General features: G+C 33.5%; 5 protein-coding genes and 2 non-coding genes across 10 annotated transcripts; 4 read left to right on the forward strand and 3 right to left on the reverse strand.

The window, feature by feature from the left end:
- Positions 1 to 191854: 191854 nt before the first annotated feature.
- Positions 191855 to 193099, forward strand: LOC147074289 (uncharacterized). The gene has a single exon (XM_085943945.1). It carries the CDS (start codon positions 191855 to 191857, stop codon positions 193097 to 193099), a length of 1245 nt encoding a protein of 414 aa, XP_085800071.1.
- Positions 193100 to 206723: 13624 nt separating this feature from the next.
- On the forward strand, positions 206724 to 206796 carry TRNAN-GUU (transfer RNA asparagine (anticodon GUU)). Its single transcript has one exon. It is a non-coding gene; the product is annotated as a tRNA-Asn (tRNA).
- A 5514-nt stretch (positions 206797 to 212310) lies between these two features.
- Positions 212311 to 471965, reverse strand: fdl (beta acetylhexosaminidase fused lobes). Of its 3 annotated transcripts, XM_085943751.1 has the most exons (6): positions 471871 to 471961; positions 471182 to 471294; positions 382829 to 382891; positions 324971 to 325048; positions 218010 to 218210; positions 212311 to 215776 (listed from the first exon to the last, which is right to left on the reverse strand). In XM_085943751.1, exons 5-6 carry the CDS (start codon positions 218171 to 218173, stop codon positions 214045 to 214047), a joined length of 1896 nt encoding a protein of 631 aa, XP_085799877.1. In that variant the 5' UTR covers positions 218174 to 218210; positions 324971 to 325048; positions 382829 to 382891; positions 471182 to 471294; positions 471871 to 471961; the 3' UTR covers positions 212311 to 214044. The 3 variants fall into 3 exon arrangements, with proteins under 3 accessions (XP_085799877.1, XP_085799876.1, XP_085799878.1); XM_085943750.1 differs by having other exon boundaries at positions 471182 to 471965; XM_085943752.1 differs by lacking the exons at positions 471182 to 471294; positions 471871 to 471961 and adding an exon at positions 415463 to 415581.
- Positions 314092 to 314164, reverse strand: TRNAN-GUU (transfer RNA asparagine (anticodon GUU)). The gene has a single exon. It is a non-coding gene; the product is annotated as a tRNA-Asn (tRNA).
- A 4512-nt stretch (positions 471966 to 476477) lies between the features above and the next one.
- LOC147074293 (uncharacterized) lies at positions 476478 to 494198 on the forward strand. Of its 2 annotated transcripts, none has more exons than XM_085943387.1 (9): positions 476478 to 476805; positions 480901 to 481053; positions 484102 to 484290; positions 486531 to 486646; positions 486730 to 486828; positions 487640 to 487690; positions 491907 to 492051; positions 492708 to 492868; positions 493230 to 494198. In XM_085943387.1, the coding sequence occupies exons 1-9, from the start codon at positions 476574 to 476576 to the stop codon at positions 493395 to 493397; spliced, it is 1314 nt and encodes a 437-aa protein (XP_085799513.1). In that variant the 5' UTR covers positions 476478 to 476573; the 3' UTR covers positions 493398 to 494198. The 2 variants fall into 2 exon arrangements, with proteins under 2 accessions (XP_085799513.1, XP_085799514.1); XM_085943388.1 differs by having other exon boundaries at positions 476754 to 476861.
- A 19-nt stretch (positions 494199 to 494217) lies between these two features.
- On the reverse strand, positions 494218 to 508103 carry LOC147074294 (alpha-N-acetylgalactosaminidase-like). The gene is made up of 9 exons (XM_085943391.1): positions 507633 to 508103; positions 506419 to 506593; positions 504651 to 504825; positions 503025 to 503122; positions 502710 to 502871; positions 499526 to 499720; positions 498898 to 499065; positions 497272 to 497344; positions 494218 to 494901 (listed from the first exon to the last, which is right to left on the reverse strand). The coding sequence occupies exons 1-9, from the start codon at positions 507818 to 507820 to the stop codon at positions 494861 to 494863; spliced, it is 1275 nt and encodes a 424-aa protein (XP_085799517.1). The 5' UTR covers positions 507821 to 508103; the 3' UTR covers positions 494218 to 494860.
- A 6700-nt stretch (positions 508104 to 514803) lies between these two features.
- On the forward strand, positions 514804 to 518952 carry AIMP3 (aaRS-interacting multifunctional protein 3). Its single transcript, XM_085943532.1, has 4 exons — positions 514804 to 515003; positions 515875 to 516069; positions 516601 to 516696; positions 518513 to 518952. Exons 1-4 carry the CDS (start codon positions 514926 to 514928, stop codon positions 518660 to 518662), a joined length of 519 nt encoding a protein of 172 aa, XP_085799658.1. The 5' UTR covers positions 514804 to 514925; the 3' UTR covers positions 518663 to 518952.
- Positions 518953 to 576716: the final 57764 nt, after the last annotated feature.

The following is a 576716-nucleotide window of genomic DNA, read 5'->3' on the forward strand; positions in this document are numbered from 1 at the left end:
TTTTCCATACAGCGGTTATAAAAGATTCAGAAGTGCCCATGATTAATTAATAAAAATTCAAATTTTAATATATTTTTTGAATTATTTACCAACTCAGCATTCACAAAATTTATTTATTTATTGATATATAATTTTACTCATAAATAATACTTACATAAATATAGCCTCAAATCTTGATACACAATCTTTACAATGAAAAATAAATATACACTCCAATATAAATAAAGTTTTATGAATATAAATTAACAGTGTAGAAATATTGGTTATATTTACAACACGTGCTCTTTACTTGGTTGTATTGAACGACTAACTAAATGACACTATGCGCATGCGCATGTACCCTCTAGACCGAAATGAATTTAATCATAATAATAAATTGTGTGTCACATCGGCGCGCGCAACTTCGTCACACGCCAAAAATACACTCTGATCTGTTTTCCCAAACGCGTCAAAAGAAGTATAACTTCAAAAAGTTTAAATAACGTTATCATAATATTCAATTAGAAGAAATAAAATACCATTTTTCCAATCGTCTGGTATATAATTGTAATCATAAGATAGGCGTAATTGCAAGTGAATTCACACGGTTTATTTTTCACAACATAATGTGAAACTTGTTGAGCTGCCGAGCGTGCGCCATTTTCTCGCAGTGGTGTGAGGGGATCATTACTTTATGAGAGGGTAAAGTTTTTCGGCCACACTTTTGTTTTCACGGTAGGTATCTACCCATCATTAAAAGCAAATCCACGTTTCTATCATTAGTAAGTAGTATTAATTCAATATATTTTATCGGATTATTTATTAAACATAAATTTAAGTAGGTTTAGAGCGGGATTTTCATAAAATAGTCAGTGGTTCATTAAAAAAATACTTTTCACTGAGCAGTGGCGAAGGGTGGAGGTAGGCTGTTAAGTTCCGACATAAATAGTGCACACTCAACTTTATCAGTCAAATTATTGGTGTTGGTCAGTTTTAAAAATTCAATTAAACCCTCCGAAAACCAATCCATAATAAATAATAGTCAAATAATACTTGTCTATCTATAAAATATTTAAAATTATACAAATAAATCATAGATAAGTTTGAACATTTTATAGATAGAATAATATTTTTTTTATCTTAGTTTGATTTAGACAGGGGTTCATGAATAATTTATGAAAATGAACCAACAATATGTATAATATGTGTCCGTAATCCAACGAAAACAAATAAGTATGAATGAAAAAGTGCGCACAATTTTGTCAAATCGCCAAAAATATACGAAAACTATTATGGTTTGGCTTATGCAGGGTTTAATTGATTTTTAAAAACTAATTAACACCATCCGTTAATTGTAGTCTTAGTTCAATAAAAATAAATACGTATGACTAACAAAGGTTAATGTGCACTATTTATGGCGGATATTAACAGCCTACCTCCACTTTTCGTTACTCTCACTAAGTGTAAAATATTAGAGGAAGCGTCAAAATTTAAAAAAAAATCGCAATGTAGGTAACATTTTAGTATGAAGGCCGTTAGCAAATCAGACCTTCGTGTATTAAATCATCACTGAGTAAGTTTAGTATTCATAATATTATGTTCGAGCATCTGGGTACCACACGGTGCTTCCAAGAATCTCTGTTGCTCACCAGTCTTCCCAGATCATATCAGAGTCCTGTAGCTCCACCGTATATATTCTGTGGATAGTATTCAGCGGCCTTCCAGGATGTCAGAATCCGGTTGGCTTGGAGAACAGGTAGTCAGGTTGAAATTCTCTTGAGTCATTCAGATCACGTGGCCAAGTCAGGTTCAACGACGTCTCTTCCTCTCAATATGATAACAGTGACATTGACATACTTAATCATTATCAACATTATGTCGTTTTAATCGACTGCAGGATGAAGGCATTCACAATTTCTATTTACTCTTGTTAGTCCCTTGTTCTTTGCTGCTACGGAATTCACCGATGCTTAATATTTTGTCAATCCAGCGTGCCTTGGAGCAATCTTTCAGTTGTTCTATGTACTAAAATATGCAGCATACTCTCATTTGCTTATATATCCATTCGATTATTTTTCTATCTATATGTATAATTCCTAACATACACGTTATCTCCGTGCCACGTTTTGCAATAATCTCTTAATTCCTGAATTCTCTGTTACTAATAGATCAAATTTAGAGATCATGCCGAGAGAGCATGTTCTTCTTCTTCTTCTTTCATCCTGTCACGACCCAGCATTGGGGCATAGGGCAATCACAAGCTCGTGTCACTTCCCTCAATCCATCGCCAACTCTTGCGCCTCCCGCCATTTCAGACCTGCAGTGCGTAGATCGCTTTTGTAGCACTGCTGCAGGGTGAGGGAGGACCGGCCACGATGACGGAACCCTTGAGGCTATGCCACAAGGGTACGAAGTGTTGCACTCTTTGTCGGCATTCGGAATACATGTCCCAGCCACGTTCTATATACATTCGATTATTTTTCTATCTTTACGCATAATTCCTAACATACACATAACTCGTGCCACGTTATGCAATAATCTCTTAATTCTTGAATAATTCTCTGTTAATAATAGATCAAATTTAGAGATCATGCCAAGAGAGCATTTTCTATTAGTAAAACTCTCTAGATAGCATGGAATGTTGTTCTTGAAAATTATGTTTTGACGTCCGAACAGCACTCGAAATGGAAAAGTTTACGAACAGGAGCACTCGAAAATTTTCTGAGCATATTAACATGGTTATCAAATTTTATACGTATTTTATAAACATAAGTGTGCTAGATTTTTTATTATATGGCATATATAGCTCAGACGGTTAAATTATTTTGTCCACGAGAGGGAGCGATAACTTTACAGATTTTACGAACCGGAACGGTGCTCCGGTGCGCACCGGTCCATTTTGAGCCCTTCGTTTGAATGCCCTTTACGCCAATTTCGGTCGGCGAACAATATTTCGTAATTGTTACCACCATCTGTGAGAAAAATTGTACTTCATTCCAAATAAAACAGAGCATCTTTGTTAGGTAACCTTGAAATATTATTACAATTTAAGGTCAGTAACTCCGATTCGTGTTAATATGTTATCGATCAATCAACGGGAAAAAGTTTTCTGTCTAACTTTATCCGAAATTCCAACGAAATCCATCCTAATTTTCTCTATTTTATTTCTTTTCGTTACATATAGGCTTTTTTCGTGTAAGCGTACATAAAGTCAATAAAAGTCCATCTTACGTGACGTGTGATATCAAGCCGAATAAAAAAAGCGTCTTAATGCCTTTCGAACAGTTAATAAGAGGTAGGTAAGGACGAAGGACCGAGAGTCATGTGAAATTTCAGTATTAACATGCTTGATAGCATTTCGGGATTATTTTAATTATTCTTAATTTGGTAGTCATGGCCAAATAAATAATATGTTCTAGCCGAAAAATTATTGATGACTAGGATATGGAATATTGCCGAAATCATCATCAGTCTGAATCTATCCACTGCTGGGTGAAGGCCTCTCTAAGCTGATTCCACTTTCCTCGGTCCTGTGCGTTGTGTTGCCACGTACTTCTGCAGAACTATGCGGAAACTTGCGGACGTTTTGTGCCTCTTGGATACCACTTGTCAATTTTGCCCAACGATTGTGTCTTCTTGTCCCAGCCCATTTTCATTTGAGGTTTTTAGCACACTCTATTACATCTCAAACCCTTGTCTGTTCCCTTATTCACTCATTCCTCTTTGTGTCCTTTCACGTTATGTCCAGTATGCACCTCTCCATACCACGTTGTGCTACTCTTAAGTTTCTGGATCTCTCTTTTACTTAGGGTCCATGTTTCACACTCATATGTGTGATTGAACACTTTGCGCTTTAAGCACAGTGGGAGGTCACTTTTAAAGACGGCCGAAAGCACTCCAGCCTAGCTTTACTCTGCGATTAATTTCATCAAAATATACATCCATCTATTGACAGTTTTTGTCACAGATAGACGTAGTTTTTCACCTGTTCGAGCTGATGCCATTAATGAGGATCTCTTTTTGGCCCGCAAAGCTGTTGAATATTGCCGAAATACATCCTGATAATGAATTTGATGGTATTATGCAACAAGGAACCAACCCTCAACATGTTAAAATATGAGTTAGTGCTATTGTGATTTCGCGAGCCTAATACTACAAGGTTCTAAGTGTTCGTCCTTGAAAAAACAAACCCAACAATGAAGTAGTATTCTAAGCTGCCTCATTGTTACTTTTGTTTCTCCAAGGACAAACACTTAGAACCTTGTAGTTCTCCACTCGCGATTTACATCATAAGAGTCAATTTATTGGAAAAAAATCCCACGCGTGTAAGTAAACGTTACTGCTGTTTATAGTTGTAAGAACCAACCAACATTCATCTATGGAGTATTTTAATTATGCAACAAAAAACCATTCAACATTTTTTTGTTAAAAAATGTATTAATTTCCTCAGATAAAGCAAAAGTTAAGTAAGTCAATATAAATAAATAATTCTCATTATTGAAAATATTTGTTCATGAATTCCACATTGTTTACCAACATATCAAATTTAAACCATTTGTCTCAGAAGTAGATTTTTGTGGATTGGTTCTTTGTTGCATAATACCATCCAATTGAAATAATTGAAGGGTCGTCCATATATGACGTCGCGGCCAGGAGGGGGTCAAAAATATAATGTGATGATATATAACGAAGAGAATACGGGGAGAGGGGTATTGTTGTTATATTACATTACAAAATCAACATAATATTATACTTATTCTTTTTTAATGATAAAATATTCCATGATAAATTTAATTAAAATCGATTACTATTTTCAACGAATTTGTTTTGATGTGAGTGGGCACAATCAGACACTATAATATCAATTTTCATTAACTATATTAGTTTGTGTTAAGTAGTATTAACAGATAGCAATAAGTGTTGAAATGTATTTTTTAACGGAGAAAAAAAAATGGATTCAGTTTTTTGAAGTTAAACTTCTTTTGGCGCGTTTGGGAAATCAGATCAGAGTGTATTTTTGGCGTGTGACATGTAACTCATAATTTATTTTTTCACACGAAAAAAAACGCACTCGATTGGATTCGAACCACCGATTGTTCGGTTATCAGCCGAACGCACTACCTTTACGCCACAGTATGATACTGCAATCATGACGATTATATAGTATAATATTATAGTTTAGAATTGTTCCGTTGCCCAGGCAGCGAATTTATTATTGTCGGCCATTTGCAATTCCTTACATAAACAAACGATTACACGTCAGTTATTAATATAAGTTAAAGTGTATAGAAATAAACCAACGGCGTTCCAATAGGCGGTCATTTTTCTCGAGTGTATAATTTAACAAGATAATTTAGAGCTAGTCAAAGAATCTAGTTTATCACAAGTTTTGTTTTTGTCTTGTTACGCCAAAGAAGTATAATAATTTTACATTCTTTTCATATAATTAAATAAATATCCTTTATTATTTATTAATTGAATTATTAACTGAGCCTGTTCCAGAATAATATTGCCATAATCACCATTATTGAATCGCATTGGTCATTGTTCATTGATACGAAAACCCCGCTGGTTGCGTCTATCTTTCATTTTGTTAGGAAAACATTTCTCAACAATACGTCATCATAAAGCTGAGTGAGGTAACCACACATTATATTGGCACATTTCAATATAAATAAAAAATATTAATAGTTATACATATTTTTATTTTTCAGAAAAAAATATATTTTTAAAATTTAATATAAAATGCATTAAAACTATAAATCATAAAAAAATCTGTTTATAATCGTCGAGAGAACTTATTAAGGGGGAGGCTTCTACCTTCCAGAGGCATTTTATTTTATTGAATTTATAATTTCAACTGTACCTTTTAATTAATATAATATATTCTGTATCTGAAAACATTAAAAAGAAAAATATATATTTTTTTAAGTTAAAGATAAACTTACTATTATTGTACAAAAAATCTAAATTTGTCATATATTTATGTCCACGTTATTATTACATTATAATTTATGGTCATATTTATTAGTAAAATTTAGTTTATTAAGTTTTCAATTTTTCCTCGTACAGATTTTTGACTAATTCATTTTAATTATTTTAATATTTTTTATATTTATTTCAAAAAACATCGATTCTTTTTATTTATATGAAATATTATTTGGGTAGGGTCCCAATATTTAAACTCGATTTGATGTAAATAAAAAGGATTTCAAGTTATACTCACGTCCCAGTGCTTGGGGTATTGGGCTTTCACATATTCGTGCGACTTCTCTTAGTCCATGGTCACATTTCGCGTCTAAAGCCTTAAAGCTTAAAAGTCGAAACCCTTGAAGTTTGGTAAGACGCCATGTTTCACATTCATACAAGACACGTTGAACAAACGACATTAAATTTGGTCCTCACAGAATACAGCCTTGATCTCCATACGAAACCAAGTTGGCTGAATGTAAACCCAGCCATACCCATACGGATTCCAAGTCCACTATAGCAGTGCTCCGCAACCTTTTCTCACCCATGGCACACCAAAGGTATTCCCAGAATTCCGCGGCACACCACAGGTAAATCAATTTATACATCAAAATATGGACCCCACATGCTGAAGCAGGCCCCTTGCCTATCGCTAAGGTTAAAGACAGTGTGATACTCTAAAGTAGGTACCTAGTGTTTTTCAAATGGTGTTCGAGGTAAAATTAATGGTATTCATTTTATGTTTAGCTATTTTTTGTATTTATTAATACAAACACTCCCCAATCGCATATTTAAAAATATTTGTACTAGCGTAGTAATATAGCTTCTTGCGACTTTTTTTAACCATTAGAGAAAATTTGTAATTTGTGTTTCTCTCACTTATCTGGTTGATCTGCCACGCCCCTCCTGAGCCTGGCCCCCCAGACTAGAGCTCTGACGAAAGAGAACCCCGAAGTTCTCATCACCCGCCAAGTATGACTGCTTATAGGTATATGTCGTATAAAATGGGAGCTGAACTGCGATAGCCTTGTCGGAAATCCGAGGATATTCTTTATTAACCGAAATCCAGAAAATACCCAATGGAACATCGGCGAAATTCATTTTTAGCGTCACGTCGTTCCTCAATTCAACAAAATTCCTCACGAATATAATTATAGTGCTTCTATAGGATTTCCGGCATTGGTTGCAAAAGGGTTTCGAATCCAGTCGTATTGATTGTATGAAAGTAATGATGAAATTTCATTTGCAGCAAAGTTATAAGTTTTTGGGCCGGACCCAAAATTCATTGCTTGTTTTCAATGGTAGTGAATTTATTTAATATCTCTATGGTAGTGAAGCATATCAATATATTTTCATTCTGACTTGCATTTTTTATTTATTAATTTTATTCAGGTGCTCAAATATATTACCAGCCATGCACGCAAATTTGGCCATTAAGTAAGTGTTGTATAATATACAAAATTATTTGCATTTTTTGACACAATGCGCCGCGGCACACCTAGCATCGTCTCGCGACACACCAGTATGCCATGGCACACCGGTTGCGGAGCACTGCACTATAGGACTAGTTCTGTTATTTTATTTGTATTTTTTTTACTATCGTCATATTATGATTATATAATAATACTAGCTGACCAGGCAAACGTTGTTCTGCCATATAAATTATTTCTAGTGAATATTTTGGTTGTTAAATAAAAAGTAACGAATGTATCGTAAGTGTGTGGGGATGGGATCTATGACAGAAAGAGGAATAGAGCACTGTAGACGATGACCGCCGATAAAAACAAAAAAACATCAACCATTCATTTTCTCAATTCAAAATGAGTAATGATGTTCATAATGAATGAATTACCTGTGACAGGATCTCGTTGTTTAATGTTTATGCAATATCCGTCTTGTCCCTTCCAAAAAATTAGCGGATATTGGAGAGCGTCGTATGAACGGTGTGTGTCAGCGATGAACCCCAGATTATTGTTTCTTCTTCGAATCACGATTTCTCGCGTCGATGTGCGGTCGCCAACCATGATTCCAGCAATGTCGTCAACAACAGTCGCATTGAATCGACGTACGTGCTCTCCAGCTGGTGTTTTATCAGGATTGATGACAATAGCGTGATTGTCACTTTCCAATTCGTGCATGTGTGCTTTGAAGAATTTCAATAATTCATTGTGCTCATTCAACAGGGCGTCCAGTTCGCCGACGATGCGCCTGGCATTAGGCGAATTGAGGCTATTGTAGCCGCAACGTGCATCCACATGATTGATGTCCTCACCGCCGCGCCCATGAAGTAGATTTGTAAAAATGTATGTGGTTCGTTTGGCATTAGCAGCAATGAGCCTACTTTGTGGTATACTTGACCATTGATTTTGAACGTAGAATGGAATTGTTGACCATTTGCCGCAGTATTGTGAACTATTTCTGTTGCTCCAGACGAAGTCATTTGGAAGCATGAATTGAATGTGCGAATGGACTTCAGGAACAGGTTTGAATCTGGAACCGTGCCAATGAGCAAGCTGTTCAATGGTTCTGGTGGTATCTCAATTTCTGGTAGTTGCACTTTTCCTGATGCGCAACACATCCCGGCTGACTCATGTTTGAATTTGAGCGCATGACAATGGGGACATTCTTTGTCCATAGCGCACTTTCGGATGAGCGGAATATTCAATATCTGGCTCGTACTCGAATGCGAGACGAAGGAACGAAGCGGATGTAAATGTTCGATGTACTTGTTGGCGTTGTCGGTCATTTGCTCTGCGTGTGTTAATTACGAACCGGCGCGCTTGGCTCCGTTCCAATTGTCGTTGTTGATTTCGTTCAGCTCGTGCCTCTTGTGATTGAGATGCACGCAATTGCGACATGCTTACACGCACGTTTTTGTTATCTTGTTGGATTTGTTCGTCTGTTCTTTCTACTCTACTATTTCGCATGTTTGTTGCTTTATTCGTTCGACGGCCCAAATGGCCCCCCTTGCGTCTTGCTGGCATTGTGCACTGTAATACACGCACATAAAAATAGATAAATTAAAATAAATCGTACAAAATTTTGCACGCACTGCGTTGTGATTTGCCGAATGAAATGTCAAAATGACGCGACGCTTCTCTTGAATTCTTCTTGGACGTAGTGCCATCTGTCATTCAACAACATAAATAATTTCGTTCTGTTTGAAATACGAACGACGGTTAAATTTGTTCATACAAAAATAATAAAATCGCGATTAAAAAATGGGAGGATGAGGATAGGACAGTGAAAATTTGAGGTTATAGGTATTTTTTATGCCAAATAATAAAAAAAATACAAAAAAAAAATTGTCAAAAAAATAAACGAAAATTTTTCTGGATAGAGATACCCTAATCACCTAGCGGTATGAAATATACTTGTTGACCTATTCTCATACCTAACAAATATACATAAAAAAAATCATAAAAATCGGTCGAGCCATTTCGGAGGAGTTCGACCACAAACATCGTGACACGAGATTTTTATATATATAGAGATGTATACCTATATTGCTTATTTTTCTTTTGGAAATTATAATGTTTCTTATCATGTAAATAAAATAAGCATTTGATTTGTAATATTCATGAAAATATATTAATTTTTACTTTCAATTTTATTAAACACTCAGGCAATAAAGTACAATATTCCACTGTGTCACACTTTTTATTAAATATGCTAAATTTGTTATTTTATAAAAATATTGTTCGCCCTCAGGTTATAAACTGGTGCTCCTACAAAACAAATCTCAGAGTTCAGTCTAGTAAAAGAAAATCTAAGCGAAACAGGCTAGGAATTTTTTTGTTGAATAGACATAGCAGATTGCAAAGGTCTCGTGAAAATTTCGAGGGAAACTGGGCGCCTGGAAAATTTCAATTTTTTACAGTACTTATTCCAAGCATTGTATAAAAAGAATATAAATGTGATAAATATACTTGTAACCTTAAAAACTTGTATAGTTTTATTTATGTATCTGTCCCATGGTGTGAGTAACCCGTGAGAGTTTTTGTGACGGGTTTTAACAAAGATTATAAATTTTCCATCATCTAATCTGTAAACTGAAAAACCCTTTTAAATAATTCAGAGCAAGAACCTAATTGGTTGAACAATCTGTTAATATAACAATTAATATATTGCGAAAGAAACAATGTGAAATTGTAAAATATAAATTTATAGCGGTGTTTCTTGAAATCATAATTGATAATGAAATTATTAGTAATTAAAAGACCGTCAAATCTAAAATTTCGATCGCGCTTGATTCTATGAGTTAAATTACATTGATGGTAAACATTTTTTGATGGAATGTGAAATACTTAGCTAGTGTGTAGTTGTTAGGAATAATTCGCAAGAATGATTTTTGCATCAGCATCATAATTCATTAAGAGTACTTCGTGGAAAGTTTATTACAATTGAAGTTTAACATTTTTATTAGCGATGTCATCCGCGTCAAATGTGGAAACCAAGACATGACAGGTGTTAACAATGAATAAATAGACAAATTCTTTTCTTCCAATCTATGAGCTATCAACAAGATTGAATATAGGCGGGTCTCTACTACTAGGACCTCACCCCACCTCTCCACTGCTACTATTTGACCATTTTACTTATTTGTATTACGAATTATGGCAACTTGCTGCAAGTGGGTTGTTTTTTACTTCTCAAATATATAGTATCTTGAGTACCGAATCAATTTTATTATTAGTGATTATTGAATATACTTCTCTCTGACCACTTTAGTACTAACTTGTGCAAGTGAAACATTTTTTTGGTGTTAATTCAGTTTTATCTTAATCTCTATACCTTTGATATTGAGATGCCATACCAATAAATCGGTATCAACCACGAGCTGTCAGTTTTATCAATACTGGTTTATTAGGTAGTTTTTGAGTTATAACGGAAAGTATACAGACACTAAAAACTATATTTTAAGCTTAGGTATCATAATATACATCGCACCGTGAGTGTAAAACCAAGGCATCTGCAATTTTTTCAATTTCGAGATTAAATGCAAAACAACTGCAAACATCGTGAACTTGATAATGTAAAAGTGAAGTAACTGAAAGAACATGCAATATAATGTAGATATAAACCAAATATTATGGTTTTTTTTAGAAACTCTATTTCTCCTAACAAAACGAAGACTTCAAACCCTAATATATCCAAAATATGTCTTTTGCAGATGCCTTGGTTTTACACTCACGGTGCGACATATTCAAATTGCTGATCAAAAGCAAATATTTAGAAATCACATACAGATGCATATTTTATAGTCAGTGACGTCCTGTGGGGGTAAGCAGATTGAGCGTCGCTTGTGGGCGGCAGTTGCTCGAAGAGCGGCAAATCGAGGAGAATCATTTGGAATATATAGAAATAGCTACTTAGTAATAACGAAAATATATTTCCATTAAAAGTTTCAGCTCATTGGTTTTGTCTGGTTTGTGATATCTAGTTTACTTCCGTTGCCCTTCGACGTCCTTGGTGACCATAAACGACACGCGCAGATTTGCGAATAATTAGTCTGATATTTTGTTAGTAATGTATCCATACAACACATTTCTTAGATATTGTACTTATGAAAGGATGGTATAAATACTGTATAAAAAATGGAGCGGCATTTTGGCGCTACCTACGGGCGGCATTTTGTCTAGGGACGTTACTGTTTATAGTTTAGGAAAAAAAACAATTTTTATAATAGAAATACACTTTAGGAATATAATCAGGTGTAAATTATCTTTAAAGTACAATATGTTTTTTTTTTTTAAATAATTAAGATATATATATCGTTGGATTTGTTATTAAAATCTCTACATGAAATTTTATCGCCTCTTTCAAAATCCGCTACGATTAACTGTCATGTATGAAACAAAATCAATGCGTCTATCAATTCCCGCTATAACACTACTGAAACATTCAAAAACCTTTTTAGTTCAAAAAGTTTTTATTGATTTTCTCAACATAATGAAAAAGTGTTATAGCGGGTTTTGAAACTCAGCGACACATATATAGTATAATTCATAGTTTAAGTATATCTACTAATAATGAACATATTATATTATGCCACCGGCGTTCACAACATTTGGTTAGAGAATGTCGTTGATTAAGGATACATATAGAATGTAAAGTAAACACTACAATTTAAATAATGAAAGATACATATTGCGTGTCAATTGTATCTTTGAATCATTCTTATGGTGAAGTTGTAATTTCCAAGATGTGAGTGATAAAAACTCTGTTTTATTTCAATACAATTCCATAGATATTCTTATAGTCAGTCTTAATTAAAATAATTGCAAGATAAAAAGAACTTTTTATATACCACGTTTTTAAATTTTCTGTTGAATCATATAAACTTGACAATTCTATGTATTAGTAAAAATCTTTTTTTGTACTTGATAGAAATACTGAATAAATATAGAATACTGAAATGTCATTTTGACATTTCATAATGATTTCCATAGTAACGCACGTATATATTAATAATTTAGTTGCTAGGACCCCAGACCCCTAGCAACCAATAATGGTGTCGAAATAACTTTTCATACAAAACAGAATTAACTGAAAATGAATTCAATTCTGCTTAAAGATGGCTAAAAGTATTAAAAGAATTTATTATCATCGTGTTCTGATATATTCTAAAAGTTTCAAATGTCTAGTTAGTCGGGAAGTTAGTTAAAAATCAATTACAAGATTTGTACTGGACAAAAAACTGCTGGACAAACAAGAATACGAGCTAATAAAAACGTTGTAGCTGTTTGTTCGCTTATGTCGAATTTGAAATTGAAAACAGAACTCTCAAGTCTCTAGCTAGTCGGGAAGTTAGTTAAAAATCGATTATTGCAAGATTTGTATTGGGCAAACAAGAAAAAAATTGTACTGAACAAACAAGAATACGAGCTAATAAAAACGTGGCAAAAGAAAGGTTCTTTCATGTCTTTTTATAAAACTGTATTATTATAATGTTTTTTTATGAAAATAATCAATTATAATTAATCAGTCACTCAAGAAAACGGGCATTTTATCTTTCATGATTAATTCAAAACATTTTTGTTAAATGAGACAGTAAAAAGCGTATAAAGTTCTAATCAAATTGAGGTGCATGTCGCCTACATGTCACCCACTGTCACGCGGTTGTGGCGACAAAATCAGTCTATGCTTTCGTCATTTTGCAGAATATTTTGAACGATCACCATCTCTGTAAATTTCCAGAAGAATGCCACTGACGAAGAGTGCCTACTATAATGTATTAGTAATTTGAATTATTAATAATTATTCATGCAAATTTCAATTAATTTTAACAGTTTATGCGTGTGCGTACGTTAAAATACTTGCAGAATGACATCCATAGATAAAATTTCGAACAGAACCCAACCTGCAGACCATAGATAATAGACAACATTCTTATTGAAAATACATAGTGCCAACCGCTAAAAACAAAAAAACGTGATTTTGAGATGACACTGGAAAAGTGTAGGCATGTGAAATATGATAAAAATGTTCAAACCATCATGCAGGTGTCGATGCAGTGCAGTTAAACATGAGGTGACCTCATTGTTGTTTTAGTGATTTCGGCAGATTTTGCCAACTGACAATGTTCGTTTAAAGGTTAAAAATGTGATACAGGATGGGAGCACCAAGAACAACGACATTACACACTTTTTTCCCGTAGCGGCAGCTTACTGTAACGTCACGTGATAGTCTGCGACATGCAATATAATATAATTTGCACTTAATTCTCGTTGTAATTGGCTTATATGCCATTTTGATTGAGATCGTGACACGAAGTCACCCGACGACATGACGTAATTGTGACGTATGCTCAATACACGCATCGAGGCAAGACGCCCAATGCACACGGGTCACCATAGATATTATTATGCTGAAACACCTATTTGTGTATGGGGACAATGAATAACGCCGGTATTAGAGTAGCGTTAATTTCTCGAAGACTATTGACTCACTCCGGTAGTACGTCACAATGATGTCATATGACGTCATGTCGCCGGGCGACTTCAACTCACAGGTTACAACATAAGGCCCCTGTGCGACATCTTAAATGAAAGATGATTGGCACTCCGGACATTGATAAGAAAATTCAATTAAAACTCTTTCAGTGTTGCACTATGACAGTTTTGTACTGAACCTTTTTTAAAGAAAGAGTAAACTCTCTACGCAAGATGGAAGCTATTCTTGGTAATTAGAAAGATTATATTTTTATTAAATTGGGTAAAGATTTTTCTGGATTGATTTTTTAAACAACTTATACAGAGGTAATACTATAGCTACTATCATGTGTGTCCCAGATAACTAACTATCTTCTTCATCAGTTGTTTCTATCTTCTTCATCAGTTGTTTATTCTCTCAAGGTGCAGAACAAACCTGCCACTGGGAGGGCGATAACTATGTTCTACCAAATTGCTTCGGGTGTTGATATTTTCCACTTGCGTGAGGGAGAGTTTAGGTGGACGCTATTTTATAAATTATTAAAATAGGGACTCCTTCGCAAACTAGGTGCACTTGTTTGAACTTCTATATAAGTATAATAAAATTGTATTTTCACTGCTTTTGTATGTTTATAATAATATTATTTTCTCTTTTATATTTTCATTTTTATAGCTTTCATTACTTTTTCTTCTTCTTTATAATAATGTTTCATGTCACGTTGTGAACGTCTTAAACTTATAATTTTTAATGTCTACAATATGTTAAAAAATTAATTGAATTTAACCATTTTCAATAAAATCTATATAATGAGATTTATGTGTTGTAAAAGGTAGACCGTTGAAACATTATTTTGTAAGTAAAACAGACAACGTTTTGCATTTCATACATTTTATAATTACATTTTTGTTAAAATTTATACATTCGTACCCTGCACTGACCTGCTGTCAAATGCTGTAAGTCAAAAATAATAATGTATTAGTTGTGTAATAGTTACTGACTCGTTAAGGGGGGACATGCTCAGCGTAGGTCGAAATGAAGCTTTTATTGCATTTTCAAAGCATGATCCTGGACATAACCATACCTAACCGATTTTTTTTAAACGGTACATGTTCAAACACGCGCGTTAACATCATTTTACTCCCTACTTCAATTATAGTTTGTCAATTTATTGCTGCGGCCGTATGTTGTAGCTTAACCACTGGGGAATGCCAAAAGAACACTTCCTTATTTTTAGGTCAATAATTATTATAGAGCAATCATTATTCGTAAGATGTTTATTACACTTGAATGGTCAAAGACATAGCTTATAATAAGTTTCTTTAGAATGTTATCTTGAAATGTGTTAATCTTGCCCATTTTTTGAATAATAAAATGCCTAATTCTTGTCAAATTTGGGATCACAGAGATTATCAATATAATTTTTTATCGTAAATAGTTCACTATAATAATGTCGACATAAATTTTACTAATGGTTTTATAAATGCGTTTAAAAATTAATAAATGTAAAAAATCTTAACACCACTGCACATGCATGTACTGAAATATGACTATATTCTAAAACGTTAGAGCTAAAATTTAATAAGCTTAAAAGAATACTATTTTATGTAATAAAAATACTTTATGCAGTCATCAAATGTTTAAAATAAATATAAATGATAATAAGGCTTCAAAATTATATAAATAGATTATCTACAACGTTTAAGGAATGTCCAGGAGCATGCTTTGAAAATGCAATAAAAGCTCCATTTTGACCTACGCTGATCATGTCCCCCCTTAAATTCAAATAACACGGACAAAATACAAGGTATACTGTATACGCGATTAAAATTATTAATTAAAGATAAAATAGCCATAAATTATATTTAAATTTTACATTTTTTAATTATTGAATTTATATTGTGCAGTTTTTTTTATACTTTTACCATTGTATGTAGATTAAAAAATATTTTATAAAATAACTTTTAAAAAAAGGCAGCAGTTTACGTCATCCTGTATCCTAAGATGATTATTTTTTACAAGAAATGGATGTTTGCTATTTGGTAAACCAATTTTACGCTGACTTGAAGTATATATTGAAAAATATAGCTGAATTCGAATTCAAGACCTACGACATTATAAGCCGACACGTTACCGCTCGGCCATCGTGAACGTTAAAATTACTGTTAAATTAATTATTGTTATTGTTTTCATACTGAATATAAACAACGCTAAGAACGTGATATATTATTATACCTACTGAAAATTTACAATTTTGAAAAATATCCATTCGATTCAACTTTTAAATTACGTCAAAATGATTTCTTTTCAAGAACGTAACTGTTAATTTCAATTTAAATGTATTTATTTTTAACATATTTTGGACATTACAAATTGTAAGTTTAAGACGTTTGCATCATGACATGAAACATTATTATAAAGAAGAAAGAAAAACAAAAGTAGTAAAAGGGATAAAAATGAAAATATAAAAAAAGAACATAATATAAACATACAACAGCAGTGAAAATACAATTATTTACATGTATTATAAAAGTTCAAAGAAGTACACTGAGTGTGCTTCAATATGCAATGTGTCGATAATTATTATTAGTTTACGTCGATATCTTTGCATATGATTCTGAGAGCATGGCATAGCATCAAAGCACGATTTATTACGACAATTACTCAACAACATTGTGAGTGAGAATAAAAAATTCAGGATATATTTTTATATAATGTAGCCCATTATTTTAATCACCCATTATCTTTCAAAAATCATTCTACTGCCTTATTATTACGAATAGCTTGGGGGGTTGAGATGCTTTCGGAATATATGGAGGGGGTTGATAAATAAGGGGATGGGCATACTCGTGAATAAACACACCGCGCAGGTATATCCGACGTCGGTTGCCATGGAAACCTGCCCAGACTGTTATCAAGTTTGTATCTGGGATACGGAGCTCTGATTTAGGGGTCAAAGAGCTCGGCTGTCATAATACCTACTAGTGTGGTCGGAGGCATTTGAAGATAGATAAAGGGGATAATCTTCTCAGGTTCACATGCATAGAAAGTCGACGTTACGTTCATGCGTAGATCAAAATGGAATGAGAGATTTGAACTTATTAATTAACAATGCAATGTTGCATCCCACGGTCAAAATTTTATTGCAAACTTATTTTCATAAAATTTCGGTTGTCTGATAATTATTAAAATATTTTTTTAATTGACGTACAATGGAAACTTCGCAATATTTTTTTCGGTACAAGTCGGTTATGGGGAAGCCAGGCTGGAACCGCGCTAATTGTCATAGCCGATTTTGACAAAATTCATGAACTTAAGTTTGAAAACCTAACCTAACCTAACTTAACCTAAACTAACTCAACCTAACAAATATTCCAGTAATTCGGCTATTTTCAAGATGTGTGTTGCCGCTCGCTTCCCCATAACCGACTTGTAATATTTTTGCATATTTTTATATACAATTATTTACATTAAGTAGATATATAAGCCTCCACAAGGCTGCATAAACATACCTTTTTTGAGGAATAGTTATTAGCTATTTATTTACCCAAGCTATTTCATTTTTGGAGTGCTTCTCACTCACGGTTTCGTATTTATACAAAGACGGCTCATTATCAATTACATTAGATATATTATATTACATAGTTCAACGTGGGTGAAAATTGTATATGGTTGCTTGATCTTTGGTTAAACGTATACGTGTATTTAATTTTTGTTATTTAGATGGCATCTGTTAAAACCCATTCACTGCGGACATTTTTATTAATATTTAATTACCACATAATAAATAACATGCTAATTATATCTAATAGTCACCTGATGGGCAACGCACCTGTTGCGTTGGACGCAGTGGACGCAGTAAAGGCTGTCCAACCGCTTTGAGTCGTATAGTACTGACATAAAATTCATGTCTTAATAAAACACGTTCCTCACCGGCCATGGCAACTTCGCCGCCAGACTCCACGAGTTTGGCTTGATAGTAGATGGGCCGGGTTGTACCTGCGGGCATGACCACCAAGATGTTGAACACATCCTCTGGGATTGCCCGCTTATGGAATTCGAACGAGCGGAGCTGTTTGCCAGGGTCCGTTCTCACATGGGCCCAATTGGTCATGGAGATCTGGTAGCAACCGAGGCCAACTTTGTGGCATTTGAGAAATTTGCAGCGTCGTATGGGGAGCGGGATAGTCCCGACTCTTCTGTAGACTCATCCATTTCAATTCGTGACACTCAGTATGCGGGTACACAAAGCGCTTAACGTCAGCGGACAGCAGAGCCAGTCCAAAAAACAAAAATTTTCTTTCTTAACTTTCTTATTTAAGCACTACGGTGCATGGTTGCAGCATCAGTCCCGTGCGGCTCCGTCTCGGGACGGAATGAGCACTTAAAATCACTTCTTTCAGACACGTTTAAAGCGTCATAGAAAGCGGCCGTGCATATCCACGGTTGTGCATATATGACGGGTGGTGGTGGGCACTTTAATGTAGTTCTTGTCGGTTTACACTTTACAGAAAGCCAGCAGCAAACAAATTTTGAAAATAGCCGATATACTGGAATATTTTTTAGGTTAGGTTAGGTTTTTATTTTTGAATTCATGAATTTTGCCAAAATCAGCTATAAAAATTGAATTAATGTTCATATTGAATCTAATAAAATTAGAGACGTATAGTATACGGTCCTCTCTGTCCGATAAGAGAGCTCACGGCGAACTGTGCCACGGTGAAATGTTTTACGTAAGTACAATTTACATGTACCTAACCGACTAGCGATCCTTTTTGTTATCTCTAAAGAAGAAGGCATTTTCAACATCTTTGTACCGTTTAGTATTTGGTGGTAGGTAATCTATGCATCAGGACTTTATCAACACGTATTAATTTCATATTTTTAATGATTTTAAAGTACACTATACAAATACACTACACCGCTGCAAAAATAGGTTTCGTAAAATATTTTAAAGAAATAATTATTTGCTATGAGCTTAATCTTAATATTTGCGTTTGCGCCCTGAATTCAAACGTCTACTTATTAATACTCGATACATTGACACTCCGAAGGCTTCGAGGGAAAATTATTAAGGGTGCAAATCTCATCAAGCTTTGAGTAAATGATGCCTTAAACTTAATAGGCACTACTTCAAAGAGAAATTAGTTTTTTGAGCACTGTAGTGTTATGTTACATTGTAATGATTGACTTCGTAATGTATAAGATCTCAAGGATAAGAGAACCATCATAATCGTTGTATTTGTAATAATAAAACTAAACATGTATGTATAATGTAATATATAGTTGCGCAACGTAGCATGGAAAGGTGCATGTTGGGCATAACGCATAAATGATAAGGAAGCAGACAAGAGTACGATATGTGATAGAAGTATCTAAACCATGGGTGGCCAACCTTTTCAGCAGCCGGGCCAGATTCTAAAAATGAGATTTCCTACCGGGCCGCAAAACCGATTTTTTTAATAATACAAAACAAAAAAAAATATTATATTATAATATATATTAATAAAATAAAACAAAAATCAGAATCAAACATATTTATTAGATGAGACTTTTTTAAATAATAAAAAATAAACAAAATAATATAAAAATAATAAATTTTAGTGAGAAGTTTGATTTTATGTGGCAGAACTAAATGCATCAATATCGATATCGAGTGAGGTTGTTCCTACAAGCAAACAGTTTTCCAAATGCATATCAGTGATTCGTGTTCTCACTCGGTATTTGATATGCTTCATCCGACTAAAAAGCTGTTCATACGTGTAAGTGTTTCCAAATAGCGTTATTATATAATAATAAAGTCATCATTAGATGTTTGTAAAATGCAGGATATTTCTCCTTGTCCAAATATGTTTAAAGTAAAACTCTTCCAAGCCAACCTGATGGAATTTCTTCTTTAACTCTTCATCGCAACATAGTTCACAATGTTCCATTTGTAAATTTCCTGGTAATAAATTCACGTCTACAGAAAATGGCGTAACAAATGCAGCAAAAATCACACGGTGCTTTTTAAAATCTTGAGCCAATATCGAATCTCAATTTGCGAAATTAGCACATCTAGCGGTAGCATTTGATATTATTTTTTATTTTCTCACTGCTCCACGGGCCACAAGTTGACACCCAGCGGGCCGCGGGTTGGCCACCCATGATCTAAAGAGATGAAATGGTAATGGGCTGAACATAGCCCCCACACCCTGAAGCGGACCCCCAGACCAAGATATTTGGCGGCCCCTTTACCTAGGACATAGCCCCACACCCAGGCCTGGATCTTTGGCGCCTCCCCACTACCTATCGCTATGGTAAAGATAGTGTGATGCTCTATAGTAGCGTTTCCCAAACGAGGCTCGAGGTGACATTAAGGGTATTCTTTTTAGCTATTTTTGGTATTTTTTAATACTTACATTCACTTTTTATGATTTTACCGAGGTTTTGACTGCGCCTCGGTGTCATATCGCCTCATCTCATCTACAAGAAGATCCGCTGATCAGTTCTTCACTTTAATTCAGTTAAAGAATTTGACAATTTTGCCAAGCTCTTCCGTCTTACCCACCGCCAGGACACCTTACGATTCATCGGCGTTGTCAAAGATATCCGCAATTCGCAGCTGTACTCTGTGTCGTTCATATTTAGGGCATTGTACTGATATATGTACAATATCTTCCAAAACATCATATTCATCGCAGCGCTGCAAATCGCTTCTTCCCACTTAATTATGAAGTTTTCGAGTATTGATATATCATAATAATCAAAAAGTGCATCACACTGCAACATATTTTTTAATGATCATAGTCTTGGACGAAAATAGTGCTGAAAATATTACTGTTCGAGCAAATTTGTGATGTGACTTGTTTATTTCACTTATCTCGTCAACCCGCCACGCCCGGGCCACAGATTTGAGCCCTGTCAGCCCCCCCATCTTGTGGGGGTCATGGGGCTGAATAAATGCTGCCATACAGTGGTACCTAAGGGGCACTAAACGCCCACAGGGACGCCCTTAAACCCACTGGATAAATGAATTATAAAATTCGGTGGATGGTCATGGCAGCAAAGAGCTAGGGATATAGATAAGTGAAGGGAGTTAGGGGAGACCTTCATCTAGCAGTGGATTCACCTTGGCTAATGATGATGATGATGATGGTATAATATATAACTAGGGTTGTTTTAAAATGTGCGTCATTCACTTGACGAATATAAGTACTTTAAAAAAGAAATGGAAAGGGGAGGAAGAAAAGTTGAAAAAAATCAACATCTGTGTAAAATTCCAAATTATTTACCTACTTACGTAAAGCATAAGAAAGGAAATATTTTTTCGCATTTTTCAATTTACATGGACCAAAAATTCGAATAAAATATAATGACGCTGGAGTGTAAAATTTGCATAATAAATGTTTGAAATATTTACACAAATACTTCATTCTAATAAACAGGTCAGGCGAAATAAATTTATTTTTCAGATCACAGTATACATTAACACAAAGAGAGCATATTATTATAATAAAATATTAGATGCTTTAAGGCAGGGTTTCCCAAACTTTTTCTGCAATGGAGCACTTTGCAAACCCGGAAATTTTAACGGAACACTTAGCTTATTTTTAGATTGATTCCTACTAGTTAAAATTTAAAAAAAATGTGATTAAAACACATTATTTATTTAGTAAATTAAATATACATATAAGATATGCAGTACTTGAATTGCATATCTTCTTGATATCAGGCACAATATTGGTAAGTTGCATTCTTATATCTGGTGTGGCATCGAGCCTGTTCCTGCACTTTGACTTCGTTGCAGCATAAATAGAAAATCCCGCTTTGGATAAATAGGTAGTAGAAAACGGAAGTAAAACAATCATGCCCTCCACATCCTGAAGCAGGCCCTCAGGCTAAGATCTTTGGCGGGCCTCTAACTATCTCTAATGTTAAAGGCAGTGTGACACATCACATTAACATTTTTCAAAATTTTTTACAGCTCAAATTAAGGGCCCTTATCAAGTAAATTATTAACTTTTTTTTTCTATTTTTAATACATCTACTTTAATCATGGAGTTATTGAATATCAATACGCAATTTTATCGTTCTTAAAAATTATATCGTTCAATTATATAATTTAAAATTAACAAATAATGTTAATGTCATGTCAATAGTCATGAAGTATAATAGCGCCGCAGGCGACTTTTTTTGACTATTAAAGCAAATTTGTGATGCGTTTTATTTTACTTATCTGATCAACCCGCCACGCCGGGCCCACCCAGACCCCGTGCCCCCAGGCTAATGCCCTGTCAGCCCCCCCCCCTTGTGGGGGCCATGAAAACAATAATAGCTTGTTTTGAAAAATTGGGGTACTCTTCTGACAAACTCGCCCAGAAACTATTTAAAGGCTGATCTTCAAATCAGAGTCACTAATGAAATCATTAAGATTTTCAGTCACTTGCGCTTAAGCCTACTGGTTTAGCTGTCACGGAAAATGGAATCCGAACCCAGGAATCGTCCTTACTAGTTTTCAGAAAATATTTCAAAAGTGTATAAAACCTTTCCAAATTGTCGCGGAACACCTATTCAGGTTCGGTGGAACATAGTTTGGGAAACCCTGTTTTAAGGGACCACTGTAGGAATTACCAAGGCGGCCGCCGGTTCGAATCCTGGGTCTGGCAAGTACAAATATTGTTTTTCAATTTGTTTGTCAGGGTATGAACCTAGTAGGTTGAGCAATTGGCTGACATCCATTTCTCGTAAAAAACATAATATATGTCAATACAAACCTCTACTCTGTGGAGGCCCATATGATCCTATTAGGATCGGACATGGTCGAAAGAAGAAAGGTTATTCGAATAGATAAGTCTTAATTATCTTAGACCAAATGGAACAATTTATTCACGATCAAAAACACTTAAAGATATCACTGAAAAGAGTTTATAGTTTATACATAATTTATATCAAATTATAATGGACTTCATAATATTGGATTTAATATTTATGAGTTTTATTTTATTTTATTGAAATGGTTTCAGTCAATAATGATCAGTGAGCAGCATTAAACAATCCAATAAATGTTTTTAACCTACCGTTTTATTTTCATCAAATTTTCGCCTATTAGGTAATGAAAAAATATACGATTTCCCTAATTGAGATTGGTTTTCTACGTCTGACCCACATTAAGCCGGCCTTTCCGGTCAAACGGAGGCGCACCAAAGGAAATGGGAAAACCGAATAAAAATAAATAATTACACCCGATTGATTTTAAACGTGGACGTTCGTCAAATTTGGGGGTCATTATTTATTTTATTTGAAACGCTTTGGACGAGTCACAAATAGAAGCAATTTTGCCTGGGAGGGATGGTGACCTATGTCAATTATATATTAACACGTTATAAATAATTGTATGACAAAGGATACTCTATTAATCTATTTTTAATATGTAGTCAACGTTAAAGTCTGGTGGTAATAACGTATTATAATTAAAATTCCAACAAGTACATACTCTCAGTTGATAATAATTAGGTTTAGAGGGGCATGCACAATCTAAGATTTCGATCCTAAGGATAAGTCGCTGAAAAGCATGACTTAACTATAGACAATCCTGAGAATAGAGTTAAGGAATCCTTAACCATAGACTACTTTTGTTATGAACACGCCCCCTTCTGTATTACCATTTACCACTGACAGCTGCTGTCAAAATAAATTCGCATGTTTTTAAAACAGTCCATACACTCAAATTCATTTAACAATGTATCTCAATATGGATATTGATAGTGTTAATTCTTTTGGCATGTACTTGCAGAATATTATTTTACTTTCATACGCCAGCCCGCAGAAATACAATATGCCAGGTGATAGAATGACACTTGACGCTAGTGTTACCATGTTAAAAAAATATCTTGCGGTGCCTGTGGAATCACGTATAATGACTTATAACGGAAACATAAGAGTATTATAATTAAATATTAATATGTATTTATAGTTATTGCAGTTTGTCATTGTTCTGGCAGAAGACACTAATTCGAAAAAATGACATATTGAGTTAGTTATACCAAAATGTTCCTTATTTCAAACTTTACCGTCTGGAAACCTTTTTAATAAATAAACAGTCTTTATTTTAAAGTCATCCCTTTACGATTACTTAATAAACTCACATGATAGACCATTTCAAACATTTTAACAACTTCAAAGTCAAATTACTCAAAACTAGTATTCTCCAGTTAGTGTGTTCTGCCAGAACAGAGACGATTTATAAAATGCAGTTGTCATATTTTTGTCATCGTTTAACAATTATAAAATAATTTACCTAAACTATAGGAAAGAGAATTTTTAAATATGGTATTATTTTCAATAGAAATTATCTTAACTAAGGACAATGTTTCTGCATAGTATTTTCTGCCAAGGAAATTTTAGTTATGACAAATGTTTCTGCATTCCGCTCTTAGGATTCTTAGGTATTTAAATATTTTTTTTTGAGAGGCCCCACAACCAAATATCAAAAATAACTATCTATTTCAGACAATTTTGAAACATTTAAGCCCTATTTGTTAGCACCTATTTTTAAATATTTTTGGATAATTACATATTTTTACATATTCTAGGTTTAAGCACAATATATTTTCACATAAACACAAAATTACAATGTTCCTGGACCAATTAAATAGTGTTTTAAATAAAAATACTGGACTTCAAACCCTACAGAATATTAAAGCTGTTTTGGAAAAGATTCCTCAGATGTTTCAATTTTTTTACTTCAGAAACAGTTTCATTTACTTACGTAATAATAACATCTGTTAAAGTGGAAAGAAGTTTTACCATGTATACCAATTTTCTAACATTAAATCTTAAAAGATTCATTTTCAAAATTTTGCAGCATTATTCTATTATTTATTCTAATAATGCGTTTTCTGTTTGTGAATAAATAATAAATTAAACTGTTGAAATATATATACGATTTATTGTAATTGGTAGGTACTTATTTATTTTTTTTAGCACATATTTATGAAATTTTAATAACATATTTTCCAATTAAGTCTACATATTTTAGGTACCTATTATTTATTTTTTAGCACCTAAAAATTCTAAGCCTAATAAAAAGTATTATTTTTTTAATATTAAAAGGTAAGAATTAATACTATTGGATTGAAAATTTAATATAAGTGCAAAAGTTATCCGAAATTTTAATACAGTCGTCAAAATTTGGTAACTATTACCATTTTTAATTTTTGCCGCTCAGTAGCTTATTTTATATACCTACAGAAACTTCTACAATCTGTCTACTCGTATCACTGGCGAAGGGTGGAGGTAGGCTGTGAAGATCCGTAAATAGTACACATTAAACTTTATCAGTCATTTGAACTAAGACTACAATGTGCGGATAGTATTGGTTCGTTTTTAAAAATAATTAAACCCTGCGTAACTAAGCCATTATTAGATAATGTGTTATTAGATAATGTGTTATTATTGTGCCATTATTACATTATTAAATAAGAGTGTTACGCCTTTTTTCCTAAACACAGTCGGTTTGAATTGCGACTGTTTGTATTATGTGACCGCTCATTTAAAAATACCTATTCTCTGATTTAACGACTAATAAGCAAATTCAGTCGGTCCCATCTTCCTCGTAATAACCAAGTTCGACTGTAATATGTATTGTTATTCAAAATTATATATTTATGTCCGAACATAACTCCTTTCAATATTTCATGAGCAGACGAATACGTTACTCATGTCCAGTGGCGCACCCAGGATTTAATATTGGGGGGGGGCAAGGAGGAGAATTTAAATTAATCCCATAGGATCTTTTTCTTCTTCACAGCCTAATTTCTCGTTTATCGGCCTTTTGTCTATTACACTCGGTGTACCTACACTATGGTCCCCACATCCTGAAACGGGCCCTCAGGCTGGGATATTTGGCGGGCCCCCTACCTACCGCTAAGATTAAAGGCAGTGTGAAACACTACATTAACGTTTTTAAAATTGTGTTTTAGTTCAAATTAAGGGTACACATACAGTGAATTATTGGCGATTTTTAATACATCTACTTTAATGATGGAGTTGTCGAGTATTGACACATAATAATCAAAAAATATATTGCACAATTATATAATTGAAAGGGTTCATGGCTATGAAGTATGATAACGCCGCAGGCGACTTTTTTTACTATTAAAGCTAATTTATGATGTGTGTTTATCTCACTTATCTGGTCAACCCGACACGCCGGGTCCCCCCCCAGCCCGGGCCCCCAGGCTAGAGCCCTGTCAGCCTTCCTCAGACATGACATACACCACTCCGGAATTCGGGTGGATACCGGGAATTTTTTGACAGTTCCATTAGGGATTGGGTTTCTAAAATAACCTGACATTAGTGTTTCGAAATTTTTGTGTTAGAAATTTAAATCTAAGATTTTTTTCTAAAAAGGGTGCTGGAGAATTACAAATCATTTTTTTGCCGTGTTTTTATTTGTCTAAGCCCAAAGGTATAGTTTATCGGCTTTCAACTTCAATGTTTAAAATCATTCTGATAATTTTGGGGGGTGCCAGGGCCCCTTACCCCCCCCCCTGGGTGCGCCACTGCTCATGTCCGTTATTGGTTTCCATTGAAATACATTTATTCGACATGTTACTGTAATTCAATCAATAAGCCTTCCTTGTAGCCAAATTAAATTACGCCAAATTCACGGTGAACGGGTAATAAACGCTCTGAATAAGCCTTCCTGGGAGAGGCATTAGAGTGATATTTTTCACAGGCTCTGTTGAGCGTGGATGATTGGATTTGATTCATTAATAATTGTCGTGACTATAAGAACACTCGAAAGTTTAACACTTTGATACTTGAATTATATTATTATTATTTATTTTAATAAAATACAATATATACAATTTATTTCACATATTTTAATAATGCTTAGGACCAGTTTCATCCGCATGACCATACCAACTGGAAAGTCTTGTAAAACTAATTAATGTAATTAAAAAAATACTTTTCACTAAGCCGTGGCGAAGGGTGGAGGTAGGCTGTTAAGTTCCGACATAAATAGTGCACACTAAACTTTGTTAGTCAAATGTATTTGTTTAAGTCAACTTTTTAATTAAACCCTGCGAAAACCAATCCATAATAGATAAGGGTCAAATAATACTCGTCTATCTATAAAATATGTAAAATTAAAAAAATAAATCATACGTAAGTTTGAATATATTATAGATAGACTAATATTTATTATCTTTTACAGTTTGCTTAAGGCAGGACTTATGAATTTATGAAAATGAACCAACAATATGTATAATGTGTTCGTAATCCAACGAAAACAAATAAGTATGCATAATTTTATCGTATCGCCCAAAGTATACCAAACTATTATGCTTTGGTTTAGGCAGGGTTAAATTGATTTTTAAAAACTAACCAACACCATCTGTAAATTATTGTAGTCTTAGTTCAATAAAAACAAATACGTATGACTGACAAAATTTAGAGTGCACTATTTATATCGGATATTAACAGCCTACTTCCACCCTTCGCCGCTGATTCCGACATAGCAAATAACTCCACAGTCAATAAAGATAGTGATAGAAATGTTATGAAACATCTCAAGAGTTAGCCCTTTCGAGGTGTGAACTGGTAAATATAGCATTTCTTAACTGCAGACTTGTCTTGAATTAGATAAAGCGTAAAAAAAGTCAACAATTATAACTTAGGTCGCGGTGATTTTGAAAATTAATTCTCTCAAATCGCGATACTAACACTATTGTGCCGCGCCTCTAGTTATAGTTGCTGCCTTAAACGTTCATAAACTTTTAACAAATCACAAAAGCCATCATAATATATCAATATAACCAAACGTGTCATTATATTATAAACGCGATATTATACTTACTTATCGTTATAATAGTGTATAGTAAATTATTTCAGTTAGACGATATCTTTTAATTGACATTTTTTTGGCATCGTATAAAATGGGCTGAACAAAAAATAATTACAAGATAAAAAGAACTATTTATATACCTACCACGTTTTTAAATTTTCTGTTGAATCATAGAAACTTTGTATTAATAATTTAGGACAAATAAGGCAATTGTCAACAAATCATTTTTTTTGCTATTTTGCACCAAACAAAACAAATATAGAATACTGAAATGTCATTTTGATTTCCATGGTAACGCACGTATATATTAATAATTTAGTTGCTAGGACCACCCCCTTAGCAACCAATAATAGTGGATTGGATTACAGATTTCTTCCGAAATAACTTTTCATACAAAACAGAATTAACTGAACATTAATTCGATTCTACTTAAAGATGGATAAAAGTATTAAAAGAATGCATTGGCATCGTGTTCTGATATATTCAAAAATTTCAAATGTCTAGCTAGTCGGGAAGTTAATTAAAAATCGATTGCAAGATTTGTACTGGATAAACAACCACCGGACAAACAAGAATACGAGCTAAGAAAAACGTTGTAATAACCCCAGCGGAAAATCGAACGCACAATGTAAAACAAATACATTTTATGGTTACTGCATTATTCCGGATTGAATAAAAAGTAAAATCAATTTTGAAACTCAATCGATTAGCAATACTCTTGAAAATTTAAAATGCATTTAAATTGAAACACGCTTTATTTTGTAATACCATAGTGACTAGTGTTTTTTCAATATCGCAGTTTGCAGTTACTTAAGTTTTTTTTAATAAGCTTGTGAATTCTTTTTTATTAAAATTAATGTGAGACTCCATCTAGTATCAGACACTTTATAGGAAGGGCGTAACGTTACCTATTGTACACTTACCCACCAATGCCGAATATCAATGCATTTAAAATAAACAATTTTGCTCTGTAGTATTATCTATATATAAGACTTTAATTTCATCAATTTAGTCATATTTTTTATAAAAAAAAACAACAAAGTAACAATGCTCGTTCCTAAGTTGAGAACACGAGGCTCAATAGAGTAAAGGTTATCAATTTTTTTACGAGGAATCAGAGTAGGCTGTGCCTAAGTTCCAGTTTTGGAAGCCATCAATTTGAGGTTGTCAACCGGTTCACATACCTGGGTTCCAATATTGCAAAATAGAACGAGGAACTGGAAGAAATAAAAGCCCGTATAACCGCTGCAAATAAATCGTACTTCTCATTGCTGCCCATATTATTCAAATCCAGAAATATCCACAGAAAAACTAAGACCCTGCTATATAAAACGGTCATACGCACAGTCGTTGCATACGGGTGCGAGTCATGGATGCTAAATGTGAAAGCAGCTGAAGTGGTGGATTGCTTTGAGAGAAAAAATCTGAGGCGGATTTACGGATCCATGAATGATGGTAGGGAGTGGAGAATTAAGTACAACACGGAACTATACCGCTTATACCAAGATTCAAAACTCTCTAACTTCATAAAACTCCAGAGGTTAAACTGGGCAGGGAATGTCCAGCGCATGCCTGATTCACGGATAGCGAAGAAGATCCTGGAAGGAAATCCAGGGGGGGAACGGCCAGTGGGAAAGCCACGCACACGATGGGGTGACAACATTACAAAAGATGCCAACCAGCTGCTAAAAATCATGAATTGGAAAAGACGTGCGGAGGACCGTTCCGGCTGGAGGACGGCGGTGGAGGAGGCCAGGGCTCGACTTGAGCTGTAGCGCCATCGAAGAAGAAGTTGCTAGCAACCCATAAGACGGCATAAGGGATAAAATGCACATTGAAAAAATAATATGAATTTAGAGCAACTACATCAGTAATATATATAATTATTATGTTTCGTTTTTTGCCTGCCTACTTTCTTTAAGTTTTATTTTAATTGGGGGGTGTGTACCTGTACACACCCACACATCCCCATTGACGACGTCACTGCGATACTTCAATAGTACGTGGGATGCCACTCGCGTGTAAGTGTTCTAAAATGAATTACACATCAATTAATTCATTTAAACATTTCTTACTCCACTTTATAAATTAAAATTAAAAAAAAAACCATGGAAATTTCTCGTAAAAAACTTTTCATGTCGAACGCTAAAAAAACAATCACTAAAATCGTGAAAAACTTTTTTCATTCATTCATCAAAAGAACGAAAAAAATTTCATTTATTAAATTTATTAAAACGACAAAAAACACTCGTCAAACTTTTAGCCACAATACAGCTGAAGTTTTATTGAAATCTTGATGCAAAGTTACATAAAAAAATACGGAATATTTCAATTAATTTAATTTCAGTTTTCTTTTTTATTACAATAATAATATTTCAATAAAAAACTTGTATAAAAATTTGCATGATGAAAGACACACCCTAAAAATTAAACACTTATTAAAAAAGAAACAGATTTATTCAGCAGTAAAAATTATTATTCCAATGAAATCCGTATAATATAATATCCCTGAATAATAAGAAGGCTTTTAGTGATTCAATAATCATTATTATTGCTCCATAAACTTAATATTGTAAGTGTTCTTATTACTGGACTCATTCATGAGTTAATTTCCATTATTTTCCACGGAATGAATGACGTATATTGTTCCACAAATTCTCTCTTCACCGTTTGATAGCGAATGGTGAATAGACTGTATTGGAAACGGATAAACAAAGGTGGAATAAAACCAATTTGAGAGCTATAATTATTTATTTCAATAGAAGGACGATGTTGTCTCAAATGTTATGTATCGGAATTGCAAATAATATATTATATTATGATATTCCTCTTATGCGAATTTAATTTATTTATAATTATATCGATGTCTATATTGATTAATCTTAGCATATTTTTTTACCGCAACAAATACGGGCTGTACGGGAATATTTTGGTCTTCTTCTGTCGGGTGCGTGGGGCAGTTGTGCTTAAACTTTTGCTAACCATGAAATGGTCACCAAATTGGCGACGATTCAGCAACAGTGACTGGACACCACGTCAACTGTACGACGTACATCTGGGCGCCGCATAGATGAATACAATGCGGAAATGAATATATTTAGGTATGTTACCAATTCATATAGCAAGTAGCCAAAGAAGTTTAATAAGTATATATCGATTTAGATAATTTAGTGGATGTAATAATTTTGCGCTTTAAATATTTTTATTACGGATATTTTGTTTATCTGTGGCTTGAATAAAAATAATATTCTTTCAAGCATTTATCGCCGTACTACAGTACATTTTAGACTTTGTCCAAATGGCGCGTGTCTCTACACTCGAGTACCAAAAATGTGCTGCGCCATTGCCCACTGAAGAAGGAAGCCGATACATTACACGACTGCTCCTACTTTTCGCCCCTTCCGTTGTCTATGGATGACTTGTCATTGTTTGTCATTGCCTATAAATTGCTCATACTGACGCGTCTGTCGTGTTCACTTGTCGGAGTATTCTTAGTTTCAGATTTCTTTCAGATTATTTTAACGTATCTTGGAGACCTTGGAGTTCATCTGATTTAGTGGTTATGTATTATTAATAATTGGAAGTGACGATCTAAGTAAGTAAACTTCTTCTGTGTATTATATTATCATAATACACTAGGACGTTTGTCAATGTGACAGTCAGAAATGACCATAAAAACGCCGCGTTGTCGACCGCAACAGTTGAACCATGGGCCTTATGGTGGAGAGGGTTCAGAAGTAATTCTTGAGACTTCTTTAATTGAGGTTGTATGGATACTATCAATAGCTTTATCCAACTGACTTTCTCTTAGGAATGCTTACATACTGCAGTTTGCAATTTAGAAGAGATCTTTATTTAGCTACGTATTTTTTCGACTTATACGAGATATAAATGAGAACTCTGCCATTGTGTTCAACAAAATTGCTTCGGTTGTTGATATATTCCACCTACATGAGGGTGAGTTTAGGTGGACGCTATTTTATAAATTCTTAAAATAGGGTCTCAGCAAATTCGGTGTACTTCTTTGAACTTCTATAAATATATGATTGTATTTTCACTGCTTTTTTATGTTTATATTATGTTCTCTTTTTATATTTTCATTTTTATCACTTTTATTACTTTTTTTCTTCTTTATAATAATGTTTCATGTGATGTTGTGAACGTCTTAAACTTATAATTTGTAATGTCCAGGATATTTTGTGGGAAAAATTGAAGAAAAAAATGACCGCTTGAGCCTGTCGCGCGACAGACGTCACGCCGCGAGTGCATGCGGACGGCTCAATATGTTAACATGTACCTGGAATGCGCGCGAGTTTTTACGCGTTATCTGTATAAGGTATTAAATGCGCATATTAATATACGTAAATAAATAAAAGTATTTTAAATATTTTATATTGAAATTACGAATAATAATAAATAATCTACTTTTGATGTTTCAGTGGCTTTCCCACAGTGTATAACGAAATATTTTATAGATATTTACCCTTTTTAAATCAAGTTAATCGCTTTTTGGGACAGAGCATAGCCATGATTGAAGGCAGAATTAATAATTGAGACGATTTGGGATTTCAAATTAAAACATTTACCTGTGCGTAAAACGACTTTCTACAGTTTAAAAGGGAATCATAGATGTGAAGTAATTGGTCTGCCATTCTATTTGTATTCGACATTTTAATACACAGAATGAATACAGCTGTATGTTAATGTCTTTCAAAGCTCAAATATAAATATAGATTTTTAAATATTAATATTATAATAAAACAAAAAATATTTTTTTATTATAATACAATGGTAGCGTAGTATTTTTTTCTATAGAAACATATCCCTTAAATGCATGATTTTATACATTTAAATAAAAAAATATAATATACTCATATACAACGGATAAGTGTGATTACGGGAAAAATAATGTAAAAATATTTTTTTGAAGTTATACCTTACTTTTGGGTCGTAGTGAAATTGAGAAACCATTACGGAAGTGGAAATGACGTCGGCCGCGTAATCAAGGTATACCAACGTGCATTTGCGAATAATTAATATGCTGTCCTGTCACGGCGGCCGCCTGCGCCCATAGATAAAAGAAGTATATACTATACTGCTCCTCGCCAATAATCATTTATTTTCAGATGAATATAAACGCATCCATGAGTGGATTAAAACTGCCGACCTTTAGCTTGGCAGCTGAATGCGCTGTCTTCGTGATATTGACAATTTTATGGTTTAAACGGTTGCCAACTGAAGTGGTTACACAGTAAATAAATTTAATTCAGTTTCAAAAGAGTCTTTCCTTCTTTGCCTTCCCTGGATGTTATCCAAAACCACTAATCTCTTCAGGTTATCCGGTTTACGCCAAACAATATTTCCAAAAAAGCGCAGAATGTGTCAAAAATATAATGCCATGAACTGTTCCTTTATCTGTAGTCCCTGAATGATTGACTAGTTCGTCATGTGCTATGTCCAATAAATTTAACACAAAGCATTCGACGTAAATACCACATTTTGAATGCGTTAATTATCTTCCGATCCCTTGCCCTCAGGGTCTATGACTCGATACCGAACAATAATTCGTGGCAATTGAAATTCCCCGATCATTCCATATTTATAGTGGTAGGTAAGACGTGTCATGGAATGTTTTGCAATAGATACCATGTGTACCTTCTAATTTATGCTTCACATCCACCTTTTCCACTAATGGTCGATTTCAGATAATATACAAACACGTCCACTGTTTCTAGGTTTCAGAGTATATTTGCTGGTATCGCGAGGAGGTGTGAGCGAGGATGAGGTAGGTAGATGGACTTCAATGGATCGAAGGTAAATGCGTGTTTGAGTAAATATCAGTTTATTCTCCTCAACAATACTTGAAACAATTCTTACAGACAATATATTTAGAATTAAGATTAAATTGATAAAGTTAAATTATAATGGCGTGTTACTATGAGAAAAGTTGAACTGAATGCGACGAGCAGAGATTCGACTATAAGTTACAAGGATTTGACGACGTGTGTTATCAGATTCGCCCCGCTTTGAGCTTTTATAGAAATTATAACAAAGAAAGGTTATCTGAGGTCAGGACGTTGACCCGGTGACCACATGTCACTTGTTTACTGTGAGTTTACTAAGTACGAGCAAATCTGATAAGTTGGCACATTTCCGGATTGCTTTATATGGCAATGAATAATGCTTGATAATGCATACTCGTTACAATGTTGCTAAATAATTCTTATGAATAATTATATTTTATCAAGAAAGCAAATGTGTTTATGATGAAATTTGATGTCTTGCAAATTGCTACGAAAGTTGACTGACCTGACAGCGTATGCCGTCAGTCAGATTGTGAATCATGCAATACGCCTTTCTTATCAACTAGTTTACATAGTAAAAAATATTATTAGATACTTAAATATATTATGATAATTTATATGTAATGATGAGTTTCCATGCTAGTCCCGACACTGGTGGTAGAAGGTTATTCCGATTGATATGGATTACTCATAGAATTCCGATAGGCTATAATATCAATACAGACAATTTTGATACAGGGTTTTGAATGTGTGAGTGTGGAAAATGAACCACGCATTATAAACGTGTAGTAGTGTGTGTGATACACAATATTAAATGGGTGTCAATGCATAAACCAAGCGCAGTTGTCAGTTTTCGACGTGTGACGTATTGTTGACACGTGTTTAAATGTATCCCGTATTCTTCCTTACTCGAGATCGGTTGTCTGCTTCTCATTACCCGTTGAGTATTTCAATTCCCATTCTGAGTTCCCTGGGATTACTTATATAGTGTAAATTCAATATTCATGAGTAAATGCTAATTTCGATTAAATATAAATTATTGCTAGAGGGAACTATTTTAATAATCGTTATTGAGCTGTAGTAAACACAAATGAATCGTCGTTTCAAACATAGAAAATAAATATCAATATTGTGTCTGAATTAATTTTCCAATATACATAATAGTCATATACTATTTCAAATAGCCTAAGTTTAAATTATCTCTAAGCTTTATAGACATCTGATATTGTATTGGTTAACATTATTTAATCAGACTAAGTCTATAAATCCAATAAGGAAATTTGTTTGTATTTTAGATTTGTATATGGTCAATTGTAAACTAAAATGATATAATATTATAGGTATATATTAAGACTTAAACTATTATTGTTATATTCAACGAATAATTCACAACATTCTTTATTAAACATACGTAATTTGAAAATACTCCACATAAAAAATAAAAGTTTATTAAAATTTAAGCAAGTGCAAGTACGTTATAATTAAAATTTGGACAGATCCTGACACCGGTTTGTAATTAACGTAATTAATACTTTGATTAAAAATACAAAAACCAACTGTCAAAAATTAACAATAAACTGTAAAAACTATTAGTTATATATATAGTTGCAGTTAGATAAGACGCTCATTGTTTAGTTGGTAGAACACATGGCGAATATTCAAATCCCACTGAACGTCGTATTTTTTCAAGAATATATTTTTAGTGGTTATATATTTATCTGTACCTTATTATGTATATATCATGACATTAAAGAATCCACACGAAATATGTCTAATAAACCATTTAATTCACAAAATTTTGAGAATGTTAACATTCCATAAATTAAAAATATTGAAAACACCTCAGATATACACCCACTAGAAAATCATATAAGGAAAAAAAATACGAAATTAGACGGGATTTGAACCCGTATAACCATTGGTGTCGCGCCAATCTGTGCATTAACCAATTATGCTACGAGCCTCATACCTAATTACGATAATTTAAACTAGTAGATCATACATGAAATGTTTACCAAATTGCGTTATTATTGACTGCCGGTTTTTGTGTATTAAATCAAGGAATATTAAATAATTAATTCGCTTGTTGTTTTTATTTAATAAAACGCAATTTTTTTTGTAGTACTCATTCCACTTTAATTAATATATTAGGATTGGATATTAGGACAGTTGAAAATGTCCCACTGAGGCGGACGAAACCGGTCCTAATATATTAATTAAAGTGGAATAAGTACTATAAAAAATGCGTTTTATTAAATAAAAACAACAATACAATGCAGTTCCACCATGAATTGACAGTTAACAAAATAAAAGAAATTAATTGGCTCTCGCCAAATATTAGTGGGTATATATTTATATCTGAGGTGTTTTCAAGTTATGTATGTTCAAGAAATATGTCTGTTCAATAAATTAATATGTTTTATCGTATAATTACTTATAATATTAGAATAGAGCAGCATTACAGAATCCTATGGGAATATATTCTGCTTAACACATAAATAATGGAACTATCCGAGTGAATACAACGTTCGATCGAACCATTTGGCGTACGACTAAAATACCACTTTCAGACAATGATAGCACGAACGTCTTTACAAGTATAAAAAAATAATAACCAACATTTTGATATAGAAGAAAATGACTACTTATTTTGGAGAATTTCCTTCTTGCAATGCTAGATATTATTGTATAAGGCAAGTGCTATCTATATCATGGCCCCCACAAGGGTGGGGCTGACAGGGCTCTAGCCTGGGAGCCCAGGCTCTAGGGGGCCCGGCGTGATGGATTGACCTGATAAGTGAGATAAACACACATTACAAATTTTCCCTAACGAGAAAAAAGTCGCCTGCGGGGATATTTTATTAACATTTTAAAAATAAATGCCTTATTGTGTGATGCAATTTTTGATTGTTCTGTGTCGTTATTCGACAACTCTATAATTCAAGTGGATTTATTCAGCAATACAAAAAAAATCGCTAAAAATACACCTAATATCTATCTACCATTAATGTTACCTGAAACAATATTTAAAAAGAAATTCTGTAAAGCGTCCCTCTGCCTTTAACTCTAGCGATGGGTAGGGGAAAGATCCTGGCCTGGGGGCCCGCTTCAAGATGTGGGGCCCATGATCTATATATTTCATCGTATAACGATTAAGATCGCAGACTCCCGAAAAATCCAATACCAACCGTTAACCCACTCCCCAACCACCAACTCCAAAAGCCAACTGTCATTGACAAAAACATGCCAGACGGGGTACGAAAACAAGCTATTTGGTAGGAAAAATGGTAGATTTTTGAAAATAAAATTGCGTCAAGTGAAAAGTCAATACGTTTCCTTTCGCGTATCGAAAAAAGCGCAAACATCTAAAAAATGTCTTTACGTGTAAAAACGACACATTTTAACAGAAATATATTTTTAAATTAACAGCAAATGCCAATATATTATATTGTGTCAACGGCATTCAAGTTTCATTTCATGTCATAACGATTTTCTTCAAACTGATGTCACATACCTTAGCATACATTAAATTACATGATACCATTTCACTATAAGGCTAAGAACGCTCCTATTGTTTCAAAGTGTTAAATTATGTTATTTTTTCACGCTACTTACATAGGTAGGTACCGACCTACCTGCACTAAGTAGGTATCTAATAGTCAGAATTGTTGTTTTAATTTAATAAAACGCAATTTTTTTTTGTAGTATTTATTACACTTTTAATCAATTGATTAAGACCGATTTTGTCCGCCACAGAGGGACATTTTCGACATGTGGCGGATGAAACCGGTCCTAATCTATTGATTAAAAGTGGAATAAGTACTACAAAAAAAAAATGCGTTTTATGAAATTAAAACAACAATACAATGCAGTTCCACCATGAATTGCCAGTTAACAAAATAAAAGAAATAATAGTCAGAAATTTGATCTCAACATAAAAGGTCAGTATCTGGCATCCTGTGTAACCCCCCCCCCCCCACCCTCCTAGATCCGTAATCCACCAGTATCTTCAAATTACAGTCCACTTCTAAAAGCGCTACCAATATCTATATAATATATATATAATATACCTACGCATATGATCCGATTTTTTTTATATATAAGTAAGTTAAATATAATATAAATAGATAGACATTTCGATAAGGTATTATATCAATATTTTCAGTCTACTCGTTATATTAAAAACGTTGTTTTTAATATTCTTTTATGAATGCAAAAAACTAATTTAAAATAATACTGCACAGATTTTCTTACATATTTTTTCTAGCCTATTTTTTGCATAATGAAAACCTTTTAATTTAAAAAAAAATGTTAACGTAAAAAGCCATTTTTTATTAATCCGGTTAAATATAATTATTTTTCTGAATTTACCCGGTATTTAATATATATTATATATTACCAATTTTCTGTTATAATATCTCAATTATTCTTTTCTATGACGTGAGGGTACGAGGGATACTCATTGTATTTTCTACCGCAAGAAAGCGATGACATTTTAAAACGATTTTTTTAAAATTATTTTTTAATACAGTCCTCTGATAGTTAAATGCACTGTATATATTACTCCTGCAACGATATTAACTACAGAACAGATAATAAATAGAATACCGATAGGCTATATTCAATACGCCGCATTTTGAAGCAGGCTTTCGGATGTATACGTCCTACGAAAATGAAGCACGAATTATGCACGTGCAATAGTATGTGTAATACACCAACATTAAATGAGCGTAAATGCATTAACCGAGAGCAGTTTTATGTATTCGACGTAAAACGTATTCTTGACACGTGTGTAAGTGTAACACGGATTCTTCCTTACTCGAGTCGGTTGCCTGCTATCGCCTTACCCGTTATGTATTTCAGTTTCTATTATTTCTGAGTTCCCTGATATTAACATTTAATCTAATATCACATTGAAATTATTTTCCAAATGACATTTATCTTCAACGCTGGTAGCCACTTCGAGTGTCTCCCATCTTTTAAAAATCTGTCCAATAGAGAAACCCTAGTTTCATATATGAGGCACCAGAGGAACCAACACATACTCCGGTTTTGATTCCCGGTGAAGTCACAATAATATATTAATGGGATTTTATCAAAGCCTGGGTGTTTATGATAGTCTTATTTATATTACTAATTGTGCAACATTCAACTCGATGCGGAGTGTCTGGGACTCAAGACTGTACTCGGTCAAAACCAAATGCCGTCTATTCGATGCTTGCATTCTGCGATGCTGCTTTACTGTAGCGAATCATGGCACCATACGAAAACTCAGAGCAACCGTATACTGAGCTTCGAAAACAGATGTTTGCGACGGATACTGGGTGTGCGGTGGTGGCATGGACTTAATGAACAACGAGGAGATATGGGAACGCACCAAGCAGCCTCTCATTACGCTGAGAGTGAAGAGGTGACGTTGGACCTGGCTCGGCCACGTGATGTGGATACCAGAAGAGAACCTCAACCTGGCTTGCCTGTTCTTCAAGCCGATCGGATGGATTCCGGTCTTTTTCCGATTTTTAAATAGTATTTATAGAGTATATACGGCGAAGTTACGGGATGCTGGTTTAACCTGGAACGAAGCAAGAAGACTGGCGAGGGTTAGGAATTCTTGGAGGCGCCGCGTGGTGTCCATATGTTCCGACTAAGGGGCGGATATGGTCGAAGAAGAAAAAGAAGACTTTCATTGGGATCATAGCTACGTAGTGTTAAAAAAAGAAAGGAAATGAATGGTTCTTTGACACATATAATTTTCATCGTATGTCTCGTATGTGTTTTCTTTAAAAAAAAATCACAGCTTCCTTTTCTTCTAAATTTACAACACTACACTAACACTTACGCACTAACACAGTGGTTTTTTTTTGGTAAAAGTACGTATCTGCTTAAGTGGTAATGTTAAGGGACCCTGAAATATTAATTGCCGAGATTTTGTTGAGCCTTGCGTAAAAATATTTTAGTATATTTTAATAACTATATGACTGTTTTGAGGTTCGATTTAAGTTTTTTGATGTATTGCTTACGTCATCTGGGTCAAAAAAAAATAGTAACTATTTCCTGTCAAGCTTAGCAAACAATATTAAATTGTCATAACCGGTTTTGACAGAACAATAAATAGAACAAGTACTATTTTCAAAGATAATTAACTTTTTTCTTATTCAACGAACAATTCACAAAATTTGAATGTGAATGTGAAAATTAGAATATACATAATGAAAAGTACCCCAGATATTATATAGGTATCTACTAGGAAACGGGGCTCTAACCCATGTCCACTGGATTTGCGCTAATGTGCTTAGTCAATTGACCTACATGTGTCATATCTAATTACGTCTAGTAGTTTTTCTCCCTTTTTATATCTTGAAGCGCTTACAGACCTACAAACTTATCTAAAGAATGGATGGAGGAGCCGATCTCGAAAACTACCCAATCAAGACTCGCAACTGGACATATAGTGACATTCGAACGACGTTTTCAAAACGGCGTCCATATGGTAGTTCGTAGTTGCATTTTTGACTGTTATTTAGATTAGTTTGTAGGTTGGCAATCAGTTTTTGTGTTTAACAGCAAAGTATTATTTACCTTCATTACTAATCGGTATCAGTACAGCTATTCTATACACAAGGCGGCTATCGACGGCTAAGTGATAACTGTTATCACTTTATCATATATGTGTATAGAGACGGTTAATTGTTACAATAAGTTAACTAAGTTAAATAAGTTTTTAAAAAACATAAGGCAAAACAATAAAAAAATTCTTCATTGTGTAAACTTATATTTTTAACTAAATTATTACTCTTATTATTATACTAAAAAAATAATATTAAAATTTTTTCACCACGTGATTTATGCAATTGTTTGTTTAAAACTAAATCCTGCAATCTAGGCTCAAATTCTGTGGTGTGTATACGCAAAACAGATGCGATTTGGTTGTCTGTTGATTTTAATCTTAAGTTTGATTTATTAATGCTCATTGTACAAAATGTATTTTCACAAATAAATGTACTTCCAAATAAAGAAGCCATTTGATGAGCATGTTTAATTATATTTGGATATACCCTAAATGAAAGTTCTCATTCTTGCCAGAGGATATTTAATTCTAAATGTAATTTTTAATATTCGATATGAAGAATAAAAAATATTACAGATTTAACATAAATCTTGTGGGACACAACAAAAAATGACGCGGGATATAATTGGGCCGCGGGACACAATTTAAGAACCCCTGGTTTAGACGGTTAACTTATTGATAATAGACTTCCGTCGACACCCGTCTTGTGTATCGAATAGCTGAGCAGTATCTTTATAAATTTTAGTTATAACGTACTTGCACTTGCTAGTAGTTTAACAATCGATTTATTTTACCTAACAAATAATTTAAACTGTGTATGTTCAAGACATGAGTTCAAGTCTTGTCAGACGCCGTATTTTTTTCAAAGATTTTTTCTAGTATGTACCGACCTCAGTATATAATATAACTGAGATGTTTATGTTGTATGTGTATGTTGGTGTAATAAATAGTTCTCATAAAAAAATACTAAAGAGTATTTTACATAAATAAACGGATATAAATATAAAATAAAATCGGCCACCATTTTGAACAAAGCAATTATTGTGCCCGCATATTTAATACATTGGCGTAATGTCTCTCTCTTATAGTGACAATCTTAATCTCAGCTAGTGACGTTATCTATCATTTCAGGCAATTTCTGGTGCCTTTGACATTTGATACAGAATTGCTGAACTTCGACCATGTCCGATCCTAATAAAATCATAATATGGGCCTCACAGGGTGGAGGTTTGTATTACCAGATTTTGTTTTTACGTTAAATGGATGTCAGCTACTTGCTCCTCTTGCTGCTCCTCTATTAGGCCCGTTTCAGATGGGACACCGGTGTCGCGTTCGTATATAATAAGGAGGCCTTTGTATTCGAATAAAGGGTCCTTTGTATAATGTTTATGAACGCCCCAGAGCTAATGAGTCAACGCGTGTCTGGTACACTTTTCCGTCGGCTGATACATTCTCAAGCTGCCGATACACTTGTTTTTATTACCGCAGCCGGTTTTATGTTCTAATTTATAACTCAAAATTATGCGTTGACTCATTAGCTCTAGGGCGTTCATAAACATAATACAAATGCACCTTTATTCGAATACAAAGGCCTCCTATATTATATCGAGCGCGACACTGGTGTCCCGTCTGAAACGGACCTTTGGTCCGTACTCTGACTCATACACAAATTGAAAAACAATATCTGTACTTGCCAGACTCATGATTCTAATCTGGGATCAACGACGCTATAGGCCGACGCTTAAGCTTCGTGGCCATCGTAGGTGCAAATTGTGCGAATTGGTGATAGGTATATTATATTTCACCATCGGTTTTCATATGTGATTTAGGTTCAGTATAATTAATACCTCGTTCCCCCCTCTATAAATACAAACCTGCACTCTGTGACTGCCGATATGAACGCCTACGATGGCCGAGCAGCTAATCCGTCGGCTAATAATGTCGTGGGTCACGGGTTCGAATTGGTCTGGCAAACACACATACTGTTTTTCAGTGTGTGCTTTAAGTAAGCAAGTGGCCAACATATATTTCTCGTAAAAACAAAATTCTGTTAATACTTTGGACGCGGAAGACGCACCCGGCGCGTAATGACCAGGCGGCCGATCGATGTAATTAACGTGCATTTTAAAGGGGGCAATTAAAAAATCATTATCTACTCAGCAGCGAATGAGTTAATACAAACCTCCACTCTGTGCGCATATATTCTATACACAAGGCTGCTATCGGCCACTATCGGTGGCTATTGAGGGTAGTTTATCATATTTATGTATTAAGTTATTATATAGTCTATCACGCTCTAAAAGTTAACGCAACCAAGACAGGTGCTCTTAAAACATAGCACTTTTTGAAAGTTAAGATGGTTAATATATTGTAACAATTACCCGCCTCATTACATAAATATGATAAACTACCCTCGATAGCCGCCGATAGCAGCCTTGTGCTTAGAATAGATGCGGTGGTGGCCCATATGACTTTATTAAGATCGGGCATGGTCAAAAAAGTAATACTCGGTTGATCTGATTTAAATTTTATTGTTGTGAGCCTAATTTACATTCGTACTAATAAATAAAATTGCATTGTTTCTGACACTAACTGCATTGTGTGTTTTTTTTAACTCACAGTTAATAATTTTAATAATCCGTCAATTATTACTATCCGACTGCCTTTCTACAAGGCATGCTCACTTTTCACTCTCTTGAATATCGTAGGTTACTTCTGCCCTTGAAATTTTTTTGCCTGCTATCACGAGGGATGGTTTCCAATCCTGGCGTTCTAAAGAATTAAAATTTATATGCGCCTGTCAATTACCTACGTGGTCGCAGCCATGACCTATTCTGGGTCAGAACTGTTTCCTCAAGTCAAGCCTATCAGGCACCATTAGCGAGGGGTGCAGGGGACAGACATTTTCAATGATGTACTTTGCATTTTATTTTTGAAACTTTATCTTATTGTATAAAATTGCTTATTTTTTGGTACTGTTCGGTTATCAGGAATACAGCGGAAAACACATTTTGAAAATACCCGATATACTGGATTATTTGTTAGTTTGGGTTAGTTTAGGTTAGATTAGGTTGGGTTAGGTTAGATTTGGTTAGGTTAACCTAACAAATAATCTAGTTTATCGGCTATTTTCAAAATGTGTTTTCCGCTTTTAAATTTTTTTAAATTTATTATTTTTTTCTTCTTCTATCTTGTGAGAGTAATACCTATTTGTTATAATATAAATCTCATGTTGTAAACATCCTCAATTTTGATTTGTTATATCCACAATGTTTTGTTGTCTTATATATATATATTAAATAAATAAAAATTTATGATATAAACGATATAATATAATAACCAACTGTCAAATCTTGCCTGGAAACGGTGTGAGCGAGATGGAGGATTGAGTGGTACCAGCGTAGATACACCCTTTTCTACAGTGACAGGTAAATAGGTAGTCACATCTCGCAAAGTAAGTTTGGGAAAAGTATCATGAGGAGGGTAGGAAAATGTTTTTCCGATGGATGACGTGGAAAAAAATATATAACGCGTGAGTGAAACTCAAATCACGTTATTATAAAAGCGATAAGCAATATAAACTGCTTGTCGTGTAAAATTATAAAATAAAGTATTATTATTATTTTATCGTTTTTCTCGAACTCACGATTTTGTTTGCACTGTCAAATTCAGACATTTCTTGTCTTTTATACTCCTACTGGTTTTGCGTCGGATTTTTTTGAATCAAGAAAAGTACAGGCGGGAAACTTAATATTTTATTTTTTTTTAGAATTATTAATAACCATGTCCTTGCTTTTTCGTACAAGGTGGTTGTTAGTAATTTTGAACAATCACAAACACCCAGGCTTTGAGAAAAACACATAAATGTTTTTGTCATGACCGGGAATCGAACCCAGGAACTCTCGGGTGGAAGGCGAGCGCCTTACCCACTGCACCACGAGAGCCGCCTAGGGAAACTTAATATTAATACTATCGACCGAACGTACTTGAAGGAATTTGAATTTAAATTATAAATCATTAAACAAACATAGTAAAACATCCACATATCGAAACCAATATAATATGATATCCCTGGTTTTAGTTTTGTTTTCAAATATAATAGTTTCTAAAGAGTCCATATAGAACTCTGCTAGTCGATTATACACCACTCTTGAGTGTAGTATTTTTATTGTTTTATAATTACTAATGATCTATTATTAGGTTTTGACGATTTATTATAACATACTTATCGAGTGTATTATTATTAATACGATAGTGGGTTTTCTAGAAACACTTCAACTATTGATTATTTATTTGTTATATATTTTTTTATTGAATTAATAGGTAGGTGATAACGTTTTTACCTACTTTATTGTATTGATTTGTGGTATAAGTTAGAGTTAATTGTATTCGTTGTCGGTGTATATTTGCCTTTTGGTGAATGTGCATATTGCATAGATTAGAGCATAATGACTCAAATGGAATAGTACAAAACTTAAATCCATTAAAAACAATTTCATATTTCAATTTCCTATGAATATCTGCAGATCTGAATATCGTAATTCTGCAATTTCAATGGTACTAGTGATGTTACATGCCGATGCTATAATTATATAGTGCGGTTAACCTATTTGAAACTACCATAAGGGTTACTGCCAAAAGTTGGTAAGTCTCGAAATCATGTTATGTAGTAATAATTGCAATTAGAAAGTTTGATATGCCTTATAAAATCAGACATAATGCTATTTTCTTTGTGCTATAGTGGATGTTCTATATGTATATCTGATGGCCTTGAATTTTTATTGTAGCATACCTATTTATATATAGACACATAATCCTTTATTAACTCTAGATACATAAATGATCGCCTTACCAACTTTTGGCAGCATTTTTTAAATTTTATTGATGTATTAAATAGGTTACGTTTATATTTATTGTTGTTAGTTGAATTTTCTAGTAGGTATACCTAAGAATTTAATTTCTCTTATATTGTTTTATGTGTTGTCACAAGTATTTAAGTATTTTACATATATTTCTCATAATATACGTTACGTTTTTTATAAATTGTATTCTTTTTATTTTACTATGTATTGTTGTGCAATCGCTAATAATTAATTCTAAATAAATAAATAAATATTTCGGTACTGTTCGGTTATACGAAATACAGCGGAAAACACTAGCCGATAAACTGGATTGTTTGTTAGGTTAACCTAACCAAACCTAACCTAACCTAACCTAACCTAACCTAACTTAACCTAACCTAACCCAACCCAACCTAAACTAACCCAAACTAACAAATAATCCAGTATATCGGGTATTTTCAAAATGTGTTTTCCGCTGTATTCCGTATAACCGAACAGTACCAATATTTCTTTTACTATTTTTTATTTACTATTATATAACTACTACGTTGTACAGTAGTAGAAAAAAATTATCTCACAAAACAAAAAAAATGTGTAAATTAATATAATGGCTGTACAGCGGAATCGGTATTAAACGTTATTAATTTGTAATCAAACAACATGGATAAATAAATAGGTGTTAGCGCCGACTATTGTGGCGTACATCCCAGCCCATATTTCCACCCTACCTACAATACGAATGTCTGTACAACCGTTTTTGCAAAAGTTAGTTATCTTCAGACCACCAAAGCGTCAAAACTTGCACTAGTTTGACCGCCCATAGCGTCATCAATGAAGTAATTCAATTACGAGTTACCGTTCGCCCAATGCCACGTCTATCACCGTAATCGTACTAGTTGTGTAAGTGCGGGAACACGAAACCAGCCCCGTGTCCGGAAACTTATACGTATGCAGTTCGCCGTATCACACTTCACCGTGAAATGTTGTATCGGAAATATTTGGCCGTATATTAAAGACCGTCCAACCTCTTTGGGCGTATAGAACTGAAATAAAATTCATGTCTATATACAACACGGTTATTGTCGGTTTACACATTACAAAAAGCCAGCAGCAAACATATTTTGAAAATAGTCGATATATATTTGTTAGGTTAGGTTAGGTCTTCATTCTAGAATTCATGAATTTTGTCAAAATCAGCTATGAAAATTGAATTACTGTTCATATTGAATCTAATAAAATTGGAGACCGTATAGTATATGGTCATCTCTTTCCGATAAAAAGCTCACGGCGAACCATGCCACGGTGAAATGTTTTACGTTCAATGTACGTGAAACTAACTAGCCTCGCGCACCCGCCATATTAACATCAATTGTTAGTGCCTGGATTGAGTCCCTATGTAACCCCCACCAACATCCAAATTATCCCCTTCCTACAGTCTACTTAAAAGCGCCGCCCAATAAGTATAACCAATCATTAGTAATATGAACATTATTTACTATATTAAATTTAATAATATAATATATATTTAACATTACTGATTAATATATTTTTTTGATTAACATAATTTACTTAACTGAGTTTCTAATATTATAAGATATTTTGTTTTTCCTAATATAAAATACGTTATGAAATATCGTGTTAAAAGAAAATTGAGTCTTATTAAAACCCCAGCGGGGCATTTAATTTCATCTATAATCCAAAATATTTTGTTTTCCGGCTTGATTTTAATATTTATTCGTGGGGTGCCTTTCCTGCCCCTGGCAGAATGGAAACACGTTTCGATTTTTCCTTTAAGGTTCTGATTGTGATGTAAATTGTAGCCTTGATCGGAATTCAGATACAAGAGGAATATTTCACACCGTAATGGTATAATATCATCATCATCATCATCAGTTATCTGAGTCTGCTAGATGAATATCTCTCCTTTCTATGTACATTACTCACGGATCTCTCGTGACATCCAAAGTAAAGAAATGACATTGGATATATGTCGGCAACATGATACGGATATCTTTAAAAGCCTTAATCGTGCTCACCTTTTCTTCAAGCAAGCTCCCGCGTTCTGGAAGGCTGTTAAATACATTTGATACTCTGTGGATATTCAGCGAAGCTAAATGATGCTGATACAACCTCGGAACACGTAAGAAAATTAGCGGCTGACAAGTTTATAATATGCCATGCTTGACTAAACAGAGGAATTAACTATTACTTTTATTCAACGAATAATTCACAAGATTTAAGAATGTACTATTCTAATTATTGAACATAAACAATTCTGAAAACACTCACGAGAAAATATAGCTAGACAAAAAAGTAAGACACCCGGCAGGAATCGAGCCTGCGTCTCTTGGGTTTTGCGCCCTGTGCATTACCACTATGCTACGACTGCCATGCTTAATTGCGACAAATTTTAACTATTGGTCTTATTAATACCTGCTCATAAGCGATCTCTAAGTTGAGTTGCGGTAGACAATCGATTTTTGTATACTAAATTAAAGTACTTATTACTTTAATTACTAACCGACGTCACGGATCTCTCCAATATTTTTTCTGTTGGAACTTACTTGAACTTGCTAATAATTTTTAATAAACTATTTCTTTTATTCAACGAATAATTCACAAGATTTAAGAATGTACTAAATTTTGAGAACGCTTATTAGCAGGTTAAATTAATAAGGCCAATAGCTAAAATTTGTCGCAATTAAGCACTGCAGTCGTAGCATAGTGGTAATGCACACGGTGCGAAACCCAAAAGACGTACGTTCGATTCCTGCCGGGTGTCTTACTTTTTTCGAAAAAGATTTTTTGGTACAGTTCGGTTATGAGGAATACAACAGCGGAAAACACATTTTGAAAATACCCGGTGTACTGGATTATTTGTTAGTTTGGGTTAGTTTATGTTAGGTTAGGTTAGGTTTGGTTAGGTCAACCCAACAAATAATCCAATATATCGGCTATTTTCAAAACGTGTTTGCCGCTGTATTCCTCATAACCGAACTGTACCAAAAAATCTTTTTCGAAAAAAGTAAGACACCCGGCAGGAATCGAACGTACGTCTTTTGGGTTTCGCACCGTGTGCATTACCACTATGCTACGACTGCAGTGCTTAATTGCGACAAATTTTAGCTATTGGCCTTATTAATTTAACCTGCTAATAAGCGTTCTCAAAATTTAGTACATTCTTAAATCTTGTGAATTATTCGTTGAATAAAAGAAATAGTTTATTAAAAATTATTAGCAAGTTCAAGTAAGTTCCAACAGAAAAAATATTGGAGAGATCCGTGACGTCGGTTAGTAATTAAAGTAATAAGTACTTTAATTTAGTATACAAAAATCGATTGTCTACCGCAACTCAACTTAGAGATCGCTTATGAGCAGGTATTAATAAGACCAATAGTTAAAATTTGTCGCAATTAAGCATGGCAGTCGTAGCATAGTGGTAATGCACAGGGCGCAAAACCCAAGAGACGCAGGCTCGATTCCTGCCGGGTGTCTTACTTTTTTCGAAAAAGATTTTTTCTATCTATACTATTATAATTTCGAAAATATATTTGGATGTTTATACCGTCGTATCAGTTTTTCTTTATACAAATCCACACGCGTAGTCACAGTTTTATAGTAATAAATTGAATATTTACTACTTTTTAAGATATTTAAATGAAATAAATGTACAAAAATATACTATATTATGTTAAAAATAAGAATCTCTAATATTATATTTTTTTACTTTTTTTTTTTTAATTCAATTCTTTGCACTCAACGTATTATATTTAGAATTTTTATTTTCAAATATTAAACCATTTCACTCCCGGACAGCGCCGGGTGATACTGCTAGTTGGCTATATTTTCTCATAAGTGATTTCAGAATTATGTATGTTTAAAAAGAGGAAGTAGATAGATATACTACATTATTTTACAGGCAATTTGTAGATACTTAGCGGTGTCAAATAAAGCCTTCTTATGGATTTATAAAAAGAAAATGTATTTTTTTATAGATACACCCTTCTCATATTATAACTCCTCACTTACTTTGAAATTGTCATTTTATAGGACACACTAAGCACTGTTAAGTACACAAATTGTAAAAGCCTTAAACGCTCTCTATTAAGGGCGGTTTTAGGGCACGAAAAAATTATACTCTCTTTTTTTAACGCAAAACGGAAGGGAAAAAATGCCTTGACCCAGTTTTTTCTGAAAATTTAGGAATCCGCACTATGATATATTGTGGTAAAGTTCGGTTAACCTAAATAGGCCGGTGAGATAACACCCCAAATTGAGTGGAAGAAATGGGTTAACGCTGATTCTCTCACATTCCTCCGAGCGACGTGTTAAGTAATGCTATCTTCAAGTCATCTTAGCGGGTTTCAAAAAACGTTTTATTCGGAATTTAACTTGCTGAAAGTTGTCGGAATAGATAAGAAAAATACACTCGTATTTATAATACTACACAATATATATTATTTAATGACAACATTACCAATACATTATTGTAGCTCAACCCTTTATAGCAGTGGTCTCCAACCTTTTTATCGCCGCGGACCGGTCAACGTTTGATAATTTTACCGCGGCCCGTTGAGGGTTTGTTTGTATTTTGTACGTTGTTTATATTTTAGATTGTTTTGATTTAATTGTATTTAAACATGCCTTCAAAATAAAATACAGTTACACCAAAAAATTAATAGAAAGTTATTTAACATTTTAACTCACTAGAACACTAAATCAATGAGAACCCTGAGCTTATTTCTTTGCAACGAGACGGTTCCATCTGGGCGTAATATGAGACAATGGGGTGCCGGACGAAATCCCGAAGGCCGAAATCCCGAATCCCGAAATCTCGAAAATAAAAAATACAACCACCAATAATTGCGCAATCTTAAATTGCGCAATTTGTACAAGAGAGACAAATCCATTTTTTTGTGGAAAATGGGTTTTTGTCTCTTGTAAAATTTGCGCAACTCAGGATAAATGCTAAGATTGTGCATTTTTTACAAGAGAGACAAAAACCCATTGTTCTGTTGATTCCGGTCATTTGGGATTTCGGCCATTCGGGATTTCAGCGTTCGGGATTTCGGTATTCGGGATTTCGGCCTTCGGGATTTTGACCCAAACCCGAGACAATTACAACCAAAGTGTGTTGCTTATGTCCAGTATATTCCGTTGTTTTGTTTTGGTTTCTGTCATCGCAGAAAACCCCGCTTCACACAGATAGGATGTCGGAAATGGAAATAGGGATTTAAGTGCTGTGGTGGCAATCTCAGGGTATTCCACTAGATGTGGAATTCCAACAAATAATTCAGTATATCGGCTATTTTTAAAATGTGTTTTCCGCTGTATTCCTCATAACCGAACTGTACCAAAAAAACTATTAGGTACCTAAATATCCATATATTTTTAAGTATACATATATCATTTTTTATTCACTTATATACGCACGATAGCCTAGATGGTAGGGCAAGTATTTCTGAAGCCGTGGTTAGCTGGTTAGAATTAACGTTTTTCAAAAATGTTTGTTGACTTTAATTTGTGTTTAATGAAGTGAAAAAATCAACATAAATGAACAACTAAAATAGAGCTGATGATCTCAGACGATAATTTTAGTACTCGTCACTCAAATTTATCATACTTACTACATTGTATTCGATATAATGATTAGTCGATATCAAACCTTTCAATCACGCGGTTCACAAATAATCTCACAAGTGAATAATCGTTCCTCAAAAAACTTTGTTTATCCGAGAACGACATAAAACTATTAAATAAATACTAAATTCATATAGATTTGTCTTACTAAATTAATAATATTAACTAAATATATACTCCCTTAAAATGTCATACAGTGTACACGTGCATACAATAAAATAACTATAAAAACAGTTCTGTGTTTATTTATCAAATATGTATCAAATTAAACTAAGTAGTAAGACATAATTCGAAATTAAAAAACTAAACGACCACAAAATGTTGATCTCTATGGAAAGTGATGAATAACAATAGCTAATATTTGGTAGAAATTCGCCAATTTCATTAATCCTTGAGCTAATGAAACACATATTGCATAGTGCACTCTTTGCCAGGCGATGGATTGTTCCCAAAAGCCATAGTTTCAGAGTAAGGTACTATAACAAATAGATAATAATCATGCGTAAAAAGTATTTTTTAGAAAATAGTCAACACAAATTTTGTGATGAATTGATTAAAGTTTCTTTATTATTATTCCGTACCAGGTTTGTCTCTAAAATAATTATTTTAAACTGATATTTCAATTGAATAATAAAATAATTCATAAAATTTCGGGTCACCACTTTGGAGGTATGATGAAGGTGGAAGAGATAGAAGGTAATTGTTGCTTGGTTGTTGAGATACGAGTTTAGTGGTTGATACAAGAATACACTAAATAGGTACAATAATAAGAATGATAACATGAGATTATAATCGCGGATAACGATGTACTGGTGAGATCGATAAGAGATTACTATGTCGAGTGAAAGACTCGTGACGATAGTAGTACGTCTCGTGGCGGACTCGATGAGTTGAGTGAGGATTCATAGATTGTCCTTCTTATTTACATGAATGCAGTACATATAATATTACAATAGATATTGTCGTAATTACCAATAAAAACAAATCTAGTTATGATTGAAGAAACACTGACAATTGTTATAGCTATAATATTTTGTTTTAACAACAAAACCTACAGATTAAAGCGTGTCACTAATCATTCAATGCTGAGTAGTATATTGATAGGTACAATAATAAGGATGATAACATGAGATTATAATCGCATATAATGATGTACTGGTGAGATCGATATAATCAAGAGACTAATATGTCGAGTGAAAGACTCGTAATAGTAGTACGTCTCGCGATGGACTCGATGAGTTGAGTGAGGATTCATAGATTGTCCTTCTTATTTATATGAATGCAGTACATATATTACAATAGATATTCTCGTAATTAACAATCAAAACAAACACTACCTACTGATCTAGTTATGATTAAAGAAACGCTAACAATTATTATTGTTCTGATGTTTTGTTTTAACAACAAAACCTACATAATTTAAAGTGTGTCACTAATTATTTAATGCTGGGTAGTATTATATTACTATAATGTCATTGATTACTACACATAAAATAATTATTATATGAAATATTTTTTTTCTTTTCTTCTTTCGACCATGTCCGATCCTAATAAGATCATATGGGCCTCCACAGAGTGGAGGTTTGTATTAACAGATATTAACAGACGAGACATGGGTGTCAGCTACTTGCTCAACCTATTAGGTCCATACTCTGACTCGTACACAAATTGAATAACAATATGTGTAATTGCCAGACCCAGGATTCGAACCTGGGACCCACGACGCTATAGGCCAACGCTTAATCCGCGCGGCTATCGTGGAAGCTACTCTAAATAATGTTAAATTTGGATAGTCAAAACATTATACTTCCGAAATATTTATAATTCCAAAAAAATATGCATTGTTCTTTCAATAAAATAAAACTAATACCCCGTTTACACGTGCGTGGATGGAATGAAATATTTAGGCCTACCAATATTAATAGGAAATACATATTATATTATGAAAGAAGTTCAATAAAATTAGTACGTAGGTATTTCTTAAAATAATTTTCGAAATATTGATTAAAATGCCACAATACTTAGCTCAAGCCAGATTGACATGCCGATGTAACCTTTTCAATTAAAATGTTGACTTAAATAAATAATGAGCTAAGCTCATGTGAATTTACATACAAAACGTAACAAGAGTAGTGACTAAAAACGTATGTACAAAATATAAACACGATTCGTTGTAAAATTAACTGGAAGGCACACAAAAAGTCGTCGCAACCCCAACATAATCTGAATTTTGAGAACTCAACAAAATTGCTTTTCCTGTCTCGCACACAGGCGCGATAATGTATAAATGTATATTATAATCAAAATATCAATTTCGAATTATATGTTAGGATAGACTTTTAAACCAATTTAACATCATTGAATAAGATGTAATTTAGTAATATAATAAGTAATTTGAAAACACTTCTGAGAAATATAATTATAACCAATAGAAAAAAATATGATACCCAGTAGGATTCGCACCTGCGCTCCTTGGGATTAGCGACCACTGATCACTGTGCTCTATGTGTCCTATCTAATTGCGACGAAGTTTACTACTGGTTTTTAGAATACTCTCTGCGGATTTATTCTGTACACAAGACAGCTATCGGCGGCTATCGAGGGTAGTTTTTCATATTTTTGTATTGAAGTATTATAATTTTCACAATAAGTTGGTTGTAATTGTTACAATAGGTGTTATGTTTTAACAGCACCTCTCTTGGCTGTGTTAACTTTAAGAGCGAGATAGATTTGACTGTTTAGACGGCTAACGTATTGTAACAAATATAATGTCTCAATACAAAAATATGATAAACTACCCTCGATAACCGCCGATAGCAGTGTAGTGTATAGAATAGATTCGCTGAAGCGCTTCCTAAATTCCGTTGCTTAGTGGTTTTTGTATTTTAAATCAAAGTATTGAATTGGGTTTTTGTCGAAATCCCGAAGGCCGGAATCCCGAAGGCCGAAATCCCGAATGCTAAAATCCCGAATGGCCAAAATCCCAAATGGCCGAAATGCCGAATGGCCGAATGGCCGAAATCCCGAAAGCCGATATCCCGAATACCGAAATCCCGAACGCTGAAATCCCGAATGGCCGAAATCCCGAATGGCCGGAATCCCGAAGGCCGAAATCCCAAAAAATAAAAAAAAATACAAACATCAATAATTGCGCAATCTTGAATTGCGCACTTTTTGCGAAAGAGACGAAAACCCATTTTTTGTGGAAAATGGGTTTTTGTTTGGTAAAATTTGCGCAATTCAAGATAAGTAAGTGTTCAGATTGCGCAATTTTTTTACAGGAGACACAAAAACCCATTCGTTCTACAAAACAACGATTTTTTGTCTCTCTTGTAAAAATTGCGCAATTCAAGATTGCACAATTATTGATGTTTGTATTTTTTTTATTTTTCGTGATTTCGGCCTTCGGGATTCCGGCCATTCGGGATTTCAGCGATCGGGATTTCGGCATTCGGGATTTCGGCCTTCGGGATTTCGTCCGGCACCCTATTGAATTACCTTAATTGCTGACTAGTAAGTGTCAGGATTATTCCAAATTTTTGTTATAACGTTCATGCACTTGCTAATTATTAAATAAAATATTTTTTATTCGTCGTATAATATACAAGATTAATTAAGAATGTAACATTGTTTTGTTGAACGTATTTATACACTTCTGAGAAATATAATACAACCACTAGAAAAAATCTTTTTGAAAAAAATACGATATCCCTTATATTATATTAAATTTCTCAGAAGTGTTTTCAAATAATTATATACCTATGTTCAATAATATAATATTACATTCTTGAATCTTGTGAATTATTCGTTGAGAACAAAAATAGTTTATTATATATAGTAAGTAATAGTTATTATTGTTTGCTTTTGTCTTGAATGGGAAGTTATGGCGTTGCCGACTGGACGACGTGACAACTAGACGACAGATATCTGGGCGCCGGTACAGATGAATGAAATATGTGAATACATTCATTCACAATACAACTTGAACCACCAAGTAGAGAAACAAGTCTACTATAAACTATGTTTCTATGCAACACTGCAGTGGCGAATACTCCATATTAGATGATTATTTAAAACCTACCTTCTTATAAAAAATAATTTTTAATTATTGCACTATGACGTATTTAAATTAATCACTTATATTCTATAAAAAAAAATGCCAACGACATCTGTCGTATATGTGTTAATGTATTATAAATATATACAGATTAAAGTATCATTTGTCAAAGGTTTAAAAAATCTGTCTTTAGCGTATAATTATACGAGGAACGTTTTGCTGATGTTTTTTATGGAATCTAAATCAAGTGACCTCAGTATGTCTATCGCAATGTATGCAATACGGTAGGCTCCGATGGCTAAGCCTAAAACCTTTGCGCATAATAATATTATTGTGTATGACTACAGCTTTGTCCAAAATAAATTAAGTAATAATAAAATTGAAGGTGTCCTTCAAAAAGGGGTCTGCAATATGCAATAACTAAATTTTACAGGAGAAATAAAAACAAAATAAACAACAAGAATTTCAGTGATTTAAAATACCTACCTATGATTTTAAAGACAATTAATGTCAATGATTAAAAATACCATCACTGAAATTCTTGTTATTTGTTTATTTAAGTGTGTTTCTTCTCTCCTATAAAATTTTGGTTGTTTCATATAGACCCCTTTTCAAGGCAGAACTTCAATTAGATAATTAAAAAAAAATAATTTCTAAGGCATCCAATCACATATAAATAAATATAATTACTTAGATTGTTTATAAAAATAAAAATAAATTTTATCTAACGATTTTTGATGTGTATGCTTAGGAAAATATATATTTTAAAAACTCATTGCTCAATTTTTCGTCGTCACTGAATAGTTGAAATTTCATCAAATTAGTATGTCGTTGTCATTGATGTGTACCTACCTATTTTTCAATAATAATATCGTATTATCTTCTTATTTCCCGTAAGTATACCTAACAAGTGTACTCTTTTTCTGTGATATCCACAGCCTACCTCTTTCCAAAAGTCACCCTTCACCACTGCTGCAGTGAGGTTTATAGTTGTTGCAAAGAATGGTGTTAGTGTGCTTTTTCATTCCGAACGACACCATCAAAATTGCAATAGTCATATTCTGATTCAACTCATAACGTTAATGAATTTGTATGCTAATTTCATTTGTCTCTATGATGCGCTTATATGTCTATCATGTGTCATATTAGAATTAGATCCCATTTGTCAACAAGAAGTAATAATAAAATTATACACAGTGCTTACCAGTATATTGCTGTAATAGTATATCTCAGCGTCTCGTGTAAAATATACTACCTATGTTATTACGATTTCAGCTAATGTCGTAAAGTCGTTTGACAGATGGTCAGTAGAAAGAAATGATGTTGGTGTTATGATCACCCACTCTCTCAAACCAATCAGCATGATCTCAATAGAGATCTTACGGAAGATAGATAAACCACAGTTGAAGGAGACTCATTTAGTGCTAACACCGCGACTGGCGTAGTTTGGAGCAGTTGATATTTATATTATAAACTTGATATTATAATACGACAATAATCATGTAGGTATCGCTTTATTAATTGTCAATACGTCATATTTTTAGTTTAATACGATATCTTTTTTAGGATAATCAAATGTCAAAATGATGTGATAAAGAATGTCTATGATATTCCATACACGCACCAGTAAAGTTGTTAAATTAATGTTAACATGCAATTTATATTTAATTCTACTAAATTCAATTTTTTTAAACATATTGTGGACATTCCAAATTATAATTAAGTTTAAGACGTTCACAACATGACCCGAAACATTATTTGCTATAAAGTAGAAAAAAAGTAATAAAAGCGATAAAAATGAAAATACAAAAAGAGAACATAATATAAACATACAAAATCAGTGAAAATACAAAATTATACATCTATTCAAAGAAGTACACAGAGTTTGCTAAGGATACCCGATTTTAATAATTAATAAAATAGCGTCCACATAACTCACCCTCACGCAAGTGAAATATACCAACACCTGAAGCAATTTGGTTGAACACAGTTATTGCCCTCACAACTGGCATTACTAGTGGCAGGTTGGTTCCGCACCTTGTGAGAATAAACAACTGATGCTCTCTATTTCTAAGACAAGTTAACACTTCCCAGAATGGAAGATTTCTCATTTATACCTCATATGAGTCGAAAAAACTACGTAGCTAAATAAAGATATGTTTTAAATTGCAGACTGCAGTATGTAAGCATACCTAAGAGACAGTCAATAGGATAAAGCCACGGATAGTGTCCATGCAACCTCAAGTAAAGGAGTCTCAAGAATTACTTTCTAACCTAATCTAACCCCATTATCTATAGAATTCATGTATAAAAGTTATTGAAGTTATCTCGGAACAAGAAAAATAATAAAAAAGATGTTATGGAGTTAACTAGATGGAATAGAGCTGCATACTTTCGATAGCTGACCGACAGTTACAAGCTTATGCATGGTATTATTTGATTAATTATTTGTTTAATTAAATAAAACACAATTTTATAGTATTTATTCCACTTTATTAATTAAATTTTGTACCGGTTTCGTCCTCTTCAAAGAGACATTACCGAAACTGGTAGACAATTTAATTAATAAAGTGGAATAAGTACTATCAAATTGTGTTTTATTTAATTAAACAAATAATACAATGCAGTTCCACCATGAATTGACAGTTAACACTAAGAAACTTATGCATGGTATCAAGAAGGAAGCTAAAACGACCGGTGCAGACTCTGGCGCAAGATCCAGGGAAATTAAGGATATTTTTGGATGTTGTTAGAACCGTCCCTGTGTTGTTACGTCATCGATAAAATAAATGTAATATATGAATCTTTTATTTAAAAAAATGGCATTAACGATAAATGGTAAAGGGGTTTTACAATTCCTGGCTTTCCAGTACAATGACACTGAATTAAATGCGCCTGACAAACAAGGATTACGAACAGTATTTTAGTGGATTACTGTCAAACCGTTATTCGCATTAAAACACTAAGTATTAGGGAAACAAAATAAGCTAGGCGAGGCTCATTTCCATGAAACGCTTGTCATTTTAAATCGTTGAATTATTTTCATATCTATAATTTTGATTTACGCAACCCAATGTCATGTTACCATACCTAACAATTGAATGATTTGAAAAAATGGTTGTGTTTTTGTACGTTGGTTTAGTAAGAAAAATAATTACAAGATAAAAAGAACTTTTTATTTACTACGTTTTTAATTTTTCTGTTGAATCATGTAAACTTGACAATTCTATGTATTAATAAAAACTTTTTATTGTACTGAAATGTCATTTTGACATTTCATATTGATTTCCATAGTAACGCACGTATATATTAATAATTTAGTTGCTAGGACCCCCTTAGCAACCAACAATAATAACTTTCCATACAAAACAGAATTAACTGAAAATGAATTCAATTCTGCTTAAAAATGGCTATGCGTATTAAAAGAATGCATTGTCGTCGTGTTCTGATATATTCTAAAAGTTTCAAATGTCTAGCTAGTCGGGAAGTTAGTTAAAAATCTTCAATCGTCCAATACAACTCTTGTACAAACAAGAAAAAAATCTGTACCGGACAAACAAGAATACGAGCTAATAAAAACGTGGTAAAATAAGCTATGTGTGTGTCAATCGGGGAACTCAGAAATAATAGGAACTGACATATCTAACGGGTAAGGAGAAGCAGGTAGCCAATCTCGAGTAAGGAAGAATACGGGATAGATTTAAAAACGTGTCAAGAATACGTCATACGTCGAATACTGACAATTGCTCGCGGTTTATGCATTGACGCTCATTTATTATTATATTACACACACTACTGCACGTCTGTAATTCATGGATCATTTTTGTAGGACACTCACACATTCAAAACCCTGCGTCAAAATTGATTGTGTTGATATTATAGCCTATCGGAATTCTATTTGTTAATCTGTTGTGTGAGTAATCCATATCATTCGGGATAACCTTCCACCAGCAGAAAATATACTCTGAAACCTAGAAACAGTGGACGTGTTTGTATATTATCTGAAATCGACCATTAGTGGAAAAGGTGGATGTGAAGCATAAATTAGAAGGTACACATGGTATCTATTGCAAAACATTCCATGACACGTCTTACCTACCACTATAAATATGGAATGATCGGGGAATTTCAATTGCCACGAATTATTGTTCGGTATCGAGTCATAGACCCTGAGGGCAAGGGATCGGAAGATAATTAACGCATTCAAAATGTGGTATTTACGTCGAATGCTTTGTGTTAAATTTATTGGACATATCACACGACGAACTAGTCAATCATTCAGAGACTACAGATACAAGAACAGATCATGGCAGTATATTTTTGACACATTCTGCAGTTTTTTGGAAATATTGTTTGGCGTAAACCAGATAACCTGAAGAGATTGGTGGTTTTGGAAAACATCCAGAGAAGGCAAAGAAGGAAAGACTCTTTTGAAACTGAATTAAATTTATTTATTGTGTAACCACATCAGTTGGCAACCATTTATACCATAAAATTGTCAATATCACGAAGACAGCGCGTTCAGCTGCCAAGCTAAAGGTCGGCGGTTCGAATCCATATTTTTGACACATTCTGCAGTTTTTTGGAAATATTGTTTGGAGTAAACCAGATAACCTGAAGAGATTGGTGAGTTTGGATAACATCCAGGGAAGAACATTAATAAAACATTAATAATCCTGCTTCAAAATTTACTGTATTGGTATATAGCCTATCGGAATTATATTTATTAACTGTTCTGTGGTTTCAATCGTAGGTGAATTGGTGAACTTTTATAAACAAAATCACACCGATGTGTCAATGTCACAAAAATACACAATTTTCTATTTCGAATCTAGTTTCCAAGTTGCGAACATTACAAAAAGAGATAAATCAGTTTATGTGTACTCTTTCTAGAACATAATTTTAGACAGATTTTCAAATTCAGAAAAATATACTATCCCCTACTACTACAACACTCAGCGACATATATTTTTTTTTCAAATTATAAATACTCAAAAAATGCATTGTTTGAGAAAGAATATATTGTCTAAATCTGAGAGAATGTGGAAAAAAATCTTCACATATTGTCAATTACATATTTTTTTATTCTATTTTATTTATTAAGGAAACAAACAGTTCCATATTGATTACAAAAATTTAAAATATAATAATGAAAGTTATTGCAACCAGCAAAGTTTCCATGTATACATTATAATATAGTTAAGCCTAACAAGATAGAGATTAAGAAAAACATAAATATAAAGAAGTTACATGAAAAAATGACATGAGAAAAATGAGGAAGAATAATGAATACTTAATTGAATTATATACAAAAAAGTAACATAAATATATATATATATCTATTTATACAAAATTTTGGAGATAACGCGTTTAAACGAAATAGGTGAATTATTAAAAGGATCATATACCTGGGGTTTTAGGATCACAAGGGCCTAACTACAAAAATGTATGTTTTGAGTTGACCCCGGTTTCGATAATGCTGTAATCATATTTATTGGTGACATAAGGTTCTATGTCATACATGTATCCGTTTACAAGATAAGGTGAATAAAGTGGGCTATATTTAATACATTTCTTAGAAGCAAAATCTTTATTTGCGTTTATCTCAAAACTGTGTTATTGTAGATAGGCCCCTGTGATCCTTACTACAAACACTACAACACATTACTTGTTTATGTTTCCCCACAGATAGTTAATAATACGGATTGTGTTTAGTGTTGCCAACTGTCGGTGACAAATACATGCCAGATGGGGTACGCAAACAAGCTATTTGGATGGGAAAACGCTAGATTATGAGAAAATAAAATTTTAATACGTACCTAATTTTTCTGATCAAAAAAGTGCAAAATTGGAAAATGGGTATACGTGTAAAAATCACATAACATTTTCCCAAAAACTTATTTAAAAATCACAAAAAATAATTAATTAAACTAACAACCTACGATAATGACTAATTAAGGGGTGAATCCCCGATAATCGTCCATCCGGTACCACAATAATATGCCTAATCACACATTAAATTGCAATATCTGATATTACTATAATGCCAAGAATGCTCCTATTGTTTCACTGTGTTGCTTTCTTTCTCAAGTACTGACCTACCTTCATTAAATATCTGAATAATGAAACTAAAAATGTTGCTTATTTTCAGGACATTTAAAACCATCATAAACCGAAAACTTGTGGAAAGGTAGCACAACCAGAGTGGAGGCGACCAGATTACTCACACAGACGCATTGTTTACAAACAGGGTGTTTCAAATTTTTAAATCGACTTTTAAAAAAGGAGATTCTTTGTTTTGATTAAGGAAAAAAATCGAACTAATCAAAAAAGGAACAGCCTGTAAAAGAATACTGTATTCTTCAAAAATACACCAATACATACAATTTTCCGTATCTGTTATACGACCTATACGTATACAGTTTGCCGTATCACACTTAACCGTGAAATGTTGTATCGGAAATATATGGCCGTATATTAAGACCATCCAACCTCTTTGGGTCGTATAGTACTCACATAAAATTCATGTCTAAATAAAACACGGTTCTTGTAGGTTTACACTTTGCAGGAAGCCGAATTTTGAAAATAGCCGATATTCTGGACTATTTTTTAGATTAGGTTAGGTTTGGTTTTCATTCTTGAATTTATGAATTTTGCCAAAATCAACTATGAAAATTGAATTAACGTTCATATTTAATGTAATAAAATTAGAGACCGTATAGTTTACGGTCACCTCTTTCCGATAAGAAAACTCACAGCGAACTGTGCCACGGTGAAATGTTTAACGTACAATTTACATGTAAGCTTCAAAAAATGCTAATAAAAACGCTATAAGTAAGATGCGTTTTTTGCAAGCTATCAAGCCTATCGAAAAATGCTAGATCTGGCAAGACGATGATTGCGTTATCTTCATAATAAATTTGGATAATTCCAGTTTATACCCAAAGTATTTAATCTATTTTCTAAAGTGTTCAATACATAATATAAAGTAAACAACGGAACATAGAACAATTTATTTCTTACAAAATTCAATGCTTATTAATTGTCTCAATTAATTATAATTAATTATATCTTTAAATTAAATGAAAACACATAAAATACATATAAATACTAATTAATTATTAGTAAAACAAAATATAAAATAATCTCCGAAAAGCTCGGCAAATGCAATCGGCTTATGTTAATTAATCTGTCGTTATAAATGGAAATATAAAAACGTTTGCCAAATAAAATATACGAATTTAAATACCTGAGCTGGGCAATTAAAATTTAAATTTTGACCGCCCTCCAGACAAAAAAATATTCTAAAAAATTCCGGTAAAGCACTGAAAGAATATATTATAATATATCCACCGCGTTTTAATTTTAGATTTGTTTAGCCTTAGAAATGTGTTATTTGGTTTGATGGTTCATTCTCTATTCAGTGGCACCAAAGTAAATATTATCACAGCGGCGTGACTTTTAAAAGAGACCCATAGATCGCGCGGCCCATTGACTGGACGCCTCAAGCGCTATGTAGACAGATTAGGATTTAACTCCATATTATAGCGGCGTGACTTCAAAAAGAGACCTATAGATGACGCTGCCCATTGACTGGACGCCGCAAGCACTATGTAGATGGATTAGGATTTAACTCCATATAGCGCCATGACTGCGAAAAGAGACCCATAGATGATGCTGCCGATTGACTGGACGCCGCAAGCACTTTGTAGACGGATTAGGATTTAACTCCATATATAGCGCCGTGACTTCAAAAAGAGACCCATAGATGGCGCTGTCCATTGACTGGACGCCACAAGCACTATGGATTAGGATTTAACTCCGTGCTAACTTAATGTTTCCTCCGTAGTTGATATATCTCACAGTTTTACAGCCAGTCAGTTTAGCCTGATTAGCTCTGACCCTTTTGATCATACAGGTCCTCTATTTTTCAACTAATCACCGTACATTATCGAGATTCGTTTCTAGTGATAAGTGTGGTTTCTAGTTGTCAAATGTAATACCTACCTTAACTGAACTAATTCTTTGTCAAGTTCATCTGGTTATTTGGTCGAGCGAGTCATCTTATCTTGTTAATCTGTTTTCGTGTACCGTTTGAAGTATTCTCTGTTATTGTTGATTAATCTCTGTAAACTCTGAATAAATATTAAACCGGAAGTGGTTCTATTTTATAACTAAAACATACTGTAACTGGTGACCAACGTGAGCCTAAAGTGTTTCTAAGTTATAAATGAATAAAACCATCTAATATTAAGAAAACACGATTACCGTAGAATTAACCAATAAACTTAATTTTTTAATCTTTATAATAGAGTCTTGTCATGTAAACGCAAATATAATTAATAAATAATGTTAATTTCCTCATTTAAAAAATCTAATTATACATTATATGTAAATGAGTCTCATTCTGTTTTGTTTGACAAGATCTTTCAGAAATCCAGTAAAATCTCGCGGAATCGCATACCTTACTGACACATATTAAAGGCTTAGAGGGGTTTATTAAAAATATATGTGTAAAGAAGGGATTGGAAACCGTGAATATATTTAGGATAATGAAAGTTATATTAAATATATATAAAAATAGAATATAATAATATAATTCCACAACAATGTGTTACTTACTTATTCAATTATTTAATTACTCTAATGTTTAGAGAAAATGTTATTTCTCAAGTTGGTAGTAATGTCAATTATGCCCTGCCTCAACCAAACCATAACAGTTTTGGTATATTTTGGCAGATACGACAAAATTGTGCAAAATTTTTCATTCATACTTTTATATCATTTATTTTCGTTGGATTAGAATACGTCATATTACACATATTGTTGGTTCATTTTTTTTAATTCATTATGCCCTGCCTAAACCAAACTATAAAAGATAACAAAAATTATTCTATTTATAAAATACCCAAAGTCATGTATGATTTAGTTGCAGAATTTTCTAGATAAACGAGTATTATTTGACTATTATATTTTATTATGGCTTGGTTTTCGGAGGGTTTAATTGAATTTTAAAAACTAACCAACACCATCTGTAAATTGTGGTCTTATTTCAATGAAAACTAAAACGTATGACTCACAATATTTAATGCACACTATTTATGGTATTTATGGTTATGGTGATATTAACAGCCTACCTCCACCCTTAACCCACCTCCTCCAAGAAATCTCGCTCGATCGTATGCTGCAATAAGTTAACCTACATAATGTCATTAGTTTATAACACCTAACCTAACCTAAGTGCCTTCATAGTTTTTATATTAATGATTGTATTCTCAATACACGTGGTTTTAATAAACTTTTCGATTTTTGTGGTATTTAAAAAAAAATATCTCGAGGGAGTAATAATGTTGTAGACAAATTTAAAAATTTCGGCGTAAAACCCAAAAAAGTTTCTCGACCATTGATGTACGCTTGACCGCAATGCCTTTCAGCAGAGTAGCCAACAAACAAATAATTTAGGTAAAGATAAAAAATATATCACAGTATGACAACTAATTACATAATATTGAAATAATTTTTATATATATATATATATTTTTATATAAGAAAATTTTTTGAATTAATAATTTTGAAAATACTTCTGAGAAAATATATTGTAACCAATAGAAAAAGTAAGACACCCCGCAGGAATCGAACCTGCATCTCTCGGGTGTTAATAGTCTTAATACTCTCTGCGGGTCTATTCTATACACAAGGCTGCGTTCGGTCCGCTACGGCAGCTAAATAGGGTAGGAAAGTATCGAATTAATAACACTTATTGTGACAATTACAATAATTTAGTTATAATTATTGTTACAATAAGTACTATGTTTTAACAGCACCTCTCTTAGCTGTGATAAATTTTAGACCGAGATATACAGTTTTGACAGTTCAGCCGGTGAACTTATTGCAATTGTTACAATAAGTGTTAATTATTTGATACTTTCCTACCCTATTTAGCTGCCGTAGCGGACCAAAAGCAGGCTTTTGTATATAATAGACCCGCTGAAGCGCTTTTCAAAATTCAGTTACTATTGGCGATCGGCTTTACAGTAGGTAAGTATTACTTTAATCATTGACCGACGTCACGGATCACTCCAAGATTTTTTGTTGTAACTTACTTGAACTTGCTAATAATATTTAACTAACTGTTTTTTAATTCAACAAATAATTCACAAGATTTAAGAATGTAACATTTTAATTATTGAGTATACATTATTTTGAAATAATTTTGTTTTCAAATTATGTATTGCCGATAATTAGAATACATTCTTAAATCTTGTGAATTATTCGTTGAATAAAAAAAATAGTTGATTAATAATTACAATATTCTATGCTCAAAAATAATTCAATTAAATTTTCCTCGTTTGTGTTATTTATCTATTATTAATACTGAGAGAATATGAGATTTAAGTCCTATATTATGTTGTTTTCGTTTCATTATTATATTATGTAATTTAATTTATATGCCCACGTTCATGATATAAGTGAGCGGGGTGGAATATTACACACCCCTATTCTTTGGATTGTTTATAAGAAAGTAAATATAGGAAAAGTATATAATATCTTGTATTAAGCGAATAGAAAACTAATAAATAATATTATGTAAATATGGGCATAATTCTTTGATTGAATATTATGTAAATTCGTAACAGTGTGTACATAATGTGGTTTTGATTATTTGAAGATAATATGCTTATGTAATAATATGTGAATAAAATATCAGAAAGTGGTTTACTCAATATTATTTGTTTACCTTTAGAATACTTTATTTACTTATATCAAGCATTCTGAATATCGGTTAAATCGATAGGGTTTAAGTATAGATTAAATCTCTGTGATTCGAAATAGAATTTATTATCATTTCGTGGCGTTGTATTATAATATTTTCACAAAAAAAATTGACATTATGACCACGTTGCGGTAATATAATACGTCTAAAGTCTAAACAATACAAAATTTCTGCTCAATGAAACATTACGTATCCACTAAAAACCGTCTCAGCCAGATGAATCCTTTTTGGATTCAGACTGGGAACGAGTAAAAAGAATGCTGGCAACGTGATTGGTAGACAACAGGCGTAAAAACTCCTAACAACAGGTCCATTGGACAGGGTTCATGACTTCACCTAGGCAAATGCAGTAACCACGGTAATAACAACTCAATAATCCATTATTGAGTTGTTAGTGAGTGCAATGAAATAAAGGAACTGATCTGCCTATAATATGATGCATACATGAATTGAAAGAGTATTTACTTTGTGTAGTTTACTTTGTAAGTGTTTTTAACATTCCAGTCCTAACATTGATTTACATGCAATGGACCACCGCCATCTTTAGATTAATAAAGCCTGAGCATACATTTTTGCACAAGCAACGAGTGGTCCACTTTTCAGCTGTCAAAATTGATTCGCACTTCTCGTTTCAAATTGAATTATGAAAAATTCTCAAATCAAATATATTGACTATCAGTGTTATTTATAAATAATATACATTCCTGTTGTCATAACATTAAAATCCGTAATTACCAGAAGCGAAGAGGGGAGGTAGGCTGTTAAGATCTGCCATAAATAGTATACATTAAACTTTGGTAGTCATACGTATTTGTTTTTATTGAACTAATACTACAATTTACAGATGATGTTGGTTAGTTTTTTGTTTTTTAAAATCAATTAAACCCTGCCTAAACCAAACCATAATAGTTTTGGTATATTTTGGGCGATACAACAAAATTGCGCACACTTTTTCATTCATACTAATTTTTGTTGGATTAAGAATACATACCTATTATACATATTGTTGGTTATTTTTTTAAAATTCGTTAACCTAAACCAAACTGTAATAGATAAAAAATATTATTCTATCTATAAAATATCCAAAGTTATGTATTATTTAATTGCATAACTTTAGTTATTTTATAGATAGACGAGTATTTTTTACTATTATCTATTATTGCATGGTTTCGTAGGGTTTAATTGAATTTTAAAAACTGACCAACACCATCTGTTAATTGTAGTCTTATTTCAATGAAAACAAATGCGTCTGACTGACAAACTTTCATGTGCACTATTTATAGCGGATCTTAACAGCCTGACTCCACTCCTCGCCACTGATGTAAAGGAATAATTATTTTTCATAACATTAAAACACGTAGTTACCAAAATAAACAAAATGTATTGATCACAACTAGGGATTCCAATCCCAGGATCCCTAGCTATTTTCGATACCTTTGAATCCCGGGATTGATAAACATAATCCCGAAACTTTCGGGATTGAATTTTTATCAATTTTTATGGAAAATGAAATAAAAACGAAAATATAACAGAAAAAAACTTTTAATAACAAATAACTACATTAGAAATAAACTGAGTTTGAATGAAGTTTGATTTATACCCATGTGTAAGTTTCCGATTCATTTTATTTTTTCACATCTAATATATAAAAAATAATAATTGTTTGTGTTTTTGTTTGTTTGTTTGTTTGTTCGTATTGAATGCACTGCCATACCGTTCATCCGATTGCGATAAAACTTTGTTAATTTATTGCTTGCACTTTCGTGAAGAGTATAGGCTATATCTTATATATAAAAATGAATGTCTGTCTGTCTGTATGCCTGTTTGTCTGTCTGTCTTTCTGTCTGTCCCGTATGCGTTCCTATACCATTCATAGGATTACGATGAAATTTTGGTAAGTGGTTGTATGTACACCCGCAAAGGTTTCTGAATTAGAAAAATCATCATCTTCTTCTTCTGCATCATTCTATTTTCTTTTATTCGTATGGTTCCTATACCATTCATCCGATTGCAACGAAACTTTCGTCAGTTATTGTACACACACTCGCAAAGGTTTCTAAATTAGAAAAACCATCTTCTTCTACTTCTTCTTCATTATATCTTCTTTTATTCGTATGGTTCCTGTACCATTCATCCGATTGCGATGAAACCTTCGTCAGTTGTTGTGGTAACGCCCGCAAAGGTTTCTCAATAAGTACAATTATCTTCTTCTTCTTCATTATTCTATCTTCTTTTATTTGTATGGTCCCTATACCATTCATCCGATTGCGATGAAACTTTCGTTAGTGGTTGTGCCAACACCTGCAAAGGTTTCTGAATTAGTACAACCATCTTCTTCTTCTTCTTCATTATATCTTATGGTTCCTATACCATTCATCCGATTGCGATGAAACCTTCGTCAGTTGTTGTTGTAACATCCGCAAAGATTTCTGAATAAGTACAACCATCTTCTTCTTCTTCTTCATTATATCTTATGGTTCCTATACTTTATACATTATTCTTTATACTTTATACATTATTCGTATGGTTCCTATACCATTCATCCGATTGCGATGAAACCTTTTTCAGTTGTTGTGGTAACACCCGCAAAGGTTTCTGAATAAGTACAACCATCTCCTTCTTCTTCTTCTTCTTCTTCTTCATCATTCTATCTTCTTTTATTTGTATGTTCCCTATACCATTCTTTCGATTGCGATGAAACTTTCGTTAGTGGTTGTGCCAACACCTGCAAAGGTTTCTGAATTAGTACAACCATCTTCTTCTTCTTCTTCTTCATTATATCTTCTTTTATTCGTATGGTTCCTACACTAATCATCCGATTGCGATGAAACCTTCGTCAGTTGTTGTGGTAACACCCGCAAAGGTTTCTGAATTAATACAACCATCTTCTTCTTTTATTTTATATTCTTCCATTCATCCGATTGCAATAAAACTTTCGTCAATAATTGTGCCAAAACCTGCAAAGGTTTCTGAATTAGAATAACCATCTCTTTCTTCTTCTATTTGCAATGAAACTTTGGTGAGTTGTCGTGCGCATGCCCACAAAGATTTCTGGATTAGAAAATCATCTACTTCTTCTATTCGTATGCGTTCCTATAACATTCAACCGATTGCGATGAAACTTTTGTGAGTTGTTGTGCGTACACCTGCGAAGGTTTCTAAATTAGTATTAGGTATATAAAATACAACGTTTATTGTTTGTTTGTTCCATGCAATTTTGATTTTTTTTACTACATATTAATAACGTTTGCATCATAGACTATAGATACATCTAGACACCACCCGTTGCATTGCTAAATGAAGCTGCGTGCCAAGCGTTTGGTATGTGAGCGAGCTAACGCATTTGTCTACAAATGTTCGAGACCATAGACCATTTCGGTAGTGCTCGCCCAAAGTGCTCGCACTAGACGCTCAGAATTAAAATATAATTTTCTATTTTTTTACGTTATATAGTATTTTTAAGCGGTCAAAATGCAACCATTAGGTAAAGATATCCATAATTTAAGTTATTTTAAAGAAACACTAGGTCACTGATAATATATATAATAATATACAAATAAATTATCATGGACATGTATCAACTTACCTATGAAACGTAATACCATATTCTTGCTTATCAGTACGGCTACCATATTTTAATACAACACACAGAACCATCTTTCCTACTTAATTAACAAAAAATATTTACCATTGACTTTATGTCTAACACAAAAAATAGCAATTTAGCAACACGAGCTACGATGCTACGTGAAGTGATTCTCCACGATTTGTTGGCGATACTTTTGGAAACTAACGAAAACATATGTAGACCTTTTATCTTACTCTAGCGCGTGTCGCAGAGATTATAAGGGTGCCGAATACTTACTCACTCGCACTCATGCATCGTTTTTGTTCAGGCCTTGGTTTGCATACTTTGGATTCGATTTTAATTTAGTGGTCTTTTGTTTGACCTATACTCCTATTAGAATTATTTTCATATTGCCATATTGTATAACACAGATATTATTAAAAAAAAAAATACCTCTTATTGTTTTTTAAATATCTAAGATAAATATAACCACGAAGCGACCCTGTGCGAAGCCGGGTACTTCAGCTAGTAAATTAATAAAAATGAGAAAGATTGGAAAAAAACACTGCTTCACACTATTATCAAAGTAGTTCCACCATGATCTCATACGTTTTACGGCAGATTCATATTTGGCTGACTAATTAGATTTATGAAGTGGAAAGGCCATAAGTACACCATGATTTGCTTTACTATTTTAAATCTCGCTAACCCATTCATTAAGTCTTTACTATCAGAAACAGTAATCTCATATTAAATTCACATTATTATTTACTCCATTAAACTTATGTATTTCCAACATTGAACGTATACAATATTATTAATAAATGTCTTAAATAGTATAAATCGTCTTTGTTCTGTCAGAACACGCTAACTGAAGAATACTACAGACGGTTAAGTTTTAAATAAGGAACATTTTGGTATAACTAACTCAATATGTCATTTTTCGAATTAGTGTCTTCCGCCAGAACAGTGACGAAATTATACTAGATTTATTTTTGACCGATTTTATCAATGTTATTTGTAAATATAAAAAAATTATATTAACAATGGAAAAAAATGCCAATCCCGGGATTGTCAAATTGTAATCCTGAAATCCCGGGATCAGAATTTTGGCTCGGGATTGGATTCCCTAATCATAACTAACACATCAATTACAACCCACACCATAAAGGCAAATAAACCAATTAGTACCTATGTATATATAATTCCGTATTTTTCTTTAAATTGTACGAAAACCATTGATCTATTTTGATATTTGATGGCTTGAATGAAAGATCTGGGACGCAAGATAAAATAAAATTTATCACAAAAAAAAGTAAATGCTAAGTGAACAAGCAAGGCCAAGATAGTAACTCTGTATATACATAATATAGTGTAAACAGATGTACTAATTGTTAGCTCAAAGAATCAAAAGCAATCCTCACCAATGCCACTCTAATCGAACGGGTCAACAACCACGTCTATCTTGGACAACAAATGACGAGATTGCTTGATGAATCAAACTGGCATGGAAGTCATTTGTTCGACAGAATATTATCTTCAAAAGCAACCTCATATTGTGTCTTAATACTTTGGACGCTGAAGACGCACCCGGCGCGTAATGACCAGGCGGCCGAACGATGTAATTAACGTGCATTTTAAAGGTGGCAATTGAAAAATCATTATCTAGTCAGCAGTGAATGATTTAAGCGTAAATCGTTCAACCAATGTGTACTACTGGAAATGTACACGTTCGGCATAACGCGCAAAGATTACAAAATAACCCAATGAATAAGGATGCAGATAAGAGTACACGATGTGATAGAAGTCACTAAGCGGATCAAATGGTAATGTGTACCTAATGGGCTGGAATTTGTATTTTTTTTTGAATTATTGTTGTTTTTTATTTCTTTTCTATAAAACGATTTTTTTGATTTGTTTTTTACTACCTTGTTTTTTCTCTAGTTGATTTACTTGTACTTTTTATTCTAAGTGTCAGGTTGTGAACGTCTTGAATTAATAATTTGTTATGTGCTCAACGTCTTTCGTTGTGGTATCCAAGGGGCACTGAACGCCCACAGGGACAACCTAAAACCCACTGAATAGACGAATTCATAAAGTTCGGTGGATGTACGTGGCAACAAAGAACTATTGACCTAGAAGAGTGAAGAGAGCTAGGGGAGGCTTTCAACCAGCAGTGGATCGACCCCCGTTGCTGATGATGATGATATTGGGTATATTCTCCTAACAAACCACTGGTTATAATATAATTGCGTTGAATATAATTCTTAAATAATTAAAATATAAATATAACAATACTATAATAAGTCACACTTTTTCATCCTAGAAGTAATTAAACCAATGAAAGTACGTCATTTTCATTTTTTTTGTACACGTATATTTTAAATAATATCTAGATATAAAAAAATATGTCAAAAATGTTCAAAGTCTGCAATATAATAATATTATACTTGATTATTAAATGACAAAATTTAATCAAATCCTTCTCAGTACCTACATAATATATTGTATTATATTATAATAAATTGCATTTTGCGAAAATCTTTTGTCTCGTTAAGTACAAATTCAAGAGGCCGCATGATTGGTAAGGCGCCCGTCTTTATAGCCATGTGTGTGGGTTTAACCCACATCTTGTAATAATGAAATTATTATTACCTGTTGTTACAAAGCAAGGATCTAATGATTTGTTGAGGCAGGCCGTTAAGATCCTCCATAAATGATGCAAATTAAACTTTGTTAGTCGTACGTATTTGTTTTTATTGAATTAAGACTACAATTTACAGATGGTATTGATTAGTTTTTAAAATCAATTAATCCCTGCCTAAACCAAACCATAATAGTTTTGGTATATCTTGGGCGATACGACAAAATTATGCACACTTTTTCATTCATACTTTAATGTTTTCGTTGGATTAAGAATACATACAGAAATTGTTGGTTCATTTAATTAAATTCATTAAGCCATGTCTAACAAAACTACAATAGATAAAAAATATTATTCTATCTATAAAATGTTCAAAGTTATGTATGATTTAATCTCATATATTTAAATATTTTATAGATAGACGAGTATTTTTTGACTATTATATTATAATATGGCTTGGTTTACAGGGTTTAATTGAATTTTAAAAACTAAGCAACACCATTTGTTAATTATTCTAGTATTATATCAATGAAACAAATACGTATGACTGACAAAGTTTAGTGTGCACTATTTATGGCGGATCTTAACAGCCCACCTCCACCCTTCGCCATTGATGTAGCTGTTGTATTTAGGCATTTATGTCTATATCTTTGCTGTAATGGGTAGATAAAGCAAATATCAAGTAGCACTATCAGTAAAATGTTTGCACGTTTTGATAAGAATAACTTTGTTAAATTTAGCATATAGTAACATACCTGTGAAAACAATTTTGGTATCTCAGTTGATATCGTAACAACTTTCCATTAAACACTTTGATAATAAGTCATCGCACTTTGCTTAGTAACAAAGGCGTAACAAAAATCAATTATTTCTATTAATATAACACAGAAATAATATGTATAGTTGCGTGTTTTCTTATTATTAAAACACAAAAAAAAGTAAAAATTACTTTTAACATAAAAAAACTCTGACAAAAATATACTGACGTTTGCAAAAACAATAAAGTGCTTTCAACTTTCAGTATTGAAAAGGGAATATTCCAAATTCGAATTATAATCCCGCGATGTTTTCACAATAAATTTGTTGTTAACTTTTGAAAAATGGCGCACGTCGTGCAACTTAGGAAAATCCGGCGTTGACTGAAGCTGGAATTTTCCCCCGGGGCTTTTTATAGCCTCGGTGGTGCGTAGGGAGCATGCGCGGGATGTCCACGTTTTAAGGATGCCAAATTCCTTTTTGCATGGCGAGCGTTGCAATATTGTTGGCTGTCTGGCAATTCTATGAACCTTATTAATGCATTTTGAACAGCACTGTCTAGTCGTTCATATACTGCAAATCAAAAGCTTCTTCAAGCTTTTCCTCTTTTAAATACAAAAGTTCGGTGCTACATCATTTCACCACATATAATTTTAATATATATATATACAGGACTATAATATTCATTGACAGTGTTATAAAGACATTTAATTTATTAAATTACACTTCACTAAGACTACATTAATTACGTGGCCAAAACATTTTAATAATCTTCCGTTTAATTTTTAGCGGCATTTCTACTAACGGCACTCTATGTCTATTTTTTGAGTATGGGTCCATTATCTGGAGTCCTTATGAAATTTCCTATAAGCTTGTTTTAGAGCGTGTTCAGAAAAAAAAATCTTCGACATCTTTATTTTAATGAATAAAATTATTTTCCTTTTGACAGCTTCTCAAACGAGTATTTTCCGACTAACTTTCTTCAAGGCATGCTCGCCTTTCATTCTCTTGAAGCTCTTAGGTCACTTCGTATGTTAAAGAATTTTTCCCTGCTCTCACGTGGTATAGTCTCCAATCCCGATATTCTGGAATTTTTATGCAACCGTCAATTACCTGCATGGTCGCGCAGTCATGACCTATTTTGAGTGAAAGCTGTTTCCTCATGTCAGGCTCACAAGGCATCAATAGCGAGGGCTGTGCGGCTGGTCAATGCACTCCCTAGAGATGTAGACATTTTTAGCGATGCATTATGTATCCTGTTTTTTAAATTCTATTTTATTGTTTAATTTGTATTTTTTTTTTGAACTATTGTTGTTTTTTTCTCTAGCTTGTTTTTTCTCTAGTTGATATACTTTTTATTTAATTTTTATTATAAATATCATGTTGTGAACGTCTTGAATTAATAATTTGTTATGTTCTCAACGTGTCTTTTTTTAAATAAATAAATAATTTCACTGTATGAACAGCTTGGTGGCCGCTGTTAAATTAAAAATTGCCGGCCGTACCTACTTAGAAAAATATCCTTCCAAAATTAATTATTCGTAGTATTCTGCAAGCGTCGAATTGGTGGCATTTGGTTGGGTAAATGATACGTTGAATAGTTTACAAAATATTAAGTATTTTTCGAATACATTAATTATCAAACAAATTAAGCTCAATTTTATCATTTTTATGTTACGTTACGCATATTATAATATGTGTTAAGTTGGTAACCAAAATAATAATAATACGTTATATACATATACTGATATGTTTGAATAACCTTTCTATATGTAAATAATTCAACGTTTGAATGATATAATTATATAGTATTTTGCGCACTACTTAAATGTTCTTCGATCAATAATCTATTATAATCTTAATTCGTAGAATTCTGTCTTCAAAGTTTGAAATGATTTTATGTATCCATTTCAAAAATTTAAATACATATTGATTTTCAATAAAAGATGCTGAAAGGACCATGTTTTTGTGAACTCTAATCTAATGAAGACGTGCAGAAAATTAAAGCTGAACTTTTTATCAAACGCACAGTGAAAATTCATCAGACTCAAAGTCTTACATACATCTGAAATTTCGTTGGTTTATTATAGAATACTAGATAATAATATAAAATATAATTAATATTTAATTAATCATTTTTCTTTGTCCGGATCTCATGACTGAGGATTATACCCAAATGATTCGGCCCTCATATAATGTTTTCCACGGCTTGCATCCATTACTCTCAATATTAAGGTGACGTATCAGTGAAACGGCAAATAATTTTCAACTGTAGGCGCGATGAAATTTTGGACTCGCTCGCATTCAGTGAGAGAACGTCGAGCTAGAAACACGTTACTTTGCTTCGTGATGGCGACGGCCCAATTAATTCTTAAATCGTGTAAAGATGACTAAAAACGTTACCCATTTACTTTAAAAAGAAAACATGTCAATGAATATATTATTATTGTTACTAATAGAACAATAAACAGAATATAAAATGAACGTATGTTGGATTTATATGACAAATAATAGTTCATTTGACAGGCGTCATTTGCACCCGCAATCCGCGCATCGCCTAGCAACGATCTTTTTAGACCATGCCTCAACTGATGTACGGCCTTAAGTCGGATGATAGCCAAAAGAATTCTGTAATTGGTCCGTCTATCTGGGGGGAGTTCTTTTTCGCAGTCTCTCCAAATTTTTCTAAATTTCCATCTCCCTTAAAAACAAGATACTTATTTATTGTATATTATTACAATAAGTGTATGTTTATGATTTTTAAATATTTGCCATTTGATTACTGTTTTAAATTTTTTATCTGTCTTGTCTGTTTTATTATTATTCTTCTTCTTCTTCTTTCGACCATGTCCGATCCTAATATGATCATAAGGGCCTCCACAGTGTAGAGGTTTGTATTAACAGATTTTGTTTTTTACGAGAAATGGATGTCAGCCACTTGCTCAACCTATTACGTCCATACGCTGACTCACACACAAATTAATAAATAATATGTAAAACTTGTCAGACCCAGGATTCGAACCTGGGACCCACGGCGTTATGGTCCAACGCTTAAGCCGAGCGGCCACCGTGGGCGTTTTTACTATAGGTCAAAAAATACTACACAAATATTAATGTTATTATTAATAAACTTACACAGTTTAAAAAAGTGAAAAATTGTTTTTTTTTAAAATGACACAATTGTAATAATTCATCACGAGTAGGTGAAGAAATTGATATCGTAATAGTATTTCCGTAAGTAATATTCCTTTAGAGAAGGCTTTGTATATGCATAGCACTAGTTTCCAGCAAGAGCTACTGCCACCATCTTGAAAAACAGTGACCGATTTAAAAAAAAAATAGTACATGAGATGCACAGTGAATTAAAAAGTGTTTTGAGATAACCGTTACTTAATTAAATTTAAAATTAAAATTGATAACCAGTGAATACGTGTATTAAATAAGGCTCTAAGTACCAAAAAGTAGTATTGCCTGTAGTTACAAAATACCGAGTCATTGCAGTAAAATTTCATGAAGCAGACCTTTTGAAAAATGTAGTTTTACAGTGTGAAGCAATCACGGCAGCTTCTATAATTTTAGGTATTAAGAACTCGCAAGTGTCAACACACCATCGTCAGATATTTTATATTGAATGCCGTTGACCACTGCAGTGATACTCAGACCATTATAAAAAAAAACACGCCAACGGACTTAGGTACAACGTCGACAGGTTTAATTATTTTGCTGTATTTTTTTGACTTGCTTGAGGCACTTAGACTATAGTTGAAGTTATTGGCGTCGGTATGTAGAACATTTTTCTATAAAAATGTCAGTTTTTATTATTTTGGTACTTAGCGCCTTAATTAATACACATATTCACCTGAATTTTACATTTATTCCTACTCTAGATAAACAACTATTGCAGACACAATATAAATTATTTTTAATAACTGTTCTTCAATTTTCGTTAGCCGTTAAGGAGATATAGCTGATAAACTAAAAAAATGTTCACCATTTTCCAAAATGGCGGCCGTAACACAGCATTTATGGATGTCGAATTTTGGAAGTTTATTATTGGGCACTAACACTATGAATATGTAGAATTATTTACATATACATAAGTAACTGGAGTATGTCAAACAGTACGCATTATAAAACACAATAGACAATTATTAAAATATTATCTCTCAACAAACAAGAAGTATTAATAATATTTCATTGAATGAAAATGTGAACGGCACCAATTTTGTGGCGTATTTAGAGTGTGAATATTAATTAATTAACTTCGCCTTGTTATTTTACTGCAACGAAAATTGGATGTTCGGTACCTATAGCAATATTTTTAAAATTGACAATTTGAATGAATTGGAATATATTATTTATTTTGTGACTTTTGGCGAAGTTCATTTTTCGAACAACAGCTGTTACATTGTTATGAATTTGTATATAACATGTGGTTCACGGAAAATAATTGTCTGCAGATAAAAATATTGAATTTTAATTCCAGTATTTTTTTTTTAAATCTTTTTTTGTTTGAGTCCATAAACTCGAAAATTCTAATTAGTCAATATACAATTATATTTCTTTTTGTAATGATGTACCAACGGAAGTTGTTCGACCTTTTTCGTTACAGTATATATAGTAAAAATACAAAATACAGAAATCTGTTCAAAAAGAATCTATCAAAGTGTCCAAGTTGCTCTGAGATTTTAAAGTGTGTTTTATCAGGCGGCTTTCGTGGTGCAGTGGGTAGGGTGTTGGTTCTTCCATCCGAGAGTTCTGGGTTCGATTCCCGGTCATGACAAAAACATTTATGTGTTTTTTCTCAAAACCTGGGTGTTTGTGATTGTTCAAAATTACTAACAACCACCTTGTACGAAAAAGCAAAGACATGGTTAATAATAATTATATAAAAAAGTGGGTTTTATCAACAACAAAATCTAAAACCTGAAGTATATTATATACGTCATGGTTTGAATTAAATAGTTTATTTCTTCAATCCCGTTTAGTTATTTTTTATTCAAATTCAAATTTACTTATTTCATATATGGTAGATATGGATAAAAATTCAAAGCTTTCATAACGTGACAAAAAGGGTAAACGATATTTCAATGGATCAACAAGGAAATAAGTAGACTCTTTTAAAAAAAAAACAATGTCCATCTGAACTCATCAGTCATCACCCGTAAGTAGTGCGAGTATATACCAATATTCGAACCGATTTCATTGAACATAGGAACATGTCATATATAATAGGTGGTTGGGCCATTTATATTCCCATTCCACTCCTTATCTCCTCACCCACCTTCTAATCCCCAGTGTTATTGTTACCAGACAATCAATAAGCAATTACGGATCATGAGAGACGGTGTTACAAAGAACATTCAGTTGCATCTCGATAGCGGACGTGAGCGGGCTTCTAATAGCTTTCCGTTGCTTAAGTGATCGACGCAATAGATCGTCTCTGTTCTGGCAGAACACACTAACTGGATAATACTAGTTTTGAGTAATTTGAGTTTGAACTTGTTAAAATGTTTGAAATGGTCTATCATGTGAGTTTATTAAGTAATCGTAAAAAGGATGACTTTAATATAAAGACGGTTTATTTATTAAGAAGGTTTCCAGACGGTGAAGTTTGAAATAAGGAACATCTTGGTATAACTAACTCAATATGTCATTTTTTCGAATTAGTGTCTTCTGCCAGAACAGTGACGAGATGCAGGCTCTTTCAGAATCTATCATCATCATTCATACACCCTGACATATAATTTATAAAACTGTGACACAAAGTGCGTGAGTGTACGAACCGGGTGACCCAAAACAACAATACCGCGCAAGTGACAGTTGAAACCAGACCACGGAGCCATCAAATATCAACACAAAGGTCAGTGTCTGGCATTCTGTTCCATCACCCCCACCCCTAGATCCGACCTCCTCATCTTCCCTAAAAATAATTACAGTCCACTTAAAAAGCTCAAACAACAGGTATATGTTATTATTGTCAAAGTTCCGTCATGTATAAGAGTTTGGCTTTGAGAAAAGTTTATTTTAAATTTTAATAACTTAAAGTTAGCTTGTTTTTGTCTACTTTGAAGTCGGGGGTAAAATCATTTTATATAAGAATATTTTGGTTCCCTGACCCCTGATATACAATTTAAACAACTCAGTAATAATACGATAAGTTAAAAACAATAATCAAAAAGAAATTTGAGCAATAATAATCCAAAGTAACGGAGAGTAGCAATTGAGAGAAGACGTTTGTGTATAATGAAAAATATATGACACGATATATTGATAATTTTTCTTTGCTTTCCCAGTCATTATATTAATAGTAACTTAATCAGATGTACGTGGCGGTAAAGAACTAAGAACCTAGAAAAGTATATGGAGCCAGGGTAGGCATTTATTCAGTGGTGGATCAACCCCGGCTGATGATGAAAATATTTATTAACAAATTGGAGCCTTTCATGGGTCACTACGTATTCTCCGATTTGATACAATTTGTATCCTGATAGAATATTATTAATAGTATGACGAAAGTACCGAATGCATAATACTCTAGCTTAGCGTTTCTCAAATGAGGGTTCCTCGAGGAAAATTAAGATTTCTGCGAAAAAAAATATAAATAATTAATTACAAGATAAAAAGAACTTTTTATATTACTTACAACGTATTTAAATTTTCTGTTGAATCATATAAACTTGATTTGATTAGCTTAAACGATCAAAAAAATGTAGGTATTTGATATCCATGTAAAACAGAATTAACTGAAAATAAAATCAATCGTGCTTAAAATGGCTAAAAGTATTAAAAAAAAACATTTGCATCGTGTTCTGATATATTCTAAAAGTTTTAAATGTCTAGCTAGTCGGGAAGTTAGTTAAAAATCGATTGCAAGATTTGTACCGAACAAATAAGAATACGACCTAATAAAAACGTTGTAAAATAATTTTACACAATATTGAAAGTCAAAATACTTACTTCTACATAATATGCAACACATTGCCAATAATATTTGACAAGCATAAATTTAAAAAAAAATGTATATATATTATAATATTATGCTGACCAGACAAAAGCTTCTTGTAAATTTAAGTAGACAACAATACACACAAATTACCATTTAATTTTACGATGTTTCTAGCTAGAATTTCTGTGTATTCAATAATGTTTCTGAGAGAGTGTAACCTTCAAGTGTTAATTATAATATTATAATACAATTAAAACTAAATGGTAATACCATGTACCTAGCCATTATAATATAATAATATATATTTACAATTTAATAAGAATTATAAAATGTAAAGCTAAATTAGTCTTCACTGAGACTTTCGAGCTCAATAAATATAAAAAAAGATATAAAAATTTAGTGAGTATGAAGTAAAAATTAACTATTAGAGAAACTTATTTATAAATTAAGTAGTTATTAATAGTGACACTCAACTTTTATTTAATATTAAAACCAAAATTCAAAATGTTCACTCTAATAATTATATTTTTCACTACCAAATAGCAAGTCCCATACCACACCAATTTTGCTCCCATTGGAGACCCAGAAGATATTTGTTTTCTAAAATGTAAATTTAATTTTAAAGTATTTGACTATGAATATATATATTTTTTGTATTTTGTAGAAAATATTAAAGTTTCCCTGTCTTAATTTATTTGGGAAACACTGCGTAAGAACATTTTTAATTTCAATTTGAATTAATTTTTTAACATACTGTGGACATTACAAATTGTAAGTTTAAGACGTTCACACCATGACATGACACATTATTATAAAGAAAAAAAATAATAAAAACGATAAAAATGGAAATATAAAAAGAGAACATAATATTATAAACATACAAAAGCAGCCATCGTTGGCTGTTTTATTATTTTATGATTAATTATATTTTTACCATCATTATTCTGTTAATGCTATATTTTCTGTAAATTTTCAATTCTTCTCTTTTTGAAATGTCGTAGGTTTACAAACATACACAAGCAGTGAAAATACAAAATTATAAATTTTATGAGTTTATAAAATAACGTCCACCTAAATTCACCCTCACCCAAGTGGAATATATCAACACCCAAAGCAATTTGGTTGAACATAGCTGTCGCCCTCCCAATTGACATTACCAGTGGCAGGTTGGTTATGCGCCTTGGGAGAATAAACAACTAATGCTCTCTAGTTCTAAGATAGTTATCAGAGACACACAGATCAACACTACCCAGAATTGCAGAGTTCTCATTTATACCTCGTATTAGTCGATAAAAATACGTAGCTAAATAAAGATCTCTTCTAAATTGCCGACTGCAGTATGTAAGTATATACCTAAGAGAAAGTCAGTTGGATAAAGCCACGGATAGTATCCATACAACCTCAAGCAAAGGAGTCTCAAGAATTTCTTCTGAACCCTCTCCACCATAAGGCCATACTTCATACTACACATAATGTGATGCATCTAGTGATGTCATTAATAGAACAGATATCGATAGGTACTTGATACCATAGTAACGTAGTATCGGTCAGAAAATATCGATACTTTCTTGACATCCTTAAACGTAGATATCTAATAAATAATAACACATTGACTACGTCATACATTGATGTACAAGTGAACGTAATAACAAATCTTTTGATACTGTATCTTAAAAATTGCTATCATATTGTGTGGGTGTGATAGGATATTAATTAGCAAAATCGCGGGAAACTGACTAACTGAGTGGGGATTCCCGGAATACATAGTAAATATTTTTGTGCTGTGAGTATCGAATCATATTCCGGGAACGAGCTAAGAAATAATTAATTATTGACATCCAAGAAAAATAATCAAAGATCGAGAACCTACTTACCGATGAATCTGCTTTGCTATAAGGAGTGGGTCAGTTTTAATATTAGGTACAAGAGCGGATTTGACTATTTAGTGGCTCTACGTGTAGCTCAAATTAGCAGATTTTTTTTTCATAAAGTTCGCGGTTAGATGTATGTAGCACGTTTGCAGTTGGCCGTAGGATACGTCTTCGTGAGCCCTTATCCTTGAAACATATGTTCGTATAGCATTTAACCAAATGACGAGTTGTTCCTTGAACATTTCACCGTGACCTTCAAAGTATCCCCGAATACGAGATTCATTACATTTTTTTGGGTTGCCCAAGAATTAAAGATCTTTATTCGTTTTTGGCGATGCGGATGTTATTTCTCAAAAGATGGCAGCACTGACGTGTAGCGTAGACTAATTCCCTTTACAGAAAGAGTGGTGAGTCGGCTCGGTAGCTGCTTCAGTATGACTTTCGCGTCCGTTTGAGATGGACGCTCCACTGTCGAATCTACTCTGTTGAAATCCATCATCGTATCACATCCAATTATGGTAATGTGCTGAACCAACGGAATGTCAGGAAGTGGTGCACTGAGATTTAGAATGGTAAAATGAGTGTTCATGATGAGCAGGAGATAGGAAGGAGGTCCTCAATTGGTGTTGTTTTTTTGAAGAAAATCAATGATAAAGTTCGTGAATATCGCCGTCTGATAGTCCGTGAGCTCGCAATTTAGATGCCAGACGTCAGTAGGTCTACCATATAAACGATTTTGAGGGGAAAATTGGGGTACTTATGCAAAGGTGTGATCGTTGGATGCCCAAAATGCTGACGAAAGCTCACAAACAAAATCGTGTGAAAAGCGCTTATGTCTTTTTGAACCTTTTGGACTCATTCATCTTGCTTATAGCCCCAACCTGGTGCCGAGTTATTTCTATCTTTTTCTTCACCTGAAGTAACAGAAGTAACATTTAGCCGGAAAACTCTTCGAGACGGACGAGGACGTAGAGGAAGAGGTAAAATTTTTTTAAGACGGCGGCGGCGTCAGAGTTCTACAAGGGAATCAAGATTGAAGAAGAATCAATCAATCTAGTACCACGGCTCCCCAAGTGCATCGATCGTAACTTGGACTACTTCGAAAAATAGTGGGGATATGTACCTAAAATATCGTATGCTTTTTTATAAAAATAAAATTTGCCTGATTTTTAAAATAATCTTTAATTCTTGGACAACCCTCGTATTTTACAAATTGAAAACAAAACCAGGTTTTAGTATCAAGATATGGCAGTTTTTCACATTATTATTTTTTAAATACATCGTGCATTTTACATTTAACTTAATATTTACAACATCGAATTTAGGTATCTATTGACGTAATTAATGTAAATAAGTAAGATGAATTACTTATTATTTTCAGTTTCAATTGATGTTATTTATGAGTAGTGTGTACTATTTCCAACTGATGTCAGACAATGAATGGGACAATATTATTATTTATAACCATCTAAAGCCATTCATTTGTTTCTATTTCAATTATTACGGTCTTTAATAAGAAATACACATTATTTCGTAATAAGTAACGTAACGTAACGTAAATGGTTATAAGTCATGCAAAACCTGTTATTATAACAATTATCAATAATTTACACTAAAGTTTTTCAATTGATTTCTAAGAAAAAGTTTAATTACTATTTTTTAAACACAATAAAATACAGTGCACTTGCTTAATACTTTGGACGCGGAAGACGCACACGGTGCGTAATGACCAGGCGGCCGATCGATGTAATTAACGTGCATTTTAAAGGGGGCAATTAAAATCTCATTATCTATTCAGCAGCGAAAGCGTTAATGAATAGGTAACCTCTCAATAATGTAAAATATATAATGCGCTGGTTGCGCCTTTTTTAGTGGACTGTAATTTGAAAGTGCTTGTGTATTACGTGCATTTTTATGTTGAAAGGGCTGGCGCGCGCTGGAGCCGATTCAGTGTTCACGCATTCACGCACTGGTAAACGGACGGTTCAAAATGTCACTCTCACGGTTTCACTTGGTTTTGGGATGAATGGTGATGAAAAGTTCAGAATGGATTATAGACGCGACGTTCGCTCAAACCGTATCAGATTTGGCGCAACAAAGTTTTAACAGATGCGTTTTAGATGAGCTACTCTGTGGTTAACGCGGCTTCATTCGTATCGTATCAGATATAGTGCGATAGAGTCTTAGCTTTATAAAGATAATCATGGTATACTCATGAACCATGACTGCTGGTCGCCTGGTTTTTTGACAATATCTGGGGATTTGAGGTATTTGGAAAAAGCGACCATAATTGGCCCAACCAGTAACTTTCTATATGTAATAAAGAACCACTATAAACAAAATCCACCATACTGGCCGATATTATGCTAACGGATAATAATTGACAATGGATCTATTGTTTGGGCACCGCATCAGTTGAAGTATGGCTTTTTGGTTGAGAGGGTTTAGAAGAAATTCTTGAGACTTGTTTACTTGAGGCTGTATGGATACTATCCGTGGCTTTATCAAACTGACTTTCTTTTAGATATACTTACATACTGCAGTCTGTAATTTAGAAAAGATCTTTATTTAACTACGTATTTTTCAAGGGGATTCATTAACGCCTTTTTTTGAAACTGCACCCTGCTGCGAGAGTATTTATCTTTCATTACAGTGGCGTACAAGGGTAAATAAATCAATATAAAATCAGTACATAATATTGCATTATACCTACATTTATTTTCCCACTATTGCTTCTTTTGGAGCTGGACTGTTTTATATCGAAAGCGTTTTGAAAATTACCTATTGTTGAGCCTATTATATACCATCATCATCAATACTATCGACCGAAAGCCATAATATATAATAGTAAAAAAATACGAAATCTAACATAAATTTGGATATTTTATAGATAGGATAATACAATTTATCTATTACAGTTTGGTTTAGGCATAGCTTGATGAATTAAAAAAATGAATTTACAATATGTGTGATACGTATTTTTAATCTAAAGTTAAAAAAATAAGTAAGAATGAAAAAATGTGCAAAATTTTGTCATATCGCCTAAAATATACCAATACTATTATGGTTTGGTAAGACAAGGCTTAATTGATTTTAAAAATCCAACCAATACCATCTGTAAATTGTAGTCGTATTTCAATAAGAACATATACAATTGACTGAAAAAGGTTAATGTGCACTATTTATGGCGGACCTTAACAGCTTACCTGCACCCTTCGCCACTGTACCTACATTTATTTTCCCACTATTGCTTCTTTTGGAACTGGACTATTTTATATCGAAAGCGTTTTTAAAATTACCTATTATTGAGCCTTGTATGTATCATCATAAACTTTGTCTGATTAATACTATCAACCGAGGGTACTTGATGGAGTTTGAATTTAAATTCTAATTAATTTAAGTTTTGTACTATTCCACTTGAGTATTTTTTTGCGATCAGGCTTTTGCCTTTCAGCATTTTGCGCACTCGCCAATGGCAAATACACATTGACATCAAATTCTAGCTACAATAAAAAAAGATTATAACTTAATACACGAAGAAAGGGTAAAAAACTTATTACCTAGATACCTACTAAGTAAATGATGAAGTATAAAAACATAATATTTTGAATAATTTGAATATTTGCAGTGTTTCTAAAAAAACCCGTTGTAAATACGATTAATACATTCGGTAGGTAAGCGTATTAAAATGTCATTTCTCGTAAACAATAGTTTTCTCGTTGTGCAATATGTTGGGAGTTTAATAATATTAACTAATGAGAGATGTCACCAACTGTAACTACTCACTAAATAAAAAAAACGAATAAACAATGTTAAGGTATAGTTCGTAATATGCAAATTTAAATAATTTTTGATGAATACCTATATACCTATACCGAAAATATTTATATAAGTACCTATAGATACGTATTGAATTACCCACCTACCTATTCATATTATTATAAAATACATATTTAAAATAACACCATTCTTTTGGGAAGAATACAAGTAGGTGTGCATTTGGTTATATTCGATATTAAATAAGTATGTATCTTTAATAGAATCATGCCTCCTTTTTATGATTGTAGAATCTTTATGTAGGTATCGTATCTATAAAATATTTTTATTAAATTTAATCTGTTTTTAAGCGTGAAGGCTCGCCATAACTATAAGGTAAACTAAACCATTATTATTTATTTTGTAGTAAGTATGTACTTCTTTAATTATTTTTTTTATTAGTTGACACTTTTATTTTCTATAGATACACTAAAATGGAAACGGGTGCCAATAATAACATATTGAAGTGAGAATAATGAATACCTTCCTACTACTATCGATAGGTATGTTCCTGTGTACTTGTGTAGGTACATGTATATTTATATTAATTATTGTTTTCGTGTTATAATATATTATTTGCGATTAATTGATAACAAAATTTAGATAATTTATCTATTCACCCGCTACAGAAAAATCTATAAAATATTTTAATTAAATTATATCTGTTGCTCTACATTGCATGAACGCCACTGAAGCAATGGAGTAATTAATTATGTCATACAATACGTGCCATCCTACCTACCACATGTTCTTTTAAATCTTCCCATTTAGGCCAGGACCGAACTTTTGAAAGCTGAAATTTATGGGGGCGCGTATTAAGAAATATAACTGATTAACCACATAATTATGTTCAGAAAGGCCTAATAAATTTTATTTACCAATGACAAACTCATCACCGGATGAGTGGGTATTTTTCATTAAAAACTTGGGTATAATGTAAAGGTTTAAGCCTACGCAATCTGCACCTAGCACATTGTCATATATAATAATATGAAGAATGTTAAATCTCAGTCGGTTCCATGACAAAACAGGACAGTGACAAAACAGAACATGACAAAACAGAACACCTGGAGAAAACCTGGCTGTTCTGTATTGTTTTTGTTGTCGAAGTCATGATGAATTGTTTGCAACCAGAAAGATTCACTTGAATGATTAATGCTTATTTAGACTATGTCTGCATTTGCGTATAGCTAACAAAAATCCGCATGAAAGTCATTAAAAATAATTTCTACACTATGAAAATATCATCAAATTAAAAAACGCTTTCGATATAATATAACAGAATTCTATTCCAAATCAAGCAATAGTGGAAAAAATAAATATAGGTAAAATGGTAAAAAAGAAATACTTAATAATTATGTAGGTAATGTTTACATATTATATTTTTATATTTTATTTATCTTAGTTCGCCACTGGCGACAAAAAAAAGGTTTTTTTAATTATTCGGATAGTGCAATAAATAAATTCTTACATAATAACACTAACGGTGAAAACAAAAAGTACTAATATCCATAATAGCTACAAGTTTGCCGAAGACAATAAGGCACATATTGTATGACATAATTTATTACTTAAGTCCGAAAAAATTAAAAAAATCTTCCTTCTTTCTTAATTAGTGTCATCAAGAATTTCACAGTGGCGTTAATGCAATGGGGAAAACAGATATAATTTATTTAAAATATTTTATAGGTTTTTTGTATATAATTTGTTAGAACAATGTAATATATCATTATACCTATTGTATCTTTTATTAAATAAACATTTAAAACATATTATTCATAAACATTTGAAATATCTCCCCTTAAAATCTGTTCATATTTCCAATAGAATATTATTGCTTAGAATTCAATAGCTACATATTAAAAAGATAGCTATTGTAATGAGACTATATCAGGTAATTTTGTGTTAGTGTACCTACTAATATTTCAATCTATTTTTTATGAAAAGTGTTTTGAATTCATAACTACCAACTTTTTTTGAATATGTAATTGAATAATATGGTACTGTAGCGGCTAAATAGATAAATTATCTAAATTTTATTGTCAATTAATCGCAACTAATATATTATAACAAAAAAACAATAATTAATATAAATATACTTGTACCGATACAAGTACACAAGCACATACCTATCAATAGTAGTAGGTGGGTATTCATTATTCTCACTTCAATATATTATTATTAGTACCCGTTTCCATTTTAGTGTATCTATAGAAGATGACAGTGTCAACTAATAAAAAAAATAATTAAATAAGTACATACTACAAAATAAATAATAATAGTTTAGTTTACCGTATATATATGGCGAGCCTTTCTTCTCGTGAAATACTTCTTCTCATAGCTGTGCTGTGTCACAACTTTTTATTATATTTTGTAAAACTGCTTACCTACCGGATGTATTAATAGTATTTACAACAGGTTTTTAGAATACTGCAAATATTCAAATTATTCAAAATATTATGTTTTTGTACTTAATCCTTTACTTAGTAGGTATCTAGGTAATAAGGTTTTTACCCTTTCTTTGTGTATTAACTTATAATCTTTTTTTATTGTATTAATAAATAATAATAGTACAAAACTTAAATCAATTAGAATTTAAATTCAAACTCCATCAAGTACCCTCGGTCGATAGTATTGATGATGATGGTATATAATAGGCTCAACAATAGGTAATTTTCAAAACGCTTTCGATATAAAACAGTCCAGCTCCAAAAGAAGCAATAGTGGGAAAATAAATGTAGGTATAATGCAATATTATGTACTGATTTTATATTGATTTATTTACCCTTGTACGCCACTGTAATGAAAGATAAATACTCTCGCAGCAAGGTGCAGTTTCAAAAAAAGGCGTTTATGAATCCCCTTGAAAACCGTGTTTTTATCTTGGACAGCATCGTCGAAATATTGACGCATTTGACACGCATTTAAAACGCAATCGGCTCGCAAACAAAACGCAAACGTCGTTTGGCGGATGAATCCGAAACTTCGCTTTGCCGTATGCGCGCAGCCTTGGGTATATCCAAATATAATTAAACATGCTCATCAAATGACTTCTTTATTTGGAAGTACATTTATTTGTGAAAATACATAATATTGTACAATGAGCATTAATAAATCAAACTTAAGATTAAAATCAACAGACAACCAAATCGCATCTGTTTTGCGTATACACACTACAGAATTTGACCCTAGTTTTAAACAAACAATTGCATAAATCACGTGGTGAAAAAATTTTAATATTAATTTTTTTAGTATAATAATAAGAGTAATAATTTAGTTAAAAATATAAGTTTACACAATGAAGAATTTTTTCATTGCTTTGCCTTATGTTTTTTAAAAACTTATTTAACTTAGTTAACTTATTGTAACAATTAACCGTCTCTATACACATATATGATAAAGTGATAACAGTTATCACTTAGCCGTCGATAGCCGCCTTGTGTATAGAATAGCTGTACTGATACCGATTAGTAATGAAGGTAAATAATACTTTGCTGTTAAACACAAAAACTGATTGCCAACCTACAAAACTAATCTAAATAACAGTCAAAAATGCAACTACGAACTACCATATGGACGCCGTTTTGAAAACGTCGTTAGAATGTCACTATATGTCCAGTTGCGAGTCTTGGTTGGGTAGTTTTTGAGATCGGCTCCTCCATCCATTCTTTAGATAAGTTTGTAGGTCTGTAAGCGCTTCAAGATATAAAAAGGGAGAAAAACTACTAGACGTAATTAGATATGACACATGTAGGTCAATTGACTAAGCACATTAGCGCAAATCCAGTGGACATGGGTTAGAGCCCCGTTCCTAGTAGATACCAATATAATATCTGGGGTACTTTTCATTATGTATATTCTAATTTTCACATTCACATTCAAATTTTGTGAATTGTTCGTTGAATAAGAAAAAAGTTAATTATCTTTGAAAATAGTACTTGTTCTATTTATTGTTCTGTTAAAACCGGTTATGACAATTTAATATTGTTTGCTAAACTTGACAGGAAATAGTTACTATTTTTTTTTTGATCCAGATGACGTAAGCAATACATCAAAAAACTTAAATCGAACCTCAAAACAGTCATATAGTTATTAAAATATACTAAAATATTTTTACGCAAGGCTCAACAAAATCTCGGCAATTAATATTTCAGGGTCCCTTAACATTACCACTTAAGCAGATACGTACTTTTACCAAAAAAAAACCACTGTGTTAGTGCGTAAGTGTTAGTGTAGTGTTGTAAATTTAGAAGAAAAGGAAGCTGTGATTTTTTTTTAAAGAAAATTTTGAGAAGGGTCTACGGAGACATACGATGAAAATTATATGTGTCAAAGAACCATTCATTTCCTTTCTTTTTTTAACACTACGTAGCAATGATCCCAATGAAAGTCTTCTTTTTCTTCTTCGGCCATATCCGCCCCTTAGTCGGAACATATGGACACCACGCGGCGCCTCCAAGAATTCCTAACCCTCGCCAGTCTTCTTGCTTCGTTCCAGGTTAAACCAGCATCCCGTAACTTCGCCGTATATACTCTATAAATACTATTTAAAAATCGGAAAAAGACCGGAATCCATCCGATCGGCTTGAAGAACAGGCAAGCCAGGTTGAGGTTCTCTTCTGGTATCCACATCACGTGGCCGAGCCAGGTCCAACGTCACCTCTTCACTCTCAGCGTAATGAGAGGCTGCTTGGTGCGTTCCCATATCTCCTCGTTGTTCCTAAAGTCCATACCACCACCGCACACCCAGTATCTGTCGCAAACATCTGTTTTTGAAGCTCAGTATACGGTTGCTCTGAGTTTTCGTATGGTGCCATGATTCGCTACAGTAAAGCAGCATCGCAGAATGCAAGCATCGAATAGACGGCATTTGGTTTTGACCGAGTACAGTCTTGAGTCCCAGACACTCCGCATCGAGTTGAATGTTGCACAATTAGTAATATAAATAAGACTATCATAAACACCCAGGCTTTGATAAAATCCCATTAATATATTATTGTGACTTCACCGGGAATCAAAACCGGAGTATGTGTTGGTTCCTCTGGTGCCTCATATATGAAACTAGGGTTTCTCTATTGGACAGATTTTTAAAAGATGGAAGACACTCGAAGTGGCTACCAGCGTTGAAGATAAATGTCATTTGGAAAATAATTTCAATGTGATATTGGATTAAATGTTAATATCAGGGAACTCAGAAACAATGGGAACTGAAATACATAACGGGTAAGGCGATAGCAGGCAACCGACTCGAGTAAAGAAGAATCCGTGTTAAACTAACACACGTGTCAAGAATACGTTTTACGTCGAATACTGAAAACTGCTCTCGGTTTATGCATTTACGCTCATTTAATGTTGGTGTATTACACACACTATTGCACGTGCATAATGCGTGCTTCATTTTCGTAGGACAATAGGGCATTCAAAAGCCTGCTTCAAAATGCGGCGTATTGAATATAGTCTATCGGTATTCTATTTATTTTCTGTTCTGTAGTTAATATCGTTGCAGGAGAAATATATACAGTGCATTTAACTATCAGAGGACTGTATTAAAAAATAATTTAAAAAAATCCTTTTAAAATGTCATCGCTTTCTTGCGGTAGATAATACAATGAGTATCCCTCGTACCAGCGCGTCATAGAAAAGAATAATTGAGATATTATAACAGAGAATTGTTAATATAAAATATATATTAAATACCCGGATAACTATGTTCAAGCAAATTCCTTCGGGTGTTGATATATTCCACTTGCGTGAGTTGTTTTTGTTAGTTATTTTTAAAATGGGGTCTCCTTAGCAAACTCGGTGTACTTATCTGAACTTCTAAGATGTATAATTGTATTTTCGCTGTTTTTGTATGTTTATATTATTATGTTATCTTTTTATATTTTCATTTTTATCGTTTTTATTACTTATTTTTCTTCTTTATAATAATGTTTCATGTCATGTTGTGAATGTATTAAATTCATTATTTTTAATGTCCACAATATGCTAAAAAATAAATTTAATTGTATCATTTTCAATAAAATCTATTTTTTTTTATTAAAATGAGATTTATGTGTTAAGTGTGAAAAACTAGACCGTCGAAATATGATTTCGTAAGTAAAACAGACGACGTTTTGCATTTCAGTGGGTCTATTCTATGCTTATCGACCGCTAAAGTGATAAAGTGAAAAATATTATCAAACTTAGGGTAGGTTTGTATCAAAATATTAGCACTTATTGCAACAATTACACGAAGCCGGTTTTTATTGTTGCAATAAGTGCTATATTTTAACAGCACCTATCTTGCTGCTGTTAAAATATCGCACTTATTGCAACAATAAAAACCGGCTTCGTGTAATTGTTACAATAAGTGCTAATATTTTGATACAAACCTACCCTAAGTTTGATACTATTTATCAATTTAGTGTTCGATAAGTATAGAATAGACCCACTGATAGGTACATTTTTGTTAAAATTCATACATTCGTGCCATGCACCGACTTTGTTTATATTGTGTTCTCTTTTTATATTACCATTTATGTCCCTTTTATTACTTTTCTTTTTTTTATTCTTTATAATAATATTTCATGTCATATTGCGAACGTTTTAAACTCATACTAAGTTCACATAAAATCATATTTTTCATGAAACCGACGACATTTTAAAAAGAGAAGAATTGAAAATTTACAAAAAATATAAGATCACAAGAATAATGATGGTAAAAATATAATTAATTATAAAATAATAAAAAAAATCGTGAATACTGTTAGGCAAGAGATGATGGTTACTTAAACCTTGATGGCTAAAATTATTAAACATGGATACATGCTTTGCCTACTGATTCTCTGAATGCTGGTTGTCCAAATTCGAAAGAAAAAAATGCCAATTCATGTTGCTAATGAATTATATACGACTATGTACCTATTAACTTATTCATAGAGTATGCGCTTTATAACTTTGCACTTTTTTCACTTTTTTACTGCACTGATACGCCTCTTCGACTGATTAGTTCGCATTAAATTAAATCAAATGAATGATATTCGCTTATATATGTGTCGCTAGATTTCAAAATCAGCCAAATCCATAATGGATGAATAGAAGAAAAACAGCTTTTTGTTTTCTCAAGTACATAGTCACAAGGGTGAAAGTTTATATTATTTCGAGTATAGAATATTTAAAATTAATAAGTTCCACATTTCGATAATGCAGAAATGTTAGAAAGCAGTAATTCTTCAGCAATTCACAAAAAAGTAAAAAATACCTAAAGGTGGACTTGGCTGATTTTGAAATCTAGCGACACATATGTATGTAAATAATATATAGGTAATATATTACGGAGTGCAAAGTTATGAAGTGACAACTCTACATTTATCATAAAAAATGGAGTTGAAGGTGGAAATATATTTTTAAATTATAAATTGTAAGAGTACATTATTCTCAGAAAGAATATTGGAAAACCATCTTGACGAAGAGAACTTACCTTACATAACTAATAAAAACTGTTCACGCACATTATCAAGACTTCAAAAATAATATACGACTTGTTTCTGCTTAAGTATTAAAGAAAAAATATAGCACAGCTTGCAATTTTTTATTACTTATAAAATTATCAAAATAAATTTCTGGGTGCGGGTCTCTAGCAGCCGCGCAACTTTTGTGACGTTATTGTCCGATTTTCGTAACGAATCCGCCCGGGAGGTCAAGACAAAATCATGTATCCATGCCAAAAGCAGAATTTCGAAAACTGAATGTTTTACTTCACTGTATTATAAACACAGTAGGTACATGAAGAAAATTCTGAACGAATAAAGCAAAATATGATTTAATTTAGTTACCAAGAAACTATTCAGAAGGTAGGAAAGTTATTACGGTGCTTAATTCATAGTAGGTAATTGACGTCATTTACTGACGAATGACTATCATTACGAGCCAGCGCATTCATAATGGGCAATTTTTCTCTCGGCTAGCATTTTTACTATTTCCATATATTATCCATTAGTTTCATGGTAAGTTATAGTTAAAATATTGTAGCCATACTAAGAAAAAAAATATTCATATATTTAATAACTTTAAATGAAATATAAGTCATAGATAATATAACTAACATGAAAGTTACGGTATATAGATGATAATATCAGATATTATCTGAGTTCAATGGAGAGAGAGAGATACTTTGAATTTTTAAAACAAAGTTAATTGAACAATTGTTAGAACCCCGTTTTTCATTGTTAGTTTCCGGGTATTGTTCTATTGTCCGACAACAAGATCTCGTCGATAACCGAAAGTCACTGTAGTCGTATTTAGAAGACTTCTCAGTGACATACCTGTCATGGTGGCAACGCGTATTTAAATGATGTATAGGCTCACTTTTTAGGTACGACTCCTTTTCTTCTTCGCAATAAACAAAAAGTTTACTAATAATAATTTCAATATTTTTCCTGATCGTTGTAGATCCACTGGGTGTCAACTTGTGGCCCGTGGAGCAGTGAGAAAATAAAAATAATACCAAATACTGCCGCTAGATGTGCTAATTTTGCAAATTGAGATTAGATATTGGCTCAAGATTTTAAAAAGCACCGTGTGCTTTTTGCTGCATTTGCAACGCCATTTTCCGTAGACGTGAATTAATTACCGGGAAATTTACAAATGGAGCATTGTGAAATATATTGCGATGAACAGTTGAAGGAGAAATTCCATCAGGTTGGTTTGGAAGAGTTTTGTAAAACATATATGGACAAGAAGAAATATCCTTCATTTTACAAACGTGCTCTAATGATGACTTCGCTATTTGGAAACACCTACACGTGTGAACAGCTTTTTAGTCAGATGAAGCATATCAAATCTCGGGTGAGAACACGAATCACTGATATGCATTTGGAAAACTGTTTGCATGCAGGAACAACCTCATTCGATATCGATATTGATGCACTTAGTTCTGCCACACAAAATCAAACTTCTCACTAAAATTTATTATTTTTATATTATTTTGTTTATTTTTTCTTATTTAAAAAAAGTCTAATCTAATTAATATGTTGGATTCTCATTTTTGTTTTATTTTATTAATATATATTATATATTTCTTTTTTGTTTTGGATAATAAAAAAAATGGTTGTGCGGGCCGTTAGGAAGTCTCATTTTTAGAATCTGGCCCGGCTGCTGAAAAGGTTGGCCACCCATGTTGAAGATATATTTTTACTATAAAAAGCATCAAATCACAAAAATTATAGTGCTGTATACCACGGAAGCTTAACCTTAACCTTAACAGGAGGAGCTTGTTAGTTCACAGTTTTAACACGTGGACAAGAAATTTTTGAATTTTTTTGTTTGATTTTGATGAATTTGATTTTTTGTCAAAAATCGAAACCCCGATTCTAAGGATCGGTTTCAGTTCTTTAAAAAAACTTGTATATACTTACTTACTTTTACTTACCTATCCAGCTATAAAATTATGGATATTTTGTTTCAATTTAAAAACTCAAAATGTTGATGTATTTTATGCTATTTTTCAAAATATCGTTAACAGTGAGTGGGTCTATCCTTTACATAAGGCGGCTATAGTCGGTAGTTTCTCATATTTATGTATTGCGGTGTTATATTTGTTATAATAAGTTAGTCGTCTAAGCTGTCAAATTTGTCTATCTCACTCTAAAAGGTAACACAGCCAAGAGAGAGGTTGTTAAATCATAGCACTTTTTGACAGTTTAGAGTGTTTAGACGGTTAACTTATTGTAACAATCAACCAACACTAGGGAATCCAATCCCGAGCAAAAATTCTGATCCCGGGATTTCGGGATTACAATTTGACAATCCCGGGATTGGCATTTTTTCCATTGTTAATATAAAAAAAAATATAATTACAAATAACATTGATAAAATCAATCAAAAATAAATCTAGTATAATTTTTACAATTTAAGACATTTATTGTTAATATTGTATACGTTCAATCTTGGAAATACACAAGTTTAACGGAGTAAATAATATTGTAATTTAAATAATAATGTGAATTTAATAGGAGAATGCTGTTTCTAATAGTAAAGACTGGATGGATTAGCGATATTAAAGCAAATAATCATGGCGTACTTATGGCCTTTCCGCTTCATAAATCTATTAGTCAGACAAATATGAAACTGCCGTAAAACGTATGACATCATGGTGGAATTACTTTGTTAAAAGTGCGAAGCATTGTTTTTTTCCAATCTTTCCATTTTTAATAATTTACGTGAAAAAATAAAATGAATCGGCAACCTACACATGGGTATAAATCAAACTTCATTCAAACTCAGTTTATTTCTAATGTAGTTATTTTTTATTATTATTATTTATTATTTTTTCTGTTATATTTTTGTTTTTATTTTATTTTCCATAAAAATTGATAAAAAAATCAATCCCGAAATCCCGGGATTATGTTTGTCAATCCCGGGATTCATAGGTATCGAAAATAGCTCGGGATCCCGGGATTGGAATCCCTAACCACCACAATACATCAATATGATAAACTACCGTCGATAGCCGCCAATAGCCGCCTTATGTATAGAATAGATCCACGGGTGTAGTTGGTAACACATAGTAAAAAAAGGATTTACGTCAAAATGTACAATACTACATTAAATACTATTTTTTGGAATTACTTACTTCAGCAGTTCAGCATAAGTGTATAATGATCAAAACTAGTAGAGCAATGGAGCTTCTGAAACCACATTATTTTAGGGGTTCGAATTATGATACGGGTTCTCAAAATTCTAAATCAAGCGTTCCAATTCCGGTTCCGTTTCCAATTTAAGTATTTTTTTAAATAATGAAACTAGGCAACGGTAGTTTTTACTCAATGAAAAGAGGTGAAGTATTACAATTATAAAATTATTTTTCACCCAAACACTTCCATATATATCATCATCAGCCGGGGTCAATCCACTGCTGGATGAAGGCCTCCCCAAGCTTTCTCCAACTCTCTCGGTCCTGTGTCGTTCGCTGCCGCGTATTTCCGCCGAACTTTACCAGTTCGTCAATCCAGCGGCTTTAAGGGCGACCCTATGGCCGTTTCGTACCCCTTGGGTACCATTGGATAACGGCATTTGTCCAGCGGCCGTCCTTTCTGCGAGCAATGTGCCCCGCCCATCTCCATTTCAGCTGTTTGGCAACGTCTATTACATCGCGTACTCTTGTCTGCTTCCTAACCCATTCGTTTCTCTTACGGTCCTTTCGCGTGATGCCCAACATGCACCTCTCCATGCCTCGCTGTGTGACTCTTAGCTTTTGGACATCTCTCGTGTTGAGGGTCCACGTCTCGCAGCCATACGTGAGCACGGGTAGCACACATTGGTTGAACACCCTACGCTTAAGACATAATGGTAGGTCACTCTTGAAGATACTATTCAGACGTCCGAAAGCACTCCATCCCAGCTTTGTTCTTCGAGCAATTTCATCGTGCATGCTTCCGTCTATGGACACTTGCTGTCCGAGATAGACGTAGCTGCTGACTTGCTCGAGTTGGGTGCATTAATACAGATAATCGCAGGGTCCGAAAAACAGTTCCTCATCACTTTTGTCTTTGAGACATTTATCTTTAGACCGACCGTTTGACTGACATCCGCGAGTTCTTGCATTCTACCTTGGAGGTCTTTCGGGTCTTGTGAGTCCACATGAGTGTGTTGTGTCCATATTATATATAACAATATATTATTATCATTTGTTTCTTACCTATATTTTTTACTGTTTCGACGTTAGCGTACTATAAATATCCCAAAGCTCAAGGAATTTAATAAACTCCTGGATTAAATTCTGACAACAGCGTCATTAATCAAAATAAAAATATCGTGACCCATTTAATAAAGTCACAGTATGTAATAAATCATTCGCTGTTATTATAAATGCAAGGATTTTAATAAAATATGTATTTTTCATTCACGAAATTTCTGGAATTGATTTTAAATATGTAGGTAAGTAATATTTCATAAAAACTTGTCAAACATTTTACAGCTGGACTGTAGTACCTATGTAAACAATTATCAGTTTCTACTTTATAGCATAGCTGAAAACGAACAAACCTATTGCATATTTTGGAAAGGGAAGAGTTCAAGTATTTTATTTAAAATATTAAGAATCCCTAATCGGAACATGAACCACCTTAAAAATATAGAAATTTCGAAGGTTCCATTATTTTATTTTTAATTCGAGAATCCAAATGTCTTACGTACACTCTACGTCTCATTAGTGCGTAGCATTCTTGAGTATGGATCGATTATCTGGTGTCCTTGTGAGGTTTCCTATAAGCTTATTTTAGAACGCGTCCAGAAGAAATTTCTTGATGTCTTTATTTTAAGACATTTAACTATTTTCCTTTCGATAATTCGTCAAATGATTATTTTCCGACCACCTTTTTACAAGACGTGCTCACTTTTCACTCTCCTGAATCTCGTAGGTCTCTTCTGCTCTTGAAACACTTTTGCCTGTTATCGCGAGGAATGGTTTCCGGTTTACCAATCCAGTGGGTCTATTCTATACTTATCGAACACTAAATTGATAAATAGTATCAAACTTAGGGTAGGTTTGTATCAAAATATTAGCACTTATTGTAACAATTACACGTAGCCGGTTTTTATTGTTGCAATAAGTGCGATATTTTAACAGCAGCAAGATAGGTGCTGTTAAAATATAGCACTTATTGCAACAATAAAAACGGGCTTCGTGTAATTGTTACAATACGTGCTAATATTTTGATACAAACCTACCCTAAGTTTGATAATATTTTTCACTTTATCACTTTAGCGGTCGATAAGCATAGAATAGACCCGCTGGTGTCTTAATGAATTTGAATTTACATGCGCCTGTCAATTAACTACGTGGTCGCAGCCATGATTTATTCTGGATCGGAACCGTTTCCTCGTGTCAAGCCTATCGGGCACCAAATCTATATTATATAATATTTCTCATGTGACAAATTTACAAAAAAAATTTATCGACAATTTTCAATGAAAAAAGGCGGGAAAAAAAGAATTATGAATGATCCCTTCGTTTGCTTGTTGAAGATGGTTGAATAATTATGGTTGTATATTATAATAGAGCAAAATAGTAATAATATAATATTAAATGAATTAAAAACAGTCTTAAACAAAATGGATGCTCAAATTTAATAATATAAAAGGTAATATATTGAAATTATTTTTTGTTTCAAACTAAGAATGATTGAATTAATGATAAAAAAAGCTTTAGAAATGTCGGATTCGAACGCACGCCTGTCGTTTTTAAAGCCTCAATTACATTGAGCTTCTTTACGAGCTGTTTATTGGCGAATTTAAAAGCGGGCGATTCAGCTACTGCGATTTGATGATTACACACAAAACTTTCCATTCGCTGAGAAGCCACAAGCCAGCAACTATTTTGACGGAACGTAGTTCGTTTTTTTACCGGGAGGTTGGTACTGCGCTTTACTGCGCAGACGCAGTAGGCCCACACGCCGGCGTGTAGCGTGTAAAGTTGACCGGCTTTCAACCTTTCTCGGTAGAGTGTTTACAACCTGCTTATTAGCTTATTCGATGATTACACTGAGGACTTTACAGGCAGATTGTAAATTCGCCAATAAACAGCTCGTAAAGAAGCTCAATGTAATTTAGGCTTAAGCGAACGTTTTAAGGCGATGTCTCTACCTACCAGAGGCACCTAGCGGAAAAATTGCTAGGTGCACCTATCAATTTAAGACATTTTTTTGATATTCTTTTTTTGATAATCTACACTTTATTCTGTATAAAGTAATTAGTAATAGTAAATTAGTAATAATAACCTAATATCTGAAAATATTAAAAATAAAAACATAATTTATTTTAAGTCAAATATAAACTTACAATTGTAAAAAAAACGTAAAAAATGTGAATTTGTTAAAAGACACCATCTTATTATTACATATATTTTATCGTTATAATTTATTATTAAAATTTAGTTTATTAAGATTTCTATGCTGTGAATAAGAGATTTTTGACTAATTCACAGTTTTAATATTTTTTATATTTATTTTAAAAAACATCGATTTTTATAAAAATATAGACGTGAATAACTTGAAATCCTTTTTATTTATTTGAAATATTATTTAGGTATGGTCCCAATATTGAAGCTCGATATCATTATTTATTATTGGTTATAGGTATCTGGGGTGTTTTCAAATTCCTTCGATAAAAACAGCAAATGTTTATAATTTTAAAATATGTCTAGACATTTTAATTACTACTACTATCTATGATTCATAGAGTATATTGTATAACATAAACCACAGTAAGATTTGTTAGAGTAAGTTTGTTAGTCAATGAAATTCTCTGACTATCTTCTTGACAGAGGCGTAATCCTAGATGAATGAATATCCGTATCCGACGAGATTCACGGCTTTATCGCATACAACCATTGTTTTTTGGATTATTTAAATGTGGATCAAGATCCATCAATGAACCGTTAATAACTTTTGATATATGAATAGATTGCTAAATTGGTAAAATTCATTGACAGGGATGCTATAGTTTGAGACCTCCGGAAGAGAGAGAGAGAAGTCCTGAGAAGTCCGGTTCCAATATTTTTCTAATGGTCGTTTGAAATGTTATGGTTGCGCTTTTTGCAGTGGTCTGTTATTAAAAGATACTTCTGGATTACGGATCTGGGGGGAACGGGGGTTTACAGGATGCCTGACACTGACCTTTTATTTTGAGTGTGAGTGTTCATGCACTCACGCAACGGCCGGTTCGGAACGTCACTCTCACGTTTTTACATAGGTTTTGGGATGAATGATGAGGACAAGCTTAGGACGGATGATAAACGCGACGTTCGCTCAAACCGTATCAGATTTACCGCAACGTAGGTCAAACATGTGAGTCACTCTGTGGTTAACGCGGCCTCATGCGTATCGTATCAGATAGAGCGCGATAGCGGTCACAGCGGTCCACGAACAATTCATAAGTGCCAGTTAGTAACGGTTAAGCTATAACAAGCCTGCACGCGTCCACTTTCTCGATGTCACTGAATACATCTTTCAATCACGGTCTACTCATGACCCTTTACTGCTGGTCGCACTGATCTTGCGACAATATTAAATAACGATTTGAGGTAGGTGTGGAAATAAGGAATTGGCCTAACAACGTTACATCATGAAATATTGTGTATAATATTCAGTATTGTATAAAAATAATTAAAATAAAATAAAGACATTTAATTAAAATCAAAACGTTGACTGATGGGGTTAATGTCTTAATGCTACTAAAACCTCTTCGATATAAAAGCTTTCGAGGAAAATATTTGTATGCTATTAATTCTCGCATAGCAACCGAATCAACGAACTCTTGTATCGTTGACTACGTACTTTTATTGTATTCAATTTAATGTCTTTAATGTACAAATACAATGTCCATATTATCGTTCTTTTGGTTCTATAGTTGCAGGTTTATTTCATAAATGTCATGTTTTAAATACGTAGAAAAAAGCTTTGATAAGCTTTTAATAGTTATTAGTAGCTAGTCGTATACTCATATAAAAGTAATACATAGATTCACAAGATAAGTAAATGTAAATCTATAATTCCCAAGTAAATAGTTGCTTTTATTTATCATGTAACTATTTTATACAATAAAATGAGCCCTCAAGAAGTGAAGTAGGCCAAGTGACAAAATGGTGAAACTTTCTTATTGAAAGTTTTACTTTAATGAACTTTTTACATATTTTTTTTGTATGGAGCTGTATTTCTTTTTTATATTAAATGGAAGTTTATTACATAAACAAATAGAAAAAAGTATTTATGGATAAAATTGAATGTAATAAGATAATAAAAGGGGTGAGTTTACTTCACTTTTACTTATTAAAGTCACTTGGCTCACTTTAGCCTATGTTAGTCGTGTTCACCTCTACATACTAATAGTACTTGGCTCACTTTTAGATAAGTTAGTCATGTTTAGGGAATCCAATCCCCAGCCAAAATTCTGATCCCGGGTTTTTGGGATTACAATTTGAAAATCCAGGGACTGGTCCCGGGATTGGCATTTTTTCCCATTGTTTTTATAAAATTGTTATATTTACAAATAACACTGATAAAATCGACCAAAAATAAATCTTGTATAATTCATTCTATTTAAGAAATTTATTGTTAATATTGTATACGTTCAATCTTGGAAATACACAAGTTTAATGGAGTAAATAATATTGTAATATAAATAATAATGTGAATTTAATATGAGATTGCTGTTTCTGATAGTAAAGTCATAATGAATGGATTAGCGAGATTTAAAATAGTAAAGCAAATAATCATGGCGTACTTATGGCCTTTCCGCTTCATAAATCTAATTAGTCAGCCAAATATGAAATTGCCGTAAAACGTATGATATCATGGTGGAATTACTTTGTTAAAAGTGCGAAGCATTGTTTTTTTCTAATCTTTCTCATTTTTAATAATTTATGTGAAAAAATAAAATGAATCGGCTACCTACACATGGGTATAAATCAAACTTCATTCAAACTCAGTTTATTTCTAATGTAGTTATTTTTTATTAAAAGTATTATTTCCGTTATATTTTCGCTTTTATTTTATTTTCCATACAAATTGATAAAAAAAATCAATCCCGAAATCCCGGGATTATGTTTATCAATCCCGGGATTCATAGGTATCGAAAATAGCTCGGGATCCCGGGATTGGAATCCCTAGTCATGTTCACCATTAAGTGGGAAACTTGCATGAATGCATAGAAGTGGACACAGCTAACAAGCATGTTACCATAGCAACATGCGTGTTAGCCGTGTTCACTTCTATAGGATAACAACACGTTAACCAGTTGGTGAGAATGGTAAAGTGAGCTAATGACTTGGCTCACTTCACCATTTGACAATATAATACGATAGCTCAATGAATAGTTTTTTTTATATAATTTTAACAATAAAACACTATTTTAGTATGTATTTACTTAGCTCACTTCACTTTTATGATAGTTTATGACATGTAGAAAACATAACGAATCTAATTCATTTTTTTCAAAAATGTCGGTTGGCTCACTCGACTTCTCCTTGGCTAAAATGTACTATGGATTTAGATATGATGGTTACAAATGATGACAATATCAAAACGATTTTGTGAGTGGTAAATTATTAGACAAAACATAATTATAATTAGTGAATAGTAATTTATTTCAATTGCATCGTATTGAAGTGATGAAGTCAATAATTCGAAATTTGAAATATCTGAATAAAACAAATGACAATTAATTATAACGCTCTAGTTTTGCACGAAAGCTAGATGTTCAAATACATTTTAGTGCACGTCGCGCACTGTCATGTTATCACGGCGACAAATTTAGTATATGGTTTTGTTATTCTGAAAAATATTTTGAACGATTACTATCTCTATAAATTCAATGATGGAGAGTGTCAACTGGATTAGTATTTTGAATTATCATTCATTATTCATGCTAATTTAGATTAACTTTAACAGCTTCTACGTATGCGTACGTTAAAATTACTTGCAATATTGCATCTAAAGACAATATTTTGAACAGAAACCAACCTGAAGTCCATAGATAATAGACAACATTCTTATAGGAAATACATACTAAAGACAAAAAACACAAAATTTTGACATGAGTCAAAAATGTGTAAGCATGTAGAAAATGAAATCGTTCATTGAGTCATGCGGGTGTCAATGCATTGCGGTACGCGTGAGGTGATCTCATTGTTGTTCTGGTGATTTCGACAGATTTTGTTATCTGAAAATGTTTATTTAAATATTCAAAATGTGCTACGGGATGGGTGCATCAGTCTGATAACATTTTAAACATCAAGAAAAACGACATTATTAATTATTACATTTGAATAAGCTGCAAGTATTGTATTGTCGATTATTTTATAGACAACTTGACATTATTATCATCCGTATCTGTCAAAAACTCTTTCAACACAATATTATATCCACTCGATCAGTCAATTACATATAGGTACTTATATGTGTTTCTAAATAAGTTCTGATAGATACAGAAATTTATTTTGATCGATGGTAACGTTGACAATTTTATTTCAAGTGTAATTGAGAGGAGTCTCCAAAAATGCAAATGTAATTATGTCATCTACTATAATTAAAATATAGCTTGTGAAAGGACAGACCACCCAAATAAAGACCCTTCAAAACCAACCTGGCTCGCACCACACTCGGTCTAAATCAAGCGTATTATGAGGCCCTACGTTTGGCTGTGAAACATAAGCTGTTTTTTACGCCTGGTAATCTTTTAGGAGCAGATAACGAAGCCTGAAATCACCACGCTCTCAAGTGAGCTTTGACTAAGTTTACTGAGTCGACTTAAGTTTTTTTTTTTAATATTAATAACCATGCCCTTGTTTTTTCATACAAGGTGGTAGGGTGGGTTAGTTGCATTGATGTGGGGCTAATTAGGTTCCTCCATTTATATCTTTAATTTTCTTTTTGGCCAGGATTAAATATTTTATGTAGTGTTCTTGTGTTGTTCTATTGCTTAGTACTTCGTGAGGCTTTTGGAGGTAAATTTCATGATTATGCTGTCTACATCGAGTCATGAGAGTCAATCGCTCCCTTTATGGTATACGGCAGTCGTTGATGACATGCCACACAGTTTGAGATGTGTTGCCGTCACATAGACAACAATCATCATCCTTCAATTTAAATCTTTTTAGATAAGATCGCACCGCTTCATGACCTGTTAGTATCTGTGTGAGTTCGTGTGATATTTTTATGTTCCTTGCAAGAGTGATGGCAGAGTTACTGTTTGGAATAAATTTCTGCGTTATTGATCTTGTGGCGGATGTTGTGTATCTGTTGTTCCATAGCTCAATTGTGTATTCGTTTAGTTTTTGTTTTGCGTAACTTAGAGGAAAGTGTGTGTAGGTTGAAGGTCTTTTATCTGTTGTGGCTTGTTTGGCGTATTTATCAGCTTCCTCGTTTCTGGCTATCCCTGTGTGACTTATTATCCAGAAGAATCTAGAGTTTATTCCTATCATTCGAAGCTGTGTTGATAGTCTTAAAATATACCTTACTAGTGGGTGTGTGGATGATGGGTTTTGGAGAATCGACTTAAGTTGATTAAAAGTGCCACGAGTGAGAAAGGCATGGATAAATATAAAAAAAATAAAAAGAAATTAATTATAAATGTAATACAAAAAACAGAGATAAAAGTACTGACATATAAAAACTATGTCAAGAGATCTTCACGTCCGCAGTAATTAATAACTGTAGGTACTTAGATTAGATAGCTAAATACACGGAATTGTGAATCATTATTTAGAATATTAGTTCGTCGAATTTTTCTCGCCTGTCCATGCAAAAATATAATCAAACGTATATATATATATATATATATTTGAAATGGTGTTGAATGAAAATTAACCATATGTTATAATAATTACAAAATAAAAAGAACTATTATAAACTTGACAATTCTATGTATTAGTAATTTAGGACACATAAGGAAATTGTCAACAAATCTTTTTTTTGCTATTTTGCAACAAACAAATATAGAATACTGAAATGTCATTTTGATTTCCGTAGTAATGCACGTATATATTATTAATTTAGTTGCTAGGACCACCCCCTTAGCAACCAATAATAGTGGATTGTATTACGGATTTCTTCCGAAATAACTTTCCATACAAAACAGAATTATCTGAAAATGAATTCAATTCTGCTTAAAGATGGGTAAAAGTATTAAAAGAATGCATTGGCATCGTGTTCTGATATATTCTAAAGTTTCAAATGTCTAGCTAGTCGGGAAGTTAGTTAAAAATCGATTGCAAAATTTGTACTGGATAAACAACCACCGGACAAATAAGAATACGAGCTAATAAAAACGTTGTAAAAATCAATTGATAAACTATGCATAGCAACCATATAAATTAGTATTATAATAAATGTGTCTGGTAGAATTTCAACCGTAAATAAAATGCCTGTTATAAATTACCACACCACTCCCGAGACGAAGTCCCGACCTGACCCTCTGCCGTCCATAGAAAGTTATCTAAAGGCTAAATTATTAAAAATAATAATATATTTTGAATATTCATACTATCGACCGAAGGTACTTGATAGAATTTGTATTTAAATTCTAATGGATTAGTTTTGTACTAGGTATTCCATTTGAGTCGTTTTTTAGTCGTTATTGTGTGGGTTTATTTGTGGATTTGTTATATTAAAAAAATAATATTATAAAACAAAAAAAAAGTAGGTATCGTTAAGAATATTATTAAATATTAATTGTTTAACTATTAACATATCTCATTTGTTAACGCTATTAATTTCCCAATACGTTACCATTGTTCCCAGAATGGACAATTTTACACGTCTTGAGTGTAGTATTTTTGTAGTTTATAATATTGACGATTCACACGCTTTCGAGCGTTCGATTTTTCACACAATTTCACACAACACTTCAACTACTCATAATTTGTTTGTTTTTTTTTTATTATTGTGATCCTTGACTTAATAGGTAGGTGATAAAGTTTTTACCTACTTTATTATATTAATTTGTTATATAAGTTAAAGTTAATTGTATTCGTTGTCAGTGTGTATTTGCCTTTTGGTGAGTGCCAGTGGCGAAGGATGGAGGTAGGTTGTTAAGATCCGACATAAATAGTCCATAATAAACTTTGTCAGTCATACGTATTTGTTTTAATTGAACTACGTCTACAATTTACAGGTGGTGTTGGTTAGTTTTTGAAAATTCAATTAAACACTGCGAAAACCATGCCATAATAGATAAAAGTCAAACATACTCGTCTATCTATAAACTGTTTATAATTATGACATTAAATCAAACATAATTTTGGATATTTTATAAATATAATAATATTTTTATATATTATGGCTTGGTTAAGTAAGCTAAATGAATTTAAAAAAAATTTACTAACAATATGTGTAGGTAATATGTATACATTAATTCCACGAAAACCAATAAGTATGAATGAAAAATTGTGCACAATTTTGTCAGATCGCCCAAAGCATACCAAAACTATTAAGGTTTGGCTTAGGCAAGGTTTAATTGATTTTTAAAAAGTAACCAGCGTCATCTGTAAATTGTAGTCTTACTCCAATAAAACGAATACGACTGACTGACATAGCTTAATGTGCACTATTTATGTCGGATCTTAACAGCCTACCTTCACTCTTCGCCACTGTGAGTGCACATAGTACCTGAAGAAGCCGAAAGGCGAAACCCGGGTCACAAAAAAATGACTCAATGTAATAGTACAAAACTTAAATCAATTAGAATTTATTTAGAGTTTTTTTTAAATCTCTTCTCTTTTTGGTCGTGCACTCATGGCTGAGGATCATGACCACATTTAAATTTCGCCATCCTTTGAGCGACCAAGAATTTCCATCCTTCTCGATCTTCCGCTTCTCTCCGGGCAGAATGGATGGTGCCCCCAGTCAGCTCTTTCACTTGGTCGCTTCATCGCGCAGACGCTCTTCCTCTGCTTCGCCTTCCCTGGAGGCTACCCAAAACTACCAGTCTCTCCAGGTTGTCCGGTCCGCGCCTGACAATATGTCCAAAAAACTGCAGAATTCTTCTCAGACATATCGTCGAGAGCCGTTCCTTTATCTTCAGTCTCTGGATGATTGACTAGTTCCTCCTGTGCTCCGTCCAAGAAATGCGAAGCATTCGGCGCCAACACCACATCTCAAGGGCATCAATTGCCTTCTGTTCTCTTGCCTTCAGGGTCCACGACTCGACTCCGTATAGAAATATCTAGAATATGTAGAATATATCGTCTCTGTTCTGGCAGAACACACTAGCTGGAAAATACTAGTTTTGAGTAATTTGACTTTAAAGTTGTTAAAATGTTTGAAATAATGGTCTATCATGTGAGTTTATTAAGTACCTAAACGTAAAAAGGATAACTTTAAAATAAAGACTGTTTATTTATTAAGAAGGTTTTCAGACGGTAAAGTTTGAAATAAGAAACATTTTGGTAGGTACTAACTCAATATGTAATTTTTTCGAATTAGTATTTTCTGCCAGAACAGTGACGATATAGATTTTTTTTTTAAATATTCACATGTTTATCAGTAATCGTAAAGCAATAACATAGGTTGGGCACTGACCTTTATGTCAGTCAGTATGCATACAATTATATAACTTAAGTAACAAACAATATCCGTTCCTTGCTTCCTGAAAAAGTTAGATCGTTTTCATAATTTAGCCTTCGGAAATAATATAAATATTTACGTAGCAAGCTTAAGTGTAGGTACCGAGACATACAATTTAATAAGCGAATAAATAGCGCATAAAAACAAGTCGATGGTTCATTATCTATATTAATATAATGCAATAAAACCATAAAAGATTGTTTCCATGGCTTCCCGTTATCACAACTTTCCGTCGATCAATACTAAAATATGACGAGATTATTGTAGGCGTTACCCTATTTTTGCATAATACATAATATAAATAATATTTTCTTGCCACAATAATTTAATAAAATATAACGATGGTCCAGTATTGAACGGTGACATGTCAAAAATTCGACATTTTGCGATATTGGTATCAAAATATTCGTAAAAATGAGCTCTTGGCAGTTTTATACAAAAACATTTCGAAAAAATAATATAGATACCCTGAGATCCAAAATACCCATTTGAAATTGTACAAACTTTCAAACAAAACCCGTTTTATACAAATCCATTTCGAATTGTTTCCATTTAAAACTGGCGATTGCACATACGTTTCAATTTCGAATAACAAACATTTAATAACAATAATAATAATATATTACAGGTAGGTACATAAAATCACTTTGAATTATTCAAAGTTGTTAGGACACATTTCATTTTTATTGATTTTTACTGAAATATTGTAAAAATACTGGTTATCAATAATGTAAAATGAGAGCAAGGAAATATTGTTGTCATCAAATAACAAAAAGTTAATACTCGTAAGAAACAATATATCTAGTTTCTAGATGTATTCTTCCCACCTACCTCAAATTCCCAAATATTGTCGCAAGTCAGGGCGACCAGCAGTTACGGGTCATTAGTCGACCGTGATTAAATAACAGCAGTTACAGTCAGTTACCTCAAAACAGCGGACGTGCCTAGGCTTGTTAAAGTTAAGCCGTCGTTAACTGATTAATTCGATTATACAGAATGATTCAGAAATTATTTGTGGACCACGGCCGGGTTGGCTTGATACAATGGGACCGTCGTCCAAGCGATACTTTTGAATACCTGGCAAGCCGTAATGTAATACCTTGTCATTCATCAAAAGTGTGCCGTTAAGTGCCGGGCGCCGGGGAACCCAGACCACGAAGCAAGATCATCATAAAAAGTTGGTGCCTGGCATCCTAACGTAACCCCCCCCCCCAACATCCACATCCACCATCACAGTCATTCTGTCACAAAATTACAGTCCACTATAAAAAGCGCAACTATCTACAATAATTATTAAATAATATGTGTTACCATTTAATGTCAAACGGTCTAAATCGATCTAACTTTACTGTTCACAAATAAACGTCGAAGCTCAAAGAAACAGCAAGAAATTTACACAAATCACCGCTCGCCAAAATGCTAGTTGAAGACATTGTTATTTGGTCATAATGATTTTCTGCCATCTGTCAATAAGTATACTTAAATGTTTTTGACCATAAGGTATTCGTTAAATTTACAAGCATGCTTTATTAAACAGGAAAAAGTATCAAACAAATACATTTACATTTAACTAATGCGAAAATATACTGCAAACGTCATTGAGTGTAAGGTTAAAATACCGTAAACAATAGGAAAAATTGCGTCTATGACACACAAGGATATTTCCAATTAAATTTGAAGGTTGTTGACGCTGTTTGTGATAATTATCATTTATTTGTTTGCAAGGACCGAGTCGACTTTTAGCATCCATTGGCAGAGGTCATTTGTCTCACGTCGAGTTCATTAGATTGTAAAATGTTAATTTTGAACTGGGTATTGGTCTCTAGAAAGCATTATCTTTCATGTATTAGTAATTTAGTTTAAGCCGTGGAAAACGTTTATGATTCATTTAATACGTTTTCATTATATTTTTTATTTGACAATATTAAATAAATCATTCTTGAATACAAGCATTAAAATATGAAAATAGTTCAATGAATTTTTGTTTCATCTGACACTGAATGCAATTTATAAACACCTGCATAATATTCAATAAACCAGACGCCTCATTTATACTGTTAAAAAAGGATTTTACTATTCATTTTTTAATTTATTGAATCTTATGAATGAAAGAACTTTTAAATACGATTATTTAAAATATACTCTTTCAAAAGGATAAAATTAGCTGCAAACAAACTCTTTTCAAGAGCTTCATTATTAATTTTTTTCTTCTTTGGAACTATAGTCAAGGGTGTTCCTAGGCTCTTGAAAGTTTGTTTGTAGAAGCAATCAAGTCACCAAATCGTGGTCTTTCCACGTGAGGCGCGTAGGGTCCCGCGATACGCTTGATTAAGACTGAGTGTGGTGCGAGGTGGATTTCGGTGGAGGGCGCTTAACTTCAATGTTGGTACCTATTCATACCGGTTTATATCAACTACTAGATTATTGTAGACGTCAGATTTTAATAAGTATGGTAATGTCAGGCTTATTTACGATCTCGTAGAGCTCATGATTATCGACGTTATGTTGCAAGATACGCTCCTTACAGATTGGACCAAAAATCTTTTGCAAGATTCGGCGCTCAAGCACGTCTTGTAACTTCTAACTGACTGACTCACTGATTCTTCTTTTTATTCTACTGCCATATCTGCTTCTTAGTTGGAGCATATGGACACTACGCAGCACCTCCAAGAATCCCTGTCGCTCGCCAGTCATCTTGTTTCGTTACAGGTCAAACCAGCATCCCGTAGCTACCCCGCACACACTTTATAAATATTATTTAGTGGCCTTCCAAGACGCCGGAATCCAGTCAGCTTGAAGAACAGGCAAACCAGGTTCTCTCCTGGCATACGCAGCACGTGGCCGAGCCTGGTCCAACGTCGCCTCTTCACTCTCAGCGTAATGAGAGGCTGCTTGGTGCGTTCTCTCCTCGTTGCTCATAAAGTCATACCATCGCAAACATCTGTTTTCGAAGCTCAGTATACGATTGCTCTGAGCCTTCGTAAGGTGCCAGGATTCGCTACCGTAAAGCAGCACCGTCAGAATGCAAGCGTCGAATAAGCGGCATTTGATGTTGACCAAATACGATCGTGAGTCTCAGACACTCCGCATCAAGTTGAATGTTGCTCCAGCCATTCCTATTCGGATAGCAAGCCCTCTCTGCAAAATGCCTTTTTAATTATGAATAATACATTGAAACGATTAAGGAGGCCATTCGTTATAATTAGCATGGTATTTAAATGTGGTAATTAAAAAGTAATTATCTAGTCAGCAGTCAATGAGTTTTAATTAGTATATTATTAACGGCAATTCATGACAATTTATTACTTCGTTCATAGAAATAAATAAAAATATTTACAGCAATAACATAATATTAACTAAAAACTTTTAAAACTGTAATGGCTGTTGGGATAACTGACTCTAGTTGTTGGATGGAGTAAAAAAGAACCTCCACACACTTGGTGTGTCCGACTGACTATCCACTACAAGAAAGCTATATATGAGCTATATTGGAAACACCGCCTACACTGGGGTGTACTATCAATAATAATCACTTGTAACTCTTGTATTTACAACTTCCCTTTTTATGATATCTCTCCAACAACAGTCAATATAATATTATATTTCATCACCACCGTAAAGCACTAATTATATACCAATTGTAAAGAATATTCAATATATGTAAATTCGACTATTGCAATATACCTACTCAATATTGTATTATACGAGGGTGGGTCAATAAGTCCTTAGAAAAGCCGACAGGTGGCGCGACTAGTACTGTAAGCGGTTTGTTTTCATGCAGCGGCACTACCGATTCAGTATGCTGCGAAGTTTCAATCAGATTGGTCGGGTTGTTGTGTGTTTCTCGTACATTTAAAAAAAAATTTGCTTGTGGAAAATGGAAAAATGGAAAATGGAGAAAATTGAGTTTAGAGCTGTTATTAAACATTTTAATATAAAAGGGTTAACAGCAAAGGAAATAAAAAATGAGTTGGATTTAGTTCACGGCATATCTGTTCCTTCACTTGCAATTATTTATAACTGGTTAAATGAATTTAAACGTGGTCGTACATCAACAAAGGATGAACCATGCTCAGGACGTCCTGTAGAGATGACTACACCAGAAATGATCAATAAAATCCACGATATGGTATTAAGTGACCAAAGATTAAAGTTGAGTGAGATAATTGAGGTTACAGGGATCTCAAAAGGTAGCGTCATTTCTATTTTACATGACAAATTGGGCATGAAAAAAATTTCTGCAAGATGGGTGCCGCGTTTGCTCACAGTCGACAATAAACGCAATAGGGTGGTGGCCTCTAAAGCCCTGTTGTCGCTCATGCAACGCAATCCGGATGAATTTTTTCGTCGCTTTGTGACTGTAGATGAAACATGGATACACCACTATACTCCCGAGACGAAAGAACAGTCAAAGCAGTGGATTGCGAAAGGCGAACCATGTCCAAAGAAGGCGAAAACCGTAAAATCAGCTGGTAAGGTTATGGCTACTGTATTTTGGGATGCACGTGGAATTATTTTCGTTGACTATTTGGAAAAAGGAAAAACAATAACAGGGGATTATTATGCATCTTTATTGGACCAGCTAAAAAACAAAATTGAAGAAAAACGGCCTAATTTAAACAGGAAAAAAATCCTCTTTCATCAGGACAATGCCCGTGTTCACACATGTTTACGATCAATGGCTAAGATTGAAGAATTGAAGTTCGAATTGGTCGACCACCCACCGTATTCGCCAGATTTAGCCCCCAGTGACTTTTTCCTTTTCCCAAACTTAAAAAAATGGCTAAATGGACAACGTTTTTTTTCAAATGAAGAAGTCATCGATCGGACAAATGCTTATTTTGAGGACCTTCCGAAAACTTATTTTTCTGACGGTTTAAAAAAAATGAGAAACGTCTAACCAAGTGTATTGAGCTCCAAGGAGATTATGTTGAGAAATAAAAAAAAAAAAAAAAAAAAAACTGTTTTAATGCTTTTTTCTAAGGAATTATTGACCCACCCTCGTATAATGTTTTGAAAAAAATAAAAATTCTACAGCCGGTAATAAACAACAATTTTATCACTGCAGCAATAATTGGCTAATTAAGTTAATTCTTTGCAATAAACAGTTATTGTAAGATGGACATAATATTATCGTCACCTCAATACCACAACTAGATAATTCTGATTTGGTCATAGTAAGGAAAATGAAATTTAAATTTTACTTGATTAACATAAATCTTGGCTATAATTATTATTTAAAATAAAAATGGAAAATTATTATGCTTGTCTATTTGGGAAAAATTAAATAATGATCCATTATATAAAAAAATATTGTAGATATATTATTTTTTAAGGCTTCAGTTGAGGCATGGTCTAAAAAGATCGTGGCTAGGCGATGCGCGGATTGTACAAATGACGCGTGCCGAACGAAATATAATTTGTCATAAAAATCCAACATGCGTCCATTTAATGTTATGTTTATTGTTAAGTATATCACTAATATAGTATATTCATTGACATGTTTTCTTTTTTAAATACATACGTAAAGTTTTTTAGTCATCTTTACACGATTTAAGAATATTTTCATCAGACGCCATGAAAAAACAAATCGACGTACGCACACTTCGACTGTCGGTCTCCGATTGGCGAGTCCAGGCGACGAGTAAGAAATTTCGTCGCATCTACTGTTGAAAATTATTTGCCGTTTCACTGAAGTACGCTCTTAAGAGATTTATGGTTTCAAATTATCCAGTATTTTCAAATACAAAATTATTGCAGTTCCCATTATCTTCTGACTTACCTAATTGTATCATTTTGTTGAGAGGAAAATGTAGAGTCATATTTAATAGCTATCTCAAAAACAGTGAAAATCAAGACATTATCTAGTTGTAGTACATATTGATTGAGGTGGCGAGTCATGAAACTGTATTTCTTTTGGGCATGCTTACAATCTAATATATTGTAATTTAAAAGTTACCAGAATTATATGTATATTTGGACAGGACTTTACCACACTATCTGTGTATTCCTGATAATTATCTAAGAAAACGGTATCATCAATTGTTTCTCCCCAACCAGCCACAACCCCACCCCAATTTATCCTCCCTGCGATAAGCATCATTAAAATTACTTACTATTTCATATTTATAAATGATTCTTATATCATTGAACTTGGATTATTTAATTTCTTCAATCTTAACTCAGATATTCTTAACTCTCCGAGTTATTTTACTGCAGATCAAACACTCCTGAGTATTTTCCCCTTTATAACACGTCTACTCTGAGATTTTACTAATAAACCAACCAAAGTTTTACACCCACCGAGTCTTATTTCTGACAAACACTTTAGGTACCTATACGTAGTAAGTAATCAGTAATGTCTACTATGTGACTAAAACACAATATGTCGAATTAAATATATTTTATATTTTATTAATACATACATTTGTAGATTTGCTCTAATTTGTTAAAATGTACTAAATAAAGAAAAATACAGTTATTAAATTTTATTGCTTCTATAATCATGTAACTGCAAAAATGATTTGTTTTGATAACGTGAGCGGACGCGTCAGCCTTTGGTGACGTATGTGATTATGACGACGCATTTCACGTGGCTTTGACATTTTGTATTCAGAATGTCGTCTGACAATGTTATCCTCTTCTACAAAAAATCCATGGATTCTGTTATCATAATATTACTATCGACCGAATGTACATATACCATCAAGTATGTACATACTTGACGGTATTTGAATTTAAATTCTAATGGATTTAAGTTGTGTACTATTCCATTTGAGCCGGTTTTTGCGACCCGGGTTTCGCCTTTCGGCATCTTCAGGCACTGTGTACACTCACCAAAAGGCAAATACACACTGACAACGAACACCATTAACTCTAACTTATGTAAAAAATCAATACAATAAAGTAGGTATAAACTTTATCACTTATCTATTAAGTCAAGGTTCATTATTGTGATCATTATTGGGTCCATGTGGCGATGCAAACACATCCTTTGGGAATGTCCAAAAATGTGTTCCGAGAGGGAAGAGATGGTTAAACTTTGGAAGCTGAAGACGCACCTGGCGCGTAATGACCAGGCGGCCGATCGATGTAATTAACGTGCATTTTAAAGGTGTTAATTAAAAAATCATTATCTAGTCAGCAGCAAATGAGTTAAGTCTGTATAACCAGCTGTTGGGCCCATCGGGCCGTTCCACCTTCCTGCAAAGGCCAATTATATTGCATTAAAAAAATTGCGGCATCTTATTGACGTGAAAATCTCTTCACATAATTTTGTTTGTCCGTATTGTTTTAGCTTTGTTTTTTGTATCTTATGTATCATTAAATTCATTCTGTTAAATCTCCGCGGCTTTTTCTCAAATGGCACGTTTTTTATTAAATTACGTCTTTCAGTAAACTCAGTCAAAACTCTCTTGAAAGCCAAGACTTGGGACTCTGCTGCTGAGACATTCCCAGGGGTAAAAAACTGCTGATGCTTCACATCCAGACGTAGGGCCTCGTGATATGTTCGATTAAGACCGAGTGTGGTGCGGGGCGGTTCGGTTTGGAGGGCGTGTTTGTGTTGTACATAGGTACTGTCAATTTTGATACATTTCGAAAATTTGCGGCGTCATACTGTCAACCTGAAGTTTTCTTCACTTAGATTGTCCGGCAGTTTTGTATTAGCTCTTGTTATTTACTTACTACACTTTTTAAATTCTGGATATATTATGTGCTCGTTTCTCTCATGGGAACTTTCAACTGAAAGTCATGTAAATTCAGTTAAAGCTCACTGAACTGCATGGCGACCTAAATATTGGGTTTACTGCTCCTGAGACATTCTTAGACATAAACAATAATGATGCTTCTCATCTAAACTAGGGTCCAGTAATACGCTAGATTAAGACCGGGTGTGGTTTGATGAGGGCATGAATATGCTTCTGTGATAACAATTCAAAAATCGATAATATACATGAGCGAAAGTCTTAAAGAATATACATAATTAAAAAACACTCATGAGAAAATAAAGCCAATATAAAAAACTTTTTCGAAAAAAATAAGACACCCGGTAGGAATCAAACCTGCGTCTCTTGGGTTTTGCGCCCTGAGCATTACCACTATGCTACGACTATCATGCTTAATTGCGACAAATTTTGACTATTGGCCTTTTAAATACCTGCTCATAAGCGCTCTCCAAATTTAGTTACGGGTAGGCGATCGATTTTTGTATTCTAAATTAAAGTAGGTGATTACTTTAATTACTAACCGACATCACGGATCACTTCAATATGTTCTGTCGTAACGTACTTGAACTTGCTTATAATTTTAATTAACTGTTTCTTTTATTCAAGATTTAAGAATGTACCATTCTAATTATTGAACATACATAATTCTGAAAACACTCATGAAAAAATATAGCCAATAGATTTTTTTTTTTCGAAAAAAGTAAGACCCGAATAGAACAGAGCGTGAAACCGAAGAGACGCAGGTTCGAATCCTGTCGGGTGTCTTACTTTTTTCGATTTTTTTTTCTATTGTCTATATTTTTTCATCAGTGTTTTCAGAATGATGTATGTTCAATAATTAGAATGTTACATTCTTAAATCTTGTGAATTATTCGTTGAATAAAAGAAATAATTAATTAATATTAAAGAATAGATAAAAAGGTCATCGAACCTTCTCTAGACATCCTAATTGTTTTATAATTTCGCAATAAATCAAATTAAAGACATTGTCTACAGACGATAGTATTTTATCCAGTAATTTATAAAATTTACACGGTCTAATTTGTCTAAGTTACAGTAAAATCGCGGATATTTCCTACATCACCGCTAAAGCTTTTTCGATTTTTCTCTCGCGCAATACGTAAAAGCTACACGAGAATCTAGAACCACTTTTTCTTTCAGACAGGGATTGATGTCTGACCTCGATCTTGTGAAATCTCACACAGCAAGAAAATGAGAAGGGTTAAGTATGGAAATTTGTAAGTATAATTTTTATTCATAACACAGTATTGTATACATAATGTGATACCATCTTTTTGTGATGCGTTCTTAGTGAAAGCTTTACACTGTGATATCGGATGATAAAGCTTGAGATAATATCAATGTCTGCTATTTGATATGACTGGTTTTAAATCATTTAAATGATATCTTATTCTTTCAAGTAACATATAATTTTAAACTGCAATTTTATGAACTACATTAAATTGCATAAATCGATATACATTTAATTTGTCACACGATTATTAAACGTCTTAACTTGCATAAATTATTGAACTTTTTCTTGTGACCGATCATATGGGTTACAGTAAGTCGGCTCTCCCGCTTGTAACGTGTCGAATACGTAGATGTGACGTCATCATTATTCACAAAAACACGTTGCCATGTCCAGCTCTGAACTTTTTAGTTTAAAAAAAATCTACTGTTGCAATCTGCGAGTTGCATGCTTCTCTGGCTGCGAGTCGAAGACGCCAGAACCCATACGAACACCTACAAATTGGTCATTCCTATACCGACCCACCAATTGCCGCATACAAATATCTATACGTTTCGAAGATTACGTGCGACTGTCACTAGGTAGATGTGCGCGGCCTTCGTATGCGATACCGGATCGATTTCTTGGATGGTTTGATTTATGGCTGTGCGGCAATACTATTCCATTTTAGTCGTTTTTTGCGACCTAGGTTTCAATTTTCGGCATCTTCAGGCAATGTGTACACTCACCAAAAGGCAAATAAACACTGACAACGAATATTATTAACTCTAACTTATATAGCCAATCAAAACAATAAAGTAGGTAAAAGCTCCATTACCTACCTATCATGTCAAGGGTCACAATAAAAAATATAAGTAACAAACAAATTATGAATAGTTGGAGTGTTAGTAAAACACCCCATATCTTATTAATAATAATACACTCGATAAGCATATTATAATAAATCGTCAAAACCTAATAAAAGATCATTAGTAATTATAAACAATAAACATACTAGACTCAAGAGTCGTCCATTCTAGGAACAATGGTAACGTATTGGAAATTAATTGGAGTTAACTAATGAGATATATCTATGATATCAGTCGTTATAAGTTAATAGTTAAACAATAATATTCGTATAAAATTCAATAATATAATATTCTTACATGATACCTACTTTTTTATAATATTATTTTTAAAATAATAATAATAAGCACGTCAATTTTAAAACTTATTGTTATGTTTTATCTAATTCTATTTCGACCACTGCAATTTTTATGGTACCATCTTTGGAAAGTCAACGTTCTATATCTGATCAATATTTTCTTTTTAAAATTATCAACGGTTTTGTTGACTCGCCAAACCTACTCGAAAGGGTGGGTTTCCATTGCCGATCAAGATTTACGCGAAACCAAACTTTGTACCATGTCAGTCGTAACAATTCTAATTATGCACAAAACTCTTTTATTCGGCGTTTTTGTTTAAATTATAATAATATGTATTTCTCCACCGTTGATCCTTTTAATAATTCACATATTTCATTTAAACGCGCTATCTCCAAGATTTTATAAAAATATATATATATATATATATTTTATGTTACTTTTTTTTTGTATATAATTTGATTATTCATTATTCTTCCTCATTTTTCTCATGTAATTTCTTTATATTTATGTTATTCTTACTCTCTATCTTGTGAGGCTTAACTATATTATAATGTATACATGGAAACTGGTTGCAATAACTTTTCATTATTATATTTTAAATTTTTGTAATCAATATGTAACTTTTTGTTTCCTTAATAAAAAAACCTATAACAAATCCACAAATAAATCCACCTAATAAATATATTTATATACACACCTATACATTCCTATATCCACAACCATATATCTATGGTGATGATTCATAAAAATTCATAATGAATTAAATAAAATAAAACATTTATATTCCTCTAATGAAAAGTTTTTGTTATCGACTTATATGTTTATGATACGTAGAATAGATATAGATATTATCATTTATTTGAATAACACTATAACTACAACCATGCAAAAATATACAAATGATATAACGTCCTATATATTATATGTGAACCCATTGGAAGCGCTAACGTAGAACGTGCGAAATGCCCGTATTGCATTTTCCAACGTAATAGATGATGAAACCGATGTGAAACACTTTTTGTCGTCGTATATACCTACAGGCTTACATAACGTATAAGCTTATTATTTCAACTGCTGAAAAAACCTGACATAACTGTTGTATACACATATTTTTCTCGTCTGGCCACACGTGCTTATAGTGACGTTAATGTTTTCATATTCTGCGTAGCACTTCGTAGCGTAACATTTATCCATACCGTAGAGTTCCGTAGACACTCGTAGCGCGTAGTAGGGTGTGCTGTTATTATTTTGCGATTATTACTGATTTAGCTTTTATTAAATGTTTTTTAGACTCACTTTAATGTGGTTAATAAAATTAGCTCCATTGCATTCCAGATTCATTGTTTTTTCGACCATGTCCGATCCTAATAAGATCATAATATGGGCCTCCACAGAGTGGAGGTTTGTATTAACAGATTTTGTTTTTACGAGCAATGGATGTCAGCCACTTGCTCGACTAAATTCTATATTCTGACTCATACACAAATTTAAAAACAATATGTGTACTTGCCAGACCCACGATTCGAACCTGGGACCCACGACGCTATAGGCCAATACTTTAGCCACGTGGCTATCGTGGGTGTATTCATTCATTGTATTCATGCATTCATTTATAGTCGTATTTATCAAAAATCACAAGCATTCTAACAAATTTTAGATTTACATTATTATGACAATAGCTGACACTTAAACTTGTCATTTAATGTGTAGTAAATTATTACAATGTAGATCAGCGATACTCAACCTGCGGCCCTTTAAGCTTTTATGTGCGGCCCGAAACACATTTATTATCAGGAATTTCGTATATCTTGAGATTCATTTCGACTTTGACGCACAGATAGTGACACCCGAAGAGGATTGTCATTATGGTCTACACCAGATCTGGTATAAGAGTGTTGCTATTGCACACGATTAATTTAAAAAACACGCATGATTTTTAAAATCTCAAAAATGTTTTGTAAAAAAGGGGGGGTTTCATGATTTTTTTCGTCACACCAGTAGTGATGCGGCCCGCGTTACTTTACAAATATATGTATTTGGCCCGAAGAAAAAAAAGGTTGAGTATCATTGATGTAGATGAAAAATCACGTAACATCGCTAAAAGTGTACACAATGTAAAAAATTTATTTATGTTTTAGACCACTAAGATAGAACGCCTTGCGGCGTGTTTTATATACCATTATTTCTGGTATCTATTCTATACAAACGACTGCTTTCGACCGCTATGTGCAGTTATCTAGGGTAGGTTTGTATCGAAGTAATAGCACATATTGTAACAATTACAATAAGTTAGCCGTTTAAACAGTCAAAACTCTCTATCTCGCTCTAAAAGCATAGCCAAGAGAGGTGCCGTTAAAGCATAGCACTTATTATAAGTGCTAATACTTCGATACAAATCTACCCTATATATATCTTCCGTAGTGGCCGAAAGGAGTCGCGTGTATAGAATAGATGCGCAGATGCATAACATATTATTATCGACGCTATATACTGTAAAGTTCACTAATTAATAATACTATGCATAGTTGACAATGTAATGACAAATAAACAGAACAGTGACAAACATGACATCGATTAAAAATGTTGTCATGTTTCAAATTACAATTTTCCATCAATAATTAAAATATTTTTAAATTGAAATACCATGATGATAGTATGAAAACTGTACTAAGTATATAAATTAAATACAGCAATACATTGTGGTTTATAGCCATATTTCCGGGATTTATTTTTTAGCAATTTACAGTCCCTCCTGGTCAGTTATTTTTTTTTGTGAGCTGAGTCATTGTATTAATAATTTCATTTAGAGCAAATTCGTTGAATACAACAGAATGGGTTCTTTTTCACCGAAAACATTCATGTATCCTTATGTTTTCTACTGATACGTTTGTGCAAAATATCTACTTACCTGTTTTTGACGTAACCTATATTAATTGTCATGAAAAAACAATGGAAGTGCTTCATATTAATTCATTTTGTAACTTTATACTGTATCTCGCTGAGGCTTTGTATTATTTTCTCTTTACATTACTCAGTTAGCAGTAATAAAAAAATATTTTTAACATAATGTGTACAATACCTTTTTGTTTTTAACAATAAAAATATGAACGTTTGAATATTAACATTGTTGGCGGCAATTTTTAGTGGACTGTAATTTAGGATGATTATGGATATGGATGCTGGAGGGGCGGTTCAAACGAGAATCGATCCAGGCACTAACTAACCTTGATGTTTTTCGGATGTCTGACTGGAGCAGGTTCCGGGTCATGCACTCACGCACTAGTAGGTATGCAAAATGGTTCTGTTTATCACACGCACGATACATTGGAGTTTTGAGGTTATGATGACACTCGAAAGGATACTCGTTTGGTGAGTCACCTTGTATGCGTTTACGATTATTAAATCACCAGAGCCGATATCACGGCTTGCCAGATGTTTTGTTCATGGAGTTAGTTCGTAATGAGACTTGAATTGAATTATTGCTTGGACGACGATCACACTGTAGCAAGTTGACGCGGTCTTGGTCTACGAATAACTCACTTTGTATCAATCACGGACGACTGATGACTCGTTAAACAGTTAAGCGCCTGGATGACAATAGTAAAATGATGATAGTAGGTATAGTTTATTTTTGCGGGTGTAAGGCCCAACCACTTGTAAGTAGACAACGAGAGAGTCCACTTGCCACAGTGTGGCCATCGTTTAAGCAAGAACCCAAATGCGAGTCTCGGTACGAGCTCAGTAAATCAGAATATCTATTTAAGCCGTGTTACCGCCAGAGGGTGTCTGATCATTCATACAAACGTATTTACCTACTAGTGCGTGAGTGCATGACCCGGGACTAGTTGCAGTGTGTGCCAGCCCTCTCACTATCAAAGGTCGGTGCCTGGCATCCTGTTTAAATCGCCCCCCCCCTTAAATCCGGATTCCACAAGCATTTTTTTAAATAACAGTCCAAAAACAAATGCGTGTAGATATTTTATATGTATTATAATTTATGCAGCACTTATTATGTGTGTTATCCAGTTATTCCATCGTCCAATTATTGGCGTCCAAATCGTCCCATATCCTCTAGTATATTGACGTTGAGCAACTTTAAAGTCCAGGGCAGTCCAGGGTAATATTGTACTAATGATTTTTAAATACATAATATATTATTAATAAAACGTAATAACTAGAGCCCGGATTTATATGCTAGTGCATGTTTTGTTAGGGTGTAGGTATGCACAGAAATCCGTTTTGAAAGACGCAGAATCCAAAAATAAAATTTTATTGTGCATATAAATGCATATTTGAGACGTTAGATCATATTTGAGACATTAGTGCATATTTCATAAATAAATGCATATTTTAGGGCTTTTGCAATCATAATTTTAGTTTTTTTTAAATAATTTTATCGAAATATTACTAAAATAGGTAGGTAGACAGTTTAGATGGACTTGCTATGGATTTATCAGAAAAATTGAAGTCAACTCGGGCACCTTTATTTAAATTTTGCGCAATCACCTCTGTGGACGTTGAGAGGTCGTTTTCCGCATATAAACAAAATACGGAAATTTTTAATGCTAAAGCACAATATTGAAAAAAATATTGTAACTTTTTTTCGGGCAAAAAAAACAGCACTTAAATAATAATATTTAGGAATAGCTAAGTGTGTCGTTTTTGTTTTTTAAAGTTGTGTATAGTTTACATTGCATTTCTTATTCAATTATTTGTACTTGTAGACAAACTATTTTGAATATTGTGATTAATTATTTGCGTTTTTTTGTTATTGTATTGTATTGATTGAGATTATTAATTTGTTATTCGATTTTTATCAGTAATATTGGGTGATGTGGGTATTTATAATTTTTTTCTATAAAAATGTAAATTTTTAACTGCATATTTCTTTGGTTTTAGTGCATATTTTAAGTGCATATGTGCATGCAAATAATCATGTTTTTTGTTGCATATAAATCCGCCCCCTAGTCATAACATCGCCTTGTGTTACGACCAACCAGTGCCGTCCATGAAAATAAATACAATCCAGCTATAAAATACTGAATGCAATAAACCCTGCTATTAATCACTAAGTATAACTGCTTATGTTGCGCAACTTTTGCTGACTTTTGAATCTACCAACAAAGCAGATGTCAAACGGACTGATGTAAGATGAAGTTGTCATTCGGAGGTAGTTGATTGTCCTATTTTCAAGATATCTCCGGCAAGAGGTCACGTTTATTTGCTATTTTTCTTGGTTGTTTTGGGGGGAAGCCTGCTCTATTTTCCGACTCGGAAAAGTGTGTCAAACGTCATTCGCGATGGGTATGTCGCAAAGGGAATCATTTAACAATACAATAATAAAAGTAATCACTAACATCTTTACTAATAATATAATAAGATATTTGTACATACAATTATAATTATAATCTTAATATAGTGCCAAAATATACTTATATATAACATTGTAACATTCATAATACGAGTAGTATGATTAAACATTTTTTGAAGTTATACTTCTTTATGCGCGTTTGGAAAATCAGATAAAATGTATTTTTGGCGTGTGACATGTAACACATAATTTATTTTTTCACACAAAAATAAACGCACTCGATTGGATTCGAACCACCGATTGTTCGGTTATCAGCCGAATGCACTATCTTTACGCCACAGTATAATATTGAAATCGTGACGATTACACAGTATAATAATATAGTAAAAATTGTTCCGTTGCCTAGGCAGCTAATTTATTATTGTCGGGGATTTAAAATTCCTCACGTAAACAAACTATTAAACGTCATAGTGGCAGTTTTTAATTTAAAAATAAAAACAACGATAAATAATTATATAATTTAGTAATATAGGTTAAAGTGTATAGAAATAAACCAACGGCGTTCCAATAAGCGATCCTTTTTCTTGAGTGTGTAATTTAACAAGATCATTAAGAGCTAGTCAAAGAATCTAGTTTATCACAAGTTTTGTTATTGTTATGTTACGTCAAAGAAGTATAACTTCTAACGCGCGTACATAAGTACACACACCGTTTTTTTCTATACTTTTTAGTAAAGTTTCTGAGGTTTTTCTAAATTATGTTAAATATTGATACCAGGGAATATTATATTCTGTAATTGACATAAAATAATATAGTTGCTTACTGCTTATATACTAAGACGTTATGAATTTATAAAACGAATTTATCCAGGAATTGGAAAATCTGAACTGTTTGACCGTTTTGTATTTTTAAATATTTACTGTTTATAGAAATAACATAATTCTGAAAAACCTCAGAAACATACATATTAGAAAATATTCTAGAAAAACAATTTGGACAGAGTGCGACTCGAACTCGCATCCTTCACTTTCCGGGTGAGTGATTTAGCCTCTAAGCTGTCGATCCGTCTATGATTTACGCGAATTATTTCTTATATTTTTATTTAAACTGAGGTACTTCAAATTACACCAATCAGCTCATCATTCTATACAAAAGACTGCTATCGGCAGCTATCAATGGCTATTGAAGGTGGTTTATCATATTAATGTATTAAGGTGGTTAATTGTTACAATAAGTTAACCGTCTGAACTGTCAAAAGGTGCTATGTTTTAAGAACACCTCTCTTGGCTGTGTTGTTAACTTAAGAGCAAGCTAGACAGTTTAGACCGCTAACTTATTGTAACAATTATAATACCTTAATCCTTAATACATACATATGATAAGTTACTCTCGATAGCCACCGATAGCAGACTTGTGTATAGAATAAATGCGCAGGAGGCAATCTGCTTTGTGATCAATTAAGGCAAATGACATTACTAAGTAAATTGTAACATACGTCTGGGTGCTAGCCACGTATTTTATTATTAACTTTCATGTAATTATGACTATAGTAACACCGACGATGCCCGAGCAGTAACTTGTCGACATATACTTTCGTGGGTCCAATTTATCGTAAAAAAATACAAATATGTTAATACAACCTCCACTCTGTGAAGGCACATGTCGACTACTTAATCTGCAAACTAGCTAACTGCAGTTTTGATCAAAAATGAGATTTTGATGGCATTTTGTTATGAAGCATGTTTCCTATGCTCACACTCCCTAACTTAGAACTCCTAACTCCTAAACTTAACAATAAATGTATTATCTTTCTTCACACAAAACAGGTGTCAAATTTCCAATATCGTAAATGAAACAACTCCGCTCTTTATATAAATTTTATTTATATATTATATGGCAGCTAAAATAGTAAATTAATTCATAGTGCAGCTTATTTGTAACAAAATAAATTTACAAGTGTATTTTTGGAATTTTTAATATAGTCGATTTTTTAATTATTAAGTTTTTTCTCCTTTTAGAATTTGCCCAAATGGAGTTAGCCGGTTTGCAGATTTAATAGTCGATGTCATTCTCTTAGGAACGAACATGGTTATGTAGATGTAAAGTAATAATGCAAGTACTAAATAATACAACCAATATCCGTGATAATCTCAAGGAAAAGGTTTCGTAAATATCTCACAATTAACCAATTTATAGCAGCACTGAGAAAACACAACCTTCTATTAATTATCCGATGTGTTCCTTCCTGTTACGTACTGTGTTATTATGCAAGCTTTATTGAAATCGCTGGGATGCGTTGGTGCATATTATCATGCACTAATTAGATACAAACAAACAATTCACTCGGTTGTATAACTTGTTAAAGTGTTGTTGTTTGTCTTAAAATACACTGTGCAATAAATAACACGTGAGATCTTTGTGTTTATAATAAATAATATATAACAATATATTAAATAATATATGTATACCTACTTCAGTAACAACGGTGGATGTAGGCTGTTAAGATCCAACATAAATAGTGCACACTGAACTTTGTCAATTAAATGAATTTGTTTTCATTGAACTAAAACTACAATTATTGTTGTTTTTATTTAATAAAACGCAATTTTCAACTCAAACAAGTTCAAAAAACAAACTCCAAAAGTTGAAAATGTCCCTCTGAGGCGGACGAAACCGGTCCTAATCTATTTATTAAAAGTGGAATAAGTACTACAAAAAAATGCGTTTTATTAAATAAAAACAACAATTCAATGCAGTTCCACCATGAATTGACAGTTAACAAAATAAAATAAATTAAAACTACAATGTGTAGATAATATTTGCTAGTTTTTTTAAATTCAATTAAATCCTGCCCAATCTAAGCCATAGTAAGTAGATAATAGACAAAACATATTCGTTTATCTATAAAATATATAAAATTACACCATTAAACCCATACATAATTTTGGATATTTTCTAGATGGTAGAATATTTTTTTCGATTATAGTTAATTTGAGGCAAGGCTTAATGATTTTTGAAAACTAACTAACACCATCTATAATAAAATTTATTCTTAATTCAACGAAAACAAATAAGTATGACTGGAAAAGTTTAAGTACACTATTTTTGTCGGATCGCCCATAGTATACCTAAGCAATTATGGTTTGATTTTGGCAGGGTTCAATTGATTTTTTAAATCTAACCAGCACCATCTGCAAATTATTGTATTCTTAGTTCAATGAAAACAGATAACTGAGAATGTTGTACTATTTATGTCGAATCTTAACAGCCTACCTCTACCCCTCGCCACTGGTATCATCATCAGCCTGAATGTATCTACTGCTGGATGAAGGCCTCTTCAAGCTGCTTCCATTTCTCTCCGTCCTGTGCATTGCGTTGCCACGTACTTCCGCAGAGCTTTATCATTTCATCGATCCAACGGCCTCTAGGTCTACCTTGCGGACATTTTGTACTTAACGTTAATGTTAAGTATGCCACTGCTATACTTAACATTAACTCGACCAAAAGTTTAAAAAATCAATTCCACGACAGTGTGTATTGTATAATTCTCATATACATGTGCTTTGCTGAATGTGTCATTCGTTAGTACCGAATGGGTTTGTTTGAAAATGTACTGCCGGTTGTCAATTACCTACCTTTCAATTCTAGACTATGTCCAGTTTCCTACCATTCCCCGAAAAATACCACAAGCTTTAATATCACAATAATTATTGGTAACTACTTAACTATCTTAGTTAATTTAAATTTTTGTCTTAGTTAAAAAAAAATTAAATCACTAAACTTCGGCGTCGTGGGTCCCAGAATTGAATCATGGATCTGGCAAATACACATATTATTTTTCAATTTGTGTTTGAGTCAGGCTATGGACCTAATAGGTTGAGCAAGTGGCTGACATCCATTTCTCGTAAAAACGAAATCTGTCAATACAAACCTCTGTGGAGGCCCATAATATTATGATCTTATTAGGATCGGGTATGGTAAAAAAAAATTTAAATATTGTATTTATTAATGATGCATTTTTAAATTAAAATAATTGACATCCAGTTTAAAACATCTGACATCTGTATTATTTGACTATTTTTTTTTGTTCCCTTTTTTGTCAGTAGATTATATGCCAGATTTTGGAAAAGATATTAACTGTTATGTTAGTAGTTAATTACATTTTAATTGAGTAACTTTGGTTTACTATCTTCGCTGAGAGTGATTTTATTTGATGTGTTTGATTAGCCTTGGATGGGATTTATCTATAATAATATGTTGATATCAATTTAGTATGTGTATCCATATTGAATAATACATTTTTGTTATTGTGTTTTGCTTCTAAATGAGAATGTCTATCAGGACGAAACAGTTGACAAACAGGATTTATATTAATATTTCGTACAAATCGTATCGTTAATATAAGTATACATATATTTCATAAATGAAATATAATTTAGTAAATAATTAAAATATGTCTTATATTAAAATTTATTATACACACATAAAGTGCATATATATCCTTCTTCTTCCACCCTATCACGTCCCAACATTGGGGCATAGGGCAAGCACAAGTTGGCGCCACTTCCCTCGGTCCATCGCCAACTCCTGCGCCTCCCGCCATGTCAGACCTGCAGCACGTAGGTCGCTTTTGTAGCACCGCTGCAGGGTGAGGGAGGGCCGACCACGGCGATGGAACCCTTGAGGCTGTGCCACAAGGGTACGAAGTGCCGCACTCTTTGGTGGCTTCCGGAATACGTGTCCCAGCCACGTAAATCGTCTCTTCGTGATAACTTCAATCACCGAAGGCTGTTGTGTCTGCTCACGAACTCGGGTGCTTATAACGCGGTCGTACCAATGTACCCCTAAGATTCGGCGGAGACATCGATTCTCAAAGCTCAAAAGCCGAGACTCTTGAAGTTTAGTAAGATGCCATATCTCACAGCCATACAGGAGCACAGCATATATATATATATATATATATTTAATTTGTGATAGAAATATAACTCTATTTTTTCATATAAGTTATGTTATTCGTCATCATCAGCGCGTATCGTTCCACTACTAGATGAAGGCCTCCACTAGCTCCCTGCACTCTTCTTAGTCGCTAGTTCTTCGCTGCCACGTACATCTACCGAACTTTATGAGTTCGTCTATTGAGCGGGTATTAGAGCGTCCCTATAGGGCAGTGGTGCACAAGCTTTTTGAAAAAAGGGCCAATTTATCCATTTTATAATTTTTCACGGGCCGCAAAGGGTAAAAGTGTTAAAAATAATGATATATTATACTAGACGAGATATACATTTTATGTTTTATTTTCAAATTAATAGTTACAACATTTTATCGGCAACTTCAATCACTCTCCACTCAGCATTACGTGCATATTTGCACGAAGAAAATTAGTTCAGACACGACTAATTTGTTAGAAAACAATAAAAGTACACAAAGAGCTTTATACACGCACTATACATACATATGTAGACAAACAAATGTTTCATAATCAAACTGTATTTTTTCTGTTAAGACAAGCGATTTTTTAATATCGATTCACAAACGTCGTGCACTGACAAAATTCCTGGAGAACTTACACTAAAATGCGCGTTTTGAAAACAATAATCTAAAAATAGACTGTACCTGCACCACAGACGGTGTGACTCATTGTAAAAAGATAAATTTCGGTCGCAAATCTATACCCGTGAAAATATAATCATATTAAATAATAAAAAATAGCATTAAGTTTGCTATCAGTGACGATTCAGATTATATATCGTTGCTACTGCATAATTTGTTCACATATCGAACACAGATTTCCTCAGATCATATTTAATGAAAAATTTGGTGATGAAGTACTTGATATTTTGGGCCGCAACAAATGCCATTTCGGGCTGCGTTTGTGCACCACTGCTTTAGGGCCTTTAGGCTGCGCGCACACGGCAAAGCGAAGTTTCGGATTCATCCGCCAAACGTCGTTTGCGGGTCGAATGCGTTTTGTTTGCGTTTCGTTTGCGTTTCGTTTACGGCGATATATCGACGATGCTGTCCAAACATCTGGACAGAGAAAACACAGTTTTCAAGGAGATTCATAAACGCCTTTTTTTTGAAACTGCACCCTGCTGCGAGAGTATTTATCTCTCATTACAGTGGTGTACAAGGGTAAATAAATCAATATAAAATCAGTACATAATATTGCATTATACCTACATTTATTTTCCCACTATTGCTTCTTTTGGAGCTGGACTGTTTTATATCGAAAGCGTTTTGAAAATTACCTATTATTGTGCCTATTATGTATCATCATAAACTTTGTCTGATCAATACTATCGACCGAGGGTACTTGCTGGAGTTTGAATTTAAATTCTAATTGATTTAAGTTTTGTACTATTATTATTTATTAATACAATAAAAAAAAAGATTATAAGTTAATACACAAAGAAAAGGTAAAAACCTTATTACCTAGATACCCACTAAGTAAAGGATGAAGTATAAAAACATAATATTTTGAATAATTTGAATACTTGCACTGTTTCTAAAAACTTGTTGTAAATACTATTAATACATTCGGTAGGTAAGCAGTTTTACAAAATAAAATAAAAAGTTTTGACACAGCACAGCTATGAGAAGAAGTATTTCATCAGAAGAAAGGCTCGCCATAACTAGAAGGTAAACTATATTTATTTTGTAGTTATTTTTTTTTTTTTTTATTAGTTGACACTTTTATTTTCTATAGATACACTAAAATGTAAACGGGTACCAATAATAATATATTGTAGTGAGAATAATGAATACCTACCTACTACTATTGATAGGTATGTGCCTGTGTACTTGTATAGGTACATGTATATTTATATTGGTTATTGTTTTTTTGTTATAATATATTAGTTGCGATTAATTGACAATAAAATTTAGATGATTTATCTATTCAGCCGCTACAGTACCATATTAAATTACATATTCAAAAAAAATTGGCAGTTATCAATTCAAAACACCTTTTATAAAAAATAGATTGAAATATTATTAGATACACTAACACGAAATTACCTGATATAGTCTCATTAAAATAACTATCTTTTTAATATGTAGCGATTGAATTCTAAGCAATAAATAGTATTCAATTGGAAAGATGAACAGATTTTAAGGGAGATATTTCAAATGTTTATTTGATAAAAGATACAATAGGTATAATAATATATTACATTGTTCTAACAAATTATATACAAAACATCTATAAAATATTTTAATTAAATTATATCTTTTTTCCCCATTGCATAAACGCCACTGTGAAATTCTTGATGACACTAATTATTCAGAAAGAAGGATTTTATTGATTAACCACATAATTATGTTCAGAAAGGCCTAATAAATTTTATTTACCAATGACAAACTCATGACTGGATGATTGGGTATTTTTCATTAAAAACTTGGGTATAATGTAAAGGTTTAAGCCTACGCAATCTGCACCTAGCACATTGTCATATATAATAATATGAAGAAAGTTAAATCTAAGTCGGTTCCATGACAAAACAGGACAGTGACAAAACAGAACACCTGGAGAAAACCTGGCTGTTCATGTTCTGTATTGTTATTGTTTTGTTTTGTCATGTCCTGTTTTGTCCGGTTACCGACTTATAAGTCATACCACGTGTCTGGGCAGTGTAAAAATAAAACCCAATCATGATGAATTGTTTGCAACCAGAAAGATTAACTTGATTGCTTAATGCTTATTTGGACTATGTCTGCATTTGCATATAGCTAACAAAAATCCGCATGAATGTCATTTGAAATAATTTCTACACTATGAAAATATCTAGGTAAAACGGTAAAAAAGAAATACTTAATAATATGTACGTAATGTTTACATATTATATTTTATTTATCTTAGTTCGCCACTGGCCTTTGAGACAAAAAAAAAAAGTTTTTTTAAATTCTTCGGATAGTGCAATAAATAAATTCTTCCATAATAACACTAGGGGTGAAAACAAAGAGTACTACTATCAGTTTGCAGAACACAATAAGGCACATATTTTATGACATAATTTATTACTTTAGTCCGAAAAATTTGAAAAAATCCTTCTTTCTTAATAATTAGTGTCATCAAGAATTTCACAGTGGCGTTTATGCAATGGGAAAAAAAAGATATAATTTAATTAAAATATTTTATAGATGTTTTGTATATAATTTGTTAGAACAATGTAATATATTATTATACCTATTGTATCTTTTATCAAATAAACATTTGAAATATCTCCCTTAAAATCTGTTCATCTTTCCAATTGAATACTATTTATTGCTTAGAATTCATTCGCTACATATTAAAAAGATAGCTATTTTAATGAGACTATATCAGGTAATTTCGTGTTAGTGTATCTAATAATAATTCAATCTATTTTTTATAAAAGGTGTTTTGAATTGATAACTGCCAATTTTTTTTGAATATGTAATTTAATATGGTACTGTAGCGGCTGAATAGATAACTTATCTAAATTTTATTGTCAATTAATCGCAACTAATATATTATAACAAAAAAACAATAACCAATATAAATATACATGTACCTATACAAGTACACAGGCACATACCTATCAATAGTAGTAGGTAGGTATTCATTATTCTCACTACAATATATTATTATTGGTACCCGTTTACATTTTAGTGTATCTATAGAAAATAAAAGTGTCAACTAATAAAAAAAAAAAAAAAAAAACTACAAAATAAATATAGTTTACCTTCTAGTTATGGCGAGCCTTTCTTCTGATGAAATACTTCTTCTCATAGCTGTGCTGTGTCAAAACTTTTTATTTTATTTTGTAAAACTGCTTACCTACCGAATGTATTAATAGTATTTACAACAAGTTTTTAGAAACAATGCAAGTATTCAAATTATTCAAAATATTATGTTTTTATACTTCATCCTTTACTTAGTGGGTATCTAGGTAATAAGGTTTTTACCTTTTCTTCGTGTATTAACTTATAATCTTTTTTTTATTGTATTAATAAATAATATTAGTACAAAACTTAAATCAATTAGAATTTAAATTCAAACTCCAGCAAGTACCCTCGGTCGATAGTATTGATCAGACAAAGTTTATGATGATACATAATAGGCACAATAATAGGTAATTTTCAAAACGCTTTCGATATAAAACAGTCCAGCTACAAAAGAAGCAATAGTGGAAAAATAAATGTAGGTATAATGCAATAATATGTACTGATTTTATATTGATTTATTTACCCTTGTACACCACTGTAATGAGAGATAAATACTCTCGCAGCAGGGTGCAGTTTCAAAAAAAAGGCGTTTATGAATCTCCTTGAAAACTGTGTTTTCTCTGTCCAGATGTTTGGACAGCATCGTCGATATATCGCCGTAAACGAAACGCAAACGAAACGCAAACAAAACGCATTCGACCCGCAAACGACGTTTGGCGGATGAATCCGAAACTTCGCTTTGCCGTGTGCGCGCAGCCTTAGGCGTTTAGTGCCCCTCGGGTACCGATGCCGGTATTTGTCTAGCGGTTGTCCACTCACTGAGCGACATGTACAGCCCATTGACATTTCATCTGATTAGCCGCTCTTACATCGCGTACTCTTGTCTGCTTCCTTATCCATCAGTTTCTTTTGTGATCTTTCCACGTAATGCCCAAAATGCACCTTTCCATGCCATGTTGAATTGTTCGTAATGTTTGGATTTATTTTACATGAAGAGTACATGTTTCATACACTTTATTCTTACACTGGAAGATCACTTTTATTACATTATTATATTGAGTTTTTTTTTGATACAATAATACTAAACTAATAATTTCTGGTATAATAATGAAGAGAATTTAACAAAGGATTTTTTAAGACATTTATTGTTGTTAAATGTATATTTTTTTCTATTCAAAAAATTAGTAAGTAGTTATAGTTCAGTTTAATTTAATATTACATAGAGCATCGTCACTGTTCTGGCAGAAAACACTTATTCGAAAAAATGACATATTGAGTTAGTACCAAAATGTTCCTTATTTCAAACTTTACCGTCTGGAAACCTTCTTAATAAATAAACAGTCTTTATTTTAAAGTCACCCTTTTTACGATTACTTAATAAAATCACATGATAGACCATCATTTCAAACATTTTAACAACTTCAAAGTCATATTACTCAAAACTAGTATTCTAGTTTCAGTTAGTGTGTTCTGCCAGAACAGAGACGATATTTTTACTAACTTGACATATTATTTACATATTAATAGTACAGTATAATATACATTAATAATATACAATTTTAGATTTACCCAGTCTGTAGGAATTACCGTAAATTACCATGTTTGGTCATGGACAAAATATAATATGCACCGGAGGAAATCGCCCCCTACACAGTGGAATGTGTATTAATATACTTATACACGATTATTAGTTGTTAGCGATTCACTGAACTTATTACGTCCTCTCACTTAAACAAATACTCGATTGAAAAAAAAACCACACGTATATTTTTGAAAGGGTGAGGGTTGGAACTCGTGATACGGCTTTGTATGTATACTAAATTAAAAATAATAACAATAATGACACATTAATTAAAAACTTTTCAAATAATTGATTTTCCTATTCAAAATTATCACCCCCTCTACTCCATTATAACGTAGAATATACAAATTCAGGGCTCACAATGTACTGGAGTGCACCGGAGCGTCGTTCCGCTTCATAAAATCCCAAAAGTTATAGCTCCGTCTCGTGGAAATATGAATTTAACCGTATGAGAACTAGATATGCCATATCGTCGCTGTAGGATTGGTTTCTCGAATAGACCAAATTTAATGTGAAATGTTCAGGAGACAAAAAACAAACTTCATTATCCTTTATTTAAATACATGGAGGTATTTAAATTGTTGTTTTACAGCATATGAATGCTGTATTCAATACAATGTAATTTAAAGAAAAGGATGGTTCTGGTCCATTTAGATACAAAAAATCATTCTACATTAAAAGGTCGACTTCGACAAAAACGGATATTCGACAAACCAATCTATAGCGACGAATTATAACTTACATATGTAATATACACTTATTTTTATAAAATACACATTCAATTAAATAGCTATGTTAATATTTTAATAAAATTATCGAGCGCTCCGGTACGTAAAAAAAATTATTGCGAGCGCTGATTGCAAACTATCTACTTTCTCACATCACATAGCTCTTTTTATACTCACACTACATAACAACACACTAGATAATATTAAATTAACTCAAATGTAAATATTGGAACTCATATATTATTTTTATAAAGCTCATCAGAGATTGAAATAGTAAGTATTAAAAATAAATGATTAAAATTAGAAATTCTTCTTGATTCATGTCCGCCTCTAATTGGAGCAAATGGACACCACATTGCGCGGTGTCTCCAATAATCCCTGTGGCTTGCAGTATTCTTTCATCTTCCCAGGTCATACTAGCATCAGTGGCTTCTTTGTATAAACCTCGTTAGTGGTATTTAGCGGCCTAGCGGGGAGCCAGAATCTGGTTGACTTGAAGAATTGGCCAGGTTGATATCCTCTTGAGGTAACCGTAGCACATGGCCAGACCATGTCCAATGATGCTTATATACTCAATGACATTATTAATGGACAACCCATTCAATACAGTAGCTAGCAAGTAAATTCGCGCATAGCGACATTCGCACATGTATAGGTAGACGTCACGCATTTTCCATTATGCGATATAACGCATCGGGAATTTATAGCAATATCACCTTTATTGTAATGGCGTTAGAACAGTGTATCTAGTGTCAATGTTCATTTGAGCAAACCCGTTCAAACCAAATCATTCGGCAGACCCGACAAAAAGCATCTGGAATTTATAGCAATATCACCTTTATTGTAATGGCGTTAGGACAGATTATGCCATTCGGCAGACCCGACAAAAAAGCAAGTGTCATTTTTTTTCTAGAATATAATATATTCATGCTTTGTCCATATTAATGTCATTGTATATACTGCTATTATGAATTATTCACCCAAATAAACGGTAAATCTCTTGAAAGTATTTATGAATTATTAAACTCAACGATTAAATTCAATTTAGTATGTCTAGTCTTAAATAATGATGTTATATTTTATTTATAAGTATACAATATATTATAAAACATAATATATCGTCACTAATTCGAAAAAATTACATATTGAGTTAGTTATACCAAAATGTTCCTTATTTCAAACTTACCGTCTGGAAACCTTCTTAATAAATAAACAGTCTTTATTTTAAAGTCATCCTTTTTACGATTACTTAATAAACTCACATGATAGACCATTTCAAACATTTTAACAACTTCAAAGTCAAATTACTCAAAACTAGTATTCTCCAGTTAGTGTGTTCTGCCAGAACAGAGACGATATTCATGATAATATTACTGATGCACGATAATATTATAAACCCTTATTTTAGGGGCTTTAATATACAAGAATAGAATATTTTCCATAATAATATTAAGCTTGTAGACAATAAAGGTTAATTGGCATGTTTTTCATTATTTAGGGTCTTGTGTCTTTTAGGAAGACTGCATGCCGTTGGAAAAGATTTGCGTAGAAGGATAGTATAAGTGAGTTTATAAAAAAAACTTTAATATGTGATTCTTACTATTGTTGTCTTAGTACGTTTCCCACATTAATTTTCAATTTAATACAAAACCTGATACATCCCAACGGAAATTTTCAATAGGCAAAACCGTGTTAATACAATAGTTATAAAATTTATACGTACATTTTATAATTATTTATGATTTAAATGTTTTTTTTTTAATTTATTTTATTCTTATACTAGACGTTGTTCTTTATATAAATATTGTTAACTTATTTTATAATGTAAATTATCACAGTGCACACTAAACTTTGTCAGACATACATATTTGTTTTCAGTGAACTAAAACTACAAATTGCAGATAGTGTTTGTTAGTTTTTATAATTCAATTAAGCCCTGCATAAACCAAGCCATAATAATCAAGCGTTGAATAGAAGATATAGTTTATTAAATTATTAGCAAGTCTAAGCACGTTATAAAAACTAAATAATGGAGTGATACGTGACGTCGGTTAGTAATTAAGGAATTAATTGATAACTACCTCAATTTAATATACTTACTCAAACCATAGCCAATATTATAACGCAATTCGATAAGCATTTCATGTAACAACTACTAGTTAAAATCGTCGTGGTTTAATAAGATGCCCATAACTTAATTGGAAAAGCATACTGGCGTGAATCCAGCAGTTACAGGTCCAAGTCCCGTCGGGTGTCGTATTTTTTTCTACAAAATATTTTTTCTAGTGTGTATATGCATGAGATGCATGTGTGATCTACTAGTTTAAATTGTCGTGATTAGATAGGAGGTTCGTATCATAATTGGTTAATACACAGATTGGCGTGACACCAACGGGTTCAAATCCCGCCAAGCTTCGAATTTTTTTCAAATATGATTTTTTCTAGTGGATTGTTTTCAGAAAACATGAGATGTTTTCAAATTATGTATATTCAGTAGGTGTATAGAATGTTACATTCTCAAATCTTGTGTCTAATTCGTTGAATGAAAAATAGTTTATTAAATTACACATTACATTCTCAAAAAATGTTATACTATCAGCTGTGAACACAATCTAAAAGTCTTTAATTTATTGGTTTGCGTCTACACTTTTATAACATCTATGGCGTCTACAATATTTTTTTTTCGACCATGCCCGATCCTAATAGGATCATAATATGGGCCTCCACAGAGTAGAGGTTTGTATTAACAGATTTTGATTTTATGAGAAATGGATGTCAGCCACTTGCTCAACCTATTAGGTCCATTAGGTCACACACAAATTGAAAAACAATATGCATACTTGTCAGACCCAGGATTCGAACCTGGGACTCACGGCTTTCGCGGCCACCGTGGGTGCTACAATAATAGTTTTATTCTATTTCTATGATACGTGATGATTATTTTTATAATTATATCAGAATTTTATGTTGAGATGTTATTATAATTAAATTAAAAGAAAAACTATAAACACTTGTCACCTGATGACCGGAATAGCGGAATTGGCAGCATGCGTGTCTATGCTAATCTATGCTATCTAATGCTAATCAATCGATCCCAACGACTGTTTTTAGTTTTTAAGCCGTTTGTTGAGTAGGTAAACCGTGACGTATTTCATCACAAATAAACGGCACTAAATTACTGTCCAGGAATGTTTCGCGTATCTACTTACTTATTTTTACAATAGTTATATTCTTAATACAAGTTAAGTGTCGCTGTTTCATGTATACTTGAGTAATTTGGGAGAATGTGGAAGTTATTCTAAATGCTAAAGGACACTTAAGGTATTAATTTATCTATAGTTTATTTTAAATATTTATATATTATGTATCTAGCAAAATTTGTTATAATCTTAACTCACTTAGTGCTAACACCGCGACTGGCGCGTTTGGATTCGATGGCCATAAGATATAATTAACATGTTATTTAAATGTGGTAATTAAAATGTAATTAAAAGGTTAGCAGTGATTGTGTTAATAATGTAATACGATTGCACGTCATACAATAAGATACTATGTATCTTCTGAGGCTAGCTCCGTGACTACTTTTCACCAGGGGTCGCGCTTCTTGAGCGAGATGGCGACACACGGCAGACAGTTTGGCGCGAAAACCGAATCGAAATTGGCGGGAAAACCGGGTCGGGTCAATCGGAGGCCGCACGCCAGTTGCGGTACGTTTGTGGGATGAGTGCCAACTATAGTAAAATCATATTTATCACTAAATAATATATGTAGATATATCCTAATATAGTAAAATCAAAACTGTAATAATAAAATATAGCATTCATTACAGTGTTAAGTAAATTTGAAATAACTAATTATGTAGCAGTGGCAATGACTCCATACCAGGGAATTATGTCCAGAATACTTACTTACTTACTTAGAAACTTACTTACTACTACTTAGAAAATTAGATATTAAGCTCCCAAAGGCTTTTCATAGGTAAAACTAAAGCGTGTCCATTGTACGTATGCAGTTCGTCGTATCACACTTCACGGTGAATTGTTGTATTGGAAATATATGGCCATATATTAAAGACCCTCCGACCTCTTTGGGTCGTATAATCTGACATACAATTCATGTCTAATTAAAACACGGTTCTTGTCGCTTTAGACTTTATAGGAAGCCAGCAGCAAACGAGTTTTGAAAATAGCCGATATACCGGATTTTGTGTTAGGTTAGGTTAGGTTTACATTCTTCAATTCATGAGTTTTGCCAATATCAGCTATAAAAATTGAATTAATGTTCATATTGAATCTAATAAATTTGGAAACCGTATAGTATACGGTCATCTTTTTCCGATAAGAAAGATTACGGCAAACTGTGCCACGGTGAAATGTTTTACGTACAACTTACATGACGTAATCAAATTAAAGACATCTGTCTCTAAGTATTAAAATGTAATTTAATTTAGGATTCACCTACACATAGATACACTGTATCGAATTTTCCACTAACATACGTAATCAAAAACTTGGAATAAACTAAAGTTTTTTTTTGATGTAGTTTTTTGATGTAGGCATCTAGGGTCATTAATTTATTATACCTAACCGAGCCAGGGATGCGGCAAGATTACAGTGATCAGCTCTACAGCGATTCATTGTTACAATTGTTTCCCTATTGAGCATTTTATTAGAATACCATGGTTTGATTTCAGAATTGTAATAGGTATAATTGAAAGTACATTTTTCCTTTTGAGAGTCCTTGTTTTTTTAATGTATTATCTGTTTCGGTTTTAACTATTAGTGCGCTATTGTCAACCACAAACGTCTACCATACAAATTGAATAAATGCGGTCTGGTGGCGCTTTTAACAGTGGACTGTACAATATGAAGGATGATGTGGATTCCGGGTCTAGGGGTGGGGGCGATTTAACAGAATACCAGACATTGACTATTATGATGATTTATGATGGCTCTGTGGTCTGGATGCACTGTCACTCGTGCGGTATTATTCGTTTTGAGGTTGATGAATGATGATGATTGGTTTTATGATTGATGCACGCTACGTTCACTCAAACCGTAACAGATTTAGTGCAACGAAGGCCGAACAGAATGTTTTGAATCGCTCGATAGTTAACGCAGCGCGGCAACACTCACTCATTCGTATTCTTGAGCTGACTGAATGTTTTTCGCAATTACGATCGATTCATGACCCATAATTGCTGATCGTCTGGCTTTGTGACAATACTGAGATGGACTAAGGATGAATGCGACCACAATTTGGCTCAACCACGCTCTTTGTCATGGCTGGGGTCCCCCCTCGATTTGCTTATTGTAGCTTCAATCTCTCATGTACGGTATGAGATTTTTTTAAATAGGTCACACGTCACCAGTATGGTTAAGCGTCACTGGATTATAGGCCCCGTAAGAGGCTCTCGCTTCAATGGTATGTAAGCACAAGGGGACCTAATTCAATTTGCATCTCACCGAATAATAATATAATATTAGACAACCTCTTTTGATTAATTAATAAAACAGCGAACCCATGAATAATACGTAAACAACAATAGACGATGTTTTGTAAACATCAATTTATTCCGGAGGAGACATTAGATACAAAAAATAAGTATGTTGTGATGACTGATGAGTAACAGCACGATACATGGAATGTCATGAATCATTATTAGCTATTTAGCTATGTATCGGCTGTTTAACGAATGACAAATAATAGGGGCGGCTCTACCTTAAGGGTTTGTAGGGATCATCCCCACATCGTTATCATGTCAAAAATACACGTCAGATATTTTAATCATTGTCAATGTACCGAATTTACACGATTAAATGAACTATTTAATTTATTTCATCTATCTAAGCCCGTCGCAATTTTATAGAGATGTTTATTATTATTATACAAATAAATATAGCAATGATTGTAAATAATGTAATATGATTTCGCGGTATTAAAATAATTATTTAATTAAATACGCCATATTATTTCACGGTGACAACTATGTACCTAGAAATTAAGAAATCTATGGTGTCTATTTTTCGGTGACCGGGTCACTTAGTCCCATTCCGTTGCCGCGGTGCAAATTTCGTTCTACGAGGGATGTGAATGCATTAACGTTAGTATACGCATACTGGTAGCGAATCAAATAACCCCTAGGTGAGTAAAAACGCTCGCTTTGTGTTGTTGTTCAAAACTGATAATGGTTAGTGTATAATAATAATTATTATTAATTAAGTTGACAATTTTAAGCACGCTTTTTAGATGTGATTTGTAATAACTCAGATAATCATATTATTTATTTTGAAAAAATTACTCATTTCTTCATTAATAAAATCATATTATTAATAAGTAACTTGGTACATAATGAATAATATTATGAGAAAGTATGTAGGTGTGTATATTTAATAATTAATGGCTAAACCCCACTACCTAGAAAGTCGTCGAGCCGCCACTGGAAAGAATGTTAAAAAATCATTTGCGCATTAGATTAGTGGCGTTTGCATCCGCCTGGAAACCTGAAAATCTGACATGTCATGTTTAACACGTGAAAATAAATAAATAGTTTATGATGTCGTTTATTTGTTTTCGACAAAAAAGTATTCTAAAAATATTCTAAAACATAAACAATGCGAAAATTTGAGAACCTTCTAACATTATTGCCATAATAATAAAAAAAATATATACGGATATACAATGACCTACTAGGTACTTATTGATAGGGTAACCATTGAAATATTTAATACTTTTACTAATGATCAGTAAATCGAATTATAACAAATGGTCACAAATCACAATACTGATAACGGAACGCGATATGATGTTACTAATTTACAGTTTATCAACTTCCATTTTATCTTGATCTATGCATGTAATATTAACGTTATTTCGATTTAATGTAACTTGACATTCTATGCATCTGATACTAAGCCTAAGGGGCGTATGCATAATAATACTTCGGCTTAATCAGCTGATATATAGATAACTAAGAATTAGGGTTGCGTATTCAAGTTGACGCGCACTTAGCAACGTTGCCTGTAAATATGAAAACACTACTGAGAGCTGTCAAATAATCACGTTTTGTAAACAGAAATAGTAAATAATATAGTTTCGAAAAAAACAATATCGTATTGATTACACGAAGAGTATGGAAAATGTCAGAGAAGTATGGAAACAGTATCACAGCTACTGGGGATAATTCGCAAATGATTAAATAAGATTTTATCTAAAAGCTTGACTAGGAGACTTAATAATCATATTTACGAGAATTTTCAAGACCACGAGCAATCTTAAGGTCTTCTTAATTTATATTTTTCCCTACAGTAGGAGACAAAAAAGAGGCCATTTGGTAGCCTCTCCATCCACGTATATATAAAAAAAATATTCCGCAGTGCTGACTCAGTCAATTCGAAGAAGAAACCACTGTATATCTCCTATTTTTCCCAGATCTTTTTCTTTTTCATTTTTTTCCTTCAGACCCCACGACTATGGATTGCAATACCGAATGAAAATGTCAATACCCGTTTTTCGGTATTTCTTATTGAATACATTAAAATTAAACATTAAAAAAACAGAAGTAGGTGCTTACTAATAAATAAATCTTATAAAATATTATTTTATAGCAAAAACCTACATACCTACATTTATTATGTTGACATTTAAAAATATGTATTGATCATAATTGTAGAACTAGTGATTTTTTACAAATAATTTGAATATATTGATAATTTTAACTAAAGCCCTCAAAAGTTCATCAAGTGCAAATAAGTCCGGCTGCAGGAAAAGCTTCTTAAATTCAACGCTCGTACACTCATCAACAATTATTACTATAGAATAATTGAACATTTTTGTCACGGATGTTTTCTATTTTGAAATAATATTATGATAATTCATCGCGACAATTACTTATATAAATATATTTTATGAAATTTGTTTTATTATTTTTTCACCTCTGTTGGATTCACTCAATATATTTGCATTTTAGCAGCACATAACTTAAAATTCATTTTCAAAAACGTAAACGAGTGTGCTTTCTTAATACCAAAAATTCCGGTATTTTGGATTTTTAAAACCGGTATTTCGGTATTGATAAATACTGAAATACCGGTTTTGAAATACCAGTATTGAAATTCCTACACACGACGAAAAGCCATGTGCTCTTCGATAATAGGTATACAGACGCGAATACTACCCAGATGACGAGGATAAAAATCCGTTTGGCCTTGGAGCCTCATGCTATACCTACCTATATATATATATATATTGAAATTGAATTGACGAACGGGACTGCAACTCCGCTGGTCTATGCTTAGGTTATGCCTTTAGAGTGAAAGATGCAGCGTGATCTTTAGACATATTAATGGCAGACAGTCAGGGTAGTGATGGAGATACAGTAACGAAACTATGTACATTAGAATTTAGAAGAGATCTTTATTTACCTACGCATTTTTTTCGACTTATACGAGGTATAAATGAGAACTCTGCCATTCTGGGCAGTGTTTACCTGTGTGTCCACGATAACTATCTTAGAAACAGGCAGCATCATTTGTTTAGTCTTCTAAGGTGCAGAACCAACCTGCCACTGGTAATGCCATTTGGGAGGGCGATAACGTTGTGCAACGAAATTGCTTCGGGTGTTGATATATTCCACTTGCGTTTAGATGGACGCTATTTTATAAATTCTTAAAATAGGGTCTCCTTAATAAACTTGGTGTACTTCTTTGAATTTCTATAGATGTAATAATTGTATTTTCACTGCTTTTGTAAGTTTATATTATGTTCTCTTTTTATATTTTCATTTTTATCGTTTTTATTACTTTTTTTTTAATAATTCTTCATGTCATGTTGTGAACGTCTTAAACTTATAATTTGTAATGTCCACAATGTGTTAAAAAAATGAAATTGAAATAAATTGAAAATTACTTTTTCCATTTTCAGTCAATCCAAATCAATTTTCAGTACAACCGACTTTCCTTACATAGATTACAGATTACACGACAATGCAAAGGTCAACGATAAATATATATTTTTAAATAAAGGAGAAACGCGATTAACTTTATAAAGAAGAATCCCACGTATATTTTAAAAGGAGCAATAACAAAACAATTATTTATTATATTTTTGTAAATAAATTTATTTATTATTAGTAGATACCTACCTACGTCACAGATATTACTTTATAATTATGAAGGTACTAAATATATTGTTACGGCACGTGGGAAGAACTAAAAAAAATCATAAATATTAAATTCACAATAATAAGAAAAACCGTTTTATTCTTGTGAATTTTTTTCGATTTCCAATTAAAATATTTCACCTAAATAGTAAATTCGTTTCGAAAAGTTTTTAAAAAAAGCTTTTTTATTTTGAGGTGATATATGACTCCCGCGACTTTATTCCAATGTACCCACCGCGAGTGCAATGTAACGCGCGGATTATTGAATTGAATTTCCTAGAGCAGTGATGGCGAACCTATGGCATGCGTGCCACCAGTGGCACGCTAGATGATTTTGCATGGCATGCTTTGAAGAGAAAAATAAATATCTATAATAATACATGACAGATCGCATTGTATAAAAAATAGCAGGCGAATACTTTTCAAAAATAAGCATTGCATTTAATGTAAATATATCATTGTATAGGTCAGTTTTAGACTTTATAATTCACAAATATAGTATTATCGCACTGACCTCATTAGGCGGCAGGGAACACCGCACCGTGAAACTCTAAATAATTCTTGAGACCGCCGTAGCGAGAGAATGCCTCATCTGATCGGAGCGATTCTAGTGTCAATTTATGTGTAAAGAACCAAAATAATTAATACATTAATTAAAAAACAAACATCTCATTTTTACCCACAAAAAATGACTGCACCAAATAAGAAACAATAACTTGGTGAAGCTAGTGGTGGTAATTCTGGCAGACAGTTTCAAAATTGGTGGACCGAAATGAATGGTGTAATTGAAAAATGATAAAGCTATATGCGTGCTATGTTGTGTGAGTGGTATCTAAATAAAACTATTTTTTTCGTTGTAACTGCTCGGCACGTCAGACGGTAAAGTTAAAAAATAATATTTCCGAATTTTTCGCACGCGTACATAAAAAGGTTAGCCAACCCTGTACGGCAATTTTGTTTAAAAGAATTTATAATGAAAATATCAATTATTTTAAAACTACCTATTTTTTATTTTTTTATCATTTGTACCTACACATAATATAATACCGTGTCCGGAAACGTGTACGTATGCAGTTCGCCATATCACACTTCATCGTGAAATTTTGTATCGGAAATATAATTATGGTCATATATTAAAGACCGACCAACCTCTTTGGGTCGTATAGTACTGAGATAAAATTCATGTCCAAATAAAACACGGTTCTTGTCGGTTTACAGGAAGTTAGCGGCAAAGAAATTTTGAAAATAGTCGATATACTTACTGTATTATTTGTTAGGTTAGGTTAGGTTTTTATTCTTGAATTCATGAATTTTGCCAAAATCGGCTATGGAAATTGGTGCGGCCGCCTGGCTTCCTATAAACCGACTTGTATCCAAAATTCGTAATAAAAACGACTTATTGAAATACAAGGGAAAGACAGTAAAAATTGGTATGTAATTAAATTAGAAATACAGTTAATTAATATCAAGTTTACATCGATCTATTGTATATAAAATATAAGTTAGTTGTTTTTAGTATTGACTGAATTTATTGCAAATGATAACTTATATTTTACTTAAAGATATTATTTTATATTACCAATTGTGGACTTACTGTTACGTTTAATTCAAATTAACTATGTAGATATTTGGATTGTTTGAAATGTAATATTTAATGATTTTAATTTTAATGATAAATACGGATATATTTATTTATATTGCTTATATTATATTACGTATGGTTCAAAATCCAGATCTGTCAAAATCTTATCTAATTTTTTCAACAAGTGTTTGCACCTGTTTGCAGCATTGACCTCGGATCTAGGACGATTTGGCACCGGACAACTGGACGCCACGCAATTCGAAATTAAGACGTTAGGTACTTATAGGTACTTTTAAAAAGAATATTTAATATTATTATTTATATTTTAATTATTATTTATTATGATTCAATAGTTGGTGAGAATTTAAATATGCACACGTAAATGATGATTGAATCGTACATATGTTAAAGTACCAACGAAAAAAGAGTTTTTTATTTTATATAAAGCCTTAGGCATGGTAATTCTCAATTTGCAATAAAAAAAAACATTGTGTTAAGAGTAAAATGAATTAAAACTAAGTAGTAGATAGAAACTGGTTAAAATTCCTCGTCTACGTTCTGTATACGTGTCTACGACAGTGCGGCGTCCAATTGTCCTGGAGTCCAGTTGTCCCATTCCCTTGACCTCTAAGATGTTGAGCAAGTGGCTAACACCTATTCATCGTAAAAGCAGAAATCTGTTATAAAATCTCCTTATGAAGCAGGCAAGAAACTATAATATAATAATATGTTCTGTATTTTTTTATGTTTTTATTATTTATGTAGGTATTTACCTATTTCTCTTGTTAAATTGGTTGTTTGTAATTGAGTCATTTTTATAATTTGTATTTATTATGTATTATGGCGCATTGGCCAATCGCTGTAATGCAATAATACTCTTTTCTAAATAAATAAATAAATTAATATCGAAACAGTAAGAGTATATTATGTATTATATATTGCGTTAAGTACCTCTATTTGAAGTTGTCCCATTTCCATTTCGGATCACAACATTCCATCATGAGAGATGCATTTATTCTTCGAAATTGCATGGTTTTTTGTTACGACAATATCTCCACAACTGCAGAAATAAAAATAGAAAACCATCCCCAAGGGAAAATGAATGGGTAGCAGAATAGCAGGGGATAAAATACCGGTTCCGGAGTGACGTCACCGGAGCTGGTACTCTTCCCGTTTCTATTCTTCTCGCGGGACCTTTTTCTGTTTTTTTTTTATCTCTTTTGTCACTGTGGAGCGTTTGTCGCCGTAACGCTTTGTTTCTGATGCCGTCACAGTGATTTTAAACAAATTTTACGTTATACTTTTTAATATTAAAATATTTTTGATAATTTATTTTTTACGTGCAGGCAGCGGTGTAGAAATGGAAAATTTTATGAACCGGATAATTTTCCGAAAATACTAAATTGTGTTCGATTTTTTTTTGTTAAATTTATACAACTGACATGCATAATATTATCTACTATAATATATCGACAAAATTAAGTTAGAGCGCCGCAAGGAAAAAAAATCATTTCTACTATATTTATATCGTCAAAAGGATATTATTATTTTACCACGTTTTTATTAGCTCGTATTCTTGTTTGTCCGGTACAGATTTTTTCTTGTGTGTCCAGTACAATTTTTTTCTTGTTTGTCCAAGATTTGTATTGGACTATTAAAGATTAACTAACTTACCGACTAGCTAGACATTTGAAACTTTTAGAATATATCAGAACACGACAACAATGCATTCTTTTATTACTTTTGGTTATCTTTAATCAGAATTGAATTCATTTTCAGTTAATTCTGTTTTGTATGTTTCGGAAAAAAAACGTTAAAAGTAAAACATTATTATTGGTTGCTAAGGGGGTCCTAGCAACTAAATTATTAATATATACGTGCGTTACTATGGAATTCAATATGAAATGCAAAATGACATTTCAGTATTCTATATTTATTCAGTATTTCTATCAAGTACAAAAAAATGTATTTATTAATACATAGAATTGTCAAGTTTATATGATTCAACAGAAAATTTAAAAACGTGGTATATAAAAAGTTCTTTTTATCTTCTAAAATTTTTTTTCTATATTTACCAGCCATAAGCAGTCCATCGTTTGCATATCACCACGGGTTATCATACCTAAAGTGCCGAAATTATATTTGATATGAATAAAAAGGATTTAAAATTACGCACAATTTTTTATCGATGTTTTTTTTAAATTACATATCAAATAGGTACATTAAAACTATGAATTATTCACTGCATTGGATAAATCTTGACAAATTATATTATAAATATCCATAAAATATTATTTAATAGGCAATTAGATATGAATCTTTAAGGAATTTAAATTTAATAAAGTTTTTTAATTTCATTTTTCCTTTTAATAAATATGCATTAATTAATTAAAACACTAAAATATAAATTATTAACAAATTGTCTCAAACTTGAAACTTTGTATGTTTCCGCTAGTTACCGTTAGTAGGCGGACTATTTAAATTTACTATTAAGTAACCGTATACGAGAGCTATTATTTTTTCATTAGGTACATATTGACATTGACTCTTTCGTATAGGTAGTGCTTATAAGAGTGGTTTTATTCTAATATGAAGACATTCACGCTACATATCATGTCATTTTTTATAAATAAAAATATTTGAGAAGTACTGACCCAAAGACGTTACATGTTGAAATAAATTCTTTTTGATACAGTTTTGCATAGGTACGCATATAATAGGTGCAGAATTCAGAAACGTATTGAGTCTTTTTTTATCATATTTACTTGCTATAATATTTCATATTCCATAATGTATTTATCGTCAGTACTACTATGACCCAGTTGTATTATAATAATATTGTATTATGCGTTTAATTTAAACTATCTTGTTCAAGGGTGGCGAACATATGGCACGCGTGCCACTGGTGGTACGCTAGTTGATTTTGCATTCGAATGTTCGAAGAGAAAAAAAATACCAAAAATAATTATAAATGACAGATCGTGTTATATAAAAAAAAACAGTCAAATACTCTCCAAGAATAACCATTACGTTTAATATAAATATATAATTGCATAGGTCGGTTCTTAGACTTCATGCGTCAGATATAATATTATCAGACTAACCTCATCAGGCGGCGGGGGATGCCGGGCCGCGAACCTCTAATTTCGATTGATTTACAATACTTGAGACCACTGTAGCGAGAGAATGCCTCATCTGATCGGAACAAGTCTCGTGTCAAGTGAGATAAGAACCAAACCAATTACCTAATACATTAACAAACAATGACTGCACCAAATAAGAAAATATAAAAACTTGGTGAAGCTAGTAGTAGTAATTCTGGCAGACAGTTGCATAATTGGTGAACCGCAATGAGTGGCGTAATTGAAAATAAAGCTATTTCTGTGGGTGGTATCTAGAACATCGTCATTTTTTATGTTTAAGAAATATTTTTTCTTCATGAAAAACTGCTAGGCACGCCAGACAGTTGAAAAATAATATTTGGGAAAATTTGGCACGCGGACATAAAAAGGTTCGCCAACCCTGATCTAGTTGTAGTTTTATATGCACTACTTTGATATAGGTACACAATAACCTGGAATTAGTTGTCAATTAACTGAAAAATTAAATTAAATTTCAATTTATGGCCTATTGATAGTGTTAAATGAATATTATAAACATACCCGCCTTTCGCCAAGATGACAGTTAGGCTTGATAAACATTATTAAATGATTTTCAGTTTGACATAACACAGATCAATAGTGAAACTTTAAAGTCTGCCCCCCCCCCCCCCAGCCCCATTTTATCACAAAACTCGAAAGTAATTTCCCGAATTATTTCCTTTTATATTAAAAAACAAAATTAAGACTGGAATTACGTACGTATCACTAACAAACTTAGAGATTTGATGTACGTAGAGCTAGTGGTTCTAGGCGAAATTTAAAAAAGGTTTTGTGAATCTGTTTTAATAATTAAATTTTATGAATGGACGATTTAAAAAATACAATGTAAACTTAAACGTCCGTGTTGGTTTAGATATCACAAAATTATGCGAATAAAATGGCCGCCGGAATACAGTCTTGTGTCTGACTTTATCTTTATCTGTCTCACCGAGCTCAAAAATAGCTGATATTCACCATGTACCTATATATACGTAAAATTATATGTGATTTCTCCAAATTTTTTTATGGATAACACAAAATTAATAGGAGCTGACTTACCCTACCGGGTGTGGTATAACAGGCTAGAGATCTCGAGTGTGGAATAATATGGGATAAACTTAAACACATGTTAAATAATATGCAATTTATTAATAGTCACGTCTGTATCATAATAGGCATTTTTGATTGTCACGTGAATGTAACGAGCTTACAATCTTTTGGACAGTCGACGTGGTTTTTTATATGGGTTTTATGGCGGTCAGGCCTTAAACTACACTGCTTCAGAACTTTGGTCCATGGCGATGCCTTTTACATTTCTATTGTATTCTAAAAGTATGGCAGTATCTAGAAAAATGATCGATAACCTTACTATAGCTAAACAACTTAAGCACGGATCTGCGCAGAAGCACACTTACTTTCGTGCGCATATGGTAGGTGTGTAAACGCTTCATTTGTGTGTGAAAAGTCTGTTTTACACAATACAATAGTATATTTTATACAGTTTTATAATGAATATTCGATCGGGATATAACAAAAAACCTTTACAAAGAAAAGCACGAAAAAAATTGTTTTTAATGTGACTGAATATTTAAAAGTGATGAAAAAACAGTACAATTTAAAATATAATATTTTTAAATCAACAAACGAAGCAACTGCCGTACCTATTAGCACCATTCAGAGAGTAATGCGAGAAGGCAAACAATCGATAGATATGACGTAATATAACATTTCCGATCGGTTACACTAACTGACTTCCCTAGACAAAACTGCCGACCCTGCGGAGGGGCATAATGCCGCCATATTTTTTATACAATATTTTTTATTATCCGTGCTCGTGTCGTTTCTGTTCACCAAGGACATCGAAGGGCAACGGAAGTAAACTAGACATCGCGAACCGGACAAAAAAAAATACAGTCCTGTTAAACCTTTTATGTTAAGGCAATACTTCAGTTGAGGCATGGTCTAAAAATATCGTGGCTAGGCGATGTGCGGATTGTGCAAATGACGCGTGCCTAACGAAATATAATTTGTCATAAAAATCCAACATGCGTTCATTTAATGTTATGTTTATTGTTATATTACTGATAATAATAGTATATTCATTGACATGTTTTTTTTATTTTTTAGTGCATACGTAAAGTTTTTTAATGATCTTTACACGATTTAAGAATATTTTCATCCGACGCCATGAAAAAACAAATTGACGTGCGCACACGTAGACTGTCGGTCTCCGATTGGCGAGTCCAGGTGACGAGTGAGAAATTTCGTCGCACCTTCTGTTGAAAATTCTTTGCCGTTTCACTGAAGTACGCTCTTAATTAATACATTTTGTTTCCAATCAGTAAGCTGATTTTTTAAAAGGAAAGATATCTTCGGTATTAGGTAGTTACTCAGCTTACGTAGCTATTTCTATATATACCAAATGATTCTCCTCGATTTGCCGCCCTTCGAGTAACTGCCGCCCCCAAGCGACGCTAAATCTGCCTACCCCCCGGGACGTCACTGGTTACATCTTAATTACACTCAGAATAAAATGGAAAAAATACGCGATATTAAAATCGAAGATTATTACAGGGAAAGTGATTTAGGAATATACACACATATGGAAAACTTGATAATAAACATTGGAGCGAAGATGGGTGAAAGCGATGATTATTATTTTCAGAGCCGAACAGTAAAACAGGTGAGATGTCATAGTAATGCGCGATGTATATTGTAAGTAATTTAATAATTCATATCGAAAGTAGTTTTAACGATTTACTACGTGTAATACGGGCTGTCGTTTTCGTAACTGACCAAAAACTTGCGAATCCATCCGAACTTCGAAAATGTCATCCTTATAATGACGTCTAGTTATATAGTAAAGACTTCATCCAGTAGTGGATTGACAACGGTTTGTGGTAAAATAACTACAAGATATAAAGAACTTTTTACATACAACGTTTTAAAATTTTCTGTTGAATCACATAAACTTGACTTGACTAGCTTAAACGATCAAAAAAATTTGTACTTGATAGAAATAATAATATTGAAATGTCATTTTGACATGTCATATTGATTTCCATAGTAACGCACCTATATATTAATAATTTAGTTGATATGACCCCAGATCCCTAGCAACCAAGAATGGTGTCGAAATAACTTTTCATACAAAACAGAATCAAATGAATATGAATTCAATTCTACTTAAAGATGGCTAAAAGTTAAAAGGTTAAAAAATGCATTGGCATCGTGTTCTGATATATTCTAAAAGTTTCAGATGAGTAGCTAGTCGGGAAGTTAGTTAAAAATCGATTGCAAGATTTGTACTGGACAAATAAGAATACGAGCTAAGAAAACGTTGTAAACAATGTTATATTACGGCCCTGTTAAGTTTGAAGTATTTCTTTTTCTCATTTTTTGCTGCGATATCCATTTTACGGTAGTTCGATGTCTATTGCTGTCATTTCATTTTTTATGCAAGACTTCATTTTCTAGCATGACCTTATTTTACTGAGAAAGATTCTGCTTGTCGCTATATTATTGCAGTGATATTTTCCAAGACCAGATGCCTTATATACATATTATATAAAGAGTGCCTGCCACAAAGGCATAATATTATAATATTATACGAGTTTTAAAGTATCAGAAGAGTAATTTTACCACGTTTTTCTTAGTTTGTATTCTTATTTCTCCAGTACAAATCTTGCAATCGATTTTTAACTAACTTCCCGAGTAGCTAGACATTTGAAACTTTTAGAATATATCAGAACACGATGCCAATGCATTCTATTAATACTTTTAGCCATCTTTAAGTAGAATTGAATTCATTTTCAGTTAAGTTATTCTATTTTGTATGAAAAGTTATTTCGGAAGAAATCCGTAATACAATCCACTATTATTGGTTGCTAAGTGGGTGGTCCTATCTACTAAATTATTAATATATACGTGCGTTACTACGGAAATCAAAATGACATTTCAGTATTCTATATTTGTTTGTTTGTTGCAAAATTGCAAAAAAATGATTTGTTGACAATTGCCTTATTTGTCCTAAATTATTAATACATAGAAATATCAAGTTTATATGATTCAACAGAAAATTTAAAAACGTGGTCTATAAAAAGTTCTTTTTATCTTGTAAGTATTTATTAGTTAACACGGAAACATGTTTTCGTCATTTTTGTTGCTACAAATTAACACGGAAGCAATTCCATAAACAAGGCGGTTATATAAAATAATTGGTAACGATTGGAAATAGTAATAACAATTAATTGGAAATACGCTTCTTTTTTGGCGAGCTCGTTCAAGTTCGTGTGTTCTCGTGTACTGCTTTCCTACCCTAAGTGAATTTTCGTGTACAAACCTACAAACTTCAAACAATTTTTTTTTGACCATGTCCGATCCTAATAAAATCAAATGGTCCTTCACAGAGTGGATGTTTGTATTAACAGTTTTTTTTGTTCTTACGAGAAATGGATGTTAGCCACTTGCTCAATCTATTATGTCCATACTCTGACTCGTACATGAATTGAAAAACAATATGTGTACTTGCAGACCCAGGATTCTAACCTGGGACCCACGACGTCATAGACCGACGCTTAAGCCGCGCGGCCATCGAGGGACTGAGCAATAATCGAACATAATCTACAATATTTGACAGCTCAGGGTAACTTTAAGTTGAAGCGGCTCAATTCTCAATATTTAATTGGCATACTCTATCTCGCTCTAAAACAATTAACACGGTCATGACTCATGAGAGACCGTGTTAAAAGATAGCACGTTTGACGGTTAACTTCCCGTAATAATTCACTGCCTGAATACACAAAGTGCTAAATGTTAGAATAGCGCCTCGCTGGGTACGCTCTCTCAATTTAGTAACCATGATAGGCACCCTTAATAAAGTAGTATGCCTAGTCCTAGTAGCAGTCTAGGACAAAATTCACATGTTGTTTTTTCAACGTGTGTTTGGACCAGGATTCGAAATTGTCTGGAGCGTACCGGAGTGCAGTTCCAGTATATGATCTCCTCGAGATTACCGCTCCACTCGTCTTGTGGAAAAATTAAGTTGACCGTCTGAGCTAGACCATATGACAAAAAATCTTATTGACAGACTTATTTTTATAAAATATACATAGAATTATTTAGTGCTCCAGTTTGTAAAATTTTCCATTTCGAGCGCTGGTTTGGACCCGAATCATGGGAATATTGAGGTTAAGCAAGTGGCTAACAACTATTTATCGTAAACAAATCTGCTATAGATCTTCCACTTCGTGGATGTGCCTCGTTTATTAAACATGTCAATTTACTTTTACTTAATACTTACAATAGTTATATATTACTAAAACACGATATAACGGAACGTCTTACACGAGCGTGATTCCAACAGATAAACCGCAAAGTCTACCTTAAGTCTACCCTAAGTGAAATTAATATTATTATGAACAAGTCAATAATAAAAAAAACGTGAAACCAACAGTACCTACAGATCTATCGTCAAATAATGTTTCTTATAGTTCCATTCATTCAGTTTAGTGTGCAGTATGTATGTCGAATCTTTACAGTGTACCTCCACACCTCGCCTCTGTTATATTAAGTACTAGGTATCGGTAAACATAAAACCCCAAGATGTCGAAAGACAAAACCCGGATCAACACATTTCTATTCACTATTCTATACACAGTTCAATTTCTATAAAGTATATCTCTATCGAGCCTTTAGTTAGATCGTAATATTTTTGTAATGAAAGTTATAATTTTTTAACTTATTGGATAATATATAAATAATTACAAGATAAAAAGAACTTCTTATATACAACGTTTTTAAATTTTCTGTTGAATCATATAAACTTGTGTTGACTAGCTTAAACGATCAAAAAATTTTGTACTTGATAGAAATAATACTGAAATGTCATTTTGACATGTCATATTGCTTTCCATAGTAACGCACGTATATGCCAATAATTTAGTTGCTAGGACCCCAGACAATTTACTTTTACTTACGATAACTATATATTACTAAAACATGGTATAACGGAACGTCTTACACGGGCGTGACTCCAATAGAGAAGACCGCAAAGTCTACCCTATTTTCAGAAAATTCGTGTTGTTTTCTTCAATCCAGTGTTAATTATTTACTGTCAACTTTTTTTTCTTCAATGGTGTTATCTAGTATTTTTTAGTCCTTGTGAAAAGACATTGTTTTAATAAAAATGAAACACAATATTATGCAGTACGTATTACATTATGTTTTATTTAAACATATTACTGTGATGTATTGGAATTCTTTTATTGGTACTAATCCGCGTGATATTAATTTTAAATAAAATAAAATGATTATGCCCATGTCAAAAAGCTATTAGGTATACTAATATATTCGTTTAAATCCCTTACCGATCCATTATTATTTAAATAATGATACACACTAATATAATTTGAGTGAAATTAATATTATTATGAACAAATTAATAATAAAAAAACGTAAAACCAAGAGTACATAATATTATCTATTCTCAAATAAATGCTTCGTATAGTTCGATTCATAGTAAGTAAAGTTGTCAGAGAGTCGTTCGGGCGAAAGATCAAAAGGAAGCAACGGTCACGTGCACACGTGGCTATTATTACGTTGAAGGGATGAAGTCGGAGGATGGGAGGTGCATCGAACCTCTGTGCTTTCGTTTATTTATAGAAAGGAGAAGTTTGCCGGCGAATCCTTCGGATGCACAATACAAAACGCTCGTATGCATTTTAATAATATGAACTCTCGCCTGTATTCGTGTTGCTTTATTACTAATACAAAAATAATTATTTATGTACCTCTGCTTTAAGAAATCAATTGATTTAGTTTATATTGTATCTTCTTTTGAAAATCGTTAGGTAGTGTAGTGCGAAAGTCATTGTTGATGTAGTTTGCAATTTGGAATTCTGCTGAACGCCGCATCATTGCAGCTTCGAGGCGTTTTTATGACAAAGCTCGAAAAAATCGACTCTATCGAAGTATGCCACACATGTAGAAGATCATAGATGCGGCGATCGTGCGATACTTCGTCGTCGGAATAACGCTGACAAAGCCCGAGTTTGTTGCCTACTACTACGTAGTTATTCTAATATAAAAATGTGTATAACTTGAATTCCTTTTTATTTATATTAAATCAAGTTTTAATTATCAAATCAATTCAAGTTAAAATTAGATGTGATAAAAATAAAAAAGGTTTCAAGTTACATACATTGTATACCATATTTCCCCACACTCAATAATCGTACTTTACAGCACATCCAGAAGGTAACCCACGTTTTTTGTATAAATTGTGGAAATACGCGTGCCGATCAAGTCCCTAGCGATGGACGAGCATCGCACTACCGTTAGGAGTGGGCTGTGGGATGTGGGCCTATATATAGATATCAATACAGATATTTGAGAATTTTAAAGGATTTCACTAAATTTGTCTGTTTAACCCTTGATGCAATCAAGAAGGCCAAATTAAAAATGGACAAATAAATCCTTGGTACTGCTTTAAAATCCCAATCGCCTACTGGCATTCAACCCTTTGACGCCCACTGCCCGAAAAAAGACAAATTCGATTTACAGTTAACCCAGTAAGCCGTGAAAGGGTGACAAACAAAGCCCTCGAGTGAATGAAGACTCTGAAGATAATGTTATCAGGCAGGTGACGTCACGATTCGACCTCCGGTCAGCTGACAGATTGAGTCTACTCGGTCAGGTCACTACGTGGATTATCGAATCAAATAGCGAACACTTGTGACGTCATCAGATATTCTTTTGTATGGTTGCAATACAGACAATTTTATAGGTTAGAGTACCGACCGTATACTGATAAATTTAATTGCATTAGTCATTTTCAACAGGGACGTTCTTAAGCAGAGCGTTGCCTTTAAACATACTTAGAATGCCGCCTTTATTTTGTATTATATGTTTCAAATTGTCTGTAAATCATGGCCCGGGGACTGGCAGGGCTCTAGCCTGGGGGCCCGGCCTGGCGGGTCAACCAAATACGTGAGATAACACACATCTAAAATTTACTCTAATAATCTATACTCGACAACTTGAATAATTCAAGTGGATGTGGGTATTAAAAACAACCCTTAATTATTTTACCTCGAACACCATTTGGAAAAGCGTCACACTGCCTTTAACCTTAATGATAGGTAGGTGGGGAAAGCTGTAAATAAGCAGATAGACAAAAAACCTTAAATTACACACCTTGTACTGAGAATTACACCTTATACATCATCTACTGTGAATTAGAGCATTTACACGAACCCTACTCTTAAACAGTCATGTTTTTAAAGTACCTACGCGAAGGTCTGTGGCGTTGACTGGTTTGGTGGCACGCTTTCATAAAAATTACATGTGCGATAAACCACCATAATAATATATATTACATACGATGGGTACAATGTAACAATAAATGCTCACCTCAAAACTACCATTGATTTCAAAAGTTGTAATATTTGCATTCGTCTCTTCATACGCTGTCCTATACTATGTGCTGCTTTAAGCAACACATAACCTGCTTACCCTCATAGGGTGTCACTGATTTTGAATGTTGTATTTTATGTCGTTCCAGATGTTGGCAAAGGAAATATCATTTTCCTGAGTTTGTAGTGTTTCCTTAAAATTACAGTCAGTGGGCATGCCTTGCATGAAAATATGTATTCTATGCATTACTACGCCGCTGGAAGGTTTGAGGAGGACTCCTTTAGCATAGTGGTCTATGTGCATGGGCGCGATACCCGAGAGATGCAGGTTCGATTCCTGTGGGGTGCCTTAATTTTTTCAAATTATATTCTATCGGTTATAATATATTTTTTCAGAAGTGTTTTCAAAATTATGTATGTTCAATAAATCAGCAATTCTGGCATTTCACTTTTCCAATGCAAAATAGTGACAGAGCTGAACTCACATTTTCAGGTAACAGTTTACTAACATTTTTTTAAACACATGTTAAAACATACTAAAAACCAAATGTCATTGCTAAAAACATATTATTCTTGTTATGTATGTATATTATTATTTTTAAACATCTAGGTTAACTGTTGTCATATTGTGGTTTTGACATGGGGATTTAGGAAGGATGGGATGGGGATGTAGGGAATAGGTGGGAATGTGACAACTGATCGGATTGTCACATGGGGAAAAGAGGAGTGGATATGGGATATGGGACGGGATAGGATAGGGATGAAGGATATGGATAAGCATGAGACTCGGGGAAATAGGAGGCAGGGTCGTGGGTAGATTGACTTTTACCTCTTAGACCTCAGTTACCTGTCCGGTTACTTTACTCGTTCGTTGGTTGCTATAATAATGAAAAGGCATAATAAATATGGAAGTAAATATAAATATCTCGGATTGAGCGCCACTCTATGATGATGCATAGAGACAATAGTGTTAAGGATAATTAAATGAAAAGCAAGTAGAGAAATTTAAACAGGTGTATAATTAATAAATGAGATAACTTGCGGGCTACAGTGTATAAAGAAGTTTAATTACTTAAGTGAATCACGAGCACCTAATGCGATTTAATATTTAAACAAATAAGAACAAAAACCCAAAAGCTAGTTTCGGTGGACCGTAACATAAAAGAACAATAAATACCAATTAAACAAAAGGCTCTCCAGCCTTTTCGCTGCCCTCGATTCCTTCCAGGACGGAATCGAGGGGTGCGTCTTCAAACGTGTGGGGACCGTGGAGTTCCTCCGATCTCCTGGCGTGGGGGGGACGTCCTTCGGATGGCCATCGTCCTCGTCTCCAAAACGTCAGGAAATCGAATGCCCTGTGCCCAGGGTCCGAGGCTCGGAACTGGCCAAGACGTCTGCTTCCTTCGAAAGGTCAAGACTGAGAGCCTCCTTCTCGCTCGCCGTCATCTTCTCAAGCCCTTTTTTTGTTTAGCGCCGGAAATAGTTTTACGAACGGCGTATAAAACTATCCGGCGTGCGCACTTCTGACGATCCTTTGCGTATTGCCATCATTAAAAAATAGTGTGTCATGTTATTAAAATAACCTGACACTGTATATATACATATGATATATTAAAGAACCTAGAACTTTTCACATCATTACTTACTTCCTTGTAGTAATGAAACAATCTAAAAGCAAATAAAAGTAGAACGTACTTTAACAAATAAAAAAACTCTATGAAAAACATACAATTCCATTTCGGCGAACCAGGTTTTTACTTTCGGCATCTTCAGACTGTAAATATATACCTATAGGTCAGTGGCGAAGGGTGAAGGTAGGCTGTTAAGATCCAATATAAATAATTAATACTAAACTTTGTCAGTCAAATGTATTCATTGAGAAGACTACAATGTGTAGACAGTTTTTTAAAAATTCAATTAAACCCAGATTTTTTGTATTATAAATTCTAAAACATTAGAGCGAGAGGTTTAAAATAACACTATTTTATGTAATAAAAATACTTTTTGCAGTCATCAAATGCTTAAAATAAATATAAAGGATAACAAGGCTTCAAAATTATATAAATAGATTATCTACAACGTTTAATGAATGTCCAAAATCATGGTTTGAACGCTGAGCATGTCCCCCCTTAAGGGTAGATATAAGTATTTAAAATCTCGGTTTTCCCATAACCAATAATTTTCTTATGAACTAAAAATATATAAATATTAAATGAGTACAATATTAAAAAAAGCTTTATACTGGCCTGCATAACTTTAAGAATTCATGAGCATGTTATGTCTGACTTGGAAAATTTGCAAGATTGACCTGTTGCCATCACTTTCATATGTTTAAACACCAACTCTATCAGAAGAAAGTTTTCTTCGACTTGAAAACGCCTCAGATATATACATACTTACTAGAAAAATCATATTTGAAAAAAAATACTACGTTTGAACCCGTATATCCACTGGTATCACGCCAATATGCTCCGATTAGGCCCGTTTCAGACGGGACACCGGTATCGCGCTCGATATAATATAGGAGGCCTTTGTATTCGAACAAAATGGTCCTTTGTATTATGTTTATGAACGCCCCAGAGGTAATGAGTCAACGTGTGTCCGATACACTTTTCCGTCGGCCGCTACATTCTCAAGCCGCCGATACATTTGTTTTTATTACCGCAGCCATTTTTATGTTCTAATTTATAATGCGAAATTATGTGTTGACTCATTAGCTCTGGGGCGTTCATAAACATAATACAAAGGCCCTTTATTCGAATACAGAGGCCTCCTATATTATATCAAGCGCGACACCGGTGTCCCGTCTGAAACGGGCCTTAAGCTATAGGCCTCCTACTCAATTATCATAATTTAAACAAATGAAATGCTCATCAAATTGCATTATTTTTGACTATCCGTTTTTGTGTTTTAAATCAAGGAATATTAGTAATTAAGGCAATCATTTAAAATTAATGCGAAATTGGCGAAGTCTTCACTGAGCCTTTTTTAAAGAGGCACCTAGCGGAAAAATACGAAGCTTGCAATTTGAGACATTTTTTTGATAATTTACAATTTCAACTGTATTAATGAATAAAATGTATCTGAAAACATTAAAAAGAAAAATATTTTTTATTTTAAGTCAAAGATAAACAATTACAAAACAATACAATTGTAAAAAATGTAATAAAATGTGAATTTGTTGAATCGAACCGCACCCTATTATTACATATATTTTATGGTCATATTTATTATTAAAATTTAGTTTATTAAGTTTTCTAAGAATTACCTAAGAAATTTTTGATTAATTCATAGTTTTAATATTTTTTTATATCTATTTCAAAAAACATCGATTTTTATAAAAAATATAAATGTGTATAACTTGAAATCCTTTTTATTTATATCAAATCAAGCTTCAATATTAGGACCATACATAAATAAAATTTTATATAAATAAAAAGGATTTCAAGTTATACACGTTTATATTTTTTATAAAAATCGATGTTTTTTAAAATAGATATAAAAATATTAAAACTATGAATTAGTCAAAAATCTCTTAAGTTATACTTAGAAAACTTAATAAACTAAATTTTAATATTAAATATGACCATAAAATATTTGTAATATTAGGGTGCGGTCCGATTCAACAAATCCACATTTTATTACATTTTTTACAATTGTAACTTTATCTTTGACTTAAAATAAAAAATATTTTTCTTTTTAATGTTTTCAGATACATATTTATTAATTAATACAGTTGAAATTGTAAATTATCAAAAAAAAATCTCAAATTGCAAGCTTCGTATTTTTCCGCAAGGTGCCTCTTTAAAAATGGCTCAGTAAAGGCTTCGCCTTAAGGCTGTGTTTGTACCAGGGCTTCGGACTGTTATTTTTTTCATTTCGGTTTTCGTTCCGGTTCAAGTTAAAAAAAAATACATATCGGATCGGTTACGGTTTTCGTTCCGAAAAAAATAATGGTTTTTCCGGCTTTGGGTTTTCGGTTAATTTTTAAATGTTTTTATTTGTAAGTAATAAAAATATATTTTATAATATAATTTTACTGCCTCGCTCCAAAACCAATGGTTATGCTGCACCGCACGGCTGTAGCTATACATTTAGCGCTCGTGTATTAGCATGTACCAAACCAAAAAAAAACCGATATTTGTTTTCGGTTCGGTTCCGGTTTTTTTTTCGACAAGAATGACGGTTTTTCCGGTTTTCGGTTTAGTTCCTGTTCGAAGCCCTGGTTTGTACAGTTGTTTGATTTATTATCGGTTGAATTATCGATATAGACTATCATTTTATTTTCTAAGGAAAGCAGTTTACATCGACATGATATTTAGCTAAGTTGACGTTATTTTCTTTATAAACAGAGAAAGCCTAATAAAATTTGACGGCACTCGCGGCACACCGGTTTTAAAACCCTAGTCTATACGATACCTAATAAGTCAATGAAAAGGGCACAGATGCTTGTCTTCCCTAGAGTTATGCATTGACCTCTCATGCCTTTAAAGTTGATACTGTACCCCCGAGAAAATGATAGTGCAATATTGTACCTAACAAGTGGACTGATACTGTACCCTTGGCCTTAAGTGTAATAAGTAAGAACGACACAATGGATGGGCAACCATAAAGTAGAGTGCTTCTCTAGGGTTGTAAATAAGGGAGTTGGAAGTGTACCTATTGTGGAGGGAATATTCAAGCATTTTCTTCATTATCATTATTTTATCAATTTAAACACCAGTGATGGTTAAGTAGCGTCCTCTACAAATAGATTAATATTAATATTGTCACTGTATAATGCAGTGGTTTCCAAACTTTATGTTACAACGCCGTCCTTTAAAATAATCGTATCTTGGCGCCTCTCCTCTTATTTCATACAATAATACACACATTTTTAAATGATAATAATTACAAGATAAAAAGAACTTTTTTATCACGTTTTTAAATCTGTTGAATCATATAAACTTGACAATTATTAATAAAGTTATAAGTAAAAGTATAATTAAAGTATTAATAATTTAGGACAAATAAGGCAATTGTCAACAAATCATTTTATTGCTATTTTGCAACAAACAAACAAATATATTATACTGACTATATACTGAAATGTCATTTTGATTTCCATAGTAACGCACGTATATATTATTAGTTTAGTTGCTAGGACCACTCCCTTACCCACCAATAATAGTGGATTGGATTACGGATTTCTTCCAAAATAACTTTTCATACAAAACAGAATTAACTGAACATAAATTCGATTCTACTTAAAGATGGCTAAAAGTATTAAAAGAATGCATTGGCATCGTGTTCTGATATATTCTAAAAGTTTCAAATGTCTAGCTAGTCGGGAAGTTAGTTAAAAATCGATTGCAAGATTTGTGCTGGACAAACAACCACCGGACAAACAAGAATACGAGCTAAGAAAAACGCGGTAAAAAATATATGAATACAAAACATCGTAATTGACAGAATAATACCAAGATTTTACTGTAAGTATATTAATTTTAATGCGATTTATGTGCTTGTTTATTATATTAGCACAAAGTTTATCAATTTGCAGATAATTCAGCAAATCCCGTTTCGCAAAAACATGATGTTACGAATGGCAACATTACTTGCAATGCTTTGCTTGACAAGAATATTATATTCTTCACTTCGATTCTACTAAAATTGAACAAGGGTTTCACTCTCAATTTTTTGTTTCATCGCATGATAATATTTCTATATTTTTTTTACTTTTCAATAGTAGTCAATCCAAATTCATCATCTTGATCGCGCCTTCTTTTTCCCTTGACCGCGGCTTCCCAGGCAGGCGCGCCTCCCAGTTTGAAAATCGCTGCTCTACACTACCCATACTGTCAACATAATAAATATCCGATTTATTTTATTTGAGCAAAATGCGGTAGTTTTAATCTACTGAAATATCGTAAATTATTTTTAGATAGCACTTGATTAAAATTAAATTTATAATAAAATTTAAAGGGAAAATGAATTTGATACTTTTGGGAAAAAGGAAATTATTTTTTTTAAATCGCATAAAATACTAGTGATTTTAGCGACGAAGCAATTTTAATTTGATATTATTCGTGGTGACCTTTATTGGTTATTATTTTCCGAAAGTCGATACTTCAGCTTTATAATATTGAATCCTTATGAAAATATACAAAGTGAAATAAAACGGATACTGTATTCATTACTTTTAATCAAAATTCAATAAAATTAGTTGCCATATAAGTGAAAATCAATGCGGCTTATATTGATGTACGCGTTCGGAATATCGATATTTTTTTATGTATATATAATAAAATTAACCTGTCACCCTCGTACGAGTATAAATAATACAGACTATGTTAAGTGATAAAACCAATACAATTTGCCAAACATCTTATAGAACCACTACCAAAAAAGCCATTTACATAATAATATATATCTATCAGTAGCGAAGGGTGGGGGTAGGCTGTGAAGATCCGCCATAAATAGTGCATAAACTTTGTTAGTCATACGTATTTTTTTAGTAGTTTTTACTAAAATAAGACTACAATAATTCACAGATGGTGTTGATTAGTTTTTTTAAACCAATTAAACCCCTTCCTAAACCAAACCATGATAATTTTGTGTATACTTTGGGTGACACGACAAAATTGTGCACACTTTTTCATTCATACTTATTTGTTTTCGTTGACTTAAGAATACATATTGCGCATGTCATTGGTCAGTTTTTTTAAATTCTTTAATAAGGGGGGACATGCGCCGCATAGGTCAAAATGGAGATTTCATGCTATTTTCAAAGCATGATCCTGGATATTCCTTAAACGTTGTAGATAATCTATTTCTATAATTTTGAAGCCTTATTATCCTATATATTTATTTTAAACATTTGATGACTGCATAAAGTATTTGTATTACATAAAATAATATTCTTTTAAATCTCTCGCTTTAGTGTTTTAGAATATAGTTATATTTCGGTACATCCATGTGCAGTGGTGTTAAGATTTTTTAGATTTATTAATTTTTAAACGCATTTACAAAACCATAAGTAAAATTAATGTCAAAATTATTATTTAGTGAAATATTTACGATAAAAAATATAATTATAATCTCTGTGATCCCAAATTTGACAAGAATTAGGCATTTTATTATACAAAAAATGGGCACGATTAACACATTTGAAAACAATTCTAAAGGTACAGATTATAAGCTATGTCTATGACCATTCAAATGTGACAATCAAACATCCATTTCATTTTGACACCTGATGGCCACTATTCTCTAACCAACATGTTATGGCAATGACGTTATAAATAATTCCTGTAAGGAGTGCTGTAAAAATGGCCAAAATCATCGCCGATGCCTGATAACTGATATGGGAAAGAAAGATATATAAATAAGCAAAGCGTTAGAGCGGACCCTTTTTTTAGTTGCTCCGCTCCGGCACCTAATACTTGCTCCAGCTCCGCTCCGGGGTCTGCTCCGATCCGGGTAAAAAGTTTCAATAAATAGGTATTATATGTATATAAATTTTTAAAAATAAGTAGTTTTAAAATAATCATCATTTTCATTATTAATTCTATTAAACAAAATTTCCCACAGCAAATCGGCTCTCATTATTTGCCTCTTCTGTCAAAAAGGTGAGGTTATTTATCACTCGGCAGTGTTGCCATATTTCAAATAATTCCAGTGTCAAAATATACTATTTTCATTGGATTTTAGGACTAAAATTTAATAATAGAAAAAACATCCGGAGCAATGGAGCACTACAAATTTTTGGTACTCCGGCTCCGCTCCTGCTCCAGGTAAAATCCCATTGCTCTAGTACTCCGTGATCCTGCTCTGAGCTCCGCTCCAACGCTGAGTATATAAGTACCTACTATAAATGGTTGAAATTAATATACGTACGTAAATACAACGTACTATTATCATCTCTCAAAGAACTGTCTTTGAACAATACCTTGGGACTGGCCATTGTTTTATAATAATAAATCCTAATTTTATTTTCGCATAACATCTTAATATAAAGGTATTAGAAAAAAAACTGTTGAAGCAAAGAAACGTTCCAAAAAACAAGAATTATTCATTGACATTTCAAAACAAACTTTACACAAAAAATATCATTTCGTAAAACTCGCTGAAAATTTAAAATGAATAATTAAACGAAAGATTAAAAATTAGCGAGAATCCTTTGCAAGTGTTTTAAAAAGAGTTAATAATTAATGAACAGAAAGCGTTTTGCGACGCCCTAAAATTAGATCACAATACTCGCCGACATTTTTAATTGCCCGAGGGCGCTTTGAACCCCTTGCTATGGACCTAGTGTCCAGGTCTGGCCGCGTAATAACATTATGTGTATATTCAGAGACATTTTACCAAGGCTTCAAATTATTAGGTAAGTATATATATGGAAAAACAGCAAATATTTAAATAAAAATTAGCAAGTATTTTATTAAAATCGTGGCAATTATTTAATATTAAAAGCATGTAAAAAATGATTATTGGTTAGTATAAAAATAATCTCTATAGAAGTATTTAAATAAGCATAAGGAATTATTTAAATAATTAATGGTAAGTATACATATTAATTTGTTAGAATAAAATCTATTTTGGGCAGTTTTTTTTTCTTTTACAGAAATAGCAGCTTCCGTATTATGTTAAATTTATTATATTATAGTATTTATTGTTTTTCTTTATTATTTTATCCCTTACGCCCATTTGGTGTAGCAGCATTGATGTATATCTATACAAAAGCTCAATGATGCAATGTATCCTGAGCAAGCTTTTAGAGCCTTTAAGATACTATTTAGTAATAACGGTTACAGGGAACTCAGAAATAATCTTTTCTGTGAACGGTTAGCTAAAGTAAACAAACGAACAGTGTGGCCAGGCTATTGAAAATTTAGAATATAAAAAAATATTTCCTCAAACGCAAATAACGTGGATAGTTAGTACCAATACTTTGTACCTCTACCAATACGATACTTTGAAATAAATACTTACCATTCATTTGAAATTCTGACAATTGATAATAAAAATTTTCAAAATTGTCTATTAATACTTGCTTCAAAAATGCACGCCTTTAATACGAAGATGGTAGCTCTGTGATCGCAAATTGAATTCGGTATATTTTTAACTATGTATTAACTGAATATGAATATTTTATAAATTTACATTCATTAATTAACTGTATCGCATTTTCAGCTTGTGATATTCTAATAAATTTGTGTGATTTTCTCTTAGCAAAGTAGAGCAGAGCAGTGGTAACCAACCAACACTCTCTGAGATGTTTTTATGCGGTCCAGTAAGGATTTTTTTTTATTAAAATATCTCAAAGAACGAATATGATTTTATTTCTTTCTAAAATAATCGGTTTGGATGAAAAACATGACATAATATATAACGGTCTCTCCTACTTTAGTGAGAATCATCTCTCTCTCTTTGTGGTGGACCATTCTAGTGCGTGAGGCATTGGCCTTTCACCCCGGAGGATTCGTGTTCGATTCCCGGTGAGTATAATAATATAATATAATATAATATGTGAATTCCTCAAGTTTTTGTGAAACACCACAACAGGCCGTAGAGCCCAATTTCAGTGGCAAAACTCCCAAGCTTGAGGAATTTACATATTAGATTATGTAAATATTCTTCGACCTCACCGGGGATCAAGCCCGGAGCTCCCAGATGGAAGGCTAGCGCCTTACGCACCGCACCACGAGAGCCATACTTACGGGTAGAAAATCTGTTGCATAATAATTTTAAGATAGAATAGACAGTAGACACACTGAAATCATTTTATTGAGAAATCTTATATTTGAAAGCTGTACTACGTACCTACTCAAAAACTAAAATATCAGAATACAATAATTAATACTTCAAAGTAGTAATTCCATCAAAAAAATAATAATATAGAAAGGTACATCACTACAGAGTATGCTCATCTATAAACTCTGGCAATCGATCCAAGGCCTCTTCAAATAGTTTCGTTTTTAGCCGACAAATTATTTAAGTATATTTTCTGTAGCTAAATATAAAATGGCGGAGAAAACCACAACCAAACAATATAATACACACCAGCATAGTATGTGTCATTACAGAGTATGTCTGCATAAAAAGAAACATGCTTTGGCAAAGTGCTGCTTGGCCGCTAATTGAGTTGTTTGCGAGAGAGTTCGCCCTTTCATTGACTTCCCGGTTACATTTTGTCTCCACCACCGTCTTGGAGCATAATATTACGTATCGTTGAGGGAACAATGTATAGCTACTTACTCTGCGTGACGTTATTGTACCCCATGGGGATGTTTAAGTCCAGTGGTGCAGAAACTATGGTAGAAATAGTCTCTCCGCTCTTTTTATGCGAGAGAAGGTAGAGAATAATTCCACGTCTTCTACAAAGGACATACTTCATCAATTGTTATTGTAAGTGCATAAAAGGTTATCAAATTAGTAATATGGATTTTTAAAACGTCATAGTACTCATTAGGGAATCCAATCCCGAGACGAAATTTCGATCCTGGGATTTCGGGATTTCTTTCCATTTCCACAATTTTTTTTATATATATACAAATAACATTGATAAAATCAGTCAAAAATAAATCTAGCATAATAATTTATACTAGGTACATATTTAAGACATTTATTGTTAAATATTGTGTACGTTCAATCTTGGAAATACATAGGTTTAATTGAGTAAATAATATTTTAATATAAAAAAATAACCTGAAAGTAAAACAGTTTTATTAATTTATGAAAAAATAACAAATAAAATACAATTTCAATTAAAATAAAAAATAACAAATTGTGTTGAAAAAATTTAAAGATTTAAGTAATTAAAACATTATTCTGAATACTATGCCTAAAGAAATCTCCAGAATAGCATTTTCTGGTAGTGTGCAATGGTGTACTTTATATAAAAAGAAGACAGTTTAGGTGTAAATGGCTGAAACGTCTAACTAAATGTTTCTTGATTTATTCATTCTATTTCTCAAATTCATTTTACGGATGTTACCTGCATCGTACATATTATGTGGAATTTTTAATTTATGTTAAACTATTTACAAATATAAACGATTTTCAATTATAAAAATTCGTAAAATCAATATTGTGTTTAGTGTTTACATAATATATTATTTAAGATTGCTGTTTCTGATAGTAAAGACTTAATGAATGGGTTAGTGAGATTTAAAATAGTAAAGAAAATCATGGTCCGGCCTTTGCACTGTATCTCTTCCTCCAAAATCCAAAAATCCATGATCCAAAAAGCCACCAAAAGCGAAATCAACCTTAAACCGGTCAGTCAGGAGGAAGAGATACAGTTCAAAGGCCGGGCCTATCTACCTTATATCGAAAACACCACCGATACTATTTCCAGGATACTTCGGAAACATGAAATCGAAACAATATTCTCAACATCGACAAAGGTCCGAAATATGTTAAGACCAGTAAAGGACTCACAACCTTTAGACTCGGCAGGTGTATACCAGTTAAGCTGTCGTGGATGCCCAAAAAGTATAAAGGCCAGACTTCTAGAACAGTAAAGAAGCGTGTGAGTGAACACGAGAGAGCATACTGACATATATATTACACGATGTCGGCAATTGCCGAGCACTCGATGGATACAGGACACAAATTTGACTTTGAAACCAAGATATTGGGTCGGAATAAAGGATATTTCGCACGATTGGTAAAGGAGGCCATTGAAATCCATAGAAACCCTGAACATATTAATAGGAATGATGGATTACGGTTAAAAACGTCATGGCTTCCGGCACTATCAGCAAAATCTAATATTCGAGTCGGTATCCCTGGTCGTAACGATTGACAGATTACACTGAGCAACGTTTGCTCTTAGCTAATTGGATTTATTTTGATATTCTTAGAGCAACGTTTACATTCACATACTTACACTACATTTTCATCATACAACATATCATCTCTTGGTAATGGCCTCTGCAACGAGCCCGAAACGTCGAGTAAAGAAGGAAGAAGGAGACACGGTGGAAACCTAAGAATATACTATGAGCAACTATTGGCGATCGGCTTTTGTATTTTAAATCAAAGTAGGTATTACTTTAATTACATAGTTAATATATTTTTTTTATATTTACAAAAAACATTGATAAAATCGGTCAACAATAAATCAAGTATAATCTATTTTTATTGTTAATGTTTTGTACGTTCAATCTTGAAAATACATAAGTTTAATATAGTAAATAATATTGTAATATAAATAATAATGTGAATTTAATATGAGATTGCTGTTTCTGATAGTAAAGACTTAATTAATGGGTTAGCGAGATTTAAAATAGTAAATCAAATCGTGGTGTATGGCCATTCCGCTGCATAAATCTAATTAGTCAGACAAATATGAAACTGCCGTAAAACGTATGAGATCATGGTGGAATTACTTTGTTAAAAGTACGAAGCATTGTTTTTTCCCAATCTTTCTCATTTTTATTAATTTATGTGAAAAAATAAAATGAATCGGCAACTAACAATATATGGGTATAAATCAAACTTCAAAAGATAGAGTAATCATTTAAATAAATCCTACTTGCAGTGTTCTTACCGCTCGTGAAAGTTCAATTGATTACCACTGATTCACTTGTAATGAAATTCCAACTCCTAGTCTCTGTCGTCCATTCGAAAGTGACATTAAAGCGCGAAATATATTATGGTGCACGTCGCGTACTATTACGTGACGTTTCAGTAAGCCGCCGCACAGGAAATGTGTGTAATGTCATTTTTATTTGTGTTTAAAATGTTATCAGACTGATGCTCCCGTCCGGTAGCATATTTTGTACCTTTTTTAAATGAAAATTGTCAGTTAGCAAAATCTGCCGAAATCACCTGAACAACAATGAGGCCACCTCACGTTGTACTGCACTGCATCGACACCTGCATAACTCAATGAACTTTTTTTATCATTTTCTATATGCCTATACATTTTCGAATCATGTAAAAATTGCGTGTTTTTTGTTTTCAGCGGTTGGCATTATGTATTTTCTATAAAAATGTTGTCTATTGTCTATGGTCTGCGTTTTCCGTTCAAAATATTATTGAATTTACAGAGACTCGTTACTAGATTATTCCATCATTGAATTTACAGAGATCGTGTTCGTTCAAAATATTCTGCTAATTGACGAAACCATAGACTAAATTTTTCGCCGTGATAGCGTGATAGTATGCGACATGCATCTCAATATAATCACAACTTAAGACCTAAGGTATCACCCTAAATATTTTTATATATTATATAGGTATTTTTAATAGTTATTTATTCATACAGTAGGTAGCTATCTTCCGCACAACATAATGGTAATTCGCACCGGTACAATTACCGGAAAAGCAATCCCGGTGCCGTAGACATTATGGTTACGTTATTATCCGCCGTTACTCCAGCAATAACAATGAAAACCACCTTAGTAGGACACTGTAAAATATGGTCGATCGCTGCAAGTTAAGTAGGTGCTAACCACACGCTGTCTTCGCAGCGTCCGATCATAATGTTCTAACACAATTATTATTGCAAACAATCATGATTATTATTATTGGACTGTTTATTGGCTAAAATAATGGATTTCTGCTTGTTAATAAGGGCTCTGAGTGTCGTATACTTATATAATTTTATGTTGGTAAATGTGACATTTTGTTACCCCAGATAATATTAGGTACGAATTATTTTGTCACTCCAATTTCTGTAAATATGTCGTGTCATACCACATCGTAAATATAGATGTATCTTCATGTAAATACTTAGTTCGATTCAACTAGCATCGCGAAATCCTTTTATATTTTGCAATAGAACGTCTTAAATATAGGGATTGCAATACCGAATGAAAAATTCAATACCGGTTTTTCGATATTTCTTATTGAATACCGGTATTTCTTAAACATTAAAAAAACAGAAGCAGGTGCTTATTAATAAATATAGCTATTAAAATCTTTTTAAAATATTATTTTATAGCAAAAATTTTCATACCTACCTATTTATTATGTTGACATTTAAAAATATGTAATTATAATATAACAATTATCGGCGGCTCTCGTGGTGCAGTGCGTAAGGCGCTTGCCTTCCACCCGATAGTTCTGGGTTCGATTCCCGGTCAGGACACGATATTTATGTGTTTTTCTCAAAGCCTGGGTGTTTGTGATTATTCAAATTACTAACAACCACCTTGTACGAAAAAGCAAGGACATGGTTATTAATAATTCTAAAAAAATATAATAATTATCATTATATACAACTAATATAATAATTGTAGAACTAGTGATTTTTTACAAATAATTTGAATATATTGATAATTTTAACTAAAGCTCTCAAAAGTTCATCAAGTGCAAATAAGTCTGCAGTAAAAGCTTATTAAATTCAACGCTTGTACAGTCATTAATAATTCGCACCGTGAGTGTAAAACCAAGGCATCTGCAATTTTTTCAAGATTAAATGCATAACGACTGTAAAAGTCGTGAACTTGATAATGTAAAAGACAAGTAACTGAAATAACATGCAATATAACGCAGATGTAACCAAATATTATGTTTTTCTAGACACTCTATTTCTCCTAACAAAACGAAGACTTCAAACCCTAATATATCCAAAATATGTCTTTTGCAGATGCCTTGGTTTTACACTCACGGTGCGAATTATAGAATAACTCTGTGGAGGCCCATATGATCCTATTAGAATCGGATATGGTCGAAAGAAAAAAGAAAGAATTGAACATTTTTACGGATGTTTTCTATTTCGAAATAATATTATGATAATTCATCGCGACAATCACTCATATAAATATATTTGATGAAATGTGTTTATTATTTTTTCACCTCTGTTGGATTCACTCAATATATTTGCATTTTAGCAGCACTTAACTAATAATTCATTTTCAAAAACGTAAACGAGTGTGCTTTCTTAATATCAAAAATTCCGGTATTTTGGATTTTTAAAACCGGTATTTCGGTATTGATAAATACTGGAATACCGATTTTGAAATACCGGTATTGCAATCTCTACTTAAATATAATTTCCTGGTTCGATATAAAATATGTTCATGTTCCATAAATAAAATGTAGCCATTTTGTCATTCATCTGTCAGAGAGTCTGATGGTTAAACACTTAATTAAATAATGTCTATGGTATCTGATTCATTATTATCAGTATGTAAAAATACAAGTAAACATTAATTGTTAGAATAATATCGATCAGTTTATTTTGTAGGTATAAATGGCGTTTGCATATTAAATTGATAATTTGTCAGCACCGCAGGCGATAGAAATCTTCTTCTCACGAAATTTATTAAGTATTAAAAGTTGCATTATCTTTCTACCATTTATTTGTGGCATCGAATCAGTAAATGACCTGCCTACCGCTACGTGGCGCCACTAAAATACTACCACGATGTAACATGTTCAGGACATAGAGGTCCTGATTTTTTTAATATAACAATACCTACATATGCACCGAAAAATATTTAATCCGGTAGAGTGCAAAAGGCTCTTCTTTCTTTGTGGAGGACTGAGGATCAGTAATCGTTCCGTAATGGGTACTAGAGGTGAGTTGGAAATACTGTCACCAGTTTGTGTACTCAACTATCGGATGAAACTACCCATACTCAGTACGTGTGGCCCAATAAACTTGTTCCAAAAAACTTGTGATGATACTATCATCGCGAGTTTCGCTGGCTAGTTGGTAGACTTTCAATACTATTGACATTATATGCGCGCGAGCGAGATAGCACTTCAATACAATTATATTTTAATTTATTAGTCTATGCATGCGAATGACATCATCTTATGTATGAACAATAGGTCATAAATTTTCTGTAGCAGCATATTATTCCCACATAAATGTGGTGAGGTGACTGAGGTGACGTAGTTTACAATAAAAAAATCATTGTTATTCATTTTATGTTAACAAGAATATTATTATAACATAACATAAAAACAACTCAAAAATTTAAAATGTGTTTAAAATTTACCAGCTCAGTGTATTTTTAACGATTATATGAAGCCGATAATTCAAATACCTACTAATATGGAGTTAAGTTTTAGTTCCAGTTTAGTATGAGACTTATGTCGCATACGCACGCCAAACGCTCTATATAGTATTTCAAATACTAGTAAGTATTTTGGAACAAGTTTCGATACTAAGTATTTTTTTATACTGGTAGTAAGTATACTTAGTCTTCAAAATCGACCAGTTTTCCCACCTTTAATGGGTACTGTGGAATTCTGAATCAATATTCTCCAACTTTTCTTACCATCTGCAAGTCGTCAAGAATTCATTTACTTGGTTATTTTACCTCAACCGGATCGAATGTAACCCGAAGCTTGGGGTACCGATTTGGAGTCAAGCTACTTCAGATAGAGACAGATGGTGAAGATCATGAGGGGATGCTAAATTATTAATGTTAATGGCACTACAGCTCGACCACCTTCACCATTACTCTTCACCATCTTCCTCGTCCTTAAACTCCAGTTATACAGACTAATTGTCGTGCAGCCATCGGAATCGCTGTTTCCTGGCGTATCCTCGTGCCTCTGATTTTGTCGATGATGCACTGCAGTGACGTCCCGTGGGGGTCGCTTGGGGGCGGAAGTTACTCGAAGGGTGGCAAATCGAGAAAAATCATTAGGTATATATATAGAAATAGGTAGCTAAACTTAGTAATCACAAAAATATCTCTCCATTAAAAAATTCAGCTCACTGGTTGAAAGCAAAATGTACCGATTAATTAACATAGAATGTTCAACAGGATTGTATTTTTTTTGTCGGGTTTGCGATGTCTAGTTTATTTCCGTTGTCCTTGGACGTCACATCCTTGATGACCAGCAATGACACGTACAGGTTTGAGAATTATATTTGAATTATAGGTATCTAGGAACATAGTTAGCTAATTAATTTATCCAAATATTTTTGCAAGTCACACGCGAGTTTTGAAAGTTGTCAGGTGTATATTTAAATGTATCTGAAAACCGTGGACCCGCAATATTGTTTATTGAAGTAGAGATGGTATTTAGTGGTATATATGTCATGGAAAGATGATAAAAAACTTTATAAAAAATGGGATGGCATTTTGGCGCGGCCTAGGGGCGGCATTTTGTCTAGGGACGTCACTGATGCACTGATTATTCTTTATGTTTCCCACCTAGTAAAGTCTCTTGACAAAGTGCAGCTACCCTTATGCAGTCTCAGAAATCCCATGATATTTTGTCTCAATGTTTATGTAATTCATTCCTTACTGTATTTTATTATTAATTATTTATATTGTGGATGTCACAAATGCATAAAAGCAGTAGATTACGAGAAGAGATAAAAGTGAAGAAAACGAGTAGCATTTTTCGACATCAAGAGCTTCGACGCTGATGTACTGTTCATTCTTTAGCCCGGTCGCACATTGTAAATCGTTTCGATTAGGATATGGTCATAAATCAAATTGAGCGCCATGTTACTACTGCCTTCCGTGCGCACAAGCGAGGACATGCCGGGACAGAAACGTCACGCGGCTAGCCGAAACGAATGAAAAAGCAGCTTCTGCACATGTGCTGATGCGACGTTTTGATATTATAACTGCCCTCCATGTCGAGTGAAATTTGTTGCTTGTGACACTATTTATTTTTTCAAAATAAAATGCCGCATTCCAGCTATGTGCAGTAGTCATGGCCCCCACATCCTGAAGCGGAATCCCAGGCTAGGATCTTTGGTGGCCCTTTACCTATTTCAAATTCAAATTTCCTTTACATAAACGAACATAACAAATTATAAATTCAAAGCGTTCACGACATAAAATAAGTGTTAACATTTTTTTTAAATACAGAGAAATGTGATTTAATAATAATAATAATAATAAGAAAATAAAATAACAAAAATAAAAGTAAAAATAAATGGAAGCACAGAGAATGAACTATTGATAGACCCTATCTTAAAAACCTATAAAACAACGTCCACCTAAATTCACCCTTACGTAAGTGGAATCTATTGGAATCTATCAATATAAAAAAAATATCTAGTGGAATCTATTGGAATCTATCGATATAAGAAAATGTCTAGTGGAATCTATCGATAAAAATAAAGGCGCCACGACGCTCTACAGTAGCGTTTTCTAAATGGCGAAAATTAAACTGTATTTTTGGCAACTTTTGTTAATTCATTGGAATTATGGAGTTGTCGAGTATTAATATTATACAGTTAAAAATGGCATTGCACAATTACATATTTAAAAATCTTAACTTTATTTGAGTAACTTAGCGCCGCAGGTGACTTTATACTATTAGAGCAAATTCGTGATGTGTATTTATCTCACTTATCTGGTCGAGTCGCCACGCCGGGCCCCTCTTGAGCCCAGGCCACCAGACTAGTTGGCCCCTGTCAGCCCTCTCTTGTGAAGTAATAACAACAAAAATATACATCGACATATTCGACGTGTTGCAGTCGAAACGAATTTAGTTGTGCGACATGGTTTATACATACTATATTATGTTCCATCCAATAGTGATAGTTTTAGGTACGTGGAGATCCAAAGCATTGACAGGCTTAGAAGCCCTCTAATATTTTTTTTTCGGTAATGCCAGGATTTTTTACACGTTGATTCATTATGTTATGATTTGATTGGTTTTTGACACTAACATTGTGTAAAATAAGCATATTTTTAAGATTGTCATAATTTCCCACAAAACGATCTCCAGCGTATCTATTCTATACACAAGACTGCTATCGGCAGCTATCGAGGGTAGTTTCTCATATGTTTGTATCGAAGTATTATAATTATTACAATAAGTTAGCCATCTAAACTGTGAAAACTGTCTATCTCGCTCTAGAATTTAGCACAACCAAGAGAGATGCTGTTAAAACATAGCACTTATTGTAACAATTGCAACTAGCTTATTGTAATTGTTTCAATAAGTGCTAAATACTTAGATACAAAAATATGATGAAACTACCCTCGATAGCTACCGATAGCGGTCGATAGCGGCCGATAGCAGTCTTGTGTATAGAATAGATACTAGATGCTTCGTGTAACACCATGTCTAAGCTGTCGTCACTATGATGATACCATGAAAAAGTTCAAACTTCAACAATCTACCTATATTTTAACACATTGTGTGGTAAAAATATCTGTGCAAATATTTTACATACAAAGTGACAAGTCATGGTAAAATATTATTTTTTAACGTTTCCGCATGTCGGCAATTAAAGATAATCGACTGGGCTTTTGGATAGACCCTGCAGGTAACTCGATTATGGGACATGACACCTTATTTTATTGCTTAGGTACTTACTTAACTGAATAGCTATCGATCGATTGACACACTTTTACAATATGGAGGTATATGGGTTAATGTTTATAAATAGCACTGCCTAAGTTGCTGGGTGTACATTTCATATCTTGAGAAACGCTATCTTGTAGTTATCATCATCATACTAGTTTGGCATTTGTCTAATGCAGGGGTTCACAAAGTGTGTCCCGCGAGATTTATGTTAAATCTGTATTATTTTTGTATTTTTCATGTAGAATGTTAAAAAATACATTTAAAATTAAATATTCTGTGGCAAGAATAAAATGGTCAGACACTTTGATATTTGTGTATGCAGTTTGAATTAATAGATTCGCAAGAGAACGTGGAAGCAAAAGCATCTTAACGTGATAAGAATTTAATTGAATTCTACAAATAGTGCAGGATCCCATAGACTTGTCGTATACATAATATGCGGAACGCATTCTGACAATTGGAATAGGTTTTAGGGGTCACCAAGATAATGTCGATGTTGCCAGGCGATATTAGTGGTCAATTTTTTTTTATTGAGGTTTTAATTTTTTTTTCTTATAACCCACCAAAAATTCTTCAATAAAACCAAGACGGAATCAAGGATTGATTGACAATGCAATAATTGTACCATGCCATCGGCATGGTCGTAGAACGGTTCTTCCCGTTTGAAAAAATAAAAATAGCGGGTAGTGCAATGTGTTCAAAATTATCGATTCTTAGGATCCTCCTTGGCTTAAATTATTTTATATAGTAGCATTTTTGTATAGAATCACCCAGATTGGTTTCTTTACTATATATATATGCATATGACATTAGTTTTAGTATTATGGTTAATCCAGAAACGGTGTAGGTTGCATAATATATAGGTAGGTGAATAAATTAAATAACGATAACCACTAACCACACTAAGTACACATTTATTAAAAAAAAAAGAAACAACAAGTCAAGTGTTCAAACTCCTTTAAGTATCATGATCACAGTTTTTACAAACACTACTTACACATTTGCACAATGATATACATGTCAATTCCAATTTCTTATAACAACGTGATAATGTACGGCAGTTAGAATTACATTTGCATGGTTTAACTAAATAATTTGGTAGAGGTTCATTCGTCATTTGTCTTGGATACGAATTATTTTCTCGTAACTCATAGTCAAGTTGTAGGACATCAAGAGGCTCAAATAGTGGAACAGATGAGTTTTTCCATAAATAAACTTATGCTGAAGCCTTTAAACAGTGTAAATACAATGAATCATATGTACATACATATCACTCTTGACAAATTTAAACTAAATCCAATATTTTGGGAAATAAATTTATGCCGAAGCTCATTCGCTGTTGTTTTTTGTTTACATAATAAGTAAGTGCAAACTTTTTCCAGGTCTTGAAACTGCTGTGGTCTCCAACAAACCATTTCCTAAAGCTGAAAGTGCATCCTGAACAATACTCATTGACGAGATGGTTAAAGCTTGTTTCTTTGTATGCGACTAGTCGTGTCGCAGCCGGTTAAAGTATGTAATGCTGGTATAATATTACAAATATTTTCGCCAAGAGATTCAGATGGCAAATGGCATTCTAAAACATGGGATTTCTTCTGAGATCCCTCAAACCATAATCCATGGCAACCAATCGTTGCAAGTTTATTCCAGAAATTAATGCCTAAAATTAAAACATCTGTATCGGGACTGTGATAATCTCCAAATTTTGCATTTTTACAGCATGAAATATACGACAGAACATTCTAGACTCCAGAGTCTGCTTCTAAATGATTTTGATTTCAAATCAATGGCGTCAGTGAAAATTGATCCCTGCAATTTAAACCATTGTGAGGGGTCGTCAAATCCACCGCAACGTCAAGCTCACTTTTTCCGTTGATTTTTGCAAATGTGGGAGCATTTTTGCAAATACATTTAACAAGCTGTAATTTATTTTGAGGGCTCACAAAAAAATCTTTGCAATTAATCCACCACATACCTACTACATACACTAAGGGACAATCTCCAAGGCTTAGATTTTATAAGCATTTACACTGTTTAAGGGCTTCAGCACAAGTTTATTTATGGAAAAGCTCATCTGATCCACTATTGAGCCTATTGATTTCCTACACCTTCTAACAATTATGAGAAAATAATTTGTATCCAAGACAAATGACGAATGAACCTCTGCCAAATTATTTGGTTAAACCATGCAAATGTAATTCTGACTGCCGTACATTATCACGTAGTTATAAGAAATCGGCTTTGACACGAATATCATTGTGCAAATGTGTAAGTATTGTTTGTAAAAACAATTATTGCATTTTCAATCAATCCCTAATTTGGTCATGGTTTTATTGAAGAACTCAGAACAATTTTTGGTGGGTTATAAGGAAAAAATTAAAACCTCAATAAAAAAAAATTTACCACTAATATCGCCTGGCAACATCGACTTTATATATCTTTGTGACCCCCAAAACCTATTCCAATTGTCAGAATGCGTTCCGCATATTATGTATACGAAAAGTCTATGGGATCCTGCACTAAAAGGACTTTCACTTTCTCTACAGAGCATACATCAGTAAAACGGCAAATAATTTTCAACAATAGGTGGAACGTAATTTCGCACTCGCTGCCAATCGGAGAGCGATAGTCGAGCTGGGAGCACGTCAATTTGTTTTGTGATGGCGTCGGAGGAATATATTCTGAAATCGTGTAAAGATGACTAAAAAACGTTACGCATTTACTCGAAAAAGAAAACATGTCAATGAATATATTAATATTATTACTAATATAATAATAATTATAACATTAAATGGACGCATGTTGCATGCCTCAGCTGAAGTATAGCCTTAAGGAATCTATATCCAAATATAGTTAAACATGCTCATCAAAATGGCTTCTTTATTACCTATATTTGTGAAAAATCATTTTCTACAATGAGCATTAATAAATCAAACTTAAGATCATAATATTAACAGACAACCATTATCTGTTTTGCGTATTCACACCACAAAGTCTAGATTGCAGGATTTAGTTTCAAACAAACAATTGCATAAATCACATGGTGAAAAAATTTGATTATTACACTTTTGCCTATTTCTTGTTGTCGGATAGTTATCAGTTGCAGTATGACAGTATGGCAAAACCAAAAAAAACTTGTTAAAGACATTAAAAAATAAACTATCTTTTTATAATATTATCCAGTAGTACGCACTTGGTATATGAATGTCATAATGATATTCCTCACCTTGTTCGCTGAAAACTTTTTCAAAGTTCATTAAAATTAGCATATAATAATTTGTTTATTATTAACATTGCCATAATGTTTAGCGACAACCCTCCCGCAGGGGTAGATAAATCATGCACTCGTTGAGGTGGCACATTTTAAGGGGCGTCAAATCAACGAGGAAATAAAAATTTTATTAAAACTTATCAGACAACTTACTTATTTACGAGATATTTTTTTTGAATGTCGCACTAAAATGCGTTCCGGTTCTAAAAATCAGTGACCGTGTATGACAGAATCTCTAGTAAAATACAGATTTTTTGATTACGTCATTTTCAGTTTAATATGTAGTAGATTGATTATAGATAATTATCATCATTTCTGTTATGTTTGTATTACGACTAAGTCTTTGGAGGTACCTAGATGAAGGATTATTGGTTAATACAATAATAAGGATGATGACGTGAGATTATAATCTCGCAGTGGCGAAGGGTGACTTTTGGAAAGAGGTAAGCTGTGGAGATCAGAGAAAAAGACCACACTTGTCAGGTAACTTACAGAAATAAGAAGATAATACTTACGATATTACTACTGATGAATAGGTGCACACTAATGACAACGATACACTGGTCATAGGTTTCACCGCTGAATTTGTCAAATTATTTAAATCACTTATGGCAGTAGAATTCCACGCATACTTTTCTTTACCAAACAATACGCATCGCCAACAAAAAAGTTTGTTTAATGTATAACTGCCAGTTAAAAACAAATATTTATCATATAAATTGTTGTGAAAATGTCTAATATAAGTTTTTTTGCTGTATTCAAATCTAAATGAACCCTTGGAAGGTCAAGCTTTGATAATTTTTAATTTTTGAAGAAACGTCAATCTCGGGAATGATTTTTTTTAAATGCAATCGTTCGCACATTTTCTATCGGGACACTATACGATTTAATAAATACTTATATATTTAAAGCACTGGCGAATGATTTCGATACAATATGAGATAATTTATACACATTCAAAACACAGTAACACATTGAATTTTGTATTATAAAATAAACCTTTATCACCGCTTTGAAATGTCAAAATGACATGAACTGTGAATAGCATGTTATGTTTGTCTATGACTGAAGTAACCTAAATAATAATCGCGAATTAATACAATATTTATTTTTAATAACAATTTATAAATTATATGTGATCGAACACAATAGTTATTATTTTTTTTAATCATCCTTATTATTTATTATTTGCTTTTAAAGATACGCATAGACAATAAACAAATCAACATAGATCATAAGCTTGTCTGTTTACGCTTCCGAGTCGGGAACAAAAACGCAGACATGCATGAAGTTGGCAACTGAATTGCGGTAGAAAATTCGGCTTGGATTATCGTTGAAATAATTCTAAAAATAGCACTCACGTTGTGACGTTCCGTCATTTATTTTTGATTCGAAACTTGACTAAATTAAACGCTCTACTTATAAATAATGACGATAGATGACAATCAATATTTTTATTATAACCTACAATATAGATATTTATTTATTTAAATTAAATACTTGAAAATAGAAGGTAAGCTTTAAATAATCGCTTAGTATGGAGCCTTCGCCACTGTAATCACGAGATAATGATGTAGTGATAAGATTGATATGATCAATTGATTAATTATAAAAAATGCACTGAGATACTTGATTCGAGTGGAATAACGGATGAACTATGTCGAGTGAAGAATTCGTGACAATAGCAGTACGTCTGTTGACGGACTCGATGAGTTGAGTGTAGATTCAAAGATTGTCCTTCTTATTTATATTATTGCAGTGTATATATTACCATATATATTGTCGTAATTATCAATCAAAATAAACACTACTGATATAGTTATGATTGAGGAAATGCTGATAATAATAATTATTGCTAATGTTTTGTTTTAATAACAAAATCTACATTAAAAAAGTGTGTCATTCATTTAATGCAGAGTGGTACGATTATTATATGTGCTATGCCTACACGGTGAGGAGATATAAGTCATCAGTTTTGGTTATAAGCAGTGACGTCCCGTGGGATCTTGCAGGACATGCACTGCTTAGAGTTAGCACAACATTCTAAAAGGCTGCAATTAAACGTAGAAAAGAGAATAATACAAAATTTCAGAGTAAGTTTAGTAAAAGGATTGTTTTTAATCTGCAATGCTGACTAACTATAAATGTAGGTAGAGCTGCTGAACGCTGCCCCCAGTAAGCTACATATTTCACTTGGTTGCTCTAGATTCTATCGCGCCGACGCTCTTCATCTGCTTCGCTTTCCTTGGAGGCTAATATGACTATAAAATCTCGAAAAAAACTGCAGAACATGTCTTAGACATATTGACTCGAGACATCCCTTTATCTAGAGTTTCTGGGTGATTAACTGGCTCGACTTGTGCTCTGTCCATTGAGTTTTATTGAATTTAAAACAATGTCTTTCCACCATGGCCCCCAACAAGGGGGGGCTGACAGGACTCTAACCTGAGGGCCTGGGCTCATGGGGGGCCCGGCGTGGCGAGTCAACCAAATAAGTGAGATAAACACACATCACAAAATTTGCTCTAATAGTGAAAAAAGTCGCCTGCGGCCGCATTTTTCTTTAATAATAGTTATATTTTAAAAAATGTGGTGGTGCGATGTAATTTTTATTTGATTAAGTACTTGATAACTCCATAATTCAAGTGGATGTAAGTACTTACTTATTAAAAATACACTAAATAAATACCCTTAATTTTAACGTGGACGCCATTTATAAAACGCTACTATAGAGCGTCACACTGCCTTTAACCTTGGCAATAGGTAGGGGGAGAGGGGCGACAAAGATTCTACCCTTGGGGCCCGCTTCAGGATGTGGGGGCCATGCTTTCTACGATAAATTGATAGTTAACACTGTTATCAGGTTATCACCAATAAAAATATAGTATACCGATATTATTGTAAAATTATACCTAGATACATACCTACCTTACAAATTAAATTAATTGTATATCAATTATATTTACATGTTAATTAATCAAACCACTGATGCATTAAAAGTACAATATACTTCTTATTAGGAATTTCATAATATTACATTAAAGGCACTTCTTTTATTTATTTTAATACACACATTTAAATTTTACTGTTTTAAACCAAGAAGACGCTGAAAGAATCAAATATTTGTTGTAATAATTATAAATTCATGCAAATATTGGTTGATTTGTAAAATGTATTTAATTCTAACAGCGAAAAACTTCCTATAATCTAATTGTTAGGCATAATAATTATTCTCAATTTCGGCGTCCAATTGGGCCGGCGTCCGATTTTACCGGCGGCCAATTACCGGAGGCCAATCTCCGGAGGCCAATTCGCGGTGCCAAATCGTCCTAGACCTAATATACACGTTTAAGATTTATTATAAGATTAAGTCGAGAAAACGAAGAATTCGGCATCAAGACAATATTAGACAATAAAGACATCAATTGCCTTCTGCTGTCCAGGGTTTCTATAATGGTGAGTTTGCCATAAATAATGACTCTCGGCTGTTTGCAGGTGATGCAGACTTCAATGTATCAGTCGCATTGTTAGGAAAAACCTGAGTAGTCTAAAAAGGGGGATGTTCTCTGGTGACGTCAAAAACTTGATCGCGATGACGGCTGTCTTTCAGGCGGATCAACTGAATTAGCTCAGGAATACTCCAGACGGAATGAAATTGTTGGTAACGACTAGAGATGAGTTAAAAATACTGTCACCAGTTTGTGTATTCAAGTCTCAGCATGCTACTACCCATACTCCCGTACTCAGTACGTTTGGCCCAATAAACTTGTTTCAAGAAACTTGTTCGAACGCATGGGGTGAGATCATCGCCGCGACACGCTAGTTGGTAGACGTCTTTCAATAGCATTGGCATTAAATGCGCGCGAGCGAGATAGCATAATACACGGATATCGAGCCGTGATATACTCAACTGTCATTGGCGCCATTGCTCCCCTTATCTCCCCAGTTGTAAAGTTGGTATAGTGAAGGGCAGAAATGGTGACAATTTCGTTTTATAGTAATAATATGGAATTAGTTTTAGTTCCAGTTCAGTATGAGACTGATAAGTATTTACGCGTCTACCTGGTATCCTCACATCGAGTTCCACGATTTTTTAGTGTAATAATTGGAACTTATAAACTAAATTCAAATTTTATCCGTGATTGTGTAAATGGATAATAATTATATAAACAATTTGTGTAAAAATGGCTTCTAAAATGCATTGATACAGCTTTGCACGCCAAACGCTCTATATAATATCCCAAATACTAGTAAGTATTTTGGAACAAGTTTTTTATACTGGCAGTAAGTATAGTCTTCAAAATCTAAAAAAAGTTGTCTTTAAAATCGACCAGTTTTTCCATCTCTAGTAACTACTGTAATAATTTTGATAAACACAATCCTCAGTAATGAGACAAATGATATGATGATAAAAGGCAGAGGACCACCATCAAAGGACTGAGAACTCTTTAGGCTGCCAAAAGAATAACATAGAGACAGCTAATTCTCTAAAGTGATGCTGAGTAGACCTTATATTCATATTATATAAAGACAATGACAAAGAAGACATACGAATATTTACTATTTTCATTTAATCATGTAAGTGGTAATCAATTTTCAATTCAGCATGCTATTTTCCATAATAATTTACATACAATGGCTGAAACTTAGTGTTCTGCGAAATAATATGTCCGGCTCACATTAATTTAAATTTAAATAAAAGAGACAGTAAATTTTCCAGGAATATTGAACAATATTTTCAGGCACGAGGCATTAATAGAAATTCTAATCACGTTTCCGGTAGCGCACTCGGAAAATTCTGATTCACTTTTCAAAGGAAAACTATGCACTCTCGTTCTACGTATCTAGGTATAACGATAACAAAGCATTGTTTGAGGCTTATATAATATTACTACTTCAAATTGAATCATATCCATAGAGTTAGGGTTTATGAGCTATCATTTGTAAGGAATTTGATCAAACATAAATTGAAAGACAACATTTTGTATTTGAGGCCGACACGAGATTCGTAAAAAGCTTTTTAACTGAGCATACTGCCATTTGCCGGCTCTCACATCAAAACTCGTCTCGCCTGCAACGTGTCGAATACGTCGATGTGACATCATCGTTATTCACAAAACACGTTGCCAAATGGAGCTCCGCAGATTGGTCGAATGCGACTTTTTAGTTTGAAAAAAACATCTACTGTTACAATCGACAAGTTGCACACTTCTCGGGCTGCGAGTCGAAGACGCCAGGACGCATACAAACACCTACGAATTGGTCATTACTATACCGTGTCACCGATCACCGCATCCAAATATCTATACGTTACGAGCGCGGCCTTCATATGCGACACCGGGACGACGTTTTTGGAAGGTTTGATTTATGGCTGTGCGACATACGAGGCGAGTTTAGATGTGAGAGCCGGCTTACTCAAATGCGGTTGCAAACGTAGTCGTATAATAATATTCATTTATTGTATTTCAATGATATTTTAGTATAAAAAACAACGTTGTGAAGCAGATGTAGCCAACATGTTTGTCGTTGTGCTAAAAAAACGTACGTAGTCGCGAACTACATTAGATACCAAATTCACGTAGGAAAAGAACAAAGAATACATTATTAAAGTTTTCCACCAATATATTGGGTTCTTAATCATTAAAATCACAGATATTCATGCATTTAAATTGGAAAAACATCGTATTGCAGTGGCGAAGGGTGGACGTAGGCACACTAAACTTTGTCAGTTAGGTATACGTATTTGTTTTCATTGATATAAGACCACAATTAACAGATGGTGTTGCTCAGTTTTTTAAATTCAATTAAACCCTGAGAAAACCAAGCCATAATAGTCAAAAAATACTATATTTATATGCAATTAAATCATACATAGATAGACGATAGATAGAATAATATTTTTTATCTATTATAGTTTGGTTAAGCAGGGCTTAATGAATTTAAAAAATTAACCCACAATATGTGTAATAATATGTATTCTTCTAAAACAAATAATTATGAATGAAAAAGTGTGCATAATTTGTCGTATCGCCCAAAATATACCAAAACTATTGTGGTTTGGTTTAGACAGGGCTTAATTGTTCCATCTGTAAATTGTAGTCTTAATTCAATAAAAACACTTATGACTAACAAAGTTTAATTTGCATTATTCATGGCGGATCTTAACAGTATACCTCCACCCTTCGCTACTGTCGTATTGATATTGTTTTCACCGCTATGTGTCATTTTATGTGTTTTCGAAATAAAGAATGTATTTAAATGAGCAAACATAATACCTATTATTTGTTCATCCAAGGGAGGTAGATATTAATAACAACAAAAAAAAATCGAAAAACTATTGACTTCTGTATTAAGTTACTATCTATCGGAAAGAATGAAAGTGGTATTAAAATAGTAAATTAATAAAAAATACAATATAATATAATATTTAACATAATCAAGTATTTGTTATTTCTTCATACCAAATCTTTCAACCAAGAAATAACAGTGAGAAAATAATAATAACCTTTGTTGTTAACCGGTCTTAAAATTCTAAGTTTATCAGTAATCAGGGAAGTAGGTAGGTAGTTGAAAATGAAATTAATGAGCATGCAAAGATATTCATGAGTGTGTATTTTATTGTATAAATATTATTATTTGTGAAATTTTCCATACCGAGCGCTGAGCGGTACTTGCAAAACATTATTGCTGACGAAAACCAAAAACTTTTGAGTAATATCAAATGTATGGGGTAATAGTGGGGAATATTATATTTTATATGCATAAAGTTTCATGACATTCTGTGTTTCATTTTCATAACATCAAGGCAAGATAGATTTTCATGAAAATTTGGGTCACACAGTGACGTCATAGACATTTTTGTTTGCGGCTACTCAGGATATACTTTTCCTTAAATAGCATATTATATTATTTTTGACAATGAGCGACTGACAAAAAGCGTACGTTCAATAAAGAATATTATATTAATTACAAATTTTTTATTCAACGAATAATTCACAAGATTTAAGAATGTAATATTCTAATTATTGGTTGAATAAAAAAAATAGTTGATTAAAAATTATTAGCAAGTTCAGGTAAGTTACAACAAAAAATCTTGGAGTAATCCCTGACGTCGGTTAGTAATTAAAATAATACCTACTTTGATTTAAAATACAAAACCGACCGACAATAGTAGCTCAATTCGGAAAGCGCTTCAGTGGGTATTAAAAAGCCATTTAGTTAAAATTTGTCGCAATTAAGTATGACTTCTTTAGCATATTAGTATATGTGCGTGGGTGCGATACCCGAGAGATGCAGGTTCGATTCCTGCGGGGTGTCTTACTTTTTACAAAAAGATTTTTTCTATTGGTTATAATACATTTTTTCAGAAGTGTTTTCAAAATTATGTATGTTCAATATTATCTGAGTAAATAATATTCTGTATTAAAACAAATTAGGTACGTTAAAAATAGAGCTCAATTTTTTAAAGAGTTTTGATGTTCATCACTTGATAATATATTCCTAAGATTTAGTGGAAAAACTCCGTATAATTATGTCGCCATACGTTTGTGAATCTGAATTTAATTACTTTTGGTCAATTATATCAACAAAATCTATCCACAGACAATCTATATGGACTAATGGGTGATTTCATTCGGTTGTTAAAAAATTTAAAAAAAAAACATTGACTTATCAAACTTCAAATTTAATGTAATTTTGGTTTTGTATGGGGTTACGTATATTAATAATAATATATTTCATAGAGTTGCATAACATAGAAAAGTTTTGGAATCCCTGGTTAAGACATTGACAGTGTCAACTAATTATTAATGATATACATTGACAGCTAAGACTATTATATTCGATATATTTTTTGTCTGATATGCGATTCGTCTTCGATGTTAGCCACGTTTCAACTTATTTATCTGTCCTTGTGAGCTTTATCCAAAGGGTCTAGGACGATTTGGCACCGGACAACTGGACGCCACGGAATTCGAAAATAAATAGACGTTAGGTACTTATACGTACATATAAAAATATATGTAATATTATTATTTATATTTAAATGATTATATTATGATTTAATAGTTGGTGAGAATGTAAATATGCCGACGTAAATAATGATTTAATCGTGCATATGTTTAAATTCTAAAGGAAAAAGAGTTTTTTATTTTATATAGAGACTTAGGCATGGTAATTCTCAATCCGTAATAAAGAATACATTATGTTAAGGTAAAATGAATTAATACTACTAAGTAGTAGATAGAAACTGATTAAAATACCTCGTCTACGTTCTGTATACGTGTCTACGACAGTGCGGCGTCCAATTATCCGGAGTCCAGTCGTCCCATTCCCTCATCCAACTTGACTTCTGCAGCAAATGCGAAAGTGTACGATTCAGGTGGCTATTCAAAATGTTAACTGTGGGTAGAATCTGACTAAATTTTTTACATAAGTCTATGAGGACTGCCACTAAACTTGAGAGTAGTCATTGTACTTCATGAATTATGGAGCCATCTCTTGGAAATTAAATAAACGTTTAATAAACCCTACAATACTACGTAGGACACCACTGAATTTGTTCCTAATATATTAATACGGAATTAAACATTATCCTTGCATACGGATGACAGTAGGAAAACCCTCCCAAGTTTTTAGAACCGGATGCTGCCGAGCCGGATGATGGTTTTTGGATTTATTGCTTTGGTGCGAGGATTAATATGTGTAGTGGTCTCGCGGATATTTTAGGCCTTGTAGCATTTCAATACGTAAAATATATTATTCATTCAATATTTTATTCATTATAACTTCTTATTTTTCTTCCGCGTGACTGTTGAGGTGGTATATTATAATGTGATGTTTTATGATATAGTTAGGGGAAGGGTTGTATAAAATGTGACATCATAAAACCAACAAAATGTAAATATTTCAAAAGAACATTACATTGAAATTGATTATTTTCAACGAAGTAGGAAGGGAAGCATAAAATGTATTGTCATTTAAATATTTTGTGTCAATGTAGAGGGGGGAGGTGTTAAAAACATCAAAAATCGTGTGATGCCATTTTGTAGATGATCCTGAATCTATCAAAAAATGCTAGTTGCAATAGCTCCTCTATTTCAATCAATTTTCAATTATATATGTGCGAGGAGTATCACTTTTTTTAAATCTTATCTTCTTCATTCTAGTAACATATAAAAATCAAGATGTTATAGTGAAACTATTTCCACTCATATGCACAGTTGAGAGGGATTAATGTGTTTATTGTTGATGCTTTCTATTACGTGTTTTGTTAACATTGCACTTGTTGTAGAGCAAACTGTGGCACTGTCATGCATAAGATCAATAAGCAGATAACAGATTCTAATTAGAGAAACCGCAACTTCCTCTGATAACCACAGCATCCTCTCTGATATCAATAATATTGTTAATTAAAATATTGATCTAATTGTTTCCAGAAAACCACAAACAATAATATAATATTATTTGTGTTTATAATTAGAAGTTTCTAGAATATTATTTCATTCAATATATGTACCATTGCACACGTAATTAATTTGTTAGTTCTCTGTCAACCATTGTACCACTTGTATTGTAAATTGTCTCTCTGTCAGTTGTAATATCTGTATTACTGTAATTCTCTTTCAATTTGATATCTCCTGTGAAGTTTTCTGCTCTCTTTTCGCTATTCTTGACAAAACAAAAGAGACTTTAACAGAGTCATATTTCCATAGTCCTCTGTATAATAATAAAATAGTAAATAATACGTTTACACGTAAAAAGACTATTTAAAATTGTAATTGCAAAACCTAAAAGTAACTAGTGAAAGTGATAATCTATTTTACTTAAACTAACTCGCTTTTTGGGGACGTAACAGCATGGTGAAATGTTTACGTACAATTTACATGTAGGTAACCATTTTAAGCATACATACAAAACATAAAACCAAAACTCAAAAGACTATTAATATATGTTTGCTTTATGCCTCGTTTATAGTCCATGCTTCTAAATCATAATATATGAAAACACATAAAACGTAATGTCGTACTAAGCATATGCATAAAGCTGTAATAAAGACTCCTTACTATGCGACTATTTACCATTTAACTTTTACCTTGGCTTGTAAAAAAACATTTATTATTAACTATTAAAAGTGTCTTTGTATTCAATAAAATAATTATTCCTTAAAATTTATTAGTACCAATGACTTATATACGAATGGATATTTTGTATTAATTGTGAATGTTTTATTGAAGTGACAGAAACCGGTCCTTGTAATGCTTGTTTTTTTTATTTTTAGTTATACATATTTTGTCATTCCAATAGGTATTTTAACAATGGGAAAAATAATTAAAAAAAAAACATTACAAATATCTTCTTCTTTTCTTTCGACCATATCCGATCCTAATAGGATCATAATATGAGCCTCCACAGAGTAGAAGGTTTGTATTAACAGATTTTGGTTTTTACGAGAAATGGATGTCAGCCACTTGCTCAACCTATTAGGTCTATACCCTGACAGATACAAATTAAAAAACAATATGTGTACTTGCCAGACCCAGAATTCGAACCTGGGACCCACGTCGTTATAGTCCAACGCTTAAGCCTCGCGGCCACCGTGGGTGCAAATATCAAAAATATCATTTTAATTAAAAAAAAAAAAAAATCGTTTAATATGTGATACAGTGTGCATTACAAGTCTTCAACATATATTTCGTGAAAATATACATTATTATAATAATTATGAAAGTGGGTATGATAATGTTAATATTTTTTTTTTGCTGAAATTGGTATTATAATAACGAAAACAACAATTGTTTATTCCGACAAAAACTTCTATAATCCAAAGTTCACACAATATGTCAAATTAAAACTAACGTAATTCTGGTCCAGTATCATAATATGTCATTATGTTAGTTTTTAAAATGTATTAAGTATTAAAAAAATATCATTAATCATGGATTAACTCGCTAACAGAACATAGTTCTGAAAAAATAGATGTCATTAAAAGTTCAAAATTAAAATACAATCTGTAGCATATTGTATCTATGCTACGTGATGCACTTAAGGGATTTATGTGCAATTAGTTATAGCACATACCATCCACCAAGAATTGACAGTTAATTAAACTTAAGTGATTACAATGTGCATTTATATATATCAGGTTCAGCTCCAGTACCCCACAATATCTATTTTGAGATCAGTTATGAAAGTATCATGCCATTCACACCAATCTAGTGTATGACATGACACAATTTCACTCACTCTATTGAATCGTACACAAGGTGTTAGCTGGTGTGTGAATTATTCAGGCGGCAGGATTCATAGGGCGGCAAAAGTCCGAAAAAAAACATTTTAATGATACTCGTATTATAATACTTATGTTATTCAATTACTTAAGTACCTAACATATAAAAAACGTCGCAGTTTTTTCCGATGACATTAAATATTCGTTTATAAATTTTGCTTTCGTGCTCCATCTATACGTACATATCTATCGATTTAAGACGTTTTACATTATAATTCAAAATATTACATTATTTACTTAATAGGTCATAATATTATAATAAGTCATAACTTGATGACTATAAAAATTTATAATTAACTATTTCTTTTATTCAACGAATAATTCACAAGATTTAAGAATGTATCATTCTAATTATTGAACATACATAATTCTGAAAAACACTTTCTGAGAGAATATATATTAACCAATAGAAAAAATCCTTTTTTGAAAAAAGTAAGCCACCCCGGCGGGGAATCGAACCCTGCATTTCCCGGGTTTACGCCCCTTCCGTGCATTACCACTATACGCAGTGACATACTAATTGCGACAAATTTTAACTATTGGTCAATTTTATTAACTACTCATCAGCGCTCTTTTTTCTATTGGTTATAATAATATATTCTCTCAGAAAGTGTTTTTCAGAATTATGTATGTACTATAAAAATTGTTTCAAATTTTCTTTGACCTTTGTCATATATCTAATAATTATAAAAATATATTGGAAGGCGGCAATTTTGTGCCAGCACCCAGGCGGCAGCCACCCTTAGAACGTCCCTGAATTCATACTATATTCATAGTTACTATAAGTAGGTAGAGTGTATGCTTTATAATTTTGCATCGTTTTTACACTTTTTACTACACTAATACGCATCTTTTCCTGATTATCACGCATAAAATTAGATCAAATTTAACTCATTTAGTGCTAAAACCGCGACTGGCGCGTTTGGAGTAATTGGTCATTAGATATAATTAACGTGTTATTTAAATGTGGTAATTAAAAGGTCAGCAGTGATTGTGTTAATGATATCTACTTGTATTAATATATGTACCAATAAATAAATAAGTACAAAACATATGTAAAAGAAATATTTTTAGAATATATTACAATAGCATTGTCATCCTAAAGCCGAAGTGCAGAAAGTAATGAAGTGGCAACTCTATTTAAACATCATAAACACATATGGCATTCTGAATGTTTTTATAAAATCCGATTCAAGGTAAAATAATAGTTTTGAATCTCTCGAGAATTTCTGATGACCTTACAATAAAGTCATAACGAATAATCAAAACAATGCCATTTAGATGTCATTCTAGTATACAATTTATTATTATTACAATATTACAATGCTGTATGTTATATCATTAACCGCCATGTTAATCTGAAAACACAAACTAATAATATAATATTATACTTACAGTTAAATTATTATTAAACTTATCGTACGAGTAATATCCTTTTTTCCCTGGCTGTTCTGTTTTATCCAGTTACCAATATAAACATACAAAAGCAGTGAAAATACGATTATACATCTATAGAAGTTCAAAGAAGTACACCGAGTTTGCTAAGGAGACCCTATTTTAAGAATTTATAAAATAGCATCCACCTAAACTCACTCTCATGCAATGCCATAATTTTAGATATTTTAGGTTGGTATGACTTCAGTGGGGTATGCCTTGATGCCAGATCAGGTGTGCTTCCATTTGAAATGCTGAGTATGTCGACTATCCATGATAGCTCTGCCAACAAATCCTACCTCTAACCTCTCCGTGGGGGTCCCTAGGCAATGCAGCATGCTGTAGCAGATAGAGGAGGGTGCAAGGCGAATCACCAGCGCCTAAAAACTGGTACATTCTGGCTACGGGAAGGAAAACCCCTACAGAAAACCAGGGCATGTTCACGGGCCCTAAGGTGGCAGCCCCACCAGTGAACTCGGGTGCTGTGGGATGATCACCTGCACACCCTAAAACAACAGATTAATCCAAGCACAGGGAAGCCTCGGACCCCCGTTTCCATCTTGACGACCTCGCCTGAATTCGGTAAACGATTTTGTTTTGGAACCTACAATATCCGTACTCTAAATGTCCCTGGAAAGGCCGAGCATCTAACAGAAATACTTTCTCAATACAAGTTAGATGTTCTCGGGATCAGTGAGTGTCGACTCACTGGCATTGGCGAGAAGTTTATTCGTGGGTTTCGTCTATTGTACTCCGGACACGCCACATTGCGACGTAGTGGAGTCGGATTGCTGATGTCCAAGGAAGCTTGCAAGTGCCTCACCAGCTGGGAACCTATCTCCGAACGTCTACTCCGCGCTACTTTCAAGACCAAGTCGGGCTCCATCACTTTTCTGCAGTGCTATGCTCCCACAGAGGCTGCTAGCGATGCAGATAAGGATACATTCTACGAAAGTTTGGCGGAAGCCGCTGGAAATATCCCCAGCTGTGATCATGCAGTTATCCTTGGTGATCTTAATGCCAAAGTAGGATATGACCCCTCGCGTGGACCCTTTGTGCTGGGAAAACATGGTCTTGGCCAAATGAACGATAATGGTTCCCGTCTGGTAGATTTTGCCTCAATGAATGGTCTTGTGATTGATGGTAGTCTTTTCCCTCATAAGACCATCCACAAATATACATGGACATCGCCAGACGGTAATACAAGAAACCAGATCGACCACATTTTGGTCAAAGCGAAATACCGGCATGAACTGCTAGACGTGCGGACATATAGAGGTGCAGACATCCACAGTGACCACGAACTCTTGGTCGGGAAATCCCGTATAGACCTCAAACGAGTCCCAAAACCCAAAAGGACGGTCAGACTCGATGTGGAAAAACTGAAAAGTACCCGTGTGCGTGCAACCTATGAGCTGGAGCTGCAGAAGCGCTTATATGATGCTAGAACTCTCACGTCTTCCATCGACTCGGATCCCTTGGAAGGAAAATGGATATTATTCCGGGATGCTATAATGAGCTCCGCAACTACTGCATTAGGAGAGCGGCATACGCACAGACCGGACTGGATGTCACCTCATACATGGGAGATGATTGAGAAGAGGAAGCTCCTGAAAGAATTGCGAGACAATGGTACATACGACCCACAGCGCAGCGCGGAATACCAGACAATGGACCGCGTGGTAAAGCGTTCTGCCCGCCGCGATAAGTGCCGACGCCTGGATGACCTCATTCGGGATGCGGAATCTGCTGCCTGCAAGAATAATCCAAGTGCTCTCTTCCGCATCACCAGAGCAATTTGCGGTAAGAAACGTCCAGTGGTCACTGCATTACGCAACTCTGACGGAGTGACAGTCACCGAACCTGCAAAGGTCCAGGAGCTATGGCGCCAACATTTCAGTGATGTCCTGAATCGCCCACCTCCTTTCATCCCTTCGATATTCCGTCGGAGATCACCGCCCTCGGAATCACTACTGCATCGGGATTCTGCGAAGATCCTCCGACAACTGCTGAAGTTAAAGAGGCTGTCAAAAGACTGAAGCGCAGGAAAGCTCCTGGAGATGATGGCATCCATGCAGAATTTCTGCTCTGCGGACTGAGCGCTGTATTGCCGTCCTTGTGTGACCTTCTGCACGAGGTGTGGGAAAGGGAGCAGTGCCCCAAAGCCTGGAGGGATGGTACCGTTGTTACTCTGCACAAAAAGGGTAACCCACAAGACTGTAATAATTACAGAGGAATCACTCTCCTCAGCGTTCCCGGGAAGGTGTTGGCGCAGATTCTCCTGTACAGGATTAGAAGTCCCATGCTGGACGTTTTGCGTGCGCAGCAGAGTGGATTTGTCCCGGGGAAGTCCTGCTCAGAGCATATTTCAACTCTCCGAAGCCTTCTGCAACAGTACCAAGAGATGAATATACCTGTCGCCTGCTGCTTCGTGGACTATGAAAAGGCATTTGACAGTCCTCATCGTGAATCTCTGTGGCAAATTCTGCTAGGATATGGTGTCCCACGGAAACTGGTCGCCGTGATAAGTGCTCTCTACACCAATACAGAGTGTCGCGTGAGAGCAGCCGGAACATCCTCTGACCTCTTTGAAATCACGTCAGGAGTCAAGCAAGGATGTGTACTTGCGCCCTTTCTTTTTATCATCATGATGGATTTCATAATGCGTAAGACGGTTTGCCCCGACAGTGGGATACGCCTACATCATGATGACACAAGCGATCTATGCGAAGAAAGACTGTGCGACTTGGAGTATGCAGACGACGCAGTCGTGTTTGACTCGACGATCGAGAGGTTGGAGGTGACCGTGAACAGGCTAGCCGCGAACTCGATGCGTGTGGGTCTTCATCTGAATGCCGCTAAGACCAAATCCATGTGCAGTGCTGCTTGCATCGACGCCGACACTCCTCTGCGGGTTTCTGATCTGCCCGTCGAGCTGGTGTCCAGATTCAGGTACTTGGGTGCCACGGTTGCCGATGATGGTGGTATTTCTAGTGAGCTTGGAATCCGCATGGGTGTGGCGGGCTCTGCGTTCAACCAACTTGGAGTCGCATGGAGGTCAAGGCTGTATTCTGTGACGACCAAATGTCGTTTGTTTAACGCGTGCGTGCTACCTGTGCTCCTGTATGGCTGTGAGACATGGCATCTTACTAAGCTTCAAGAGTCACGGCTTTTGAGCTTTGAGAATCGATGTCTCCGTAGAATCTTAGGGGTACATTGGTACGACCGCGTTACAAATATCCGAGTTCGTGAGCAGACACAACAGCCTTCGGTGATTGAAGTTATCACGAAGAGACGATTCACGTGGCTGGGACATGTATTCCGGATGCCGCCAAAGAGTGCGGCACTTCGTACCCTTGTGGCACAGCCTCAAGGGTTCCGTCGCCGTGGCCGGCCCTCCCTCACCCTGCAGCGATGCTACAAAAGCGACCTACGTGCTGCAGGTCTGACATGGCGGGAGGCACAGGAGTTGGCGATGGACCGAGGGAAGTGGCGCCAACTTGTGCTTGCCCTATGCCCCAATGTTGGGACGTGACAGGGTGAAAGAAGAAGAAGAAGAATATCCTTCAGAAGTCAGAAGCTCTAATACTCGTAAATTTCTGAAGGTAACGATAACAATAAAAATATTATTAATAATATACTATTTCCCTCCTAGTTTGGTGAAATTTCAAATGATCACCACGTGGACTTATTTCGAATAAGTCAATTCCTTTTGCTTCCTTTTTTCTTATGATGAATATTGGCCATATATTTCCGATGCTACATTTCACATCGAAATGTAATACGGCGAACTGCATACGTACAAGTTTCCGGACACGGGCTGGGACATGTCTTTCGGATGTCGCCAGAGAGTGCGAGATATATTAATATGTATATCTACTTAATTCCCGAAACTAACAACATCCAATAATTAATTGTTCTCAGTTAATAATTGCTTTTCGGTTACCCTGATCGAATACTAACTGTTTTTTTATTGTAAATAATCTAACGTAAAATTTTATTTTATTTTTAAAAACCAGAAGCCAACCGTACTCTAACTTTTTGAACATGAGTAGTAAAATAATATATTATGTAGATGCATTTTTATTGACTTGAACAATCTCTATACAACAGCCATTCTATGCACAAACATAATACATCAACTAACCAGGCAATGGCGTTACATAAATAAACTTATAAGTATATTATTTAATATATATTTTTTTAATTACCAATCAAATTATTACGCTTAGCAATTTTAAAGAACGTAAAATATCAATATTAAACGCGTAAACATCTTCTTCTTTCTTTCTTTTGACCATGTCCGATCCTAATAGGATCATAATATGTGTCTGTATATATCTGTGGAGGTTTGTATTAACAGATTTTATTTTTACGATAAATGGATGTCAGCCACTTGCTCAACCTATTAGGTACATACTCTGACTCATACACAAATTGAAAAACAATAAATGTGTACTCGCCAGACCCAGGATCCTGGGACCCTCGACACAAAAGACCGGCGCTTAAGCCACGCGGCCATCGTGGGTGACCTTGCAAACATCACGTTTGTTGATTATTTAATAAAATCTTTAAAAAAAAATTAAACAGCATTTCAAAAACGTAATATTACAATGGTTACAATATGTAAACCGTACGTGTAACATTCCACCGTAGCACAGTTCGTCGTGAGCTTTCTTATCGGAAAGAGATGACCGTGTAATATACGATCAACTCTATAGCACCGAGATGAAAAAAATACGCGTTATTATGTATTTCTAATTTAATTACATATCTATTTTCTACTGTCTTTTCCTTGTATTTCGGTAGTTTTTATTATATATGTATTTTATTATTATAAGTGTTTTAGGTACAAGTCCAAGGTACCGCTCCGGTTTTCATAACCGATTTTACCAAAATTTGTGAATTCAAGAATAAAAACCTAACCTAACCTAACCTAACGTAACTTAACCTAAACTAACCTAACAAATAATCCAATACATCGGCTATTTTCAAAATTTGTTTCCTGCTGGCTTCCTGTAAGCCGACAAGAACCGTGTTTTATTTAGACAAGAATTTTATGTCAGATTATACGACCCAAAGAGGTTGGACGGTCTTTAATATACGGACATATATTTTTCCGATACAAAGTTTCACGGTGAAGTGTGATACGGCGAACTGCATACGTACAAAATTCCGGACACGTATTACAATGGCAGTCCCTTAATCAAATTTAAACAATGTTTAAAATTTAATGATTCATGGATAATAAAGAATAAGATTCAAGAATCCAAAAATTTGTCTTACGTCTCTACTCTACGTATCATTAGTACGGAGTATTATTGAATATGGGTCCATTATCTGATGAGGTTTCCTATAAGCTAGTTTTAGAGCGTGTCCAGAAGAAATTTCTTCGAAATCTTTATCTCAATGTATATATTTTTTTTATGATTTTACCAAGGCGTTGACTGCGACTTGCTGTCATATCGCTTCTTCTCATCTAGAAGAGGCTCCGCCGATCAGGCCCTCACTCCAATTTTGTTTAAGAACTTTACAGTTCTGCCAAGCTCTTCCGTCCTACCCACCGCCAGGGCACCTTTCAATGTCATCGACGTTCCTAAAGATATCCGCAATTCGCAGTTGCACTATGTGTCGTTCATATTTAGGGCATTGAACTACTATACGTACATATGTGTAAAACTTCACATTCATCGCAGAGCTGCGAATCGCTTCTTCCCATGCGGAGATCAAATCTTTTACCCATTGTGTGTCGTGTTCTTAGCATCAGTATCAGCATAAGCTCATTTCTCTTCAAATGAGACTCTACAAACCAGGGTACCGAATGAATGTGAGGATGGTAGAATGGACTTACTCAATTTCCCTCAATGTATAACTATTTTCCTTTTGATAATTTCTCAAACGAGTAATTTCCGACTAGCTTTCCTCGAGGCATGTTCGCTTTTCATTCTCTTGAAACTTATTGGTCACTTAGGCTTTTTAAAGCATTTTTCCCTGCTCTCACCTAGTATAGTTTCCTATACTGATATTCTGGAAAATTTTAATTTATATGCACTCGTCAACAAAACGCGTGGTCGCAGCCATGACCTATTTTGGGTGAAAACTCTTCCTCGTGTCAGGCTTATCAGTCACCAATAACGAGGGCTATGCGGCTGGTCAATGCACAACTAGAGATGCTCTTTGTATTTATTGTTTTAGAAATTTTACTGTATTATATCTTTTTGCTAGTTTTTCTACTAATTTGAATTAACTGTTCTGTTCATTTGAAACGTCATGTTGTGAATATCTTGAATTATTAAGTTGTTATGTACCAACTCAATTTGTTGTATTAAATAAATAAAACAATTATTATATCTGTGATCATTGGTAATTTTATGGCAAGTGCAAAACTGACATTTTCAAGATAATACATATATAAGCAAGGCATATCAGAGGATGAAGCTTTATGCGGTTTTACTAAGTTTGTGAAGTCTTCTGTTTGATCATTCCAAATAATTTACATAATTATTGTAGCAGTTTACGATTAGTTTGACATTTGCCATTGTCGCTGGAAGAAATTAAAGGATTAAACTTTACTAAAGATTAATATTAGATTTGATATTATAAATTATAATAAATTCATCAAATATCACATATATATCTTAATAATGTAGGTACGTAATGTACTCAGAGCTCGTAATGTTAGGTGGGTCAAATATCTACCGGTCCGTGAAATCTGCTTTCAAACCATTTCGATTACCTGTGAGTATGAATACGAAATAAGCAATCCGGAAATTTAAGATCCTTTTTGAATTAAACTCTAAAAATATACAAGTTCATTCACGTTCATGAGCTCCTTATCAATCTGGGGTCAATGAAATATACCCCCCTTAGCCCTAAGGTAAATCCGGAGCTACAAGTATGTACCCACGTCTAATAACAGTCCTTAATGTATATTTCATTCATGGGAGAATCATGGAAAGCATGGATATTTAAGATTTTTCATATTATAATAATCGGACAGTGATAAGTATCACACCATTAACAATGTGCATGCAATGTTACCCGGAGTACTGAGACTCTAGGGTCTATTGTTTGGGCACCGCATCCGTTGAAGTATCACCTTATGGTGGAGAGGGTTCAGAAGAAATTCTTAAGATTCCTTTACTTGAGGTTGTACGGATACTATCCATGGACGCTGCAGTCTGCAATTTAGAAGAGATCTCTATTTTAGCTACGTATTTTTTTCGACTCATCCGAGGTATAAATGAGAACTCTGCCATTCTGGGTCGTGGTGACCTGTGTGTCCCTGATAACTATCTTAAAAATAGAGAGCATCAGTTTTTTATTCTCCCAAGGTTGTTGATATATTCCACTTGCGTGAGTGTGAGTTTAATTGGACACTATTTTATAAATTCTTAAAATAGGGTCTCCTTAGCAAACTCGGTGTACTTCTTTGTATGTTTATATGATGTTCTCTTTTTATATTTTCATGTTTATCGTTTTTATTGAGTACTTTTTTTCCTTTATAATAATGTGTCATAGCATGTTGTGAACGTCTTAAACTTATAATTTGTAATGTCGACAATATGTTAAAAAATAAATTGAAATTGAATTGAATTGTCTACTTATCGATACCTGCTCGGCAATAATATTGTAATTGTACTTTTTTGTGAATAAACACCGTTCTCCGCTTGGAGTTGTATGCTACTTGTATCCACCCTATACCGAAGCACGAATAATAAACAGACGCTGGCTCAGTGAGCTATTCCAAGTCATATCAAAATATACCCGTGTAAGTACGTAGAATCAATCAAATGACAACTCTTTTTTTAGGTATTGAAGTGACATATTCGGTAACGATCGATTTATTATTGTGAGAGTATGTTAGTAGGTGAGAAATAGAGCATGCGTAACATGCGTTACCGGTTTTAGGTTAACCGAATTACCGATAAATGTATTGTGTTACTTACCGGTTTTTCGTCAATTGATAAAAACGTATTTTTTTTAACATGTTAGTGAAAATATGTACTTAGGCACTCATGACACCATAATGTTATATAAGTCAAGCTGCAACGACATGAGATAATCAAAGTAAAGTATTTTGTTGAGAAGAAATAATTATTTATAATTAAAGGCCTCTCCTGATTTCCTTTACCACTTTTTTTTATTCCTCTTCCAATTTTCCATGTGAATTTTTCTCTGTGAAGTCTTTTTGCATCCGCGCAGGGTTAACAAAAACTTTCGTGTCATCCTCCATCCTCCATTTTGACAGATGCATCTAGATCATTATTGCATGGAGGCCAACATGACAGATCAAAAACAAGTGACTTAATGTTGCTAGATCAGAAAAATAAATACGCCAAAACAGAGGAAATGTGATGTAGATCCAATGTTGCATATTTAGTTCAAAACTGACAAAATGTAACATTGATGAACTTGAAGCAAACGGGACAAAAGCGAGGTGGGGTGTGGGGACAACGACGGTGGCGGGTGGCGGTGACGCGAGGAGACGGACGGACTTTGCTGAAGAATCGGACGAAACTTACTAAAATCTCTTTCTTTCCTTCTTCTTATACAACTTTTTCTTTCCTTTTTCTTACCTTTTCTTATCTGCCAAACTTTGCAATACACCACTAGAAATTATAGAGGAGAACCCTCTCCCGGCTTTCCTCAAAAACCGGTCTTAATTAAATTAAATTAAAATCAGTAAATTAAGCTAAAATCAAATTAAAATCGCACACAGTAAACTCAAACAACCTATAATCCAGATCATTTACTCCAGATGAAGGGAATGACGCGAATGCAGATGCGCCCCATAAACAAATAGGAATATCCCAAGTCATGTAACATTGATCATTATTGAGGGGATGGTTTTAATTTACATTTTTTTAGATATTTCTCTGACCTGCTTCTAACAAAGACACGGATATGAAGGATTATTTCAGGCTAGCGTGGGATAGGAGCACAAGTTCTGTTAATTGTAAACAATTTAACATTCATTGTGAACAGATATTATTGCTCATTCCGTTAGTGGGTGTTATGAAATACTAATTCAAATAATGATAATGAAAAAAACCAATTAGTTAGGTGAATATGTTTTTTTTTTTTAATTATTAATAACCATGTCCTTGCTGTTTCGTATATATGGTGGTTGTCAGTAATTTTGAACAATCACAAACACCAGGCTTTGAGAAAACACATAATATGTGTTATAATAATATATTGCGTCCTCCAAGCCTAAAGCCACCAGGGGCGAATATGATTATAAATATAAGCTACTAACTTAACTCATGGTTTAGCAATGTAAAGTCGAGAAAATGTTAGTATGTAGGTAATATGTATGATAGATGTCATAAAACAACCATGTTAAAATTTGTTTTTCAAATATCATGACAATTGTATTTTAAAACATTTATAATTATCGGTAAATAACCGGTAAACCGGTATGGATATTCTCTACATTTGTCCGATTAAACCGTAATGCCTTAGGCAATTTTATCTGCCCTAGTATGAACCCACACGAACCTTCGCGATGATTATTGATGGATGAAATTTGAATCGATATCTTTGTGACAGTGTTTACGTAAGTACGTACCAATATCTTCGTCACTACCATTAATCACGATAGAAAATAATATATTGGCCGATATTGCATCAAAGAAACATCCAACGGACAACTCGGGAACTAACTCTAGCCTGAAAAGAAGAGTAATGGTTTTTAGTCTTAAGCTTGACAAGAACCACAAAGTTCACTTTTTCGACACTCTTGCGTGTGTATATACTCGCTGAGGAATTATATTCACCCTCCCTGCCACTATACGAAGAGGAGAGACATATAAGAGAGATCAGTGGCGAAGGGTGGAGGTAGGCGGTTAAGATCCACCATAAATAGTGCACACTAAACTTTGTCAATCATACGTATTTGTTTTCATTGAAATAAGACTACAATTTTAAGATGGTGTTGGTTAGTTTTTAAAATTCAATTAAACCCTGCGAAACCAAGCCATAATAGATAATAGTCAAAAAATACTCGTACATCTATACAATATTTAAAATTATGCAATTAATTTATACATAACTTTGAATATTTTAATATAGAATAATAATTTTTATCTACAATTGAATACACGAAATAAAAAAGGCACTAAGTACCAAAAAGTTGAATTTGAGATATAGCGGTTTTAATGAATAGTTCGTTTATTTTTCATAAAAGCACTATTTTATTAAATTCTCAATAGATTTAGCATACAATCTTAATATCATTAGAAGAAAAAAAAATACAATTTATAATTAAACATTCTAAGAAAAACACGTTTGAACAACGACATTTTAGAAAAGCACTACGTCGCAACACTAATTTCTTAAAATAAGCACTAAGTGCCTCGCTCTATGTCGGTAACGAGGCACTAAGTCTCAATGACACACATTGTTATTAACTTCTTATATTTCTAAGAGATAGGAAACCTTTTACGTGTCTGAATAATCAAATAATACTTAACTTAACCATTAATAGTATAATTAACAAATGATGATGACATTTTGTAATGGATTTTCACAATTACTCATAAAAAGAATGACTGTATCTATTAAAATAAAACATATTATTATATTGAAACCTTTGGTGAGTGTACACTGCCTGAAGATGCCGGAAGGCGAAACCCGGGTCGCAAAAAATGACTTAAATGGAATATTACAAAACTGAAATCCATTAGAATTTAAAGAATTATAATATGAATTAAACTGAGAAATGAAATGGCCAATGAAACTATTTTTTACAAGCAATCATCAATGTCCGACAAGGGCAAAGGATACGCAAATTATACAAAAACTCCTTTTTTATTATTTTTAAATACAAACATAAAGATATTATGCCGTCTCTTTCTAAATCTTGATTTAGTTGCAAAACCCAATTTCTATATTGATACTAACAATATCATATTCTTTCATTTTCGTCATATTTTTAAAGGTACTCGTATTAATAATTTTCATTTTATTTTTTATAACTCATGTTCCAATATGCGAGAATTTCTTTTTACATACCTATATTATGTTTTTTTCATGTAAGTATACTTGTTTTATGGCAATAAATTTAATTTTTGTTAATATTTATTTCTTATTCATTTTTCAAATTTGGATTCCATGTTACATTATTGTTTTTTTAATTTCGTAAGATAAAGATTTTCTAAAAAATACCGTTTTTTGACAACCCTACCAAATATTATCACAATATGACATCATCTTCAACTAGTTATTTTCGAAACTTACAATATCCTTATGGCTTATTTTCTAATAATATGTTCTCATATGCAATTCTTGTATATCATAATTTGAAAACGGTTGCCAATCTCTGATAAAATCTTGACGAAAATTAAAATATGACTTGAAAATTTAAATTAGCATTTTCCTCATTATTTGGCGGTTTTCTTGCAGATATCACTTTATTAACACATGATACATATCCTTTGCCGGCGTCTTTCAGTTTTTTCTCGCACAATTCATACTCTTTTCACTATTTTTACGACGTTTTATAACATTAGGACAAGACGCTGAAACATCATTCTCAGCCATTTTGATACTAATGTCAGTTGAAACAGAATGGCACTTAGTGCCAATTTTAAAACTAATCGCGCTCCCTCTTACACCCAGAGCCATCTTTAAATATCCATAGAAGTTCTAATATTTTTTTTTGGTACTTAGACATGTATTTAGGATATTGGCGATGGCACATAGAATATTTCTGCATACTCAGTTTTTTTTTCGATTTTCGGGCACTTAGTGCCATTTTTATTTCCTGTATTCAATTATGGTTTAGTTTAGGCAGGGCTTACGAATAAAAAAAAAATGATCCAACAATATGTGTAAAAACAAATTAGTATGAATGAAAAAGTGTCCACAATTTTGTCGTATTATCGCCCAAAATATACCAAAACTATTATGGTTTGGTTTAGGCAGGGCTTAATAATTGATTGTAAAAACTAACTAATAGGTAGGTACCATCGGTAAATTGTATTCTTAGTTCAATAAAAATAGATACGTATGAGTAAGAAAGTTTAATGTGCACTATTTATGGCGGATCATAACAGCCCACCTCCACCCTTCGCCCCTTTTTGTAGCAAAGATAGATATGTACCTACATGTTATTATTATTGTTCAATTGATTACACAGGATGATCATATAAAGTGACTGCACGGCTCACCATCATCGCGTCCTAATTATTATAGGTATATATATATATTCATGAAGACTATACATTTATGTCAGTAAATAATTTAATTATTATTGCAACTACATGCACATAAACTTCAATTTAAACAAACTATGTATCTTGAGTTTCTGGAGAGACAAGGATGAGTTATTATAGTGAAAAGAAAAAGCACGCCGAGAATTCAAACCTCGGGTACTCTTTGATGCACTGAAATAAATGACATTTTAAGTGACTTTGAAACTGGACAATATAGTGTTGAAAAATGCTATCATCATCAGCGAAAATAGGTACTAAGTCCACCTATCTTTGTGTACAGTAGTCAGTACCTAAGTACCTACCTACTTAAAATGATAATCAAAGAATTATTGATATTGTATGTTTTATGTGTATTGGATTATTTGATAATTTTAATTGTTATAAATACTTCGTAGAACTACGTCAGTGGGCCTAATTCTACCTACTATCGAGTTGAAACTGCAATCTGCACAAGAGCTATCTCATAATAACGCAATTCGGATTTGGTCATAAAGCAGCTGCATGCAGTAAAACAAAACATTAACTTCGAAACATTATTCAGAATACTTAAACGCACATAGCTTGCCGCTGTTCTATTCTAGATTTACGTCACCATGGAGAATGCATTTCATGATTCCCAAATGAAGTAATAAAATCCACTAAAGGTTAGAATAAGACATCAGACAATTATTCAAAACTTGTATTCGGATTTGATGGAGTTTAAAAATTACTGATTAAATTGGCATAATATATAATTTATATACCTCATCATCGTCATTTATGGCACTTCAACCCTTGGTGGGTCTTGGCCTCCTTCAAAAACTTCCTCCACCCTGGGCGATCCAGCGCTAACACTCTCCAATTGTTTTGACCGAGCATTTTTAAATATCCCGTGGCACAATCCAGTCATCTGAATTTCGGCCGTCCAGGTCTTCTCTTGCCATCGGAGGTTGCGTATATAGCCCGCCTCGCCGGTATATCCTCCGGCACTCTATGCATGTGGCCGATCCAGCCATTGATATGAGTACTACTAGATGAGGAGTTCCCATACAAAAATGTAATTTTAAAAATGTACCAAAAACAGAAGATATTACGAATATCGTCTTATAATATTTCCTTGCAGGTATAATGCGTTAATTGTAAAGCTATTGGTGATAATTATTATATGGTTAGATTAATAATTATTGAATTGATTATATACAAATTTATGAAAACATGACAGTAGGTACAAGAAAAACATTAAAGTTTACTGAGTAAACTAAATATTAATATGTATATATATTATGATATCCAAAGCGTATGGTAAAACAAATTATTACTTTCATAATATTGGTAGTTATTGTAAATTGAGACTAATGTTTTATTTCAGGAAGAAATTCGCCAAATTTAAGTATCATCACAATGCCGTTCTCATTCCATTTTATTTTCGTTCATGTGAGTTTGGTCCACCCAAAGCTTGCAAGCTACCAAGAAATCATGTCTGAGCGGACAGAGAAAAACGTCATGCTCTGGCTATAAGTTAGAGTAAGATGCAAGTTAGATCGGGCTTACTCATGAATATTGCCAGGTCGTTTTCGAGACAAATATTAAATGAGCTTATAATTATATCGAGTTAAGTTCGCTGATATTAAAACAGTAAGTTTACACTGTAAGTAACACTGGACGAGTCGCTGAAAATCGGGCGTGATTTTAAGAAGCATACGATTCATCCAGTAATATATCAATGGCTCCAGCGCAGTCTCTGCATTTTCATATGCCACGTGATCTTTTCGCCAATGATAAAGTGTGTATAGCTTAATAACATTACTATGGACGAATCATCTGGGAATAAAAATGACACTCACTTTTTTGTCGGGTCTGCCGAATGGCATAATCTGCTCTAACGCCATTACAATAAAGGTGATATTGCTATAAATTCCCGATGCTTTTAGTCGGGTCTGCCGAATGGTTCGGTTCGAACGGGTTCGCTCAAATGAACATTGGCACTAGAAACACTATTCTAACGCCATTACAATAAAAGTGATAATGCTATAAATTCCCGATACGTGATATCGCATAATGGAAATTGCGTGACGTCTACCTATACATGTGCGAATGTCACTGTGCGTGAATTTAATTGCTAGCTACTGTGTTGAGTGCGTTGTCCATTAATAATGTCATTGGTATAGCTCCTCAAACAAATATTTCGATAAAGTGTATATAGCTCCTCATTATACCTTGACCTCCAAATGCCACCTTCTTGAACAGCCCCAAAGATTCTTCTCAAAACCCTCCTCTCAAAGATATCCATACTTCTCTCATCATGTTTGCTGAGTGCCCAGCATTATAACTAGTAAATTGAAAACTTCGCCTGCCTTGCAATGTGGTTACATAATTATTCGGAGTATTATACATTTTAAAAAGTGCTTGGTGATTTACACGGTGATAAGCGGAATCAGCATGAAGAGACCTTCATCCAATAATGGATTGATGTAGGCTGATGATAGTGATAGATGTTTCTGGAAATGTTGAGACCCCACCCGTTCGTGGAAATAATCTATTATACCCTACCTACCCTAACAGAAAGACGTGGAGTCTATTTATTATTATGTTATACAAGAATAATTGATACTCACCTAAATAATATAATAATCCAATTATGTATTTCATACAGAGCCAATGCTGTAATTAAAATTGAATAATTTTATTAATATAAGTACCTAACCAATATTATACTGAATATTAAACCAGAGTTTCGGTTCCAAATAAGGGAGTAAAATCTAGTCAGCCCTCATAATAAACCGGAACATTGATGCCTTTCGTTTCTTAAATTATTAAAAATAAATAGTTCACTTACTTAGGTACTTACATATTTTAAAAAAATAGTGTCGGCCTCGGAACCATGGTAAAAAATAATACTTATGACGTGTCGTAAAGTGTAAGGCCCCGTCCAGCGGCGCGCGCAACTCAAACGTATAACCGTGAGTGAAAATGTTCGTAGACAATGTTGTTTTTTGGTTATACGTTTGAGTTGCGCACGCCGCTCAACGCTCCGCCGAACGCGTCCACCATGGACGGGGCGGGCCTAAACCCCGGTTTTCGCCTACGGCGCTGACAATATTGATTACACGCCACAAGTTTAAAGATTATTCCACTTAGCGTATTAACCAGGGAGATAACTAAACTTATAATAATATTAATCACATATTTGTGGTATAGGTATAGATTGCATAAATATGAATTTCAGAAAATTAACAAGCTCTTCGATTCCTAAATTTTACATTTTCAGCGCTGAATCCACAATGTGTACACAGTACACACAGATTGTATGACGTCTACGATGTCTAGAATCTAGATTGATGTAATGTAATGATAAATTTTTTCATATTTTTTCATATTTTTTTTTTTTTTTGAACAGATTCTCATTTTCCTATTTGAAATGGTCATAATCAATAGTAGGCACTTTTTTTCGCAATACCCATCTGCCTTCGTGGCGCAATAGGTAGCGCGTTCGGCTGTTAACCGAAAGGTTGGTGGTTCGAGCCCACCCGGGGGCGAATATTTTGCATTTTCATATTTTGATTTTATTAATTATTATCGTCTATTATACCTGTTTTTTCTTCAATATTTACTGTTTTATTTATTAACTTGGCATTTCCTTGGTATAATTTGTTCATTTTGATTTTTGGGTATATGGCGATAGAAATTCGCATTCACTAATGTCCAAACTATGATAAAATAGAAAGCAGATGACTATTAATTATTACGTGTTAATTAAATATATTTTAAAAAAAATTAAATAGTACTTTAATATTATAATAAATTTTATAATATATAATTTATTATTAAATATTGTATTTAAAATAATATAGACGTCATCACGTGCTGACATCTAGGAATAAAATTAAAAACTTTAATAATTTTTACTACTAGATGTCAGTGCACTTTATTAAAAAATATTTGAGATTTTAATTATAACGATTATCGCTAGATGACACTACTAACACATCTATTTTGTTTAGTAGTCCAAAAACATAATATTATTATGTTTTTGTATTAGGTACTATACAAAATAGATGATTTAAAAGTTATTATCGGTAGAGCCCTATAATATAAATATCAATCTATCTGTCTATAAAAAGAGATAGATTTACGCACAAATTGAATCAATAGTCATCAGATCGACAACGCAGGGTGGGTTCAGGCTTTATTCTACCATTCTCTCCATCTGTCCCTAAAGTATAGAATGTTCACCCTTCAATTTTTAATAGCTGGAGTACAGTTCTACAAACTTATCTAAAGAACAGTAAAAAATGGAACTACGAACTACCATATGGACGCCATTTTGAAAACGTCATTCGAATGTCAGATTCTGTCCAGTTGCGAGTCTTGATTGTTCGACAGTGGCTCCCCCATCCATTCTTTAGATAAGTTTGTAGGTCTGTACCTACATTCCGCAAAGCTACTGAATAAGCTTTCGAGGTGTAGGTTATCCCCAACACTACAAGTGTATCGCAAAGCGTGTTTTTGGTTCATATTAAAATGTTAAAGTACTCCACTCAGCACTGACATGATTTCCACCAAGAACATCAGTCAATTTCCTAGACATAGTACCTATTCACAACAGAGAAATTGACGCTCAACTAACTTGAGTAAATCAACTCGTAGTCAAATCCTGTCATAGGTTCGTTATCCCTCACATAGAGGCTAGATTTCATAAGTACTGTTACCAACTCTTCCCCACAAAAATATGCCAGATGAAGAGAACTTATATAGCAAGAAAAAAGACATAGACACATCGTCGGTGTTTTGCAAAAAGGGTGAATCAACCATTTTGGCGAAATCAAAATTTTAATGAAAAAACAATAATGTACCTCTCTAGCTTTGTTGTATAAAATCTGCGAATTTGTATCTCCACAGGAAAGTACTTAATCGTAAGGGCGAATATGCACATAGTGTTACGAATAAAAAGCGAATGTGACATATTAGGCCTTTAAAAAAAATTATATTATAAAGACAGTATACTTTTTACGCTTTATAATAAACCTGTTCGACATTTATGATCATCCACAGTAAAAAAGTTAAAAATCCTCCTCCATTAAAATAGCATTTTGGTTAATTCGCCCTTTTTATAAAACACCGATGATATTTTTAGGTCTTTTGAAGAAAAATCTGGTGCATTCCAAATATTTTATTTGAAGAAAAATTGAGTGGTTCTTAAACTATTCTAGGGTAAATTGTTGATAAAATCTGTTTTCAATAGTTTCAAGAAATCAGGATCAAAAAAAATCTAGTACTTTTGTAAAAAAATTATAGTACCTACTTAATACGAAAAAAGCTAGATATAATGCTACATATCAGATATATTTTTTGTAAGCTTTTACGAGTATATAAATACTTGCCTTTGGGTTTGTACATAGGTAAAAAAGCTTTACCTACATATTATATAAATATGAATATCCTCTGCAATGACATAGTTGAGAGAAGGTTCAATAAATCGGGGAATCTCTTTGGCCTCAAAACATTATTTCGTGAAATAATAGACCAGCAAGTAAATATGGTTAGTCGTTTATTATAATATATTCAATATATCGTATTAAATATTATAATTTCAATATATTCATAATCACATTGTTTTAATTGATTTAATAATTTCATACATTTAATATGTTAACTATTCTAGAGTAGAGTATTTTAAGTTGTGCTATTTTAAGGCTGTGAAATTTAGTTACATACATTTTATAATATTACAACCAATAAACTTAACGAAAATATTAACATTTTAAGAAATTATTATTTAATGTTTAGTGTAACTACAATGCTCTGTGACTGACTATAATAGCATATTTATTTTTAAATCACAACAAAATTATAACATAACAAGAAAATAATTCAAATAGACTTCATAGTATCCATTGGCGGCTTAATCCGGAAAAAACTAGCAGGTCAATTTTGAATATATTATATTAATTTGCCTTTTCGTTGTATACTGAAAAGACGTATTGCAAATTGACTTTTTATATATTTCAGAATAAGTGCTAGAAATTGTTATAGGTAGGTACCTACTTACCCTTCAAAAAATGTCCGTTTTTCATAACGCCAACCCTTCGTTAACCGAAATTGCACACAACGCGTTATAATTTTTTGTAAATTAGGTCCACTTTTCTTTATTTGCTTTTTGAAAAATCATCAATCACACGATTATAAAAATTGTCTATTTTTCCCACATATTTTTTTTTCAATAGTGAGGATTGCAAGAGCGGTCAGTCTATCCTGGCCCATCGTATTGCGTAGAAAGGTTTTTATTCTTTTGAGAGTGGAAAAACATCTTTCACTTTCAACTGTTGTCATTGGTATGACGCAAATAAATTGGAGAACTTTGATCGACTCGGAAAATGTTTCGTTGAAATTATTGCTGAGTAAAAAATGTAGAAGAGAAACTGCACTATTAGCGCCATGCAAATCATCTCGTTGATAAAACACCAATAATTCATTTTTTAACTTGATTATGTTTATTTCTTCTAACAGTTTTACCAAATTTACTTGACGTGTGGGAAAATTATTTTTAAAATCAGTGTAATTTTCTTTATTGAACAAATCGGATATAATGAGATGATCGTTGGATGCGAATCGTGCTTCCATTTCCATTATAATTGTATCACAGACTTCAATTGCTACTGCGTACGTACTAACTGCTTCACAAAAATATTATAAATCACTAAAAACCAAACGTTGTGTGTATATGCAATAACTGCACCAAAAACTCCTTACATATGATTAAAATAACCAAAAGCATTCGTCAAAACCTGTCAACGAATCCGAACCGCATACACAGTTGCGTCTTGAGACCAATTATCTAGTCAGTGTTATCATTCTGTTTCATTTAATTAGGTGAAAAAATCTTTTGTCTCACACTCGGGCATTGCCGATATTACAGTAATTCACGCACCGTTACAAGCTTCGATCTCGTATTTTGTGTTATATCGATCTCTGTCTTATGTATGAGAAACGAGAGAGAAAATTTTATAAAAATATTCAATTTGGGTCAATTTTCAGACTGCCGGCGAACACAATATTTTTGTTCGGGGAATTATCGCCCAAACAAAAAAAAAGCCCAATAGACAGGGTTGACACAATATCGCGCGCACTATAATTTCAAATCCACCGATTATTATTAATATTATTATATATGACATTGCACATATTATTAATAGTATTATGTCGATTGTAAGGTATTTATTTTGGCAGGTCAATGACCGAATGACCTAAGCATGGAGCCGCCAGTGATAGTATCTATCATATTAAACAATACGCTAGTGGCGGTGAATCTTTTCTACTCGTACAGTTTGATGGATGCAATGTCAAATAGATAAAATGTGTTAAATACAGCTATTTAACCATTTACTGAATTGTTAGCAGATACCGTTTTATAGAATCGATGGTATAAAAAGGGTTATAACACGTTTAGGTATACTCGATCACGTATTTCAGTTATTTTATCACCGTTCAAATGTTTTAACATGTATGAAAAATCAAAACCTTGGCATTTTTGCTCTCTGATTCAATATGTCATCCCGTTTAGAAGTCTTGGTCCATTTTTAAAGAGTATTTTTATCATTGAATTCATTGTGATGTTGACTTTTGCTTGAACGGCGAAAATTTGTTCACCACCACTGTTTTAAAAAATCAAATAAAATGACTAAACCATTAATAATACGGAAATCAGTAAATTTAAAGCACGCATAGGAGACTTTATTTGATCTATGGGTGAGAATTCATACTGCCATCTTTTTAATGCAAAGGTGTAAAAATTATAGTATTTCTGAAACAAACAGTACAGGAACAGTTTTCGCCTTGAATCCTTCAAAATTGTAGTACTTTTGGCATTTTTGCGAAATTTAAATTATTGTACCTATGGTTGGAAACACTGGCTGCAAAACAACATGAGACGAGGAAAATAATAACAATTTTTCAAAATTACAATATCAATTTGTATCAATGCTTATAGAAATTTAATATTAACTCAAAATTAAAAATATATGTGAGGCCACATAAGTGGACCAAGTTTTGTTCGGATATCACGGGTTGCCCATGGCTGATTTGTTGCGACATACAAGGAAAATTAGATAACAACAAAATGTGCTGCGTTTAATTAAGCAAATACTGGAGTTAACAAAATAATTCTAAATGTGTTTAAAAAAACTGTATTGTAACAATAATTCTTATATTATCACAAAGCGTAGTTAATAACATGTTTTACTTGTATGTTTAGATAAAGCAAGTTTTACAATACACAAAATAGATAATATTATATATGTTTCATAATTATAACTGCACTGTTACACCAAATAAACCGCTGGAGAAGCTGGAGATTGCTCACAAACTGGGAGCAATTAAAAAATGGAAACCGGAGATTCGTGGCAAAATAAATACTTGACTTCAGCCTGTATTTTTTACACCACAAATTTTGAGAAAAAAGAATATGCCCAGATGGAAATAATAAAATAAAAATATATAATAAATGTTAGGTGCAGGTTTCCTTATTTTTGAAATGACATATTTGTTTGGTAATCAGCTTATATATCTGACATTAGTAAAAAATATTAATTGGAGTTATTTGAACCTTACAATTAAAAAGAAATAATGCACGATTGATTAATACTTTCAAAGTGAAAAGGAATTTTCACTCAAATCTCAAAATTATTTACAATGTACATTCTTTATTGCTATTCAGTAATTTATTAAAAAAATAATAATTACCATTAAAATCCACTATCTAATTATGTACACATAACACGATTTAAAATCCACAATATTTTATTTATTACACTTTTATGGATCCACTATCTACGACTATAATACAAATAGTCATGCGCAGCACATGTGAGCAATGAATTTCAATTCAATTTCAGTAAATTATTATAATTAAACAGAGGGCAAAAATAACAAACAATGAATTTTCATAAAAGTACCCTCTGGAAAAAAAATTTTTTGAATGAATATTTTTATCCAAGTATTGGAATTGTTTACTTGTTAAAATTCTTGAATATATTTTTCACTCTTTTGATTAACCTTTCTGTTACTCTGCTAATAAACTCCATTCTGTACTGTGTACGTCACTTTGCGTCACCATACTAGTTTCACAATATGACAGAATTTTAAATTGGAAATGACGGGTTTTTTTCAATATATATAAATAATTCTTTTTCATTATTTGCTATATAGGTGTGTTGTTGATGATTCTAGGAATAGCTAAACTATGAATTTCACGAATGAAGTGCATATTATTTGAAATAGATATACAATGCTTGTCAATAAAATCAATTTGCTGGAATACCTGTCTCTGATACTACGTGTGCAGTTTGATTTCTGTATCGGGCAAAAATCATATGTTGTCTTTTTAATGTGTATTTGCTTAAGAGAAAGGGTAAGGCGGGTGCCTAAACACCATCGTCCTGTGAAAAGCTGTGTTAACGTTCACTCCATGATGAGAAAAAAATGATATTTTACCGTATTTAGGAGACAACAATGATTTCCAATCAAAATTTACTTTTATTTTTGTAAAATGTCTTATTTTTTTTGAAGTAATTGAAATAATAGTTAAACACAGAGAGAGCTCATAAAATTATGAGCATTTTTAACGTATATAATGAAGCATACAATTAAATCAAAGTGCAGTGTCGCGCTCAGCGTTGGTTGGTGCAACATTGTTGTTTAGAAAAACAATCTGTTAAAGAGTTAAAGCATGCAACATAAGTGGTATTAATTTACTGAATAATAATGACGATCAGAGACTTTATATTATAAAAGTTGCTAGAAATTGTCAAAGTTAAAATTCTGAGATACATATTTTAATAAATTTCACATTGCTCACAAGTCCTCGCAGAACGAATTAAGTATAAAAGCACGGCACAGTGTGATTTAAAGGAAAAAATCGTTGCTCAAATATATTATCAATAATCGTTCACCTAATTTATTAAAATATCTAATTCGGACGTAGGTCCTGCATCTCAGGTATTCAATTTTGATCTTCCAATTATACAATTTGTTCAAAAATCAATCACATTACAATTTGATCAAAGTCACAGAGATTCAATGAAATTGTCAGCCAGTCTATTAAAGATAATGTTGTCACTTTTTACCACCTTCACGGTTCATCGGTGGCAGTCGGATTGAGCTTTTCAAAAATCGGCTAAACGTGTGACTGTTAATTGTCTTCTTCGCATTTTTAAATAAAATGGGGTCTCCTGACTGTTGTCTGACTATGGTTTTGGTACATCACACCAATAAAATAAATATAAGTAACTTTTATTTGCAGAGAAATTTTATGCCACTCACAAAGTAAGTTTTAGGTAGGTAATTGTGTTTCCATTATTTTCATTAAATCTCGATGACTGTGTGGCATCATAAAACTTAATTACATTATGATTGCAAAAACATTAAATATTCCAATGGTAAAACAACAGTTGACCAGCAGCAAATTTTAAAAATTTGCTGGTTTTTACTGTAATTTAATATTGCAGAGAATCTAATTTCATTAACAATTTTTTAATACAACATAATAAAATAACGACATCAATTTCTCCGAAAACGAATTTCATGGCACATATAAAATTCCTACTTATAAAAATCACACACCAATAAAACCAAACTCTCTTTCTTAGGTGCATTTTCTCTAGGCTAATTACAGTCTCTTGAAAACTATTTCGATATAATCAAAGTTCCACTCGGCAATAACAGGATCCTACTTGCAGGATATTAAATATAATGCTAATTTGTTAGTCGTTTTGAGTACCTAACTTAAGTTATACCAGGCACAAAGCGGGGTTTTGTTGGCACCACTGAGGCCACAGGGGAGCGGCCTTCAATCCTCGATGGACAAGTCTCTCTCGATGAGTCTGCAGCCTGGTGTACACGTCTTGCGGCGAAGGTGCCGCTTCCAAAGGCGGAGGATCAGACCAGAGACGTTCGGCTAACGCGGCAGCTCTAGGCCATATCCTCGCATCAATGGAAACTTTATCTACTTGTTCAGTCCATAAACAACCTTCGCCTCCGAGAGTTAGCTTCTTCGAGCCTCCCATTTCTCTTGACCACGGTCTATGTCCGTAGACCGCTTGCCAATTCTTGTAAGGACCGCAAGCACCGGGTCCTGAATCTCTCCAAGATCCGAAACCACAATCGAAATACCAGGCGTCTACGTGAGATGCTATGACCCTGTAGTCGTTGTCTAATAACTCACGATTTTCTGGCCACGTGGAACCGCCCCACATTTGGACAGCGAAAATAGAACGGTCGAAGAACTGCGTTAAATAAGGCCTCTTTGAGAGATCACTGGACCAAACGACGACAACTTTCGGGACCTGTCCACCATTCGCTTTCACCAACCTTTCTAACGCCCTTAAAGTAAACTCGCCCCACAAGTTATGAAGATCCGTCTCGTTGAAAAATTGTCCCCAACAGTCAAGGTTCACTTCGTCTCCGCCAAAGTGGAAAATGTCTGTCGTGTGCGTATATTGAAATATATCACGGTACAGTTTCTCTAACACATCGTACGTATGGTCGTTTCGGGGGTTTAGCTGTCCGCACGGAGGTTCTCCGCAAAAGTTCTGCCACGGCTGTTGATCTATGCAGAGAGCCAGATCTCCCATGCCATTGGCCGGGCCCCACTGCCAGCCGCTTCCCGCGTGACCTGGTGTATCAATTTCTATAAGAACTCGAATGCCACGTATACGAGCGTATTGTACAATATCTTCAACGTCTGTCACAGTATAAACAAGATCAGGTGAATACGCTCCGTGTTTTGCTAATTGGGGTACTCGCTCAGAGAGAAACGGAAAACTTTGCGAATCTGTCATGTGCCAATGAAAAGTGTTTAACTTAGACGCCGCCATGCCATCTAAAGTTCTCTTGATAGTGTCCAACGGAAAGAAGTTTCTCGCAGTATCCAGCATGATTCCGCGGTATTTAAAAACAGGAGCATCTTTTACGGAAGCTGCTCTTAAAACCCTCAAAGCGCCTCCGGCCAGATCGTCTGACCAAACAATCTGCGAGAGAGTTTCCAAGCCATGTCTTGCTCCAAAGTAAGATTTAGCGACAATTGACGCTACGACTGAATCGGCATCTGGTCTGACAACTAATTCGTAACCCTCATCGGTGTCCAGAGTCAAATAAGTGTCGGACGATTCGTTGACGCTAACTTTGACCAAGAATGTTTGGATAGTCGGAGCCACCGTTGGCAGTTCGCCTTGTATCAGTTTGAGATTTCGCTCGAAGACGCGATAGGACTCGGCGAGTAAGTTGAAGATCTTTCGGTTGGGAACGGCGACGGTTTCGAAGCGAAGAATGGAGGTATGGATGACTGCGGTGGTGGTGCCGAGGCCCACCGAACCCGTGGGCTGCGGCCACAGTTGCGTGGAGTGGCAAAGCATGTTGCAAGTGTCGAGGGACTGCATGCGAGACGCCGGGACGGAAGGTTCCGCGGAAAGGCGCTCGCAACGGCCATCTCGACACTGCCATGTCCATTTTGGTTCTGCTGGGCTGAAATTATAAAAGGAAAATCATTGATATCATTGCAAAAAATAAGCAAAATTTAATGTGGGTCCACCGGTCGACAAAAAAAAACATATCACGTCACCTATGAAAGGGGTATACAAGTGCTACGCAATAGCGAAGACTAAAATAAAGTTATTAAAAAATAATTTAAAAAGAAAATTTACTCTAAACATAATATATTATATACCTATAACAAGAGAATTTCCAAGACTTGCGATATGTCACCAGTAAGTTGAGAAATTAATTCTTGAGAAATTAGTGACGCTTTTAAATATTTGGGTTGGAAATCGTAACGAATATTTGTATGTGCATATAGGTATGTGTAGAGTTGGAGAATGAGTTGGGATTTCCCATCCCGAATCTCGAGAATTGAAATTTTTAACATTTCGGGAAATCCCGGATCTCGAGAATCTTTTCTCGGGATTCGGAATTTCTTTATTATCAAATATTAATTGAAAAAACGATTTTCTATATGAAAAAAGTGGACATAAAACACAAAACGTTCAAAGACTGATCGGGGCATTTAACACAATTAAGCCAAATTCGACTCAAAATGAGCGCAATTTTTGCAACATCAGGGAATTTTGTGTCTCAAAAGCGTATGCGATTGTTAGACGCAGCGATTGACAGTCTGTGTTTTATGAAATTCTATTTTAATAAGTAATGTTTTGAATTCTTTTCGTTTTCCTACTTCTATTTTGTTTGTCGTCTTAAATAAATAAAAAAAAATCATAGTTTTTGGAATTTGTCTGTTTCTACACTGATTTTAGGATTTTTACAAGTTTTTTTTTTTTAATTTTCCGACATCTCGGGAATTCTCGAGAATTCTTTCTGGAAATCCCGAATCTCGAGATTGAGATTTTCTCGGGAAATTCCCAACTCTAGGTATGTGACCAGCGCTGCACTTTGGGAGAAATATGAAGAATCAGTTTCTTTCTGTAAACAAAATTAATATACTGATGGATTTTTTTTTTCATTTGTTTTAATCGTTCACCTCCGTTAGCAGGCAGTCCTCTGGTGTAACATATGAAAATCTTCACGAAGGTTTATCTTTCTCCAATATCAGCTGATCGTGAAAATTAATCTTCAGTTGTCACATTTTTTCTATATTATCGCCTGTACACGTGCATGGATTTACTGGCAGCAATAGTGCGTAATTTAAACTTTCGTGACAATTAACTGTTTACACGTAAAAGTGCCGACTGTCTCTCCAATTCATTCTTTAAGAGTGAGCGAGACGCGATGTTGCCATTTTATGGTACTACTTCGTACTATTTGACAAGTAGTGAAAATCGGTCAACCCGAAAATTTGTTCGTAATTCGTATTTTTCGTTCGAAAACATCCTACTATCGCATGAAAATTCAGAAGCATCTAAACTTTTTTGATTCATGCATGCAATCTTGCCAACTGCATAATAATACATGTTTAGGGTCTAGGACGATTTGGCACCGGACAACTGGACGCCACGGAATTCGAAAATAAATAGACGTTAGGTAATTATAGGTACTTTAAAAAAATATATGTAATATTATAAGTTATATTTAAATGGTTATATTATGATTTAATAGTTGGTGAGAATGTAAATATGCAGACGTAAATAATGATTTAATCGTGCATATGTTTAAGTTCCAACGAAAAAAGAGTTTTTTATTTTATATAAAGCCTTAGGCTTGTAATTCTCAATCCGCAATAAAGAATACATTATGTTAAGAATAAAATGAATTAAAACTACTAAGTAGTAGATAGAAACTGATTAAAATACCTCGTCTACGTTCTGTATACGTGTCTACGACAGTGCGGCGTCCAATTGTCCGGAGTCCAGTCGTCCCATTCCCCATGTTTACCCATACATTTTCTTACTGACAACAATAAATCCATGTAGTGTAAACGAGGTATAAGATTATTGTCATTATTGGCGGATTGGAAAATAAATAAATACATACATTCATAAATAAGTAAAAAAAAAATCTAATTAAAAAATATTTTTTTAGATAGGTACCTATGTGTTATGACATGACCATCTAAATTGGATGCAGGTGACTTGGGATAGAGGACAGTGCTTGCGAATGGACGATGGCCAGTAGTGGATAAAAAACGACTGTAAGAAGAAAGAATAAGAATAGTAGGTGTATGGAAACTTGGCATTGGATTTTAATAAACTACGATAAAAAATAAGGAAACTGGCAGATAATAAGTAGAATATTGCAATCGGCCTACCCTTTGGCTATGTGAAGAACCTGTTGTGCGCGTACCGCCGGCAGATAGTCGAGCGGGGTGGACTTCCTCTGCCAGTAGAGAAGGAGGACGAAGAGGAGGGCCGCAGAAGCCAGCAGAACCAGCAGCAGCCGGCGGAGGTGTACCACGCCCACGCCTATGCCCATCACCGCTGCGACGCCAACGCCCCTATCATCGCTTGCACTGCAACATAAAAGAGAAACATTGTTAGTCATGCTTGCTGAGTCTCCAACAGAATTGTATTTAAGAGTGACTACTCCATATAGTGGCATATTTATTAGATTAGACCACCAAATAAGGGGTTTATTTGTTTTTATGTCGTAAACAACACTCGGGCCAGATTTACACTTGAAGGGGCTATGGGCTAATACTTATAGGGGACTCCAAGAAACCCGACAAAAATCAATATAAATATATTTGCCTAAGTAGGTACTGAAAACTCTTATATAGGGTGGGGCGTGGGAACTTCCTTTTTTGAAAATGAAACAAAAGACTTCACAAAAGATTTCACACTTTTTTATTCTTGAGCCATTTCTCTGAGAAAAGACAAAAAAAAAAACTCATGGATCATAGTCAAATAACGGTCTGAATTCAAGGTTACAGCACGACCGTTTTCTTGAAAAAAGTAAGGGCCGATGATCCCTACTCTTGAAGTTACACACCATACCGCGACACGATCTGAATGAAGGGGTCTATCATGAAGTACCCTGATTTTTTTTTCACTCCAGTACCGCATATTCTGTTTGTTAACACAGCCACTAAGATGAAAATGTGCCCCGTCAGAGAAGAGCACAAGTACGTCGTTGGGTAAGGTGTCAACCAGCAGCTCACATGATGTTTGTCGGGTTACACAATCACACAAACACAAACCTTAAATCCAGCCCCTCTCATTGAGCCCTTCCTCTCCCCTCTGTGACTTCCACTAACTTCACCATGCCGTTTAAAAAGGAAATTCCCACGCACCACCTGTATATTACAGAACAGCTGAAATATAATACGAGACTTGCTCAATATATTTGATTCGCCTCAATATATTCGAAAATGGAGTGTAGCGAACCACGCGAATGTTTTGGACAGAATTTACATGATTCCAGACTCGTAAAGTATCAAGTACCTATAACATATGAATTTACTAAGATGTCGGCTTTAATAATAATGCTGTCAATTAGTGTACAAAGTAGCAAAGCTTTTGCAAAGTGACTAATATTGATAGAAGATGCATTTTCGATGGGTTTTAATTAAAAGCCCTGCACCTGGACAGAAACGGCTCCGTGTATCACGTAGCGGGGCGCTGCGTCACTCTGTTTGCTTGTTCCTAATTTATCTTTCATAAGACAGCTTCTAGCCGGGAGAGAATTGTTTGCCCGCGTGAAATATTGCGCGGGTGATATACTGGAAGGCAATTAAAAGGGAATGAACTTTGGCAGATTAAATAAGCGATACGTCATCGTGGAAAAACACACTTTCGTCTATAATAGTCATAAAAATATGACGCCCGAAACAAAGGTACAAAAGCTATAAGTATACATACACTTGATTCGATTTCCTAGGATTCAAACGGTTCTAAGTTTATCTGCCTCGTGGCCTGCTAGAAGGTTACAATTTAAGTTTCGATCTTTTTGGATGGTTGAAGTTTGTAACTTAAAATCCTCCATAATGTTAAATTTTAATATTCTAGCTCATTTTGAAATGATAAATCTAGAGCAGTGATTCCCAAAATGGGGTCGAACAGAAACGGAAGTGGGTGGTTGGGGCGTTAGAAGATAAGAGTGTAGTGGGCCAGTGAAAAGAGACGTTTCATCTGTATGAATTATTTTATGTATATTATAGTGATAAGATTTTTTAATACTACCTACAACGTCAAACACCGAAGTTAACCAAACACAGAAAAACATACATGCTTGAGAAAATCACATAGATGAATAATTATTGTGGCCACACCGAGAATCAAACCCGGGACCCAATTTTTGGGCAGGCAGTGACTTCAACATAATTATATTCTTTATTACGTACATACTTAACAAATTATTAATTCAAGACGTACACAATATGACATTTAGAATAAAAATAATAAGTAAATCGAGGTATAGTATAAAAACAAACCAAAGAATAATCTTATAGAAAACAATACAATTGGACAATGGAAACATTATAAATCATACATCCCATTTAAATGACTCTCCATCAGTATTTGTCATTTTATGTGTTTTTATTTCAAGTGTTCTACCTGTAGATAAAGAAACATCACATTTAAATAATTTTAGCCAAGGCATGTCACTTTTGATACATTCTTTCTTGTACGCAAAATCAAACAACGCATATTGAGAGTTCTGTTTTCAATTTCAAATTCGACATAAGCGAACAAACAGCTATTTTTTAATATTGTTTTTTCTCTGTTATATGCTTTAAAGGCGGGCGGCAGTCCAAGAAAGGTTGGGAAACTCTTTATATCGTCTCTGTTTTGGCAGAATACACTAACTGGAGAATACTAGTTTTGAGTAATTTGACTTTGAAGTTGTTAAAATGTTTGAAATAGTCTATCATGTGAGTTTATGAAGTAATCGTAAAAAGGATGACTTTAAAATAAAGACTGTTTATTTATTAAGAAGGTTTCCAGACGGTAAAGTTTGAAATAAGGAACATTTTGGTATAACTAACTCAATATGTCATTTTTTCGAATTAGTGTCTTCTGCCAGAACAGTGACGACATTATAAACCGGAGAGACACGTTGAACGTAGACATCAAAGAACCAAACAAAAGAAAACTTCAATTGGGGGTGGTTACGTACATAGTCATAACTTAATTATGAGACGTGTACAGTATGGATCTTAAAATAGCTACCAATGTACCTACCAAAATTTTGAACGGTTAATATAACTAGATTACAATTACTCTGGTACAAATTAAACGCTGCATTATGAAGCGAATTCGTCCACATTGACGTGCCTAGCAAAGGGCGTTGGCGTCATAAGAAGGATACATTTTATAAATGTTGCTATATAAATTTTTCAAAAAAATGGGTTTATTGATTCACTTATATGGAAAATGGATGAAGAATGTAATAAAATAATCTTGCTGACCTTGCTCTTTGATTCGTTATTTTTCTTCATATTTATATTGGACCACGATTGGCAGCCCAGGATTTTAAATGTACCCAAATTCCGACACTATGAAAACTAATCCTAGACCGATGTTTGTTTATTATAAGAATATGCGGTGTAGGGCCGGTTCAAAAGAACCGTACTCTACTACAGCAGAGTACGGTATTTATTCAAAGAAATGTATAATTACAGCGCACACGTTTATAATTATTTATATGTTATGCAGATGTCGATAAGTCGAGAATCAGAGTCCGAGCGACGATGATCTAACATTTGCATAGCGGTAGATACCACAGAACAGATATTAAATAGAATTTCGATATACTATATTCAATACGCTGCATTTTGATGTAGGGTTTTGAGTGTATGAGTGTACTACGAAAACGAACCACGCATTATGGACGTGCAATAGTGTGTGTAATTCACCAATATTAAATGAGCGCCAATGCATAAACCGAGGGCAGTTGTCAGTATTCGACGTATGACGTATTCTTGACACGTGTTTAAATTAATCCCAGATTCTTCCTTACTCGAGATCGGTTACCTGCTACTCATAACCCGTTAGGTATTTCAGTTCCCATTATTTCTGAGTTCCCTGGTAGATACTATGCTATAATATGCTATATATAAAGCTGATTATCTATCCATTTAGTCATCAGCTCCTTGATAAGGGATCTTTGATCGCTCGCGCATTCTGTGAATTTGGCTCACCTGCAAGATTCGAATCCATCCAACATATGGGGGGGGAGGGGGGCGAACGTTCTAACTTATAGTCTATTTTTATATATTATTAATAACCATGTCCTTGCTCTTTCGTACAAGGTAATTGTTAGTAATTTTGAACCATCACAAACACCCAGGCTTTGAGAAACTCACTTAAATATATTGTGTCCTCACCGGGATCGAACCCAGAGCTCCCGGATGGAAGGCCAGCGCCTTACGTACTGCACCACGAGAGCCGTACAGTATATTACGGGCATTATAATTTATATAGTCATAACTTAATTAAATTAATGTAAACCTGATGCACGCCATTGATTACTAACTAGCGTGCAACTAGAAAGTGGTAGTTGTTATCTTTACAAGTTGTATGCAACAACTTGCTTCATCAGGCTTTAAGGGTAATAAGTTTTCCATAGTGACGTACACACCATCCCATGTAATCACAATACACAATAGGTTTAGTTGGAAGATTGGCAATAGTAAACAAAGAAGATTTAACCAAAATTGTCTTTTTCTTCTGTGTTCGAAAACATTACATAAATCATTATCTTTTGATGAAGTAATTCTGAATAAAGACAAACTTGTTAATGAATTATTAAATCTAAATAAACATAGGTATAATATCTTCCAAGTATAATTAAAATGATACATATTTGTAGCTATTTGTAAATTCATTCGAATGTTGTAAATTAAGATACAATTAACTTAGTTACCTAATTAGTTAACTTCATTTATTCGAAAATTTATTAATGCTTTGTGATTGGTACGTGTGATATGTACTATTTTACATATTTTATGCATAACCCTAACATACATAAAACAACTATTAAGTTTGATAATATTTTTGACATTGTGGTTGTTTAGCCAAAGCGAAAACAGTCGTGACTACTGGACATTATTGTTGGAATAACGTAAATGGTAAAAATAAGCAAATCGACAAGGAATGTTACATTTTTAAATCTTGTGAATAATTCAATGAATAAAAAATAGCTTAATATGAAATTATTAGCAAATGAAAGCCTACACTAATCTAACATTAAAGTTTGGAAAGATCCTGACATAGTGTATAATATTTTTGTGGGATGTCCACAGCCTACCTCCACTATGATTCCATTTAGGCAGGGTTTAATTGAATTTTAAAATCTAACCAGTATTATCTTCAATTTGTACTGTTAGTTCAATGAAAACAAATACATATGTAAGTATAACTGACAAAGTTTCGTGTGTACTATTATGTCGGATCTTAACAGTTTACCTCTACCCTTCGCCACTGCTACCAAATATCCTAAGAATACGACAATCGTCATCTAGCCAAAAAACGTTATTGTATGCTATTTCGAAATTCTGTGAAGTAATAATAAAATTATTGTACCAATGAGAAAATGTTCTCTAAAGTCACGAAATGGAATGTCTTTCTGTAATACGTATACTGTCGAGCTTTTCCTGGATAATGGATAACGGCCTGGGAAATTCTACACTTTTGTATTTTGATAATACGGCCAAGGTACAACATTCCAATAAAAAAAAAACACGGTCATTTAGAAAACCAATATCACGTCAGCCATAAATTTTCACTAGAACGATTAAGTAAGTAGGCAGGTTTACTTGACAGTAAGGACAAAACTAGTCACCAGATTTTCTATGAATTTCATTTGCTTCTCCAGCTACCAGGGAAATTAAAAAACCAACGAAGCATATTTTTTCGCGAAGAAAATCCCTAAGTACGACTTGCAGCGGTGCTTAATAGGGCAAATCTAATTCTATTCCAGTCTATGCTATATGGCTTAATGCACTTCATGCTGCATTTATTTCTCGATTTCCTATCACGACCTACACATTTACTTGGCTATGAAGAATTCGATTTTTTTTACAAGGATTAAAAAAATGAGTACCTACTGGAAAATAATATCGATTTCTATACATAAAAATGACGCTATGATAAAAATAAACAATTTTTCCTTCTAAATTACCCTCCCACAAACATGGCATCCGTATTAAGTCACAGATAGTGGTGATTTTTTACGGGTTTTGATTATTAGCCACAATTGGCATGGAGATGGAAGAAGCAGGGATATATACCGTTTCCTCGTGTCAAGCCTATCATACACCATTAGCGATGAGTGCAAGATTAGTAAATGCGCTCCTTAAAGACATAGACATTTTCAATGATGTACTTTGCATTTTGTTTTTGAAACTTTATTTTTCTGCATAAAATTGTATGTTTTCTGTTTTCAAAATATTATTTTTCTGTATATTGTCCTTAAGTATGTTTTGATTTTATTTATTTCTTCTGTTATTATTATTATTTTCTATATTCTCTTCTTCTCTCTTGTTAGGGTAATATTTTTTATAATGTAAATCTCATGTTGTGTACGTCTTGAATTTAGATTTGTTATGTCCACAATGTTTTGTATTCTTAAATTAATAGCATAGTCAAAGTAACTACACAATGGACAAATAAATTCAAAAGGAAAAACAATCGCTTTATAATATTGTTGTTTCGAAAACAAATGAATCTCATCCTAATTATCATCAACATCGTTAGCCTGTCTCAATTCACTGCAGGATTAAAACCTCTCAAGCCTCAAAGTCGATCACAATCGCTATCACGAAATTTCGCCAAACCTTAATATTTCGTCAATCCAACGTTCCTTGCAACGACCTTTCGGTCGTATTATTTTCCTCGGATACCGCCGGATTATCGCATTCATCCAGTGGCCATCCTCTCTGCGAGCTATGTGTCCAACCCATTTCCATTTAAGGGTTTTAATATTATTATTCAAGTGCCATAGTGTGGTTTACTTCGTTGTTTATTCGATCATTTTCATGTCCTTGTACGTGACGCCCAACATACACATATCTACATTACGTTGAAGTTTTGCACAGTGTGGCAAGGTACAATTTAGTTGATTAAAAGTAGTCATTATTTTGATACTATTTATTGATAATCATGGCCCGAGAGCAATTTTGAAATATGATTAAATTGTAGTACCTATACCTATATTACACTTTGTCAAGAAACTTGGAAATGACAATCAGGACTAACGCAACAAAATTAAAAAGAGAATCGCTAGTAAGTGATATTCAAGTCTGCTTATATAAAACAATGTTGAGAGTAATAACTGACATTAATTCCCAGAAATTAGGTATAGGTATTCAGAATCAAACGAAATATTTTTAGTACAATATGCGAGTTGACATCAGCTGGCGACGTTACTACCATGAGCTTTATAAGCTTTTTGATGAACATGACAAAATGACAAGTATGTATGAACAAGAATCAAGAAAGCACCAGACGTTTAGTGGCCATAAAGGGAAACAGAGTGCGAGGAGATCATTCCACGAGTGATCGAGTAGATAAGAAGTTGGCCAGGGTCAGTAGGAAAAGACTAAGATCATGAACCATTTTATATAATCATTAATGTTAAAATATTGAACCTACTTAATTTTGAAAAACACTTCTGAGAAAATATAATATAACCAATAGAAAAAATCTTTTTGAAAAAAGTAAGACACGAAGTTGAAGTAGTAGCTTGATTTGGAAGAACACTGATGAGCAGGTATTAAAATGGCCAATAGTTAAAGTTTGTCGTCATTAGTATGTCACCTCGTAGCATAGTGGATAATGCGCGGATTGGGGCGTAAACCCAGGAGATGCAGGTTCGATCCTGCCGGGTGTCTTACTTTTTTTAAAAGATTTTTTCTATTGGTTATAATATATTTTCTCAAAAGTGTTTTTCAAAATTATGTATGTTCAATAATTAGAATGGTACATTCTTAAATCTTGTGAATTATTCGTTGAATAAAAGAAATAGTTAATTAAAAATGTTATATATGTTATAATCATAAATGGGTAAAACTGATAACATCAGTAAATAATTGAAGGAGAGGGAATTCCCAGTAGAGTTTCGGATGGGCTATAATAAACCAGGAATAGGACATTATCTTTTTTGTCAAATTGTCTTTTAAACGACGTGGCGTATATTATTTTTTTTGTATCGTATTACGTTGAGATGCTATCTTGAGAGACATAATAAAAATAGAAACACTTTAATATGCTGCCACGTTTACGTTTTATTGCCGAATTTTATTGAGACAGTTTTCCGTAAGTATGTCATGACGGGTCGGACCTTATAAGCAGGTACGTATATTATTAATCTTACAACATATTGTCACTGCCATAAGACTATTAGTTACCTACCTAAGTATGTGCAGTAGGTATAGATCTCCATCAACATCAACAGAAAAAATAAAATAAAACTGCTTACAAGAACACATTCTATTTTATTTAGAATGACCCAAAGGTTGTCTACGGTATGTAATTAAATTTATTGATATCAAGGCGTCAAATGATGATCTTTTGGTTATATTTCTGTTAAATCAATCGTTGACTGGCCTAAAGTCAGTGACGTCCCTAGACACAATGCCGCCCCTAGGCAGCGCCAAAATGCCACCCCATTTTTAAACAGTATTTTTTATCACCCTTCCTTTCATGAATCTAATATCTAAGAAATGTGTTGTATGGATACATTTCTAACAAAATATATACCTACCACTAAAACTAACAAAATTTAATTTATAAATATTATTTTCCCAAAAGTGGGGATTTTTTTAACGTTGGTAATACAGTGGTTTCTAAAATGTCTTTTTTGCGATATATTAATTTGCTCTGTCTTAAGGAATTAGGGCGGCCAACGCAACTTCCATGCGCACTGGTTAATAAGTCAGACTGTAATTATTTGCATATCTGCACATGTCGTTCCTGGTTACCAAGGACGTCTAAGGAAGTAAACTAGACATGGGGAACCCGACAAAAAATTACAGTCTTGTTATGCCTTTTATGTTCATTAATACTGTTTGTTTTCGTTATTACAAAGTTTATATATATACCAAATGATTCGCCTCGATTTGCCGCCCTTCGAGTAACTGCCGCCCCCAAGCGTCGCTCAATCTGCCTACCCCCATGAGACGTCACTGCCTAAAGCTCGTGTGTATAATCCAGTTTTGAGAAATTGTGAATCAAGTCACGATAATTTTTATAAATCTTACGTATGGATTCTTAAATTATAAATATTCATTCTTTTAATAGTTTACATATTAACATATTAATCTAAACGTTCGTTCAACCACTGAAACATGACCTAAAATTTAATAGATACGCCCATCTTTTTATGATATTCAAACTCATATAAAGATATGGAATATGGGTTTTCAAATTTGTCTCCCAAAAGTTCATTTGGTCCAGATGGCTTGCCACCTTATGTTGTTAAGGGCTCTTACGAACATATATCCTTTCCGCTTAAACATATATTTAATTTAATCATAGCATCCAGCACCTTTCCTGATGCATGGAAAATAACCCGCCTAAGGCCGCTTCATAAAAAGGGATCTAGATCAGAGATCTCTAACTATAGGCCAATAGCAGTTCTTTCGGCTCCATGTAAATTATTTGAATCGATATTACATATAAACATCAACCGTCAAATAGACTCTCGCCTCTCCGATTCGCAGCATGGTTTTCGACTTAGGCGGTCCACAGTAACAAATCTTATAGTGTATAATAATTTTATTTCAAATTCTATGGATAAGTCAATTCAAGTTGATTCTGTGTACACAGATATTTCCAAGGCATTTGATCGTGTTGATCACGATATTTTATTACAAAAGCTTTGTACATTTGGCGCGTCATATAGTATAACATGTTTTTTTGCTTCTTATTTGAAAAATCGCCGTCAATTTGTTGATTACCATGGGAATAAATCGCGGATTTTTAGAACAAACTCTGGTGTTCCTCAAGGTTAAAATCTTGGCCCAATTTTGTTTTTAATATTTTTTGATGATATTGTCAAAGTCATAACCAATTCTTCTTGTTTGCTATTCGCAGATGATCTTAAACTTTTTCGAACTATTGAAACCCCATTATGCTGTGCGATGATGCAGTCTGACTTAGATGCTATCTCGCAATGGTATATATTGAATAAACTTGAATTCGCTACCTCCAAATGTAATATTATTTCATTCAGTCGTTCAAGGCACACCTTATTGTTCCCATACACATTGTCTGGTATAATATTGAGTAGGGTAACGGAGATAAAAGATTTGGGTGTAATGTATGATGCAAAGTTCACTTTCAATCAGCATATTCTTGACATCAGTACTAGATCTAGCAAAATGCTTGGTTTTGTAATGAGGGTTTCAAAATCATTCGAAAACGTCCGAGTGCTACGTACATTATACGTATCATTTGTGGCGAGTATTCTTGAATATGCCAGCATTATTTGGAGTCCTAATAGGTCCATCCTCACAATTAAGTTGGATCGAGTCCACAATAGATTTCTTAGATTTCTCTACTTAAGAACATACGGGTTCTTTCCTTATGATAATGACAATAAAATGAATTTCCCGACTCGTTTTCTTCTGGGTATGCTATCAATGCAATCCCTGTCTACCCGAAGAGTGATTGTTCTTTTAAAGCATTTCTTTTTACTTCTTCGTGGGTTCATTTACAATCCGTATATACTGGCAAATATTAATTTTCATGTTCCCACCAATATCACTCGTAGCTCCACGGTCTTCAAGATACCTCGTCGCAGGACAGATGTTATGTTTCATGATGCTGTGTATCGTGCAATTAGCTTATTTGATGGCACCATAAAGGTTGATTTGTTTTTTATTAACTATATAATGTTTGTGGACGTATTAAATAGGCAACATTTATAATTGTATAAATTATCATATTTCATTAATATTTACACATGCTGTATTTTTATTGTTATTTGTAATTAAGGGGGGACATGCTCGTCGAAGGTCAAAATTGAGTTTTTATTGTATTTTCAAACCATGATCCTGGACACTCCTTAAACGTTGTAGATAATCTATTTATATAATTTTGAAGCCTTATTATCCTTTATAGTTATTTTAAACATTTGATGACTGCATGAAGTATTTTTGTTACATAAAATAGTATTTTTTTAAACCTCTCGCTCTAATGTTTTAGAATATAGTCATATTTCGGTACAAAACTGTGCAGTGGTGTTAAGATTTTTTACATTTATTAATTTTTAAACGCATTTATAAAACCATTAGTATAATTTATTACGAGATAATTTTTGTAAAATATTCACGATAAAAAATTATTTTGATAATCTCTGTGATCCCAAATTTGACAAGAATTAGGCATTTTATTATTCAAAAAATCGGCAAGATTAACACATTTGAAGATGATTCTAAATATATTTATTATAAGCTATGTCTTTGACCATTCAAGTGTGATAAAAATCTTATGAATAATGATTGCTTTATAATAATTATTGACCTAAGAATAAGGTAGTGTTTTTTTGAAATACGCCATTTTTTTTGTCATTCCCTAGTGGTTAAGCTACAACATACGGCCGTAGCCATAAAACGACAAACTATAATTAAAGTAAGGAGTAAAATTATGTTAACGCGCGTGTTTGAACATGTACCTAACCGAATTTTTTTTTATTTTTTTTTAAACGGTACATGTTCAAACACGCGCGTAAATATCATTTTACTCCCTACTTCAATTATAGTTTGTCAATTTATGGCTACGGCCGTATGTTGTAGCTTAACCACTAGGGAATGACAAAAGAAATGGCGTATTTCAAAAAAACACTACCTTATTCTTAGGTCAATAATTATTATAAAGCAATCATTATTCATAAGATGTTTATCACACTTGAATGGTCAAAGACATAGCTTATAATAAATATCTTTAGAATCATCTTGAAATGTGTTAATCTTGCCGATTTTTTGAATAATAAAATGCCTAATTCTTGTCAAATTTGGGATCACAGAGATTATCAATATAATTTTTTATCGTGAATATTTTACAAAAATTATCTCGTAATAAATTATGCTAATGGTTTTATAAATGCGTTTAAAAATTAATAAATGTAAAAAATCTTAACACCACTGCACAGTTATGTACCGAAATATGACTATATTCTAAAACATTAGAGCGAGAGGTTTAAAAGAATACTATTTTATGTAACAAAAATACTTCATGCAGTCATCAAATGTTAAAAATAACTATAAAGGATAATAAGGCTTCAAAATTATATAAATAGATCATCTACAACGATTAAGGAGTGTCCAGGATCATGGTTTGAATATACAATAAAAACTCAATTTTGACCTTCGACGAGCATGTCCCCCCTTAAGATATTTTTATACATTTGTATTTATTATGTATTATGGCGCATTGGCCAATAGCTGTAATGCCGTAATACTCTTTTTATAAATAAATAAAAAAAAATAAAAAAAAAATATGTTAACATGAGGAGAAAGTATAACTTTATTATGATTTTTTTTCCTTGAGAGAAATTTTGATCTGAAGTGTCCAGTTTTCCAGAGTAATTCGTTTACAGCTTTCTCTTATCTTTTTTTATAAGGCTCAACACTTTAACCTAAAAGTAAATATGGATCTGACGAAAGCTTTTTAAAATATAAATCCCATAATATTTTAGATCTTCCAATTTTTTTCTTTCTTACCAGTCGTCAAATGTACCTTTTACGTTTTCCATTATCGATCGAAATATAAACACCGGCTAATCAAAACACCGCGAGCTAAATGAAATTAAGGGGGGGCGTGAAAACCTCCAGATGGACAAACCATCGCTGATTGGACCACGTATGACGCTGTCCGGCATTCAAACAAATAAATTATTCACGTCGTAACAGCGCGTACCGAGGAATCCATATTACGACTTGATGCTATTATAGTCAAGGAGCAGAGATCTACAACCACATCATTTGAACCAGTAAAATTGACAACGTTCCTTTGAAGCGGACGAAACCGGTCCTGATTAATATCAAACAAAGTGGAATCTGTACTAAATATTGTGTTTAATTTTAATTAACACTATTTCTTCTTAATACGTCTTCAGATAATTTTTGATGAAGGCATCTTCATCATCGCTTATCTCGTATTTTCACAAAACTTGTATCTAGTCTAGTATGTTGATCACTATTTATTGACCAATAAACGAGCTTGTAGAGGTATTCATACATAGTGGATATTAAAAAAATAAAATGCATAAAGTACAAAGCTTCCAAGCACTACAGAATTAAACTTGGTAAAATATGGCTAATCCAAAGGGTTTTTTTTATATTGAGGGTGGGTATTAGTTACAAAGTCACTTACTAGTTTTTGGAAAAATATACCTCAAATTTATGAAAGTAACTTACTTTCCAATTAGTGTCCTTAATTCAAAATTATTTATTTGTTAATACATCATAGACTTTGATTAACGTTAAAGATGTTCATAATATGGTTTTAGAGAAAGTTATCATAAAAGTAAAAATAACATCTTCGCTCCTAAGAAAAGCATATCATGGGCTTTCACAGAGTATACGGTACAGTTACCATCCCATCGGTTCCTTGTACTGGATCAAATACACATTGAAAAAACAACATTATGCATTTTTATAATAATTATACAAAAAACCTGTAAGAAGATTGATCAGTCTTCTGAATGAATTTAAATAATCCATAGGTATTTCGAGAATTTTGAAAAAAAGACTATTTAAACCGATTCTCAAGTAAGTGGAATATATTGCTATCGCTCATTTCTCGAAATGCGAATATATGAATCGAGAGACAAGTAGTTTAGTAGTATAGTATAAGAAATAATGACAGACTAGGACGATTGACGTAGGTATAAAATGTATAATAGGCAAACAAGGGAGAAAATAGCACGAATGACGTGTTTTGTAAATTAATACGTACATAAGTATTTTGTTTTCAAACTAAGGTTACAATTATTGTATTGTCATCTCTAATATAATGCAAAATTAGCTTACTACCTACGGGACCAGAATAAATGTTGCATGTTGTGGGAATTGCTATTTGGTACAGTCGAGTCGAGTTTAGACACTCGCCTCGGTACCTTAACGAATAAATGTCCGGAAATTTGTTCGAATGCAGTTCGCCGTATCACACTTCACCGTGAAATGTTGTATCGGAAATATATTATGGTCGTATATTAAAGACCGTCAAACCTATTTTGGGTTATATAGTACTGAGATAAAATCCATGTCTAAATAAAACACGTATCTTCTCGGTTTACAGGAAGCCAGCGGCAAAGAAATTTTGGAAATAGCCGATATACTAAATTATTAGTTAGGTACAGTTAGATTTTCATTCTTGAAGGAACATTATTGTCCGCAATGCTCCACGAACAACGCTTATTTTTTCATCTCGGTGCTATAGAGATGACCGTATAGTATACGATGATCGCTTTCAGATAAAAAAAAGTTCACGGCAATCTGTGCCACGGTGGAATCTAATAAGTAACAGGTAACCTAAGTTTCGTGATCAAATTTCACTGTGTTGAAGATTGTTTACTACTTCAATAACTGAATTTAAAAAAAAATCGGCGTGTATAACATGTACTGTAATAAACGGTACATGTTCAAACACGCGCGTTAACATCATTTTACTCCCTACTTCAATTATAGTTTGTCAATTTATGGCTACGGCCGTATGTTGTAGCTTAACTACTGGGAAATGTCAAAAGAAATGGCGTATTTCAAAAAAACACTACCTTATTCTTAGGTCAATAATTATTATAAAGCAATCATCATTTGTAGGATGTTTATCACATTTAAATGGTCAAAGACATAGCTTATAATCAGTATCTTTAGAATTATCTTCAAATGTATTAATCTTGCCCATTTTTTTGAATAATAAAATGCCTAATTCTTGTCGAATTTGGGATCACAGAGATTATCAATATAATTTTTTATCGTAAATATTTCACTATAATGTCGACATAAATTATTCTGATGGTTTTATAAATGCGTTTAAAAATTAATAAACGTAAAAAATCTTAACACCACTGCACATTTATGTACTGAAATATGACTATATTCTAAAACATTAGAGCGAGAGGTTTAAAAGAATACTATTTTATGTAATAAAAATACTTTATCCAGTCATCAAATGTTTAAAATAAATATAAAGGATAATAAGGCTTCAAAATTATATAAATAGATTATCTACAACGTTTAAGGAATGTCCAGGATCATGCTTTGAAAATAGAATAAAAGCTCCATTTTGACCCACGCTGAGCACGCCCTTAAGTTAAACGGAACTAAGTGACAAAGTAAGACCAAAGAGAATAATAAAGATAGCAGAAACAGACCTTCGTTCAGCAGCGACAAAAAATGGCTGGCATGATGATGATTATTCATATAAATAAGTTACTCTAGCATGGAGGCTGTATCTGTAACAATAATTTACGCGCACGTGGGCACATGCAGGTGAATGGAGCAAACACACGCGGTACTGCAACGTAATGAACCTGGTGTAATGTTGAAAACAATACTACGTGACGTCAAACACGGTTCCATTACTACGACAAAACACGTGCGCCTGCGTTCATCTAATTTTATAACAGAAGATACGTGACCGATCTAGTATGTGGAAGGTAGTGGATTCGAATACCAGATGTATAAGCGGATAAAAACTTGGAGATAATATTATAATATGCGCGTTGAGGAAAATTGTTATAATAAACTTATATATTATAAATTCACAAAAAAATCTACACACCTGTATGCGTATCGTATGTGAAATAAAATATCTATTGATAGCTTGAGAATCCCGATATTCTAGAAAACTTGAATTATTATGCACCCGTCAATTACTTGCGTGGTCGCAGCCATGACCTATTTTGGGTGAAAGCTGTTTCCTCATGTCAGGCTCACCAGACACCGATAGCGAGGGCTGTGCGGCTGGTCAATGCACACAGATATTTTTGGCGATCCATTATATATTCTGTTTTTTTAGTTCTATTTTATTGTTTAATTTGTATTTTTTTTTAAATTATTGTTGTTTTTTTTGTTTTATTTCTTTTGTATAAAACTATATTTTGCTTTGTTTTTTTTCTCTACCTTGTTTTTTCTCTAACTGATTACTTGTAATTTTTATTCTAAATGTCATGTTGTGAACGTCCTGGATTATTAATATGCTATGTACTCGACGTGTGTTTTTAAAATAAATAAATAAATAATATAAATATAAATATATTAATGCCACAAGTTTATGTTGTATTTAGTCAATAATGATGCAATGATCAAAGAAAAGTCCTCATCCGTGACGATGGCTTATTTAAGGTGTATTTATCAGTGTGTTATCTTTAAATTAACTTATTCTTCACCTATCGATTCAATGAGAAAAATATCTCTTAGCATAAAAACTTATTTTGGTTAATTAAATTTTTATAATAGTAATTGTTTATTTATTTATGACTGACTTGTTTTTTTGTTATCATAAGTATTTTTAATGTATAACTAATATCGTTATAAAATTGTATTATTATTAGGTACAATTACCAAATAAAACAAAAATATGTACATACATACATAAGACTAATGAAGACTTCCCAGTTTGCCATAAAAATGGGACATGACAACTTCGATAATAATATGTGTAGGCATATGAATACAGTAGATATATTAAAAAAATATTATCAGTGTTTAACAGATTTTCAGAAATTTTCCAATAGGGGTGTGCGAGAGAAAAATGTTTGGAACTTTTTGGACAATAACGGAAAGTCTAGTCTGCAGTATAATTAGGGTGGCCATATTTTCTTGGATAAAAATAATGGACAAATCTAAAAAGTTTCATAAGAAAAAAAAGTCCATGTTAATTAGCATTGAAATGCAGTGCATACAGTTTGGCAACATATTAAAACTACATATTAGTATACTAGTAAAAATTCATTAAAATCACTTAAAACACATAAAATGACAAGTACTGGTGGTACACCATTTAAATGCTATGATTGATATTAAGTATTATCTAATCAAAAGTTAATAAAATACGTATATAAGTATTAGGTACAAAAATTATATAAATGGGATGTTTGTTTCCTCACTCTTCGCAATTCTCCTGAAATCCGGAATTCTGATCCCCCGCGTATCCTGAGTGGAGACATATAATCATCGCAATTTTCAATTTTTAATAATCCTCCATCCAGATGGCTTCACAGCAAAAACTTTCAATGTTGTTTGAGCCGAGTCCATTCACTGAACATGACCAGAATATTTTAGTCGGGAAAATTTGATGGATTGGAATATATTTATGGGGACAAACAACTCAATCCGTGTCAGCATATTTGATCGGCGATATTAAATAACTGACCGCGATTATAAATTCCTTAATATCCATTTCCCGTAGTGTCCAATTATGGCTAACTCAGTAAATAGCTTACTGCAAATATAATTTACGTAATATCCATTTGTGACGAATGCGACACACTTCGTTTTTATTCTTGGCTACAAATATCGTTCTCAGAATCTTTCGTTACAATATCTTAGCACTGGCGACGTAGGCATATGTATAGACGTATTGAAAATCACCTCGTCTGGAATATAGTCGTACATCAAAATTGGGCGCAATATTGTTCCATACGCATAGGCAAGGCAGACCGAAGTGAATGAAAAAGCCAATTCTGCATACGTGCCAATGCAAATTTTGTTATTACACATGCGCCCCATGTAGAGTGAAATTTGTTGCTTTCGACATCAGCTGCTTTATTCAAACTAAAATGTCGCATTCGAGCGTTGTGCGGAGTTACATTAGGTCGTAGGTATCATGTGTTTTGTGAATATCAACAATATCACATCGACGTATTCGATGTGTTGCAGTCGAGAAAAGTTCAGATGTGTAACCCGGCTTAAGGCTGTTTTTTTTTTTTTTTTAAAGTGGGTTTTTGAAAATAAAATATAGGATAGAATCATAATATAATGAAATACGTCGGTAGTCATATGGCAGAAGGGACCATCTGTCATTTTCGAGAATGTTCAGGAGAGCAAAAATAAGATTTCAATTTACTCTAGTAAACAAAATAATTGAGAGATATATATAAAATTTTAGTATTGTTTGACCTGTTGGGGTGTTAGTTTAAGGAAAAGAATGATCATATTCGGTTTAACCGAGATATTTGACAATATAATGCAAATGGCCCCTTTTGCCATGAAAATGTTATTGCAATTTGGCAGATGTCTGATTTTGTCTTGTTCAAATTGGTAGTAAAAACATTAAATTTTTCAATTATTGTGAGATTGTGTATTTAAATCGATATTTTTTAGGTTGTAGAATATATCTATACCAGTGGTTCTCATATGCGGCGACAGAAGCTGCAGAAGGCCACCAGAGGACTCAATATTTTCAATTCCAAGCAATATTCATAAGGTGAATATTAATTTATTTTGATAGTCCGCATGAGATGCATAACGTGTCATCTGTAAAAATCCTCAGAAGTTTCTATGGTAGAAGTGCCAACTGGCATCTAGTACTTTATTTTTTTAAATTTTCAGATGGCTCTTTTGGCATTTTCAGTGTTTGTAGTGCACTTGCAGATGTGTCCTTTTGCCACATTGAAGATTAATGCATTTCAAAGCTTTTGTAGAACAAGACATAAAAACAGAAAAATTTGCAGATGGTCCCTTTTTCCATATGACTACCGACGTATGGTCACAATCAGTATAATAGAAATATAGGCTATCATCCCGTTAGCTAAAAAAACAGCAGAGCACGGCAGGAATATGGGAGTACCAACGGTTAACTTCCGGCGGAACAGACTGAAGTGAGCCGCAAGCGATATTAGCAAAAGTTTCACGGATTGGTTTTCTGGTCACTGCGTTCGGCGGACGCTCGAGGACATTTAATTTAACTGGATAAAAACAGTACTCAGCGTCCATTTTTTTTACTATTCTTTTGTTTAAGAGCGGATAATGTAAGCCACATGCAACTCGTCTCTGATGAATCAGAGGGGAGCTAGAATGCAATATAAATATAAGTATACAATTTTACTATCCGATTATTTTGTTATTAACTTTTCTAATACTATGAAGAACTAAACACTGTGTATTCTAACCATGTCCCCACATCCTGAAGCGGGCCCCCAGGCTAGGATGTTTGGCGGCCCCCCCTACCTATCGCTAAAGATAAAGGCAGTGTGACGCGCTACAGTAGCGTTTTCCAAGGTGTACGCGGCAAAATTAAGGTGTATTTTTAGCAGATTAGATTTTTTGTACTCTTTTTACTATAAGAGGAAATTTGTGGTCTGTTTATCTCACTTATCGGTCGACTCGTCACGCCGGGCCCTTCCTGAGCCCGGGCCCCTAGGCTAGAGCCCTGTTAGCCCCCCCCCCCCTTGTGGGGGCCATGATTCTAATAACAAACAACAACTAACAAACAATGGATGCCTTCGATTCCTAAGATAATTATCAGAGACACACAAGCCAATACCAATATGACTGTAGCTAAAGTAACTAAAAATGTAGCTAGATAAAGATCCCTTCTAAACTTTAAGCTACAGTATGTAATCATACCTAAGAGAAAGTCAGTCGGATAGAGCCACGGATAACATCTATACAGCCGAAAGTAAAAGAGTCTCAAAAATTTCTTCTGAACCCTCTCCACCATAGAACAAGACCCACTCTCAAGTCTGCTTTTAACTAAGGAGTTTTAGATGCATATCAATAAAGTGTATCTTTGGGTTCCAACCCAATTCACAGGTCGTATTTATCCACATTACTAATAGTAATATTTGGATCTAGGACAGCGATTGCGAATCTGTGAAACGCTGACCATTTTTGTGTGACACGGACAAATTTTGAATTTCGTACGGAAAGGTTAAGATTTTTACAATATTTTAAAAATACTTTTTATGTTAAATCTACTGATAGAATTTTACTTAATCAGGCAACATCGTCTTATTTTACCGACGTTCGAATAGACAATGAGACAATCTGAATGATATTTCTTTCGATAAGTATACCCTATGAATAAAAAAGTAATATTGCAGAATGTGAAATGAACTCATTGTCAAATACGTTTAATTCAATGAATAATAAGAAAACCGCCATTTTTAATATCATTAGGTAAACGTATGACCGCGAACAACTATTTCCATCAAAATCGAAAATAAAATATCGCCTTCATAATGTGTTGCCAAAATGGATATTGCATGATTGACGCATTTGACAAAATTCAAGCGGATCGTGTAAATAGTTCGGACATAATGAAATAATTTATCAGCGAATTAACGTATAGTTACCTATATTATAATAAATTTAATGGTTTAATGTTATGTCAATATATTATTAAATGTTAAATACTGTAAACTCTTTTTGTGAAGATCCGAAAATACGTAGTTCTAAAAATACGAATTAATTAGTCAGTTTCAAGTTTACAAAAGATATTTTTTTAAATTATTATAGATACAATTTTCTTAAGGGTCATCAAAATTTTCACACAATGACTGTTAAAAACTCGGATTTTCGTGATGCCAGGAAGCAGTGAAACCAATACTGTTGCCAACAGACCAAAATAAAAGTAGAAAACTTATCTGAACAAAGATATTATTAATCGACATTTTAAAATCTATTTTTACACGAGTCTAAAAATAGATACCGGAAAATTTACGTGCTTTTAAAATTGACTGACTATTTTTAAACATTTCAAAAGCTATTTCAGTATTTTTATTTTATAAAAAAAATCAATATAGGTACTACCTTGACACTATCAGTGTATAATAATTTAATACTGGCAAAATAAATCGTCACCGTTCAGGCAAAAGTCACCAACCCAAAAAAATATCATTTTGAAATATCGCTATTTGGAAGTGTGGAGATGAAGAAAAAATCACATTTTAATGTTTTTAAGGTTTTATTTACATTTAGTACATAATTTTCTCATGTTCTCTTCTTAATAAATTCTTTAGGTTACTTTTATTTTTTCATGGTGATTAATATATTTGGAAGGTTTTGAAGGAGGCAAGGTGGCTAAAATGTGATTTGGTGACTTTTGCTCGTTTATAATCTGGACCAAAGCGATCTTATTATGACAAGCTAATGTAACTAATCCTGTTTAGTTATTGTTGCCTGTTTCAGATGACAAATCAGTAAAAATCACAATACATAGTGTATTAACTTTTGCTTATATATTTATAACGAAGGATTTATTTTTTATAGTGTCAATACTGTCTATCCACCTATAATGACTTATCCTTGTTAAGATTTTCAGATTTCAATGAAAAACAAATAATTCGGATTTAAGCAACATTTTACCAACTAATGTACCGTGGTGACGTTTGAATCTAAAATAACATAATTTTACGTTTCGTGTTACATACTCAACTCAAAACTACCTTTTTGAGGGTTGGTCAATTTTGCCTGAACGGTGACGTATGGGGATAGCGAAGTATAATATTAAAATGTCAAATAAAATTGATTTGTACAACATTTTATTATTTGTTTCAAATATTTTTCGAACATTCTCAAATAACGTTCCATTTTCAAACGGATACAGGAATAAGAGAGACATATATTATTAATTACTTCACAATAAGGTATGTATGGCTGCTAGTTAAAAATCAATCAATTTTTCTTCGTCGAAAGCGAGTTATTGGATTACAAAAATGCACTGGCGATTGAGATTCTTTATCCATTATTCGCCTGCTACTAATTGAGCATAGATAGATACAAAATGATAAAGATACGTCACAAATAATTAATTTAGTATGTAACATTATTACATATAATTTAAATAAGATTTACTAACAATATAACAATACGAATGTTTTAATTAATCAATAAGTAGGTGTCTAAGAACTAAAACATATAAACCGTGAGAACATCATTTTTTTTATAAAAAGGATATCAAGTTAAACGTTTTTTTTTTTGTTTTTTATAAAATTTGATGTTCTTTAAAAAAACATAATTAATCATTCAAATTTTTAATGATAAATATAGGTACTAGTTATAAAGTAATAATAAGTCAAAATCATTCAGAGAACGCTAATTTTATAATAATAAAAAAAATCAAATTAAACATATTCATATTTCTTTTTTTAATGAGTGTAGGTATTTATTTGAAATTCCGTCACTAGATGTCCCCAGTAAGCACTATACTCAGCCTTAAGATTAAATAATTATTTTTTATTGGTTTTGAATGTCAAAGGACTGTTGAACAAATTAGGTTACCAAGTGAACTTTAAAAATATTCGTAAGTCACGAAGTTCACCACATCTACGAAACAAAGTAATTAAGAGAGGAACACAAATGATGGGATTACAAACAACAAATAATATTAGGCCAGACCTTAGCTACCTACGATGAAAATCATAATGCAACAAAAGTTTGTCTAATATTCGCAATATAAAGACAAATGTAAAAAGCTTTTCCGCATTCTGTACTTATCAAGTTCGTGCTAAAAGCTAGGGTCTAATGGCAATCGAAAGCTTTATGATAGAGAAGATACGCTAAAAGGCACATCCGGTAGAAACTAGCTTTTTCACAACATGTTTATACATGACAAAATAGTGTTAGGGTCGGCTCATAATACACTACAGTATTAAGGTATTTGTATAGGTATACTTTTTACGAGAATATATTGTTTTCCATTCGTCAATTCTATATTCAGAGAGGCAGAAATCATATCATAACTAAAATAAAAACGCATCATTAGGTATGACATTATTTCTTTTAGCCTGTATACGTACATATTTTTTTTTTTTAATTCATTCACTCGTATGGAAGCAGTATGTAGGAGATAACATAGAGATATCCACAGAAACATTCACCAACACAATACAAGAAATAGTTCTCATTAAAAACGCCGTAGACCCTCAATCCCAGCGGGTGCGTTTTAATAAGCTTCGCGAAAAATTCCTGAACATAATTATAAAGGAAGCAAGTTTCAAAGGTGTGCACAGTGGTTTGTATTTCTCCTTGCTCACACAAAAGAGGATATTGTTGTCAATCACTATCAGCCACAGTTAGTGTTTGTCTTTTCAGCTCCCAGATCGACGCCGCAGGTGGCAATTGAAGTTATGTCAATATCTTCATTGATTCAGAGGCATTTTAAAGGCGCCCCTTTAGGTGATTCCAACGTATAATTGGATATCCAACGACAATGGCTAAAACAATAATTTTGAATTCTAAAATACCTGCATTATCTCATCTAAATCTAAGACCGAGTTGGTAAAAAAAACAAACCGATTACTTGACTGCGATTCAAATCTTAGTCGAAATACAGACTTCGCTAACGACATCGACCAATCTAACCTTATTAGTGGAAAATCACCGTCATTCGTTTGGAAAGGTCCCTCCTCTTTGAAGCCTTCGCCTAAGAACATTTAAGAATTCACGAAATGCGCCCCCTCCGGGGATCCGAATGCGTGCCCCGATGTACTAAAGCCTTAAATTACCATTAGGCCATGGATCTGCGGGCAAATTGATGCATTAATCCGGCGCCGGTTACATTTGACAAGTCATTTGAAGTCGAGTGAGATACTACCCTGAGTTCAAACTAAAAACGCTATTTCGTCAAATTATTTTCAATTTAATTGAGGAGAAGTAGTTAGTTAGTTTATTTACTAGCTAGTTTATTTACTTTGAATTTACTTGCACCTACGTCCTACATATATCAATGAAAATGATTTTGTCTCTCATGCACCTAACTTAAACATTAGAATGATCAAAATATTACTTCATTCCATTAACCTATTGTAGGTAGGAATGAGTATTGCCTTAAGATGCAGGTTAGGTACATTAGTCAAAGACATGAACACGAATTTTCAATATGCATCCTTATTAAAATAACAATGAACTTAATTATTCATCCACGATAATAGATAATGTATGTAGAACTATTTCAGTGAACATGTTTAGTAGAAACGAAATGAATGACACGCAAGTTTGGCAATATTGCAGTATATGTAGAGTTCAATTAACCTATTGAAGTAATAATTAATAATAATAAAGACATTTATATCAGTGCATCAATACACATATGTATATGAGGAAGACCATAATATTAAAATCCACTATTAGTTAGTCAATGCTTCGCTCTTACTATTCATGCGAGCGTTACGTAAGTAGAAAGATTTCTCGAAAAATTCTCAAATTTCGAAATACAATCTTTTATTAGAAGTAGAAGAGTTTGATATGTCACAGGCCTTTGCCAGTATTCCTCACCAGAAGGGAAATTGCAACGTTCGACAAAAAAAACGCAGTTTTCCTTTCTACATAAAGATGAAAATGCTGGTTAAATTTATTTTCGCTACTTCTACTATCGACTAGGTATAAGTGAATATTAAATATTTAAAAAAAATGTTTTAATTTTACCTAACACTTATATAAATAAATATGACTTTTAAACAAGACTTGAACAATACATATTTTAAACCCACCCCACTGTATGGCTTAGTTTAATTTTCAAATATATTTAGAAAACAACATGTCTTATAAATAACTATCGGTCGTCAAAGGCAGTTTGGTACATTGTATGACTAGTCAGCAAGCGTGTCGATGGTCCAGGAAATAAACCCCTCCTGGATTAACAGTTGTGATGTTTTTTGATTAAAAATATTAATTTGTATCCAGACAATGGGACTTTATTATGATCATTGTCATCTCCCGTTCTTTACCATCGCTTATACTGTATTTCAAAGCGAATGGCGAATAACTGAACCACGTAAAAAGTTGCGATACATATTAGTAATAAAAAAAAAGTTTTTTTTAATTTTCGTAAAGTGGCATCGACAATGCATGGCAACTATGCAGAAGATTCTCATTATTACTATAATCCATCCTATCTTCACTTTCATTAAGGTTCTCCACATACTCACAAAGTTACTCAATTGCATAGTTTTCATGACATATTTGTATAAGTAAGAAGGTTAGAGTAGGTAATTATGTATTATGGCTTGTCTTTGATGCATCGAAAACGAATTGTACTTAATTTAAGTGTCGTAAGCGTCGAGCGATTTACACGGTTGGCCAGCCGACTCAAATCAAAGCAATCCACCCAATCCGACAACTAGTTGTGTGTAGGTACTAAGTGTTCTAGTTTTTGGTTCAAAACCGAGGGTGGCCGTTTTTGATTATCAATTGTGACGGTTCTTCGTTGTATATAAACGAGATTCACTATACCGACAAAAATGTGTAAACAAATATCACTTCGAAAATAAAAGTATACAACAATTATCAAAGTTCACGCGACTAACACACCACAGACCCACACCATTGACAGTAGATGATATAGAAAAATACAAGAGAAAATTGAGACTATTTTGAAAATTTAGAAGCCGTAAAACCATTAAAATACTCGTACAATGAAAATGAAAATTTAATATTATTACTACCATAAGCCTCAAATACACTGTCCTAATACAGACTGGTCTACTCTGGTCCCTAAATAGACCGCATTTCCCCGAATATGAACATAATGAACAATTAAAAAGTGTAAGATATTCAGAAAGGGTCAAAGAATTTTCCACTTATCCCCAAAATCCTTGGCCAACATTAATTGGGGGTCAAAAACTTTAACTGAAAATACCTTAGACCTCTCAGGCCCCGACTTTTGTTAATTCTACTCATTAAAAAGTTCCACACATACGTCCTAAGCATGTGAAGCTTTTGTGATCCGTTGCACCAGCGAAAGATTATTTAACTTTCACACTATTATTACTATTATTATCATGATACTAATAGCGCTAATTTTTACTTAGCTTTATACATAAAAAGGTACGTAGGCATTTATCGGACATCAGATGAATATAGATGAAACAAGTTCTGAAGAAATCGTCCAGAGATCAAAGCAAAGATAGAGTGCATTTGACGTCTGAATAAAATAGCCAAGAGTGAATAAAGTGTTATAGTAACAATGTAGGTATGTATGCGAAACATAGACGTTCAATTCAATATGATAAAAAACCAAGAGTAACATAACGCGGTATAGAAAGATGCATGCTGGGCATACCACGTAGGGATCAAAAAATAAATAAATGCGTAAAGGATCAAACAATTGTTGAATACAATACAAAATGCGATGACATTGAAGGCGGGTGGTATGCAGGCCACATCACCCAACAAATGTAATCATCCATGCGACCAAAAGACAGTAAAGAGAGGCCTTCATCCAGCAGTCGATCGAGAGTTTCTGATATGATGACGACATAAGGTTCAATTAAATTTAATTATAAAAATGATGTACATTACAAATGATTAGTTCAATACGTTCACAACATTTTTTTTCAAACAAGTACAAATAAGAATTTATAAAGTAAATAGTATACTGCTGGGTACACAGAGTGAGTATTCCGACAACATATTAAGAAATTGTAAAACTCCGTCCAAGTAAATTCACCCTCACACCAGTGGCCATATGTCGCCATTCCAATTCGCATTACCAATGGCAGGTTAGTTCTACACATTGGAGGAATAACAAACTTATGCCATCGATAGTAATCAGGGTTAAATCGTAGCAGAATTTCCATTTAAACCACGCAAAGGTTGAAACATACGTACTTAAGTCAAATAAAAATCTCTTCTAACCTTTAACTTACATTAATAGAGAATTCAGAGCTTTCTTAACGTAAGTATGATACGTTTATCAGAGTATTTCCGGTAAAGCCTAGTACGGACAGAAAAACAATTTCCCGCAAGAAAATTATACAATGTTTGCTCATATACAAATTCACGTGCAGAAACATTTGTTTGCAACTCAAGTCCACACCTGTAAACATACCTCAAATTAAATGCAGTTTGTCCACGTCAACATCGTCAAAAAATACGCACTTTAAACAAATGAACACTTCACGAGACCACGATTTATACGTTTTTTTCATCCGATACATAATACAATCCCGTGATGACATATGCGTGTGAAACATGGACCCTAAGTAAAAGAAAGATCCAGAAACTTAGAGTAGCACAACGTGGTATGGAGAGGTGCATACTGGGCATAACGCGGAAAGGACAAAAAGACAAATGAGTGGATAAGGATGCAGACAAGGGTTTGCGATGTAATAGAGTTTATTAAAAGCCTTAAATGGAGATGGGCTGGACACATAAGCTCGAAGAAGAGACAATCGTTGGACAAATCTAGTCATCCAGTGGTATCCAAGAAGTACAAAACGTCCACAAGGTAGACCTAGAGGCCGCTGGATTGATGAAATGATAAAGTTCTGCGGAAGTACGTGGCAACGCAATTCACAGGACCGAGAGAAGTGGAAGCAACTTGAAGAGGCCTTCATCCAGCAGTGGATAGATTCAGGCTGATGATGATGATGACATAATACAAAAAAATGTGCAAGTAAATTTTTTCATACAAACGTATGCAAACAGTTTTTATTTCAGTTTGTAGGCAATTGTATGATTAGACTTAATACATTATATTATGATAATTAGATACGCTTAGTAAGTTTATTAATTACGATACGTCGGCGATATTAAGTACAACGCGGTCACGGTAACTATAGGTTGAAAACTGTATTTATATGTTATAATATATTTGTTTGTTTGTATACTAACCTTGAGACGGACACGAAATAGCACAATAATTTATATATCACCGAGATATGTTGCGAGAAACGTGGTAAACCCAGCAGGAGCGCGATTTCAAATGGCAAGGCATTTCCTCTCATTACAAACGCGACGCTGGAAAACCATTTAGGTTATTAAATTTAATCTTAGACGAGTAGCGGCGCGCCGAATCTGGGACACATTACTCACAAGGGTAGTTTACAGTTGAATTTAAAATGTCACCAATATAGCTAAGACTGCCTGTTGGACCGATTGGTAACTGAAAGAAATAATGCGCAAACAAACAATCGTGATTAACGAGAGAAAAATAATATAATATGCTTTTTAACACCTTTTATAACTACTATAAAAACATCTTTTTGAAAAAAAACACCCAACGGGACTCGAACTCGCATTCACTAGACTAGCGTCAATATGCTCTACCAACTAAGGGTGCGTCCAATATAATTACTAAGAACTTAATCAATAGTTTTAACATTTTTGAAGCGCTTCACAAATTGCGTTGATTTTGGCAGTCGGTACCGATTATCTTAATTACTAACCAAATTATGTATATTCAATAAAGAATGTTACATTTTCGAATCTTGTGACTTATTCGTTGAATAAAAAAAATAGTTTATTATTTTGTTTCTTCTCCCTCTCCACCGCAACACCGTCAGAGCACCTGTACACGACAACTTTACTGTTGCCAGTTGTCAGTCTTCTTGTATTCTGATGTCATACTCATTTCGTACCTCAAAAGTATACAACCTGTGGATGTTATTTAGCGGCCTACAGATGCCGGAATCCAGCTGGCTTGGAAGAAAATGCAGATCAAGATGAGACGAGATTCTGCGTGATCCCCTTTAATAAATAAGTCATTACCACAAAGCAGCAATATCGGAATGCACGTGTAGAACAGGCGGCATTTGATTTTAACCGATTACAACCCAGACATTCCGCACCAGTTAAATGTTAATCATACTTATTCCATTTTGGATAGTAAGCTATCTACTAATATAATATTACTTTTTTATGAATATGATATACCTATCAATGAAAATGATATACGAAATCGATTGAAAGTTTCTTTTAAAATTGTCTTAAAATTTCTATGAAACCAGAATCATTTTTTAAATAAACAACAATGACAGTATACTTTATTATGAGTCCAAAAAATATTTTGCATTTTGCAACTGATTAAAATATAGAAACGGTATTTCAAAATTGACTGAATTGGATTGGTTTGCTAACTATTTTCATCGATGAATTATACCAAATCGAAAGAAAGATACCTATCGCCTTGATAAAAACTTAACTATAATCTTATTAGAATGCTATTATATATTACCATATTACCATATATATATATATATTTTTTTTAATTATTCTAAGTAATAAGGTTATAGTTAAGTTTTAGGTATGTACACACTCGTAAAAATAGTTTCGCCATCGCTGGAGTATAGCGCAATGTATTAAATTAAACGGATGTTGACATTCGTCTCGAAGCTTCTTATGTGATTTCCACTTAACGTCGTGTTGATTTTATATGACAGAAATACATTTATAATCTAGCAAGATTCGGGTAAAGTAACAAAAACATTGCCTGGGTAAACATTAATCGAGATTTATTAACTGATAGTAACACTAGTAATAATATTAATTTAAAACGGATAAGGTAGTTATTTCAAGAACAGTGTGGAAATTGTATAATAGACATGGATACGCGGATAATATTTGAAAATGTTTCTAGACTTCATCGCATTTACAATTACATATTATTATTGTGAATTCCTGAGTGACTCGGAAAACTGGTGCATGGCCAAATATAGTATCCTAAAAACCGCTGAGCTAAGAGTGCTCTGTAGTATCTTCGTACCAAACAATAACAATCAATTAATAATATCGTCAAAACGATTCAGATGAGGCTATAGTACAATTAGTATGGACGAATCACGCATGGAAAATCAACTGCCAATCTGGAAGCCAGTGTCTGGAAGCCAATAAAAATTAGCCGTCCAAGTAAAAGATGGATGAATAATTTTTCAACACTGTTTCAATAGTCTAGAAGTAGAACACTAAATAAAAGCTGCGCAAGACACGGATTTCGGAGGAAGAATATGAAGAAGGATAAGAAGAGAAGAATTCATCAAAACTTATTCAAACCACACAACTAACTGTTCTAACTACACATACAATCAGTTTAATCAAGTATTATCATCATCATCAGCCTGAATCTATCCACTGCTGGATGAAGGCCTCTTCAAGTTGCTTCCACTTCTCTCGGTCCTGTGCATTGCGTTGCCACGTACTTCCGCAGAACTTTATCATTTCATCGATCCAGCGGCCTCTAGGTCTACCTTGTGGACGTTTTGTACTTCTTGGATACCACTGGATGACTAGATTTGTCCAACGATTGTCTCTTCTTCGAGCTATGTGTCCAGCCCATCTCCATTTAAGGCTTTTAATAAACTTTATTACATCGCAAACCCTTGTCTGCTTCCTTATCCACTCATTCCTCTTTTTGTCCTTTCGCGTTATGCCCAGCATGCACCTCTCCATACCACGTTGTGCTACTCTAAGTTTCTGGATCTCTCTTTTACTTAGGGCCCATGTTTCACACGCATATGTCATCACGGGAAGCACACACTGGTTGAACACTTTGCGCTTTAGGCACAGTGGAAGGTCACTTTTGAAGACATTATTCAGGCGGCCAAAAGCACTCCAGCCTAGCTTTACTCTGCGAACAATTTCATCAAATATACATCCATCTATAGATACTTGTTGTCCCAGATAGATGTAGCTTTTCACCTGTTCGAGCTGAGTGCCATTGATGAGGATCTCTTTTTGGCCTGCAAAGCAGTTGAACATGACTTTCGTCTTTGTTACATTTATTTTCAAACCTACTTTGTTGCTTACTTCAGCGAGTTCCTGCATTCTGCTTTGGAGGTCTTCTGAGTCTTGCGAGAAAATTACTATGTCATCGGCAAAGCGCAGATGACTCAGGTATTCTCCATTTATGGGGATCCCTTTGTCATTCCAGTCAAGTTGCCTGAATAAGTCTTCAAGGGTAGCTGTAAATAGTTTAGGTGAGATTGTATCACCTTGTCGGACTCCTTTGCTGATAGGAAATCTGCGCGATGGTTTATGGAGATTTACAGATGCTGTTGCGCTACTGTATATATTATTGAAAATATTTATATAGCGTCCAGGGATTCCTTGTTTTCTGAGTGCGTCGAGTATTGAACATTTCTTTATCGAATCAAACGCCTTCTCATAGTCTATAAAACCCATGCATAGTGGCAGTTTGTATTCCTGGTACCGCTCTATGATTTCTCTGACGACTTGGATATGGTCCATAGTGCTGTATCCTCCTCTAAATCCGGCTTGTTCTCTCGGTTGGTTCTCGTCTAGTACATTTTGCAGACGGTTTGAGAGAATTTTTGTGAACGTCTTGTAGAGAATAGGGAGTAGACTTATTGGACGATAATTTGCTAGGTCTTCTCTGTCACCTTTTTTGTGAAGAATGACAATGCTGGCATTTTTCCATACCTCTGGGACATCCTCTTTGCATATGCAGGCTGTGAACAATTGTGCAAGTACTTCATTTGCATCCTTTCCTGCTTTTTTGAGGATATCTATCGTTAAACCGTCTTCCCCGGGGGCTTTCCCACTTTTCATGTAATTTAAAGCATGGGTTACTTCCCAGGATGTAATTTCGGGAGTATGGTCTTCCGAATTTCCATTTCTCTGAAGATCTAAGTCTATAGTCGTATTGTCAGTGTCATCACTGTAGAGATCGCTGTAGAACTCTTCAACTCGGCTTAACAAGTGTTCCCAATTTCTGACGATAGAACCATCTTTTGCTTTTAGTGCTGTGATTTGACGTTTTCCTATCGACAAGCATTGCTTGTTTTTGTTTAGACTTCTGCCTGCTTTCACAATTGCTTGTATGAGGTTTACATTGAATTTACGAAGGTCTTCTCTAATCTTCCTTCGGAGGGTTTTGCAAAGTGATGAAAACTCCATATCGTTTTGTGCCTGTCTATCGCTCTTGGTTTTCCTTCTCTGCTCCATAAGATTCAATGTTGCCTTCGAAAGCTTGGTGGTATTATATTATACGTTATTCAATGCCTGCGTACTTATAGTATAGGTGCGTAACATAGGTATATTGTGGTGTTACAACTTATAACTGCATGTTAAATTTGCACACTTTATTACGTTTAGAATCTAGTGACATAATATTATAAATTCATAACCTACAGTCCTACACCGACTTTAAATATTTTTTCTGCGCCAATGCTGAGTGTAACCATTAAGTGTAAAAAGTGTAAAAATGACAAACTGTTAGCAATAAAAGGTACAGGTGTTTGTTGTTAATTGTCTTAACTCATTACTGAATCGTTCTCTATCGTTATTTATTTTATATACTATTATTCGGTGGATTTATTGTAATGCCGTGTGTTAAGTCCGACTGTGTTTTATTAACTGTAGGAGAGTTGCAATGCAACACCTGCAAATTAATCTTCCACCAAAAGTGTGTAGGATTGCCTTCGTCACATTAAAAAAAAAATCACATTTCTCAAGGTGGCTTCAGTGAGTGCTGCGTGTGCAAATTAATATCTCACGAAAATTTATAATCAAAATTGGAAGGAAGACCGTGCGAATTGAAAATGTTTTCAACAAGTCCAAAGTTTTGGCGGCGGGCGTTCGAAAATGCACTCGCCCGACACTCGAATTGTTGCACTGAGCATGCGCATTACGTAATATTATGAAAGAAATTCACAGCGCAATGCGAATCACTGGAGGTGATTGATATCATTAAACTGAAGCATTGTTTTAAACATTAGACGTAAGTACTTCGAATCCTGAGGGAAGGTTATTTGCACCCAACTATACCTACATATTGTGGCTGCACACCCCTTGTTTTAAAAGTAGTGCCATGCAGAATTAATAGCGCGATGAATTTAATAAAATAGATTAAGAACGACGAACTAAAACTGAAATGATTTTATTTTCACTGCTTGCCAAAGTTTCAACAAATATTTTTTATTCGTGCGATAGTGTTGAATAATTCTGGAAATAACCGCACCTATAACATTTAAGAAAGTATCTTAATCGGTAAAATATCATGGCTCAGATTGCGATGGATATGGTTTTGAAAATTCATTAGGTAGGTACATTGTGTTCTATGATGTTTCTGAAAATACATTAAATAATGAATATATTACGTTCAATACTATCTGATTTGGCGCCGACGAGAGACAAAAATGTTTGAAACGTGTATATTATTATGCCATGCCGCCTTGCAGAATATAAATGATGTTTCTAATGTTTCTTGGTATAAGGATACATCATTTATTAATTTATCAGAAGGTTGCTTTTGGCGCGTGCGTGATATGGTGTTTCGGGTAGCGAAGGAATGAGGCACAGTTCAATAATACACAAAGGGTATTTTCTCGGGTTTTATATTGTAGTAATACATTTAAGATTAAGACGGCACTAATATTAGACTGTCACATTGATTTTTGTTTGTTACGAAAGGTTTACATTATGATTTGAAGTTTGATTGAATATTACACGGAGTTCCGCGTGCATATAGACTGCGTAGTAGGAAGATCGAAAAGCAACTGTTTTTCGGACGGTCGCAATGCGCCCGTTTCCTGTTTGCGTAGACATGACAGTTTGTAGGTTTGTATACGAATACAAAACCTTTACAAGAATACTGGTAGTTGCAGAGGGATATAGTGTTTTCTGTAGTTTGGGATGTATTGATTAGTTATTAGTTCGTCAATATGGCCGTGGTTGATATAACAGGCAATTGAAACCTTTGTGTATAAAAAAACTTTGTATATTGTCAAAGAATATTTGAATACAAATTACATTTGCGTACTGGATTATGCATATAAACTGTCATATTCGACTATTAATTTTATTTTATATTGTAGGCATTATTTATCGCTCGACTTTCGTGGACGGCGCAAGTCCGAAACTTCACACAAAGGGGTGCAATTTCCCGGCGCTGAAAATTTCAGTCAGTCAACATCGCGCGTTCGGCGGGGAAGGTCGCATCCGGTTCTCTCGACCAAATGAATACTAAACTCGATAGGTACGAAAGTTGACAGAGAAAATAAAAGTTTCGGCGCGAAATATTGCGCGTAAATAATAAATACGATACACGCTAGTTGACGGCAAAGTTTCTAAGAGGGTATTTAAATTTAATACCACTTGGATTAATGTTGTATCAAATATAATTTTTAAAAGCTTTTAGACCATCCTGGATGTTTGTTGCCATTGTTTTCAATATTTGAGTAAGCATATTTTCTTCTTTCAATTCTTCGTATGTAACATTTTTTCTCAAGGTAGGTCCATATTATTATTCTGTGCTATAAAAACAGATACCGTTAATTATATCTCGAAATGTCTCAAAAGCAATAGGCAGAAACGACTAGTTAAGTGATTACAAAATATAATTAAAATATAACATAATATATAGATTCAGATAAATTATTAATACTGGTCATGGCCGGTTACGTCCGATTAAAAAGATTTCGCACAACGGCTTTTTAAAAATAATGTATTTTGAAAACGTGAACACGTGTCTAATATTAATATTTTTGGGAAACAGTAACCGAAAGAAAACAAACATACTTCCCAACTTTAACTGCAGTTTGTCAAAAATGTGTTATTAGTATCAATTTTACTAGGACAATATTGCAGTATACAAACCTATTTACTTTTTTTACATGTTTTTAAAATAGATATATTAGATAGATAGATAGATAGATATATTATTTTTAATAGATATATAAATAGAAATAGATAATATTATTATTATACAAGTTCGATAAATATTCGGATTGAATAACATTTTATTAAATTCTGACGAAAACTACTCTGGTATACAATAACAGTGATCGACAGTCTGCTATGACATATCATATATCATGTTTAAATTGAATATAAAACCATGGATAAAAAAATGTCTACGTAAAATATATCGTAAACTTTTTATTATTATTCAATACTGAATATACACAACATATAAGTATTAATAATCTATGATTTATTAAATTAAAAATATACAATTTAGAAGAGAAAACTAAGAAACATAATATATAAGAACCTACTTAATAGAAAAAAATCCGAGAAAATAACATGGAGTTTTATTTGAGGAATGGGGATTTAAATTTTTTTCAAATCGTACACATCAGCGGTACTCGGTCATTGAAAATATAAAATATTTCATTTCAATTGATCGAAACCAAAAAAAAAGAACACCGGTGCGGAAGTTTTCCTTGAAAATGAATATTCTAACAATAATTTGCCGGGGAGTAGAGTTAGGAGTTTGGGAGAGAATCAGTGACCGAAGGAAGACCATAAGACGTTTGGCGAGAAGAATTAAAAACATCCTCAAAGGAGGATCCCGAGGCTGTGCAGGAAATGAGGGAAGACGATGAACAGATCCCGGGGGGACTATAAAGATAATTAATCTTGCAGTGGCGTACAAGTATAACAGTAGGTACATAATATTAAATTAAATAACGAAATCGGATGGTCAATCGTTTTTCTAATTTGTTTCTAAATCAAAATCAAATAATCAAATCAAAATATAATAATGGCCGGTTTTTCATTCTTTAAATAAGTAAAAAAAAAATGAAGAATATGTAGCCAGTTTAAGGTTTACGCCTGATCAATAGATAATCCATATAATCTACTCATATGAAATACATTTACACAAGCGGTTACCAAACTGTGCGCTGCGGAGTCATGGGTCGCCGCGAGTGACTTACAGGTCGCTGCGGAATATTTTGTTCGCGGAAAAAATATTTCACTCGGTTAATCATATGAACGATAATTATGATCACAAAATAACTTTAAATCAAAACCAATTATAAGCCCATCGTAAAGACGATATTTCATAGATGTTATTTTATTATTGCATTAATGTCGACTTAATTTACTAATATTATGAGGCTGAATTATAACTCCAAGTTTATTACAACTTTTTACGATTATTACTCGACGTTGAGACGTTGTATTAGAAAAAAAATAAACAATTAACTCACATACCTTTTAAGTACATATTCATAATTTAACATACATAATTTGGAAAAACCTCAGAAACAGCATCGTTGTTATTTATCAAAAAATCTCGAAAATTATTCGCAGTTATCTCGTAATTAAAAAAATATTGTTTAGATAAATTACACGTTACAGTTTTTAAACAGTCTACGGCACTGCAAATACTTTATTGTGACGTTATAACCGCTTCCCTTTTGGCCCCGAGACAAATTAAAAGTTTAATAGAAAAATCTTGCGAATTGAAAAGACTTACAGGTTGCGGGTTTCGCTTTCAAAATACAACACTCAAGACGGCTGATGTAGGAATATCTTATAAATGTGTTTTCTTTATAAGTCTGATTTAGCTCTGTGTCGATATTATAGAATAATTCTAATACTTATTACATTTTTAAAAGAAAAACTTAATTTAGCTACGATAGCGTAAAATCATTTATAACAAAGGAATGTGAAATATAAGTCAGCATGGTAATATAGAAAGTGCTTGATTCAATTCGATTCGAATGCAGCGAGCAAATAAATTTAAAATATAGAATATACGTAACAAGTGAGATGAATTTTCCTGTCAAATGTGTGAGAAAAGAAAACGATTTTCATGTGAAACTAAAATCTATAATTCCATTAAAAATAATGAGATCGTAACTCAAATTATTTGGCCGTGCCTCTCTCCATGGCTTGGTTCCACCTCTCTCGGCATTCAAAGCCTATGACAGTAGGAAACCCATGGCATTCTTAATTGGATCGTCTGTCTGGAGGGATATCTTTCTTGTCCTCGCCGATCTTTGACGTAACCAAATACCACGATCTTTTTTCTAGATTATCCCTGCGAGCCATATGACTAACAAATTTGAAAGCCCGGCGAAAGTAAACCAATGAGAGTTTGTCTCGGTTCTGGAGTTTGGTTAGCTGATTTGGAATAAATAGTTCGCTTGGTCATCCACAACTGACTCTTTCAAGGCATTCGCATCTAACACAAGTTTTCAAATTAAAAATACAAATTGTTTGTAAAAACATAAACGCGATAGTGTAATAATCACTTGTATTACAAAAAAGTTAATTTTTAACGGTATTCATCTGTCAATAGTAAAACGAAAGAACAACATTTGTATGTGCGTACTTCTATTTTCAGATGGTGTATAGATTACTAAGTCAAAAATATAAATAAATTATATAAAGCCATTTGGGTATTATCCACATGCCAAATACTACATTTTGAATAATATATCACAGGTGGGTATCCAACTAATATAATTCATTAATACTATAAATACCTGCGTAAAGTATTTGATGGAATCCGGAGACAGTTGCCTAATTAGGATACACGTATCAACCGGGTAATTAACTCCCTTATCATTGACCTGCGTGATTAATCACGCGTGGGGACGAAGTCAGTCTACGCCGAAAATTTAGTAGAACCCCCCCACCCCTACCAATAAGGTTTATTAAAATAGGACTGTTTGCAATATCCTGTGCGTTCAGAGGACATCTCTTGACCTGCGCTGTACAAGAGAGGTGACTTCCGGTGAAAGTAGTAAAAAGAAAAGAAAAAAAATGAGTGAGCACTTTATTAATGGATATAACATGTCGAAAGAAAATATCGATTTCAGTTTTGTATTTTATTATATTATAGAAAAGAATCGTACATTCACAATTCCACATTTGACGAATCGTTTCCCTTAGCTAATACGTTATGTTCATTTATTTAAATCCTGCCTGTATCGGTAACGGTTAGCGGACGAAAATGGTCTAGATTAAAATAAATATTGATTATAACAAGTATACCTACTGTGTTTAACACTCGATATTTACCATAAAATACAAAAAATATTTTATGACACGTGTTTTTCTCACACTGAGCTTGTCAATGTTTCCCACAGTGCATATATATATTTTCTACCACCACTATACAATAGTGGCAATGCTTATAGTATCTGATATGAACAAAATTTTAGTACACATACTTCAGAAAGCTCGTTATGTGAACGAAATAAATATCGTAAAATACTATAATATTATCTGTCTATAATTACCGAGTTATTATAAACTACATTACATTTTGATAAATTAGCCGGCTCGCACATCACAATTCGCCTTGTGTGCCTAACGGCCATAAATCAAAAGTTCTAAGACTTTCGACGAATGTTGCATCGTACATCCTCGCACATCTGCCCAGCGGCAAACGTCAAACACGAAAAAAGAGAAGTCTCTCGTCTGCCATTTTTATTGTGTTGATTGTATGAACGATAAACGCGGCGGCGTGAGCGAGCAATGACATTGTAGACAGAGACAAAGACAGAAATGACCGATGGCCGCCAGCTGTGCGCTTGCGCGGAGTCGTCTTTTTTTAGATACGACATGCAGGCTGTTCGAAATTCGACATGTTGCATCAGCGGATCGTCTCGCGTCGCAGTTGCAACGGCCAATGTGCGAAGGTCCATTTAATAACGTTTGTTTCTTGGTTTACGATGACGTCACATCGACGTATTCGATGCGTTTTTAGGCGAGACGAGTTCCAATGTGCGAGCCGACTTAAGTTAAACACAACATTATGTAAGTACATATTCCAAATAATTTAATAATGGTCAGTTATTTTTACTTAGCGGTATATTCTTAACTGATATTTATACGAACAATTAAATGCTAATTATACTGAGTATTTGATGTTAAGGCCATGCATTAGTTGAGGCACGGTCTAAAAAGATCGTTGCTAGGCGATGTGCGGATTGCGGGTCGCGGGTGCAAAAGACGCCTGTCAAACGAAATATTATTTCTCATATAAATCCAACATACGTCTATTTTATGTTCTGTTTATTATTCTATTAGTAACAATAATAATATATTCATTGACATGTTTTCTTTTTAAAGTAAATGGGTAACGTTTTTAGTCATCTTTACACGATTTTAGAATTAATTGGCCCGTCGCCATCACGTAGCAAAGTGACGCGTGTCTGAATCGACGTTCTCTCAATGAATGCGAAGCGAGTACAAAATTTCGTCGCGCGTACAGTTGAAAATTATTTGGCGTTTCACTGATGCGTCACCTTAAGTATTTATTATTGATTGCTTGTTTTTATAACTGTCATTTAGAACTAATTAGTACCCATATATTATGTATATCAATGTATTCTGTGAAAAATTGAGAGACCGAAGATGAAAGTGGCATACATGAAAATTAAGTTATGTATGAAAAAGCTATACCTACTTAATAATTAATATTATTCTCATTGAATTACACTCTATGAAAGGGTGCGTATAAAATGATGGTATTATTTTCATAAAAAAAACGTATCGAATGTTTATGTGTACCTACACTTTCAAATATAATATACACACTGACTAACCTATGCTGATTTTATTTTTGAATTGTGTATCATAACAGAACAATACCTCATTTACAGAATGCTTAAAATAGTTCAAGATTTAACAATCGTATATTTATGTTTCACGTGGATTTACTCAAATAAATTGAGATAGGTATTAGGGATTAAACGAGTAAAAACATATGTGATGAGCTATTTTCACATCACTACATACATACCTACCAATTTATGCATGAAACTACTCACATCATTTGGGTATATTCCATGAACTTTTAGATATTTCGTAATTATTTTCTACCAAAATCACTAATAAGCATACTGTTTTATATATACCATACCAATACCATGTAGCAGTGGCGAAGGACGGAGGTAGGCTGTTAAGATGACATAAATAGTCCACATTAAACCTTGTCAGTCATGCGTATTTGTTTTTATTGAACTAAGACTACAATTTACAAATGGAGTAGTTTAAATTTAAAACAAATCAATTAAGCCCTGCCTAAACTAAACCATAATAGTTTTGTATGCTTTGGCACATTTTTTCATTCATACTTATTTGTTTTCGTTGAATTAATAATACACATTACACTTCATGTTATTGGTCAGTTTTTAAAATTCATGAAGCCCTGCTCAAACCAAGCCATAATATATAAAAATATTATTCTATCTATAAAATATCCTAAATGATGTATGATTTAATGTCATAATTACAAATATTTTATAGATAGACGAGTATTTTTTTACTATTATCTATTATGGCTTGGTTTAGCTGGGCTTAATTGAATTTTAAAAACTAACCAACACCATCTGTAAATTATAGTCTTAGTTCAATGAAAACAAATATGTATTACCGACAAGATTTAGTATGCACTATTTATATCGGATCTTGACAGCCTACCTCTACCCTTCGCCACTGCCATATAGCATACCAATATTTTTTCTTGGAATAGTAATAATGGATGATTTTCAAACAAGGCCTCATTTAAAGAATGCAGAAATTAGTTATAAAGAATATTAACAACCGCATATTTACATGCCAAGTAGATTCACCCAACTTCGTTACCTTTGTACTTTTAAATACTTTTGACGAAAAAAATCATATATAATATTATGATAGTGAAAAAGTGCACTTAATAATATTCGTAACAATCTACAATAGGGTCGGAAAATTAAAATAAAAATGCCAGTCTTAAAGCATTAATGCTCGATTTATTTATAAACGTATTGGCCACTCCACGATGGCACTGAAAACCGAATAAGTCTAAGGCAGCTTTCTTTCCCGGAAAGCTTCACTTAACCTGGCAAAAGCTTGTGATTGAGGTATCGGAGAAGTGCCTCGAGAAACATGCATAAGTAAACTTTGTCTCGGCATTATGATTCAAATATCCCTGCTCGTATCATCACTATTTTAAACACAGAAAAAATGCGTTATAAAACAGTTTACGATGGCATCATAACTTTGAATCTAATATTAATAAAAGCATATAAATGCATGTCAATTAATTAGAATAGTAACAAATTAAAAATTTCTAACTACACAGTATTAGAAAAACGCAACACTACTAAAAACTAACAATAGTATTTAAAGCATTGACATAATTCATTTAGAGAGAGTTACTTAAGTGTTTCATTTACTTTTTCAGCGTATTTAAATGTCACTGGTGTACGCAGTCAATTCACCACCGGAGACAATTTCATGCATATATTCACAAGCTTATTCAAATTAATTATTATCTGCTTATTGCGATATTAAAGAGAATGAATAATTACAAAACAATAATTGAGAATTAACCACATTTCAACTATAAATAACGTTTGATCACAAGGATCGGCGTGTTTTTTCGATTTTAAATAGTTTAAGCTACACCAGTGAATTTGTCATTCTTAACGCTTAAGGATAATGGAGTAAGCATAAAGTAAACAAATAAATTATATTAAAAAAAAAACCTCGATTTAAAAATATATTTTTGTATTTCGTCTGCGTCGAGGTTTCCTCAAACCACGTCATTATCATACAATAATATAGGGTGGAATGCTTGTTAACGCATCATATCGGTTGTATACGTGGATATGGTATTTTTAATATATTACACCATTATACGCAAAAATATGTTAAACTGGATCATATTGCTATGTATCTAGTAATTGCACTAATGCCATTATCATGCTAAGTGATTAATGATAATTCGCCCATCCATTTTTTGTTTCCATTGATTTACAGTACACGCGACAATCTGTTACACAACAAAAACCCAATTTTGACTAGGCACCTATATAAATACATACAAAAAACTTAACTCATAGAAAGTATAATTTTGCATTTTACGTGTGTTTACGTGGGCTGTTTGTTGTACCAGAAACAGATGACAGTATACTATCTAAATAAAACACTTCAAAAATACATAATAAAAACCACCGGAAAATGCAAGGGAACAACAAAAGAAAATAAGTAGGTGAGTAAATTAGAAATACAAACATATCGTAAATAGATCTGTATATAGAATTTTGAATGATTCAAAAGTATGTACAGGTAGGTGCACGTACCTAATTATCAAGTTGTAACTATCAAAATATATTTTTTTAATTGACTCTACAATCCTATGGTGATCTGGGCCGCTTCACGAAGAAGTTTCTTAACAGATATTTGTTTTAAGAAAAATGTAGGTTACTTGCTCAACCACAATTAAGTCTATGCTCTGGTTGCAAACACACATTGAAATACAACATGTAAATTTTTGCCAGACTCGAGATTCGAACCCGGGATCCACAACATTATAAGCCTGGCGCGTAATAGGCGATTAGTGTTCCTATTGAATTTAATAAATCTCTAAACAAACATCGCAAATAAATGGTTTGTAACAATGCTTCATGAAAAATGCATTTTTTTAAATCTCAATGCTATACGGCCATATCTTTCCGATAGAATATTTCACGGCAAAATGTGCTACGGCAAACTGCATACGTACAATGTACATGTACCTTATTTATTGTCTAAATAAGTTGCAGTTAAAAGCGACTACAAAAATATATGGTCGTTTAAAAATGGTAACTAATGTACGGAATTAGATTTGTTTTACTAACTTCGCTTAAGTGACGCCATTTCCCCCGGGGAGGTGTGGTATTTGGTTAAAGAGGTCAGGAGGAATCGGGCTTTTATTCCGGTGGTCTACAGATCGTAAACAAAAACCACTTCCGGTGGTCCGGTTTACGGAAACCCCCTACGGCGAATATAGGGGAAGTTTATACTAGATTCGAATGGACGACCACTTCACTTTACAGTCATTGATTGTCAAAATAGAGTTTAGAATAGGTACGGATTGTTTGATCTATAAAAATTGAAAATACCTCATTTTCTCAACAATAGTGTAGAAGAAAAATAACAATAGGCGGATACTGATGCTTATGCAACAGAACTACGTAATGCCGGGTCCACACCGAAAACAAGTCGCGCGACAACTCGTTAAATTTTACGATAAGCATGATAATTATTGTAAAATTTCTTAAGCAATTATGATAATTATCGTAAAATTTAACGAGTTGTCGCGCGACTTGTTGCCGGTGTGGCCGCACTTTAATATACGGAAGAAGTAAGGGCGATATTATCATTATAACCTCTTATGAAAGTGATCAAACGCAAAACCCTCAATAAATTGAGAACATATTATAATATACACGTAGTGTACCTTTAGTTCAATTTTGCTGAAAATTAGTTAGATACAAATTATGTGAGTAAACCTAAATTATTATATCTTTCAGAACCAATTCAAGATAGGAATATATTCATTGTGTCAAAGTAAAATTCCCAAAACTATAAAATACACAAATGTAAATCTTAAATTAAGTTTTCACGAATTTGAGCATGACATGCACTGACCTATGGAATAGAATTGATAGGGAAACATTATAATGTGTAGAACTTGAAACAGTTTTTATTTATATTATCAAATTAAGCTTCAACACTGTGAATATTATTATACCGAAATTAGATTCGATAAAAATAAAAAATATTCCAAGATACACATTTTTTTAAAAATTAAATTAAAAACTAATTAAAAGTATGAATTATTCAAAAATCTTTTCGGGACCTTAGAGAAAACATAATAAACAATAAATGTAATGATACACATAACCATAAAATAGTATGGAATTATTAAATGAGATTATTAAAGGAACAGACATTATTTAAAACGTTTTATTTAATGTAAATTTATCTTTGGCTTAATTTTTTTAAAATGTGTTTTGATAAATACGCGTTGAATAATTAAAACGCTATTAATTGTAAATTAACAATAAATTGTAGGTATTTAACTGTTAACTTCTCTCATGGCGTTCATATTCTAGCTCTTCTAGTAGGTAGAGCATTCGCATTAGGAGTGTTAGATTTTTTATTAACGAACATAATTACATACTAAGGAAAAACCTCAGAAACATTTATGTGACTGAGTGAGACTCAAACTCATATATTTTACTTTCTTGGTGAGCATTCTAACCATTAAGCTCTCGATCCGTCTATGCTTCATGAGAATTATTTCTAATAACTACGTTTATTTGTTTATCGCATTTCAATAATTGGAGATATTCGAAGAACGACGTTATGACGTTCTGAGATTTTTAAAAGTTCTACTTTCATTTTGCATTTATCATGAGATATTTACGAGGAAACTAATATTCTACAAATTCTGTGATTTTTATCAATTTCATGATTTATCGTTTTTTTTACTTAATAATATCTAAGTATACTGTTAGTAAAATATATACAGTATGACAATTCCTTTTTCTCGGATTCACAGAACTATATGTACCTAAACTAATATATCGGTGTTAATAGCTATTTAAAATTCGTTCAAAACTAGCTCACGCGGCAAAAGAATAAACAAATAAACGCTTAACTGTTCAAAACAGTCTTTCCTAACTTCTTTTGTTTCAAGGCACACTATTCAAATTTTAAAAAAAGTCTACGACACACTAAAGAATATTAATATAGCTATCACTTTTTTAGACTCATACATATTTTGCAGATCACTTAATAGTTGGCTGGACTTACAATTTAATAGTGATACCACATCGTTTCAAGTATGCGTAAATAATTTACCAACTATTGGTGCCCGTATAAATATTAATAGTGTGTACGTCGATTCATTGAAAGATGGTGACTATAAACTCTTGTTTATAATTATTGTTATAGTTGTCGAGTTTTTTTACGCTTACTTATGATTTCTTGGGATTGTTCTATCAACGTAATAATATGAGTCATGTACCCCAGCGATAGCAAAACAGCCAGAAACACCAAATAAATTTTATGGAATACCTAATAATCTATAAAAATAAAGAATTTCCAACAGAAAAGATAATGTATTAAACCAAATAAAAAATGCTAAATTATAGTACTTAATAAAAAAAATATCTGAAATTAAAAAAAGGATTGTCGCATTATATTATTTAACACGGCAGACAACTGCGCCGCATGTAAATTATTTAACTTTAATTACATACGATTAGAACAAATTTGTGAGAAGAAAGAATTATAAACTAATTATTTATAAAGGATATGCAATGAAACAGTGGCGAAGGGTGACTTTTGGAAAGAGGTAGGCTGTGGAGATCTGAGAAAAAGAGCAAACTTGTCAGATATACTTACGAGAAATAAGAAGATAATACGATATTACTACTAATGCATAGGTACACACAAATGACACACTAATTCAATGAATTTTCAAAAACTCAGTGACGACATGAAATTAGGCGATGAGTTTAAATTACGTATTTTTCAAAACATTTATAGGTACACATCAAAAATTATTACATACATTTTCTTTTTATTTTAAAATACAATCTATATTTATTAAAACCTATGCGATTAAACGCCATAGAAATATATTTTTAAATTGTTTAATTATTTTTGACAAAGTGCAGTCATGACAGCAATATTATGCGCGAAGGTTTTAGGCTCTGCGATAGGAGCCTACCTTATTTCATACAATTCGATAGACTAACCGGGGTTACGTGGCGTAACATACGAAAGAATTCACAATTTCTTCACATAATATAATCCGACCTTTATTCACGTCGAGACAGATGGCTCAGCGTTTAGGCGCGCTGTGGTATATTTTTTAAGCCTTTGCAGATTGTTTTGTAATCTTCCTACATATACGAAATCTGTCGTTGGAAAATTAATTATTATTATAGAATATGAAATAATCAAGTGTTTATATAAATAGGTTAATATGCAATTAAAAAATATTAGTCTTGAGAGTAGGCTTTAAATAATTGCCTAGTATGGAGTCTTCGCCACTGCAATGACAGCACACTTCCCGGTCGCTTGCGGCACACCGGTTGGGAAGCACTGGTTTAGAAGCTTGTTTACGCTCACCGTAAATCCAAAAGGTCACGACATTAAACGGAATGGAAATAAAACCGTTTAACCATCGCTTGGAGATTGGATATCCCACATGATCCGCAAAATAACCGAGTACTCCTCAAAATAAAGAAAGAAATCGGATTATTGCTACAGGCTATTTGCTTTAACTATTATTTTATGGGTCTGGAAACCAGAAAGAATTGCGCCCAAGTGTTTGTTTAAACTAGAGATATTATATTGCCAGTCCCGGTTGCAATCGCTTTTATTGGAGTGTGTTTTAGCACAGTGGTTTCGAAAAGGTTTGACATCCGCGTACCCGCGTACTGAGATAAAACAATAATACTTGTATACATTAATATTATATTAGTTATATCCATTTTAATCAACCACGTGAAAAATAAAATCTTATAAACTACTGCCAGGGTCCACTCATATAAATTTCATTCAATCGTAAACAAGAAAATACAAATAAACTTTGCTGAACAATTATATCTACCTTTATTGTAGGATTAACTTGCAAAAGTGTTCATTTGAATACCTACTTCGTTATTGTTCTATTATACCAACGATTCTACAGCAATATAGTTAAATGTTTATTATAAAAATATATCTTGCCTATCGATTTCGATATTTTTGTCATGTGTTTTGACGTATTCTAGATATAATGTCGACTTAGAGTTTGTATGGGATGATATTATATCATTTATTCTAGTTATCACTTATAGTAACCGTATATTACATACATATATATTTTATGGTTTATAGCCAAGAACACGTGGTAAGTAATTGACGATTGTCTGACCTATTTTGACGGAAGAGTCTTGATAATATTGATCATTTAAAAATCTATGTGAATAAAATAGAACACTATAAAATTTTTGTGAAATTACAAACTGCATCGTCGAAGAAACTTGAAAGTTAATTCCAACTCTTGGTGCAGCTACTCGTGGCAGTGACTAGGCCAAGCCGTGTTGGCGCCGAAGAGCCCGCTCGGCTGGGCGATGTCGGGCAAGCGGTTGGCCGTGCTGGCCGCCGCGGGGCAGGTCGGCGACTCGCACCTCCGCGCCGGCCCCGGGGGATCGCCGGCCCCCACGACGCACCCAGCGCACCTGAGGGGCGGCGAGCGACCTCCACCGCCACTCAATCTACTGCTTACAAGGTAAGACTGATAAAGCTTTCGTAATGTTCTCCTTCTTATCCATAGCTTAGTCCAGCTATACTCAGAAGCAATGTTCCCTGTAAGGTGTGCGCGTGTGCGGGCGCACACCTACCAAAATGTATCCGCACATATGTTTTCATCCCCCGCACAGTCCTCACACAAAAATATTGTAAAAGAAGCTCTAAGAACCAACACCAGTTACGCCACTGCTCAGATGCATTGATGATCCGCGCACACAATAGAAAAATTAGAGGGATCGTTGCTCAAAAGGTGTTATGGGAGGTAATAATAAAAACTCCGCGAGGATCTTAACTAAGAAAAGGCATTGAAAACGACTAGCTAAAAAAAATTTTTTTCGACCACGTCCGATCCTAATAGGATCATATGGGCCTCCACAGAGTAGAGGTTTGTATTAACAGATTTTGTTTTTTACGAGAAATGGATGTCAGCCACTTGCTCAATCTATTAGTTCTATACCCTGACTCATACACAAATTGAAAAACAATAAGTGTACTTGCCAGACCCGGGATTCGAACCTGGGACCCCACGACGCTATATGCCGACGCTAAAGCGGTCATTGTGGGCCGTAATAATGGCCCCAAAGACCACATAATAATTAACTTTATTGAATGTTAACACTCCTGAAAGGGGTGCTGAAGAGCTGAAGAGGTTTATGAAGATATGGGGAATCACCAATCAGAATCCCGGTGGCACAACAAGGTAACGACCTCGTTAGAATATTTGAACTGCGGCAAGAGCTGTTAGCATATTTTATGTATCACAGATTTCAATAAACAAACATTTCGTTGTTTTCTAAAAATGTATGTCTTGCGGACATGCGAGAGATAAGATATTTTCACTGTCTTCTATGTTGCAACTTTTCATCATAGATGTGGATTTTCTTTAAAAAATTACAATTAACCTTTAACAGTAACATACGATATCGAGATTAACCCGATATTTCCACGATTTTATTAAGCTCTTAGGTATCATTATCACTAATCACTCAAGTCACCCAGCGTGTTAACAAATATAAATTAAACTCGGCAGACTACTGGGGTCTTAAAGTAAACCGTACCGCAATGAATAGATATATTCGTATTCATCCAGCAGCGAATCTAGAATGGCTGAGAAGATGATGACAGTGTAGTAGATGCTAGTAAATTAATTAATTATTTGGTGTATGAATTTATTTAGTCCAGTAAATCTTCTTGTTTCTTTTCAAGGCATGCGTGAGTTTCGTATTTAATTTAGTTTAACACAATATATTATTATCTACACGTTGAGCCAATCGCCTATTAAATTTATAAGGTATTTCCATTATATCTATAAAATGATGAATTGAATTTATTCGCCCTGCAGCATAATAAGCGATGTGATATTTTAAATACGACAATTACCGCGAACTGATTCCCATCCGTAAATAAATAATCACGTAATAAACCAGCAAAACGTTTAAATATAATAAAATTATTTGTTATGTAATTTGATTGCTATAATGGTTTCCCTCGGCGGACACAAAAAGCATAATAGATCAAATTAAATTATATAAAATATTATATACAGCTGTAATGAATATGATTGGAGAGTTATTGAAAATCGTTAAAAAAAATAGAGAGATAAAACAGAAAAACATAAAAAGGGAAAACGTAGATAAGACAGACAGGCAATGCAAGAAAAGAAAAATACAATTTAAAAAAAAAATACAATAAAAATAAGCAGTCGTCCAGATACAATAATTAGTCGTGGATTTTGGAGCAACTTAATTTGAAAGAGGCAAGAGAAAAAACAGATCCACTCGATCACTGTGAAGATTCAAGGTTCTGCAGAGTCGAGCCACCGGACAATATTGTAACCTAAATTGGTTTTATATGTATGAATGTTTAAAAGTGAGAAAATGTGAGGACGAATATTTATTTATTTATTTATTTAAGAATACTAATATTGACTCTTGGTACATTAAATTGAATGTAAGACAATAGTTGTGGGGAATCTGTATGGTTATTAATTATTTTAAAGAATAATTGGGTAAGTTGATATTGAGGTGACTGCTGAGAGATAGATGATTTAAAAAACGTTTTTGCACTCGTTCCAATTTGTTGACATGATTAGTGTAGTGTGGGTTCCATACTGAACTGCAGTATTCGAGTTGCGATCGTACCATAGTGTTATAAAGAAGAATTTTGGTAGATTTTTTTTTAAGATCCTTCGATAGCCCCAAAAGAAAACCCAGCATTGAATTGGATTTAGAAATAATCGAATCGTGGTAGTGGAATGTCAAAGTGGAATCAATAATCACCCCGAGATCGCGGATAGCGTCACAACCTGCGGTTATACTATATGTCTATCATATGGCGAATCTTTGTCCTGGTTTAATATGTGCATAGTCTATTTAAAAATGAACTAGGTCGATGTAGAGATATCGATCAAAGTGAACTTAAGGTGGGGCGGACATAAAAAAATCTATTTCTGATTCACTACAAATGCCATAATGCAACATTACCGGCTGAACTTTGCAAACAAGTCCTCGACCCGATGTCAAAGGCACTCCTTTAAAACTCGCTCAGGCCCTGACAAGAGGTTTATTTCCAATCAAACTTGTAACCCAAATGCAACAATAAAATTTAAAAAAAGATATTCATTTAAGGGGGGACATGCTCGTCGAAGGTCAAAATTGAGTTTTTATTGTATTTTCAAACCATGATCCTGGACACTCCTTAAACGTTGTAGATAATCTATTTGTATAATTTTGAAGCCTTATTATCTTTTATAATTATTTTAAACATTTGATGACTGCATTAGGTATTTTTGTTACATAACATAGTATTCTTTTAAACCTCTCGCTCTAATGTTTTAGAATATAGTCATATTTCGGTACATAACTGTGCAGTGGTGTTAAGATTTTTTACGTTTATTAATTTTTAAACGCATTTATAAAACCATTAGCATAATTTATTACGAGATAATTTTTGTAAAATATTCACGATAAAAAATTATATTGATAATCTCTGTGATCCCAAATTTGACAAGAATTAGGCATTTTATTATTCAAAAAATCGGCAAGATTTACAAATTTGAAGATGATTCTAAAGATATTTATTATAAGCTATGTCTTTGACCATTCAAGTGTGATAAACATCTTATGAATAATGATTGCTTTATAATAATTATTGACCTAAGAATAAGGTAGTGTTTTTTTGAAATACGCCATTTCTTTTGACATTCCCCAGTAGTTAAGCTACAACATACGGCCGTAGCCATAAATTGACAAACTATAATTAAAGTAGGGAGTAAAATTATGTTAACGCGCGTGTTTGAACATGTACTTAACCGATTTTTTTTTAATTTTTTTTAAACGGTACATGTTCAAACACGCGCGTCAATATCATTTTACTCCCTATTTTAATTATAGTTTGTCAATTTATGGCTACGGCCGTATGTTGTAGCTTAACCACTGGGGAATGACAAAAGAAATGGCGTATTTCAAAAAAACACTACCTTATTCTTAGGTCAATAATTATTATAAAGCAATTATTATTCATAAGATGTTTATCACACTTGAATGGTCAAAGACATAGCTTATAATAAATATCTTTAGAATCATCTTCAAATGTGTTAATCTTGCTGATTTTTTGAATAATAAAATGCCTAATTCTTGTCAAATTTGCGATCACAGAGATTATCAATATAATTTTTTATCGTGAATATTTTACAAAAATTATCTCGTAATAAATTATGCTAATGGTTTTATAAATGCGTTTAAAAATTAATAAACGTAAAAAATCTTAACACCACTGCACAGTTATGTACCGAAATATGACTATATTCTAAAACATTAGAGCGAGAGGGTTAAAAGAATACTATTTTATGTAACAAAAATACCTAATGCAGTCATCAAATGTTTAAAATAATTATAAAGGATAATAAGGCTTCAAAATTATATAAATAGATTATCTACAACGTTTAAGGAGTGTCCAGGATCATGGTTTGAAAATACAATAAAAACTCAATTTTGACCTTCGACGAGCATGTCCCCCCTTAATAACAAACAATTTAACTATGCAGAAAACATACGATTGAACTTATATACTTTGTAACACATTAACATACAAGATAAACTCCAACAAATCATCGGTTCGCCTTCGCTGGATTAAAAAAAATAGTTTACATAGCCAGCTGAGAAAATGACAACCTGGAAAAATCGTGATATTGAGTCATTTCCAAGAGGGCAAGGAAGAACTCTCTCCAGATGGACAAACCAAATCAAGAATATCATACGTATCACACTGACAAAGGCCCTGCATGTCGCTGAATGCCGAGATGGATCGAGTCAAGCCATGGAGACAGACGGCCAAACCGTCTGGGTTATGAACCTTAGTCATGATCCTGATGAAGAGGAGAAACGTAGAAACATTCTATACCTACCCATATTTTTTCAAAATATTTTTTTGTTATGCATGTTTCTAGGTGTTGTGTATTCAATAAAGAATGCAATATTCTTAAATCTTGTGTATTATTTATTCATTAAATCGTCACCGTTCAGGCAAAAGTCACCAACCCTAAAAACATAGTTTTGAGATATCGCAATTTGAAAGTTTGAAAATGCAGGAAAAATCAGATTTTAATGTTTTTAAGGTTTTATCTACATTAAATTATTTTCTCATGTCTTCTTAATAATTTCTTTAAGGTACTTTTACTTTTTGATGCTAATTAAAACATCTGGAAGGTTTTAAAGGAGGCAAGGTAGCTCAAATTATGGTTTGGTGACTTTTGCTTGTTAATAATCTGAACAATGTTAGCCAAAAGAAGCATCAGTAAAACTCACCATCCATGGTATAGTGACTTTTGCTTGTATATTTATAACGAAGGATTTTTTTTTTATAGAGTCAATAATGTCTATTCACCTATAATGACTTTTGCTTGTTAAGATTTTATCGAAAGTCATTTAGTGAAAAACAAATAATTCGGATTTAAGCAAAATTTTACTAACTAATGTACCGAGGTGAGTTTTGCATCTTAAAGAACATAATTTTACGCTTCGGGTGACATACTCAACTCAAAACTGCCATTTTCAGGGTTGGTGACTTTTGCCTGAACGGTGACGAAATAGTGTTTTAAATATAAATAGTATTACCTAATTGACAAATAAACAATAGATACTTTGTAATCTTGAAATCAAATTTCTACAGGATTTAAAAATATATACGGTCTTGAGCGCCGAATAATTCAAATTTCTTCAGTGGAGCACAGAATGCTCGAAAAAGGTGGACAATATGTCTAAAGAGCATTCTGTTTTTTTTGGACACATTGTTTCGTCATGGTCCGGATAATCTAGAGAAATTTGTGTTTTTATTTACCGTAAGAGAACCGAAACGACTAGGTGAAGAAGTTAGATTATAATTTTCCCAAAAAAGAGAGTAGATAGGAGTGGAACGTTTTGGTTTCTCTAAGATGTATTTATTTTTGAGTGGTCACGATTTTCAGCTACCAGAGCATGTTCGATAAAAAGAAAATGTAAAAAGTAATTTAATTAATATAAAACCTACACAGTGCTATATGCTTAATCGATGTTGAGCTTTTAAACAGTTCAATAAAGCTCTCTATATACCAATAGGTTTTAGCTATTATATACCTATTGATCGCAGTATAGGTACACCTAATCTATCGACATTTATACTATACACCTACGTATATTATACGCTACCGTTTCAGCAATACATATTTAATTAAGTAGTTATAAGACGAAGGTATTATTTCATTTAAGGTAAGAAAATACACACATGACGAAACAAATTATACAAACATGTTTTCGCTGAAAGGCGTTTCTGGCTCGCAGCGTGTCAGCCGTTACTTCGCATGCAAACGCCGCCGTTTCACGACTCGTTACTCGGCGCCCGGTCGTTAGGCGTAGGGCGTCGCGGCGCTACTGACTGAGCGCCGCCGAAGCCTTTTTCGCGGGAAGGAAGCGCCGTCGACGGCACTCGCTCAGATAGTAAACAGTTATCAGGCTATTTTGGGCGCGAATTATGATAACACCTGCTATTACTATGCACGCTGCTATGTTTTAAAATGTAGGGTATAAAAGAGTTTTTAGTAAAAAATAAGAAAACCTAGCTAGCAACGATTTAATATTATTACATATACTATTGATATTATTAGTAAGGTTGGCGAGAAATATTCACAGGACAAATTCGGTCTTTAGCTGCCTTACAAAGTCAATAAAGCGATCTGAAGAACAACCCAGTGCTACACAACCTTTTTGGTGTGTTTTTATGTTGATGACAGAACGGATCAATAATATAGAAATGTGAATGCCAATCGCCATAAACCGAGAGTTTGAAAGCAGTTTTGGTTTAGTACTTAAAACGGTCAGATCATTAAACGCGAGTAATAAAAAGCCTCCAGAATATATTAAAATATGACCAATATTGATTGCGAATTTCGTTTACGTGAAAAACTGTCTTTGACATGTTTTTTAAGGTTAAACATTATAATATTATGTAGTATATTATATTCACACTTGAGAATTATACCTTCTTACAAGTCACACCCAAAAGGTAACCCACTTCCAATTTTTTTGTCTTCCCTGATGTTGATATTCTGCCTTACGAGTAATTCAATCAAACGTTTATTATAGCAACGGGAAATGGGGTGACATGATAATACAGTCGTCGATAAATAAAAGGTGAATTACCACTTCATGATAAACTCATTTTTTACTATTATCGTGGCTTCCTCATAATTTTCGAGATTTTTTTGTAGTAAATATAACCTGGTTCCAAGTACTTATTGCACCATAAATCTCCCCTAGTTATATATAGAACGTATTCAATCAAGAGGAATACTTTTTGAATTCCCCCCCAGGAAATGTACAGTTCCCACGTCTCTCAGCCGTTATTTAAGTGAATTTTAAGCTTTGGCGATGGCAAAAATCACCAGTAGTCTTATTTCAATAACTAGCTACAAATATGAATTGATCTCAGGCCGTCTTAACAATAATATTGACCAGGGGCACAGTAACATTCGGAGTTCGGACGAAAAGAAAGCTCAGCTTCTTATTATTGCTATATAAGCGAAAGATATTTGTTCGAATCCCACTTAACTTAAGCAAAGATTTTTGTTTATAATAAGCATATTTCCGTAACTACTCTACTGGAGGAGCCGCCTTCGCTTGACATTAAATTCTGATTGGCGTCCTTACCACATAGTGGTAGATTTTAATATAATAATGAAGTAAATCTAAGGATACGCTTCGGCTTGGGGTACTCACTGTAACAGGTATTTAAGATGGCAGGACGGGTTTTGCTTTAAGGTGGACTTTCGCTCTAGTGTCAGTATGATTTTTTTTGCCGATTTATCACTTTTGCGAGAATAGTTTGATTTTTGACATTTAGATTGTTGCGGTATAAATTATTCATTGTGTTTTCCGATTGAGCAAGAACCTAAAGGATTGGTCAAATGGCTAACAACTATTTCTCGTAGAATATAGGAGACATTAGCGTATGGTTGGTATTGGGGCAAGAATGATGATTTTATTAAGTGTAAGTTTATTAAAAAAAAAAAATTAAAATGCCCCATTGAATAAATCTAAAAAGGGAAAAGAAAATGATATCGAGACAATTTCATTGTTATTAGAGTTGTGAAATTAAATGGAATTTAACGATGAATAACGATTAACGGGACTGCAGAAATTGAATTGAAAATTCTAAAAAATCAATAAACTGTAAACGCCATAAGAAATTTGTGTTTTATCCAAGATATCTTAGCGTATTAAATAGTATTAGATTCTTATTTATAGACAGTAATGGTACAATAAAAATATTGTCATTGAAATTGTGCCCGCTGACTGTGTTTCTATTGAGTTATCTGGACTAGGATTACAGACTTGGTATTAGAAATGGGTTTGTTACCAAAACACAAGTAGAGTCTAATTTAATGGATTCAAACAATAATTGTGGTTTTATTATCACGGGTTGACTATCCTACCGGAGACATGCAACGAGCAGATCTAGATAACGAGATAATTGAATTGCCAGTAAAATTCAATGAGCGAACAGTTTCATAGGGGAATGCACTTTTTAACAAGCGCCGAGAGGTTAGCAAGTAAATGACGCGGATTAAAATGCACTTTGCACTTTGGTGTGTGTGTAGAGATCAGAGTTATTATAATTCTATTTTACTTGTTGTATACGACTTATGCACGTATAGATTATACGCAAGTGGTGGTATCCGTAGCGTTATGAAGTTATTTGTTATATTCATACATTATACATTCAGAAAAAAATAATAAACGTTTATACAGAGCTTGAATCCACAACAATCGTAATCCGGGCGCTGAGCTTTATTAATTAGTCAATCATTAATCACGCCGAAATTTCCTAACAAAATCCAACTGAGGTGTTATTTCAAATCACATTATTATTAGCAGCGATTTCTCAACATTTTAACGTACACGTAATTGCACTTACTAGTATACTTTTAACTGAACTATATCTTAATTCAAATTAATACACAAGAATAAAGAATATAGCATTTTTTAAATTGAATATACAAACCTTATATTAATGACTGGTTTAGATTGGGTCAGGATAGATTCAGTACAAAATGAAATTTAAAATTAAGATCAAAACCTAAAGGGACAGCCACGTTTTCTGTTTAAGAGCATATTTCAGTGAAACGGCAAATAATTTTAAACTACAGGTGCGACGAAATTTTGGACTCGCTGGCAATCGGAGAGCTAAAGTTGAGCTGTGAACACGTCAATTTGTTTCGTAATGGCGACGGGAGTATTAATTCATAAATCGTGTAAAGATGACTAAAAAACGTTACCCACTTACTTGAAAAAGAAAACATGTTAATGAATATATTATAATTGTTATTAATAGAACAATAAACAGAACAGTAAATGGACGCATGTTGGATTTATATGACAAATTATATTTCGTTCGGCACGCGTCATTTGCACAATCCGCGCATCGCCTAGCCACGATCTTTTTAGACCATGCGTTAACTGAGGTATAGCCTTAATATGGTGATACAAATGTATGAAATTTCACATTACCAGATTCATAAAATTTTATAGAAACTATCGTATTATTAAATGTTTACTGACTATCACAATGAAAAAATTGCTTCTATGAGCTGAAGTAAATCATACTTCTAATTGCTTAAGAATTCACCTTTCCTCACCGGTAAAGTGATCACCCCAGAAATCTTCAAAGGTACGCAGATACAGCCACAGCTCGATAGCGTCCAATATTCTTATGATGTTACCATATTATTATACTAACGTGCTGGTTTTGTGATATAGCATCTGATACATTGAGTGCTCAGTTATAATATCAGACTTTTCCGATACATTGAAAATATAATATTATAAAACCTGCACCTCGCAACGTAGGGCCTCCACAAGGGGGGGGGGAAGGGGTGACAGGGCTCTAGCCTGGGGGCCCGGGCTTAAGGACTACGTGGCGGATTGACCAGCCAAGTGAGATAAACACACACTACAACACTAAAACCATTAAAAATATTATGTAGTTGTGCGATGCAATTTTTGATTATTGTTTTGACTATTATTCGACAACTCTATAATTCAAGTGGGTGCATTAAAAATACAAAGACTCGCTATAAAATAACCTAAATTTTACCTCGAACACTATTTGGAATACCTACACAATTGTAGATCGTTATATTGCCTTTAACCGATAGGTAGGGGGGGGCGCCGAAGATTCTAGCCTGAGGGCCCGCTTCAAAATGTGGGGGGCATTGATATACTACTTGACTACCATCAATTTGACTAAGTTATTTAATCTAAAACAGACCTCTGATCATGCATTCGTCTACCAAAGCAATCACTAATCACCATTACAACATCCTTATACGAAACTATAACAATATTCACATTAAAAATAGTAGGGTTGACACAAAAAAACTTATGAATTACTTAATGAAAACTTATCGTATTCGATTTATGAACGCTTATCGGCAGGAACAAAAGAAAAGATTTCTCGATCGCAGAGGCTCTCGAGTAGAGTGGTTTTTAATATTCACCTTTCGCCAAGCTAAGCGGTCTCAAGAGCTAAGCGCGGGCCATAATAATGTATCGGGTATAATCGGAGCGTTCCTGCAGTTTTGCATATTACTCAAATAGAAGGCTGACGCCCAACACAAGGGCGTGCTATTTTAGAAATAATAAACAATGTGAAAAAGACCTTTAAAATGTCAATGTTATACCTATGTTTAAATGTGTTCAGTTGAAACAGCTTGGACTACACACTACAACTAGAGAAAATCATTTTATAACGTTTTTGTATAACAGCTGAAGGTAATTCCTCAAAAAAAAATTGTATTTTTTTAGCAATAGAAAATAAGTGAAGTAGGTAGTCTGTTCGTAGGTGCAATGAGTGATATTTTTTATATCATTCATTTTTATGAAGTATGTTGCTTATGGCTGCCATATTTGGCGGCCAGTTTTAATGTTACGTTCTTATTTACGTCTGAAATATCTGATTTTTGTGATTGATAATCTAAATAATAGTGTTAGATATATTCATTTCGTGAAATAATATTTATACGGATATAATATAGTACCAAGATATTAGGTATATTAACTTTACGACAAAGTGTTTCTCAAACTCGTATACGTACGTTTTTGAAAATTCGAAAACAAACAAAAATTATATTACGTACAGATTTCATTGACACAAGTAAAAAATCTGTAGCTGAAAGATTTTTTCGATTAAAAAACCCCCAAAAATGTCGTCAGAACGTTGTAGCCGGCTCGCACATCAAAACTCGTCTCGTCAGCAACGTGTCTAATACGTCGATGTGACGTCACCCTTATTCATATCGTCATCACTATCAACAAATCGCATGCGTCTCGGGCTGCGAGTCGAAGACGCCAGAACGCACACCTACGAATTGGCCATTCCTATACCGTCTCGCCGGTTGCCAAATCCAAATATATATATGTTTCGAGAGGTTAGATGCGACTGTCGCTAGGACGTTCCTAGACGGTTTGATTTATAGCTGGCGGTAGACGAGGCGAGGTTAGATTTAAGAGCCGGCTTATTTCAAGAAAATGTAGCAAAGCCAAACATGTTTTTGTTTACAAGGGGCAAGTTTAACGCCGATGACTCAGTCTATAATTATGTTTAATTTGAGTTGTACTGTTGCTTACTCTAAAATATTATTAAGATAACTACGCTTAGAAGAAACTCGTCCGCACATAATATATCGATTATTATGATTTACCGCAAATTCCCTCGTAAATAGATGTTATCCGTTCGAATGTGACATAAAGCGCAGTTATCGAGAGGTACTAACACATTGTACATTTAGAAAATACTGTCACGACCTGGAATGAAGTAAGACTGGCAAACTACAAAGATTCTTGGATTCTCGTATCGTGTGGTGTCCATATGATCCACTCAATAAGGCGACACAGACAAAGAGAAAAAGACGTCCTTTACTCGCCGCACGCCACTTTTTGTATCTGACGAAAGAGGAGGTCGAGAATCGGGGCGATGAATAATGCAGGGGCAGCAACTAGGGGCGGTCAACCAAGAGAGCGAAACTTTGCGCTAAGAATACTATTATGCAATAGCGAACCATATCTAGCGGTACGAATTGTTTATCAATGTACGGGTCGCAGTGCTCAAAATTTGACTTTTGTAACAAACACATGCATACTAGGGATTTCGTCCGGGTTTGAGTTTCTACGAATTGAGTTTAAATTCAATTCGGTTGGCAGAGAAACTGTTTATTTTTATATTTAAAAAAAACTTTGGCTTGAAATGATACGAGTTCGTTATGAATCTCATTTCAAGCACTCGATTCTTTCAGTGCAAAAGATATTTGATATTTTACTTCCAGTTAAGAAGCTCAGGAAAAGCTGCGTTCAGCTTTGGTTTGTATTGGTTTTAATTTATTATAATGATATAGATACTGTAAACTTTTCTGTTTGTGTTAGCTTTCAATGCAGAGAAAGCCATCAGGCAAGACTTCAATTAGAGATTGGTTGCATTTAAGGGGGGGACATGCTCGTCGAAGGTCAAAATTGAGTTTTTATTGTATTTTCAAACCATGATCCTGGACACTCCTTAAACGTTGTAGATAATCTATTTATATAATTTTGAAGCCTTATTATCCTTTATAGTTATTTTAAACATTTGATGACTGCATATGGAATTTTTGTTACATAAAATAGTATTCTTTTAAACCTCTCGCTCTAATGTTTTAGAATATAGTCATATTTCGGTACATAACTGTGGTACTGTGTACAGTGGTGTTAAGATTTTTTACTTTTATTAATTTTTAAACGCATTTATAAAACCATTAGTATAATTTATGACGAGATAATTTTTGTAAAATATTCACGATATAAAAATATATTGATAATCTCTGTGATCCCAAATTTGACAAGAATTAGGCATTTTATTATTCAAAAAATCGGGAATATTAACACATTTGAAGATGATTCTAAAGATACTTATTATAAGCTATGTCTTTGACCATTCTAGTGTGATAAACATCTTATGAATAATGATTGCTTTATAATAATTATTGACCTAAGAATAAGGTAGTGTTTTATTGAAATACGCCATTTCTTTTGTCATTCCCTAGTGATTAAGCTACAACATACGGCCGTAGCCATAAATTGACAAATTATAATTAAAGTAGGGAGTAAAATTAAGTTAACGCGCGTGTTTGAACATGTACCTAACCGAATTTTTTTAATTTTTTTTTTAAACGGTACATGTTCAAACACGCGCGTCAATATCATTTTACTCCCTACTTCAATTATAGTTTGGCAATTTATGGCTACGGCCGTATGTTGTAGCTTAACCACTGGGGAATGACAAAAGGAATGGCGTATTTCAAAAAAACACTACCTTATTCTTAGGTCAATAATTATTATAAAGCAATCATTATTCATAAGATGTTTATCACACTTGAATGCTCAAAGACATAGCTTATAATAAATATCTTTAGAATCATCTTCAAATGTGTTAATCTTGCCGATTTTTTGAATAATAAAATGCCTAATTCTTGTAAAATTTGGGTTCACAGAGATTATCAAAATAATTTTTTATCGTGAATATTTTACAAAAATTATCTCTTAATAAATTATGCTAATAGTTTTATAAATGCGTTTAAAAAATAATAAATGTAAAAAATCTTAAAACCACTGCACAGTTATGTACCGAAATATGACTATATTCTAAAACATTAGAGCGAGAGGTTTAAAAGAATACTATTTTATGTAACAAAAATACTTTATGCAGTCATCAAATGTTTAAAATAACTATAAAGGATAATAAGGCTTCAAAATTATATAAATAGATTATCTACAACGTTTAAGGAGTGTCGAGGATCATGGTTTGAAAATACAATAAAAACTCAATTTTGACCTTCGACGAGCATGTCCCCCCTTAATAACAGGAAAAATTTCCAGGTGGTTGAGACCCATAAAATTTTCATTTTTTTAACAATTAAAAATCACATAAATCAGTTACGACGAGACATTTGAGTTTCTTCGTCACACAGTACAGTCACTGGTTTATTTATAATAAAACATAACTAAAGACTGACGTGAGGGCAATGAGTTAATTTTCTTGTTCCGGAAATACAACGGAATGAATTTACCTACATGGTTATTGCACTTTACAAATACGTTGTTACATACAGGAGGTCAAATATGGGTAAACAAGTGTAGAGGTTTTATCAAACTCAACAACTGTCATACTATTGTCTATGCTATGTCTGGAGCATAGGCAATGGTAGAAACGGATACGCCCGAATCTGACAGTTCGCTTATAACCGCCCTTTCGGTAGACCGAGTGACGAGGGCGCTCCTCTCTGCTAAAATGTCAAGTTTAAAGGTTATCATGTAAAACCTTACAGCTTCGATGTAATATAAAGTGTAATTTATTTAGTTAATAATGTGCGATGAAATACAAGTTTTACCAAAACGCCAACAAATGTATCATTAATGTTTACCGCTTTCAATATGTCACACACGCGCCAAATGCAACCTTCTGTTTGAAAAATAACTGATGTATCCTTAACACCATGTAACATAGGAACATCATTTATACAAGCCCACGTTTAGCTGTTTCGTACGGCACGGTTATTTTGTATGTCTCCCGGTGTTCAGAGAACTATGAATTTAAAAAAATCAAAAGAAAAAAAACTAATTCTATTCAGAGTACAGTTAAGTTAAATTGAAACACGGTACTGTAAAACACTAGGGCTACCAGAGCGTATCTTAATATATAGGTGGTCGTAACATAGAAATCAAAATAAAGTATCTCTATCAATCAGCGGCGCAGTGCGACGTCATCGCTTGAAATACCTGGGAAAGTCGGCAACACAAATTGAGATTTGCAGCATAGTACAAACATCTTCGTATTATTTATTATATAATAAATATATATAGCAAAACCGTGCTTTCATTACAGTTTGGTACCTACACAATATTTTGATTTATATATAATACTCAATATTATATCGCGTTTTATAGAGATCGGAGAAACTTTATCATGGACTATACGTCAATATATCTACAACTACAAATATATTATCATAGAAAAGTAATATATGTAATGAAAGTGTGGAGTATTTTTTATATAACTATAGATGATCTCAATATGTAGATGAAACTTCTTTTTCATCATCTTTATCAGATTTGGCCTCTTTCACAAAGCACAGAGCATTCGAATATGGCTCCAATCTTCCACTAATCAGTCAACCCAAATCATAACCAGAGTCCCAACTGTCAGACAGGGTAAGACAATATTCCAGGTGGCTGAAAAAAAACTAGAAACTTGCCTTTCAAGAAATTAATATGTCATAATAATTGTGAACATTGTTTTCGCAAGAACTTATAAACAAGTCATACAAAAAATGGTATTCACTTAAATAACGATTTGTACGGAGAGTATGTTGATTTTCAAGCAAGAAATTTCAACCTATTGACAGTGCCGATAAACGCAAGATTTATCGTTATACTCAAGCTATTAAGAGCGTAGGTACATAAGTGAAACGGCAAATAATTTTCAACAGTATGTGGAACAAAATTTCGCAGTCGTCGCCAATCGGAGACTGACAGTCGAAGTGTGAGCACGTCAATTTGTTTTGTGATGGCGGCGGAGGAATATATTCTTAAATCGTGTAAAGATGACTAAAAAAGGTTACCAATTTACTTGAAAAAGAAAACATGTCAATGAATATACTATTATTATTACTAATATAACAATAACAAAACATTAAATGGACGCGTGTTGAATTTTTATGACAAATTATATTTTGTTCGGCTCGCGTCATTTGCACAATCCGCGCATCGCATAGTCACGATCTTTTTAGACCATGCCTCAGCTGAAGTATAGCCTTAACAAAAACAATAAGTTTCACAGCTGACACAGCAGAGTTTGATTTTTTTTTTAATAATGATCATTTTATCATGTCTAAGATAATCATGTCTTATAATGTCAACAAACTCAATCTTAGGAATTGTTGTTGTGAAAACACTTTTTACCAACCAATTTTCCATGGTACGGACACACATACAAAAAATATGCAAATTTTGTCAGACGCGTGATTCGGACTCGCAAGTAAAGTTTCAAAATCGAGCGCTGTAACACTACTCCATGTGGGGTTAATTATAAGGGGTACCTAGACTATGGAACACAATAAATATACACAATAACACCTTGTCTTGGCAGCTGCTTGTCAGTTATGACAGTTGAAAGCTTTTGATTTCGGTAACAACTCTATGTTCATAAAGTTAGAAACTTGTTAATTCACAGGAGACGGAAAACACACCCACAATAAAGCAGCGTTTCGTATTTGATCTGTAGCGACCCAGTACGGGGTCGTAGAAAAAATATTTCGGGTTGCGGCGGTTTGTACTGAAAACGTTTATAATCTCTCAGGAAATTGAATGAGAATTTTCGTAATTTTTTTGCTGCAGGGATATGTGAATACAATGTTGCAGTTTCTCGGTTGTCGATGTATGGATATTTCTGAAACGCAAGTCAATAACACATCCATGTATACGATAAAGCAAGATGAAAATATTGGTATTTTTTTATTTACACTTTATTGTTCATGCTTAATTATTAGCCAATGATGTATACTTCAATATGAATTAATGATGAAGAAAATAACAACGGTTTGAGTGAAGTGTGACCGTATATAAATACAGCGATCGATAATGTATGTAAGCAATAAACATCCATGTTTATACTGGGATTAAGAGGCATGGTCTAAAAAGATCGTGACTAGGCGATGCGCGGATTGTGCAAATGACGCGAGCCGAACGAAATATAATTTGTCATAAAAATTCAACACGCGTCCATTTAATGTTTTGTTATTGTTATATTAGTAATAATAATAATATATTCATTGACATGTTTTCTTTTTCAAGTAAATGGGTAACCTTTTTTAGTCATCTTTACACGATTTAAGAATATATTCTTCCGACGCCATCACAAAACAAATTGACGTGCTTACACCTCGACTGTCGGTCTCCGATTGGCGACGAGTGAAAAATTTCGTCCCACCTACTGTTGAAAATTATTTGCCGTTTCACTTATGTATGCTCTTAAACAAAAGTCAGTTTTTCAACCTTTTTCAACTTTTATAAGCTGTCAATTCTAAATTTTCCTCTATAATCATGTGAGAGCTTTTTCTTATAAGTTTCCCAACTTATAATATAAAACTTTCCTTCAGATTATTTAAACAAAGGCAAACAATAACTATCCTGTAAATTAAATGACGAAATAGTAACTGTCCCACCGTTGCGGTTTTATCATGTTTCGCAAACGCTGCGATAGGGTATAATTATTATATATATACAAATAAACTATTACAACATATTCTAATGTAGAATGTTACCAGCCATCGGTGAATATCTCGTGGGTGATCAAAGTTTAATAAAAAAGTTTCAATTCTCTGAATGTATATCGACTACCCCACTTTACATTGTGGGACCGCATTGCTTTGAAACAAAAGGAAACAACTTTGTATTTCTTTATCGAGCAAATAGACGGAGCTAACTCAATTGAGGGCCTCTATTGACTGGAGAAATAACCTTTAGTCCGAATACAGATTTTTACAGACATTTACGATACAGTTGAATGCACAATAAAATGTATATTAAGAATCTCGAATACCCAGTCATGGGAAGGGCTAACATCGTCGTCATTTTGTAGATACATACTTAAATAGTATAGATTATAACTAGAGGTAGTTTTGTTGTTTTGTTATATTAGAAAGCTTTTTTGCGTTTCCTCTAGTGTGGTCAAATTAATAACCATAACAAATATGCAATGCCGTTCACGTGCTCCGCGTAGGTCAAAATGGAGATTTTATGGTGTTTTCAAAGCATGATCCTAGACATTCCTTAAACGTTGTAGATAATCTATTTATATAATTTTGCAGCCTTATTATCCTTTATATTTATTTTAAACATTTGATGACTGCATAAAGTATTTTTATTACATAAAATAGTATTTTTTTAAACCTCTCGATCTAATGTTTTAGAATATAGTCATATTTCAGTACATCCATGTGCAGTGGTGTTAAGATTTTTTACATTTATTAATTTTAAAACGCATTTATAAAACTATTAGTAAAATTTATGTTGACATTATTATGGTGAAATATTTACGATAAAAAATTATATTTGTAATCTCTGTGATCCCAAATTTGACAAGAATTAGGCATTTTATTATTCAAAAAATGGGAAAGATTAACACATTTGAAGATAATTCTAAAGATACTGATTAATGATTATAAGCTATGTCTTTGACCATAGTAGTGTGATAAACATCCGACGAATAATGATTGTTTTATAATAATTATTAAACTAAGAATAAGGTAGAATTTTTTGAAATACGCGATTCACTGTGGCATTTCCCAGTGGTTAAGCTACAGCTACAGTAAGATCATGTTAACGCGCGTGTTTGAAAATACCATAAAATCTCCATTATGACCTACGCGGCGCACGTCCCCCCTTAAGGCGTTAAAAGATTCCGCCGATAACAGTTGATATATATTTAAGAAAAAAATGTAATTGTTCTATAATAAATTCAGAGCCTGGATACGGTCTAAAATATTTAAGAGGTGACAAGCGTTTTAAGTATGTATAGGTAATAATATTCTTTATTACTCACTATTATTATACTATTGTGAACGATTTATAGTTTCCCGGTAAGTAAGCCACTAGGGTAAAAAATAATTACTAGGTAACTACGGTACAAAAATTTTGAACTCTAGGTATGAGTCTATGAGGTATGAGAATTTTGAAGGCAGTTTGATTTTCGCATTGAATGGTAGTTGTACGTGTGGTTGAATTTTTATCTAGTTCATTATTTACTTCGTCTATTGACAGAACCGAAAACAAAACGACGGCTCGCGTTCTGGTTTGAAGTCTGTTGTTTTGCTAACATGACCTATGTACGGATTTCTCGGTATGTTACACGATTATTCATCTTAAAATGATGATCAATGTATTTATTTTCAAAGCCTACATAAAATTGACGATGGTATTTAGAGATAATTTTTATATTAAATGTCTGCTGAAATGTCAAATTGAAGCCGAATTTTACTTTACTCTATCAAATTATATAAATTTTAGTATTTAATGCAACATCTGCATTAGAATTATATATGCAATTAACTAATTGGGTGAATTTAAATTATACTGGAGTGTCATAGTAGAAGTGTATAATTATTTTCAAATGAATTTGAAATGTAAGTAATTTGTATTTTTTCATATATTTAAGCTCCGCCTCTATAATAGGTAAGGTTTTTTGAACACCATTGCTACTGTACCATTATTACAATAGGAATAAAGCTGGTTGCTCTATCTATGGGGATATTACGCGACAAAAATTAAAAAAATATTACGTCGAAAAAAAAAAAATTCAATACATATAATATACTGGATGCGAAGCAATATAAAAGTTTATGATACAAAAGAAAATACGTTCCTCTAGTAATATATACGGAAATCAGAGGGACTATAAATGCAACGGCGCATCCAGATATTATTATTGAGTTCTGTGCAAACAGATTTCTATTAAACTATATTTATATTATAACAACGTATTTTCAAAGTACCGTTCCAGAGATGCGACTAAGGTGTCGTATTTCCAAATAATAAATAACTAACAAACGAATACGTATCCTGGAATTGCGAATGTACACTTCGAAAAATTTTCCTTTCACCTCAGTCGTTCCACAAAGGCGGGGGAAAATCATTTTTTTATAATTAGTTTTGTTCAAGATAAATATTTTTCATACGTGAGCTGAATTATTAAGAATATAAAATAACTATTAAGACATATATAAGTAAAACAAAGCAATTAAGACATACTATGTAAAACAATGCAAAAAAAAATGTGTAATGTTAGTTTTTTAAAATTCATTAAGACCTACCTAACCAAACCATAATCGATAAAAAACATTCTAATTATAAAATATCTAAAATTATGTATGGTTTAATGGTAAAGTTTTAGATATTTTATAGATAAACGTGTAATTTTTGATTATTATCTACTCTGGCTTGGATTAGACAGGGTTTAATTAAATTTTAAAAACTAACAAACACTGTCTACACATTGTAGTCTTGGTTCAATGTAAACAAATACGTTTAACTGACAATGACTAATATGCACTATTTTTGTGGGATCTTAACAGCCTACCTCCACCCTTCGCCACTGACAAATATTACATTATACAACATAGAAAAGCCCAATTAGAAAAATCGTGTGATTTGACCACAAACCATACACTTATCGGACAAGTGCTTAAACGAATAATATTACCAGTATGTACAATTCTTGCATATATTTCCCGATAACTGCTTTTAATTTAATTCTTTCCATAACAGGAATCCGAATTTAATAAAGCGAAAAAGCTGAATGTTCATAGCGGTTGAAAAATCTTAAATTGTGTAATGTTTGAGACTTTCACGGTTATTATTTTGTTATCGTATTTATAGATTTCTGGGTATACGTGGTGAAATCCAAGAGATCTATAAATACGATCTTAAATTGTGTTTTCCCGAAAGTATTTTGCTTGGGCATACGATACACTGGTTGTATGAATATGATACATGAATACCAACGTAAACAGTAATAGCGTGTACAAAAGAGATGATTAAATTGAAGGGTTGACTGAAATAACGCCTCTATCATATTGTGTCGTGGATAACGCGAAGCATTTTCAACCAGCTGCGATACGTATTCGCTTGTATGCAAAGTGCGCCCCATTTGATACAGATTGCAATTTTTCAAAATAAAAATAAATGTTTGTTGTCAACATTCCATCAGTGGCGCCCTCAATTACAGCCGGTGCGTGTAAATTGAAAATAAACGATACAAGTATGTAATACCTGGGAAGATAAATTTTTAGATGCGATTTCGGTTTAGGGGGGCGGCCTTATCGACGGAAAAGACGTCACAATCATAACTTTAAGCTTTAAAATTATTAGGTGCATCTAGCGATGTGTTCAAAAATATAAATTCACAATATTGGATCTACCTGCGATGTAGGTATTACAGAGTGGTAGCTCTGCGATATGCTAAAAATATTTCATTATCACCATCGATTCACTACTGGATGAAGGCCTTCCCTAGCTACTTCTACTTTTCTCGGTCTCCAGTATTTTGCTACCACGTACATACACCGAACTTTATACCTGTATAGGGCATTCTTATGGACGTTCAGTGCCCCTTGTATGACGCCATTTGTCCAGTGGTTGTCCACTCGCCTAGCGTAAAATATTTACGTAATATAACACCTTTAGAATAAGTAAATTTAAATAAAACTCACCGCATAATTGCACGATATGTAATAAAAGAAAATTACGGCTACCTTGTTTCGAAAAACTAAGGGTAGAAAAACGAAATTACGTCAATATGTATATACGCGCCATTTGTTTTTGTTATTCGATAGCTAGGGGAAATATCTATCTATACCTACTCCTAACCCTCGCCTTTTATATTTAAGTTTATGACCATTATTATATTATCTTGTATTTTGTTGTAATCTTAGAGTCATTGTATAATTAAAGTCAATTTGCGTAATATTGATAGCCTGTTACTTAGCTGACTTGTTATGATTTGAATTACAGCTCACCCCCATTGTAATAAAATCACAGCCCATGAACTTCCCGCCATCAATTGAAAGTAACCATAGGTCACGACGTTACCGAATATATTAGCCACTTTAACAATGTTCTTACTGTATGATCATTGATCAGATAGCTTAACGTTTCCTTATACAAGCAGGATTGTCATATCACACACATTTGTACACAGAGCAAATAGGATGATTGTAAAACTAAACTTTGATATGGTTAAATCAATTGTACGTCAGTCGTAAACTGTTCACGCCATGAGCTGTCGTACTGGAAAGAGTAGGCCGTATAGCATTGATACTCGTTATTCATGGGTCAATGCAGATAGTAATGATCCATTTTACAACGTTTTTATTAAGTCGTATTCTTATTTGTCCGGTGGTTTTTTGTACAGTACAAATCTCGCAATCGATTTTTAACTAACTTCCCGACTAGTTAGACATTTGAAACTTTTAGAATATATCAGAACTCGATGCCAATGCATTATTTTAATACTTTTAGCCATCTTTAAGTAGAATTGAATTCATTTTCAGTTAATTCTGTTTTGTATGAAAAGTTATTTCGGAAGAAATCCGTAATCCAAACCACTATTATTGGTTGCTAAGGGTCTGGGGCCCTAGCAACTAAATTATTAATATATACGTGCGTTACAATGGAAATCAATGTGAAATGTCAAAATGATATTTCAGTATTCTATATTTGTTTTATTGTTTGTTTTTTATTTACTTAATTCAACAGAAAATTTAAAAACGTTGTATATAAAAAGTTAGTTTTATCTTGTAATTATATTTATATTCTTTTTTGATTGGTTATTGTTTTCAAATTACTTTTTCCATATTCTATAATATTGATAATATTACGTTTCAGTATTATTTCTATCAAGTACAATTTTTTTTGATTATTTAAGCTAGTCAAGTCAAGTTTATATGATTCAACAAAAAATTTAAAAACGTTGGTATATAAAAAGTTCTTTTTATCTTGTAACTATTTTTATTCACCTTAACGGCCCACATGCTCGTCGTAGGTCAAAATTGAGTTTTTATTGTATTTTCAAACTATGATCCTGGACACTCCTTAAACGTTGTAGATAATCTATTTATATAATTTTGAAGTCATATTATGCCTCATATTTATTTTAAACATTTGATGACTGCATAAAGTATTTTTGTTACATAAAATAGTATTCTTTTAAACCTCTCGCTCTAATGTTTTAGAATATAGTCATATTTCGGTACATAACTGTGCAGCGGTGTTAAGATTTTTTACATTTATTAATTTTTAAACGCATTTATAAAACCATTAGTATAATTTATGACGAGATAATTTTTGTAAAATATTCACGATATAAAAATATATTGATAATCTCTGTGATCCCAAATTTGACAAGAATTAGGCATTTTATTATTCAAAAAATCGGGAATATTAACACATTTGAAGATGATTCTAAAGATACTTATTATAAGCTATGTCTTTGACCATTCAAGTGTGATAAACATCTTATGAATAATGATTGCTTTATAATAATTATTGACCTAAGAATAAGGTAGTGTTTTTTTGAAATACGCCATTTCTTTTGTCATTCCCCAGTGGTTAAGCTACAACATACGGCCGTAGCCATAAATTGATAAGCTATAATTGAAGTAGGGAGAACAGAACTGCACAGTTATGTACCGAAATATGACTATATTCTAAAACATTAGAGCGAGAGGTTTAAACGAATACTATTTTATGTAACAAAAATACTTTATGCAGTCATCAAATGTTTAAAATAAATATCAGGGATAATAAGGCTTCAAAATTATATAAATAGATTATCTACAACGTTTAAGGAGTGTCCAGGATCATGGTTTGAAAATACAATAAAAACTCAATGTTGACCTACGACGAGCATGTCCCCCTTGTACGACTTAATAACTTACTTTTGAATCATTCATAATTTTATATGAATATATTTGATATGATTGTATTTCAAATTCACTTGCTTACCTATTTTCTTCTGCCTTTCCTTTGTATTCTGATAGTTTCGATTACGTGTTGAGTTCGCCATCGGTAGCGTACGTACAATTTTCCGGACACAAAAATATATATATTTTCAAAATCAAACCTGGGTCGTTATATAAACCTCACAGCATACGTTCAAATACATATATAAGTAATATAAATTCTAAGTATGTCCAAGTTGCTGAGATTGAGTTCACAGACCAGTCACACAGTGACAAGAAATCATTCTTAATTTTACAAAGGCAAACATCAGAAACAATAAAAACACTCACAAACCAATCTCCTTTATTGATTTCGCTTTCTTCGGATTGGAAAGATAAAACACAAGAAGAGCACGAGTATGTTTGATGGATGACTCGGTTCAGATAATTCAACCAGTGTAGTGCTCAAAAAGAATAGCCGGCACACACTGATTAACTTCTCGTTAAAGACATTTGACTATGTAAGTTACTTATGTGTAAATAATAGATTACATACATAAACAATCATTATCAAAAAAAAAAAACACTAAAAAACATTAAGTAAAATTAAAATAATATATTCAAATTAGATAAAATTAGTAAAACACTAAGAGCAAATACAGTCAATTTAAGATTTGGTTAATCATACATATTCACATAAAATAAAAAAGATAAGACAAGAACATCAACGTTTTGAACTAGTGTTTATATTGATGATCTGAAACTTTCACTAATCGATTTATCATATGAATCATAGGTTTTTAAGACATAAATTTTAATAAAAATATGGATGATATCGATGTTGTTTTTGAGATAATGGAACTTAAATACTGCATTAGTACACGACATTGTTTTGCGCCCATATCAAAAAGAAATTCATAATAAATATGACCAAAATTTGGACACCAAATCGGTCCAATCTTATGAACAACCGGTGATAGTCTAATCTTGACGAACTAAAACGAATGGGAAAGGACCGAGAAGTTTTAATTAACATCAAAATAAGAGAACTACAATCCCTCGGCTACATTATTAGAGGAAAAGTCAGGTAATATTCACGTCATTATCGAAGAAAATGTGTAATAAAAGAAGACTGCATGTTGTAGGTTCTGGGATTGGTACGAGTGTAGCTCCACCGAAAATATCAGGGTGATAAACGGTATAAAAATATCACTTGGACGTAAGCCAACCTTTGGTTGTGGATAGGACAGAATGAAGAAGAAGATGCTCACTTAAAAGAGAGAAAGAAATAGCTGACTTTTTGGATTATTTTTATAATAAAATATTTTTAACTCACTCTATAAACTCATTGTGTGTGATATTGTTATAGTGTGTAAATAAATGATCAATATCTATCTACTGTCTATAATCAGAACAAAAACTCAACATTGGCCAGGTAACGTCTACTATGTACCTACCTGAATAAAAATTTAAAGATATATAGGTGCTCCCTATCGTGGCCATGGTACGCGACTGAAGAGGAGACGCCACATTGTCCCAGAGGTGAAGCAATATGCTTCGTTCCGTCTACCATCATGTCGTCTTGCCTGGCATGTATCGCTCAACTGTCACAACAAGGGAAGACAATCGTTTCTCACTTGTTAAAAAGGTAAAATGGCGATCACGTGTCAAATTTTCACGCCAATTTCGACAAGACGCGCAGAGGTTGGCACTTACATTGATTCGAATCGACTAAACTAGAGATACATACTCTAAGTTTAGTTTCAGATTATTTACGATTGCGGGTTTCCTGTCGCTTCAGCTAGCAAATTTACGCGTAACAATGTTTAGACGCAATAGAAAATTCCAAAAAAGACAGAAGGGAGAATAGAAAATGACAGACCAAAAAAAACTGACTGTGAAAGTCTCAAACAATTGTGTACCTTTAATTCATTCCCTCGTATGGCAGTGGAGTGTGAGGGACAACACAAAAATTCGCACAGAAACAAAAGCATGTTGCCAGAAATATTTCTCACTGGAGAGGCGTCGGCAGAGCTTCAATTCATGTTGATACCAACGCGATTTCATAAGTTTGGTGGACGCAAAAAGTCCCCCGGGAAATGCATACAAGTACAGACAATATACTCAGTCAATCGGATGTCTCCGCACTCACACAAACTAGACTGATTTACCCTCAAATGCGTGTACGTATATATATATATATATATGTCCGCAGTATATAAGTTATGTGTTGCGGATAATAAAAAGATATTAATTAATTATATTATTCACGGTTTTATAACATAGTTATCACATTAAAATTTATAATAAGAAGCTAGAATAATATAACATAACTAGCTGACCAGGCAAACGTTGTTCTGCCATATAAATTATTTCTAGTGAATATTTTGGTTGTTAAATAAAAAGTAACGAATGTATCGTAAGTGTGTGGGGATGGGATCTATGACAGAAAGAGGAATTGAGCACTGTAGACGATGACCGCCGATAAAAACAAAAAAACATCAACCATTCATTTTCTCAATTCAAAATGAGTAATGATGTTCATAATGAATGAATTACCTGTGACAGGATCTCGTTGTTTAATTTTATGCAATATCCGTCTTGTCCCTTCCAGAAAATTTGCGGATATTGGAGAGCGTCGTATGAACGGTGTGTGTCAGCGATGAGCTCCAGATTATTGTTTCTTCTTCGAATCACGATTTCTCGCGTCGATGTGCGGTCGCCAACCATGATTCCAGCAATGTCGTCAACAACAGTCGCATTGAATCGACGTACGTGCTCTCCAGCTGGTGTTTTATCAGGATTGATGACAATAGCGTGATTGTCACTTTGCAATTCGTGCATGTGTGCTTTGAAGAATTTCAATAATTCATTGTGCTCATTCAACAGGGCGTCCAGTTCGCCGACGATGCGCCTGGCATTAGGCGAATTGAGGCTATTGTAGCCGCAACGTGCATCCACATGATTGATGTCCTCACCGCCAAGTAGATTTGTAAAAATGTATGTGGTTCGTTTGGCATTAGCAGCAATGAGCCTACTTTGTGGTATACTTGACCTTTGATTTTGAACGTAGAATGGAATTGTTTACCATTTGCCGCAGTATTGTTGCTCCGGACGAAGTCATTTGGAAGCATGAATTGAATGTGCGAATGGACTTCAGGAACAGGTTTGAATCTGGAACCGTGCCAATGAGCAAGCCGTTCAATGGTTCTGGTGGTATCTCAATTTCTGGTAGTTGCACTTTTCCTGATGCGCAACACATCCCGGCTGACTCATGTTTGAATTTGAGCGCATGACATGGGGACATTCTTTGTCCATAGCACCAATCAGCACTTTCGGATGAGCGGAATATTCAATATCTGGCTCGTACTCGAATGCGAGACGAAGGAACGAAGCGGATGTAAATGTTCGATGTACTTGTTGGCGTTGTCGGTCATTTGCTCTGCGTGTGTTAACTACGAACCGGCGCGCTTGGCTCCGTTCCAATTGTCGTTGTTGATTTCGTTCAGCTCGTGCCTCTTGTGATTGATATGCACGCAATTGCAACATGCTTAACACGCACGATTTTGTTATCTTGTTGGATTTGTTTGTCTGTTCTTTCTACTCTACTATTTCGCATGTTTGTTGCTTTATTCGTTCGACGGCCCAAATGGCCCCCCTTGCGTCTTGCTGGCATTGTGCACTGTAATACACGCACGTAAAAATAGATAAATTAAAATAAATCGTACAAAATTTTGCACGCACTGCGTTGTGATTTGCCGAATGAAATGTCAAAATGACGCGACGCTTCTCTTGAATTCTTCTCGGACGTAGTGCCATCTGTCATTCAACCACATAAATAATTGCGTTCTGTTTGAAATACGAACGACGGTTAAATTTGTTCATACAAAAATAATAACATCGTGATTAAAAAATGGGAGGATGGGGGTAGGAAAGTGAAAATTTGAGGTTATAGGTATTTTTTTTATGCCAAATAATAAAAAAATACAAAAAAAAAATTGTCAAAAAAATAAAAGAAAATTTTTCTGGATAGAGATACCCTAATCACCTAGCGGTATGAAATATACTTGTTGACCTATTCTAATACCTAACAAATATACATAAAAAAATTCATAAAAATCGGTCGAGCCATTTCGGAGGAGTTCGACTACAAACATCGTGACACGAGATTTTTATATATATAGAGATAGAACGAAAGAGTGTGTATATTTACGAATACGAAGAGAAGTCCGGATCAAGTATTAGTAAGTAGGTACTTCATGAAAAGGTCTGGATTAGAACTGACTTATTATTGAAAATAAATTGATAAACAAAGCTAATAGAATTCGGGAGTTTAGACATTGATCTGTCACTGTCTCAATTGGACAATAAACCGCGTGATATTGATAATTTACTGTGGTTGTTGCAGGGTAAAAGTTCTTAAGTCGTGTTTACCGAAATTAAGATTTTAACGCCAATGTGTGGAAAGAATTGTGTTCTTTTTTGTATATCATAGATTTTGTCACACGAAAGCAAAATAAATAGATATTTTAATTTGTAGCAATAGATTAAATTGAGAAAATCATTTTTAACTCTAAGTAAAATTACTGAATTGAATATAACATAATATCAAAAACTTAGTTATACATCAATAATGTAAAAGAATTATCTTCTTAGCAAGAGTATTTTGAAAACTGTGATTTATTTAAAAACCGATTAGCTCAACTGCAGCCAAACTGACTTAAGAATTTTTACCCCAAAACCACATTGATAACAGAATGAATTTAGGAAAATTCTGGTATTTATTGTTTACTTATAAAATAGAAAGCTAATTGGTATATACAAATATACAAATAATGTCGCGACGAGTAAACAAATTAATATAAGTCAGGGCTTCTCAATAATATATTATGTAATGGAGTGTGAATAGGTACATATCACTATAATGATCATTGGTAAAGTCTCGATACTAAGGGATAATTTAATATCTTAAATACAAATATAAGTAAAAACAAGTTTTCCAAAACACATATTTTCTATGGGGACTAAGCAATCAAAAAGTTAAATTCGAATCGATTATAATTTAAGAATAAGTTAAACCACGTGAAAAACAATGAAAAACACATTGTAAATACGTCATCGTCAACGTAGTATAGCGTTTTCTTTCCCATTGCATCAGTATAAAGTTGTAGCATTGTTTATAAATTCAGAATGAAATGTGAATTATACTTCTCTACACCATATTATTTACTATATTTAGTCTACAGCTAATCTAATTGGTCAAAAAAACATCTTTCTGAAAACCATTCACGAGGAAGGTATTGGAGTAACGGACCTCAAATTTCAACAAAATGTTTTGTTACAGCATAAACACATATGTATCTAATTAAAAGTCCCTGAATGTAAAAAAAATCATTAAAAGATAAATATATATATATACAGAAGTGAAGTTAATAATATAAAGAACATAAAGTAAAAACAATATTTATGTTAGAATATTAGTAATAATACTATTGGCGAATAGACTCAATTAGAAAAATCAACCCCATTAAAATCGAAGTAGAATTTGTAGTCTCGTATAAAAATGCAAATCACAATAACGAAGTAACAGGACAAAGAATCAAAGTCCGCTAAGGGCACTTTGCATAACAGTAAAACAAAAACGACCGTATTCAATTCACAGTGACAAAGAACGCCATCGACCGAACCGGAGTCGAGTCTAATGGCAATATGAGATCGGTTCTTAAAGTGTACTTATGGAATACATAAACTGATTGGGAATCAATTTAAGGGGTTTTTGTAATAAATATATTATTAAACCTAACTATGTCAAATTCTAATGGATTTAATTTCAAATTCCATCAAGTAACCTCGGTTGATAATAATATTCTAATGTCAGTTACCACTGTTATCAGTTGTACTGAAATTCAAAAAATCAACGGGCAAGGAAGCAGTGTTCGATGTGATCCAACCAGGTCAGAACAAGGTGCACTAAAAAGCCATTGAGTCGTGCTGAACACACACTAGATCGAAGTGGTTAGCGGAAATAGGTGTCATCAAAAAGCTAAGGAATAAGATGAGCTACGGGTGGCCTTTATTGACTGGTTGCAACATTAGGGGGATGATAATATATAAACACCAGCAACTACTACATAAATGCCCAATTAAAAATATACGAAAACACTTTGATGAAGACATGATAAATTATACCCATCAAATACACGAATCTAAGCTATTCTGTTTCAAGAAACTTTTGACGGGACGATGTTTTCTATACGATGTATATACATGTTAATTAAAATTTGACCATGTGTCTGTCCGTTTCCGTTGGGTTTTTTTTATTATTATGTTATTATAACTCAAAAATTTCTGAATATTGATGTATTTAATAAAGTTTTATCTTATTTTGGTGTTCCAAATATGAGTCAACATACAACCTTCATAAAAAAATGACTATTATTTGTTAATGACGCCATCAATCTGAAATCTTCACCGACTAAACCAATACTGATTTAGTAAAGTTTCATACCCATATCTCGAAAGGTTCCGAAGTTATAGTATAGGATATCAAATCTACAATTTTCCCATAGCCCAGTGCGTAAGGCGCTAGCCTTTTATCCAGGGGCTCCGGGTTCGCTCCGGTGAGGTCACAATATACATATGTGATTTTATCAAAGCCTGAGGGTTTGTGATTGTTTCACTTATATTACTGATTACACTACTCTCACTAGAGCTCGTGGCCTGTTGTAGTGTTAAAAATAATATGAATATTTAAATCTAAATTTAAAATAGCAAATAATGCTAGTCAAAGTGGGATATAGCAGAAATCACAGATATATAACTCGTGGTCCGTTCCCAGATAAAAAATGGAAGTCGTGGATTCAACTTTGAAAATTTCACTGGGTATTCGATATAGCAGTGTAAACTTTCGATTCTCGATATCTCAAAGGAAACCAAATAAATGAAAACAAAATAATTCAAATATACAAATAAGATGACGTGTACGTTACGTTATAGGTATATCATATAAGCACCATAGTTTGGGAGGCACAGACATTGATTGCATCGGATTAAGTCAGAGTCTGTTACATGAATGCATCTTTTCAATCTTCTCTAAAACAAACTAAATATCGTAGCTACGTAACGTCAATTTGCATTGATGATCCTTGAGATAACAAGACCAATCAAATCTAGATAGCCGAAGATTTTTAAGAGCCAGCTATTTATAATGTAATAAAAACGCAGGTCACCAATAAACTTGACGCATGGTTGGCTTGTCTTTACCTCCATTATTAACTTCTTTGAGGTCGACTCCATGTCCTAAACTCTATACACCAACACAATTATGTATTTAGGCTATGGTAGGTGCCAGGCATATATCGTTATAATAATGTGCAGTCAAAACGAAACAATGATGCGGTTCGTCGATTGTATATGTACGTATACGTACGAATACGCGGTCATCGGCTGCCAGGCATTTATTGCGGCTCCCCATACGCACGCACACTATCGACCGACCGCATTATTGTTTCGTTTTTACTGTACCTACCTAGTAATTAAAGTGCTGAGGAGTAAAATGAATATAAGTTACAAAAATTTGGAAAAATAGTAGGTACAAATAATAAACTATCTTTTTTCTTTAATACTGAACATGAGGGAAGATTAAATTAGTAAACACCGACAAGTGATATTATAGTTAATAATTACAAGATAAAAATAACTTTTTATATACAACGTTTTTAAATTTTCTGTTGAATTATTATGCTCAATATGCTCAAACTTGTACTTGATATGAAGTAAATAAAAAACAAACAAATAAACACATATAGAATACTGAAATGTCATTTTGACATTTCATTTTGATTTCCATAGTAACGCACGTATATATTATTAATTTAGCTGCTAGGACCACCCCTTTAGTAACAAATAATAGTCTTTTACTTTTTACGGATTTTTCTGAAATAACTTTCCATACAAAACAGAATTAACTGAAAATGAATTCAATTCTGCTTAAAGATGGCTAAAAATATTAAAAGAATGCATTGGCATCGTGTTCTGATATATTTTAAAAGTTTCAAATGTCTAGCTAGTCGGGAAGTTAGTTAAAATCGATTGCAAGATTTGTACTGGACAAACAACCACCGGACAAACAAGAATACGAGATAATAAAAACGTTGTAAAATAGAGTTAGGAGCCGTTGTCTCATAACCACATCATACATATTTATACGAGAAACAGGATTAAAATATGTAACTATATTATGTGTGTTTGTTATGATGTTTTCAAATTATGTATGCTCATAATTTTAATCATAATAGAATGTGTGAATGAAAATAAATTGTTTATTAAATATATGTAACTACCCTGTAAGAAAATAAATAAGCATTTGTTCCTATTTTTAATTTCCTATAAAATGTTATAATTTTCATAGCAACATAATATTTAATTAAAATGTTTTGCATATGTGTGTGTATATATTATGTACCTCTTCAATCACTAAAAAAAATAATAAACACCAATATTTTTTCATAGAATAATAATAAAATAGAACACTTGAGAACACGCCCATGACGGCCAAGCGGTAACGTGTTGGCTTATAATATCGTAATTACTGGAAACGAGTCCCGGGTCTTGCAAGTTCACATGTCGTTATTCAATTTTTTTTGGACCCACAGTATTATGAACCTAGTAGTATTTCTCGTCAAAATAAAAATATGTTAATATATCCTCCATTCTGTGGTGATCCATATGATCGCTCTAGAATTGAATATGGTGATATAATGTAATGTACTGAGTACACAACTTCATTTGAAAAAGAATGCTAAAAACTACAAGGTACCAATTATTCATATAAAAAAAATAAACATGAATTCATAATTTAAAAATAAAAGTTTAATGTTCAAACATTTGTTATGATACCAACATTTAAATTACCGTATGTACTTATGTTGTAATAGATTTTTTTTCAAAAATGTGTTCCTAATTTGAAAATAAAAGATTAAAACTCAAACGTTCGTGTTTGGAATGATATTACGCGTACATTGTGAGGATAGTTGCAAAATATATAGCGCAGAACTGTAAGTAATTAGACAACATGGCTTTTAAGTGAGATCAGATGCACTAAATGGAAAGTTCACGTCATAACAATTCTAATTGGGATATTTATCTCAGGCAGACGTGGATAGATTAGAGCGATTTTGTAACGAATCGGCTCATATATGCATGGCGTAACTACCGATGCACCGACTAACTAAATGCAATTGCTAATCTTCAGAAACTAGCTTACAAAATGGCAGGTCGCGACATATACAGATAACTTGTTTGTAGTTGAACTCAGGATATGTGAATGCTGCATGATAATAAAAGGGATAGTATACGTTTTATAACATTGCACTTTTTCCACTTTTTACTACACCGATTCACCTTATTGCCTAATTACCTCGCATACAATTAGATCAAATGATATTCACTTGTATTAATAAATGTGGTAATAAGAACATAAATTAATAATATATGTAAGCATATTTTTTTGGAATATATTACACCATGTTCAATTTAGAGCCAGGAGTGCAAAGTTATGAAGAAGCAACGCTATATAATGAAACACCGATTCAATTGGCGCTTACTAAATTGAAGTAAAAGTGTAAAAATCAAATTTGGTTGAAAGTAAAATTTTGCGTTCAAGGGAGCCATTTATGACTAAACAATGATAATCTGAATGTGTTGAGAATCTTAGGAGAATGCCCTCGTCTGTCGTCTGAAGTGACAAATTCATGTGTGTGTTTCAATTCATAACATAACCAAATGGGTTGAGCAAATATTTAAATCATTTCTCGTAAAAAAAACAATTGTGGACGATCACAATTATAAAAATAAATGATCAATCGTTGCTAAACTAACCATCATATAGAAAAAACTATAGTAATCCACTGTCTTACTCGTTCGGGTTGGAAAATAAAGGGGGGAGGCCTCCTAAAGAAGCTATCGATTTGGATTTTGAGGGGCCTTATAAAAGATACACGATCTAATTCACTCGATGTATCTCTTCTTGCGATATTTATTTATTAAAAAAAACATTGTGTACCTACATTACAAATCAGAATTCAAGACGTTCACATGATGACAATTAAATTGGAAAAGAAGTAGAAGAAAGAAAAAAGAACAAGCAATGTATAAAAATATTTAGTAAACATTGGCATTGGCCTCAGAGAAAAGAAACAAATGTTATTTAAGTAATGTTAAACAATGGAATAAAATTTAAAAAAAAAATGCACAGCATACCTATCACTAAAAATGTCTATGTCTCTGGGAGAGCATTGATTAGTCTTGCACCCCTTGCTAATGATACTTATTAAGCCTAACACGAGGAAACCGTTCCAATCCTGAATGGGTCATAAGCTGCGACCACGTAGGTAATTGACGAGCGAGGACGTCAAGATTGGAAAGCATCCCTCGGCGAGCAAACAAAGATGTCGAGAAGAGCTTCAGGAAAGTGAAAAGCGAGCATACCTTGAAGAAAGGCAGTCCGAAAATAATTGTTTGATGAATTATCGAAAGAGAAATAGTTATGTGTTCAAATAAAGACACATGAAATTTCTTCTGGACTTCTGGATTAGCTTGTCGAAAATGTCAAAAAGATGAGACATGATAACTGTAATCACAGGCGCACTGCCAATCACTAGTAATAATAACAGTCCTTGTGTAAACAATAATGGAGGGTACTGACATAGCATGGGAAGAATAAAAGAGCAGCGTGGTGCCCATATGCTCCACTTAAGGAGCGGACAGGATCAAAGTTTCAAATAATGTTAGAAGAAACTTATCTAGCCGAATCGGAATAAAGCCACTGTATGTACTAATAACTTAATTGTGTCATACACATATAGTAATCAAAACACAAAACCCAATTACTTGTAAGTACACTTCACTTATTAATGATCTATTAAGCAGTTTATCACTCTAGCGCATTGAATAGCAGTGTAATAAATTCAAATTTCCGTCAAAACTTTGTGAATTAGAGAAGTTGCGTTAACTTGCATCAATTTGACGAGGCAAGTGAAGGAATTTATAATCACATAGCCACCGAGAAACCTTAACGCTAACTAATTTACCGCTTTATGCGTCAATTACATTGAGCTACTTTACGAGCTGTTTGATGGCGAATTTAAAAGCGGGCGATTCAGCTACTGCGATTGTGATGATGATGACACACAAAACTTTCCATTCGCTGAGAAGCCAACAAGCTAGCGACTATTTTGACAGAACGTAGTTCGTTTTTTACCGGGAAGTCGCTACTACGCTCTACTGCGCAGGTGCAGTAGGCCCACACGCCGGCGTGTAGCGTGTAAAGTTGACCGGCTTTCAACTTTTCTCGGTAGATTGTTTACAATCTGCTTGTTAGCTTGTTCGATGATGACACTGGGTGACTTTACAGGCAGATTGTAAATTCGCCAACAAGCAGCTCGTAAAGTACCTAGCTCAATGTCATTGACGCATTACAATAACGATGACGTTAGCGGTGCTATCGGCAATCGATCGGGTGTTCATTCAGTTACGGATTAACGGGGAAGGTAATAACCACCAGGGACATCGGGTGACAGAATTATATTCATATTACAGTTTTACCTTGAAATAATTTCCATATACTCGGTAAAGTTTGCAGAAACTAAAATTATTTTTTATCTCATTTTTCTCATGGTTTGATATTTCACATCCGTTAATGAGTTACGGCTGAAAAACTAAAAATCATCCACCATTTTCGAAAATGCCGGACATAGCCACAGCATTTACAATTTTTGATTATTTTTGGTATATTATTACTGGGCAATAGCATTATGAATGTATGAATAGCAAAAACCTCTTCTTTAGAAGAATTATTGTCTTTACTTTCTTCTTCTTTTGACCATGTCCGATCCTAATGAGATCATATGGGCCTACACAGTGTGGAGGTTAGAATTAATAGATTTTTGTTTTTCCGAGAAATGGATGTTAGCCACTCGCTCAATCTATTAGGTCCTACGTTGTTTTTCCACCACCACCCGTCATGTATGTACAGCCGTGGATATGCACGGCCGCCTTTCATAACGCTATAGACGTGTCTGAAAGATGTGATTTTAAGTGCTCATTCCGACCCGAAACGGAGCCGCACGGGACTGATGCTACAATCATACACCGTAGTGCTTAAAGAAGAAAGTTAGGAAGGAAGAAAAAAAATATTTTTGGACTGGCTCTGCTGTCCGCTAACGTTAAGCGCCCTATGTATCTGCATACTGAGTGGAGTTGAAATGGATGAGTTTACAAAGGAGTCGGGACTATCCCGCTCCCCATACGACGCTGCAAATTTCTCGAATGCCGCAAAGTTGGCCTCGGTTGCTATCAAATCTGCGTGGTCAATTGGGCCCGTGTGAGGACGGACCCTGGCAAACAGCTCCGATCGTTCAGTTTCCATAAGCGGGCAATCCCAGAGGACGTGTTTAATGTCTTGGTGATCATGCCCGTAGGTACAACCCTGCCCATCCACTATCAAGTCAAAAACTCTGACTCCAAATATAAATTGAAAAACAATATGTGTGTTTGTCAGATCCAGGATTCCAACCTAGGATCCACGACATTATAAGCCGCTCGGCCACCGTGGGGTTAGACGTAAGCAAAGACTCATTAAGTAACAATAATAGACTATTAATAAAGATAGATGGTTGTATTATAAGCGGTTTTATTGGCTTAAACTTAACCTGAAGGAGCTATGTATCCGTTTGACGGATATACCCTGGCATAAAGTTAACTTCAAGAGTCTAATTCTTATTCATGCGCCTACTGGCTGATACTGCATGAAGTGCGGAAACTTTACGTGGTGCATTATTCTCGCCGACAAAGCAGAATGGGAATATTACGAAGTAAAAAGGCCAGAGGTCACGAACTCGGGTTGAACGGGTGCAGTGGAGTCTGTTCAAATATATATCTCATTGTTGGGAAATTCTTGAATACCACCAGACGCAAACAAAATATATATTTATCATGGTGACTAGTTTGAGCGGATTTATTTAACAGCATTCATTATGTTATCATAGTTTCAATACTATCTTTTTACGAAATTTAGATGCTAGCCTACTGAAATAAAACTATAAAATTAATTGTAATATTTAAATTGTAATGAATCAATCTTTTTCTAATAACTGACATGATCAATACCTCCATCCAGACATTTAAACATTGCAGCAGATTAGTCAATTTGACCTTTGATAATCATTGTTATATTCTGTATTAAGGGGGGACATGCTCGTCGAAGGTCAAAATTGAGTTTTTATTGTATTTTCAAACTATGATCCTGGACACTCCTTAAACGTTGTAGATAATCTATTTATATAATTTTGAAGCCTTATTATCCTTTATAGTTATTTTAAACATTTGATGACTGCATAAAGTATTTTTGTTACATAAAATAGTATTCTTTTAAACCTCTCGCTCTAATGTTTTAGAATATAGTCATATTTCGGTACATAACTGTGCAGTGGTGTTAAGATTTTTTACATTTATTAATTTGTAAACGCATTTATAAAACCATTAGCATAATTTATTACGAGATAATTTTTGTAAAATATTCACGATAAAAAATTATATTGATAATCTCTGTGATCCCAAATTTGACAAGAATTAGGCATTTTATTATTCAAAAAATCGGCAAGATTAACACATTTCAAGATGATTCTAAAGATATTTATTATAAGCTATGTCTTTGACCATTCAAGTGTGATAAACATCTTATGAATAATGATTGCTTTATAATAATTATTGACCTAAGAATAAGGTAGTGTTTTTTTGAAATACGCCATTTCTTTTGTCATTCCCCAGTGATTAAGCTACAACATACGGCCGTAGCCATAAATTGACAAACTATAATTGAAGTAGGGAGTAAAATGATATTGACGCGCGTGTTTGAACATGTACCGTTTAAAAAAAAAATTAAAAAAAAAATCGGTTAGGTACATGTTCAAACACGCGCGTTAACATAATTTTACTCCCTACTTTAATTATAGTTTGTCATTTTATAGCTACGGCCGTATGTTGTAGCTTAACCACTAGGGAATGACAAAAGAAATGGCGTATTTCAAAAAAACACTACCTTATTCTTAGGTCAATAATTATTATAAAGCAATCATTATTCATAAGATTTTTATCACACTTGAATGGTCAAAGACATAGCTTATAATAAGTATCTTTAGAATTATCTTCAAATGTGTTAATCTTGCCGATTTTTTGAATAATAAAATGCCTAATTCTTGTCAAATTTGGGATCACAGAGATTATCAAAATAATTTTTTATCGTGAATATTTTACAAAAATTATCTCGTAATAAATTATACTAATGGTTTTATAAATGCGTTTAAAAATTAATAAATGTAAAAAATCTTAACACCACTGCACAGTTCTGTACCGAAATATGACTATATTCTAAAACATTAGAGCGAGAGGTTTAAAAGAATACTATTTTATGTAACAAAAATACTTCATGCAGTCATTAAATGTATAAAATAACTATAAAGGATAATAAGGCTTCAAAATTATATAAATAGATTATCTACAACGTTTAAGGAGTGTCCAGGATCATGGTTTGAAAATACAATAAAAACTCAATTTTTACCTTCGACGAGCATGTCCCCCCTTAACGTAAAATATGTTTATTGGAATGAGCTACTTCGAATTATTGTAACGCGATGTGACGAAAATGTCACGATTTTTGTCATGAATTACTTGATGCGGTCGGAGGTTCTGAAATCGTGTTTATCGAAATTTAAATATATCATTATCTATTTTAATAATCAAACTAAGTATGATGTTTTCATGAAAACTATATATTTTTTAATTTATTTATTCGTAAGGCAGCAATATATAGACAGATAGTAGAATATACTGAAAACCTATGACACAATTTCATAATCACAGAAGGGATTAATACGATTGCACCGTAAAAGCCAGTCGCAATGGACCACGGTTTTGAAGCCGAATTCGGTATCTTTATGACGGTCACGTCATAAATCACAATGAACTCAAGGCACACCAAGTGTCCGTAAATATTACAACTTTGATGCATATTATTATGATACAGGCGTACCAATTGAAAACATCATATTCTTTAAGACGTGTTTAAGTGTATCCTATATTTTTCTACACTCGAGATTTAAGCTTTGTTACAACCTCGCTCAGAAGGCAACCCATTTCCTATGATTTTTATGTTTGCTGATCATCACCAAACTTGATAAATATTATTTGATATTTTAAAATACTTGAAAGGTATTCAACTTTTTTTAAATTATAATTAATATGCGATGATCCAATACCAATGGTTGATGCTGCGGGGAACTAAACCGCAACGCAGCTGTACGAGAAAAGTTTAAAACAATGTAAGGAAAATATTACTAGCCGATAAAGCTCGATACTTCATGCAATATTGTAATCTTTCACTTTATACGGGGAATTCTACTGAAACTATTTTAATTTCAATTAGTAGGTACCCAATAGTTAAGAGTAATTATTATTAATAATATATAGGACAAAATGTTGCACGAAATTCCCGTTGCCTGGTTGTTGATTATTATGAAATTATCGGTAGATATACTTTATATTATAGAACGGTGATATTCGGGTCGCTTAGATCAATTTCTACACAATAGTATAAAAGCTTTGTGAATTAGATTTTTCTGATTTCATTAAATTATTTATTTTTCAGTGCTGTTCTTGGGGGTTTGATGGCTGCTGTCTGCGCCGCATGCTACTGCTGCAGCAGGACTGCCAGAGGAAAGTCGCGGAGACCTCCAACCAGCGCATCGTCACACACGACGCTTTCTTCGAGGCCGGTTTACACCCTGCCGCAGGAGTGCGAGCATCATTCATTGGTGAGTTAACATTGGTCTTATTATCTTTTCTTAACTTATTTCATATTAAAGTACTCGACCGAATAGCAAGCCGAAAGGCCGCTGGACCGATAAAATGATATTTTTGATGTAGGTACGTGGTGACGGTTATATACGGCACAGGTTCGAATGTAATGGAATGAGCTTGTAAACTCCTTCATCCAGCAGTGGCTTAATCTAAGCTGATGTTGATAATGATGATAGAAGAGAAGGTGACAAGTACCTTCGTTGAGAGATATATTTTTTCAGTAAATCGATATTCTTATTATTGAGAATGAGATGCACTATGTAACAATATAATATATATTTAATGACAAACCCATAGAAAATAGTCACTGTGGTAGATGACCACGTTTCCTTGATGGATGCATCAGTGGTGTCTACTACTCATTCACTGCGGAATATTTAATTACTATTTTTTTGTGATTGAATTACCACATTTAAATAACATGCTAATTATATCGAATGGTCATCTAATGCCGACACAACAGCTGTGCCGTCAGTTCTGTATGGATTAAATTTATAAAAAGTATCCGTATTAAATATTATTATATTGACTTCACTTAAATTCGCATAGTTCATTCAAAATTTGAAAGATGAATTCAACAGATTACAAAAAAAAAATATATACCCAATGGTTAAAATGTATCAGTTAGGTAACTTGCATACACTAAAATCACTCCAAAGTCTAACCTTTCAATAGTTGATACCTATTAATTTTATTATTTACTTATCCTCAAAACTTTACCTTGAATGTTCAAAGTTCAGAGTTTTGTATCACTTCTCCGGCGTTAAAATAGAATTCACGTGACAAAGCTTTGGTGGAGATAAGAAAGTAAAGAGTAATTTTATAGCTTCTTGGCTTTTGAGCTTTGAAAAGATGTAAACTTACAGCAGCGGTTGCATTACACAAATGCTTCTGTAACTTTTTCATTACACGCCCTACTGAATTTGTAAAAAAAGCTATCTAAAAAGAATTGTGTGTAGGTCAATTATCATTAATTATTAAAAATTTAAATTTAAAACACAGAAAACTTTATAAATGTACTTGATCGCGAGTAGGTATTGAATCTTCAACATTGAACTATCTAACTAAACTATGGATAAACAATTAAGTATTTTTAAAAATATGTGGTATCGGTAAGCATGGTTTGACAGTTAATAATAACAAACACAAAACAAAATCGCTTGAATTTTTTACTATACCTACATAAAACAAATTTGCATAACTTGTAAATGAAAAGAGGTTAGATCTTAAGAAGGTTGGTCTTTCCCATAATTTGGTCAGTTGGGTCGTCGGGGATGCAATTTCTCTTACCCCACCATCTACGATACCACGATCTGAGAACACGGCACTGATGTTTGGTAAAATAAATTGGAAGGATGATGGAAAGGTGCGGGCCAATATTAAACTCTATTAATCTAATATTGTTTTTTAACATGAAAACTAAAAGTATACATATATTGATATAAAACCCGAATTTATTTTCTTGTTATACCTACTATAACATTTAAGTATATATAAAAAAGGAAGCTCTGCATTGCAAAATGCGAAACTATTAGACACTGTGTTAGTTAATTGTGCGGTTTTTTTATTAAGGACAAGAATATTTGTAAGGAATATATATTTTTTTTTAAATACTGACATAATTTACGGCTACCTTTATGGAAGCTCAATTTGAGATTGAGAAGTAATGCATTATAAATGACCACACATACTTAAATATTACTTACAAACAATACGAATATTACATGATTTATTACTACATATTAAAAATATATACTATTATAAAGTAGACTAATATAATAAACCTACATATAAGAAACGTACACAGTTATTTCAGTCCAGTCAATAAATGCGTCCATATATTATGATCCAAATAATAAATGTCTAAACATACCTTTCCTATAAGTTTGTTTGTAAATTGATTGCAAAAAAAAAATATCGAGTTATTTGAAATAGAGGAAACCAGAATAAAAATATGCAAATTGCAGTAAGTACAAGCTGCATCCGGCCCTGATTTTATTTCCAATCGGAAATGAAGCACTCCGAGGTGAAAAAGGCAAAGTTAAAAATTGGTACGTCCTGTCGATGGAAAAATAGCGTTGAAAATGTTATTCAAGTGGTGACTTGTAATATTTTATTGTTGTTATAATAATATAGCACTGACAAAAACCACTTTGCGAAAACTGGAAACTGAATGGAATAATTGCATACGTGTCTAATACAAATATTGTGTACGTAGCTTTCAGACTCGCTTTTGACACTTTAACGGTTTTATAATAGTCCAAACCCATTACAAGACAGATCCATATGAACTTTATTAAGGACAACAGTTTATCACGATTCTCTAGTGTGATTGGATTTGTAGGCAAAGAAAAAAAATACACATTTTAATACGGCGGTTATAAACTATTGTGCATATAGGTACGTCGTTTTATAAAAAAAATTGTATTATATGCGTAATTCATATGTGATTTTTGTGATTGTTCATCTAAACCAGTAATAGTTCCGTGTATTTAGATGCATGTATGTATACCTACGCAATAATAATCGTGGTCTGTCCTGTCACAATTCAGAGTCTAGGAACAAGATCATGCCCCTCCAATCATCCCCCACCTATATATTAGATATTAGAGCCTTTGGGCGTAATGCTCAATTCGTACTTACCACAAACTTACAGTAAAATTGGTAAATAGCCGAAATCCATCTGTTAACCATAGATTATAGAGATAAGGAATCCTTAACCATAGACTACTTTTGTTATGAACTCGCCCCCTTCTGTATTACCATTTACCACTGACAGCTGCTGTCAAAATAAATTTACGTGTCTATAAACAGCCCATACACTCAAATTCATTTAACAATTGATCTCAATATGGGTATTGAACAACTATTAAATATCCGTGACATTTAATACGACATATTTTCCTTTACTTTCGTTGATTCTGTACATGTCTTAATTTAATAAAACCGATTATCGAATTGAAATGTCACTGTCAATGAATTATGAATTAACTTTTCTTATTCGGATTTAGATATTTATGTAATATTAAACCAATAGATAGGTAGTTAAAATATATAAGTACTTAGTTACCTACACACCAACATGGTAATATTAGTTTTAATCACTCTATATAATTATTCATATCATGGCATATTTGTAATAATTGTAAATGACAAAATCTGACATTTCAACGGCAAGGTTACCGTATCGTGAAAAACATGGGTCAAAAAATAACTTATATTATTCACTAATTGCGGAGACATTTAATCATTTTAATTAAATATTAATTGTGTATTTATAGTTATTGAATTTATTTTGTATATTTTTCATATTTTTGTCATCGTTTAACAATAAAATTACAAAATAATTTACCTAATTTATGAAAAAGAGAATTTTTATATATGGTAATATTTTCAATAGAAAAACAGAAAGAAGCAATTGCAGATTTGGTGGACCATAGACAACTCGATCATAACTATGAAAGGCTTTCTGGATAGTGTTTTGATGTAATTTTGTTGTAATTATGACAGACGATTGAGCATCGCGCTCTTTAACAACGAAGAAAATTAAGAGATTCAGTTGTTATATATCTGTATTAGGATAGCGTAGATAGAGTCTTGTGATTTCCGGATCAAAATGTCATCAGTCATAAGTGCCATTTTTCTATGCAACAAGAATTGCCGGCCACAGACGGACAGTTCTCGTAACAGGTTGAACATGCCAGTTAATAACTATACAGTTATCTTTGGTAGATAATCTGCGGCGCCCATAGACGGACACTTTTCGACCTTTCAGATATGTGCCATGTTCAAACTGCCAGCGACCCCCCACTCCCGTGTTTTTGTAAAACTGTTGGAATTTCAACTAGCCGAAAGTTCTCGTTTGACGTTAGATGCTGGTAACGTAAAGTAGGAGTAGCTGGCGCGATTTGGCGGCAAATTTTGACAGTTCTGTCATAGTTCGTTCGTAAGAAGTATATTATTTTTGTTGCGTGTTAGTTCTTTTGCGAGATATTCATATTATATAATTACGAATATTGTGGTGTCAACTAGGTACCGCAAACAATATTTTCCACTACTTAAATGTAAATAAAAAAATAAAATGTAAACTTGATGTAAAATAAATCTAGACAAAAGAAATATGTACTTACGTAAATTTAGTATTAAGTTAATGTTATAATATGTACCAAATTAATAGATATTATTCAAAACCAATAAGTAAATTGTTTTGGTGATTGAATAAAACATATTACACAAATTTAATGTATATAACCCTGATTTAAATAAAACAATACGTATGTATTTTATCTTAATTAAATTTTATTAAAACAACAATAAGTATACTATGAATAATTTATTCAAAATAAAAGAATCTGGACATATATTTACACAAACAATAAATTGTAATCATAATAAATCTAACAAAGTAAAAATATTCGTAGATCAATCGTTCGTTCAAGTATACCCTACTTAAAACTAATTTAACACATGGTACCCCTGTGTATGATCTCGGCGAACATAACCTCCATAGTTTTTGACACTTGATCTGCCACAGACAATAACTGTACGTATATGGGCACGTCTGTTGACAGTTCGACAGATTTTAAATGGGGTAGTTAAACTGATCTGTGGTGTGTCTACTAACGTACAGTTATTGAACAGTTATTGTCTGTGCCATGTTCAAACTGCTACGAGAACTGTCCGTCTATGGGGGCCTAATGACATTCTGACTTTTCAGAGTTTGTATGAATGTTCGTAGAACAGGGATCCATTTTTCAGCTTCACTTTCACAGGGACAGGTACATAAGATTCTATATAAATGTAGATATAATAAGGTTTTATTCAACATCTTTGTGGGTAGAGCAATACTAATAACAGTTATAGTAATAACCTTGATACTATTTTCTACTGCTTATCAGAATCTATTTTCCAAACGTTGATATGATAAGACTGTAACAAAAAAAACAATGCGAAACAAGACAACATTGACCAGAAAAATAAAACCACCCTTAAAAGACACAATTTTATTTTGTCCGGTAGAATGGGTATTTGCGGCGAGAGTGCGGCGTTAAATTGAAGGAGATTTTCCAAAGTGAAGTATTTTCCGCAGGAAGCAGTTAGCTTTACTTACACTGCGTTGCATTTCACAGACGTATTTTCTACGCTGAAAGCAGGACATATCGTGAAAGAGCCAGATAACTAAGAGCATGGTAAAATGAACTAAGTACCTTTTTGAATAGGATGCTAGTACACAATTAATATAATATGTCTGTTCTAACAAATGGAGACCTTGTATCAAAAGCGATCTACGTTCATCAGGAAATCAATGAAAAGTGATTTAAAAATTTTAAAAAAAATCCTGTATTTATTTTCTATTTTATTTAATAATTAAGGGACTGATACATGGTATAAGTATAAAATTTTCTAAAATTTTAAATTAGAATAACAAAAAAAATAAAAAAAAAACAGTTGTGGATCTAGATCTTTATTGCTCCAAAATAATAAAAACATGCCCTAATTATTGTTATTCATCTTCATTGACAAAGGTAGCATCCTCAGCATGGCCCCCACAAGGTGGGGGGCTGACAGGGCTCTAGCCTAGGGGCCCGGGCTCAGGAAGGGCCCGGCGTGACGAGTCGACCAGATGAGTGAGACAAACACAGACCACAAATTTGCTCTAATAGTAAAAAAAGTCGCCTGCGGCGCTATTTTACTGCAATAATTATTAGGCGGTCAACGGCTGGTCGGCCCCAAGTGGACACATTGACGCCAGTAGATGTGTTCATAGCAAAAGTTGGGAAATGCCAAACTGCCAGCAAGTCCCATCTGCTGGCCTCGAGGTGGCGACCTCCGGGCAATGCAGCGTACGCTGTAGCTAACAGCAGGGGGCGAAGGGCGAGTGACCGGCGCCATAAAACTGGCCTTCTGGCTAAGGGAAGGAAATCCCCGACAGAAAAACCTGGTCGAGCCGACCTTCAGGGCCCTCGTGGCTCAGGCCTCGGGAGCGCTGGGCTAATCACCTTGCCTCCTTAAACGAAACAGATTAACAAAACACCTACACAGCAGCCTCGGACGACAACCGGCTCTGTAAAACGACGACCTTGCATGGAAATGGACAATGAAACAGGTAGAGTAATCCTCTCTAACAACTCGAGTATGCGCATTGGGACATATAATGTTCGCACCCTGCGTACCCCCGGAAAGGACCTGCACGCCACACGCATCATGCACACCTATGGTGTGGACATCCTAGGGCTGAGCGAAGTGCGCTGGAAAGGAGCCGGGAGAAAGTTGATTGAGGGTTACTCTATTGTCTACTCAGGTCAGGAGCAATACCATCGCCAGGGAGTGGCAGTAATGATGTCAAAGAGAGCGGCCCGTTGGCCCGGGAAATGGGAACCAATCTCGGAGAGACTGATACGTGCCTCCTTCAAGACGCCTGGTAGGTCATTGACCGTCTTTCAGTGCTACGCCCCTACTGAGGATGCCGACGCGCAGACAAAGGATGCTTTTTACGATTCTCTCCACGCGGCAGTCTCCGCCATCCCCCGAAGAGACCGCGTGATTGTAATGGGGGATTATAATGCGAGAGTAGGAGCAGACCCGGTGCTTGGCCCCACGGTGATGGGACGACACGGCCTCGGTGACCCCAACGATAATGGTGAGCGGCTCGTAGAATTCGTCACTCTGAACGAGCTTGCAATCGGAGGCACTGTTTTTCCCCACAAAGACATTCACAAATATACGTGGACGTCTCCTGATGGACGCACGAGGACGCAGATTGACCACTTCTTGTACAGCTTGAAGCACCGAAAGGAACTTCTCAACGTGCGTACTTACAGAGGCGCCGATATCCATAGCGATCATGAGTTACTTATTGGAAACATCCGAGTAAAACTCAGTCGCCAGGCGAGGCCTCCAAAGCGCGAACGAATTGACGTTGAGAAGCTCCGACGCCGAAGAATTCGGACCGACTTCGAAACTGCTGTACGAGATAGTGTAGATCGTATCTACGAGGGGCACAAATCTGAATCCGACCTCATTGAGGCGGACTGGAGCCTCATAAAGAGTGCGATTGTGTCGTCGGCTCGTACCGTCCTTGGTACCAGAAGGAGTGAGCAGCCAAAGTGGATGTCTGATGAAACGTGGGTTGAAATTGGTGAACGAGCCAGGCTGAAAGCCCTGAGAGACGAGGAGAGAGACCCCGACCGAACCGAGGACCGCCGGACTGACTACCAGACCCAAGACAGGGTAGTCAAACGATCCGTGCGGTTGGACAAGCGCAATTTTATGAACCGGCAAATTGAAGCGGCAGAGGAGACAGCAAGCAGAAATGACACCAGGAAACTCTTTCGAATCACCCGTGAAGTCTGCGGCAGGCGACCACCGACTCCCGGAGCCATTCGTGGTCCCAGTGGAGCAATAGAGTCCGACGCAGAATGCGTCAAGAAGATTTGGAAGAATCATTTCTGCGGAGTGCTGAACCGCCCACCCCCTTTGAAACCCTTTGACATATCTGCGGAAGCTTTACTTCTGGACATTCCCCGAGCGACCGACATTTCCGATTGCCTGCCCACGCACACCGAGATAAAATCGGCTGTGAAAAGGCTCAAGAACGGAAAGGCACCGGGGGGAGACGGGATTCATCCTGAATTCCTCAAGTACAGCTTGAGCGCAATCCTGCACCCTATGTTTCATCTGATGACAAAGGTGTGGGAAGAAGAGCGCTGCCCAAGGGACTGGGTGAACGGTGAAATTATCACACTTCTTAAAAAAGGTGACCCTCTAAGCTGCGACAATTACCGAGGCATTACGCTACTCAGTGTTTCGGGAAAGATTTTGGCAAACATCATTTTGATGAGAATAAGGGACCCAATAATGCACGTCCTCAGGAAAAACCAAGCCGGGTTTCTACCTGGTCGAGCGTGTGCAGACCAAATCCACAACCTTCGATGTCTTCTCCAGCAGAGCCATGAGTTGAACAGTCCGATGGCTTGCTGCTTTGTGGATTATGAGAAGGCTTTCGACAGTCCGCACCGCCCCTCCCTCTGGATGATACTGGGAGCATACGGGATCCCTCCCAAGATCATTGCCATAATCAAAAGCCTGCACGAGAATAGCGAATGCTGTATCAGAATTGGAGACACTGTCACGGAATGGTTCGGGGTCACGACCGGAGTCAGACAGGGTTGTGTCCTTGCACCGTTTCTCTTTATCATTCTCTTTGACTTCATACTACGGAAGTCAATACCACCCGACCGAGGCATACCTGTTACCCCCACGGTGAAGCTATGCGACCTGGAATACGCCGATGATGCTGTCCTATTCGACAACTCAATCTAGGGCATTCAAGAGACAATCGACAGGTTGCATAACAACTCCTCTCGCGTTGGTTTGAAAATCAACGCGAAGAAAACCAACGTTTTGTGCAATAGCACCTGTTCTGATCCAGATTTCCCTCTGATTAGCGATGGACAAAGCATCGAGAGCGTCGACAGCTTCAAGTATCTGGGGGTACACATCACGGGAGATGGCATTTTGCAGAAAGAGCTCGCTATCCGAATGGGAATGGCTGGAGCAACATTCAACTCGATGCGAAATGTCTGGGACTCACGATTGTACTCGGTCAAAACCAAATGCTGCCTATTCGTCGCTTGCATTCTGACGGTGCTGCTTTACGGTAGCGAATCATGGCACCTTACGAAGGCTCAGAGCAACCGTATACTGAGCTTCGAAAACAGATGTTTGCGACGAATACTGGGTGTGCGGTGGTATGACTTTAAGAGCAACGAGGAGATAAGAGAACGTACCAAGCAGCCTCTCATCACACTGAAAGTGAAGAGGCGACGTTGGACCTGGCTCGGCCACGTGCTGCGGATGCCAAAAGAGAACTTTAACCTGGCTTGCCTGTTCTTCCAGCCGACCGGATTCCGGCGTCCTGGACGGCCGCTAAATACAATCTACAGAGTGTATACGGCGGACCTACGGGATGCTGGTTTGACCTGGAACGAAGCAAGAAGACTGGCGAGCGACAGGGATTCTTGGAGGCGCCGCGTGGTGTCCATATGCTCCAGCTAAGGGGCGGATATGGGCAAAGAAGAAGAAGAATTATTAATAATGAAAATATTTGATTGTACGATACAATTTTTAACTGTGTGCCGATACTCGAGAACTCCATAATTCAAATGGATGTACATATTAAAAATACAAAAAATCGCTAAAAATACACCTCAATTGTACCGCGTACACCATGGAAAACGGTAATATAACGCGTCACACTGCCTTTACCCTTAGTGATGGGTAGGGGGGCCCGCCAAACATCCTAGCCCGGGGGCCCGCTTCAGGATGTGGGGGCCATGATCCTTAGTATATTTTGGAGTTTATAAACCTCTATCAGCCCTGATTTTTGGAGTACATATCAGTCTCGTGTCTTTCAAGGTAAAGTACGTGCAATATTGTAATATTTAAATCGGATGAGAAGTAACAACGGCGGGGAAAAGTATTGATGAGGTCAGAAATTTGATTTACTTTTACGTTACCTACTCTATTCGGTCTATTTCGACATTTGCCGCTAGGTGATTACTACAAAATTACTGCAACTGATACAAGTATTTGATTCCATTCCACCTGAAAATTTAACATAAAACTAAAGGATAGACATCCCAACTGTCCCAAACAAAAGAGTTTTTTTATGCAAGGTCTTCAAGTGCACCAATAGTGTTCTCTTCATATATTTTCTTACTAAAGCATGTTGATCAAAGCAAAACTAGGCAAAAGAAATAATATCTATACCTATTTATGAAGGCTCAGCATAAGAAATTAAATGAGAAAACGATTAAATTATAATTAACTATTTCTTTTATTCAACTAATAATTCACAAGATTTAAGAATGTACCATTCTAATTATTGAACACACATTATTTTGAAAAACACTTCTGAGAAAATATATTATAACCAATAGAAAAAATCTTTTTTTGAAAAAAGTAAGCCACCCCGGCAGGGAATCGAACTCTGCATCTCCTGGGTTTACGCCCCGTCCGCGCATTTATCCTCTATGCTACAAGGCGACGTACTAATTACGACAAATTTTAACTATTGGCCTTTTTAATACCTGCTCATCAGCTCTCTTCGAAATCAAGCTACTTTGACAATAGATTTTTGTTTATTAAATCAAAGTAGGTACCTACTACTTTAATTACTAACCGCTAACTAATTATTAAAAAGGCCGATAAAATTTGTCGCAATTAGTACGTCGCCAAGTAGCATAAAGGATAAATGCGCGGACGGGTCGTTAACCCAAGAGATGCAGAGTTCGATTCCCTTCCGAGGTGGCTTACTTTTTTCAAAAAAAGATTTTTTCTATTGGTTATAATATATTTTCTCAGAAGTGTTCTTAAAAATTATGTATGTTCAATGATTAAATTATAGTAAAAATGACGCACAGCATATCTTGATTTATCCGGAATGATTGGAATGAAAGTATCCACATAATAATTATTGGATACTTAAAGGATTATTAAACATGCATATTTTGGAAAACCCAGAAACATAAGTAGGTGCCTATCAGGAAACATATTTTTGGAAAATATTTGTACCGAACGTGAAATGAACCGGCATCAATCGGATTCTGAGCAATGAGTGTTGCACTCTGTTCACTTATTCATGAAATAAAAATAGTTTAACAATTGAAAATACCAATATTTGTTTTTGAAGTACTTTGCAAACTAAAGTTTCATCAGGTAAAAAACATAAATTAATCAAAGTGAACCGCATACCTAGTAGGAAGTAAATATCTGTTTTTTAAATTAGTTTTTGATTATTTATTCCATTATTTTAATTTGTTTAGACTTGAAAAGTTTAAAAATAACATTAAAATAATAGCACAATTTATTAAAATGTCTACTTTTAACGGTATCGTAAAAACAATTTTATATCGAATGACAAATTAGCATCAAGAAGGCATTGATAATAGTAATTAAAATTCTTTAAAGATGTAAAAAAATATTCGCCCCCGGGTGGGCTCAAACCACCAACCTTTCGGTTAACAGCCGAACGCGCTACCTATTGCGCCACGAAGGCGACGGCGCTTTTCTGCGAATGAACAATACATTTTAAGATAATGCTGGCGACATGTTTAGAATAGACGTCATCAGTCTGAGATTAGAAAATACATACTTCAGTAGTGCTAAAAATACAATTTTACGCTGATAAACTAACTCAGCGGTAACCAAATGAGGGTGCGTGGGCTAATAGTTACCGGTCCACAGCGAGTAGCCGACAAAACAAATAGCAACATGGTCAAAAATTAAAAATTTTCGTATAATCATTATTTGTATCAAGAAATATTTTATGAAATTAAATATTACCGGTAGATATCTAAATAAAGCGCTCGTCGTGGACAAATAAATAATGTCTACTTTTCAACTTGCGACTTCAATTCTTGCGTCTGACATATTTACATGTTATTTCGTCAGTCTCAGTCCGTATTTAGTATTATTAATGACCAGAATGTTTACATTTCTTTAATGTTATTTATAAACAAAATACAAAAGTTACAAAAGAAAGTTTGAGAACAAGTGATCTACATAATATAATGTTTATTACAGTATTTTGCATTTCATTCCTATCGTACATAAAATGCCTTTATTGTAAATTCAATATAAATCGTATTCTACATTAAATTAATAAATTTATTCTTCTCAATGGATTACTAGAGCAACTCAACAAAGGTAGACTGAATATTGTAGGTATATAATAATTCATTTATGACGTTTCAATCAATAAATGCATAAAACACTCTCCGACAAAAGTTATCCCAGTGGCGTCGGTATGACATTAGTTATAAAATTTAAAATGTTTGTGAAAGTTCTTCACAAATTCGTTTGACCTTTTTGTTCCGATCCCAACTTTATTGTGAAGGGTATCAATGGATTAAATGTTGTAGAAAGAAAATGAAACGCACTGTCTCGAGACCGCAAGGGCGAACAGAGCCTTTTAAAGAAAATAAGGGAGGATTCTATTTATACTTTTGGTTTAAAATATATTTTCCGTTGCAACTTGATTATTGCCAAAATAAGTGTAGGTGATGATATAGTAATCTAGGTAAATAATTGGTATGTGGTTTACTTATAGAAATATCCATAAGTATGAAGGTACTACTACACTAAATAGGTTATTACTGGATGAAGGTCCATCCTAAGTACCTACGTCCGATACTCGCAGTACCTACTATCATTTAGTTGGTACGTATTTTCATCGTAATTATTCAATTCATAGATCCGAACGCTTTTCATACGTAGGTAGTGAGAACTAGTGGATACTAAATATGATTTAGTGCGCCTCGTGATACCCCGATTAAGACCGAATGTTGTACGGGGTGTGTTGAATAGTAAGATACAGTATTTTTGTATGATTTAAGACTGTTATATGGTCACGATTAAAAATACATAATTTACTTAATAAAAAAATCGTCAGAAAACAATCCATGTTGTCAGGAAATAAGGCATAGCGAAGCATTGACGGATCAATATCCTAAACTTAAGACGGAACTTCAGTGAAACGGGAAATAATTTTAAACTATAGGTGCGACGAAATTTTGGACTCGCTGGTATTCGGAGAGCGAACGTCGAGCTGTGAACACGTCAATTTGTTTAGTGATGGCGACGGGGGTATTAATTCTTCAATCGTGTAAAGATGACTAAAAAACGTTACCCATTTACTTGAAAAAGAAAACATGTCAATGAATATATTAGTATTGTAACTAATAGAACAATAAACAGAACATTAAATGGACGCATATTGGATTTATATGACAAATTATATTTGTTTCGGCACGCGTCATTTGCACAATCATCGCATCGTCTAGCCACGATTTTTTTAGACCATGCCTCAACTAAGGTATAGCCTTAAGCGAAAAGAGCATTCACATGGATAGTGAATGATATAAGTCCGAATACTAAGTAATGAAATTATTAAAAAAAAAAAAAGTTTTGCAGAGTAGTATATTTTTACTAAAAATATATTCAAATCCTGGGTGTTGCCTTCAGGCATGAAGGAATACAAGCTAAATAATATTATGTGCTATCTACTAGTTATGTTGTAAATTGGAATATCACGAAGTTACAGTTAATGGACAAAGTGCGAGAATATACAGTAAACAGTAAACAATAAACAATACAATACAAACAACAGTAAATAGTAATAATACACAATAACTTCATCGATTAAATACGAGTAAAGTCACCATAATATATTAGTGTATTCAAAGCACGTGTATCCATACATTTGTTTAAATAGCAAATCTAAATTAGAGAAATCAACAAATTATAGAAAACGATTTATTATTAATACTTGTCATAGTGTATCTGTAAAAAAAATAAGCCTAAGTAAATACTACAACATAAATGTTTCGATGTCGATGCTTGGCTTTACGATTTAAAGATAATAATTGAACGCCTCTGAAGAAGGTCATAAATCCGGAATAGCCGCCATTTCAGACGCCATTTTACTGTGAGCCACATAAAATGGCCGGCTATTATTAACAATCATTTTAAAGATCAAGTCGACAACTTCTCATGCATAATATTGACACAGAATGTGGACATAGCTTGCGGAGCAGATTTTCATAAAATTTAAATAGTATTTTAACTAGAAATTTTCTATAGATACATACATGTTACAAAAAAACTTGGAAAACCTCCAAAGCAGAATGCAGAAATTTGCTGAAGCAAAGTGGGCTGACAAGAACGAAGTATGTTTAACTATGTTCATATAAGCAAGAAAAGCTCCTCATCACTAACAGGTGAAGAATTAAACCTGTCTGGTGTAACAAATATCTACAGATAGATGTATATATTATTATGAAATTTCGTAAAAAAAAAGGCTGGGCGTTTAGCTGCCTGAGTAATGTCTGCAAGTCACCTCACAATAAGAAAAAAATGCAGTGTTCCTTAGTTATATAGGTACGTGCGAAACATTGTCACTAGTAAAAGAGAGATCCAGAAACTTAGATTACGTGGTAAGAAGTGCATGCTGGGCATAACAATTATGGACGAAAAAACTGAACGATTGCATTGCGGAACAAACAATTAATGTAGGTATACAATGTAATAGTTTGTTAGAAAAACCTTCAGACGTTAAAAGACTGGATTAATCGCAGATGAGACAATCGTTGTACAAATATAATCATCCAGTTGTACTCGAGATGTATAAAACATCCGAAATGTGAACGGAAAAGGCGCTGGATCGACGAAATAATTATTTTCTACGGAATATATCTGTATTTGGCTACGTACTCTTTCCATCGTATACTTGATGTAAATGCGATCTCTGCCATTTGTTCTCCCAAGGTGTAGAACTAACCTGCCATTGATATGTACCTAATGCCAATTGGGCGGACTTTAATCGTGTTCAACAAAATCGCTTCGAATATTGATATATTCCACCTACGTGAGGATTAGATGGTCGTTATTTTATATGCAAACGTCTTGAATTTGTAATTTGAAAAGTTGTAAATAAATGAATTTGATGTTGAATTTGTAACACATAAGGCCGAGAGTGAAGGAATAAGTTTGGAGATACCTATATCCGGCAGTGAATAGAACCAGGTGATGAATATGATATATACATGATTTGCCACGTCCACGAGGTAACCGAACATAGTGCAAGTACCTACTCATAATATGTACATGGTATTTCCATCCTTCCAAATAATATAGGTCTTAGCATAATTCCTATATATATAAGAGTTCGGATCGAGCCTACTGAAAATCCCTTGAAATATTCAGCCTCTTCAACTTTTCCAAAGACTTGCTCTCTGCCCGACCGCTGCATTTTTGAAAGACCGATTGAATTAGAAAAGCGGTCGCCAACAGGCACAAGTTTACTTGAATTAGACCAAATAAAAAAGTATGCCTTAAATCAACATAATTTATTAGGTTACATGTAAGTTGTACGTAAAACATTTCACCGTCGCATAATTCACCGTGGGCTTTATATCGGAAAGAGATGACCGTATACTTTACGGTCCCCAATTTTTTTAGATTCAATATGAATAATTCAAATTTCATAGCTGATTTTGGCAAAATTCATAAATTCAAGAATGAAAACCTAACCTAACAAATAATCCAGTATATCGGCTATTTTCAATTTGGCTTCCTGTAAAGTGTAAACCGACAAGAACCGTGTTTTATTTAGACATGAATTTCATGTCAGTACTATACGACCCAAAGAGGTTGGACGGTCTTTAATATACGGCCATATATTTCCGATACAACATTTCACGGTGAAGTGTGATACGGCGAACTGCATACGTACAAGTTTCCGGACACTAATTTATTAACATTCTGCAAGTTTCGCCAGTTTATCGCGACATTGTTAACGGATACAACTATAAGCGTGTATAAAATATAAAGATTAAAAGAAAGGTTTCCTGGAAGGTGGATAAAATGGTCTAGGTAGAGAGATCCCCGAGAGCCTTCCCCGACATAAGTGGGCAAGACTTGTGGAATTGGTTCAAATTAACTCTAATATTAGTTAAGAAATGTTCATTGTTCTGAGATCAAACATCTTTTGTTAATCGTGATTTCTTTGATTGAATAATTATTAATAAGTATTAAATTATGCAAAAAACTATAATAATTTATTGATGACTGATACTTTAAACAGTAGAAAATACTTTTTTACTGAAATTTTCTATAACATAGGCCATATAGGCATCCGAGAATTGCCATACGTTTTATAAACAAAATTTTAAAATAACATTATGAAAATAGTTATGTACACCTGAGTTAGGTCTTCTGAACGTAGAGCATGATAGTATTCGAAGAGGGCGAGTGCAACTAACTTCACCATCGAATAAGTGCACTTTTCATGCATGTGCAATATACTTCTCAGTGTATAGTGGCTCATCCATATAGGTTCAGATTTTCAATGGGTGATTAAAGTAGATACGTATATTATATTTAGATGAACATGTATGTAAGTAATTTGAACTCATGTGCACAGTTCCGTTGATGAATAGAATATATTATGGCTGAATGATTATGTCAGGATTTGATCTCAGCGCTAACTATATAATATACTAGTTCAAAGCTCTGCTAACTTATCTTGTTTATTTTTCGATTATAATACTAATATATACGACCTTAGTCAGTAAGCACGGTTGTTTTTTTCACATAATTTTATTCCAGAGATTGAATTGAGCAAATGAGTAAAAAATATTATTAAAAACAAATACTTTAATATATAAGTTATATTTATCGTACATTTTCCATAATTTTTAGTTTAATATACTAACGGATAGTTTCAATTGTTCAACGATTTCTCAAGGTAAATTATAACTGAATATAGATTTCTACTATTCCGTAGGTATAACTATTTTCTTTTAACCAAAGTATATCTACACATATAGATAAAGAGTATGTAAAGTAAATCTCATCTAGTCAACAGGCTTATCGCGTAACATGCTGGAATGGGTGGTAATCTTTGTTTATTATAAATTTAACAGATGCGGTAAACTATAATAACTGTAATAAAGACGCACTATCAAATTTTAAATATAATTATTTGTAATATTAATAGTATTGACCGAAGGTACCTACTTGATGGAATTTGAATTTAAATTCTAAAGGATTTAAGTTTAAGCGACACTATAAATGGTCAATGGTATTGATATGCAACATTTGTGTTTAAGTACCTATATATGTGTGAGAATGTATGGATGTGGATTTAGGTATGTATACGTGTATATAAATATACATTACTGAGTTTATACGTAGGTACCTATATTTAAAAAAAAATATTATTATATATATCTCATTAGTTAACATTAGTTATTAATTTCCAATACGTTACCATCGTTCCTAGAATTGATGATTTACACCTCTTGAGTGTAGTATCTTTATTGTTTATAAGTACTAATGATCTACTATTAGGCTTAGACGATTTATTATAATATGATTATTGAGTGTATTATTATTAATAAGATAGGGGTTTTTACTAATTAGGTTTTTTACTAACACTTCAACTATTCATAATTTGTTTCTTGTATTTTTTATTGTTGACCCTTGACTGATAGGTATGTAATGGAGTTTCCTACATTATTGTATTGATTCATTATATAAGCTAGAATTAAACGTATTCGTTGTCAGTGTATGTTTGCCTTTGGTGAGTATACATAGTGCCTGAAGATGCCGAAAGGCGAAACCCGGGTCGCAAAGAACGACTCAAATGGAATAGTACAAAACTTAAACCCATTAGAATAATTATTTGTTGTCAAATAAATAAATAACTGAACCCTAAATTAAGACACTGTTTTTGTGTCGCACTCACGACCCTTTATCGCTTTGAAAACTGTATCTGTGGGTCTATTCTATACTTATCGACCGCTAAAGTGATAAAGTGATAAATATTATCAAACTTAGGGTAGGTTTGTATCAAAATATTAGCACTTATTGTAACAATTACACGAAGCTGGTTTTTATTGTTGCAATAAGTGCTATATTTTAACAGCACCTATCTTGCTGCTGTTAAAATATGGCACTTATTGCAACAATAAAAACCAGCTTCGTGTAATTGTTACAATAAGTGCTAATATTTTGATACAAACCTACCCTAAGTTTGATACTATTTATCACTTTAGTGTTCGATAAGTATAGAATAGACCCAATGCCCTGCTTACAATGCACTGAGAAAGTGTGGAAACTTTTTTTATTTTACCACTGTACTGCGTCATCGTTTTTCATACATTGCAAACGCGAGAACCACAATCGAACAATCTCATATAATTAATGACCTGGCACAATTTACATCGTATAGGCAGACGTATCTAGTTTTACCTGTAAGAAATTGAAATATAATTGAACTAATCAGTTATATTATATTTGTCTCTAATTGCTATAAATAAATGGTCGTAATACAAGTATTTATTCGCCACTATCACTACATACATCTATGGTGGGTTATGTTATATAAAATATGTATTAGATGTGTATAGACGAGTAAATCTTGCGAGATAAATCCGGCCAATAGGAAACGTCGGAAGTATTAGCAAGCGTCTAGCCGTGGACGGCCAATGTCCCATAGGAATATTACCTAAGGTTGGCTCTTAACCTAACCTAACTTAGTATGAGTGCTATTTCACTGCTGACTCGGATGAGTAAATAGGTAACCACAATATAATATATAAATATTATACAAAAATTCTCTGCCTTAGATCCTGTAATAGTTTTGAAATGATTGATGAAAATGCAGTGAATGTTCTAAAAAATGTGATATTAAAAGTTTGAATATGTTTAACGTAACGTAATTTTAAATTATCCTATGAAGTCACTTCTTTACTTTAACTTGTAAAGATCACAAGGATCAGTGAAAGATCGATACCTCTTACCTTTACACGTATGAATCCAGAAATAATTTATGTAGGGTCAAATAACAATGTCTTTTTTTAGAGATAAGACAAGTATGTCAAATTCTAATGGATTCAAGCTCTGTACATTTAAGTCGTTTTTTGCGATCCGGGTTTCGCCTTTCGGCATCTTCAGGCGCCGTGTACACTCTAGCTTATATAATAAATCAATACAATAAAGTAGGTAAAAACTCCATTACCTACCTATCAAGTTAAAAGTTACAAAAAATACAATAAACAAATTATGAATAGTTGAAGTGTCAGTAAAAAACCTAATTAGTAAAAACCCTATCTCATTAAGTCATTAATAACAATACACTCGATAGCATATTATAATAAATCGTCAAAACATAATAATAGATCATTATTCTTTATGAACAATAAAAATACTACATTCAAGAGGTGTAAATCGTCAATTCTAAGAAAAATAAGTTTCTTTAATTTATAAGCTTGTTTCTCCTATTTGGCTTGGATTATTACTGAAACAGTATATCTCAACTCCCTATCTCAGCTATCAAATTCAATGGGATGAAGTTTACGAGCAAGTAAACAGTGAATTAATTTAAGATATTGACTTACATTATCCCGTACTGCATACCAGTGATTTGTTTCCTCCTTCAGCCATGCTGATTTTGCTTTTCTCAAAACTTTAACAGCCGGGCTAAACACTCCACCTGATACACCTATTTTAATATTTCGAGATATGAATTTTGGAATCACATTATTTTTAATACGACTTTTATTAAACCACAGCACAGAGCTTGAATCCATTAGAATTTAAATTCAAATTCCATCAAGTACCTTCAGTCGATAAAATTAATATTATAAATATTGCTAGTACGGCAAGATTGACTGAATTATATAGTACCTAAGTTACTTTTAAAATTTCGCGTTGCGTGTCAAAATTTGTGGTTTAATAAAAGTTGTATTAAAAATAATGTGATTACAGATTTTACCAAGAGAGACAGCTGTTAACCATTCACTCGACCGATGAGAAAATAGCTCTCGATTCAAGCAAATAGTTACTGAAAAAAATATTTGTAAATAATATGTCATGGTACACTGAATTTCAAATACGTGACATACAACTTTCTATTATATTCAAAATTCATTAGAAATTAACAACCAAGTAACTGTACAATGTAAAAGCTTTAAATGAACTACATATATCCAGGAGATTAGTATTTTTTTTAATATTCCGTCTACCTTATAAAAGAGCGCTACGCTTCTACGCCGCGTAGCTCGTAGACTACTCAGAGCTCGCGTACTCATGAAACGTAGACTTGTAGAGGGTAGACGAACATATTATTATTACGGAAGTAGGCATATCGCTACCGGTAAATGTCTGGCTCATTTACGTAAGAGGGGAACTATTTGAAATGATGATATATTATAATTTGATATGAACGAATTGCAAATAGAAAAACTCCACTAATTTATGAATCAAAAGTAAGTAGATGTTTAATTAAAAAAATACTTTAGAATTTCAATTGAAAAAATAATAATAAAAATTATATTAAATTCTATACAATGGTTTATTAATCGATACCTATTTCGTATATCATATCAACATCAAGACACATTTATAAGAACAACGATTTAATAAAAAAAATAATATTAACATGAATTTATTTTGCTGTATTAACTGTCAATGTTTGGTAGAAATATATTGTATTAATTAAAATCAAACACGAAATGCAGTACTAATTCCACTTAGTTTAATAACAAAAAGGACCAGTTTTGGCCATTGAAGCGTTTCATTGAAGTAGTATAGTAATATATATCAACATAAATTATAACTAGTACAATTAGCTAGGAAGATAATTAGGAACTCGTCATTCGAACATCATATTAATCAGTCGATATCCCTGCTGTCTTTTAAATTAAGCAGTTCAACTCAATAAACTATTTCTTTTTATTCAACAAATGATTCACAAGTTTTAAGAATTTAACATTCTATATGTTGAACATACATAATTTAAAAACATCTCATGCATATCCCCACTTGAAAAATAATACAAGTTTTTAATAAAAGTTATATGTATAAGTACATGATTATTGAGTACCTAAAGAATTTTGAAAGGAGTTAAGCATAACCTTTTTTTCGCTACAAACAAAACAAAAATATTCATGTCCCTGGCACAGATTTAAAAAAAAAATGCCATGCCTAATGACTGCACAGATGAGTAGCTTGTAATGGAACTACACAACGCATTGTTCTATGGAGTGTTTTTTTTCTATTCATGGAGTGGCATTTTGATTTAACAATGACAATTTTCCCTCTCAAACAATATACCTGCGTCATTTTCATAAAATTTTCAATAGAATCGTCAATAAAGTGACGCACGTATAATGCGTTTAATCACATGACATAACGCGTAGCGTCTATTTCGGCTTAATTTTATTATTTACAACATCAATCATATACCAATCATAAAACAATATTAAATTGTATATACAAATGAAATTAAATATTGTTTCCATACAGCTAAAAAGCTTATAAAATGCAATTATAGTTAATGCCTACACTATCGATCGATCGAAAATGAAATTATTTTTTAATTGTTTTACGATAAGTAATACCTACTACCTATTATGTACTATTGTGTGGATAGAACTTTAGATTTATGGAGCTTTTTCGTTTTTCGAATTAGATTATTCTCGAATTCAACAATACTCTTTTTCGAGAATTATAGATTGGTTTACTTATGTTTTAACTTAATTAATTTTTGCCGCCGAATGTAATAGATTCCGTTTGAAAATAGTTTTCAGATCAAAGTCGAGAGCTTGGCTTTTCTTACATAACATTTTTTAGCAGCGAATTTAAGAAATTTCATTTATAGCCGATTTCACGAGATTCGAGAATCGTCTTTCCTATCATTTATTTCTCGAGAAACCTCAAACACCGTCTCGACATGCGGCTAAGAATTGTAAAATAAAAATGGAAGAGATTTAAGTTCAATAAGTCATTTATATATTATAAAATATACCATTTTACACCCTCATGTTTCATATGAAAACCGTTCATGTGATTACTTGGAAAACAAAAAAAAACGATGAAATGAATTTGAAACATTTAATTATTATCTTAATTTCCAAATAATTTTAAATGTTTATTCATTATTTAAGCCATTCATTTACCTTTAGGACAGGATTATATTTTTTTCAATTTTTTGGCAGTTTATTATCTGTCTTATAAATGACCCGTTATCAATATTGATGATAACTCCAATTATTTTCTGAAATGAAATGGTATGTTCATTACATGCATTTTCTGGTTTTAATTAATATTGTATTATCATTAATGGTACTTAATTCTCGGTGAAAAGACATTGTATTAATTAAAACAAAATACAGAGCATATATAACACGTCATATTCACATAATTTAATCAGCGAAGGATTCAAAGTAATTATAGGCAATTAGCTTCACTGCATTAATTGAAACCAATCATATTTTGACTTCAGTATTATACTCACAATGTTCAAAGTGAAATCTCGCATTCGTGTCGACGGGATGATTCCGATTTACATCAGTCGAAAGAGTTATTTCCTATTCTGAAACAAAAAAAAAACATGATTATTTTATCTATCATATTATATCGTAGATAGGTGCTTAACGGCCTACATGCCCAACGTAGGTCAAAATGGAGATGTTATGGTATTTTCAAAGCATTAGCCTGAACATTCCTTAAACGTTGTAAATAATCTATTTATATAATTTTGAAGCCTTATTTTATAACATTTGAAAATTGAAAAAATCGTCTTTTCGGTTAGGTACATGTTCAAACACGCGCGTCAACATGATCTTACTCCCAACTTCTATCGTTTGTCATATTATGGCTACGGCCGTATGTTGTAGCTTAAGGGGGGACATGCTCGTCGAAGGTCAAAATTGAGTTTTTATTGTATTTTCAAACCATGATCCTGGACACTCCTTAAACGTTGTAGATAATCTATTTATATAATTTTGAAGCCTTATTATCCTTTATAGTTATTTTAAACATTTGATGACTGCATATGGAATTTTTGTTACATAAAATAGTATTCTTTTAAACCTCTCGCTCTAATGTTTTAGAATATAGTCATATTTCAGTACATAACTGTGCAGTGGTGTTAAGATTTTTTACATTTATTAATTTTTAAACGCATTTATAAAACCATTAGTATAATTTATTACGAGATAATTTTTGTAAAATATTCACGATAAAAAATATTTTGATAATCTCTGTGATCCCAAATTTGACAAGAATTAGGCATTTTATTATTCAAAAAATCGGCAAGATTAACACATTTGAAGATAATTCTAAAGATACTTATTATAAGCTATGTTTTTGACCATTAAGTGTGATAAACATATTATGAATAATGATTGCTTTATAATAATTATTGACCTAATAATAAGGTAGTGTTTTTTTGAAATACGCCATTTCTTTTGACATTCCCCAGTGGTTAAGCTACAACATACGGCCGTAGCCATAAATTGACAAACTATAATTGAAGTAGGGAGTAAAATGATATTGACGCGCGTGTTTGAACATGTACCGTTTAAAAAAAAATTAAAAAAAATTCGGTTAGGTACATGTTCAAACACGCGCGTTAACATAATTTTACTTCCTCCTTTAATTATAGTTTGTCATTTTATGGCTACGGCCGTATGTTGTAGCTTAACCACTGGGGAATGACAAAAGAAATGGCGTATTTCAAAAAAACACTACCTTATTCTTAGGTCAATAATTATTATAAAGCAATCATTATTCATAAGATGTTTATCACACTTGAATGGTCAAAGACATAGCTTATAATAAATATCTTTAGAATCATCTTCAAATGTGTTAATCTTGCCGATTTTTTGAATAATAAAATGCCTAATTCTTGTCAAATTTGGGATCACAGAGATTAGCAATATAATTTTTTATCGTGAATATTTTACAAAAATTATCTCGTAATAAATTATGCTAATGGTTTATTAAATGCGTTTAAAAATTAATAAATGTAAAAAATCTTAACACCACTGCACAGTTATGTACCGAAATATGACTATATTCTAAAATATTAGAGCGAGAGGTTTAAAAGAATACTATTTTGTGTAACAAAAATACTTCATGCAGTCATCAAATGTTTAAAATAACTATAAAGGATAATAAGGCTTCAAAATTCTATAAATAGATCATCTACAACGTTTAAGGAGTGTCCAGGATCATGGTTTGAAAATACAATAAAAACTCAATTTTGACCTTCGACGAGCATGTTCCCCCTTAACCACTGGGAAATGCCAATAGAAATGGCGTATTTCAAAAAAATACTACCTTATTATTAGGTCAATAATTATTATAAAACAGTCATTATTCGTAGGATGTTTTATCATATTTGAATGGTCAAAAAATAATCAGTATCTTTAGAATTATCTTGAAATGTGGTAATCTTGTCCATTTTTTGAACAATAAAATGCCTAATTCTTGTCAAATTTGGGATCACAGAGATTATAAATATAATTTTTTATCGTAAATATTTCACTATTATAATGTCGACTTAAATTTTACTAATGGTTTTATAAATGCACATGAATGTGCTGAAATATCACTATATTCTAAAACATTCGATCGAGAGGTTTAAAAGAATAGGTAGTATTTTATGTAATAAAAATACTTGATCCAGTCAACAAATGTTTAAAAAAAATATAAAGGATAATAAGGCTTCAAAATTATATAAATTCATTACCTACAACGTTTAAGGAATGCTCAGGCTAATACTTTGAAAATACAATAAAATCTCCATTTTGACCTTCGTTGGGCATGCGGGCCCTTAATAAAATTGTGGCTGTTTGCCGTCAAACATTACTAATGAAGAGATGCATTGAATGTCGACTAAATCGAAGTAACCTCAAAGTTCCATACAAATATCAAAATAGGATGACAGTTGCGACAAACTTAATTGGTGACAACGTCGTGTTTTATAGCCAAAATCATTGCAATTTTTCTTCGTTTGCCCGATGTGACTATTCAAATATTTTTCAATTGAAATACACTATTAAAATAATGAAAACTGCACAAATTAAATTGAATAATCATAGATAAATATCAGAGGATTTTTTAAAATTATGTAAGTATTTTCAATAAAGAATGTTACATGCTCTTCAATTCAAATATTGTGAATTATTCGTTGAATAAAAAAAATGGTTTATAAATTGTCATGTCAGCTCAAACGTCCCCCCACCCTATGTGCCTCATGATTGTAGACAAATATATTTTACATTTAAATAAATAGTAAATGTGGCACACATTATTTTTACACAGCTAAGAAATATATCGAAATCCTTCTGAACTGTTGCTTAATAAAAATATCGTACTATCTTGGTAGCAAAATATATATAACATGTAATTACCGAAATAAAAAACGACCGTTAAAAATTCTAGCCCAAATTTTCGGGTCAATTTCATTTTGAATAGAGATCTTCATTAGGAGATTTCGATTTTCGACCAGTCGTCCTAACCCAAAGTTGGTATTAATTTCACATTAATTAATCATTCGCTGGACGGCCCCGAATGAAACCGAATATACCCGAGCGCAAGGCAAGCTTTTGCTGTCAATCCCTGACATCTGATGAACGAATTATTACAGAGGTCGCTAAGTTTTCGAGTAAGTATTAGCATCATCCACGGATAATTTTATTTGTTCAACTCATTGTATATTTGAAAGAAAATAATTAAGGAATTTTGACGATTTGGTGACGCCATCTGAATGCCAGGACAACTGGCGTTGATCTCGAGGCCGGTTAAGATCAAGTAGGTACCTCATAAAATCCGTGAAGACATATTATATTATGTACATTAATAATGTAATACCTACTTACAATATGTACATAAGATTTAAGAGTGTTAAATTCTTTATTATTGAAAATACATTATTTTGAAAAACCTGAGAATTATAACCCTTCGAAAAAGTTGGACTGAGTGGGTGAACTCTTATCTTTCATTGATCTAGTGAGTGCGCTTATCCTTTGAGCTACCTTTAAAGTAGTATAGAGAGCGTCGATATTAGTATAAAGTTGCGTGCATCACAGACGCGTCGGTAGCTTAAATAATAATAGTATTCGCCTTGACAGTGAAAAAAGTAAGTCCCATTCGGTCAAAATTCAGCTACGTTACGACTTAAAACAGAAAGTAGTCAACATTGTGTCAATCGAAAGTCCATTTAAAATTATCCCAATGACAGTCAATAGAACATTCATAAAAGCAAGCAATTGGATTGAATTAATGTGCAACTCATGTCTTTTAAATTAACTATAGGGAAAAATTGAATTATCGACAAAATATCATTGCTTCAGATAATGAATTGAAAAATATAATATATGGCCACAATAAATAAATACATAGTATCCGAATTCAGAATGTAAATAATCTGTGGAAGAATAATTAAAATATTAGCGCAAAATGACTCGATATCCCTGGAATGAAATTAACCCTTTCGCCGCATTTTTAAAAAGTGGGTCGAGACCGAATTCGTCCGCTGTTAATTGCCGACATCTCAAATATCCTTTTGATTTGGAAACAATATAACCGAGAGACAATGAATATCCAAAATCCCTTCGGTCATTAGCATAGCAAAAAATTTATCTATGACCATCAAATTTTACTTTATTTCTCATCAATTATTTATCGGCGAGTATCTAAATTATTTTACACAGGTTCATATATTTCAACCACTGTCGAGTGCAGACAAACAATTGACTGACTGTGTCAAGTTACAACACACAAGAAAAATGATGGATCACAAATTCGTCCGCATTGATTAGTAATTAAATACAGTACCATTTTCTTTTTTATAGGTTGTTTCAATAAATTGATATATTTTTTTTATTATTTGTTTAAAAAAGACACATTGAGTACCTACATAACAAATTATTATATTGCGGACGTTCATAACATGACATTTAGAATAAAAAGTACAAGTAATCAGTTAGAGAAAAAACAAGGTAGAGAAAAAAAACATAGCAAAAAATAGTTTTATACAAAAGAAATAAAATAAAAAACAACAATAATTCAAAAAAACATATAAATAAAATAGAATTAAAAAAACCCGAATACATAATTAATGCATCGCTAAAAATATCTACACCTCTAGGGAGAGCATTCACCAGCCGCACAGCACTCGCTACTGGTGCCTGGTGAACCTGACATGAGGAAACAGCTTTCACCCAAAACAGGTCATGGCTGCGCTGCGACCACGCATGTAATTGACGGGTTGCATAAAAATTCAAATTTTCTAGAATATCGGGATTGGAAACTATACCACATGAGAGCAAGGAAAAATGCTTTAAGAGCAGAAGTGACCTACGAGCTTCAAGAGAATGAAAGGCGAGCATGCCTTAAAGAAAGTTAGTTGGAGAATACTCGTTTGAGAAGCTGTCAAAAGGAAAATAACTCTAGATATAATAAAGATGTCGAAGAATTTTTTTCTGAACACGCTTTAAAACAAGCTTATATGAAATTTCATAAGGACTCCAGATAATGGACCCATACTCAAGAATACTCCGTACTAACGACACATAGAGTGTACGTAAAACAGTTGGATTCTTGAATGGCTTGGCTTGTCTCATGGCGAATCCTAGAAGCTTGCTCGCACGCAATGCCGTAGAAGTAATGTGTGAGCGAAATGATAAACATGAATCAAACAATATGCCAAGATCTTTAATTTCTGATTGACGCTTCAGTAATCTATTTGAAATTTCATACTTGAATATAATTGGAGATCTTGATTTCGAAAAGCTAATACACACACTTGTCAGTATTAAATTTGAGTTTATTAGTTTAGTTGGTGATTTATGAGTGTTGCTATGACATATCTAATAACAAAATTTTAAACTTACATTATTTGCGCATATGTTACTAATTACTGATGCAATGTAATAATATACGTATTCGCGGAATTAAATAATTATACTCTTATTTTGGATTAATTCAGATGTATCTCTAGATCTTTAGTAGGGGTTCAGCCACTGAGGAGATGGGCAGATAACGTCGAAGAGCTCGGGAGCTCGAGATTTCTGGAGAACGGTTGTGTAGTCAGCCGTAGACATGAATGGTGCCAGATTAACTAACTAACTAAGATATTGAGAATAGTCATTGGAGTCGTAGTCGATAAAGATGTCCTAATGGAACTATATGGCTATAAATTGATTACGTTTGTTTAAAAATAAATTTACTTTGTTTTCAGATTAGATAAAAGTCGCGAGTTTACTCCCGGCGCCTTCTCGACTGTCTTTTCTCAAAAATCTTCCTTGCAGGTAGAAATCTCGCGATCGGACGACAAAAAAGCCTTTATTGGTATATTTTTGAATTTTTTCTATAAAACCCATGAATTTTCAATTAAATTTAATTAAACTTAGTCTGTTCTTAAAATTATTCAGTTAGACCGTATAATGCATCAGAATTTCACAATGGTAACACTATAATATGCGTATTGATATTTTTTTAATGATTATATTTACAAGAATATATATTGGGGGAATGGGACAACTGGTGCACTGTCGAATGAAATAAATAGACGTTCGTTACGTGTTATACAGAAAGTAGACGAGGAATTTTAAACAGTTTCCATGTACTTTCTAGTAGTTTTAATTTATTTTGCTATTAAAAATAGTTGTTTTTATTGTGGATTGAGAATTGTCATGCCCGAAGCTTTATATGACAACAAAAGAACTCTCTTCTCGTTGGAACTTAAGCAAATGCAAAATTAAATTATTATTTACGTGTGCATATTTAATTCCTCGCCAAGTATTAAATAATAATATAATATTTTAAACATAAATAATAATATTCGCGGCACCCAGTTGTCCCGGTGCCGAATTGTCCTATACCCTATATATAAAATTAAAACACTCACAAAGCATTAAAATAAAACGCAATTTGGATTTTCTAAACTACGGAATTCAAAAGTCGAATCATGAACAATGTTAACGGTGGAAGTAATTGAACGAATGCCCGTCTCAAACATACTGTGTCCACAAACTGAAGCATTATAAATATGTATCTCAAATAATATCATTTGTAAGACATACATAAGTATATGCATTTCCCAGTGGAATAACGTACCAAGGCGACATTTAAAAATGATACGACGCCATAAATATATTTCCCCGTAGATGCCGTGTCCATCAAACGCCTGGGTGTATTAACTACCCTGCCCGTGTACGAGGAGTTTTAACACCCTAATATCGAACTAAAAGAGTGCTCAAGTATTTTTGCGCTGTGTAAAACTGCCTAAATGTTTTCGTACCAAGTATAAATCAAGGGAGATATGTATTCAAAGATTGTAGAGGTGGATCAAAACTCATTTCTGTATTAATACCATACAACTTATTATCATCAAAAGAAATTGCTCTGTTTTGTTCACTATCTCGATGAAAACATGTATCTTATATATAACACTTAGGCTTCGGCCACATAGGCAGGTGCTTCGCTAGTGCTGAGGTAGGTGCTATGCTTGTCTACTAAAAACACTACTTCCACATTGCACGCTACGTGCTTAGGTACAAATTCATTTGACATTTGGGAGCGCTCAAGTCAACGACGATATTATGTCACTCTCAAAACTAACCAGAAAGCTACTTCTCACAGAGAATTTAAGTTTAAAATTTCGAAAGTCGCAAATTAGAACTTGTTGGGTGCATAATGCTAATTCATCCCATGCGTCATTGTCATCCTGAAGAAACATCCGCCATCTTGCAAAATCCATAGACAGTGGGAAAATCACTAGGTGACACAATAAAAATAACCAACACGTTTGTTCGCCGGGAGACTCACGAGGTGACTCATAATGACGTAGCGAGGCGCAAAGCTTGCAGTGTGGCCATTGCGATAGAATAGTGTGCGTTCGTTCGCTAGGATATGTCACCTAGCACGTAGCCACCAAGCAAGGCACCCGTCTATGTGGCCTTAGCCTTAAGGCTCCACTAAGCTCATGATCAACGGCAACGAATTCGAGAAAACTTACGAATTATGAAATCCTGCATTACCTACTCCCTGAAATAACACCCGTCAATAAGGTAGTAGGATAATTATTACACTTACACGAAAATTAATCGATGAATCAATAAATATAATTTTATGTCCGTAGATTGCATGTAGGTATATAGATACGTACTGTACCGTGAGAAACCCAACATGTTATAATTTAAACTTGATTGGTTGATGTGTTAATTGGAAACAAAAAGATCCACGTGGACGATTCACTGGGTTAAAGAGCACACAACATATAATATTTCATATTGCTTACATAGAATTTATAAAATCTAATACGAGCAGGTAGCAAGGAATTGAATTACATGACATCTAACAAATGCTTAAAAAAACATTTGTGACGGAGCGACTTGCTCGGGTGAAACGTAATCAGAGACGAACGATACCGTAAACTAGCGACTTCCAAACTGGGAGGCGCGGAGTGTTGCAAATGGAGGCGCGGAAGGTTTAACACAATTAATGTAGCCACGGGTTTGCAGTTTGCAAATGTATATTTTATAAAACGACCGCTAGTTATATAAACATAAACTCCATAAAAAACAGTCCTATAAAAGGTTCCTTGCAAACCTGTCTGAAAATATGGAAAATATATAATTTTATAATACCTTACTTCATTACTATTGTGAAGCGCGCTGGCTATCTCGTGAAAAAATGAAATAAAAGGGTCAAATCATAATGTTGAAATTTGAGGCAAATTTGTTTAGGAACGATAATTTCGTTGTTAAACTTGTCTATTTGGTTGAAATTAAAAAAAAAATGAGTGAATAAATCAATTCAAAGACTACTAATGCATTCACTGATTTAAAAAGACAAAGTGAAGGCATTCGTAAAAAGTTGGAGCTTTGGAAATCAAAATTACAAAAAAAAGTTCGCCATGTTTCCACTTTTAAATGATTTCTGCGCCAGATATATTGATGCAAACAAAAATTTGTTTATTGAGTTTTTGGTTAGTTTGCTAATGCACTTCACATTATTCTATTAATAGTTATAGTAATAGGCGCTGCTTTGTTTCAAGGCTATTGAATATTTTAAATATGTGGTTGTGCATTGCAATTTTATGTGATACCTGTATGATGATTGATATACCTAAATGGTAACTCCCGTATATAATTTAGGAAACTGGAAAGGATTGAGCACAATCATCGCATGAAAAACAAATTAATTTAAAGATGACAAGATAAAAAGATGATAAAGATATACCTAACATAAGTAGTAAAACCTTGTTTATTTTACAACATTTTTATTTGGTCGTATTCTTATTTGTCCGGTACAAATCTTGCAATCGATTTTTAATTAACTTCCCGACTAGCTAGACATTTGAAACTTTTAGAATATATCAGAACACGATGCCAATGCATTCTTTTAATACTTGAGAAGTTATTTCGACACCATTATTGGTTGCTAGGGGTCTGGGGTCCTAGCAACTAAATTATTAATTATACGTGCGTTACTATGGAAATCAACATGAGTGTCAAAATGACATTTCAGTATTATTTCTATCAAATACAATTTTTTTTTATCGTTTACGTTAGTCCAGTCAAGTTTATATGATTCAACAGAAAATTTAAAAACGTTGTATATAAAAAGTTTTGTTTTATCTTGTAATTATTTATATATTTTTTGTTTCATTTTTGTATTTGTACATTGTTGACTATTTAAAATGTGTCTGTATTATTTAATGAAATAAAGGGGGGGGAGCGCACCCATTAGATTTTTTTTAAAAGGGAGGCATACTAACATTAACTTTGGAAACCATTGCCGTAAACAGAGACAACGACTATGAGTAATACGTATTTTTCCGGTATTTAATGAGATATGACTAATAGAAATCAAACGGGAATGTAATCAACGTTACCTCTAATTTTTCTATTGTGTGTGCGGATCATCAACGAATCAGAGCAGTGGGTAACTAGGGTTAGTGTCACCCGTCACCCGGTGCGGTAAATTTATACCCCCTCCCCCACCCACAAACACAATGTTTTAAGGTATTTATTAATATCAGTGATTTTATTATAATAACAACACTTACATTGCATTCTATCAAAACTAAAAACTGGCAAAGGAAACTTTCTTTTACAATATTTTTGTGTGAGGACTGTGCGGGGGATGAGAACATGTATGCGGACACATTTTGGAACATTGAATGTACACAAAAAAACTATAAAAATACATCAATTTTCATCCCTCACTGATGTTTTATTGTGTGGGTAACAAGACCAACTAGGTAACAGTTCTTCTGAAGAACATAACTCTGTATCACAGCTGAAAATTGATGTAAGGACGTCAAAAAGATTAAATAGGAAAAAAACGTTACGTCAAAATTCAGTTTGAGCAATACGTCATAATTTTCAGTACTTTGACATAAGTTAATGATTGATATGACTTAGTTATGAATGACAACAGACAAGAGCACACCGCAAAATATTTTCAAACCATCGGTGCGATTAATCACGAGTTATTGTTTTCGTGTGGTTTTACCAGCAGCGAGATCGGTAGCTATATCAGTCAACGACCATAGATAGCTTTAGTTATTCAACTCAAATATTACAGATTACCATATAACATAAATAATTATAAGACAGTGGTACAAGAGGTAAAAGACCTATAGTAGAGTAGGCATATTTTACAAAGAATAATACATATTTACCTACATAACTCGTATAGGTAAAGTATAGGTAACATTTTGTAAAAAGGGCGAATCAACCATTTTGGCGAAATCTAGATTTTAATGAAAAAACAATATGTACCTCACTAGCTTTGTTGTGTAAAAACGGCGAATTTGTACCTCCACTGGAAAGTACTTACAAAAGATAATCACTGTAAAGGCCCACTTAGTATTACGAATAAAAAGTGAATGTGACATATTAGGCATTTTAAAATATTATATTGTAATGCCTATTGTAAGGGCAGTAATCTTTCTAATCTTTGTTATAAACTTTTATAATCGACATTTATAATCATCCACAGGTAATTAACAAATAAATGTCAAAAATTAAAAATCCTCCTGTAAAATAGCATTTTGGTTAATTCGCCCTTTTTCAAAAACGACGGTTTGTGGATACAGTCGTGTCCACATTTTGTCTGGGTGCTTCCTAGGCCTGTTACCTGGTAACAAATATAATATATGGTATTCTGTTATTTTGTACATGTATACCGTTATTTACTTGTTACTTGTTTCCACCGATATTCTTCAGCGTGATAACGGTCTACAGAAAACTGTAGGTAAGTGTTAAGATTAAAGTGTTAAAACAGGAAGGTCTCAGTTGCAGCGTTTTGCGGAGCGGCGGTGCATGTTAAACAAGTGTACACAGTATGCACGCTGGACGCACCGCACTGCAAAATGCTGCACATAGACCACTGTGCTATAGGCGTTATACTTAATTGGAGAAATTTTAACTAATGGCTCTTAATACTGTCGGAAGTATGAAACCCGAGAGATGCTGGTTCGATTCCTCCAGGGTGTCTTGCTTTTTTCAATAAAAAAGATTTCTTTTATTGGTTATTATATATTTTCTAAGAAGTGCTTTCAAAATTATGTATGTTCAATAGTATTTTTTGTTGAAAACACAGTATTTGTAATAACCTCAAAAACAAACATATTGGAAACTTCCTAGAAACAATCTTGAAACAAGTGGGATTCGGACACACATTTTTCTCTTAAAAGGCGAGAGTTTTAACTATGTACTGAGTATAAGGAACATCTGCTATCTTTATAATATTATTTAACTTGATTCGCAGATGGGATAGGATTTCTGCAAATTTATTTTTGGAATAGTCCCACTAGCTTTTTTATTTAAGTAGATCTAAAAACTATCTATGCACACATTTATGAATAATATACTTATTTCAAATACATAACTTGCAAAATAACCAAGTGCTATTAGAACACGATTGAACTAAAAGGGGAAATTGATAAGCGGCTGGGAGAATAGCCATTACCCATGACATTGTAAACAATGTAAACGTTTGTTTGTTCATCGTTTAATGGCACCACAATAGACAATCGCCTAATAAAAGCCGCTGGCACAACGCAGCGAGACGTCATCCGCACACAGAGCTCAGCGAGCATGTTCGGCGGATTGCGCTGCGAGGCGGTGAAAGGGTTAAGTCTGAAAGATGGCTCGACGTACATCATTAAATGTCTGACATAAAGGCAGTTGGAAATGTTTGCATGACATTAACACGCCCTTACGTCATGCCGTGTGTGCAGATTGTTTATGGCAGAGTAATTCGTGCAGAGGTAAAACATCTCTACATCTCTAGGTCTCTATATCTCTAGTCTTGTTATACGCTAGCGATCGCCCACGGCTTCATCTGCGATGAAAAAGTAAACTAGTTTAAACAATGAAGCCATAGATGGATTATTATAATTAATTGGTTGATTTTTAGGCACCCGCTTTTCACCGCACGACATCTCCTATTATTGTTGCTGACACGCTATGAGCCCTTACAAAAAAACTTAAAATTAAATTTAGCGTGTCGCAGACTCATAAACGGACAAGGTGTGTCAGAAATAGTTAAAATAAACGCGTGTGTCGAAAATACGCCAGAAAAAGTTTCCGCAGTAATACAACGCCGCGTCAACGTAGAATTCTCTGGGACCGGCACGAGAGCTTTCTTCAAAAGCTTCTTTTAACTAATTTTCGCTCGAAAATTGTCGTCGAAGGTCCGAGCCACCGGCCCGGCCCCCCTCTGCCCTCACGAAGTCCTCGTTCACCACAGGTCAACACCACCTAAGGAATCGAGATCCCACATCTTCCCCACTCTATCGACATTTACACCACGTAAGGAGTCGAACCCTAGCTCTTCTGTACATCGCGACCACCCCATTAGCTACCAGATGTTCGATGCCACCTCCCATCTAAGACAGATAGTAAGACAGTAGTTAATTAAGTTCTTGTCCCATTGGTTTCCAACTTAATGTGTGAAAATAAAATCCCAACACAGATTTGCAGCCTAAAGGCACGCCAAGCGCATTATGCAAACGTATAATTTTGTTTTGAGATATCGAGAATCGAGATAAAAATCACCTAATTTGACAGCAACAATGTAGGTTATAACTTAAGTTTCATTAATATCGGTTCAATAGATTTTGAGTTATAACCGAAACAGACAGACATACATTAAAATTGTATTATGAGTATAGATATATTGGCGGATTGTTGTATCATATTTTGTACCTGTGTCCAGTGTTGTATGTTTAAATTAAATTAAACGACTGAAAATCGAACATGAAATACATACATTATAATAACTTAATAACGTATTTGAATAAGATAATAACTTTTCAAATAGGTACCCTTTTTGACACAATATTTTTGAAACATAAAGGAATGATATAAACGAGTGCATTTTGTGTATAATGACTCAATTCCGCTAAAAAAACTCGACGTATATATCTACCAATCGATATATTTTCACGTTTTTCATATAATATATGGAACATCAATCATAATCAATTATTCATAGAACTGTCACTACCCATTAGCTAAACAGCAATGTACATTATTTGCATCATGTTAAAATCCACTGTCAGATATTATAGAATATTTATCTATGATTTTCGGGTAAAACCGCATAACGTTACCGTATTTCAATACGGAAACAACTCAAAAAACATCAACGATAATGACATTTTTAATGTTGCACAAATTATAATTTAAATTAATTAAATTAATTTCTTAAGTGAAATGTGATCATTTTGATTTAATCTAATATAATTTAGCAATGCTGAGTGGAATTTTACAGTTCAATAAGGAATCAACACATAACATTCACGCAACGGAATTAAACAAAAAAATTATCTCAGAATCAATTATTAAAAAATGACTTACCTACTTCTTTACTGAATAAAAAATAAAATATCTTCATAGGTTCATATAATGGCATCATTAACTCAAAACCTGGAATTCTTGAAGTACGGCATCGATTTTAATTGGAAATATGCTTTGAGAACCATTTGATATATTTTCATATTTTTTAGGACTGGACCGCCCCCGAATTATAAAAGCGTACGCACATTGTGGTCAAAATTTCAAGGTTTTTTGTATACGGAAAACAGGCGAACGTGCTTATTAACGCGGCAGCATTTAGCTTATCTTTTTATATAGGTGGGACTTAATCGCACATCGCCGTACTCAAAAAATATTCAAACATTTCACAGAAAATAGTTTTCACATAAACTAAACAATAACAAACAAAAGTACCGTATCACATTTCAACAATATAATTAAAGTTAGTTTTGACAACAGATCACATAGAAAAAGGAGGAAATTCACGAAGCGAAACAATATTTCACCAAGCAAAATAATCCTTACCCGTGGCTATGGTCACGACATTGCGCGAGAAGTCATAATAATATTTTAGATCTGTCAAATATTGTTTTTTTCGACCATGTCCGATCCTAATAGGATATAATAATATATGGGCCTCCACATAGTAGAGGTTTGTATTAACAGATTTTGTTTTTACGAGAAATGGATGTCAACCACTTGCTCAACCTATTAGGTCCATACCCTGACTCACACACAAATTGAAAAACAACATGTGTACTTGCCAGACCAAGGATTCGAACCTGGGACCCACGGCATGATAGTCCAATGCTTAAGCCACGCGGCCACCGTGGGCGTAAATAAAATATATTACTGTAGAAATTGTCGCTTTAATAGACTCATATTAATAAAATCGAATATAAGAGAATATAGATTAATTATATATTTTTGAAGACATAGAAAATATCATTTATGCTCTATCTATATAATAATTATAACCTTTCATCAAATTGATCATTTCTTATTAAATTAGTTTGTTCATAGTTGTATATACTTACTATTACATCTAAAACACTATTACTTAAGTATATTCATGGCAACATATTTCTTTAATTAATTTAACCGCTAAGAAGGGCAAAATATATTTTCCGTCGATATACCTAATCATTTTTGAGTGTTTATAATCGACAAGTGAGAATTATTTCTTTACATGGTGAAAATCTACCATTTGACAGTTGTCGATCATTTGTGAAACCATCCTTTTCCGATGTGAATTTCATGTTTTTAAATGTTGTCGGCACTGTGTGAAAACAATCTATTTGATCGTGCGAATATAATATATACCCCATTTATATTATAGAGTAATTTCATCATTATTCGTTGACATCATTGACACTATGGCTATATTAGATTTCGCAGTGAAATACAGTGTAAGAAAACTTGTAGGTATATCACGCATGCGATAATTAAACGGATGAAAACATCACCCATATTGGTCATCACAATAATACGGTAGGTATTTGAAAAAAACAGCATCAGAGCAAACTGAAAATCGACCTTCTAATCAAAATCTAATATTACACTTAGGCCATAGCAACTACAATTATATAGGGGACATCGTGGCTACATAATAATATATATCGTGATGAACAAGTCATAACGAAAGTAACATCTGTATAGTGTTATAACTTATAACCGTTTGTAGAGAGGGATGAGGCCGTACTAATGACGTTTCCGCAAATCGCAAACAAATTGCAACAACGTCACTCAAACATTGCGAATTACAAAAATAGTCTAGTTTTTCGTTTATCAATTTTGATAATTCAGCAGTTCTTTAGAAAATCTTAGTGACAGATATTTATTAAGCGATCTAGCGATAACCAATGATAAATATCAAAACATAAGACGTTACCTCTCAGCATGAATATTGTGAAAACCAAGGCCTGAACAAAAACGATGCATAAGTGCGAGTGAGAAAGTATTCGGCACCCTTATAATCTCTGCGACACGCGCTAGAGTAAGATAAAAGGTTTACAGATGTGTGAAATGATTTGCTGTGGTGTCGCCGCCAAATCTTAGTTTGTTGCATAGCTAAGCGTCGATAACCTGCGAGCACGTGTTGCTAAAATTGATATTTTTGTGTTAAACATAAAGTCAGTGGTAAATATTTTTAGTTAATTAAGTAGAAAAGGTGGTTCTGTGTGTTATATTAAAATATGGTAACCGTACTGATAAGCAAGAAGATGGAATTACGTTTCATAGGTAAGTTGATATATGTTCGTGATAATTTATTTGTATATTATTATATATTTTAATATCAGTGACCTAGTGTTTCTTTAAAATAACTTAATTTATGGATATCTTTACCTAATGGTTGCATTTTGACCGCTTAAAAATACTCTATGACGTAAAAAAAAATAGAAAAATATATTTTAATTCTGAGCGTCTAGTGCGAGCACTTTGGGCGAGCACTAGCGAAATGGTCTATGGTCTCAAACATTTGTGTACGAATGCGTTCGCTCGCCCACAAACCAAACGCACGGCACGCCGCTTCATTTAGCAATGCAATGGGTGGCGTCTAGATGTATCTATAGTCTAAGGTGAAAACAGATTTATTTCGTCCTTTGTACACGACTGCTGCGTATTGATGTTTTACTGTTGTAAAGTATAAATCTATAGATTAATAGGATGGTTTAACAGTTTAGGAGAATGATTTGCGAAGAATACTGGTAAAATAAAATTACTTGTAACGGAAATGACTATTTTATGACTAGATGTATCCAATAACATATATTTTACATACTGCATAATGCCATTGATGATATAGGTACAAGATAGAAAATTTAAACACTCGCCCATGCGCAACTATTATGTACTTTAGCATAATCTATTTATTGTTTATTTTTTATTAGCCCGGTTACTTCATTATTTAGCTTATTAAGTAAGTAGTAAACTAACATGCAAGCCTTTGCGATGGGTTGATATGCCAATATACAGATATACCAGGAGGAATGCAATCTAAAACTTTTGAGAATCGCTGGAGCGTATAATGTAATTAAAAACGGACGTCTACAGTTTCACATGGTGAGTATCCATTGCAAAGCTTTCCACTCAAAATAACTTCGGTTCACCCGGTAGCGTGATTATTAATATGCGACTCTATTCAAATGCACCAATCTACATTATACATGCATACTAATAATTATAATATGTCACTACTTAATAAATAATAATAGTTATAATACAATTGTGTACATTATTAGTAAAATTATGTTGTCATCTTGGCTCACTTTTGTCCACCCACGATCTTTAGGTGGACCATAGTGATGGTAACGAATATGGTCGAGTTAAATACGAGGCAAGCCACTACGTATAAGTAGCACGTGAACGAGTCAGAAAACATTACATTGCATCATGATCAACTCTCGTATATCTCAAAGTCACACCGCACACTCGAATATGACTCGCTATCGTAAAGCAGGCTGTCAGATTGCATGCGTTTTTGAGCTTTTGATTTAAACCAAGTTACAACTGGGAATTCCACACATTTAAAACCTGTCGACACTTTCGATTAAAGGGCAATCTGGATTAATATTGGAACAACGTTGGTTTCCTTCGCTATACTAATTTTTGTATGATGTGATTACGTGATATATTATTAAATTAGATGAATAATAAATGACATATAAAAAATAATTAAACTTTACTATATAATTTGTTATAATTTTTCCACCCACGGTGGCCGAGCGGCTTAAGCGTTGGACTATAACACCGTGGGTCCCAGGTTCGAATCCTGGGTTTGGCAAGTACACGTATTGTTTTTTCAATTTGTGTGTGAGTCAGAGTATGGACCTAATAGGTTGAGCAAGTGGCTGACATCCATTTCTCGTAAAAACAAATCTGTTAAAACAAAACCTCTATTCTGTGGAGGCCCATAATATGATCCTATTAGGATCGGACATGGTCGGAAAAAATATAATTTGTTGACGTTTGTATCTATAAAACTGTCATATGTACAGTGATGGCGTGTAATGATAACCACCGAACTGATTGATTGATACATTCAAGAGGAAGATTCAAAGGTGTCAAGATTGATTATTGAAGTAAAAGAAAATATGTATTACCGTATATTCATGTGGGAACGAGTCCTGTGGAAACCATGCATTGTCAAAATATTATTGGATTATTATAATGTACATCTTCACAGGCCGTCAGCGGTATCAATTAACGCTTACTCGATGAGAAACGCTGACGGCGAAAATATTACAGTGTATTACGTGCATTTCATTTCATTTCATCTAGTTACTACTTACACATAAGAACTTTACTCAATTAATATTTATTATATTTAATACGCATTCGGTATATGCAATAAAGTTGGTTGACCGAAATTTATAAGCTATTCAGTGTCAGCATTATTCAAAAAATAGTCATGATTGAATGGAAATGCCACTCTGTGTCACCGCGCCTCGGGTTAAATATTATCTCTCTCGTTTTTATCGTGTATTATTATATTGTGTACTCTTGTACCTATGTTATAGTACTTGGAAATTCGAAAATAAATCTCGCAATCAAAATACAAACTACCAGACTTCATACTTTGTTCTTCATATCACTCATCCCTCATTATTCCTCAGCATCATCATCATCACCCCAAATTCACTTGATCGGATCAAGTAGAAAACATTTTGATTAGTATGCCAATGATCAAATAATATAATATGCAAAAGTTTATTTGGACGAACAAAACAATAAATCAAATTAATAACTTAGTGAAACGATTCTGAATATTTTGTATGTTCAAATTAGTAAGTATTTCTTTTATAGAATGAATATAAATGAAAAAAGTTTAGATGTAAACAAAAATACAGACACAAAGAGATGTTATTGTGAGACAAAGGCAGTTATTCATTTTTATTCATACCTTTCTTTTATTTATTCGTGATTTATCGCAAGGAGGGTAGCAACAAAAGGAAATAATCCTCAGTAAAGATAAATCAAATAAATTATACGATTGATTTTTCCGTAATAAAACACGTATGTAAGTAACTACAGACGTACTAAGCAACATAGTTAGTTACGCCCTACCTAATAATGCGGTACCATAAATAATGATGTGTTCGAACTTACTCGGCAGAATGTTTTACTTGCCTTACGTTAACTTTGCGTAGACTTTATTCAAATTGTCAACAGCCTTTTCGTATGTTTCCTGTGTGGCCAGAGACTTTAAACTCGACATACAAGTGCAAGTCACAATACAATTTGTTACATATTGGTCAAGTCAACTAAATATGATAAGTTGGTGTATTTTGAATTAATTCATAATTGAATATTATAATTATATTATGCTATACCTTTAGTTAATTTACACGTTTAATACCGACATAATGAGCAAATAAAAGTCCGCATTAATGATGATATCAATGAGCTAAGAATTCTTCGATATTTAGTGATTTATTAGTCCCCATATGAACTTTTTTTTTAAATTTAAACCCTATTTATATTTTATGTAATGTTTCACAAAATTTTGTACATTATATTGTGTTTACCTTAAATTTGTATTATCAAGTATAATTAAATATGAAAACCTGTACTTAAACATGCGTATGCTAGGCGGATACCAAAAAATAATACAGTTAAAATTAAACAATTACTTTTCGATGCATTTACTGTTCTTTTGGTTAGTGGATACCATCACCCATAACAGTGACGTTAAGGTGAAGCTTTTACTCAGTCTTTTTTGCATTGTTTGAATTGCAAGCTTCTTATTTTTCCGCTAGGTGCTTCTTTAAAAACGGCTCAGTAAAGGCTTCACCTTAAACGACCACACAGGAGAATACGAAAAATGAGCTTTTATTTACATAATATATGGTTTAATTTAAAAAAAAAAAAAAAAATATTACTTATCACAATAAAATTATCGTCTATCTCATAATCACAACATCATACCAACATTAGTATAAAAAAAAATGTCAGAGTATGTGACAGCGAATCTCTAAATCAATAATGATTGATGGTTTTTTACCCAAATACTATACAAGTCAGGTACTCGCAAGCCGTAACTGTGACTGTTGCAGATACAGTAACTAGTGTGTACGCCAAATAATTACTACGCAAGCCTCATAAATAATTAGTTCGCATCTAAAGTTGGTTACAGTATCTGGAACGGTTACAGTTACAACTCTCTATGAGTACCCAGCTTAAGATGACTTATAACTAAACAGTGAATGTCTCTTGTACTATTAATATGTCATTATAGGTAATGAATCAAACCTCCCTCACAACTAGGGATTCCAATCCCGGGATCCCGAGCTATTTTCGATACCTATGAATCCCGGGATTGATAAACATAATCCCGGGATTTCGGGATTGATTTTTTTATCAATTTTTATGGAAAATAAAATAAAAGCGAAAATATAACAGAAAAAATACTTTTAATAAAAAATAGCTACATTAGAAATAAACTGAGTTTGAATGAAGTTTGATTTATACCCATGTGTAGGTATATATATAAATTATTAAAAATGAGAAAGATTGGAAAAAAACAATGCTTTGCACTTTTAACAAAGTAATTCCACCATGAATGATATCATACGTTTTACGGCAGTTTCATATTTGGCTAATTTTATGAAATAATTATTTATAAATTTATGAAGCGGGAAGGCCTTAAGTACGCCATGATTATTTGCTTTACTATTTTAAATCTCGCTAATCCATTCATTATGTATTTACTATCAGAAACAGCAATCTCATATTAAATTCACATTATTATTTATATTACAATATTATTTACTCCATTAAACGTATGTATTTCCAAGATTGAACGTATACAATATTAACAATAAATGTCTTAAATAGTATAAATTATACTATTTTTTACCGATTTTATCAATGTTATTTGTAAATATAAAAATTTTATATTAACAATGGAAAAAAATGCCAATCCCGGGATTGTCAAATTGTAATCCCGAAATCCCGGGATCAGAATTTTGGCTCGGGATTGGATTACCTACTCACAACATATGAATTTATGAAGATACTAACGCAGTTTTAAGCGTAGGTATGCCGGTCATGGAATCAAGAATATCGGAAAGTGCATCTCATGTTGTACAGTTTTTCAAAATATGTTTAAAAATCAACTTAACACTTTTTAATTAAATCAGAATCAAATAAAAGAGCTTTTACAGTCTCTTCTTAAAAGCTCTTGTAAGTCAATGTAAAATTTATTCCCTACATATCCATTGCAATGTGGAACATTTCATTTTCTAATGTGTAATATATTGACACAGAAACCACGACAAGATTAATTTGATACAGCTTTTATTGTATGTAATAAATTATCTATCAATAATTCTACCACAAAAAGTGACCATTAGAAGATGAAAATACAGTGTTTTGACCCGTTATCGTGGCTAATGTTATTATATTATTATGTAAGCACTAAATATCTCTCTGGTCGGTAATACACAAATGGTCCTGGCTTCAAATGCTTCTATATAATGGTGGTATCATAACACTATCTTAATAGGAGTTAAGCCAGTAGGTACATATCAGAAAAAAACACAAATTATTCTCTATAAATGTAATTTCGTATTGCACTTGAAATTATGTGAAAACTACTGTACATATACCTACCTACCTATAGGTTTTTGGTGATTTGAATGAAAGACAGAGTTAGGTCTTAGATGAGTACAAAAATAAATACCACATGACAGAGCAACGCCAAAATAATACCCCTGGATTGGGACTACCTACCCCTAGTTGCCTTATATAATATATATGACTACCTGAAAGTGAACATTGAGATAGAGTGAAAAAAGTCGATTTTGAGAAACGTATGACAATTGATTACTGAAAGCTATACCTACATAACATAATGAATCATTAAAGTTAAAAAAAAAAAAAAAAAATTCAAATGCCAATATTGCGTTTATTAAAGATGTCCTGTATCTTCAAAGCAACCGTATGATAACTTAGATAGGCAATATTAATAATGTTGAATAATTAATAATCTTACCATTATCATATTATATTATAAACCGTAGAAAAAAAAAACAAAATAATCATATAGTTAACTATTTCATTTGTATGATACAAACATTAAAGTTCAAGCACCTCGAAACTAGTATTTTTGATTTATCCCACTGTTGATTTCAGGTAGCGATATTTATGTTGTCATAATTTATCTGTAACGCATGAATGAGGAGAATTGAATGGGATAAGGTGAAAGATACACGTTAACATAAACGCAAATTCTAAATTTGAAAAATAAACTAACACGAAAATAAAAGAATTGTTTATTTTAATCGGGCCGTGAAGAAAACAACTGTTAAGATACTCCCATAATAGTTTGACAGATGACTGACAATGTTTACAGGTGGACTGTCACTTGGTATTTATAAGTACAAAAGTACAAATATGTAGCAAATTTAATTTGATTAAAGACGTTCAAATTAATAAAAAATGTTTGTTTTCTTTCCAGTGCTTTGATTCTGGAGGGTATCTGCCTCCATATCGAAGACCACCGACTCCAGGCCCACCACCGGCCTACGACTCAGTGGTGAGCAGAAACGACAAGCTCCGACACTTCGGGATAGACGATGATTTCGTGGAAGACAACGAAAAACTCCACCGGTACTCCTTACACGAATCCTTTGGACCTGAAGAGCTCTGCAGCATCATGATCACCAGCGACTCTATGTCAGATATGGAGGCACTGAAATTGTGCATTAACGATAGAAAAAATAACGTCCATAAAAATTTGGATCCAAATGATGTTATAAAGATACATTACCCTATAGACTGCAGTAAGCAATTAGGAAAGAAAAAAGAAAACAACAATATGGAAGAAAAAGAAGATAATATTAGAGGTGCATCACAAAAAAGAGAAGTTCTATTCACGATAGAATGTGCAGAACGAAATGAATTTTTTGAGAATTCTAAAGCAGATGGTGAAGAGTTTTACAGTCCTCAAAGAAGGTTTGAAGATGGCATCGATTGCAGCACAAGTGCAGCATGTGAAGAAGACGAAATAAGACAGTATCAAAATGATGACATAGTAAAAGGAGAATTTTCCCCCACGACAGATGCATCTGAGGTAATACAATTTGTTATGCTGTTTTTTTATCATTTTCTTCAAATTTAGGTCTTAGCCGCATTCTGCGAAAGTACTTCAGCATTTCCATCAACGACTTTCTACGAGAAATGATTGTCACCTCTTTATTCAACTGGTTGGATCCATGTTCTGAAAAGCTGATAACTTAGTTAGTATTCCCTTATAACCTCTCAAATAACCGTTTATCTTTTTGTAGAAAACAGTCACTGCTTTGATAATTATTCACTAGATTGTAACAGAAAATAGATACATTGCTATTAATTATAATATTAATACTATTGACCGAAGGTACTTGATGGAATTTTAATTTAAATTCTAATGGATTTAAATTTTATACTATTCCATTTGAGTTGTTTTTGCGACCCGGGTTTCGAATTTTAGCATCTTCAGGCACTATGTACCTATACTCAAAAGAATTCAAATATACACTGATAACGAATACAGTAATATAATAACAACATACAACTTATATAACAAATCAATACAATAGAGTAGGTAAAACGTTATCACCTACTTATTAAGTCAATAAAAAAGTCGCAAAAAACGACTCAAATGGAATAGTACAAAACTTAAATCCATTAATTAACTATTTCTTTTATTCAAACGAATAATTCACAAGATTTAAGAATATATCATTCTGATTATTGAACATTATATTATTTAGAAGAACACTAACTGAGAGAGTATATCACAACCAATAGAAAAAACTTTTTTGAAAAAAGTAAGCCAACCGGTCGGGAATCGAACCCGGCATCTCCAACGGGTAAACGCCCCAAACTAGTCGCATTCAGCCATTATGCTACGGAAGACATACTAATGACGACAAATATTTAAGCTATTGGCTATTAAATACCTACCACTCAGCGCTCTTCGAAATCATGTTACTTCGGCAATCGATTTTTGTTTATTAAATCAAAGTAGGTAGTTATTTTACTATTACAACGATTACTAACCGACGTCTAGGAATTTCTCCAATATTTTTTAAGCAACTTCTTGTACTTGCTAATAATTTTTAATTAACTATTTCTTTTATTCAAACGAATAATTCACAAGATTTAAGAATATATCATTCTGATTATTGAACATTATATTATTTAGAAGAACACTAACTGAGAGAGTATATCACAACCAATAGAAAAAACTTTTTTGAAAAAAGTAAGCCAACCGGTCGGGAATCGAACCCGGCATCTCCAACGGGTAAACGCCCCAAACTAGTTAATTAGTTAATTAAATAGAAATAGTTAATTAAAAATTATTAGCAAGTACAAGAAGTTGCTTAAATGGAATTATAATATAAGAATTGAAAAATATAAGTAATTTTTAAATGACCTAAATATCAATCATCGAGAATGATGGAAGGATGCGTTTTCTTAAATTTGAATAATAATAATAATGGCAATATTGTTAACATAGAAAATACACGAGCTAAAAGAATGCATCTTTATTTTTCAGTCTTCATCTCGATTATCCGAAGAAGAAGCCGATTCATCAGGAGAACATTCTGTTAATCATCAGGATGTACTGGCAAATAACGAAGAAAATGTACTCGGCAGAAGTGAAACCGACGAAGCTCTGCCCTCCTATGAAGCAGCAATATTGACACATAAGAAATACCACATTGAAAATGTATAAATATTATTTTTATTTAATCTTGTTTATAGACGATAAACAATGTTTATGTCACAAACAAGTAAGATTAAAAATTCTTATGTGAGAGCTGAAAGTAAGTTATCAAATGACATTAAAAAAATATTTCTTTAACTAAAAACTTCAGACTTCATTTATGAAAAAAAACACACACACAAAATACGTGTCGTTACGTAACTGAACCCTTTTATATATTATACGGTGTCACTGATTCCAATTTCAAAGTTCAGATGGATTTCTCAGAATCAAAGTTGTTTTTACTTGATGTCAAAGAGTGCAGTCTTATTAATACGGCTGGGAAAATTGTGTGGGAAGTGGACTATTTTTTTAATTTTCATATTGGTATCAGTTAATTAGCACTTCCACGAGGAAACAAAATATGGAAATAATAAAGTATAAATAATTGTGTTTAAAATTGAACTAAATTGCAAGATAGCTCACTATATCTCAAATAAAATAATATTGAACTGACTTTGGGTATAACAAAATATGTAATTTTAATTACAGTCATAGCACTTGATTACTATGGTATGATAAATCAATAATAAACTGTTTTCGAAAGTTACTAAACATAACATATTAAATACGATCATTGCTAGTCAATAATTTGTCTTAAATACCTATATAATATACCTATAGGTACTCATAATTTAAATGTATTTTCTGTATGTCTGTTCGTTTGTTCAGTTATAGCTTAAAAAATACTACTGGACCAATATTTATGACATTTGCACTACATTAACACTATTGGTACCAACTTAATGAAATTTCATATCGATTTTCGATATCTCAAAAAATACTTTTTGAAAATAATACATTTGCAGGTAAAGATATGCGGTTCTAGTATTCAAACAATAATTATTAATATAACTATTGTATTACTTCATATTGTGTTTATTATTTATCTGTCGAACCTACGGAATAAATCGTGGAATCAATAGTAAGCACAATGTATATATTATTGAGATTTTTTTAAATTAAAAAAACGACAAAAATGTAAAGAAATGTATGCCTAAGTGTGTAAACAGTCGCAGTATCGAGAGAGCAACTTTTCAAACAGACAATAACGCTTTCATGCTGTCATGGAGGTGTTATGATAATATTTAAATGAATGGTTTGTTACGAGAAATATAAATAGAGCGTGCGATAACAAAAATACTCAAATAAAGAGTACGTACGCGATATTTTGTGTTATCAAAAAAATGTATTTTTATTTATTTTCAGTTGGTTCACGTAAATTCAATAATTGAGGAAGGCGTTGGGTCCAAATCGATTTTGTCGTGACACAAGAAAACCGGTTATAAACGAAATATCAATCGAATAAAAATAAAATATTACAAAACAGAATAATAATTGTAGACAATTGGTTATTTAAAAATGTCAGTGGGTATTACTCACACTATTATGTTGGGCAACACTGATATTCCGTGCAGTGAGACCAAGTGCGTGAGAAAGATATAATTTATGGAATATAAAAATACTTTCGCATTTCCCACAAAATATTTAGAAAATAACTATAATTATTTTTTATATTTATAACTGAGTATATTTTTTTCTGATTAGGTGTGCTTACTGAAACAACATAGTCGCTCAGAGTGACGAAACTATTTTGGGAAATGCTGTATTGTATTGTATTGATTTTAGTATAAATACACAACTGAAAACTTAAATGTACCTACTACCTGTTTGATATTTAAAGAAACAACAGTTCTCCTGTCAATAAAACTATTAGTATATTATTTTTTGTGATATAATTTAATTCGTAAATTCCACTTCATATTTCATTTACATATAATATTAAAATATCAAAAACACACTTTTTTCCACTTTGAATGGCTATTAGATATTTTTGTCCAAAGTTATTTCTCTGAATTAAACACATACAAGATAATATATTTAATGCATGTTGAAGATTCGATCCGGCGCCCACAGCTTCATAGGCGACTCTACTAACTCCTACGTCGTCGTACAGCGATATTATTTATATTATTAAGTACCACAAACATGTTTCGTCTGCAAGTATTTCTGTTGTCAAACCATTATCAAAATTATCGTGTCATAAAATGTACACAATAAAACTATGTACTTGGACAACTGTGAAAAAACTGTGAAAAATTACATAAATTCCAGACAGACGCAATAATATGATGAAAAAGAAAGCTTAAATGATAGTTAAACGAATGAATAAAGAAAACTCTTGTTTTAAAACAATAGTTCTACGCGAGAGCTACGGAGCGTAGACATATGTAAGCATCCGTAGAGATGTCTACGCATGAATGTACATATTCAAAAATAATAAATTGTGCCTAATGTATTTGTGTATATTACGTAATGATACATTACAACTGATAGATAAAGGCCTAAAATGGATAACGAATAGATTTGAATTAAAAGATTACTTAAAAAAAAAACATTTTTTGTCAATTTGTTGTAAAATATCATATTATAATATGTAATTCTGTTAATTTATTATTAATTAATAGTATACGTTTGAACATATAGGATATTATATAATATATATTACAGTTAGATATATTATTTTAATGACACTAAATAATTATGAGTAAGTAGTGCAATTATTTGTGTAAAAAAAAATAACACCAAATTTAGTGTTAAGGCCATAATTTATAATATTATTATGATGAATAAAATTGATGTACGTATACATTATCATAAGTAGACATTAATATAATTATATTTTTTGTTGATCAGATTTGAAATTAATACAGATGTTCTTTCAAAACGCCAATTCGATTTTATAATAATAAAAAAACTGGAATATTGTTTTAATTTATTGCAACTATGATCAATTGAAGAGTGTCATTTCAAAATGTTCTGACCCCAACATGATAAATGTTCAAGTTATAATTTTAATATTGTAGTAGTGTGTTGACATCTAGGTAGGTACATATTATGGTATCACATATAATTCGGTTAATTATAATTTTAAATCTTTTTAGTTTAATGGCATTCTATGATTTTTTTCCTCAAAATGTATGGTAAAAAATAGATTCATTCCAAAATTTAATACACCATGGACTCAAAGAAATCAACATTAGAATCATTTTTATTGTCATTTCAATATACTGCTTAATATTATTTTTATTATATACACATAATTATGATGGAACCAAAATACTGTTTTTAAAAAAATACGGAATAACGAGTTTAGTACATTTAGGAATATAACCCTTCAATGATGTATAGTTGAACTTCATAGAAAATTTCACTCAATATTTAATATTATAAATGAATTAATATTAAAACTATTTTGGGCACACTTAGATATAATGTCAAATTATTAACATTAAATAATCAGTTTAGTAAATTGATGTATAATAAATATTTTCTGTTAGTTGTAAAGAAATAAGATGAAATGTTTAAACTAACTTTAAAGTTAATTTGTTGATGTATCATTTCCTTTCAATAAACGATCACTAAATCTCTCAGAATTGAAAAATAAATATCACTCAATTAAATTAAAATACGATAGACTAGGTATAGCCAACATGACGATCACAAAGCATTTTTCATTGCGTTTATTAGTAATTTTAAATTATTGCGTTTATACTCTGTAATCTATGTTTCCAACGGGTTAATAGATATTGCATACCTTTTGAACATAAAAAAACAAGTACTTAAATCTTTATATAAATATATATTGCTGATCAAACATATTTCAAATCGGATAAAACCGTACATATTTACACTATAATATGAATGAATTATAAAATACTCGTACTTACTGTGTTTTATAATAAATACATTACTAGTATATTACGAATATCTTATTCTATCATAATTCATTTGCAAAAATATGATTTTTATATCTAAAACTTTAGAGCCATTTACATTTTAATGACCTAATATGGGGTATTTTAAAATTGCAATTTAATTAATATGTTATATCACACTAAAATATCAATAATAATAAATGTTAATACACATTATTCTGCCAGATTTAGTGATCTCGAGATGTTTAAAATTAAATAGACTGTCTGTAAAAATATTGATGTGACACAGTTTGAGAACCAATGTCATTAAAAAGGCATACAGCGTGATTCGCACAGTCACTGAACTGATTTCGTAACAGTAGATTGTACATGTGTTATCATATAAATAAATGTTCTAAGCAAAAATTAAAGTTTTTTTATTTTAAATTATAATAAATATAGAATGGCTATCATTACATTCATCTAATCGGTAGACGATTATACAGATGTGCTGCGTTACGGTAGCGAATCATGACACCTTACGTAGGCACAGAGCAACCGTATACTTAGCTTCGAAGAGAACGCACCAAGCAGCCCCTCATCATGCTGAGAGTGAAGAGGCGATGTTGGACCTGGCTCGGCCACGTGCTGCGGATGCCAGAAGAGAACCTCAACCTGGCTTGCCTGTCCTTCTCCCCGACCGGATTCCGGCGTCCTGGAAGGTCGCTAAATACTATCTATATAGTGTATACGGCGGAGCTATGGGATGCTGGTTTGACCTGGAACGAACCAAGAAGACTGGCGAGCGACAGGGATTCTTGAAGGCGCCGCGTGGAGTCCATATGCTCCAACCAAGGGGCGGATATGGCCGAAGAAGAATACAGGCAACAAAATCCTACACAATCATAATATAACACAATTGATTTAATTTTAATTGAGCTTAAACAACTGAAACAGAGCATTTTTATAGGACTACTAATTTTCATACAAACTCCTCAGTGAGAAGTACTCATCCTTGGTATAAAAATATAGCATTTACGTCATAATGTAACTTGCTTCAGTGATTTTTTAAAGGGAAATCACAGATGGTTCCACCTGAAAGAAAATGCAATATATTTGTCTAATAGTGTCAATAACCGAGCGGTTAACGTATCGCCCTATAATGTGGTGGGTCCCGGGTTCGAATCCCGGATCTGGCGAAAAAAAATACATGTTGTTTTTCGATGTGTTTGGACCCAGAGTATAGACTTAATAGGTTGAGCAAATGGCTAACATCCATTTCTTGTAAAAAAACTGTTAATACAACGTCCACTCTGTGGATGCCCATGTATGATCTTCGTAAAAAAAATATAATGACACATAATTTTTAAGAATAATAAATAAATATTTTTCATTGACTGAATGCCATATATAAAAACACGTCCACTTTTTGAGAATATATCATTATGTTATGCCGGTAACTCAGGATCAGGACTAGAAAACTAATCCCAAGAATCCGATATTGAAAAACCAGCAAGGGATTGCAATTCCCAGTATTTAAATACCTGTTATCACAATATCAACTATTAAGTTAATCAAATCCATTAGAATTTAAATTCAAATTCCATCGAGTACCCTCGGTCGATAGTGTTAAAATTATTTTTTATTTGAAAATGAATATACTTACAGGAGATTTAAGAAAATTATTTTTATTGAAAATAAATAATTTTTGGACCATCTCAAAAACATACATTTCTTAATTTGACAGAATGGGATTTTACCCATACTTACCTTTAACTATAACTATGCTACTGAAAAGTTAATAAATGAATTCCATCGCCAATTAAACGAGAGAAAGTATGTTTAGAATTTTCCAGTGTGGTAGATAAAGTCGAGAGTATTTTTGGGTACGCCACTGGAGTCAATCGCAAATAATGAAATGCGTCCCAATTAACGACGTTGAAGCATGAGGGGCGCAATGAAAGCCTCCCCCAGTTCACTGGACGCAGTTTGCGATGCACTCAAAAATTTACAGCCATTCAGACAAATGCGGCAAAATATCATACAGCGACTGCGCTCCCCGATTATAATTATTTAACGGCTTCAAATTTGCATAGAAAAAATGCAATGACGTAGGCCGGGCATCAGCGCGACGGGTTTGTTGGAGTGATTTATTTAAATAGGATTTTATGGCGGCCGTTTGAGTGCCAGTGATTTTTTTTTAAGAAAGTACTCAATTTTTTTAACCAGTTAAACTAAAAAGGGTGGTTGTAAAATGCATTTTCAATTTGACAAAAACTACATGAGTTAAAACAGTATTAACAAAGATTTTAATGATTGCGACAAAAACAAAATTATCGCAGAGATCATTAAAAAATGCAATAATTGAACGTTGAACAATAATCAAACAACATGAAAAAAAAATAATTTTGAAAAACCTCAAAAATTACAATAAATCATGGAACGAAAGGGTGGACTGCGTTGGATTTGAACTCACAAAAGAGAAACGGATTTGCACATACCTGGATGAAGACCTGGCAGAATATGCGTGAGTTTTAGTCTCAATTTTCAATGTATTTATTTATTTTTTGCATATTGAGGACATTACAAATTATAAGCTTAAGACGTTCACAACATGACATGAAACATTATTATAAAGGGGAAAAAAATAAAATCGATAAAAATTAAAATATAAAAAGAGAACATACTTAATATAAACATACAAAACCAGTGACAATACAATTATACATCTATAGAAGTTCAAAGAAGTACACCGAGTTTGCTAAGGAGGCCCTATTTTAAGAATTTATAAAATAGCGTCCACCTAAACTCACCTCACGCAAGTGGAATATATCAACACTCGAAGCAATTTGGTTGAACATAGTTATCGCCCTCCCAATTGGCATTACCAGTGGCAGGTTGGTTCTGCATATTGGGAGAATAAACAACCGATGCTCTCTATTTCTAAGATGGTGGTCAGGGACATACAGGTCAACACACATCAAGATAATATTAAATATCGACCAGTACCGATTAAGATAGCATTTTCAGTTGGAAGTGTATATCTAACATTCTAACCACACGAAACCGGTGCTTAAAGATTTTTAATTGTATTATGAATTAGTTATTCGTCATTTTTATTTTTTATAATTTCACACGCCAGAGAACGCTTTACACAAATAATAATAAATTCGAAAAAGTACTAAATATTGAATTATATTCAATTTAATTTATTTAATTCCAATATCTAATATATGTACCTACACAAGATTTAAGAATGTGGCATTTCGCATTGAAAATACGTACTTGGAATAGCCTCAGACACATATTATCAGAAAAATCCTAAAAAAAACTTGAACCAACTAGGATTCAAACAGCCGGTGCGTATAGCTTAATTGGTTAAAGTACTCTACCAGCGAGCGAAATACGTGTATTCAAACGCCACCAGCTTGGGCTAAAATTGGGTTAAGGATTTTTTAAACTTACCCAAGTTATGAATTTTCAATTAAATATTATTTCAAATTTCGGAGAAGATAAGTGGCCTCCCTGAATATATGATCCACTATTTATAACAAACATAATATGGGATGTGTAAAATATAAACATGAAAATATAATAATCTAATATACGATAATATTCCCTACCCCTGAAAGTGTATGCAGAAGTATGAATGGCGGGAGGGGATGTACGGGCACTTGACGCATTCCTTTCATGCACACACTGTCTCTGCAGGTTTAACGATATGGAAATAATTCAGCTGTCGTAAACCTTGAACTTATATAAATTATATTATTTAAACATGTTTTATGTGAGTGGGAACAACGTTTCTATCATGTATATTAAAATGTACGCACTTGTGATTATGGTGATAATTCATATTATATACATAGATTTCCATATACCGATTGATGAACTATTACTTAAGTATGCCTCTATGACAATTCAAGTTTTACGAAGTACAACATGTATAATCTATATGTAGAATTCTAATGGATGTAATGGTTTTGTACTATTCTATTTGAGAGAATACCATTCCACTTAAATGTAATAGTACAAAACTTAAATCCATTAGAATTTAAATTCAAATTCGTTAAGTACCGTCGGTCGATGGTATTAATAACATAGTATGTAGAACATCCGACGTTCTTCAGGATATGAGGTACAAGATTAGTACCCACATGTTATATACGTTAATTTAGCAGAAGCATCCAGAACAGGCGCGCACACAGAAAAATGTTATGGAGGCTCCATTTAAAAAAAAAAAATCGTATTATTTTTTTAATGCGGTGGTAGGGGGCAAGGTTCACAAAATTTAGAAGGTGCCGCTGAATTCCGCATTTAGCCCGCCTACTCTTTATAGCTTCTCGTCGCTTCAACCATGGATCCCGCACTTTTCTGGGTACATTCCTCATAGACAAACACTTTGAGTATAGCGATGAAGACATGGACTGTAGTTATAACTATGTGTATGTACGATATGTCGCATGTAAAAATGGTTATCGAATATGCGTGGCTTTACAGTTATATTTATTTGGATCGTTAGTGTCCATTTGGGTCATCCGCGGTGTCTTGTCTTTTAAACATGCCGCGTGCAAATATTTAAGCACATATTGGATGCCCCAGATTGCCATCGAGTGCCACGACTCCTACGGGTCTTCCCCTGACACAGGCCATACGTGTCGTATAATGCAAAAAGGATTGGGAACAACCCTTTGAGAAGGCTGCACGACAGCCAAATCATCTATGTCACAATCCTCAGTCACGAGGTCTTCATCAAAAGGAGAAGTAATACTATATTCATTTATATCATTTTTAATTTGTTTCGTTCCTGGAGGGGATCCTGACTCGCGTACCTGATTCGGAATAACTAAATACTAAATGATTACAGTGAAGTACAATAAATTATCTACAACTTTATATTTTATACTTTATTTTTTATTTTCATCTAAATGGAAATTGTCGCGTTTTATTGTCGAGATCAAACGATGAACGACTTCCTAACGGAATTAAACAATTTTTCTTCGTACAAGTGTTTTCATACAAATTACCTAGCACAGAAAATATAGATGGTTAATGTTTGTTTCATGTATAAGAATATATCTGCTTTTTCAGGGGTTCCGCAATTATTAACTATGTTTCTGCACACAGTCAAATTGCGGACCACTAGTCAAACGGCCACTGTTGCCGAGGGCTGTGTGCAGATGCCACACGCTCCAAAACGAATTCCTGCGGTAAATATTTAGCGTGGCGCGCAAACCTGTGCTCAGAGAGTAATAACAGCATATTCCGGGTCTGTAAAATCTTCCCAATGATGCTGCACAACGCATTAAGACACTGCGTCTCAAAGACATATGCATAGAGAATAATAAATTATCGGATACAGTAGTAATCCTAGAGCCTCACATATTTAAAGACTCGTGTATATTATTTAATTTACGTTAATTTTGCGTTGTCCTTTACCTTTACGCTCATCCTTTTGAATATCTATCGATACCTTGTTAATTAATACTTTGGACGCTGAAGACGCACCTGGCACGTAATGCTTGCTTGCTTTATAATAATTATTGACCTAAGAATAAGGTAGTGTTTTTTTGAAATACGCCATTTCTTTTGGCATTCCCCAGTGGTTAAGCTATCATTATTTATAAGATGTTTATCACACTTGAATGGTCAAAGACATAGCTTATAATAAGTATCTTTAGAATCATCTTCAAATGTGTTAATCTTGCCGATTTTTTGAATAATAAAATGCCTAATTCTTGTCAAATTTGGGATCACAGAGATTATCAATATAATTTTTTATCGTAAATATTTTACTAAAATGATCTCGTCATAAATTATACTAATGGTTTTATAAATGCGATTAAAAATTAATAAATGTAAAAAATCTTAACACCACTGCACATTCATTTACCGAAATATGACTATATTCTAAAACATTAGAGCGAGAGGTTTAAAAGAATACTATTTTATGTAACAAAAATACTTTATGCAGTCATCAAATGTTTAAAATAAATATAAAGGATAATAAGGCTTCAAAATTATATAAATAGATTATCTACAACATTTAAGGAGTGTCCAGGATCATGGTTTGAAAATACAATAAAAACTCAATTTTGACCTACGACGAGCATGTCCCCCCTTAAGCGAAACTCGAATTTCTGTTTCGTTATACTTACACAGCAAATCCTTACAACAATCTCAATATTAAACAGGTCGCGTTAGCAGAACAGTAATTGACCGTGCAAGCGGTGATTTTAGAAGAAGGACAATGTCAAACTTGGTACACAACTTTTTTTTTTATGTATGTTTCTGAGGTATTTTATTACAACGTTTTTATTACGTCGTATTCTTATTTGTCCGGTGGTTGTTTATCCGGTAAAAATCTTGCAATCGATTTTTAACTAACTTCCCGACTAGCTAGACATTTGAAACTTTTAGAATATATCAGAACACGATGCTAGTGCATTTTTTAATACTTTTAGCCATCTTTAAGTAGAATTGAATTCATTTTTAGTTAATTCTATTTTGAATGAAATGTTATTTCGGAAGAAATCCGTAATCCAATCCACTATTATTGGTTGCTAGGGGTCTGGGGTCATAGCAACTAAATTATTAATATATACGTGTGTTACTATGGAAATCAATATGAATGTCAAAATGACATTTCAGTATTATTTCTATCAAGTACAATTCTTTTTGATCGTTTAAGTTAGTCAAGTTAAGTTTATATGATTCAACAGAAAATTTAAAAACGTTGTATATAAAAAGTTCTTTTTATCTTGTAATTATTTATATATAACATGTCAAAAATAATACAGGGGGGCAATATTAAGATTTGTAATTATACATAATTCATTTCAACATATCATTTGTGTTTTCTCAATATAACTGAATTCGAGTGTCTCGTGGACGTTTTGGTGCTGTCATAGCAAAATATTAGTAGAGATAATAATTGCATCAAAATTTCACTTTTGACCGATTGTACAGATAACCGATAGTTGAAACACAATAATTTATCCAAAACACGTATATGCTAGACATAAATATGATTATTACTCTAGAAATGATTGAAGCTGGTTATGAGATGAATTTGTGATGATGGAAAATACTTACATGTTAACATAATTTCTATAAATAAATAAAAGGAGGAAGGGCATACATGTAAGACCTTATTTTAGTATGTACGGTTTTATCAATACAAAGTAAAACTATGTATCATTTTTAAATCAATAGAATTTGAAAAGCTCTCAAAAAATCACGAGAAACCTTTTAGATATAATATGACAGTAAAGTACTACATTAGTGTAGCACAAGTTCGGGACATTTTCCGAAGGGTGAGATGCTTCCAAACCACGAGCGAATGCCTGCTCTATTACTACCCCAACTCAAAATGTAAATAAGCACATTTTTCTGGAACCGGATCTCACTTAGCGCTAACACGGGCCGGAAAAACAAAGTAAATAACACAACCTATGCAGCTTTGTGTCGGCAATCGAAAGAGAGAAGATGGCTTAATTGAAAAAAGGTATTATTCACTGTAGGATTGAAGGTTATTCTAGGTATTTACTCTAGAATCGTGCCTCGTATAGCAGATTTACGTTATCTTTAATACGTGATAGCAATAATGCAGTCACATAAAAAAATCTTTGGGTAAGGAAAACTTAAAAAAACTCCGTGTTTGAACCGGAATGGAATTTCCTAAATTCGGCGGCAAAAAATTGGGCCAGATGAGTCAATTGCATATGTGACAAAAAATGATTGGAAAATTTTTGGTCACCAATATGGTAGTACTTAGATAGCGGTTTCAACAGGATGGTATCATTTCGCACACCACGAAACAAAGAATAAAACATTCAAAAGACTTGTTCACAATTTGATCAATTCTACATTTTGGTGACATGCACTGGCCACCAAGATCACCCAAAATAGCAGCTCGAGATTTTGTCTATGGGGATTCATGAAAAGGAAAGTTTATGTGACCAGGCCATGGACGAATTTGGGACTACATTTGTTAAGAAATCGAGAAAATTGCATAAAATTGGCCCAATCTTGCAGAGTGGTCAGAGATAGCCATACATATGATACGAAATCGCATGGTACAAAACAAAACATCAAATACGAATCGGTCACTTATAAGATAAATTTATTTTTTTACCTATTAAACAGCAAAAATTCGAGGCATGTAAATATTATAAAGCCGAGAAACAAGGTTCGCGCATTTAATTCGTAATTTGTTTATGTTTGGATCCTTATTTTTCGGAAGTAATCGAAGGTAAAAAGTTTACTAATTTGATTTAGATTGTGCTTGTTACCTGTTCCAAAAAAGTTATTTATGAGAAACATCAAAATACATTTAACGAAGTTAAGGAACGAAAAAGCGATATTGGAGATAGATACAGGCTGTAATATAAATGCTATGTAAGATTTACCAATATTATTATAAACGCTATCTTTTCCTTAATCTCAGCCTTATTGAGGCAAATAGTTTAATTTGTAAAACACTTGTCCAGCATGCGGTAGATGTGGGTTTATATCCCACTCGATCAAAGATTTTTTTCGATGTTTTTTCTAAAGGTAAAAAATGTTTGTTAATTAATATAATTTTGACGTACGTAAAAAACTATATATTTTTGGAACATCATAACGATACTATTTTATGGCACTGTATCAAAAGATCGAGATTAAAGATTCAAGTGACGAGTAATCGCTGTTCCTGGTGCACCTTATGATACTCGTAGCATGGTTTGGTACTTACAGCCGGCCTTCCCGTAATTCGGCCAACCTCGACTTCAGCAGTTAATCGAGTACAAATCTTAAAGCTTCTTTTGTACATAACAGAAATAAAACTTAATATTAAAGATGTTGCAGCCAATCATATCATTAATGGACAACGCATTCAATACAGTAGCTAGCAAGTAAATTCGCACATGTATAGGTAGACGTCACGCAATTTCCATTATGCGATATAACGCATCGGAAATTTATAGCAATATCACCTTTATTGTAATGGCGTTAGAACAGTTTTTCTAGTGTCAATGTTCATTTGAGCGAACCCGTCCGAACCGAACCATTCGGCAGACCCGACAAAAAGCATCGGGAATTTATAGCAATATCACCTTTATTGTAATGGCGTTAGAACAGATTATGCCATTTGGCAGACCCGACAAAAAAGTGAGTGTCATTTTTTTTCCTGATGCTTCGTCCATATTAATGTCATTGGTTGCAGCTAACACAGCTTATTTTACCACCAAATGCCAGTTATGACTTATTTTCGAAGGCCTCCAAAAATGTAGGTAAATAACACGTAATACGTAAGTAGGTAACACAAGTTCTTATTGCCAATACACATACTTATACTCATTACATATTAGGATAAAATAATTGTATTTATGGCGGTAAACATGTCAATTCATTTCAGCATATTGATCGGCAATATTAAATATATTACCGGAATTACAAATTCTCTAATAATATCAACTTCCCGGAGTATCCAATTATTGTAAACTCAGTCAATAGCTTACTGTAGATTGTTTCCATGATATCCATTTTTCCATATAGTTAGCTATATCCGATGACACAAACTTCATATAGTAAAGCTGACTCAATTACAATAATTATTTCCTAAATATTCTTTTCAAGATATTATTTTGATTGTGAGTAGGTACGTCAATAAATAACGGATTAATTCGTTGGACAGATCACTCGAACATAAGTTCCCGGTCTGTAACTATCTCAGTATCTGGATCGCTCCGCACAACATCTCATTATGGACAACGCTAGTGTCATAAACGTAATCCGATTCCGGTGGCATCGGTCTAGTTAACTACCCGGTCGGATTTTATTGCTTAGGGTGGAAATTTATTGTTGTTTTTAAATGATCGGCACATTAACAGTTTTGCTCGGTATACCCGAGAAGTAGCTCGTTATAAAGGTGAATTAATGTATGGAAAAAATCATAAACTAAAATGTCAACGAATGTTTCCTCATTACAACTGAGTTCTCGCTATTTCCATGATCGTAATAACCAAGTTCGACTGTAATTGTTTTTTTGAAATATCCTGTAGAAATAATACCAAAAATAGAGTAACACTGAAATCTTACACGGGGGCGAACTTTCGGGTCACTAAATAACGATTACGTCCAATCTGGTTCGGCGTGACATTTTTCACAATACTAAACTTATAATTCAAACGGACACTAGTCCGATTGCCCCCACTCTCCCCTTTTCCAGACAGGCGAGGAACTTCAAAAAAGTTTATCGGAGGCAGTATATTTTTGTTTGGATGATCTCTGTGATTCCAGATTAGACGAGCTTTTCTTCTATAAAAACGACGAGGAATGTAAGTAGCTTTGTAAGTAGGTACATGTTGTTTTTTACCTTTTTTGCCAACTGAAGATTTGTTTATACACTAGCTGTAAAAGTTCGGAATTCAATAGGAACTTGGTCATTGAATTGTATATAATATATATATATATAAGTCAACATATAATATTGTATGTTGACGACCGTTCAGAATATTATGTTAAATACACATTTTAGTATCATAATATGAATACTATCGACCGAAGATACTTGATGGAATTTGAATTTAAATTATAATTGATTTAAGTTTTGTACTACTCCATTTGAGTAACTCAAACTAGTATTCAGTCTACTAGTAGTAGTAGTCAAACGAGTACCCAAATGGAATAGTGCAACACTTAAATCCATTAGAATTTTAGTTGTAAGCCGACCACTGGAATCAATCATTGGTATCCAACCTTTTGACTCTACTGGGCCACATTGAATGAACTTGTGAACTTCTTGGGTAGCATCACATAAAATATTAACACCAAACGCCTTATTTGGTAGATCTTCTTGCGATTTTTCGATTTTCAGTTCATTCAGTATTTCAGAAAATAAATTTTAAAAAAAAACCTCCACAATCTTGGGTTATGAGGTTTTTTTAGTTTTTCTTCTCAAAAAATGCTCTTAATAATAATGTTTTTCTGCTCAAAATTAAAAAAAAAACGTTATAAAATCACTATCCAAATCAGGAGCTTGTCGCTCGATAATAAATTACTATATTACGGATATTTTTTTCAAAATGGACGACTCCCATACCGTTTTCTGCGTAAAAACTGTCATGGTGTCCATTTTATCCATCTAATGAGTGGACGTGGATACCGATAGATTAAGAAAAATGAACAATCATACTCATAACCCATACAATACATTCATACAAAAATCTTTATCCTAACGATACTACCTATAATATTCAAATAACTATTTTTTTATTCAACAAATAATTCACAAGATTTAAGAATGTAACATTCAAATTATTGAACATATATAATTTTGAAAACACATATAAGAAAATATATTATAACCAATAGATTTCCTGCTAGTTAGCAGAATTTCCTGCGGAATGTCTTACTTTTTTCAAAAAGATTTATTCTATTGGTTATAATATATATTTATATTTTCAAAATTATGTATGTTCGATACTATAATAGGTTAAACGCGCAATAGACAGCGTCATACAACACCACGTGACGTTGGAGGGAACATGAAAGTTATAGCAGAGTGGCCGTCAGAGTCTTGGATGGTAAAGAATATTGTAAAATTCTTCATGGAAAGGGTAACATTTATAATGCGAAAGATTAACTGATATCAGCTGTTTTTATCCTGATGATAATGAAGGCACGTTTGAAGAGAATTACTTACTTAGTTAACGTGAAAAACTAGCGGACTATTTGTAACCATTTTGTACGGTGGGGAAGCGTACCTAATAAAATAAAAAAACTTTACAAAATGAAACACCGAAGGAATACCCGCCGAGGCACCGGAGAGAGATGGGCGAATAGGGCCACCAAACGATGAAGTGAATATTGTTTGCAATGGCAGTCATCGGTTTGAATCACAGATAACAGATGTGATTTTTTAAATTTTAAATTTACTGCACCTGACACTTACACATATTATTATTGGTTGAGCTTTTTAAGTGGACTGTGATTATTTTTAGGGACGATGAGGAGGTCGGATCTAGGGGTGGGGGCGATGGAACAGAATGCCAGACAGTGACCTTTGTGATGATGTTTGATGGCTCCGTGGTCTGGTTTCAACTGTCACTCGTGCGGCATTGTTGCTTTGGGTCACCCGGTTCGCACACTCACGCACTTTGTGTCAGTTTTATGGATTATATGTGAGGGTGTATGAATGATGATGATAGATTCTGAATGAGTCTGTATTTATTGAGTCAATCACTTAACGACGGAAAGCTATTAGAAGCCCGCTCACGCCCGCTATCGAGATGCAACTGAATGTTCTCTGTAACACCGTCTCTCATGACCCGTAATTGCTTATTGATTGTCTGGTAACAATAAAACTGGGGATTAGGAGGTGGGTGAGGAGATAGGGAGTGGAATGGGAACATAAATGGCCCAACCAATTATAATGGAGGAAATTTCAGACTTCTCGTATATAAACGACACCCCATCAAATTGTTTACGTTAAAGAGTTCGTAGTTAAAAAATGTATGTTAAAAAAAGAGAGAAACAAAAAACATTAGGGATCATCGATAGATATAATATTATTGACGTAGCATAGCGTTTTGTGCGAGAGAATGTGGTAGTTACTGAAGTAACTCTTTGATATACGAATCAAGTTAATAATAGTGCGGTGGTTTAAATTAAGACGGAATTTTAATATATCTAATATAATGTCCACGTACTATATTATATAATATAAATTTAATATATCTAATATAAATCCACGTACGGAAACAAATTTTAACTGACAAATAAATGGAAAAATCACTATTAGCGAAACATAATTGACTACGGTAAGACCAAGAATTCGGTGGCTTGGTGAAATACGTAAAGACATATGAGCATTGGGAGACGCAAAGTGAAAAAGAAGAGTGGAAGATCCATTAGAATGGAATATTCCAACTTTGGTTAAATTGACACAAACGAGGAAACGGTCTTTAAATATAACTCAAAGATAGTGTGAAACATAATACCATAGGGAATGGATCCCATCGGTGGGCTATGTCACTGTACCTAGTACCTACACATAGAATGAATTTCTGTATTACAGCGTTTCCTAAATGAGGGTACGCAATTTAAAATTAAAGGTTCGGAAAAAGCCTTAAAAAGGATAGACATTTTTTTAAATGGTACGTTTTGGTGGTGTCGCTTTTACAGCACAGTTTGTATATCAAACTGCATTTGTAAATGTTTTTCAGAACCTGCATGACATTGTATGCCTATGCACTGTGTACTACTGCTCGTAGCTACCTACACACTACGAAACGATGAGCAAATAGACTTGGTGCGGCTCTAGACATGTAAATATATTTTTCAAAAATGAATCCTGATACCTAATACTCTCAACTAATTTAAACTTAGGTTTATTGATCTCTTACTTGTAATAATTTTAAAACAATCCTATACTATAACTAACATTATTTCATGAATGGTAAAACATTATCTTTTTACTTAGAAGGTATGTATACATATTATACAAGGCAGCTTTCAAATTAAAAGTTATTTAAACTCTAAACCAAGACTTCTTATTGTCTTTTATATTATATTAATTATATATTATTATTATTATTTATATTATAAATATTAATTATAATAATATTATATCGAAGAATAAGACGGCTCCACGATTAAATCTGAATGTCAAACGCTGTTATATAATATATCAATATCTTTACATTATATTATATGCGCCAATAGGCATACACAATTCGGCTTCAAACTCGTGCGTCACAACTTTTCCACTTTTCATTTTTGTTAGGATACATTTTCGCGACTCCTTTTTTCCCCTGTATCCTAAAAGTAAAAGCGCATATACAGGGCATATCCTACTACGTTCTCTATTTCACTCATAGTTAGTAGTGACGTACGTACCCTCGTACGTACTAAGTACATTCAGCAGCATAGCTTGGCGAATAAATGTTCAGGGTAACGGGGAAACCCATGCATCCTCATTTTCATTCTCTTACCAGCTAAAAATAATGCCCATGGGTAAAATCAACGCAGGGGATTCCCTACGAAGGCGTAATGGTGAATTGCGTAGCTACTGCTATTTATCAGGGAGAATAGAATTGAGGGAAATTTATACCATATGGATAAGAGATAGCTCGCTTGATAAATTATCTAGATAACTTCTTTATAAAACATAGTTGAAGGCGATGCTCTACTTTCTATGAGTCAGCATTCTCGTCTTTATCCATATAAACATAATGCTACTCAAACACAACACGTTTAAAAGTCATCAATGATACAACTTTTTGAAGTTACACTTCTTTTGGCGCGTTTGGGAAATCAGATCAGAGTGTATTTTTGGCGCGTGACATGTAACACATAATTTATTTTTTCACACGAAAAAAAACGCACTCGATTGGATTCGAACCACCGATTGTTCGGTTATCAGCCGAACGCACTACCTTTACGCCACAGTATGATACTGCAATCATGATGATTATACAGTATAATACTATTATAGGTTTAGAATTGTTCCGTTGCCTAGGCAGCGAATTTATTATTGTCGGCCATTTGCAAATCCTTACGTAAACAAATTATTAAACGTCAGACAGTTGGGACTTTAAAAATAAAAACAACGAGAAACCATTATATAATTTAGTAATATAAGTTAAAGTGTATATAAATAAACCAACGGCGTTCCAATAAGCGGTCCTTTTTCTTGAGTGTGTAATTTAACAAGATAATTAAGAGCTAGTCAAAGAATATAGTTTATCACAAGTTTTGTTTTTGTTTTGTGACGCCAAAGAAGTATAGCTTCTAACGCGCGTAAACACACCGTTTTTTTAATGGTTATGATTCCAATAAAATGACATAATATTATTTCATATTTTACAATATACTTACAGCTATGTTATGATGATATAGAACTAATAAAAGTTTACGATTACTGTTTTAATTTCTTATGCCGAGAGCTTTAAGCTTTACGTATCGATATCTTCATCTAATCTTAGGAAGCGGCCCGACAATCCGACACTTTGCATATTTGTGACACAGTTTCACCAAACCTCAATCACCTTGCTGCGTTGCTACAAAGTATCTACGTGCTACAGTTATTGTATAGCAAGAGGTGCGGGACGAGACAATGAACCGAGGGAAATGTGTCATTAATATAAAAAATATGATATTAATTTGTACCTGCAATACTATGCATGCTATTTAGTTTAGACTAATGTTTGATTTAACGTCAAAGTTATATGCGTAAGGGGTTAAATAGATAACAACGAGACTATGAAGTGAGTACTTATATAAATGCAAAAAAAATGTAATATGATTTTATTTTATAGTTTATATTTCATTTAGAATTGTATACTCTTCGCCCAAGTATAAGAGGTTTATTGACATTAATTAATTAGCGTATGAGTTCTGAAAAAGCACAATATATGAAAATACATGGTACATACTCTGATATTACGTCAATCAACACAAAATGTATGCAACAGCTGGAAAACAGTACGCTTGTAAGGCTTGTAAGCAATGTGTAGCATATTGTCGACTAGGTAATTGTTTTAAGAAAATTATTTTTGTATATTACAATAATACACATTTGCCACTGTCTTAGTTACACGTAAAATTATATCATTAATTATTTTTTATTACATTTACTATCTTATTTTAATATTAAGTACGACCTTAATAGACTTTTCTGAGTATACCAATATTGCAGTGATATTCTAAATCCTAAGGTAAATGTGATTTCACTATTTTTCCTAAGCTCTGAGACACATGACCTGATTTTTAAATACACATTCAAATTTATTTCATTTACATACAGTGAAAATGACAAAACAATTCAAAGCCTTAAAGAAAATAAGTGTTAAGTAACAACATTTAAATTAAATGAAAAAGTGAAAATTACATACCTACGCGTAATCCGAGTTAAGGATTGCAAAACCGGTATTTCACAACCGGTATTCAATTATGTATCGATACCAAAATACCGGTTTTTTCGGTATTAAGAAAGAATACGCGTTTATGTTTTTCGAAAATTAATGTAGTGTTATTTTTTTATTACTTAATAGATACATACTTAGATTGTATGCTTATTAAATTTAATGTATAAGATTAATACTGCAAGAACGCAAATAGATTGACTAAAACGAACAAAAATTAAATAAAAATAAAAAAAATCCCTCAAATATACTTATAGAATTGTCGCGATGAATTAACATAGTAATTATAGGGGAAAAGAAAACATTCCTGGCAAATATTACCAATTATTTTATAACTATTGACCCAACGTTGAATTTGAGAAAGATTTTCCCGTACCCGGAATTTGTAAAAATTAACAGTTTTTGAAATATTGTGATCTATAGATACTTATAAAGGTTAACATAATATATGTAGGTAGGTACTTTAGGTTACTATAAAATAGTGTTTTAAATAGATTTTTATAAGTATAACTATTGATAGGTACTTCTTTTTTTCTTATGTTTTGGCGAATATTGGTATTAATACCGGTATATATAAGAAATACCGAAATACCGGTACTCATATATTCATTCGCTATTGCAATACCTACGGCCTACACAGAGTGAACTAAGTAGACCCTATTTTTAAAACTAATGAAACAACGTCCAAAAAACACACCTTCAAGCAAGTAGAATATACATCCGAACCAAGATACTTGAACGCAATAATTATTGTCCTCCCAATTTTCACCACGAATAGAAAGTTATTTACTTACTTATGTATTTACTTTGATCCTTAATGAGGTAAGTAAGGTAATTTCTAAAACCATGATATAATATTATGGTTGTTACGATTAATCATTTGTTTCGTCATAATGGTGGTGCAAACATTTCCTCGCGTTTGTATACAAACTGTTTAATGCAGTGGAAAAGACTAAGAGGCTCATCAAATAAGACAGGTGCATTTTGAAATGATAGTGGTATATAGTGCATCTAACAGCGCCGGAGAGTTCGAATCTACCCCGGGAATAAAAGATGTGGGAGCACCACTTTAACGTAATGGATATGATCTAGAAGAAATTCAATTTTGTAAAAATAGCGTGGAGTAAAAATACTGCCATAGGCGATATTTTTTATGAGCAGAAGGCTACTCTTGCGCGGTATAGGGGCGTTAATAACATTTTTCATAACACTATCACACGGGCAGCGTAATTTACGTAATTTGAAAAAATTAAGAAGAATATACGTATTAGTAAAATTCTAGAAAAATACCGGAAAAACGCTCTATCTGCTCAACAATTGACTTTACTAAACTTTACACAAATTTAAATCATTTGAAAATATAATTCTTATCCACTCCTCACGATTTTCTCAAAAAAATATCCCACCCTCTCTACTCAATTGTAACTAACCTCTAACTTTCAGTATTGACAATATACAAGTATTATAATATTAAACATACATGATTTTGAAAACACTCGTGAGAAAATATAGCATTAGAAAAAATCTTTTTTGAAAAAAGTAAGACACCCGGCAAGAATCGAAGCTGTGATCTTGGGCATCGCAACCTGTGCATTACCACTATGCTAAGACTGCCATGCTTAATTGCGATAAATTTAGCCATTGACCTTTTTAATAACTGCTCATAAGCGCTCTCCAAATTGAGTTACCGTAACTCAATTGGGAGAGCGCTTATGAGCAGTTATTAAAATTTATCGCAATTAAGCATTGCAGTCGTAGCATAGTGGTAATGCACAGGACGCGATACCCAAGAGACGCAGGTTCGATTCCTGTCGGATGTCTTACTTTTTTCAAAAGAGATTTTTTCTATTTCCTATATTTTCTCATGAGTGTTTTCAAAATTATGTATGTTCAATAATTAGAATGGTATATTCTTAAATCTTGTAAATTACTCGTTGAATAAAAGAAACGGTTAATTAATATTATAGTATTACATAAACTAAACGTTAAATGCGAAACACGTGTCGAAATATATATATATATTTCTTTTTTACATGGAGTAATAATAAACACATTAGGTTGGTATTTAAATTCATAAAATATGGACCTACATATTTCATACAGCTAGTTTACATTAATTAATCAAATGGATTCATCTGTTGAATTGAACATTTATCCTTAGCGGAATTCATTAGATTAAAAGTATAACGAGATATTATCTGATGTTTTAAAAACTTCGCGTGTTTACTTGAAAACAGGTATTTGAATCCACTCTCCACGATTGCTAATTTTCAAATCGGAATCGTATTAAATTAATTCCAATCTAAAGACACATAACATGACGTGACAAAAAACAGGTGAAAGATTCACCAAGTGTAGCCATCGGACTGGTTATTTTAAAATTAACGTATCAATATAACTTATATTGTACAATACATAGTATATTATACTGAAAAATGTCAACAATAAACGATTTAGGCTTTATTTAATCTGATATGCATTAGGTACTGGTTAATTATTGTATTTAATTAATATATATTTAATTTTTGACATTGACGTTAACCTTTTCTAGGTGATAGGAGATGCCAAGTAGAAATATAACTATTATAACTAACGTCTTTAATTAACAGCACGTCATTTCGCATCATTTGCAGCAACATTTTGCGTCTAACACAAACGGTACATAAGCAATTCAATTTTAGATTCATACAGTCAATTCCATAGATTATTACATTTATAATGCCGAGATAAGCCCTGAAACATACATTATAAATGGATAGTATCATTTCATTATTTATGCACTACATACATACCTATTGACACGAACAGAAACGCCGACCTTCAGTTAGTGTTTGTGGCAGAGTATGGTTTAACGACATAACTATACAAATCTAGCCTTGTAGTCAATTCTACTTCTCAATAGCCGTGCGACAACCTCACGACAAGGTACAAACAGGATATATAAGTCCCATGGTTCTAAACTATGGAAGAAGCAGGGAATAAATGGTCGAAAGAGACCTTGAACAGGTAACCAGTAGCGTAATCGTTTAGTAATAGGAAGTAAAATGTACGTTGTTAACCTTTTCTTTGTAAATGTAATAAAAATTTTACGTAAAAATCTCGCCTCAGAAAATCGAGACTGCTGAAGTGTAATTGGAACACTGTGACCACAGCCCTCGAAATGTCACGTCGCGTAAATTCAGCGCGATGTATTTTGAATACAAATTTCCGGGAAATCTCCATTAAACTTAGAAAATAAGTTATGGGAGAGATTGTTTACGTAAAATTTAGCAAGTACATGCTTGAATAACTTTTATAGAAATAATGGAAATGTATGAAAATTGAAAAAGAAAATTTAATATTTATAAATTTATATACTGTATAATTGTGAATAAAGAATTTTAATACTAATTTTATCGATACCAGATAGAAGCTAACTATCGTTATAAAAATACTGTAAACGCGTAACTATATCTATAGACGCGTAATTATAATTATAGATTTTGTTAATGCTATAACTCGCTAACTATTATAAATATTATAAAAGTAATAATTGGAAAAACTTGAGATTCTGGTATAGATGGGTTTCTACCCATAAACAGTAATAAATCTTAATCGCATCCTAAGTAATAAAAGAATCAAAAATCGCAACTAAAAATACGAATTATCACGCAACCTTGAACTTTAAAAGAAATCTAAAAGTAAAGAAAAGTAAAAATAGATTCAAGGTTACATTCAAATTACTATGTAAAAGTTACCATGCGAAATTAAATAAGTTAGTAACTGCTCACGATTAACATTTTGTTAGAATTAAGCATTTATATACTTAAGTGGAAATGTTAAGTATAATATTATAGTATTTTCACGTAATAATGTTCGTCCGAAAAGTAAATATCGAATGAGAAAGTTTCTGCGGGACCAAACAGTTTTATTAAAACCTAGTAAAATTCTATTGGCCTAAAAAGGCCAAGAGTGGTGGAAAGGACCAGCACGTGGGTGTCAACCTTTCGTTTTGAAGTTTTAAATTTAAAGGCTGCCATCCCCTTATCTAGTACACGAATACCTATTCCGATACCTCGTTGGAAAGCTAAAAACTTTCCCCTTCGTTTGAACACGAAAAATCATATAAAATCAACTATTTTGCTTACGTCATCGTAACTGCGCATTTGTGAGACATGTTCTAGAGGGTGATTAAAACACCCCTATTGAGTCTTAATTTTGCGGAAATAAAGTAGAGTAAATTTAACCCGACTAAAGTAGAAGATATCTCTATTAGAAAGTTGTCAGGAACGGGAGATATACGTAAATTTATCCCGTGAGAGAGAGAGATATAGATCTGCTATCCCTTACGGACTGTTTCCTGTTAAACCTCTATCCAGAGGGTATAAAAGGTGACATCTTTTTCCGTAAATTCATTAGTTTCTACACTCTTCACCAGCGATCTTCAGCAAGCAGCAGTCCTCACTGCGAGCTTGTGGGACATGGTTCTCAGTACATTCGCGATACATACGTACAAATAAGTCCCCTTCGGCGGGCGAAACGTAACGCGAATACCACGTATCTGTCGGTAGTGACGTATGCCGCTAAATCGGGGCGCGAATACCACGTATCTGCGGAGTAATTTTATTTTTTTATTACGCATCATACGAGGTGACGTAATCGGAATAAATTACGTGATCGGATTTGTTTTATAAAAACAAATTAATAAACTCAGTTTGTAATAATAAATTTTACAAATCATTTCGGAATTATAAAATAAATTTTTGAAACTTTATTAAGTAAACATAATTATAAAAACAAACTTTAGTAAATAAAATTGTAAACATTAACAAACCTTTTGTAAACAAGTTTGTAAACACAAATAAATATTTGTAAACATACTGTGAACATAAATAAATTTTATAAACAACAATAAAATAAATTTTATTCTTTTTATAAACCCAATACTATGTGACTAAAGAATAATTTATATTTTTTCTTACGGGAAAATATTTCGTGAAATAAAAATATTCAAAGAATATCTGCGTATACATTCTCCGAGTTAGGTGTGACTTTTTGGAAACTTGTGAAAGATTTCACAGAGATCCTATAGTGAACAAATAAATGGTTTACTGATACTTTAATGAGATTTAATTACGGGAACAATGACAGTTAACTTTATTGTGAAACCGTGAACTCTAGAACCTGAATAAATTCGGTACCACACCAGCTGAGAGTTTTATTTGGGAATTCAAAAGTTGTGATACTACAAAGGAGATCCACCCTCCTAGTTCATCACTAGTCTCCTCAGTGACGGCCCGGTAGCATTATTGAGCTAGCCGTGAGCCGGGTCATGTCACTATATGACTATTTGGAAAATGAAGTTTGACTTGTTCTATGATCAAAACATTTACATTACAAAGCACAAGCTAATAATATGTGAAAAGAAATACTGCATCAATTACCGTAAGTAGGTATATAAAAAGGGTAGCCAAATACACCGAACTATAAGTAATTATTATTTACAACATTTACAAGAAGTAACCACAAAAAAAACGCGTACGTTGTTTCTATATTAACGAATCGCCAATTGAAACTTTATTATTGTATTATTATAAAAAAATGCCGCCACGTTTCAATGGGTTACATGTAAATTGTACGTATTACATTTCACTGTAGCACAGTTCACAGTGAGCTTTCTTATCGGAAAGAGACGACCGTATACTATACGGCCATCTCTATTTTCATAACCGATTTCGACAAAATTCATGAATTCAAGAATGAAAACCTAACTTAACCTAACAAATAATCCAGTATATCGGATATTTTTAAAATTTGTTTCCCGCTGGCTTCCTGTATACTGACAAGAGCCATGTTTTATTTAGTTATCAGTACTATACGACCCAAAGAGTTTGGATGGTCTTTAATGTACGAACATATATTTCCGATACAACATTTCACGGTGAAGTGTAATACGGAGAACTTCATACGTACAAATTTCCGGACACTGTTTCAATGGGCCAACGTACAAAATGTTAATTTACTATTTACACAGCGTTCCAGAATTCCATAAAATGGTGTAATAATGATAAAATTTAAGGTTTTTGGCTGTATGACTGATTGTATCGGCAACATGTATAAATAATATTTTACTTAGTATTTCTAGTAAGCGAACTTAATAGGGTAACAAAACAGTTATTGAGAAACAATGGTATAGCTACATAAAGCATGTACGTAGTTAGGTAGCGTAATAACTAATAATATAGCAATATACGATTTTAATAAAAATGTCAACGCATAATAATAAACCCATTATGTGAATGAATAATTATTTGAAAAAATCGGAGCTGATAAAATCTTTAATTAATATTCATGCATGTGCTTAATTATTGCGAGCTTTTGTTTGTAAAAAGCTTCTCATAAAGCTTTCACATAGTACTTTGTTCCAAACATAGATTCCCATCATACGTCACATAGTTATAAGACCCCAACCACTCCTCACCAGAACCCTTAACCACCCTTCACTACACGTGAAAAACGACGACGGACACTAATGCATGATGAATAAGTTCCATTATCTCAAAAAATAGATCGTTGACAATATTTTTTTAAATATTTTTTATGGAAACCCCCGTCCATGGTGAATACATTGGTGGTTGGTTACAGATCGATGGTGTTATTAACAGAAAAAAATTAATGGAGTACTGGGCCTCCAAATTTAATACATAGTATGTATTTTCACTGCACTAGCGCCTCAAGACCGAATTCCCCGTATATAGGTACAGAACGTAGATGAAAATTGAACATGACTTAACTTAAAGCGCTGCAGATGTTAGCTTATTTTTTCATAATAGACAGTAGTTTCAATAATTGACACTTTCTCAAGCATATAAACACAATAGAATTTATAATAGAGATTAGCATTAATAGGGCCACTTGGTGGCGATTCTGAAATGTTTTGGTGTGGTTGAATTTGTAGTCACAGGAAAGTGAATAAAATAGTATATACGTTGAAGTATTGGAACATGAACGATGTCATGGACACCACAAGGGTGGGGGGGCTCTACCATGGGGGTCTGACGTGGCACGTCGTCCAGATAAATGAGATAAACACACATCACAAATTTGCTTTAATAGTAAAAAAAAAAAAGAAGTTCATTACTTAGTTTCATGCGGCCTCGTTGGTCATGATACCCCAAACGTACTTTTACGTGAGCATGCAATATAAATATTATATATATTTATCTTTTGTATAATTGACATATTATCAACAAATGTGCAATGCCATATTATTCAATAACTCATATATATGTATATATATTATACATTTGCCTCACTTCGACATTTTTCCAGGAACTTGAACTCTCTATGAACCTTCAATATCTGAATAAATATATTATATCCTTACGATATATGCACGAGCTTTTCCAATTGCTCCTATTACAATACTGCCATTCACACGCCGTATTAAGTAAGACTTGGATCGTATATAGCAGTGCTTGCCAACCTTTTTTGCGGCACGACACACCATTAAAATAAAATAAACACGCAAACAAATTCGGCATAATGAATAATAAGTACCTATCACTTAATGCTAACTTTTAAATTATAAACCTTTTGTATTCAATATGAAACAGATTACTAGATACAATTATAAATATACAAAACCCATAGAAATATATAAAATTGCATGCCGACACTCGACGGATATGTTCCATAACAATTATTAATAACAGTATTTTGATGGATAATAAGGAATATGAAAAATCATAAATTGAGCAAATTTGTTTTTGTCTGGGTCGATGCTTTAAAGAGCTACTCGTAAATTTTGGTTAAAAATTTAAGCCTTTGTCTCGTATAAACACTAACGATGAAACTCAACAATTTGAAGGTCGATAACATCACGCCAAATGCAATGACGTTCATACGCTTGAATTGTACTATGGATAGGTACCTAAAAATACACAGCGGCACACCGGTAACAGAGGCTTTTTATGATAATTATTAATTACATTCATGTTCGGTAACAAATAGTCAGTGCACTCGCGGGGGATATTTGTTGCACCTTCACTAGACTAGAAAATCATCAACAAATCACAGACTTCCAGAAAAGGGACCTTCATTAGATAGAATCTTATTTCCCTTATAATTTCTAGCAAAAAGTCAGCTTTTATTACACCTTTCCCATAAGTGTGTTTCATGTAGGTATGCTTAGCAAAACAAAATTTTATTTGGTTAGGAGTTGGTAAGTATTCATAATCATTTTAAAAATACATGTCCAAAGCTAAATAGATAAGTAGGTACATAGTTTTAAGTCTTGGATAATTCGACTGGTGCCATCAACAGGAATAGTTGTCTCTACATAATATAGACATTAATTATTACAACAATTGTTTCGACTCACTTTAGAAGCCTTGACTGAAATCCACAAAATAATTTGTCGAATTTAATACAATTCATAAAATACTGTTGTGGCATTGATTAATTGTACCCAATAAATGCTGTCGCAATTAACATTGAAGTTAATGGCCCCACCAAATCACACCCGCCCGCACCACATTCGGTCTTAATCGGGCGTATCACGCAACCCTACGTTTGGTGTGAAGCATCATTTTTATTTTTATGACTGGGAATGTCTCAGGAGCAGTTCCCAAGACTAAGGTCGCCATGCACTCAAATGTGCTTTGACTGAATTTAGATGAATTTAAGTTGAGGTACCCATAGGAGAGATGAGCACGTAAAATGTAGTAAGTAACAAATTAAAGCTAATACAAAACTTCAAGTTTTTTAAAATATTCTAAGCGAAGAGATCTTCACGTTGGCAGTTTGACGCCGCAAATTTTCTAAATGCAATAAAATTGAATTAAACTAAATTAACAATATAGATATTTAAATGTCAAATTCTTCTACTTCCGGTTCCATCTTATACCTATAGTAGGCTGACGACCATATTGCAATAAGTATCTACCTACGCCTCCTGTCATGTGACAATCGCAAGACTTTTCTAAAATCCTCGGTGCTGTTAACGCAATGTTCTTAGATAAACAAATTTAGAAACGTTTTCACCAAATATCAGTAAAGGTTTATTTCATTGGTTAGTTAAACGGGTTAGGTACGTTTTATTGCAGTCATTTGGTATAATTAAGTGAGTATTTATTTGATTATCAAACTGCGTAATTCGACGACATAAAAATAAATTAATTACATGGCGATATAATTGACCACATAAAGCCATCTGCTTTATGAAAATGAACAGAATATATATATATATATATATATATATATATAACTATATAGACAATAGTTGGACAAATAAAGTCATTTAATGATACCCAAGTTGTAGAAAACGAGATAGTTAGTTACATTCTACATAAGTAGGTAGGTATCTACGTACCAAGTACCTACCGACAAGCGGGGAGAATAAAATCACTTAGGAGAGGCGCATTTATTCAGCAAGGATTTATCATTCAATAATGGTGATGATAATTATGCTAAATAGGACGTATCAAATTTAATATTACGATTATTTGGATATATACTATTTATATACCTACATATTTCATTCAAAGTCACGCTGATGAGGACAACTATTGCAGAGATGCTAAGCCTTCATATCAGTCCTCGAATAAAGCAAGACCTTTACATTGTACTGGATCGATTGTAAAAAAAGTGGTTTACGTGACCTATCAGAAGCTGTGACCTAATTTTCATTTCGTAAGTAATTACAACTTCATTCAAAACTATTTCATCACTGTAGTCAGTAAGTAGCTGTGTAAATTATAAAACAGAATTGTGACGTCGACGATCATCAAACAATAGATCAATGCAAGTTGATTTAGTAATAAATTACTATATTTAACCGTTGTTCTCCAACCCGTAATCTACTGCGTAGTCCGACAACTTATGAAAGCTAGCGATAACCGCTTTCCGTTTATTATTCTTCCTTATATGTATGCAATATCACGTTGGTGGGTTACTTTAACAAAAGCGTCTCCATCCTGCGTTTTTGCATCCTGCAACATTTTCTCGATTAATTCCTAATTCCAGGCCAGTCTCAGATGGTTCTCAAACAAGATGTCCACCCTTTCCTGGGTCCTCTACGTCCCTCTATCTTCTCCTTCAGTATGCCCTGCTGACCAGTTAATCACTAATTAATTACCACATTTAATTATCATGCTAATAGTATCTAATGGCCATCTAATGGTAAACTATAATAGATAAAAAGATTTTTTTACTATTATTTATTATTCGCAGGGTTTAATTTAATTGTAAAAACTAACCAACACCATTTATAAATTGCAGTCTTATTTCAATGAAAACAAATACATATGACTGACAAAGATTAGAGTGCACTATATATGGCGGATCTTAACAGCCTACCTCCACCCTTCGCCACTGTAGGAGGGTACAGCTAATTTGGACTTTTGGTAAATCCGACCCTGATTATAATGCTACCTAAACTTGCGAACTACTAATGATTTCAATACACAATAAATAGAGATATAATGGAAAAATATCAGGACTACAAACCAGCACCTAAGGGAAGGTAACCATAACAGAAAAAAGCAAACGAAGAAAGTAAAGGGAAACCACTTCGGTTAAATACATCCCAGTAAATTACTACAGTATCAAATTACTTGTTGAGAACATTTTAATTAACTTTTGATATATTCTGCTTTAGAATAAACACACGTCACCAGTATGTACTTACGTCGTGCTAGAAAGCGCCAAAGTTTAAATCTCCGCTCAGAATCGGGGATTACCCCTAACGAAAAGGCGGGAAAAGCTTCCGCTGCTAACTTCGGATCGGCGACCAAAGCCGGGGGCCTGCATCGAGGGGGCGTGGTCAATAATATAGACCCCGTGACGTGGGACGCGCGTCAAAGCGATGACGTCATCGCAGGAGCGGCTGCACACACACTCGCGCCGGAGGAAATGAGGGCATATTAGTGCAACGGGTTAAATTTGCGCCACACACCGATAAAGGATAATAATATCTTGAAGATTAACAAACTTCACTAAATCTTCACTAAATGATCTTCAATAAATTACAGTTACAACAATATTTGTTCGCGAGAGAAAATTTGTGAAAAACTTTGAAAACTTTACTTTAGGTCTAAAATTGACCATGTTAATTATTCCATCAAATCATTAACATGAGATTAATTGCTCCGAAAGTATTCGAATACATAATTCTCGCAATAATAATGAAATTATACCGACGATTACTGAATACTTTTTGCAGCACTCGAAATGAATGATGAAATTTTACGAACCGGATAATTTTCCGAAAATATTAAAATATTTATCTTATTTTAGACAATATCGTATGATATAGTCCCGTGCGGCTCCGTATCGGGATGGCAGAGTAAGCACGTAAAATCTACAATCTAAAACAGGGGGGAGCAAACTTTTTGGATGGAGGGCCAAATTCAAGAATTCAAAATGAGCGGCGGGCCGCAAGTTAAATACCATTTTTAGATATACACTATTTATTATCACGAAAAATAAACATTACAAAAAAAAATAATGAGAAGAATGAAACTGTTGTACATTTTTTAACATTTTTTTAAATTCAGGTGTTAATATTCTCAAAACTGCTTGTAAATGGGCATCGGAGATATTTGATCGTAAAGAATTTTTATTGAGGTTCATGATCGAAAATGATTGTTCACATAATATATAGGTTGATCCACAAATAACGAACGTGTTTCTTGCATAATCTTTAAGTTGGTCGAATTTGTCCGAATTAAGGGCATTGTAAAATTTGGAGATTTCTTTACGACGATGCAATTCTCTTAAATCAGTGTCACACTGCAGATCAATAATCTCAAGTTGTAGCTTTGTCGGTACACTATCAATATCTATTGAAAATGGATCGCGTACTATTGCTAAACAAATTTTAATCTATTGTCAATATTTTTTAAAAAATAATAAAAAAGTTATTCGTATCAGAAGTACAATTAATGATGGCGGGCCGCAAAAAAAAAACCCGGCGGGCCGCAGTTTGCCCCCCCTGATCTAAAATCAAGTATAAGTGAATTTAATTATATTTTTAATAATATTCACGAACCTAAATTTTTAATTAGTCAGCAGTAGACATGGGAAAACTGGTCGATTTTGAAGACTAAGTATACTTACTACTACTATAAAAAAATACTTAGTATAGAAACTTGTTCCAAAATACTTACTAGTATTTGGAATACTATATAGAGCGTTTGGCGTGCGTCTGCGACAAAAGTTTCATACTCAACTGAAACTAAAACCAACTCCATATTAGTTTTTGAAATACGTATCAGCTCAGGGAACTCAGACTGTGTATCGGTTTCAATAGAATCGCTAAAAATACGCTAAGCTCCGCTTGTCGAAAAGTCCCATTTATTATAAAATTTTAAATTTATGAGTTGTTTTTCTGTTTGGTTACAATATTCTTGTTAACAAAAAAGGATAACAGTGATTTTTTTTTAAATTTTAAACATGTTTTGAGCGGTCATATAACAAGCCTAAGCCTGTGCGTCATCTCACCACTGTGCTGCGACACAAAATTTCAAGTGCTATCTCGTTCGCGCGCATTTAATGTCAATAGTGTTGAAAGTCTACCAACTGGCGAGTGCACAGGACAGCGACTCGCGATGATAGCATCACAAGTTTTTTGGAATAAGTTTATTGGGCCACACATACTGAGTATGGGTAGTTTCATCCGAAACTTGAGAAAACACAAACTGGTGACAGTATTCCCAACTCACCTCTAGTCAGCAGCGCTCCGAACCATTTGAAGCTCTGACTTTGTTGTTCATGTTCATATTATAACGCTTGCATTTTAATCAGAAGCAAATTAAGTACGAATTGAAAAAAATATGCCACTCTTTTTGTTAAACGTGTTGATAAGACTACTTACCAATAATAGAGGTTAAATCACGTGAGACGTTAAGTTGCAACCATAAAAATCTTTGCAGCTCAACTATATTATGGTTACAAGTAAATTGTACGTAAAACATTTCACCGTGGCACAGTTCGCCATGAGCTTTCTTATCGGAAAGAGATTACCTATACTACACGGTATTTTGGCAAAATTCATGAATTCAAGAATGAAAACCTAACCTCAACTAAAAAATAATCCAGTTTATCGGCTATTTTCAAAATATGTTTGCTGCTGGCTTCCTGGAAAGTGTAAACCGACAAGAACCGTGTTTTGTTTAGACATAAATTTTATGTCAGTACTATACGACCAAAAGAGGTTGGACGGTCATTAATACGGCCATATATTTCCGATACAATATTCCACAGTGAAGTATGATACGGCGAACTGTATACGTACAAGTTTCCGGACACGCACAACTATATTACTATATTTTAACACTCAGTGGTGGCTTATTCCACAGGCTAAAATTCGCAAGGGGTCCGCAAATCTATCAAAAAAATACTGAAACATTTATGTAAGGACGTCAATATGCTTAATATAAATAGGTAGATACATATTATTAATATTTACGCAATTAATTAAATTCAAAAATATTACACAAATTATATTATTTTATCGAATGAAGGAGCATCTAAATCAGTCATCGTCTGGCTCCACGTAGCACGACCCACCAATGCCAATATCAGTGAAAATTTATAAGTACCTATGTTATTTTTCTAAGTCTATTTTATAATATTATAATATTTATAATAATAGGTAATATTATGTTATTATCACAAGATTCTGTCATAATAAATAATAAACAAAATAATATGATACAAGTGACCAAGATTCCATATTTGAAGGAAGAAGTCTGCAATTAATAGTTAGGTTCTAATGGATTCAAGCTCTGTACTATTCCATTTATGTCGTTTTTTGCGACCCGGGTTTCGCCTTTCGGCATCTTCAGGCGCCGTGTACACTCACTAAAGGCAAACACACACTGACAACGAACACTCACAACTCTAGCTTATATAATATTTATTTTGATTGCATTGCTTTATTATATAAGCTAGAGTTGAAAGTGTTCGTTGTCAGTGTGTGTTTGCCTTTGGTGAGTGTACACGGCGCCTGAAGATGTCGAAAGGCAAAACCCGGGTCGCAAAAAACGACTTAAATGGAATAGTACAGAGCTTGCATCCATTAGAATTTAAATTCAAATTCCATGAACTACCTTCAGTCGATAGTATTAATATTATAATAGTTAGGTAGTAAATATTGAAAAAAATAGAAATTCTTACAATAAAATATTTTTCAGGTAAAGTCCTTCCTAGCACGTTTCAGGCACGGTATCATAGATGTCACTGAAAAGAAAAAAACAGATTAAGTATTAAAATAATATTATTATTAAAATATAGGTAGGTAGCATTATTTTATTAGATCACCATAACATAATATTATGTATTAAAATATAATAATCAGTAAAACAATTCCAGTAATATTATTAATTAAAATGAATTTTGTTGTACATATTCATGAATTTTCCGCGAACAGGGCCATCTGTGAGGAGTAGATAAAGGTTTTTCTATCGTGAAATTTGTGAAAACAGTTTTCCTCTGAAACTTCACAGTTTTTCCTACTATCTATAAATATTTCATAGATGGCAGTGTAACGTTTACAAAACAAATAAAATAAAAATTAATTAGATATACCTAGCTACCCATCCAAGCTTTTATAAAAATAAAATTATATATAGTATATTTTTTTTTAAATATTACTACAAATTAGTAGGTATTCTGTATATTTACAGTGTGCTGCGTGTGATTCCTCGTAAATTTATAAAAGTTTGAAAAATAATACGACTTACCACCCACCCGCTTATTTTCTAATTTAGTGAAAACATTCAAGTATTGATGCTTCACGCATGCCATTAAAAATAGATACATAAAAAGTTTAACTTCGTCTAATATATTTTCCGTAATGGTTATTAATTACCATTGAACGATGTTATAAAAAAACACATAAGTACACAAATAATCATGGTAAACTTTAATATTAAACAGTAGATAGGTGATATATTTATAGTGCAAATCCCATTTTCTTTCTTCTACGACGTATGTTTTGTAAGTTTAGTCTATATTCAGAGAATTTTCATCATATTTCATCGCTTACTCCAACCAAAAAAAGGGCTAAAAATCATTAATTTCTGTGCTTTTATTGGACAAAAATATGACAATAACATACTTATACAAATGTATAAGCAAAAACACAATATTATTATAAACGATGTAACCATTAAAATGGACACGTTAGGAGAATACGTCAAAGATATATGTGCTAATTTTCAAGAATCTGAATTAACAATATGCGGACACCCGTGAACACGTTAGCAGAATATGGCAATTATGCTGTAAATACATGAATACGGTATTACAATAATCAACGTTATTGCAACGTAAGCAAAAATTTTCAAGTACACACAATACGCTGTCATGTGCAGACACGTTGGTACAATAGAACCACAATGCTGTAAAGACATAAACGCGGTATTGCAATGCACATATAGTACAATATCTGAATTTATTTGCTTACGAATGAATGAAATTGACCCTTTTCTTCAGGTGCTTGACAGACTATACCTATTAGAAGCACAGCCACCGTGTCCAGTTTCAACAAAAGTCGATTGGTCTGGAGTCAATCTGGTTATCTCCATGCACGAACTTCATATTTGGAAGAAAACAAATGTCTCTGACAACCCTTGGAAGAGGTGCTTCATAACCCATGCCAGGCGCCCAATACGACGTCATAGAATCTGTCATCGGCTGTAGGCATGGCCCCCACATCCTGAGGCGGGCCCCCAGGCTGCAATGTTTGGTGGGCCCCCTTACCTATCGCTAAGGGCAAAGGCAGTGTGACGCACTGTAGTAGAGTTTTCCAAATGATGTACGCAGATGTATTCTTAATACGTAAATCCATTTGAATTATTGAGTTGTCGAGTATCGGCACATAGTTAAAAATTGCATAGTACAACCGAATATTTAAAATTATTAATAACATTGACGTAAAATAGCGCCGCAGGCTACTTTTTTTACTATTAGAGCAAAGTTGTGATCTGTGTTTATCTCAGTTATCTGGCGACTCATGACGCCGGGCCCTTCCTGAGCCCGGGTCCCCAGGCTAGAGCCCTGTCACCCCCCCCCCTTGTGGGGGCCATGGCTGTAGGTATAATAATACGTTCTTTGGTCACAACAACTTTACAATACTTCATATAATGAAAAACCAACGATGTACATTTTATACATCTCTAAACTCGACTGTCCTCGTGAGGTGCACATATTGGAATCGCGGAAGGAGCGGGGCCTACCGAATCCTATAAAATTCTTAAAAATGGCCGTCACTGACTATTAACATACCGTTTGGCATTAACGGAACAAGGCGAGGAATCAGAAAAGGGTTAAATTAATTGAGCGTCAGGGTGTGGTATCTAACATTATAATAACTTTTGAAAACTCAGCGTTTCCCGAGCTTCCCTCGCAAATTACGCACGAAGAAAATTCCTTCCGGACCATTAAACGAAATCTAATATAACGCTGAGCCGTTTCCGGTTTCGCGATTAAATAATTTCCTATCGCGGGAAATTTAAATATTTGATGGCGGCTGTCCCCAACTAAACGACAATATTATTTTATAATATCGAATACTAAAATACTTTAATGCCGCTCGAATGGTGTTAACTGTTTATTCTTCTTGGAAGTTTTATATTATTTCAAACAAAACTATGCGCAAAGAGGGAAAACCCATGACATGTATTTATTAAATATTATAGAGTATTTTATTATATTGTTTTATTTTATTTCATCACTAAAATGTGTGTTAGTTTACAACAATACCGCGGGTGCCATTTGACCTACGGGATATTTTTTTTTTAATTCCAGCAAGGATTTTTAATAATAAAAATTTTGTTGTTTGGTAAAATATTCCTTTTGCATAATTATGCGAAATTTATATATGAGTAGGCACGTAAATGGGGCCCTCGAAAAGTTTTTGACATTTAATTTGGTATTCTTGAAAAAAAAGGTTTTTCGCCAACAACATTCATCAACAATGTTTCGATATTTCACGTTTCGGTATTTGACGATTGACCGCAGACATGTATTTTCGTTGATATTTCATATAATGTTTTAATTTCGGGGGTTTGTTACTTTGTAGTTTCTACATTATCCAGGAAAATAATGAAAAAAAAAATAAACTGGTTTAAATCATTTAATTGGCTTGAATCATTCGACATTAGGTAAGTAGGCAGTGGCGCACCCAGGATTTAATATTGGGGGGAGGCCCAAGGAGGAGAATGTAAATTAGTCCCATAGGCTCTTTTTCTTCTTCACAGTCTAATTTCTCGTTGTCTATTGCACTCGGTGTACCTACACCATGGTCCCCACATCCTGAGAAGGGCCCTCAGGCTAGGATATTTGGCGGGCCCCCTACCTACTGCTAAGATTAACGTTTTTCAAATTGTGTTTTAGTTCAAATTAAGGGTACTTACTTATACAGTGAATTATTGGCGATTTTCAATACATCCACTTTAATAATGGAGCTGTCGAGTATCGACACATAATAATCAAAAAATATATTGCACAATTATATAAGTAATTGAAAATGTTAATGGCCATGAAGTATAATTTTACGTTTTTTACTATTAAAGCTAATTTATGATGTGTGTTTATCTCAATTATCTCGTCAACCCGACACGCCGGGCCCCCCACAGCCCGGGCCCCCACGCTAGAGCCTTGTCAGTCCTCCCCAGCCATGACCTACACCACTCCGGAATTCGGGTGGACACCGAGAATTTTTTGATAGTTCCATTAGGGATTGGGTTTCTAAAAAAACCTGACATTAGTGTTGTTATCAGTAGGTATATATCAGACATTCCAATCCATATGATCAAACGTTATTTGAAGTGAAACAAAGTGGTTAATGTCTACTCAATAAATAACTATTATTTAGTAATGTCATAGCATATTATGTAAAATTCCATTTTTAAAATAACAATATAAATTATAACTAGTAGAACTCTGCTATCCCGGCCCGACCGCACCTTAGAAAAATCCCACGCTCGGATACTCGCACAAAACAACGGCACAGATGCAATTTTTAAGTTAAATGATCTCGAAAATTAATTCAACGACACATATTATGTTTGTTGTATCTCTACCGTCCACGGTGAATCTATTAGTGATGGTTTCAGATCAAAAGAAACATTAAAAAAAAAGTTTTTTTGAACGCCATGTTTGGAGTATCGGACCGCCCCCAAACTTGAATATAATGTACTATCACCGCATTAGCAGCTGTGAATATAATTTCAAATCTCTGGGTATGCTGAAAATAAGCGAAAATTTCGAGTGATAGAGAAACAGAACACAACAACCCGAAACTCTCACCCCCTCTTGTGTATGCGTTAGTCTGAGAATAAGTAATGAAAGAGAGATACATATTTTGTACTTGTAGTCTTGATAGTGGTGTGATAACCGAAATACGTATCGACTAATAAATCATTCTACAGAATTTACTATAAGCTATAATTATCATTTTGTTACCACGGTATTGTATGGACCAGTGGCGATTCTCCCTTGAGAGCACTGGAGCGGTGCACACCCACCCACTCAATTTATGCGAAAAGACTTTTTTTAAATGAGTATTTAATTTATATTTGATTAACTAAAAGTGTTCTGATCTATTACCGTAGTCATTAATTCATATACAAAAACAAATTCTAATATGTGTTTTTAACCGGCTATTTTAAATAATAATATTATATGTTGATGGGAGCGATATTCGCCATCGCTCGACCAAAGCGCCCAGTAATCTAATTTCGATTTCTTTGCAATGAGAAAGAGCGTCGTCTGTCGCGTGGAATAGCAATACGTAAATATTTTTTCTACGTGCTCGGGAGCGACAGTTTCAGTCGCTCTCGGCCCGAACGCAGATTCATCGGTTTTAAAACAATACAGCCCGTATCACACATACAATTATTGTTTGACAATTTTTATTCAATATTATTATAAAAATAAATTCGGTACTGTTCGGTTATACCGGAGGCAGCGGAAAACGCATTTTGAAAATAGCCAATAAACTGGATTATTTGTTAGGTTAACCTAACCAAACCTAACCTAACCTAACCTAACCTAACCTAACCCAACCTAACCGAACCTAAAATAACCCAAACTAACAAATAATCCAGTTTATCGACTATTTTCAAAATGCGTTTTCCGCTGCCTCCGGTATAACCGAACAGTACCATAAATTCTTTTCACAGTACGCATTTAAATTTCCGCACATGTTGACAACATTTTTCAAATTTAGGCGAAGTACAATTTAAAAATAAACTTCAAGTTTTTTTTCAGTTTCATAACTAAATTCACAATGTTTATCAATTATGATATCTCTCCAAACTAGCTCTGTAATACGTCTGACTTTTTAGATAAAAATAAACTCAAAAATGAATTGTCTGTTATTTACAGCTTGGATAATTTTTATAATGCTGACACATTTACGGAAACGGTTTTACTATTAAATTTAATTTTTACTATTCCGATGACATCAGTGGAAAGCGAAAGATGTTTTTTCTCACTCAAACGGATCAAGTGTTTTAGTAGAAACACCATCGCGCAATCAAGATTGAACGCATTAGGTATACTCAGTATCGAAAAAAGAATGATACAAGAGATTCCTGACTTCAACAAACGCGTAATTGAAAAATTTGTGTCGATGAAAAACAGAAGAATGGATTTCTCATACAAATGAACAATAAATCCCGGTCACTGCCAGATACGAGATATTTCGGTAGTACTAATAATTCGGTCAAAACAAAATAGTTCGTGTCAACCAGTTTGTGTTAATGTTTAAAATCCATTTTTTTCAAGAAAAACTGTTTTAAGAGGTACAACAAATAATAAATAGTGAGTTATTTATGAGTTATTTTAAATGTACTAAATTAAAAAAACCAATAGTTTTATTTTTTATTTTTTGGTGAAGTTTTGATGAAGGCAAATGCCTTTTTACGGCAGTCAAAAGGTGAAAAAAGTGAACTCCCAGTAAAATAACTCACCGGTCGCCACTGGTATGGACCAATAAGATCATTAAGTATATTTTTAAATAACACAATACTTACTAATGTTTCAGAATGCAAAGCCAAGGTTAAAAGTCGTAAGACATTTTATTACGTTTTATTTATGTGTTGCGATGAATCCACCGTGAAAATCAGATTAGTAGATTTAGTAAACAAAATGATAATATTTTTTCTCAAATCGAAGCGTGGCTAAAATCGACGAGAGAGAAGACGAGAGGCCATAATAATAAATTCGAGAATAGAGTTAGAAAATTTTCGATATCTGCTTCATCATGCTTTCATAATTTATAATTTTTGTGACTTATTTTTATTTGTGCACTTCAGTAAAAAAAAAAAAAAACATACGTTGACATTATACATTATTGAAGAGACTTGGGGTGTGTAGAATGTTGACGTTGTGTACCTATACTTATTGAACTAACGACGAAACCTATGCAAAGATGAAAATGTAATGAAACCTACTAAAACTGGGAATAACATGGCAATGTTGCTTTTTCGAAAACTCCGATTTTCCAAAAAAGTATTGAAATATTTTGTAATTAGCATAATATAATTCTTGTAACGGTATGAAAACTGCATTAAGTACATATATTATATCAATGGCGAAGAATGGAGGAAGGCTGTGGAGATTCGACATAAATAGTGTAAACAAAACTTTGTCACTCATACTTATTTGTTTTTATTGAACTAATAATACACTTTACAAATGATATTGATACGTTTTTAATTCAATTAAACCTTACCTGACCAAACCATAATACTGGGAATGGGACGACTGGCCTCCGGACAATTGGACGCCGCACTGTCGTAGACACGTGTAGACGAGGTATTTTAATCAGTTTCTATCTACTACCTAGTAGTTTGAATTCATTTTCTCTTAACATAATGTACCTATTCTTTATCGCGGATTGAAAATTTCCATGCCTAAGGCTATATATAAAATAAAAAACTCTTTTTTCGTTGGAACTTAAACATATGCACGATTAAATCATTGTTTACGTCTGCATATTTACATTCTCACCAACTATTAAATCATAATATAATCATTGAAATATAAATAATAATACTGAATATATTTTCTAAAGTACCTATAAGTACCTAACGTCTATTTATTTTTGAATTCCGTGGCGTCCAGTTGTCCGGTGCCAAATCGTCCTAGACCCATAATACTACCTAGTCGTAGGCTGTGGAGACCCGACAAAAATAATACACACTTTGTCAGTCATACTTATTTGTTTTCATTGGACTAAGAATACAATTTACAAATGATATTGGTACGTTTTTAATGCAATTAAACCTTGCCTGACCAAACCATAATACTACCTAGTCGTAGGCTGTGGAAATCCGACAAAAATAATACACACTTTGTCAGTCATACTTATTTGTTTTCATTGGACTAAGAATACAATTTACAAATGATATTGGTACGTTTTTAATGCAATTAAACCTTGCCGGACCAAACCATAATACTACCTAGTCGTAGGCTGTGGAGATCCGACAAAAATAATACACACTTTGTCAGTCATACTTATTTGTTTTCATTGAACTAAGAATACAAATCGCAGACGATTTTTAAAAATACGGTTAAACCCTGTCAACCAAACCATAATAAATAAAAAATATTCTTCTATCTGTAAAATATCTAAAATGATGTATGATTTAATGGCCATAATATTGTAGATATTTTATAGACAGAAGAATATGTTTTATCTAATATGTATTAAAATCTAGGGTAGCACAACGTGGTATGGAGAGATGCATGCTGGGAATAACGCGAAAGGACAAAAAGAGGAATGAATGGATAAGGAAGCAGACAAGGGTTTTCGATGTAATAGAGTTTATTAAAAGCCTTAAATGGAGATGGGCTGGACACATAGCTCGAAGAAGAGACAATCGTTGGACAAATCATCCAGTGGTATCCAAGAAGTACAAAACGTCCGCAAGGTAGACCTAGAGGCCGCTGGATCGATGAAATGATAAAGTTCTGCGGAAGTACGTGGCAACGTAATGCACAGGACCGAGAGAAGTGGAAGCAGCTTGAAGAGGCCTTCATCCAGCAGTGGATAGATTCAGGCGGACGATGATAATCTATTAAGGTTTGCTTTAGGTAGGATTTAATTAAATTTTATAAACTAACCAATACATCATTTAAATTCTATCATTTATTAGTTCAATAAAAAGAAATAAGTATGACTGACAATGTTTAGTTTGCACTATTTTTTTATTTTTGCAACAACCTACCTCCACGCTTCGCCACTGAATATATAATATACCACAAATAGATAAATAGTCTTTAAACAATTTAATTTTAATTATAATATTATACATAGTGACACGCTCATCGTGTCCACTGCATCAATTTTATTATTCGATACGTCATTCAATATCCATAGATTACCGACGATAAATTTTTAATTTATTTATTATACATGCATGGAAATTATTCATTCCTCTTTGGTTGGTGTTTGCGTAGATGATTGGCAATTAATACCTACAATATCGCTTACTCCAAAACAATATTACATATTTATATTTACGAAACGTTATTATTTGACAGTAGGTACAGTTGTCAGTTTGTTTTTCCTCCGCGGGCAATCCAATCTGTTAGTCACTATTTATCTGAAAATCCGCTGACTAGTGATTCAAACTAATTTTAAGCAGAGCTGGAAATATAACCGAAACTGAACCATTCAACCTTGAGAATCACTCAATTGTTTCAGAAACGGAAAACTAGATTTCGAATCATAAGAAACCCAAACCGAAAACGGAAACCCTTAACAATGTCAGAGTTCCTGGGCATCTATTGATTCTTAGTGTTTAACCACCATTTATTCATTCTGGAACCAAATATTAATTTGTTGAAGTTTGTTTCCTAATTTGGTTGAAAGCACCTATACATCATGGTGTCTATAGGGTGAACTTGTTCAGGATATATTGAGAAATAGTATATTCATCTACTTTTTGAGTAAGAATTGAAATTAAATTAAAATATAAGTAGGTAATATAGGTAGGAACCCAGCCCCGAAACCAAGGTTCTGATTTTGGAGTTCATATAACCGACCTCCGGCACCGAAAATTAAAAAAAAAAAATAGGGGATCCAACAGCTCCGTTTTTAAGTAAGTGTAAGATCAGCACGCCATCAGGTTTACATTAACGTGATTATTTTTCATTTGTAAGTGAGTCCGTTTTGTAATTTTACAATCCAAAAATTATTAACTCCAATTTAAGGGGGGCTAATAGGGCACTAGCCTGACGGGCGACTTCATAAAATATTGACTTTTGTCTTTTCTATTTACATGCACTTGTCTTGCAAATTTGTTTGACGAACAGTAAAAAAGGGCTCACGACAAGATAAAGGTTGGGAGCCGGTGCTTTATATCAGCGGTCCCCAACCGGTGGTCCGTGAGAAGATTTTAGTGGTCCGCAGAGTAGTTTTAATATATTTGCAATTTTTGTATTTATTAAAAAGTTGTTCGACAGCACTTACAGTCGCTCACTGATTCTTTCTGTCGTTATTATCCGAAGGAAAGGGATCACCGACACGGAAATACTTGGATAATAGATCCATTTACGGCGAAAATCAATAATTGTGATTTGGACATAAAAGAAAAAGAAAGCCTAATTGATCAATTATCCGACGACGGTCTCAAAAGTAAATTCCACTGTATCAAGATCCCATTTTTTGCTTTCTGTTAAAAATGAGTATTGAGTGTTGATGTTGATTTTGATTCCATTTACAACTACGTATTTGTGTGAAAAGACATTCTCACCAGTTAAGGCAATTAAAACCAAGTACCGCAATCGGCTTGAAATACAAACGGCTCTCCATGTTGCAGTAACGTCATTGGAACCAAGAATCAAACAGCTTGTTTCAAACAAGCAGCAACAAAGGTCACACTGATTATCTTTCTGTTACCTGTAATTAATCTTTTATGCACCTCTATGTCTACGTAGAATTCATATTAATTTAATAATTGTATTGATTCTTTTTTATTAAAATGAAATTTAAAATGTTTTTGCATTTTTCGTAAAAAAATAAAAATACGTGGTAGTGGTCCGCGGGATTCAAGATTTTGAGTTTAGTGGTCCGCGAGGTCCAAAAGGTTGGGGACCGCTGCTTTATATGATACAAAGTGCCGACAACTTAATTGTGTGTGAATTTATTATTAAAAAAAAAATGCTAAATATATTCGGAATGCCCTTAATTTTACCTCGCCTAATCCTAGGGTTCCGCGGAACACTGTTAGGGCACACAGTGCTGTACAGCATTACGTTGCCCTTAACCATAGATATAGGCAGAGGGCCATGCTATGCATTATCAGATTATCACATGTAAATTAATTAATCTAATAGTGACTGATAATAATGATAAGATACGAAGAAAATGATCTATTCCAATAATAGTTAGGATAGCTGGACGTATTTCTGCAAACAAGACCCAATCCACACATGTAACATGTTGAGAAAATTCAATATTTGAGGGATGATTGATTTAAAAAATATGATTTGTGATTACTTAATTTAAACATCTGATGAGATACTTTAATAAAATCAAATTATCACACATCATTTTAAATCAATCCTAACTCAAATATTAAATTTTCTCAACATGTTACACGTGTGGGTTGGATCTTGTTTGCAGAAATACGTCCAATTTATCTTGATCAATAGGTATATAATCGGTGTAGTAGACTAGATAAATACTGACGGATGCGAACTTGCAATGGCGAAGGATTTTTTAATGACGCCCATCACGGGGTATAGATATACCTAATATTGTAACTTAAACACAACATTTTATGCATACTCGATAATTAAATTAATCACGGCTGATGTAGCTACTGAGGTACACATTTTATGTTATCTTATCAATTTTATTGTATGAAAGAATTCGTCTCCGTATGATTTTAGACCACAAAGCTGACTGATAAATATAAATGCACATTATGAATACATAATATTATATACCTACACATCATATAAAACAATAATGTAGCTGGCTCGGTATCTATATTTTTTGCTTAATAGCAGTATTATTTTGCAATGCTATTCGTATAACAAATAGCTAATAATAATAAATATAAAATCCCAATTCATGAAAATATTAAAATGCCTACCAATTACTTTTGAATGAATACAAATACAATAGGCACAACTAATACTCATAATAAACTTGAAATGTGTGTGAATTCGAAATATTTGTATTTTGTTTGACGACTTGACACATATGCACACAATAAATTAGGCACTGTTTGTCTTTCTGTTAGTTCTGTTTTAACTAAAAAACAATACTGGGCTGATATTGATGAAACTGGCACACCTTCTAAAAGACTACATTGTTGGCACCAGATTACTTGACTTTTACTGTTAAAAAAAAGAGTTGTGTCAATTATTTGATATATTATAAAGGCAACCAAATAAATACCTACACCGAACTACATTATGTACTTAGAATATTTAGATTAATAACCACAATTCCAACCAATTTTTAGAAGATATTTTTTTTTTCGAAAATAACGCACTTATCGCAATACTCCAGCACGAGATAGCAGTGGTGGATTGGAGAGGTGGGGTGGGGGTAGAGTAACGCGCGTTTATTTTTACGTCTGTCGATCGCACGGGTTTAGTCGGAGCTAATAATAAAATTGACCCACGAGTAGATAAAGTCGTCAAAGAACAGCGGTCGAGGGTCGAGGTGAGGTGAATTAATAAGTAAAGTAAAAGAATCTTCTTCTTTTCTTGATGCCGAAATCTGTCAAAGGTTGGCGGCCAAATTTGATGTTCATCTTCCTATACTAGACAGTCGTATCAGACGTTATGGACTTTGAGCTACATGCGTAGGATGCGAAACCAAGACAAACTCCTGCCCCATATCTCTCCTTGCACTGACGTGGAATATAATATCTAATATGACATATGACGAAGTAGGCAATCTTTCTATGCTGTAAATTGGCATATTAGCTCTAATTATTGGTAGTGTAATCTGCCCGAGACGATGAGTGCAAAACAAAGGAACCAGAATTTAATACATGAGGTGTGGAGATACAATCGTTGGGCATACTGCGTAGGGATTTAAATAAAACAAACAAAGATGGCAGACACGAAAGCATATGTCAAGATCTCGATATGGAGGTGGGACTCTATGAATAGGTAGGTATCGTTCATTCGTTAATATTTAAAAGATACTAAAATATATAAAACAAAATAATGAAGCTAATCATACGGACAGCAAAAAATATGTGAAGAGATCTTCACGCCCGCAGTAAGACACTAGAATCATTTTTATTTTCATAATTTCCCTGTGCTCTTCTCTCCCCGGCACTTTGCATTATAAAGTAACTTTAAACTCAGTCAGAGCTCACTTTGAGCGAAGCAATTTTAGTCCTGGGTATCTTCTCCTAGGGCATTCCCGGCCTTAAACTTAACTAGATGCTTCACATCGCCAATGTAGGGCCACGTGATACGCTCGATTAAGACCGGGTGTGGTGCATGGCGGGTTTTGGTTTGAAGGGATTAACTTCAATGGATACTAAAATACATTAAGAAGGACTAAAATCCCGCTGGATCGATGATATAATCAAGTGAAGCGAAAGTGCTTGGCAATGCTAGATTATTGACCGAAAAGTGCGGAGAGTTAGCAAGGAGAGATCTTCATCAAGGGGTGTTGTAACTGAGATGATAATAATAACGTAAACTGTCGTAAACTATGCGACACCATTGGTTATCTTTTGGTCTGGGCATAGGTAATGGATGCACGATTATTTGAAGGACCGTCCGTGTGGCTTCCGGCCAATGAATGCAGACGTCCTATACCAAACAATATGGGAAATAAAGTCAAAACCGTTGGTTGTAGTTAGTGGAAGTATTATGAGTAGAGTATTTTCGAGATAAATGTAGACCCAACCGGAAATAAATGGTTTCTTTCAGCATTGCGAAACCGGGTTGACGTCCCGTCTTCCGATGTTGCTTTTAAATAATTAGTTCCTTATTTCCTCGGTAACTGAGCATTTTTTTTTTATAATTATTATATCTCGTCAGCGGGTTCACATTTTGTGCATCGTCAGACAGCTGACTGCAGCCGACGACGTAGAAGCGTTTAATTTCACGCAAGAAAAATCATTTCTTTGTGTTTTTCCAAGATTTAATTGAGCACGATTATCTGCCTACTTCATGCTGATGAACAATGCTTATTAGGAATATTATAAAACACAATAAAGTAACTGATGTAAAACCACATGCCAGCGGTTAACAACCACTGAGTCACGATACGTTTATATTTATATCAATGTTTCCCAATATTTCTAGCATCACGGCACATTATTGAAATTTTAGTGGTACACAGAAGAATATCTATCACTATTTTTATGAGATAATTTTAAGGTTCTGGGTGTGATTCCGGTTTTTGAAAAAACATTATTTTTAAAAGCGATTAAAGAATTATGTTTGGCTAAAAATATTTCACTACATAATACTAAAGTGCAGGTTCACCCTACTAGTGGCATTTAGCGGGACAATAAGAAGCATGTAATTATTGTAATTGAATAAAGTTCAGTGATTGTTTACAGGTATCTTAGTTCATTCATTCACTCATTTGACGGTAGGGTGTCGGCGGCTGCATCAAGATAAACATTATCAGAACCACAGTCACGAGTCACAATACCATAAATTCACATTGTGATTCTGTTAATTCAAATTCTTAAAATGTTGTCCACTTAACTCATTCGATATGCTTCCATGCTTTATAATTTATATTTTTTATACCGAATTTTTTCATAATTTTGTACCTACCTTTTACTATACTTTTCATACTGTTTTTGTGATACTGCATATATTTATTTCTTCTTTACACTGTTTCTTTGTTTTTAATTGTTATGTTGTGAACGTCTTAGATTAGTAATTTGTAAAGTTCACGGTATGTTTAAAAAAAAATGAATTTGAACAGCACTACAGAAGCACCGCTAAAGCTTCGATCCATACCAGCGCGGTTATAATATATCAACTTGATGGATTGCAGAGAGCTCTCCAGAGAAGTCATAGATACATGGAAACTTATTTAAAAATAAATATTTAATTATAAACTTAAACTTAAAGAAAAAAAACTTTATAAAACGTGTGCTCGTTCTACCGTATGCCAAACACACACGTGTGAAGACTACCTATCACTGGACGTGGTGAAGGAGACGCGTCGGAGCTACTGGGGGTGCGCAACTAGTCAAAGACTAAGGAGAAATAAGACAGCCAAGACTATATTTAACAATTAAAAATAAATACAAGTTATGACAAATCAAAACAATTATTAGACGTGTTAAAAATACATCTACGGAGAAAGATGCGAATAGGTATATTTTTTTTATAAAATGTATACTTAGGTATTTCAACGATTTAGCGACTGCGTATACGAGATCCATAAGACATTAATTGCTTTGTTATAATTATATATTTTTTTCGGTTAGTCGCCTCCCACTTACAAAGGAGAATAGAGAACCTACATACATATATTATAAGCTTAGTTGGTAACCTGCACGACTTTCCGTGAATATTTTAATGATGCCGTGCATAGTGTGTAATGAAGTAAATATTCTTACAGATGTCTCAAAATATAAACCCTGTGTTTATGTTTTCTGTACCCAGAGATCTAACTTTGTCAGCTGACGCAGAATAAGAGTAGTGCAGTAGATTCTCTAAATGCAAACGGAGATATCCATAAAATAGTATCCATCTAAAACAATAAATCACTGGTTTACGTTATTTATTCGAAGGGTCGTAAATTTTCACCTTTCAGTAAACGAAACAATGAATATCATTTTTTTTCAGAGATTCAAAAGATACGATAATAATAAATTGAAAAACATACACGGCACGGTCAGATAAACACGTATAATAAATGCCCTTTTTCAAGCACCAATTTTCCCACGATAACCTAGATTTGATTTGCGTGTTTACCAATATGATAAATCGACATAAATATATCGGAAACCGGAATCAACATCCAATACGTGTTTATAATGGATGTGTTGAGAAAGTGCCTTTTGTATTTCCAGGGTTGCCAATGGGTAGACGACATTGTATTATTCATGAAGAAGTCAATCGATATTGCTGGTGTATTTAAAACATTGTTTTGAAACCCTGAAAACGATTATTCAGCGATGATTCCAACGAGAACAATATGCACCGGCAGCGCATCGTTTAAATTTAATTGACTTTTTTGCAGGTATTCATTTCAAATCTAATTTTTGCATATCCGTGCAGGTCAAGTTGCACTTGTATGGATTAGTTACTAAACTGAAACTCAGCATACGAATACAACTGTCTATTAAATCGAGATTGTAACACATTAGTATTCAAAGTGTGCGTTGCGGAGCCCTGGAGTACACTGTGCAAGCTGTAAATATAACAGAAAATCTTAATCTTCAATGAGCTACTGGTACTACTACTATCTTCTTGGCTATGTGTTAAAACTGTGAACTAACAAGCTCCTCCCATTTTTAACCGCACTTCCATTATAAACTAACAAGCTCTTCCTATATAGTCGACGACAGCGCCTTCCGGCTTGTGCCTAAATCGTCTTGTTGGACAGTAAACACAATAATAAATAATGCGTATGCTTTCGTGGCAGTTTTCTTAGTCAGGGTAGATATTTAATGAATTTATTTTTTATTCAATGATTTTATTAGAGCACAGGAATCAGATAGAAGCAAGTTTAAGTCCGGCTCCATACAATTAATACATTTTTAATATGTATGGTATGTTTTTTATTCATAAAATTTAAGAGATAATAATAGAGAATACTTTAAACGGTACACGAAAACAGATTAACAACATAAGATGACTCGCCCGACCAAATAACCAGATGAACTTGCCAAAGGATTAGTTCAGTTCAGGTATGTATCACATTTGACAACTAGAAACCACACTTATTACTAGAAACGAATCTCGATAGTGTAAGGTGCTTAGTTTCAAAATAGAGGACCTGTATGATCAAAAGGGTCAGACCTAATCAGATTAAGCTGACTGGCTGTAAGACTGAGAGATACCAATAATTACGGAGTTAACATAGAGTTTAATCCTAATCCGTCTACATAACGCTTGCAGCATCCAGCCAATTGGCCGCGCCATATATGGGTCTCTTTTCGAAGTCACGCCGCTACATATGTATATTTTTAAAGCCACACATTCTAAATTATGTAATTTCAATGCAGTACTTACCTTTATAATACAAAATATAAGACAAGTTTAGCAGCAACTTTGTCTTCAACTATCCTACTAGGGTATCTAGATAAAATAAACGATTTATTTGAGAAAATTAACTCTAAAATTCAAAATTGATTAAATCAAAATAATATTTTAGCATCGGTAGCCCTAACTTCCGATATGTTTGATTTATTTCCGTCGCACTTGGGTATTTATAAGCCAATAACAAGTAAAACATATTAAATGACAATGAAACCAAAAAAGCTAATCAATCTAACGACCGCCGTAAAGTGTGTACAAGTACGTCAATATAGGAAACAATAATAATGAATTTTTCGTATAGACTTAAGGACATAAGCCGAGCGTATGTCCAATTACCCGTGTTTTATCAAATACTTATGAATCAAATAATATGTGTGCTATTTTCTCGAAGTACCTATACCTATCATAGAATATGGCATTTAATCAAGTATCAAAATACTGTTATTTCGTGTAACAAAAGCTGTCATCAAATAGCTTGTTACCGAATATTATGTTTATATTTAATATGGCAATAAACATTAATTTTGATGGATACAGAAGCCTTATGAAATAATTCGGGTTACCACAACAGTAAGAATAAAAAATATACCATCGATTGGAGGGTTAAAATTCTAATTGATTTAAGTTGTGTACTATGTAAGTATTACATGTGAGTTGATTTTTGTGACCGACACTGTGAGCACTCACTAATGGTAAACGCACAGTAACGAATACAATAAATTCTCGCTTTTACAATGAATTAATAGTATTACAATTAATGTAAAAACCTTATTACCTACCGAATAAACGATCAAATATAAAAACATTTTTTGAATTATTAAGGGGGGACATGCTCGTCGAAGGTCAAAATTGAGTTTTTATTGTATTTTCAAACCATGACTCTGGACACTCCTTAAACGTTGTAGATAATCTATTTATATAATTTTGAAGCCTTATTATCCTTTATAGTTATTTTGAACATTTGATGACTGCATAAAGTATTTTTGTTACATAAAATAGTATTCTTTTAAACCTCTCGCTCTAATGTTTTAGAATATAGTCATATTTCGGTACATAACTGTGCAGCGGTGTTAAAATTTTTTACATTTATTAATTTTTAAACGCATTTATAAAACCATTAGTATAATTTATTACGAGATAATTTTTGTAAAATATTCACGATAAAAAATTATATTGATAATCTCTGTGATCCCAAAATTGACAAGAATTAGGCATTTTATTATTCAAAAAATCGGCAAGATTAACACATTTGAAGATAATTTTAAAGATACTTATTATAAGCTATGTCTTTGACCATTCAAGTGTGATAAACGTCTTATGAATAATGATTGCTTTATAATAATTATTGACCTAAGAATAAGGTAGTGTTTTTTTGAAATACGCCATTTCTTTTGTCATTCCCCAGTGGTTAAGCTACAACATACGGCCGTAGCCATAAATTGACAAACTATAATTAAAGTAAAGAGTAAAATTATGTTAACACGCGTGTTTGAACATGTACCTAACTGAATTTTTTTTAATTTTTTTTTAAACGGTACATGTTCAAACACGCGCGTCAATATTATTTTACTCCCTACTTCAATTATAGTTTGTCAATTTATGGCTACGGCCGTATGTTGTAGCTTAACCACTGGGGAATGACAAAAGAAATGGCGTATTTCAAAAAAACACTACCTTATTCTTAGGTCAATAATTATTATAAAGCAATCATTATTCATAAGACGTTTATCACACTTGAATGGTCAAAGACATAGCTTATAATAAGTATCTTTAAAATTATCTTCAAATGTGTTAATCTTGCCGATTTTTTGAATAATAAAATGCCTAATTCTTGTCAAATTTGGGATCACAGAGATTATCAATATAATTTTTTATCGTGAATATTTTACAAAAATTATCTCGTAATAAATTATACTAATGGTTTCATAAATGCGTTTAAAAATTAATAAATGTAAAAAATCTTAACACCGCTGTACAGATATGTACCGAAATATGACTATATTCTAAAACATTAGAGCGAGAGGTTTAAAAGAATACTATTTTATGTAACAAAAATACTTTATGCAGTCATCAAATGTTCAAAATAACTATAAAGGATAATAAGGCTTCAAAATTATATAAATAGATTATCTACAACGTTTAAGGAGTGTCCAGAATCATGGTTTGAAAATACAATAAAAACTCAATTTTGACCTTCGACGAGCATGTCCCCCCTTAAGTGTTTGCAAAAACCCGTAGTAGATATATTAGATACTCACTAGTAATACATCGTATATGCGTATGACGTTGTCGTTACTTGTAAATAATGGAACCGGACAACGTGTTGGGAATTTAACAAAATTAAGTAATGAGAAGTAGGCCAAATATAAAAAAAACAAATAGACAATAAGATATAGTCCTTAAACGCATGAATGGCAGCACCAGATTGTCGTGTTTTAAGAAGGCATATTATTGTTATGGTGTTAACTGTCAATTTTGGTGGAAATGCATTGCATTAATTAAAATAAAACACAATTATGTAGTAATAGTTCCAGCGGATCTATTCTATACACAAGACTGCCATCAGCAGGTATCGAGGGTAGTTTTTCATATGTTTTTATCGAAGTATTATAATTGCTACAATAAGTTAGCCGTCTAAACAGTCAAACCTGTCTATCTCGCTCTAAAATTTAGCACAACCAAAAGAGGTGCTGTTAAAACATATCACTTATTGTAACAATTACAACTAACTTATTGTAATTGTTACAATAAGTGCTAATACTTCGATACAAAACTATCCTCGATAGCTGCCGATAGCAGTCTTGTGTATAGAATAGATCTGCAGGTGTATACAAGTAATAGCGACAGTGCGATCAAACATCATTTAATGTTACCATTATCCAGAGGTTGTTGAAGACAACCTACCGTTATGAAGGTTAAACCTAAATATACGAAAGTGAAATTGAAGGAAGGGTTATTTTATTACTAACCTGCAAGTCATAACGCATTATTTGTTAAATATGCGTATTTACATGCAAAGTTTTATATTATTATTTATTGAAATCATTAAATACATTTAAATATTATTTTAATGAAAGAAATATAACCCAACCAAGTAAACGCACATATGCTTACATAGTAATATGGAACAGTAAAAAGACATGAACACAAACGAAAACCTACAAAGCAAAATTGGGTAAAAACGCTAGTACCTAACCTAGGGGCGGCAGGTTATATGAAAGTATGGTGAAGCAGGCAAGTATGGTGAAAAAGTATGGTGAGAGAGGCTAGTAATCAATTTGCGGCAAATTTTCCACGTTAACATTATATTATATGGGTACGTTATAATGACCAAAGTAAATCCTCCATGATGCCCTGCATTTTTTTTATCGCTACGCTATTTCTCGTAAGTTGTCGGCTATTGTTGGCCTGCTTCATTCAGCTGTATGAGAAAGCCGATTCCTCGCCCCTCTTTTTATTTAATACCTCTAGGTACCTAACTGATAAAAGTAAGACATAAATTGCGAAGTCAATTTAAAATAAAAGAGTTAATAGCGCATTTTTTTGAAACAATCATTCCATATGTACCTACTTGACTCATTTATTTTTCATGTCCCGTGTAAGTGCCATAGCATAATTGGCTGCATTTTAACGGTACGTAACCGTAATGTAATTTTAATTACGATGACAATGGCTTTGTTCAATTCGTATAAACGTTTTGACGGGTTTCAACTCGTTACAATTACACCTACACAATGATATGAACCTATATAAATATTACTAGGTCAGTATAATGCGAAAATGATTATCTATTAGACAAAATGATCGACTATTATAATTTATCTGGTGGGGAACCATGCCATCGGGAATCAGGATGTGATATAGTGTATCCATATAAACGTAGGGGACATTTGAGTTAATACGTAACTAATTGAAACTCGGCCGACGTAGTTTGCTGACAGTTTAACCAAATGGCAATCTGACATGCGGAAGGTCATGGGTTCCAATATGATTTACGACAAAAAAATGCATTCAAATAGTGATTGTCAAACTGCTTCATTTTACGACGCCCTAACAAAATACAAGTTAATGAATGCGATGATTGGACACGATGTTCACCATGTTTACAAATCTATTAAACAAATCAATATATATGCAGCTGTCTCTTACTAAGTAATGAAATAGCGGATAACCTGGCAAAATCACTGGATCCCAGAATACTCACACTGGATACTCATGTCCATAAAAAAATATGCGAAACCATGTATTTGAATTGCTTCTCACCGCAGATTGAGAAATGGAGTAAGTCTATTCTACCTTCCATAAGCCCAGTACCCAGTATTTATCCAGTCGCCTCTGAGCAGAAATAAGCTCAACCTGGTGCTGGGACTACAATACTCAGGCCAAACGATGATTAAATGATTTAATATCCTCACGAGGAGAAGCAATTTTTAACTCTGCGATGAATGTGTACACAATGGTACAACATCCCAAATTGCAGTGACTATAGGTGTCTCTCCGAGAGTATGCAACAATTGAAACGGCACCACAAATTCTCTTTAGCATTAAAACAAGTGTCACCTATATGTTTTACAATAATTTGCAGGTTTTGTCATTAGAGATCCCCCATTTCACCACTCTGTCTCGAGTGTCCCATGATTTGCAGTATATTGAGAGCTTTCTTCCAAGTTCATGACTCGAGATGGGGAAGAAGCTTTGCTGACGTCACCCTTTCTTCGTGACCCTCAAAATTAAGACAGTCTTCATCGAAACGATCAAAGCCGTGGTTGTTATCAGAACGCTTCTCCTGAATTTGAACCTTCTTTTTCGCATAGTAAATTTGTTACCCATTCATGAGCTACTTGAATTTTATTCACACTTATCTACTTAAAGCATGCTAACATAACCTCCACTCTGTTTACGCCTATATGGTCCACTCATGGGCGAACATTGTAATTTTACTTTATGTTATTTTACAAACTAAACCATTCATGTCGTCCGACGGGAACTTGCGTACTTATATTATAGATACCTATATATTATATGAGGTTAGCTATCAGCATCATCTGTAAACGTCAGCCCAGGAACTAGGAACATAACCAAATACCGTTTTGGCACCATTCCAAAATAGTTACACGTAGGTTCAATAGATTCCAGCCGACTTTATCAGAAATTAGAAGCACAGCTGATTCTATTTTCTATCCCAGTTAGATATAACCGAGAAGTTGTTTTCGGACTTATTAATAATATAGTGCTTGCTAAGACAGCACGCGGTGATTAGAAGTAAGATTAGTGGATAGTAACTAAATAATATGAACAGCAGTTAACGTCATGTTCAACGATTAAAGTGAATTGTATGTAACAATTATTTTTCTGACAACTATTAACTTAACTGATAGATCAGCGTTTAACCAATAAAATTGTCTATTTTAACGACCATGTTCATAGAACCGAATGTACGGCATTGTTATAAACAGTTAAAATATTGTAAAAATTACCTGATAGGTACATAAGTAATGGAATTGCTCAGGTAGGTACTGCAAAAACCCAAGTATTATGTTTGAATATCGGGAAGTAACGATCGTTCTATAATTTAGATTCTAATTATCGGTTTATCTGTACTGGCATGACCTGGCGACTGGCGAGCGAAAGGGACTCGTGGAGCTGCCGTGTAGTGCAACACAACATGCTCCAACTGAGGGATCGAACTTGGACTAAGAAGAATACAAATATGTTATTTCTTCTAATGATCTAATATATTTATAACAATTACAAAATAATATACAGAGTCCAACATAAAATCTTACAATACCTATTCTGTTCATCATTCAACGATTAAAAATGATATTAGTACTATCGACCGAATGTACTTGATAGAAATTGAATTTAAATTTTAATGAATTTAAGTTTTGTACTATTCCATTTGAACCGTTTTTTGCGACCCGGGTTTCGCCTTTCGGCATCTTCAGGCGCTGGTTCCGTTGTCAGTGTGTATGCCTTTTGGTGAGTACCTACCGGGGTCGCAAAAAACGAATCAAATGGAATAGTACAAAACCTAAATCCATTAGATTATAAATGTCTAAAATATTATTTAAAAGGAAATTGCGAATTTACTTAAGTTGTTGATTTTAATAGATTGTGATATCTTGATAATTAATAATTTACCACTCAGGGAATACTTAAGTAAGTCATTATAACGTCATAATTACAAAACTTAACTCTTAACTAGATGGAATTATTATATTTTATATTGGATAAAGTAACGGACTGTCGATAAATCGAGGGCTTAGTGTCAAACAACACTATCTACAAAAGTGCAACTTTACAGGAGAGCCAAAAATCGTTATTTTAGATTTTGTAACTCAACAAGGGAAATGTTTATTTAAAACCTAATGTTAATATTTTATAATTTATTGTGTATTGTACATTTATCTTGCTTATGATGTTAAAATTTATAGGGATAGTTTTTTAAAAATATGAAAACAAGGGTAACTTATATAGTTAGCATTAAACTTTACTGACGATTTAATAAGAAATTAGAAAAGATTGACATAACGTTGTTTGACTATCATGTAGCCATAAATGTAAAATAACATTATCTCAAAAAAAAAAAAAACACTTTTTTGTAGATAACGTTGTCTGACTTTAAGCACTCGAAATGTAAGCTGCCCATTAGGAAGAGGTTGACTCTGTAACAGTGCTAGAAAAATCTACTTATATATTATATTTAAATTCAATTACATCAAATATCCTCAGTTATTCAGTGGGTAGGTATTTATTAACATTAATATTAATTAATGGAAAATTCAAACAGTCAAAAATGTACGCTCACATTTCTTTGAGATGGTTTCAGTGATTCCTTACATAGTTAGGAAACGCCCAAAGTATTTATCTAATTACGCGAACGCCGTTCAATTTAATTTATCGTAGGTATCACACGAAGCACACCAAGCGTTCTCCCGTACAATATTATTAATTATTATCTAATTATTCATCTATGCGAAATATAATAATAAGTACGTTATTTCTATTATCACTTATTCGTTCCCTTACACGCTCGCATAGTATGTATTATCTAGACTTATTAATTATTATCTATATCTCCACCTATACTATTATTTCATTAGTTAGTCTCCTGGCTTCCAAGTGTGAAGAGACGGAGCAATGAGCACGCGTTGCTGAACGTTCAGGCGTGCGTATCCAATAACGAATACTTTACTAGCTAACCAGCGTCTGTGCTTACATACTACTTATTACAAATAAACAAATAGATTCCATTCCATAGAAGATGCTTTTAAATAGACTCATTATAACTGTGAAATCAGCGCCGATGTTGTCTTTGTTTACGTGCGGTTTCATCGTAAGGTTAACTGTACTTTTGTTTGCTATAATAAGGATTAGTATTTTAGTATTGTACGCAATCACTGTGATATTAACCCGATTCGCGGCTCAACCAACCGTAGGTATTAAATGACGTAATTCATTATGAAAAAATGCTAAGTAAAATATGATCTTCCTGATCAGGGCTCAGGGATCAGGATCTCCGCGGATCATATACGTTCGTGGAATTCGTGAAGGGTTGTCCCAGAATTTTTTTCCCGACCATGTCCGATCCTAATAAGATCATATGGGCCTCCGCAGAGTGGAGGTTTGTATTAAGTGATTTTGTTTTTACGAGAAATGGATGTCAGCAACTTGCTCAACCTATTAGGTCCATACTCTGACTCATACACAAAATGAAAAACAATATGTGTACTTGTCAGACCCGAGATTCGAGCTTGGGACCCACGACGCTATAGGCCGACAATTAAGCCGCGCGGCCACCGGAATTACTTATTAAAAACACTTGTTTTCAATAGATTTAACGCCGTTATGATTTTAGCTTAGATTTTTTTTTAAATATTTAAGTGCTAATAGTGAATAGTTAACAGCAGTGCAGGGAAAACGTTGTAACATCAATTATCTGCTCATATTGTGTTTTTTTTATAGCTGTTAAAATTGTCGTTCTTCAAAATATACTTTTTTATCATCTATTAGTTCATTAACATACTGCCAAAGCCAGCTATTTCACTATTTAAATGGTGTTATAATAAATTGTAAATACTGATATATAGATATATATTATTTAAACAACAGGTTATTGCAAATTGTTTTACTCCAACAAACACAAAACGACGCCATTGTATCGTCGGAGATGGATGAACCCAAGACGGGCCAATGGTTTTAGAGACAAGGATTATATAAACAATTTTTTATGTTCCATCTCTTATTATTTGTCCAATCAACTTTTCTGATTGCAGTCATTAGTATGAAAAGCAGTATATGTGACTCTAATAGAAGGGCAAAATAAATTATCCAATTCCAACCTCTGTATATACACACCGCATAACCTGCACTCACGTGGAACAAAATATGTAATGTCTAATACGAATTTTTTTAATACGAATCGGACATATTTCACTGCCACACCCCAGGATTCGGAATTGCCTGATGATTGTTTAATATCCATTGAAACGTAACGGGGAGGTATTCATTGCGGGCCATAAAAGTCAGGGGGACCGTAAGGTTATAAAAGGTTGGCGAGCGAACTGTTCCGCTGGGTGATTTCGCAGGACGGACGGCCTTTCGACATGACAGCAGAGAAAACTATAGTTTTACCGCTATGTGCTTAAGATAAGGAGTAAAGCAATCGACGATCTAAAATAATATTTCTTTCTATGTGAAAGATGAAAACAGAGAGTAATAGAATGTTTTTCATATTATGAAAAATATTAATACAAGATAAACGAATGAGCGTACATGGCATCTATATAAATTTGTATAAATTCTAGCTATCCACCAAAAGCATTAGTCAATGTAGGTACGTACTGTTCAATAAGGTACTACGACACAAGGGGGGTCTGACAGGGCTCTAGCCTGGGGGCGCGGATCAGGAGGGGCCCGGCGAGGCGAGTCCACCAGATAAGTGTGATAAACACACATCACAAATTTGCTTAATAGTAAAAAACGTCGCCTGCTTCCTTCAATAATGTTATTATTTAAAATAATGTAGTTGTATGATAAATAAATATAAAAAATTTAATTGTGTATCGATACTCGACAACTCCATGATTCAAATGGCTGTATTAAAATATGCAAAAAACACTAAATATACACATTAATTTTACCACGTATACCATTTTGGAAAACGCTACTGTAGACGCTGCCTTTATCCTTAGCGATAGGTAGGGGGCCCCGCCAAAGATCCTAGCCTGGGGGCCCGGTTCAGGGTGTGGGGCTATGCTTTACAGACAACCCCGTGCCGAGGGTGGTTGCCGACCGGATGTCAACCCAAAAAAAACGATACTCTACAAAATCCCCCATCAGTCACATATTGACCTAAATATCGGAGTGCTGGGTCTAGCTAAAAAAAAATATGAAAGAAAGCTGAATATAAGCGAAAAAATAAAAAGACGAACTATACCTACGCGCTATACTGTAATACTCATAATGTCTCAAACATCAAAGCGAGTGACTTCGTGAGACAAGAATTGTCTCAAGTTTGGAAGACACTCAACCACCAGAAAGATAAGATAGTGTAAGAAGCTTACGACAGACATAAGACAGTGCAGACTTTTCCTGGAGGTAACTAATACCCAAATTGAGATGCAGTGCGGATAATAAATAATGACGGTAGATAGCACACATAACAAAATTTCAAAGTTTTTGTCTAATCCCAGATTCCTCTGAAACCACGTCGTATATTATAATGAACCAAACAGTTTTATTAACATCCTAGTTTTTTTTAACCATCTCCGATCCTAATAAGATCATATGGACCTCCACAGAGTGGAGGTTTTGTATTAAGGCTATACCTCAGTTGAGGCATGGTCTAAAAAGATCGTGGCTAGGCGATGCGCGGATTGCGGGTCGCGGGTGCAAATGACGCATGCCGACCGAAATATAATTTGTCACATATATCCAACATGCGTCCATTTAATGTTAAGCACTACGGTGCATGGTTGCAGCATCAGTCCCGTGCGGCTCCGTCTCGGGACGGAATGAGCACTTAAAATCACTTCTTTCAGACACGTTTAAAGCGTCATAGAAAGCGGCCGTGCATATCCACGGCTGTGCATATATGACGGGTGGTGGTGAGAACTTTAATGTTCTATAACAATAATAATAGTCTAGTAATAAGAAGTCTAGTAATAATGATCTAGTAACAATAATAATATATTCATTGACATGTATTCTTTTTAAACTAAATGGGTAACGTTTTTAGTCATCTTTACACGATTTAAGAATCAATACCCCCGTCGCCATCACGAAACAAATTGACGTATTGACACCTCGACGTTCGCTCTCAGACTGCCAGCGAGTCCAAAATTTCGTCGCGCCTATAGTTGAAAATTATTTGCCGTTTCACAGAAGTATCGCCTTAACAGATTTTGTTTTTACGAGAAATGGATGTCAGCCACTTGCTCAACCTATTAGGTCCATACTCTGACGCATACACAAAATTGAAAAATAATATGTATACTTGCCAGACCCAGGATTCGAACCTTGGATCCACGACGCTATAGTCTTAAGCCGCGCAGCCATCATGGCCCATAACAATTAAAAACAAAAAGTAAAACAAATATATAAATTGATGGCAACAAAAGTTAAAGGACAATAACCTTTATTGAGGATATTTTGTTATACGTACCTACCTAATAGAAACATTGTGAGTAAAATTATTTTCTAAATAAATAATGCTGTTTTATGTGTAACAATATTATTTTTATCGCACACGATTCATTAAAAAAAAAGTTTTGCGCTTCCGATGTGACATAACACAACAACATTTTGATATTATGAGCAGATAAACTCAATTAACTACTTGATTGACCCCCACGCATAATTCATTTTTATATGCTAAAAAATTATAGCTGTACAACTGATAATAGTGATATGGATAAGATAAGCAGCATCCGTAGCACGTTATAAACGTCAATAAAAAAACCAGTGTTTCCCAAACTTTTAATACGATATTACCTCTAACCATTAACCACACACCACGCAGTTGACCTATTATTCGTACACGACTGACCAACACGCTCTTAATCCGCCTAGTACGTTAACGCACCTCGTAGTTGTATATAGCAATACAAATATGAACTGTTATACTTGAGGAGCTAACGATTGATTGAATCCAAGTTCGTCCAGGTAATCAAGTTGAGTAAATCAACTTAAAATTTCAATACGCAATAAATAGTACATTAATTTAGGTACTGTAAATTTAAATACGGACAGATTATCATTTCTTTAAGCATATGAAGGAAGACAATTAATTAGTTGAGGCCAAAATACTCTAATTATATAGGTACTTAGAGTAGGGGTTCGGGAATTTCGACGGGAATTCTCGAGAAATTTTCGAGATTTTCCATCCCGAATCTCGAGAATTGAAATTTTTAACATTTCGGGAAATCCCGGATCTCGAGAATCTTTTCTCGCGATCCAGGATTTCTTTATTATCAAATATTAATTGAAAAAACGATTTTAGGTATATATGAAAAAATTGGACAGAAAACACGAAACGTTCAAAGACTGATCGGGGTATTTCAATTATTAAACCAACGTCGATTCAAAATGACCGCAATTTTTGCAACACCAAGGAATTTTGTGTTTCAAAAGCGTACGCGATTGTCAGACGCAGCGATTAACAGTCTGTGTTTTTTGAAATTCCATTTTAATAGGTAATGCTTTGAATTATTTTTGTTTTCCCCCTTTTCCGAATCTCGAGAATTCAAAATTTCATCATTTTGGGAAATCTCGAGATTCAGATTTTCTCGGGAAATACCCAAGTCTAGGTACGATGTTATATTCATATAATTCGTGAAATGTAATCCAATGTTAGCAATAAAATGCTTATTAATTTTCATGTAAAGCAGTTATTATACTGGATTCACTCTATAGTGACACCATGATGTAGGAATATGCTAAAAGCGTTTTGCATGTTTGGTATCGCTTGGCTACAACGCGCGTTTCAATACTAGCAAACAATAACAAAATAATTTTGAATCGCTTTTATCGTAGCCATGGTGCCACTGAAGAAAGATTCCAGTATAAACGGTTGAATCTGTTTTCATATGGGGTTATGCAAAAACTTTTCCTAACTGATTTTTTTTTACTAAAATGTCAGTTGTATAGCTTTAATCGTGAGATTCCTAATGTGTTATTGAACAGTGATAAATCACCTGATCGGCACATCTTGGCTGTCGTTGAAAACTCGCTTCGGCTATATCTGTGTTTTCTACGAAAAACAAGTTCAACCACGCGCCCCGCTTTAGCAAACCCCCAGGGTAATCGCACCAAAGTTTGTGAAACAATGTATACATATTAAAAAATTCTTTCATGAATAAAATCACCGAATTATTATGTTTTAATTTATTATAATAACAAGATAATTTCTGAGTCGCGATCAGTCAAAAACTCTATACACCGTGCATTAATGAATTGCAATCTAACCATGTAAATTAATTGTGGCCATGTTTCCGGGGCAAGGAAACGAACTTGAAAAATGAGAGGGAGGGAAAGAATGGTTGTCCACTCACCGAGCGACATGTCCAGCTCATTGCCATTTCACCTTCTTAGCGACTTCTATATTATGTAGATAAATTTAATTGCGACCACGTGGAAATTTTTGTAATTAGGTATTATATGCACCCTCCTCTAAATTCAATTTTACTTGGTAGCGTTAGCCTGTTTAGTGGAAGATAACCATAAGAGGACAGCTCTTTAATTATTTTTGTCTGTCGCTAAAAGCTCAGTAATTAAATTATGTATGCAGTTTTTTTTCCAAGAAAGGGATATAATGAAATACCTAATAAATATCCATAGCAAAGCATTAAAGACTTAGAAAAGTGTAAAAAAGCTCCAGTTATATAAAATGTATAGTTCGAAAGCAATCGAGAGAATGAAAACATTTAATTTATAAAGCAAGAAAGGACAACCCTTTTATTACACCATATACATAAATAACAATACTTTGCCACGTAGATAGGGGTAAGTTTCTGTGCTTACACACTGTGTATATGCGAATGTCTTAGTATTCGTAAGGTAAATACCATCGCAAATGTTCACAGCAGGTACATTTAATCGATTTGATATTTTTTCTCCAATTAAGTACAAGTGTAAATTAGTACTTAGTTCTAAAAGTCACCGTAAGTATATATGTAACCTGATGTTGTACCCGGTGAATAGGTATATAACGTATCCTCAATTCGTCAACTTTCTTCATCAAAAACCTAGGGTCGATCCATTATACTGGCTGATTGAAGGCCTCCCCTATCACCTTCCCCATTTTGGGTCCATCCTGGGATATATTGTTATAAATAAATCATAATATAAAACAATTGAAATGTCTGTGCTTTAGAAATATTTGCCTTTTTATCAGTGTTTTGATTATTTCATTATACCTACCTACCTAAGCATAATTTAAAAATTTTGTTGATTCTGAAATTTGAAGAAACTTGCGCAGCTAACTTAGTACCAATTTAGTATGGCTTAACTGTCGATATCTAAAAGGCATAAAGCCCACCAAAGTGGCGCTCGGTGCGCTCTCTACGAAGTAGGCCGCCTCCCACCCACGCATTACCCTTCACCTATGTAATAAGGGGATCAAGGAGCACAAAATAATTATTATTATCAGCGTCTCTCATAACAAAGCAATAAAAATATTATATTATTTCTCGGGGCTTGTAATTAATATTCACGATGACATCATTCTACCAGCGAAATATCGGCACGCAATAACTAAACAAAGGGTTCACTGTTATTAAATAATGCCTTCTCGCCCGTCTATCGACGACGCTTCCAGAAGCGTGATTTTGCTTGCCGTGTTCAATGAATGGACTACGTTGTATTTTCGTTAATTCGTATCGCTGAGAAGCCAAAAAACGATGAATCATGGGGCAGGCGGGCACAATGCGTCGTCAAATCCAGTATGCGCTGGCGTATTTGATTACGTTGTATTTTCGATGATATACGCGCCACTTGTGAAATTTTGCGCGAGAGCCCCACTCGCTGCGTTAAGTGGGTTTTACGCCAAACGGTTCAGAAGTCAAGTCAAAACTTCAAGAAAATAACGGACTTGCAACAATTCAGTATATAATTAGGGAAAATGGGTCAGATGACAGCGGCGGAGTGATGAGGTTGTCTGCTGGTATAGTGGCGAGAGCCTCGTCCAACCATTGTCGATGCGCGGCAAGTCAAGCTACCGATACTGAAGAAGTGTCCAAAAGTACAGCCCGAATATTCAGAGCGGCTTCAATCGTTGTATATTATTTACTCATCGTGTTCCTATATCTGTCTATTTTTATCTCCGTATTTCACACGGGCGAAACGACTGGCGATCACTAGTTAAATTATACAAGACAAATCTATTATTATTACTACAATTTGTACTATAATTTACATACAAAAAGTAACATAGTCATCAAACATAATAGCAGTATAATATAATGTCATATAGATACCTACTCATGTATAAATAATTGATAACATTGAAAAACTAACGAGTGAACTATTATTATATACCGCAAGGACGATGGTAATTTTTGTTCTAAAAAATAATAATTGCTAATCGGTTGGTTGCAAAGAGTGAACGCTTAAAAATAAATTTTGTCCACAATAACTATAATTAGTGCAACACAAAATTTAGTAAATACATAAATGATAAATTATGTATTTAGTGATAATTATTATATTTTTCTTAGCAAGGCCATGTTGGCAAAACGAAGAGGCAATATTAGATACGTTTTGCAAAAAATATGAATGCCTTCGTTTATTTATAATATTATAAAGAATATGTATATGTAGTATATACTATATTATGGATAGGAAATATGAGATATATTTTCTAACTAATTGAGAACGCCGTGTAATTGATTGTTCAGGATTATCATATACATTTTGATTCACTACATCGATATTTTCAGCAGTAAGTTTACGTTTTTGACGGGTTAGATCCACAAAATATTACACTTTGACTGAAATTTTTCAAATAAATTACGAATAGCAAGTTCTGTAGGTCGATTATTTTCACCATAAATATCACGTAGCTCGAATAGATTAATTATCGTTGTAATAAGTTTTAACAATTCGTATACGCTGTACCTACAACTGTATATCTTTCCATGATGATTGCCAAACAATACTGGACACAAATGTCAATTTTGGTATGAATCAGAGAAAAATGTCTGCTATGTTTTGAATATCTATAGTACCTACCTACCTACCTACTAATTTACCCTATACATACAAGACAAAATTGATGGTTATAGATCGTAATAGGGACTATTATGCCGCAATGAAGTCTGCTGCTGAAATATATAAAGATGGCCAGCGAATATATATTTTATGTCGAGTCAAGGAAATTTGAAAAAGTGGGATGCAAGACTGATAACAAAAGGAGAATAGCAATGGTAAAAAATGCTATTTCGACACTGCAACCAATTTTATGAAATAGGTACGACTAAAATGCGTCTAGAGTCTGTATTCTGTAAGCTGGCGTTCACGTCACGTCGTTTGCAGACGGAAAGCATTGTGCCATCGCGTTCGACTGTTGTAAGTTTTGAATGGGAGGGAACGAGAGGGAATGCAGTGCTGAATGCTGAAGCGGGGGAGGTGCGGGGGAAACCGCACGCCAGCTTGTAGAAGACAGACTCTAGTAAGATATCTTGTCTTCCTAATTTGTATATGTATATAGATATATACCTCTGAGACTTCGACGGTAAACGCAAGAGAAAGGATGAGGCTAGACACTCAACTCAACAATCAACCCTGGAGAAACTGATCTGATGTTGATGGTGATGAACTCGAAACACCAGTGAACATTATCAATTATTTAAATGTGAAGTAAGTAGTAGGTATTAATAAAATCAAAATTTGCATACTCGAAAAATTATACGTAAATGTCATAATACATTTTAGTAGATAAAGATTTAAATTTGTTTATAAAATGCATGGTCGGTAAACACTTAAAATTATATAAGAATTAATAAAATTATTATCTGACTATGTGATTTTATATAGATAAAAATGACGAATAATAATTAATTATGACAAGACTATTTGATAAAAGAATAGCATTGCAATTTTTAATATCAAGCAAGAAAATAATAACATGGTAATAATAAACTGCCTACATGTCATATTTTTATAGTCAAAATCATATTATATTTTGATAAAACTTTCTATAATGAATAATGACAAATCGCTTGGGAAATGGTGATTTTATAACCAAAGCGCATTAAAATGATACAAAATATACGGAAAAGATTGTCAATAAAAGAGTTATACTCAGTTACGACAAACCAAGCACGATTACAATCAAAAAATCGATCACAAAACTAATGATAAATGAGTATGAGCACGAACTAAACGTATTACCGTACGCAAAACCTATGGGGAAAATCGTACGAAATCAAAACACAGACTGACAGTTGGCTGGGAAACATAACCTCAAATTTTTCGGGCGCACCTCGCAAGGGTAGGAAAAGCCGGTAGGGGAGTACGGAGTTGTTTAGTCACAGGGCGGTGGTAAATTGATATTAATTGGATTTCACTCACGTTTCAACATCGTAGATCACCCGTTTGGGAACACTATTGCCCGGATAAAAGCTATTATTTTGGTCACATTAAAAGAAAATCGTACGTCCGGATCGGTGTGAACATCGCGCGGTTGTGGTGCGGACTGCGAGCATGCTCTTGTGACGTCTCAGCCGTCGCTAACCGATGTCCCAAGAGCATGAACATGGTTATATTATATTTAAAAAAAAAATTACTACCAGAGGTCATAATGATTCAACATTATAATGACATGCCTATTGTTATTATAAATGCTTGAATTACTTCTTGGTGGAATTCATTACATAAAAAAACTTAAAAACATGCTTTTATCGGCATATTTTTTTATAAATATTAGGACCAGTTTCATATTGTGTAATCATTTTCTATATACACAAATAATAAATCACCTACAATATATTAAGATGCTAAGGAATATAATTAGCTTTTACTAAATTTGAAATAGCACTTCAAATGCATAGCCCGATTGAGATGGACGTGGGTTCAAATCCAATTCGGTAGGTACATTTTTTTCCAGGATTTTTTTCTAATTATTGATTTTTCTAATTATTGATGTTTCTAAAGTTGTTCAAAATTATATCAGTACTATGAGATAATTTTGGTCAAATGAAGATTGCTGATAATAAATTCCAACTCATTCCATAAATACTCTCAAGTGACATTTAAATCGTCGAAAAAATATACAATTTTCTATTTTATATAACTCGATCGACCATTTGCTTCAAATGCCGTGACTTCTTTAGAATACTGAGTTTATTCATGTATTTAATTGAAATGCTAGCAGCGTTCACACGTATAGAAATAACAAAATGCAATAGTAAGCCACAAACTTCATGTTGGAGCCATATATTTCTCCAGACAATTTAAATCAGTAATAACTATTGACAATCATTTTTTACGCATAATAACCTAACAGATGGTGAAAAGAAAGAAGAAGTACCACCACAACGAGCGTGTACAATGCATCGATCGCACCGTAAGAATTGAATCGTGAAAATGTAAAAAGCGTGTTCCTACATTCAGTTATAATAAACCCATTCCTTAAGGGGGGACATGCTCGTCGAAGGTCAAAATTGAGTTTTTATTGTATATTCAAACCATGATCCTGGACACTCCTTAAACGTTGTAGATGATCTATTTATATAATTTTGAAGCCTTATTATTCTTTATAGTTATTTTAAACATTTGATGACTGCATGAAGTATTTTTGTTACATAAAATAGTATTCTTTTAAACCTCTCGCTCTAATGTTTTAGAATATAGTCATATTTCGGTACATAACTGTGCAGTGGTGTTAAGATTTTTTACATTTATTAATTTTTAAACGCATTTATAAAACCATTAGCATAATTTATTACGAGATAATTTTTGTAAAATATTCACGATAAAAAATTATTTTGATAATCTCTGTGATCCCAAATTTGACAAGAATTAGGCATTTTATTATTCAAAAAATCGGCAAGATTAACACATTTCAAGATGATTCTAAAGATATTTATTATAAGCTATGTCTTTGACCATTCAAGTGTGATAAACATCTTATGAATAATGATTGCTTTATAATAATTATTGACCTAAGAATAAGGTAGTGTTTTTTTGAAATACGCCATTTCTTTTGTCATTCCCTAGTAGTTAAGCTACAACATACGGCCGTAGCCATAAATTGACAAACTATAATTAAAGTAGGGAGTAAAATGATATTGACGCGCGTGTTTGAACATGTACCGTTTAAAAAAAAATTAAAAAAAATTCGGTTAGGTACATGTTCAAACACGCGCGTTAACATAATTTTACTCCCTACTTTAATTATAGTTTGTAATTTTATGGCTACGGCCGTATGTTGTAGCTTAACCACTAGGGAATGACAAAAGAAATGGCGTATTTCAAAAAAACACTACCTTATTCTTAGGTCAATAATTCTTATAAAGCAATCATTATTCATAAGATTTTTATCACACTTGAATGGTCAAAGACATAGCTTATAATAAATATCTTTAGAATCATCTTCAAATGTGTTAATCTTGCCGATTTTTTGAATAATAAAATGCCTAATTCTTGTCAAATTTGGGATCACAGAGATTATCAAAATAATTTTTTATCGTGAATATTTTACAAAAATTATCTCGTAATAAATTATACTAATGGTTTTATAAATGCGTTTAAAAATTAATAAATGTAAAAAATCTTAACACCACTGCACAGTTCTGTACCGAAATATGACTATATTCTAAAACATTAGAGCGAGAGGTTTAAAAGAATACTATTTTATGTAACAAAAATACTTCATGCAGTCATCAAATGTTTAAAATAAATATAAAGGATAATAAGGCTTCAAAATTATATAAATAGATTATCTACAACGTTTAAGGAGTGTCCAGGATCATGGTTTGAAAATACAATAAAAACTCAATTTTGACCTTCGACGAGCATGTCCCCCCTTAAGATGTTTTCAAATTAAAGACCTCGTCGTATCACTTGAATTGTATTGCATCACTCGTAGTAGTAGGTAGTTTCCCCTTACCATCTCGCAGTATGCTCTTTGCACTGCAGGATAATAGTTTGGCGATGAGTGCAATATATGAATAGAATAAGACAAAAACACTAGTGGGTATTTAAGAGCATACATAAGTGAAACGGCAAATAATTTTCAACAATAGGTCGGACGAAATTTCACATTTGTCGCCAATCGCCCAGCGGCAATCGAGGTGGGAGCACGTCGAATTTTTTTGTGATGGCGTCGTAAGAATATATTTTTATATCGTGTAAAGATGACTAAAAAACGTTACCTGTACTCGAAAAAGAAAACATGGAACGAATATATTATTATTACTAATATAACAATAAAAATAACACTAAATGGACGCATGTTGAATTTTTATGACAAATTATGTTCCGTTCAGCAGGCGTCATTAGCACAATCCGCGCGTCGCATAGTTACGATCTTTTTAGACCATGCCTCATTAATTGTAACGCCTCAGTGTCTTCACCAAATTTAATGTAACACGTGTGTTTAAGTTGATGATTGACAATGGAAGAGCGTGGTGGATCACTGTCAGTTCGATACTGGCTAGTAGATCATAGCCTACTTTAAGTTGGCTATTCTTAAATTACAATGATGAAAATATTAATTAATCTGGGTAGCTGTCCTTTTATTCAACGTCACATAATATGAAAAAATGAAATAACTCAATAATATTTTAATGAATACACCATATCATAGACGGCACGCAGGCCATCGATATTCACAACTGTTTCACGAGCCTCTAGGTGCGGAATATTGTTTGGATGCATTGTGACTTGTGAGCGAATTTTTTCATGCACTCTGCCCAGACTTGACGCCGCACCTCTGACTAGACAAATAGACGACTGATCTAGACACTACTTAAACATGGCAGAGATGCTAAATATATTACAAAACGTTTCACAGAGCGGTGATCTTTTGAATGACGTCACTGATATTTCTAACACCTTGGCCATGACAAGAAAAGGCAAGAAATCTGTACATATAATATTGATTTATCATTATAGCAATCATGTCTATGTATTTATAATCAACGTCGTTGATTTTTAAATTGGTTATGGGATATTTTAAAATATCATTAAATTTGGTACACACTTAATCTAAGGTATACACCTAAATAATAATATATTATTGTATTTATATCCGTTCCCAGTGAAGTATGCATTTATAGCCATCGCGTTGAGTGTATCTTGTCAAAATTAATGTTGGAAGATGAAGGATTGAACAATGTATATACTCGAATAGTAAAAATCGAATTGGGACGACAATGCTATTAATTATTATATACTAACTACTAAAGCCAAATGTTCAAATCAATATGGTAGGTATATATCGTTAAATACAAACTTTGCTTTATTTTAAAATGAAATCTACCCATAATTTGGTATTTACCACAATATTTTTAAATTGTTAAATTCGACACTTGTTTCGCTGACATAATACACTATCAATGAATTATTAGTAGGTATACTTAGTAACTTAAACGTTGGACTTGTATAATGTAATTTTGGGAATCCCATGATGTAGAGATATGAATTCAATTAGCGAAATTTTAAGTCCCAATTATTCCCACCCCTCAAAATTTTCCAATGAAAAACTGCAACCCCCTTGAAAATTTCATAGGTTGTCTCTTTCTCGCATTATATAGGTAGGTACTTAGCTATTTTTCTCCTTCTACCCCACAGCATTGGCAATAGGTAGAGTATATACTTCATAACTTTGCACTTCGGCTCTAGGATGAAAATGATGTTATATAAATTATTCTAAAAATCTTTTTTTACTTATATTATCTATTTATTTTCTTATTTTATTTACATATATTAATACAAATGAATTTCATTGATTTAATTTAATGCGAAGTAATCAGAGAAAGAGGCGTATCGTGTAGTAAAAAGTGCAAAAAAAGTGAAAAGTTATAAAACGTAACGTACTAAATCAAACATAAAAAAATGTCAGTACCCACTTAAAGATTAGGCTATGTGAGTGAGTTACATGTCGTATTATATTTTTTTTATATAATAATATAGACGTTATGGTGAATGTCAAAGGAAACAAAACATTTTATTACATATTAATATTACAATCTAGTAATCGCTAAATTTATTGAATAAAACTCAGTGGCTTCTCTTTTTAACAAATTGTGGAAAATGTATAACTATTATTTCTTAAATATTGAACTGCCAGGTAAAAAGTAACTACTAAAAAGTAGTACTATCACTAATACATACTAACTTATTACAAATATTCAACACAACTAAGATTTAAAATTACTAAGTTAACTGATTATTCAAGAGAAAGATTACGACGTTGTACGTATTCCTGATTCTCTATAATAATTAACATTAAATGTGCATTCACTATAATAATTATAATTATTATTATATACAAGTCACAGCGTATGATAAATTACCTACCTACGTAATAATTTCCACCAATCAAATAAAATCACTGCTAACGATCCATCATAAAAGTACCTACATATTGCGATGTACACATTACGATAATATTATTATGCGCCGAGTAAAATATTAATTAAAAGCAACATAATTTAATTTATTCCCCCCTGTCTTCGTAACATGCGTGCCGTGCGAAAACATGTGCGAACCGGCACTTGGACAACTCTGCTAGAATGTGGGGTATATCCGCGGCCATGCGCAGAATGAAAAGTGCGACGCATGCGCGGTTTATCAATCTTAACGAGGGTTGCCAGCTCAGCTGTGATGGAAAAGCGGTAAGAGCGGAGCAAGCAAATCGTATTATAAAATTTTTAGAAGTATCATCCCGAGACGTTTTACAAAAGATGCACAGTGTAGCGGTTGGCATCAATGTTATTACACTAGTAGCCTCCAAACTACATCCCTTTTGTATCTTTATTCTATACACAGATTTAAATGGCGTTCTCATATATGTTTCACACTATGTTAGATATCAGTTATATTAGTCAATCTTCGTCCAGCTGATTTTAAGTAATTTTATATATAGCCAGAAATCAGATATAACTCAGGTGAATAATTATAATGATTGTTTTTAGTCAGAAAGTTTCTTACAGTGATCGCACTATAACTTGGCGCATTGTTTGCAACTTCGCAGAAATCTTTCTCGTGATTAATTCTTAACTTAAAAATTCCCAATTGTTTCTTGATTCAGCAGCAATTATTCAGTTATCAATCTCATACTTAGTAATCTGTCAGACCGTATCGCATTCGTAATCTATTAATGTAATAGTAAGTACACACGCACGTTCTTGCTGGATGGTTTTACGCTTATTCCAACATGTCTCAACGTGTGTACCATGTGGCTCGATGGTTTTTTGTTCGATATCGAACAAATTGCGCTATCCGAAAAAGATTGAAGGTTCGTAATTCTTTCTCGATGCAATTTGAGTGAGGGAGTGAGGACGCACCGGCAAGGCTCGTGTGGCATCGCTCTCACTCGTGGTCGAAGTCGTGGCGGTGCGACGGTGGCCTCACAGCGTCTTGTGTCGAGTTGCTCGACTGTGTAGACGCAACGACGAGCATGCTTCCAAGTCAGCATGCTCGGTCGAGCAAAACCATCGAGCAAGAACGTACGTGGGTACTAGGCTTTAGGATTGTTGGTTTGGCTATCCGCATCTGGGGTCGTCCGTCAAAATAGTCTCGCCCTTTTTTGGATCTCGTATGCCACTGAAACACACTAGACATGTTAATAATAATATAACCTTTACCATAATACCACTTTCAATAATCCTAACATTTCAGTACCTAGCGCCCTTCCGATTTTCATACAATATTTTATGTCAATACGCTGCCCTAAATTTCGGTGCCAATATGATAACGATAATAATGTGAAACACGTGGAAAAGCGTAGTTATTAACAAAATTCGCATAATGGTTTGGAAACACAAATATTTTTGTTAATTGTACTTGAATTGAGATATTTACGTTGATAGCTATTTCGGGTTATAAACCCATCTTCAGAACGGTGGATATGTATATTTATTATTTATATTATATATTTCTGAACGTCACTCCAATTAATAATATAATACTTCTCAAAATTACAGTTTGATAGCTTTAATTTTCAACCTGTTTTGGTTTCCGGAACCCTTGGAGCATTTTGTAAAATTTTATTATAATTAACAAATAAAAATTATTTATTATAGGTATAATGATTTCCTACACTTCGAATATTATACGCAATGAATATACGTTTAATTTTTTCGCTGACCTCATGGAGACGTTCTTATAAATGAAAATCGTACATTTCCCATTTTCAATTTGGGAAAACCACTCTATACTAATTAGGCGATACCTCATTGGCTGTGTGCTGTTTAATATCAATACGCCGACCAATGAATGGCTCCGAATGCTTTACGAACTATTCGAAAATTGAAAATATCTATGTGAATTTAGCCTCTACAAACTACAAACTCTAAAAACTAACCAACACCATCTGTGCATTGTAGTCTTAGTTGAATAAAAACAAATATGAATGACTGGCAAAGTTTCATGTGCACTATTTATGTCGGATCCAGCCTACCTCCACCCTTCGCCACTGACACACAGTGCATATTAGGTGACGATGCTAAATACTTACTGACCAAAATTTTCCTCAGTTTACATTACATTATCCATTATTGCAACGAAATTTAATCTCTAAAGTATATCGCTAGGTACTTCAATGGCACGGTTGGCGCAATATAAAGTTAATTAAGCATTTTTTCATTGCTTAAAAATAGATCGTGTATTGCAAAAAAAAGTTTATGCGAATTTTCGTGGAACCGGTTATGAACCACTGTCTTAACAGACAAAATCACTCACCCAGACTGAATTGATGTGAGATCGAATCCTACTCGGTCAAAATTGTTTTATAGGACTTTTCTGATGTATGTTTCTGAGGTAATATAATGTTGATATATATATTTTTACTCTGTATCCAGCAGTTATCAAATTTTATGGTTGTTAGTCGGTCGTCATGACAACCCGCATTGTCACCTTTCCACGAATTGCCGTGTGTCATTCATTACTTTTTGATTAAATATTTATTAGTTTCGTTTTACCGCACGATAAAAAAATAAGCGAAGTAGACACCCAACCACGCCTTGCTCGCGGGGGGTTGATTTTTGATTTGAAGTAAATTCGTAAACACACAAAAGCTTCCGTCAACGCAGCCTTCAAAACTGGGCCTTGAGATGTCAAACTATATTCCAATTGAAAACAAATAAGTATGTAATAAATTGGTGTGTTCGACTTGTTAGAAGAGCTTCGGTGCAGGCATAAAAACACCGCAGGAATATACGATACAGTAAACTTATCAATTAATTACGATATTAAATTAATATAAATTAAAGTAATGAGAAAAAATTGTATCTATATAAGTAAGTAGTCATCAATATACGATGTCACGCTCCTAGGAGGAAGAGGGGGTATAATACAACGTGACGATTTGAGACGGAAGATTGGAAAGCAGATCGGGTTGCAGAAAATGTGACATCACAAAATAAACTATTTTTTTTAGTAAGAATAATGACATGGTCATAATACCGGAACGGACATAATATTCTTCTTCTTTCGACCATGTCCGATCCTAATAGTACCATTTATGGGCCTCCAGAGAGTAGAGGTTTGTATCAACAGATTTTGTTTTTTACGAGAAATGGATGTCAGCCATTTGCTCAACCTATTAGGTCCATACCCTGACTCACACACAAATTGAAAAACAATGTGTACATGCCAGACCCAGGATTCGAACCTGAGACCCACGGCGTGATAGTCCAATGCTTAAGCCGCGCGGCCACCGTGGGTGTTATAATATATACATTGAAAAAAAATGATCATTTCAAAACGAATTTACTTTTTTCACGAACGGAAGGCGATAAAAAATGTGACGTAATTTAGACAGGAGGGTAAAAGCTTTTGTGACAATCAAAATTTAGTTGTTTACATCAAGCGAACATTACAAATTTAGGGCGTTTGACGTTCACAACATGACAAAGAATATTATGTGGCTGTGTTTCAAAGTAGGTTACGTCCATGGTTTTTTTTATTATTGAAATTTTTCAAATTTTTAGTGGTTCACTCAACTACATTTAGGTAAGTAGGCATTTAAATTAGATAGTAATAGGTATATACAAATAGGTACAACTTCCAAAAAATAAAGAAAACATAAGCATATTCATTATTTAATAATATTAGGATTATAATATATTTTCAGTAATAACTCAAAATTTAACAGCTATTCCCTACGTTTTTTAATTTCTTTATGTAACACCACAACCCCAATTAAGCCCAATTACAATGGCAACACTCCCGGCTTGAGTAATTCACATGTTATTATGTAAATATATTGTGAGCTCATTGGGATCGAGCCCGGAGCCCCAAAGTAAATGGCCAGCGCCTTATGCATTGGACTACGAGGGCCGCCGCGACATTATAATATTATTTAAAGATAAGTGCATAGGGATTATGTATTAATAATAAAAATGTGTTTTCTTTACCTTAACACGTAATTTCATCTTGGCTATCCTCTCTGTCTGACTGTGGAAGTCTAGTTTACTGTTTGGTTGTAGCTGGATATACAAAATACCATAGTGACAGGAAAAATTAATTAAGTGTAGCATTTTCGTACCTATTTAACTATGTATTGCTTACATACCAAAACTCGATCGTGAAAACCATTTTTATTTGTCGATAAACTTGATAACGTTTTGAACAATTAGGTATAACAACAGAACAAAATCCATTTTTCAAAACACGAGAATTTTTTTTGAAAAATATACAGAATTGTATAGGACGGGTAATGTATTATTCCATGGACTGTTTTTATGCTATTATTAAAATTGGCGTGTTCTGACATTTTCTAAAGCGACCGACAAGGCCGAAAGATATATTTTTTTTTCTGGACATGATAACAAGTCATTTGCATCAATTAAACACAAAACACCATTTCAATGAAAAGTAGATTTTTTTTACATTCGAGTCCAAAATGGTTGCAAAATGAGATGCATAATAACTGAGAAATACTATATTATGTAATATAGTAAGTATACTTACACCTACGATTTTCCCAAGTATTGATAATAAATATATACCATACGACATACGCACATAATATATTAATAATTATAACAGGTGTGTTTTTATGTACTTACTGTTCGGATTTTGTTACACTATCTTGCAGTTAATTGTAATATGACTCGCACCAACGCACCATATATGCAGAACCGTCATTAGGCGTATCTTTAAGATCCCGATATCGGCAACTTAGATTGCGTCGCCTACAATATACATACATAATAATACTTCATAAGGTAGAAAATTGACAAAAAAAGGCAGTGGCCCAGAACGAAAACATTTAAAATACGAGAAAGATACGTCTAACTAAGGCGAGCTAAATAAGTAACTCTTGATGGTTTTGCATCGTATGTGTGTTGAAAAAACACATTGAAAGTTGAATCGTATATGACAAAGATCATTTCGCTATGAGTGAATATGTCAAACGGTGAATAGTTATTGAAAAAGGAATCCTAAATATTAAATAATGAATGACCTTCTCCTTACTATTACTATACCTTATTCGATCTTACCTATTGCAGTGACGAATAATTGATGTCGCTAAACTCTGTTTGCCCGAAAATGATGAAGACCTAAAGCATAATATTATGCAGTTTCATCACAATGATGGAACACTCAACTCTCGCTACGATGAAAATGTTGTGCGAACCATTTCCTAAAGCACAAACCTGATGATAAATATCATTTAGGTACCTATGTACCGGTCGGACTATCAATATAGGCGAGACGAGCGGGGGAAAACAGGACGCGATGACTGCGTTCCAGCAGCCATTTTATGCGAATAATTTTGCGAGACCCGGACATGTAAATTAGTATAGGTACACACTGGTGTTGGCACTATCATGAAAATGGCAACTCGGCTCGATTCGCGCATTTAATTTCAGAATAAAGCGATAAAAATAAAACTGTTGTTAGTTTAAACAATTTCTTCTTCTTCTCTGTAGAGAACACGAAATGGTCAAATATTTCTGCCTTCTTGCGCGTTATGCCATATTAAAAGGCTTTTCAGGAAGGTAAAATAATGTATGGTAATGATAATATAAGGTAAAGGGTTGCCGACGCATAGGAAAAAAGAGATTATCTTAGCTACACATCCTCCGTAAATGGCAAAATATCCAAGGCGTTGGTGATCTATAACAGCAGTAAACAACTTTACTTTAATATCTACATAAGCACAATACTTTATTTTCTACATTCTTGTTATATTGGTTGTTATTAGTAATTAAGTCATTTTTATAATTTGTATTTATTATCTATTATGGCGCATTCGCTGTAATGCCATAATACTCTTTTCTAAATAAATAAATACATAAGAGTAGAATTATAATATATATGAGTACTTATAAGTTTTATGAAGTTATCAACTTTTTGGCTGTGTGTAAACGGCTTAATAATATGTCAAAGCAGTGTATTTCTTTCAATGCCATCGCCTCCTCGCGACTGCAACTGACAACAATCGCGCATTGTTTGAAATATGCAAAATGATGCAACGGTTCCGACGATCAGACAATAGTTGAGTACCTACACCTGTTATTGCAGGTTCTAACTGTCAACAGTCATTGTTAATGTCCCAAGTTCCACTATTATAGAAGTATGCTTGTATTTATCTTGCCATCATTCTCACAATAATTATTTACTCGTAAGGCTAGGTCAGATTTCCGAGAGTCCGTTTGACGTAACGAGGACACGAAAGTAGACGATAGAAAACAACAACAACATTATTGCTTGAATATTCATTAGTCACTACTCATTACAAGTCTATTTAGTAGCTATTGCAAGCAACATCCAGTGATCTAACTTTGTAGAAACCAATCACATTGAAGAATTACTTCTATAATCTATATTCATAAAGATTGATACTAAACATACAATATCTGAAAAGGTGAGAAGAAACTCGTGGCATGTTGCATAAAAATGCCATTTATGACAAACTGAAACATGCTTTAACGACTTTGATAGGGATACCACAAAAAGAACGTATAAATGTTTCAATTGCCACAATATAAGTTGTCGATTCAGTCAATATACTTGTTAGAATTTCATTTTACATACGTTGAAGCACAATCGGGGTCGTTTTGCTAGTCTTGATAATGGTGTAAAGCCGACTCAACTCTACTCAGTTAGTGAGAGTACAATTATTTTTTAATTAACTATTTCTTTTATTCTAACGAATAATTCACAAGATTTAAGAATATATCATTCTAATTATTGAACACACATACAACAAACAACAACACACATACAACATAAAATATTGGAGAGATCCGTGACGTCGGTTAGATGATGACTATGAGCAGGTATTATAAGGGCCAATTGTTAAAATTTGTCGTAATTAGTATGTCACATATTAGCATAGTGAACAATGCGCACGGGGCGTAAACCCGAGAGGTGCAGGTTCGATTCCTGCCGGGTGTCTTACTTTTTTCAAAAAATAGTTTTTCTATTGGTTTTAATTTTCTCAGAAGTGTTTTTCAAAATCATGTATGTTATACATTTATTTATTGAACCACGCCAGTGCCTGATTGCAACATATTAGTGTGTGTTACAAAACTATTGTGTTTTGGGTTCCAGGATCAGTTCCAATCGACAAAACTAATGAAATCCAGCGCTCGTTCTATTAAATCAATAATCGGAACCCCGGTGTCAGGTTCTTTAGCAAACGTTAAATTACCTGCATAAAAAATAAATGTCTAAATTCATGTTTAAATAAAGAAGTAAGTAATAATTTATTATGTACACATTTAACAAAAATATATATTCTTTTAAATATAAGTAGGTATGTGTGGCGAATTTTACAGATTAAGTATAATATGTAGAGGAATAATTATGGGTAAAGAGTTGTGGAAAGAAAATATTGTCAGTCCTGTCGATAAATGGTATTTGTGAATATGTAATATGTAGGACGTGGGTAGTTAAAAAAAACTTCACTAAAACATCAGTGGCCTGATGCTGACTACTTTCGCTACACGGAAGTACATTGGAACATGTATATGTTATACCCAGGCTTTCAAAAGGTTACCGACCACTGATGTAGATTGTGTTTGTTACTTTTTAAAATCCAATTAAATCCTAAATCAAAGTCAAATTAAATAATAGTCAACAAAATATTCAATTATTCATTAAATATCTAAAATTATGAAATAAAACCATACACAATTTTAGATATTTTATAAATAGACGAATATTTTTTATCGTCGATTTGTTTAGTCTAGTAAGTAATCACTTATTAACGTATATTTGGTTAAAAATATAAATTAATAATTTAAGAAATACATATTAGTACTTGGGTAATAAAATAAAATATAAAAATATTTGTCGGATTCGAACCCACGCCAACAGTACTTCAATTCAAAATTAGATCGCTCGGCCATCGTGCTTGTCGCGATGATGTGAAAAATAGTAATGGTACCATTTTTGCGTTACACTCGAATTTGTGCACACAATTTTAATATCACGGCGAGCGGTAAAATATATACATGTTAAAAAAACAATTGTGATGCAAACCTTTGCAGTTATCTGATTAAAACTGTCCCTACGATACTTCAAGGTAAAATAATTAAAACCGCTGTTTATGCAGATCCAAGAATATTTTTGTAATTTTTAATAGGTACGTAAGTATAGGTATTATTAATTTGTAATTCAATTCTTCTTTCAAGAAAACTTACAATTTACATTGCAACTAATTGCATAAAATTATTGATTGGGTAACGTATCCAATTAAGAATACCGTGTAACCCTACCAGCAATTGGCCACAACGAAACGCACCAATGCAGAGGTTTTCAAAGTGTGCGCCGCAACGCTCCAAATCGCAGGATATTTGAAAAAATAATTATCCCAGCCAAACTGAGTTCAATGGGCCGATACACGTTTACAATTAACGGATCATACGTACTGGTGTTTATTTTTTTAACGCAATACCTAACTCTGTAGGCCACAGGGAATAAATCGCATCAAAATACCTAAGGGCCTCCACTGAATGAAGTATTGGCATGTATTCTATAGTTGGCCATTACTTAAAGACTAAATTAACTAAATAGACCTTAAAGAAAGGAAATTGGAGATCTTCAATGAATCAATTTTCCCTCACGATATAAAAACCATTCAATAACACTGAGATATTCACATGGATTAAAAAACCTTACATCGGCAGAGGAAGACACCCCAAACGTGTCCTGTGATAGTAGATTAACATAAACATTCGCCGATATATTATTCGTAAATATAGAGTTATGTTTATTATTGAATGCGGAACAGGAAATAATCAGGGTAGCTGATATAGTTTGATTAAAAGGTTTGGGAACACACATGCCACAAATCGGTACCTACCTATTGATTAAGGCATTAGGGCGACGTGAAAAGGTTTATCACTGCGCTACAATGCGACTTTTATATCAAATCTTCTACGTCACATCGCTGTGTGAGTTGATACTGTTACGTCACGTGCTCTTTGTGTGTTGACTTGTCATAGCAGACTGGCATCGCTGGCACTATTGAAATAAATTAAAAGCTTTCTTTTCCGTTTCTCGTCTTCATAATAATTGTACATTATAAATAACGCGTTTGGGCATGATGATGTTAATAAAATTCTACGCGATACCGACACACAGTGAATTATGGGCGGGGGAGATGTAGTGGGGGGGAACTTAATGCGGGGCGGCTGGTTTTAGTTCCAGAAACGACCGTGGTAACGTAGAAGACTTGATATAAAACTCACATTGTAACGATAACTTATTTAGTATGTCACTAATAATCCCTATACGCAATGATAAAATATTATATCAGTGCAATTGTTATATGTACCTACACGTGCTGAATCATGATAAGGATAACCGATAAGATAAATAGTTAACGTGAATAACCGACACTAGTGTGGCTTCCGGTTAGTATTTAGAGATATTTATCGTAACTTAATTTAACATTATTACTAAAAAATACATGAAAGTAAAAGAAGTGAATATAAATAGGTGATACTAATCGTCACTTGACTTTATTTAATATATTTGTCCACAAAGATGTTAAAAAAATATTCTACGGGTAAAGCCTCAAACCATTTCTTACTGCAAAATTATGATCTGAGATATAAAAGTATTACACAATGCATCATCATTATTAAGAATATTTAGATGAGCACGTACTTTTTTTCCACCTCCCGCCACGTCTTTCAATTTTCAAGGGATGCAAACTTGTGATACAAGAATCACGAATAGAGCAGGTTATCCAGATCAGATATATGGGGGTCATGGCCCCCACATCCTGAAGCGAGCCCCAGGCCAGGATCTTTGGTGGGTCATCCTACCCATCGCTTAGGTTGAAGGCAGTCCGTCGCACTACAGTGACGTTTTTCAAATGGTGTTCGAGGTAAAATAAAATTCAGGGTATTTTTAGTGATTTTTTAACGAAGTAAAATAGCGCCGCAGGCGACTTTTTTACCGAGAAAATTTAAGATGTGTTTAGCTCATTTATCTGGTCGCCTCGCCACGCTGGGCCCCTAGGCTACAGCCCTGTCAGCCCCCCTTGTGGGGGTGGTTAGTACTAAGACGTTAATAGTAAAATTAAATGGCAAAAAAATAACGCTGCAGCCACTGCAAGATGTAGGTATACAAAACAATTAAGTGAGTAGAATAAACAGAAAAATACTAAATTTCAAAACATGCTATGCTAAAATGTATGCTTTCAAGCGTAGAAATGATAACATTCCGAGAACATATGAATTGATTCGAGAACTTATTAAAATTGAAGATGCGATCAGATGAAGACAATACAATCTGGAATGTTCCATCGTGACGTAAGACCCGCTGGGTGTCGCCCTTTCAGTGGACCTCCCAAAAAGATGAAAAATAGCTGGCAATCAATTTTGCAATAATTTTAATCTTTCAAAGGGACTTGACGGTCTGCAAAAGGAACTAAAAGAAGCAGAAGTTAAGATATTCCAACTATCAGCATCTAGTATCATATTCAAAATAATAATTTTCAAGAAAAACCAAATTCGAATTGACAATATTTAAATAGATCATTATTTAAATTACATTATGGACAAAAATATTTCAATATTTTTTACACCATATAAAATTATTATGCCCAATACGTAGGTATCTATAATACTACCAAATTTTCGCTACGCAATCATTTTGCGAACAATGAAAGCTAAAATCGAATGCGCTTTTTGTCAAAGCGGAAGTTCAAAAACCGATGGTGGTTCCGGATACCATAAATATACCCTTTTCGACCTTTTTTGGTGGAAAATACTCGGTCACGCGAAAATGATACCTACGGACCTACTTTTAACGGTTTTTCTATTCCTGTTAGATTCACATTATATATCATAATATATTTTATACACCATTTTAACCATTAATATTTACTTAGTATAAGATAATCGAGTAGAAAAAATATTTGCAATGAAAAAAATATATATCACTTATTTTTTAATTTAATTTAAATTAAAATACAGGAAAAACTAGAAAAAATAATACTATATAATACTATATATAGTAATATAAATGTTACGCCGAATGTGCGAAATTGACTATTACATGAAATGGGCTAAATTTTGCCTAAATCATGAAAAATGCAAGCCCGTTGTCTTATTCATGAATTAGACAAAATATGTGGTGAGTGCATGAATTCCGCAGTAATTTTTCTGCCTTGTTCATGCATTGGACAAATTAGATAGTAGCGCTACGGTGGTATTTTTTGCAACTAAACTAAATGTGTGAAATGCTCGTGGATTGGTCAAAATATACGTATATTATCTATGGTCAAAATAGGTGGTCGCGCTCCGGTGGTATTTTTTGCAACTAATCAAACTAACCAAATGAAATGTGTCAGATGTCATTGATTATAATATAAAAATATACCAATCAATGACTAAAATGACGTTCATATCCATTTACTATGCGCAAAAAAACTAGAACTATAATATGATAACGGATGAATTTATTAAAAGGTATTTTCGCGATTTGATTCGTGCTTGGGTATCGTACATGCAATGGTCGATTGTACGTTTTAGTTTGTTGACACTTGTTAGCTAACCTCAAAATGGACATTCAGTTGAATAATTCAGAATTTCAAAACCTAACCCGACCCAACCTAACCTAATAATATTATATTATGTCCAATTATAACTAATAAAATCATCCGTATTAAATTTACTTTTTCTGCTGTCATGTTGACAGTTTAAGAATTCCATGCCCTGGCGACTTCATGTACTCGGCAGAAAATTTACCTTATTCATGAATAAGACAACAGGCTTGACTATTACATGAATTAGCCAAAATTTAGCCCATTTCATGTAATAGTCAATTTCGCACATTTGGCGTAACATACATACAATCATGCCAAATCTAAATAATTTGAAGAACATTTTGAAATACTTACATAGAGAATACCAAGGAAGTCTGGTTGGTTATGGCCAGACGTCGGCAATGTTTTCAAACTTATAGTCTACATTTACTTAACGTTTAGTTTTACTTATAAATTATTTTATTTATTACTTAAATCTCAAAAATACAGATATATTTAAAGCACGAGATATGGAGCAAATACGATTTTTAAAAATAAAAACGAATTAAAAAATATTATTGAGTAAAAACAAAATACCTACATTTTATGCATTCCTCCCTGATTAATGTGAATTTTGGGATTTTTGTTTTCTCTTAGCCAAATTAATCCACTTTCAAATCTGAGATGCATCTATCAATAGAGAAGGATATTCGGATCAGAAAAACGATTCAAATGAAAGTATATAAAACTTAAATCAATTATTATTATGTAGGTAGACTGATTTTCCCATAATAAATCCCAGAAACATTCCTATTAAGGGAAAAAAAATAAAAAAAATAACGGAATGGAACTTGAATTAATAAACATCGCATTCCAGTTTCAATCTGGAACCCCTGCGACAATTCCCCGGTGTTTAATTCCTTCATCCATTGTTGCTGCATAACTTCTTCTCCTAAGCATAATTCTCGATAGATACTTCAATGATACCTACATTTTCAAAATACGTTATTACTGAAAAAGTTTAACAACACTGTTTAGGTTTAGAAACACTGTTCTAAAGGGGTTTACATATAAATTGTACGTAAAACATTTCCAGTGTCACAGTGCGCCGTGAGCTTTCTATCGGAAAGAGATGACCGTATACTAGATATACGGTTTCCAATTTTATTAGATTCAATATGAAGATTAATTAAATTTTCATTTCGTAGCTGATTTTGGCAAAATTCATGAATTCACGAATGAAAACCTAATCTAACCTAACAAATAATCCAGTATATCGGCTATTTAAAAAAAATGCTGCTGGCTTCCTGTAAACTGTAAAGTGTAAACCGACGAGAACCGTATTTTATTTAGACATGCATTTGATGTCAGTACTATACGACCCGAAAAGGTTGGACGGTCTTTAATATACGGCCATATATTTCCGATACAACATTTCACGGTGAAGTGTGATACGGCGAACCGCATACGTACAAGTTTCCGGACACGGTTCTAAAGTGGTATGAACATTTAAGTATAATCAATAAACAATATTCATTTGAATAAAAGTAGTTTAATTTAAAACAGTATTAAGTAGCTACACTACCTACTATAATTATTATGAATTTATGTATAGATGCACAAATACTATCTAAGATAACAAATTTTCTACAAGTACCTACAAACGTACTTACTAGTCATAATCGTAAGTATTAAATCATAACATTCATAACCATGCATGTGTTCCGTATCTTAATTCGCAAGCGAGTTTATATTATTATTTATCACCACACACCAAAGAATTTCGGTGCTGTTTTATGTTTTAGTAAAAATAAAAAATAAATAAGGAAATGGCACGTGATAAGAAAGTTAATATGACAACTGCTGTGTATTTAATATTCAATACGCATCATTTGTATACTACTTACTCATTCAAAGTATGGTAGACATAGGGACAGGGAATATATGTAGAAAATGTCTTCCTCCGAAATAGGTCTGATGTGAGAGTGATTCACTAAAGATGAGATATGATTTGATTACACAAATGCGCAGTCATTCAAAAGATGCGAATGTAAATTGACTGAAAATAAAAGGACGGGTATCGATTAGGGTTTGCAATACCGGGATACCGCTCAATTTATTGATTTCTAAGTTTCAGGGTGGAAAATATTGAAGCCCCAGGTTTTGGAATAAGTTATGATTGTATAAAGTCGCTTCAAAAGTGCTCTTTGATTTTTCTATTGTATACAATAATTATATTAATTTTATTGAGTTGTTCATTGTTGTTTTTTGAAAGTCTTTGAAATAAACAATTAAACAAGACGTGCGAAAATATAAAACCAATAAGTAATAATAGAGGCAACAACTTTACTATGGATTTAACAGTGGCGAAGGGTGGAGGTAGGCTGTTAAGATCCGACATAAATAGTGCACACTAAACTTTGTCAATCAAACGTATTTGTTTTCAGTGAACTACAGACTACAATGTGTATATAGTGTTTGTTAGTTTTTAAAATTCAATTAAACCCTGCCTAATCCAGGCCATAGTGATAATAGTCAAAAAATATTCGCTTATCTATAAAATATCTAAAATTGTGCCTTTAAACCATATTTTATAGATATAAGAAAATTTTTTATCGATTAGATATAGTTTGGTTAGGCAGGGCTTAATGAATTTAAAAATACTAACCAATACCATAATATGTAGTACCTATGTATTAATCAAAGAAGTATGACAAGTATGCATTATTTTTGTCGCATCGCCCATAGCATACCTAAACTATTAAACTTTGGTTTCGATAGGGTTTAATTGAAAATTAAAAACTAACAGCACACTCTGCAAATTGTATTATTATTTCAATGAAAATAAATTAGTATAACTGACAAAGTTTAGTGTGCGCCATTTATGTCGAATCTTAACAGCCTACCTCCACCCATCGCCACTGGGATTTAAAGGAAAATAAAAATAGGGGTCGTAAACTTTCTATCGAAGAACAAACGCAAACTCTTAGTGTTTTATTTTTTCTGCGACGATTAAACCAAATTATCATATATGACCACAAACTACCTAAACGACCAGTGTCAGTGGGTCGCGGAATTATCGTACCATCAGAATGATTATATACCTATACAGAATGAGCATTCATCCCCTGAAGTATAGAACCTAAACGATATAGACATATTATAGCTCCAGGAGTTCAATAATTCCTCACAGTTATAAGTAATATATATAAAATTATGGGCTTCTCGTACTATAACGTCCCTCTGAATCGGAAATACTTTTAATCTATTCAGAACCAGATATATGCAATGCAACGAAAAAGTGACAGATCCTGCAATGGGACAACCAAACATAATACTGAAGAGTTGTAAGTGTCTACCACACTCATCAACTCGATACCTTCTCCTTAATATATGATCCACCTGAGATTATTTTAACAGCGAAATTAGGAATATAAAATTATCTGATCGTTCAGTATATTCAACCCCTTACCAACAATATACTACTACTATACGAAATCTCTATAATCTCATTAGAATAAAAAGTAAAATATAAAGGATTTTTTAAATATCTATTATTTTCATCAGTCATCTTCCAGAAATTTAAACACTTGCCATTCGGATGATAAATTTAATGTTTTACGGCCAGCGACTTTCTTGGCGTCTGGTTGACAAAAAACGAATAGTAAACTCAATATTGAGGTACCTACGTAATCTTTTGTTTGGGAAAATAAAAAATATAAATAGTACACGTCTATGTTAATAAAGGTATGTACATGTATATATGAATTTAGATATGTTTCACCTCAGAGCAATGATATATATTTGACCTAGGTACTTATGTTTGATGAAAAAGGTAAAAGGTAAAAAAATAAAGTAAAAAAAAAACAATGACCACATTTTAAAAAATCAGTCCGTATTGGGATTGTTTTGGGTGGTTGATGGTTTTGAGATGATGTATGCATAATTTCAGTTCAGTGGGTTTTTGATATTCGAAGTAACAACGTGGTAAATGGGTCGATATGTGAGCCAACTAAGAAATTGGTTAATTTATAACACCGTTAAGTGACAAAATGTCCTACCAAGGGAGAAAGAGCCGAAGGATATCAATTATTATTAATACTTATAAGGTAGTAGTTTATGAGTGTGCTCTTTCAAACTATGAACACATTTTTTATTGTTATTAAATAAAATTGACGCCCACGATGGCCGCGCGGCTTAAGCTTCGGCCTATAATGTCGTGGGTCCCAGGTTCGAATCCTGGGTCTGGAAAGTACACATATTATTTTTCAATTTGTGTATGAGTCAGAATATGGACCTAATAAGTTGAGCAAGTGGCCAACATCTATAAAACGATTTTTTATAATGTGTATATGCATTAGATGTTTTCAAATTATGTATAAGTAGCCATTTCTCGTAAAAACAAAATATTTTAATACAAAACCCCTTAATATGATCTTATTAGGATCGGACATGGTAAAAAATTATTATTGCCCGCCCAATTGGCATTACCAATGTCAGATTAGTTCTCACCTTGTGCGAAAAAACAATTGATGTTCCCGATTTCTAAATTGTAACCGTCAGTGGTAAAATGTTGTACTTAAGTTAAAAAAAAAATGCTTTTTGCCACGTCGAAAAAAAAAATTACCTCAAAATAAATACTCGCCGTTATTTTCTATTCTACGATATATTAATATACAAATAATAAACGCAAAATAAAACAAATATTACCTTAACTCATTTATTGGACTGACTGGAAAAACTACGGTATCAATTACGACACTTTACCTCTAACATTGAAGGTCAATATCCTCAGTATAATAATGATGTAATTGTCACGATGTGCTTTTGGCATTACAAAGTATGAAGCATCACGCTTCTCCATGTTCGTATATCTTATAAAATATTATGATCACTGCTTATTTCTCTGCCTCAAAACGTGACAAGGCCATATACTCGCCTAAAATGATTAGTATTATTATTATCATAATTCACAGGTACGATAACTCAGGTGTGGCTGGTGATTTATTGAACAGCCACGTGCCTGGATTTTTTGTAGTAACAGTCAAAAATGAAATCACACTTGATTATTGGTAAGTATAGATAAAATTGGAAATTATCAAGTAAGTACACCCACATCGGCAATAGCATGAGAGTGGTAAGTAAGGCAGGCATGAACGGCTTGCACTCATAGTTTGCGAAAAAAAATGATTTAAACGCGGAAGTTACCTATGTCAGCGGAGTCAAGGACATGTTTATAATTAAATGTTACTGTCGTAATATGAATGTACCTATATTGGCAAAAATGGACCTATTAGATCCGCCCTCAACAGTCAACTCTCGTCAAAAAATACCAAACAAGGTGAGAAAAGAAGCCGTTTGAGTCCTTTATTTTGTTCCATTAAATCTTGTAAATTATGATAAAAAGTCATCCTCAACACATTTTTCTTCAGTATAATTATATACTTATACTTATATATACTTACTTATATTTTAATTGTACCAATGTTTTTTTTGTTTTCAGTTTTCTATCAGTCGAACAATATAATAAATGACAGTGTTTTTGGCAAGTTTATATAATATTTTGTTGAATTTACAATAATGGCTTGATGTAGTCATGTGCGGGGCACGAGTCGGTGTAGATTGCTGTTTCCGAACAAAGATTGTAAGCCCAGTCGCATATTAAAAATCATCCGACTGCAACGCGTCGAAATTGTCGATTTGATTTTGTTGTCATACACAAACCACATGTAATTTAATATACTGCCGCACATAGCATCGATGAAACATTTTTGGTAGAAAAAAACACGCTTGTCGCGTGCGACAGAGACGCAAGACGAAACTACATTTGGCTAGCGACCGGTGACACCCAAACGCATTTATCGTAATGTTTGTATAGGGACATTCGCACAAGCAGCGGAAGACGAAAAGTTTTCAATTAGTCCGTGATCTCGCACCGCACACATTTTTTGCATTCAGACACTCCTCGTTCTGATCTGTGGTGAACACTTGACATCCATCCAACAGTGACTGAGACTGTTGCACCAATAAGTAGTTACGACGTCCACGTCAGCAGTGACGTCCCGTGGGGGTGGGCAGCAGTTACTCGAAGGGCGGCAAATCGAGGAGAATATATATAGAAATAGCTAGGTACCTAAACTTAGTAATAACGAAAATATCTTTCCATTAAAAAATTCACTCACTGGTTGGAAACAAAATGTATTAAGTAACATAAAATGATTACAGGACTGTATTTTTTTTGTCGAGTTCGCGATGTCTAGTTTATTTCCGTTGCCCTTCGACGTCCATAGTGACCAGTAACGACACGTGCACGGGTAATAAAAAATACTGTATAAAAAAACATGGGACGGCATTTTAGCCCTGTCCAGAGGCGGCATTTTGTCTAGGGACGTCACTGCACGTCAGGCCTAAACAGCAATAGGATTAATAAAAAAAAACATATTTCCAAAATCTGGTTGATACCTACTATTGAATTGTCGACATTCAGGTTGTCGAGTTGTAAACAATTGACGTCACCGATGACAAAGAATCATCGTGTAAATAAAGCATCGCGATTTTCAACAGTTTAGTAAATTCTTTGTAAAACCAATGAATAGAAACGAAACTGTAGATACCTACGCCGGAAATTGACACGATACGGTGTTTGATGGCAATATCTACCTAGTATAGTTTAGATTTCAAAACACGACGGCTGTCAATATCACTACTGGTGCGTGTATGAACACTCGTGGTCAGTTTCGCGACCCGTGAAACGAAATTTAAATCTATAAGTCGTGAGAACGGCCGTTCACCATAATGGAACCATTGATAAATGAAATGTACCAGGATATACCCTCACATACAAAATCTTGATATTAATATGGACAAATTTTGTAAAATATCTCAAAGATATTTTTTATAAAAGTCGACCGAAGGTACTTGATGGAATTTGAATTTAAATTCTAATGGATTTAAGCCATGTCCCATTCCATTTGAGTCGTTTTTTGCGACCTGGGTTTCGCCTTTCGGCATCTTCAGGCGCCGTGTACACTCACCTAAGGCGAACACACACTGACAATTGCCTTTGGTCGCGTTCATTGCAGAGTAAATTCTCATAGATTTGGCTTGACGTAAGATATGACTTGATGGAAGAAAATGATAGCAACGAGCCCGAAACGTTGAGGATGTGATGAGAATTAACAACACAAGGCGATTGCTCAAATACAGAATAAATAAATAAAAGAAACAGAAGTGCGCTGTTGCAATTACTGATTGGTGTTTAGACTTAAAAATAGTACGTACTTCCGTGATAAATGTATTATAAGTACTAAATAGTCAAAGAAGACGTGATATCTTGAGGTCGAAGCAAAAATAAAATAATGAATTTAAAATTTCAAAATAGAATATTTTGCTTACGCCATGCGTGTAATAATGATAAAAATAATGACAAAAACTACAAAAATCTCAGTTCAACCGATAAAAATGTCTGATAAATAAACAAATTCAAACATGTGGCGGGCATAAACGTATGGACAAGAATAGAGCTCACAGTCACTGGGGCTATCGTTAGGAGGAGCACGCACCTACCAAATTAAGTGAGACACAAAAGCCTTTTACGAAACTAGTTCCGGCGGCAGGCGAATCCAACCGATTGCCCGCTACAAATTAATATCGATTCCGAAACCTGCCTCTGCAGTAACAGACAAACTTTTCCAATCGGCGTGCCAACATATTAAATGCGAAATGTTTGTATATGTAGGTATATATGATTCGAAATAATTTGAATACATTTGGTTGTATCCTAACCTAACCAATATCCTGAATAGCTTCCGATTTTTTTAACATGAGTAAATCATTCTGTAAATAGGTAGCAGGCAATAGACGACAATCTCAGATTGGGTAGATAATTTTAAAATGGATATGTATGTAGTTCCTTATACGTATAACTAAGTGCTTCCGATCTTTCAATCTTCTTCGCGTCACGGTAAACTACTTAAATTATAAAATCTTCATGGTACACTGAATAATACTTTTTAATTAAATTAACATAGTTTACATATTTCACGTGAAAAAATAACCCGGTGCAATTTTTGTAATATTATTGTGTTTTTATGATGACGTAAATACTCTACAAAAATGGTAGAAACGTATGAAAACTGCACGTCGGGAGACATGCATTATCGGTCTATTTTTGTACCGACATAATAGCAGAATGTGATCCGATATATTGAGATAATATTTTGGGCTTTTGATGTAGTAGCAAAAGTTTATAGGAATCATCAGGAACATCTAATCAGGAACATCTAATCAGGAACATCTAATCAGGAACATCTAAACAGAGGTTTTACCTAGATTTATAATATACGTATTTCAATGGGTCTAGGACGATTTGGCACCGGACAACTGGACGCCACGGAATTCGAAAATAAATAGGCGTTAGGTACTTATAGGTACTTTCAAAAAAAATATTCAATATTATTATTTATATTTCAATGATTATATTATGATTTAATAGTTGGTGAGAATGTAAATATGCAGACGTAAACAATGATTTAATCGTGCATATGTTTAAGTTCCAACGAAAAAAGAGTTTTTTATTTTATATAAAGCCTTAGGCATGGTAATTCTCAATCCCCGATGAAGAATACATTATGTTAAGAGTAAAATGAATTCAAACTACAAGGTAGTAGATAGAAAATGATTAAAATACCTCGTCTACACGTGTCTACGACAGTGCGGCGTCCAATTGTCCGGAGGCCAGTCGTCCCATTCCCATTTCAATGGCATAAAGTACAAGAACTACCCAGTTATTGAAATAGTGAGTAAGTATTGGAAAATTCTAGAACTTCAAGAGCTTCTGTCAATTGTATATCGCTCATGAGAAAACAATGCCCCGTATACCACATAGCACTATTTGTTCATGACATGAAAAAATCTAAATTATCTTTGATTCCATCAAATTTATCACGTATTATGTAGAACACGTGATCTTAATAGTGAAATACAAAAAATTAGGATTTTGTATGCCTTGATAGTGACTAGAGAGAGTTTTCTTCATGTTGTGTTTCATGGCATACGAGATATTGTTTTCTTATGAGCGTGGTATATATGAATGTATACAGTAACTGAAGATGGCGAATGCCGAAACCCGGGTCGCTAAAAACAATTCAATTGGAAATACATAAGAACACTTAGTTAGACCAATTAGAATTTACATATAAAACGTTGGAATATTTTGGTCCATACCTAACCCCTGCGATACGAAGACGCATGACGATCAGTTGCCAATTTCTGTATATATTATGTTCTCAGATTTACAGCTTTTTATTTTCGACCATCAAGATATTGAAAAGAATATCCTTAGAACTAGTGGGCCCGTCTTACCATTAGGGGACTTTGCCCCATCCCCACCATTACCTCACCACCCACTGATCCCCTATATACCCTTCGCCACACTCGCACCAAGGCATTGTTAAATTCCCATTATCTAGAAAAGTAGATCAGCGGAGCACAATTAATTTCTATCTGAAAACCGTCAATGAGGAATCTATTAGTGAAAGATTCAGATAGGAAGCGACTTTAACAAAACAGTAATATTTTTTAAAATAACTTAATTGGAGAACTTTTATGGTCATATTTACACTTATGTTTTTACAATTCTATCTCTGATGAATCTATAAGTGTAGGGTTTAGCTCAACAAGATTTTTAACAAAGAGGTTATTTTTTTAAATAACGTTGTATGAAGTACCGGACCGCTTCCAAAATATGATAAAATCTATTGTCACCGGATTCGTGACCGTGTATCAAATTTCAAGTCTCTCCATATACGGGAAGTAGGCGAAAAATAAGTTTGCCAGTATTTTAACTTATTTTTTTTTATATAGTAGACTAGCTGAGTAGAGTACATTGATATACAGACCTACAAATTTATCTAAAGAAGGGCCAAAAATGGAACTAAGAACTACCATAGGACGCCATTTTGAAAATGTCATTCGAATGTCAGATTTTGTCAAGTTACGAGTCTTGATTGGGTAGTTTTCGACAGTAGCTCCCCCATCCCATTCTTCAGATAAGTTTGTAGGTCTGTAAGTACATTTATCTTACTTAGATACCAAAAGAATAATAACAATTACATTCTTCAAAATTAAAATAATTCCAATAGCTAAGTAAAACAAAACAACATTAAATTAAAATCGCATTCAATTTAATATGCAAACCGTATCTTGACCTGTTGTGAAAATTCTAAATTGGAATTGGCAGCAAAGGTAATTTGAACAAACAAACATTGAATTTTTTTAATAATATGTAGATATCATTTAGGGCCAAGTTGGAAAATGAAATCAAACAAACATAATATTATTTTAACTTGTATATATATATACTTATATAATATTATACTAGTAAGACCATGTGCATTATGTATTTGCCAACGCATATTATTATGTCAGTTGGTGTACGAATGCCAAAAGTTCTGCATCCACATCAGCATGCGTATTAAATTTCACAGACCCCATTCCCAGTAATTAAATTAAAGCAATCAATACTTCGGATTAGATGCGAGCCGGTTTTATCTTTCGGGTTCAAGTGAGTGAGTCAATGTCAAGATTCATACGGAGCTCGTTCAACACTCACAGATCCACGATTTATTTTAAAAGTCACTCAGCGTGTAGGTACGGCAGCGTTTCCCAATTTAATATAAGACGCGGAAAGCTTTTATATTATATGATACAAACACGACCTTAATATATTTTGTGTGGCACACCAAAAAAAGCGACGGAGGAATTCTTTTTACATCGCTGCGAATTTCTTCTTTAGGCGTTGGAAAAGTAGTTTTTTTTTCTTCACAGCTGACATCCAAAATTACATCAAAACAGAGTGAATATATTATTTTATCTTTCGTACAAAAAATGTTTCCTGTATTTCATTGGATATACTTACATATTTTGATAAAATGGAACCAGTTAATAAAACCGAAGGTGGCGCGTCCACAAGTTCGCTGAGTTCTTCGAACAATTAAGCACAGTATAGTTAATATTATATTGATGGCGCGAATACTCAGATGCATTGGTCAATTATTACATATGTTCGATGTAGATCCTAGTATATGTAGTCCCTGGCCAGTCTTCTTGCTTCGTTCCAGATCAAACCAGCATCCCGTAGCTCCGCCGTATACGCTCTATAGAGTATTTAGCGGCCTCCCAGGTCCGTCTCCGGTCGGCTTGAAGAACAGGCAAGCCAGGTTGAGGTTCTCTTCTGGCATCCGCAGCACGTGGCCGAGCCAGGTCCAACGTCGCCTCTTCACTCTCAGTGTAATGAGAGGGTGCTTGTTGGGTTCTTTTATCTCCACGTTGCTCCTAAAGTCATACCACCGCACACCCAATGTCCGTCGCAAACATCTGTTTTCGGAGTTCAGTATACGGTTGTTCCGAGCCTTCGTAAGGTGCCATGATTCGCTACCGTAAAGTAGCACCGTCATAATATGCGGCATTTGGTTTTGGCCAAGTACAAGTGAGTCACAGACACTCCGCATCGAGTTGAATGTTGCTCCAGCCATTCCCATTCGGATAGCGAATTCTCTCTTCAAAATGCCATCTCCTGTGATGTGTACCCCCCGGTATTTGAAGCTGTCGACGCTCTCAACGTTTTGACCGTCGCGAATCAGAGGAAAATCTGGATCACGACAGGTGCTATTACACAAAACGTTGGCATGGACTTCTCTAAATACTTACGTAATAATAAATAATAATATTATATACGAAGGTAAGTAACTTAAGTAGGTACAGTACATTGTTTACACTAATTTTGGGCGAATTATGCCCCTTTGGGCATCACGTAATTACATCGAAAGAAGCAAGCAGGGGGTCAACAAAACGCATGCTGTAATGATGTTTTTTTCTAGTCAAGTCTCTTTATTCCAACTCACGTAATCGCAAGAAATATACTACTCGCACGTCACTGCATCCGTTATCGGTCGATATTGTCACTACATACCTATGTACGCCAATGCGAATGTATAAATTGATTAAAATACTGATATTCAAATTCGTGGATTACAATTTTTTAAAATTTTTAACGAAAATGTCATTAAGTACATGGATTTCATCTTACAGCATCTTGGCCTAATACACACCACGAAGTACTATAATTATCTTAGACTATAGATACATCATAATTATGTTATTTTCGATGTTGCAATGACTGATGAGAAGTATTGTATCGAATCGTGATTAAGCGATGTGATCATGATACTTATCCAAATTTCACGTAACTTTCGTATCATCGTATTTGAAAAAAAAAATATATATAGAAATTCCAAATTCCAAACTTATTACGCTATGCCGAAAAACGTAGATTGGCATCAAATCAAATAGATTTAGGTTTTATTGGTTCAAACGAATTATAAATTCGACAAATATATAGTTAGGTACATGGATCCAAACTAGAGATGGGAAAACTGGTCGATTTTGAAGACTAAGTATACTTATTACCAGTATAAAAAAATACTTAATATATAAACTTGTTCCAAAATACTTACTAGTATTTGGAATACCGTATAGATCGTTTGGCGTGCGTATGCGACAAAAGTTTCATACTCAACTGAAACTAAAACCAACTCCATATTATTAGTATTTTAAAATACGTATCAGGGAACTCAGACTGTGTATCGGCTTCAATATAATCGCTAAAAATACGCTGAGCTCCGCTTGTCGAAAAGTCCCATTTATTATAAAATTTTAAATTTATGAGTTGTTTTTCTGTTAGGTTACAATATTATTGTTAACAAAAATGAAAAACAGTGATTTTTTTAATTTTAAGCATGTTTTGAGCGGTCATATAACAAGCCTAAGCCTGTGCGTCACTGTGCTGCGACACAAAATTTATGACCTATTATTCATACATACGTACGCAATATACTAATAAATTTAAATATACCTATATTCAAGTGCTATTTCGTTCATGCGCATTGAATGTCAATAGTGTTGAAAGTCTACCAACTAACTGGCGAGTGCACAGAACAGCGACTCGCGACAATATCATCACAAGTTTTTTGGAATAAGTTTATTGGGCCACAAATACTTAGTATGGGTGGTTTCATCCGAAACTTGAGTACACAAACTGGTGACAGTATTTCCAACTCACCTCTAATCCAAACACACCTATAAGCCTATAAGGTTCCATCAATAGATGAAAACGTTTAATTTCAAACAAAGATTTGGAAAATTTCTTCAGTTACGTCTAGATATTATTTAAGTACTTACTTACTTATACATAATTACAAACAATATTATTTTGAAGCAAATACTAAACATAATATTATTATGCTAAGAATGCCCGTAGAGAAAAGCTATCACATAAACGCTTCTGACCGCCACCATCGGAGTGTTCCATCACGCGCATAAATACAACATTTAACTCCCATTATTTAAAAAAGTAGATCGACGACATGCGCGCTTTTTACATTTATAACTAAAACACGTCAAAAATTCAGGTTGAAAGCATCACTATTAAAAAAGTTAGGTTTTTTTAAATTTTGAGTGAATTTCAAGTACCGGACCGTCCCAAAATATTAATACGGGTGACACACTTTAATATGTATGTTTTGTTGTCAAAGCAAAACAATGGAGCGAAAACAATAGTCAGCATTTCCTCAATCATAACTAGATCAGTAGGGCCTATTATGATTTGTTCATTGCGACAACGTCTCTTGTAATATATATGGACTGCATTTGTATAAATAATGACAATCCATAAATCCTCACTCACTCATCGAGTCCGTCACTCGACATAGTTAACTGTCATTTCACTCGAGTCCGGTCTCTCTGTTCGTTAATATAATCAGATCTCTCGATCAAATCGATCTCACCAGTGCATCCGTACCCGCGATTATAACCTCACGCTGTCATCTTTATTATTGTATTTACTTATTCTTTTACCTAACGATAATTAACTCTCCCTCATAACGTCCAAGCAACAACGACTTTATCTCCACCACTTCACCATCAAAACATTGCAGATTTTAGCATATCTCTATATATTGTTTAAAAATATTTTCACTTACTTAGCTGTGAGTGAACACAATAAATTATTCTTCTATTATTTATTATAATCGCATTGCCAGTAGTTTTATGTTAAACGATGACAAAAAAACAATAATCATAATATTGCTCATTGAAGAGTTCTCGAATATAACTGTTTACATGCATATTACGCACATAAGTCTAATTAAAATTGTAGTGTTTGTATATGTTTTATCAATGTTTTAACGGAAAACGAATTCAGATAACGGTGCGGTGATAAAAAAAACGATAGCAGATACTTTAACATTTGATTAAGGTCGTTTGTTCGATTTATTCGGGGGGTTTAGTAAAACGTGTATATTCCAAATAATGTCATTGATTCCAAACACGATTAAAACTAATTCAAACATATCTGTATGTTTTTTAAACACCTTATAGATGACTATAGATAAAGGAACGTTTCTTGACGATATATTTATTGAACATATTGTTCGGAGCGGACCAATGACATTATTAATGGACGACGCACTCAATACAGTAGCTAGCAAGTAAATTCGCGCATTCGGATGTATAGGTAGACGTCACGCAATTCCCATTGTGCGATATCACGCATCGGGAATTTAAAGCAATATGACCTTTATTGTAATGGCGCTAGAGCAGTGTTTCTAATGTCAATGTTTATTTGAGCGAACCCGTTCGAACCGAACCATTCGGCAGACCCAACAAAAAGCATCAGGAATTTATAGCAATATCACCTTTATTGTAATGACGTTAGAACAGATTATGCCATTCGGCAGACCCGACATAAAGTGAGTGTCATTTTCTTTTCCAAATGATTCGTCCATATTAATGTCATTGGAGCGGACCGAATAATCTCGTAAGACAGGTGGTTTTGGGTAGCCTCCAGAGATGGCGAAGCAGAAGAAGAGCGAAGACGCTTACGGACAGCCTTCACAGTGTCCTGTAAAGATGACGGAACTGCAAGGTGGTCACAACCCTCAGCCATGCGGAACGACCAAAAAGAGAGAAGAGAGAGATAGATGAAAATGTACTTTACACATATATTTTTTTTTTTTTTTTTAATTCGTTTATTGAATTCCTTGCTTTTTCGTACAAGGGTTATTACTTAAGTATTACATTATTCATATTTCATTTACATAATTTACAGTTAAGCACAGTATTGTAAACATAAAGAAAATATAAAATATAAAGAATATTAAAATATGTGTTAAAGTAAAAAGTTAAAGAAAAAAAGTACAGAGATATATAACATATTAAAGTATAAAATATAAAAGAAAAGAAAAGCATATATAAAAATTTGTGTTAGAGTAATGAGATAAAAATACAGAGATATATAAAATATAAATAATAATAAAGATGTGTTAATTAATGATATAAAAAGCACAGAAATAATTTTAGTTATTATAACAGAGTAAAATAATAGTATACATTATATTGATATGAGACTGTGAGGGTGTGTGCCTTCTGTGCTGTGTTGTGTTTGTGTTTATGTCCCTCCGTTTACTGTCTTTATTTTTTTGATGGCTTTTGTTAGGTATTCAGTGAATAGTTTTCGTGTTGTTTTGTTGTTTAGTATTTTGTCTGGTTTTGATAAGTCTATTGTGATGTTTTGCTGGTGGCACTGTACCCCGAGGGTCCACCTTTCTTTCTCAAGTATAGGACAATCGGCCAATATGTGTTTGACTGTCTGAGACACGACTCCATCGCATGGACAGTGATCGTCGGCTCTCAGTTTAAACCTTTTCAGGTAGGCTCTCATTGCCCCGTGGCCCGTCAGCATTTGTGTGAGTTCATGATTGAGTGTGGTGTTGTGGTGTGTATGTGTATATTTACATGCTGCTTAATAATGGTGGTTATTTTGTTGTGTAAGTGTTCTGTTTGAGTGGTTGTTTTATAGACCCCTTTGATATTAGTTAAAGGCATTTCGTTATAATATGTTAAATTATGAATAATTTGAATATTTTGAGGCTCCCTTTTAAATCTTCTGACGAATCGAATGCGGCACCTGCGTCAAATAAACCACCACTGGTGGCATCATGGGCACGGTAAAAGCGGCTTGCAGTTGTAGTGTTATCGTTACCATCTTTCATCATCATCAGCCAAATTTGTATTATTATAAAACCGTCAAAAGGGAGTTCCGGCCTAATCAACGAAGGGGGCCAATTTAGTGGATACAAATACATTGCATATTGTATGCAATTGAAAAAAAAATCCATCTAAATTTCGATCAGGGTCCAAATTTCACTCCTTATGTTGTTGACTAATGTGTTCAATTTGATTTTTGATTTTGTACCTGTCCAATGCGGTGTCTATTATCAATCCAATGGTAACGAGATATTGGCAAGACCTTCACTCAGGTCGATTAATACTTACTAAAAATGTTTGTAGTAGAGTTGCTTCTTCATAACTTTTCACTCTCGGCTCTAGGATGAAAATGATGTAATATACTTAGTCTAAAAATATTTTTGAAGTTATTGAAGTTATACTTCTTTAGGTGCGTTTGGAAAATCAGATCAGAGTGTATTTTTGGCGTGTGACATGTAACACATAATTTATTTTTTCACACAAAAAAACACACTCGATTGGATTCGAACCAACGATTGTTCGGTTATCAGCCGAACGCACAACCATTACGCCACAGAATGATACTACAATAGTGACGATTATACAGATTATTATAGTTTGGAATTGTTCCGTTGTTAGGCAACGAATTTATTATTATCGGCCATTTGCAATTCCTTACGTAAACAAACTATTAAACGTCATAGTGGCAGTTGTTACTTTAAAAATAAAAACAACGATATATAAGTATATACTTAATTTAGTAATATAAGTTAAAGTGTATAGAAATAAACAAACGGCGTTCCAATAAGCAGTCCTTTTTCTTGAGTGTGTAATTTAACAAGATAATTAATAGCTAGTCGAAGAATCTAGTTTATCACAAGTTTTGTTTTGTTACGCCAAAGAAGTATAACTTCTAACGCGCGTACAAAAGTACACACACCGATTTTTTTTTACATATAGGTATTATCTATTTATTTTCTTATTACTACATTTATTAATACAAGTGAATGTCATTAAATTTGATGTAATTTTATGCGAGGTAATTAGGCAAAGAGGCGAATCAGTGTAGTAAAAATTGCAAAAAAGTGCAAAGTTATAAAACGTATACTCTATGTCACGTAACAAAAAATCAATGAATGAACTTTATCAAACATATTTTTTTCGAATTGTAAGTCTTCCATTTGTAAGCATTAACTTATTACATGAATAATATTATGTAATAATATAATAAAGGCAGAGGCAAGTTCAAGTGGACGAAGAATCGAAGTATTTTTTTTATCAAAATTTGTCCTTCAGAGCGAGTTGAATTGCCATCGTGCAGTAGCACAAAAGTGAAAAATAATGTGAAAGCTTGCTTTTCCGAAGAGGCTGTATCGGTGATTTTTCTGAAATAAGTACTGTGGCCCGGGGATGCATGTCAAGTGATTGCGACAGACAGCCTATCGAAAGAAGTTGAGCACCCTCTATGTCAATAAAATATCTGCAACCACGTTATTAATGATGTAACTATACCATATCATTTGAAGTGCCTGTCTGTGATATTAACAATTAATTAATTTACATTGTAGGTACATACGAAAGCACAAAATAATTTTGAAGTTATACTTCTTTTGGCGCGTTTGGGAATCAGATCAGAGTGTATTTTTGGCGTGTGATTAATTATTCACACAAAAATAAACGCACTCGATTGGATTCGTACCACCGATCGTTCGGTTATCAGCCGAACGCACTACCTTTACGCCACAGTATGATACTCCAATCATGACGATTATAGTTTAGAATTGTTCCGTTGCCTAGGCAGCGAGTTTATTACTGTCGGCAACAAACGATTAAACGTCAGAGAGACAGTTGGTACTTCAAAAATAAAGACACCGAGAAACCATTATATAATTTAGTAATATAAGTTAAAGTGTATAGTAATAAACCAACGGCGTTCCAATAAGCGGTCCTTTTTCTTGAGTGTGTAATTTAACAAGATAATTAAAAGCTAGTCAAAGAATCTAGTTTATCACAAGTTTTGTTTTTGTTTTGTTACGCCAACGAAGTATAACTTGTAACGCGCGTACATAAGTACGCACACCGATTTTTTTTTACTAATTCGGTTTGTTTGGGTTTTTTTATAAATATTATAATTCAAAGTGTCTACGTGTCTAAAGAAGCTAACTGATCCAACAGTTATCTGTTTCCACTATTTTTATTAAATTCTAAGTTTTGTGCTATTCCATTTGAGTAGTTTTTTTGCGACCCGGGTTTCACCTTTCGGCATCTTCATGCATTGTGTACACTCATCAAAAGGAAAATACACAGTGACAACTATTAACTCTAACTTATAGAACAAATCAATACAATAAAGTAGGTAAAAACTTTATCACTTAGGTACATATTAAGTCAAGGATCACAATAAAAATATATAACAAACAAATTATGAATAGTTGACGTGTTTGTAAAAAAACCCATACCTTATCAATAATAAAATAATACACTCAATAAACTTATAATAAATCGTAAATAATTATAAACAAAACTTAAAGCCATTAGAATTTAAATTCAAATTCCATCAAGTAGGTACCTTCGGTCGATAGTATTAATATTATATTTTATTTATTAAAAAACAAATTCTTCATTGTGTAAAATATCTGTTTTTTCCTTATTTCACGCGGACATAGTCGCAGTCAGTTACTTCATAATATAGGAATTAGGTTGTTTTTAAATTGTGTAGTACTTACCTACCTAGACATTTTTTTATGACAAACAAAAATACGGTAAACCTCGTAAAAGATGGAAGAGTAGATTCGAGTTTGATTAAATACCTTTGATGTCCATAACTGCGGGAAAACGACTTTGGATTGAGGTAAATGCCGGAGGAGACCAAGATTCACCAAATAGATTTGTAGGGTCAGGAAGAAAACTAAGAACATATGTTAAATTAAGCTAGATACTTTGCACCATAGATGTTAAAGAAATCTGGCAACTGAACATTAACGATGGAGCCTCAATATAATATGAAAGTGAAGCAGAAAAAAAGTTACTACGGCCAATGATAAAGTAGTAATTACGAATCGCAGATCCACTTGCATTCTTCACACAAATTATGCCCATTCATTTTTCAGTGTGACAGAGATAACATAGCCTTGCATTAGTGTCACAAGCGTAAATTTTACTGTATTGATTTATTAACATTTAAAGTAAAAACCATTGAGTAATAATAAAGATTGTAAAGAATATTATTTAATTTTCATAATTTCCGAATTCAAAATTGGTTATGGAAATCTACCCCACTTTATTATACGATTAATTTTATTACTCTTTAATATAGTGGATACGGAGTTCAAAAATATCAACCGAGTAGGTAATATTGTATAATATGACAGTATGTATGTATTTTTCGCTTTTTCACACAGGTGCCGGCACCTGTATATATGTATTGTTGAATATACGAAGACGACAAAAGAAGAGAAAGAAATCCTACTTCCTGCCGTATACAAGACACATCCGGAAGTCGCTTACATTCGCGAAAGCACAGTCCAACCACTGCAACTAGTAATATATATCCATAACGTTTACACAAAGAAGCACGTACATCGGCACCCATACATATTACAACCGTAGGACTAGTAGCAGTTGTCAGACTCTTCATATCCGCTTTAATACTAACTCACTTTCAAAAATGAAACTTTCTGTAGTTACGGATGCCTTGCTTCCTCACGCTGGGACTGTCCATTAAAATCTATATTTTATTTTAGACTACACGAAAAAAGACCGAAAAATGAGGTGATTGTTGAATTGAAATCTATAATTTACATACAAATTTTATTACTTACCCAATTATTTCTATCTCTGCGACCATGAAACGATATGAATATTATCTATCTTCCGAGGCCGGTTTTGCAAAACGTCATAGCCACCGAAAATGTTAAAACAATTTAATAAGCTAAATATGCTTTCATTGTAGTCCATTATTTATAATCCCCATTGTCATCGGTGAGTTAATAGCCCAAGCCGGATCCTAGAGTATGTTGTATAATAAAATTAATTGATCTGACTTCCTTCTTCTGATCAGCTAGATGGCGTTAATCAACCCTTCTAAATTTTAAGTTACCTTTGAAGTTACGAGGGTGGGTCAATAATTCCTTAGAAAAAAGCATTAAAACAGTTTTTATTTTTGTATTTTTTTTTTATTTCTCAACATAATCTCCTTGGAGCTCAATACACTTGGTTAGACGTTTCTCAATTTTTTTTAAACCGTCAGAAAAATAAGTTTTCGGAAGGTCCTCAAAATAAGCATTTGTCCGATCGATGACTTCTTCATTTGAAAAAAAACGTTGTCCACTTAGCCATTTTTTTAAGTTTGGGAAAAGGAAAAAATCACTGGGGGCTAAATCTGGCGAATACGGTGGGTGGTCGACCAATTCGAACTTCAATTCTTCAATTTTAGCCATTGATCGTAAACATGTGTGAACACGGGCATTGTCCTGATGAAAGAGGATTTTTTTCCTGTTTAAATGAGGCCATTTTTCTTCAATTTCGTTTTTTAGCTGGTCCAATAAAGATGCATAATAATCATCTGTTATTGTTTTTCCTTTTTCCAAATAGTCAACGAAAATAATTTCACGTGCATCCCAAAATACAGTAGCCATAACCTTACCAGCTGATTTTACGGTTTTCGCCTTCTTTGGACATGGTTTGTCTTCGCAATCCACTGCTTTGACTGTTCTTTCGTCTCGGGAGTAGTGTGGTGTATCCATGTTTCATCTACAGTCACAAAGCGACGAAAAAATTCATCCGGATTGCGTTGCATGAGCGACAACAGGGCTTTAGAGGCCACCACCCTATTGCGTTTATTGTCGACTCTGAGCAAACGCGGCACCCATCTTGCAGAAATATTTTTCATGCCCAATTTGTCATGTAAAATAGAAATGACGCTACCTTTTGAGATCCCTGTAACCTCAATTATCTCACTCAACTTTAATCTTCGGTCACTTAACACCATATCGTGGATTTTATTGATAATTTCTGGTGTAGTCACCTCTACAGGACGTCCTGAGCGTGGTTCATCTTTTGTTGATGTACGACCACATTTAAATTCATTTAACCAGTTATAAATAGTTGCAAGTGAAGGAGCAGATATGCCGTGAACTAAATCCAACTCATTTTTTATTTCCTTTGCTGTTAACCCTTTTATATTAAAATGTTTAATAACAGCTCTAAACTCAATTTTCTCCATTTTCCATTTTTCCATTTTCCACGAGCAAATTTTTTTTTAAATGTACGAAAAACACACAACAACCCGACCAATCTGATTGAAACTTCGCAGCATACTGAATCGGTAGTGCCGCTGCATGAAAACAAACCGCTTACAGTACTAGTCGCGCCACTTGTCGGCTTTTCTAAGGACTTATTGACCCACCCTCGTACCATCATACCAAGTAGATCTCCGAGGTACGGGCATCCCTTTTTATGACATGGCAGTGCGAACATGTGGAATACTAATACTTAATTGGATGTTGATCTTAACCTCATCTAAGGCTTCGGCCACATAGGCAGGTGCTTCGCTAGTCCTGAGCTAGGTGATATGCTTGTCTACTTAAACACTACTGCCACATTGCACGCTATGTGCTTAGGTACAAATTCATTTGACATTTGGAAGCGCTCAAGTCAACAACGATATGTAATTCTCAAAACTAACCAGAAAGTTACTTCTCACAAGGAATTTAAGTCGCAAATTCGAACTTGTTGGGTGCATATAATGTCAATTCATCCCATGCGTCATTATTCATAACCTCAAAATATACGGTGTTTGACGTTTTTCATACTGAAGCAACATCCGCCATCTTGCAAAATCCATGGACAATGGAAAAATCATTAGGATCGTTAGACACAATAAAAATAACTAACACGTTTGTTCGCCGGGAGACTCACGAGGTGACTCATAATCACGTAGCGAGGCGCGGAGCGTGCAATGTGACAATTGCGATAGAATAGTGTGCGTTCGTTCGCTAGGATATGTCACTTAGCACGTAGCCACCAAGCAAGGAACCTGCCTATGAACCTAACCTAACCGAAAAAAATCGTTTTTTTTTAAACGGTACTTACATGTTCAAACACGCGCGTTAACATGATCTCAGTTATCGTTTGTCAACTTTGGCTACGGCCGTATGTTGTAGCCTAACCACTAGAAAATGCCAATAGAAATGGCGTATTTCAAAAAAATACTACCTTATTCTTAGTTCAATAATTATTATAAAACAATCATTATTCGTAGGATGTTTATCACATTTTAATGGTCAAAGACATAGCTTATAATAATAAATATTTTCAAATGTGATAATTTTTCCCATTTTTTGAATAATAAAATGCCTAATTCTTGTCAAATTTGGGATCACAGAGATTATAAATATAATTTTTTATCGTAAAAATTTCACTATAATAATGTCAACATAAATTTTACTAATGATTTTATAAATGCGTTTAAAAATTAATACATCTAAAAAATCTTAACACCACTGCACATGGGTGTACTGAAATATGACTATATTTAAAAAAATAGGAGAGTTTTTAAAGAATACTATTTTATGCAATAAAAATACTGTATGCAGTCATCAAATGTTTAAAATAAATATAAAGGATAATGAGACTTCAAAATTATATAAATAGATTATCTACAACGTTTAAGGAATCTTCGGGCTAATGCTTTTAAAATACCGTAAAATCTCCATTTTAACGTACGTTGGGCATGTGGGCCGTGAATGAATTTTAAAAAACAATATGTATTCTTAATTCAACGAAAACAAATAAGCATGACTGTCAAGTGTAGATACACTAGTTTGTCGAATCACCCATAACATAAAACTATTATGGTTTGGTTTAGGCAGTGTTTAATTGATTTGTAAAAACTAACCAACACCATCCGAAAATTGTAGTTTTGGTGCAACAAAAACAAAATACATATGCCTAACATAGTTTATGTTCACTATTTATGACGGATCGTAATAGCGTACCTCCACCCTTCGCCACTGCTATAATATAATAATACAAGTAAATTAATCGCAAACGTCTATAAAAATTATGAAGAGCTGCCATATAAGTTTGTATCGTTTTATAATACAAAATGTGGTATTACGATGTGTTTAATGTTGAACCTCGATGTGTTCCAATTATGTAAATTGTATATGTGTATAAAAATTTACTATAAACAAGTTGTACCTACTTGTCTCAATTAATTCGGGCCAAAAATTAAAAGTGTTATAAAGCATACAATGTACGGTCGAATACAATATTGTCTAGTGAGAGTTGTGGGCACATACATATTATTATGCATATGTATTGGGAACGAACAAGTATAAATATTTATAAAAATTTAAACACAGAACCGTGCTGGCATTGGTTTCATTTTAGAGGTGTGCGGTTGATAATGATTTCTTTACCATGTCCGATTCTAATAAGATCAAATGGGCCTCCACGGAGTGGAGGTTTGTATTGGCAGTTTTTTTTTTTTGCTTGCTCAACCTATTAGGTCCATACTCTGGCTCAAATACATATTGAAAAACAATGTGTGTACTTGCCAGACCCAATCTGGGCCCCACGGCGTTATAGGCCGACACTTAAGCCGCTCGGCCATGATAACCAATGAAATAATATTGGTTATTCAAAATGTAGGTATTCCATTATTATAATAAACCATTTTTTTTATTCAACGAATAATTCACAAGAGTTGAGAATGAAACATTCTTTATATTGAACATACATGCTTTGAAAACACCTCATATATATTATATTAAGTTTACTTACATATAATAAAAAAAAAATTGAAAAAAATACGGCGCCCGACAGGACTTGAACCTCTATACAATGGATCCGCAGCAATTTGTTTTAGAAATTAAGCCATTGCTACTACAGGACGTCGGTTAGTCATTATGGCACGATTAATACATTGATTTAAAACACAAAACCGGCTATCAACTAACGCAATTTTAATTGGTAAAACATGTTGGCGCAAATCCAGCAGATACAGGTTCAAATCCCGTCAGGTGTCGTATTTTTTTCTACAAAAACGATTTTTTCTAGTGTGTATATGTATGAGATGTTTCCAAATTATGTATATTCAGATCTTTTAAAAAGTAACGCAGCGTACTTACCCTAGAATATAAGTAAGAAGACGTTATGAATTAAAAGAAATATAAATATAATCCAGTTTATCGGCTATTTTCAAAATGCGTTTTCCGCTGTATTCCGTATAACCCAGGGGGGGTAAACTTTTTGGATGGAGGGCCAAATTCAAGAATTCAAAATGAGCGGCGGGCCGCGAGTAAAATACCATTTTTAGATATGCACTATTTATTATCACGAAAAATAAACATTACAAAAAAATTAATGAGATGAATGAAACTGTTGTACATTTTTTAACATTTTTTTTAAATTCAGGTGTTAATTTTGTAGTTGATATTCTCAAAACTGCTTGTAAATGGGCATCGGAGATATTTGATCGTAAAGAATTTTTATTGAGGTTCATGATCGAAAATGTTTGTTCACATACTTATATAGGTTGATCCAAAAATAACAAACATTTTTTTTTGCGTAATCTTTAAGTTGGTCGAATTTGTCTGAATTAAGGGCATTGTAAAATTTGGAGATTTCTTCACGACGATGCAATTCTCTTAAATCAGTGTCACACTGCAGATCAATAATCTCAAGTTGTAGCTCTGTCGGTAAACTGTCAATATCTATTGAAAATGGATCGCGTACTATTGCTAATCTTGTGTCAATTTTTCGGAAGTCACCAAATCTTTGTGAAAAATCGTCATTCAGAACTTTAATAATTTTACCATATTCTTTAAATTCATATTCTGGTATATTCAGCAACTTCAAAGTTGGAAAATGGTCCACATTGTTATTCGATATTTTTGTCGAAGGAATAACTTGAGTTTTAATTGAAATCCATTCAAACTGTTTACCATATCATGGGCATATATTTTTTTTCCTTGCAACGCGGAGTTAAAAGTATTTAAATGTGTCACGATGTTCAACGTAGAAAATAGTGGTTACATAGTCTGAGACGAGACGCAAGGAAGACGTACTGAGATAATACATTTACGAAACAACAAATTCTTCAAATTTTAATCTATTGTCAATATTTTTTTAAAAAATTATAAAAAGTTATTCGTAATCAGAAGTACAATTAATGATGGCGGGCCGCAAAAAAATACCCGGCGGGCCGCAGTTTGCCCCCCACTGATAACCGAACAGTACCGTGATTCAGTTCGGATTCAAACGTCAAAGGGAAGAGATAGATTTTCTCCCTCCGACCAAAACGGTCTAAGTCTTATATGCCTAATTTAAAGAATGCATGTTCATGCTTTAATAATACTTTCAACCTGATAAAACAATCAGATATATCAGGCTCATATGATATTAGAGGAAGTGAATATGGCCGATGTTGACCACTGGTTTTGTTTTTAATTCATGACATGACAATCTCGACAAAGACCTTTGCTCTTGGAACAGTATTAGATAATCAAAGAACTATGATAAATAAATCTTATATGAAGAATATGTAGGTACTTATTTTATAAAATATTATTTCTATCATAGCAGATATTTTATAAAAGGTAACAATAACACTGCATTGCCGGAAAAAGTTTTCAAAATTCAGTAGATTGAAAAAAAATGCATAAAAATCAGCGATTTTACTTGAGAACATAAATTAATGGCCTTCAAATCATGCTATTGCTATAATCTTACAAGTAACCTTGAATCGAATATTAAATACTAGTGGATCTACTGAAATTTTATTTAACATGGCCAGTGAATTTGACAGGTTTTAGGCCCGTTTCAGACGGGACACCGGTGTCGCGCTCGTATATAATATGAAGTCCTTTGTATTTGAATAAAGGGTCCTTTGTATTATGTTTATGAACGCACTAGAGCTAATGAGTCAACGCGTGTCCGGTACATTTTTCCGTCGGCCACTACATTCTCAAGCCGCCGATACACTTGTTTTTATTACCGCAGCCTGTTTTATGTTCTAATTTATAACGCGAAATTATGCGTTGACTCATTAGCTCTGGGGCGTTCATAAACATAAGACAAAGGCACCTTTATTCGAATACAAATGCCTCCTATATTATATGGAGCGTGACACCGGTGTCCCGTCTGAAACGGGCCTTACAAAGATATTTTTCAATAGAAATTCTATGAAACATTTGATAAAACATCTTTGTCAAAGATATCTGACAGTCTAATATCGGCCATAGTGAAAAAAATAAGTGGTCGCCTGCAATTTGGGCACTCCAGGTTATAGGCCCTTTATGGTAAATTCAAACCTTTATAATACAAATTGCAATGTATCATAATATTTTACAATAGTATAAACTATAAGCAATTATTAAGTACCTATGTATTTATGTGGATAGACTGAAAAATATGAAGTGTACTTACATCGCATTGCACGTTAGAAGAAAATAGTTATCCAATATTGTTGTTAAGTAAGTATTTCTAGCAATGTACCTTATTAATGACGAACAAATAAATTAATTGATTGTTTCCAAGTCTAAAGTCTCATCATAGTCATCAACATCATCTTCTCGGTTAATTTAAATTCTAATTGCGCATGCCAATGTCATATTACATGACGATGTTTCTCAAATATTTTGTATTCTATAATCAATAATTATTGTGATACTCATTTGATTATTTGCGGAAGAAAATCATAATCTCGTGGTGCAGTGCGTAAAGCGTCAATTACATTGAGCTTCTTTACGAGCTGTTTGTTGACGAATTTAAAAGCGGGCGATTCAGCTACTGCGATTTGATGATTACACACAAAACTTTCCATTCGCTGAGAAGCCATAAGTCAGCGACTATTTTGACAGAACGTAGTTCGTTTTTTTACCGGGAGGTTGCTACTGCGCTCTACTGCACAGACGCAGTAGGCCCACACGCCGGTGTGTAGCGTGTAAAGTTGACTGGCTTTCAACTTTTCTCGATAGAGTGTTTACAGCCTGCTTGTTAGCTTGTTCGATGATTACACTGGGCGACTTTACAGGCAGATTATAAATTCGCCAACAAACAGCTCGTAAAGAAGCTCAATGTAATTGACGCTTAAGGCGCTGGCCTTCCATCCCGGAGTTCTGGGTTCGATTCCCGGTGAGGTCAAGATATATCTACATAAGTAATATATTATGTAAATTCCTCAAGCCTGGAAGAGTTTTACCACTATTATTGGGCTTCACGGCCTGTTGCGGTGTTTTAATAAAGAAACAAAAAAAAGTACTTAATGTATACTTCTTCCACATATCTACATGCTAATTGCATTTAACTTTGGTATTAACGATTACAATAGATTTAACGATTAAAGTATATATACACACTTGTAACGCGCGGAAATTCGTCAACGTCATTCGGCATAATTCAAAAAATTTTGAATAAACTGATTAAGTACGTCCAGTTGATTTTAAGAATAACACGGCAACTCACCAATAAAAGTATTGAGGCATTTATATAAAAACTCGACAGACTAAAGATAACGAAAACTGATCTTTATCAAGACGCGTAACCTGGAGAAATTTTGGCATGTAATGATAGAAAGTAAATACAGAGTGTCACCAGCAAGATAATGCGTCAGTGAAACTTGTAAACCGATAATTTATTATTATGACCAGGATAATTGTTTTGATCTTAACAAGCTGAGATCAATTTTATAATTTCAAATGTCCCGCCATTTGCACATAGTATACAAAACAGCGAGAGGCGTCGGATCTTTCGTCGGATCGAACCTTTTTCATTGACACAATTACCAGGGTATAAATACTCGATGTATTAAAACGTAAAACATCATTTTAGGTTTTCCGGAGATCGGGGAAGATATTATTTGGTCAGGTCCCTGGCGTTTTCTTATTCAATTTAAGTTTATGAAAACATGTCTGCAATGTTCCTGTAATAATGTAAATTACGTGCATAAATAATAATAAAAAAACGTAGTGTCCGAGTGAGAATTTTTGTTTTCTTTCAAATACACCACTTCCTTGAAATTAAATCACGAAGAACATTTTTCTGCCGGCCATTAGAAAATAACCTACGGCCCAAGGCATACAAGAGTAAAGTTACACTTCCTCCATAAATAGATATATAATTATTACAAGGCATGTTACAAAGAACATAGAAGAGGGACGAGAAAGACGGATCCGACAGATGACGAACGCGTCAGGGTGGTTTCACCAGTGACGTCACTAGACAAAATGCCGCCCCATTTTTTTATACAGTATTTTTTATCATCCATTCATGACTCCATACAATATCTAAGAAATGTGTTATATGAATACAGTACTAACAAAATATATAAATGCATCCCCTGCATTTTTAGTTTTGACGGCCAACGCATCTGGTTAATAAGACAGACTGTAATTTATTATTCCCAAATCAGCACGTGTCGTTTCTGATCACCAAGGACGTTGAAGGGCAACGGAAATAAACTAGACATCACAAACCCGACAAAAAAAACACAGTCCTATTAAATCTTTCATGTTAATTAATACACTTTGTTTCCAACCAGTAAGCTGAATTTTTTAATGGAAAGATATTTTCGTTAGTTATTACTTAGTTTAGACTTTAGATAGCTATTTCTATATTTTAATTCTCCTCGATTTGCCGCCCTTCGAGTGACTGCCGCCCCCAAGCGACGCTCAATCTGCCTATAACCACGGGACGTCACTGGGTTTCATAGTATCACGGAAAACATGTAACCTCGAAGAATGAAATCAAGACGATTATTGCAGACATCAGTGTATTACTTGGAGCTGTATACAGAACCATAAGGGAACTGAAAGATAACACCTAGTTGAGAACGACTGGTATCCGTGCCTAGTTCATCTTACAGCACCGTTTATAAGTACATTGAGTCATCTGTTTTAATTCTACGTATTATTTCTCATCTCGAAGAGGTGGGACGTCCGCTTATTGCATGGGCGTATATACCATTGTATACCGACCTACATCTACAGTACGATTCTCAACAAAACATTCAATAATTAACATACAGTCGAACTTGGTTATTACGATCACGGTAATAGCGAGATCTAGATGTAATGAGGAAACATTCGTTGACATTTTAGTTTATGATTTTCTCCATACATTTATTCACTTTTATAACGAACTGCTTCTCGGGTATACCTACCTAGCAAAACTGTTAATGTGTCGATCGTTTAAAAACAACATTTTCGACCCTAAGCACTTAAATCCGACTGGGCAGCTAACTAGAACGATGCCGCCGGGATCGGATTACGTTTATGACACTAATTAAGTGTCTAAGTAGGTACCTAATTGGTGTTTTCGCAGACAACATTTAAAAATTATCCACTCATATGGTTGAAATTGCATGTAAAAAATCCAAGCGTTTTAGGTAACTACCAGCGGCGACGGCTCAGCATTTCATTACAATAAACAAATTCTTGTGTAGTTTAGGAATGCCATGCATGTTTCGGGGATTTTTACGATGGTTTTCAGATTTTTTATGTTCTATGCTTAAATAGAACGTAGCGCGAAAAATGTTATATAACGATATAACGAGTAGATAATGCTTATAACGAGCAAATTCATTCGGTCCCATCTTCCTCGTAATAACCAAGTTCGACTGTATTATGTATGATGAACAGTCCCCAGATAAATCTAGCGGGCAAAATTATTTGAGAATCACTGATCTAGATACTTACGTATTTTCATTTTAATAAAACATTCAAGTATTATTTTATATATAAAATGATATAGCCACACGTGGGATATTCTCCTTCAGTTATAAATTTGCTAATTTATTGGTAATTCAATAGGTGTGTAAGTACATATTATGATATTTAATATATTCAAGAGATCGGTGATAGATAATAATAATATTGTAGCACACATTTTCTTATTAAATGAGAAAAGTATTTCCGCGCATAGATGCTAAATACAGTACAAAAAATATAAATTTTGATAACAGCAGCCATGCAATGACTGTGACTGGATATGTATAGGAAAGGCCGAATGAATCTTCAATGTTAAGGTGCATACATAGGTATAATATAATAATTACAAGATTAAATGAACTTTTTATATACCACGTTTTTAAATTTTCATTTGACAATTCTATGTATTAATAAATATAGAATACTGAAATGTCATTTTGACATTTCATATTGATTTCCATAGTAACGCGCGTATATATTAATAATTTAGTTGCTAGGACCCACTTAGCAACCAATAATTATTAGTGAGTAGTAAATATTACTTTTAACGATTTTTATCCGAAACATACAAAACAGAATTAACTGAAAATGAATTCAATTCTGCTTAAAGATGCCCAAAAGTATTTAAAAAATGCATTCCCGTCGTGTTCTGATTTATTCTAAAAGTTTCAAATGACTAGCTAGTCGGGAAGTTAGTTAAAAATCTTGGACAAACAAGAAAAAATCTGTACTGGACAAACAAGAATACGAGCTAATAAAAATATGATAAAAATACTAACATGATAACATTTTTTTAAAATTTCAAAACCATTTCATCATCGTCATCAACAGCATTAAGGGTGGTGATTTTAAAATTTCTCTCAGCGTGAATAAACTATGCGTAAAAATTAATAAAAATATTCCCACCATCGCGAGTCTAGCAGTAAAAATCCCCATCCTGTATTCACAATTTGTAACTTGGAAATTGTATGAAATAATCGTTTCTGACTATACACAATTATTATGTAAACTGAAATGTAAAATATTGGTACTTATACTTGACATTAAAAAAGCTTACAATGCGAGCGAAACAGGTGTCGCATTAAATAATGCGAAGAATATCAAATGATAGACATATTTTGTAAATCACATAATATATTTACTTGTCACCTCCTTTCATATTGAATCGTGGTTTAGCTTGGCTTTTATGTAATTCAATGAACTATAAACCAGATAAGTAATCAATCTACTGCCACAAGACAGAAGTTACCGTTATTGCCGGGTTTGATGGGTACATATTTGTTCAGTGATAACTGATAACTGATAACTGATAAGTATGTACCTACACATTACAAGAGAAAACTGTGAATGACTTAGGTAATATCTTCGTACTAGTGGCGAAGGCCGACTTTTGTGAAGAGGTAGGCTGTGGAGATCAGAGAAAAAGAACACACTTGTCAGGTATACTTAAGGGAAATAAGAAGATACTACGATATTAGTACTGAAGAATAGGTACACACTAAATAATGATAACGACAAACTAATGTCTAAACTAAAAATCATTAGATAATATATATTTTTTAATAATCAATATTTATTTATATGTGATTGAATGCCGTAGATTTTTTTAATTATCTACTTACTTAATTATTATTTGGGCAAAGTTGCAGTAATAGATAATAATATTATACGTAGAAATTTTAGGCTAACGCATAAGAGCCTATTGTTATGCATACATTGCGATAGACATGCTGAGGTCATGTGAAATAAAGTCAATACAAAAAAAACATTAGTTTTCCCGGCGAATAATACATTAAAGACAAGTGGTGCGCTGTGACCTATTTTTTAAACCTTTAGCAGATGGAGATGTAATCTGTATTTATTTATAATATATTCCTACATTAACAACAGATGTCGTTGGAAAATTAAATTATTTTTATAGAATATAAGTAAGTAGATACGTAAGTGATACGTCAATATGCAATTAAAAATTATTTTTCTTAAGACGGTTAGCTTTAAATAATCACATAGTATGGAGTCTTCGCCACTGCTTTGTACGAATACTTATTAATATAGACAAAGTTTATTATACAAAAGTAGTGCGAAAGAGTCAATGACTCACTCATATTTTATTTATTTAAATATATTGAGTAGTGCATAAAAAAAATATTGATTCAAGACCTTCATAACATGAAATTTAGATTGAAAAGAACAGGTAAATCAAGTTAGATAAACAAGCTAAAAAATAATCTAATAGCAAAAAACAGCAATGAACGACAATTTTCTAAACAAAAATAATTCAATAAGTATAAAAAAACAAAGTTAACAATAAAGTAGAATTTTAAAAATAAAATACATAGCGCATCACTACACAAATGTCTACGTCTCTAAGTGAGGGAGTGCATTGACCAGCCACGCAGCCCTTGCTATTGGTGTCTGATAAAGTGATAAGCCTGACACGAGAGAACAGTTTACATCAGATAGATAGATAAGTAGTAAAAAAATAGATAATTGACGGGTGCATATATATACAAATTATAATATTGTAAACTTACCATCGTAATTTCTATAAAGTCAATAAATCTGTTATAATGAATATCCACAGGAAGTCACTGACACAACATCACATAATCAAGAAACAGTTATCACTAGCTAGAGAGTAGAGAGGTAGATAGTCATTCGATTGGCAGAGCATTTTCATTTGGTGGATGGCAGAACATCCCCAGAGAAGGTAACGTAAGTACACATAACGTAGGTCTAAACAGCGTGCCTTCAATTAAGTAATTGTATTATAATGACGCTATCTATACTCACGTACTTTCAAATGATTATTTTATCTTTCTATTCGGACGGTATTACTTAAAATCACAGCGTTATTTTATGTATACAGCCTTCATTCTAGCGTAATTTCGTTCTAAATATGTATAATAATATAGTCTTATTTGAAAATTAAGAAATCGAGATGTTGCAATATTAAATTTGGTAATTGCAAATGAATTATATTCAGACTTCCAGTCCCACGGTTCAAGGCTTTCAACGCGAAACTCAAAAATAACGAAGTGATCATTGTTCAGCAACCGGTGCGTATCTGCTACGCTTTATTTTCCAACAAAAACTCACGATCGCTTCCAAAAATAAACCGTTATCATTAAAATCGCCGTACAAAATCGAACCGTTATAAGGACATGCCTCAATGCATTTTCGATGCGTTCAATAAACGTTGAAAATCTGCATATTATAAAATAAGTACAGCTAATAATATACTTACCAAATTAACTTGAGACTACAATACCTGAAGATGTCGGCAAATATAAATGTACTGTAGCCTGTAACCTACGTCTTAGGCCGGGTAGTTAGACGGAGAGCCACGAAACTTGATGGAGAAGAAAAGTGGCAAGTGCTTTTAAAATAAAAACAGAAATCACCACTTCGTCAATATAGTATTTTTTGACAAATAACTTTCATTTAATTCAATACATATACATAACGCGAGGGCTTGAGACATGACCTCGAAGATTTAATAAAAAAAAACAATTAAGTACGCTGTTGTAGTTACTACTGTCTTTAGGCCGGGAATATACGGGCAACTTCGTGTTGCTGCTGCCGGCAGTGGCAACTCGGAGATCCCCAATCTTTCATACAAAACTCATAACGGACGCACACACAGCAACTCACTGCTGCCGACAGATTATGGGTAGGTACAAAGAGAAGCTTCGTGTGTCGATTAAACCCCGCGATTTTGATTTTTCAAATAATAGGGTAATAAGGATTTTCCATCTACAGATTTTAATAGAAACTGTTTCCAGGCTGTATAGGTCCTACCGCAAAAAAATATCAATAATTCTTAATTCAAACGAGACACGTTTTGGACTAGTTATACCATTCATATCAATAGCCAATATGACGTATATCTTTTGAGAAGCCATGACTATTACGATGGTGGCATTAAATACCTCTACTTTCTTTGCAAATCGACAACATATTTTAAACATCTTTGAATTGTTGCTTCTAGTTATATACCTAGGTATATACGTTTTATAATTAGCACACGTCCGAAATTAAGTACTTATGCACATAGTACACAATCGTAAATTATGTAATATTCCCATAAATAGATAATACAAGAAAATAAACAGAAGAATACAGGACAATTAAGTGGTAATCTAACAACAGTGAAAAGATCTTACAGTACCTATCTACCGAGTAGATACTTACCAAGAACACCATACTTAATTATTGTGATTATAAATATCACAATAAGTAAGTGGGTACATATCTACATACATGTGCACTTATTGACTACAATAATAATTATGGTTAATAAATACTTGTAAATTTAGTCATCATTTACTTATTTTATAGCTGGGTACCACGTACTGGTAATAAAATTGCTACATACCTAATTAAACAATTCATCTGTCCGGTGATATCGCATTTATGTTTAGATAACAGGATAAAAAAAAACTCCTTATCGCGTTTTTCTTGCTGATAACAACACTGCGGATTGCATGTTCCAGCCATACAATTAGTAATACCAATAAAACTTACCTTGGGAATGGTAAGTATTTAATTATTCGGTTATCCTATATCTAACATGCACGGCATAGATTACAATATTTTGTGTAATGCTCGCAAATAGTATAGGACAATAATAATTAGAAAGAAATAATAGGATAGCGGCTCATAAGGTGGTTATGGAATTATTTAATGCCTGATACTGGCTCTCAAGTACAGATTAAATATTACATTCGTATATATTTAAAATATCAATATTTAGAAGACTAAAGACCATCCGGTGCATAAAAAAAATAAATAATGCTGATGTACCTACGAATGAACAAATTAGAAATGTTTTTTTTTACTTGCAACATTCACAATATGTATATAATCAAGTCGTTAGGAAACTTTCTAAGCTGTCGTCCAATACAAATCTCGTTTCGTAGATTTATTATTTTAATACAATAATAATGCATCACGATCTCGCATATGGAGCTGGGGCACATGGGCAAGAATCTAGAGGTGAATTTGCTTATCAACTACGGTTTGCGACCTCGAGATTGCTCTGGGTTTCAGGATTACTTTTTAAATGATTTTTGGCAACAAAAAAAAAACATAGAAAGGGATCATATATTTTTACCGAAGCTTATAAATTATTTTCAAGTTATTTTTTGACAATGGAAATAGATAATAAATGAGGTGCTGCGGATTGAACTAATACAAGTAAACCGGTAAACAAGTGGGGTAAATCGACTTCAATGTTAATAATATTATGGCATTTTGAATTCTACATAACATACGTACTCTAAAAGAGGTGTCGTTATGAAATAATTCTTTACACTTTATCTTCTATTCCACAAAAATATTTCACATGTATGTATATAATATGATTATTAATGTTCTTAGTGTATGAAGAAACAATCTAAAACATTAAATTTAAGTAAGTATATACATATTATGGTTTCTATTAAAACAATAATGCCACTTTATAGACCATCCATGGCTCATGGGATATGCCTACTCCAATTTTGGCGGAAAAATGTTAATATCCTTTCATACAAAGTATTTATACTTATCTATATTTAATCCAGTTTATCATATAAATAGTTGTCACTAAGGGTTGTTGTCCCAAAGACGTTCTGGATTTGATGGCTTGCAAGTAAATAGGTACCATTATATCGAAAACACTTTTTCACACAGATTTTTCCGATAAAGTTTAAGTAATCTAATCTTTTGGCACACTTCTCCATATGTTTGAAATAATACTCTGTTGACGGTTTTAGATTTGTGAAAGAAATTGGCTACTTGTGGATATTTTAACTACATACTTATAGTAATATCAGATCATTCCAATCGAATAGAACACCTCCAGATAACCTTGCCATTGTACACAATGACAAGGATTTGTGTGTATACGCAACCGTATAATTGTATTAGTAAAAATCAGGCACTGGTTTACTCACGTTTAATTCAAAAAAATCTATTCCAAATGGCAAGGTTAGTTGGCGACCACTCTAACCTCATATAATGTCGTGGGTCCAGATTCGAATCCTGGATCTGCCAAAAACACATGTTGTTTTTCAATTTGTGTTAGGAGTCAGCGTATAGACCTTAATAGGTTGAGCAAGTGGATAGCATTTATTTCTCGTAAAAACAAAAATCTGTTAATACAAATCTACACTCTGTGGAGACCCTATGATCGTCTTAGAATCGGACATGGTCAATATAGGTATATATACCTATTAAGTAACTACGAATGAACACCAAAATGTTTGGAAACACTGAAGCAAGTGGGTCTACTTCTTGTTGCGTCGGTTTTGTGTTTTTTTTCTTAATTATTGTCAAATTTGATTGTTAAAAACACAAACAAAACAACTCACTGCAGTCATATTTATTATTTTACACGGAATTTAACTATTTAAGTCAACGGTTGTTTAACTAGTAACCTAAGTACTTACCTACGTTAAAAATTGAACAAAGAAAAAATACAGTCTTGAAAATTGAACATCCTTAAAATGCAGCACTATTCATTTTTGATCTAAAGTTGAATGGAAATTCGTTATCTACTTGATACCTACTTACATTTTTTTCCTCGGCTATCACAACACAAATTTATAAAATGTTCACATTTACATGCACGTTTAGAGCAAACCGTTTTTATCAGCGCCGCAGACGAAAAAAATCTCATTTTCGCGAAACCGCCATTTAAAAATTGTAATATTAGCTTATCATTCCGTTATTGGCCTTTCCTTACAATATTATGCCACCCTTAAAGAGGGCACAATCTGTATACCCCACGAGACATCACAATACACCAGTGGCGCACAACCCGCAGCCTACATATATTACGGCATATCAACCAAATGAAAAATGTGAAAATAAATCGGAGCATATCATCACGATTACCTAGGCTTACCTAGGCATACTACTTTACGGTAGCGTAATATCATGGCACCTTACGAAGGGTCAGAGCAACAGTATACTAAGCTACGAAAACAGATGTTTGCGACGGATACTGGGTGTGCGGCGGCGGTAGGACTTTAGGAGCAACGAGGAGATAAGAGAACGCACCAAGCAACCTCTCATCACGCTGAGAGTAAAGAGGCGACGTTGGACCTGGCTCGGCCACGTGCTGCGGATGCCAGAAGAGAACCTCAACCTGGCTTGCTTGTTCTTCAAGCCGACCGCATTTCGGCGTCCTGGAAGGCCGCTAAATACTATCTATAGAGTGTAAGTATACGGCGGAACTACGGGATGCTGGTTTGACCTGGAACGAAGCAAGAAGACTGGCGAGCGACAGGGATACTTGGAGGCGCCCGTGTCCATATGCTCCAACTAAGGGGCGGATATGGCCGAAGAAGAGAAAGAAGAGCTGTTTAGACCTCACATGGTTTGATGCGTATGACGTGGCGATGGACCGAGGGAAGTAGGAATTCTAGAGGTAAAAAACTTCAAATAGGTAGGTACGTAATTATAATAAAGATATTTCATTATGCTCGACAGATATCATTCGTATACGGCATACGCTGTAGTATAGAGTAGATAAACTTATATTTACGTGGACATCGCGTGGTGCGCGGCGCATATAACAATGAATGTACCTACAGTGACGTCCCTAGACAAAATGCCGCCCCTAAGCAGCGCCTAAATGCCGCCCCATTTTTATAATATAGTATTTTTTATCATCCTTTCATGACAATAATATCTAAGAAATGTATTGTATGGATACATTACTAACAAAATATATACCACTAAATCTAATTTAAATGCCATTAATTCGCAAATATGCACGTGTCATTGCTGGTCATCGTGTACGTGACGTCCAAGGGCAACGGAAGTAAACTAGACATCGCGAACCCGACCTGTTAAACCTTTTATGTTAATTAATACATTTTGTTTCCAACAAGTGAGCTCAATTTTTAATGGAAAGATATTTCCGTTATTACTAAGTTTAGGTAGGTACCTATTTCTATATATTATACTGAATGATTCTCCTCGATTTGCCGCCCTTCAAGTAAGTGCCGCCCCCAAGCGACGCTCAATCTGCCTACCCCCACGGGACGTCACTGTGTACCTATGTCAAATTGTGAGTTAAAATAAGCACTTTGTCAGTTTCTTCCCTCTTAGAAACTCGGGAGACACAGAATTATAAAATAAGTAAGAAAACTGTCACGATTTATAAGAAAGGTTTTGCATCGCTTCCATATACACATACTTGGGTGCGGCAGTTTGTCGAGGGGCGGCAAATCGAGGAGAATCATTTGGAATACATAGAAATAGCTACCTAAACTTAATAATAACGAAATTATCTTTCCATTAAAAAAATCAGCTAACTGGTTTTGTCGGGTTCGCGATGTCTAGTTTACTTTCGTTGCCATTCGATGACCAGAAACGACACGTGCAGATTTGCGAATAATTACAGTCTGATATTTTGTTAGTAATGTATCCATACGAGACATTTCTTAGATATTGGACACATGAAAGGATGATAAAAATACTGTATAAAAACATGGGGCGGCATTTTATCTAGGGACGTCACTGCCAAAAAATATATGGACATCTGTATCAAAACATAATATTATGAATTGTTCGTAAGTACATATATACACAATATGTTCGTATATAAAATGTTTGTAAATAGCTTTAATAGAGAATAATAATAAATAATCAATTGAATCTTATAAATAAGATCAGAAGATAACAGCTCGCTGCCTGATTTTCAGGTTGTTCTATTTCACATTTTTTTTTTTAAATGACTTTTTAGTGCCATTTCGTTCTACTTCCAGAACTCTGTTTAACACATTAGTCAGAATATAAAAATTATGAACGCATTTGTCGATAATCTCGAAAATAGGTTATTCTTTTATAATATGCAGAAGCAGAACACAGTTTTTATTATATACCTATAGGTTGTGAAATTATTTCGATGTGAACTATCAAATTGCTCTCCTGAGAATTTTACAGAAAATGACATACCTAGTCATAGAACAACCTGGGAATCAGACAGCGATATATATATATTGGTGGTACCTTAGACTATAGATACGGTGGTACAATTTATTATTTCAATGTGAACTTTCAAATTGCTCTCCTGAACATTTTACTGAAAGTGACATAGAAGAACCTGGAAATCAGGCAGCGAACTTACTAAATACTGAAAATAAAAATGTGTAGTTTCTTAATCCTTTTAATTTACATCGAATCAAGCTTTGTGACAATACTATGAAGTATATTCATAGTTATTAGGTACCTAGGTACAAAGGGTAGGTAGAATTTTTTTTTTAAATATTCTCGTCGTTCCATTTTTTAAATAAAAAATAAATAAACAAAAGAATTTGCTTTACTACTCACATGTTCAATTTTAATCCTTTTCGGAAACTTTCACTTTTAAATATCACAAAACACGTTATTGATATCGTTATTATAAAACTTTATTCACAATGACGGCTATGGACACCATTTATCTATAAATTCACAGGTAAATATTATGATTTGTGACCACACAAACAGCTGATTATAATATCATGCACAATAAAAGAAGATGCAAGTCAGTTTTCCTATAAAAAATCGACGTATTATTCTCGATCGCAATGATTTTAACACACAAAAAACTTTCTTTGTATTGCTAAAAACGCCGCAGTAAATATTTTTATTGATACCTGAGAGCAATACAAGATTTTTTAAGTGGTCAACTTCAAAAGTGTGTCAAACCGATCACTGGCAGACGAAAAAACAATTCGCGAAACTTTATTTGGAAGTCGATTTTACGTAATATATCCCACTATTATTGAATAAATAAAGTAAAACTCGAGCGAGAAACGAAAACGAAATTCCAGGTGGTATAAATTTAGCCAATGTTTACGTTTTAGAGGCGATTTTATTCTATTTTTTAAGCACTTTCAATTTCTTAGGTAATCGTCACAAATCAAAACATCTACGACCTAGAGATAACGCGGTATATTCAAAATGTAACACCGAGAAACACAAATCTGCACAATGCTAATTAAACGACGGAGGCGAAAGATAAAATCACTGTTTACATTGTAAAACAAATCTCAGTAGCGCAAACTTTTAGGTTATGATGAATACAAGGATAAGCAAAGTTATACCCACAAAGCAAAGTGTCAAACTAAAACAAGAAGAAAAGAAAAATTACTGAGATGAACAACTCACTCCTGCCTCGTGCGGGAATCTTGGGAAGGTCAACATCTTGTAATAATAGTTTTGCTATTCGTCCACAGATGCCGTACAAAATAAGAATGTAAAATGACGTGTAATTTAATTTGTGTAATACTATAAATTACTATAAATTTAATATGACCATACCATTAATATTGTTATTCATTATTTTCTGATATTCGTGATATTAATAAATTTTTGTACAGATGCTATGACATGTGCGGTTGGCTTGGGAGCTTATTAATTTCATAAAAATATTGCTATTCGTCCACAGGTGTTTAGTTAACCTTTTTCCTATTAGGTTTGCGACTTTGATAAAAAAATCAATAGATGCGGTATTATTTTGGTAAACATTAGGGAAATCCACAATTTATTATTAGAAAGTATTGAAACAACACAAAAGATCTGATTCTAAAACACACTCATTCTACGTTTTTACAACACAAAGACATAAATTAAGTACCTACAAAGTAGATTTGTAATTTTGATTATTTATGATAGGTACCACTAGCTCCTCTCCCTGGCCCTCTTCGGCATATCAACCCCACAATCGAGGGTTTTCTGTCAAGTCCGCCACAAGCATATAACGACGACGCGAACTGATGACAATGTTTATGACGGTATTTCAGTAAAACGGCAAATAATTTTCAACTATAGGTGCGACGAAATTTCGGACTGGCTGGCAATCGGAGAGCGAAAGTCGAGATGTGAACACGTCAATTTGTTTTGTGATGGCGGCGGGGGAATTAATTCTTAATAAATCACGTAAAGATGACTAAAAAACGTTACCCATTTACTTGAAAAAGAAAACATGTCAATGAATATATTATTATTATTAGTAATAGAACATTAAACATTATATTAAATGGACGCATGTTGACTTTTTATGACAAATTATGTTTTGTTCTGCACGCGTCATTTGCACAATCTTCGCGTCGCGTAGTCACGATCGTTTTAGACCATGCCCCAGCTGAAGTATAGCCTTAAATTCCTTTATCTTGAAAATTACATCGATGATACCCATTTTTTTTACTAGGAGTACATTCAATTTAATATAATCTTCTTATAACTTATTCTTGCCATAATTATCTTGTATATAGTTAGGTACCTAAATCAGCAATCATAGTAGGTAGGTATTATCTTTAGTTTTTCTTCTTAACTTATTTATCATCATATTATTAAGATAATCGTATTATTATACTTATTGTGTCCTTATAATGATTTAAAAAAATACTTTTCATATCGCAATCATTTGACAGCTGATAACTAAAAACATAACTCAAGCTGCCAGATTCATCGTCTGTTCAGTGTTCACCATCTTCCTAAGACTCTCCGCACATTACGACGGCTAGCCATTTTCACAAATATGTATCAGAAAATTGCAGGTTTGATGATCAAAGCAGAGACGAAATGGACATGGATATCTCATGTGGAATAAGAATATCGCACGCCCGGCAATCAGATGTGTAGAAAACCTTAATTCGCGATATTTGAGCATAGACGCGTGGTCGTAATGTGCGGATAGCCTAATATTCCACCACTCAGTGACGTCCCGTGGGCTAGGCAGGTCACCTTCTGCTCATGGGCGGTATATTATGAAGAGCGTACAATATAAGAATACACACGAAAATATAATACGTTGTCAACATTAAATTTAAAAACAATTAATTATACTTATGTCATTATGTTACAAATACACATAAATATTATTTACCTAATTCTTTCTATTCTATTAGACATAATAAAGTATATTATCTTTCGATTTGATTTGATTTCAATTATCATAGACATCGTCAGTGACGTTCCGTGAGGGTGGGCAGATTGAACGCCGCTTGGGGGCGGCAGTTACTCGAGTATATATAGAAATAGCTACCTAAACTTAGTAATAACTGAAATATATTTCCATTAAAAAATCAGCTCCCTGGTTGGAAACAAAATGTATTAATTAACATAAAAGGTTTAACAGGGCTGTAATTTTTTGTCGGGTTCGCGATGTCTAGTTTACTTCCGTTGTCCTTGATGACTAGCAATGACACGTACAGATTTTCGAATTATATTTGAATTAATGGTGGGTACATACCTACTTACATAATTAATTTATCCAATTATTTTTGCCATTCACTCGCGAGTTTTTAAAGTTGTCAGGTGTATTTTTAAATGTATCTGAAACCGTGGACTCGCAAAATTGTCTATTGGAGGGATGGCATTTAAATTGGATATTGTGGTAGTGGTATATATTTTGTTAGTAATGTATCCATACACATTTCTTAGATATTGGAGTCATGAAAGGATGATAAAAAATACGGTATAAAAAATGGGGCGGCATTTTGGCGCTGTCTAGGGACGTCACTGTACATCGTCACTGTCCATTAAATTCAGACGTTTTACTGATAACGAGTGGATTTATTAGTTATTATTTAAATATTATATGATAGAATATCCACTATTCTATTAATTAAACATAATTTGATTACCTAGTGATTTCCCTAGACAAAGTGCTGTCCTTGATCAGAATTAAAATCTTAGCTTTACCGATTTTTTAAATGTAAACACGCATTAGTTACCAACTGTACCTATATTGTACAATCTCTTCTCGAATTTAAACGAATAATGATAAAGACAACCTTTAAAATTATGACATGCATAACATCTACTTGTTACTTAGACTTTTAGGTAAGATATCAGCGCTGTAGGTATAAACAATATTATTTCCACGAATCTACTCTCAAAATTTGTTTTATTCTCGATTCAAATTTATTTGCCGCCTCTAAGCAGTGTATGATCCGCCTACTGCCACTGGACGGTACTTACACAACGAATTATCATAAACACAAAAGCTGTTGTATAGAAATGGAATGGAAAAAGTCAATATTGTGAATATTGAGCCGCCTAGAATCAAAAGTACCTACCTATCCAATCATCTAAATTTTAAATATTGAAATATAGAACCTAGAGTTGTACCTTTAATTCTAAGCGACTTAAATATTCATCAGCTGACCTTATCTATGCGTGAACAAAATACACACACCTATTGTACCTACCTACATAATATATAATGAGCCGCGTCACGTAATTTTATCATATTTTACAATAATTTTCATACGAACTCTTATCAATTTTTAAATGACAAAATTATGCAACAGTGCTGCGAACCGTACTATAATTATAGTATTATTTGTACTATAGTTTGTATCCACTTACTATGTATGAAAGTACGTATATTTGAAAATCGGAAGAGCACATAAAAATCTCTTTTTTCTCTATATCGCTAAGGAAAATATTTGATTTGGCAGACTTTCTTGGAAGAGCTTGAAAAGAATTTCACACTGATTCTAATAGGACAGGGATGGCGAACCTTTTTACGTACACGTGCCAAAACTTCCCAAATATTATTTTTTGACTGTCTGACGTGCCGAGAAGTTTTTCGAGTAGTTCGAGCAGAAAAAAAAATTAAGTATAAGAATTCTATTAAAAAAGGTCAAAAATTATAAGCAATTCAGTTCTAGAGTATTATTACTACAATACCAGCTTACACCGCCGCCTGATGAAATCAGTGCTATAATATTATTATGTGTGACGCATAAAACCTAAGGCTGCGCGCACACGGCAAAGCGAAGTTTCGGATTCATCCGCCAAACGACGTTTGCGTTTTGTTTGCGAGCCGATTGCGTTTTAAATGCGTGTCAAATGCGTCAATATTTCGACGATGCTGTCCAAGAGAAAACACGGTTTTCAAGGGGATTCATAAACGCCTTTTTTGAAACTGCACCCTGCTGCGAGAGTATTTATCTTTCATTACAGTGGCGTACAAGGGTAAATAAATCAATATAAAATCAGTACATAATATTGCATTATACCTACATTTATTTTCCCACTATTGCTTCTTTTGGAGCTGGACTGTTTTATATCGAAAGCGTTTTGAAAAGTACCTATTGTTGCGCAGCCTAAGGACCCATCTATGCAATTTAAATTAATTATGTTGTTTATTCTTCAAGAGTATCAGCTGCCTGCCTATACAATGCGATCTGTCATTTTATGCATGAATTTCGTCGTTTCCGTTTGCGCATAGATTGCTATATATTATTAAAACCGAAGAACATAAGCATTTTTAATTTTAAATAATGCATATACACAAAACATTCGCGTGCCATGCAAAATCATCTCGCGTGCCACTAGTGGCACGCGTGCCGTAGGTTCGCCATCCATGTAATAGGATCTTTATTGGAAGCTCGTAAGACCTAAAACACTCGAATGACTTTGAAGGGAGAATTATTTTCCATTAGCAACTCAAAAGATTTAAAAAAGAATACTACTCTGCATTTATAGCAAGTCTATTTTTGCGGAAACACTAGCCATTTTAAAAATAATGATAATATTAATATTATGTACTGTTTTATTAACAAAAGATGGCAGCACTGCTATGTAACCTCAAACCTGTTGACTTAGAGAAAACATTGAAACTTCATTTGCCAGCCGTGTGTTGTTGTTTTCATAATATTGTTACGAACTGAATTTGATGCATAAAAATAACAGATTATCAATTTGATTACTGAAGTGTTACGCAATGTTTAAAACGCGATATTATTATGAAAGTTTTGTGAATATTACAAACTGTTTCAAATTGAAATTTCAACCAGTGAGACATTTTAAAATAATTAATACAGATAAGGCTGGATCCACTCGACATTATTCGGAATTGATTCGGCCGGTTACGTCACACACGTCCACCATTCTTCCACGCAGCGGCACGACAAACTGTCCAATCAAAACTTATTCGACAGTAGTTGGCAGAAGTGGTAAATAATTATTTTCAAAAGTTTATTTTTGTAGACATTTTTTATTATGTCGACGGGTAAGTCTGTTATCTACGTTATCTATATATGCATAAATAACTGTTTTAAAATGTATTACTTATAATTATATATTTTCAAAAATCAGTGGCGAAGGGTGGAGGTAGGCTGTTGATCCGCCATAAATAGTGCACATTAAACTTTGTTAGCATACGCACTGCCCCCACATCCTGAGGCGGGCCCCAAGGGTAGGATCTTTGTCGGTCCCCCTACCTATCGCAAAGGTTAAAAGCAAAGTGACGCTCTACAGTAGCGTTTTCCAAATGGCGTTCACGGTAAAAGTAAATTGTGTATTTTTAATACTTACATCCACTTGAATTATGGAGTTATCAAGTAATGACACATTTTTTTTTTGAATTATTAATAACCATGTCCTTGCTTTTTCGTACGAGGTGGTTAGTTAGTAATTTTGAACAATCACAAACGCCCAGGCTTTGAGAAAAACACATAAATATTGTGTGTCCTGATCGGGAATCGAACCCGGGCCCTCAGGCTAGAGCTCTGTCAGCCATCCCCCCTTGTGGGGGCCAGGTCATTAACCAAACCATAAGAATTTTGCTATATTATGATGGGCGATACGACAAAATTGTGCACACTTTTTCATTCATACTTACCTATTTGTTTTCGTTGGATTAAGAATAGGTCATATTACACATATTGTCGGTTCACTTATTTAAATAATTGATAGTCCTGTCTAAACCAAACTATAATATATTAAAAAAAAATATTGTAAGTACCTTTAAAATATTCAAAATTATGAATTATTTCAGATATTTTATAGATAGACGAGTATTTTTTGACTATTATCTATTATGGCTTGGGTTTCGCTTGTTTATTGAATTTTAAAAACTTACCATCACCATCTGTAAATTATTGTAGTCTTATTTCAATGAAAACCAGCGCTCGAAATGGAAAATTTTACGAACCGGAGCGCTTGATAATTTTACGAAAATATTAACACTGCTACTTATCCAATTCTATACATATTATATATATTTAAAAAACGATTGTGTTAGATTTTTTTATAATATGACATCTCGCTCAGACGGTCAAATTAATATTTACACGAGACGGAGCGATCATTTTTGGGATTGTATGAACCGGAACGGCGCTCCGGTCCATTTCGAGCCCTGATGAAAACAAATACGTATGTCTGACAAAGCTTAGTGTGCACTGTTATTGTGGATTTTAACAGCCTACATCCACCTTTCGCCACTGTTAAAAATATAAGTACACTATCTTCCATTTACAAAATTATTTACCAAATTATATGTGATTCTCAATATTTTTGTTGAGATTTTATAGTCTGTCAGTAGAGTTTTAATATATTTATAAATAGTATTTAGAATTATTGCATGATACATTGGCATACAAGGAAAAGAGTTATTTTAAATAATACGACTAATATTCCAGTGTTTTCTTTTTTAAACAGTTTCTTATTCTACGTTATTAGTTTTGCTGACAATTTTTTTCCTACCTGTTGACATAGCGTCTATTCAATTCTTAACTGTCCTAAACGTCAAATCATAAAATATCCAGGAAAGCGAAATTTAGAAATTATGAACCTATACTTAATTCGATTTAGTTCTGTAATATCGAAATATTAAAAAATCATTTTTTGTGTTTCAAATTACAATAAATTTTGGGGAATTTTTTCCAAATTCAAATTTATGAAAAATTCAATACATTGGCAAATAGTGTCACTTAGGATACTAAAGAAGTGGCATGAAAATAATTGTTTCTTAAATTCAATATAATCCTATGCATTTAGTTTTATACAGAAATTTCATAGAGAATTGATTGATGTAAAAAAACGTATTTCGAAAAATTGGCGTTTAGGATAGTTTAGAATTGAATAGACGATATATCTTCTAATAGAGCGGTTGGCGACCCAAATGCATTGGCGTGCCACAAAACAGGTAATTCAAAGTACTGGACACTCACTTTCTCTACACTCTTGCGTACATAAGTGAAACGGCAAATAATTTTCAACAGTATGTTGGACGAAATGGACCGGAACGCACCGGAGCGCCGTTCCGGGTCGTAAAATCGGCAACATTGTCGTTCCGTCTCATAGAAAAAATAATTTTACCATTTGAGCTAGAATGGCCATAACATAACAAAAAATCACACACTTATTTTTTATAAAACACATAAAATTAGATAACTATGTAATATTTTCATAAAATAACCGAGCGCTCCGGTTCGTAAAATTCTCCATTTCGAGTGCTGAATAAACATATATATATATATATATATATAATATAAAAAAAATGTTTTAGAATATATTACAATTACCCACATTATTGTTACCCCAGAGCCGGAGTGCAAAGTTATGAAGCGTATACTCTACCTACCGTGTATTTCCGCCTTTCTTGATCAATTTATCAGGCTTGTGGACAGTTATGTTTACCTACCGCAATTACTATGACTAGACGTGCAAAAGCCGCTCGTTATCACGTCTCTACATGGAACATCAAACCTGCGACTTCCTTTGATTTATGGTAACATATAGCCGACATAATGTGCGGTGAACCCTACTGCTCATTGGGTACCAAAGCATGACTGAATTTGCCCAATGGTTGTCCGCTCGTCGAGTGACGGCCTATCGCCATGTCATCGGCTTGACATCCCATCATGTCTAGTCCAGACTAGGATACAATGTCCGTGAACAAATTGTGGAAATGTATGTTAACATCCACATCCATTTCTCTCCCTGGCACTTTGCATTAGAGTAAACTCAGTCAGAGCTCACTTTGAGCGTAGCAATCTAAGTCTTGGGCATCTTCTCCCAGGACACTCCCAGGCCAATTCTTAGATGCTTCACATCACCAATTGACGGGTCCCGTGATACTCTCGATTAAGACCGAGGGTGGTACGGGGCGGGTTTGGTGGAGGGACTTTAACTTCAATGTTAACATCCAGTGACGTCCCTAGACAAAATGCCGCCCCTAGGCAGTGCCAAAATACCGCCACATTTTTTTATACAGTACTTTTCATCATCCTTTCATGACTCCAATATCTAAGAATTGTGTTGTATGGATACATTACTAACAAGATATAGTTACCTATACTATTAAATCTAACTTAAATGTCATCTCTACTTCAATAAACAATATTGCGAGTCTACGGTTTCAGATAGGTACGTTTAAAAATACATCTGACAACTTCCATAACTCACGAGTGACTGTGAAGAACGTGACGTCCAAGGACAACGGAAGTAAACTAGACATCACGAACCCGATAAAATAATTCCTGTAGAAAATTGTATAGTACTTATCTAATATATATATTTTGTTTCTAACCAGTAAGCTGATTTTTTTAATGGAAAGATATTTCCGTTTTTACTAAGTTTAGGTAGCTTTCTATATATACCAAATGATTCTCCTCGATTTGCCGCCCTTTGAGTAACTGCCGCCCCCAAGCGACGCTTAATCTGCCTACCCCCACGGGACGTCACTGTAAACATCTATAATAACAAAAACGTTCGTGCGCAATCATTCGTTTGAAACTAACGCACCTGCAAACATTACTATCAAATTTAATATACATAGTTTGGATAGTCTACATCGTATAAATTTGCACGCTTTGATCAGAACAACTTTTCATGACACCATCCGTCGCTACTTCCGATGAAACACATAAAAAATCTCCCAAGCCCGGCCGCATTTTTGTATTTTTGGAGATGCTTTCCATCCGCTTCAAAATACCGAAAACATGGACAATCGTATGAAAAAAACTGCTCATGTTTTTGCGAACAGATGTATCTTAATATTCTAGACTAGGCTCCACATCATATCAAGCCGTATTTAGACCAAACGAGCGAATGTTTATTCTTCCCCCATTCTAGCGAGCATAAGAATTTCGCCGGAGTGGGGGAAGAAGAAATATTCGCTCGCTTGGTCTAAATGCGGCTTTATACTGTTAATTGTTTGCCTTATTATCCATTTGTTTATTTTGTCGTAATGTCACTACAACGTATCATACCCCGTTGCGTTATTATTCTACCATTCCAATAAAATATTGTATCCAATTACCCAGACGAGGCTGCCGTTTCCCAAGATGAGGCTCGCCGCTTCATGGAGGAGTGTCTCTCGAAGGCTGGCGCACCAAGAGGGCCATCCCAGGAGCAGACCGCTGTCATGCTGGAAGCTGATCGGCAGGGACACTTCAGCCACGGAATGAACAGGCTGGGTAAAGCATAAAATACTATATTTATCACCGCTGATAGATATTGGTGATCACCGTTAGCTTGAGCTTGGCTACTTTCTGGAAACTCTTCACTCTATAAAACATGCTGCTAATATGTTTTTATTCAATGTACAATGGAAGGTAATTTGTGATAAATTACGGAATAGCGATAATTTTCATAGCCGGTTTTGGCAAAATTGAAGGTAGTTATGCAGAATGTAGCCAGTCCACAATAATGTCGAGCTGAGATAATGGCACTTTAGCAACAATATGATATTAAAAATGTATACAAAATGTGAAATATAAAATTGTAAATAGTATTTTATTTCAAAAATAATTTGTTTGCGGCTTGGCTATTTTCAGCAGAACGCAGAGAAAACCTTCTCGCATCTGATATATTATATCATATCTCACTTTTTTATTTTTTGTGAACTGGCTACTTTCTGCATAACTATGTCCAATTTATGAATAATTATTCAGGAATGAAAACCTAACCTAACAAATAATCGAGTATATATCCGCTATTTTCAAAATGTGATTACCGCTTGCTTTCTGTAAATCGACATTTATTTTAACCGACCCCGATTTCTATATAAAAATAATGGTAGGTATATAACTTGTATAAATTATAATTTTAATGTCATAATCTCATAATATTGTTATGTATTGAATACAATATACAAGTTTTGATAACATCAGCTCTATTTATCTGATACAGATAAAACATTTCAATTTGTGATAAATTTTATTACTTAACTACCTATGTACCTGTATCGTTAAAAATCTAAGCATGTAGGTATCTATCTACCTGCCTACCTACCTGAGTTTACTGATGTTTTCTTTGATAATGAGTCTAAAGTTTTGTTACTTTATACACACCTGTGGGTCTATTCTATACTTATCGACTGCCAAAGTGATAAAGTGATAAATACGACGGCTTACTAGGGTAGGTTTGTAGCAAAGTATTAGCACTTATTGTAACAATTACAATAAGTTGGTTGTAATTGTTTTGGCTGTGATAAAATTTAGAGCGTGGTAGACAGTTTTGATTATTTATACGGCTAACTTATTGTAACAATTATAATACGTCAATACAAATATGTAATAAATCACTTTATAACTTTAGCGGAAGATAGTCGCTTTGTGTATAGAATAGACCCGCTGATAGTTAATTAATTAGGTAGGTGCCTAATTAAAAACTACGACTAGTACAGCTTGTGATTTCAATTTCTCGAAATCTCGAAAATTCTCAAGAAATATCTCCACTCGGGTCATTTCCTTCCGAAATTGTCCAGCCCAAATTATTTACCGCCATATTTAACAGATTCCGTTCGAGATCAAAGTAAAGAATTTTACCTTAGGTACTCAATTTTTTTTACTAATTCCATTTATTTCAAATCAAAGCTATTCCGACCGAAATAGCCGCGAAGATATCGCCGAGAAAAGTTTGATAGGCCCTGGATTAGACTATAGACGATGTTATGTGGTAATCTTGGGGGTCGTCCATATATGATTTCACGACCTAAAGGGGCCTGACAATATAATGTGATGAAGTTGTTAGGGTACAAAATGTTTTGTCCAGGGCTCGAAATGGACCGGAACGCCGTTCCGGTTTGTGAAATCAGTAAAGGCTCCGTATCGTAGAAAAATAAATTGACCGTCTGAGCTAGTTATGCCATATAACAAAAAATGTAGGTAAAATACTTTTTTTTATAAAATACACATACATTATGATAACTATGTTAATATCTTCAGAAAATTATCGAGCGCAACTTTTACATTTCGAGCGCTGGTTTTGTCACAAAACCAAAAAGTTATAAACTCATATTCTCATGACAATAAAATATTCCGTGAGGATAATATCATAACATATAATTTCATAAGTATTGAAATTGATCATATTTTTGATAAATTATTTTTTTAATAAAGGGGGGTTCATAAATATAAACTTCCAATTATTGTAAAATGTTATAAAATGTGAATTTGCATATTATAGGTACCTATTTTATGGTCATATTTATTTTTAAATTTAGTTTTGACGTAGGATTTTTGACTAATTCATTGTTTTAATATTTTTATATTTATTTTAAAAAACATCTATTTTTATAAAAATATAAATGTGTATAACTTAAAATCCTTATATCAAATCGAGCTTCAATTATATTATATTTTTCTCTTTAATGTTTTCGGATACATATTTATTAACTAACACAGTTGAAATTGTAAATTATCAAAAAAATGTCTCAAATTGCAAGCTTCGTATTTTTCCGCTAGGTGCCTCTGGTAGTTAAAGACATCGCCTTAACCTAACCATAATAGATAAAATATATTTTATAGATATACGGATATTTATTTCTTTTATCGGTTTATGGCTTGGCTAACGCAGGGTTTCATTGAATTTTAAAAACTGACAAACAGTATCTACACGTCATTGTAGTCAATGAAAACAAATATGTAGTACTGACAAAGCTTAGTGTGCATTATTTATGTCAGATTTTACCAGTCTATCTCCACATTTCGCCACTGATTCCTAGAGTTCATGTAAATTTCAAAGGTTTCATTTACTAAGTGCAAAAAATAACTATTATTCCAACCCTATATCTTGGTTCATGGTCAAATTATATGTGGCTTGTCTCTATGGGTAGTGTATTCGGAAATAGTGTTTTAATCGATAGTCTCACTCTATCATGCCTTTTTATCGTTCTTGAGGTTTGGCCAATGTATCTCTTCGGACATCTGCGACAGTAGTTTATCTAATATATATCGGGTTCGCTGGCGCGTAATGACCAGGCGGCCGATCGATGTAATTAACATGCATTTTAAAGGTGGTAATTAAAAAATCAATATCTAGTCAGCAGCGAATGAGTTAATATTGACAGTCAGACATCATTGGCACCACAACCTACCTAATGTGGTTTGGTTGCAGTGTCCCTTCACAGCATTTTTTAGAAAACACCTCTGTGTATGTCGTAAGCTCCATGCCTTCGCATTTACAGAAGTACTTAAATATATGTAAACGAAACTTATAAATTCTTTAAATGTGATTTCCAGCCATGTACGTGAACGATATCCTATCGGGGGCATGCAACCCAAAAGCCGTTCCAGTGGTGCTGAAGCAGTCTGGAGCCACGGCTTGGGTGGACGGTAGCGGGGCACTTGGCGCAACGGTTGGAAACTTCTGCATGGACCTGGCGATAGAAAAAGCCAAGCAAGTCGGCGTTGGATGGGTAGTTGCAAAACGCAAGTATTGCTTTTATCAAAGATTATTCAGATTAGTCTTATCTTTAAAGTAAATATTATTTGATAATGTATGTCATACAAAGTGTGCAATGCAGGCATTTGACTGTATAATTTGACTCTAATAATATAAATATCCGGGAACGTAAATATTACATTTTTAAATTCATTTTTTCTTATGTAGGCTGTTAACTGTGTTTCAAGTCAGTCTTATATAAATGACCCATGCCTTGTGTCAATTGAAATTGAAATTGAGTCCCAGGTTCGAATCCTGGGTCTGGCAAGTACACATATTGTTTTTCAATTTGTGTGTGTGAGAGTATGGACCTAATAGGTTGAGCAAGTGGCTGACATCCATTTCTCGTAAAAAAACAAAATCTGTCAATACAAACCTCTACTCTGTGGAGGCCCATATGATCCTATTAGGATCGGACATGGCTGAAAGACAAAGAAAGAAATTACCTTATTAAATATACGATTGTGCGATGAAATTTTTCATTTATGTGTATTTATACATCTATGATTTATACTTGACAACTCCATAATTCGATGTGTTAAAAAATCGCTAAAAATACACTGAATTTTATTTGATCTCGAATACCATTTTGGAAAATGCCACTGTAGACCGTCAGACTGCCTTTAACCTTAGCGATAGGTAGGGGGGCCGGCAAAGATCCTAGCCTGGGGGTCCGCTTTATGATGTGGGGGCCATGCCTTGTGTGTAGGGATTGCAATATCGAATGAAAATACCTATACCGGTATTCGTGAAATATAATATGGAAAAATCAAGGCCTGAACAAAAACGATGCATGAGTGCGAGTGAGAAAGTATTCGGCACCCTTATAATCTCTGCGACACGCGCTAGAGTAAGATAAAAGGTCTACATATGTTTTAGTTAGTTTCCAAAAGTATCGCGGTGAATCGCTTCACGTAGCGTCGTAGCTCGTGTTGCTAAATTGCTATTTTTTGTGTTAAACATAAAGTCAGTGGTAAATATTTTTAGTTAATTAAGTAGGAAAGATGGTTCTGTGTGTTGTATTAAAATATGGTAGCCGTGCTGATAAGCAAGAAGATGGTATTACGTTTCATAGGTAAGTTGATACATGTTCGTGATAATTTATTTGTATATTATTATATATTTTAATATCAGTGACCTAGTGTTTCTTTAAAATAACTTAAATTATGGATATCTTTACCTAATGGTTGCATTTTGACCGCTTAAAAATACTATATAACGTAAAAAAATAGAAAATTATATTTTAATTCTGAGCGTCTAGTGCGAGCACTTTGGGCGAGCACTACACAAATGGTCTATGGTCTCGAACATTTGTAGACGAATGCGTTCGCTCGCTCACAAACCAAACGCATGGCACGCAGCTTCATTTAGCATTGCAACGGGTGGCGTCTAGATGTATCTATAGTCTATGGGAAAAACAGTATCTACCAATAAATATATATAAATCTCTTTAAAATATTAATATTATATAGCAAAAATATCTAAATAGGTAAGTACATAATATGTGTATACCTTTAAAAATAGGTAAAGGTAACGTATGGTTGAGATGCTGATGTTTACAGATACGCAGTAGGTAGTTGAACTATTGGCACTTTCTTCTTCGAATGATCTTTCAATCAATTTATATTATGAAGTGTTCAGCGATAAGATGTATGTGACCCACTGGTAATTTCACCAGTTTTATTTAGTTTTTGGCACTTTTTGCACATAGCAAAATTTGTACTTTTATCCCGTCAGAAGTAGAACCAATCACAATGTTTTGACACAAATCAAAACACAAAGAAATACATAGGTTTAATGGAGTAAATAATATTGTACGTAATATAAATAATAATGTGAAAGTAAAACAGTTTTATTTATTTATTTAAGACAATTAATCAATGACAAAATTAAAACATACATTTATAAAATTCGGCGTAGAAACAAGTGCGTGCCTGCACTGGCGTCTAACTGGTTTTAAATTAACGGATTTATTATTTTTGTGATGTTATTACGATTGCGATGGCAGCAAAAAATGGTTATTTATTATCCACAAGCATCCAGCGATTCCCCCTGTGACATGTGCAGGTATATACAGGACACTAATATAATGATTTTGTAGACATACCAATTGATTATGATTGATAAAAAATCAATCCCGAAAGTTTCGTATCGAAAAATGTCTGGGATTGGATTCTCTAGAATAGATGCATTCTATAAAAATACTGATTTATCACGTCATCCACAGATTCAAACCATTATGGAATAGCGGGATGGTATAGCATGAGAGCATTAGAAAAGGGAATGATCGGCATGTCGTTTACAAACACATCTCCGCTGATGGCACCGACACGGAGCAAGAAAGTAAAATCATTTTTAAATACATTTTAATAATTTGCTTCTGATTCTAGATTATTTTCTTTGATATAAAAATCTTTTTATTACAGGCTGCTCTCGGAACAAACCCAATATCATTTGGAGCCCCGGCTGAGAATGGCGACCGATTTCTGCTGGATATGGCAACCACAGCTGTCGCTGTTGGCAAGGTAGGATCACCATTGCTTAAATTATTTGCTTGAATAAATTACCCTCGATGTTAAGTTTAATCGTCGAATGTTGCCTGATGTGTGAGTGACATGGTATGCTCGGGTAGATATGAACAATACACCGTGTTGGTATTTTCTTGGTTTTATATTGTAGTAATACATTTAGGATAAACACGGCACAAAGAAATGACTGTCACATTGATTTTAAGTTTGAGTTGTAATGTTTACATTAATTTGGAATTTTGATATGTTGCGGGACACGGACAGTGGCGCGTGTCGACTACATTGTAGGAAGGCCGGAAGATAACCGTTTGATTTCCGTTGCATTTTTGTCTGTGGTCTATCAATGATGACGGTTGTAGAGTTATACGAAACCTCTACACCTGGTCACGCTGTAACTATTGTACATTGATCTTCAATACAATACCGTTCTCCGTAACTACTCTTGATTATTGGAGTCCACCTACTAACTTCCTGAAGAAGGCACGCTGCTGAAAGTGCTCTGTTTTAAGCCTAATCAGTCAATGCAATTTTTTTCCGACCATGTCCGATCCTAATAGGATCATATGGGTCTCCACAAAGTAGAGGTTTGTATTAACAGATTTTGTTTTTTACGAGAAATGGGTGTTAGCCACTTGCTCAACCTATTAGGTTCATACCCTGACAGACACAAATTGAAAAACAATATGTGTACTTGCCAGACCCAGGATTCGAACCTGGGACCCACGGCGTGATAGTCCAACGCTTAAGCCGCGCGGCCACCATGGGTGTCAATGTCAATGCAATTAATCATTTGATATTTTATTTTCAGATAGAAGTACAGGCTCGTAAAGAACAGCCGATACCAGCAGGATGGGCACAGGTAAAAAATAATTATAAATGTACTTTATTTTAGCTTATTGGCTTATAGACAATAGACGCATTCTCAAGCCTGCTTCGAACTAAGGAATTATAAAGAACTTTAATACCGTACCATCTGAAAAAACCCGGAAAGTACACAAGACGAAGCCCAACATTTGTAGTGCCTTGTTACAAATGGTAGCTAACGTCAGTTTACGGTCAAACATAATGCCAAGATCCCTTACAGATGATATTCGTGAGAGAATTCTGACATGCATCAGATATGGAAAAAAAAACAATATTTATGAGGCTAAAATAAACGATAAAATATTGCATTTATCAATATTGAAATCCAGATTGCTACGCCTGTCCCAATCTAAAATATTATTATCTATATCAAGTTGGAGTTGACGATAATCGTCCAAGGTAACAACTTCTTAGAGAGTTTTAAGTTGTCGGTGAACAACAAAAACTTTTTTAATTGCACCAATTCTGTCATTTATAAAAATCGTGAACGGTAATGGTGGCTTATATCTGTAGGCGGATACATGAAGACATGATTGCCATTGCTACTAAAGTTAAAATTACCTGTTTTTTATGTGCCTACATACTTTCGTGAATTACGTTTCCAAACTGAAACTTGAGCACTTTCTGAATCTGCCAATGGCTTGCTCAATACGTACTTGACCTAGTGGTGAAGGGTGGAGCTCGGCTGTTATGATCCAATATACTTAAATAGTACACACTAAACTTTTTCAGTCAAACGTATATTTTTTTTTAATGAACTAAGACTACAATGTGTAGATAGTGTTTGTTAGTTTTGAAAATTCAATTAAACCCTGCCTAATCCAAGCCATAGTAGATAATAGTAAAAAAATAATCGTTTTATCTATAAAATATCTAAAATTATGCCATTAAACAAAACATAATTTTGTATGTTTTATAGATGGAAGAATATTTTTTAACAATTATGGTTTGGATTAGGCAGGGCTTTATGAATTTTAAATAACTAACAAACACCATCTGTAATATGTATTTTTAATTCAACGAAAACAAATAAGTATGACTGATAAAGTGTGCACTATTTTTGTCGGATTGCCCATAGCATACCTAAACTATTATTTAGTAGGCAGGGTTAAATTGAAGAACAGGCAAGCCAGGTTAAAGTTCTCTTCTAGCATCCGCAGCACGTGGCCGAGCCAGGTCCAACGTCGCCTCTTCACTTTCAGCGTGATGAGAGGCTGCTTGGTGCATTCTCTTATCTCCTCGTTGCTCCTAAAGTCATACCACCGCACACCCAGTGTTCGTCGCAAGCCGACCGGATTCCGGCGACCTGGAAGGCCGCTAAATACAATCTACAGAGTGTATACGGCGGAGCTACGGGATGCTGGTCTGACCTGGAACGAAGCAAGAAGACTGGCGAGCGACAGGGATTCTTGGAGGCGCCGCGTGGTGTCCATATGCTCCAGCTAAGGGGCGGATATGGCTAAAGAAAGAAGATGTTAAATTGAATTTTAAAAACTAACCAGCACCATCTGCAAATTGTAGTCTTAGTTCAATGAAAACAAATACCTAAGAATGACTGACAAAGTATTGCTCTTTGCTATCCTTCTTCTCAAATATATAATAATTGAAAACATTGTTATGAATTTATAAACAATATAAAATGAAGAGAAAAAATTAGATTTGTTTTGACGCAAGAGGTCACAATGGTTCATTGTATTTATCACTTTGAGAGGTGGTGTAAAAAGTTGATAAGCCTCAAACTGATTGCCCATGAGAATACGCAATCAGAGTGTTACTTTCAGTAGGTAGAGTCCAATATTAAATTATAAAGATATCAATATAATGTCATGGTGACAGAATTATGAAATATCCAATCAAGTAATTTTAATAATGGATCTATAAATTCGAAACATCGTCAATATTGTTTAAAAAAGCTATCCTAAAATATAACTGAATAAGTTATACGAATTGTTTATATTATTATTATATTAATTGATACTAGAGGCTTATGGGATGTGGCTGTACAGACGTATCCTCATAATTCCTTGGATCGATGGGATGACGAATTTTAACGTCCTCAAACAAATGAGAAAGGACCGTAAAATGCTGTATCGTAACCAGAAAACTACAGTACTTCGGCCACATTATGAGTGGACAAAAGTACAGCATTCCCCATGTCGTTATCCAAGGAGAGATCAATGTATCACAAGACATCGACGAATAATTCATGATTGGTACAAGTACAGTTCTACTGAACAATTCCGGATAGTAGATAATAGAACAGAGATCCCTGTGATAGTGGCTGATCTCTGATAAGAAATGGCATGAGAAGAAGAAGAATAATTACGTAATACAAAATTTGATGATAATTATATCAATTATATAATACAAATACATAAATTAAAATACATTTAAATTTTAACCGGATGTATGCCATCCAATTCCGTGCGTGCAAGGCCGGCCATAGGTAATGAGCATGTATACACGCTGTACTTTACACTTATTATACCAAACCCGGTTGATTGTTTTAAATAATTTAATTATATTGTTTACACATTGACATCTCTTGGAATAATACTTAATCAAAATACAAGTGTTTATGCTATACCTAGGTACCTGCTTCTATTATATTTCCAAAAAAGGTATGTTTATAAGGTTTAATTCACGGCCCGCATGGGTACCGCCTTTAGGTGATAAAAAAATTTGCTTAAATTAAACTTACTCTCGAAAATTCTATTATTCTTATTAATTATGTTAACTTTGCTTCTATTATATACCCCTAATAACTGTATGACTTGCCTACCCCCACAGGACATTGGTATAATAACTGAAATGGTTACCTTTTCATTGTATTTCGTCGTTGCGCCTGCAAAATCCGACAAACATTTTTTTGCGAAAATTGGTATTTTACGCTATGTGATAGAACAACACACAGCGGATAGGCCTGTAAAACCCGTTTTCTAATATAAAAGCTAGTTTAGAAAAATTCAAAACAAGCTATGTATTTTCATTTAAAAAATGGCTTCAAAATACTCTATGAAGAGTCCGTTCACATATCGCATTTTAAACTAAAGGAAAAAAACTTACTATTGCGCCTGTTAATGACACATACCGGAGTTTGCGTGCCGAGTCTTGCTTCAAAACGCGCGTTTTATGGTCAGTCTTGTTGTGATTTGCAGCCAGGGAACTCATATCTTTTCTGTGCTTGCAGCACTAGTGCATTATAGTTGATTATTTACGTTCGCCGAAAAATAATATTTAAGCTATAAAAACAGTGTGAATTTACACAGAACCGAAAAAAATTGACAAGTCTAAGTTTGAAAAATTACAATCCCTAAAGTTATCTATGCATCGAGATTATCATTTCTTTTACGATAATCTCAAATACTAATTTTGTTAATAACTTAGGTACCTACCTACTTAAAATATAACAATAGCTATAAGAATAAAAAAGAATAAAGTTTAGTTTACTAGTAGGTAGGCATTATGACTGTTTATTGATAGGCATTATTAAGAGGTTGATTTGTTTTGTTAAAATGTTAAGATGATTATTATGTATCTTGTGTTGCTTAAGAATATTACTTGGTTTGTAATACTAGTTACCATTTTTTTCTTATTTCGATAAATAAAACGTCATTTGTCAAATTTGTTTAATTATTTATCCATCCTACTCTGAACACATATTTTTATTCCCCCTTCACTTGATAATTACTTATTTATATGTCAAATTTTGGTTGGGAAGATAAAGGTTTGCTCAAAACAGACTATTGGCTTTGTTAAAGATGTTTTACGCATAAAGTCAAACATCATTAAATTATGGAATTATCATTGTAAAAACCCGGTGTAAAATGCGCTGTCTAAAATACACGTACTTACAATCCGCTAAGTGCTGCCCCAACCACAAAGCGGATTAAAAGACCCAAATAAAATCAGCTATGTGTCTTTCAGCCACAAAAAAAAATATTACGACCAAAGTGCTAAATATTGTATTATAAAATATCATTTATACTGAATCCGAAGTAGGGATCTAATTTTCGGTTTACTTACTTTGAAAAAAACGTGAGTCATTGTTGAATAAATCAGTTTTTTCCTTCTCCTGAACAGTTGTGTTTTTTTACATAGCGGATTTTGCAAGCGCGGCGACGATTTGTCTGTATTTCAAAGTATAATGTCATTATGTAGATTGTCGACATAATTATTACTTGACTTGAAATCAATATGCTTACTTTCAGGGTCCAGATGGAAACATTACCACAGATGCCAACCTGGCCTTCAAAACGGCTTGCCTGATGCCACTGGGAGGTGCGGAGACGACTTCTGGTTATAAAGGATATGGACTAGGAGCCATGGTTGAAATCTTATGTGGAATTTCAGCAGGTGAAATAAAATACATAAGGAATAAATATTTAATTGTATATTCTTACCGTGGCAATGCAGTAACATCTCCGTGTCCGGCTGAAATGACTAATAAAATTGTAGGTTATGTTGAATTCTTGTTTGACATTTGTATTTGTATACAACATTTCGGGGTTCAGGTGAAAAGACCATAGATACGCCTGCACAGGTATACCCAAATTTGATCGAGCTTAGCAAATAAGAGACATATTTCACACGGCAGGCGTACCAACTTAAATTTTCGCCGTATTACGAATTACCAAATGTTGTAGATCAATGTTTCTTAATCTTTTTACATCCGCGGACCATAAAAAATCAAAAAATGTTTTGCGGACCATCAACATTGGAATAAAATAATAAATATTTATATTTACACTATTTTTGAAACAATTGTCGAAATATAATACAACCCCACTTCAAATGTTAGGTTTCTAGGTACTTAACTATTTTTGAACTGCAGAAAATTTTTGCGGCCCAACCAAAAATCTTCGCGGACCACCAGTTAAGAAACTATGTTGTAGATAACCGCCTTGTATATGGAATCGCTTCCATGTTAATTTGGACCAATAAAAATAACGGAAACATGTTACCGTGTTAACTGTTAAGAATAGCTCTGCTACTAATATACAACTTTGCAGGGTCCCTTTATGGTCCTAACATCAGAAGCTGGTCTCACGAGGGTGTAGGAGGTGAAGCGGATCTTGGTCAGTGCTTCATCGCCATGGATCCAAGCAACTTCGCTCCGGGATTCGAGACAAGGATGAGTGATCTGCTGCATCACCTTAGAGGTCTAGATCCAGTAAGTAGCATTACCATAATATAATCTTATTATATTACAACGACTTAACGGTTGAATTTGTAATTATGGAAAAATTTATATTGTCTTATGTGACAGCGCTGTAAATAAAAAAGAAAGACGCAGCATACTGTTGACACCTTGCTTTAGTTACTTACATACATAACAAAATTTAGTGATTAATCATCTAAATAATAAGAGTCAACTAAGTCTTCGGTGGTCGCTGGTGAGACCAGACAAATAAATCTTAAATCATAAAATGTAATGTTAGCTACAAATAAATCTGCAATGATTACTTACACCAAACGTAAATGAAAATTTATTTACTTATTTATTTTAACTTGGCATGACTTGTTCCTTTAAGGTGGATCCTGAAAATCCTGTCCTGGCTTCAGGAGACAAAGAAGTGGCCATGATGAAGAAAACAGAACAGGAAGGAGTGATTAGATATCACGTTAATCAAATCAAAGCCTGTAATGAACTATCTGAGAAGTTGAACATCAAACAGATTGCTATTACTAAACAAAGCTAAATCAAAAGATACAAGAAAAATTGAATAACTGCAATACATGGAATATAATATAATAGGATTTTTAAGTTTTGTATATTATTTAATTTGTACGTATGAATGTTTTATATCAATTCGTCACCTGAATACTACAACTAGATAACTTGATTTTTACTGTTTCTGAGATAGCTATTGTATATGATTCTACATTTCCTTCTCTACAAAATGATAGAACTAGGTAAGTCAGAAGTTAATAGGAACTGTATTCATTTTGACAACTTTAAAACCATAAATGCATTAAATAAATAAAATTATATATCTACAATATTTTTTCATACAATTGAACATTATTAATATGTTCCCAATTAGACAAAACACAATTTTCCATTTATATTTTAAATAATAATTATAGCCTAGATTTGGTTAATCGAGTAAATTTTAAATTTCATTTTCCCAACAATGACCAAATCAGAGTTAGATCTAGTTGTAGTATTGAGGTGGATAAATCCCATTTGGTTACAAAACTGGGATTTTTCTAAGGGTTATTATATTTTGCAATTTTGTCGGGATGTCAGTTGACCATATTGGCATTTATTTAAAAAATACACTAGATTTTTATAATAATTTTACATAAATTTTTAAGCAATGTTATTATTCACAGGTGTTCATATCATTGTAATACAACTAAAAGTTATCTGTATCACAGTGTTGCCAACTGTACTATGATTAAACGTAAAATGTAAAATATCTAGTACCTAAGTTAGGAGTATACTCAATATGAAAAAAATGGTGTATTATTGTAAATAAAAAAAAACTATATTTTTATTCATTTTTCATTTTCGTTCAGTGAACCGACGTACAGTGAGATAAACTGGTTGTCATATTGTAGATTTCAAATATTTTTTTGTTACAGTACCATTTTAACCGGTTCTATGGCTTCAGCGAGTTATCTCGCTCTATGAGGCCGTGATCGACAGGCCGCACATATAAATTTCGGGAGTTATCTCGTCTGACTTTAAACTCAAATTAAACAAAATTAAACACACAGTGACATCTGTTTGAACAATTATGAAATATGTACTAAGCTACAAATTATCGATATTACAGCGATAGTAGTAAGAGCTTCGCTCTACATTCAACGTGTCGTTAAAATCTGCAGCCTGTCAGATACTGCCATAGTAATATCGTAAGGCATAGAAAAGGTTTATCGTATAAAAAAAAAATGTATGAAAACCTATTGTTTTTGTATCAAATATGAAGTGAGGTAGGTAATTATGTCCATGGAATTAGTAAAAAAAAATCAATTTAATAAATAATACTTCCATCATATTTATAAAATTAAATAACATCAAAATAATTCGACAACACATTAATAATTTATGGTTAACATATTAAAATACTTTATATTAAATTTCACTTATTAAAGAAACAGTAGTAATACGCACTAAGTAGTCTTTTTTACATACAAAAAAGTTTATTATGGCATTTCAGCTAGTCAATAAAACACGGAATTTATAAAACACCACATCTGTAAGAAAACAAAAAATGTTATTAATTTTTGATAGCGTCAACGATGCAGCGGCGAAGAGTGGAGGTAGACTGTTAAGATCCGAATAACACTGAACTTTGTAAGTCAAACGTATTTGTTTTCATGGAACTAAGACTGCAATGTTTAGATAGTGTTTGTTAGTTTTTAAAATTCAATTAAAGCCTGCCTTTTGGATTAGCGATATCGGATAATAGTTAAAAAATATTGGTTTATTTATAAAATATCTTAAGATACCCTTAAATCATACATAATTTTAGATATTTTATTGACAGAAGAATAGGTATTTTATATTGATGATGGTTTGGTTATTGGATGAGGACAGGACTAATATGTAATAATATATTCTTAATTCAACGAAAACAAATAAGTATGACTGAAAAAGTGTGCACAATTTTTCTCTATTATGGTTTGGTTAGGCAAGGTTTAATTGAATTTTAAAAACCAACCAGCACCATCTGCAAATTGTATTCTTAGTCAGTGGCGGCTCATGGATAAAATATTTGGGGGTGCTGTTTATTAATTATTGATTATATTAATAATTAAAATAAAGAATAAGCATAAATTGCTTGCAGAAATAATTTTTAACAATGTAAGTAAATCATTATAGCTATATTTATTTCCTCGCTGTGGGGGGGCGTGCTCACGTGCGATGCAGAAACGGTGAAAGTATACTTGTCTGACCCGCAGTACTGATTAAGCTCCCCGTGCCCCCCTTTGTCAACTCGAGAAAATTCTATCGGAAACGGTACTGTACAAAATCAAGTACCTGATGTATACACCAAGGTGTATGATAATATTATTGGACATTGGATGTATCGGTGCACGGGCAAGCTTATTACACGCTTAAATAATATTGATATTTTCATATAATATGCATAAATTTATGTATATTATAATATTACATTTTTCTCAATTTGCTTGGGGGTGCTGCAGTTCCGCAGTGCATATGGACGAGCCGCCACTATTTTTAGTTCAATGAAAACGAATAAGTATGACTGACAAAGTGTAATGTGAAACATTTATGTCGAACCTTAACAGCCTACCTCCACTTCTCGTCGCTGCATCGATGACATCATAAATAGAAAATCTAGGCAAGTGTTATTACTCACTGAATTCAGTTGAAACCTTAAAATGTATGAAGTTACCTTTCGGCATATTTATATTATTCTTTACATTTTTGCGAAAATGATATTTTATTTCATAACTTGCAGCTCTCTGCAGTGGTCAAAGTGTGCTTACAAAATAGTTATAGTTTTCATCCTTAGATGTCATTTAATTTATAATAATAAATTCTATGGAATATTACTTCAACATGTTCAACAAATTCTAGTAGAAATTAGTAAGTATGACATTATTATCACGCTTAGTGCCCATACGCACTTGCGGCTAGCCGCTATGCGGCCTGCCGCAAGTGCGTATGGGCTCTTAGTCTTTTTCCTGTATATATATAGATATATATATATATTGTGACTTAGAAGGAACTCACGTGTATGAAGTCCTCGGATCTGGCTCATTGGTGGGTTTTGTTGAACATTGTAGGTCAACACAAATATATTTTTAATAAACACAGATTTTTACTTTGTTATCTCCGCACGGCGTTAATTTATTGTAGTTTATACAGACATTGGTTTATATTACATTGATTCAAGGGGGGGCTTGAGATTTCACTCGGCACTTGATATGAAGGGTCGATTGACTTTAATTAGGTTACAATATATCGTGGATGGGTTGGTTAACTTTAATTGGGGTTAGACTGTATCACTCTTTTGTCGAGTTGTTGTTTCGGTAGATTTATTTAATGATCGCGCCACCCCCCGCAGAGCGACGCGTGACTCGGAAACAAATTCCATCGCGTGTTTCCGCTTTGGGGATGATTTGCTAACTAACTGTTTTTCAAAGAGCATGTTGGTAAGATTGCGGGAACAGGGCGAAGGAAGGACTTGGCAAAGTTAATTTTAACGGTAAATTTTGGCTTTCTCCGTCGAGGTTGGATGTACCTTACCGAGAAGGGCAATCCGGTAGGTAGCTCTGTGTGAGAGAACACCGTGCAATGTTTTTTTGACATTTTTTTCAAATATTATTTAGTGATATTGTTTGTAAGGCAGGGCTGGTGAAATTTTGTCAGGGGTATGTTGATTTAAAATTTTTGATGCGACATTAGAGACATTTTTATGAGGAAGGATACATTTGGTAATAGTATTATAATGTCTTTATTTAAAAATATAACTATAATAATTAATTCCATACGACTGTTTAACTGTCTAACATCTCATATAATCTAGTAATATGGCGATTTTTACTTGAAAGCTGTGTCTAACATAATATGAAGGAAGCAAATGAAAAACTTACCCATAGGCAGAACTGTCACAGTCAATATGTCATTTGTCGTAATATTTCTAATATTATCCGACGTGTACAAATCCTGTAGGTAAAAAAAATTAAATTGTTAAAAAAGTAGTGCACTTCTAACACTCTTCCTCTATTATTAAAAGCGGTCGATGGACACAAGCTACAAATTTGACTTTGAGACCAAGACGCTGGGTCGAAATAAGTGATATTTCTCAAGATTGGTAAAGGAGGCCATTGAAATTTATAGGAACCCTAAAACTATCAATACGGGATGATGGGTTACGGTTAATATTATCATGGCTTCCGGCACTGTCTGTGAAATCCAATATTCGATCTGATATCTCTGGCCTTCACAACTGACACAGCACACTGGCACACTATTTTACTCTGAGCAACGTTTGCTCTCAGCTAATTGAATCCCTTTTGACATACTTAATGTGGCATTTGCATTCATACATCTACAGTACAGTTATATCTCTACAACACATTATCTCTTGAGAATGGCCTCTGCAACATGCCTGAAATGTCGTGGAAAGAAGGAGGAAGAACACGCAGTGAAAACCCAAAAATCTGACAACAGTAAAAGTATCAAACATTATATAGCGGAAGCACGTAGAGAAAAATAAGTAAATGTCCATTTTCGCTCCTAAGCGGAGTATATTAAAAAAAGTGACCACATTTGCACCTTATAAGATATTTAAGATTGAACCGAATAAGGTATGGGCATCGTCTTGAAGATTTACAGAAGTAACCAATTGATAAACAATTCCCAACCATCATAAAGATACTTTCAGAATTGTTTTTTTTAATTCCATAGCGCAATTTATCTGAATATTGAAATTTATAGCTGAGACCCTATAGTCGACAATGTGCAATATCTGAGAGCCGGTGTATCGCATGTCCAAAAACACAAGAAAACAAAATTTGAACAGTAGCTTAATCAGCGTTTTTTGCCAGAGCTAGCATTTTTCGATAGGCATCTAGCTTGCAAGAAATGCATCTAGCTTATGGCATTTTTATTATCATTTTTTTGATTCCTTCAACAGCTTTAGATGTGCTGAAAATAAGCTAGATTTTTAGTTTATTTATTCAGATATTTAATGAACGTAGGTCGGAACTTGAGAAATAAAACAACACAATGAAACAATATGAGCATTCTTGGCATTATAGTGAGATATTGGTGTCAGATATTATAATTTAATGTATGCTTAGGCATGTGGAATGTGGTGTGATTTTCACATGTAGGTATACCCATTTATTCAATTTTTGCTCTTTTCATCTGATCGGTAAAATAAAGGTAAAATTTTATTTTATCAAAATCTAGCATTTTTTCCTGCCAGACAGCTTATTTTCGTGCCTTTTCTGGCATGTTTTGTCACCGATAGTTGGTACCACTGAGCTTAATGTCTCTGGGCTGTCGGCTTTTTGGTTTTAGGAATTTTAGACTTCTGTTATGAATAGACTCAAAAGGTGAATTGGCTCGAAAAAATATGGTCATTAGGTACAAAATCGCATGACGTAAGAGCCGCTGTACCAACTAGTCCACCATAAGTACTCAGAATTAGTACCCAATCAATAACCTTTTTTTATTTATTGATGTCATATTAAATTCAGTACTTTTCTTACCATAATATTATATCCTTCCAAATTAGTGAACCCTAATTCACTGATGTGCAATACGATACTCTGTTCGACATCGGTATTCATGTTCACGAAAGCAACCGCAAACGAATGTTGATTATTTATTATTGGTATTAGTTTTCTTATCCATAATTTTATATCCCCAAATATATCCTAAAAGAAAAAAAAAATAATATTAATTCTCTACACTAGAGACTCCTTTCTTACCTTCGCCATCACAACAATAATCCTTGTGCAAGAGTTAAGTGGAGTAACAAGTTGTTGTTTTACAAGCCTTCAGCACGAAAAGTACGCACTACAACTGAGGACGCATATCAATAGGGTGATTCAAGTAGTGTTTATCCCACCAAAAATAATATTTTGGGTTCACAAAAGACAAGCAGTAATGTTTATTATTAACCGTCAGTCAGAAGTTAGCCATGTGGTCAGTTAACAACTTTTGTAAAAATAATATTATGAAAGGATATTTGAAAATGTTTAGGGTTGTACCCTTTTAGTATAAGCAGTTCAAAAAATATAATATAAATTAGTAATAATTATTTCCAAATCAATATAAAATTATTAATATAAGAGTTTTGATGATGAATTATTATGGTCATGGAGTATAATTCACCTTAAACATTCCACCCTGTAGCCCCAAAGGGTCTTGGTCTACTGCAATGACATCTCGATTTAGCAAAATTTCCTTCATGGGCAACGGAATATTGGCAAGATTATTTGACATGATCAGCGGAGCTGCGAGTATTGCCCACACTGCCATCTGTATTCTGCATTGCCCAACATTCAATCCAGGGTTACCAATCATCAACTAAAAACAAGTAAATATATTTTCATGTATTAAGCAGTGAAGAAAACAGTCCCCGATACAATTACTCTGAATTTAATATATTTCTAATGAAAGTATTCACAGTCTTTGCAAAAATTTAGAGACACTTTATTGAGGGTGATTTTATTTCACGTGACTCCCAATGAATAAATAAGGTAGGTACTTAATCAAGAAAATAAATAAACAAAAACAGAAACTAATCTTGTAATATTTCGGAAATGTCAGTTTAAATAATCACTAATAAGACATCAAAGGATGGCACAAGTTATGACTTCAACAGCAATGAAAAGATACTGAAAAAGATGGGCATCTTAATGATGACTTAAATCCAGCTTATACAGAACTTATGTATCCTTATGCAGCGAAAACACGGACCATAAAAGCAGTGTATCAAAAAAGGATGAAGTGTTTTGAAACGTGGTGTTGGATGCATATGCTCAGGATCCTCTGGATTGCTGGGTGTACCAACAAATCTATTCTTTTTGGTTGGGCCAATTATGGTTGCCCTCATCCCAATATTTCCCTTCTACATATAATCCAAATTATTGTCGCAAGTCCAGGCGCATCTCAGATACGGGTCATCAGTCGACCGTGATTTATAAACAGTTAGTTACATCAAGACCATGATCGCGTCAAGACTTCATGACAGTTCGACCGTCGTGAAACGTAATTCAACACACAAGTTTCCTTTACGAACTCCATACAGGGGACTTACAAGTGATGGTTCAACCTTGTTGCATAAAGACCACCACGCGTCATTATAAATTCATAACCCACTGCCGTCGTACTGAGTGTTATCATTCATATAAAGAAATTTCCTGTTGATTCATGTGAAAGTGAGAGTGCTATAAATAACAATCAGCAACAAGTGTGCGCATGCAGGACCAGGAAGTACGAGGAGCGCCCCAAGAGCCAGAAGTCCAGACCAGCTTAACATCAAAGGTCAGTGCATGGACATACCCCTGCTTCCGCTGTCCGTCACCAACATCCAAATCATCCAAATCCTCAACCCACCTTCATACAGTCCACAAAAGCGCAGCCACTTTTCTTAAAGAGCTAAGAATAGAAGATAAACTTTTAATCATCTGTCTGAGATGGAGTTTTCAATTCTTTGGCATTATGACTCGGCGTAACTTGGAGAGTTAGTGATGGCATGGAGAGGGTGTTTATGATTGACAGCGTTACTAGTAAAAAATTAAACGCATGACCACCTGCATGCTGGACTAATAAAATTAAAAATGCATTGGACTGGCGACTTTCTCAGATGAGTCGATGGACATCTTCTAGTGAAAACCATGATCCTCACTAATTAGGTTATATACAATAGATAGTTGTCTCGCTGTTTGATGCTATTCGCAAGGGTTAGTATTGTCATTTAAAAATGACACTAGGCAGAATGAAAGGGGGGGCAAAGCAGTTGCCATCAACGTTCCCTCTAATTTTTCTATTGTGTGTGCGGATCATCGACGCATCTGAGCAGTCGGGCCGCCAACCGATGCGGTATGCCCCCCCCACCCCCCCACGAACACACATATACAATTTTTCATTAAAACTTATATTTTTAATTTCTTTTATTTTGTTAACTGTCAATTCATGGTGGAACTGCATTGTATTGTTGTTTTTATTTAATAAAACGCATTTTTTTTTTGTAGTACTTATTCCACTTTTAAGAAATATATTAGGACCGGTTTCGTCCGCCGCAGAGGGACATTTTCAACTGAATACATTTTTTTAAAACAATATTTATCAAACAAAATCCAAAGCGACAGAAATAATATAACAATAGGTACATAAATAATTATCCGTCCAATAATACCTTCCCAATAACAGATTAATTTAAAACTAATGAGGTTGGACATTAATATTTCATACTACATCAGGGGCATTAAACAAATTATTTTAAATATTAACAAACCACAGAATATGAAAGAATCAACACCTACGATAACATTAATATTGTAATGAATGGTCAAAGACATAGCTTATAATTAGTATCTTTAGAATTATCTTCAAATGTGTTAATGTTGCCCATTTTTTGAATAATAAAATGCCTAATTCTTGTCAAATTTGGGATCACAGAGATTATCAATATAATTTTTTTATCGTAAATATTTTACAAAAATTATCTCGTCATAAATTATACTAATGGTTTTATAAACGCGTTTAAAAATTAATAAATGTAAAAAATCTTAACACCGCTACACATTCATGTAATGAAATATGACTATATTCTAAAACATTAGAGCGAGAGGTTTAAAAGAACACTATTTTATGTAATAAAAATACTTTTTGCAGTCATCAAATGTTTAAAATAAATATAAAGGATAATAAGGCTTCAAAATTATATAAATAGATTATCTACAACGTTTAAGGAATTACCAGGATCATGGTTTGAAAATGCAATAAAAGCTCTATTTTGACCTACGCTGAGCATGTCCGTCCTTAAATGTCTTTTTAAAATATACAACCTCCATTCAATCCACTTCTTTACAGACGTGAATTCTCCTTCCATATTTGCTGCGAAGCATATGATGCATTTGACACAATCATCTGTTTCCGAATAAACAAATATATAACCAATTCTTTCTTTTTACGAATGCATTGAAGATGGTATTTCTGTTTCGAGGATTTCAGAGAGCCATTCCAATTTAAATTTATCGAAGGATATCTTCTTAATGATCGCATTTGAAATATCTCATCCTGTCCTTTTTGACATTTTTATGAGTTGAAGAATTGTGCATGTGATAGTTTCGTGCATTCGAGCAAAACTAAAATCTGGGAATGGAAACTTTCTTTTACAATATTTTTGTGTGAGGACTGTGCAGGGGATGAAAATATGTGTAAACACGGACACAATTTGGTAGGTGTGCGCGCGTACATGCGCACACCTTACAAGGAACATTGGTTGCCATGTGATCCAAGAATTTTACAAAAATTGATCGGATACATCACAATCATAATTTTTAGTTACCATATCTGGATCGTTCCAGTGGCCGGGTCCAGAGTACGAAGCCATTCTTTCGTGGTTTCTTCCGTAATGGTCCAAAATCATGCTGATGCTTTCCCAGGAGCTGGAGATATCATGGTAATTTCTCCATAAATTGCAGTGTTTAATTATTGCTGCGTAATTTGGCTGAAAAAAATAATGAAAAATATACTGAAATTTTTAATAGTAGTAACTGGATAAGAGAGATAAGGAGACCTTCTCCAAAGTGAGGGAGCCCGACAACTCTATTAGTGCAAACACAATAAAACATTTACAGAGCGTATGTGGTAAAAGTCTCACCATTGTTTTGAAGATATGTTCCTGGTAGTATGGCCAGCTACAAGAGAATACGATTGGTCTACCAGTTTTATTCAGTTGCCGACCGAATTCGGGAAATCCTGAAATACAAAATACATACATATTTCGGCGTATACATCATTACGAATTAATGCAGATAGAATGAGGATGTATTTTTTATTTGATTTTGACCATATGTGTGACTTATCAATATTGTTATTAGTCGCTTCATAATATATATCATATTTTATAAATATGAACCAGTGACTGGTCCAAAATTTGACAGTGCAAGAAAACATTCTTCTTTTTTATTGTTTGGTGCTACAACTCTATGTGGGTCTAAGCTTCCTCCAGCATCTGTCTCAATCCAGGTCTGATCAAAGCCGCTTCCCTCAAGTTTAGGACGCAAAATGACATTTTATGGACTGTACAATGTGCAGGCTCATGTAGATAGCGTACAAGTCACAATAATTAAATCTTTGTCTCCACCGCAATGACATTATTAATGGACGATGCACTCAATACAGTAGCTAGCAAGCAAATTCGCGCATTCGCATGTATATGTAGACGTCATGCAATTTCATTATGCGATATCACGCATCGGGAATTTATAGCAATATGACCTTTATTGTAATGGCGTTAGAGCAGTGTTTCTAATGTCAATGTTCATTTGAGCGAACTCGTTCGAACCGAACCATTCGGCAGACCCAACAAAAAGCATCAGGAATTTATAGCAATATCACCTTTATTGTAATGGTGTTAGAACAGATTATGCCATTCGGCAGACCCGACAATAAAGTGAGTGTCATTTTCTTTTCCAGATGATTCGTCCATATTAATGTCATTGCTCCACCGCAACTACTAACAACCAATACCTACATCATCTACTCTAGTCATCTTACAACATTGTAAATCACAAAATCATTATTTAGAAACAGTCATTAATAGAAAAAAATTACTTGCATAAATAACTTGCTTAAATATTTTATATAAACACCGCGCGTGTGTGAGTGTATAGTCTTATGTTGTCAAATACTTTATCCTTATACTGGTGTTCTGGCAATAACAGGATAACAACAAAGTATATACGCCATCTGCATTTGTAGCAACAAGCAACAGTGTGAAAAGCAGGGAACTCAGAAATAATGGGAACTGAAATACACAACGGGTAAGGCGATAGCAGGTAACCGACTCGAGTAAGGAAGAATCCGGGTTAAACTTACACACGTGTTAAGAATACGTTTTACGTCGAATACTAAAAACTGCTCTCGGTTTATGCATTTACGCTCATTTAATGTTGGTGTATTACACACACTATTGCACGTGCATAATGCGTGCTTCATTTTCGTAGGACACTCACACATTCAAAAGCCTGCTTCACCATGCGGCGTATTGAATATTGCCTATCGGTATTCTATTTATTATCTGTTCTGTGGTGAAAAGGCACCTTTACTCGAACTCCATACAATATTTTGATACTGTTTCCACACGATGACTTCAAGGAGAAAGACTTAAACCTGAGCTTGATTAATTAGTTTTGTAATTTTCAATCTATCTAGAGCAAAAACCTTAAATGATGAAATTGAAAATATAACAATGCACTCGTGTGATTGTTACATGATGTCTCACCATAATCGAGTTCGTCAGAGTTTGTAAAGCAACCGTCCAGCTTCAAATAGTCCGCCTCCCATTCAGCAAACAGTTGAGCATCCGATTCCACGTGGTTCTTCGATCCAGGATATTTTTCGCATGTTACGCTTCCATAGTTTTCATATATTCCAAACTTCAAGCCAAGCGAGTGAATCTGAAAATTGATGAAAGGAATCAAATAAACCTGGTGGATCGACAGACTTTGTTGTATTAAATTAGCATATAACACTTTTGTATACTTGTAGCATGGTTAGTATACAGTGATAATATTGACAATAGATATTTGAAAAATTAATTGAAAACAGTGGTTTGGTTAATTAAAATAAATTACAATTTGAACATCAGTGCCAAAGGGTGGAGGTAGACTGTTAAGATCCAACATAAATAGTGCACACTAAACTTTGTCAGTCAAACGTATTATTGTTCTCATTGAACTAAGACTACAATGTGTAGATAGTGTTTGTTATTTTTTTTAAATTCAATTAAACCCTGCCTAATCCAAGCCACAGTAGATAATAGTCAAAATAATAATAAATATTGACAAAATAATAATAGCCGGTTATCTATAAAATATTTAAAATTATGCCATTAAGCCATACATAATTGTAGATATTTTATAGAAGGATATTATTTATCGATTACAGTTTGGTAGGCAGGGCTTAACACAATCACTGCTGACCTGTTAATTAATATTTAATTACCACATTTAAATATCATGTTAATTATATCTAATGGCCAGTCGCGTTGTCAGCACTGAATGAACTTTTTAAAAAAAAACTAACCAATAGCATCTGTAATATGTATTCTTAATTCAACGAAAACAAATAAGTATGAATAAAAAAGTTTGCACTATTTGTGTTATATATAGCATACCTAAACTATCATAGTTTGATTTAGGCAGGGTTTAATTGAATTTTAAAAACTAACTAGCACCATCAAATTGTATTCTTCGATTAATGAAAACAAATAAATATGACTGACAGAATGACTGAGTTTAGTGTGCAGTATTTATGTTGAATCTTAACAACCTACCTCCACCCTTCGCCACTGATGTACATAGTACTTATTCCACATAATTTAATAATGATTAGGACCTATTTCATCTGCTTCGATAGGAAATTCTCAACTAATACAAAATATACATTCTTACAGCTATTTAAGTATACTAACAAATTTAAAGACAAAAGTATGTCTACTCTGTATGATATAAAATAAAAAGATACACTAAAAATTGCAAGGTGGTCATGGGGTGGAAACCCCTAAGGGGGGGGGGGGTGGTTGAGCTCTTGAAGGTGGTTGGTTGGTTGGTGGTTTAAGATTTTCAAAATATACGTATCTTGAAGCTCAATTCTCAATATGTAAAATTGACGTACTCTATCTCACTCTAAAAGTTAACACAGCCTCGCTAATTGTTACTAAATTATTTTTTTTTCCGACCATGTCCGATCCTAATAGGATCATATGGGCCTCCACAGAGTAGAGGTTTGTATTAACAGATTTTGTTTTTTACGAGAAATGGATGTCAGTCACTTGCTCAACCTATTAGGTCCATACCCTGGCAGACACAAATTGAAAAACAATATGTGTACTTGCCAGACCCAGGATTCGAACCTGAGACCCACGGCGTGATAGTCCAACGCTTAAGCCACGCGGCCACCGTGGGTGTATGATGGGTATTGAATAAAATAAGAAAGATAATTGCTATAGAAATGATTTTAAGCCGAAATAGCTGAAATTTTCATCTTACATATTTAGAAAGATCCTTCATTCCACTGGGAAATCTTAGTTGATCAGGAACCAGTCTACCGATATAGTCTCTTGTTTTCTCCATCCAGCAATCATCAATGATCACATATTCATACCCAGCATCCACATATCCACCTGCTATGAATTCATCTGCTACTCTTCTGAAGAGATCCTCACTGAAAAAAATAAAATAAAAATTGTAGCAATTTTTATCTTTTCAGTTTTATTATTCAAAGCAATGACAACACCAAAACCATCATCGACAGCACAATGATATTACTTTCAATCGCTCTCGCTAACTGAAAATAAATATCTTATGTACCAAGTGGTTAATTGAATATTGTACATAATCTCCAGAATTATGCCTAATGTTCGGAGAACGTAATAATAGTAATAGTAATAAATTTAAAAAAAAAAATTTACCTTCGTTCGCAAAAAATTACTCATATGGAGTAGAAACAATAATAAAATCAATTAAACTTGAATTCAACTTCCATCACGTAATCTCTCTCCTCTTTTTTGACCATGCTCAATCCCAATAAGTTCATATGGGCCTCCACAGAGTGGAGGTTTGTATAAACAGATTTTTGTTTTTACGAGAAACGAATGTTAGTCACTAGCTCAACCTATTAGGTCCATACTCTGACTCCAAACACAAATTGAAAAACTATGTAGGTACTTATATTTGCCAGACACAGGATTTGAATCTGGCACTTATGATATTATAAGCTGCGACCTAATCCGCTTGGTTGATAATATTAATTTTGTATTATAGTGGAACAACTTAACCTTGAAATTGCTCATATTGCGATTTCTTCTATTACGCACGAATTACAGAGGGTACATTTTATTATTATTACCATTAGTATTTCCGACTGCTCTTATATGAAGCCTATTGCATAGTTTTCTCTTATTCGGTGTAGCTCTAACTACGTCATATTTTCCATCAAAACTATCGAACTTCACGCTCATGTACTTTATGTTAAGTTGTGTTAAGTGTATAGAGTAGTTTTTAAAACATGCTACTTGCTGTTGAAAAATCGTAATGTCAGTGTATTTGTTTCTGCATTTCATTTTTTTTACCAAGGTTTAAATGGCCAATGCCCAGATGGCGACTGCCCTGTTGTCACGCTGTCAAATCGTCCTACCATTTGAATAAAATGACAGTTAAAACCATATTTACGTAGTGTTATGAATAATACACCTATTACTTACCTAATACATTCAGTGGGATAATGTTCACAGTCTGTATTGCATCTGTATCGTCCCCACGACATCCAGCCCATAGGAGGTGTTTTAGCCAGCCCATTATCTAAACCTCCTACATAATCTAACGACAATATGTTAAATAATAATAATCCAAATAGCATATTAGTAATGGGCGTACTTTTATTTCTTGCCATGCTTATTGATTGTCTGACGTTTTAATACAACAAAACCTGTTTGGTTACATACGCCCATGTCAAAATGTCAAGGAAAGAATAGTTTTCGATGAGCTTTTCATTGAACAATTTACTAATTTGCAGGATGTGTCTTTATTATAATATGTATGGATATTTAACAAAAAATTAACGAATGGTACATTTATTTCTAATTACTGTTTTATCATACGTGTCTGCAGATTTCTCAATGCAAATTACTGGAAATTTTACATATTTTGCAGACATTTTGACACACGTCAAAAGTAAACAATCACATAGTCGGTGTAGCTATCATAAAAAACTACTATTCAAAGAAAAATATTTTTTTTGTTACTTGAATTATTATTGTAAATTTGTTTTACTTTTTATTGTGATTATAGTGTATAACAATTATTATTCGAATTTGACTTTGAAGTCCTTGAGATAGGGTTTGCTCTTTCTTCTTCGCGTGAGGTTATATTCTACTAATTTATTTTCCTTTTTCTTGTCGTTGGTCATTCCTTTGTTTTTATTTACTGGGGCTCTATATTAGAACTTGCGAGTGCAAGCTTCCCGGTCGAGATGACGTCATATGACATCATTATGACGTACTACCGGAGTGATAATAGCACTCGAGAATATTACGCTACTCCGACAGCGGCGCTATTCATTGTCACCATACACATATAGGTGTATCATAATAATATTTTCTATGGTTATTCTGTGCGCGGTCGGCATGCCTCGAGCGTGACGACACAATTACGTCATCTCGTCTGGTGCCACACGAGACGAGAGTAAGGAAATCGCGGTGCTGGTCATACCCGCGCGTCCATTTTTTATGTATTGAGTTTGGGATCCCTTTGTCTTCATTCTGGATTTGACTTTCTTATTGTTTACATGTTGCGTCTGACAGTTCATTCTAACTATCAAAAAAAATTATCGTAGTCGAACGTTAAGTGATAGTTAAGTGAAGTAAAGTGATCAGTGATTATGGCGCAACATCTGAATGACCGTGAGGAGGATATTCTAAAAGCAATGGACACCAGACGGCGAAGCAGAACTGCTACAGGAGGAAAATTTCAACGTACGAGCGTCGATTAAGATGCTGATGTTTGAGGTATCCTCGTTACGTACCTTATTTCAGCAGGGGGGCCGGCAAAGTGTGGCACAATGCCCAAAAAACAGTTCTTGGCGGCCCCTACGGTCGTAGAGTTAGGTCTAAATGACAAGTTGCGTCGGTGCGACCACTCGTCATCAGCTAACCATCTGACGGAGAGGACCATCGCGGCCCTCCAGAATGCGATGTTTTCCCAACGGGACAGCTTCTGGAAGGGTATGCAAGGGTTAGTGGATTGGGCAACCAATCCTCAAAACATCATAACAGCGATGAGCCTGTACCAAAAAATCGAAGAGGATTTTGGGGACAAGGCATAATAAAATTTGCGAGAACATGACTTAGATCCTTACCGGAAGGATACCTTCACTCGGGAGGCACTATCAAGGATTCCTCCGAGCTGAAGTCCCGGAAGGCCCTTGAACTCACATTATGGCTGGGGTACTCCCAAGGGGCGACGTCCTGTGCGAAGGGAGTTTTCCATCGGAGGTACCAGGAATTCGTACTCTAAGCGAAGGTGACCGCATCTGGATGACCAACAACATTGGGGGCCGCCTAAGAGACTTTCGGGGAGTCCTGATGGCGCAGTGTACCCCCCCCTCCCAACATTGGTAAAAATAATAGCCGTAGCCCGCATACCTTTTGTGCGGACACCACCATTGGTAAGTCCTTCTTTACTTTTACGGAAAGAATTTCAAACGCAACAATCAGCAGAGGTCACTCTCGAGATCGAGGACTTAAAGAACTCAGGGGTTCTAGAAGAAACGGGTCAAACCCCACGTTTTTCTCTCAACCCTGTTTCTGATCAAAAAAGAAGACGGGACCCTATGCCCTGTTTTCAACCGAAAGCGTTTGAATGCGTTCCTACAACCAAAGCCATTCAAACTAATTCACCATTACGAGGTTTCAGACGTCTTACAAACAGAAGACTGGCTAGTAATAATAGATCTAAGCCCGGCGTACCTCTAGGTACCAATGGCTTCTCAACATCGTCGATTCTTTCGACTAGCCTACCAAGGGGAGCTCCTACAATTCACGTGTGTCCCGTTCGTGCTGCCAGCCGCTCCGATTATGTTGGCATCCCTGACTAATTGGGTCGCCGAACGCCTACGAAAGAATGGCTGAGAATATTCACTTACCTAGACGACTTCTTAGTAGCCAACCAATCCGAGAAACAGTCTCGGTTCAGGTGGAATACAGGATAATTTTCCTACAGTCTTTAGGGTGGTTAATAAATATTAAAAGATCCTGTCTGAACCCAAGCCAACAATGAGGGTTCCTGGACATCACGTAGGACACACACAACAAGCGGAGGTTTCTGTCGCCGGAGAAGTGTGTAGCATTCCGTCACCATCAGCTGCTAATGGAGGTACAAAAAGGCAGTTGGTCCGTCAGACAGGCACATATCTAATCCCTTCTGGGCCGACTCAACTTCACATCCCACCTCCACGACGAAGGTTGTATTGCCGACGGCTACAACGCTCCAGTCATCAATATGGCCGAGGTCCCATCCTCGCTAATTGATGACAATCCCACCACAGGCCCAACAGGACATCATGTGGTGGCCCTAGGCGATAGGATCCTCAGATTTGACACAACGCATGTACAAAAAGGCAGTTGGTCTCTCAGGCAGGCACATGTTCAATCTATTATGGGGCGACTTAACTTCGCATCATACCTCCACGAGGAAGGTTGCATGGACAATCCCACCACAGGCCTAACAGGACATCATGTGGTGGCTCCAGGTGACAGGCTCCTCAGAGTTGACACACATCAATCACTTCCTGACGACAGACGCAGCCGACACAGGCTAGGGAGCCCAACTGAATGAACACCACCTATCAGGTACGTTGGAACAAGACCAGTTAGCATGGCATGGCATTCCAACAGGAAGGAAATGTTTGCAATTCAATCTCAGGTACAATCAATCATAGTATCAGATCTGCTTCTGCAGACAGACAACAAAACAGTGGTGGCATACATCAACAACGAGGGCGGCACAAAATCTGTCACCCTCCTAAACCTCTGCCGACAGATACTAGTATTTACCAGTCGAGCCAACATCACGTTTACTGCACAATACTTCCTCAGAAATTACAACTGCGTGGCAGATAACTCATTCCCGAATGGCACCTCATCAATACCGCAACCACCCCCCTGTTTCAAAGATGGGGTGTTCCCGAGGTGGATTTATTCGCAAGCGAAACAGCACATGTCATTGCAACGTACCTATGTGTCACGAGACGTTACAGACAGTGTCGCGCTGTTTCACGACGCTTTCAGCCGAGTGTAGGACATACTTTCACGAGTCCTAGCGCACCTGAACTCAGCAAAAGGGAAGTACTTACTACTGGCACCGAGCTGGAAACAATGCTTTTGGGGAGTGGGCTTACGAAAAAGGGCGATAGTACCTCCTTATACAATGCCTCACCTACATACGACACTAGTAGGTACGGAGACCAACCGTCCACCTCCAAGGACCCAGGACCTGTCCCTTTAACTATGGATAATATCGGGTGGGGTGGAAAAACATCAAATTGAATGGTGGAAGAAAGGGCACTCCTTACTTCCAGATAGCGGCCTTCGACTCTAAAAACTTACAAACCAGCTTGGAACAAATGGAAGACAATGACATGGGTAACATGAACCTAATGGATCATAATAGCCCTCAACCAATGGAATTGGCCAGATACTTAGGCTACATGCACAACATGGAGGGTTTGTCGTACAACACCATCCTGGGGCATAAGTCAGCCATAGCCACATTTTGCAAACCGATTATCATTGTAGATATCAGCATCAACGTGGTAGTACAACACAATATGTTACAGGCAATTTCGGTACATAAAACGAAACCCGTCAAACCACCGGTTTAAGATCCAGGACGAGTGACAGATCATCTTAGGAAAACAACACCGGTGGAGTACAACGTATTCGAAACGTCTCGCAGGACAACTACCTACTCGGCTGCTCCTCGCATCGGGACGAAGGGTTCATGACCTCACACTACTCAGTAATAGTAGACAATGGATTAGTGGATAAAGGTGACCACATAATTGTATGGCCAATGTTTGGCGCAAATACAGATATTGCCAAGCATCGTCAATCGGAATGGAAGCTAAGCGCTTCCACGTGTCAAAACATCGACCCAGTATTCTGGTTACGGAAACTCGTCTGCATGTCAAACCCTAGGAGAGGGGAAGGTGGGGGATATTTCTGAATTATTTATATCTTCAAGAGGATCACCAAAACCAGCCACCAGGACAGTTATAGGGAATTGGATAAGGTCAGTACTGTTGGAAGCAGGGGTACAAGAACCACCAGGCAGTGTCCGCTCAGTGGTGGCTTCCTTAAACTGTAAATATACCCAATAGATGATATCTTAAAGAGAGGTAACTGGCGTAGTGAGTCAACATTTCACGACAACTACCAGAGAACGATGGACACACCACCATCAGAAGGGGAAAAGAACCCATTAACTTCTCTATTCAACCATATACATTGAAAGTCACGATGGTCTATACCTCGTCAATGAATCATTGTCACATACAGGAATTTGGCATACTCAACACCAGGTGATAACAAACAGATATCTCAAGGACTTCAAAGTCAAATTCGAATAATGAAAGGAGTTTTACCTACCAATAAAACTCTTTTTATTCATGTTGACTTGGAAGTCCAGGTAACTTCTACCTGGTTCCTTGAGTCATATCATAATGAAGACAAAGGGATCCCAAACTCCATACATAAAAAATGGACGCGCAAGTATGACCAGTAAATAAAAATGGAGGAATGACAACGACAAGAAAAAGGAAAATAAATTAGTAGAATATAACCTCACGCGAAGAAGAAAGAGCAAACCCTATCTCATGGACTTCAAAGTCAACATGAATAATAAGAGTTTTATTGGTAGGTAAAACTCCTTTCATTATTCATTCGGTAACTAATATACCATATTAGGTATATTATGTACCAAAATAAGTCATAAAAAATAATTTAGTTAACACTAGTAATATCAAGGTAGGTAGGTAGGTACTAAGATTATAATATAATAATCATGGGTAATTATTTTTACCAAAAAGATTAAACTCTGATCTGCCCTTCTTAGGAAGAGGGCAGTAACTTGGTCTGGCATAGTTTTGAGAAAAACGACAATAATAATATGTGTTTTTTCGATTTCTAGGCCATGAATTCATAAAAAACTGTAATTTTATTTTTTTTGTGAGTTGGATTTAAAAATAGAAGGGTGATAATATTAAACCTGAAATAGTAATTATTTTTTTATTTTACGTCTTTAAAATCGAAAAATGCCTTGTTCCTTGGAAGTAGCAGTAATTTTTACTTTAGATTTCTTAGCAACAAAGAAGTAACTGCCGACTTACTGCCTTCTTGCTAAGATTTTCTACTTTTTTGCATTTCAAGTAAGTAATAAGTTAATACTTTTAGGATGGGTTTATTAAAAAAATCCGCCTTTAAGAATTTCACCCCAAAATCAGAAGAATAGGTACTTCATAAAGTTTTCTCCTCTGTTAAACTCTAGCTGAGTCATATCACTGACATAATTATTAAGCTCGTGGTTTCATGTTATTAATTTTATATTATGATGTTTCATCATTCCAAATAATAAAGTCTGTGACGTTTATGTCACAGACAGTGACTTTTCAGAATTGGCATTGGACACAGCACTTTTAAAGTCCTGAAAATCATATATTTCCCATTTTTTTTCATTGATAGTCCTACCTGGAGGTAGAAGCTATCCGCTGACATAAATTTATGCCCCTTCTCAAAATACTTAATAATTTATTTATTTATATTGACACATTTGCTATTTACAATGCCTATAATATATAAAATATGAAAACAGTGACCAATTTTTGTTTTGGCCACTGCAATTGTCAACTGATAGAGTTCCTAATTACTTCTTTACCAGGGTATTGCATAAAAAAGCATGATATGAAGATATGATGTCATTAGCTTTTCTACCAGCAATGCCTTCATGCCAAATTACTGCCACCGTTTTCACGTATTTGGTGGACATCTTGTTAAGGGGCACAAATGATTCGTTAAAAGCTATTATTCTTTGGGTAAAGACAACACTTTAAAATGTGTGGAAGCATAATGACTTTTTGTAAATCGACCGAAAAACATACCATCCTAGAATCAGTATAGCCTGTGCTACAGCCTCTTTACAGTCGATTCTATACTGTTCCGTGGTTTTCAGTGCATTTAAATTGTGACGCTTCCAAGACACACGTCATATACAGCAACTTTCGTCAAGCTTTGATTTTGTGTGCAATATGTTGTGCATAAACTTACTTTCCGTTCATTTTTTATAAGTTAGAATTCTTAAATACTTCTAAAATGTGTTTTAAACAGCGTGAAGACTTGTCTTTATCGCGGTAAACTGGATACTTTTGACAGTTCGATACCTACATGCGAAGTTGTCACCAATGCGAAAGTGAGTTTCTTTTTTTAGCATAAAAGCAGTAACTGTGGTAGGTAGATTCTTTTACTGCCTTTTTGCTAAAAAAGGACGGTTACTGCCTTTATGTTAAAAATTATGTAAAAAATGCAGATGTCCAATTTTTTATTAACGATATTTAGCGCTTTTTCGTAATATTACTGCCAATTACTGCTTTCTTTGTTCACAACTTAGATATAATACAAAATTTTCTCACAGATGGCATTCACAACTCAATTTGCCATTTTTTCGTTTTACTGCCTTCTTCCTAAGAGCGACAGTGATGGCTTTGCATTTTACTATAAATGACAATTTGAATAGACAGGAATTAATTAATTTATTTATTTTCATTTTTATATTTTACAAAATATCTTTAGTGCACAGTTTTAATATCTATGGGCGTATCCACCATTTCTTTTATTTTTCAATGTGGCAAACAAACTAGCCAACTAACCTCTTGTCCGCTTAACCTCAAAAGTGAACTTTTGACAGCCAAGAATTTAATAAACTTTTCTTAAAGTTCCTTCGACAAAATGGATTTAAAAACCATCAACCAAATCGGCAAATACTTGGATGTTCGAGTGGCTAACGTAACTCAAAATAATGATCAGGTAATTGTGTTAGAAATCCTAATTTAAATAGTTAACAAAACAAGTGGCCTGCGTCAACGCAGTCAAACTGTCATTATGTCTGCAATATTGTCACGTTATGAATAAAAATGAACGCGGGCTGCACAGACATATGTGATTAATTATATTATTAGCTAATGAAATTCAATTTATCTGAGATATCAAATAAACTTGAATTGAAAACAGATATTTGTCATTTTGACGTGTGATGAAAGGCCACTGTTATCACTGTTGTCCTTCTTAATTTGCGGTGTTATAGCCTGAATTGGACCGTGGTTACCTCAAGTAGACTCCTCAATTCTGTTCGGTTTTCCATTATTCTTTTCAAGTTATTAACTCTCAGTTATCAATTATTTTCTGGATTAAGCCACTGAGTCGTGATACTTGGTATCATCGCGTGGGTGTTTTTAATGGGATAGTGAATTGCATTACACATTGGTGCTACCAGATAGATTAGTATAGCACCTCCAACCCAATCCATATCGTATGGACTGCAGGTTAACTTATTTAGGAAAACAAAACATTGTGGACATAACAAATCTAAATTCAAGACGTACAAAACATGAGATTTACATTATAACACATATTACCCTCACAAGAGAGAAGAAGAGAATATATAATATAATAAAAAAAAATAAAAATAAAAACATACCTACTGAAGTAGAATTTTATACAGAAAAATAAAATTTCGAAGAATAAGGTGTAATATTGTTGATGTGAATACAGTTCACCTTAGCAACTGTAACAATAATCACATTTGTCATACTTAATTGCTTCGCAATAGAAGAAATCGCATCACGCATGTTCAAGGTTCAATTGTTCCATTATAAGATTTGTGTGTTTATTGTTCCAGATATTCCAAATCAAAAGTAATGGAAAGGATTATAAAGGTCTCGCTACGATTGTTTTAAAACTTGCTGAAGACAGCAAAGCCACTCATTGGACGGATAAAACGCAGGAGACTTTGATATATCAATGGCTGGAATTTGCTGCCCTTCATGGTGTGCAATTGCACTCGAGTACGATTCACGGCAAACTTATTTTGAAGGTTAGAAATTTATTTGTATTGCTGTCATTTTATTATGTTGACAGATCATATATCTACCCCACTACCCTACTCTTCTCTAGTTGTTTACAATGAGGGTTTTCTTTTATCTTTTGACAGATATTTTAACATGATGTGGTATATAGTACGTATGGCTTAATTGAATTTTAAAAACTAACTAACACTATCTGCAAATTCAAAGTTTGACTGACTAAGCTTAGTGTGAATTATTTATGTCGGATCTTAACAGCCTGCTTCCACCCTTCACCACTGACATCAACTGTGGAGTAGTGGCAGAGCATCAACCTCTAAAGCCATTGGGTTCGAAACCTGCATCTGGCAAGTTGCAGGGGACACTATTTCTACCCCACTAAATATTTAAAATAATCTCGGTCTTGCCGATGCAATAAGTCAATCTCATATCCATAGAATTCAAGAAAAGCTTCATTACTCGTCTACAAAATTATTATACCAGTTGAAATGCATTTAGTTTTAGTTTTAATACTTCCAATAAGTTTCATTATTTATTTTCAGGAGCTGAACACCTTTTTGGAGAACTATTCCTATCTTGTCGGCTTCACACGAACCTTAGCAGATGTAGTTGTTTATCATTTGGTCTATAAATTAATTGTAAGTATAACTCGTTATATGTACAAGACAATAACATGATTTTAGTCATGTTTTAGTAAAGGAAATGACATCCTATATATCGGTTGTGACAACTAAATCATCACCTTTGTCAGTGTGATTTTGTTGGCATTCATAAAACACAATATGTATCCTAATGTACTGTCGCACACAGCATTGATGCAACATGCTTAGTGCATACATCATAGAGCCAAGCCTTATGGTGTTGCAAATTCACGCAAACTATAGCTTTCTAAGCCGTATCACTTGGCGCATAGTAAGAACCACGATGAATATCGCTGATGTGTTTGTACATACATGCAGAATACATGCTATTCATAGTGTGCCGATCGCTTTCTAAGCGATGGTCACATCGACCTCTAATTTTTACAAAGAGCTAGTGAAAATAACAATGGCGGTCGATCTTGATGAATGAGAGACGTTTCAGGTTAAGAAATATTCTTCCGACAACTGATACCACTGTGCATTGGTATATTTTTGTTTGATAAATGTACCCAATATTTCCACCTGTTTCATAATCGCTGATAGAAACAATTCAAAATCACTGTTTCTTTGTACAACGATGTTTATCTTACTTCAATATTTTCAGTGTTGTGTATTTAACGTTTCGACTTGTGCGCCTGTGTGCGTTGGAATTAAAGCAATTTTATTAGCATTTTTGATTTGTGTCAAGTCGAATATCAGTGTGCAGTGTGGCATTGGGGCTATTTTAATTTGTAATATTTTTGTAAGATACAATTTAATTCTTTTAGGGACTACATCATATAAAACCATAATTATTAATTATTAATTAATTATATTGATTTGCCATTACAGGTAACCCCCCGTTCATCACGGGGGATAAGTTATGGACATGGTCGCGATAAGCAAAATTTCGCCATCAATGGGGGGGGGGGGGATTCCCTTGTTTGGCCTTTACGTTTACATATTGTACAAAATTCTGTCAAGTAATGCATTACAGCCACGTTTTACAGCAATCACTTGCTCGTAATCTTCGTTGTTCTCTTCTAACAACTCCATGCATTGATTGTGAAGAGAAAGGGGCTTTTCAATGGTTTTAACTCTTAACTTTCACACGGGAGCAGGTTCGGAGACGTCATTTTTTAGTACGTATGGCAGTCCATTTCCTGCAGCTCTTCATTAGTTGACGGTTCGCCGTGTGATTTTAACAAAGTCTGAATATCATCTACATCAACACCTTCGATCCCTCCAGATATGGCTATACGACTAATCTCTTCGGTGATATTTTAAATATCATTTTCATAATTGCAGTGAACTTCAACAATTTCACTGAACAACCTTTTCCAAACACCCTCCATACACGACTGGGTGACTTCATTCCACGCGTCGTCAATGTTTCTGATAGCTTTCATAATATTAAATTATTGATTCCGCCAAACCCGCATGGCATCTCTTATCACCTCCATCAGTTTCTTCGATGAGTCGAGAGAAGAAGAGTTAGACGATCCTTGGATGCTGTAAATCCAGAAGCAGTCTCCTCTATGGAAATAAACGTACGTGTTGGCATTCGTTTCCAATAGAGTCCCGTCTCTTCCACATTAAAAATTAAATTTGGTGGATAATTTCCCCTTTGAACAATTTCCAGTTTTAAAAAATGATCGCGATATAACGAATCCGCACTCGCCGAGGTCGCGATGAAGAGGGTTACCTGTATTTTATTTTAATTAACTAATTAACTTTAACTATGTCTTTTCACCAAAAATTGACAGTGGGTCTATGAAAGTTTTTGTATCTACCAACTGATTTTGTGAATGATTTGTATTAATTTTGTTTTCAGGAATCGCTAAGTCCTTTAGAAAAAGAATCTTACATGAATCTTTCCAGATGGTTTGACCACGTCCAGCAAGATAAGAAAGTCCGACAAGACAACGGACTGATTAATTTTTCCACTGTTTATATATCCAGCAGAGCTGCAGGCCGACACTAGTTAATACACATATAATTTCCAAACCAAATAAGTACTTAAAAATGTACTCTCGGATTGTATCTATTTAATTAAATGTACATACAGAGTAAGGCTAAGTGATGAAGAATGTGCGTTACTTTATTTCGTAGGCATTGAATTCTCAAAAAAAAATGCAAATATTCTTAATCAAACAGTGAGATTCCCATCCCTTTAATGACTGTCTTCACAATGATATTTCGGCTTATAGTTATGCCTAGACTAGACCAAGACAATATGCACATGAACAATGTTTTCTATCCATGGAAGATTACAAAAAAAACATGGAATTTATATCTGAACATTATAAAACATAGTCTGGACTCTAACCAAATTTATCACGCAACCTTGCATAAGATTCTGGATACATACACATTGAAAAACAACATGAGAATATGATCTGGTCATGGAATTTCGAAATGGCGCCCATTAACATATTAATTGATGCTGCATCTAGAAAATAAAACAGTCCCTCATGAATTACCGTACTCATAGACATCTAGGTTTGATCATACATTCTTTCGCAAACGTATTATTATTATTATGAATTTGGCTCAAAAATGGACAATGTTATTACGAGTCATTTTCTGCTGTGTCAATTTCAATATTGCTACAAACAAATTTAATACATTACATATTGAATGTGGTTTAAAAATTAATTCTATCCATATTGCATTAAAAGTGCTGCATATCACAATTTCGCATTCTAACATGTATTGAGATTTTTGATATAGGGCATTGTCAATTAAGGTCCTTTTAAATGTCAGTTCTGTTTTCCATTCAGTGAAGGTTTCCGTTTTGGTCCGTTCAGTTTTGAAATGGCGGTGTATTTAGATGATCAGTTGTCCGTTCAGTCGAGGTTTCAGTTGCCAGGTCAGTTCGGAATCGGCGGTGTATATTTACGTATTTTTTATCCACTAAAAATTAATATTTTTTTTATAATTACTTTCTAAACATATTGGTTGATGTAATGCAGTACATATAATATATGTAAAATAAATATTATTTAAATAAAATATAATATTTCAATCATAATTAGAAATATGTATATCGACCATATCCGATCTTAATAAGATCATCATGGGCCTCCACAGAGTGGAGGTTTTTGTATTAACAGATTTTTTGTTATTACGAGAAATGGATGTTAGCCACTTGCTCAACCTATTAGGTCCATACTCTGACTATACACAAATTGAAAAACAATATGTGTACTTGCCAGACCCAGCATTCGAACCTGGGACCCACGACGTTATGAAAAATATGGCAACATAGTAATTTACACGTCAATTAAACTGGCAACTCTAAAAACGGATACGAAAACTGATAGAAAATCCATCCTGCCTCGTCTCCGTTTTGGTTTCAGTCGGCCGCTTCAATTTTGCATTTACACGTCAGTTTATCTGACAGCTTGACGGAAATGGAGACTGATTGGATAGAATAACTGATTGTTTCAAAACATCTTAGTTAGTCAATGACCGCAAACCTTGAATTTATGGGTTGGTCCTTTGTCCACTACATTATTTTTGCATAATTTTACCTGAAACTCTTGTTAGGACTGTTTCCTATGATATTTGTTCATATTTTTGCTATTTCTCGAATTTTGTCTCAGAAAAAAAAATCTCACCATTGAAACAGTCTTATAATAAATTTATGGTCATATCGGTTACCATAGAAACAAATACACAGCCATACGCAACTTCTGGGGAGAGCTGTAGGTATCCATGACAACCAAATAACTTTATCACTTCTGCCATACTTCTGCTTCTCTGTCAGTTCTCATAATTGTAATATTATAATTTATTTACATATTGGATATTGAAACCCCATTTACATACATTATTTTGTTACCATTGTAAAATACTAAACAATAAAATCAAGAATACATTTTGCATGTCAGTTTGAAATGAATTTTTACCATTTTTAATAGGTAACATACATTTTGTTGGTTCCGATACTTGCACATACCTATTGTATAAGATATATCTGAATTCAATAATATGCTTTTTGAATATTTAGTTATAATTTTTATACTCATAATGTATTCCTTGTGATTATGAATTCCTTCATTTTGTGTATATTTTAAATAAATTATTAAAAAAAATACAATGTACAACATTTATTACAATCACACCCTGAATTTTTTTTATCAATGTGTTATTTCTGTATGTGAAAGTAGAACGCACCAAGCAGCCTCTCATTCCGCTGAGAGTGAAGAGGTGACATTGGACCTGGCTCAGTCACATGCTGTAGATGCCAGAAAAGAACCTCAACCTGGCTTGCCTGTTCTTCAAGCCGACCGGATTACGGCGTCCTGGAATGCCTCTAAATACTATCTATAGAGTATAGAGTGTATACGGCAAAGCTACTGGATACTGGTTTGACCTGGAACGAAGCAAGAAGACTATCGAGCGACAGGGATTTTTGGAGGCGCTGCGTGGTGTCCATATGCTCCAACTAATGGGCGGATATGGCTGAAGAAAGCTACTAAGAAATCACTACTTATCAGTAGAGCTAAATGATTGACTTATGGATAAATTTTTATATTATGAATTATCTTTCTGTGTGTATTTATTATAAATAAAATATTGTATACAATTACATGAATTGAATCTTATGTTGAAATATATGAAGAACATACGTATGTTGCTTACAAACAAAGGACGATACTTACCAAAGATTGCAGACATATTAAGGTTTGTTGGAAATACGTGGCAGTGAAGAACAAGGTACCGAGAAGGGTGTATTGAGTCTGAGGAGACTTTCATCTAGCAGTATATTTGATGATACAAAGAAGCAAACACGACTGTTTGCTTTATTTTAGTAATACCTACAAGTCGAAAAAATGGTAAGACAGTTTAGTGCCAACATTGATATCTTGAATTATTGTAAAACCGTTTTGTATATAATTTAACGATCTTTATTTAGAGGCCATCCATAGACTAGAACGGTGTGCCATACTAAACTAATGATTTCTGTTTATGAAAATATATTTTCACTAAGTTTGTACGTAGTGTAAGTGTATGGTATAAACTACAGAACAGATAATAAATAAAATACTGATATGCTATATTCAATACGCCGCATGTTGAATGTGTGAGTGTCCTACGAAAATGAAGCATGCATTATGCACGTGCAATAGTGTGTGTAATACAACAACATTAAATTAGCGTAAATGCATAAACCGAGAGCAGTTTTCAGTATTCAACGTAAAAAGTATTCTTGACACATGTGTAAGTTTAATACGGATTCTTCCTTACTCGAGTCGGTTGCCTGCTATCGCCTTACCCGTTATGTATTTCAGTTCCCATTATTTCTGAGTTCCCTGGTATAAACAGATACGATCAGATGCTCATTATATACTTTGTGAAAATATATTTCCATGAACATAAATCATAAGATTAGTATGGCACACGGTTCAAAACCGCATACGGTTTCAGTCTATGCCTCTTAATCTCTTTATAGAATTTCTAAGACAGCAGTTTATGAAATATTACACAAAAATGTTTGGCCGTCAGTTTACCAAGATGGCAGCGTTTGCCCAAGTGTACTGGAATGGCACCCGCAGTGAGTGATAATCAGCAGAAAATAATTGAGCCGGAATCAGTCAAAAAACCTTTGTTCCTCAACATTACCAGGTATCTACGTTCGTATGGGCTGGTGACCGAACTAAATCAAAGAGTGACATAGTAAATCAATAGCTTAAAATCGACGATCTTTGACAAATACGTGGGTATTGGTTGTTCAGGACCGCCTCAACTGCCTCCGTTCTTTTGTTAAAAATCCACATCCAAATATTCAAAAATAAAAATTCCAGACACCTCTATTTTTTTCATTAGTATTGACAGTGGGGGTAGGCAGATCATGTGTTGGATAGGGGTGCCACATAAAGAGCAGTGAATGAAGGAACGAATATAAAATATTACAAATTTTTGAGTACTAAGGTGTGGCTATTTTCCATGAAGTAGACGATGAGGTTGCTTCATTAGAAACTATTTAATCGTTGTATTCACAGAACAGATTAATAAATAAAATTCAGATAGGCTATAATCCAAAACACTACATTTTGAAGCTGAGTTTTCAATGTGTGAGTGTCCTGCGAAAATGAAACACAGATGTGCAATAGTATGTTGCAACCCTCAAATACACCAATATTGAAAGAGCGTCAGTGCCTGAGCCAAGAGCAGTTGTCAGAATGAAGGACAAGCTTAGAATGATGTATTCTTGACACATGTTTAAGTTTATCCCATATTCTTCCACATTCGAGATCGGTTGCTTGTTACTCCACACCCGTTAGGTATTTGTATTCCATGATTGTATTATAATAGCCATTGTAATAATATGCATTCTAATGATGGTTTATCACACGTATTATTTTTACCAATAATATATAACAATCGATAACAGAAACGACGAACGTCATGCAAAAATGACAGATCGCATTGTATAAAAAATAGGCAAGCTAATACTCTTCAATGATTTAAAATTATTGAGACCAATCGGGCAATAATAAGGGGGAGAGGCATGCCAGCAGAGAACCTGGCGGAAAAATACGAAGCTTGCAATTTCAGATTTTCTTTCGATAATTTACAATTTCAACTGTATTAATTAATATGTATCTGAAAACATTAAAAAGATTTTTTTATTTTTTTTTATTCAAAGATAAACTTGCAATTGTAAAAAAATGTAATTATTTTATGGTCGGTCATATTTATTATTAAAATTTAGTTTATTAAGTTTTCAAATTTTCGCCGTTTAGATTTTGACTAAGTAATTCATAGTTTTAGTATTTTTTATATCTAGTGTAGCTAAAATGTTTCCACGATTTCCTTGAAAATTTTGAAAACAAGGAAAAAATTATTTAACGAATAAAAGATTAGCCTTCGGCTAGAAACACAGTGAAAATAGAATCTCAAAAACTCTATTGTAATCTTTAAACTTTTTCAATAGCATTCTTAAAAAATGTTTTTTCATTTTTTCCCATGAAAAACTGCTCTGCACGTCAGATAATCGAAAAATAACATTAAGGAAATTTTGGCACGCGTACGTGAAAGGGTTCGCCAACTAATAAAGTAAATTTAAAGATATTTTGTGTATTTGTTTGCTTTAAGATAGTCGAAAATAAATATTATAATAAGTAAATAGGTAAGTACCTACCTAACGAATTTTTAGACAAGTTCAAACTAAAAACGAGAGGGGGCGGTAATCTAGTCATCCCAAAGTCGGCACTTTGTCTGGTTACGTCACTGTAAGTTACCTATTTTAATTAATTTACTTACTTAATACATACATCGATTTCGTAGGCGTACTCTGTTAAAACAGCTATACCTACGTAAGTAGGTATAATACTTCCGTTTCCACACAAATACATAACCTATTAAGGGAGTTAGCTCAAACCATTTTCATTTTCCCAAAAATAATGGTGTCACACCGTCATTACCGAAAGACGTGGGACTGAAATAGCCAAAGCTCTTTATGATAAGTATGTCGACGATTATAGTATTTCCGAACGAGAATCCAAATAATGTGACCATAGAATTAACGATTTTATTAGCTATTATCAGCTGTAGGGATTGCAATACCGAATGAACATATCAATACCGGTATTCGTTATTTCTAATTGAATACCGGTAGTCGTCAAAACACATTATAGAAAAAAGTATATTTATCCAACTATTAAAATCTCAAAACACTATTTTATGGCAACCTAAAGTACTGTCACACCCCCGATTATCCTCATTGGGGATGTTTCTGAGGGTCTAGAGAAGCCGGAATCGTTATTGAGCTGACGCATAGTTAGTGTTGATTGCAGAAAAAAAATAGTATATATTAATAAAGCCGGCAATGCTGTAAATCGCGGCCGTTTAAAAAATATCTGCAACGTCGCCATTGTAGACCGCTTTCAGCGGAAGAGGTCGCTGAAAGTGCTGTCGAAAACGGCGCTTCTCGCTGAAAACGAAATGGAAAATGGCGGGCAGACGCTATTAGACAACCAAATCGAAAATATATACATTTCGTCCTCCGTAAAAATTATTTAAATTTATATAAAATGTAGTAACCAATGTATTAACGTCTCGCCGTTTCTGACTACAATTCCGGTGTTTTAATTTGTTCACCTCCGAAGTCCTAATGACAGACGAAACACCATCATAGTGAGCGAGGAGATGAATGCCTCTTCTCGCTCACGACTTGGACGCAGATGACAGTACCTACTTACATTTTATTATGTTGACCTTTATACATATGTATAGATCATAATTAATACTTTAGAACGGCTAATTTTCCCATTAAGTCCATGTACAGGAAAATCTTTCTTAACTTCAACGTTTGTTGGATGTAGTATCAACGTTGGATCAATGGTTATTGAATAATTGGAAATGTTTTAATTATTTTCGTTTTCTTTCTTCTTTCTTTTTACCATGTCCGATCCTAATAGAATCATATGGGCCTCCACGGAGTGGAGGTTTGTATAACAGATTTTATTTTTACGAGAAATGGATGTCAACCACTTGCTCAACCTATTAGGACTATACTCTGACTCATAAACAAATTGAAAAACAATATGTGAACTTGCCAGACCCAGGATCCGAACCTGGGACCCTCGACACTATAGACCGGCGCTTAATCCACGCGGTCATCGTGGGTGTTTTCGTTTTCGAAATATGTTAATTTATCGCGACAATTCTATACGTACATTTGAGGGATTTCGTTATAATATTATTTAACTTTTGTTGGTTTAAGTCCATAAATATATTTGTATTTTGGCAGCATAAAACTTATACACTAAATTAAAGTAATGAAAAAATAGTATTTAATTCATTTGCGAAGAACATAAACGCATGTGCTTTCTTAATACCAAACATACCGGTATTTTGGATTATTGAAACCGGTATTTCGGTTTCTATAAATAATAGTTAAATACCGGGTTTGAAATACCGATATTGCAATCCCTAATCAGCTGTGAGTATTTGCGCAGTTTTCATATTTTGGTTTCTAAGTAGGTTGATTCTTAAATAACATTATATTATTTCTGTCCCGCCGGGATATCACTATGTTTAAACGTTATTTAACCCTCATCGTTTCTTATAGCTTTTCACTTAAGTAAATAGGAAACGGAAAAACAATAACTATGTCCTTAAACCCCACGTTTGTTGATTCTATCTCAAATATAATTTCGATCATTTCAGATGTTTCTGGTTCGAATCGCGGGTCTAGAAAAAAATTACACAATGTTTTTCAGTGTGTGTTTAGACCCAGAACATGGACAAATTTCTCTTAAGGCTATACTTCAGTTGAGACATGGTCTAAAAAGATCGTGACTAGGCGATGCGCGGATTGTGCAAATGACGCGTGACGAACGAAATATAATTTGTCATAAAAAATCAAAATGCATCCATTTAATGTTATGTTTAGTTTATATTAGTAATAATAATAGTATATTCATTGACATGATTTCTTTTTCAAGTACTTACGTAAAGTTTTTAGTAATCTTTACACGATTTAAGAATATATTCCTCCGACGCCATGACAAAACGAATTGACGTGCTCACACCTCGACTATCGGTCTCCGATTGGCGACTAGTGCGAAATTTCGTCGCATCTACTATTGAAAATTATTTGCCGTTTCACTGATGTATGCTCTTAACCTCTTCGTAAGGCGGTCAAAACCACACTGGATTGTACAGCTATTGAGCAAAGACGTATAGGTATTTTGTATTTTATTATGCATTGTGGCGCATTGGCCAATGGCTGTAATGGCATAATACATATTTTTATAAATCATAATGTAGGTGGCCGAGCGGCTTAAGCGTTGGACTATAACGCCGTGGGTCCCAGGTTCGAATCCTGGGTCTGGCAAGTACACATATTGTTTTTCAATTTGTGTCTGTCAGGGTATGGACCTAATAGGTTGAGCAAGTGGCTGGCATCCATTTCTCGAAAAAAACAAAATCTGTTAATACAACCCTCTACTCTGTGGAGGCCCATATGATCCTATTAGGATCGGATATGGTCGAAAGAAGAAAAGATGTAGGTAGTACCTAGGTATTAAAATGCTTTCATTCCTCTAATTAAAATAATCGAGATAATATAATCAAAATTACAAACTCTTGGTTTGTTTGTCGGGAAAATCTATAACAACGCAGCAATGGTAGGCCGTGATCGGAAACTTGTACGTATGCAGTTCGCCATATCACACTTCACCGTGAAATGTTGTATCAGAAATATAAATGGTCGTATTGACATAAAATTCATGTCTAAATAAAAGACCGTCCTTGTCGGTTTACACTTCACAGGAAGTCAGCAGATATGCTGGATTATTTGTTAGGTTAGGCTAGGTTTTCATTCTTGAATTTCATGAATTTTGCCACAGCTATGAAAATTGAATTAATGTTCATATTGAATCTAATAAAATTGGAGACCGTATAGTATACGGTCATCTCTTTCTGATAAGAAAGCTCATGGTGAACTGTGCCACGGTGAAATGTTTTACGTACAATTTACATGTAACCCACTCGGACACGCTTACCCATAGATCGGCACTGGGAATGATTAGACTGTTTCAGTAAAAAAAAACCATTTTAATGAAATGGATAGTTTATTAACTCTTTTATCGTACAAATTAATATAGATTAAAAATATATATATATCTTATTAATTAGATTTAAATAATTACGTTCACTAACAATATTTTTCAATAATTCAATTCGATTTTATCATTGGGCATTGCGGTTAGTTATCATAGAGTGTTTTTCTTTGAAAAAAATTGTTTATATTATATATTATTCGTTAGCTTTGGTTTCCAAGTCTTCTGCATCATTGGCCAATGACTTCCTTTTCCTCAATTGGAGTCCCATACAGCGGTCCAATGCGTTTGAGTAGGAGCAGCCATTGTCCTCAGACTCTGAAAAATATATTTCAATAAACGTTGGTACTAGGGATTGCAATACCGAATGAATATATCAATACCGGTAATTCGGTATTTCTTATTTAATACCGGTATTCGTCAAAACAAATTATAGAAAAAAAGAAGTACCTATGAATAAATATTACTATTAAAATCTATTTGAAATACTTTTTTTTGCATTCTACGTACATTTATTAGGTTGACCAACCTTTATAAATATTTATATGTTGGGAATTATGGATTGTTTTGAGGATCGTAAATAAGCAACGTAGTTTTAATATACGATTTACTTTATTTATATTAATCTGCATGAATATTATTATACAGAAGGATCACATTTTATATGCGCGCGTGCTCTAAATAACCGATGATAACTATCACGCCACACATAGGTGCGGCATAAGAAGGGGAAAAAGAATCTGTCTCCCTCTTACAAAAAATAGTCGATATCTAGCTTCGGTGGAGCAAGCGCTAGATGTCGACACGTACTTCTTTATTCTATTATATCATTCTATTAGACGGCTATATCTCAACAGTATAGATGATAATGTTTTAGAACTGTTAAATTTTTACAAAATACTAGTCCGGGTACAGGAAAATCTCTCTGAAATACAACGTTTGTTGAATGTACTATCAACGTTAGATCAATAGTTATAGAAAATTATTTGGAGACATGCCACGAATGTCTTATTTTTCGAAATATTATGTTAATTCATCGCATCATATTTGAGGGATTATCTTATAATATTATGTAACTTTTATTGGGTTCAGTCAATATATTTGCGTTTTGGCAGCATAAAATGTATACACTATATATTTATACAATATAGTAGTAAATAAATAATGAAAAAATAACATTAATTCATTTTCGAAAACATAAACGTGTATGTTTTGTTATTACGGAAAATACCGGTATTTCCGATTTTTGAAACCGGTATTTCAGTATCGCTAAATAATTGAATACCGGTTGTGAAATACCGGTATTGCAATCCCTAGTTGGTACCTGCCTAATATTGAAAATTTTATTTAATATCAAGTATAGAGGAATCGTGTGTTTGGAGTCAGAGTATTATGGACCACAGAACAGATTAATAAATAGAATTCCAATAGGCTAGTCCTTAATACACTGCCTTGATACTTAACGCAAGGTTTTGAATGTGTAAGTGTCCTACGAAAATGAACCACAGATTATAGACGTGCGATAGTGTGTGTTGCAACCATCAAATACACCAATATTGAATGAGCATGTAATAATTTAGTTGCTAGCACCCCAGACCCCTAGCAACCAATAATGGTGTCGAAATAACTTTTCATACAAAACAGAATTAACTAAAAATGAATTCAATTCTACTTAAAGATGGCTAAAAGTATTTAAAAAATGCAGTTCTGTCAAAGTTCTGATATATTCTAAAAATTTCAAATGTCTAGCTAGTCGGGAAGTTAGTAAAAAATCGATTGCAAGATTTGTACCGGACCAAGAACCACCGGACAAATAAGAATACGAGCTAAGAAAAACGTTGTAATAATGAAATAAAATAATATCTACCCGAAGCCAGTTCGTCAAAGCAGCTTTGGATTTGTCCCTCCAAGACTATTCTGCTTTGCTGCGAGGTTATTGCATCTTGGATTAGTTTCGAGAAGAGAACTTCCGTTGGAATGCCTCTGTCATCAACCTATAATAATATGACATATTATGGACTATTTTATAATTCAACGTATACTTAACAACTCCTTTCTCCTCAGGTTCCTCAACCGCTTTCTTTTTTACATCACCGTCAGGATATTTACTGCTAAATGACGTGACAGGGCGTATTTAGTTGTAAAGTATCTCTCCAAATTTGACTTATTGTTATGCGCCAATTTTTCCCGACAAATAATACAGGTCAGTAGGCCATTTAAGTTTTGAATAAACGCGAAAGTCTCGGTCGTTCAACTTAAAATTCATGGTTTTCATCTTCCGTTTTTCTTTGCTTCTTCTTTGTAACTATGTCAAATAGGGCAGAGAGCATTTGTGGCAGAGCCGCACTCAAGAGGCCAAAGAGCCACATGTGGCTCGCGAGCCGCGGTTTGCCGACCACTGCACTAACACATGGAGCTAGAATTTATAATTCATCAATATTATAGAATATGGAAAAAGTAATTTGAAAACAATAACAAATCAAAAAAGAATATAAATAATTACAAGATAAAAAGAACTTTTTATATACAACGTTTTTAAATTTTCTGTTGAATTATTATGCTCAATATGCTCAAACTTGTACTTGATATGAAGTAAATAAAAAACAAACAAACAAACAAATATAGAATACTGAAATATGTCATTTTGATTTCCATAGTAACGCACGTATATATTAATAATTTAGTTGCTAGGACGACCCAGTTAGCAACCAATAATAGTGGATTGGATTACGGATTTCTTCCGAAATAACTTTTCATACAAAACAGAATTAGTTGAAAATGAATTCAATTCTACTTAAAGATGGCTAAAAGTATTAAAAGAATGCATTGGCATCGTGTTCTGATATATTCTAAAAGTTTCAAATGTCTGGCTAGTCGGAAAGTTAGTTAAAAATCAATTGCAAGATTTGTACTAAAGAAACAACCACCGGACAAATAAGAATACGAGCTAATAAAAACGTTGTAAAATAGAGATAACCGTCTTTGAAACTAATAGCTTCACTTATTTTGTGTGCCCTCATCCAATGCACATCTTGGATATATGAACGATGTGGATATGTTGCGGGGTGGTACTTAGCTTGAGCGTCGGCCTATAGCGTCATGTGTCACAGGTTCGAATCCTGGTTCTGGCAAAATATACATATTGTTTTTCAATTTGTGTTTGAGTCTGGGTATGGTTGAGCAAGTGCCATTTCTCGTAAAAAAAATCTGTTAATAGAAACCTCCACTCTGTGGATTCCCATAATATGATCTTATTAGGATCGGACATGGTCGGAAAATTTTATTTACATAGACAATTAATTAATAATATATTTCATTTGTTTTCATAAGATATACAGTTTTTAATTTGAAGTATTTTTACTTTAGTAGTTTTTACTGTGAGAATAACTTAAAATTATTAGCATTAAAGCAGCGATTTCCAAACTGGGAGGCACGGACTGTTGCAAAGGGGGGCGCGAAAAGTTTAACAGAAATGTAGCCACAGGTTTGCAGTTTGCAAGTGCATTGTTCTTAAAACGGCCGCTAGTTATAAACTACATTAAAACAGTCCTATAAAAGTTAGGTTGTTTGCAAACCTGTATGAAGATATGGAAACTAATTTTATTATATATCATTTCTATACTCCTTTGAAGGGGCCCAACAAGTGGGGGCTGATAGGGCTCCAGCTAAATTCGTTATATTAGTAAAAATAAAGTCGCCTGCGGTGCTATTTGAGGTAAAAATATCACAATATAATATGTAGGTATATATGTTTCTGTGATACAATTGATGTGATATGAAAATTCACAATTTTATAATTATTTGTTAGTAGTGTAGTTCCTGAGTAATAAAAATGGCTATTTACCTAAAATGTCGAAGGGTTGCATGTTACTTCCCTATCATAAAAAGGGGTTGCAATTAGCGGTTCATAATAATATGATGCCTAGTGCCGACAACTATTTAAGAATACAAAAAATCGCTATACACAGAATACCTCCCATTAATTTTACCTCGCGGAACCCAGGAATTCCACGGAATATCATTTTGCGGTAATACTGTAGAATATTATACTTACTGCCTTTTAACCTTAGTGATAGGAGCACTTTGTGCTAAAAACAAGCACATCCATCGCAGGAAAAACAAATTGATTTAAAAATGATTATAACATAGTAAAACCAAAGTTTTTTTTCATTTTTAGTATTACTATCTACATTTTTGACTGTTTAAAAATATGTAATTCTGTATTATATAATGAAATAAAGGGGGGAGGCGCCAAGATTAGATTTTTTTTGAAGGGAGGCGTAGTAATGTAAAGTTTGGAAACCACTGCATTAAAGTAAGTATATTGCGATTTTATTGACAACTAAAATGCAAATAGATACAAATCATGTATGACGAATGCTGATATTAAATTATAGTTATAACACTTATAACTAAACTTGTAACCTTCAAAATACTAAGTTAAGTGGTTATGATAACTAAAACGTGATCAGTCATCCAAGTGCGACTTTAAATAATATTGTTTCTCACGTAACAAATCACAAACATACGTTATACTAAATGTATTCTAGGTATAATCAAATATGTTTTTGTCACGACTTATGATGTGTCCAAAGAAAATATACCTAATGCCTACTGCAAAGCCCGATATGTTCATAATTCTGGGAAATCACACAGACTATTGCAGAATGTAACTATCTATGTAAAAATTATACATACATGCCCAATGTGTCATAATTATTTAAATACAATACTAATAATAATTACGTTCGAGTTTAGTTCCTAAATTACTCACAGTTTTTCAATGTCGCTAATCTTACATTAAAAATGATCAAAATAATATGAGAATCCAATCTAATCGACTCCATAAAAACTGAATAGTATAATATATTTTTAAACGGCGCATGCACCGTAGAAAGACATTAATTTTATAAAGCTTAAGATACGAATGAGAATGATACAGTGCAATATTAATTAACTGTTACAGTTAGGTCAAGGCCAACTAAATTCATGGCGTGATACTGGGTTTAGGCGAAATCCCGAAGGCCGAAATTCCGAATGCTGAAATCCCGAATGGCCGAAATACCGAAAGCCTAAATCCCGAAGGCCGAAATCCCGAATACCGAAATCCCGAACACTGAAATCCCGAATGGCCGAAATCCCGAATGGCCGGAATCCCGAAGGCCGAAATCACGAAAAATAAAAAAAATACAAACAGTAGTAAGACAAAAACCCATTTGTTCTACAAAACAATGGTTTTTTGTCTCTATTGTAAAATTTGTGCAATTCAAGATAAGTGTTAAGATTGCGCAATTATTACTGTTTGTATTTTTTTATTTTTTGGGATTTCAGCATTCGGGATTTCGGCATTCAGGATTTCGGCCATCATGATTTCGGCCATTCGGGATTTCAGCCATTCGGGATTTCAGCGTTCGGATTTTCGGCCTTCGGGATTTCGTCCGGCACCCCGTGATACTAGATTGTGAATTACAATGGTAGTGCTAGTTATTGAATATGTTTTAATGTAATGCGATAATCTATTCGCAATAAATGAATATTTTTGATTGCATATTTCGTTCAAATTATTACTATTTATTTCAATAATATGCATCAGTTTACCATATTGCATTCGAAGTGTGAGCTGTAAATAGCACTATCATCGAAGTTCTACAGTTTTGTTCCACGGTCTAACTATAGTGAGCCTTAAAGTTAAGTTAACTATAAGTATATAAAATAAATTACATAAGTTAATAATTTATAAAAAAAAGTAAAGTAAAAATATGAACACGAAAGACAAATTGAGTGCACAAAAATAAGAAAAAATCATTTACTACAGTGCTTGTGTATGGTACTGCAGGTGTTGAACATATCAGTAGACGAACACTTCGAAGGAAAAAAAATCCCCGTTATTAAAGAATGTACTTGCATTCATTAATGCATTTTGTTGCATAATATCTAGTGGGGACACAAAAATTGATCATATCGAAGAGGTAGATGGAGATTCAATCTCCAGTTATAAGCATAGCCGAATAGTCAGCTATAAATGTCTCCTTGGTTTTATCTTGAATAGGTAAATCAGAAAATTTATCTATGGTATGAAAGTTAATACAATGAACGAACGTACATCAAAATAATTACAAGATAAAAATAACTTTTTATTTACAACGTTTTTAAATTTTCTGTTGAATCATATAAACTTGACTTGACTAGCTTAAACGATCAAAAAAAATTGTACTTGATATAAACACTGAATAATGAAATGTCATTCCATAGTAACGCACGTATATATTATTTAAAATTTAGTTGCTAGGAACCCTAGCAAACAATAATGGTATCGAAATAACTTTTCATACAAAACAGAATTAACTAAAAATGAATTCAATTTAAAATTAAAATTTTTATTTTATTAAAATTATTTCAAAAATCGATTGCAAGATTTGTAACGGACAAATAAGAATACGACCTAAGAAAAACGTTGTAAAATGCATTAGCATCGTGTTCTGATATATTCTAAAAGTTTCAAATGTCTAGCTAGTCGGGAAGTTAGTCAAAAATCGATTGCAAAAAATTGTACCGGACAAACAACCATCGGACAAATAAGAATACAACCTAATAAAAACGTTGTAATAAATAATTATATGTTGATACCTTTCAAATTAGCTACAAAATGACTTATTGATATTGTGTATTAGTAAAGTATTTTTTTTTCAGATGAAAATGTATATTATTTATTTGCAAATGGTACCTATACCAAATAATTAAATTTGAAGTTTTTGGAATACAATTAATGAATTAATCTATCCTTAGTTCAAGAGCAGTTTGGCACATTTGTTAATAATTAATATAGTGAATTTAATAAATTTATCTGCCTATATGTAAAGTTACGATAAAGTGGTGAGTAAATAAAATTAGTAGAATGTTATTAGGTAGGTATGTTTAGTAAATGATCAATTCAACAGATGGCAGCAAATGGTAAAAAATATAAACAAACGGAAAATTATCACAATAAAATTATTACTGTATTGCTTTAAAATTTTAGTTTTCCTACTAACGTTACTTATATAATTAAATTTAGGTTTAATCATGTTGTAAAGAACCCACAAAGTGTGTGAAGTTATAATTATAATAAATTAGTAATCAGTGTTATAATTTATAATAAATACAATAATCTGAGAGATTAAAAATGAGATGCAAAAATGCTAGAGGAATTTTCATTAGATTATTATAAAATAAATTATGATTTTGGGAATTCTACTTACTATCTGCAGGTTTGTGAAGACACATTGGCTCAGGCACTGTAAAATACGAGAATAAGACAAGGATATTAGTAATTAAATACGCACTGAAGTATAATTATGGTAATAAGACAACAATATTATAATACACAGCATAATGGCGCCCGTACACGTGGATGGATTTACTGGCAGCAATAGTGCGTATTTAAACTATCGTGACAATAACTGTTTACACGTAAAAATCCTGACTGTCTCTCGAATCTCAATCTGCAAGAGTGGGCGAGACGCGATATTGCCATTTTATGGTACTATTGTTACTATTTGACTGGTAGTGAAAATCGGTTAACCTCAAAATTCGTTTTTTTACCTGTAGGTTCGCCACTATCGTCCTACTGTCGCATGAAAATTCAGAAGCTTCCAAACTTTTTTGATTCATGCATGCAAGCTTGCAACTGCAGGATAATACATGTTTACCGATACATTTTCTTGTTATGGCTGCGATAAAACTTACTGTGAACAGTAAATCCATGCACGTGTAAACGTGGTAGGTATAACTTGTCACTTTGCGAACACGAATATCATTGTTCGATTCGCTTTCCTTCCACGGATTGTTCGATATAACATTTATGGACATAACAAATCGGATACTATATTATTTGAAAGAAGGTTTATAAGGTTATAGAATGATCTCATCGTGAATATTAATTTAGCAAGTGACATGCTATAAAAAATAACTATAGTAATTCTGTACCTAATTAAATAACAATAGTGATTACTTATAATAGTGACATACCTCCTTATTTTACAATTTATTATGTAGTAGGTATCGAAATAGAAGAAAACATTCTCTAGAACACAGAGTCTAAGTATATCAAAGTGAAAGTGAAAAAATACTATTAATAGTACCTAAATATTAAATTAGCTGGGAACACGTTGGAATGTCGGCGTTGAGTTCACTGCTGTGAAGGCACTAGAGATGGGAAAACTGGTCGATTTTGAAGACTAAGTATACTTACTACCAGTATAAAAAAATACTTAGTATAGAAACTTGTTTCAAAATACTTACTAGTATTTGGAATACTATATAGAGCGTTTGGCGTACGTATGCGACAAAAGTTTCATACTCAACTGAAACTACGAGTAAAACCAACTCCATATTAGTACCTATTTGAAATACGTTTCAGCTCAGGGAACTCAGACTGTGTATCGGCTTCAATACAATCGCTAAAAATACACTGAGCTCCGCTTGTCGAAAAGTCCCATTTATTATAAAATTTTAAACACATATTAAATTTATGAGTTGTTTTTCTGTTATGTTACAATATTCTTGTTAACAAAAATGAATAGCAGTGTTTTTTTTAAATTATTTTGAACATGTTTTGAGCGGTCATATAACAAGCATAAGCCTATGCGTCATCTCACCACTGTGCTGCGACGCAAAATTTATGACCTATTCTTCATACATTCGAACGCAATAGACAAACAGATTAAAATATAGGTACCTATATTCAAGTGCTATCTCGTTCGCGCGCATTTAATGTCAAGTGTCTACCAACTGGCGAGTGCACAGAACAGCGACTCGCGATGATATCATCACAAGTTTTTTGGAATAAGTTTATTGGGGCACACATACCGAGTATGGGTAGTTTCATCCGAAACTTGAGTACACAAACTGGTGACAGTATTTACAATTCACCTCTAGAAGGCACTATGCGAGAGTCATCGTATGTTTAATCAGTATTTTTGGTCTGAACATAAAATAATTGCCGAATATATTTTTAATTACTCGACCATGTCCGATCCTAATAAGCCCCCATAGAATATGATATGCCCCCACAATAGAATATGCCCCCACAGAGTAGAGGTTTGTATTAACAGCTTTTTTTGTACGAGAAATAGATGTCAGCCACTCGCTCAACCTATTAGGTCCATAATACATAATTGAATCTATCCGCTCAACATAGGAGGGATGGTATGCAGCTTTAAAGATGGGTTGATACAATATATATTCGAGTATCTGGATCCCGTATTATTTTTAAACTTTTTTTTACCAATGGTAATTATATACTTATATTATATAAAATAGGTATGCGTGTAAAACATGGACTGTAAGAGAAATTAAAAAAATACGCTATGGGCATAACGCGGAAAGATCACAAAAGAAACTAATTGATACGGCAGCAGAAAAGAGTACGCAACGTGATAGAGGTCGTTAAACAAGTGAAATAGCATAAGGCTGGACATGTCACTTGGCGAGTGGACAACCGCTGGTCAAATATCGTCATTCAGTGGTATACAAGGGGCACTAAATGCCCACAGAGACGCCCCAAAACCCACTGAATAGACGAACTCATAAAGTTCCGTGGATGTACGTAGAAGCGAATCACTGACCAAGAAGAGTGGAGGAAACTAAAAGAGGCCTTCATCTAGCAATGGATTGATCCCCGTTAATGATGATGAAATAAAAAGTATAATGAAAAAAGTTTGTTTTAGGTATTTAATTTTAATATTTTTTCTATCTTGATTATTTTTATCTGTAGTTAATTCAGGTAATCGAGTTTCTTATTTAAATAATATTAGTAGTGTAAACGACGAAACTGGGGTTCATATAATATAATATGTAGGTACTTACGCGAATGAGTTGGCGACAGGTAACACAAAATCAATGGAAAGTGGCTTACCCTACTGAGATGGTATAACAGGATATAGATCTTGTGTGTGGAAATATATGGAATAAGCTTCAACGCGACGGTGTTAAAGAATATATTATTTTCAATAGTTACGTCTACGCATTGCCGACTCGAGTAGAAAGCCGATACATTCACAACGACTGATCCTACTTTTTCCGCCCCTCCCGTTGTTGTCAATGTATGAACTGTCATTGCCTGTCATTGTTCTATATAGTGCTCATACTGACGCGTCTGTCGCGTTCACACAGGGAATGGTTTGATTTGAATAGATAAGTTACATGATAAATAATATACTAGCATTAACACACCTTCTACAAAATATAATGCGTAGATCAATGCTATATATTTTTGGAAATCGATATTACCACCGGTTTTTGTGTGAAGGACTAGTCTGACTTTGACAGCTGATGAATAACAGGAATGTATATTATTTATTAATAACATTGATAGTTAATATATTTGATTTGAGAATTTTTTATAATTCAATTTGAAACGAGAAAAGGCGAATCAATATAAAAAGCAATCTGGGATCTGATTTTGACTGCTGAAAAATGGACCACTTATTACTTGTGCAAAAAGTTATGCTCAAGCTTTATTAATCTAAAGATGGCGGTGGTCTATGGCATACGCGAACCCTGTTTCAAAAGTGCTATCGGCCCAAGGAGGAGAATGTAAATTAGTCTTATAGGCTCTTTTTCTTCTTCACAGCCTAATTTCTCGTTTATCGGTCTTTTGTCTATTGCACTCGGTGTATCTACACCATGGTCCCCACATCCTGGAGCGGGCCCTCAGACTAGGATATTTGGGGGCCCCCTACCTACCCCTAAGATTAAAGGAAGTGTGAAACACTACATTAACGTTTTTCAAATTGTGTTTTAGTTCAAATTAAGGATACTTATACAGTGAATTATTGGCGATTTTTAATACATCTACTTTAATAATCGAGCTGTCGAGTATTGACACATAATAATCAAAAAATATATTGCACAATTATATAAGTAATTGAAAGTGTCCATGGCCATGAAGTATAATAGCGCCTTTTTTACTATTAAAGCTAATTTATGATGTGTGTTTATCTCACTTATCTGGTCAACCCGACACGCCGGCCCCCCAGACTAGAGCCCTGTCAGCCCTCCCCAGCCATGACCTACACCACTCCGGAATTCGGGTGGACACCGAGAATTTTTTGACAGTTCCATTAGGGATTGGGTTTCTAAAAAAACCTGACATTAGTGTTTCGAAATTTTTCTAAAAAGGGTGCTGGAGAATTATTACAAATCATTTTTTTGCCGTGTTTTTATTTGTCTAAGCCCAAAGGTATAGTTTATTGGCTTTCAATTTCAATGTTTAAAACCATTCTTATAATTTTCATTTTTGGGGGGTGCCAGGGCCCTTTGCCCCCCCCTGGGTGCGCCACTGAATCAGGGTAAGACAGTTGCCATTAACTCTGTATTCCCTGTTTGGAGATTTATAGTTCCGCCGATCACTGTTAGGAGTGCTAGGACATCCACGCTCATGATATTATCCTAAACCGTATAGTAGTTAACTTAAACGTATAGGGAATTCCAAATACAGTCTGTCAATGTACACCTATATATAGGACTATGTGTATAATATATTGTATATTGTTTACGCTGTTTTAGTTATTCGAAAGCAAACATAAATCAATAGACCAAATAAATACAAAAATAAATAATTGCCAGTTCATTTTATTATGTGTTTATCATTAAGAAAACCCCCGGATGTAAATATTGTTCTGTGATCTTGAACTATTGTTTTTTTATAATTTGCGTAGGTAGGCAGGTAAACATTGTAAGTATAGAAATAAAAAAAATACTGATATTATGTATAAATTTACGATGGGAATTTTATCGGTGTACAGTAATTAAAATATAGCTTATTAGTTTGATATACCACAGACAATTTAATATTAGTAGGCAACATTGTCTGAATAATAATAAAGGTTTTTAATATAAAAAAATATTATTATTATCTTTTCTACACGTCTCTGTCATTTTGATATAATACTAGCTGTACAAAATAACTCTATACGAGACCAATAAATGAGACGTGGTGTAAGATTTGATAGTTTCTAATAACTAATAAAATTGGTATAGAGTACATTTTTAGTATGGTAAGCAAAATAATATATATTTTGTAAGTAGGTATTTGTTAAAAAATATTTATAAATAAGTTAATAACGTTTACCTTGCCCACTTCATATATTTTTTTGTTAGATGGCAATAATTATTCAATCTATACATATGTACTGGCAAAAAAACTGAATATAAATGTACCTACCATACACGTCGACAGAGAAAATATAATATGTATTTAAAAATAATTTATGGCACTTAAGGTAAAGTTGTTCTCCTGAATCAATAATACCACCACGAAGAAGTTGGTAGCTTGTATGAAAGTGACAGAAGATGGAATAAATATTCAAATTCCATCAAGTAGGTACCTTCGGTCGATAGTATTATGCAATAGAATAGATATTCGTTTTTTTTTAAATTTAGTATGCAAGTGACAGTAATTGCGATTTTATTTTGACTTTTTTTAAAATCTTGTATAAAATGAATGGATATTAAAATAATGCATTTTGAATTTGGAATGGTTACATATTATACAGAAATAAACATTATATCGGAAAACACCCCTGACAATTTAATTGTATTATGATTTTAAGCTAGTTACATTAATTTGAAATTAAGCATTTAAACACGTTGAGACACATAGATTAGGGATAGGGGGTTTTTTAGTATTAACGAATGAACTATAAATTCGTCGATCTTTTGCGTACATATATATGGCTCCGACCTAGGGAATCGAATCCCGAGCCAAAATTCTGATCCCGGGATTTCGGGATTACAATTTGACAATCCCGGGATCCCGGGACTGGTCCCGGGATTGGGATTTTTTTTCCATTGTTAATATAAAATTTTTATATTTACAAATAACATTGATAAAATCGGTCAAAAATAAATCTAGTATAATTTATACTATTTAAGACATTTATTGTTAATATTGTATACGTTCAATCTTGGAAATACACAAGTTTAATGGAGTAAATAATATTGTAATATAAATAATAATGTGAATTTAATATGAGATTGCTATTTCTGATAGTAAAGACATAATGAATAGATCAGCGAGATTTAAAATAGTAAAGCAAATAATCATGGCGTACTTATGGCCTTTTCGCTTCATAAATCTAATTAGTCAGCCAAATATGAAACTGCCGTAAAACGTATGATATCATGGTGGAATAACTTTGTTAAAAGTGCGAAGCATTGTTTTTTTACCAATCTTTCTCATTTTTAATAATTTATGTGAATAAATAAAATGAATCGGCAACCTTCACATCAAACTTCATTCAAACTCAGTTTATTTCTAATGTAGTTATTTTGTATTAAAAGTATTTTTCTGTTATATTTTCCATAAAAATTGATAAAAAAAATCAATCCCGAAATCCCGGGATTATGTTTATCAATCCCGGGATTCATAGGTATCGAAAATAGCTCGGGATCCCGGGATCCCGGGATTCGGGATCCCGGGATTGGATTCCCTACTCCGACCTCACTTTCATCCATTACGAATAAATTGTAGCAATTGGTATGTGGTTATCAAAAACATGTAGTTGGTATAGTGTAAAAATAAGAAACTCGATTATCAAAACTATTTGCGAATTTGGATAGCAATATATGCATGGATGCATGGATGCATGAAAGGCAAAAACAAAAATTTTACATCTATAATTAATTATTAATTAGTAGATATTATCAGTGCGTTGTGCTTGGATTTAAAGGAAATAGGAAAAACTCTAATCAAATGGCAAATATTAATTTCTAAGTTATGGTCAGACATAACAATTTTGCCAAAAGTATAGAATATAGATACTAAAACAGTCTGCCAAGAAGACTTCTGAATCTATCAATGTGTTATAATCAACTTACTGGTAACACCAAATACACTTTACGGAACCCTTATATGTCATACAAACTCTTTGTGTATCACATACTACCTAGGTTTAACTTAGCGATTTGGCTGGTTAAACTAAAAGATCTTCATACGGTTAACCACAAAACAGCGTGCGTTACATTATTAATACATGCCTACCAAGTTGAACGCGTTGCATATTATAATAATATGAGATGTCTATTTCCAAACCTATACATTTCAATACAATAAGTGGTAATTACGTTTTTTATATTATGCGTAACTGAATGGTTTTAACCAGGGGCGTACACAGAAAAATGGTTTAGGAAGGGGCTCAATCTCGGAAAAATATTAATAATAATTTATTATTGAATTTTAAGAGTTAGATGGGGTGGAATTAACAAAATCTATCAGGAGCCAGTGCCTTTCACCTTTACCCCACCTCCAACATATTTATACCTTTTTGTCGCTTCAATCGCAGATCCCGCACATTTTATACAATTTTTGAGTCTAGTGATACACACCTTGTCTGTTGTTATAATCATGGGTAGTCAACTACGAGTTGTTGCGACCTATCACATCCACAAGTGGTTATCGAATGCGAATCATAATTATTATTAGGATCATCATTGTCCGTTTATGTCGGCACGCTGTCTTGTCACTTGACAGTATATTAAAAAGGACATCAGATGCCTCAGATGGCTTCACCAATTCATGAGTTCCACTAATACAATCGCTGCGCGTTGTGGAATACAAAAGGAGAGAGGTCAACCCGTTGAGAAGGCTATTCAAATCATCCAGGTCAATGATTTGAGTTTCCCCATCTCCACCCGCTATGTATATGCAGCCGCGGTTTGTGCACGGCCGCCTTCCATGACGCTATAAACGTGTCAGAATGAAAAGATTTTAGTGCCACACTTCATTGTCCCAAAGCGATGCTGCACGGGACTGATGTAGCAACCATGCACCTTAGTCCATAAAGAAAGAATTTTACAAAATAAAAAGAATCTTGACTTGCTCTGCCATCATTTATCTTTAATGACATGAAGTGTCTTCTGTACCCGTGTACTGAAACTCTGTCGAAACAGAGGATTCAGGAGTTGAAAGTGATGAATCTAAGGAGAGATCGGAATTATTCCGTCATGAGGTCACGAAGTAGAATAAGACATATTTTTTTTTTCCTAAAAATGTATATTTTGGGGGGGGGGTCCGGATCTCAATCCCCGCTTTTGTGTTCGCCTGGTTTTAACGTCAGATTCTTTTTTACATAGAATTTTATTTTAAAATATAAACAATCTATTACCTGTTTTTCCCAATGAATTTAAGCAAAATAAAATTGGACATAAAAATTAATTTAAATAATTTATAAAATAGTCGTTATATTTTTAAACATCTTCCCGTACGATTTTGGCTCGTTTTATAAGTAGGTAACCATTAAATATTGTGTAGAATTTCACAACGAATATCATATATATTTTTTTAAATTTTTACCATATTATTTATTATGTGACATGTGGGTTTTTTGAAATTAGACACCTCATATTATCAACTTTATCAATGTTTGTTGAATAAATTTAATTTGCATCTCTGACTCAAGATCTTTCCCCAGATTATAAATAATATTAACATTATAATAACTTTGTATTCAGTAAACGTTTATAACATTCGTAGACATTATAGTTTGTCATAGACAATAATAAATTACTATTATTAGAATAATTTCTGTTTATGGAATTACATTGCGTATTTTCCTTCATACTATGACGTTAAGGATGTAGTCTTTATTTCACAGAATATGAAGACCAATTCCAGTAGGTTGGTTTTCAGCATTTTTACATCATTATACTGTTTATATTTTAACATACGTAATTTGAATCTCACAGCTTCTCTACTAACAATAAAAATAATTGGTTTGTCTGTGGTTATACAATAGTATTTGCATATTGATCAGCGTTCTGACTATTTGCATGGTAAGTAAATAAATAAGTATATTGTAATGTTTGATATTAAGTGGAGGATATGGGCCTCCATGGAATGGAGGTTGTATTAACATATTTTTTACGAGGAATAGTCTTTAGCCTTTTGGCCAACACATTGGAACCTTAAATTGGATTACATACACACTGAGAAACAACATGAATTTTGTACGTTGGCCAAAAACAAAAAAATAAAAATGAATAATACAAAAAATATTGTTTCCTATATTGATGAAACTTGCAAAGCTTAAAGTCGATTCAACTAAAAGTTATGATGTCAGAATTAAACAACGCAGTTGCAACAATTAATCACGAATAGGCAACGTTGTCAGATAGCAGCGATGGAATGGTGAGGTGACGTACTATCTAACCATTGTTTATTTATAAAACATCACATTTCTTTATTATGTGTATCTGTCTATTTTTTACTGTCGTATTTCACGTGTACGAAGTCGAGGACAGTTTTTTTTTTTAAATAAATTAATGCAACCGAAAATATCAAAATTTAAAAAATCATACCTTTTTATAATATATTAAAACTCTGAGCAAAACTTTCCAAATCGACTACTCAATCTGCAAACCAGCCAACTGCACTTTTGACCAAAAATGAGAATTTGATGGCATTTTGTTATAAAGTATGTTTTCTATTATCAAACAAAATTTCAAACTCTTAAACCATATATAAATATATGCGCTATCGTTCTTCACGCAAATAAAACAGCCAACTGCAGGTACCAAATTTCCAATATCGTAAATTGAACAATTCCGCTCTTTATAGAAATTTTCTTTATATATAAAAAGGAAGCTAAATTAATAATGTATTAATTCATAGTGCAGCTTATTTGTAAAAAAAAATAATTTCCAAATGTATTTTTGGAATTGTGTAATTCCGCTTGATAGTTAAATTATTATGTTTTTTCTCCTTCCTCAACAATTTTCCCAAATGGAGTTAGCCGGCTTACAGAGTAAGCAGTCGAAATGATAAAGGTGATTGAATATAGAACATCTGACTTACCTCGTTTGCATTGTAGCTTTTGATCAGCCTATCTCGCTTGACTCGGTTCGAGAATTCTCCATCGGCTGATCTGATTCCGCGCGTCATGAACGGATCATAAAAATTCGTAGTCCGATTCAAATCTTTGACACTTTTCGGAAATTTATCGTCAATGAATCTTTTAAATCCCGGAACCATTTTTGCACCACGACTGTCGAAATTACTCCCAGAATCGTACTGATTATTGTATCGTGTAGAATTTTGGTTATTCGATGATTTTTCATTGCCATAATAGTTGTGGTTGTTGCTTTTTGAGTTATTTCTTCTTTCATGACCATAGACACTATCCATAATTGATTTGTCATCTTTAGGATCATTCCAAGATTCTCCATTATTACCGTTTCTTGTATTATCATCATAATCCCACTCTCCACTAATACTCTCATCTAAATTTCTTTGAACAAAAGATTTATCTACTTTCTCCAAAAAAATATCTCTTTTGTCTCTAACAAACCCTTCGTTTTCTTTGTCATGAAGAAATTTATCATTATTTTCAATCTGGTACATACTTATTTTAGCAGAAATTTGATTTTTTGATTTCTTTTCAAACACTTCTTTAGCATTTTGTCGGGATTCTTTTGTTTCACCACAATCTTTCATTGCGTCTGCTATTTCATTCTTTAAAAGATTAATATTACTATCATTTTCAGATGCAGTGATAAACACGTCCAACAAAAAAACCAAATACGCCAAAACAACACATTTTGAAATAAACATATCTATGCAAGATCAATTTTGCAATTGCATCTGCGTTTTTGAAAATGTCGTTTTATAGTTTTTATGCAACTGAATAATCATTCTGTCAGATGCATTGTTAATGTCACAAAAGACAATTAAATTATTATCATATCAATAAAAGTGCATCTGTCAAATGTTACGTTTTGTTCAGCAAAAGTAGAGCAATAATACAAAAAAAACTAGCTCACCTGATAGCCATGGGAAAATGATTCCATTGACCAAAATAAAACTGGTTTAGTTTTTTTCCAACGATATGTGTGACATTTTAAGTACCTACTTGGGTATATTAAAATATTGAAAATACCCATGTAGATTAAAATTAGCACAATTTTTGATTTATTAACACCTAAATATATCAGTAAACAGTATAGGTACTTACCATATATTGTAATTACCTTCTAAGTTATAAAAAACTACTATTTTACCAATCAATACTGAATTTTAATAAAGATAGAAACATTGTCAGGAATTCAAACTGTGGTTGGAATAATTACAAGATCATTACCTCTATCAAGTAAATTAAAAAACTTTACTTAAACTTTACCTATGCAAAAAAAGAATGTTAGTATCTCGTTTATATGAAAATTAGTAGTTGTTTTTCATCACCTTCATACGTTTTGGCTTCATTTCTATACAAGAAGGTTCTATTCGACATCTTTGGTTAGTGTCTATTAACATTTTTTTGATGGTCAAGATTGGGTTTAACTCGAAAGACGACAATACGGCAGTTGATAGCATCTTATTCGTTCGTTATCTAACATAAGTTGTTAAGCAAGGACGCATTGGGATAGCGCATATAATTATCTCAAAATAAAAACAATTAAAACAGTATATGAATTGAGAAATCAAGACTTAGTTAATGGATATCTTTGCGCATTGAATTGTTAGTACGATTACTGTCTTAGAATAAGTTAAGTCAAGATTAAGACACATTTTCAATGTAAAACAACGATAAACACAAATTATTATATGTATTATAGTGATAATCAAGAGCTTTTCTTTACATTGTATCAGTAAGTTTATTTCCTCTATATTCAATTTTGGATTGATTATCAATTTTTTAAAGTTATACTTCTTTAGGCGCGTTTTAAAAATCAGATCAGAGCGTATTTTTGGCGTGTGACATGTAACACATAATTGTTTTTTCACACAAAAAAAACACGCTCAATTGGATTCGAACCAACGATTGTTCGGTTATCAGCCGAACGCACAACCATTACGCCACAGAATGATACTGCAATAGTCACGATTATACAGTATAATATTATAGTTTAGAATTGTTCCATTGCTAGGCAGCGAATTTATTATTGTCGGCCATTTGCAATTCCTTACGTAAACAAACTATTAAACGCCATAGTGGCTGTTGTTACTTTAAAAAATAAAAAAACGATAAATAATTATATAATTTAGTAATATAAGTTAAAGTGTATAGAAATAAACCAACGGCGTTCCAACAAGCGGTCCTTTTTCTTGAGTGTGTATTTTAACAAGGTAATTAAGAGCTAGTTGAAGAATCTAGTTTATCAAAATTAAATTTGTTTATCACAATTGTATTGTGTCTTACATTTTTTTGTTTTGTTACGACAAAGAAGTATAACTTCTAACGCGCGTACATAAGTACATACACCGATTTAAAAAAAAAACTAAAAATGAATATTGGAAAAACTGTTTCGTGTTTAGCGTACAGTGTGCGGATATGCGCTGGGTTGTATATTTACCACGAATACTCATTCGTTCAAAGACTGCAATAATATTTTGTAGATTATGCTGTCATGAACTCTAGCGGTAAATTATTGCAACATATCGGAAAATTAAACGAATGTTGAAGATTTTTTATTACCAGCCTTCAATCAGGTAATTAAAAATTGCAATGCAAAAATTGTATTTATACAAATTCAAATTATTTATTTTTTATTTATTTATTTATTTAAGAATACAAAACATTGTGGACATAACACATCTAAATTCAAGACGTACACAACATGAGATTTACATTATAAGTCAAACATTACCCTCACAAGAGAGAAGAGAATATAGAAAAAGAAATATATATATATATATATATATATATATAATAACAATAATAATAACAAAAAAAAAATATATAATCAAAACATACTTAAGTATAATTTAATACAGAAAAATATAATTTTTGAGAACGGAAAATATACAATTTTATACAGAAAAATACAGTTTCAAAAATAAAATGCAAAGTACATCATTGAAAATGTCTATGTCTTTAGGGAGCGCATTTACTAGTCTTGCACCCCTCGCTAATGGTGCCTGATAGGCTTGACGCGAGGAAACGGTTCCAATCCAGAATAAATCATGACTGCGACCACGTAGGTAATTGACAGGCGCATGGAAATTCAAATTCATTAGGACACCGGGATTGGAAACCATCCCTCGCGATAACAGGCAAAAGTGTTTCAACAGCAGAAGAGACCGACGAGATTCAAGAGAGTGAAAAGTAAGCATGCCTTGTAGAAAGGCAGTCGGAAAATAATCATCTGACGAATTATCGAAAGGAAAATAGTTAAATGTTTTAAAATAAAGACATCGAAGAAATTTCTTCTGGACGCGTTCTAAAATAAGCTTATAGGAAACCTCATAAGGACACCAGATAATCGACCCATATTCAAGAATGCTACGCACTAATGAGACGTAGAGTGTACGTAATACATTAGGATTCTTGAATGGTTTGGATTGTCGCATGATGAATCCTAGAAGCTTACTCGCACGTAGAGCCGTGGAAGTTATATGCGAGTGAAAGGATAATGAAGAATCAAAAATTATCCCAAGATCTTTCGCCTCAGATTGACGTTTTAAAGAATTTTTTGACATAATATAATTGTATTTAATCGGAGTTCTTGACCTAGAAAAAGTAATACAAAAGCATTTCTCAGTATTAAATTCTAATTTATTCTTTTTTGACCAACTTTCAATTGAACAGAGATTTCTCTGTAACATGCAACAGTCCAACTCATTGCGAATTGGTGCATATAATTTCAAATCATCCGCAAAAAGTAAAAATTCTACTCCATCCATGGCTTTAACTATATCATTGACAAATATGAGGAACATAATTGGTCCAAGATTTGATCCTTGGGGAACACCTGAAAGAGTTTGAAAGACTTCAGATGCACACCCAGCGTACTCGACATATTGACAACGATGCGAAAAATAAGATTTGAAAAAATTTACAAAATTAATAGATCCGCCTACTGCACTTAGTTTAGTTAAAAGAATATCATGATCAACTCGATCGAAAGCCTTTGACATATCCGTATAAATTGCATCAACTTGACAATGATTGTCTAGTGAACGAGATATGTATTCAGTGTACTCCATGAGGTTGGTAACTGTTGATCGAGTAGATCGAAAACCATGTTGAGCGTCAGTCAGCTGACCATCCACATGTGTATATATATATTTATGTAAAATGGACTCAAATAGTTTGACCGGTGCAGAGAGAACAGCCACTGGTCGGAAGTTAGTTATTTCAGATACCGAGCCATTTTTATACACCGGTCGTATACGAGTTAAGCTCCAACATTCAGGGAAGGTAGATTTACTTAAACATAGATTGAAAATATACAACAAAGGATCGCTTAAAAGTTTTTTGCATCCTTTTAATAGCCATGGAGGAATGCCATCTGGACCTACTGAGGATTTCGGATATAGTCTAGAAAAAGCATATTTCATATCTGACTCATCCAGAGGACCAATATTTAGTATGGGCCAAGAAGACGAAAAGTATTCAGGTTGAGGTTGAAGTTTTGGTGGACATTACATAAAAAATAAGTGTTAACAATATTGAAATAATAATTACAAGATAAAAAGAACTTTTTATATACCACGTTTTTTAATTTTCTGTTGAATCATATAAACTTGACAATTCTATGTATTAATAATTTAGGACAAATAAGGCAACAAATCATTTTTTTGCTATTTTGCAACAAACAAACAAATATAGTACCCAGTAGTAGTTCCATAGTAACGCACGTATATATTAAAAATTTAGTTGCTAGGACCACCCCATTAACAACCAATAATAGTGGATTGGATAACGGATTTATTCCGAAATAACTTTTCATACAAAACAGGATTAACTGAAAATGAATTCAATTCTACTTAAAGATGGCTAAAAGTATTTTTTTTAAATGCATTGGCATCGTGTTCTGATATATTCTAAAAGTTTCAAATGTCTAGCTAGTCGGGAAGTTAGTTAAAAACCGATTGTACGATTTATACTGGATAAACAACCACCGGACAAACAAGAATACGAGCTAAAAATACAGGTTAATACGAGTAAATCATAAATAATAAAAATACATTGAAGCATACAGAGTTAACTAGGTAGATAGACGATAGACCCTATCTTAAAAAAATATATAACAGCATCCACCTAAACTCACCCTCACATAAGAAGAATATATCAAGTCTGAAGCGATTTGATGAACATGGAAATTACCCTCCCAATTAGCATCACTAATGGCATGTTAATTCTGCACCTTGTGAAAACAGACGACTGATGCTCCCGATTTCCTAAGCTTTAATTGGAAAATTAAAGATGTAAGTTCGAGTCGTTTTAGGCTTAATTTTTTTTGTAGAATAATTATTCTTCGTATTGTTTTTACAATTATGTCACAAAAGTAGCGCGGCTGCGAGAGACTCCAGTCGGCCGCGAACGGCGCTTCGGGAATGACGTGTAAAGCCGCGCCCCGCATTTTTTTTTCGAATTTGGACAACAAGCATTCAGAGAATCAGTAGGCAAAGCATGTTTCCATGTATAATATTTATAGCCGTCAGGGTTTATTTTCGGTAATGATTACGTCTTAATTTGTCTTCCAATTCGCTATGGCTGTTACTGTAGGATTATGGATTAAAACTATCAGATTACTTTGAAAGGCTCAGAAATTACGCATATTTCAGTACCCTTTGAGACTAACATAATATTATACTTTGTATTATTCTCAAATTCGTAAGTCCCTGCCTGGTATTTTTTGTATGTGAACTCGAGAAGATAATGTATCTGGTCATACTTTGCATAGGATGTATCAATCAATGTACAATTATGTTTAAATGAATACGGAGTAAATATCTGCCGTCAAAACGGAATGATGCTAGGTAATTTTCTACGAATATATATTTTTTACGTTCAGCTTAGTGATGGAAAACTTCCGTGTTTAGTGTTTTAGGTGGCCACAAAGTAGGAAATAAAATTAAAAATATTACATTTTGTTTTTTATATAAGTTAGACGGTGGAGTACGTTCTTTGAAGTTATTAATGAGGGCTCGAATTCCGCGTATTTTTAATCATGTCCATACTGGAATATAATATAGTAGCAGAATTTTCGACAAATTTCAATCGATAGTTTCTCGTAATCTATGACCATAATAATATGATGTGCTCCGATTAGGAGAAACATAATACTAATACACTTTTATAATATTTTAGGTACAATCATCAGTGACAATAATTATTATATTACAGAGTTATTATGTTATTTTATATGATATTTGCGCTAAATCCTTAAAGCGCCTGTACACGTGCATGGATTTACTGGCAGCAATAGTGTGTATTTTAAACTATCGTGAAAATAACTGTTTATACGTAAAAGAACTGGCTGTCTTTCCAATCTCATTCTACAAGAGTGAGCCTGACGCGATGTTGTCATTTTATCGTACTATTTGACAAGTAGTGAAAAATTCGTTCGTTTTCACTACTAAACTGATCGTTTTTTTTGCCGGCAGGTTCGCCTCTATCGTTCTACTGCGCAGACGCAGATTGAAAAATTTTCAGCTGTCGCATGAAAATTCAGAAGCTTCCGAACTTTTTTAATACATGCATGCAATCTTGCAATTGTAAGATAATACATGTTTGCACGCACATTTTCTTGTTATGGCCGCGATAATACGAACTGTCAACAGTAGATCCGTGTACGTGTAAACGGGGTATTATATTCAAACTTACACTGAAGCCTTCCGGATTGGTACAAAAATAACATTAAAAAGTAACAACAAACCAATTATTTAGTACAATGTTAAAATTAGTATCTTACAAGCAGTAAATGCAATAATAAATGTTTAACCCGCCTTCATCGACACATGTTGTAATTACAGTGTTGATACAATGAGTTTGAATATACAAAACAATCACGTAATTATTAAAATATAACTCAAAGTATTTAAACCAGTGTACATAGTGAGTTTCTTACTGCCAACAAAGTTTTGACAACATCAATGTTAGTGCCTGTGATCCCACATTTTCGCCATTCTTACACAGCCACACAGTCCATTAAATTTACCACGTTTACATTTATTAGTAACCACGTGAGTTAGGGTTATAAGTTCAACTTATAACCCTAACTTATTAAGTTGTAAGTACTAATTAAGAGACTCAGGAGAAAAAATGTTAAGTGACAATTTTTCGAAAAACGATAAGTACAAGCTGTTGATATTTCAATATAAATAAAGCTGGTGACACATTTTTCACTGTTAGACCTCTAGACTTCCACATCCCCTGCTTCTTTACAGACCAATCCCCTCTCTTTCAGCGACCGCAATCGAGACCCTATTGCGTCACCCGGAGATCGAACTTCCCTCAAGTATAATATAATCAACAAAAGATGGTGGTCAGTCTGTCACTTGACCTAAGTACAAGTCTCAGAACCCACCCACACTAGGTATTAAAAAATAATAAATACCAAATCACAAAGACCAAGGGCATAGCAAAAAAGATAAATTGCTACTCGAGGGAACTGGATCAATCATCCAATCGCCAAGACCCTGAACTCGTGCTCTGCACGCAGTCATGGACGAGCCTTAGATCTCGCCTGCCTTAGAGGCGATGTCTCCAAGCGAAACAACCGAAGCCACAGAAGAGTATGACGGTCAGAAGAGTACGACGATCACAGAAGAGTACGACGGAATCGACTTTCCCAAATATCTCCTGAAATCAGCCAGACGAATACCTGAACAAGAGGGCGGAAGATGTTTGAAAGCTGCCATCAACTGCGCAGAAGTAGAAGCCAACCGGAATCGACGGACGGAATGAGAATGTTCGAAGCTTTTTTTACTAACCAAGAGATGCATCCATCCAGACCACAAATTGGGTGTCGGGTCGGTCACGAGCCACCGAGGTCCATTAAACAAAAGAAGAGGAATTAAAAACCCGAAAGGCACTCCTAAAGACAACTACTTGATATAACGGGGATAGATAAGACTATCTGGTGCCCCATAATTTATGCCAATACCCAAGCAAGCAAGCAACATTTTTCTTAGCATTAGTGGTAGTTGATTTGTTACGATCACAACGATTGGTATGAGTATGCTTATATAGGTACTAGACTTTAATTTTCTCGTTTATTGTAGACATTTTTGCCGACTATTGGGTACAAATATCTTCATGCAGTCATGTGACGATAACTCACTGTTGGCCTAGTAGTAGTAATATATTAATTTAACCCAATGTTATTTAACCCATGCTAACCTTATATTATTGAATGTAATACTTTCTTACTATTTACACTGAGTGACAGCAATGAAGTTTTCATTTTGATATGCCGGACGCGAGCCACACGTTGTCGACAACTGAATTACCTGTTCAGTGAAGCGATTACGTAATCCAATTGAGTTTTTCCACAGGTGTCGAGCACTGCCAGATTTAATCATAAAGGCCGGCGCGAAGAGTTAGTTAAAGAAAAAAACTGGTTCAATTATTGTTAAGTAATATTAATTTTAATCCTATTGAATTGAAAATGGCGCCGGAGACGCCTTCTAGACTTGACCTTATGGAGATCGAAATTTAAGTCACGAAAACTATGTTTTTATTTATTCGTTTTATGTTTTGTTTTATCACATCCACAACAATGATTTCCTGATCTTTGTTTTATTTATGAAGAAGTAATTGTTTTGTTTTGACTAAAATAATAAATTGATAAGTTATAACTGATAACTACATCGGTGGTGAAGGGTGGAGGTAGGCTGTTAAGATCAGCCATAAGTAGTGCATACTAAACTTTGTCTGGCATACATTTTTTTGTTTTCATTGAAATAGGACTACGATTTACACACGGTGTTTGTTTGTTTTTATTTTCAGTAATTAAACCTTGCGAAATCAAGCCATAATAAATAATAGTCAAAAATACTCATCTATCTATAAAATATCTAAAATTTTGCAATTAAATCTTACATAACTTTGGATATTTTATATACATTTTAATATTTTTTTATCTCTTATATTTTGGTATAGGCAGGGCTCAATGATTTTTTAAAAATTGAACCAACAATATGTGTAATATGTATTCTTTATCCAACGAAAACAGATAAGTTTGAATGAAAAAGTGTGCATAATTTTGTCGTAACGCCCAAAGTATACTAAATTATTTTGTTTTGGTTTACGCAGGGCTTAATTGATTTTAAAAAACTAACTAACACCATCTGTAATTAATTGTAGTCTTAGTTCGATAAAAACAAATACGTATGACTAATAAAGTTTAAAGGGCACTATTTATGGCGGATTTTAACAGCCTACCTCTACCCTTCGCTACTAAACTACATTATATATATTCACACAGAAACAATAACACTAACTTGGATATTATTATTATCTTCAGCGCTCGAAATGAACCGGAACGCACCGGAACGCACCGGAGCGCAGCTTCAGTCTGCTCGTGAAATCCCCGAGTTTATTGCTCCGTCTTGTGGAAAAATTAAATATTGCATTCTTGTAATATTCCTTAAAAAGTAATAAAATTAATTAAAATTATATATACCTATATTTTTTTTAAATTTTTAACGAAACTTGTCGGAATCATACAGAAAAAAGAAAAATATGACATGACGTAAACCTCGATATTAGTTTGCGACGACTACAATATTATGCCCTAATCTTGTATGCCACAATTTTAAAGATAGTTACTCAACTTGATCGTCTGAGCTTAGCGAGTACCTATATTTCTATATAATACACAAATATTAAATAAATGGTTTTGGAAAACTATCAAGCGCTCCGGTTTATAACATCTTCCATTTCGAATGCTAATTATATTCTTCCTTAAATGCCATCCCATATCGGAGGTCGGCCGACGTCAGACTGACCTTCCTTCTATAATTTGTTACCAGAATAGATCATTGGAGCTGCAGTCCTACAAATTATAGAGGTGCTAAACCACGAAACGGGGCATCGTCTACTGCTACGTTTACCGTTGATCGTTCCAGGGATAACGTAGTGCAGTATGATGTCCTTTTTTCTGATATTTTAGTTTTCTGGTTTTAATACTACGCGGGAACTTTTTTGTCTTTTTGTATTCGTTTGAGGTCAAAATTTGTTTGTCCAAGGAGTTTTGTGGATACGTTTATACAGCCACATCACGAAAGCCTCAACTATCCGGGACATCTCCTGCCTTATTATCCATACCTCCACGTCATAGTAAAGATTGAGAGAACATAACAGCGAACCTTACGTTGTTTCAAGAGGTCTAATTTCAGGTTTTAATTGCTAAGGAGGCATCTCATTTTGAGAAATATAGACGTGAATTGTGCCATGGATCAGAAAGTGAACAACTGTCAGTGATTCCCATAAGCTACAGATGTTTCAGCGCAGAATTGCGAATATCTTTGACTGAATCTGTGAGGATGGCATTTGATGACGTCGCTATGTCTCTACAAGCATTTCTTTAACCAGGGCTTGAGATGAACCGGAGCGCCGTTTCTATTCATAAAATCCCCAAAAGTATCACTCCGTCTCGTGGAAATATTAATTTGACCGTCTGAGCTGGATATAATATCATATAATAAAAAGAATCTAACACACTTATTTTTATTAAATACTCATACAATTAGATAAGTAATAATCTCGAGCGCCCCGGTTCGTAAAATTTTCCATTTTGAGCGCTGTTTAACATAATATCGTGAGATTTATTAAAACTCAATTATGCCAATGTTTACCATGCAACATTTACACATGAAGAAGCACACATAAAGTGCCTCACATTTAAAGGTATAGAAGGCAGATGCAATATGGGAAGACTGTGGACAGGGTGTGATCGCTGGAGAAGGAGACAGGAAGATCAGTTAGAGTGCAGGAGTCAGCTTTAGGCGGTTAGACGTATCAGATAAGAAGAATAGTATAATGAACACGTGTATCTATGTGATCTTCTTGTAATATTTCCTTATTATTCATATAAGACGTAAACACAATAAAAAATATACATAAAACATTTTATGAATACATTAAAACCAGTACTTATCATAAATAAACTAGCAAGTGTTTAAATACAGTACATTTATTATCAGCATATTATATTCATTCAAGATGATTTCATCAGGCAATGTTAATTGCAATTTTCATCCAAAATAAAAAATCCCCGTACGGAAAATCCGTTTTCCAGAAGTACCAACTTAATCATCAACCACTTACATAGTTACCACAAAATGTGTATTTAGTTACAACGCATATTTGAATTCATAATTGATTATATTATGCCAAGTAGACGTCATGTTGTCACTACTTTTGTAAGGAAATTTATTTAAAAAATATATATTAAGTATACCTACTGTTATAAATAAAAACTGTAAAGAATTATTCTAAAAATATATTTAATGAAGTACCTAAGAACGAAGATGTTGAAGAATATTTGGTTTTATTAAGACGAAACTTTAAGATATTATAATATGAAAATGAAGCTGAAGAAGATTATTAAATTTAAGACTGTCTAATTATTATCGCGTTATATAAGCGTCGGCCTATAGCGTCGTGGGTCCCAGGTTGGAATCCTCGGTCTGGCAAGTACACATATTGTTTTAAATTCAGTAGTCAGAGTATGGACCTAATAAGTTGAGCAAGTGGCTGATATCCATTTCTCGTAAAAACAAAATCTGTTAATACAAAACTTCCACTCTGTGGTGGCCCATATGATCCTAATATTAGGATCGGACATGGTCGAAAGAAAAGAAGACATCTAAACATACGTACCTAGGTACTTTTTATCATCGCTATTGTGCTGGGATGACTATTGACTGTAATGATTTTAATTGGATGTAGGGATTGCAATACCGGTTTTAAAAATCAGTTAATATCGATATATTCGGTATTGAAAGTGGAAACAAAATAATATATTACTTGGCATACAAAGGTTTACTTCCGTTGCCTTCCAACGCCCTTGGAGACTAGCAATGACACGTGCTATAAAATATTAATATTTTAAAGATTTTATTATAATGTAAGTACTTATATATAGTTGGATTCAGAATTACAAAACCTAACCTAACCTAATAATAATAATATCATATTATGTCCAATTATAACTAATAAAACCATCCGTATTAAATTAACTTTTTCAACGTGATTTTGACAGTTTAAGAATTCCATACCCTGCCGGCAGATATTTTGCCTAATTCATGAATAAGGCAACAACGGGCTTGCATTTTTCATGAATTAGGCAAAATTTTGCCGATTTCATGTAATACGCAATTTCACACTGTAACATATATACCTATATATTGGTAGATAATTCTCTAATTCCGGTATTCAATAGGAAATACTGAAACACCAGTATTAGTATTTTCATTCGGTATTGCAATCATATAATTTATCAGTAATGCTTCTGAAATTTCTTCGTTCTTCTTCGGCCATGTCCGCCTTTTGGTTGGAGCGTATGTACACCACACGGAGCCTCCAAGAATCTCTGTCTTCTTACGTCATTGCAGGTCATATCAGCATCTGGTAGCTTGTATACACTCTATAATATAGTATTTAGTGGCCTTCCAAGACACCGGAAACCAGGCACGTGGCCGAGCCAGGTCCAACTCACTTCTTCACTCTTAGCGTGATGACAGGTTATTTGGTTTATTCTTTCAAAAAAGATTTTTTCTATTGGTTATAATATATTTTCTCAGAAGTGTTTTTCAAAATTATGAATGTTCAATAATTAGAATGGTACATTTTTAAATCTTGTGAATTATTCGTTGAATAAAATAAATCTTTTTCTTCTTCTTCTTCTTCCGCCCTGTCACGTCCCAACATTGAGGCATAGGGCAAGCACAAGTTTGCGCAAATAGTTAATTAAAAATTATTAGCAAGTTCAAGTAGGTTACATCAAAACAATATTAGAGAAATCCGCGACGTCGGTTAGTAATTGAAGTAGTTGGTACCTACTTTTATTTAATAAACAAAAACCGATTGCCAATAGTAGCTTGATTTAGAGGAGCGCTGATGAGCAGGTATTAAAAGGGCAATAGTTAAAATTTGTCGTAATTAGTATGTCACCTCGTAGCATAGTGGATAATGCGTGGCGGGGCGTAAACCTAAGAGATACAGGTTCGATTCCTACCGGGTGTCTTACTTTTTTCAAAAAAGAATTTTTTCTATAAGTTATAATATATTTTCTCAGAAGTGTTTTTCAAATTGTCTATGTTCTCATCTCCTCGTTGATATTAAAGTTATACCCCACTCGAAGCTCAGTATACGGTTGCTTCTTGCAGTCTTCGTAAGGTGCTATGATTCGATATATTATATTATAACATGTTGGTTTTAAATACAGGTTAAATGATTACGTAAGTTATTGATTGTCAGCAATGGCGTATTGGTAGTGTATGCGACTGGTAATCGTTTGGTTCAACGCTGCACACCGTATATTAAATAAAAAAATGATTAAGACAAAAAAACGTGACGGCGCTGTTTTATGATTTTTTTTGAGATACATCCTAAAAACACGTGAAAGAATGTGTATTTTTTAATGAAGTCAAATGAATCACTTTGATAGAACATGACATAAGTTGGTACAATGTAAAAGTTTGACTGTATTTAAATTCACATTTATCATTTTATTATGTATTATTTTTTCACAATATAATTTTTTGCACCTTACTTCGTAGGTACTATAAAAAATATACGGTAACCTAAAAATAGTGAAGTCATTGTGATAGCATTTAATTATGTTGAAACAATATATTATTTTGTGGAATAACTACTACTTATTTTGTAAAATAATATAAGTGTCGAGGAAGAGTAGGTACTCACTAATCATATTGGTGAGTAACTCAACATTCGGGAGCACCATGGTTTTATTACTTGGGAATTAACATCTCCCAAAAGAACAAGATGAACCTTGTAATGGTGAGTGAGCTTGATGAGTGTAAATGTAGCTTTCTCTGCACTGGCGAGTGTATTCAGGTCTAAAGCGTCAATTACATTGAGCTTCTTTACGAGCTGTTTGTTGGCGAATTTAAAAGCGGGCGATTCAGCTACTGCGGTTTGATGATTACACACAAAACTTTCCATTCGCTGAGAAGCCACAAGCCAGCGACTATTTTGACAGAACGTAGTTCGTTTTTTTACCGGGAGGTTGCTACTGCGCTCTACTGCGCAGACGCAGTAGACCCATACGCCGGCGTGTAGCGTGTAAAGTTGACCGGCTTTCAACTTTTCTCGTTAGAGTGTTTACAACCTGCTTGTTGGCTTATTCGATGATTACACTGGGCGACTTTATATGCAGATTGTAAATTCGCCAACAAACAGCTCGTAAAGAACCTCAATGTAATTGACGCTTTAGACAAAATTCCGGGTGTTCAACTTCACCGCATGGTCCCCACAAGCTGACAGGACTCTAACTTAGGGGCCCGGGCTCAGGAGGGGCCCAGCGAGGCGAGTCGACCAGATAAGTGAGATAAAAACACGTCACAAATTTGCATTAATAGTAAAAAAAGTAGTCGTCTGCGGCGCTATTTTTCTTCCAATAATATTAGGTATTATTGAAAATTATGTGGTCGTACGATACAATTTATAATTGTGTATCAATATTCGACAACTCCATAATTCAAATGGATATAGATACATATAAAAATAGAAAAAATACACACATTAATTTTACCGCGTACACCATTTGGAAAACGCTACTGTAGAGCGTCACACTGCCTTTATTCTTAGCGATTTAATTTTTTTTTTTTTTTAACATATTGTGGACATTACAAATTATATGTTTAAGACGTTCACAACATCACATTTAGAAACAAAGATATATAAATATAACAGTATTACATAAAAAAAAGATATATCAGTAGATAAATTAGATAGGTACAAGGAAGTACACCGGATGAGTTAAGCACCCCCTATTTTGAGAATTTATAAAACAACATCCACCTAAACTCATTCTCACGTAGGTGGAATATATCAACACCCGAAGCAATTTCGTTGAACATAGTTATCGCTCTCCCAATTGGCATTACCAGTGGCAGGTTGGTTCTACACCTTGGGAGAATAAACAACTGATGGACTCTATTTCTAAGATAGTTATCAGGGACACACAGGTCAACACTACCCAGAATGGCAGAGTTCTTATTTATAAGTCGAATAAGCGATAGGTAGGGGGCACCGCCAAAGATCCTAGCCTGGGGGCCCACTTCAGAACGTGGGGGCCATGCTTGACCGTGAAAGCAATCACTACTGTCGTTGACAAAAATATGCCAGACGGGGTACGAAAACAAGCTTTTTGGCAGGAAAAACGCTATATTTTTTAGAAAATCAATTTTCAATACTTTTTTTTCTGATCGAAAAAAGTACATACATTGAAAAATGGGCATACGTCATCATAAAAATCACGCCACATTTTCCCAGAAAGACGATTCAAAATTAACAAAAAATAACTAATTAATCTAACAACCTACGATAAGTAATAATTAGGTAATACCAGAGAGTAGAATCTCCGATAATCGTCAATCCGATGCCAGATGTCTAAGCACACATTAAATTATAATATCTGATACCATTATATTATCACTATAACGCCAAATATGTTCATATTGTTTCATTGTGTTGTTTTATTTTTCAAGTGACGACCTACTTTTATTAAATTTCTGAAGAAATAAACTAAAACTCTAGCTTATTTTCAGCACATTTAAAACTGTTAAAGGCATCAAAAAATGTTAATAAAAACGCCATAAGCCAGATGGGTCGGGTCGTCCACGTTGTGAAATGCGATGAATCTAGCATATATAATCTAGAATGTAGAATCTAGAATCTAGAAGTTTTTCCACTAAGAATTGGCAGTTCATGAACATACGTCGTTATTTTTACCACGTTAACACAAATTTCAATCAAGTTGTTTAATGGTGATAACACTGATAACTGTCGATTATTGGTGTAAAAATATAATATTCATATTAACATGATTAAAATCTTCCTCCACGGCGCTACATCCCGGGGTGGGATTTGGCCTCCTCCACAACCTCTCTCCACTCACTCTTGTCTCTCGTCACACTTCTCCAGTTATCAGGTCTTCCTATATGAAGCCAGTCCTCTTCTACGGCGTCAGCCCATCTCCTTCTCGGTCGGCCTCTGGATCTCTTCCATTGAGGTAGCCACTTCGTCATAATCCTTCTCGCTCTAACTTCAGGCATTCTCTTCACATGTCCCGCTCATCGTAGTCTCACAGTACCTTATGATTATTTGTTGTTCAATCAGCTCTTCCAACTCGTAGCTCATTTTTATTCTGTAGTTACCGTTTTCCAACGTAGGTCCAAAGATTTTTCGGAGTGTTTTGCGCACGAATACAGCTAATTTATTTTCCTCATTTTGAGTTAAGCACCAAGTCTCACAGCCATAAGTGACCACTGGCCTTATAATTATTGTTTTATATATTAGAAGTTTACTTCTTCGGCCTAGAATTTTCGACCCCACCAGTCGCTTGCATGCATGCCAGCATTAAATCCCGGAGATAAGACGGATTTTTATTTCCTCTGCTGTCTTATTTTGGGTATTTATGCTGGATCCGAGATACGTGAACTTGTCCACCCCTTCATATGCATGCTGTCATATGTCTGCATTCTGCAGCGGTACCTGATTGCGTGTGCTGACCATATACTTAGTTTTTGACTGGTTTATTTGCAGCCCAGCGTTTTCAGCTTTTATTTTCATAGTGCTACCATGATCGATCATCCTCTGTTTGGATCTGCTTGTAATTACTATGTCGTCAGCATAAGCGCACATCTGCGCTGTACTATTATCTACCCATTCTCTTACGTTGGTTTCGCGACCTATGGATTCCACCACAAGGTTAAATACATAATTACATAACATAATTAAAATACCTACAATAGTTATGTCGATATTCACATGTCATAGTTGACATTACTATTAACTAAAAACTAAATTGGTTGAATTTAATGTTATATTATTGTATAATTTTTAATTCTTTCTGTGTCTCTCTGTATAGCTTCTATGCCACACCTTCTTATAGCAACGTAATGAGTAATTATTAAGGTAAGCTAACATAGAGGTCGTGAGAATTGTATAAATTAATATCACAGGTGCTCACCACTGACGTTTGTATAGTCAATATCATTTTTCAGGTAAAAAAAACACACTACAGGTACCACTGACAGTAATACGGGTCAGAGATCAAAAATAAAATGTCCAGGAACACGATATATTAATAATTAAAAAAATATTATGTAATTTTATTTGTTGTAATTATTTATTATTTCTAGAAAATACAGTCAGAATCTTGTATTAGATTTTTTTTAATTTGTGGCAATTTTAATAATAATTTTACAATAAACCTTACTTTAACAACAAAGTTTTTTGTGTTAATTCTGCTGTTTCAGCTTATAGACCCTTCTTCCAGATAGTGATAGATGACTCATGATACAATCTTAATATATTCAAAGCTACAGTAATATATTTTTAAAATAATATTTTGAGCAAATATTGTGGTCGACAAAAATAAGCCAACATTTGATCTAATTTTAGTGGGTATAGTCACAATATTGAAGCTCGATTTGATATAGATATTTTTATTGAAAAAAAAATATGTTTTTAAAGTAAATATAACATACATTAAAACATTAATAATAATAAACATAACCATTTGAAATAATAAAACACAGCGCTTGAAATGGAATTTTTTACGAACCATAGCGCTCAATAAATTTACGAAAATATTAACATAGTTAAGTATCCAATTTTATTTATATTTTACAAAAATAAGTGTGTTAGATTTTTTAAATATTTTGTAGCCTATCTAGCTCAGAGGGTCAAATATTTTTTCCACGAGATGGAGCGATAGTTTTAGGAATTGTATGACCCAGATCGGCGCTTCAGTGCGCTCCTGTCCATTTCGAACCCTGTAATTAAATGTAAGTAGGTATATCTTTAATTTTTTATTTACGCAATAATCAATTACATTATCTAATCAATGGATTTAAGTCTGGCACTGGTCTGACTAGGTCAGTGTGTGTTTGCCTTTTGGTGAGTGTACATAGTGCCCGAAGATGCCGAAAGGCAAAACCCGGGTCGCAAAAAAACGACTCAAATGGAATAGTACAAAACTTTAATTCATTAGAATTTAAATTCCACCAAGTACCTTCGGTTGATAGTATTATTATTAAAATTACATTATCGACAAATTATCCCAAATTACAAGTGTCATATTTTTCGCTAGGTACCTTAGTGCGTTAAAAATTCGACTTAATATATAATAATATACATAATAATAAATATAATGATACAATCTCATCTAAACTATTTACAGCTACCCTTGAAGACTTATTCAGGCAACCTGACTGAAATGACAAAGGGATCCCCATAAATGGAGAATACCTGAGTCATCTGCGCTTTGCCGATGACATAGTAATTTTCTCGCAAGACTCAGAAGACCTCCAAAGCAGAATGCAGGAACTCGCTGAAGTAAGCAACAAAGTAGGTTTGAAAATAAATGTAACAAAGACGAAAGTCATGTTCAACTGCTTTGCGGGCCATAAAGAGATCCTCATCAATGGTACTCAGTTCGAACAGGTGAAAAGCTACATCAATCAATGAGTGGATAATGAAGCAGACAAGGGGTTGCGATGTAATAGAGTTTATTTAAAGCCTTAAATGGAGATCGGCTGGACACATAGCTCGAAGAAGAGACAATCGTTGGACAAATCGAGTCATCCAGTGGTATCCAAGAAGTACAAAACGTCCGCAAGGTAGACCTAGAGGCCGCTGGATTGATGAAATGATAAAGTTTTGAGGAAGTACGTGGCAACGCAATGAACAGGACCGAGAGAAGTGGAAGCAGCTTGAAGAGGTCTTCATCCAGCAGTGGATAGATTCAGGCTGATGATGATGATAATTATGATATATATATTATATATAATATTTAAAAATAACAAATATATACGCACTTACATAATGAATGGGTAGAGGCGGGTTAAGTGTTAAATTTATTTAGAACGACACAAAAATAACACACTCTATGGTAACGCTAATTGATTGATTTTGATTTTGCTAACGAAGTGTTAACCGTGTTAAAAGTAACAGTTACCAAATATGTGTAGAAGGCGATTTTGAATATATTTAAAATTATATTATTTTATTAAATATTGACGCGTTTTGCACATAAGCGGTATTGTATTTATTACTTTGTTTTACTGCAATAGTTCCGGGTAAGCAATACTTATCATGTAAAATCAAATAATTAAAGGGACCTATGCTATTATGATTTTTTTTACATAAATTAACAAATCATGAATCATGACTCACTAGATTATTTATTTACGCCCATTGTTTGTATATTTTTTGCTATCTGAAACACGCATCTATGTATTTTTTTTGTAATAAGTTGAAAACGAACTAAGAAAAATATTGCTTGTCATTAAAATATCCAATATTATTAATGTTTAATGCTAATATTATTTTAGTTATGAGATGTCCGGTACATATATGAGATATTTCATGGGAAAATGATATATATGTGGTAGAAAATACCGCGTACTGACCTTTCAATCTTTGGTAATACTTATTATATATTATTTTTATATATACGAAAAGTTGTACCATGTAAACGGTAGTAACGCGGCATTACAAGGAGGGCTTCGAACCGTTGTTTTTAAGTTTCCGGTATTCGTTCCGATAATAATAACGGTTTTCCAGTTTTCGGTTAGCTCCGAGCGATTAATTTTTAAATGTTCTTATTTGTATTAAAAATATATGTTAATACAAATAAGATAATATGTTAATGCGCGTGTTTGAACATGTACAGAATCGAAAAAAATCGATATTTTGGTTCCGAATTTTGATCCGACCAAATTAACGGTTTTTCGGTTTTCGGTTCAGTTCTAGTTCGAAGCCCTGATTACAAGTGATTCATACGAAATGTTTTTCCTCACGCAAGTAGAATATCACTGCTATATATATATATCCTTTTGTTTTAATCAAAAAACCGACAAGGGAGAGGTTTGCCACGAAGTATTTTGACGTTGGCACAGTGAATGTTCGTGGCACCGTCTACACATATAAACGCGCTGCAAATTTTGCTGTGTAATGCGTCTATTACATTGAGCTACTTTACGAGCTACTTATTGGCGAATTACAATGTCTGTAAAGTCGCCTAGTGTGTGGGCATACTGCGTTTGCGCAGTAGCAACCTACCGGTAAAAAAACAAACTACGATCTGTCAAAATAGTCGCCGGCTTGTGGCTTCTCAGCGGATGGAAAGTTTTGTGTGTTATCATCACAATCACAGTAGCTGAATCGCCCGCTTTTAAATTCGCCAACAAACAGCTCGTTACGTAGCTAAATGTAATTGACGCTTTACACCGCATTTAGACCAAGCCAGCGAATGTTTGTTCTTCCCCCACTCCAGCGAAATTAAACGCTTTTTGTTGAGGGAGCATAAGAGTTTCGCTGGAGTGGGGGAAGAGCAAACATTCTCTCGCTTGGTCTAAATGCGACTTTACTTGCTCGGTTTGGATGATACTCGCAGGTGTGTGCACGGCATTATATGTACACGTTTATTAAAATAATCATGAATGGCAATTCAGTTATCGCTGAATTATCTTACTGGCACATACGATACTTTAATAATAATTATCTTTGTAAGTATGTATCTTCAATCAATGAAAAAAAAATTAAAGCCTCTTTAGGCCTTTAAACTTTTTTAAAAATATTATTTTAATTTGCATAAACTTCCAATTAAACCGGATTAAAAATGACAGCTTCATACTGATAAGAACATAATATCTTCAGAATATACTGAACTGTATTTATGTTTTTGTAATAATTGAAAAAAAAAATAAAAGCAATAAATCTCCACGCCTCAATAAAATCACTATGGCAGAGTTGTTTCGATAAGGACCCTGACATAATTGACCATGAACTTAAAAACGCTGCCTTCCCAAGGCGTTTTACGTAACTGGCATATGATAATACTTGATTAAATTTTTAGTGTTATTTTTTATAATGTGATTAACGCCTGGGGCAAAAAAATGACTGACTACGGCTCCCCCAATCTGATTATTTTGCCGAACGAAAACGGGCGTATTTCATGGACGGTCCGTAAAATATTCAATTAATTTTTTTGTTCCCTAGACTGTCCCAAAATAATTATATTGACCGTGTTCAACCACAGAACAGATTAATAAATATAATTCAACTAAGCTATAATGGCCACGCAGCTTAAGCGTCGGCCTATCACGTCGTGTGTCCCAGGTTCAAATCCTGGGCCTGGCAAGTACACGTCATATTGTTTTTAAATATGGGCCTCCATAGCGTGAAGGTTTATATTAACAAATATTTTGTTTTTACCGAAAATAAATTTTAGTCACTTGCTCAACCTATTAGGCATAAAGCCCACTTAAGCAGGCTTGCGGGGCGCTCGCGCATTTTCTATGTGAATCATCGAAAATACAACGTAATCAAATACGCTAGCGCACACTGGATTTGACGACGCATTGTGCCCGCCTGCCCCATGAGTCACCGTTTTTGTGATACGAATTAACGAAAATACAACGTAGTCCATTCATTGAACACGGCAAGCAAAATCACGCTCCTCGAAGCGTCGTCGATAGACGGGCGAGAAGCCACTATTTAAGAATAGTGAACTCTTTGTTTAGTTATTGCGTATCCGATATTAATTACAAGCCCCGAGAAATTTAATATTATTTTTATTGCTTTGTTATGAGAGACGCTGATAATAATAATTATTTTGTGCTCCTTGAGCCCCTTATTACATAGGTGAAGGGTAATGCGCGGGTGGGGGGGGGGGGGGGGGGGGGGGCTACTCAGTAGTGAGCGCACCGAACGCTTTTTTGGTGGGCTTTATGCCTTAGGTCCATACTCTGACTTCAAACACAAGTTGAAAAACAATAATATGTGTATTTACCAGACCCACGATTCGAGCCTGGGACCCATGACATTATAAACCAACGCGAAAGCCACTTGGTCATTATAGGTGTTTTTTGTATTACATAATATTATATACTTTATAGCAATTGTCTTAATTTTTTAAATACATATTTCGAGTACGTACATACTTAAGAGCATACTTCAGTGAAACGGCAAATAATTTTCAACTATATGTGCAATGAAATTATGGACTCGCTGGTAATCGGAGAGCAAAAGTCGAGCTGTGAACACGTCAATTTGTTTCGTGATGGCGACGGGGGTATTATTTTTTTAAATCGTGTAAAGATGACTAAAAAACGTTACCCATTTATTTGAAAAAGAAAACATGTCAATGAATATAAGTATTATTATTGTTACTAATAGAACAATAAACAGAACATTAAATGTATGCATGTTGACTTTTTATGACAAATTATATTTCGTTCGGCACGCGTCATTTACACAATCCGCGCATCGCCTAGTCACGATCTTTTTAGACCGTGCCCCAGCTGAGATATGGCCTTAAGTAATTATTTGTGATATATTATGGAGATTTCGGCAATTTACGACCTACGTATCTACAGATTCACCAAGTATTTTTTTTTTGCATTGAATTTATTAAATTATTGTATTGCATTAAAACTGACCTACACGCTGCAGGTCTGACGAGAGGCGCGTGAGTTGGCATTGGACCGAGGGAAGTGGCGTGAACTTGTAACCCTAACCCCAAAGCAGGGGCGTGACAAGGCGAAGTATCTATTAGTAGTAGTAGTATTATTAAAACACATTATTGAAAACTCTTCTTTTAATCTACGTAAAAAAAAGTGATTCTGATCGAATCGATGTAGCTTGCCAGAAGATTATTGAGCACATACGACCAATCGCAACGATTAGTAATTTATCCATGAAAAATTATCAGATAGGATAAATTGTCAGAATGCTTCCGATTTACAAAAAAAAGCAAACAAAAGAATATTTTATAGCATTCGTTTTTTGTTAGACAGGCCTGCCGAAAAGGAAATCCGACTCTTCAACAATAGTTAATTTACGTCACAATTAGAAACACCAAAATGTAGACATTTAGCTAATCACCAATCAGAGGTTAACGTTTAGACCAGTGCTTCTCAAATTTTTCATACCACGGCCCCCGAAATCAGAAAATAAAAGTCCAAGGCTCCGCTCTTTAAAATTTGTAGTCTTTAGTAACAAACAGTACTTTATTTACCATTAATTATTATTATAGGTACATTTTTATTAAAAATAATATAACACATTTACTAGCTTGTCAAGCAAAAATTAACTTAAAATTTATTACAGCTACAGCTTACAAACACAATTTAATGAGAAGGGAGTGATTGCATATTTTTTACGTTATAATAAATCAATTCAAGTCAACAGGTACAATTTTTGAAATGAAAGTTCGCAGGGTTTGCTCCAAAGTCACCGCGAAAGAGACGACATGTATTTATTTTGACATGTTATCAGTAGTGATGAAAATGCTGTTTCGCATAGGTATGTTGTCGCAATTAAGTCAATATAAATTTGTATAATATTTTTTTAACCGAAAAATCTAAATTTATAAATGTTAGTACATTATTTATCCATATCAGATTAAGTATTGTGATCGCGTGAAAATTAGACCTCGAGATTTTGACTGATTTGTATCAAGTATCGTTCAGTCATCACATTTTTACAACTTTTTCTTAGTTCGTATTCTTATTTGTCCGGTACAAATCTTGCAATCGATTTTTAACTAACTTTCTGACTAGCTAGACATTTGAAACTTTTAGAATATATTATCAGAACACGATGCCAATTCATTTTTTTTTTTTTAAATAATTTTAGCCATCTTTAAGTAGAATTGAATTCATTTTCAGTTAATTCTGTTTTGTATGAAAACTTATTTCGACACCATTATTGGTTGCTAGGGGTCTGGGGTCCTAGCAACTAAATTATTAATATATACGTGCGTTACTATGGAAATCAATATGACATGTCAGATTCAACAGAATTTAAAAACGTTGTATATAAAAAGTTATTTTTATCTTGTAATTATTATGATTTTTTTTTCAAATATTGAATAAATTCGCGGCTCCCTGGCAGGAGCTCCAGGCCCCCTTAAGAGGCCGCGCCCCCAGTTTGTGAGGTACTGGTTTAGACGACTAACAAAACTATTCACTTTGTTTTTATGTAAGTACCTAGATATAATAATTTGCGTTTATTCGAATTGTATCATAAATTCACACATAAAATAATTAACAATTAACCTTAACAATAGATAGTAAGTCAAATGAATCATACGTGTAACATTAGGTAATATATTCATGACGTTTCTTGTTGAAAAAGGGTTTTTTTACATAAATATATTACAACATGTAAATAAATGTGCGAAGGAAGTAATTATAATTTAAAAACAATACCTACTATGCAATTTGATAGATAATTCTTTTCAATGTGTTTTAAAAGTTGAATAATGCGGAAGTAAAGATATAATGAAGGTTTCCGAATATAGTACCTATTTACCTTTTGTATTTGAGAGTTTTTAAGGTCTTATACGCTATGTAATCAAAATTGAACACAATACAATGTAATAATTATTTCATATAATTTAATAATGATTAAGACCGTTTTTATATGCTTGTCTGTCTTGATGCCTGATGCTTGATGTCTCCGCCGAATCTTAGGAATACATTGGTACGACCGCGTTACAAACACCCGAGTTCGTGAGCAGACAAAACAGCCTTCGCTGATTGAAGCTATCACGAAGAGACGCTTTACGTGGCTGGGACACGTATTCCGGATGCCGCCAAAGAGTGCGGCACTTCGTACCCTTGTGGCACAGCCTCAAGGGTTCCGTAGCTGTGGCCGGCCCTCCCTCACCCTGCAGCGGTGCGACAAGAGTAACCTACGTGCTGCAGGTCTGACATGGCGGGAGGCGCAAGAGTTGGCGATGGACCGAGGGAAGTGGCGCCAACTTGTGCTTGCCCTATGCTCCAATGTTGGGACGTGACAGGGTGGAAGAAGAATATATGCTTTAATATTATGACACTCGACTCATATGCAAAATATAATTACATATATTCATACTGACAATTAAAATACTTTTTTAAAATACTTTAAACCACTTTTTTAAAAAATAGTTCAAAAAATTTACATTAGGTAATTGACAGAATGTATACCTATTTATTTGTCCCTTGCGGATACTTGACAAAGTCGTGGTGAAGAATCAGGCACACACACATAAAAACTGATTAGAGGTACATTTTCAACATAAAATACATTCCCCATAGCCAGATGTTCCTCACTTTGAGTCTAGCTGTAAACGTCTGATCTGCAGATATAACTAAGGGTGTTCACCTAAAAGTTATTACAAGTGGTTATCAATTGCGCGTGGCTCAACTGTCACAGTTATTAGTATTATAGGTGTCCGTTTGTATCATCGGCGCTGTTTTATCCTTTGGACATGTCGTATATTAATAATAAAGCAAACGTTGGATGCCCTCGATATTTGCACGAATTTATGAGTGCTACGGTGCCTTCAGTGCCACAATAGCGAAAGGAGTGTTGCCAGTCAATTGAGAAGGATGTTCATGGGGATTCCGTTTGTATGTAGGAGTTTTGTACAATTTTCTAGAAAACGTGTAGAAGTGAGAAGAATAAAGTAATATATATTTAAAAGTTTAGCAATAAGTATCTACTAACTGATCACTAAAGATGTTGAAGAAAAACTTTTATCTATATACTCTGTAATGATGAAAAAAGATGTTAACAATAATTTTTACTAAGTCTAATAGTTAAATTAGCTTCACGTAATTTTGAATTATTAGATATTAATTTGTAGCCAAATTAAAACTTGTGGTACAGTTTTGTTTTTCCAGAACCTTATGGGGATAAAAATACTTTATAAAACACAAAATCTTTATTTTAATGAACAATCACGTAAACCCACAATAATTGATAACAGAGCGAAGTAAGTAACCAATTCAAGACGTTAAAAACATGAAATAAATATGTTCTATGTATGAACAATCCAATCAATGTTGCCAATGAAGAAAATAAATTTTATAGTTACCCAATCGACCATTAATAGTAAAATTATTAAATATTGTAATATAAAAAGTTCGTAGTATATTATAGTAAATAGTATTTATTATGTGGTTCTGACGACACTTTATAAAAAAAAACTGACGTCAATTCATTTCCCTATATTATTATGACATTTCAGATATCCACAATTTTATGATACTTAGGTACCTACATAATTTTAATAAAATTAGCAACAATTACATACGAAATTTTCTTAGTAAAAACGTCATGATTCTAGATACAATTTTATCGTCATGTCGTGATTGTCGTCATGTCTGACGATACTTTATAAAAAAACTGATGTCAATTAATTTCCCTATATTATTATGACATATTTCAGATATCGACAATTTTTTGATATCTAGGTACCAACATAATATTAATAAAATTAGCAATTTTATTAGTAAAAACGTCATGATTCTAGGTACAATTTTATCGTCATGTCGTGATTGTAAGACGTATATCAGTTTAATGAATTACGTGTACATAAAATAGGTACTAACCAGTTTTTTTTTTGTGTATAGAGAGATAATATTTGCATTGTGTCAACTACCGTCGAAATACGCATAATTGGTTAGCGAAATAATAAATTTTCCGTCAATTTGTTGACGTTTTTATGACGGTCTAATGTCACTTATTGGCCATTGTCTTTTTTACAGTCCATGGATGTTTTATCATACTGACGTAACACGCGGCCCGTACGTTGAATTATTTTTATAATAATCTGTACACGAATAGAATGATTTAAGAAAATCAAAACCAAATTGTATGTGGCAAATCTGTAACTAAAATATGATGTTATTATAAAAAAATTGCAAACTGAATTTATAATATGGCTTATGGATATTCTTAAACAAACAACGGCATATGAATGTTTATGAACCTTTTAAAAGAAGTCATAACTGGCATGGGTACCATACCAACTAAAAATTTAATACATATATTTATTTAAATTACAATAATATAATACATTTGCGAACAAGTACGTTTTCTGCCATGCGTGTTATAAAAAGATGTCTTATAGGCTAACTAATGATCATCTGCGAGTCTCAATTAGAATTCACATCTGAGATTTTATAAAATAATTTGACTAAATGAAAACAGCTAAAAGTCACAGTTATAGTAGAACAATTATTTAACCTTGAAATTTTCTTCTAGTGTGCAAGATAACATGGCGAATATAAGTATTGTTCCCGATACTATTTCCAACTGCACGATTTCTCTCGATCGGCCAAGAGCACGGAGCAGTGGAGCAATGGGGGTTTTCCCGGAGCACTGAAAATTTGTAGTGCTCCACTGCTCCGGATACTTGTTTTTACTATCACATTTTCGTCCTAAAATCTAATGAAAGTATTATCTTTGACACTTTGCAACACTGGAATTATTTTGAAATACGGCAACACTGCCGAGTGATAAATAATCTCACTTTTTTTGACAGACGAGGCAGATAATCAAAGACTATTTATTTTGCTGTCAGCAATTTTGTTTAATATAATTAATAATGAATAGGACGATTAATAATCCTTATTTCAAAACTACTGATTTGTATACATATTAAAACTTTTTACCCGGAGCGGAGCAGACCCTGAGTCCCGGAGCTAGAGAAAGTACCTATTGGGTCCCGGAGCGGAACTAGAGTGGAGCAACTCAAAAAAGGGTCCGCTCCAACCCTCTGGTCAAAACTATCGAACTTTCGGCTCATCTAGCGCAGTTATAGTAGAGAGACTGTGGGTGATGAATATTAAACTGTATTTCATTTTTATTTAATAATATGTTCTCAATTCCCCTTATATAAATTACGTTTATTTCACATTCTATAATAAATAGTATTTTTAAACGTCCGATTTTCTCTTTAATGTAATGAATCTAAAAAAATCATTAATAGTATTAATCAATGCTATAAAACACTATAATTGCCTAATTCAAAAAAACTTTTTTTGTTTATAAGCGGAACACATGTGCCTCGACAAAGCGAAGGTTAGAATAACATTAAAAAATAAATAATAAATTAATGTATGGAACTATTTGTCCAACCTAATATATGTAGATCCATGTTTTCGATCGGAATCATATTAAAAACATAATATAAATAAGAGGTTTTTTTCAGGGGCGAGATATCAACCAGTGCCCACAAATTATTAAAATATATGCACTCAAACACTTATTTACTTACGGTGATCATTTTATTTTAATAAGTTTATTTAGAGTTAAACGCTAAAATTCTAAAAAATAACGAAAACCGTGGTTAAAAATAAAACACTAACATTATTCATTTGACGAATTATCTGACGAATTCAAAATTTATTCAGAAATCTGACGAAGCAAAATTGCATGAGTCGCATTGCATAATTCAATAAAATACATTTTAATTTATTCCATAGAAAATTCGTTACAGTTCACACATAATAATTAAAACGACCACATGATTTGCATTGTTTATATGACGTTAATCTTACTAAATGCATACACACAGTTTAATCACAAAAGTTAATACTATGTACCTACAGTGCAAAGATATTTTTCTTGACAATGGATATAATTTAATACTTTATTGTTATCTCCAATGACAATGTTCGTTTAAAGGTTTAAAATGTGCTACGAGATGAGAGCATCAGTCTGATAACATTTTAAACACGAAGAAAAACGACATTACATTTTTTTTTCTCTTAACAGCAGCTTACTGTGACGTCACATGATAGTACGCGACTTGCAGCATAATATCATCACAACATAAGAGGCAATCAACGTTCAATACTTGACAGAAAAAATAAAGAACGTGATGATTATACGAAGCTCGGGAATGTCTTCATTCGGTTGTGCATCGCCCTGGCTAACGATAATGATGACAATGACAATGACGGGGTCAAAGTGAAGTTAATAATATTATATAATATTATAATGTTAACAAAAAAAGGAACAACGTGTCTTGTTTTGCATTGTTAGAAATAATGGCATTTAGGTTTAATAATTCGATACATGTTGTTCTAACATCAAACGCATTGAAAAAAAGGGGATTGCCATAATACAGATTCGTGAGTTATTTATCATAGACAACTCAACAAAAAAAATGCAAACAAAAAAGCATATTAGGAGTGCAGCGTATTTGAACGCCACTTGAACTATGATTTTTTTATTCGAAACGCTAACTAGACGTAGAGTTTTACGAGATAAAATATTTTTTCCGGCATTGTAAAAAACAATCTTTTATTGTTTTTAAAGTCCACTAGTGTTTTCGTTTGATTAATGTTGTTTACCGTTTATTTTACATTTTTAGTACCTATGTAAGATAATAAGGAAAGCAACTTCGCTTCCATTCTTTTTTTTAAATAATTCATCGGCTGTTTTGATTATCAAAAAGGATTTTTTGCTGCAGGCTTAATTTATTTAATTGAAAAATATTGTAGTACCTATATCAATTCGTGATATATTATAATATATGAGGTGCCTAAAAGCAAAGGCAGCTTTCTACGACGGAAGTAGTTTTGAGAACAACGTAAAAAACTGATGAAAAGCCTTACAATTTAATTTAGTTTATGTGAGCTATACATTATAGTAGAATAATATTCACAATATTATTGTGTTTCAAAGACAATTTAACCTTTAGAACTCATTAATTTTATTACACTACTAAGATATATTATTAATAAATTTCAAGAAGGCTGCATTTGCTTCTCACCCATCTGACTTTGCTTTTGACTACTTGAAAGAAAGCCATGTTTGCTTCTGAGTTTTTAACTTGTCAGTCATGTTTTTTGTTGTAAAAAACTCAAAGACAAACATTGTAACTTGAATAAATAAGAGGTCTTTTTCTGAGTGTGTAATTTAACAAGATAATTAAAATAGTAATATTTAATAATATTAATAATTACGGAATGAAGCAATAAAATAATTTTAAACCAGCGGCGTTCAAATAAGAGGCCTTTTTCTGAGTGTGTAATTTGACATATTTTAAATAGTAATATTAAATAATATTAGTAATAACAGAATAAAATACATTTAAGCCAGCGGAGCTCCAATAAGCGGCCCTTATTCTGAGGTGTAATTTAACGAGATAATTAAAATAGTAATAGTAAATAATATTAATAAAAGCACTTGTGGATATTTAATAAATCACTCATCCTTAAATTGGCACTTTTTAATGACTTTTGGTTGTGATTGCATGTCGCCGCAATCGGAAACTCATTAGGACTGTACCTTAAAACAAAGAACATTTAAGAACTACATTGTTCAAAAAAAAGTTTTGATGATGCCTTTTTTACCTCGAAACTTTACTCATATTTCTCTTCCTGTTTTCTGGACATCTTGACCGTTTCTTAGCTTTATTTGAAGCTATTTCCAAAGGGTGACAATACATCTTTCAAAATTTCATAATTTAACACTTCGATTCACAATTTTAGCACAATAATCACGATTATAAGCCGCAGAAAACTGAGCCGCCATTTTGTCACGTGATTTTTTATGTGAGGAAACATTTAGTTTCAAGTCAATTGGCAGCTCTAAACTTCGATGACAACACTGATGCAAAATTAGCAAGTACAGACATCTAAAGGATAATGAGTTGAGGATAGAGATATATGGAAAATTGTTCTTGGGGGAGGCTAGCAGGTATAGTTACAAAAAATGCGCTCTTTCGTCATACAAAACTTGTACCTTATGCATCATTTTACTTATACTCCTAATACAAATTAGGTTCATATGCTTTCGGTTTGGTATCATTAGTAAATTTAAGTAATTCAAATTTAAACTGAAGATAAAGTTCAAAGATCTCAGAATTTTTATTAGTATAGTAAACGTAGCACTATTCAGAAAACTAAAATAATAAATTTTAAACAATTATACAATAAACAGACAAAACAATAACCAATAAACAGTATACGAAAGCGTTTAAACACAGAGGTCATTTGCGTTGCAGGCGTTTTTTTAAAACCATAATTATTTAAACCATTATTTTTTATCGTAATTAGGCAGGTATAAGATGAATTGTTCTTTCAATAGCTTGATTATTTTGGGATTATATTTTAATTTTTCATCCTCAAAATTTCCAACGATCTGGAAACACCCCACTGATATTAATTTGATGAAAAATTAACATCTACGGATTCATGACAGCATGTAGCGGGTGGAATCCTCAGAGTGGAGGGATGCGTACCATTACTAAATGCAGGGGCGGCTCTTCCTTAAGGTACAAAAGGGACAGACCCCGGTCCCCTCATCATTCTATAGTCAATATTCAATTGAATATTCATGTTATATATTGATTGTATAACATGAATATACCTACCACAATACATTGATTTTGTATAAATTAATTAAGTATACATTTGTACCGTTTGCCCATCCTTGATTCTTGTTTCTTGGCCCAACCCTAATGCTCTATATGAGTTTTGGCTCTACCTACATAGTACAATACAACGATACTTCTGGGGTCCAAATTAGGTGGTCCCTTTGAAATCAAAGCAATGTTTATATTATGAGATACTATATGCGATTGCTAGTTATGATTCTCAAAATTCATAAGGAAGCTGAACAATACGTACATCTGTAGGCCGCTTTGCACACGTGCGATCATCGTACGATGCACATTTTACCCACATGTACCGATGCTGGACCGGGGACACCGTAGAAAATACCTGGTCCTGAATAAGTAAAAGTAGGCGTATTATTATTATTATGATTATATATTATTATGAAGTTATCTTTTTGGTCGGCTGTAAATTCATATCCTATGACCCACCGGCTTAGTTTATCAGTTGCCAGTAAGTGATCAAATATGTTATCCATCTCCTTAAGTTTTAAAATATATTTATTAATACATACTATAATAATTTATAATATCTTGAATAATAATAACAAAGGGTATGTGCTATTTCAGTTAATTAAATCAATATTAATTTGTATTACTTAAATATCAATTGTAAAGTACTAGTTGTGGATAGTTGAATTTCACGTTAGTAAAATAATTTTGATAAATAATATAAGGTATTATGATGAATGAGGTGGTTTATTTATTGAAATATAAGTTCAGTACATTGACATTTGAAGACAAACTAGAAGTGAAACGATTAGGACCTCACCAACAGATTTAGTTATTGTGTATGAACTAACCAACACAAAAAAAGCATTTAACTCCGAACGGTTTACCAAAAAAACATGGTTGACGGCGAGTGTATCCTTGAAAAGACTATTTTGTTTTCCTTGTAGCAATAAGATTCTTTCGAATGCAGGAGGCATATTATGAAGATGAAGTAATAGCTACAAAATATATATTTTCTACGATTTGATTAATATTGATTAGGTAGGTACTAATTAGATATTTCACGCCATTTGACCCCACTTACTAAAAGATGCTAGAGCCGCCACTGACTAAATGCACGTTTATGTTAAACTCTCATTCTTTTGATATCGATTTCACAATGCATACAGATCTGACTTAGTTAGTATTTTTTCTGTCTTACAAGTGTACAACCATAAACTGTGTTATTTTAATGTGCGGATTTTGAAAAAAATATTTTCAATAGTTTTAAATAAGATTAAGTATTTAATTTTTTTTTTAAATATTTCGCGGCTTCCTGTTTGTGAAGCATTAATTTTGTTATTTACACACAATTAT

The sequence above is a fragment of the Rhyacophila brunnea genome, unplaced genomic scaffold (genome assembly GCF_057557595.1).
Source record: "Rhyacophila brunnea isolate RB1 unplaced genomic scaffold, BYU_Rbru_1.0 scaffold_16, whole genome shotgun sequence".
NCBI lineage: Eukaryota > Metazoa > Arthropoda > Insecta > Trichoptera > Rhyacophilidae > Rhyacophila > Rhyacophila brunnea.

What these genes read in the sequence shown, in the direction of transcription:
- AIMP3 (XM_085943532.1), top strand. Translation starts at nt 514,926, where the DNA reads ATGGATTTAAAAACCATCAACCAAATCGGCAAATACTTGGATGTTCGA. An exon ending in ACGGCAAACTTATTTTGAAG is followed by an intron (nt 516,070 to 516,600) that starts GTTAGAAATTTA and finishes ATTTATTTTCAG; the next exon opens with GAGCTGAACACCTTTTTGGA. An exon ending in ATTTGGTCTATAAATTAATT is followed by an intron (nt 516,697 to 518,512) that starts GTAAGTATAACT and finishes TTTTGTTTTCAG; the next exon opens with GAATCGCTAAGTCCTTTAGA.
- LOC147074294 (XM_085943391.1), bottom strand. Translation starts at nt 507,820, where the DNA reads ATGGCAAGAAATAAAAGTACGCCCATTACTAATATGCTATTTGGATTA. An exon ending in AACATATCTTCAAAACAATG is followed by an intron (nt 502,872 to 503,024) that starts GTGAGACTTTTA and finishes TATTTTTTTCAG; the next exon opens with CCAAATTACGCAGCAATAAT. An exon ending in TGTGACAGTTCTGCCTATGG is followed by an intron (nt 494,902 to 497,271) that starts GTAAGTTTTTCA and finishes GTTTTCTTACAG; the next exon opens with ATGTGGTGTTTTATAAATTC.
- LOC147074293 (XM_085943387.1), top strand. Translation starts at nt 476,574, where the DNA reads ATGTTTAAAACGCGATATTATTATGAAAGTTTTGTGAATATTACAAAC. An exon ending in CTTATGTGGAATTTCAGCAG is followed by an intron (nt 492,052 to 492,707) that starts GTGAAATAAAAT and finishes ACAACTTTGCAG; the next exon opens with GGTCCCTTTATGGTCCTAAC. An exon ending in ACCTTAGAGGTCTAGATCCA is followed by an intron (nt 492,869 to 493,229) that starts GTAAGTAGCATT and finishes TGTTCCTTTAAG; the next exon opens with GTGGATCCTGAAAATCCTGT.
- LOC147074289 (XM_085943945.1), top strand. Translation starts at nt 191,855, where the DNA reads ATGTCCAAGGAAGCTTGCAAGTGCCTCACCAGCTGGGAACCTATCTCC.
- fdl (XM_085943750.1), bottom strand. Translation starts at nt 218,173, where the DNA reads ATGGGCATAGGCGTGGGCGTGGTACACCTCCGCCGGCTGCTGCTGGTT. An exon ending in GTTCTTCACATAGCCAAAGG is followed by an intron (nt 215,777 to 218,009) that starts GTAGGCCGATTG and finishes TTATAATTTCAG; the next exon opens with CCCAGCAGAACCAAAATGGA.